The sequence below is a fragment of the Tetrahymena thermophila genome (assembly GCF_000189635.1).
Source record: "Tetrahymena thermophila SB210 genomic scaffold scf_8254551, whole genome shotgun sequence".
Lineage (NCBI taxonomy): Eukaryota > Ciliophora > Oligohymenophorea > Hymenostomatida > Tetrahymenidae > Tetrahymena > Tetrahymena thermophila.
In genome coordinates, this window is record NW_002476322.1 from 1 (window position 1) to 456,840 (window position 456,840).

The 456,840-nt window shown below is 23.1% G+C and overlaps 106 protein-coding genes across 106 annotated transcripts; 45 read left to right on the top strand and 61 right to left on the bottom strand. All coding sequences in view use genetic code 6, as the record gives it.

Annotated features, from left to right (window-relative positions):
- Positions 1 to 580: 580 nt before the first annotated feature.
- TTHERM_00303110 (hypothetical protein) lies at positions 581 to 1,126 on the bottom strand (the record flags this gene model as incomplete). Its single annotated transcript, XM_001020987.1, has 1 exon — positions 581 to 1,126. The coding sequence occupies one exon, from the start codon at positions 1,124 to 1,126 to the stop codon at positions 581 to 583; it is 546 nt and encodes a 181-aa protein (XP_001020987.1).
- A 1,838-nt stretch (positions 1,127 to 2,964) lies between these two features.
- TTHERM_00304120 (ATPase, histidine kinase-, DNA gyrase B) lies at positions 2,965 to 6,546 on the top strand (the record flags this gene model as incomplete). The annotated part of the gene is made up of 1 exon (XM_001020989.2): positions 2,965 to 6,546. Exon 1 carries the CDS (start codon positions 3,100 to 3,102, stop codon positions 6,544 to 6,546), a length of 3,447 nt encoding a protein of 1,148 aa, XP_001020989.2. The 5' UTR covers positions 2,965 to 3,099.
- Positions 6,547 to 7,136: 590 nt separating this feature from the next.
- On the bottom strand, positions 7,137 to 7,674 carry TTHERM_00304130 (hypothetical protein; the record flags this gene model as incomplete). The annotated part of the gene is made up of 2 exons (XM_001020990.3): positions 7,137 to 7,404; positions 7,457 to 7,674. 2 exons carry the CDS (start codon positions 7,672 to 7,674, stop codon positions 7,137 to 7,139), a joined length of 486 nt encoding a protein of 161 aa, XP_001020990.1.
- A 361-nt stretch (positions 7,675 to 8,035) lies between these two features.
- On the bottom strand, positions 8,036 to 8,962 carry TTHERM_000304132 (transmembrane protein, putative; the record flags this gene model as incomplete). The annotated part of the gene is made up of 1 exon (XM_012798846.1): positions 8,036 to 8,962. One exon carries the CDS (start codon positions 8,960 to 8,962, stop codon positions 8,036 to 8,038), a length of 927 nt encoding a protein of 308 aa, XP_012654300.1.
- Positions 8,963 to 10,756: 1,794 nt separating this feature from the next.
- TTHERM_00304140 (hypothetical protein) lies at positions 10,757 to 11,266 on the top strand (the record flags this gene model as incomplete). Its single annotated transcript, XM_001020991.3, has 1 exon — positions 10,757 to 11,266. The coding sequence occupies one exon, from the start codon at positions 10,757 to 10,759 to the stop codon at positions 11,264 to 11,266; it is 510 nt and encodes a 169-aa protein (XP_001020991.1).
- A 1,731-nt stretch (positions 11,267 to 12,997) lies between these two features.
- TTHERM_00304150 (SNF5/SMARCB 1/INI1 family protein) lies at positions 12,998 to 14,053 on the bottom strand (the record flags this gene model as incomplete). Its single annotated transcript, XM_001020992.1, has 1 exon — positions 12,998 to 14,053. One exon carries the CDS (start codon positions 14,051 to 14,053, stop codon positions 12,998 to 13,000), a length of 1,056 nt encoding a protein of 351 aa, XP_001020992.1.
- Positions 14,054 to 15,454: 1,401 nt separating this feature from the next.
- Positions 15,455 to 17,620, bottom strand: TTHERM_00304160 (kinase domain protein; the record flags this gene model as incomplete). Its single annotated transcript, XM_001020993.3, has 13 exons — positions 15,455 to 15,650; positions 15,702 to 15,788; positions 15,844 to 16,023; positions 16,092 to 16,181; positions 16,240 to 16,329; positions 16,376 to 16,465; positions 16,523 to 16,612; positions 16,672 to 16,761; positions 16,823 to 16,909; positions 16,962 to 17,141; positions 17,219 to 17,308; positions 17,373 to 17,462; positions 17,517 to 17,620. The coding sequence occupies 13 exons, from the start codon at positions 17,618 to 17,620 to the stop codon at positions 15,455 to 15,457; spliced, it is 1,464 nt and encodes a 487-aa protein (XP_001020993.3).
- A 710-nt stretch (positions 17,621 to 18,330) lies between these two features.
- On the bottom strand, positions 18,331 to 23,244 carry TTHERM_00304170 (RNB-like protein; the record flags this gene model as incomplete). The annotated part of the gene is made up of 10 exons (XM_001020994.2): positions 18,331 to 18,447; positions 18,506 to 18,631; positions 18,691 to 18,801; positions 18,860 to 19,601; positions 19,657 to 19,874; positions 19,943 to 20,130; positions 20,187 to 20,417; positions 20,525 to 21,095; positions 21,394 to 22,391; positions 22,479 to 23,244. 10 exons carry the CDS (start codon positions 23,242 to 23,244, stop codon positions 18,331 to 18,333), a joined length of 4,068 nt encoding a protein of 1,355 aa, XP_001020994.2.
- Positions 23,245 to 25,036: 1,792 nt separating this feature from the next.
- TTHERM_00304180 (acetyltransferase (GNAT) domain protein) lies at positions 25,037 to 25,964 on the bottom strand (the record flags this gene model as incomplete). The annotated part of the gene is made up of 2 exons (XM_001020995.3): positions 25,037 to 25,381; positions 25,554 to 25,964. The coding sequence occupies 2 exons, from the start codon at positions 25,962 to 25,964 to the stop codon at positions 25,037 to 25,039; spliced, it is 756 nt and encodes a 251-aa protein (XP_001020995.1).
- A 2,863-nt stretch (positions 25,965 to 28,827) lies between these two features.
- TTHERM_00304190 (cyclic nucleotide-binding domain protein) lies at positions 28,828 to 32,489 on the top strand (the record flags this gene model as incomplete). Its single annotated transcript, XM_001020996.2, has 6 exons — positions 28,828 to 29,001; positions 29,052 to 29,253; positions 29,513 to 29,842; positions 29,917 to 30,083; positions 30,434 to 30,550; positions 30,681 to 32,489. Exons 1-6 carry the CDS (start codon positions 28,960 to 28,962, stop codon positions 32,487 to 32,489), a joined length of 2,667 nt encoding a protein of 888 aa, XP_001020996.1. The 5' UTR covers positions 28,828 to 28,959.
- An 865-nt stretch (positions 32,490 to 33,354) lies between these two features.
- TTHERM_00304200 (hypothetical protein) lies at positions 33,355 to 34,128 on the bottom strand (the record flags this gene model as incomplete). The annotated part of the gene is made up of 1 exon (XM_001020997.2): positions 33,355 to 34,128. The coding sequence occupies one exon, from the start codon at positions 34,126 to 34,128 to the stop codon at positions 33,355 to 33,357; it is 774 nt and encodes a 257-aa protein (XP_001020997.2).
- A 1,601-nt stretch (positions 34,129 to 35,729) lies between these two features.
- TTHERM_00304210 (hypothetical protein) lies at positions 35,730 to 40,178 on the bottom strand (the record flags this gene model as incomplete). Its single annotated transcript, XM_001020998.2, has 4 exons — positions 35,730 to 37,010; positions 37,072 to 37,492; positions 37,588 to 38,683; positions 38,798 to 40,178. The coding sequence occupies 4 exons, from the start codon at positions 40,176 to 40,178 to the stop codon at positions 35,730 to 35,732; spliced, it is 4,179 nt and encodes a 1,392-aa protein (XP_001020998.2).
- Positions 40,179 to 41,284: 1,106 nt separating this feature from the next.
- Positions 41,285 to 50,943, bottom strand: TTHERM_00304220 (zinc finger lsd1 subclass family protein; the record flags this gene model as incomplete). Its single annotated transcript, XM_001020999.2, has 31 exons — positions 41,285 to 41,671; positions 41,726 to 41,848; positions 41,921 to 42,027; positions 42,083 to 42,962; positions 43,014 to 43,141; positions 43,195 to 43,346; positions 43,395 to 43,667; positions 43,718 to 44,314; positions 44,373 to 44,619; positions 44,752 to 44,847; positions 44,901 to 45,044; positions 45,099 to 45,370; positions 45,422 to 45,668; positions 45,723 to 45,818; positions 45,890 to 46,033; positions 46,084 to 46,349; positions 46,413 to 46,659; positions 46,711 to 46,974; positions 47,027 to 47,292; positions 47,367 to 47,613; positions 47,662 to 47,757; positions 47,805 to 47,948; positions 48,055 to 48,311; positions 48,365 to 48,602; positions 48,658 to 48,753; positions 48,815 to 48,964; positions 49,024 to 49,192; positions 49,254 to 49,548; positions 49,613 to 49,826; positions 49,875 to 50,178; positions 50,467 to 50,943. The coding sequence occupies 31 exons, from the start codon at positions 50,941 to 50,943 to the stop codon at positions 41,285 to 41,287; spliced, it is 7,623 nt and encodes a 2,540-aa protein (XP_001020999.2).
- A 3,633-nt stretch (positions 50,944 to 54,576) lies between these two features.
- Positions 54,577 to 59,261, bottom strand: TTHERM_00304240 (zinc finger lsd1 subclass family protein; the record flags this gene model as incomplete). Its single annotated transcript, XM_001021000.2, has 13 exons — positions 59,093 to 59,261; positions 58,486 to 59,021; positions 58,081 to 58,399; positions 57,743 to 57,935; positions 57,384 to 57,681; positions 56,967 to 57,327; positions 56,787 to 56,914; positions 56,552 to 56,700; positions 55,621 to 56,490; positions 55,375 to 55,571; positions 55,205 to 55,320; positions 55,022 to 55,144; positions 54,577 to 54,960 (listed from the first exon to the last, which is right to left on the bottom strand). Exons 1-13 carry the CDS (start codon positions 59,169 to 59,171, stop codon positions 54,577 to 54,579), a joined length of 3,753 nt encoding a protein of 1,250 aa, XP_001021000.2. The 5' UTR covers positions 59,172 to 59,261.
- A 1,397-nt stretch (positions 59,262 to 60,658) lies between these two features.
- Positions 60,659 to 61,293, top strand: TTHERM_000304241 (hypothetical protein; the record flags this gene model as incomplete). The annotated part of the gene is made up of 2 exons (XM_012798847.1): positions 60,659 to 60,705; positions 60,780 to 61,293. The coding sequence occupies 2 exons, from the start codon at positions 60,659 to 60,661 to the stop codon at positions 61,291 to 61,293; spliced, it is 561 nt and encodes a 186-aa protein (XP_012654301.1).
- Positions 61,294 to 61,552: 259 nt separating this feature from the next.
- TTHERM_000304243 (transmembrane protein, putative) lies at positions 61,553 to 62,231 on the bottom strand (the record flags this gene model as incomplete). Its single annotated transcript, XM_012798848.1, has 2 exons — positions 61,553 to 61,723; positions 61,944 to 62,231. The coding sequence occupies 2 exons, from the start codon at positions 62,229 to 62,231 to the stop codon at positions 61,553 to 61,555; spliced, it is 459 nt and encodes a 152-aa protein (XP_012654302.1).
- A 4,167-nt stretch (positions 62,232 to 66,398) lies between these two features.
- Positions 66,399 to 68,791, bottom strand: TTHERM_00304260 (hypothetical protein; the record flags this gene model as incomplete). The annotated part of the gene is made up of 10 exons (XM_001021002.4): positions 66,399 to 66,561; positions 66,669 to 66,743; positions 66,821 to 66,892; positions 66,957 to 67,067; positions 67,133 to 67,222; positions 67,346 to 67,432; positions 67,631 to 67,801; positions 67,855 to 67,938; positions 68,276 to 68,319; positions 68,375 to 68,791. The coding sequence occupies 10 exons, from the start codon at positions 68,789 to 68,791 to the stop codon at positions 66,399 to 66,401; spliced, it is 1,314 nt and encodes a 437-aa protein (XP_001021002.4).
- A 1,183-nt stretch (positions 68,792 to 69,974) lies between these two features.
- On the top strand, positions 69,975 to 70,283 carry TTHERM_00304270 (transmembrane protein, putative; the record flags this gene model as incomplete). The annotated part of the gene is made up of 1 exon (XM_001021003.1): positions 69,975 to 70,283. The coding sequence occupies one exon, from the start codon at positions 69,975 to 69,977 to the stop codon at positions 70,281 to 70,283; it is 309 nt and encodes a 102-aa protein (XP_001021003.1).
- Positions 70,284 to 70,964: 681 nt separating this feature from the next.
- TTHERM_000304271 (hypothetical protein) lies at positions 70,965 to 73,918 on the bottom strand (the record flags this gene model as incomplete). The annotated part of the gene is made up of 6 exons (XM_012798849.1): positions 70,965 to 71,004; positions 71,106 to 71,196; positions 71,344 to 72,493; positions 72,545 to 72,660; positions 72,727 to 72,999; positions 73,216 to 73,918. The coding sequence occupies 6 exons, from the start codon at positions 73,916 to 73,918 to the stop codon at positions 70,965 to 70,967; spliced, it is 2,373 nt and encodes a 790-aa protein (XP_012654303.1).
- A 1,001-nt stretch (positions 73,919 to 74,919) lies between these two features.
- On the top strand, positions 74,920 to 75,241 carry TTHERM_000304273 (hypothetical protein; the record flags this gene model as incomplete). Its single annotated transcript, XM_012798850.1, has 2 exons — positions 74,920 to 75,063; positions 75,143 to 75,241. 2 exons carry the CDS (start codon positions 74,920 to 74,922, stop codon positions 75,239 to 75,241), a joined length of 243 nt encoding a protein of 80 aa, XP_012654304.1.
- A 624-nt stretch (positions 75,242 to 75,865) lies between these two features.
- Positions 75,866 to 77,179, bottom strand: TTHERM_000304275 (hypothetical protein; the record flags this gene model as incomplete). Its single annotated transcript, XM_012798851.1, has 4 exons — positions 75,866 to 76,024; positions 76,183 to 76,468; positions 76,635 to 76,920; positions 77,089 to 77,179. The coding sequence occupies 4 exons, from the start codon at positions 77,177 to 77,179 to the stop codon at positions 75,866 to 75,868; spliced, it is 822 nt and encodes a 273-aa protein (XP_012654305.1).
- Positions 77,180 to 79,789: 2,610 nt separating this feature from the next.
- TTHERM_00304310 (hypothetical protein) lies at positions 79,790 to 81,556 on the bottom strand (the record flags this gene model as incomplete). Its single annotated transcript, XM_001021007.1, has 1 exon — positions 79,790 to 81,556. One exon carries the CDS (start codon positions 81,554 to 81,556, stop codon positions 79,790 to 79,792), a length of 1,767 nt encoding a protein of 588 aa, XP_001021007.1.
- Positions 81,557 to 81,850: 294 nt separating this feature from the next.
- TTHERM_000304319 (zinc finger lsd1 subclass family protein) lies at positions 81,851 to 90,281 on the bottom strand (the record flags this gene model as incomplete). Its single annotated transcript, XM_012798852.1, has 24 exons — positions 81,851 to 82,231; positions 82,288 to 82,410; positions 82,469 to 82,593; positions 82,652 to 83,691; positions 83,755 to 83,915; positions 83,966 to 84,196; positions 84,253 to 84,383; positions 84,440 to 84,823; positions 84,904 to 85,474; positions 85,573 to 85,742; positions 85,803 to 85,873; positions 86,104 to 86,903; positions 86,990 to 87,159; positions 87,213 to 87,289; positions 87,344 to 87,622; positions 87,681 to 87,921; positions 87,973 to 88,068; positions 88,127 to 88,270; positions 88,328 to 88,505; positions 88,577 to 88,880; positions 88,940 to 89,129; positions 89,182 to 89,485; positions 89,543 to 90,093; positions 90,143 to 90,281. 24 exons carry the CDS (start codon positions 90,279 to 90,281, stop codon positions 81,851 to 81,853), a joined length of 6,861 nt encoding a protein of 2,286 aa, XP_012654306.1.
- A 954-nt stretch (positions 90,282 to 91,235) lies between these two features.
- TTHERM_00304320 (zinc finger lsd1 subclass family protein) lies at positions 91,236 to 99,820 on the bottom strand (the record flags this gene model as incomplete). The annotated part of the gene is made up of 24 exons (XM_001021008.3): positions 91,236 to 91,616; positions 91,674 to 91,796; positions 91,847 to 91,974; positions 92,029 to 93,074; positions 93,138 to 93,298; positions 93,348 to 93,578; positions 93,648 to 93,778; positions 93,833 to 94,216; positions 94,316 to 94,886; positions 94,983 to 95,152; positions 95,211 to 95,281; positions 95,451 to 96,250; positions 96,337 to 96,506; positions 96,563 to 96,639; positions 96,704 to 96,982; positions 97,040 to 97,280; positions 97,330 to 97,425; positions 97,480 to 97,623; positions 97,682 to 97,859; positions 98,191 to 98,494; positions 98,547 to 98,736; positions 98,796 to 99,099; positions 99,156 to 99,700; positions 99,808 to 99,820. 24 exons carry the CDS (start codon positions 99,818 to 99,820, stop codon positions 91,236 to 91,238), a joined length of 6,738 nt encoding a protein of 2,245 aa, XP_001021008.2.
- A 796-nt stretch (positions 99,821 to 100,616) lies between these two features.
- TTHERM_000304329 (zinc finger lsd1 subclass family protein) lies at positions 100,617 to 108,993 on the bottom strand (the record flags this gene model as incomplete). The annotated part of the gene is made up of 23 exons (XM_012798853.1): positions 100,617 to 101,174; positions 101,229 to 101,356; positions 101,409 to 102,445; positions 102,501 to 102,661; positions 102,712 to 102,942; positions 103,001 to 103,131; positions 103,188 to 103,571; positions 103,671 to 104,241; positions 104,350 to 104,519; positions 104,572 to 104,642; positions 104,886 to 105,682; positions 105,770 to 105,939; positions 106,002 to 106,078; positions 106,140 to 106,427; positions 106,483 to 106,714; positions 106,763 to 106,858; positions 106,909 to 107,052; positions 107,119 to 107,296; positions 107,360 to 107,663; positions 107,721 to 107,910; positions 107,969 to 108,272; positions 108,329 to 108,922; positions 108,988 to 108,993. The coding sequence occupies 23 exons, from the start codon at positions 108,991 to 108,993 to the stop codon at positions 100,617 to 100,619; spliced, it is 6,822 nt and encodes a 2,273-aa protein (XP_012654307.1).
- Positions 108,994 to 110,506: 1,513 nt separating this feature from the next.
- Positions 110,507 to 113,740, bottom strand: TTHERM_00304330 (endonuclease/exonuclease/phosphatase family protein; the record flags this gene model as incomplete). Its single annotated transcript, XM_001021009.3, has 2 exons — positions 110,507 to 111,726; positions 111,799 to 113,740. The coding sequence occupies 2 exons, from the start codon at positions 113,738 to 113,740 to the stop codon at positions 110,507 to 110,509; spliced, it is 3,162 nt and encodes a 1,053-aa protein (XP_001021009.1).
- Positions 113,741 to 114,760: 1,020 nt separating this feature from the next.
- TTHERM_00304340 (tetratricopeptide repeat protein) lies at positions 114,761 to 116,179 on the bottom strand (the record flags this gene model as incomplete). The annotated part of the gene is made up of 1 exon (XM_001021010.4): positions 114,761 to 116,179. The coding sequence occupies one exon, from the start codon at positions 116,177 to 116,179 to the stop codon at positions 114,761 to 114,763; it is 1,419 nt and encodes a 472-aa protein (XP_001021010.4).
- A 1,574-nt stretch (positions 116,180 to 117,753) lies between these two features.
- On the top strand, positions 117,754 to 118,311 carry TTHERM_00304350 (YbaK/prolyl-tRNA synthetase associated domain protein; the record flags this gene model as incomplete). Its single annotated transcript, XM_001021011.1, has 1 exon — positions 117,754 to 118,311. One exon carries the CDS (start codon positions 117,754 to 117,756, stop codon positions 118,309 to 118,311), a length of 558 nt encoding a protein of 185 aa, XP_001021011.1.
- Positions 118,312 to 118,674: 363 nt separating this feature from the next.
- On the bottom strand, positions 118,675 to 119,157 carry TTHERM_00304359 (acyl carrier protein; the record flags this gene model as incomplete). Its single annotated transcript, XM_001470876.1, has 1 exon — positions 118,675 to 119,157. One exon carries the CDS (start codon positions 119,155 to 119,157, stop codon positions 118,675 to 118,677), a length of 483 nt encoding a protein of 160 aa, XP_001470926.1.
- Positions 119,158 to 119,874: 717 nt separating this feature from the next.
- On the bottom strand, positions 119,875 to 121,785 carry TTHERM_000304358 (hypothetical protein; the record flags this gene model as incomplete). Its single annotated transcript, XM_012798854.1, has 1 exon — positions 119,875 to 121,785. One exon carries the CDS (start codon positions 121,783 to 121,785, stop codon positions 119,875 to 119,877), a length of 1,911 nt encoding a protein of 636 aa, XP_012654308.1.
- Positions 121,786 to 124,008: 2,223 nt separating this feature from the next.
- On the bottom strand, positions 124,009 to 126,821 carry TTHERM_000304359 (cyclic nucleotide-binding domain protein; the record flags this gene model as incomplete). Its single annotated transcript, XM_012798855.1, has 4 exons — positions 124,009 to 124,892; positions 125,178 to 125,213; positions 125,276 to 125,465; positions 125,538 to 126,821. 4 exons carry the CDS (start codon positions 126,819 to 126,821, stop codon positions 124,009 to 124,011), a joined length of 2,394 nt encoding a protein of 797 aa, XP_012654309.1.
- Positions 126,822 to 127,619: 798 nt separating this feature from the next.
- TTHERM_00304360 (cyclic nucleotide-binding domain protein) lies at positions 127,620 to 132,433 on the bottom strand (the record flags this gene model as incomplete). The annotated part of the gene is made up of 8 exons (XM_001021012.3): positions 127,620 to 128,576; positions 128,864 to 129,745; positions 129,809 to 130,343; positions 130,405 to 130,563; positions 130,617 to 131,061; positions 131,114 to 131,149; positions 131,330 to 131,519; positions 131,567 to 132,433. The coding sequence occupies 8 exons, from the start codon at positions 132,431 to 132,433 to the stop codon at positions 127,620 to 127,622; spliced, it is 4,071 nt and encodes a 1,356-aa protein (XP_001021012.3).
- A 1,845-nt stretch (positions 132,434 to 134,278) lies between these two features.
- TTHERM_00304370 (MFS transporter) lies at positions 134,279 to 136,779 on the bottom strand (the record flags this gene model as incomplete). Its single annotated transcript, XM_001021013.3, has 4 exons — positions 134,279 to 136,026; positions 136,194 to 136,400; positions 136,451 to 136,585; positions 136,662 to 136,779. 4 exons carry the CDS (start codon positions 136,777 to 136,779, stop codon positions 134,279 to 134,281), a joined length of 2,208 nt encoding a protein of 735 aa, XP_001021013.2.
- Positions 136,780 to 139,809: 3,030 nt separating this feature from the next.
- TTHERM_00305390 (hypothetical protein) lies at positions 139,810 to 145,421 on the bottom strand (the record flags this gene model as incomplete). Its single annotated transcript, XM_001021016.2, has 5 exons — positions 139,810 to 140,524; positions 140,584 to 141,415; positions 141,519 to 142,504; positions 142,557 to 142,838; positions 143,215 to 145,421. The coding sequence occupies 5 exons, from the start codon at positions 145,419 to 145,421 to the stop codon at positions 139,810 to 139,812; spliced, it is 5,022 nt and encodes a 1,673-aa protein (XP_001021016.2).
- Positions 145,422 to 146,006: 585 nt separating this feature from the next.
- TTHERM_00305400 (transmembrane protein, putative) lies at positions 146,007 to 154,312 on the bottom strand (the record flags this gene model as incomplete). The annotated part of the gene is made up of 14 exons (XM_001021017.1): positions 146,007 to 147,128; positions 147,192 to 147,608; positions 147,706 to 148,490; positions 148,546 to 149,143; positions 149,206 to 149,724; positions 149,786 to 150,224; positions 150,276 to 150,426; positions 150,475 to 150,578; positions 150,641 to 151,446; positions 151,500 to 151,808; positions 151,875 to 152,461; positions 152,517 to 152,739; positions 152,851 to 153,734; positions 153,796 to 154,312. 14 exons carry the CDS (start codon positions 154,310 to 154,312, stop codon positions 146,007 to 146,009), a joined length of 7,461 nt encoding a protein of 2,486 aa, XP_001021017.1.
- A 1,032-nt stretch (positions 154,313 to 155,344) lies between these two features.
- On the bottom strand, positions 155,345 to 158,682 carry TTHERM_00305410 (mannosyl-oligosaccharide glucosidase; the record flags this gene model as incomplete). The annotated part of the gene is made up of 4 exons (XM_001021018.2): positions 155,345 to 155,613; positions 155,924 to 156,547; positions 156,710 to 157,009; positions 157,068 to 158,682. The coding sequence occupies 4 exons, from the start codon at positions 158,680 to 158,682 to the stop codon at positions 155,345 to 155,347; spliced, it is 2,808 nt and encodes a 935-aa protein (XP_001021018.2).
- An 867-nt stretch (positions 158,683 to 159,549) lies between these two features.
- TTHERM_00305420 (zinc finger, C3HC4 type (RING finger) protein) lies at positions 159,550 to 161,473 on the top strand (the record flags this gene model as incomplete). The annotated part of the gene is made up of 3 exons (XM_001021019.3): positions 159,550 to 159,994; positions 160,148 to 160,765; positions 160,950 to 161,473. 3 exons carry the CDS (start codon positions 159,550 to 159,552, stop codon positions 161,471 to 161,473), a joined length of 1,587 nt encoding a protein of 528 aa, XP_001021019.1.
- Positions 161,474 to 162,298: 825 nt separating this feature from the next.
- On the bottom strand, positions 162,299 to 166,092 carry TTHERM_00305430 (cyclic nucleotide-binding domain protein; the record flags this gene model as incomplete). Its single annotated transcript, XM_001021020.2, has 4 exons — positions 162,299 to 163,667; positions 163,750 to 163,825; positions 163,965 to 164,272; positions 164,339 to 166,092. 4 exons carry the CDS (start codon positions 166,090 to 166,092, stop codon positions 162,299 to 162,301), a joined length of 3,507 nt encoding a protein of 1,168 aa, XP_001021020.2.
- Positions 166,093 to 167,148: 1,056 nt separating this feature from the next.
- On the bottom strand, positions 167,149 to 169,698 carry TTHERM_00305440 (dual specificity phosphatase domain protein; the record flags this gene model as incomplete). Its single annotated transcript, XM_001021021.2, has 1 exon — positions 167,149 to 169,698. One exon carries the CDS (start codon positions 169,696 to 169,698, stop codon positions 167,149 to 167,151), a length of 2,550 nt encoding a protein of 849 aa, XP_001021021.2.
- A 1,014-nt stretch (positions 169,699 to 170,712) lies between these two features.
- TTHERM_000305449 (tyrosine phosphatase) lies at positions 170,713 to 171,414 on the bottom strand (the record flags this gene model as incomplete). Its single annotated transcript, XM_012798856.1, has 1 exon — positions 170,713 to 171,414. Exon 1 carries the CDS (start codon positions 171,337 to 171,339, stop codon positions 170,713 to 170,715), a length of 627 nt encoding a protein of 208 aa, XP_012654310.1. The 5' UTR covers positions 171,340 to 171,414.
- Positions 171,415 to 172,413: 999 nt separating this feature from the next.
- Positions 172,414 to 174,177, top strand: TTHERM_00305450 (hypothetical protein; the record flags this gene model as incomplete). The annotated part of the gene is made up of 1 exon (XM_001021022.2): positions 172,414 to 174,177. Exon 1 carries the CDS (start codon positions 172,468 to 172,470, stop codon positions 174,175 to 174,177), a length of 1,710 nt encoding a protein of 569 aa, XP_001021022.1. The 5' UTR covers positions 172,414 to 172,467.
- Positions 174,178 to 175,542: 1,365 nt separating this feature from the next.
- On the top strand, positions 175,543 to 177,671 carry TTHERM_00305460 (hypothetical protein; the record flags this gene model as incomplete). The annotated part of the gene is made up of 2 exons (XM_001021023.2): positions 175,543 to 177,175; positions 177,253 to 177,671. The coding sequence occupies exons 1-2, from the start codon at positions 175,702 to 175,704 to the stop codon at positions 177,669 to 177,671; spliced, it is 1,893 nt and encodes a 630-aa protein (XP_001021023.2). The 5' UTR covers positions 175,543 to 175,701.
- Positions 177,672 to 178,471: 800 nt separating this feature from the next.
- On the top strand, positions 178,472 to 180,828 carry TTHERM_00305480 (hypothetical protein; the record flags this gene model as incomplete). Its single annotated transcript, XM_001021025.1, has 3 exons — positions 178,472 to 178,829; positions 178,895 to 179,414; positions 179,466 to 180,828. The coding sequence occupies 3 exons, from the start codon at positions 178,472 to 178,474 to the stop codon at positions 180,826 to 180,828; spliced, it is 2,241 nt and encodes a 746-aa protein (XP_001021025.1).
- Positions 180,829 to 183,075: 2,247 nt separating this feature from the next.
- On the top strand, positions 183,076 to 183,663 carry TTHERM_000305499 (transmembrane protein, putative; the record flags this gene model as incomplete). The annotated part of the gene is made up of 2 exons (XM_012798857.1): positions 183,076 to 183,445; positions 183,500 to 183,663. The coding sequence occupies 2 exons, from the start codon at positions 183,076 to 183,078 to the stop codon at positions 183,661 to 183,663; spliced, it is 534 nt and encodes a 177-aa protein (XP_012654311.1).
- A 767-nt stretch (positions 183,664 to 184,430) lies between these two features.
- TTHERM_00305500 (hypothetical protein) lies at positions 184,431 to 190,619 on the top strand (the record flags this gene model as incomplete). The annotated part of the gene is made up of 1 exon (XM_001021027.2): positions 184,431 to 190,619. One exon carries the CDS (start codon positions 184,431 to 184,433, stop codon positions 190,617 to 190,619), a length of 6,189 nt encoding a protein of 2,062 aa, XP_001021027.2.
- Positions 190,620 to 192,572: 1,953 nt separating this feature from the next.
- On the top strand, positions 192,573 to 194,473 carry TTHERM_00305510 (fop amine-terminal dimerization domain protein; the record flags this gene model as incomplete). The annotated part of the gene is made up of 7 exons (XM_001021028.2): positions 192,573 to 192,674; positions 192,750 to 192,840; positions 192,901 to 193,194; positions 193,251 to 193,835; positions 193,918 to 194,115; positions 194,175 to 194,284; positions 194,345 to 194,473. The coding sequence occupies 7 exons, from the start codon at positions 192,573 to 192,575 to the stop codon at positions 194,471 to 194,473; spliced, it is 1,509 nt and encodes a 502-aa protein (XP_001021028.2).
- Positions 194,474 to 197,602: 3,129 nt separating this feature from the next.
- On the top strand, positions 197,603 to 199,843 carry TTHERM_00305570 (hypothetical protein; the record flags this gene model as incomplete). The annotated part of the gene is made up of 1 exon (XM_001021029.2): positions 197,603 to 199,843. The coding sequence occupies one exon, from the start codon at positions 197,603 to 197,605 to the stop codon at positions 199,841 to 199,843; it is 2,241 nt and encodes a 746-aa protein (XP_001021029.2).
- A 1,544-nt stretch (positions 199,844 to 201,387) lies between these two features.
- TTHERM_00305580 (hypothetical protein) lies at positions 201,388 to 203,669 on the top strand (the record flags this gene model as incomplete). The annotated part of the gene is made up of 6 exons (XM_001021030.2): positions 201,388 to 201,463; positions 201,529 to 201,724; positions 201,864 to 202,001; positions 202,063 to 202,744; positions 203,108 to 203,302; positions 203,358 to 203,669. 6 exons carry the CDS (start codon positions 201,388 to 201,390, stop codon positions 203,667 to 203,669), a joined length of 1,599 nt encoding a protein of 532 aa, XP_001021030.2.
- A 298-nt stretch (positions 203,670 to 203,967) lies between these two features.
- TTHERM_00305590 (methyltransferase) lies at positions 203,968 to 205,263 on the bottom strand (the record flags this gene model as incomplete). Its single annotated transcript, XM_001021031.2, has 4 exons — positions 203,968 to 204,124; positions 204,282 to 204,867; positions 205,050 to 205,122; positions 205,225 to 205,263. The coding sequence occupies 4 exons, from the start codon at positions 205,261 to 205,263 to the stop codon at positions 203,968 to 203,970; spliced, it is 855 nt and encodes a 284-aa protein (XP_001021031.2).
- Positions 205,264 to 205,889: 626 nt separating this feature from the next.
- Positions 205,890 to 212,757, bottom strand: TTHERM_00305600 (hypothetical protein). Its single transcript, XM_001021032.2, has 15 exons — positions 212,510 to 212,757; positions 211,869 to 212,293; positions 209,895 to 211,758; positions 209,684 to 209,791; positions 209,415 to 209,624; positions 209,287 to 209,358; positions 209,005 to 209,229; positions 208,473 to 208,886; positions 208,218 to 208,415; positions 207,542 to 208,162; positions 207,276 to 207,482; positions 206,843 to 207,211; positions 206,693 to 206,782; positions 206,447 to 206,638; positions 205,890 to 206,324 (listed from the first exon to the last, which is right to left on the bottom strand). Exons 1-15 carry the CDS (start codon positions 212,629 to 212,631, stop codon positions 206,069 to 206,071), a joined length of 5,373 nt encoding a protein of 1,790 aa, XP_001021032.2. The 5' UTR covers positions 212,632 to 212,757; the 3' UTR covers positions 205,890 to 206,068.
- Positions 212,758 to 215,674: 2,917 nt separating this feature from the next.
- TTHERM_00305620 (myosin heavy chain, putative) lies at positions 215,675 to 218,014 on the top strand (the record flags this gene model as incomplete). The annotated part of the gene is made up of 1 exon (XM_001021034.1): positions 215,675 to 218,014. One exon carries the CDS (start codon positions 215,675 to 215,677, stop codon positions 218,012 to 218,014), a length of 2,340 nt encoding a protein of 779 aa, XP_001021034.1.
- A 1,085-nt stretch (positions 218,015 to 219,099) lies between these two features.
- TTHERM_00305630 (hypothetical protein) lies at positions 219,100 to 226,004 on the top strand (the record flags this gene model as incomplete). The annotated part of the gene is made up of 11 exons (XM_001021035.2): positions 219,100 to 219,420; positions 219,508 to 219,573; positions 219,688 to 220,431; positions 220,611 to 221,404; positions 221,491 to 222,078; positions 222,136 to 222,321; positions 222,387 to 222,714; positions 222,773 to 223,211; positions 223,268 to 223,327; positions 223,386 to 223,676; positions 223,819 to 226,004. Exons 1-11 carry the CDS (start codon positions 219,322 to 219,324, stop codon positions 226,002 to 226,004), a joined length of 5,781 nt encoding a protein of 1,926 aa, XP_001021035.2. The 5' UTR covers positions 219,100 to 219,321.
- Positions 226,005 to 226,620: 616 nt separating this feature from the next.
- Positions 226,621 to 228,791, bottom strand: TTHERM_00305641 (hypothetical protein; the record flags this gene model as incomplete). The annotated part of the gene is made up of 3 exons (XM_001470877.2): positions 228,458 to 228,791; positions 228,230 to 228,300; positions 226,621 to 227,895 (listed from the first exon to the last, which is right to left on the bottom strand). Exons 1-3 carry the CDS (start codon positions 228,750 to 228,752, stop codon positions 226,621 to 226,623), a joined length of 1,641 nt encoding a protein of 546 aa, XP_001470927.1. The 5' UTR covers positions 228,753 to 228,791.
- An 841-nt stretch (positions 228,792 to 229,632) lies between these two features.
- Positions 229,633 to 234,071, bottom strand: TTHERM_000305651 (hypothetical protein; the record flags this gene model as incomplete). Its single annotated transcript, XM_012798858.1, has 5 exons — positions 229,633 to 232,680; positions 233,033 to 233,230; positions 233,351 to 233,750; positions 233,806 to 233,943; positions 234,019 to 234,071. 5 exons carry the CDS (start codon positions 234,069 to 234,071, stop codon positions 229,633 to 229,635), a joined length of 3,837 nt encoding a protein of 1,278 aa, XP_012654312.1.
- A 1,183-nt stretch (positions 234,072 to 235,254) lies between these two features.
- TTHERM_00307630 (Serine/Threonine kinase domain protein) lies at positions 235,255 to 237,683 on the bottom strand (the record flags this gene model as incomplete). The annotated part of the gene is made up of 2 exons (XM_001021037.2): positions 235,255 to 236,909; positions 237,095 to 237,683. 2 exons carry the CDS (start codon positions 237,681 to 237,683, stop codon positions 235,255 to 235,257), a joined length of 2,244 nt encoding a protein of 747 aa, XP_001021037.2.
- Positions 237,684 to 239,221: 1,538 nt separating this feature from the next.
- On the top strand, positions 239,222 to 245,001 carry TTHERM_00307640 (DENN (AEX-3) domain protein; the record flags this gene model as incomplete). Its single annotated transcript, XM_001021038.2, has 9 exons — positions 239,222 to 239,338; positions 239,509 to 239,782; positions 240,175 to 242,851; positions 242,904 to 243,249; positions 243,313 to 243,412; positions 243,465 to 243,568; positions 243,688 to 244,218; positions 244,280 to 244,801; positions 244,864 to 245,001. The coding sequence occupies 9 exons, from the start codon at positions 239,222 to 239,224 to the stop codon at positions 244,999 to 245,001; spliced, it is 4,809 nt and encodes a 1,602-aa protein (XP_001021038.2).
- Positions 245,002 to 246,241: 1,240 nt separating this feature from the next.
- TTHERM_00307650 (importin beta-binding domain protein) lies at positions 246,242 to 248,416 on the bottom strand (the record flags this gene model as incomplete). The annotated part of the gene is made up of 1 exon (XM_001021039.1): positions 246,242 to 248,416. The coding sequence occupies one exon, from the start codon at positions 248,414 to 248,416 to the stop codon at positions 246,242 to 246,244; it is 2,175 nt and encodes a 724-aa protein (XP_001021039.1).
- Positions 248,417 to 250,298: 1,882 nt separating this feature from the next.
- On the top strand, positions 250,299 to 251,525 carry TTHERM_00307660 (hypothetical protein; the record flags this gene model as incomplete). Its single annotated transcript, XM_001021040.3, has 1 exon — positions 250,299 to 251,525. The coding sequence occupies one exon, from the start codon at positions 250,299 to 250,301 to the stop codon at positions 251,523 to 251,525; it is 1,227 nt and encodes a 408-aa protein (XP_001021040.3).
- A 731-nt stretch (positions 251,526 to 252,256) lies between these two features.
- Positions 252,257 to 252,553, bottom strand: TTHERM_000307678 (hypothetical protein; the record flags this gene model as incomplete). The annotated part of the gene is made up of 1 exon (XM_012798859.1): positions 252,257 to 252,553. The coding sequence occupies one exon, from the start codon at positions 252,551 to 252,553 to the stop codon at positions 252,257 to 252,259; it is 297 nt and encodes a 98-aa protein (XP_012654313.1).
- An 803-nt stretch (positions 252,554 to 253,356) lies between these two features.
- TTHERM_000307679 (transmembrane protein, putative) lies at positions 253,357 to 254,180 on the bottom strand (the record flags this gene model as incomplete). Its single annotated transcript, XM_012798860.1, has 2 exons — positions 253,357 to 253,703; positions 253,775 to 254,180. 2 exons carry the CDS (start codon positions 254,178 to 254,180, stop codon positions 253,357 to 253,359), a joined length of 753 nt encoding a protein of 250 aa, XP_012654314.1.
- Positions 254,181 to 254,736: 556 nt separating this feature from the next.
- On the top strand, positions 254,737 to 256,005 carry TTHERM_00307680 (hypothetical protein; the record flags this gene model as incomplete). The annotated part of the gene is made up of 1 exon (XM_001021042.1): positions 254,737 to 256,005. The coding sequence occupies one exon, from the start codon at positions 254,737 to 254,739 to the stop codon at positions 256,003 to 256,005; it is 1,269 nt and encodes a 422-aa protein (XP_001021042.1).
- An 852-nt stretch (positions 256,006 to 256,857) lies between these two features.
- On the bottom strand, positions 256,858 to 258,488 carry TTHERM_00307690 (type III restriction res subunit family protein, putative; the record flags this gene model as incomplete). The annotated part of the gene is made up of 4 exons (XM_001021043.1): positions 256,858 to 257,216; positions 257,276 to 257,926; positions 257,983 to 258,036; positions 258,113 to 258,488. 4 exons carry the CDS (start codon positions 258,486 to 258,488, stop codon positions 256,858 to 256,860), a joined length of 1,440 nt encoding a protein of 479 aa, XP_001021043.1.
- Positions 258,489 to 259,177: 689 nt separating this feature from the next.
- TTHERM_00307700 (BRCA1 carboxy-terminus (BRCT) domain protein) lies at positions 259,178 to 260,680 on the top strand (the record flags this gene model as incomplete). Its single annotated transcript, XM_001021044.2, has 7 exons — positions 259,178 to 259,269; positions 259,324 to 259,610; positions 259,711 to 259,799; positions 259,859 to 259,918; positions 259,976 to 260,153; positions 260,207 to 260,310; positions 260,366 to 260,680. 7 exons carry the CDS (start codon positions 259,178 to 259,180, stop codon positions 260,678 to 260,680), a joined length of 1,125 nt encoding a protein of 374 aa, XP_001021044.2.
- A 1,135-nt stretch (positions 260,681 to 261,815) lies between these two features.
- On the bottom strand, positions 261,816 to 262,410 carry TTHERM_00307710 (prefoldin subunit; the record flags this gene model as incomplete). Its single annotated transcript, XM_001021045.3, has 4 exons — positions 261,816 to 261,860; positions 261,912 to 262,074; positions 262,134 to 262,235; positions 262,292 to 262,410. 4 exons carry the CDS (start codon positions 262,408 to 262,410, stop codon positions 261,816 to 261,818), a joined length of 429 nt encoding a protein of 142 aa, XP_001021045.2.
- Positions 262,411 to 265,132: 2,722 nt separating this feature from the next.
- On the top strand, positions 265,133 to 265,594 carry TTHERM_000307767 (transmembrane protein, putative; the record flags this gene model as incomplete). The annotated part of the gene is made up of 1 exon (XM_012798861.1): positions 265,133 to 265,594. The coding sequence occupies one exon, from the start codon at positions 265,133 to 265,135 to the stop codon at positions 265,592 to 265,594; it is 462 nt and encodes a 153-aa protein (XP_012654315.1).
- A 3,979-nt stretch (positions 265,595 to 269,573) lies between these two features.
- Positions 269,574 to 269,881, top strand: TTHERM_000307768 (transmembrane protein, putative; the record flags this gene model as incomplete). The annotated part of the gene is made up of 2 exons (XM_012798862.1): positions 269,574 to 269,736; positions 269,826 to 269,881. 2 exons carry the CDS (start codon positions 269,574 to 269,576, stop codon positions 269,879 to 269,881), a joined length of 219 nt encoding a protein of 72 aa, XP_012654316.1.
- Positions 269,882 to 270,326: 445 nt separating this feature from the next.
- Positions 270,327 to 270,998, top strand: TTHERM_000307769 (transmembrane protein, putative; the record flags this gene model as incomplete). The annotated part of the gene is made up of 1 exon (XM_012798863.1): positions 270,327 to 270,998. One exon carries the CDS (start codon positions 270,327 to 270,329, stop codon positions 270,996 to 270,998), a length of 672 nt encoding a protein of 223 aa, XP_012654317.1.
- Positions 270,999 to 272,208: 1,210 nt separating this feature from the next.
- On the bottom strand, positions 272,209 to 273,540 carry TTHERM_00307770 (tetratricopeptide repeat protein; the record flags this gene model as incomplete). Its single annotated transcript, XM_001021051.3, has 1 exon — positions 272,209 to 273,540. One exon carries the CDS (start codon positions 273,538 to 273,540, stop codon positions 272,209 to 272,211), a length of 1,332 nt encoding a protein of 443 aa, XP_001021051.1.
- Positions 273,541 to 274,559: 1,019 nt separating this feature from the next.
- On the bottom strand, positions 274,560 to 280,172 carry TTHERM_00307780 (cyclic nucleotide-binding domain protein; the record flags this gene model as incomplete). The annotated part of the gene is made up of 15 exons (XM_001021052.2): positions 274,560 to 276,085; positions 276,142 to 276,469; positions 276,521 to 276,775; positions 276,839 to 277,182; positions 277,245 to 277,289; positions 277,632 to 277,696; positions 277,750 to 278,018; positions 278,080 to 278,180; positions 278,233 to 278,351; positions 278,411 to 278,464; positions 278,543 to 278,660; positions 278,805 to 278,856; positions 279,138 to 279,437; positions 279,553 to 279,673; positions 279,733 to 280,172. 15 exons carry the CDS (start codon positions 280,170 to 280,172, stop codon positions 274,560 to 274,562), a joined length of 4,137 nt encoding a protein of 1,378 aa, XP_001021052.2.
- A 2,027-nt stretch (positions 280,173 to 282,199) lies between these two features.
- On the bottom strand, positions 282,200 to 287,946 carry TTHERM_00307790 (cyclic nucleotide-binding domain protein; the record flags this gene model as incomplete). The annotated part of the gene is made up of 13 exons (XM_001021053.3): positions 282,200 to 283,698; positions 283,755 to 284,067; positions 284,144 to 284,401; positions 284,462 to 284,805; positions 284,862 to 284,906; positions 284,963 to 285,027; positions 285,080 to 285,342; positions 285,583 to 285,683; positions 285,744 to 285,862; positions 285,927 to 285,980; positions 286,042 to 286,159; positions 286,227 to 286,278; positions 286,897 to 287,946. The coding sequence occupies 13 exons, from the start codon at positions 287,944 to 287,946 to the stop codon at positions 282,200 to 282,202; spliced, it is 4,281 nt and encodes a 1,426-aa protein (XP_001021053.3).
- A 1,908-nt stretch (positions 287,947 to 289,854) lies between these two features.
- On the top strand, positions 289,855 to 293,512 carry TTHERM_00307810 (transmembrane protein, putative; the record flags this gene model as incomplete). Its single annotated transcript, XM_001021055.2, has 6 exons — positions 289,855 to 290,011; positions 290,074 to 290,248; positions 290,318 to 290,464; positions 291,079 to 291,869; positions 292,065 to 292,687; positions 292,751 to 293,512. 6 exons carry the CDS (start codon positions 289,855 to 289,857, stop codon positions 293,510 to 293,512), a joined length of 2,655 nt encoding a protein of 884 aa, XP_001021055.2.
- A 768-nt stretch (positions 293,513 to 294,280) lies between these two features.
- Positions 294,281 to 294,701, bottom strand: TTHERM_000307820 (hypothetical protein; the record flags this gene model as incomplete). The annotated part of the gene is made up of 2 exons (XM_012798864.1): positions 294,281 to 294,379; positions 294,519 to 294,701. 2 exons carry the CDS (start codon positions 294,699 to 294,701, stop codon positions 294,281 to 294,283), a joined length of 282 nt encoding a protein of 93 aa, XP_012654318.1.
- Positions 294,702 to 296,025: 1,324 nt separating this feature from the next.
- TTHERM_000307831 (hypothetical protein) lies at positions 296,026 to 296,412 on the top strand (the record flags this gene model as incomplete). The annotated part of the gene is made up of 1 exon (XM_012798865.1): positions 296,026 to 296,412. One exon carries the CDS (start codon positions 296,026 to 296,028, stop codon positions 296,410 to 296,412), a length of 387 nt encoding a protein of 128 aa, XP_012654319.1.
- Positions 296,413 to 298,204: 1,792 nt separating this feature from the next.
- TTHERM_000307842 (tetratricopeptide repeat protein) lies at positions 298,205 to 302,323 on the bottom strand (the record flags this gene model as incomplete). Its single annotated transcript, XM_012798866.1, has 5 exons — positions 298,205 to 298,247; positions 298,376 to 301,495; positions 301,741 to 301,794; positions 301,853 to 302,224; positions 302,289 to 302,323. 5 exons carry the CDS (start codon positions 302,321 to 302,323, stop codon positions 298,205 to 298,207), a joined length of 3,624 nt encoding a protein of 1,207 aa, XP_012654320.1.
- A 1,620-nt stretch (positions 302,324 to 303,943) lies between these two features.
- On the top strand, positions 303,944 to 304,903 carry TTHERM_00309830 (integral membrane protein DUF6 containing protein; the record flags this gene model as incomplete). The annotated part of the gene is made up of 1 exon (XM_001021059.1): positions 303,944 to 304,903. The coding sequence occupies one exon, from the start codon at positions 303,944 to 303,946 to the stop codon at positions 304,901 to 304,903; it is 960 nt and encodes a 319-aa protein (XP_001021059.1).
- A 1,340-nt stretch (positions 304,904 to 306,243) lies between these two features.
- On the top strand, positions 306,244 to 310,522 carry TTHERM_00309840 (transmembrane protein, putative; the record flags this gene model as incomplete). Its single annotated transcript, XM_001021060.2, has 6 exons — positions 306,244 to 306,433; positions 306,510 to 306,687; positions 306,828 to 306,974; positions 307,565 to 309,389; positions 309,497 to 309,546; positions 309,601 to 310,522. The coding sequence occupies exons 1-6, from the start codon at positions 306,274 to 306,276 to the stop codon at positions 310,520 to 310,522; spliced, it is 3,282 nt and encodes a 1,093-aa protein (XP_001021060.2). The 5' UTR covers positions 306,244 to 306,273.
- Positions 310,523 to 313,178: 2,656 nt separating this feature from the next.
- TTHERM_00309860 (kinase domain protein) lies at positions 313,179 to 314,785 on the top strand (the record flags this gene model as incomplete). The annotated part of the gene is made up of 3 exons (XM_001021062.2): positions 313,179 to 313,503; positions 313,562 to 314,668; positions 314,724 to 314,785. 3 exons carry the CDS (start codon positions 313,179 to 313,181, stop codon positions 314,783 to 314,785), a joined length of 1,494 nt encoding a protein of 497 aa, XP_001021062.2.
- Positions 314,786 to 316,166: 1,381 nt separating this feature from the next.
- On the bottom strand, positions 316,167 to 319,804 carry TTHERM_00309870 (hypothetical protein; the record flags this gene model as incomplete). Its single annotated transcript, XM_001021063.2, has 11 exons — positions 316,167 to 316,738; positions 316,800 to 316,848; positions 316,907 to 317,190; positions 317,249 to 317,290; positions 317,355 to 318,464; positions 318,521 to 318,718; positions 318,766 to 318,858; positions 318,990 to 319,268; positions 319,323 to 319,500; positions 319,552 to 319,639; positions 319,689 to 319,804. The coding sequence occupies 11 exons, from the start codon at positions 319,802 to 319,804 to the stop codon at positions 316,167 to 316,169; spliced, it is 3,009 nt and encodes a 1,002-aa protein (XP_001021063.2).
- Positions 319,805 to 320,427: 623 nt separating this feature from the next.
- Positions 320,428 to 325,350, bottom strand: TTHERM_000309879 (PiggyBac-like protein; the record flags this gene model as incomplete). The annotated part of the gene is made up of 8 exons (XM_012798867.1): positions 320,428 to 320,940; positions 320,993 to 321,209; positions 321,770 to 322,070; positions 322,122 to 322,602; positions 322,658 to 323,350; positions 323,548 to 324,037; positions 324,387 to 324,894; positions 324,954 to 325,350. 8 exons carry the CDS (start codon positions 325,348 to 325,350, stop codon positions 320,428 to 320,430), a joined length of 3,600 nt encoding a protein of 1,199 aa, XP_012654321.1.
- Positions 325,351 to 326,146: 796 nt separating this feature from the next.
- Positions 326,147 to 334,106, bottom strand: TTHERM_00309880 (Ku70/Ku80 beta-barrel domain protein, putative; the record flags this gene model as incomplete). The annotated part of the gene is made up of 5 exons (XM_001021064.3): positions 326,147 to 326,711; positions 327,237 to 327,438; positions 327,492 to 329,661; positions 329,946 to 333,046; positions 333,143 to 334,106. 5 exons carry the CDS (start codon positions 334,104 to 334,106, stop codon positions 326,147 to 326,149), a joined length of 7,002 nt encoding a protein of 2,333 aa, XP_001021064.2.
- A 516-nt stretch (positions 334,107 to 334,622) lies between these two features.
- Positions 334,623 to 337,712, bottom strand: TTHERM_00309890 (chromatin assembly factor 1 subunit A; the record flags this gene model as incomplete). The annotated part of the gene is made up of 1 exon (XM_001021065.2): positions 334,623 to 337,712. One exon carries the CDS (start codon positions 337,710 to 337,712, stop codon positions 334,623 to 334,625), a length of 3,090 nt encoding a protein of 1,029 aa, XP_001021065.2.
- Positions 337,713 to 339,305: 1,593 nt separating this feature from the next.
- TTHERM_00309900 (cyclic nucleotide-binding domain protein) lies at positions 339,306 to 345,792 on the top strand (the record flags this gene model as incomplete). The annotated part of the gene is made up of 4 exons (XM_001021066.2): positions 339,306 to 341,564; positions 341,774 to 341,914; positions 341,998 to 342,222; positions 342,274 to 345,792. The coding sequence occupies 4 exons, from the start codon at positions 339,306 to 339,308 to the stop codon at positions 345,790 to 345,792; spliced, it is 6,144 nt and encodes a 2,047-aa protein (XP_001021066.2).
- Positions 345,793 to 346,323: 531 nt separating this feature from the next.
- TTHERM_000309909 (AdoMet-dependent proline di-methyltransferase) lies at positions 346,324 to 347,157 on the bottom strand (the record flags this gene model as incomplete). The annotated part of the gene is made up of 1 exon (XM_012798868.1): positions 346,324 to 347,157. One exon carries the CDS (start codon positions 347,155 to 347,157, stop codon positions 346,324 to 346,326), a length of 834 nt encoding a protein of 277 aa, XP_012654322.1.
- Positions 347,158 to 347,788: 631 nt separating this feature from the next.
- On the bottom strand, positions 347,789 to 353,885 carry TTHERM_00309910 (hypothetical protein; the record flags this gene model as incomplete). The annotated part of the gene is made up of 12 exons (XM_001021067.3): positions 347,789 to 348,645; positions 348,690 to 350,562; positions 350,685 to 350,962; positions 351,015 to 351,207; positions 351,260 to 351,373; positions 351,476 to 351,637; positions 351,717 to 351,799; positions 351,851 to 351,941; positions 351,996 to 352,553; positions 352,610 to 353,117; positions 353,265 to 353,378; positions 353,554 to 353,885. 12 exons carry the CDS (start codon positions 353,883 to 353,885, stop codon positions 347,789 to 347,791), a joined length of 5,163 nt encoding a protein of 1,720 aa, XP_001021067.2.
- Positions 353,886 to 356,721: 2,836 nt separating this feature from the next.
- On the top strand, positions 356,722 to 360,152 carry TTHERM_00309920 (hypothetical protein; the record flags this gene model as incomplete). The annotated part of the gene is made up of 2 exons (XM_001021068.2): positions 356,722 to 360,068; positions 360,140 to 360,152. 2 exons carry the CDS (start codon positions 356,722 to 356,724, stop codon positions 360,150 to 360,152), a joined length of 3,360 nt encoding a protein of 1,119 aa, XP_001021068.2.
- Positions 360,153 to 363,564: 3,412 nt separating this feature from the next.
- TTHERM_00309930 (zinc finger lsd1 subclass family protein) lies at positions 363,565 to 367,867 on the top strand (the record flags this gene model as incomplete). The annotated part of the gene is made up of 9 exons (XM_001021069.2): positions 363,565 to 364,041; positions 364,551 to 364,854; positions 364,903 to 365,116; positions 365,181 to 365,475; positions 365,538 to 365,706; positions 365,766 to 365,915; positions 365,977 to 366,072; positions 366,193 to 367,710; positions 367,836 to 367,867. The coding sequence occupies 9 exons, from the start codon at positions 363,565 to 363,567 to the stop codon at positions 367,865 to 367,867; spliced, it is 3,255 nt and encodes a 1,084-aa protein (XP_001021069.2).
- Positions 367,868 to 368,807: 940 nt separating this feature from the next.
- TTHERM_00309940 (protein phosphatase 1 regulatory subunit-like protein) lies at positions 368,808 to 370,651 on the bottom strand (the record flags this gene model as incomplete). The annotated part of the gene is made up of 7 exons (XM_001021070.2): positions 368,808 to 369,011; positions 369,063 to 369,723; positions 369,784 to 369,929; positions 369,985 to 370,070; positions 370,140 to 370,254; positions 370,312 to 370,428; positions 370,490 to 370,651. 7 exons carry the CDS (start codon positions 370,649 to 370,651, stop codon positions 368,808 to 368,810), a joined length of 1,491 nt encoding a protein of 496 aa, XP_001021070.2.
- A 2,423-nt stretch (positions 370,652 to 373,074) lies between these two features.
- TTHERM_00309950 (hypothetical protein) lies at positions 373,075 to 374,008 on the bottom strand (the record flags this gene model as incomplete). Its single annotated transcript, XM_001021071.2, has 6 exons — positions 373,075 to 373,181; positions 373,235 to 373,340; positions 373,393 to 373,431; positions 373,480 to 373,630; positions 373,693 to 373,944; positions 373,995 to 374,008. 6 exons carry the CDS (start codon positions 374,006 to 374,008, stop codon positions 373,075 to 373,077), a joined length of 669 nt encoding a protein of 222 aa, XP_001021071.2.
- Positions 374,009 to 374,374: 366 nt separating this feature from the next.
- TTHERM_000309968 (hypothetical protein) lies at positions 374,375 to 374,797 on the bottom strand (the record flags this gene model as incomplete). Its single annotated transcript, XM_012798869.1, has 1 exon — positions 374,375 to 374,797. The coding sequence occupies one exon, from the start codon at positions 374,795 to 374,797 to the stop codon at positions 374,375 to 374,377; it is 423 nt and encodes a 140-aa protein (XP_012654323.1).
- A 2,927-nt stretch (positions 374,798 to 377,724) lies between these two features.
- On the top strand, positions 377,725 to 378,294 carry TTHERM_000309969 (hypothetical protein; the record flags this gene model as incomplete). Its single annotated transcript, XM_012798870.1, has 1 exon — positions 377,725 to 378,294. One exon carries the CDS (start codon positions 377,725 to 377,727, stop codon positions 378,292 to 378,294), a length of 570 nt encoding a protein of 189 aa, XP_012654324.1.
- A 1,607-nt stretch (positions 378,295 to 379,901) lies between these two features.
- On the bottom strand, positions 379,902 to 385,516 carry TTHERM_00309970 (ankyrin domain protein). Its single transcript, XM_001021073.2, has 12 exons — positions 384,493 to 385,516; positions 384,271 to 384,422; positions 383,895 to 384,141; positions 383,301 to 383,824; positions 382,840 to 383,214; positions 382,452 to 382,753; positions 382,243 to 382,397; positions 381,477 to 381,636; positions 380,892 to 381,411; positions 380,571 to 380,821; positions 380,364 to 380,407; positions 379,902 to 380,305 (listed from the first exon to the last, which is right to left on the bottom strand). Exons 1-12 carry the CDS (start codon positions 385,390 to 385,392, stop codon positions 380,009 to 380,011), a joined length of 3,927 nt encoding a protein of 1,308 aa, XP_001021073.2. The 5' UTR covers positions 385,393 to 385,516; the 3' UTR covers positions 379,902 to 380,008.
- Positions 385,517 to 386,511: 995 nt separating this feature from the next.
- On the bottom strand, positions 386,512 to 393,039 carry TTHERM_00309990 (PAS domain S-box protein; the record flags this gene model as incomplete). Its single annotated transcript, XM_001021075.2, has 17 exons — positions 386,512 to 386,619; positions 386,675 to 386,862; positions 386,922 to 387,126; positions 387,184 to 387,339; positions 387,398 to 387,600; positions 387,780 to 388,374; positions 388,433 to 388,614; positions 388,770 to 389,191; positions 389,452 to 390,062; positions 390,121 to 390,188; positions 390,240 to 390,603; positions 390,661 to 391,120; positions 391,182 to 391,621; positions 391,675 to 391,827; positions 391,880 to 392,131; positions 392,205 to 392,666; positions 392,839 to 393,039. 17 exons carry the CDS (start codon positions 393,037 to 393,039, stop codon positions 386,512 to 386,514), a joined length of 5,070 nt encoding a protein of 1,689 aa, XP_001021075.2.
- Positions 393,040 to 393,961: 922 nt separating this feature from the next.
- On the top strand, positions 393,962 to 401,209 carry TTHERM_00310000 (transmembrane protein, putative; the record flags this gene model as incomplete). The annotated part of the gene is made up of 14 exons (XM_001021076.2): positions 393,962 to 393,964; positions 394,108 to 394,165; positions 394,217 to 394,369; positions 394,428 to 394,673; positions 394,752 to 394,880; positions 395,140 to 395,442; positions 395,643 to 395,905; positions 395,963 to 396,257; positions 396,621 to 397,138; positions 397,194 to 397,655; positions 397,705 to 399,107; positions 399,333 to 399,984; positions 400,043 to 400,171; positions 400,241 to 401,209. 14 exons carry the CDS (start codon positions 393,962 to 393,964, stop codon positions 401,207 to 401,209), a joined length of 5,583 nt encoding a protein of 1,860 aa, XP_001021076.2.
- Positions 401,210 to 402,456: 1,247 nt separating this feature from the next.
- TTHERM_000310008 (hypothetical protein) lies at positions 402,457 to 403,044 on the bottom strand (the record flags this gene model as incomplete). The annotated part of the gene is made up of 4 exons (XM_012798871.1): positions 402,457 to 402,519; positions 402,583 to 402,636; positions 402,718 to 402,837; positions 402,913 to 403,044. The coding sequence occupies 4 exons, from the start codon at positions 403,042 to 403,044 to the stop codon at positions 402,457 to 402,459; spliced, it is 369 nt and encodes a 122-aa protein (XP_012654325.1).
- An 85-nt stretch (positions 403,045 to 403,129) lies between these two features.
- TTHERM_000310009 (hypothetical protein) lies at positions 403,130 to 403,646 on the top strand (the record flags this gene model as incomplete). The annotated part of the gene is made up of 3 exons (XM_012798872.1): positions 403,130 to 403,280; positions 403,337 to 403,447; positions 403,504 to 403,646. The coding sequence occupies exons 2-3, from the start codon at positions 403,390 to 403,392 to the stop codon at positions 403,644 to 403,646; spliced, it is 201 nt and encodes a 66-aa protein (XP_012654326.1). The 5' UTR covers positions 403,130 to 403,280; positions 403,337 to 403,389.
- A 327-nt stretch (positions 403,647 to 403,973) lies between these two features.
- On the bottom strand, positions 403,974 to 405,077 carry TTHERM_00310010 (hypothetical protein; the record flags this gene model as incomplete). The annotated part of the gene is made up of 1 exon (XM_001021077.1): positions 403,974 to 405,077. The coding sequence occupies one exon, from the start codon at positions 405,075 to 405,077 to the stop codon at positions 403,974 to 403,976; it is 1,104 nt and encodes a 367-aa protein (XP_001021077.1).
- A 2,441-nt stretch (positions 405,078 to 407,518) lies between these two features.
- On the top strand, positions 407,519 to 407,959 carry TTHERM_000310019 (transmembrane protein, putative; the record flags this gene model as incomplete). Its single annotated transcript, XM_012798873.1, has 1 exon — positions 407,519 to 407,959. One exon carries the CDS (start codon positions 407,519 to 407,521, stop codon positions 407,957 to 407,959), a length of 441 nt encoding a protein of 146 aa, XP_012654327.1.
- Positions 407,960 to 409,953: 1,994 nt separating this feature from the next.
- TTHERM_00310020 (hypothetical protein) lies at positions 409,954 to 412,025 on the top strand (the record flags this gene model as incomplete). Its single annotated transcript, XM_001021078.2, has 5 exons — positions 409,954 to 410,515; positions 410,936 to 411,019; positions 411,229 to 411,280; positions 411,510 to 411,812; positions 411,965 to 412,025. 5 exons carry the CDS (start codon positions 409,954 to 409,956, stop codon positions 412,023 to 412,025), a joined length of 1,062 nt encoding a protein of 353 aa, XP_001021078.2.
- Positions 412,026 to 413,779: 1,754 nt separating this feature from the next.
- Positions 413,780 to 423,100, top strand: TTHERM_000310058 (transmembrane protein, putative; the record flags this gene model as incomplete). The annotated part of the gene is made up of 18 exons (XM_012798874.1): positions 413,780 to 413,930; positions 413,984 to 414,229; positions 414,284 to 414,409; positions 414,461 to 414,598; positions 414,653 to 414,727; positions 414,820 to 414,927; positions 415,134 to 415,414; positions 415,473 to 415,770; positions 416,009 to 416,517; positions 416,569 to 417,030; positions 417,577 to 418,982; positions 419,317 to 419,962; positions 420,023 to 420,151; positions 420,202 to 421,167; positions 421,222 to 421,567; positions 421,633 to 422,709; positions 422,762 to 422,851; positions 422,916 to 423,100. 18 exons carry the CDS (start codon positions 413,780 to 413,782, stop codon positions 423,098 to 423,100), a joined length of 7,239 nt encoding a protein of 2,412 aa, XP_012654328.1.
- Positions 423,101 to 424,185: 1,085 nt separating this feature from the next.
- TTHERM_000310059 (hypothetical protein) lies at positions 424,186 to 424,624 on the top strand (the record flags this gene model as incomplete). The annotated part of the gene is made up of 3 exons (XM_012798875.1): positions 424,186 to 424,327; positions 424,448 to 424,501; positions 424,578 to 424,624. 3 exons carry the CDS (start codon positions 424,186 to 424,188, stop codon positions 424,622 to 424,624), a joined length of 243 nt encoding a protein of 80 aa, XP_012654329.1.
- Positions 424,625 to 427,692: 3,068 nt separating this feature from the next.
- On the top strand, positions 427,693 to 436,778 carry TTHERM_00310060 (transmembrane protein, putative; the record flags this gene model as incomplete). The annotated part of the gene is made up of 18 exons (XM_001021082.3): positions 427,693 to 427,750; positions 427,808 to 427,963; positions 428,018 to 428,263; positions 428,318 to 428,443; positions 428,494 to 428,631; positions 428,684 to 429,007; positions 429,208 to 429,488; positions 429,544 to 429,841; positions 430,061 to 430,569; positions 430,624 to 431,085; positions 431,347 to 432,752; positions 432,997 to 433,642; positions 433,697 to 433,825; positions 433,876 to 434,841; positions 434,896 to 435,241; positions 435,307 to 436,383; positions 436,436 to 436,528; positions 436,594 to 436,778. The coding sequence occupies 18 exons, from the start codon at positions 427,693 to 427,695 to the stop codon at positions 436,776 to 436,778; spliced, it is 7,446 nt and encodes a 2,481-aa protein (XP_001021082.3).
- Positions 436,779 to 438,025: 1,247 nt separating this feature from the next.
- On the top strand, positions 438,026 to 444,906 carry TTHERM_000310106 (transmembrane protein, putative; the record flags this gene model as incomplete). The annotated part of the gene is made up of 15 exons (XM_012798876.1): positions 438,026 to 438,152; positions 438,214 to 438,459; positions 438,517 to 438,642; positions 438,702 to 438,839; positions 438,895 to 439,218; positions 439,327 to 439,580; positions 439,634 to 439,928; positions 439,990 to 440,507; positions 440,563 to 441,021; positions 441,073 to 442,475; positions 442,577 to 443,216; positions 443,271 to 443,399; positions 443,451 to 444,416; positions 444,469 to 444,726; positions 444,856 to 444,906. The coding sequence occupies 15 exons, from the start codon at positions 438,026 to 438,028 to the stop codon at positions 444,904 to 444,906; spliced, it is 5,934 nt and encodes a 1,977-aa protein (XP_012654330.1).
- A 202-nt stretch (positions 444,907 to 445,108) lies between these two features.
- TTHERM_000310107 (hypothetical protein) lies at positions 445,109 to 445,675 on the bottom strand (the record flags this gene model as incomplete). The annotated part of the gene is made up of 3 exons (XM_012798877.1): positions 445,109 to 445,316; positions 445,370 to 445,444; positions 445,497 to 445,675. The coding sequence occupies 3 exons, from the start codon at positions 445,673 to 445,675 to the stop codon at positions 445,109 to 445,111; spliced, it is 462 nt and encodes a 153-aa protein (XP_012654331.1).
- A 220-nt stretch (positions 445,676 to 445,895) lies between these two features.
- Positions 445,896 to 446,348, top strand: TTHERM_000310108 (hypothetical protein; the record flags this gene model as incomplete). The annotated part of the gene is made up of 3 exons (XM_012798878.1): positions 445,896 to 445,932; positions 445,992 to 446,096; positions 446,146 to 446,348. The coding sequence occupies 3 exons, from the start codon at positions 445,896 to 445,898 to the stop codon at positions 446,346 to 446,348; spliced, it is 345 nt and encodes a 114-aa protein (XP_012654332.1).
- A 2,565-nt stretch (positions 446,349 to 448,913) lies between these two features.
- Positions 448,914 to 449,469, top strand: TTHERM_000310109 (hypothetical protein; the record flags this gene model as incomplete). Its single annotated transcript, XM_012798879.1, has 3 exons — positions 448,914 to 449,056; positions 449,173 to 449,233; positions 449,413 to 449,469. The coding sequence occupies 3 exons, from the start codon at positions 448,914 to 448,916 to the stop codon at positions 449,467 to 449,469; spliced, it is 261 nt and encodes an 86-aa protein (XP_012654333.1).
- A 1,213-nt stretch (positions 449,470 to 450,682) lies between these two features.
- TTHERM_00310110 (hypothetical protein) lies at positions 450,683 to 453,854 on the top strand (the record flags this gene model as incomplete). The annotated part of the gene is made up of 2 exons (XM_001021087.1): positions 450,683 to 451,108; positions 451,503 to 453,854. The coding sequence occupies 2 exons, from the start codon at positions 450,683 to 450,685 to the stop codon at positions 453,852 to 453,854; spliced, it is 2,778 nt and encodes a 925-aa protein (XP_001021087.1).
- Between the last annotated feature and the right edge of the window lie 2,986 nt (positions 453,855 to 456,840).

Below are 456,840 nucleotides of genomic sequence, written 5' to 3' on the forward strand. Positions count from 1 at the left end.
ACCCCAACCCCCAACCCCAACCCCAACCCCAACCCCAACCCCAACCCCAACCCCAACCCCAACCCCAACCCCAACCCCAACCCCAACCCCAACCCCAACCCCAACCCCCAACCCCAACCCCAACCCCAACCCCAACCCCAACCCCAACCCCAACCCCAACCCCAACCCCAACCCCAACCCCAACCCCAACCCCAACCCCAACCCCAACCCCAACCCCAACCCCAACCCCAACCCCAACCCCAACCCCAACCCCAACCCCAACCCCAACCCCAACCCCAACCCCAACCCCAACCCCAACCCCAACCCCAACCCCAACCCCAACCCCAACCCCAACCCCAACCCCAACCCCAACCCCAACCCCAATAAATTAATAAGAACCTTTATAAACTTTAAAATTTAGAAGTTTTTATTTCATTGAGTATAAATTATTTATTATTTTATTAAATTTTAATGAAGGAATTTCTGATTATGGTAAAATAAATATTTTTATAAAATATTTAAATTAAAATAAATAGAAATACATTTATATATTTTGAGTATTGTTATATTATAATTACATACATTAAAATTAATTATTTTTTCAGTTTTAAAGTATTTGCTTTTCTAGTCTCAATTTATTAGATTAATCTTTTATTTATTGGAGTAAATCTTAAATAGCTTTGAGAGTATTTTCATCTGATTATATACCTTCATTTAACTCACCAAAGTTTCCCAAAGAATCGCCTTTATATATGTTATACTTATTTTCTCTGTATGAGTTTACAGTTTCTACATCTTCATAATATTCTCTGGATTCAAAATATGTTGATGAATGATGGAAAATACACCACCAGCCTCCATTATTTGTTTAATTATAATTCTTTTTTATCCAATTATAAACCTAGTTAGAGTTTTATATTATATCAATAGGGATATGATTCTTAAATTATCCTGAAGTAAAGTAATAATAGTTTGTATTGCTATAGGTTCCACCATACGAATATAAACCAGAACCTATATCAAGTTCATCTAATGATTTAACTTTATGATTTGTTTTAAATATCTAGTTCAAAGCTGAGCTTATTACTTCTGTTATTTTTTTTTACTTTTCTTGAAATTGTATGAGTTATTCGCTTGAATTTTACATTTTCTTTTAAATTTTTGTTAAAGGTAATTAATGAATGATATATAGTTCTTGCTATTATTAGCTAATAGGTACTTTATTTATCTATAATTATACTTTAATTATTTAATAAAATGAAAAATATTTTGTTAAATTTTGTTTTGTATTAATTAAATTTTTTTTTTTTTGAAAATGAGTTTGAAATACTATTTATATACTTAGATTTCAATATAAACTGTTGGTTTTTGATTTATTAACTTATTTTACTGAGAAATGTCATTTTTAAAAGTCTTTTGTTTTTATTAATTAAAATTTGAGCAAGAATTATCTTAAACAAAATCTGTTTTTTTAGCATAATGCAAAAATAGATAAAATATTTAAACAGATTTTTATTAACTTTTTAGCTACTTTAGAAGTTTAAAATGACAAAAATTGTTAATAAAATTAATGAGAATTGCGATAATATTTTATTAACAATTAACATCTTTATAAGCGGATGCTTCGAGTTACTCATTTATCTAGGAGTTTAAATTGGTTAAAACAATTATTTAGAGATTAGCGATGCATGCATTTTAGAAATATAAAATATCCAAAAAAAACAATAGTAATAATTAATTAGAGTAATTATTATGGCCTGTATTATACTTTTTATGCTTCTTAACTTTGCTAATAAAAAATGTAGAGTAAATAAAAATGCTTAAGGGTTATATTTTTAAATAATAATTATTTTTTTTCTAGTAGAAATTTAATTTTAACAAAACATTATGTATTTACAAATGCTGTGGATGATTTTGTATTTTTTATACTCATAAAAGTTTATTGTTAAGTTTATCAGCAGGAAATTAATTTCCTAAACTTCAATAATTCTCAGCTTATTATACCTGATTCTACGAGGATTTATAGCATATGGCTTTTAAGTGAGTTTGTTGCTATTTAGTCTTGCTATTTTTTTATTTTAAATTTTATCTCTCTTTTTTTGCACAGAAGTAAGTTAGGTTAAGCAATAAATAAAATAACATTAGGACTCTCATACTAACAATTAGAAGAGTTGTCGTAGTATTTCCAAAGGCTTTGTTGGTGTAGAAAGTCTTCAACAAAAGAGTATAAATCTTAAAAATAGTCCTTTTTAGAGCAAAGAAGAAAATTTTATAAACGGAATCAATTTTATTCTCTAAGAAAAGTAGGACTAATTAAACTTAGAAATCAAGTAAAAACTTAGATCTATAGGGATTTAAGAATAAAGAGAGTAATACAACGATGGATAAGAATCAAATGACTTCTTGTATAAACACTAGGAGTTCTTACCTTAAAAAGTAAAAATCAACTTAAATTCTTCAAAAAGTAATTGCAAAGATAAAGATGTAAAAATATCTATTTAAGACGGAAACGATGTTTATAGTTTAAACCCATTCTTTTACATTTCGTTACAAGGGATAGCTATTTTTAATTCTGAGAAATAATTGATCTTCGAAAATTAATAGCTTTAATTCATATTAAATATTTTCGATAAAAAAGTGACTTCTTCTGAAACTATTTTATCTATTAAACTTACAAAAGATTAAGCTACAAATTAAGAAAATTCTTAAAGTAATAATCGAAATGATAATTATGATCAAGATTTGAATGAACCTTAAAAAACTGATTCCAAAGGCTTAATTTAGTTTAATGAATATTCTAGCTAAATACCTAATAGCTTTGCAACTAAATAAACATCCTAACTCTATTTTTAGTAGAACACAGAATAAACTCAATAGTCAAATATCAAATAAGATCAAAAAGAATAGAACATTTAATTAGATATTCAAATTAAAAAAATTGAAAATTCAGATAATAATAAAATTTTAGATGATTAAAATATTACTTCATGCCAAAAAAGTGATAAAACCTTTGACTTTTTTAATTATTCATCTAATTTTCCTGTTGTGGGATAAGGAGGAATAGTTATTGGAAGCACTTGTGATAAAGTCAATGAACTAAATGAATATTAGAATGCCAACATGATTTCACCTTAAGCTAAAGCTGAATAAAGCAATATTATGAGCTAATAGAAATTTATCAAAAATAAATAATTATAATAATCAGAAGTTTAAATCGATTATTCAAATATTATTGAAGAAAGTTAAAACAATTTAAATGCTAGTTACTGTGGAAATAAATTAAATGAAATTAAAAAATCTTAAGGAATAGCCAATTAATAAACTCCAAATTAGTTGCAAGGATAGTTTAGTAATAATTCTCAATAATGGTAACTTAATGCAATTTAAAAGAAAAATTCTTTCCAAGTTTAAGAATGTGAATAAAATATTTCATAAGATTTCTTTTTCAAATAGAGAGGAGATCTAAAGAATAATTAAGAGCTGTTAGATTTAATTAAAAGTAAATCAGATTGCAGTATTAAAGACATATTAAGTATTATACTAGATCCTAAAACTTATCATAATCCAAAGAAATAACATTTAGGTTGTTAAGTTAATAGATTAATTGAATTAAGAAATGATAAGTAAGAGAAAGGAAATTAACATGGATATTCTAACTATGACAGCTACGATTCATACACTCCAATTAATTCTAAACTCCTATAACAACAATCTGTTTAAAAACAGATGCTTTGTTAAAATAATAAATCCTTTTAACATATGTTTGATATCGTTGTTGATGATTGCTCAATATTGATCTAAAAGCTAATACAGCCATCAAATATTATAGTGACTATAAAAATAACAATTCTCTAGCAATAATCGCTTTGCAAAGAAGACAATTTTGAAAATTTATTTGCCTTTTTTGAGTTCACTACATCCAGTTAAAATATGAATCAAAACTGCAAATAAGAGTAAGAAAAAGTGAAAAAGATTGAGCATTTTGCATAATCAATATCTTGGCTAGAAAGAAAACTAACAACAGTACTAGAGCCGTGCATTTAGAGAGCCAATTTGTTTAAATAGTACTGCAAAAGAGGGTTTTAAAATTTTACTGCTGAAGAATAAAAAAGCATATTTATTATACCTTTTTACAATTCATTTTAGTTGATATTTAACATAATATAAAATTCAAGGAATTTTGTTTAAATAAAAGAAGATAAATTTTGCTTGAGCCTTTCATCATTTAATATTTTAAATTTACTTTCAAAATGCCTTGATATTTTTAAGTAACAAGCGAAATACCAAAACATTTACCTTGAACTCAAAGTGTAAAAAAGTGCAAAGCTTTTTTTATGCTCTGATAAACTGAGGCTATAGTAACTGATTGTTAATATGCTAGCTAGCTCCATTAAGCACACTTTAGTGGGAAAAGTATAAATTTAAATTGACTACATTCCTCTTCAATAAATGTATAAAATAAGTATTTAAGATACAGGCATTGGTATTGATTCGCATGCATGCTAGAAAATATCTCAAATAATGAATTTAAATCCTGATGAATTATCTGAATATGAAAATATTTTTTCAAATAATTTTTCTTTCATTAAGGACCATCATAATATAGATGATAAAACGGATTTTTCAAATGCCTTTTCACCTTATACCAAATAATAAAAAACTTCCTCTAAAGAAGAAAGCTCCTTAAAATATATAAAATTTTTGATGCTAAATTTTATTGCTAAGAAGCTTGGGAGTAATAATTCAATCTAATTAAATAGCAAAAAGGGTATTGGTACTTAATTAGTGTTTTATGTTCAAGATTAATCAGAGATTTAATCTTAAATAAACCAAAAAATGCATCATACGAATGAATCTTTAAATACATAATCAGATAATTAAAGCTAACTTTAATGCTCATTTGAATAAGAAATAAATATGAAAAATCAATAAGCGAGGCAATTTAGATATTCAGAAAAAGCTTTTAATCATTTTTAATATTAAAATCCAAATCAATAAAATAAAGAGCCAGTTGAATAAAATCTATAAATTCTTAATGACAAAAGAAATGAAGAACATAAGTCTGATTTTAACTTAAACAGTTAAAATATGCAATCAGATAAAGATAAGCTTTCCTAAAAAGATCAATCTTCTAGTAATAAAAACAGTAGATTTGGAAGAAAAAGTTTATTTAGTGATGCTTAAAATTTGATATATGAAGAATCTTGTAATGTTTAAAGCGAATACAACAGTAGATTATCACAAAATTTCTCTCAAAAAAAAACCCCAAAATGTGAACAATTTGTTGTTACTCACAAAATAGAAAAAAATTATAATTAATAAGATAACTCAGTAGAAACAAGCTTATTTCAAAAAAACAAAATTTAATGCAGTATAAAACTTAGAAAGTGTAAAACACAAGCTGGTTTAGAAAATGTTTCCCAAAGCTAATAAAATTAAGACAATATTGTAGAAGAATATGATGTTTATTAATTTGGTATAGAAAGAAATTAAAGAAATATTAACAAATTAATTGACTCTCAAAGCGAAAATAATTTTGAAGAGAACAACATAAATTAATAATTTACCTCTTTTTAAAACCCCAATTTACATTAAAAATACCCAACTTCCTTTTACAAATGCGAGAATCCTATGCAAGCAACTAATAGTGATTAAAATGGTTCTTTTAGTGATTTTTCTTCGTTACTTTAAAATTATTTTGCTCCAAGTAAATCTTAAAATGCAATATTATTCAACAATTAAGCCCATAAGCAATCCCCTAGATCTAAAAATAACCATGAATATTCTAAAAATTTCGAAGGTTTAATTAAAACTAAATCCCCATTTAAGAAAGCATATTCAATGCGACATGCTAGTTCAGAATTCATTCAATCTGAATACAAGTCACATAATCAAAAAAATACGGAAGCTTAAAACTCATTTGAATAAGAGGACATATAAAAATATTACGTTCAAGATTCACCTCTATTTATTTAAAGTTAAAAAGTAATCAAAGCTCTAAACGAAGATTCACATTCATAAAATGTAATAAAAAAAGTACATACAGAATTTACTTAATGTAACTAGACAATATTTTAAGGATCTCCCAGTTCTTCAGCCAGTATCTAATCAAAAAAAACTGAAAAAAACAGTAAAATTAATTCTAAATTAAAGATGTGCAGTTGTAATTAAATTCTAGTAGTAGAATAAACAGAAAACAGTCTGAAATATATCAAGCAAAGTCTGTTTAATTTAAAATTAGAAGCAGATTGCTCATTAATTGGAAAATAGTTGCTATAAAAAGTTAAGCATAAATTTCAGAATTCAATTTGCTGTCCAAAGTATAAATTGATATTCATAGATAGAGAATTTTCATAATAAAAAGCTAGTAAGGCTGTTTAAAATATAAATAAAATATATTCTTTAATTGATGATCGAATCAAACCAATCTTTTGTTCATGCGAACCAAATAAAAATTAATCTAAATAAAATTTACAAGATTAAGAAGATGAAACTTTTGACTTTTGTTTCTATAAAAAAATTTATTCTGATACATTTAATGATTTAATTAAACTCGCTATTGCCTGAATTATTTCAATAAATAGCCAATTTTATTGTCTTGCAATTACTTTTTAAATCAAAAATGTAAATTTTTTTGATTCTTTTTTTAATTTACGTTAGAACAGATTAAATTATTTTTGTTTTTAAGAAATAAAATCTAAATAATATTTTAAATATTGTAATTAATATAAATATTATTGATATCATGTTTTATATGTGAAAAAAGGTAAGAATTTTAAATATTTGAAATAATTTAGATTTGGGCTTCACTTAACTCTTTTAATTTAAAGGGAGGGATATAGTATTTAAATTAAATTAAAAATAAAATATTAGACTTCTATTTTAATTTTTAGAATTGAGAAATATTTTATTTATTTGATTCAATTTTTGTAAGCGAAAAAGAATCTTTAAAAACAATATTAAAGGCAAAAAGATAATTTTTGACTGAATTGATTTAATCATGATATGGATAAACTATAACATAAGAAAATAATAGACAATAATTTATATTTGTGTTAGGTATTTTTTTATATTTCTTTACTTATATGCTAACTACTCATTTATATATAAACATTTTATTTGAAGGGATTTAATTAATTGTTCATACACTTATTTTTTCACTTGGTATTCTAATTTAAATCTTGAGCAACTTCTAAAACAATATTTTAGAACCTATTTTGTCTGTCGAGATAGTTAGGCAAATTTTTTAACTTATCAAACAGTTCTTCATAGACTGGAACTAGATGCTTTATCGATTGCAATTCAACAATATCTAAGTCCCATATTTTATTTTGAAGATATGTTATTTATTAAGTTAATTTAAAAATCTATTTTGAGCTTTAGTTATCTGATTCAAATAATTCTAGGAGCTATTTTGTCTTTAATCTGTTTATTAAACATATTTAGTAAGTTATCAATTAAAATATATTAATGTTACTTTGATATTTAATCATCTAATTTAAGATTTTTTCTTTTATCCAACACCTTCTCACAATATTGATGAAATTTAGAGTAACTTGCAGCGTTATCTCTTCCTTTTTTTTAACTTGAACGCTCCTTTTCTTTACTTAAGAAATCGTAAACAGAATGGATACTTAAAGATGTGTCTGCTGGCTTTTTCAGATAAATTGAAGATTCATCTATCTCTTATTCCATTTTGCTAGTTTAATAATTTATCTTTTTTAAAAGGCTTGCTGTCTACTAAATAATATTAAATTTTGAAAAGATTTATTTATATTATTTCAATAATTAATTAATTAATCAAATAGTTGACTTTATATCAATACTAATTATTAGTACACTCATATTCAATAATCATATAATACTATTATAGTTTAAGCTAAGTAGCTAAAAAAGAGTATAAAACATACTACTTTTCAGTGAATTATAGCTTGAAATTTATTAAACTAATTTTTTTTTAATTTGTGCTAACATAAAATTAAATTATATTTTTTGAATGAATATAATAAAAAAACGTTTTCTTTAAAATTAAATATTATTTATTGTTAAAATAATATCAAAATATTTTTATAAATTCAACGCTTAAAATTTTTTAAATAAATACAAATGAAAAATAATATTTGATTAAAGCTGATCTAAAAATTAAATTGTTCGATAGATTTCCTATTTCTGCAATTTATTATCTTTTAATTAAAAATCTTTTGTTATTTTTCCTATAATTCTGATGTTGTTTTTTAATTAAATTTTCTTTTTAATTTTTTCGCATTTAACTTGCTTTTAATTAAACTTTCAATGAAATTTTTTATTTAGTTTTGTTTTCATAATTTTTAATAAAGTATTTAGTTTTAACTGCTCTTTTTTTCATATATCTTTGAAATTTGATTTGATTAAATTACTTTACTTTTTCATTTAGATAAGGAATATCTTGTTTTTTTCCATTAAAATGTTATTCAACATAAATTAATTTTTTATGCAATATTTAAAGTAATTATAGGTTTTTTAAGAAACAATCGAAGCCGCACTTTAATATTATATCCTATAAGGAAATAATTCTTTTTTTGAATATTTATTTTAAAAAAAAGAGAGAGAGAGGGAGATTTATTTTTTGATGTATCTGATTTCTAAAATTTCCTGTTTAATAATGCTATGAAGTATAAATTATCGATTATAGGGGAACAAGACATGAAAAATGATAGAATAATCTGACTAGTAATGTTATTGAATCCTTTGAAAAACTTATAATAATAACTATGCGAAGATTCATAAAAACAAAATAGAGCTTTTTGTAAATTTATGAACCCATTAGACACATGATCTGGGATTGATTATGAAATCTAAATGGTGTATCGCATTAATCGGGAAAAGTTATTATGGTGAAAGCTGTCTATGTACTTTTTTATACCTCAAAAATTTGTAGTTGGAGTGAAAAAATTATGTTGTATAAGATAAAAACTTGATAATATTTGAGATTATTCTATTTCATAATTCATTTAGTTAGTTAGCTAATACCTTACTTACTTATTAGCTTCTCTTGTTAATTTTCAATACTTTTTTTAATTATAATTGATAAGACAAAATTTTTTCTTTTAATAAATAGACTAAAAAAATTCATTCAATTAATTTAGAAATACTTAAGAAAAAAATACTTAAAAAATATATTTAAAAAATATTGTAAACAGAAAATAAAGGAAAAAAAGCAGGATTTTGATTTATTATCGTGAAAAAAAGACTAATCAACAAACTATGAAATAATATCCAAAAATTGAAATTAAATGTTATTCTATTAATATCTAAGAGAAGTAAATAATAATAATTAAAATCAAAAAAAACAGGATAGTTTAGAAATTAAAAGATTAATTGTAAATTAAAAAAATCTATGTGCAGTATAATTTACAAAATTATTACTTTTTTTCTATTATTTTATTTAGTAATCCTCTTGAATTTAATTTCTATTATATTTAAGGATTTATTCATTGATTCTACTTTGACTCAACTTTGTAAGCAAATACGTCACAGATTCATTCATTCATTCATACATATATACATATATATACACATATTCTACATTTTCTCTAAGGAATATAAATAGAAGATACTCAATCAGCTTATTTTTATCTGCTTTTATTGACAAGCATTAAATTAAAATAATTTTTGAGACTTGCATAAATTAAAATGAATTTAAAGCTTATATTTATCATATTAAATATAGAATTATTTTTGTGTGTGTTTAATATACAAATGATAATTTTTATTAAGCATAAATGAATCTTTTTTTCAATAATGCTCATTGAGTTTTAGAAACATATGTAAATAAAATCCACTGTTTTACAGACAGTACTAGACTATCAAAATTTATAAACTTTTTTCTTTTTCTCTGATATTGTTGAATTAAAAAAGATTGCGATGTTTTTTTTTTAATTATTGTAAATGATGGAGTGTTAAAAATAATATTTTTTAACTGTGAATTAACTCTTTGGCTGTTTAACTTTTTATTGGTGGAAAAAAAATCCTAGGAGTTAGCGGAAAGAAAATATTTTGTTGTTATTTTAGATATTTTGTTATGAGTGTTCGAGTAAATTACTGTATTTAGACTTCAATCAAAATTTAGTAATCTGGACAAAGAAAATGCTAAAAGAATCGTAAGAATATTCAAAGAATACTTAGAAAATTGATGTTTACTTCAAGGTAATTACATCTCCAAAAGTTAATTATTAATTTTATGTAAAACTCATTTGTTAATTTTATATATATTTAATTTATAGAAGGATTATCAAAATTTAACAAATCAAGACTTTTAAAATCTGGTATTTGGTTAATTTTAGTAATAAAATGAAATCAGAATATAAAGTAATCCGCAATTCATTAATCATGCAATTTTAGTATTGTTTATCTTAAATTACTTCTTCTGCTGTAATTAAAAAACTAATAGATTTTGGAAAAACTAAATATGTTTTCCACAATCTTTCTAAATTTACAAGTATAAAAATCAACAACCATCATAAAAGCTATAAAGTATATGTTTTTTACCATTTATTCAAAAATGTCTATTCTTTCAACAGGCTTTATATAGTTTTAAAAATTGTTCAAATTTCTTTTAATTCAATTTTAAGGCTTAAAAGCAAGAATTTAATTTATTGAAAATCAATTATAGCATAAAAGCTTTCATTGTTAAATTGAAGGATTAATTAGAAAAATTTATTATAATATTTTTATAATTAAAAAAATCAAACAGAATAATTATTAAATAAAAATATAAATAAATAATAATAAAATAAAAATGGAGTACACATTTTAACAATCAAATACTTAATTTGAGTATGAAAAACAAATGAATGAAGAATAAAATATAATTGGTTTTAACAAGTTCGAATTGCTTGACACTGAACATTTGCTTAAGCTATATATGTCTTGCAAGAAATGTAACCAAACAAAATTTATTCTTGACAAATTTTGTAAATTTATCAAACACCATGGAGACTAAGTCGTCATAGAATCTATCTTGAACTTAATAGAAGGTAAATAAAGAAGCCTTTAATAAATCAGAAAAGAATTCTGCTTTTTTACCAAAAAGAAATAACTTAACTAAGGATTGTTGGTCTCCCTATTAAAAAGTAAAAGATTCTCAGTCTATTTATAATACTTTATGGAATACTATGTAGACGAATTTATAGAAAATGGTTCTCTAAAAAATAGTGATTATCACATGATCTGTATTTCGTTTATAAAAAGATGCTTTACTGATAATTCACTGATTGACAAAATAATTAAATATAAGAAGAAAAATTGATCTTACTTATACTATAACATAGTAACAATAAAAATCTATTAAATTATTTAATTACATCTATATTAAAAAATAACTAAAAAATAGATTTCCACTGTTTGGAGCCTATTTATATAATAATATACTTTAAATTATAAAAAGTAATAATTAGTATTTATTTTAATATTATCAGTAGAGTTGAAAAATACAAAATAATTATGGTTTTTGTTAAAAAGGTTTTATTTTATATTAAAATGTCTTAAGATATAATTATTAATATTGAATTTTATATTTATTTAATTATGTTCTCAATAGTACGATTTGTTAATCCATATTTAATATCCTTACTATTTCTACAAATTAATTATTAAAACTTCTTAAAAAAAATTGTTACTTATTTTTCTTAATTTTTTTTAAACTCTTTGTAATTATTTAATTTCTCCCACTTATTTATTGAATTATTTAATTTGACTCACCTTTCTTTATTGGAATATTTAAAATTTCTCATTTTTCTTATGAATAATTAAATTACATAATTCCCTCCCAAAAAGAAAAAAAAGAAAAGGAAAAATTCAAAATTTATATTTGATTTCTTAAAATAAAAAAACAAAAGGAAAAAACAAATTCTTAAAAAAATTATTAAAAAGAAAAAAACAATAAAAGCAAAAATTTATTCAAATAAAAAGCAAAATGGAATATTTTATAAATTTAAATCAGAATGCTAGACAACCTGTCGCCAATGCAAATTACTTATAATTAATGCTAAAATTTTTTAATTCTACTTTAAATCATGCACGTTAAAAACGTTTACCCCTCAAGTTTTTAAATATACCAAAAAAAAAAATAGCATTATAATAATAATAGTTTGAAAAGCGAAATGATTTAAGTTTAAATTATATTCCTCTCTCTCCAAATTTGCCAATCTTATATTAAAATATATAATTAGTATTTTTTTTAGGAGACGATAAGTAGAGATCATTCAACACTCGATTTAAGCACTATTTAAATTAAAACAAATGAATCTGAGCTTGCAAAATACAAAAATCAAATAACATAAAAAAATAAAAATAAACAAATAATAAATAATAAATAATAAATAAAAATTAAATAAATAAATAAATAAATAAAAAATAATAAATAAAATAAATTAAAAAATAAATAAATAAATTGATAAAAAATAAACATAAAAACAAAAAATATAAAATAAAAATTAAAAATAAATAAATAAATATCTAAGCAAATATTTTTATCATAAATAATAATAAGAATAATAATACTAACTATTTTTATGCAGAACCTATCTATCAAAAAAATTTCTATTTTTTTTCTAGATAATTTAATTTTTTTTTAAATTTTAATTTTGATAATTTTATGGAGTTATTCTAAATATGAAAAAAATTATGTGAAAAAGTAAAAATTAGTTTGCTTGCAAAATTAATTTGTTAGATTTGAAAATTATTTTAAGAAAATTAAATTTGACGAAATCTTTTATGACTGACAACATAAAATTTATTTTAAATTCCTCAAATAATTACTAATTCTTATAATATAAATGGAATACAATTTTTTAAGGGTGGTATACATGATATTCACTTTTTTTTATATATGAATAAATAAAACCATGACATACCTACCTACCTACCAATCAATATGTTTAAAATACTTCTTAAATAGAGTTTTGGTGCTAGAAAATTACACTTTAAATTATGATGTAATAAATGATTTATCTTATCTTTAATGATATGCTTCAACATCTCAACGAGTTCTACGCATAAGACGTTGCTTTCTCTATTCTTCTTTCTATACCTTTCTAATATCATCTGGTTATAAGATTGAAATTTTTGGCTCCCATTGAAAACTATCATAATCATTATCTTAAAGTACAGGACGTAAATAATTTTCTTCTGTAATTACTGTATTTCCTTAGATGTGAATTTTGGGGTCAAAGTTTGTGAAATTTTAAGAGGATTCAATTAAAGAACGAGTAGACTTCTTGAAATTAGATGCAGTTTAGTTTATACGTCTTTCCATAATTTATTTTTAGAAGGAGAGAATCTATTCTCTTATTTAATACGCTATTCTCTATGCAAATTCTCCACTAAGACCTAATTCATTGCACATATTAAAAGCAAATTATTCTGGAGAATTTGTGAAATCATTAATATCCCACTCAAATCTATCTTTTAGCTATACATTTTCTATCAATATATTTAATTCAATAGTACGGATGAGCTCTCTTTCCTTAGGATCGTAGAAGCGATAGTTTTAAAGAGCTCTGCGGATTACATTAACTACTTCTTATTCTATATTAGGACTTAATCTGTTTTCTTTTGCTAAGTGATGAGCAAAGTTTTCTGGAGTAAAATATGGTTCATAATAATTCCAAATTATATTTTCTTTAAAAGTCTATCCATCCAATTCAATATCAATGCTTATAGGTATTAGATACTCATTTGGTTGGTCATTTTAAGGAATTTTATCAATATTTGGTGCCTCTAGCCATTAGTTTGCTAGCTATTAATTTATATCTAATCTTTTTAAATATTGAGAACGAATTTAATAATATTATTTTTCATCATTGTTCTATGAACGCTAGTACTTTGAATCTATCCATTTCTCAAGAGAAAGCTCTAATTCGGCATAATCATATTCAGGGTCTTAGTTTACCCACTAAATCAAACTTTCTTCATTTATATTTGCCTCCACACAAATGTCTTGATAAAATAAACCTAAGCGATTAAGTACTTCGTGTACTCTTTAGTATAATGGCTTTTTAACCATTCCACTATTATAAGTTACAGTTAAAGACATTTTATCCTATTGATATTCTAATGATCTACTTTTATTAAAATCTATATTTTATAATATTTTTGATGGTTGCCGCTTATAGAAGAGCTTTTAATTTATTAAATACTTTAATAAATGAGATTGTTAATTTATTTATTTATTAATTAATAGAGTTTCTTAATTAATTCTTAATGCAAAAAAATCTTAGGAATAGTTATTCCTCTATTTAATTGAAACAAACATAGCAATGTCAAAGTATTATTTTAAGCGCTTTTTAAATATTATTTAATTCTTCTTCCTCCCTCTTAAAAAAAAAAAAAATTCACAAAACTTCCTCTCATTCTCGCATTAATCCTTCAATTCCATTTTTTATCATTTAGTTAAAGCTTATTTTTGAGCACTGTACGATTATATATTCCAACACTTTATTTCATTTTAAAAAAAACTTTCCTAATTTACTTAGAATTCAATTAAATAAGCACAATCATTTTTTCAAGATATTGTTTAAATTTTTTTATATTAGAATTGAATTAAGTTTTATAAATTATTTAAAAATACCATTTGGATAAAGCAAATGCTATTAAAATAATAAATTTTAATTAATAAATTTTTAATCAAAATTATATTAAAATAAATTTAAATTTTTTAGTATTAATTTTAATTTGATTAATTATTTATTTATTTAATAATTTGAATATATATTTTAAAATTTTATATTAACTCAAATAAGTAAAAATAAATAAAATATATAAATAAAATTTCTTATGATTTCAATAAATTCTTTATTTATTTTAATATACTTGTTTTAAAATAAGAATTAACATTTTTATTAATATAAAAAGTAAAAATTATAAAAATAGAAATTCAATGGATGGATATAAATTGAGAAAAATAGAAAAAATATTTTACTAAAGTTTGAATAATTAATTTTCACTGTTAAATATCAAAATAATTTACTTGAATACAAATTTTAAAATTAAATATAAAATATAATTTTGAAAAATAAATTATTACATTTTTAATTTTTAAGCTTTATTAAAATATTTAATTAGAATAATTATTAATTTAGATTAATTTATTTTTTTTGATAAAATACAGAGAAATATCATATCCTTGTTATAAGATTAACGAATATTTTTTATTGAATAATATTAATTTTATCAATATTTAAATAATGGCGTTTTAAAAAAGTTGATTTTTTTATTTTTTAATAATTAATTAGTAAAATTTTCTCAATATACAGTTTAGATTTTTAAAATCAAAAATTAAAAATTAAGTAAGCCATTAATAATTTAAACTAAACAAAATAAAAAAAAAACAAACAAAATAACATTTTGAAAACAAGTTGTTTATATTTAATTTAAGAAATTGAAAAGAAAAAAAATAATTTTCAATTTCTTGTTAATTATTTTTAAATAGTTTAACTCATTTTTAAGGTATTCTCAAATCTTCAATAATTAGAGGCAAATTTTGAATAACTTCACCATAAATCTTCTTTGAGGCTAAGAGTTAAATAATTGGTGTATTATACATAACTTTTTATATTTTTACTTTTAATTAGCTATTTTAAATAGCTTTTTAGTATTTTTAAATGAGTTAATCTTTATCTTCCTTATCATATCTAAAGTTATTAGATAAAAATATATTATTATTTAAATAAAATCAATATTACTCAATCTTAAATTAAAGCAGTCTATCAAGTTAGGCAGCAAAGGAATGTAACAAAGCTACTCCTTTTTATGTTACTTCTTCGTTTTGCCTAATGATAATAATATATAATTCAGATAATTAAAATAATTTTTTATTAAAATTACACAAGGTCAATTTCTAAACTACCAAGTTTTTTTATTGTTGCTAAAGATTCGCCTACAGTTCTACAGCAATTATCAGTTAGATTATTTGATGTTAGAATTAAATTTAATGTGTGAAGATTAGGTAAATTTCTCAACTCGTTTGAAAATTTTATAAAACCTTGATCTTTTATTTGGTTATCCCTAAATTAAAAATAAAAGGAATTGAAATTCAGTCAATACATACTTCCTAAAAAATTTAAATAAATTACATTAAAAATAAATCCAAATAACTTATATTCTGATGATCTTTAAACCCTTTTCCTAACTCATATAGTCCTTAACTACCTAGCCTATTATTTCTATATTATAATATAATTAAAATTTAAACCATTTTATTTATTTTATTGAGCTTCATACCTTAGATTTAAAAACACATGAGTTAAGTTAGGTAAAGTCTGTATCATATTAGAAAGAGCAGATGTTCCAACTTCAGTTAAATCATTTTCCCTAATTTAAAATTAGTTAAAACTAACATTAATTATAAATTATTTACCATAGAATCATACTTAATTGGTTTAAGCATTAGATATTAGAAATGCCTTCTGCAATTTCTTCTAATCCTTCATCACCAAATTCATTTTTCCTAAAATTTTTAAGCTGAATGAATATCTTATTTATAATTAATCATCTAAAGTTTTACAATAGGCCAAGTGTGAGGTTTTTTATTAGATTTTGTTTTTTAAAGCACTACCCAAGAAAATATGCACCTTCTACTCCAATCTTATTTACACTATTATATGTATTAATCTATTCTTTATTTACTTGCTTTAATTATTAAATATAAAATACCCTAAAAACATAACTAGTGTTTCAACTTAGGGAGCTTTGTTGAAACCCTCTTGCAAATTGCATATACCATTTGGTCCAATTAAGTTATTCCTTTGATATTATTTTAATTATTTTTAGTTAATACAATATATTGTAGTTGCTATAAAATTACTATAAAAAGATAGAGAGATTAGAAAGCTAGGTATTCGATTCTAAATACTCCACCATTTTGCATCCATCATCACTAATATTGTTATGTCTGCATTTTTTAAATTTTATTAAATCAGTAAAGACCTAAAAACTAAAATTACACCAAATCTAACTCTAAGGTTTTTAGCTTTGATAATTTTCCAATTGATTTACATATGCTCAAAATACCCTCATTTTATACATTATTCCACCAAAGGTTAATTTTTAGTGTTTCAATATTTTTTAAATTAGGGAGATATTCTGCCAAATATTTTGCTCCTTCAGCGTTTAATTCTACTCCACTAAATAATTATTGTAACAATAAACAAATTTGTTAATTCAGAAAACCTTAAACCTAACAATCAAAAAAAATCATTACTAAAGGTTTAATACTAAAAATTTAATAGTGCTCAATTTAGAAATTGCTTCAGCAATTAATTTAACTCCTTCATCTTTCAATATATTTTCTCTAAAATTTCAATAAATAATATTATAAAATCTTTTATATAATTTTGAGCAAAAAAATAAATTACCTTAAGTTTAACTTTAGCTTTTCTGCTTATACAAACCCTTACAAGACTAAACACAGTTGCTCTACTTTTTCTACATTCAACTTTTTACTCCTTAATTCATATAATAGAATGATTAATTATTTCATATTTTGAAATTTGATTTACTTCAAGTTAATTTTCACAGTTTTCTGTGTAAAATATTATTTGTAATCACCAGTAGCTTTTAACAAATTCTTTGCTATTTCAAATCTGATAATATTTTAGTCCATTTTTTAGTTTTCAGTAAGCTTCAAGTAGATATTTGTATTAAAATAATCGAAATTTAATCTCTATCTGTTAGTAAAAATATCTAATTTAAAATAGATCTAATTTTTAATAAATAATATCTAAGATAGCAAACATCAGAAATAAAATATCTATATTTCGCAAAAATTAGTCATAAAATTAAATTAAAAAATCTAATTTATAAATTGATTATCAATTTTAATCACTTTTTTTGTTTATTTTCTTATATTAAATGGCAAATTTCTTTAAAAATTAAATTGTAGCTTAAATGACCTCCTTTGTATATTAAGTATTTCTACTGTAAAGCTTAATAATAAGTACTATTAATTACAAAAAATAGTTTAATAGGGGAGGTGCACTTTGATTATTATACAAAATTAAAATTTATTACGCTAAATCATTTTAGAATTGTTAGAAATTACAATATATATATTAGAAATAAAACAAATATAATTTTATGAAAAATAGTGATAAAAAATAAATAATTTAATTAAGTATTTTATAATTTAATAGTCAATTGTGATTGATTACTGTATAAAAAGTATATAAAAAAGTAATTTATTTACAAAATTATTTAATTGGAAATTATTTGAGTTGAAATAATGAGTTTGTATTAATAAATTATAAATAGATTTAATATTTTTATTTTATTTTTAGTTAGAATTAATTTTTTTTAATCTAAATGTTTGCAAGGTCATTCCAAAACGTGAGTAACTTTTTTATCATCTGGATCTGGAAGAGAAATTTTTACTTTATAATCGATAGGGAAAGTATCTGTGCTTGTGAGACTTACTATAATGGGAGAGAATTCCTATTTAAATTTATTTTTAAACAATTAGCAACACAAATATAAATTTGAAATTATGTACATGGAAGTAAACAGTGTTTTCTCTAGGCATGCTTGCAGTCTTATATGTAATCATTAACTTATTACCATCTTTTTCTTTTTCTACTTTAGCTTTCAAGATATTTTTATAATCTTTGAAGTAAACAGTCTTAATTTATTAAATTAAAAAAAATTATTTTATAAAATTATTAAATAATAATCAATTACTCTTTAGGTTTCATGATCTGGTATGAAAATGGTCATGCTAGTGACACCGAAAGAAATTACCATGCCTTTTGATTAAACAGAGTGGTCTTTCAAGTAGAGACACATGAAGATCTATTATGAGATTAATAAATATCTGTAAATAAATTAATTAAAATTAATTTGTTCTTACTTTTTAACAGTTATCTGAAACTTGTTTGGATTTGGCTTTATTTTCATTGCACACCTCCATTATAGAAAGTAAGGAGGATTTTTCAATATATTTGACTGCATCCTATTTGTATTAAAGGATACTGTACATAACTCTGTGAACTAATAAATCAGGATATCTTCTAATAGGAGATGTAAAGTGAGTGTAAACATCGAAGTTTAATGCAAAGTGTTTCCATTCACTGGGAGGTAATTAGTCTGCAACAAAATAGAGAGCTTGTTCTAAAACCAAAAACATTTATTTTTTTAAAAATAATTTTTTCTCAAAAGAGAGCTTATCATCTTTTTTAATATCTTCAATCGATTAGTTAATAGCCTGTAAGCTGGAGAAATCAATTTAATGTCCGAATTTCTTAGCAATTACATTCAGTTGCTTTTGCTTTATATCTGAAGGATAGCAATGTTAACGAAGGACAGCAAGTGATTTGCATTGTTTTACCATTTCTTTAGCTACAATTTAGTTTGCTAATAACATAAATTCTTCTACAACAAACATAGCATCCTTTCTTTCTTCAAGAGTAAAATCTACAGGCCATAATTTTTCATTGAGTTTAAATCTTTTCTTAACACTTTCAATAGATAAAACACCACCCTTAAATCTGCTTTCTCTTCTATTCATACCTAACTTAGCTAAAAGTAGAATATCATCAAACATTTTTTGTGAGTCCACTCCTTACTAAGGTATATTATGCTCAGGAAGCTCTCTTTTTGTATTAAAAAATAAAATAAATTTTTTTTATAAATTATATTATTTATTACCCTGGTGACTTAATTTTCTTCTCTATCATCATCTAAACAGTATCATAAGAGAACTTATTACAAGATTTAATTACACTCTTTCCTATTCTAATAGGACCATCCCATAACACTTCACCATTTTCTTTCATTTAGAAAAATACTGTGAATGCTAATCTTTCAACATTAGGGTTTAAACTACATAGATTTTCACAAAGTAAACGAGGAAGCATAGGAATAACCTATATTCAATATTAAATAATTTAATTATTAAATGAAAATATAATTATATAAGTAATTAATTAATTACTCTATGGACGAGATAAACAGAAGTAGTTCTTAATCTTGCATCATCATCTAAAGAAGTGTTAGGCTAAACAAAGTGACTAACATCTGCAATATGAACACCTATTTCGTATATATCATCGTGCAAATACTTAATGCTTAGTGCATCATCTAAATCCTTAGCATCGTGAGGATCAATAGTACATATAATTTCTATTAAATTTAAAATATTTTGATTTAAATAATATAATTTTATTTTTTATTTTTACCTTTTGTTAGATCCCATCTAATATTCTTTTCACTTTCAGGAATTACATATTCGCCATTATCATTAAGCTATTCTCTGTATTTATTTAAATATTCTTCAGTTGCTGGAGTGAAATCTTGATTATAAACATTGAACTCCTTAAGAAGTGTATCACATTCTACTTCAATATCACCTCTCTCACCTAGACATTCACTGATTGTTGCTTATGGATAATAGCTTTCCTCGCTCCAATCTTTTAAATAATTTAAAAATTTTTAATTTATTAATATCTAAATTGAAATAATTTTATAAAAATCAAACTTTTTTTTATGAATTATTAACTAAAATTGAATAAATTACCTTTCATTTTACCAACTACATAGGTTTTACTAATATCGATGTCATTTTCTTCAACTTAATGGTAGAACTCATCTGAGAATTCTACAGGTAACATTTTAGGTAATTTGCTGTACTTAGGAATGAACCAATATTTCTTTTTACCATTCTTTTTTTATCTATTATCTTAGACTTCTTCAAGATACCCGACAATATTGTCATTTTAGTATGGATTTTCAAATATGTAGACAATTTTAGCTACTAATTTAGATTGATCTACAGGAGGTAGATTATCTTCAGAATCAGTTTCCCAGTCTTCTTCGTTATCATCGATTTCTTCCTCTAAACTTTTGTCTAGTGATTCTTCGTTTTCATTTAGGTTATCTGCTTAAATCTTTTTCAAGTTTATATCAGAATTACCTTCAATATTTTTCAATCTACTTGAAGGATCGCCTTAAATAATCACAAAACCTACAACACTATTGTGAAGTGCTCTGTTTTAGTATATATAGGAATTTATAAATACTAAACCATCGATTTCATCACATTTTATGCGACCCAGTTATTGGTTCTTCTCATTAGCAGTATAAACACCCTAAATAGAATAAGTATAAAATAATTGTTAAAATTGTTGATATTTCCTTTTTTAATAAAATCAAAAAAATAATATTATTCTAAATAAAACTAACAAATCCATTCATTAAATTTAAATAATATTTTTGTAAAAATTTTATGTGCATTTTTAATGAAAGGAATCTTTTAAAACAATTGTTTTTAAAAAGGTTTATTGAGACAAGAATAATCAAATATTCATTCAATAAATTTCCTTAAATCAATTTTTTTTATCAATAAGAGATTCCAAATTTGTTAAAAATATTTTTTTTATTTATTACCTTGAATGCTTTCTTTTATTTTATAGCATCATTAATTTATTGAGAGGACCAATGTGGCTCAAAAGATTAGAATTATTTATTTTTATTTTTTTTAATTCCATTTTTGTAATTATGGTTTTTTTATTCATCTTTAGATTCTTCATCAAAGTATTCTTGGGCTTGACTTTTTTTACTCTTTGATAACTTCTTTTCTTGCTTTATATTCTTTCTGTAAGGATTAATGAGCTCATTATCAAGGAAATCTGCTAATTTATCAGATACAGAAAGTTAAACTTGATTATTTTAACTATCTGACCCGTTTTTATTTGATTGTTTACTATCCTTTTTCTAAGGATGGCCTTCTATGCACTCATTATTTTCTTCTTACAATAAGTCAGAATTTTCTTTTTTAGCTTTTCGCTTTTCATTATGTCTCTTAACTCCTTTTGATTCATCACCATTTGAAGAACTTGAATTTTGCTTTTTATTTTTTTAAGATTCTTTTTCTGAAATTATTTCGGTGATTAGATCTTCTTTAATTTGCTTTTTTTCTTTTTTTGTCTTGACTTCACCACTTTCTTTTAACATTTGTATCATCTCATCAAAAATATCTGCTTACTCTTTTTCGATCACAGGTAATTTAGCCTTTTTAGATTCCTTTATTTGTTTTTTTATTTGATTTTAGGCGAGTATTTCTTCTACAGCTCTCTTCTTATCCTATTCAGTTGCACTACCTGAATAATGAGCTACCTATTTGTGTGTAAGAGCTTGCTTATCCCAACGCTCATCTCTTTTCTTTTAGCTCAATAAGGCTTTATTTCTCTCATTTTTAGGTAAAAGCATCATTTACTCATGAAGAGCTAATCTCTCCCTCAATTAGTCTGCATTTTCTGGTTGCTTGCTTGTTTTAATTATAACTTCACCATTTTTATCTCTTTTTACTTTCTTTTGCTTCTTTAATTCTGCTTTTTTATCTACTTCTTTCTACTATGTCTATGAATTGCTGTTTGCTTCTTCGACTATGAATTTTAAGAAATTAAATATTTATAAATTTAATGGAAATAATCTTATGAAATTCATAATTAATGTTTTTCTATTATTTTTACTTAAAATCTATTGCTTTTATAGCTCTTAATAGTCTTTCCAAGATTGAGAAGGTATATCCTCTAAATGTGAATCTACTTGAACACACTATTTTCCTCTTTTAAGCAAATTCTACTAATTTGCTTACTCAGTTTGCTTGTTTAAGTCATCAACTTTTTTCATCCACTAGTTTTAAATATGCTCATTGCTGTTTATGTATGAAGATGGCTTCTTATTATTAGAGGAAGAGCTATAAGTAGTTCTATTCTAATTGCTACCAAATAAAGAACAATCTGAGTTTTAACTAGAAAGACTGTTTGTATTGTCAAATCCTGCAGGCTAGCCAGAAATAAAAGAAGAGTTAGGACTCTTAGTAATAAATATCTAAGCGTACTCACTCTTCTATTAATTCTAGAACTGGTTTATAAATTGTAAGAACTAGGGCGTTTTTTGAATAATATTTTTTTAATTCATTTTTTTTAGGATGAATTAGGCTCTTTGTATTTAATTAATCATTTATTAATTAATATAAGAAATCTTCTTTGTTTATTTTGATTTATATGTGTTTTTTTATATGTAGTATAAAGGTTAATTAATGTGAATATATATCAGAAAAATTAACTATCTTTGATAAACTGTTTGTAGGTTTATTTGTTTGTTTGTTTGTTAAATAGTCAGCAATTAAATCTTTGATCTTAAAAGAAAATTTGATTTTTTATAAAATTTCTTATGCTTATAATTTCTTTTCTTGGCTTCTTTTTAATATTATTCTTAGATTGTCAATTACATTATTCTGTAATTTTATGTATCTTTCAATATAACTTTATTTCATCTATCAGTATTTCATTTTTAAAATGCATATCATATTTATAAAATATGTCCTACTTGCTATAGCTAGCTAACAAAAGAAATGGCTTTCAAGTAAACTTAGTGAACTGCTCAATATCTTTTTATGTCTACTTAATAGTTTTTTTCTGCTTGCAATTTATTTCCTTTTCTCCTGAAATTAATTAATTTTCCTTTAAATTCATTTCTTTTAATTTATAATAATATATTCTTCCAATATATTTTTCTTCATCAAAATAAATTTATGTTTTTATTCACTTAGTATAGCAAAAATTTTCAGGCATTAAAATAATTTTGATACCTAATGATTTTCAAAAATAATAAAATATTTATTGAATTATATGTTTTAGTAGATTAAATTTTAAAATTTATGCAAATTATATTTCAAATGATAAAAGAATTTATTATACATAATATAACATAATAAAATTTACTAAAATTTATAATAATTCTTTTTTAGATTATAAGTTTCTATTTTAATATTATGCTATCTCACTAGATAATAATTTTGTATATCAAATTTTTTCTCTATTTTTCAAAAAAGTTTCTTTATTGATTTTTTCAAAGGATAATATAATATAAAATATAATATTTAATTTAATTAATAATTTAATATTCTCTTATTTAAGATTTTATGAATGTTATATAATAAAATCTTTGAAAACACCAGTAGCAAAAAATACAAGAAAGAAATGACACAATATAAATTTTCCTGATGATATTTAAACACTTTATCAGATAATAATATAAAATAATAATTTTTAAATCCACAGTTTTAAAATACATTTAAATAATTAAAAAAAATGTTTATTTTTATTATTAGACATTATAAATTGCTAATTGTAAAAATAAAATCTTCTTTTATGATTTTTAAATTTAAATAATAAATTTAAAATATAAAATTTAATTTTGTTTAGCATAACAGTATATCCAAATATATTAAATAAATATTTTTAAGCTATATTTTTATCAAATTTCATATACCAAACATAATTTTATTTTTGTTTTGTTGTCTTTTTTTGAAGTAGTAATTAACTTAAAGTAGTAAAAAATAAACTTTATCTTATTTAGAAATATTATGTAATTTTTTCTTTTTGAGACAAACTCAGAAAAAATTTTCCTTTCAAACTTGGTTCTTTTTCAAAATTTCAAAGCTAGGTCTAAAAATGTTTTGTCTTTATATATAAAGAATTTACATTATTTTATTAATTAATTTACTCTTCTATAATTTAGCCTGTTTTTGTTAAATTGATTTTATATTTATTTAAATAAATTTAATTAAAAAAATCCATTTAATTATTTGCCTCTTAAATAACCATAAAACAATAAAAAATCATATTATATGTCCATTTCAAAATATTAAATTAATTTCAAGAATTTAAAAAAATATTTACTATTTTTAAAAATAAAGATCACCTATTTACTAACATATTAGGATAAAATAATATCTTTAAAGTTGTAAATAATAAATTTTTGTAATAAAAATATAAAGTTTATTCAAAAATAAACAAAATATTATTAATAAAAAAAACTATTGGTTATCAAATCATACTTAAAAGCATAATTTGATATTTAAAGATTTTTGAATATTAATTCAGTTAGTAAACATTTTTTTACTACAATTTAAGAATACAAAATAAATACTAACAAAAATAATTGAAATTAAATTAAATTTAAAAATAATTTTAATTCAATTTTAGCATTTTTCAATAATAATTGCATGTTTATCAAATTCTCATAAAAGTTTAAGATAAACTTCAACTTAAATACCAAAAATTTTCCATAAAACTTAGAAGAAGAATGAGGATACCTTAAAGAATCCAGCCTTTTTATATAAACCAATTAAGGGTTAATTGAGAGTTACTGTTGTGTTTACAATAGCTCTAAAATTTTTTTATTTTGCAAAATTTACAGCTTCATTACACAACTTACTTCCAATACCTCTTCTTCTATAGTTAGGATTGACAGCCATTCTCTTAATTTCTGCTACCTTAATACCATCGTTTTCTTTGATATATTTTCCTAAATGATACTATGTTTCCATGGGCATTTAATTTGAAAGAGAAACACATCCACAAACCTTTTTTCATAATTAAAAATACTTTTTACATGCTTGTTAAAATTTTAGTCAGTAATAAATAATTGATTTGAAAACACAAATAAAAATAGGATTTCAACCTTTAATGAAAGTAAATAAATATAAAACTCATTTATTTAAATTCTATTAGTAGCATTATTAAACTATAAATTACATTATCATATTCATCGATAGCAACCCAGAAGTTTTTGTCATCTTATGCTAAATAGGTGCCTTTAATATCATCGAGATCATTTTCAGCAATAGATTCTGAGTAATGAACTGCTTGCTTAGCAAGTTTTTTTGATAGCTAAGGTAATATCACAAAGAAGATAAAAGAAGCGAGTATTATAGCTGAGACAAAGATGTTATTTTTGCTGGTGAATAAGCCTAATAAAAAGTTAAAAATATAAACGGTAGTCATCACATAAACGGTACTGACAATAAATCCATTTCTTTTGAAAAAAAGAGTTATCCACTTTAGCCTCTTGACACCTACATTTGCAGCTGTTTCTCTTTTTACTAAGTCAACCACTTAGTCCTTATACTTATCCTAAAATTGAACTATTTTAATTGAATCTGCCATTTTAAGCTTTATTTTTATAGTTAATATGTTGGGTTGGCTATATTATGAACTGATTTATTTGTTTAGTTTTTATTACAATTAATCGAATTTTATAGAAATTATTTGGATAAAATATAATTATTATATTTTTCAACTCAAAAGAGAGAGAGCTGAACTTTATAAGCACCTATACAAAGAATAAGATTTCGTCACATTGATTTATATAATCAATAAATCAACTTATTAATGAATTTTAAGTTGATCTTTGACAATTTATTAATGTAATTTTAACAAATCTATTTATTATGAATAAGGCTATAAATTATTAGGTGTCTATTTTTACTAAAATTCTTATGATGACATATAAATCATTGACTAATAGTTCTATTAATCTATCAATTTGTGTTTATTTCTAATTCACATTATTTGCACAAGCACTGTCATCAAGTTTGCATCACATGCAATATTTAGTTTTCTTTTTTATACATACATTAAATTTATTATCAATGTAATAAACATTTGTATTTTTATACGCAATTTTTTAATAAATTTTGTAAAATATGACTTATTCAAATAATAAATAAACATCTAAAATTACAACAAATTTGCTCAAATTAATCTTAAATTAAATTAAAAATGTCAATTTTTTTATAAATATTTTAAAAATGAATTATTAAAAAAATTATACTTCATTAATAAAGACAAAATTATGTCAAGGTAAAAATCTTTTTTTTCATAAATTAGATTATGAATTAGGAAAATTTTTATAAAATTGATTTTATATGATTTAAAAATCTCAATTAAAGTTTTTTAAATAGCATGCTAATACATTCCCTCAAAATATTATCAAATAATTAATATAAATAGTGAAAATGCTAAAATTACGTTCTATTATAACATCCAAAATCAAAAATTTATCTAGTTGGTTGAAGGGACAAGCAATAACAAATATTATTTATGCCAACTTGCTTGATGTTTATTTTTATCCCATTCTCTTTATATGCTTCATACCCTAGTAAATAAAAAATCTACTAAAATATTCCTCCTTTTTTTTTGATGGTGAGCTTATTCAAATACATAGTTTTGCTTTATATTTTCCCTCTATAGCTTATGATATTTATGTTTTATTAGAGGATATAGAAAAATTGTTTTGAAAATAAAATAAGGTAAAAACTTTTTGCAGAAAAGTTGGTCAGGGAGCTTAGTTACCTAAATTATTAAAGATTAAAAGAATTTTGTTTTAAAATTAAATATTTGTTTAAAATTTTTGAAACTACTTAATTTTAATACAATAATTTTATTTGAATAATAAAATTTAATTAAAATTATATCTTAAATCGATGGAGAAAATTAAACTTATTAAAAATAATTTAAATTTAATGAATTAAAAAAGTTTGAATAAAAATTCAAAATAAAAAATTTTTTTTCTTATTGAATAGTGAGATAAATGTTAGCACTCTATTTTTTATATTTTTTTTTACCTCTCAATTTATCTATGTTAATATATTAGACTATAAAATATACAATCCTTATTATTTACTTCTTTCCAAATAGTTTTTATAATAAAGAGTGATCTCACATGATATATTCTATAATATTCCATTAAAAAATAGAAATAAAAAATGTTCTCGTTTAAATTAGAGATATTTTACAATCTTTAAAGAGTTTCAAAAATGAAATAAAATCATTTAATTTTAAATTTCTTTTTTATATTTAATTTTCTAATTATTTAATAAGAAGATAAATTTACATTTTTACAGATTATTAAAACATAAAAAGGAATTTTCTAATTAAATTACTTAAATATAAAAGATTCTTTTATAATAACAATCTTTATTACTTCATATTTTAAGGAAAAATAAGCAAATAAATTATTATATACCTATATCCTCATTAATTATCACTAAATTCACTCCCGAGCACGAATATAATAGAGATTATTAAAATTAATTTCAAAACATTTTATTAAATCAAATCCTTTAAAACCTAAATATTTTTTTTAAGAAAATCAGTTTCAAAAAAAAAAAATAGTTGCACAATTTTAAATTATTATTTTTGGGGTGATTTCTTGATAAAAGATTAAATAAGTATCTCAGAATTAGAAGTAATTTGTAAACACTTTAAGCCAATCCAAAAAGCTATATGGGTTACAATTTATTATTCATTTAATTAAGAATCTATATGAAAACCTAATTAAATCTAAATTAATTCAACTCGTAAATTGTATTTTTACAAAATTGCAAGGAATTTGAAGTTTTATTTAGAGTAGTAAAAAAATTTAAATAAAAAATAGATAACAATACGAATAAGTAAAAATACTTGATAAATGGATAATTTAAATGAATAAAGCAGATTAATATCACATTATAATAAATTTAAAACTTCAAAAAAAACTTTGCTTTTCTTAATTCATTACTAAAAAAATAATTTGATTATAAACTATCTATGTAAATAAAAAACCAAATGTTAAAGACCCTATTTTTTGTATTTAAATAATTAATATACTTTATAAATTGAGTATGATCAAGAAAAAGCACCTTTGGTTAAGAGTTATATAACACTATTGAAACGAACCAACATCAAAACAAATGAAAAATAAAGTTAAGATAAAAGAGGGCTTTTTAAAATAAAGATTGAAAATATTTTACTTATTTTACAATTCTTACTATAACAAGAATAAAATTTTAACAAAACTTAAAGCCAAAAGTTATAAAATACAATTTGCGAACAATTTATACCACAATTTAAATCGACTAAACTAAAAAAACTTAAGATTATTTTCTCAAAAAATCACTCTTGTATATTGTGTATATCTGTAAGGTGATTTTCAGTAATTTAATTAAGAGGCAATCTAATTTGAAGATTATATAAAAATTTTTGATTAAAAAACTTTTTGTTTAAATTAAAATAACTAAAAGAAATAACTAAGAAAGATTTAGAGTCTTTATATTTATTTATCTATAAAGAAGACATATTATTAATTAGATAAGCAACAAGCCAAAATATATATCGATCAATGAGCTAGCAGCCTAATCCTACTGATAAAAAATAGCTTGATGTAAAAATAGTTTAAATAAATTCAAATTTAGCATAGTTATTAATATTTAGATGAAATAAGTAACAAGAATACTTAAAACACCTAGTGAGTCTAGAACATTAAAATAATGCACTGAACTCTTAGAGATAGTTGGCGATTTACAATTTTTTAAGGAGTATAATTCAAATCCTTCAACAGCAAATGTCCCTAAACTTTGCTGTAAATATATGGAGATTGAAAAATTTAATGAAGCTGATATTGTTTTTGAGTTTGGTAAATAATTTCTATTCTACAAATTCTTATAAAAATTAACTCACTAATTAAGTGATAGTTATTTTATATATGCAATATCTAAATCAAAAAGCAATATATACATATCAATATCTTTAGCATTATTTTCAAGCATATAAAATATAATTTTTTACACTATTCTATTAGATTATTCTCTTTCACTAAAGTGATTTTAATCTCCAAAAAAATATTTACAAATGAAAAGAATATAACTCATATTTAAATTATAAAATTGTTATAGGATCTGTTGGTAATAAGTTTTACATTGTACTCTAAGGATCAGTAGGAGTTTTTGTAAAAAAACCTTAAAGTGTCTTAGATAAGGAAAAGGAAGAAAAGAAAGATGATAAGAAGAAGGAGGCTCAATAAGATGCAGTAGTTGACCCTCTTGCTGATTTTATGTGTGTCAAAGAATTAGGTGATGGTAGTGCTTTTGGTGAATTAGCCTTACTGAATAATAAGCCAAGACTTGCCACTATAAAAACCCTTCGTGAAACTCATGTTGCTACTCTCAGTAAAGAGAATTTTAACAAAATTCTGAAAGAGCATGAAGAACAAAAGATTATGAAAGGTATTTTCAAGCTACTTTAGCTATTAAATTTGATTAAGATAAATTTTTTATAAAATATTTTTTTTAATAATTAGAAATTTAATTTTTTGAGAAGGTTCCTGCTTTCAAAGACTTTAACTAGAAGTAAATCAGATATTTATGTCTAAATAATAAGACACTTGAAACTCAAAAGAATGAAGTTATTTATGATGAAAAAGATCCTTGCGATTGCATATATGTTATTAAAGAAGGGGAATTTGAGGTAAGCATGATTTAAATTGAAATTTATAATTTTGCTTAGGTAATAAGCTTGAATGTATTTATTTCGTTCGCAATTTTATTGTTACTATAGAATTAATTAAAAGATTACAAAATACTATAAAAATATTGGAGACTTAAGCAAAAACTATTACCTTTTTTTTATAGTACTATACCTTATTAATTCAAAATCATATAACGCTATTAAGTTTAAATTGGTTCATCATCAAACATTAAAAGACTAAATTAATTTAAAAAAAGAAAGATATAAAAAAAATCTATGATTGAATTAATGAAAATTTTAGTTTTAAATTTTTTTACATTTGGATTCTAATATATTTTTTAAATTTTTAGGTATACAAATCTGTTGAGAAGCAAGTAGACTAGAAAGAAGAAATTATGAAATAAAGCATTTTAAGCATGTCTGTCTTAAATAAAAATAGTAGCTAAAAAATATCAAAATAAATAAAGGTAATTAATAAATTAATTTGTCAATAATTATTATTAATTTACTAGCTAACATTTGTTTGTTAATTATACGTTAATTTAATTTTTTTATTATTACCAATTTTATACTTACTCTAAATTTAATTAAAAATAGATTAAGGTATTGACAACAGGTGAAATTTGTGGAGAGGAATTTTTTTTAAATAAGAAGCAAAGAGAATTTAAATTAGTTTGCTGTAGCCTTTCAGGAATTATAGTTAAAATTAAAATCAATGATTTTTTGAGAAAATTAAATGAAGATTCTACAATGTAAAAAGCTTTTTATAAAAGATTTTAACATATAAATGAAGAATTTTAAGAAAGAGTATAAAAGAGAATTTAATAGTTTCATGAATATAAAAACTTTCTTATCCAAGACAGTATCCCAACAAAGATTAAAATGTCAATCGAAAAGCTGTATCAAAATAATGGGATGTCTTTGGAACAAAAGTAAACCGAAATTAGTGAATTTCGTCAATAATTAGTAGATATAGAAAACCTTAATAAAAAGAATGAGTATCAACAAGCAATTCTTTCTCAAATTGCAATCAGTAAGCGCTATAATTAAGCTAATAGTTTGATGTTTTAAAATTAAGTGCAATATTTAAAATATAAGCGTTTAAATATTTTATCTGAAAGTATATCTAAAACTCCATCTGCAAGAAACTAAACTCCCCCTGAATTTTAGTAGCAACCATAAAAATATGATGATAGAAGGTCCTCCTTCTCAAGTGCTACAAACTAGCTGATGTATGATAAAAGATTATAAGAAGCATTACAAAATAAGTAGAATTCGACCCCTTAAAGTAGAAATAATATTCCAAATATGCACAAATCAATGGTTGATTTTGAAGATATGATAAAAACACAAACAAAAAATTCGAATATTGATTAGAATAGTTAACTCGAGTCTCTTAAGAGTTAAGTACCTACTATAAGTCCTTAAAGAACAAACAATAAGACTTCTTTAATAAGATAACAAATTTTTAGAAATCAAGCTGGACATCAATCTTTAGATAACTTTCAGGCTCTTAATAAAAGCAATAGCATTTCTTAAAATAACAACAATTTATATTAAATAACACCACTGTCAAAAAATCAATCTATAAATGAAGATAAAAAATTCAATGATCTTTTGTAATCGCCTAAAAAATAATCAAGAGAATTGAAGCGTGTCCAAAGCTCTTAATTTTAAAGCTCAAACACATTCTCTAAAAAACAATCCTACTTAGAATAAATAAACTAAAATGACTAAGAGAATTCTCCTTCTTCTCAAGGAGGTTTAACTAAAAATAAAAGTGCTCTTCTTAATAACTCAAAGAATATGTTAAACCAAATCTCAGAATTTGATTCTTAGAAAGTAGATAACAATCTTTATTAATTTAATGTCCCTAACAAGAGACTTATAAAATATACTAATCCCTCAAAAGATAATTTTATCAGGGATTGGAAAAAAAATAATCAAGTTTTTGAAGATGCATAGTAGTAAAGCTTGATAAGAAAGATTAAAAAAATAACAAATTAAAATGCTAAATTTAGTGATTATTTTAAATCTTAGATTGGAAAAAGCTTAAATGACTCAATTGGTTAGTAGACTTAACAGTTGCAATAAAATCCTCAAACTTAAATGCAAAATTTAAATGCTCCCAAATCAGAAAACACTTCTTCTACTAATACCTCACATTTACCATCTCCATTAATATTGCCAAAAATTTTTGAATAATCACCTGCTGGTACCTAAAATAATATATAAAACTCTCCAAAGACACATTTTAATGCAGGTATTTATTATCAGTCAGAAAACCATGAAAATGCCAAGAAAGTGAATAACTTTTAAATTCAAAAATAGATACAATAAAAATTGTAATATTAAAATAACAAAGATGTCAAAGATAAAAAGAAATCTTTATTGATTGTAAGCTGAACGAACATGCTAAAAGTGAATAATATTTTAATTTATAGACTAAGATTTGGAATAATTAACAACAATTTTAAATAAATAAATACTAAATATACTAATTATTTACTAATATTAAAATTATCTACTAAGAAGTATGAACTGAGCTTAAAATATACTTAATTATAATTTTATAATTCCCATTAAAAATCTTATTTGATTTATATTTACTACATCATATTATCTATAAATTCCTTATTTCTCTATTAATAAAAATATTAGTTTGTGCTTCATAGCTACTCATATAAATATAAACAAATAATTTTGGAAAGTTAATTTATATTTCTTTGAATAAATATTTATGAAGTAACTTAACTTATACTCTCTCTAATAATAGATAATCAACAAAAATATAATTTTCATTTTCGTTTTTTAACTACTTTTTTATAGATTTATGAAAATAAATGCTTCCCCATATTTATTCTTATGAATTAAAATGCTTTTTTTATATTTTTTCATATTTACAAAATTTGAATTTAATTAATAAATAAATAGATGATGTATTATTTAATTAGAATATTTATGAAACAAGGCAAAATAATATATTAATTTTTATTTTAGTTTTATTTTTAAAAAAAACTAATTATTTATTGACATGTATTTTTCAATTATTTATTTAAAATCTTTTGATTATTGTATTACATTTTTTAGTTTTAAAAAAGAAAATAAAAACCTATTGTAATTTTGAAAATATCAAGTATAATATGTATACTTCTTTGAAGAATTACTATACTATTAACAAAAGACATAATTATATTAAGTTGATAATATTTAACTAATTATATTTACAATTTTATGTACAATTAATTATTTAATTTATTTTATTTAAAAATCATTTATCTTGCTAGCTAATTTAATTTTTTGACACTAATATTCCTTTTATATGATTCAATATTTCTGTAAATTCTTTATTTGTAAATTAACATTTATGCATTTTTAAACTTGTATAATCTTGATAGACTTTATATAAATTTACTTTTTGGTCATTTTAAGTGATTTAAATTTAAAAGAGATTTTAACTGTAAACTTTAAATAAAAGACATTTTTGTTTAATTTTAGAAAGGTTTATATCATTTTCAGTAATTTCAGGCTTATCGCGTAGATATAATTCACTATCCATCGAATCTATTTAATATGTAGCAAAAACATTAAAATTATTTGTATTTCCTTGTCTCGAAGTTATAAAAGTAGAAACATTTCTTAAAAGAAGTAAGAGAAATCCTAGCTTCCTATGATCTTAACCCACATAAAGGTTAATATCATCTATAAATACATATTTTGGGCAACTATCAATTAATGGTAAAACTTATAAGAATTTGCATAACTCTGCATAAGTTTCTATATATTTTAATTTTATTGTATTAGTTATCTGTGGCTATATCTATTTTTAATATTATTTTCTTCCGAATATGAGTCTATCTTCTTTATCTAATTTCAATTGACTGCATATTACTATTCCGTATTCAACTTCGTTCTTGCATTCCTTTGATTTTATATAAGCATAATGCAGTAAAAAGGTTGTTTTATACTAAGATGATCCACCTATTAAAATACAAGGTTATCCATAATTGACATTTATTTCTTCAGGATTAAATTATGCATTCATTTATTTTGTTATCTAGCTTTATCTATTGGCTTTTTGCTTTATCAACAGCTACCTTTTATGAGCTAAATATTTTTTTTTCAAAACTTATTATTTAGGAGTTAAAAGACTATTAATTTCTTATAAAATAATAAAAATTACAAGCAAGCTAAAACATCTTATAAATGATAACCTAAATTGCGCGAAAATAATTAATTTTAGAAAAGGAACAATTTTTTCTATTTTACAATTATTTAAGAAAATATTATTGAAAAATATCAAAATATATTCTAACCAAAATGATAAACAAGTATTTATATCTTTATTAATTAAAGAGGCTTGCTATTATCAAATCATATTATTAAAAATAAATCAAGTAATAAAAATATTAAGAAAAAAATTGATGACTAAAAGTAATTAAGAATGAAATTTAAAATTTAAATTTTAATATCAAATATATTTATCTAATTAATTATTAACTGTTATATTAATAATTTAAATTAAATAACTCATATTTGAATTAATTTCTTAAAAGTATTTATTTTTAATTATATTTATCTAAATATTTTTGAATATGAACATATTTTCGTTCATGAAATATTTATTGGTTTCATATTCTTTTATTTCTTTTTTATAAGCAAACTATAAACATAAATAATAAAGAATGAAATTTTAAATTAAATTTTTATATAAAATATATTCATCTAGTTATGTATTAACTATTTGCATATATAATTTAAATTAAATGAATCATATTTTAATAATTTACTTAAATCAATTATTTTTTATTATTTTATCTCAATTCTTTTTATATGTGAAATAAAATTGATGCTAAATATTTATAGATTTGACATTCTTTTATTTCTTTTTTAAAAAAAAAAACTAAGAAATGAGTAATAAATAATCAAATTTAAATTTAAATTAGGATATAAAATATATTTATCAAATTAGATATCAACAGTTTATTTTTAGATTGTTATTTTTATTAATCTATATTCTTTTCGGATATGAAAATATTTTAACATTTTTTTATTTTGTTATTCAAAGGAAATATTTGATTAAAGATCAATAAATAATCAAATTAAAAGTTAAAAATCAAATATATTTATGAAGTTAGGTATCAACTGTTTATATTATTTTTTAAATAATTTCTTAAAAAATAAATATTACTATCCTGTTTATTATATAAAAATGTATTTTTTAATAAATACTTATTTATTTCACATTCTTCTTTTATTTAGTTTTTTTAAAAAAGATTTAATTATTTTTTATGAAAATAGAGTATTTATTATGTTTTAATGTAGATGTGATAGAAATTACAATTGTAAAGATTAATAATGAGCAAATTCATACTTAATTTAGTGAATTTTATTATTTGCATTAATTAATTATTGTTGGATAATAAACGAAAAAATAATTAATAATTAGATTTAAAGACTCATAAATAATTTTGTCTTTTAAAAGGTGATTAATTACGTTGTTTAGTTATTTATTTATTTTATATATTTTATAGGAATCGATTATTTATTTATTTATGCACTTATTTGTTCTAAAATTTTTAGAATTATTGTAAATTAAAATAATATTTAATCTAAAAATTATTCCTTTCCTTATTTAAATAATTATCAGATGTAGTTTTTCTTTAATTAAGAAGAAAATTAAGGAGATTTAATGTTAGAGTTGTTAAAGTTATTTTGTTGCGAGTTTCCAGAAGTCGACATCTTCTTTTTACCAGGAGTAGATTATTTTTTTGCTGTCTGATTATTGTAGTTATTGTTGATATTTGTGGTCTATGCAAGGTTGCTTTGAATTTGGTTACTGGCCAATTAAATTTATTAATTTAGTTAATTACTCTTTTCATTTATTTTTAGAGTTTTATTTTTAATTATTTTTTGCAATACTAATCCAAGGTTTTTGGCTTATTTTACTGAGGCTTGCTATTCTTTTTAGTTGCTGAAACTGTTGGAATTGGTAGAATTAAATACTTTATACATGTCTATTTTTTTAGCTAATTTAGTGTTAGAGTTTTAATTGTGATTAGTTAAATAACTATTTAAATTTAAATTATTAATACTTTGTGATGTTGAGCCATTAGCATTCTAGGATGTATTCCTTGGGATATTTACAGATGAGTTAACTCCATTTTATCCTGAAATAGCTACTATTCCACTGTTTGATAGCATATTATTTGAACTATTGCTATGTATGTTATTGAAAAGATTGCTCATCGTGTTTTCAGTAGGATTTTTAGCTTGTTTGCTTAGAATGTTATTTTATGATTTTTGATATAGAGCAGCAGAATATGTATTTTTGCTCTATGAAGTAGGTAAATAAGATATAATATTTTGAGATGAACTCAATAAATTTTGCTTATTCTGCTAAGTGTTGTTGTTGTTTTGTTAAGAAAAAAGTTGGGATTAAAGTAAGTTGTTTTAAGCAGAGTTTTAATTAATTGTGCTACTATTTATATTACTATTGTTATTATTGTTATTATTATTATTATTATTAAGAGCTGACATATTGTGGTTACCTGTTGTGTGATTCAAATTTTAAGCATATAAATTATGATAGTTATTATTGTTACTTCCATTTACATTAGATAAATTGATTATTATATTATTAGGGTTGTTCTTAGTTGCAGTCTTATTAAATTTATCTCTTATTTCAAAGCTCTTACATGAATTAACTTTGTTTATTTGTTTTCTCTAAGCATTTTTTTAATTAAGAGCTTGATTTTGGTTATTTTCTTCTATGGCTTGGTTTTGTTGGAGTAAAAACTGCTGTTGCTAGTGAAACTATTTGGCATTATTTATAAATTATGTGTGATAGTTTTTATCTATGCTTTAATTTTCAGTTAATCCAAGCTTACCACTTTTTATCTGATAAGCTGCAAGTTCTTAAGAATTCTAATAATTATTAATTGAAAAAAATTTAAATAAATATAATCTTTAATAAGAAAAAATTTACTTGAGTTTATAGATTCTATTGCATATTAAGGTGGGAACTCGCCAAATTGGAATGTTAATTTTAGTGCAAATGAGATGAAGGAACTTTTTATAGGCTAGGTTAACCTATATTAGAATTATTTATTGCTTAATTAAGGAAATGGTTTGACTATGTCATAGAAGAAACCATTCCTTATTTATTTTTTATGGTTGAATTTTATTGTATTGAGGGAGAATTTCCAATATTGTTAATTGCTGATGAAAGAGATAAATAATTATTTATTGTACTCTAACCTTTTTTAGAGTTATTTTAAGTACTTTGATGACCGTTCGGACTTACTGAGCTAAATGTATTTCTGTAATTCGCTGCTGCACTATTATGGTCTTCTAATTAAGTTTAGTTTATAGCACCTCCATTAACTCTCTCAGAGCCTTTATATTATCTTTTTTAAAATTATAAAATTCAATATTTGCTTTCAGAATAAATAATTTAAACTTAAATATCATATAAATTATAAAAGATGAATTAGTATATTACTAATTAATTTTTTTGAAGTCTATCCATTTATTTTTGTACTATGAAGAATGAGTTTGAGAGAATTGCAAGTTTTATTAAGAATTTTAAATAAGATGTTTTTGATCTTAATCATCTTAGATTCCATTTGGCCCACCACTTCTTTTACTTCTAACAGAATTTTTACGCTAGGAATCAATAGCCAAGCTGTTTTCTTCATTGTATTAATTATATGTGTGAATTTATTAATTATCTGTGCCATTCTAAGAACTAACCACATTATCATTTAGATAAGCAACTTGACCATTAGTGTTATACTGAGCTTAGTTGTTTTAATTTTAGCTTAAGTGGATCATATTGGTTCTACCTTGATCTAAATTTGAATTGCTCGATATTTGTTCATTTGATGGCAAGTACTGAATTTGAGAGTTATTTTAGACTACTATATTTTGCTAACTGTAAGAAGTGAATGGAGATTAGTTTTACTAACTAGCATTTTGATTTAAGTGCTATTGTTGCAAAGAAGAAGGTAGATGACCACTGTTCTGATTAACATTCTATTGAATCCCATTTTACTAAACTAATTTCCTCTATTTGTTGTGAATTACATTTTACTAATTCTACAATTACTGTAACTGTTACTGCTGCTACTATTACAATATATTATTACTCGGTACATTTGTATTGAGTTGATATAGCTTTTTTGAGTTATAAATATTATTTTAGTTTAAATTTTGATTGTGGATTTATTTTAAAATTTATTGTTAATCATTATCTCCTTGGATATATTGGTTCTAAGACTTTGCACTTTATTAAGTAAATTAATTTAGTGATAGAGAAGAGTCTTCGTTTCCATTGGCGCTTTCTTATGTATTTAGTATCTGATGATTATTCATTAGGTTATTCACTGCTGAATACTGTTATTACTAGCGATTGAGAATGGAATCTATTAAATTGCTATGCTTATTTAAATCTTTTTAACTAATTTAATTGCTATTTAACTTCTAGTTTTGAGATAGTAGCTCTTTACCATTTCCTATAGAACTTAGATTTTAATTCTTTGAATTATATTGAAAATTATTCTAGCTTTTTACTGAAATCTGTTATGTCGCTGGGTTACCTTTTATTTTATATTTTTTAAAGTAATCATTAAGTTAGAAACACTTCAATTACGGCGTGTTTTATTCAAATTTTCTTCATAAAAATACTTATCTAAAATTAATTTAAAATTTACTTTTTATTTAAAGTCCTTGTGAGTTTTGATTCTGCTATTAATTTTGATTTTGTTGAGCCAGCTGTTGCTACTAAGGAGATAAGTAATAATTTCCATTCAAGCTTTGAACTTGGCCATTAACTTTGCTTATTGGTGAGTTACTTTAACTCTTTACTTGCTTTTAAATCTTGCTTATAATTTCTGGGTCTTTTTCAGTATCATTTGTGCAGGTGTTTAATCTTGTTCCAGCTCCAGATTCTCCTTAATATGATTCTTTATCTCTCTACGCATGCTAGCTATTTCTATCATTTTTTTATTTAATGACAGCCTGATTATCTTCCTAGCTATTTCTTAAAATTGCTTGCTATTGCTACTTGATGATTTAGTTCTATAAGAACGTTTTTTGATATTACTGTTGCTAAACATTATTTGCATTACTTTTATTTCCAGTATTTGTGTTTGATTATAATTAGTTTTACTTGTTAATTATTTATGAAGGAGAAAATGCTTCGTTGATACCTATTTTAGTGGTCTATTTGTTAGGACTAATAATACCTACATTCTTTTACTAAAGCTGGTTGTTATTGTTATTTAAAGGTAGAGAATTCACGCTATTTGCAAGTTAATTTGCATTTTGATTTTAGTTACCATTTTATAAAAATTTCTCTTAACTTTAGTTGAGTGCTATCTTTTAAACCTTGTTAATCTTTTCATCTTAATCTTCTTTTTGGATATTACGTAAAAAGTTTTCGTTATTATTTGCTTGTCCATTTTAAATATTTTATTTCAATCCTTCACCTTTATTTTAATATTAATTAGAATTAGTCAAATTAATGTTCTTGCTTTGAGAAAATGAAGTCTGTGCCTAGTTATTTTACTACTACTACACACGAGAAATCGGAGATAACGAATTGCTCTCATTTGATTGTTGAGAATTATTTACATTTGCTTTTAAACTCTGCATAGACAAAACTGCCCCTTTGCCATTCTATTCTTGGCTTTAAGGTACTTTGATTATTTGTCTCTTTTTCTTTGTATTTTAAGCTTTTAAGTTGTAAAAATCAACATCTAAAGAGTTGTTATATGAATCATCGTTAGGTGTAGCATCTTCTACTGCGATTACAGAAGAGCCATCTCCCGCTTTACCTATATTTTTCTTTCTGGGAAATACATACGTGCTATTTATTACTGACTATTGATATTTCTTTTCAATCTCCAAAACAGTTTTTCGCTTTGAAGCTTCAAGCATTAACTAATCTCTTGGATCATGGTTATGCTCTTAAATCAATTAAGATAGATGTTGCTTCTTTTAAATTTCACGCACAATATGCTCAAAATACTACCTATCCTTCCAATTTCCAGAGTATTCTGCTAATAACTCTAGCATTATATCCTCATCCATTTCTAATTTATGAAAGAAAAATTTATTTAATAATGGCTTTCTTTCTCTCTTTATCGTTTGATAATTAATTTGATTACTTGCCTGATTAATTGTTTGTTTGTATCTGTATCAAACTGTTTTTACTTATTAATAAATTAATTGGTTTTTCTTTTAATTTTTCTAAAAATAAAATTCAATGATCACTTCTATCTAATACATATATTTAACTAAATAATTACATACACACACACATACTGAATTTTTCCCAAATAGTGTTAATTAGTGAGTTAGTGAATTAATTATGTAATTAGCATATTATTTCTCTAAACACCCTTTTATTTTATATATATATTTTTATTTGTCATTAAAGTTGTTTAAATGTACAAGCAAAAAAATAAACAATAAAGCATACATTCTATATATTTTTACTTATTGTCATTCTATTTGAATTTCTATGTAAGTTTTCCTTAGATTTTTCATAAACCAGCTTAATAATTCATTATTATTACTTTTCATATTATAATCTACAATAAAAAGGAGTTTATTAATTTATCACTATAAATTTTGAAATCGATTCAGTCTTCCAACTTAATTTATATCGTAGATTTTTCAGCTTTAAAATCTCCTTATTTTTATTTTAATATGAACTGTTTTTAATTTCTTTATTCAAAAGTTTACAGCAAACATTTTTTTTATCTACAATTCTAATAAGAAAAGTTGAATACTACAAATTTTATCATTTTAGTTAGTTATTTAATTTATTTTTGATACTAATCACCATCCAACCTTTATTAATAAGAACTCTTCAGTTTTCACCATAAAATTAATTATAATTAACTTTAATATATCCCATATTTATTATTAATTTTTACAAATAAAATGCAAAACGAAATCTATGGTAAATAAAATTTAATTAAAAACTTAAAATTGCTTAGCGCTTACTATATATTATTAAAAATTAATTTGAAATTTAATTTGTAACTATTACTATACATTTTAAATACTATAAAACTCACATTACATATTATTTATTTATTTATAAAAATTAATAATGTTTACTGTATTCAAATTTAAGAAATACAGTTTCTATAATCTCTTTTTTTATGAAAAAAATCTTTCAATTCATATCAAGATTCATTTTTAATCTTGTAAATGACTCCTTAATCAACAAGAGTTTTGTCAAGCAAAGCTTGAAATTTATCGTTTCTATTTTCTAAACTTCTAACAGAAGAAAAGTATCTCAAAAGTGCCAATGAAGTTTAGACAAAAATAAAGTCTACTAAAAATATCGATAAATACATCCAAGACCATGTTATGTCTTTGTTAGTAGTAAGTTTTTAAATTTCTGGTCTAAACCAAACAGTACAAACAACAATGACAGAACCTACCAATAAAATTACTGCAATCATTGCACTTTTTCTTAAGCAAATAGCAAATTGAATAAAAAATATAAATACAGCTTCTTTTATTATCATGCCTAAAATTAAAGATAAAACCAGTAGACCTGGACTTTTCTATTTATTAAATTATTAATTAATACTTCAATTTTTTTATATAAGAATATTTACCTTATAAATTATGTTTGTTCCATAAAAGAAGCATAGGAATTTGAAGTAAACTAAAGTTGCCCTTAATATTCTACTTATGTATGGATTGTATAAAGTCCATACTTAAATCAAATCATTTCCGATCTAATTTTTAAATTATTGAATTAATTATTTATTCCTTTATCAAAAAATGTAAATTAAAAATAATTTTTTTACAAGTGAATAATAAAGTTTTTAATTAGTTGGAAGATCGATTGGTTAATTAGTATCATCTATTTTACTGCTTTAGCTTTATGAATCACTGTTTTTTTAGTCTTCTTAATCTATTTATTTAATTTTAATTTTAAATTTAAAGTTATTATTTTTGTTTAAAGTTACCTCTAAATGTTGGACATCCGTCTTCTTGCTTGAAAGAAAAGCGCTTCACGATGATAGGGCGACGAGTGTTTAAATTTTGGTTTGTTTTAACTGGGCTATCATCATTATTTCTGTAGCTCTAATTGTTAATGTTACTTAATTCATTAGGTAGATCTCTCCACGATTGATTTTTAAGGGGGCTCATCTGTGCTTAACTGCTCACTTTTTGAAGATTTAATATCTTTGAATTGTTTAATTGATTATTGTAAGTTGAAGTATTTAAGGACATATTTTAAATAGTTTGATTATTTTAAGAATAAATATTTTTCTGTTCAGTTGCTGATAAATTGTTTTAATCATCAAATCTATTACGGTTTTTTCTTTTAATTACACTTCCTTCTTGTGTTTATTATAAGTTAGATTAATTAAAAGTTCTACTTTATTCTCCTCCTTTCATAAATTGTATTACTTTTCTCTAATGTTCTTTTTCATCAAATTTATCCATAAAGTAACCAGATATAGAATTAAATATCCAATATCCAAGTTTAACCATGAAAATTATAAACAATATGGATTCTTTAGCTTCAATGTAACTAACTATGCAATCATTTTCTCCAGGGCCAAAACAACCAGATTCTTTGCACGAATCATTACAAGCTGTACATTGATTAGTACTACTGTCTACAAAATAATCCTAATTTGGACATTAGTTTAAGCAGTCTCCATTTAGCATAACATAGCCTTTACTGCATGCTTAGCAGTCATTACTATTTGTACATTTACTGCAATAAGGTTTACAGCTATTACATTTTAGTTAATTTGGTATTTAGTAAAAGCCTTAAGGACATTATGTTAAGCATTAAGTATTAAAAGGTATTGAGCTTTAAGGACATGTTGCACACTTTTTTTTTAAAAAAGAATTATTTTTGTAATAAATAAAGTAAATTTTTACTTAATTTTTATCAGATCCTGTACAAGTTAAGCATGAAGAATCACATTTTACACATAAAGATTAACTTTAAATCAAGGCATAATTACTATCACAACTATTAACGCAGTAGTTATCTTATAATAACATTCCTTTATTAAAAAAACATAAAATCTAAATATAATTTTAGTAAGAAATTATTTACCTGACTAACATGATGTACATTAGCTATCTTAAGGACCTATGCAAGTTAAACATTCTATATTACAGTCTTTACATACTTGATTATCAACATAGGTACCCACTGGACAGTTCTTTATGCAAGCGTTGTTGTACAAATTGTATCCTTATCCACATCTTATTTAATTTTTAAGTTATTTAAATAAAATTATTATATAATTTTACTATATGCAAGTAAGTGAACCATAATTAACACATTAAGAGCAATTTTAAGAGCAAGGCTGGCAAGTGTAAGAATATATATCCTCAAAAAAGAATTCAGGACATTTTTTAACGCATTATCCTTAATACAGGTAATAAGTGTTCATACAAACTAAACACTTGTTTACAGATCCATCAGTACAAACTTAACATCCTTATGTGCATTATTAGCATTTATTTTATTAAGCAAAGAAACCATTAGGACAAGATGCCACACATGAGTTTTAATATAAATACCTTTAAATTTATATTAATATTAATTATTTATATTATAAAAATCTATTTACTTTTATCCTGAGCATGATGTGCATTAGTTATTTAGAGATCCGCTGCATGAAGCACAATCTGGATGACATAATTCACAGGAGTTAGTAGAGTAGTTACTATAATAATTTTTATCGCATCTAGTAACGCAAGAATATGTTGATTTTTAGAACAAAAGAGGAACTGAACATGAAATACAACTATTTTAATCTGGACCAAAGCATGTTTTACAATTTCTATTGCAATTCTCACATCTCTATGTTTGCTTATTAGCATAGTACCCATCAGAGCAGCTGTTCACACATTAGGTGTTTTGTAAATATGTACCTGTGCAACTTAAACAATCTGTATTTTTACTTCCTAAGCAAGTTAAGCAAGATGAATCACAGTTAATGCAACTTACTGTTGCATTATCTCTATATTAGTCTGGTTGGCATGTTAATTGGCATGTAGAGTCTCTATATTAGAAATATAATGGTAGAGTGCATGTAAGACAATTATTAGGATTTGCAGGGTTACATGTTTTACAGCTTGAATTACAATTCAAACAAATATTGCTAGTAGGACTTTTGTACTTCCCATCTGAACAATTAGCTACACATTTTTGGTTGTCTAAATACCTATTTTATTTACATCAAAAATTTAATCAATTATTTTTTAACAAAAAATTTCAATTACATCTTTCCAGTGCATGCTGTGCATGAATTTGCCGTTGGACCATTACATTGAAAGCACGATTAATCACATTAGGAACATTAAGCTAACTAATCGTTTTTGTAAAAACTATCAGGACAATTCTAAACACAAGAATTAGTTGATAGCAAAAGATAATTAGGAAGAGCACATTGAGTGCAATTTGTATTTGTTGGTCCATTACAAGCCAAGCATGAGCTATCACAGTCTGTGCAAACTTAAATTCCTTAAACTAAAATTAAAAAAATAAATGAAATTTATTTAAATTAATTTGAATGATAAAATAAATAAATAAATAAATAAATAAAAGTATTTCCATATTTCTAAAAATAATCAATTTAATTGATAAAGAAAATATAAATACTTGTTTATGAAAAAGTCTTATTAGGACAATTTTAATAGCACTAGCCTTTGTATAGGAATTGGTTATTTTTGCAAGTTGTGCAAGAGCTATCATCACCTATTTTATAAAGTTATTTTGAATTATTAAATTCTAAAGAATAATTTTATTACCAGGATAATTACAAGTTTAGCAATTTTTAGAGCAGATTGAGCAAACATTTACATTACTATAATATCCAGCAGGGCAAGTTGCGACACAAGAATTTCCTAAATGCAAAAATTAATTTACATTACAGCTTTGACAATTATTTGGTCCTAATTTATTGATTAAATTACTTAGAATAATTTATTCAATATTAAAAAATTTACCTTAACCACCACATGTCTTACATGATAAATCACAAGCTTTGCAAGATACTGATGCTTAGTCCTAATACTCATTCAATTAACATGTTGGTAAACATGACTGAGAATTAGTTTACATAAAATTAGGGAGACTACATGAAGTACAGTTACTTGATAATGGACCGCTACAAGAGTTGCATGTGGGATGGCAAGCAGAACAAGTATTATTTGTGGTATTTGCATACTATTTTGGAGGACAAGTTCCTACGCATGTAGAAGCATTAGTATCTAAGAAGCTTTACATAAAATTTTAATTAATTTTTTATGATTATAAAATTATTTTATACCTATTTCCTTAACATGCAGTGCATTAATTGCTATTAGGTCCTTTACATTAATAACAACTTTTATCACATGGTTGACATGTAGAATTTTAAGTGTTTGGGTACTACCCTACTATGCATGTTGGTTTGCAGGTATTGTCTGAATTCAAGAATAATGAACCTGCACATGAAAGACAATTATTGGATAAAGATCCACTACAAGATTAACAGCTTTAATCGCAATCTGTACAAATTAACGTTTTGTCTTACACTTATTTTATGAAAATAACATTAGCTCATTTAAATTATTATTAATTATTATTACATGTTGTTGAGAAAGTTTTATTAGGACATTTACTCAAGCATTGATTTTAATAGAAATACTAGCCAGTTTTGCAAGTAACACACTTATTAGAGCTACCTATATTTTTCATTATTTAAAAAATATGATTAATATCAATAAAACGATTTTAACAAAGTTAAAAAGTTTACCAGGAAAAACGCAAGTTTTACAAGAAGAATCACATGCTTTGCAGACAGTTTAATCTTAATATTAACCATCTGGGCAGTTGCTTTAACAAGTATTACCATTAATTAATACATCAGTTCCGTTGCAAGTTAAGCACTAATTTGAATCTATTAAAAAAATTTTTAATAAAATATTTTAAAATCGATCAATATTTTACTGGGACCACTGCATGTAGCACAAGTACTATTACATGCTATACAAGAAATTGTTGCGTTATCTTTATATTAATTAGCATTACATTATTAAACACATTGTTTTGTTGATAATTAATAATAGTTAGGAAGGGCACAAGAAAGGCAATTTGTTGAAGTAGTTCCATCACAAGTCTTACAAGTTGGATCACAAGCCGTGCAAGTATTATTTTGTTGATTTGCAAATTTACCAGGTGAGCAAGTATTAATACAAGAAACACCATCAAGGTACCTAATTTTAAAATAAATATTGTACATTTCAATTTCAAATTTTTTAAATTATTTAATTTATTACAATGAACCTGAGCAAGAAGTGCATTAACTAGCTGATGGCCCACTACAGTTAGCACATGAAGGATCACAGGCAGAACATTAAGCAAGTGGATCATTTTTATAAAATTTAGCAGGACAATTTGGTAGACATTAAGAAGTAGCTGCAACAAAATAATTTGGAAGCTAGCATGTTTTGCAATCAGTGCTCTGAGGTCCAGAGCAAGTCAAGCAATCTTAATAACACTGCTTGCAAATCATAGTCTAAGGATCTATTTAAAAAAAATATTGATAAGTATTAAATAAGAAATATTAATCTATACTTGTGCTTGTAGTAGAGTAGTACTTTTAAGGGCATGAATTAACACACTAGCCATTCAGCAAATATAGAGTAGGAGCACAGGATAAACAACTTTTATTATCACCTGGTGATGCACATGTTAAACAGGATGAATTGCATTAAGCACATACATTATTTTTTGTATCACTATAATACCCATCAGGACAAGAGTTCACACAAGTCTTTTTATTATCAGGTGATGTATATAATATTTATCCTGCTTGGCATGTTAAGCATTAAGTAGATGCTAATTAAATATAAATCAAAATTAAAATTATTTTAAGCTTAAAAAAGTATACCAGGACCACTGCAAGTTGCACATAATACATTACAAGCTACACACTTATTGGAGGAATTATCTTGATATTCGTTACTTTTACATGTGGTCAAACATGAATTTTTGTCAGTTTGAAGATAATTTGGAGGACTGCATGTCAAACAGTCTGTATTTGTTCCTGCAGAACATGTTAAGCATGTCGAATCGCATTACGTACATTTATTTGTAGTTTTATCTGGATAAGTTCCATTCTAACAAGTTGATGAGCATGTGTTATTTTATAAATATCTTTTATAAGAAAATAAAATTGTATATTAAAATTTTCTATAAAAATTAACAAAAAATGAATTATGAATTATTACAAATTTCCTGTACAACTTGTACAATCATTTGCAGTAGATGCTGAGCATTAGTAGCATGTAGCATTACAGGGAGCACAGGTAGCAGTATTTTAGACAGGATAGTAACTAGTCTTGCAAGTAGTTACGCATTAGGTAGTATCTGGTTAAAAATAATTTGGTAGTATGCAAGATAAACATTAATTAGCATTAGGACCTGAGCAAGTTTAGCAGCTGGAATCGCAACTAGAACAAATATTTGTTGCTCCATCTTTAAAAAAAAATAAATAATATAGAACATTAAAGATTAAAAATTTACTATTGGTCTAATAAGTTTTTGCTGGGCAAGTCGCCACGCAGTTTCCATTATATAAAGCTTAACTAGGTGGGCATGTTGTGCAAACAGGAGAAGTACCTTTTTATTATAAAAGTGTTAGACTATTTTTTAAAGATTAGATTTACCTTATATAACACACTTGGCACATTAAGATGGACAAGCTTTGCATACATTTCCATCTGCATATAACCCGTCTGGGCATTTTGAAACACAAGAATGATCAACGTTCAAGAACGTGGATGCAGGACATGATGTACAATTTTTAGGTCCTTATTATTAAAAAAAAATAATTATAGAATATTAAAAATTCTTATCTTTATTATGAATTTATTATTTAAATTGAATTAAAAGCAAATAAAATTATTGTTCTTTTACCAGCTCCTTAACAAGTTAAGCAACTAGAGTCACAGCTAAGGCAGCTAGCTGTAGGATCATCCTTGTATTGATTTGAATTACATGAATTTAGACATTAATTTCCATTCAAATATAAAGGAAGCTAACAGCTTAAGCAATTAGTATTAGCTCCTGCACTACAAGTAGCGCATGTTTAATCACATGCGACACACATATTATTTGCTCCTGCATAAAATCCTGGGTTACATGTAAGCAAGCATTAATTTCCCTAAAGATATCTTTTTTAAAAGTATAGATTTAATTTTATAAAAACAATTTTAATTTATTTTACCTATTTCCTGTACATTAAGTACATTAATTAGGGTTAGGACCTGAGCAATTAAAACAAGTAGAATCACAGCTAGAACATGTATGATTTGTAGTGTTTGGGTATAGTGAATTTCCACAATTTGATACACATGACTTGGAAGTTCCTTAAGTCAATAAATATGTAGTATCACATGATGCACATTATTAATTTGATGCACCAGTACATGTTTTACAACTACCATCGCAGTTAACACATTAGGCTAATAAAATAAAATATTTTTAAGTACAAATTCAATAATAATTTAATCTTTGTACTTCCACTAACAAAAGTATTAGAAGGGCAACTTGCTAAGCACTAATTCTAATACAAAAAAACTCCAGCATTACATGTTTGACAATTATTATTAGCTCCTTTTAATGTTATTTAATAAAAGATATGTTTAATTTTGCAAAATAATTATATTAAATTTACCTCCAGAGCAAGTCAAGCAACTTGAATCACATTTTTAACATTTAGTACCATCACTGTAATAATTTGTAGCAGGACAATTACTTACACAGGTCCAACCACCATTATTATATAGCAATTTTCCAGGTGGGCAAGTAATACAATCAGTATTATCTAATAATTAATTAATTTGTGTATTTATCGATTTCAATATAAAAACTAAATAAATTTACTTGGGCCGCTACAAGTAGCACAAGAAGCATCACAATCGTGACATTCTCTATTTTAATCTATGTATGTAGTTGTTGGACAAGTTACATAACAAGATCCTTTGTATAAATAATGTGTGATATCACATTACAAGCATGTTGTTGGATTACACGATATACACCATTAACTACACTTTAATTTGAAATAAAAATGATTTTTTATTGGAATTTAATAAGAATAATTTTGATTTTACTTGGATTAAAATTACAAATAAATTTCTCAGACCATAAGATTTTTATGATGAATTTAAAGAGAGTGTCGCCTTTATTTCTAAATTAAGAGTAGGACTTGTATGTATTGCAGTTTTGTCTACATTATAAACCAAATCCAAAAAACTTTGTAATCCGCACAATGCATCTACAGTATCGGCTATATTTACCATGAAATTGGAAGCCTATTAACCATCATAATTAATGTAAATGTATTCACTATCCCAATCATCTATAGCTACGAATGTAAAACCAACTCTTATTTAAGAATGAGGAGGTCTAAAAATTTTTAAATTCAATGTTAAAAATATGATTGTTAAAAAAAATAAAATTTGATTTTTACAGTCCAGTAAAAGTTCTTTTAAATGATGCATTACTTGCAGCTAACATATAGCCACCAATATAATAAACTCCATTACAAACAGATGTGTAAGCTCCAGAACTTGTTACTGTACCGAATCCGTTTCCTTCTAAACCAGTAACTGTTAGTCCACCTGCAGCGATTTCACTTTCAGAAACAAAAGTTTAATATAGAGCTTTAAGTAGATACATCCCATCTAAAATAATAATAGTTAATTTTTTGGATTATTTTTTTTAAAAATTACTTGATGGTAGTATATCTTAGCAAGCATTTCCTTATTAATTAGTATAAGTAGGGCAGGAAGCTACGCATTAAGTTTATAGTAGATAAAAACCAGCTTTGCAAGATGTGCATGATTTTGTTGTATTGTCACATGTAGCACAAACAGATGCATCACAATAATCTTAAACACATACTAATAAAGTAGGTTCTCCTCTTAACCCAGCAGGACAGGTAGGGACACAAGATGTTTAGTAAGCAAAACCTGTTGTACATTAGCATTAACCATTATTAGCAACAGCTCCTGTTATACATGTGAGACATTAATTCTGTATAATAAAAATTATTAATTTGAATTTAAGAGTAATTTATTTTATTTATGTTATCAATAAGTTATATATAATATTAGCATGATTTTGCCACAATTCTCAAAGGGTAAAAACTAAAAAGTTAAAGGATAGCAATTAATTTTATTTTTACCCTTAAAATTAAATAAAATAATTTATGGGTTAAAATGTTAATTCAATTATATATAAAATTTTATAATTGCTGCATATTTATTAATATTTAAATGAAATTGGATCAATATTACAATTTAATTTTATATAAAAATGTACATTTGCAGGTCCAGAGCAAGTTTAGCATCCAGGATAGCAAGTATCTATTTCAACATATAGCTCACTTAATGCAAATCCTCCTGTTGATGCAGAAGTAGAAATAGATGATTAAAATGCTAAGACAAATGTATTTGCCGAATGGGTAATATTTTTATAAAATTAATAAAGGTAATCATTTTATGATAGGCAAAGTGATTCTCCAATATTTAAATTGGTTCCTTTTTGATATTAAATCTACTTAGTTCCATCCATATATACTTAGATGTTATCACTAGCTGCAAAATTCCTTAGTGTGTAGATATTTACTCTTACAGACAAACTCCAATGTGGTTAACTAATGGTGTAAGTCTTTTGAATGTTTTAGTTATTCGTTTTATCAATAATACCATACATCAACTAATTTTTTCTGTTAACATAATCTGTTGATGTACATTTAATTGTGAGACTAGGCCATCCTTAGATTTAGGATGCAGTCATTTCTAAGTGAAATTCATCACTTATTAGTAAACCATCTATATAAAGTAAGGAAAAATGCTATTTTTAATATACTTTTTTCTAAATAAATTACCAGAATAAATATCTCGCAGGAAAAAAAAGATGATTAGTAGAATTTAAAGTTGAATTTTCATTTTGTCTAAGTAGTATGTATAACTGATATTGATATTTATATTAGTAAATCTAAAGTAATTTCAGATAATTAAATTAATTATCCTTTTTATTCGAACTTTTGTTCTATTTCTATTATCACAAACGAAATGTAATTATCAATTTGTATTAATAAAAAAAGTATCTTTATAAAAATAGTCAAAATATATATACAAAAACATTAACCACTGAATAATAAAAAAATGTATAAATAAACTTTGATGTATGCAAATTTATTGTAAGCTGATTTCGTATTCTTCGTATTAAATAATTAATTTTTTATGGTTAAAAGTCTATTCCTAATAAATCAATTAAAGCCTATTTAATCTTCACATTGTTTTTAGCAAGCCTCTAAAAAAAGATAAAATTCATATTTCTTTTTAAATAAATTGTAATCTGTCTTTCCTTAGCTGACTTAGTTACTTTTATTAATTATGATTAAAAGAATTACTTAAATTGTGGTATTAAATTATTTTTTTATAAAATTTACCATATTTGAATTCCATATAAAGAAAAAAATATATCAGCAAATTAAGCAAGGAATAGCCATAAAATTGATTAAGCCATATATTGTATGATATTTAGATTACTTTTATTTTTGTAAAACTAATCACAATTCCAAATTCAAATTGCAGCCTAAATGTGGCTTGCGAGTAAAAAGAAAATAATTTTGGAGTTTTTATAAAAAGAATAGCCTAAAAATAAGTAAATAAATAATTTTCTAATAAGAAAAAAATTCTAAGTGTGTATTAATTAATTTGTAAATTGATTTAAATTCCATTCAATATTTGTTAATTTTTTTTCCTTTCAGTGTTATTATAGAACAATATCATTCCAAAACACAGCAATTAAATTTGAAAAGAAATCATAATAAATTAAAAGTTATTTATTATTTATTTCTGAAATAAAGTTTTTCTTTTAAATACTAATTAAATTTATATCTCTGAAAATTAAGCAAAAAAAGATGTAAGGCTAATAACTTTGTTTCTTAATTTTCCTATAAATAAATTTGTTATTAGCAAGAATTATTACATTTTGGATAGGAGAGTTACTGCTATTTAAATTAATAAAAAGAAAATTGATTAAACAATTTTTTCAAAACTTAATTAATAAATTACAAATTATTTAAGTGTATTAATTAATAAAATCTTTTGTTTGAATAATCTAATCTGATCACTAAATTTTATATCATATTTGCTATTCGAATTGGTAAGATAATTAAAAATATTTGAATTGCTTTTATTAAGCATTTTTTATTTGTAGATACTTTATTAAATAAATAAATATAAATAGTTATTCCAAAACTACAAAATAAGGCATATTAAAAATCATTTATTAATGTAAAAAATATAATTTAATTTCATTTTAATAGCTAAACATCTAAAAACAATTTGATTTTTTTGATATAAAAATATTAATAAAATAAGCTAGTTTATATGAATTGAATATTAAATTATTAAAATATGAATTTAAAAAATTTGACACAATAAATTAATATTTAAATAATTATTAAGATTTTTTTAATATTTTAGATGGAATTTTATTTAAATAAATTTATGCAAAATTATTCCCTTAATTATTACATTGGTTATAAGAAACAAATAATTTGTTGCTAAATTAATTTCATTCTATACTATACTTTAGTAAAATTAATTATCATTTAATTGATTCAATTTAATTATATCCACAAATAAATTAAAAATTTCTACTAAATTTACTAATTTAGTTAATACAAAACCTCAATTATTCTGACTATTATTAGTTTAGATTTAAATCAGAGTGGTTAAACTTAAGAACAAAAAAAATTTTTTAGCTTTATTCTTTAGCACCTTAAATAAGAAAACTAATGGTAGGTAATTGTATATGTTTTTTAAATGTTTTAGTAATTATTTTTTTCAATAATTCCAAACACTTTCTAATTCTTTCAGATACTTGTATATTTAGACATGAATTAAATAATTTATTATGGAGATCCTTTAAGAGGAGAGGGATTATGTAACTAAAATTCATTACCGATTAGAAATCCATCTCAAATAATTTAAAAGGATTAAGATAAACAAAAATATGGTAGTAAGTAATATAACTTGCTAAAACATACTTAATGAATATGAGGGTGGCAAATATGATTTTAATCACCATATTCTAATTGTTTTTAAAAAAAGTAGGTTACTAATTACTTTGTTAGTAAATTTATGATTATTTATTTGCCATTTAGTATATAGTGTTAAATATTATGTTTTTCTAATTTTTATTGTTTGCTAATATGTCTTATTTTGTAACTAGATAATTAGAATGAAAATATTTGTTATGTTATTTACAAAAAAAAAAAAAAGTTGTAATGACAATCAACCATCAATTAATTATTAATTGAAATATAAACTTAAATTAAATGTATAATTTAAATAAGGAAATATACTAACATTTGATCACCTTATATTATAAAGTTGTGGTAAAATTTTCATTTTATTAAAGGATATCTTTAGTTTAGAGCATTCCAATTAAATTGTCAAGTAATTTCAAAAAAATAAAAATAAAAAATTTAAACCATCCATTTAATTAAATGTAAATCGTCATCAAGCCTATCTTGTTTTACGTTTTACGGATTACAAATTACCTCAATTTTTTTTAAGTTTGAATTTTTCAACTAGAAGGCAAATCGTGTTTCAAATAAAAAATAACTAATGAATGTTAACATTAATACCATTAACATTTTTCTATTATTTAATTTATTACATATTTTTTCATACCTTCAAAAAATTAAAGTATTAAATAAATTTTAAAACCTTATATAAATATTTATTTATTTAGATAATTCTAGAGATAAATAAATATTTTATTAAAAATTTTTTATATGAAATTAAAAATTCTTCCTTTTAAATGCTTTATGAAAAAAATTTTCATTCAAATAAATAATTTTTTAGTAGAAAAATAAATAACTCTCTCATTTTTTTAGTGTTTTTGTAATTGTATATTTCTGTTTTCTTACATTTATTCTCGCAGTTGTTGTATATGGCTGTTCTTATTCAATACAATTAATTTTCCTTATATTTTTTTTTTTGAGCAAAGTTATTCAAGAAAGAATTTTTAATTGATAATATCATCTAAAAAAGTAAATATGAAATGTTAATATTTTAGTTCAAAAAAATTTCCCCCACCGGGACTTGAACCCGGGTCTGAAGGGTGAAAACCTTCTATCCTAACCTGCTAGACTATAGGGGATTACAGAATATTATATAAAATTTTGTTACTCATTTACTATTTCCAATATAATTAGTATGGCAAATAAAATTTCTTAATTTAAATGAAAAATATCAAATATCATTTACAATAAACATTAAAATTGAAGTAATTAGATTTGATTATAAAAAATAAATAATCAAGAATTATAAAATATATATTTTTTAGTTTAATAATTTTTACAACATAAGTAAAATCATTAATAAATATTTAATTTATTTTTTTATTTCATTCAAATTTTTGTTCATATTATTCTCTCCTAAAAACGAACTTCATTGCTAAGAATAATTTTGTTTGTCTTATCATGATTGTATTTTTTCTGGTTATATAATAGCTCAAGAAGGAAATTATTGATTGAATTATTACTATATCAATTGTTTGTGCAAAAAGATAGTATAATGCCCACTTTCTATCATAGCTGTATTTGATTTCTTTTAATTCAGGATAAACTAATTATGTCATAAGCAAAAAGAATGCAGCAATTGTTATGAGTAAGGATACAGCTATTTTAACTATCTAATATGTTTTTATATAGATAAGAGATTTAGAAATGATTCCCTTCAAGGTTATTCCTAACAATATTGAAATGAATGATAGTTACAATGAATTTTCCTATTAAATTATTAAAAAATATGTTTATTTTTAAGATAAAATTATAAACTTATTTATTTACCATCAATGCAAATATTTGAAAGCTAATTAAAAATATATTTTTTAAGAAGAATAAGCTGCTTTTTGTTATTCTGCTCTATTTGTGATCATAAAATACGAAAAAAGACACTATTTCATTACCAGCCTTTAATTATTTTGATAAAAAATTTTAAGTAAATAAATTTATTTTGAAAATTTTTTTTACCAGAGTGAAGTATAATTTTTAATTAAATTTAGATTATTCATTTAATAATTCAGAGTTATCAGAATCTTGCATTTTTTATAAAGATTTGTTCTCAAATTTGGTTATGCATTCAACATCTTTCATTCATTTAAATATTAATTAATACATTTTTAACATTATAATTTATTTACCTCCTGAAAATGTTGGTAAAATCTCCTGCTTATTATTTTTCTGATTGACTTAATAAATTTGTAGAGCTTAAGAAAGGTCCATTTATATCTAATTATTTTCTTTTTCTTTAAGCTTCGCTGATTTTGGAGAGCCTTCTGGAGTTGAAGCTACCTTTTCCATAAATTAGGTTACTGAACTAAATAAACCTACTATACTTCTTTAAAAAAGTAATTAAAATTTTTAATTATTAGACATTAATTATTTACGAATTTTTGTTAAAGCTTGTCTATGAACCAATTTTAGTAGGAGAGTTACTGTTTACGCTTATATTGTCATTAGTAAAGGATAAGTCCTCTTTACAATCTTTATTTACTTGAGGAAATTCTATTTTTTGAATGTTAATGTTTTAGTCTTGCTACATTATTTAGTAGCTTTTTGGGAGACTTGATGAATTTTTTTTGAAATTTAGCTTAATTTCTTTCATTTAATTCTCTTTCGTAGGAAGTCTCATTTATTTTTTATCCTCTCTCTTGTTTTCTTCTTCATATTCTTATTAATTAATTCTGTTTTTGTTTAAATAGGATTTAGATTAAAATTTATCCAACATATAGCCAACGATACAGCAAACTATCCAAAAAGAAAGTTAGATAAATATTATTTTGGAAACCATTGTATCTTGAATTTGAATTTGTTCGTCTATACAGTCTTCTATAGTTGGACCTTTACAGCCTTATTATGGACATTCTGAGTTGCACTTTATGCACTTTAAATCTATTTCGTCTTGGAAATATTATATTTAAGAAGGACATTCGCTTACACATTTTCCATTCAGCTCAAATAAACCGTAGTTACAGGTTGTGCACTCGTAAAAACTAGTGCAAGTTTTGCAATAGCCAGAGCACATCTAGCATTATTTATTTTAGTTAGGGAAAAATCCCTCAGGACATTTATCAACACAAGTATTATCTTAATATGTGAAATAGTTTTACATACAAGATAAGCAGCTATCTTTACTAGAATTTATGCATTTTGCACACCCTTAAAAACATTCTTTAAATTAATTTCCATCTAAATAGTATCCAGCAGGTGGTTCAGAAAAGCATTAATTTTTAAGCATTAAATAACCGCTTTTACACCTAAAAAATTTAATAAATTTTTAAAAACTTTTAACAAATATTTAAATAAGTAATTTATTACTCTTAGCAATTACTGCTACTTTTATCACACTTACTACATCCTTCATCACATTTTTCACATATGTTTGCAGTAGAGACAAAATAATTTTAAGGACAACTATTTACGCATTATGAATCAAGTATGTATTTTTATTCATGACAACTTTTACACTTTTATTTTTAATTAAATTACTATTAAAATTTTTTCTCTTAAAATAATTTTGGATAATTTAATTTTTGATATATTTTTTAAATACTTGATCAGAATCAGGTCCAAAACATTCTTTGCACTATGAAGAGCACTTATAACATGATCTATTACTCATTTAAAAATAATATCCAGAACTACATTCTTATAGACAATAGCCTTCTTAATAAACTAATTCTTTTTTAAAAAAATTTTTAGTTTTTTAATTAAATCAACTTTAAAAATTTACATAATGGGCATGTTAGGCAGCTATAAACTCTATCATCTGAACATGTCTAACAAGTAGAATTACAATTTTGGCATTCTCTTTATTTATTCAAAAAGCTTCCAGCTGGGCATTGCTCAACGCAATTAGAGTCAGATAAATATTTTCCATTTTAACATGACATGCACTAATTAATTTATGATCCTGAGCAAGTTTTGCATTGTGAATGACACTTCAAACATTTTTTTTATGTAAGGTCACTATAGTGGCCAGGGGAGCATTAGGAATTTTTTCTGCATGTGTTATCACTTTCTTAAAACATAAAATCTTGCTGGCATTATGTGCAAACCCCTTGTTAATTACACTCTTCACAATTGTCATTACACTTTTTAATTTAATGTAGAATTTTATAGATATTTAAATAATTTAAATATTTCTTACATTTTAAGATATCATAAGAATATCTCTGATGCCAAATGATTATGTGGTGAAAGGCTAGGTTAATTGCATATAAATTTCTATTGTTATATTCTATAAACTGTGCTTAAATGTGTAACTAAATGAGTCAATAGTGTCTATCTAGCTTGCTCCACAAATATTTTAATTTTTTGACAAGTTTTCGCTAGATTGATAAATAAATGCTACAATTCTTCCATCAATAAGAATCTTAAATCCTTCATTGATAGCCATATCAATCAAAACATAGTTGAAACTTAAAGTTAGCATGTAATGAGGAGGTCTTAAAAAGAAAAAAAAAAACATGATTACAATCAGATAAGAATTAATTAAAATGCGCTTACATAAACGAAATAGATTTTTTTATAAAGATTTAATTTGTAGAAGGAAGCGGACCACCAACGTAAAATTAATTACCACAATATCTAACTTAGCTTTATTAGGTTGAAGAAAAACCAGAGTATTATAATTAAAGGCTATTAGCTTCATCCTAAGATAAAAACTAATTGTACAGTCCTTGAAGGAGGAAGCTAGAACCTTTATTGCAGGATGAATACAAAAAAATTAATTTAAACTTAAATATATAAGAATTGTAAAGAAATTAAATAAATATACTAATCTTAATATTTTTAGTACTAGTTAAGATCTCAAACATAAATGTTTTTAAATTTAGAAAATTTACTTTTAGATGTTTATATGATTTTGATGATACATTTTTGCCCTTATTAAAATGTCCACAATGGGCATCTCTTAATACATTAACCTTCGTAGTTAAAAAAGTCACTTTAACATAACTCACAGTAATTAAATTTATCAGAGTCACATTAAGAGCATTAGCTGATATTACAATTATTCTAAATGCAGCTCTAGCTTGAATGATCTTATATGTATTTATAACTACATTGATCTACACATTTATAATTCAAGAAGAGCTTTCCGTTTTAGCAAGTACATGTGTTATCAGTCAAACTTGCTCCTTCTGGACAGGCTGTGCATTCATTCTAATAATTGAAATATTTATAAGATTTAGGAGTTATTTTACTTTTAACATTCTTTATTTGTTAGATTATTTTTTTAAAATATTTACATGACTTGGCCCACTGCATTTAGAGCATGATTAGTGGCATTAATGTACTTCAATAAATATATTCTTCAATGCAAAATCATAGGGTGCTATATCATTTGACCCTGGTTGAGCTAATCTTGTTAGATTCAACACCAAATTTTATGTATTATGAATAAATGACATCTAGTAAAACTCAAGAATTTAATTTTAGCCTTTAAAGCAATATGGCCTCGCTTATTCGTGATCAAAAATAATGATCCCTCCCTGCATGCCATCATATTAAATATTTATTGCGTTGTTTTTCTCCATGCTATTTAAAAGCAAAATTTCAAATGATAATGATATTTTATAATGAGGAATTGGTATCTCAAAATCTCTTTTAAGATAAGAATTTTCGTTTTAAGAGGTTGAAGATAAAATATATTTATTATCAAATTCTATAAAATCAGTGTCTTCACATTGTATTATCTTAGAATTCTCCCACAATTATTTTAATGATGGATCTAAGACATCTTAATCAAGCTCCTAAAGTAGGTAACTTTGGCTAGATAACAAATCTATTTAATAATGTAGAAGTAAATCATAAGATAAGAAAAAACTCCATTTGAATTAAAGCAATTAAATATACCTGAAAAAGCTAGATCAATGAAATATGATAAATAAATGAGGTTTAATAAGAAGTATTTTTAATTTGTTTTTAGTTTCATTTTTGTTACAATTTTTAATTTTATAAGTGTCAGCTATATTTGTTTTGCTTTTCGATATAATTATCTTCTTATGGTTAAATTCAATAGACTAATTTGATTTTAATTTAAATAATTTGCAAGGGACATATTCTGAAGTTTATTTGATCAATCAAAGATGTTTGCCAAATTTTTGTTTCAATAATCCGATTAATTAATATTTTGTTTACAATTCATTACTCCTTATTCCCATGTAATGAATTTTACTTGGTCTGCTTTACTTACTTTGTGCACTTAGAATGTGGCTAGAGTGAAATCATTATAAGTGAGTAAGTCCTCAATATCAATTTTTTAGATCGATTTAGGTTTAATATTAACCACTAGAGGATTAACATTTCATGAATAGAGAGACCTTTGCTCCTACAAATTTTATTTTTCTATTTCTTATATTTTATGATCGAAAATATTTGTAATAATTTGAAAATAAATAATCTGGTAATAAACAAATTACACTTCTCTTTTCGGAATTGATTGAATCAAAATAGACCTCAATTGTTAGTTCCTTATACCTCATCTATTTCATTAGACATTTTGATTTCAAAATATCACTGATAAATAAATTTGAATTCTATTAATTTTACTTTTGATAACATCCATATATTTTTGTACTAAATTGTAATTATATTTCAGTAATTTTTATGTTACATTTATGATAATTGATTTATCATAAAATTAAAAAATGTACTAAATAGATAATGTTTAATTATTTTTAGCCATTTTTAAAATTAATTTTATCTAAAAATATTAATTGAAATAATTATCTAAATGATAAATATTTAATTATGAAATTATTGTAATTTTAATTATTTTACAGAAATTCTCTTTCAAATTATTATTTAGTAATATAATGAATTTGAAAATTGAAATTAAATCTAAATTTAAAAAAAATATTAAAATAAAACAACCAGATAATACAGTAATACAACAAAACAAATTAGTATTTAATTTTAATCAAATCCAAATTCCTCTTTTTAGTCAAAATATAAAAACCTATAATCTCTAAACAAAAAATATTTAATTTTAATTTACATCACTCTTTCTAAGTCATGATATTCTGACCATTTCATGATGAATTAGTATTTCATAGTCAGAATTACTTTATATACAATTCAAACTTTAAATTCTTTTTGTTAATTTTATCATTTTTTTTATATTATTGTTTACTCTCAAAGGATATTCATTTAAAAATCTTTGTAAAAACCTAAATTTACAGTATTTTATTAAGAAAACAATTTATTACTCTAAGAATGATACCACTATCAGCCATAGCATATAAATCATAAATAACAAATTAATGATTTGTGTGAAAGTAAACATTACTGTGCTTAGAATTTAAATAGCTTGAGAAGTATCTTTTTCATTGTAATCAGAAAACATTACTGAACATAACAATAATATTTAAGAAATAAATACAGATATTTTTTCAATTCTATTCAAGGATTTTGATATAAATGGGTTGCATGATTAAAGTCCTATAAAATACAGCATCAAAACAATAGTAATCAATATTCCTGCAATTAAAAAATATTACCTAAAAAAAATACTGAATACTACGATTAATATTTTAACTAGCAACCTAACCATCTCCCAATAATAATATTAAGGCCTGTATTCATCATATAAAAATCCATAAGTAAACATAATCTTAACTTTTTTCAACCTGTGTCTTGAATGGATTATCATAGCACAAACAAATAATGGAAAAGAGGTTAAAACTGTGAGCAACATCAAGAGGCTAAGCAACTAAATCTATTCTAACTAAGAAGAATTACCACATTGTAGGCTAAGATCTATCAGTGAATAAGATTTATCTTTCTCTAGCTAGAAACAAGTAAAGCTTGATAGGCATACCTCAAGGAGAATAGAATAAAAAGCTGTTATAAAAATATAAATCAAAGATAGGTATCCCATATATATTGATTATTTAAAAGATATCCTCTTAAAGATAAAGCAAAATGCTAAAATTATTGCAATTAATAAAAATAAAAATATAGGAACCATAAAGAGAAGCAAGAGATACTAATATCCAATAGATGTTGAATAAGATTTATATTCAGATATTAAACAGCTTAAAGAAAAGAACTGAGAGTTTAAAGGACTATAGGCAACTAACTAATAAGCAGAAATTGAAGAGATGATATCAATATTTATGAATTAAATAGATACAGCAAAGATAGAGGCATGAAACATAAATATTTTGATATAAGTTGAAGAAAGATTCTATTTTTATAGAGTCCTACCTATGAAAAAAATACCCATCTTAGCTAAATAAAATGCACATAGTTCATTTCTTAATCTTTTAAAAGTTGAAATAATTATAATAGCTATACTTATAATTAGGAAAATCATGATGAAAACAAATTTAATTAAATTTTATGTTTTTGAGCTGCATTTTGAACACTAAAAATTTCCTTAAACTGAATATTATTCTCCCCAATAAACTCCATCAATATCACAATTTAAGCATTATGCTCCGATATGACCTTCATAACAGAGAGAATTACCAAATCCACTACCTTTGTTTTTATTTAAATTATTTATTCAAAATATATTTTGGAAATATTTATTTAATTAATTAAGAAAAATTTTTTGAATTAAAATTTTGTAAATGAAGAAAATATGTGTGAGAAAATTTATTTTAATTAATTTGAGGAATTTTATTTTCAATAAAAATTTAAAGGAGAAAAAAAGAATATTTAAAAAAATAAAGTATTGATAGATAATTTATTAATTTACCTGAGATACAACTTTTGGGATTTAATGAGCATTTATAAATTTAACTAACTTCAACAGTATAATTTGATCTCCAAAAAGAATCCTATAAAAGAGAATAATTTGCGAAACATTCAGAAAAATACTAAAAAGGGCAGGATTAACATTGTGATTGATCATAATTGACTTTTTATTAATTACAATATCTGCATATAAAAGTGTTATAAACTCCAGATTAAATACTGACTCTCTCCATTCCTGCTGATTCTTTGCAGCCATTATAAATTTTATAATTGCTTGTATTTAAATCATAATATGTATCAAATAATATTTATTTCAAATTTAAGTTTTCTTACTATTTTCCCTTAAAATCTTAGTTTTATATTATCATTAAAAAATATGGGGAAGGAGAATCAAAAATTGTAAGTAATTCAGGAGTATCTTACAAATAATTATCATTTTTATTATTTATGAAATTATTAATATTTCCAAATGAAGATTCTTTGTCAAATTATGTAAATAGTTAATTATTAATTTTAAAAGATAGTAAAAAGGCATAAGTCAAACCTTAATATAAATATTTGTTCGTCTAAATTATTGTGTATGGTTATTACAATTCAAAATTCAATTCTTCTATTTTTTAAATAGCAATTTCTTATATCTCAAAGCTATAATCATTTCCAGTTAAATATGCTACATTACTCTAAAAATTAATTTATTTTAATTCATTTTTATCAGAATTGGATTGCCAAATATAAAGGCCTCCACCAATTTTGCTTCTGCAATTAATTATATTCAAGTTTTATGCTTTAATTAAAGAACCTCCCGAGACTGCACCTCCTAAATACTTACTGACACAAGAATCAAATGTAGTATTTTAAAAATATAATTAAATTTAATGTTATGATGAGTTAAGATAGCCATGTAACTGAAAACATCCCCCAAAATCTAAGGAATGACCATTTTTAAAGTAAGCATTTTCAACATAAAGTTGAGAATAAATTTGAGGGCCAGGAGGATATACATACTCAAGGAATAGAAATGATAAATTTTTTGATTACCCCATATCTGCAAATAAATCATGAAGAATCAAACTGCTTTATATCCTTTTAGCTACTATTATGAACTATTGCTATTCTTAATTTTCCTATTTTTCTTGGTACTGAGAAGATTAATTTATATTTTATATAACAAAATTTTCAATTTTAACAGCATCGCTATCATCAAAAAAAAATAAAGATTATTGCTTAAACGAAATACTATCCAAATATAATCCTTTTATTAAAATATTTCTAGAAAACGGAATATATAAAAGATACTCATCAAAGACTCCTTTCTCTATATGCATATTTTGTATATTAATACTGTATGATTTAATATCTGTAAGAGAAGTATAAAATCTGCATCCAGACTTTGAAATAAACTAATTTATATTTACATTACCTACAGACCCAGTTAACAAACTTTAAGTTAATTGGCTATTTTCTTGAATTAAAATGCTATCTATATTCAAATTATCAACAGATTAAGCAAAAATGAGTTACTATTTTAAATCATTAGGAATGAATTTAGTTTATGCTCGAATAACGATTGAACCAATATTTACTGATGTAAAATCTAATATTTCAATATCAAACTAATTTGAAAAATTAGCGATTTGATAGTCTATCTAGTCTATTTAAATTAAATTAGTTCTTTAATCACGAGATTAATAAAAGGAATATAATAAGAATGATATAGTACTCTTTAAAAATATTTATTCTTAACCTGTAATTAATAAATATTTTATTAGTACTTTTTGATCATATTATTCTTCAAATGGAATATAAAATTAAATAAAACTTGATACTAATTATTCATTAAGATTTCTTTAAGGAATGCTTTTTAGGAGTTATTTTTTTTATATGATAGGGTAAGAGTTGTTTACGATTAACTAGCTAACTTAAATTTCTTTACTTGAAGATAGAATTAAGTTTTTATTAATAATAAATTATGTCATATTAATCTAAATTTTTTCTATAAACAGTAAATCTTAGCTTATGATTTATAATTAAGATTGAGGTTCTACTAACAAGCTATTAATTTTAATAATTTTTGCACTCATTAAAATTAGGTAAGAAAATTTTATACTTATTTTATCAATCTAGATTAAATTAATTTAATTTGTTTTGATTAGCTTAGTACTAAGACCAAAAAATATTATGCTAATTTCTACATTATTTAAATTCAATTCTTGAATATTTTCAATGCTTATAAAATCATTTTACAATTTTCTGAAACAACAGTCAACGATTTAAATTTAATTTAAATTTAACTTGGTAATATCTTTAAATACTATTGTTGTAGTGATTTCTTCAGATAATAAATTTAAATTAAGTGTGATTTCATTTTATTGAATAACCATTATTTATCCATCAACGCACTTAAAATCAATCCCTTAATTTTTGAATTAATCCATTAATATGATTTAACAAGGCTCTTCTTATTTCTCATAATTACTGATTAGATCTATATTGCAAATAGCAATACCAATAAAGGAGTATATCTTTAACAATTTCAAGATATTTATTTACATTTATTTCTCCTCTTTTCTTTATTTTTGTTAATTAAAAAAAAATACTTATGAACCAGATATAAGAATTAATAGAATATGTTTTTAATTTGACTTTGTCTATTTTCAGTGTTTATTTTTTTTTAGTAAATTAGATTGTAAAAATCAAATTTAAATACAATTTTTTGATCATTTTTCTGATAAGTGCTTTTTTATTTCAAAAAATAAAATAATTAATATTTAATTTTCTCATCAAAATTATATTCAATATTCGAAAAAATTTAGAAAATCAATTATTAATCTATTCATAAATTTTAATATGAAAATGAAGAATATTTGAAGAGGGAGACAATTTTTCATAGGATTTTTATAAAATTGAATGGTTTTTTATTTGAAAAATATATTTTATAAGATTAAACAGTATTTAAAAACAAAAAACGAAGCTAATCTCAAGCAATATTGGAATAAAAAATTGTTTAGTTTTTCTAAACTTATAAATTTAATTTTTATTATACTAAAGTAAAGCTGTAAGCTAATTTTTGAAGAATACAATATAAAATACAATTAAAGTATTACTTAAAATTTGAATTAAATATTTTTTGTTTTTAAATTCTAAATTTATATAAATTTACTGCAACATAATTTTTATTATTTAAAAAATAAAATTTTATAATAAATAAACTACAAAAAAAATTTGGTTTTTAAAAATTTGGAATCTAATATATTTGAGTGGAAATAAAACAGAAAGTACAGTATTTCTATTTTATTTATTGATAATTTAATATTCATTAAAAACAGTAAAAAAAAAATTAAATATATTTTTTTAATTGATCCACATTTAATTAGAGTTTTAAATGTAATATAACCTTCAGTAAGAATTTTATATGAGAGATTGGTTTGCCAATCATTCTTAAAACTTATGAAAAAAACAGGATAAGCACAATACTTGATTATAATAAGGCTTTATTTACAAATAATAAATGATTTCAAAAGTATGTCTCAATCTTTTTTAAACTTCAACTTTTTCCGTAATTTAATATTTGCAGACATTAAATATTTAGTAATTGCTCATATTTAGTTTATTGAGAAGTACACTTAAAATATTTAATTGAATTTTTACTTTGTGCATTATTAAAACATAATTTTTTCATAATAATGTGAAAAAAAGGATACTTTTACAAATTCATTAAGATATGAATTTATTTAAATACATGAATGTATTTAAAAAAATAGAGATTATTCCATATCATTTAGAAAGGCATTTATATTTATTTATATACTGATTAAGAATGTATTTAAAATAAAAGAATATAGTAAGTAAGTAAGTAATTGATAGTTATCATATTTTTTAATAAATATAATATGAAAAATAAAAGTATAAATACCAAAGCAAATATAATTCAGAGAATATAAAATTATTATTATTTTTTTAAAGTCATAAAAACCGATAAAATAAATAAATTTAGTTTTTTAAACATTAAATTTGTTTGATAAAAGATATTTAAAAGCATTAAAAGTCCATGTTTTATCAAAAGTTTTAAATCGAAAATTTTCAATATCAATTTTCATTAATATTAAATGCAAATTACACTTTATAATAACATTTTTATAAAATATAATTTTTAAAATTTATATTTTTAAATGGATTATTTGTTACATTGGAGAAGATTATTGAATAAGCTTTTTATTTATTTTATTTTAGTTTTTCTCATATAAAAAGAGTTTATATATGTATGTAATTATTTTTTTTTACTTTTATTTTCTTGGATTAAAAAAAATAAATAAAATTGTCAATTTAATGAAGGTACTCATAAAGAAAATATGATCATCAATTTTAAATAATGTTATAAATTATCTTAAAGTAATACTTTATAAATTCAAAAAACAAATATTTAATAATTTTATTTAATTGTAAATGCAAATTATTTTCAATAAAACCAATCAGGATGTTTAGTTATTAATCTGAAAAGTTGACAATCATTAACCTTATTTTTTGATGTATACTCATCATTAATATAGGAAAAACAAACCAATCTTTTTAATTTAGCAAATTATATGACTAAATAATCACTCATATAATCTCCGTACATCCTTTATTTAATAAAAAATTATCACTTTTATCTAAATATTAAAAATTTTAAAGTCTAAAAAAGTTTTTATTGTTAAAACCTTCAAAACAAAATTTAAATTAAATTTACTTCAATCTGAGAGTTGCTAACTATTCTAATTTTTTTATTCCTTTTACCAACCTCTTAAAACCAAATTATTCTTCCCTAATACAAAAATAATGAAATTATATTTATATTATTAAAAATGGATGTTTAATACTTAAAAAATTTTAATTTTTTACGAAAATTCTAAATCCAAATTTTTAAGATATCTACAATTAGCTAAATTACTCAAGAATTTATCTATTGAAAAGCTTTTGAATAAAAAGTAATTAATTAATAAATATATTAATAGATAAAAAAAATTTATTTATTTACCTATTACAATTCCTATAAAAATCGTAATGACCATGTACAATTTTCAAAGATATAAGTTACTCATAATTTCCTAAAACTTAACCTAAACTCTCTGAATCTAATGTAGTACCTCTATTAAAAATAGTAAAGTTAATTTAATTATTCCATAAATAAGCTATTATTATGAAAATGATTACAGCAAATCAATATATAAATGTTAAAGATTCACACATTTAGTTAATAATTTTCGTAAATATTTTAAATCCTTTTTATCTACATAAGCATCCCTTTTTAATAGTTTATAATTTTAAATAATAAAACTAGTTTTAAAATAATCTAAAATCCAAAATTATTTCAAATTAAAAATTAATTAACTTTATTAATAATTATCATAAAAATTAATTAATTACTGCTTCAGGATAATTAATTTAGATACATTTTGTAAGGTTCTTTATTGCCATATTGATTACTTTTTCAATTATATTTCGCCAGTTATACTAAAATAATAATAATTAAAATTTTCAGTAAAAATTATATTAAATTTTTGTTTTGGACATTTCTTAAGTTAGTATAAAAAAAAATTTATTTATCCAATTTATTAAAAACAAATAAAATGATGTAACAAATAAAATTTAAAATATAAAATATATTTTCTAATTCTTATTGAAATAATAAAACAAAAAATTGTATTATACCTTAAACATAGCCTCAATTTGGTATATTTCTAGCAGAATTTAAAGAATCTTATCATCTATTCGTAAGTTTTATCTTAAATATCTTCTTTTAACTCAAATTTAAGTTCAAATAATTTATTTAGCTTTATTAGTTCTTATCCTAGTTTATATATGTCTCTTTAATCCAAAATACTAAGTATTTTTTAAATTATTTTTTACTAAAATATTTATTTATAAAAATTTACTCTATAGGTAGTTCTAAGGCAAAAAGATTTTTACATTTAGATATCGCTTTACAAACAGTAGATAAAGAATTTAGATGAAAACCCCTATGATTAATTTATTAAAATGAAAAATTTTAAAAAGGTTTAATAATGAATAAAGTTAAGATTCAAAAATTATATATTATTTCTTACTAATTGATCATTTTTAATAAAATATACTCTGAAAATGATAAATAAATAATACACATATTTTTAATTAAAATATAACAAAAAAATCCTTAAAAGCTAAAGAAGTTTAAATTAGAATTAAAATAACAATTAAATCATTTATTTTTAAGAAAAATCTGTTAAATAAACTTCTCAGTGAATTATATATTATATCAGTTTTATATTTAAATATATAAAATAAAATGACAAAAATTAAATTAACAAAAACTTTTACCATAATTCAATGTACCTGCAATACTTATAGTCCTCTTATTGTAACTTTTATATTTTTATTAAAATAATTTGTATAATATTATTAATTAATATAAATTACCTTTTCTAAAGTGATTGAAGTATAATCAAAAAATATTTATAAGACTTCATAATCAGAATCACTACTATAATCACTATTTTAATCTTCTATGTCATCTTCTTCTTCTTCGCTTTTATCATTTTAATTTTCTGATTATCCCACTTACTCCTCAAATTCTAGTTCATCTGAAAAATCATCTTCTTAATTAATAGAGCTATCTTATTCATCACTTTTAAGGTCATTATCACTTAATTCTTCTTCTTCTTCTTTCTCTTCTTCATCAAATTCCTTTTCATCCTCTTCTTTTTACTCTTGACCAACTTCTTCAGATTAAAATACTTTTTAATCGACATGTTCATAGATTCTTTTTAGTTACTATTCTGTTTGTATTTCTAGTAATTAATTAGTTTCGTTATTTTTTAATTCTTATCTTGACATTTCTGGAATTATATTATTGAACCTTTTGATATTTAGTTAACTTTTTACTTATTAAGTTTTTATATAATTAGTTAATTTGAAAAATAAGTTGAAAATTTATCTTTTTAGTTTTTTGATATAATGAATTAATTAATTTATTCATTCTGTCTACTCTAATTTTAAAATAATCAAATTAGCGCTCTATTTTTTAATTACGAATATCTTAATTAAATATACTTTGAATGGAAATAAAAATAACACATTTTAGGTTCCTGCAATAAATTCAAAATAATGAAATTAGAGCTTTGTATAATTAAAATAAGCATTTTAATTCAATACGTACTATTTTTATTGTGATAAAAATATCATAAAATAAATTAAAATTAGATAATTAATTTGAAGAATAAAAGATTATGAGAAACACTTAATTGCTAACTATACTTTAAAATTTTTTAAAATTTATTTCTAATTTTGTCAAATTTAATAACCAATTAACTTTAATTTTTGAGGTAGAAAAAATTAATATGTATTTATTTCATTAAAAATTTATTAAAATTTTAATTTAATTAATCACATTAATTATTTCTTATATTTTTCTATCAAAATATAAATTTTTAGCCCTAGTTTTTAGATAATATTTTAAAAACTATTCGGTAAAGGTAATAAAATTTTATCAAAAAACTTTATAATCAACATCTATTAAATAATAAATAAAACAAAAAGAATATTTTAATGTTTCATATATTTTAATGCTAAATATTTATGTATAAATACAAAAGTTAAAATTCACTTTAAATTAATGATTCATTAACATCTATTTTTTAATATTTTTTTTATTTTCTATAATACAGCAAAAAATACCTATAAATTTCCATGTAGCTTTTGGTATATTATTTTAATAATTTTTAAAACCTGAACAGATAAAGGATTTATTTCATCATTGATTTTTTCCAATCAATAATTTGTAATCATTTCATAATGAATTAGTGTTTCATTTTTTGATATATATTCGAAATTATTCATGCTTTGCATAGTTTTTGTAAGTCTTATTAATTTTTTGATATTTTTGTTTACTCTAAAATTATATAAAGGAACAAATCTTTGTAAACTCTAACATTTAAAGTATTTTACTAAATAAACAATCTTTTATTCTAAGAAAGATGAAACTATCAACCATAAAGTGTATAGCATAAATAAGAAATTAATGATCTAAGCAAAGCAAAAGAATACTATGCTTACTAATTAAATGCCTTTAGTAACTTTATCTTAATCATATTCTTAAAATATTACTGTAGATAATAGCAGTATTTATAAAGAAAATATGGAAACTTTTTCTAGGTTATTCAAGAATTTAGAAATAAAAGGATTGCAAACTTATAATCCTATAAAGTAAAACAGGAGAGTAATTGAAATTAAATTACCTGAAATTAAGAAATACTACTTTAATAAAATGTTCAATACCACAATGATTATTTTAACTATAAGTCTAATTGCCTCCCAATAATAATATTGAGTAATATATTCATTATATAAAAATCCATAAGTAAACATGACCTTAATTTTTCTCAGTTTATGTCTTGAGCGTATAAGCATAGCATAGACAAATAAAGGAAATAAGGTTAAAACAATAAGTAGTATAATGAGACTAAGTATCTAAATTTTTTATAATTAAGAAGAATTACCACATTACAAACTTAAATCTATAAGTGAATAGGATTGATCTTTAATTAAAGTGAAGCAACTAAAGCTTGATAGACATAATTCAAGTAGAGCAGAATAAAAGGAAGTGAGAAAAATGTAAATCAAAGATAGGCATCCAATTTAGAAAGATTATTTGAGAGATACTTTTTTACAGATGATAGCCATAATTAGGTATGCTAAAATAAATAAAAATATAAATATAGGGACTAAAATGAGAAATAGGAGATTCAAATATCCTATAGAAGTCTATTCAGATTTAAATTCAGATAACAAACAACTCAATGAAAAGAATTGAGAGTTTAAAGGGCTGTAGGCTACATACTATGAAGCAGAAATTGAAGAGACGATATCAATATTGATGAGTTAAAGAGAAACAGCGTAAATAGATGCATGAAACATGAATATTTTGATATAGGTTGAAGAGAGATTTTAAGTTCTTAAGGTCTTTCCAATAAAAAAAATACCCATTTTGGATAAATAAAATGCGCATAACTCATTTCTAAGTCTTTTAAAAGTTGACATTATAATAATTACTGAACTAATCATAAGAATAATTATAATTAAAATAAATTTTATTAAATTAGATATTGTTGAGTTGCATTTTGAACATTAAAAGTTTCCTTAAACTGAATACTTTTCACCCCAGTAAACTCCGTCAATATCACAATTTAAGCATTATGCTCCGATGTGACCTTAATAGCATAAAGAATTCCCAACTCCGCTTCCTTTTTTTAGAATTATTAATTTAAAAATTTGGATAAAATAGATTTTGTTTAATTTTAATTTTAATTTTTTTAATTAAATACAAAAAAAAACTTGATATTTTTTGTTAAATTGCTAAAATTTTTAAATTGTAAAAATAATTATTTTACCTGAAACGCAGCTCGAAGGATTAAGTGAGCATTTATATATTTAATCAGAGTCTATAGTATAATTTAATCTCCAATAAGATTCTTACAAAAGAGAATAATTTGCAAAGCATTCTTAAAATTAATTAAATGAGCAAGATTAGCACTGTGCTTGATCATAATTGGCTTTGCTTTATTAGCAATATCTGCATATAAAAGTCTGTTTACCTCCATATTAAACTTTAACTTTTTCCATACCTTATTGTTTACAGCCATTAAATACTTAGTAGTTGCTTGTATTTAAACTATACTGAATATTATTAAATTGTATTTATTTTAAATTTATGTTTGTTAGTTGATTTCCTTAAAAATCTGCATGTTCTAAAACCCATATGAAATAAGGGGAATTATAACTTGAAAGAAGTTGAGGAGAATCTAGCAAGTAGTTATCATTTGTATTAAGTATGAAACTATACATATTTTCAAATGAAGAGTCTTTGTTAAAATCAGAAAAGATTTAATTATTTATTTTAAAAGAAAGAGAGACAACATAAGTCAAACCTTAATATAAAAATTGATCTGTCTTAATTATTGCATAAGGGTTTTTTAAGTCTAAATTTAATTCTTCTATTTTATGGATAAGAATTTCTTCTATCTCAAAGCTATAATCATTTCCAGTTAAATATGCTTTATTATTCTAAAAATTTATCTTCTGCAATTCTGTTTTGTTTGACTCGGATTGATAAATATAAAGGCCTCCACCTATTTTACTTTTACAATTAATTATATTTAAATCATTAGCCTCAGTTAAAAAACCTCCAGAAATAGCGCCTCCTAAATATTTACTCACACAAGAATCAAATGTTGTATTTTTGAAAATTAATTTAATTTATTATATTGAGGATTATTTTAAATTATGCAATTAAAAGCATCCTCCAAAATCTTAAGATTAACCATTTTTAATGTAAGAATTTTATGTCTCTAAGGTATAAAAAGGGTATTATTCAGAAGGCAGTCCCAAATTCAAAAATAAAAGGGATAGATTTTAAGATTACTTAGATTGCTTCATATCAGCAAATAAATCATTAAATTTCAAACTACTCTTTAATTATTAAACTTTTATGATAAATTATTACTGCTATATTTTTTGTTAGTTTAGATCCATATAAGAAGCCTAAAATATATTTTATATGATAACTTTATTAAATTAAGCTTAAATAACTACATCATAATAAAATAAGGATTCTTGCTAAAATTAAATACCATCCAAGGATAATCCCTTTATTGAAACTTAGTTTGATTAAGGAATATATAATAGATATGAATTAAAGACTGATTTCTCTATATTGATATTTTTAATCAATAAATCAGAAACAGTTATGTTTAAAAGAGAGGATTGAAATTTACACCCAGGCTTGATATCAATTTAATCTATTACAGCGAAATCTAACACTGTTCCTTGTATTATACTTTAACTAATAAAGCTATTTTCTTTGATCTGAATGTTGCTTGTAGTAAAATTGCTAACTTTATTAAGCATAATTAAAGATTCATCTTAATACAAAAGAGGTAAAGTAGTATATCCTTTAACCAATATTGATCCTATGTTTACTTATTCGATTTCTGTAATAGAAATCTAAAAGAAAGTTTGTGAATTAAATATTTGATATTCTATCTAGTCTATTTACAGAAAAAAATTTATTTCTGATGATCTTATTAATTCATTATTTGAATAATTATTTTTATAGAATGAAATTTAGTTTTTTAAAAATATTTCACCATAGATTTAAAATTATAAATTTTTTATTAATATTTTTTGTTAAATAAATTTTTAATAGTTAACAGAAATAGAAAGAATTTCCTACCCAATAAAACTACCATTGTTATTGATTATACTATTATTATTTAGATATCTTTAATTTTAATTTGAAGAACTGCTTTAGACTATTAATTATCCAATTTCAATGTTAGTATTTGTTAATAACTTTAAGGTCAATGTATAACTCTGCGTCTATACTTCTCTTATTAAGAAGTAATTTATTTATATTAAGTTATTGCTAGAGAGTTCTAAGTTGTTAATAGATAATGTTTATAGATTATTAATTTTAATACTATTTGCACTTAATTAAATAAGATATTAAGGTGTATGTCCAACATTTATTTAATCTATATTTATTTGTTTAATTTAATATGCTTTGAGTATCCACTCAAGTGATAACCCTTCTTGATTTGCTATATCTATCATAATACTGTTTATGTTGAATTCTTGAACACCTTTCACGCTTATAAAAGATTTTTCTAACTTGAAATTGGTGATTTAAACTTTATTAAAATTCAATTTTGCGATATCTTTAAACATTATTGGTGTAGTAATCTTTTTTCCTACTAAATCTAAATCTAATGTAATTTCATTTTAGTTACTTACCACAATTTATCCACTTGAGCATTTGAAATCTATCCCTTACTAGATGAATTAATCCGTTATTATACTTTAGCATTAACTGGCATTTAATTTTTGGTATTATATTTCATCAACATAACATATAGCAACAGTAATTAAAGAGCATATTTAAAAAAAGCTCAAAATTTTTACTTTCATTTGTTTTTACTTTTAATTTTTATCTTTCCTAATTTTTTGTTTATAGAATTTTTTATTTTGCTTAATCAGAAATTCTTATCTATAAGAAATATTCGTAGTTTATAGATCTAAAGTTAATGTGACAAAGAATTTCTTTTATTTAGATATTAAAAAGATTATTTTTGATTTTGTATTTGTTTTTGTGGCTGTGTATGTATTTTATTTTTTTAATTTATAATTTTATCTTATTTAAATGAAAAAAGTCTAAATTAATAATCTCCATACCCACACTCTTATGAAGAACTGAAATGAATTATAATAGATAGTGAATAAATAATAAATAAAAATACTAGGGTCTTTAAGTCAAGATTTCCTCAAATTTAAGTCAATTTTTTAATTAGAAACTATTTTCTTTTAAAAAAATTAAAATTAAAGATATCCATTTAAAATTAAAAAGTAAACAAATAACATATTAAATAAAATAACATAAAAATAAAAAATTTATTTATTTTTTTTTAATTTTAACTTATTAGGTATAGAAAAATTTAGCAGCAAATATCAATAAAAACAAAAGTTAAAATTCGCCTTAAATTAATGATTCATTAATGTCTAATACCTGAAACAGATACAAGATCCCATCATTGGTTTTTTCTAATCAAGATGTTTGAATCATTTCATAATGAATTAGTGTTTCATTTTTTGATTTATATTCTAAATTATTCATGCTTTGCATAGTCTTTGTTAGTCTTATTAACTTTTTGATATTGTTGTTTACTCTAACATTATATAAAGGAACAAATCTTTGTAAACACCAACATCTAAAGTATTTTATTAAATAAACAATTTTTGACTCTAAGAAGGATTAAACTATCAACCATAAAATGTATAGCATAAATAAAAAATTAATTATCTAAGTAAAGCAAAAGAATACTATGCTTAATAATTGAACATTTTTAGTAGCTTTGTCATAATCATATTCTTAAAATACAACTGTAGATAATAGTAATATTTATAAAGAAAATATGGAAACTTTTTCTAGGTTATTCAAGAATTTAGATATAAAAGGATTGCAAACTTATAATCCTATAAAATATAAAAGGAGAGTAATTGAAATTAAAATACCTGAAATTAAGAAATACTACTTTAATAGAATGTTCAATACCACAGTAACTATTTTAACTATTAGTCTAATTATTTCCCAATAATAATATTGAGTTGTATATTCGTTATATAAAAATCCATAAGTAAACATAACCTTAACTTTTCTCAACCTATGTCTTGAGCGTATAATCATAGCATAGACAAGTAAAGGAAATAAGGTTAAAACAATAAGTAGTATAATGAGACTAAGTATCTAAATTTTTTATAATTAAGAAGAATTACCACATTACAAACTTAAATCTATAAGTGAGTAGGATTGATCTTTTATTAAAGTGAAGCAACTAAAGCTTGATAGACATAATTCAAGTAGAATAGAATAAAAGGCAGTGAGAAAAATGTAAATCAAAGATAGGCATCCAATGTACAAAGATTATTTGAGAGATACTTTTTTACAGATGATAGCCATAATTAGGTAAGTTAAAATAAATAAAAATATAAAAATAGGGACTAAAAAGAGAAATAAGAGATACAAATATCCTATAGAAGTCTATTCAGATTTAAATTCAGATAACAAGCAACTCAATGAAAAGAATTGAGAGTTTAAAGGGTTGTAGGCTACATACTATGAAGCAGAAATTGAAGAGATTATATCGATATTGATGAGTTAAAGAGAAACAGAGTAAATAGATGCATGAAACATGAATATTTTCATGTAGGTTGAGGAGAGATTTTAAGTTAATAGGGTCTTTCCAATAAAAAAAATACCCATTTTGGATAAATAAAATGCGAACAACTCATTTCTAAGTCTTTTAAAAGTTGACATTATAATAACTACTAAACTAACCATAAGTATAATTATAATTATAATCAATTTTATTAAATTAGATTTTGTTGAGTTGCATTTTGAACATTAAAAGTTTCCTTAAACTGAATACTTTTCACCCCAGTAAACTCCATCAATGTCGCAATTTAAGCATTATGCTCCGACGTGACCTTAATAGCATAAAGAATTCCCAACTCCGCTTCCTTTATATTCAATTTATTAATTTAGAAATTAGGACAAAATAGATTTTATTTAATTTTAATTTTATTATTTTTAATTAAATACAGAAAAAAATTTAATTAAATGGATATTTTATTGTTTAAAAGAAAACATTTAAATATTTTAAAAATAATTAATTTACCTGAAACACAGCTCGAAGGATTAAGTGAGCATTTATATATTTAATCAGAGTCTACAGTATAATTTAATCTCCAATAAGAATCTTACAAAAGAGAATAATTTGCAAAGCATTCTTAAAATTGATGAAACGAGCAGGATTAGCACTATGCTTAATCATAATTTGCTTTGCTTTATTAGCAATATCTGCATATAAATGTATGCTTACCTCCTTTTTAAACATCAACTCTTTCCATTCCTTATAGTTTACACCCATTTAATACTTAGTAGTTGCTCGTATTTAAACTAAACTTAATATTATTAAATAGAATTTTTTTAAAATTTATGTTTGCTGGTTGATTTCCTTAAAAACCTGCATCCTCTAAAACCCATATGAAATAAGGAGAATTATAATTTGAAAGAAGTTGAGGAGAATCTTGCAAGTAGTTATCATTTGTATTAAGTATGAAATTATACATATTTTCAAATGAAGAGTCTTGGTTAAAATCAGAAAAGATTTAATTATTTATTTTAAAAGAAAGAGAGACAACATAAGTCAAACCTTAATATAAAAATTGATCTGTCTTAATTATTGCATAAGGGTTTTTTAAGTCTAAATTTAATTCTTCTATTTTATGGATAAGAATTTCTTCTATCTCAAAGCTATAATCATTTCCAGTTAAATATGCTTTATTATTCTAAAAATTTATCTTCTGCAATTCTGTTTTGTTTGACTTGGATTGATAAATATAAAGGCCTCCACCTATTTTACTTTTACAATTAATTATCTTTAAATCATTAGCCTTAGTTAAAAAACCTCCAGAAATAGCGCCTCCTAAATATTTACTCACACAAGAATCAAATGTTGTATTTTTGAAAATTAATTTAATTTATTTTTTTGAGGATTATTTTAAATTATGCAATTAAATACATCCTCCAAAATCTTAAGATTAACCATTTTTAATGTAAGAATTTTATGTCTCTAACTTATAAAAAGGCTATTATTCAGAAGGCTGTCCCATCTTCAAAAATAAAAAGGATAGATTTTAAGATTACTTGGATTACTTCATATCAACAAATAAATCATTAAATTTCAAACTACTCCTTAATTATTAAACTTTTATGATAAATTATTACTGCTATATTTTTTGTTAGTCTAGATCCATATAAGGAGCCTAAAATATATTTTATATGACAACTTTATTAAATTAAGCTTAAATAACTACATCATAATAAAATAAGGATTCTTGCTAAAATTAAATACCATCCAAGGATAATCCCTTTATTGTAGCTTAGTTTGACTCAGGAATATATAATAGATATGAATTAAAGATTGATTTTTATATATTGAAATTTTTAATCAATAAATCAGAAGCAGTTATGTTTAAAAGAGAGGATTGAAATTTACACCCAGGCTTGATGTCTATCTAATTTATTATAGCGAAATCTAATATTGTTCCAATTATTATACTTTAACTAATAAAGCTATTTTCTTTGATTTAAATGTTGCTTATAGTAAAATTGCGAGCTTCTTTAAGCTTAATTAAAGATTCATCTTAATATAAAAGAGGTATAGTAGTATATCCTTTTACCAGCATTGATCCTATGTTTACTTATTCTATGTTTGCTATAGAAATTTAAAAGAAAGTTTATGAATTAAATATTTGATAGTCTATCTCGTCTATTTGCAGAAAAAAATTAATTTCTGAAGATCTTAGCAATTCATTATTTGAATAATTATTTTTATTGAATGAAATTTAATTTTTTAAAAAAATTTCACCATAGATTTAAAATTATAAATATTTTATTAATATTTTTTATTAGATTTATTTTTAATAGTTAACAGAAATAGAAAGAATTTCATATCCAATAAAACTATCATCATCACTAATTTTAATATTACTAGTTAGATATCCTTAAATTTAATTTGAAGAACTACTTTATACTATTAATTATCCAATCTCAATGTTAGTATTTGTTAGAAGCTTTAAGGTCAATGTATAACTCTGTGTTTTTACTTCTTTTATTAAGAAATAATTTATTTATATTAAGTTTTCACTAAAAAGTTCAAAGTAGCTGATAGATAGTGATTACAAGTTATTAATTTTAATATTATCTGCGCTTAATTAAATAAGATATGATGTTTGCTCTAGATTTATTTAATCTATGTATAATTGCTTAATTTCATTTGCTTTAATTAGCCATGCAAACGATAACTATGCTTGATTTGCTATATCTACCATAATACTGTTTATGTTGAATTCTTGAACACCTCTCACACTTATAAAAGATTTTTCTAACTTGCAATCAGTGATTTAAACTTTATTAAAATTCAATTTCGCAATATCTTTAAACATTATTGGTGTAGTAATCTTTTTTCCTACTAAATCTAAATCTAATGTAATTTCATTTTAGTTACTTACAACAATTTATCCGCTTGAGCATTTGAAATCTATCCCTTACTATATGAATTAATCCGTTATTATACTTTAACATTAGCTGGCATTTAATTTTTGGTATTATATTTCATCAACATAACATATAACAAGAGTAATTATAGAGCATAATTGAAAAAAGCTCAAAATATTTACTTTCATTTGTTTTTTTACTTTCAGTTTTTATCTTTCCTAATTTTTTCTAAATAGAATTTTTTATTTTGTTAAATCAGGAATTTTTATCGATAAGAAATGTACCAAATTTATAAATGTTAATGAGATCATATATTTCCTTTACATAGGAATGAAAAAAGATTAATTTTTGATTATGTTTTTGTATTTGTGATTGCCTATCTAATTTCTTTGTTATTTAGTTTTTAAAATAATATTTTTATGTTTATTAATTAAAAGTTAATTGTATTCTCTTTTAAATTATTTTACTCAGCCAATACCGAACAACAGAATTATAATTTACGGAAATAATACATATAGCCAATCAAGATTTTTTTTAATGATAGTCATAATTTAATTTCAATATTTATTATTAATGAGATAATCTACTTTTTTAAAGTGATTTAATAACTTAAAATTTGAATTTTAATATATAATCATATTGAGCTTAAAAAGCTCTCTTACTGATATACATTTCTTTGATTTATCCTCAGTTTAGATATCTTTAATAAAAAATTTAATTTTAGAAAATTTCATGTATAACTGATCAGATAAGTAAATTAACAAATATGACTAAATTAATTTTGAAAAATTTAAAATAATAAGAAATGAATTTTCCTTGAAGGTTCTTCTAATATTTTACTTACTTAACTTAAATTGTAAGTATACTCTATATAAAGTTGACTGGAATGTAAAAAAATTTATTTAAATATTAAGAGTCAACTAACTAACTCCAAAATATTTGAATCGATCAGAACTCTAATCAATATATTACAGGTTCTCATAAATCAAAGCTTTCTCACCTAAATTTATTCCCTTATGTATTTTTATGTTTCTAGTTTTAAAATTTATTCAATAATATAAAATTATTATAAAAGTAGTTCAATACTTACTTATTTATATATATGAAGTTAATTTTTAAAATTAGTGTATATTTATTTATTTTTTACAATTTTATTAAAAACAGAATTCATTTTTTCTTGGTTTGTTTTATTCATAAAAACTTAAATATTTTAAAAATAATTTTCATAGGTATAAATCCCAAAACGATAGCTAAGGATTATAAGATAAAAAAGGTGATATTTAATTATTAAAAGCACATAATTGCATCATAGAACAATATCTTTACTTAGTTTTTTCTTCAAATACAAGAATGTTATCAGGTAATTTTATTTTTTTTGTTGAATAAATTTCAAATTCTGTTAATGTTTCATTTTGGCTTAAATCGACTTTGAGCATTTAATAATTTTACTAAGCGAATACAATGTAGCCAAAAAATTTAATATCAATCACTAACTTTAATAAATTACTATTATAATTTAATGCATCTAATATTGGTTATAGCTTTAAAATTATACTGTATTGAGCATCAAATATTGATATATAAAATGATTCAAGGTATTTTCCAAAAGTAAATTAATCAGGCTACAGAATAAAATTAGCACTTGGAATATTTAAATAGAGGTTTTTTAGGTGAGGGCATTTTATTACAGTTTGAATAAGCTCTGTAAACGATGTATTCTAAATTTCTTAATTGAGTAAATTAGGATTAAATGAAATTAATTTCAAAGTGTGAAGGTTAGTGTTTGCTTACAGGTAGTTTAGCATCCTTTTATTGTTTAAAATATTTTTTATCTATAAAACCTCCAAATTTTGAAAGAATGACTCTATAACAGAAGGGAATTTAGATAGTAGTATTGGTTTAGTTGAATCCATGTAAAAATTTTGTAATTAGTGAACTTTGCCAACAAGGCTTATTTCCAAATCTTAGTAGAAATTTATTGATGGATCACATAAATAGAGAGTCTTTAAGCCTATAGGCAGCTAAGAGAAATCAATGTCACATTTACTAAGCTTTAAAACTTACCAATTTTTATTAAATTTTGTTATCCTAATATTGGTATTAGTTTAGCTATTCCTATAATTAAAACTTGATTATTTTTAATTGAAACTTACAGATAGCTTTCTTAAATTTTAATTATTTAGCCATGCTGATTCTATTTTATTGTATAGAGTCTTGTTTGTGTAAATTTCTTAGTCAAACTATATTGAAAAATCAACCATTTTGCTATTTTAAATAGCTTAGCAAAATTTTAAAAGCTCGTTTTAGTTTTAAATTAGCTAACTCTATTAATTAACTTAAATTTTCATCTTTCTTATACAATCCGTATTTAAAATTTATGATAATCCATTAAGAGTCTGCTCTTTTAAAGATTAGCAATTTGATTATTTTATTAAAAATATATCATAGTTGTAGTTGTCTTTGTAAAAAAAGTATCCAAAAGAAAAACTCTCAATATTATTCCTATTCATAACTCCTCTCAACACCTTAGCTATCCTTGCATCATCTGATATTTCTTACTCTTGAATTTAAAAAATTTTAATTGAAAATTTTTTTGTTTTATTATTGATTTTCTCTATCATTTACTATATCCAAACAGCTATTACATCGATAAAGTTATTTTTAAAGTAAATATTGATTTTTAATTTTTCTAGGCAGCTTAAGCTGCTGACTCCAATTACTATTTGCTCAAAAACAGATTTCTTTAGAGTAACTAAAGGACCCCAAGTTATACTAAGTTTTTTAAGAGCTATATATTTTCTTGTAGAAAAGAATGTGAATAAATTCTACCAACACTATAAACCACAATTGCAAGTTAGCTACTCAATATTTAAAGCAATATTTTGATTTAGCTTATCTTTATAAAACTCCTCAACTGTTTATGGATATTAGCTATATCCTATACAACATTCCTTAACAGGAAATTTCAATTCTTAGTAATTTTATGCCATTTTTATGATTACTTTAAATAAATATTTCTGTTATTACTCTTTTTTAATTATAAGATGTTTTTGCGGCAAAATTTTAATTTTTTTGAATTATAACAAAGTGATTTTAATTTTCTTAGTTTATAATTTATTAAAAATTGGATTTGATATTATTAATATCTTATATAAAACCAAATAGAATATTAAAATTTCTGATGATTTTTAAATATCATCTTAAGTTAAAACATTTTTCTCTCAAATAAAATATGAATATAAAATATTAAATAAATAAGATACTTAAAAATTAAAATTTTAATTTCAACTTGCTTTTTACAATAAAGCAGGCTACTTAAAGAATATATTAAGTAATTTATTTGACAGTTTTGAATTATCTACAAATTTAGATCTAATTGTAACGATATAGCTAGTCAAAGATATCAGTGATTATATTATTAAAAAGTCTGAGGTAAATAAAAGAATGTAAGTAAAAGACCACTTCATATCTAAATTATGACTAAGTGCCTATATTTTTGGTATGAACCAGAAATAAATATCTGATCCTGAAAGTGTTGATACAAAAACTAAAGAAAGAAGCCCTGCTTTTCTAAGGCATAACCCAAATTAAGATAATACTATTTGTAATATGCCTTTACCAGCTATTGCAGCTAATAAACCAAGAGCTGCTACTCCGTAGTTTGTCTAATTATTATAATATTTATAATTTAAAAATAAATTGAGTTTGAGTGTAAACTTACGCTTTATGAAATGTATGTCATAAAGAAAAGAATCAAATATTTTGTAAAAAGCATTGCAGATCTGAATATTCTACTCTTTTTAGGGTCATATAAAGTAATTATAGAAATTATTTCATTGCCAATCTAATTATTTTAATTAATAAATATATTTTCTTATTTTGTTTCAAATTGAATAAAATACTAGAGTGTAATAAAGCTTTTTTGGATAGTTAATTTTATTTGTGTCTTTTTCATATGTTTAAGAGTCAGAATCATTATCTTTTATTGACTGTTACTAACTTTTATCTGAGCTCAATTATTCGTCTACTATTTATTTAATTTTTAAATTAATATTTACACAATAAAATTAAAATTTTTTTTTTACCATTCTGGAAAGTAGGGATATCTTCATTTATTTTTGCTAAAGTAGACTACCTAAGAGGTCTTGCTCTAATTTTGAAATCAGCAAAGTTTATTTTGTTCCCACTTATTTTATAAGGGCTTCTAGATGTTGGGGAAATGTTGACATCGTTTTGTGAATTTTAGAAAGGAAGAATTTAAAGTTAACTCTGTATATTTACATATGACAAGTTTGTTGTACTCTTTTTCGTAGGAGATTCAGCATCTAATATGTCTTTGTATCCACTTTACTTTAAACTCGTTTAATCAAAAGCAGTAGGAAGCATTGAAATCATAGAAGCACGAGTAATAGCAGTTCTTTTTCTTCTATTTGGAGATTGATTTAGATTTAATTAAGTACCTTAGAAATCTAAATCTTTTCTTTCTCTTCTGATTATATCTCGTACTTGCTTATCACTAACATGAATGCTTAGTTACTTTTAACTTGATCTGACTTATCCAAATTTTCCAAAAGATTTTCCATTTTTATAGTCTAAATATGCTCCTGTTATAGAAGAAAATATCCAAAGTCCAGCTTTAAAAATCAGTATTTTGGCAATAAGTGAATCAAATCCACTTGAACCAACATTTATACAATCACCTTATTCAGGTCCTAAGCAGCCATTTTTATTGCAGCTAAAGTGGCATTAAATACATTACTTTAAGTTTTCATCTTAAAATGTAAGAATAGGATCACAACTAACTTAGCAAGTACCTTAATAAGTATACTGATTATCTATGCAGCTTAAACAATAATCTGTAGACTAGCATTCTTTGCATAAACCAGAACATTTAGTGCATTTCATAGAGCTTTCATCATTGAAATATGTTGAAGGACATTATTTGTAGCATTTCTTATCTAAAATGAAGTGGTGCTCTAGGCAAGACAAGCAATCATTAGAGCTAGGCCCATCACAAGTCTTGCAATCTTCATTACATTTTTTGAATTTATCTTTATCTGTATAATACCCATCAGGGGCATCTTTTAAGCATTTACCTTCGAATAATATCAATGGACTATTACAACTAAATATGATAAAATGTTTAAATTTTAATTTAATCAATTAAATATATATATAGATTGATTACCTTAAGCAGTTCGTGTTTCCTGAGCTGCTACATGTCTAGCATAAAGGATGACAAGCCTCACATATCTTCTTCTCCTTATTAGAGAAAAATGATTCAGGGCAGTTCTACGTACATTCGCTTTTTTAAGCATCTAAAAAATAACCATCTGCACATTATTTACACTAATTTTAAAATTTATTTAGCAAATAAAAAATTAAATTTAACATTTTACATCGTTTTTTGTAGGTCCATTGCAAGTTTAGCACTCAACAGCACATGGTTAGCACAATAAATTCTTTTTTTCTAAATATTCATTTTAATCACATTGATCTACACACTTATTATTCTTAATTGACTTCGTACATAGTTAGCACACTCTTTTTTCATCATAAGTGTGAAAAACAGGACAATTTTCAACACATTAATTCTGATACATAAAGTATTATGAATCACATTCTGTGCACTATTAAAATTACATTTAATTTTATGTTATAAAGTATATTTATGTTTTATTTATACGTTGTTTGAATCTGGGCCATTGCATTTAGAACATTAATCGTGACACTTTAAGCATACTTGTTAACCATTTTTAATAGCTGGGTAATAATTTGTTTCACATTATTCAACACAGCTCCCTTCTTAAAGATATCCTAAAATAAAAAATGTATAATTATTAATGATTTATTTAAAAGAATTTTAAACCAACCTGATGAACATGTTAAACATTTGAAAGATGCACTACCAAAGCAGGTAGAACATGATGGATCACAATCTATGCATTTATTTTCAAATTTAAAAGTATTGCTTGGACATTCTTTTAAGCATTCTCCTTTATAAAGTAGTCTATCCTAAATACATTATACACATTAATTTTCTGATTTACCAACACATTCTGCACATGTTGAAAAACAAGGCTCGCATTTTTTTGTATTTGTATCAGGATATCTACCTGATGGACATTCATTTTCATATAAACAGCTATTATTATCTGTATTTTTAAATGTTTCAGGTATGCAAGTATAGCAACCCTATTCTGTGGCATCAAAGCAAGTTAAACATGTATAAGCACATTTAGTGCATTATTAAGAACCTGAATTAATTAAAAATAAATAATTATGCTAAACTTAAAATTATTTTTAATTTTATTTTAATTTAATAAAGTCTATTTACTGATATCGTTAAAAAACTTAGTTGGGCACTAGCTTACACATAAGCCTTTATGAAGGAAATATCCGCCTGAACATTAATTGCATGTTTTATCATCAGAGCATACATCACAATTTTCAATACAATCTTTACAAGTGTTTGAAGTGGAATCTCCGAATTATTTAATTGGACATTTTGAAACACAGTTATTTTTACTCTTATCCAAATATGTACCTTCTTTACAAGAATTACACTCAAAATTAGATGGACCAAAACAAGTTTGGCATTAAATATTGCAATCATCACAAATATTTAATTTTTCATTTTTGAATGTTGAATCTGGGCAGTTTTTTTCGCATTTGCCCTCTGTCAAGAAAGTTCCTGAGTTGCAACTAGTGCATTGATCAGCTTTTTCTGTGCATGTTTTACAATTTTTATCACAAAGTTCGCATTTATTGTTTAATTCATTTCCATACTCATTATCGTTACATTTTGAAGAGCAGGTTTTACCATCTTTTAAAAATAAAGATCCTTCACATTCTGTGCATTTATCCGATCCACTATCTGTACATTCTTTACAAGTGGTATCGCATTTCTATTTTTTTAAAAAATGTTATTTTTATAATTTTTTAAAATATTTTTTTGCAATTTAGTTATTTTTAGTAAAAATAAAAAAATTATTTGAATATTTACAAGGCATTTGTTGTTTAAATTGCTTGGATAATAATTTGTTGGGCATTTTGTGACACAAGTATTTTCAAGTGGATTTAAAAATGTGCCATTTGGACATTCTAAGCAATTGTTTTCATTAGGGCCATTGCATTTTGAACATTAAATATTACACTCGTCGCATGTATTATTTGCTTTTTAAAGGATAAAATTAATAGTATTGAAGATAATTTTATAAAACAATAATAATTTACTAGAATTTTTCCATCCTTGGTTACATTCACTTTTACATTAATTTTCTTCAAAGTATGTACTATCAGGACACCTAATTAATTATTGATAAAAATACATTGAAATTGAAATGAATATCAATTATTTAAATTTATAGAATATTATAGAGATTGATTATTTTAAACAAATAATTTCATCTGTAGAACTATTTTTAATAAACAAATATGCTTTGTAAATTAATTACTTTGCGTACTTTTTATTACTAATATTCTATAGATGATAATTTATTAATAATCTTACACAATATTTTTATTAAAATTTTACTTTAAGCAATTAGTTCTATCTGGTCCTGAACAAGTTAAACAACTTATATCACACTTTTTACAAATATTATTTAAAGTATCCTAATAAGTCCCATCTGGACAATCCTCTAAGCATTAATTTTTTGGTGTCAAATAGAGATTTCCCTTGCATGCAGTACATGAATTAGGACTATTATCTTTACAATTAAAGCAGCTTGAATCGCATTAAATGCAATTGTAAGCATTTGGATCTTAGAAATATTAGTCAGGACAACTAGAAATACATTCGTTTTTAAATAAAATCAATTTATCTGGACATTTTGTACATTAATTGCTTAAAGAACCAGAACATTCTAAGCAAGATGAATCACATTCAACACATTAATTATTATCCTTGTCTTCGTAGTATTTTTGCTAACACTTTTCCACACATTTTTTTGAAACTGGGTCAAAGAGCAATTCTCCCTTACAATTAGTACATTAATCTGGGTTTGGACCAAAACATGTTTCGCAACTAGTATTGCAAGGATCACATTTTCCATTTGATAAATTGGCATAATATCCTTTTGGGCATATTGCTAAGCAAGTATTATGATGAAGATATAAATTTGAATTACACTTAGTGCAATTAGTACTAGAACCATCACATTCTTTGCATTTCATTTTGTCGCATGGATCACAATTATTAGTACTCAAATTAGAAAATTTTCCTGGTGAACAAATTTTTACACATTTATTGTCATCTAAGTAAAGATCATTGCTGCATTTAGTGCACTGGTTACTGTTTGGGCCAGAGCATTCTTAACATGTAATTTCACATTTCTTTTTATTTATTCATTTTAATTTAATTTCAAAGTGATATTAAACTTAGCGAAAAATCTATGATTTAAATTAAAGTTTTTAATTACGTCACAGGTTTAAGTTGACTAATTTCCATAGAATTTTGAAGGACAAGGGCTAACACATTTTTTGCTATTTAAATCAAGAAATAAAGGAGAATTACAAGACTTACAATTACTCTTGCTTACATTGTCACATGTTTTGCAATTAGGGTCACACAATTCACATTATCTAGTCGCTATTTGTCAAAAAAATAAAATAAACAAAAATAATTTGTTTGATAACGATTACAATTATTAGTCCATTTTCCATCAGGGCAGCTATTTTTACAAACTCCGTCAGAATCTAAAAACATCTTAGGATTACATCTAATTTAAAAAAAAAATGTTTTAATTCTTTCCAATAATCATTTATTTTATTACTTTGTGCAATTGTTTTTCGCTTTAATGCAAGCAACACAATTAGAATCACAACTTTCACATGTATTATTTGCTTAATTTTTGAACTAGCCATCTGGACAGGAATCAAGACATTTATTTCCAGGATTTAAATATAAATCTCCGCTGCATTTTGTACACTGATCTGAGTTTGGTCCGCTGCAGTTGAAACAAGTAGAATGGCATTATTTACAAGTTTATGAAGTTTTATCAGGATAATATTAATCTGGGCACTAAGAAAGACATTGTTTTTCATATAAAAATCTAATTTTACCACCAAAAAAAATTTTATTTTATTAAAATTAAAAAAAACTATACATACCTATTACTGGCTTTGCTGCAAGAATTGCAATCTTTTTCAGTTCCTGCACTACAATCGTAGCAAGTTTCGTGACATGGAGTACAATTGTTTCCATTTTTATACTAAGTTATCTTGCATTTATCTCCACAAGTATTATCATCAGGCTAGTAGTACTTATTTGTATTACAAGACAAACAATCTGAATTAGTTTTGCCTTTGCAAGTCAAACAGTTAATATTGCAAGGCTAACACTTATTTCCATCTTTTTTCAATGAAAAATCATTAAATATAATTAATTTATTACTAATTTTACTATATTCTCCATATGTTCCATCTGGACACTATTCTAAGCATTCATTACCACTTAAAAATCTTGAACCTTCACAAGAAGTACATTTTTTATCATCATCTAATATTTAATTTTATTTTAGTCTATTCTCCCTTGTAAAAAATTCAATAAAACTTACTTGGATTTGTACATGTTTTACAGTTTTAATGACACTTATCGCATGTAAGAGTTGTTTCATTGGGAGCATATCCATCAGGACATTTTTCTGAGCAAGATTTTTGATACAAGTAAGAATTTGGTTTGCATTTTAAACATGAAGTTGCTAATTAATAAGAAAAACTTTAAATTAAAAGATATGTATATAATACATTTGAAATACCTGAGCTATCGCATGTTAAACATTTTCCTTCACATTTGTCACAAGTATTCGTTTTACCATTAGCCCAAAATCCTAGATCAGTAGGACAAGAAATTTCACAATTATATTCGTAGAGGTAAGTCCCTTGAGGACATTTGGTACATCCTTTTTCATTACATTCCAAACAATTATCTTAACACTATTTTAAAATAAGAAGAATAATAAATAAATAACCATCAATGACCAATAAAATCTGATAATAATTATTACGTAATTAACTAAAATAAATAGCTCTCTAATTCCAAAAGAAGCTTCAAATGGAGATTTGGAAGAAGCTAAATTGCTTTTTATAGTAATAGTAAGAGAAGAACTAATATGTGTAGTATTATAATCATAGACTCCTTTTGCTTCAGGATTAGTATTACCACAAATATTACCTACTTTTGTGGCTGAGTCTTTTGTAATATTAGAAATAATTTTATTATTGTCTAAAGCAACCTAAAGGAATTCATTTTTATCCCAATTATCTATCATTATGTATTTAAAACCTATTCTAATCGACCAATGAGGTTTGCTTTTATTTGAACATGAAATTAATTCAACTTTATAAATAAATTAATTCATTAAAAATACAATTTGGGTAATTCTCTTCTAATTTCAGAACCTGAGCCTGCAACATTCCATCCCCCAATAAACCTTTCTCCAGAACAACTGCTAAAAGTTGCGCCACCATTTTTAAAATTTAAAAGTCTTAAGCCCTAACCTTAGATTTCACTATCTCCAAAATTAGAAGAATAAAGTCCTTTAAAAACATATCCTCCATCTTTTTAAATAACAATTAATTAAAAAATTAAAATATTTTTTTCAAAAATTACAAGTTAATCCTATAATTTTATCTTCACAATATGTTCCTTTATCTATTGAGAAAGAAGGACATTATGAAAGACACTCACCGCTAATTAATTTATTTGGGTAGTTGCATTTAGTACAAGAAAAATTTTCACAATTTCCGCAATTATTTAAACATTTAGACTCTTCGCATATTCTAGTGATAGGATTTCCTACAAATCCATAGGGGCAATTCTAAATACACTAAAAATTATATGCAAATAGCTAATCAGGGCAAGTACATACTCCATCAACTTCAACTGCTTTAGGTATACAAGCTGTGCATTAATTCTATTTATAAAAATAAAAAATTTTAAGTTTATAGATAATAATTAATCTCATATTTACTGAAGAAGGACCAAAACAACTTTAACAACTACTATAACATGTGTCAACGTAAACAGAAACATGTTTAAAAGCATAACCTTCGTAATCCGTATCTGTATTCGTTCCAGTAAATTTAGAATCAATTTTTATTGTTAGCTCTTTATTATTGTGAGTATAATTCCTTTGATATGGATAAATAGCATCATAAAAAGGTCTACCCCAAAAACCAAAAGCTTTAGAATTAGAACAAATTAAATAGCCATCTTAATCATTTTTTGTATATCTATCCATAGTATTATCGTCTATACTAATTCCAGCATAATCTCCTTCATCAGCATCTACACTTCCATACAGCATCAAATCTAATCTTACTAAAGCGCTCCAATGAGGAGGTAAATCTTTGTAAGTCTTTTTGTTTAGGGTGACATCTTAAGAAAAAACTCCAAAGATCTAGCCAGTATATTCTACTATATTTTTTTGCTCACAAGTTCTAATAATATTTTTAGACCATCCAATCACTTCTTTTGAAGTAATTTAAGGTTTTTAAAATTCTTCTGAAATGAGCAATTCCTCTAAATGTTAAATAAAAAACTAAGACAGAATTTACAAAAAATATTTTACTTGAAAGAATGACTTTAAAAAAATAGACTATCAACAAATAAATACTGTAAAATTATAATTTTGTCATCATTTTATTTAGTTTATTAATTTTTTTTTATTATTATTTATTATACTTTATATGATTATGCTTTTTACACATAATCAATCTTTGATTACCAAAAATAGTTACTAGAACTACCAAGTAACAGTCATATAAATATAATCTATAATAATTAAATTAAAATCACTAATTTTATATAGATAATAAAAAAGTCATCAAACTGGTTAAATCTTAATTAAATTATTTTTTTAGCGGACATTAACTAAACAAATTTATTTTCTTTGCATAAAAAATTTTGTAGTTAAGTTCTAGGAATTTTTAAATTAAATGTTTATGTGTAAATATAATAATTCGTAATAAAACAAACTAATATTTTTAATGAAAGAATATTATCATAAATTTTCTAATTTCTTTAGAAGATTTACTATTTTTCAATTATTCATTTGAATAAAATATTGATAAGGATAAAAAATTTTCTTAATTTAAGTGTAATAAAATTCTTTAGGCATAATTAAAGTCATTATCAATTTATCAAAAATAATTTATTTTAGGATATTGTTTGTTTTTCTAATTGAATTTTATAAAAGAAAGGTTATTTAAAATAAAAAAGCAAATAATAGTAAAAATATTTACTTTATATTGTAATTAAATGATTCAAAATATTATTTAATTTTTTAATTTATAAGAATTTAAAATTTTTTATTGTTTTAAAAAAAAAAAAATCTATTTTCTATAACTTATTTTATTTTTTATTCAAAATTTCTATATTTTTTACTTTAACTTAAAATAAAAACTAGTGCTTATTTTATATATTTATGAATTTATAATTATTTTTTACAAAAATATATATTTTAAATTAAAACAGAAAATAAAGTAAAAAAATAACAAAAAAATTTTTTTTGATGTTATCTTGAAAAACATATTATAATGATTAAAATTTCTTCGATATTTAAATTACTCAGGTTACAATTTTCATTTATCTATTTTTTTATTTCGTTGTATGTAGCTAACAACTCACTCTTCAATTTCTAAATAAAAATATCAATTATATTTTCAATTTTTATTTTACAGCAAAGTAGGCTATTAAAACAAAAAATTTAACAAAACATTTTTAAGCCTGGAGTTATCCACGAAATTAGATCTAACAGTAACAATATAACTGGCAAAAGAAATCAGAGATTATACTATTAGAAAGTCAGAGGTAAATAGAAGAATATAAGTAAAAGACCACTATAAGTCAAAATTTTTGCTCATTTTTTATACTTTAGGTACAAACCAGAAACCAATGTCAGTTCCTGTAATTATCATAACAAAAACTAATGAAAGAAGCCCTGCTTTTCTAAGGCACAATCCAATTTATGATAAAATATGTTAAGTTATTCCTTTAAAAGCAATAGCAGTTAATAATCCAGCAAATGCTACACCATAATTTGTCTATATGTTAATATTTTGATTTTTAAGTTAATTAATATGTAAAATAAATAAGCCTACTTTTGAAGAAACATAAGTCATAAAGAAAAGAACCAAGTATTTCAGATATATCATTGAAGATCTGAATAGTCTACTTCTTTATGGGTCATATAAGGCTATAAGAGAGATGATTTCATTACCAATCTATTTAATAAAATTAATATTATATTTTAGCTTATTTAAAAAAAAATTACTAAAGTGTAATAAAGTTTTCTTGGGTAGCTAAAAATATTTGTATTTTTCTCATTACCCTAAGATACCTAATCAATATCTTTCGATGACTCATTCTCACACTTTTTATCTGAGCTAATTTATTCTTCCACTTTATTAAAGAGTAAATTTAATATATTTTTTTTTCTTTAAATAAATTTATTACTATTTTAGAAAGTAGGAATAGCATCACTAATTTTGGGTAAAGTAGGTTATTTAATGATTGGTCTAGGAGTAATTTTAAAATCTGTAATATTATTTTCATTACTGATACCATTTTTATCTAGTGTTCTACAAGTTGGTGAAATATTTATATCGTTAGATGATTGCTAATAGGGTAGCATTTAGAGTTAACTCTGTATATTTGCAGAAGAGTAGTTTGTGATACTTTTTTTCGAAGGAGATTCAGCTTCTAAATATTCCCCGCAAGCACTCTATTTAATATCTGTTTGTTCAAGCGCGCTAGGAAGCATTGAAATCATAGAAGTACGAACTTTCAAAGTTCTTTTTTTCCTGTTAGAAGATTCATTTACATTCAATTATGTACCTTAAAAATTTATATCTTTTTTCTCTCTTCTAATTATATCCCTTACTTGCTAATCACTAACATGAATACTTAACTATTTTTTGCTTGGTCTAACTTATCCAAATTTACCAATAGATTTTGAATTTTTATAGTCTAAAATTATTCCAACTATCGAGCTAACTATCCAAAGAACTGTTTTAAGTGTTAAAATTTTTACAATCAATAAATCAAATCCACTTTCTCCTACATTAATACAGTCCCCTTATTCAGGTCCTAAACATCCGTTAGTATTGCAGCTTGAATGGCATAAGACACATTATTTTTAATTTTCATCTTGAAATGTGAGTATAGGGTCACAACTAGCTACACAAGTTCCTTGATGAGCATACTAATTACTGTGACAACTTAAGCAATAATCTTAACTTTAGCATTCCTTACACACGCCTCTACATTTTGTACATTGCATTAAGCTCTCATTATTGAAGTATGTTGGAGGACACTGTTTGTAACATTTTTTCTCTAAAATAAAGAAGTGTTCTGGGCATGATAAACAATGACTAGAACTAGGTCCATCACAAGTCTTACAATCTTCTTTGCATTTTTTAAATTCTTCTCTGTCTTTATAATATCCATTAGGAGCATCTTTTAAACATTTTCCTTCAAATAGCACCAAAGGGTTATTGCAGCTATTTCATATTCAAAATATTTATAAAATTAATTTATTTTATTCATATTTATTTATTTATCACCTCAAACAATTTGAATCTCCTTAGTTGCTGCATGTATCACATTTTGAATCACATTTTTCGCATAGATTCTTTTATTTGTTAGGAAAATATTTTTCTGGGCAATTTTATGTGCACTGGTTTTTTTAAACATCTAAAAAGTACCCAGCTGAGCATAATTTACACTTTTATGAAACATGTTTAAATATATTTAGATTAAATGTAACATTTTACTTCGTTTGTAGTAGGGCCATAACACGTTTGACACTCTGTTGCACACGGTTAACATATTAATGTCTTTTTATCTAAATAATCATTTTAACCACACTCATCTACACATTTGTTGTTTTTTATTGATTTTGTACACAATTAACACTCTCTTTTATCATCATAAATGTGAAAAACAGGGCAGTTTTCTACGCATTTATTTTAGTACATGAACAAATTAGAAGAACATTCAGTACACTAATAATTTCATATATTATTTAAATCAAAAACATATAAATAAATGTTAAAAAGTTAAAGATATATCACATTATTTGAATCAGGACCATTACATTTAGAGCATTATTCATTACACATAAGACACATTTGTTGTCCATTTTTAATAGCTGGATAGTAATTTTATAAGCAATGGTCAACACAACTACCTTCTTATAGAAGTCCTATGATTTTGTTAATAGTAAGTTTTATTAATTATCATTTAAAAAAATAAAAACCTGAAGAGCATGTTAAGCATTTTTATTAAGAGCTACCATAGCATGTAGAGCATGATGAATGACAATCAATACACATATCATCAAATTTAAAAGTATTGCTAGGACATTCTTTTAAGCACTCACCTTTATAAAACAATCTATCTTGAATGCATTATCTACATTGATTTTCATCCTTTCCAGTACATTCAGTACATGTTGAGAAACATGATTCACATTTTTGAGTATTTAAATCTGGATATTTACCTGATGGACATTCAGTCTCATATAAGCAGCTATTATTATCAGAGTTTTTAAATGTTCCAGATATACATGTCAAGCATCCATTGATTGTAGAATCAAAACAAGTTTAGCAATTCTAAGAACAAGAAATACATTATTAAGTTTCTATTTTTTAAAATATTTTAGTTAAAAGTTTTTATTTTGTTTAAATATTTAAGAAATTTAATAGAAAATATCAAATATTATTCAAAATAATTAAATTACTTTAATCACTAAAATATTTAGTTGGACATTAGTCTAAGCATTATCCATAAAAAAGGAAGAATCCACTTAAACACTTTGAGCATGTTTTATGATCAGAGCACACATCACAATTTTCAATACATTCTAAACATGTATTTGATGAAGAATCTCCAAAGTATTTACTCGGGCATTAAGAAACGCAAGTATTTTTACTTTTATCTAAATAAGTACCTTCTTTACAAGAATTACAGTCAAAAATAGATGAACCAGAGCAAGTAAGACATAAATTATTGCATTTATCACAAATATTGAGCTTATCGTTTTTAAATGTAGAGTCTGGACAATCTAACTAGCATTTACCATCAATTAAGAAAGTACCAGAATTACATGCAGTGCATTAATCAGCTTTATCTTTGCAAGTTTTGCATTTTTTGTCACAAAGTTCACATTTATTATTTAAAATGTTACCATATTCATTATCATTACAATCAGGTGAGCAATATTTACCATCTTTCAAAAATAGAATATCTTCACATTCTGAGCATTTATCTGATCCATTATCAGTACAGTTTTTACAGGTTTTATCACATTTCTATTATTAAATTAATAATTGTTTTAAAAATAATTTATTTTATTACTTTTTTTATTAATTTTTTTTTTGTGAAAAATATTAAATTTTAATATTTACATCGCATTTATTATTTGAAGTGTTCGCATAATAATTTGAGGGGCATTCTGTTCCACACGTATTATCCAAAGAATTATAAAATGTCCCAGTAGGGCATTCCAAACAATTATTTTGATTAGGGCCATCACATTTCTGGCATTATTTATTGCAAGCGTCGCAAATATTACTACCTATTAATTTTTTAAATGAAATAAATGTTAACTTTTTTATAAAAATAATATAACTCACTTGCATTTTTCCATCCATTCGTGCATTCTTTTTTACATATATTATCTTCTAAGTATGTATCTTTTGGACACCTTTTTTTCAAATAAATTATTAAAATTTTAATTGGGATTTATATTTTATATGGTATATTTATTTTGCTCGTAGCTTTAAAAAATACTGAGTTAATTTATCTTTAAAATTTTTTATAATTAAAAAAGTTTTTAAAATTATTTTAATTTCATAAAATTATTGCGTTTTTACTTTGTACAGTTATTTTTATCAGGTCCAGAACAAGTTAAGCAGCTTGAATCACATTTTTTACAAATATTTTCTTGCTCATCCTTATAAGTTCCATCTGGACAATCTTCTAAGCATTAATTTGAAGGTGTCAAAAATAGATTTCCTTTACAAGCATTACAAGAGTTTGGGCTACTATCACTACAGTTATAGCAGCTTGGATCGCATTTAATGCAATTATAAGCGTTTGGATCTTTAAAATATTAGTCAGGACAATTAGAGATACATTCATTTTTGAATAAAATAAATTTATCTGGACAGCTTGTGCACTAATTCTTTAGTGAACCTGAACATTCTAAGCATGATTTGTGACAATCCATACATTAATTATTGTCTTTGTTTGCATAGTATTTTTATTAGCAAATTCCCACACATTATTATGAAACAGGATCAAAAAATAAATCTCCACTACAATTTGTGCATTAATTATCATTTGGACCAAAGCATGTTTCGCAACTGGTATTACAAGGATCACATTTACCATTTGATGAATTTGCATAATATCCTTTAGGACAAGTGACTAAACAAGTGTTATTACTAAGATATAAGTTAATATCACATTTCGTACAATTCGTACTAGAATCAATACATTCTTTGCACAAAGTTTAATCACACATATCACAATTATTCGTAATTTAATTTGAAAACTTTCCTGGCTAGCAATTAGTAACACATTTATTATTATCTAAGAATAGGTTACCACTACATTTAGTGCATTAATTACTATTTTCTCCAGTACATTCTTAGCAAGTGTTTTCACATTTCTTAATCATAAAAAAAAAATTTTAATAATGAAAGTTCACTTTACTTTTTAAAAATAAAATATTATATTATTCAAGATCAATTTTACATCACATGATAAGCTTGATTTATTTCCAAAATATTTAGAAGGGCAAGGATCAACACATTTTTTGCTATTTTTATCTAGAAACAAAGGAGAACTACAAGATGTACAATTACTCTTACTAGCAGCATCACAAGTTTTACAATTAGGATCACATAATTCACATATTTATTTTGCTTTTTATAAAAAAATATGTATAAAAGTAAGTAAGATTTTTTGTATTTCAAGTTACCTTAATTTGTCCATTTTCCTTCAGGGCAGCTACTTTTACAAATTCCATCTGTGTCTAAAAATTAATTAGTTTTGCATCTAAGATGTATAGATAAAAATATATAATTGATTAAAAAAATATTTTATTTAATTAATTAATTACGAAGTGCAAATATTCTTAGCTGTGCTGCAAGTAACACAATTAGAATCACATGATTCGCATTTATTATTTGTTGAATTTTTGAATTAACCGTTTGGACAACTATTCAGACACTTATTTCCAGCATTTAAGTATAAATCTCCACTGCATTAAGTGCATTGATTTTAGCCTGGGCCAGTGCAGTTGAAGCAAGTAGAATCACATTTTTTGCATTTTTATGAATCTTTATCTGGGTAATATTGATCTGGACATAAAGAAAGGCATTGATTAGCAAAAAAATATCTATTTTTATATCCAAAATTTATTAAAATCTAACAAATATTTATGTAAAATATTCACCTATTACTGACTGAGCTACAATCTTTACAATCATTTGGAGTTCCTCCGCTGCATGTTTTACAAGTTTAATCACACGGAGTGCAATTATTACCATTAATGTATTAATTTGTCTTGCACTTATCTCCACAAGTATTATCATCAGGTTAGTACAATGCATTTTTCTTACAAGACAAACAGTCTGCATTTGTTTTTCCTTTACAAGTTAAGCAGTTAACATTGCAAGGAGCACAATAATTTCCATCTTTTTTAACAATAATTTAAGATTAATATTAATTTCTAATAAATTTTACTATATTCTCCATATAGCCCATCTGGGCATAATTCTAAACATTAAGTGCCACTTAAAAATCTTTAGCCTTAGCATGAATCGCATTATGTATCATCATCTATTTATTATTTTTAAATCTAAATACTATAAATAGACAATTTGATTAATTTACTAGGAGATTTGCAAGTTTTGCAGTTTTAATGGCATTTATCACATGTTAATGTAGCCTAGTTTGGAGCGTATCCATTTGGACATGTTTTTGAGCATGATTTGTTATATAAATAAGTTCCAGGTTTGCATTTTAAGCATAATGTTGCTAAAATAAGGAATTAAAAATCAAAAAAACTTATATACTAAATTAAAGTAAAAAATACCTGATAAATCACATGTTAAACAATTATCTTAGCAAATATCACAAGTATTTGTTTTAAAATTAGCCCAAAATCCAAGATCAGTAGGACAAGAAGTTTAACAATTATATTCGTAGAGATAAGTTCCTTGAGAGCATTTGGTACATCCTTTTTAGTTGCATTCTAGGCAATTATCTGAGCACTTTGATTGAATTAGTTAAATTAATTTTATATACTAAATTTCCTCTAAATTAAAACCGTTAAAACCAAAAAATAAATAATATTAAAATAATTTTTATCTTAAATTTTTTATAGAATTTTCCAAATTTGAATGTAAATATTGCATTAAATATAGTATATATATTTTTTAACTATCTTATTCTAAGATTTTGATTAATTTTTAAAAAGATTTTATCTTATGAAATATAAATCATTCAAAATTATATTCATTCAGATTTTATTATTTAAATTTTAAAGTTTGTTGTTTACAATTTAAAAATAATAAATAAATAAATAAATAAAAAATAATTTACATAATTGACTAAAATAAATAGTTCTCTAATTCCAAAAGATGCTTCGAAAGGAGATTTTTCAGAATTTAAGTTGGTTTTTATTGAAATAATAAGAGAAGAGCTTATATGAGTACTATTATAATCATATACACCTATAGCTTCAGGATAAGTATTACCACAAATATTACCTTATGAGGTAGCTGATTCTTTATTAATATTAGATATAATGTTTTTGTTATCTAAAACAACTTAAAGGTTTTCATTTTTACCCCAATTATCTATCATTATATATTTAAAGCCTATTCTTATTGATGAATGAGGTTTGCTTTTATTAAAATAAAAAATTAACTGGTAAAAAAAAATACATTTTTTATTACAAATTATTTAGCTCTCTTCTAATTTCAGAGCCTGAGCCTGCAATATTCCATCCACCAATATATCTTTCTCCTGAACAGCTACTAAAAGTTGCTCCACCATTTTTAAAATTAAGAAGTTTTAAACCTTAACCTTGTATTTCACTATCACCAAAATTAGATGAGTAAACTCCTTTAAAAACATATCCTCCATCTTTAATTAATCAGTTTTAAATTAAAATAATGAATTAAATTTAAAAAAATAAAACATACAGTTTAACCCTGATAATTTATCTTCGCAGTATGTACCTTTGTCTATAGAGTAAGAAGGGCATTAAGAAACGCATTCTCCATTAATTAATTTATTTGGATAATTGCATTGTATGCATTCTTAATTTACACAATTTCCACAATTTTTTAAGCATTTAGATTATTCGCATATTTTTGTAACAGGATTTCCTGCAAAACCATAAGGACAATCTGAAATACATTCAAATTTGTATGCAAATAATTAACCTGTACAAGTACAAATACCATTTACTTAAACTGCTTTATCTATACAAACTGTGCATTAATTCTATTTTTTATTTTAAAAATTCAACTTTTTTATAGATAGATATGAGTTTTATTTACAGCAGAAGGACCATTACAGCTTTAGCAACTATCATAACAAGTATCAATATAAACAGAAACATGTTTAAAAGCATAACCTTCATAGTCCTTTGGGGAATTATCTCCAGTAAATTTAGATTCTATTTAGATTGTTAATGAGCTATTAGTATGAGTAACATTCTTTTGATATGGGTAGATTGCATCGTTGAAAAGCTAATTAAAAAAACCTCTAGAATCAGAGCAAATTTTATAGCCATCTTTATCATTTTTTGTATAACTATCCTAAGGATATGAGTCAATAATAATTGCAGCATAATCTCCTTCTTTTTGATCTACACTTCCATATAGCATCAAATCTAATCTAACTAATGCGCTCCAGTGAGGTGGTAATTCTTAATAGGTTTTAAAGTTTTTAGTGATATCTTATGAAAAGACACCAAAAACCTATCCAGTGTATTCAACGATATTTTATTGCTCACAAGTTCTAATGATGTTTTTTGACCATCCAACAACATCCGCAGGAATAATTTAAGGTTTTTAAAATTCTTCAGAAATGAGCAACTCTTCTGTTAACAAAATAAAATATTTAGATAAAGTTGATGAGAGCTAATTTTACTTGGGAGTAGAATTTTTAATAAATGAGCTAAGAATAAATACAAAATTTTAAATTGACCCTTTATGATCATTTTATATTTAAAGCTTGTGTTTTTTATTAGTTTTGTTTTTTTTAATTTATTATTATTTGTTTAATGTAATCTTTTTGTCAAAATATTAATAAGGGTGATTAAATAATCACAGTGTAAAGAAATGCAATAAAACACAATTTACAATCTCTAAATATCAATGTAATAAATATAAAAAATAGTACTTATGGTTAAAAATTATATTAAATTGTACTATTTATAAATAACTTTGTTATTTAGGTATAGTATAATAATACTGTAATTGAATAGAGCGAGTAAAAAAATTCTTTTCGATTTCGTATTAATTATCTTTTTAACAATAATTATCTATCAAAGTGGGTAATAGTTGAGTAAATAGCTGTACGATTAATTATATAACATTAATTTCAAATAAAAATAATGTATCAATTAGATTAATTTTTTTATTGAATAGAGAAAAAGATAATAAATTTAAATGTTTTTTATTTTATTAATTTTAAAACAAAATATTAAAAAAGAAAATTATATTTTTTTTATTTAAAAACTTTATGATTGATTACAGATATAATTAAAATATTTTTATTTTATATAAATAGAATAAATTTTTTGACATTAGGTTTTAAAATTCATTCAAGCTAAAGAATATATTTTTGATTATTTAAAAATAATATTTTCTCTTAAGCATTTAATTATTTGAGATAAGTCTATGATATATTTTGAGCTGAATTCCTTTTGAATTTGATTAATTTGATTAAATTTATTTATAATTGTTTCCTAAATGATTACTAGCTAATACTCCAATAACAATTTAGATTTATTTTCAATTTTTATTTTGTAACAAAGCAGGTTGCTAAAAGAAAAAGTTTAGTAAAATGTTTGAAAGCTTTGAGTTATTAACAAAGTTAGATCTAATTGTTACAATATAGCTAATAAAAGAAATGAAAGATTAGATTATTAAAAAGTCTGATGTAAATAGAAGGATGTAAGTGAAAGACCACTTCATATCTAAATTTTGACTCATTTACTGGATTTTGGGCAAGAACCAGAAATATATATCGGATCCTGAAAGAATCATTACAAAAGCTAAAGAAAGTAAACCTGCTTTTCTAAGGCACAACCCAACTTAAGATAATGCATTTTATAAGATTCCTTTACCTGCAATTACAGCTAAAAGTCCAAGAGCTGCTACTCCATAATTTTTCTTTTATTTTAATAATCTCGTCGTTTAAAAAATAATTGAAATTAATAAATTTACATTTTAAGAGATATAGGTCATAAAGAAAAGAGCCAAATACTTTAGATAAAGCATTGCAGACCTAAACAATCTGCTTCTTTTAGGGTCATATATAGTTATTATAGAAAGCATTTCATTGCCAATCTTATAATTTTTATATTAAACTTTAGTAAATATTTTTCTTAAAAATTAGATTACCATTGTGAAATAAAGTTTTCTTGGATAACTAATTGTTTTTATTTCTTGTTGATTTGTTTAAATAATTGAATCAATATCCTTTGCAGATTATTACTAAAAACGATTATCTGAACTCACTTAATCTTCAACTATATTTTTATTTTTAAATTTAATATTTACAAATTATTAATATTAATTTACTGTTTTAGAATGTAGGCAATCCTTGGCTTATTTTGGCTAGAGTTGATTTTTTGACAGGTCTTGCTTTGGCTTTGAAATCATTAAAATTTAATTAGTTTTCAGTGCTACTTATGTGTGGGCTTCTTGAAGTTGGAGAATGATTTATTTCATTCTAATAACTTTAGATAGGTAATATTTTAAGCTAGCTCTATATATTTGCAGAAGAGAAGTTTAAAGAACTTTTTTTTGTAGGAGATTCAGCTTCTTAATAGTCTCCAAATGCAGTTTTATTAGCAGTAGTTTATTCAGATGGTAATATTTAGATCATTGACGCACGGGATAAAATATTTCTTTTTCTCCTATTTGGAGATGTATTAACATTCAATTACGTGCCTTAGAAATCCATATCCTTTCTTTCTCTCTGAATAATTTCTTTTACCTGATTATCACTAACATGAATACTGAGCTATTTATCTCTTGGTCTGACTTATCCAAATTTACCAAAAGATTATGAATTTTTATAGTCTAAAATTACGCCTAAGCCTGAAGAAAATACCCAGAGTCCAGTTTTAAATATCAAAATCTTAACTATAAGTAAATCAAATCCACTTGCTCCAACATTAACACAGTCACCTTTATCAGGTCCTAAGCACCCGTTGGAATTGCAACTAGAATGACACTAGATACATTGCTTTTATTTTTCATCCTAAAATGTAAGAATTGGGTCACAACTAGCTAAGCAACTACCCTTAAAAGCAAATTAATTATTTTGACAACTTAAGCAATAATCTTAACTCTAGCATTCTTTGCATTAACCTGTACATTTAGAACATTCCATTTTGCTTTCATTTTTAAAATAAGTTGAAGGACATTGATTGAAGCATTTTTTATCTAAAATAAAAATATCTTAAGGACAAGATAAACAATCGCTTGAACTAGGTCCATCACAAGTCTTGCAAGATTCATGACATTTTTTAAATTCATCTTTATCTTTATAATACCCTGGAGGAGCATCTTTTAAGCATTTACCTTCCAATAATACCAAAGGACTATTGCAGCTATTAATAATAATATTTAAATAAAGCTTAATTTAATAAAAAAATATATTATTACCTCAAACAGCTTGAATCACCTGAGTTACTGCATGTATTACACTTAGGATCACAGACCTCACAAAGATTTTTTTATTTATTAGGGAAGTACTTATCTGGGCAATTTTATGAACATTTGTTTTTTTAAGCATCTAAAAAGTTTCCATCTGAACATTTTTTACACTTATTGATAAAAAATTTAAATAATTTTTAAATAAAACGCAATATTTTACTTCGTCTGTAGTAGGTCCATAACAAGTTTGGCACTATGCTGCACAAGGTTAGCACAATAAGGTTGCTTAGTCTAAATATTCATTTTAAGCACACTCCTCTACACATTTGTTATTCTTAATTGCCTTTGTGCATTTTTAGCAAACTCTTTAAACATCATAAATGTGTTAAACAGGGCAATTTTCTACACATTAGTTTTAGTTCATGAATGAATTTGATGGACACTCAGTACACTATTCAAGAATAAAAAATTTTTCTTAATCATTATATTTATTTAATAATATTTTATACATTATTTGAATCTGGACCATTACATTTAGAGCACTTTTCATAGCATTATAGACAGACTTACTACCCATTTTTTGTAGCTGGATAATAATTTTAAATGCATTAGTCAACACAACTTCCTTCTTAAAGAAACCCTAGAATAATTATTAATTCAACTGAGTTAAATTTTATTTAAAAAAATAATAATCACCTGTAGGGCATGTTAAACATTAGAATTGCGAGCTACCAGAACATGTAGAGCAAGACTTGTGACAGTCAATACATTAATTATCAAATATATAAGTATTACTTGGACACTATTTCAAACACTCCCCCTTATAAAATAATTTATCTTAAATGCATTTTTTGCATTAATTTTCATCCTTTCCTGTGCATTCAGAACATGTTGAAAAACAAGATTCACATTTCTGAGTATTTAAATCTGGATATTTACCAGATGGACATTCGTTATCATGTAAGCAACTACTATTATCTTAATTTTTAAATGTCCCTGAAACGCATGTTAAACATCCATTACTTGTAGCATCAAAGCAAGTTTAACAATTCTAAGAGCAAGGAGAGCATTATTAATTGTCTATTTTTAAATTATTTATTTTTTTTTAAATTAATTTTTATTTTATTAAAGTTTGTAAAAAAAAATTAATTTGAAAAATTTAGAAATAAATGAAATTACTTAAATCGTTAAAGTATTTAGTTGGGCATTAAGCTACGCATGAACCATTATGCAAGAAGAATCCAATTGAACATTTTTAACATATTTTATCATCAGAGCATAAATCGCAATTTTCAACACAATTCAAACATGTGTTTGTAGCAGAATCTCCAAAATATTTACTTGGACATTAAGGAACACAAGTATTTTTAGTTTTATCCAAAAAAGTATCTACTCCACAAGAGTTACATTCAGAATTAGATGGGCCAGAGCAAGTTTTACATGAATTGTGGCAGCTTTCACAAATATTTGATTTATCATTTTTAAATGTAGAATCAGGGCAATTTGTTTCACATTTATTATCATTTAAATAAGTTCCTGAATTACAGCCAGTACACTGATCAGCAATATCTTTGCATGTTTTGCATTTAGAATCACAAGGCTCACATATATTATTTGCTTAGTTACCATACTCATTATCATTACAATTAGGTGAACAATATTTACCATCTTTTAAAAATAAAGTGCCTTAGCATTCTGTGCATTTATCCGATCCGCTATTGGAGCAATTTTTACAAGAAGAATCGCATTACTATTAATTTATTAAAGTTTAAAATAAAGCCTATTTAATATATGTCTAATGTGATAGTGAATTTATAATAGCTATTAATCATAAAATAAATAATTTAGTAAATTTTACAGTGCATTTGTTGTTAGATGTGTTAGGATAATAATTTTGAGGGCAATTAGTACCACAAGTATTATCTAAAGTATTAAGATATGTTCCGCTAGGACATTCTTTACAATTATTTTCATCAGGACCATTGCATTTAGAGCATTTACTGTTGCATGCATCACAGGTGTTTGTATCTTTTTATTTTTATAATAAATGATATTTTTTTAATAATAATTTTAAATTTACTTGAATTTTTCCATCCATTTTTACAATCTGATTAACATTAATTATCTTCTAAATATGTTAAACCTCCACACCTAAAATAATTTAAATATAATTTTAAATATTAAAAAAGTAAGCTCTCTATTTCAATACTGTAAAATATTAATTATAATCTGTTTGATAACCTTAATCGTTAAAAATTTAAAACAATAATTAATTAAACTTAAAAATTTAAATAAATATAAATTTATTGAAAAAAAATAAAGATTTTACAGTATTTTATTTAAAAAAATTTTCAGAAATATTCTCTATTTCATAATATTGAATAAACTATTTACCTTAAACAGTTAGTTTTTTCTGGTCCAGAGCAAGTTAAGCAACTTGAATCACATTTTTTACAAATATTATTATCCTTATATGTTCCATCTGGACAATCTTATAGACATTGCTTTGAAGGTGTCAAATAAAGATCTCCTTTACAAAGAGTACAAGAATTTGGGGTACTGTCACTACAGTTATAGCAACTTGAATCACATTTGATGCAATTATAAGCATTTGGATCTTTAAAGTAATTGTCAGGGCAATTGGATATACATTGATTATTAAAAAGGATGATTTAATCTGGACATTTTGTGCACTAATTCTTAAGAGAACCTGTACATTCTAGGCATGACTTGTCACATTACATGCATTAATTATTTTCATTGTTAGCATAATATTATTATTAACAATTTTTCACACATTTTTATGAAATTGGATCAAAAAATAAATCTCCTTTGCAATTAGTACATTAATCTGAACCTGGGCCGAAGCAAGTTTCACAACTAGGATTACAAGAATCGCATTTTCCATTTTATAAATTTGCATAATATCCTTTAGGACAAATTGCTTAGCATATGTTATTATTGTTAAGATATAAATTTGTATTACATTTTGTACAGTTTGTACTAGAACCAGTACATTCTTTGCATTGAGTTTAATCACACAGATCACAATTATTTGTTTTTTAATTAGAAAATTTTCCTGGTTAGCAGGTAGCAACACATGTATTAACATCTAAGTATAAAGTGCCACTACATTAAGTGCACTGATTACTATTTTATCCAGTACATTCTTAGCAGGTAGTATCACATTTCTAAATATTTTTAAAGTAGAACAAATTATAAATAAGTTAAAAATTTCTAAATTTGTAAAAAAATAAATATAAAAAATAAACTAATACCTAGCACTGTAAACTTGATTAATTTCCAAAATATTAAGAAGGACAAGAATTAACACATATGTTTTTATCTTTATCTAAAAACAATGGAGAGTTACAAGAAGTGCATTTACTCTTGCTAGCTGCATCACATGCTTTACAATTAGGATCACATAACTCACATTTTTTAGTTGCTTTAGAAAAAATAAATATTTACTAAAAAATATTTGATAAATTTTATTTATTTATTTATTACTATTATTTGTCCACTTTCCTGAAGGACATGCACCTTTACAAACTCCATCTGTATCTAAAAATTGATTTGCATTACATCTAAAAATAAAACAAAAAAAATTTTAAATAGAAAATCTAATTAATTAATTTATTTTAGTACGATAAGCAATTATTTTTCGCTGTGGCACAAGTTTTACAATTAGAATCACAAGTTTCACATTTGTTATTTGTTGAATTTTAGAATTGGCCATCAGGGCAAGTTTTCAGACAAAGGTTACCAGGATTTAAATATAAATCTCCACTGCATTATGTGCATTAATTTTAATTTGGTCCATTACAATTAAAACAAGAAGAATTACATTATTTACAAACCTAGGCTGATTTATCTGATGAGTCTGGGTAATACTGGTCTGGACACTAAGTAAGACATTGATTTGAAAATAAATATCTATTTTACAATAAAATTAAAGTTATTTTAAGAATTTTTTATAAAAAAAACTCACCCATTATTGCAAGATTTACAATCTTTTGCTGTTCCGCTACTGCAAGTAAAGCATGTTTTATCACACGGAGTGCAATTTGTTCCATTAATATATTAATTACTTTTGCAGCTAGTTCCGCAAGTATTATTATCTGGTTAATATAGCTTATTTATGTTACAAGATAAACAATCTGCATTTGTTGGACCCTTACAGGTTAAGCAGTTAGCATTACAAGGTGTACATTTATTTCCATCTTTTAAAATAATATATTAATCAAACAATTAATTGTAAAAAATTTTACTAAATTCTCCATATTATCCATTAGGGCATATTTCTACGCATTAAGATCCACTCAAAAATCTTGAACCTTAGCATTGTGTACATTTGCTATCATCACCTAATAAATTTTATGTCAAATTATTTTTTATCGGGTATCATATAAATTACTTGGATTTGAGCAGGTTTTACAGTTTTAATGACATTTATCGCAAGTTAGTGTAGATTAATTTGGAGCGTATCCATCTGGGCACGTGTTTGAACAGGATTTGTTATACAAGTATGTTCCAGGTTTGCATTTTAAACATGAAGTTGCTGTTGTTTATAAATCAAAGCAACTAATTAATTAATAAATATATTATATATAAATATTTAAATTACCTGCCGTGTCGCATGTTAAGCAATTTCCTTAGCAAGTATCGCAAGTATTTGTCTTATCATTAGGCCAATATCCTAGATCAGTTAGGCAAGAAGTACCACAATTATATTAATAAAGATAAGTTCCTTGAGGACATTTTGTGCAACCATTTTAGTTGCATTCAAGGCAATTATCTTAGCACTGTTAATCAACCATAAATAGTAAAATTAATTTCACATTAAATTAAATAAACTAAAAACTTACATAATTGACTAAAATAAACAACTCTCTAATTCCAAACGAGGCTTCAAAAGGAGATTTTCCAGAATCTAAGTTGGTTTTAATAGAAATGATAAGAGAAGAACTTATATGAGTGCTATTATAGTCATAGACTCCTGTTGCTTCGGTATTTTTATTACCACATATATTACCTACCTAATTAGATTAAGCTTTTGATATGGTAGAAATAACTTTATTATTATCTAAAACCACTTAAATATTTTCACTACTAGCCCAATTATCTATCATTATATATTTAAAACCTATTCTTATTGACCAATGAGGTTTACTAATGTTAATAAAAAAGAAATTTATCAATTAAATTAATTAAATATTTTAAAAATACAAGTTAGCAATCTCTCTTCTAATCTCAGACCCTGAGCCTGCAACATTCCATCCACCTACAAATCTTTCTCCTGAGCAGCTACTAAAAGTTGCACCACCATTTTTAAAATTTACAAGTTTCAAACCTTAACCTTAAATTTCGCTATCTCCAAAGTTAGAAGAATAAAGACCTTTAAAAGCATATCCTCCATCTTTGAAAATAATTAATATAATTAAAGCATTAAAAATATATGAAAAACAATAATTTACAATTTAACCCTGTCATTTTATCTTCACAATAGGTTACTTTATCTGTAGAATAAGAAGGACATGCAGAAACACATTCTCCATTTATTAATTTATAAGGAGAGTTGCATTTGGTACATTACTAATTGACACAATTGCTACAGTTATTTAAGCATTTAGACTATTCACATATTTTGGTTACTACATTTCCTACATAACCAAGAGGGCAAGCAGCAACACATTCAAAATTGTAAGCAAAGAGTTAACCTGGGCAGGTACATACACCATTAACTTAAACTGCTTTATCTATACAAGCAGTACATTAATTCTATTGATAAATAAAAATAATTAATTATTTATTTATGAGAATTGAGTTTTAATTACAGAAGTGGGACCATTACAAGTTTAGCAACTCTCATAACATGTATCAACATAAACTGAAACATGTTTGAATGCATAGCCTTCATAATCACGAGCTGTATTCTTTCCAGTAAATTGAGAATCTATTTTGAGCACTAAAAAACTACTAGCGTGAGTAACATTTTTTTAATATGGATAAATAGCATCATTATATAGTGTACCCCAAAAGTTTGACGAATCTGAACAAATTCTATATCCATCTACATCATTTTTTGTATATCTATCCATAGTATTTGAGTCGATGCTAATTCCAGCAAAATCTCCTTCATCAGCATCTACACTTCCATAAAGCATCAAGTCTAATCTTACTAGCGCACTCCAATGTGGAGGTAATTTAGTGTAGTTTTTAAAGTTTTTAGTAACATCTTAAGAAAAAACCCCAAAGATTTATCCAGTGTACTCAACAATATTTTATTGCTCACAAGTTCTAATAATGTTTTTTGACCATCCAACAACATCCGCAGAAGTAATTTAAGGTTTTTAAAATTCTTCAGAAATGAGTAACTCCTCTATTTATTAAAATAAACGCTAAGGGATAAAAGGTGAAAAGATATTTTACTTGAAAGTAGAATTTTTATTTAATAAATTAGAAATAAAAATAAGATATTCAATTAAAATTTGACAGTCATTTTATTCAATCTTTGTTTTTGTTTGTTTGCTTGTTTATTTAATTAATATTTTTTTACTAGTACTTTTTTTAATACAATCTAATTTCCATAAATATTAAATAGAACTATTCAGTAGTTTTAGTGTAATTGTATAAACTAAAATCCCTATCCATAATCCATTAATATAAATAGAAAGTAAAACTTTCTTATGGATAGAAATGATCATCATTTAATTAAATTTGGATGGTGCTTAAGAGAACTCTTAAAAATTTACATCAAATTTAAAAACAATTGAATATTGAGTAGAAAGATTTAATAAATTTATGGTAAATATTTATTTTTAAAAAATAATAACCTTCCGAACTATACTTTTGATTTACACAATATCAATAAATTTGCATTTTAAAAAATCAGATTAGCACCAATTCCAACTAATTAATTTATTAAGCTTGAATTGTCTTAAAATAAAAAATATAAAATGAACTTTAGATTATCAAATTTATATTTTTTTACAATATCAAAATATTTATAATATCTATAATTTTCTTCAAATCTAATGATTAGGAAAATTTAGTTTATAATAAATAAGAAATAGTATTTAAGATATTGAAGAAAAAAAATAATATTCAAATCGAAAATAGAAAAATCAAATTTATCATATAAATAAAGATGAAATTGAAAATTAAATATTTAAGAAAACATTCTAAATATCTCAAGGATTATTAAATTTCTCTGATATTTAATTTTTTTATTTCTCATATTTTTAAACTACAATTTATTGGATGTATTTACTGTATAAAAATATTTAAGATACAGAAATAGATACAAAAACTAAAATCAAAAAAATATAATTAAATTTTTGAGTTTACCATAAATAAAATAATAAAGTTGTAAACTAAATTTTTGAGAGAGTAAAAGCATTATAAATATCTATGGATAATAAAATATCTATGGTATTAAATAATTTTTACATCTCTATATTTTATATTAATTCATGCTTTAATAGTAATTAAAAACTAAAATACTACTTTATAAAAACATATAAAAAACAGAAATAGTCTAGCATAGAATTAAAATCGTTTCTTTACTCCTTACATCATAACTTGCCTTAAATAAAATTTACTTAATTTATAGAAGGCTTTTATAAATTTTTGATAGAAGTATTAAAATATAATTTTAAACATTAGAGAAAGAATAAAAAACTCCAAGTATTTACTAAAGAAAAAAATTAACTAATTCTTTTTATCATTTCTCGTTTATGTAAATTAAAATAATATTAATTACAATCTTTAACAGCTATTAAAAATTATATTACTAGAATTTTTATCTAAATCTTAGATTAATAAAAATGGTCTAGTTAGAATTTTAATTGGTTTTGTACATTTTGTTTACATATCAATGACTTTTTATCAAATTTAGTTAAGCTTATAAAAGATTTATTTATTTATTAATATATAATATAAATATAATTTTGTTACAAAAGTTTTATCTAAATTTATTATTTATCTTTCTATCTATCTATCTTATCTAGCTCTCATGAAGAAAAAAAATCTTTATCAACAAAACTTTCAAATGCTCCCTTTTACGTAATATTTTCATTCTAATCATAAAAGTCATTATCGTCATTATTTAGATTCATTAAAAAATTTGACTAAGTTTTACCTTACTGCTTCAGAATAATTTCTTCTATAATTTATTCTCTCAATTAATAATCAATTTCCTTTACATCGAAAGTTAAAATTGCAAAAATTGGCTTGTGGTCAGAGTTATCTATGCCATATACACTATCGTATTAGAGATATGATTATTCGATGCCTTAGTTTTACTTTTCAACATCCCAAATAAAGATTCTATCAGAATAAGAAGGCACTCTTGATTTCCAAGAATTATGATAGTTATCAGATCCTACTTCGAATTTGTAAGTTGGAAGAAAGTGTATTTTTTTTTCATAGTAATTTTCGAGGTATAACTTACAGTCGCTTATGTAATTATTAAAGTATTTTTTTGCATCTGAACTTAATGGCTAGAATTCTAAATTTTGATCTACATTTTCTTTTTGTGATGAATTTTAATTCTATGCTAAATAATTTAAACACTTAAGTTGATCATAAGAAATTAATTTTTGTTAAATTTCTTAAGAAGACTTAACAAATTCTCCTCCTTTTTGTAAATTTATAATTTATTAAATTTCATTTTTACAGTCTTTCTCTTTCTTATCTACTCTAAAATTTAAATTTCCCATTAAAATGACTTTATCTGACTTCCAAATAGGGTCTCTCTTATAAATTGCCATACCTTCTTACTAAAATAATTTCTGATGTATGCTATTAAATGAAGATATCTTTTAATCAATATTTGACTGTCCTGCTGGTAAATGACAATTTAATACCGCAATCGAAGTATCATCAACCCAGAATCTAAAACCAACCCCACCTTTGTTAATGAATTTTCCACCTAAATTGGTTGGAACATCATCATATTCTATATCTGAAATCTTCTCTTTCAAGTCGACCCTTGCAAAAATGAAGGTTGTTATTCCAGCCATACTGTGAGAATCAACAAAGAAATATTCTTATTATCCACCTATGTGCTCATGTATTAATTCCTACCATTTTTATTATAAATCTGTGGATTTTGGTTAACTAATCTAAAGGATATTTTTAGCACTCAATTCAACAATTTCTTGAAGACCCACTATAACTATATCGCATTTTTTAGAATTTTTAATTGAGAAAATAGAATCTTTTCCTCCTTCTTTTGATTAAAATTTTAAAAAATTAATTAAAATAAATCAACTTTATTAAAAATATATTCTAACAAATTTACATGAAATCTATCTGCTATCTGTTTCTTTAATTGAGGACTATTGCATGTTTCTAATCTTATAATTGCAGTTAGTATTGTGGAGATTATTTTTAAAAATTGTGTTAAGGTTCGATTTTTTGTCAGGAACATATGAGTTGACGCTCCATGAAGCAACAAAAATAGTTATATTATTATGGCTTATAAATCTACTTTCTGCCTATTTTAATTCTTTATACAAATTTTCCTGATATTCTAAGTTTTGCTAGGTCTCATAGTGTTCTCCAAGAATAACGCTGTAACATTGTTATTTATAAGCGTCAGTGAAAATTCCTTTGAAGAATCTTTATCCTGAAGTCAATTTCCCTTTAATAAAACCCAAAACTCCAGATTTTCCTTTTTTAGCAACCATGGAAGTAGTTGCTTTTGTTCCAGCATAGTGATTACTGATTCTATCACCATTTTTTCCCCAGCTATATTGAAAATCTTTACAAAAATTGTCAAAGTCTGCATTTTTTAACTCAATTCCTAAGTAAGGAAATATTACTTTCTAAACAGCATTAAAAGCAACTCTTAATTAGAAGAAATTAGTCCTATCTAAGCAATCTAAACAATTCGTCCTGACGATTCCTTTTTGTCTCCACTAAACCTCGCCTATCTAGTCATTCAAAGATTTCCCTATCTAATCAAACTCTAATGAGTACTTTTTAACAAAACATCCATAATTTTACAAATCTTAAAGAAAAGTGCTACTAATAAATTTATCAATATTCTCAAATTTATCGCCTTTTACTTCTCTATGGAAATCAAATTCAAAATATTAAATAAAGCCTTAAAAGTCTTTTTTAATTTAGCCAATTGAATTACTTTCAGTAGAAGGATTAAGCAAAAGATTCCTGAATTCTGTCATCAATTTTAATTCATCTTGTTTATTTTCAGTCATAAGATCTACACAAATAACATTATTGTAATTATTCTTAAGATAGTTAAGATGCAATGAACATGCTTGATCAGAAAGCTCCCTTGATGATTCAATTATCAATTTTGCCGAAATACCTCTCTAAGTCCAGTAAGAAGGTACACTTCCTCTAATTTACAGATGTGAGATTATTCTTTTCATAGAATTAAATAGAATAATTTATTCACTTTCTACAAAATTAGCTACATAACCTTCAGAGTCAATTCCTCTATGATTATATCTAGTACCACCTCTCTTGCATTATCTCCTTGAAATGATTGTATAAAAAATTAAATTTTTGGCATCGCTTCCTATTACTACATTATAAACGTGACCTTGGATTAGCTAAGCTTGCCACTCTTTAGAAACCATTTAATCAACCAGAGGTTTAAGAAGGTGGTGATTCCATAAGAAATCATTATCTACTAAGTGAAAGACTGGTTTATTCAAGTTTTATTAAAGTTTTCTTAAATCATTAATTTTTTACTGCGACACAGTTAAAGGATAAGTATACGAGAAGTAATATCCTCCATTTTTGCTGCATAAATACTTTTCAATATAAGATGTAAATTCATGGATATCTTTTGATAACTTATTAGCTGATTAATGAATTTGCACAAAATCCAGCGAAACCATTTCATAAATTTTATCTCTTCCATCAAGAACAGATAGAATGTGGACATCTTTCACAAACATTAAAAAATTAACACCTGCAATATTAATAATACCTAAAAATCCACTATAATCTGTTAAAACTTTGCTGCTTTTAACCTCATCTTGTGGTATTTCTGAAATATTTCCAGTTTTTCTATCGATTTATAAGCAGGTTTGAATATTTGTGATTTATTTGTCAGCCTGCAGATAAAACAAATCCTACTACTCTATCAATTATATAGCTCTTGTATTGTAGGTCTATAAATTAACAGTCTTTTCAGTTTTTTCAAACTTCATACTAATTACTTCATTTTCTTTGGTTTTATTAGAATTGCTTTTGAATAACTTTAACATATCGAACTAATTAATTGTCTATATTTTTAATTTACTTTATAATTGCTAATAAATCTTTATAAAAATAAAAAAACAAATAAATGATAAAAAATAAGCAAAATTATTTCTTCTAATCTAAAATCCTTAACATTTTTGATCGTATCTACCTTACATGAAAAATCTTCTTACCATACAAATAAACAAATATCATTAAACTCATCAGAAATTATAAAAAATTGTATAAGTAAATATAAATTAAGCCATTTAAAATATATATTCTCATTATTTCACTTTTATTTCCTCAAAAAACATATATCCAAACCAAACAATTTTAAAGTTAGTTAAAATAGTTTATATATTTAATATGTAAAAAAAATAATTCTTTTTCTAAATTTCCTCATTTTTATAAGGAGAAATCAATAAATTAAATTCTTAACCAATAAAAATATTGAGACAACATTTTAGCAAACCAACTATTATTTTATCTCCTCAAAACACAAAACAGATGATATAAATTATTTATTTATTTATTATATTTATTTAATGCACGTATAAGATAATAAGATTTTCTTTAAATATAATTTTTTTACAAGAATAATTTCAATCAATATTATTTATTTGTCTATACTTTCCTTTTATAGAAATATGTCATTAAGATTATTGGTAATTAGTTCCACATTTAATTTAAATATTAAAATAATATTCATAAATCATACAAAATTTTCTTTCAACTTAAATAAAAATTTGAAGAACCATTTTTATCTAAAATATGAGTATTGTATTAAAATAAATATTAAAAATAATATTTAAAATTAATAAAAATAAAATTAAAATTATTTTACAATTAAAAATTAAAATTTTTTTATTTTAAAAAACATAAATAAATAGTCAGATGAGATCGATAAATCGATCAATCAATCAATATAAATAACAAAATGCAAAGTTAATATTATTAAAATTTGTTTTTATGCATGAAAAGATAACTTAAATATTTGATATTTAATTTATTTGGTAGTTTATATTAAAGTTATATTGAAATTCTCAATTATTTTAATTAGAGTACTAGTCTGGGGAAATATCATTTCTTGAATGATCAATTCGAGGGTTCAGCATTTCGTTTTAAGGATATTGTTAATTGTTTTATTACATTTAGTAGTTTGATTGCTGCTAATTTTATGGAGTATATTATTATTAATCATATTAATTATTCTAATAATAATTTTAGTTCATTTAACCTTGATTCATATTTTTAGAACTTTGAGATGGATAGTTAGATGTATAAGGCCTTTACTAGGTAGGTGAGCGGACTCCTTAAATCGGAATGTTTCCTCCTGTGCCCTGATTTTGTTAGAATTGCATAGAAGGCAGTTTTGTTTTATATTAAGGGTTATTAGTGGTTTAGGCAGAAGTTATTCTAAAATTACCTCCACCAGGAGCAGATTTAGCAGTTGTAGCACGTTTATATGGCATATCAGATGTATTGTAAACTGTTTAAGCTTGGTTGATACGGATTGAAGGTTTTTTATTTATGTCTTTACCCTCTCTTCTACGAATTTCCTTAGACTTTTATGATTGTATTTAGTTTTCTGCTTAGGCTAGAACACCTTTGAGATTTTCTACTAGACTATGGCTTTCTCCAAGATAAGTTATCGAAAAATTAACAGCTTTCTTATAAGCTTGAATAGCTTCCTCAAAACGACTGAGGAATTCTAATTCAACACCCATATTGTGGTAAGCTATTGCTAAAACTGCAATACGATCATCAAAATTTCTATTTCCACCATCACTGTTTTATTATCCTTTTTATTCATGATTTTGATAATCTCCATCATCATTATCGTTAGGATCCTAATTTTCTGAATTATGCATATTTTGCTACTATCTTTGGCGAGGATGTCCATACTAAAGAACATTCTGCATGTGTTCCTCTTGTAAAAGAACAATACTCATAAGAACGTGCTCAAGAGCCTCTTTGTGGCGCTCTAACTATGAAAGAACTGCACATAAATTAAGGTGGGTATCAGCTAAGCTTTATGGGCGATCTATATGTATCTCTATTTCTAAGGCCTTTTTGAGATAATCAAGAGCTACTCTATTTTTATTTATACGCTTATAGTAGCAAGCCATATTGTTGTAGGTTACTGCTTTGAAGTTGTATGAATTTTCACATAAAACTCTCGCTTTTTTTAAGAATTCAAAACAAGCTTCATTTTTCCCTCTTGTTAGACATAACATAGCAATCAAATTACAAAGCTCACAAAGCTTTTCACTTGTTTTAAGGACTTCTTCGCTTTCTTCACCATAAGCATTGATTTTTAGGTTAAAAGCTTCTTCTAATACATCAAGAGACTCTCCATATTTACCCTATTTTTATAGCTCAACTGATTTTTCTTCTAACTATTTGAGCTTCTCGCGAATAGGATCATTATTTTTACTATCGTATGGATTCATTCTATTCATTAGTTAATTACTTATTTGCTTACTTATTATTGAAAATTTCGATTGAGATCACTTCAACTTATTTATTTATTTCAACTTAATAGTTATTTATTAAATTACTACTTTTAAATCCTAATTCTACACTTCACTATATTTTATGCTTTTAGTAATTGTTGATTTATATTCTCAATACCTTAATAAACTAAATTATAAAGCTTTATTACAAAATAATAATTATTTCTGTTTGAAAAGTTATATAAGAAAGATTTCTTTCAAAAAATTAATTAATGATTTTTAGAGACCATAAAGTGTATTGTATAATAACTTCTGTTTTTTTTTTTTTAAAAAAATAGTTAATTAAAAAAGAAACTAATTTTGGATTATAAAAATGCTTATCAGTCATACATAGATTAGTTCATTATTAAATATTATACATATAAATTCATTCAAAATCAATATAATTTTAAAACCAAAAATTAATAAAATAAAAATAATTTTTTAATAGTATCTTTTAAAAATAAAAAATAATTTATTAATTAAATTCATTTTTTAATATATTTAGATGATAAAAGGGATTATTTAATTTTTAGAATATTGTTAATTGAAAGTTCTAATTGATCAGTCATTATTAAATAAAATTTCATTTTAAATATTATTAATACAAATTATATTAAAAATTATTAAAATTTATCATTAAAAATAAAATAATAAATTAATATAAAGTATATTTTTTATATATTCAATTTATAATAAGACTTTTTTGAATTTTGATGATAAAATAATTATTTAATTTTAGAGTTTAATTAATTAAAAGTGCTAATTTATCAAAGCAAGTATAAATTTATATAATAAATATTATTCAATATAATTTTATTATTAAATTTATAAAAAAAAGTAATTTTATACTGAATTAAGTCTAAATATTAGAAAATTTGTATCTACTTTGTCTGTCTTATTCTCTTTTCCTCCTTCAATTTTTGGGTTATTAAAGTCTAATACTCAACTTATAAAAATATTATTTGAATTTTATCATAAAATTAATTATTTAGTTTTAGCATTTATTTATTAAAAGTATAAATTAATCAAAAATTAGTAAATGCAAGTTCCTCCTTCTTGAAGAAATATTGATATAATTTTATTATTAAAAATAATATAAAAATAAAAATATTCAATGAACAATATTATCTTTTTGAAGTCTGATGATATCATTAATTATTTAATTAATTAAAAGTACTAATTCATCATATTAAATAAGTATAAATTAATATTACTCAAATAATTTCATTTAAAAAAATAGAATACTATTTTCAAAAATAAAAAAATTTAAATTCTAAAAGATAAAAATAAATAAGTTTAATATGAAAATTTTCATTAATTAAAATTATTATAAAATTTTGATGTAAAATTTCTAATTTTATTTTAGAATTAACTAATTCAAGATTTAAAGAGTTTATATATTACAAAATTGATGAAAATTCCAAGATTTTTCATAGTTTTCAGAAAAGTAAGTTTTAAGAACTCAAATTTGTTTAATCTAATTGCAAAAAATCTTATATTTGATATCATTATATTAATAATCAAAAAGATATAGTAAAATGGATTAAAACAATCAAACTAAAGAATAAAGTCAATAAAAAGAAGAAGTTATGACAAATATTGAACAAGGCGACGAAAATATTAAAGAAGACAACTATTCTTGCGATTTAGTTTTTAAGCTTTTAAATGGGATAAAATTTACAACTTTAGATCATAAACCATGCAAAACAAGTGAAGAATCAGCTTAAGTTAGAGGAGTTTCCTTGGATTCTGGGGCAAAAGCAATGTTACTTAAGGATAAATAAAATATTACATTTATATTAGCTGTTATGTCAGCTAGTAAAAAGCTTTCTTGGAAGCTAATTAGAGGTATTGTTGGACATAAAAAGTTAGATTTAGCTAAACCAGAAGAAGTTTATAGCCTCACAAAATGCATCCCAGGTGCAGTACCACCATTTGGATCCATTTGGGGTATAAAAACTCTTACTGATTAAAGCCTGCTAGATTAAGGAGATGTAATAAACTTTAATTGTGGATTAAGGACTAAGTCGATTTCTATGAAAACTGAAGATTATCTAAATGTTGAAAAACCATAAGTGTGCCAATTTACAGAATGAGAGATATGTCTTTTAATATTTTTATGTATTTTTATAAATAGAAATAAAAGTTTGTGCATAAATGTGTATATAAATAAATTTTCTAGAAAAAAAATCAAGCATTTATTTAGATTTCTTTTTTACATTAATAAACAAACAAATTTCAAAGATTAAAATTAAGAAAAGATAAAACCATTTATTTCTTAAAAGATTTTATCTAAAGAACTACAAAGTGGTTAAATGAGGTTATAATTGAATATAAGCCATATAAATACATCTAAAAATACTTATTTATTTTCATACTTGATAATTAATTTAAAAAGAGCATTCATTCATTCACTGATAATGTTAAGTTAAAAATTTATACTAAGGATTTTTTAGCACTCACTTCTTTAAGGGAGTTGTTTCGGATTCTTATAATTCAACAAGCTTATCTCTATTGATTTTTTCTACAAGATTTTTATTGAAAATTGTGATTGCGTCTTGAACTGAAACAATTTTTTCAGCTTCTTCATTAGTAATATCAAAACCAAATAATTCTTCCATGGCAACAACGAGCTCAACTCCATCGAGAGAGTCAAAGCCTAGTTCTTCGAAAGTAGCTGTTCTGCTCAATTTATCAGCTTTACACTTAGCAGCACTTTTTAAAACTTAGAAAACCTTTGCTTCAACTTCATCTAAAATTTGATTAACTTAAGTATCTCCAGAGGAAGTAAAATTATATCTGTTTTGAGAACTTAAAGCGTTGAGGCTTTAAATTTAGTTTTAACTCAACCAAGCGTTAAAGAGCTTAGTATTTTTTTATTAAGCAAAGAGCTGTCTGTTGGCTGCTAACTTAATTGATTTAACTAATAAGTTTCTAAACATTTTATTTATTACTTTTAAAATATAAATTAATTGATCTAATGAAATGTATTTTTTATCAAAAAATAATCCTTAAGATAAATTAAATTTAAGATTAATACTAAAAATAAGCAAGCAATATCCTTTATTTAATTACCAAATACTTTAATTAATAATTTTGATAAATTTACTATAAATTATTTATTTATTTTAAATTTAAATAAATTTAAAAAATTATTTTATTTTTATCATGGATTTATTTTGAGTGTGAATTATGATTGCAAGTCGTTTTTTTAATTTAAAAGTAGATTCTTAAATGTTCATTAAAATAAACATTTAGATTACATTCAAAATGAATGCATTAAAAATAATAATGTGTTTTATTACAATAAAAATATTTCAAATTAATAAAATAGTTTTAAACAAGCCAAGCATCTATCTAAATTTAAAGTCAATAAACAAATATTATAAAATGAAAAATAAATATTATAAATTATTTTAAAATATAATAAAAAATAAATAATTTTCATTAATTTTATTTTAAATTTTCAATAGGGAATTAACAAATTTTCAAAATTTCTACAAATGAAAATATTTTAATCAATCTAAATAAATCTTTTATTTTAAAGTTTACCTAAATTTTAGATGACTTGTAAAAATTTTAAAATAAATTAATGAAAAATATTTAAGCCATTTTTTAAAATATATAAATTTTATATAATGCTAAGACTAGAATTCATCTCAAGAGGGCTTACTATGTTTTTATAGTTATTATATATGTAGATTTTAGAGTAGACTAATATCTTATTTATTTTACTCAGACTATTCTCTCTCTGCTTGTTAACTATCTATTTTTTTTCTTAAATTTTAAACGTTTTCAATGTTATTATTGTTATGATTGTCCCTTAATATTGTGCTCATGTTTATTTTTTTCTTTAGATTGCAAAGGTCGATCAGTCTTTGATTATGTCTATTTCTAACCATTGCAGATTAACTTTAAGTTAAATTATATCTAATAGAATTTGTGTTAATTTAAAAGTTATCTAGCTGTTTTAAATCTTTCACGTTTTACTCAAATTTTTATGCAAGCTTAATAAAATTTTTTTCATGTTCGTTTTGAATGATCTTATCAAGTTTAAAAGTTTTAATAATATTTTTATTTAGACCATTGAAAGTTAAAATACTCTTCTTCTAATCGCTTAGAGTAGTAGGTACACTAGTAAAAATATTTTGTGTGTTAGCTGTCAGCTGCTAATCATTTAAAACCAAAAAACTTTTTTAGCTTGCGTTGATTTAGTATTTTTATTACTATTATTATTGATAATCTGTAATCATATTCATATTCAAGCTATTATTTTTCAAATGCTATGATTTATTTGATATTTTATTGTAGCTTTTAGTTTGCAGCTATTATTCCTTATTTATTATCTTTTTAGAGTTATCTAGGTTCAGTGATTATCTTTTTTCTTTTTATTAGTCTCTATTTTTTGATTCACTATGATTAACAAAAGTTTCAAATGTATAGTTTTAAGCAGAGCTGTGTGGATTAAATTTACTGTACTCTGCACTGCTTTATCTAGAATTCTATTTCTAAATTAAAGAACATTAAAAATTATTAAAGGAAAAATCCTTATTTTAATTTTCTTATTTTTAATTTTGAGGTGATAAAGCTATTCTTTCTTTAACTTTTCTGCTTTTATTAAATTCTTTATTGTACCTAAATCTATTTTATGTTGTAGAATAAAAAGATTCATTTGCTTAAAAATTTTCTTGACAAAGGATGTTATTATTGTCGTTATTTAATTTTTATAATGACTTTTTATTGTCAATTTTATCAGAGTCATGTTAAAAAGAGCACTTATCATCAAATTAATGAGAAAATTCGCTGTACTAATTATTTTGCTACTGCTATTCTTGGTTAGTTGTTTCTTACTAAGTGATTGATGTTTTATCGTTAAGTACATTACTAAAATCTATTTGAGAGATGAATGATTTTATATTTTATTTATTTTTTTATTTTTTCATTAATGCTTTACTGTACAAAGTTGAACTTTGAAGTTTATTCCTTATTTCTTTTGTAAACTCGGTAATGTGCTTTTGACTTATATATTAGGTAGATTAGCACTATTTAATGATATTCATAATAGTTCCTTTTTTTAAATGTTATTGTAAAGAGTGGGGAGATAAAGAGTAAAACTATGGTTTTTGCTAAGCTGAATTGCTTTTAAATACTGTTTCATTTAAGTTTATATTTGTAATTTCTTTTTGATTATCCTTAAGTTTTTCATTCAAAATTTGATTACCCTAAAGTTAACCCTATTCTCTTAATTTAGAATTGAATTATTAATTATTTTAAAATGTGCTGCTCTAATTTCTAGACTGAATATCTCTTAGCTTTGATAAGCTATTATTTCCTTTCAAAAAAGATTTTTATGTTTCTGAAAATCTTTCTTTAGCTAGATTGCTATTTGAATACTGTGATATTTATGATTCATCTCCTTTTTTCATACCATTACCACTGTTAAAATTTGAGTATTTTTTCTTTTTTATATCTCTAAATAAATCAATTTAAATTTTATCTCTATCATTAACATCATTTTTAGATTCTACTATTTAGTTTTTATTTTTAATAAGCAAGTTATAATTATCCATCTTTTATTTTCAAAAAAAATTAATTTAATTATTTTATAAAATTAAAAAAAATTTATTGATTTTAAAGTCAGACTTTGCATAATTTTATATTCTTAAATTCATATTTCAATTTAACTCTTTTAAAATCTCTTTTTTGATAATAATAAATATTTCAGTTGAGTAAATTTTCTAATAAATTTATTTGGTAACTTAAATTGTTAATTTTCGTCTTAAATATATTAAAAAACTTCAAATATTTTTTTAACTAATGATAATAATTTAATAAAAAATTTCAATCAACATTTCTAATTTAAAAATTAATTGCTTGAGTATTTTTTATTATTAAATTAAACATTTTATAAAATTATACAATTTATTATTCTTAATCTCTCTTTCTAATTTAGTTTTAAAATTTCTCTTTTTTGTATAATTAAATATGTCAATCAATTAGTTTTCTAATAAATTTATTTGGTAAATTACATTTTAATTTTTATAATAATAAAAAAATCTAATTTTTTCAATTAAAAAAATTATTTAAAAATATAAATTTTAAGAAAAATTAAATTCTGTCTGTTTTGCTTGAGAATCTTTTATTTAAATAAATTTAGCAAAAAAAAGAAATAAATCAAACAATTTTTTACTTTACTTCGTGATGTCATTTCTTAAATTTCTACAATTTTAGAATTTAAATTAAACTCAAATTCAGCTGATTAATTTTTATAATCAAATAGCGAAATAGTAGGTATTTATGGTGAGTGTTTTTCTAAAATTCTATTTATCTGTGGTGTTCTTTTTATCTGATCTAATTATAAGTTCTTAATTCTCATATTCTTTTCTTCTTTAAATTCTTAATTTTAACTCTAAGAATTTAGTATATTTGAAGTATCTGCTGAGCTTTGGTGCATATATTAAGAAGAAGCTGGAGAATTCAATTGATCACTTATTTGTGAATTTCTATATAAATTATTTATTCGTAAAAAAATTAACATTCTTATTAAAAAATAAATTCAACCTTATTAATATTTTAATTTTTATAATCTTTGATTGAAATTTATATTTTTAATTTAAAATCTTAATATTAATTAAATTTGTTAAAAATTTACTTTAATCTTGGTGAAAAACTTTACTCTGATTTTTCAAAATTCTCGTTTAATTTTAGAGAGTCCATGAGTGGATAATTTTTTTAACTTAACGGGGAAAATTAAGAAGACATAGAAATTTCATTTTGATTTTCAGACTAATTTATTTAAAAATAAAATATATCATGAAGATGTTTTGCTTTTTAATTGCTTTTTTACAGATGATCGTTAAGGACTCTAAAGAGGAGATTTAAAAAATCTGCTTGTTGAAGAATTAGATGTATCTGACAAATTTAGCTTGTTTTGTTATTCACTACTTGAGTTTTCTATAAAGTTTTCTTTTATTTACCTTTACATATCAAAATAATCAATTTTCTTTTTGTTGTTTTTTTCAAAAATGTGCATATCATCTTTTAGTTTTTAAGTTGTTTCTACTTTTTTTGTTGAAATAAAGTTCTCTCTTTGATTTATCCTGAATTATATTTATTTAAAAATACTTAGCTATTTTGATGATTGATAAATTAAATTTTACCAATTTTATTTGATTTATTTTTACTTTTATAGTATTGTCAATCCTTTTTAAGATTTCAGAGAATTCAAAATATGCTGTTTTATAAATAAATAAATAAATAAATTTGTAAAATTTAATTTGATGACACAAAAAGCATAAAAAAATGATAATAAATAATATTTTACTTCTTTTTAAATAGAAAATATTTCAGCTTACTGAGTGACAACCACTTTATATAATCTTTTGCTCTTTTCTTCAATTATTTCTTCTTCTCCAAAACATTGACCTGGACCTAAAAGTTTAATTGATATAGTTTCTGTCCTTTTTTATTTAATTCTATTTTTTAGTGAAATATTCATTTCTAAAAGATTTTTGCTTGATTCTTCTTCTTCATCATTTTTAGCTTGATGGTACTTTTTATCTTATATCATTACTTTTTTAAGTACCTCTACTTCGCCTGATTTAATAAAGTAAATATTATCAGCTTCATCTCCTTCATTATAGACTACTGTTTTTTGAGTGAAATTGTTAATCTTAAAGTAGTGAAGTAAACTCATTAGTTAACTTGTTGGTAATGAGTCTAAAAATTAAAATTTCCTAAGAAATTCTAACTTTTCCCTTAATATTTATTACTAAAAAGAGCCTATAATTTTATCAAATCCTTCTTTGCTCAAAACCATTAAATGAGTCTCTTCTTGACAAACCATTGTAGCTGTTCTATATAAAACAATAATTATATATTTTTTTTTTGAAAGTTAGCAAATACCTTCTTTCCTTTGTCATTAAAGCTATTTCTCCAAATGATTCTCCAGCTATAAAAGTCTTAACTGGAAAGAATTAAGAAAATTCCTTCTAAAGATACTCTTAGAAAGTTTATTTTTAAGATTCTGTTGTCTGATTACTAATTTAATTTTATTTTAATTAAAAATAATTTAAAAATATTTACTTTGATTAATTTTCCTCCTTTTTTTCATCTGCTTGATCTATTTTATTTTATAATTTATCTTTTTCTGTAGGTGATTCATTTTATTACTGAACAGTTAAAAATTGTGAGTTTAGTTATGGTGATTTATGTTTAGTTTTATTTATTTCATCTTCTAGTCTTGATTTTCTTTTGCTAGTATCGATTTCAATTTTAGATTTCCTTCTTAAAAATGAAGACTTTTCAACAACTTCTATTTGTTTATTCATTCCTTTCTTTTAAAGAAACTAGTTGAAAAGCTAATTTTATTTTAAAACTTCTGGTGTTAAGTTTTAATCTTGAGCTTATTATGGTTTAAAATTCCTTCTTTTAGAAAGAGAAATATTAGGTACGGGTTTACCCTAAGACTTTAAGAGAGAAAGATAATCACTTTCCTATTTTTACTTAAATGCTTACATTACAATATCTATAAACTAAGGGGCATTTTCTTCCTTTTCATTTTGAGGCTATTTATTTTTTAATTTCTGAATCCTTTGCTGCATAAATTCAATTTTCTTTTATTTTTAAATAAGTTCATCTTTGTATTAATTTTATGGAATTAAGCATGAAACAGAACCTATTCAAAAAAAAAAAATTTTTTATTATTTAATTCAGATTTAAAATAAATTAATTTTTCACAAAATTAAATTTTACTATTAAAATTAAGAAAAAATGTATTTTTTTAAAAAATTTTTGAGATAAAATAATTTGTTTTTGAAATAATTTTCTCTTAAAAATTAATTCATTATCTTTAAAAATAGATATTAATTGTGATATTTAGTAATTTATTTGTGCTTTAAGCTTTATGTTACTTTTAAGATATAAAATAAGTTGATTAATTAATTGAATATATATTTATTACCTTTAAGGACAATATAGTAATGATACCCGTATTCTCCTGAAATATTTTTAAAAATATAATAAATTAAATTGGCTTATTTTCTTCTCAAGCAAAATTACCAAAGTTAAAAATGACATGATTCTTTGAATATTTGACATGTTTTATTTGGGAGAAGAGATGAAATGAAGTGTTAGCTTTTTCAAAAAGACCTTAGTGCTTTTAGAATAGAGGCATTCCTTCTATGCACTTCTGAAGAAATTTGATTTCGTGAGCGATTTTACCGTTTTTTTGTAAAATCTAAATTGCAATCTATATTTTTTTAGTAGAAAATTTATAAAATTTATTAAAATTGTAAATATTTATTTTTATTAATTTATTTACATCACTGATTTCTGGATCTTTTAAATCTAGCTTTGCTGATTTATTAAAAATTTTTATTTTTTCAATCATTTTTAAAGTCTATTTGTGCAGACTTATTTAGGACTCTGTCTTGAAAACATCACTCCCCTATAAATATGATGAAGAAAGCACTTAGCTTGGAATATCAATAGATTTTTATATTCCTAAGTCAATTGAGAGTTTTGCAAATGATTTTCCAAATTAATTTAAAGAACCTTAATTTTCGTTTGCATTTAATAAATTTGCTTGGTTGAAAGCGTTATTTTTTAGAATTGTCTAAACAATAAGACTTTACCTTCCAGCATTCTTAGTGTTACTTGTATCTTATTGATTAGATTATGATACTTATATGACATATTACTATTCTTATTTGTCTTGAATGGAATTACTTTGTGACTGCTACATTTTATCTTAATTCTCATCAATATTTATATTTGCTGGAACAATATTTATGTTATAAGAAATTTGTAAGCCCTTTTCAGTTGTACTTTAATTCTACTAACCTTCTTTAAAATTATCTTAGCTATTTTTTTATATTTCATGGCATTCTCTTTCCAAATCTATGCTATTTTATTGAATTTATAAACTCAAGTTTTATTTTTCAACATCTTTCATACTTTAATTTTGAGACTTTATTAAAAAATAGTTTATGTTTTCTTCATCGATTAATTGTATTTTTTATTAATTTTATTCTACTTTCTTCACATCCTTTTTTTGTTCATAAATTAAGTACAACTTTTTGAAAGAATCTGAGTATTCATGCTAAAATGGCAGACATTAGGAGTTTGAAAAAGTCTCTTAGTCTTAAATCTAAAACTTTTTCTATTTTTAATTCTGATTAAAGCTTTCCATATTACAGTCAACTGATTATGATTTATACAAATGCTATTTTATTTAAAATTTATCTGCAAAACTATGAGTTAAATGCAAGTTTTGTATTGATCTAAATTGCATTTCTTAATAAAATAAATTTATATCATGATGAGATTAGTTGAAGTACTCATTTTTTTAGATCGTATTGCTGTCTAACATTTATTCTTAAATTAATTATCCAATACTTTCATCTAGATCTTAGTCAAATATATTTTTATTGATTTCTAAAACATTTGTTTTGTCTTAGCTTATTTTTGCAGCTTCTAGCTGGTGAAATTCTTTTAATTACTAATCTTGATTCTCAATATGCTCCCATTCTTAATGGTTGCTTTAATTTTCTATTTCTATATTTTTTTAAGTGCTTATGCTTTATTCTATCTGCAAGTTCTACATAGTACTCTTACAAGCAAAAAAAAAAATATATATAAGATTGGTTATTAATTTAATTTTATCACTTTTTGACCAATAGTTTGATTAATAATCAATTTATTAGAAAAAAACTAACTATTGAAAAAAATATTCTTGTCTTAATTATTTGTGAAGAGTTAATATTTAATTTTATTAAATTAAACAAACCCATTTTGATTTTAATATTTTTTAGTAATCTTTTATCATTTAATAAGCTTTTTAAGCTATACTTACACCATATTATTTTCCATAATTAAAAATTTATTTATGGTATTATTAATTTGAAATAAATCTTTAATAACTAATTTCAAAAATTCTTTCACAATGGTATAATGAAATTAAAGTTTGTAATATACTTAAAAATAAAAATATAAAATAAAATTATGTAATTTCAATAAAAAGAAATAAATATTTTGATAAAAACTTAAATTTATTATGAAATTAGTTAAATAAAAAATATATATATATTTAAGTTTTAATAGATTAATCAAGAAAATTATTTATTTGTTTATTGATTTTTAAGCTATTGTCAAATGTGCTGCTATTGTATTATTATAGCTACTTAAAAATATATTTATTGTATTATTAATTGGAAATAAATCTTTAATAACGAATTTCAAAAATTTTTTTGCAATGGTATTATGAAATTAAAGTTCGTAATATACATTTAAAAATAAAATAAATTATGTAATTTGAAGAGAAAGAAATAAATATTTTGATAAAAACTAAATTTATTATGAAATTAGTTAAAAATATATTTATATTTAAGTTATAATAGATTAATCAAGAAAATTATTTATTTGTTTATTGATCCTATAAGCTGTTGTCAAATGTGCTGCTATTGTATTATTATAGCTACTTAAAAATATACTTGTTTTTTTATTAAAATTTGATAATTTTAAGAATGCTTTTATTTTTTAAAACTTCATTATTTTAAAAAAATTATTAAAATTCATTTTTTTTATTTTTTTAAACAGTTTGTGTTTAATTTGTCACTGGATCTGAGTTTTGCTAGATAAAACTAGTGAAAGATAATTAGACTTCTTTTTCTTTCTAAATTTCATCTTCTTTTATGTCATCTTACTTATCATAATAAATACTCAGCGGAGAACTTTCTGAGCTTTTAATCTTAAGTTCATTTAAACTTTGATTCGCTTACAAATTTTTCGGAACACTTATTTTAAAATCTTAAGATCTGTTTATTGCTTTATGAGTGTTGGTAATTGTATTTTTATTATAGTAATTTGCATATGTAAAATTATTAATTAAACTCAAATCTGATTGATTAACGTGTTTTGTGTATCTATTTTAGAAAGAATCATCATTTTTTTCTTGTAAATCTATACCACTTTTTATAAAAGATTCATTTTAATTTGATTTTTTTTATATGTCCAACTAAGGTTTTGAAAGGAAAGATTTTAAGAGGTAGTTTGGTTTTTTAATACTATTTGAAAAACTGAGAGTTGTCATAGGTGATTCTGATGGCATCTCATTAATTCTACCAAAAGATTTTAAGTTATTGCAACTTTTTTCGCTTCTAGGAGAAATTATATTGTTATTTTATTCAGGAAAAAAGAATTTATTTTTAGAATTTGCATATTTATATTCTTTTTTAGATGACCTTGTTAAGATATCAAAAATATTATCTAAATTATTGCTTTTGTATGGACCATCTGTATGTAATCTTTCTACTGAAACATTTGAGTATTTCTTGCTTTGAATCTCCTTCATAATTACTTACTTTTATTAAAAATATTTAAAATAAAAAAGCCATTAAAATAAGTAAAAATTAACTAATCCTGCTATAATAAATAAATAATTAAAACTAAAATGTATTTTTCAAATTATTTTAATGGCAGAGTATTAGCTTTAATATAATTCAAGTGTAAAGGGGATAAGAAATCGGGGGCAGAAATTACTAAGAAGTTGATATCTACTATCCCAAGTTTTATAACATAAAGAGGAAAGAGGAAAGTAAATATATATTTTAAGCTAAAAAAAAGCAATAAATAAATAAATTTAATTACATTTTATTCATTTATTTTTAAGAGCTTTTATAAGTCTAAGTAATGAGAAGTTGGCTAATCTGGTTTTTTAAGTTCTATGCTTGTTCTGTTAGATATTTTTTCAAGTGTTTTTTTCTTATTTTAGAGGAGATCATTTGAAAATTTTACAACTCTTTATTTAATAGAAGATTTAGATAAGATTTCTTCCTCCTCTTCTTTTTGGGGATTATTGATTTGTTGCAGTTTCTGATTTTGAAAAATATTTTTAATGCTAGAAGCATTATTAATACTTTGGCTTTTCATATTTTTTTTTTTTTTTAAAGATGAAAATATATTTTGATGAGCCAAGTTATTTTAGCTGGATTTACTTTATGGAGACTGAATAGTACTTTCATTTTGAAACTAAATATTTGGTATTTAGCTTTATTCCTAAGGGAAAAAATATTATTATTACCAATTAATCTATTATATTGGTGAATTTTTCTCAAAATTATTCACTGAGGTTTAAAAAAATTAAAAAAATTTTTCTTAGGGTTTTATAGTAGGAGATTAAAAACTGCTATTGGTATTGTTATTATTAGTATAATTGTTGTTATTAAAAGTATTATTATTATTATTATTATTATTATTATTTATGGAGAATGTATTATTTATATAAGTTGAGTTTTATTTACTATCTTTAAGAGACTTTAAATTTTATGAAGTTGTATTAAATTAAAATGTGGGATCTTATGTTTTGGAAGGAGTTATTTCTATTGGAGTATATGTTTTTTGGTTGGATTCTTAGAGAGAAACCACTTATGTAACTTCTTCTTCTCTGTTCTTTAGCCATGTTTTTTTGACTTGACACTAATCTTTAAATATATTCAGTTACTTTTGGTACTTCAGAAAACTAAAAAACTCCTTTTTAAAAATGTTTATTTAAATTTGAATGGTAAAATTTTAAATGTTTATTTATTAACTTACCTTTTTATTAATTATGTAAAGTTAGGTTTGTTACAGGGCTACTGCTCTAAAAAGTCTTTTGGGCTCTTAAGATAGTATTTCATCCTATCCAAAATATTAAACTGGACCTAAACTTTTAATTTAAATTATTCTCTTTTGAGATTACTTTCTATTCTTCTGCAAATGCTTGTTGAATAATATATTTGTTTAATCCATCGATTAGCTATTCGCTTCCCTACTGAGTTGCTGTTGAAGTTTTTATTCAACATAAATTTACTTTTAGATTTGGACTTCTCCTGATTTTATCAAATAAATTTCATTAGCAGGATCATTTTCTAGATAAATTGTCGATTTTGGTGTAAAAGTAAGGATTTTGAAGCAATGCAAAAAGCTCATTAACTAGCTGTTAGCTACTTTTTCAAAAAATGAAAAAGATTTCAAAAAACTCACTTTTTGTTTTACAATACTCTACTAATAACTTCCGAGAATTTTCTCAAAACCTTCTTTGCTTAGCACCATTAAGTGAGAATCTTCTTTGCATACCATACTTGCTGTCCTATTAAGCATTTAGTAGTAAAAAATTACTTTTAAAACTAAATTTATTTATTTCAATTTACCTTCTTTCCTTAGTCATTAATGCAATTTCACCAAACGCTTCACCTGGAGTATATATCTTTACCATATTCATGTCTGGAAAATATGTCTGTTAGTACTGAATATCTTCATTTATATTTGAGTTAGTTTTGTTTTACTTTTTTTTGTTTATTGTAATTTCCCTATTTAATGATATAAAACATCTTAATATTATTATCAAATTTTTTAAAACTACTTTTTGCTTTAATTGAATGCCTGTTTCATAATCATGTTAAAGCAATCTAATTATTCATTATTATCATCTGCTGTTAAGCTTATATTATCTGCTTCAGTAGAGTTATCCTATTAATTCTCATTCATTAAATTATAAAGAAGATTTTGCTGTCTACTCTTATTATTATCTCTTTGTTTATTTGGGGATATTCCTCTTCGTTCATTTTAAAAATTGTGTAAAGCAACCTTATTTGGCTCTATCTATTTTGAGCTCCAAGTAAGATTTGTAGAGTTTAATCTATGTAATGGAGATTTAATATACTCATATGAAACTGGAGAGTTATCTATTTATTGGCCTGAAAGCTGTATGAGTTTCTTAGATTTTATAGCTCTCCTCTCATTTTCCATCTGCTAAAAAATGAGTTAATCCTTCTTCTCCTAATTAGGTATGAAGCAATAAACTTTTCCTAAAATACAAAAAAAATAATCTATGTTCACTAAAAAAAAAAATTAATTTACCTTTCAGAAGAACATAATAATTGTTCCCATATTCACCTTTTAATTTTTAAAAAATTAAGAAAAAATCAATAAAGTAAAGATTTAACTAATTTTAATCTTTATTAAATAAATTTAATTTATATTTATGTATGTATATACCTATCAGAAGGTAGTAGGATATAGAAAAAAATTGTAAATAAAACATGCGTAAATATAAATTAATAGTTAAAATCATACCGAAATTGAAAATGATCGAGTTTTTAGGAAAAAAAACATAATTTATCTCTGAGAAAATTATTTTTAAACTGTCCTAATCTTCTAAAATATTGGAGTTTTGCTTAAATAAATCAAGGTTAATTAGGCATTTAGATAAGTATTGCATTTCTAATTAAGATTTTATTTTCTTTTTCAATAGATTGACTGCTATCTTTAATAAAAATACTTTCATTTTAGATCAATTAAATGAAGAATTACCTCTGCATGAATTTAATTAGATAAGTCTATTTGCAAGTTTAAAAGGGCCTTCAAAAATTCAGTTTAAGAATTGATGTATTCTCGAGAGAATAACCCTTTACCTTAAAGCATGTCATCGAAATACTTTGATTTTTGTAAATCTATTTTAAAGTAAGTGTCCTTGCTAAACAAGAACTCGGTTTTCTTTTGAATATACCTTGCACCTATCACTTATGCAAATATTTTGACTGTTTTATTTAGCAACATTCCCTTTCTGAATATTTTTTTTAATCTCTCTCTGGCTAACTATCTCTATGAATTTATCTAATTCTTATCTAAGTTAATACTTACTCTCTACTGCATATATTATGAGCTTCTTTAATTGAGAGATTTACCACTATTTTGATCTTAACTTATCAATTTTTATGAATTTAAATTCATAGTAAACTACTTTTAAAAAACATATGACTATCTCCTGTTATTTTTTAAAACAGATTCCAAATTTTGTGGATAAATCGATGCTCTTCTTTTATTAAAATCTAATTATTTATTCTAATCATTTGCATTATTTTGTGAATCAGTTTTCTATTTAGGCCTTAAAACATCAATCATATCTTCAGAATCGTCAAGTTATGAGCCCTCTGTCTTTGGACAAAACTATTGGATTACAACTTTATTATGCTAGTTCAGGTTATTTTGAAATCCTATGAATGTTTTGAAGCTACTCTTTCTTCTATTTAAGTTTAAAAGCGATTCTTAATTATTAAATGTACTTTAGTGTCTTTTTTCGAGGTAATTATCTTAAAAAGTCACCATAGATATCTTTTTTACAAGCTAAGGTTCATTATTTTCTGTTGAATGATCATTAATATTTTTAAAATAATCCATTCTATTATTAATTTCTATATTTGTATTATCTTTCTATAAAAAAATAATTTAAACCTTTGGCAATATTTCTACCAATAAAATTTCTACTTTTAATTAATAATCTAAAAAAATCAATCAAAAAAGTAATAATATTTTTTTAGTATTATATTTTTTTTAATCAGTAAAAAAAATACACAAATAAATAGATAAATGTATAATTGATTGATTGTCCCATTAACTTTTGTAATCTCTCTATTAATAAAAAAATATCTAAATTCTTCATGCATTAAAAGCCATTGAAACAATATATTTAATTTTATAGTATTCGTAATCGTACTGAACTATTGATTGCTACATAACTAAATTTATTTATATTTATCAAAATTATAAAATAAATTTGCAAATATTATTCTTTTATAAAATTTCTCTTCATATTTGTTTAAGCTTCATATTAACTATCTAAAAATAAATATATCTCTATTTGGTTTCATCTTATTTTATTTATATTTTTTTATTTTTTTAATATTTAAGAATCAATATTCTTATTGCTAATTTTTATTTATCAAGTTGTAAATAGAGTTAGTAAAAATATGAAAATATAAAAATAAAATTCCTTTAAATATTTTAATTTTATTTTAGGGGAAATAATTTAATTTTGAGAGATCTTTGACATTTTAATCATAAACTTACTCTAGGTATTCTTAAACCTAATAAATTAATCAAATGTTGAGTTATTTAATAAATAATCTCTCTTTTTTAATAACTGTTTATAATTCACTAATTTAGTTTTAACTTTAAATAAAATCTTAACAGATAGATAGATTGTTAAAATGATTATATTGCAAGAAATTATATTTTAAATTTATAAATAATTTGGTATATAAAATTATAAAACTAAAAAATATATTTTTACTTATTATTTAATATTATAAATGAGAGATTATTATATTTTGCTAAATTAAACATAAACCTTATGCCCTCTTGAAAACCAATTCATTTAAAATTTTAAAAAAATAAAATAAATTATTTTCAAATATATGTATGTTAATATGTGGTCCTGCCTTTTTCAGAGCTACATAAAAATAAAATACAATATATATATAGAGTATTTATTTTTTAAATTATTTATATTCTTATAATTTAGCAGTAGTGATTTCTAGAAAAAATTTTTGAAAAAAGTCAATCCTAAAGATTCTTTAATTTCAATTTCATTTAAATATAATTGAATACAAAATAAATAAATATAAGATAATTTAGATAAATGAAATAGGATAAAATTGATTGTAAAGTAGAATGATTATTTAAATAAACATTATTTCAAATAAAGAAGAGGAAATTTACAAAAAAGGTATGAAATTTGAATTTGTTTTAATATTCTATAATCAAACATGTTTATAAAGCATGGCTAAAAATGAATTAATAATGAATAAATATTATTAGAAATTTAAATAAAAATTATAAATTAGTTTGCAATAATTTACTTTCAAGTAATATGTTAAAAATACACAATTAAAAGTCATCAGATAGATGGGTACATAGATAGATAGATAGTTAATTGGCTATTCAGAACTCTATTTAATGATAAATTTTGTAAAAAAATATATATAATTTAATTGAGTATTATGAGATAAATAAATAAATTAAAATGAGAAGAATTAAATTATAAATGGAAATTAAAATACCAAATTATTGAATGGTATGATTGAGAATAAATACATGTTATTCAATAAATAGTGATAAAATGTATAGAGTTTGATAAATTATTATGTTTGTCTTAGAAATTTTAAGTTAGTTAGTTAGTCAGTTAATAATTAAAAACGGTTTGCGATAAATGAAATTTTATAATTTTTATTTGTTTGCTATAAATCAATTAATACTTGAATCTCCATCATCTAAATCCAAAATCTAAACTTCGTTCTGTTTGGGAAGTTGATCATTTTGTTGTTAAAAGAAATCTGCTTTTTAAAACTATTAATCTTGCTAAATCTTTAATGCTATTTAGTTGAGATGCGAAACTTGCTCTTATTAATTAAATAAATCTTTTTCGTTTTCAAAATCTGCATTTTAAATGCTTGATGGAGAAATGAAGGGTTTTCCATTTTATTGAATATTATTTTCAAAATTATGGAAATTATTATTGTTACCTTTCTGAATTTTATCATCATCAAATAAGTTCATTTCTATGTTAAGAGGAGCCTTTTATTAGGCTTTTCCATTTATGACATCATTCACTTAATTATTTTCATATTAATTGTTAAGTAAATTTAACTAGAGAGATGGATTTTTTTGTTCTTCATGTAAATTTATAGATTTAATATCTCCTTTTTAGCTAGCTTTAAATATCTAGCCAGAGTCTTAAGAGTCTTTTAAATCGCTTTATTAACCTTTATTTTCTACATCATTAGCAAAATTTTACTATCCATAAATAAATTCCTTTCCTTATTATTACTCCTTTTATTATTATTCTTACTCTTATTACTATTATTTAAGTTTTTGCTGTTTTCTTTATTCTTTCAAAAAAGCTAAATAGTCATTGAGTGCAACTGGCAGTAAGCTAATTAGGCTTGCAAAAGTTGAAAGCATAAATAATATGAAAATATTTTTTTCACCAATAGAAGGTATAACTAATTGTATGAGTGCAGCACAGAGACTTCCACTTCCTTCAATCAAACCTGCTATAGTACCTACTGCTTGAGCTTTTCCTTTTAATTTTGGATGTTTTCCAAGGTCTATCATTAGAGGTCCTGAAATAATGTTATAAGGAATACCTTGTAGTGCACCCATGAGAAAGCCAAAGATCATAAAGAGAGCTGCGTATGATTCGTTAAGAGGGATCTGACTGAAACAGAACAAAAATAGAAGTAAAAATAATAAAGAAGGTGGCATCAGAAAAGATCTTTTTTAAAGTTTATCTCCCAGAATACCGCCTGTTATACCTCCACAGAATACTCCTATACTCCAAATGACAAATATAGAAGCACTATATTCTTCTAGTCCATTATCTTAAAGGTATTTAGGGAGCCAAAAGATAAGTCCATAATTCAATGATTTCAAACACATAAACCCTAAAATGAAGAAAGGAACTCCAGGAATCATCAAAGCTTGCTTAATTGTGAGTGTTTTTAATTTTTCATCACCTTATTCTTATGGTTGAATATTATCTTATGCATTAGATATCTGCTCATTATTGTTGTCCTCTCCATAAACTGCTTCTAATTGAGCTATTTAATCTTTTTCTTTACTATAATTTTGCTATTCTATCTAAGACTTGTTACTTTATTCAATGTTAATATCTTGGCTTTTTTATTTATTTTATTAAATTTAAATTTCTTATTTCACATTTTCAGCTCTTTAATCAATAATTTCATCTTTGTTTTAGTTAGCATCGACTATCTTTTCCTAGTTTATCCTCTTGTTAATTGAATAACCTTTCACTCCTGGATTGTTTTCAGCTTTAGCATAGATTACCCCCATTGATATTAAACACAATATTGAATATATGATAAGAGCTCCATACCAACTAATACCCATTCTAAACATCAAAATATCTCCTAGAATTGATCCCATGATGTCTCCAAAATTTTTGCCTCCTGTCCACAAACTTACAATCAAACCTATTAAAAATTAATTTTTCTTAACTCCTAAAAATAGATTTTTATAATAAACATATTCAAAAAATAATTATAGTTTTTCATATGCAAATATTAGAAAAAGTTTTTTAAAAACTATTTTTTAGATGTAACAATAATTTTCCAAATCTTGCATGAATGATGAATTTTACCTCTGTTTTTTTAACTAAACCATACACCAAGAAGCCTCAATAAACATGGAAAGCACATAGATTCAAAGAAACCATTCAATGCTTGGAAAAAACTATAAAGTACTACACTACTTGAACCAGCGATCCTTGAAAAGCAAAGCAATAAAATAGCAGAAGCTGATCCTATCATTCCTAGTGTAATAAAATGCTTAGGACTCCTTTTATCACCTTTTATTAATAATTAAAATTACTAAAAGAAAATTAATGGACAACTTTACCTATTTAACCATTTATTTCAAAACCTATTCCTAAGAATAAAAGGAAAATCATATTTATCACACCTACATCTTAATTACTTAATCCAGTATCATCCTACATATTTTTAGAAGCAAAACTCCATCCAGATCTTATCTCTAAATTATAAATTATTATTTTCAATATAGAAATTGATAAATTTATGATCAAACTAAATTAAATTAAATAAATTACAGTGGAGAGTTGCATAAGCAAAAAACATGTTAAAGAAGAGTTTGATTTGCTCTTGAAAAAGCCCTGGTCGCTTAACTTTGCTAAAGAAAACCTTTACTTTTTATTTAAATGATTCCATTTTTTATTTGTAAGTTTGAAATATGACAACAACACTAACTTTTGGAATTAATAATTAATTAAATAATTTTCTGATAAGTTTTGATATTTATTTAAATAATTAATAAATTTTTTAATATCATCAACTTTCAATGCATAAAATTAATGACACCAAATATTATTTCACTATTTTTAATTTTTTTGATTATTTGCCTGCATGTTTGTTTTACTATAATTTTTCAAAATATCTATTTTTAATATTACTTTAAATCTTATTTTTCTTAGCAAATTATTTATGTATAAAATTTATGATTTCAATTGAACTGTTTTTTCATTTTGATTTATTCACATACACATTCAATTTATCTCTCTCTCTCTAAGTTTCTTAATTATAGTTATTCTTACATATCAAAAACAAGAAATTAAATATTTTCTGAAAAATAAATTATTAGGATTTCTTTTTTTGTATCTAGCTTTGTTTGATTGGTGGGGGTGATTACATTTTTAATAAATGTTAAAAATAAAAGATATCAAAAAGAAAAAAACTGAAAAAACTGAAATAAGCTCTAAAAAGACTTTAATATAATTAATTATCTCTTCTTCGAACGAACGAAGACAATTTAATAAACAAAAACTAATTTATTTGACAGTGGAGAAAAAGAATAGAGTAATGAGCAAGAGAAATAGAAATATTTTGATTTATTCAATAAAAATATTTATAAACTTATATAATTTTATTATTTTGTTAAAATTACTTAGTTATATATTTAGATTTATTAAGTTTTATCATTTTTTTAAGGAATTTTCCTAAGTCATATTTATCTTAATTCTCAATTTACTTTTAATTTGTATAAATAAGATAAACACTTTAATTATTTGATTAAGTAAATAACAACTGTAAGTTAATTGAAAATTTTGTAGATTAATGAATTATGCTAACTAATCATTCAAACTAGAGCTAGATACACTAATTAATAAATCACATTAATTATATTATATAAAATATTTATTAATTGTATACAAAATTAAATTTTAATATTATTGATTAAATAACTAAGTTTAGCAGGATAAAAAGTTAAATTAGTTCGAGTATAATCACAATTTTTTAAGATTTGAACAATAAGATTAAATTATAAGCTTTTAAACCTAAAAATGTATTTTAACTAAAATCGAATTTGCATTTTTGAGTTAAAATTTTATTAGTCTTATGGAGGGAGCTTTGACATAATGAAAGTTAATCTAAATGTTTTTAAATTTATAAATAATATATATCTATCTCAAAGGTTTTAAATATTAATTATTTTAGATGAAATCACTTTTAATTATTAAAAATCCAAAGAAAAAGATAATAAATAAATAAAAAATATTTATTTTAAACCTTTAAGTTTTGGATCATAACTTTCGCTATATTGTAGTTTATAAAATTTTAAATCCCATATTTTTATATTTTAAATATTTATTATAGATGCATATTAAATAAATACCGTATTTTCTTGTATAGATTATACTAATTGTATATGAAGAATAAAAATTTTTTTAAAATGCTTAACTGTTCTACAGTTTTTATATTTTACCAAACTATATCAATGATTTTAAAGAATAGTTTAATTAAAAAGTATTCTTCAAATTATATGTTTATTTATTAAATTAAAAAATCAATAAAATATTTTTAATTATATTTGATAAAATTTAAACTATAATTAATTATCAATATCTAAGTTAAAAGATATTACTTACATATAATAAATAATTAAACTAAAAATATTATTGCTATCTTGGATAATAATTATCTAGTAGGAAATAAATATTTAGTAGAATAATATTTAATTAAAGATTTAGTTTTTAATGAAGAAATTAAAATTTTTAATCAAATATTTAATTTTTAAAGTTAAGGTGTTGATTAAATTATTTCAATAGGTGTAAAAAATAAATAAGATTAGGTATCGATTAAATGAGACCCTTTAATCTTTTAAATAAGGGAAGAATGAAAATGTTAAATAACTTAAATTTTTTTAAAGTAATCCTCACATTTTTTATTCCAAATGTAATAATTTTTTCGCTTAGTATAGATAGATAACTTCCCATCTTCCTTGTTAAAGGCGTGTTATTTCACATTTTTCATAAATTAGTTATGTGGGTCCTAATTTTATGATTGTTAAATATTTTTTTTTGGGAATGATTCTTCTCAATTTATTATAGTAGATCAGTTTCAATATTATCTGATATAAGTTGTAGTGAAATAAAGCTTGAAAAATTTATTCTTATAAGTAGATTTCAATTAAGGATTATTTAGTTTTCCTTTATTGAATTGCTTTTTTCTTTCTTTTTTAATAATTAATTAACATTTTTAATTTAATTAAAGATGATGAGCTTTCTTTTTAATCAGCAAATTGTTTCAAATGTTTGATAAACAATTTTTATGAATATCTATTTTAAAAATAAATACATTTTTTTCTGATAGATTTTTGGATTCTATTTGATATGTGATTTACGATATTAATTTTTTTGATTGTTGTTGAAATGTTGCTTATAAGAGTTAATACAATATGGTTTTGCCTGAATGCTTTATTTGTACTTAGCCTTAGCTGCTATTAATAGCTCTATTTTTTATTCTTCTCTTTAGATTTGGGTTGTTAATTAAGTAAGAATCCTCAGTTGTTTACAAGCAGTTTATTTATTCAATATTATTTAATAAATTTTAGTTTTGATTTTCTTCCTTCAATTATTTTATCTGCTCACCCAGTCGGTAATTAAAAGATTTGGAGGTGTAGGTATAGTATAATAGACAGAGGATACCATTACTCCATCACCCCCATTCATATATATATACCCCTATTTTTATTTCTCTAATGCACTTAATTATGTGAATTTTTATTGATGGTAATTTTTAAAAATATTAATTAATAATTATGTTTGAAATTAAAAATTTATTTTATTTATCAAAATTAATTGAATAGATAAATAGATAAATAAATTAATGACTAATAAATAATTGATAAAAATCCAAAACGAAACAAAGGATAATTATAATACATTTTTACATTTTAAAAAATCACATTTCTATATCTTATATATCTTAGATACTCTCTTATTTACCTTAATGAGGTTATATTGAATTTTATTTATTTTCTATAAGCCTTTTTTTTAGTGATTTAGCTAACATAAATCCTTTAAATCCTAGTTTTATTTGAGCGTTATTATTTATTAAAGCACTGTCATCGTCTTTTATTTCTTCTATACTTTTTTGATCCAATACAATTTGTGAGTTTATTTTTGGCATAGAAGTTTAAGGTATATTTAAAATTGATTGTCTTGAAGGTTATTTTTGGGGAATAAGTCCGCCTTTTAGGCCATTAATTTATGCTATAATGCTTTCTATTTTCATATGCAGAGGAAGCTGTATTAATTCTTATTTTGTATAGGCATCTTTATCTTCGCCATAAGGAACTGGAGAAAGTTTATCAGAAATTCTTCCAAAAGCTTCCACAAACTCAATTAATTGCATTTGCATGTGCCTATCTTTATTTAGTTCATCCACCTAAGTCATGATGCTATCGTTAAAAAATTAATTCAATTCTCTTTCGTTAGTCAATTCGCTGAAAATAGGATATGAAAAAATAAAATCTTTAAATTCTTAACAACACATAACTTTCACATTGGTAAATAACCTTTTTTCCTTATTTCTACTTCCAGCAAACTTTTCATAAATCTTCTTGAAAAACTCCATATTGTTTTTAATCAAAGTATCGCATTATGGAGTCCATAATCTTTTAAATTTCAATTTTAAGATTATTTACTTTTTTAAATTTAATAAAAATATATTTACCTATTTTCTCTCCACTTTTAAGGATCATTTGATGCCATTAAAACCTTCAATAAATCTTCTTCGTTTAATATTTGCTTGAATGCTTCTGAAAAACTAGAAAATGTTTTGTTTTTTACATATTTATCAAAGGCCAATCTTACTAAAACTTCCATAAATTAAAACCTTATCAGAGCTTTATCAGGATTTCTTGGATGCTTTTCTTTCTATGCATTAGTGGCTATGAAATTAAATTCAATATCGCTCGATTTTATAATTTTTCCATCACTAATTTTAGTTTATGAAATTAAATCTTAAAATAGCGAACTAGAAACAGCAAATACTTCTCCATACATGTTCTAGCATGCAAGTTATTTGTAAGTATTTTTTAGAAAAGGGTAAATATCATATAAGACCTATTTTAAATCTTCTTTATCATCTTCACTTCTAACCATTTTAGTCAATTTTGATTAACCCCAATCAAATTCGAAGCAATTTTTCAAATGTAAATAATCATCACTTTTATATTCTGCAAATATACTATTTTTAACATCCCAGCCATTTTTTTTCCAACCCTTCGACTATTCAGATTATCCTAAGAATGGCTTTTAAATTTATCTTATTATACTTCTTATAATTGGATCATAGTTCTCATTTAATACGTTACTTAGCTTCTTTTTGTAAATATAAATAATTTATCCCTCAGGATTTTTGTCAAAATCATCTCCATTTATGTGGGTTTTATATTCTTCTTTTTTCATTTCTGCTTGCTAACTTATTTGCTAGATTAATTCTTCAGCAGATTCTATGTAATCGTTCCCATTTTAATCTAGTCTTTTTGTATTATCTATGTTAACTACATATTTAATATTCCAAATTAAAAGTTTATATCATATTATTTGTGAAATTTATTTTTCAAAATGATTATTTATTGAATGATAAAAAAATTATTATTTTACTTAAATTTTTATGGTCTTGATCATTGTTATTTTATTTATAAATATTCATCAAATACGGAAGAGGAATTATGTAATTTTATATGTCAGTATAATTCACAATTAAAACATTTTAATTCTATTTTTAAGATTCAGTTTTAGGATTAAAAATTTGATTTGCTCTCATAGAAGGCCTCTTGTTATTGCTACTGCCTTAATTTTTATTCATTGGATTTGATGAAGATCTAATTTAGTTGTAGGGTAAAATAGAAATTTGATTTATAAAAGGATTTGAGAAGAAATATGTAATTTGCTAATCAGGTGGACACATTCTATAAATAAAAAATTTAGAGCTATCAACAGGATCTTAATCCATTCGAAAAGGTTCGTAATCTTCAAAACTTAGATGAATATAAACAGGTTCTCTGTCAATTTTATAATTTAGCTTAAATGTGAACTTAACTTCTTTGTACCCATCACAAATCCAACATATTTCACCACTTTTTCCATAACCTTCATCATTTTTTTTATTCTGAGTTTTTGCTTTTGTTTAGTGATTTCTTGCTAATTAAGCTTATTTGTTATTTATTGTTTTGTAGTAAAAGTCTTTGTATATTTCTGAGACATTTTAAAATCCATTGATCCTTATATTCCTCTCTAAAAACCCTCTCCCTTAATCATCTAAAGGGATTTTATTTTCAACAAGAAATCCTCTAGCATTTACTATATAATTACAAGGATTCCCTTCAAAATGCATTCCATATAAATAAAAATTATCTTGCAACTCAACAGAAATCTCAACAGCTTCTTGCTTTTAAAATCTGTTAAAAGATAAATCGAGGTGTTTCATGTTAGACTGCTTGTTATTGCAAATTCTTATCAGCCTTTTACCATAAAATTTTGATGGATCTTGACTTCCACCCAAGCTATTATTTTGTAAGTCCAATACCTTTAAGTTGTAGTTGTTAACTAATCCATCACAAATGCTCTTCAGACTTTCATTCATCAAGCTTTTCAGAATTTATTTAATTTTAAAATAAATATAATTTAATATTAATTTACGTGTTATGTCCTAGATAGAGTTCATCTAAATATTAATTATGTTGCAAAAGCTTTTAAATGTTGTTATTGCATAAATTTGTAATTCTATTATGTGAAAGGTCCAGAACTTTTAAAAAGTTATTTGAAACAGCAGCCTCAAAAATTTTAATAGCTCCAATATCCCCTATCATATTTTTAGATACATTCAGATACTCTAAATTATGAAACGCATTATCTTAAATCAGTTCAGTCACGTATTTTGAGCCAATGTGATTTATTTAATTACAGCTAATATCTAATTATCTGTTTTTATGTTTTTTATTTTAAATATTTGATCAAATATTTATTTGTTATAAAAAAAATATTTTTAGAAATGTTATTTGAAATAAATAAATTTATTTAATTAAAATTTAGAAATCTTTTTCTTTAAAATTTAATAAATAATAAATAAGTGATATTAAATAAATGAAAATATCAAGATTAATTATTTTAAAATAAAATTTTAACACTCCAAATAATTTCCTCCTATTAAAGGCAAAATATGATAAAAGTGTTTGGATTTATCTTCTTTTTTAAAAAAATAAACAAAATTTAGTAGAAAGAATTTTGGAGAATTAATAAAAATTTTATTTTAAAAACTCATAAATTTTATTTGAAATTGAATAACTTTAAAAATTACTTTGTAGAAAGAGGAAGATTCTAAACGATTTTAGCTAGTGATTCGTTATTTATTCTATTGTTTTTAATAAAGACTTGTTTCAGAGATCTTCTTGCCTTTTTTTATTAAAGAATAGCACTTATTATATCTATGTAAGACTTACCCATTTTCAGATTATTTGCATAAAAAGTTTCATTATATTTATCACTTTCTAAGAATTCCTCCATTTCTTTAATTTTTTCTTCATCTTGTAGTCCTTGATAATTTACTCCATTAACTCTTTTTTGTCCTAAATCAGTTTCTAAAGCAGTTTTTTCTGCATTTGATTGTGTTTCTTGTTATAATTATATTCCTTAATTTGGTTGTTAATCGTTTTAATCAGTAGGTACCTCATTATGAGTGCTAACTTATGTTTTTAATTTTATATTTTTATTAGGGATTACATTTTCTTTATAGAACTTTCTTAGGTTAATTGGTAAAATAGCATTTTTTAGCTACTTTTAAATCACAGCAGTTTCCAAATCTATGTTCCTTATTTTTACTCTATCAAATTCGTTTTCTTGAGTAATTTTATCTATTCTTTTCAGTTTTTAATAAAATTTCATTGATGGCTTTTCTTTAAGTAGTCTTTCTTGCTGTATTTCACTTTTAGAGCTTAAAGGGCTCATAAGTTACTCATAATATAGTTTATCTTTAGTATTTTAGAGCAACGATTTTTGTTTAAAAGGTAGTGAAATGTCTGACTTATCATCTATATTTTAATCTTTTTATAGGTCTTAGCTCGTTAAATCATCTTATTCTCCATTTTCTGACTAAGTTTGTTAAGATTATTTATCATTTTGACAAAATGATAGCTTATCATCTTAATACTTTTCTTATGATTATTGTATTTAATCTAATTAAAACTGCTACTGAAGACTCAACCTAGCTTTATCTGTAGTTTGACTTAGCAAGACTGGAGAATGAAAGAGCGAACCTCTTGAAAATGACTCAATATTTTTCTTCAAAAAGGGTAGTTTTTCTTTACTTTTTATAGAAGTAGTTTTGTTATTATCTTATTTATTTATGAAAATAGTTGGCTCTTCTTTATCACTATTAACCTAGTCTTGAATTGAATACTACTTCTCCATCATCATATTTAAATTTTCTGAGTGATTTTCAGTAATAAAAAAATTTTGTTTTGGAGAACTAGGAAAAGACATCTTAGTCAAGTAAGTGTTTGCTGTTGTGTTGACAGCACTAGCTTTTGGTGAAAAATAGCTTTAATTTTAGAAGCCTTAAGTCTATTTTACGAATATGTTTAGCTTAGATTATGACATGTTATTTTTACTTGAATTTTGAATCTGTTCTAATGTGCTACTTGCTAAATTAGCTGTACTGATATCTTCTTAATCGTTGAAGCAAAGGTTGTTTTCTTCTTTAGAAGAAATACCAAACAGCTTATTGATGTTTGAGACATTTGAACTCTAGCTAGTAAAATACTTCTACAATAAATTTGAACTTTTCTAGTTAGAAATAAAGTTGTTATTAAAGGGAGAATTAATACATCTTGGAGTGCTCGAATTAACTTAACTAAAATTATGAATCTGTGAAGTATTTTTTGAACTTTGAAAATAAGATTCTTGAAACATTTTATATTATAACGACATAGGTAATTAGTCTTAAGTCTGATTTTTTTCAATATTCTATGATAAAACTAATTGCCTTTTATTATTGTTAAAGCCTATAGGAATTTATTCAGATTATTAAGGAATTTAGGTAATGCTCCCTTTTCTGCTTGTAACACAGTACTTTTAAAATTACCTTTATAAGTTTGGGCTGTTGATAAGCTGATAAGCATTTTTAGAATCTGAGCTTTGAAGCCTTTATTAACTGTCCATTAGCTACTATCTCTTGCTGAATTAAGAGGTTGTCATTCTGATAACTTTGGAACTAACAGATTTTCTAATTTATAGGTTTTGCTTTGATGGCCATTAAATTTCTTTTTGGTCTGCCAAAAGACTTTGCGTTTAAACAAAAAAATTTTTGGCACTATTTCTACTTTAGCTTCTATCATGAAGGTTAAAGCTGCGCTCATTTTCTTGAAAATTAATTTAATTTTTATAATTCTAAAGAGTGCTGTTTGAGGTGAATATTTGAATTTTTTCATTTGCTTCTTAATCATGATCAGCCAGTTCAGACATCTATTTGCTATCTACTTGATAAAGGTTTCTAATTTCTTTATCCATTTTATAAATTTCAAAAGCTTATTAAAATATTAATAAATTATTTACTATATGTTAGCTTCTTCTACTTTATTAAAGATTATTTTTATTTAGTAATAACTTAGTGGTTGACTTATAATCTATCTATTAAATTAAAAAGTGGGTTAACTCTTTTAAATTAATTAAATTAAATTAATAAGAATTATCGGCATATGTAAGGCTTTGTATTTGCAAACTACTAAACTGTTTGTTGCTTATCAAAATTCAAAATAAGCGATTAATTTGATCTAATTTGTTATTTATTGTTGAATTATCATAACAAACTAGCTTGCTTAAAATTTTATTTTAAATACTGAAACCAAAATAAAATGAATTTAATAAAGAATATTTTGAAAATACAGAAAATAAACACACAAATATTCATTTGAGTTTTATATATAAAAAAAATAATTCAATCTGATAACTTATAAACAGTAGTGGAATCATTAAACTCATCACTACTTACTTAGATTTAATAAATTATATGTCAATTAACAATTAACGATCTTAATCAGAAGGATCTATTTATTTATAATATATATTTTTATATATAAAGAAAATAATATAATGTCAGTCTTTGTAAATATCATCTCCAAAATCTGCTATCACCATAGAATTAGGGTCTTCCATTAAGATAGCTGAAGGAGCATGGATATCTGAAGTATCTCTAGCTTATCTGCTATCAGGTTTAAAGAATCCATTCATGTTGTGCATTTGGGAGCTATGAACAGAATTCTGGTCAAAGTCATTGTTGAAATCAGCTACATTTCCTGAGTGCTGTTATTTATTCTTCTTTGGTTTCTTGTTAGAGGATTGGGCATTGTTGTTACCTTGGATTTCAAGTCTTTACAGATATATTTTTTCCAAACTCTTAAGCTTGTTTATATCTGTTTAAGGAACTTTATATGTAATTACTTAGTTGCTGTTAGAAGGAGAGATGTTGCCCATTCTTGAACCGCCTCCGCTAACTTTACTAGCCATTGGGTTTCCAGTTTTAGAATTAGATGTGTGATACATATTTTGAGTATTTGATCTCATAAAGCCATCTGACTAATCTTAAGAGTTAGGACGAATATTTCTGCTATGGCTGCTATGATAGACATCAGCACCTCTTCCAGTTCTATGGCTACCAACAGGTGAGTCTTTTTATGTCATAGGATCAATATCTTACTACATAAAACCTTATCCACTTCTCATGCCTTGTACGCTTCCTGAAGAAGGTGTCATTAAACCTTAGTGAATAACAGCATGATTAAATGGATTATTTTGAGAGCTCAAATTAGGGTGATTTTTAGAGCTACTGCGAGTTTTGCTTTTAGATTTCTTTTTTCCGCCACCAGCTGATTTAGTGGTTTTAGGATTAGCTATAGATATATTTGAATTACTATTAGCAAGAATAAGAGGAGGACGTTGTTACACGCTTCCTCCCATAAGCTAAGCTTATTATGATGAAAGAAGCTAGTTATTAGGACTTTGAATTACGGATCCCATTTGTATGGATTATATGTCTGGATTTATCATCAAATTATTTCCAGATAATTACTACTAACGCTATATTTATTGTTATAGTTATATTGCAAAAAAGTCTTCTTCGTATCTCTGATTTAATACATTAAAATCTGATGGACTAACTTCATTGTAATTCATATCAGCTTCTTCAGCTGTTCTAACACTTTCGCTTGAGTCATAAATCTATAATAATTAAAAAAAGATATTAAAAATAAAAATAAAAATTTAATTAAAAATAAAATTTACATTTCTATCTATGTCTTAGCTTCCTTGATAGTTTAATCCTTTGGATCTGTTTTGTAAATCCTCTGGGTCATCTTCGTTCTCAACTCCCATAAGACCGCCTTTATTAGATTTTATTCTATCATTATTATAGGGTCCTTTCATTTTCATTTGGTTTGCTAAATCGTATTTGGGTTAAACTTGCTTTTATTCTGCTAAAGGCTCATCGAGATTTTCTTCTATTGGCATGATTCTTTCAACTTTGTTATCATCACTTTATTCATTTTAGTTACCTTTACTACCTCCATTATTCTTATTCTAATTATTATTTTCTTTTTTCTTTTAGCTGTTCTTATTAGCCTAGTTAGGAGGTAAAGCTTAATCTCCATCTACTGGATGAGCAAAATAGAAAAGCATGTTATCATCATCATTTCCTTTTCCCTATAAGAAATAAGATTTTAATTTAAATATTTTAAAAAAGAATTAATAAAAAAATAAATAAATAATTTAATAAAAAATAAATAGTTAAATTGATTACTTTCTTTTAACTTTTTTTAGATTTATTGGATTTTGCAGACTTATTTGAAGTTTAGCTATTTCTCATATTATTTTCTTCATCTGAATTTTGAGATTTTTGTTTTTTAGGAGAGGTGGATTTTTTCATCTTTTTATCTTCAATTTTAGCTAAGGAAGGTGAAATACTTCTTGATCTACTTGGAGAAGTTTTCTTTTTCGACTTGCTTGAAGGAGAATTATTTAAAGTAGAGTTATTTTTAATACTTTATCTGTTTCCTTCAGTTTTTGATGTCTTTTAATTTTCATATAAGTTGCTCTATTTAGGCGAATATGATTGTCTCATCATCATAGCTGCAGCGACAGCAGATGGGTTTGATTGATCACCATTCATAATATCGCTAGGTTTTGAGTACAATCTCTATCTTAATTCTCTATTTTCTTCATCTTCTTCTTAGTTCATATTAACACCTATGCTAACTCCTTCCTAGTTTTAAAGTTAAGAATTATTTGCACCTTTTGTTGAAACACTGTTAAGCATTCCCTAAACATTCTCATTGTAGTATACTGTATGACGAGTATTAGGTTTCTGAGGCACAGGTTCTTCCTCATCTTAGTATTGATTGCCATATTATCCACCACCTGGTGAATTTCTCTTTCCTTTTGATGCTCTTTAATTTTCCATGTTTGACTCTTTAACTAATCCTGACTAGTCAAACATCATCTATCCTTGCCTGTTCTTTAGGTCCATACGCTCATCGTCATCATCTAATTCATCTTCATTAGAATGCTCTTAAATTGGGTTGTATTCTAAATTTTTATTTAAAATAATTTTGAAATGTTTATTTTATTTAATATGATTTACTTGAATAGTCGAATTAAGGAGCTATATGTTTCTTTTCAAAGTGTCTTTTTCCACCGTTAGGTCCAGGTTTATAGCTTTCGTACAAATGATCCTAGATCAAATAAAAAGCTCCATTTTCAGAATTTTTCAGAACATTTTTGTCTATACTAGCATTTGCAGACATTTCACTAGGATCTAGTACTTACTGTAATGGTTTTTGAAGACCTTCGTGGACAGTTACTTTCTTATTCTCTTTGAAATCAACCAGACTTGAATTTGATTCTCCACGATTCATTCTAGCACTATTTTCCAATACTTTAGAGTGCAATCTATCCATGTATGATTAGTCGAATGGTAAGAATCTTTAGCTAAATGTTTGGTTTAAATCAACAGGCTCCTCAAAGAAATCCTTTTTCTTTAGAGAATCCCAAATCATAAAAATAATCATCATAATAGTAACTATCAAGCTATCTAATCCAAGGAAAAATCCTTAGGTTTGCTTAGCGTAAGTATATGTAGCAATGGCTGATGAAATAATAATTAAACTACTGTTCATTAAAACGCTGACAATAGCTAACTTATTGAAAGGTGAGAAAAGATCAATGCTATTTAACTTAGCCTTTTTATTTAAAGATATTCATTTTTAAATAATTTATAAATTGATAATAATAAAAATATTACTTTGAAGAAGCCTTAGTTGAAATACTTTGAGAATATTATTCTTGTAGCCTTAAAACTAATTATCAAAGAAGCATATTTAATTATAGTAAAGCAAACCTTATTTTTATGGTTATTTAAGACCCACTCCATAAAAACTGTATCTGTTTCTATGTATTTTTTCATCATGATAAATTGGATAATATTTATAATATATAAGAATAAGAATCCTAAAAGTGCTAAAACAGCAGCAGCGCTTTACATTCCTGAGTAATCAGAAGCAGTTGCAATGAGTGCTATCCAAGAAATCCATTCAAACAAGGAGCAAAATCCAACAACACAACCAGGAACAAATGTTGCATGATACTCATACTTAGAGAAGTATATAGAAATACAAAAAGCTATTGAAGCTAAGAGCATTGGGAAAGGAACTACCTTATTATCATCTTAAATGTTGCTTACTTTTGAAGAAGTATCTTCTTTACATCCTCCTGAGCCATCAGGAACAGGTAGATTATTTGGACATTAAGATAAGCATTATCCCTAAATATAATAGAAAATTATTTTAAAGTAAATTAAAAAATTGTTATTGTGAATTTATTACAGCCACCATAAAGAAATTAGGGATACAACTTGTGCATATCTAAGACGAAACACACTTAGTGCATACTGATGAGCAAGAGTCTGCTGTATGCTGAGCGTCATTAGGATAAAAACCATCTGTAATTTCACTTTTCGTTATACATTTATTTTGTAACAAATAAAGTGGTGAGCTGCAACTTGTACAATAGCTTGATTAATTTTTGCAAGTATTACAAGAATTTGTGCATACTCCACAAACATAAGTGTTTCCTTACTTTAATAGGTTATAGCCATCTCTTTCACAACTTGTTGTGCAAGTGTTAGCTATAGGATTAAAATAAACAGCTTATCCATTTGAAATTTATACACAAGCACTACAATTGTTTGCGTTTCCAGAGCATTAAGTACATAAAGGATTACAAATACCACATGTACCTGAGTTATCTTTTTTATCATAGTAACTATATATATTTCAAATGATTAATTAATTTATAACTTAAATAAATAAATACCCAGGTGTTTAGCTACAATTTACACAAGAGGATTATCCTGACACAGTAATCAAACCAAATCCAGGTTAACAACTTAAGCAATTAGTGCTTGATCCTTAGCAATTAAGACACTTTGTCTAATCACATTTTTGGCACACTCTATTTGAGTCAGCTTTATTTAAATAATGTTAATCTCAAAACTATAAATAAAAAATAATACAATAATAAGTCGGATTGCAGTTTTATTAGCATGTAGTGTCTTATAATTAGTATGGAGAAACACAACTTTAGCAAGTTGTAGCAGAAGTACAAGTTGCACAGTTACTTTTAAGAATAAATTAAAATGGTATTTAAAATTAACTTTGCTATTAAAATATTTAAATTACTTAATGCATTTTACACACTATGAAGCTCCATTATTATAAGAGATAGTAGGGCAAGTAGAAACACATACATTATTTATTGTGTCGAGCAAATTATAAGTTTATCCGTTAAAGATACTACCAGAGTAGCATGAAGTACAATAATTTTAATTAGAGTTTTAACAATCTTTGCAGAAACTTTTATAAGGTTAGGATGTGTAGCATTAATTGAAATAATTAAGAGAATTTAAACTAAATTAAACTGATTAAATTAAGTAATCACTAGCTGCCTAATCATAAGTTGAGATAGAAGTTAGAATAGGAGTATTACCATTTAAAAATGAGGCATAATTAGGATTAGAAATAGGATTAATTATTAATGTAAAGGTAGTACATGATTGTTAAATACAAGTAATTCTTATTTTACTTGAAGGATTAGTTAATGGAGTAAAAGTAAACATAGAAGCTGGATTACTATTTATTTAAACAGTAGTTGGAAAATTTTAAGATCCTACAATATCAAAATAACCATTCTATGGAATAGCAATATCTAATTAGATTTTGAAACTATAGGTGGCTTGTTATTCAAAATATTGCTTATCGATATTAGTTATAGATACAGAATTTTATGAAAGTGGCTTAACTATATTATCATTCCAAGAGTATGTCTAGGTACATCCTAAGCTTTTTGCTGAAATTCCTGAAATAATTTATAATCCAGTAATTGGTTTTGTACTCCTATAGTTTGTAATTGTTTGGATTTTGAATATAAATTATGCGTTATATCCACTTATATATTAAAAGCTATTGCCTTAGCTTGCTGTTATATCCTATTATATATTTTAAAATAATAAATAAAATAGTAATTGTAAAAAATAATTACGATATAATTATTTGCTGCACCATCATTTGTCTAAGTGGAAGTGAGGCCTTTTAAATTTTTTGAAATTTCTTACACATTTAAATTTGTTACAGCTTATGTGGGATCTAATTGAATTCTCATAAAAAAATTTAAACTTGGATCCATGAAATAATTTGTATTAATAGTAAAAGTATAGTCTGTAGAATCACCATTCTATTTAGATGAACGATTATTTAAAATTTAACCACAGGTAGCAGGTGTATATGCTGCAGTGGATAAAGTAATATCAGAACTCAATTAAGGGTTTCCATTGCTATCATACATTGTTGCCTATTTTTATTTATTTATTTTATAAATTAAAAAATATGATATCTAAAAGTTGAAATTATTTTTTACTTTGAAGACATAATTAGTTTATGTTAAAGGAGGATTATAACCTGTAAAAGTGATAGTAATGGCAGTAGTAACATCAGAAGCTAGTTAGCCTTACCAATAAATATTAGGCTGCTAATTAGTTTATTAATTATTGAATGTTACAGAAGAAGAGGAAAAAGTAATGCTATTTGCTAAATAATTTGGGAAAACTATCTTTAAAGTATTTTAAGCTTTTTATTAGACAGGTAAATTTAATGTAAAGGTATATCCATTTGAGGCCATAGTTTACATTATTTTATTGTCTTTAGGAGCTACTGAAGTTCCAGTAGCAAATGGAGCTGGTGAAATTGTGGTTGAGACAGAACCATTTTCTGTTAAAAAATTATTTGATCCATAGTTAGCTGCTACTTAAATATTACCAGAAGAACCTGTCACCATAGGATTTTACACACTGCAAATACTTACTGAGTAACTAGTTATAGTCTAAGGGGTAGGAAAAGCTATTTATAAAATAACAGTTCCTGAGGTAGAGTCTCTCTTTGTTTCTGTAATCTTGCTCTAATCTATTTAAATGCTACCATTTAGAGTTACTGCATAGCAAGGATTTGCTTTATTAATAAAAATATTTTTTTAAAAATTCAACTTCAATTTAAATTTTATTACTCGCTGTTAAAAATTTATAAGTGTTAGAAGGGAATGTTATAGTTATCTGCATTTAGCTTGAAGTAAATGAATTTGAAGGTATAATATTGAAGTTGTAATTAGAAGACTAGCCTATTTAAAATGGAATACTTCCATCAATACTTAAGGTTTTAAAAACGTTATTATTTAAAGATAGACTGCTATAATTCATTTAGTATTATGGTGTAGGTGTTGATGGATTACTCTATTGTTTAATTTTATAAAATTTAATATAAACAAATTTATCAAAACAGTAAATAATATTTCAAAAAAAAAAAAAAAATCATTTTTAAAGAAAAAATATTTTTAAAATTACACTTAAAGATGAACTGCATATTGCATTTAAATAGAAAGCATATGTATTCTTAGTGTCAAATCCCATGAAAGCGTTAGATATTGTAATTGTTATATCATTTGCTGGTATATATGATCTTGCCAATGTAAAACTTGCCAACATTTGATTACTCGCTGGCTAATTTAATGAAAAAGATCCAGTTAAAGATGGACCTGATGATGCAAACGATATTTAAACAGCTCTGTTGTTATCAGAACTTGCAAAAAGTATGAAATCCATGTTAAAAATAAGATCCAGTCTTGTACCAGTAGCTAATAATGTTGGATTTTAAATTGTTATACTAACTGTTTTATAATTTGCAAGCACTTATCCTGTAGCTTAGCAGTTATTAACGTCAATACAGAATTATATGCTCTTCAAAGTTAATAAACCTGTTTAGGGTTTAAAATTTGTAGGCATGAAAGCAGAACTTGCAATAACAGTACCCTATTCGCAGGCATTTTGTGATTGCATAACTTTAAATTATACATCTGCAAATCCTAATGGATGAAAAGGATAGTTTAGATTATAAAAGAGGATAGTATAGGCTTAATTCTATTTGAAAACGAATTATGAATTTAAGTTAAACTAAAGACAATAATATCTATTTTAACTCAATTAATCAAGGATGCAATTTTAAGTGCTCATAACAGTAGGACCTGTAGGATTAAAAACTGCTCTTGTATATGCCCATATCTATTAAGAAGTAAAAGTGCTGGAAAAATCTAAATTAAATTGCTGTTGATTTATCATGATTTGTAATGAATCAGAGCTTGTGTCAAATTAAGGAGTATAACTTATCTAAATAGGAGCAGAGCTTGATACTACTTATTAAGTTGTTGGAGTCTAGAAAGACATTGACAAAGCTATTAAAAATTTTAAACAATTTAATTTAATATAAATTAAAACAAATACTAAAAAAATTACATGCTGGTCTCGAAGGTGATATGATATAGCTGGTGGTGCAAGTATTTTGTGAGGAACTTGTGAAAGAGTAATTATATTATATATCGTATTATTATGGTGGTTTGATTGATAATGAACTTTTAAAATCAACTTGTATATAAAGAGTCATAAAAGTGTATGTTTTTAATGATGAAATTTGCCAAGGTTATAGAGTTATTGTAGAACCTGATATAGAACAAGGAAAAGTATTAAAAATATCATTTGGGCAGCTAGGTTATTCTTAAATACTGCAACCATTTTAAATAACTCTACAATCATTTATTACTAAACCTTAAAAGAGACTGGAAGTGGCTGTTAATTATTAACTATTATCTGACTATGCAACAAGTACATTTAAAAACTAGTTATATTTAAAAACAAGCTAGACGAAGGTATCACTTCTCTACACAAATTATTTATCTTAAGTGCAATAGGAAGTAACTAGTCTTATATATTGAATAGCTAAAATCAATCTGATGATAAACTTTAGAAAAATCATAATTTAATATCTTAAAACCTTTCAAATTCTTAAAATATTTAGAGTAAAATTATTTTTATCACTAAGGTAATACTTATTTAAAACCTAACTAGATATGATTGCGATTGAATATAACCTAATCCTAATTTTCTTCAGCTCAACTAATGCTTCTAACTTAAATTTTTGTCCCTCTTTAAGTATTTGAAATGTAAAAGTAATGCTAATTTGAATAATTGTATTTTTTTTAGAATTAATTAATTAATTGATTGATATGTATATACAACTTAAATATTAGATATTCATTCAAAATTAATTCAAAACCTTGTAAATCAATTATTTATTCAGAAGATATTAAAATATGTTGATAAACAAAAGGAATTTAACTTTTTGGCAATTTAAATTAAATAAAAATCTTAACTTGACCATTCAATTTTTTTCTTCTAATAAGCTTAATTCTTCGTTAGAAATTATTGTTTACTTTTTTCAGCAAGTGAAAAGAATTCTATTAGTTTTTAAGCATAATTTAAATAATCATTCATTTTTTATTTTATTATTTAGAAAAAACTAACTAAAATCATTTATATGATTGCCAATAAGTTTTTTTTAAGCTTTGAATATTTTTGGAGCACTTTTTTTCAGCATTTTTAGTTTAAATTAGAATCTGTTGTGTGTGAATGGCTTTAATCAAAATAAATCCTTGTAAAGATTACCAAACAAATTATATTAAATATTTGTTTATTTTACTTTTAGTTATACTAATCTTGACCACACAAATTAAATTATCAATTTATTATTTGACAGAAATTTTATTGCATTCAAAAGTTAAATTCAAAATTACAAATATAATAATTCAGACTTTTATCAAACAAACAAAGAGTGATTCCTACAAATATAAAAATATTAAGCATTAACCATAAAATAGTCAATTTTCAAATAAACAATCAAAATCTACACAAATTAAAAATTATTAATCACCAACCTTTTATTGTTATTATAACAAACTATCTTGATATTTTCAAAGTAACTAACTAATCTAATTATTTAGAAACCATTTCAATAATTTTCTGCATTAATCAAAGCTACAGTTGCAGTCCATCCTGTGAATGGATATGCATCAGATCCTTATCCGTTATCATATTTATTATAATTTTCATAAAAAAAGCCTGTTTTTTCCCAATTCTGACACACAGTATTTGAGACATTTTTCCTAAGTTTTGAATAAAGATTAGTTGCCTCTTCATTTTCTTAGTAGTACAAATTTAATCCTCTTAAAACTAAATAATTCATTTATATCCATATTGGATTGGTCCAATAGTTATTGCCTTTTTAAAATTTTTAATAATTTTAGAATAAATTTTTAAAATTTCAAAAAAAATCTATATTTACAAAAAATATTTTTTTAATTTTTAATAATTTTAAAATTTATTTTTTGTTTATCTTTTTAATAAAAATATTTTAAAAATTAAAAAAATGATTTGATATCTGAATGCATTTTAATATTATTTTGCTTTATTTTTTTAAGTAATTCTATTAAAAAAAGCAAAGTAATTTTCTAACTTTATATTACGTAAAAAAATATTTTATATTGAATAAAAATCAAAATATATTAAATTATTTATTTATTTATTTTACCTCTTTTAGAGTAACTATCTGATTTAGATAAACTTCTCAACCCATAATCTGTCCAAAGAAAGTTTTAATCTTAAATTCTTTTCAATAACGTTTGAAGTTGATAGCCATCGTCTTTTACTATGCCAAATGCTAATGGCAAAGTGTTTGGATAACCAAAATGAGGTGAGAACTCAACTGATTTGAGACTTCTATTTGAAGATATTATGTCTTTATAAAGGGAATCTCTGTCATCTAAAAAATATTCCTCTGTCCTTTACAAAATTACTTCCTTTATGCTCAGATAATATTCAAATTTTTTCATGTCTTAATTAAAGAGACTGAACTTTTCCATTATTGATGTAAAGTGATACATCCAACTTTGCAAGTCTATGTGTCCTATTGGCTCATTGAAGGGTTTACCGTTATCGTTTCTTGGATAGTCATCTAATCCACTATTCATAGAAGCGACGTTTCCATCTTGATCCCAAAATTTAAAAACAAAGCTATTTTTTTCAAAGTCATTAAAATTATTAGCGTTTCCTGTAAAAAACTCATCTTTGACCATCTAAGTTTTTAGATACCAATGGTACCATTTTTCCAATTTTGAAAAGTACCCTTCTTAGATTAATTCTTTAGCAATATCCACTTTTTAATAATTATTTATCAATATATTTAATAAACAATTTACTTTAAAAATTTTTAGTAGATTAAATTTTTTACTTTTCAAAATTAAATATTATTTTTTTTATTGAAAAAATGAATAAAATCATTTTATAAAATAATTTAAATTTATTCATAATATTTTACTATGGTCTCTCAAAAAATACTCTATGGCTAATATGAGTGTTGGAGGATTACCATCACGGTTATCTTTTTTGATGAATGCTGGGCAACTGCATAAACCAAAGGCTTCTTCTCCTCTTGATTACTCTCTACAAATCCATCCATCTTCATTCATCGTATCTAACCAGCTTTTTATTACAAAAGCAGAAAGCCTAGGTTAAAACTTACTTGCAACAGCATTATGGAATCCATCATCCCATAAAAAAGGCCATCCAAAGCGAGTCCTTGATGGTGTAAAAGAGAAAATAGATTTAGGTTGAGATTCTATTTGTTAAAATAAAAATAGCTTTGAAATGATCATAATTATATTATTAAATCTTACTTCTTTCCTCTTCCTTTTGAGTATATTATAGATTTCCATATTTATATGTCATTCCTCCCAGTAAATTAGATACAGCAAATACAGTGCAATTGTGTTTATCATTCACTCCTTTAGATTCAATTGACTATTAAAATTGTTTTTCATACTATTTAATAAGCTTCTGTAAAGAATCATCAAATGGATATTAAGATGGTAACTTTTATTAGCTAGCTTTCTTAAATGAATCATAAGAAATATGAATTTTATATTCAAATTCTTGCTAGAAATTGAACTAAATTAAGATAAAATTATTGATTTGCTATCCTGATGTTTCATGATTGTTAAGTGTTCTAGTTTAATATTTAATATTTTCGCTGATTGCTTTTGATACATCCCAATTATTTTCTTGCTTTGGCATAAATAATTAGCTATAACTAATTAAATTTTGGAGCTCGCTGCCTTCAATTAACTTGTTATCTTTCTCTACAGTGAAAACAAATGAACCTAAGAAATTGCTTGAGTCTTTATTTTCAGCTAAACTTTTGTTATTTTCTTTTAGTTAAAATGCTTCAACTGTGATAGAATTTTCATTTTTGATAAATTTGAAGTGGAAGTATTAGCCTTCGTTCCATAAATTTTTATCATCATAAACTTCTTGACTAATACTAAATATTAGGCTTTTGTTTTTTCTGCTAGGTGAAAAATTAGTTGATTTAAAGACTGTGTGCTAGTTTACCCATTTTTGTTTATTTTTATTTGCTTTTTCTTTAATAAATATGCTTTATACCTTAAAGTCATATCTTTAGTCATTTATCAAATATTCAGAAAACCTAGTCCCATCGTTGTATTTAAAATCATAAAAAACTTGATTTTCAAATGCCTTTTTATTATACAAAGTATAAACTTAATTAATTTCCATATCTGGAAAGTAGCTCATGCTCATGCTTAAAGGATTTTTCTTTCTTTAAGAGATATTATAGATTAAATGAGACTTATAATGTCCCCATAAAATGGTATCTTCGTTCACTATTTTGGAGCTAATGAATTTTTGATTATCCTTTTCCTTTTATGTGCTTTAACTTCCTCTAATATTGCCTTATTTTACTTGTGCTTCTACATCATAATCATCATCTTATTCTCCTTCTATTTGCAAGTTATTAACTAAATCCTTTTTATTCCCTTGTTTAGTTTCATCTTTGCTTGTATTTTTTTCATTAACATCTAATTACGAAGAAGCTTTATTCTTCTAATTATCTGCATCATTATTATTTTCTAAATTTTAAATATTTTTCTATGAGCTGTTGCTTTCATCACCTGAATTTTTGCTCATTTAATCTTTTGATTGAGTTTAATTTTCATTTTACATTTAGTTATTATTTTGTTGAATGTTTTCTTTCATGAATTTGTATTTATTTTTATGCTCTTTATTTTTTTTGGTACCCTAATATTTTGAACTAAAACCGAAGGTGAAAACAATAGTAATCACGCATAAAATAAATATTATGACAACAATTTTGTTGATAAAAGGGCCATTTTTCTTTTTTTCTTGTTAAGAAATTATAGTTATATTTTCTGGCTCCTGTTTTCTCTGATTCACATCAGTGTCGTCTGTATTTATTGACGAATACTTATTCATACTTTTAAAATTAAATACAATTTAAAATCTATAATTTGATATATTTATAAGGAATCTTAGCAGAAATATCATCAGTTTTTTAAAAAACTTATATTACGTTTAAATAAATAAAATCAAAAAAATTAAGAAATATTTTTTAACTTTAACTTTAACTTTAAATAAATAAAATATTTATAAAGGAAAAAATTTTATCCATTTTATTCTAATATTAAATTATGTTTTCAATTTAAAAATCATAAAAAATTATCATAAAAAACAGTTTAAATATTTATACAGAAAGTTAAACTAACCTCTATAGCTAATTATTTTAAAATAACAAAAACCTTCATTTCAAAGATATATTAAAATACGTAATTAAATCTTGCTTATTAAAATTTTATGAATTAAATCAGCAAAAAAAATAATTATAAAAGATTTTAATCAGTGTTTTAAATTTGATGTCTTGCATGACATTTTAATAAAAATACATTTAAATAAATAAATTAATAGAACTTCAAATGATTTAAATAAAAAGTTTAAACAAATTCTAATTTATTTATTTGTGTAGATTACATCAAAACGTTTGCAGCAACCTGTAAAAAAATCTAAATTTGAGAGTTTTTCATTGATTGGTAAAACATTTATCAAGTACGAATTAAAAAAGAAAAAAAATTAGAGTAGAAAAATGAATTGATATTATTATAGCAAGAATATGTTTGCTTTTATTATACAAATAAATATATACTTTAATAATATATTCAATCAATCAAAAAATAATTAATTACTTTGCATATTTTTTAATTCATTTAAAAGAAAGAAAGAAATAAGAATAAGCCAATTATTTATTAGAAAATTACTTTATTCACAAAGTAGCTAGCTATATAAAAAATGTTTAAGATTTTAGTGGTGGCGTTAGCACTGATAAAATTTATAATAGGATAAGAAGATAATTTTCAGATATCACTCAACAAAAATGTTAGTCAGCAGATAAAGTTTTATACTCAAAATCACACTATTGGATTTCAAGTAGATTGGGGACAAGTAGAATAAACAGTAATAAAAAATACTGTTTATGAATTAGTTATAGATGCAAACGTGACTCATTTTCCCAGCTCTGAATACTAAATTCCATTTTTATGTATTAGTAACAAAACAGCAACAAGTATAGTAAAATAAAAAGATATGATAGCTCCAAAAGTTATAGCAGATTATTGCGATTTTTATAGCTACAGAACAAATTAAGGGTAATATAGAATAATTTTTAACTCCGAATAATGGTTTATTGAAGCGTAATACTATTTATCCTTTTTGAACATCACTTCACTTTAAATTTGTAATTTAAATTATTAAATTCATTTTATAAACTAAAATTTAATATAGAAAATCAAATTACATTCTCGTCTGTCAACCTATTTATTAATAAATGATTAACTCCGCTAGCAACATCTTTTTATAATTAATATTAAAAATTATTTTTTTATATCAGAAACATTAGATGATTTTGATAAGATTCCTGTTGGCAACATTAAGTTGAATAATAATGGAACATTGCTAGATAATAATTACTGGATCATAGATGTTAATATTGGGCTATACTAAGTTCATACAAAGTAATTTGGTTGTAACTCTCAAGGAGAATATAACTTAACTTTACAATAATGTACTTGCAATCCGGGATTTGCAGGAATGTTTTGTGAATTTATTGTTGAAGAATTATCTGGTGATGTAACTCAGAATGCAATAATTTAGCCTTATAAATATTAATCCTACAAGTTCACATATAACAATTATTATAATCTTGTTATTGAGTTAAATAACACCGCAACTTTTAACTACTTCTTTTGTGATTAAACTGATACTGAAGATAAATTACAAAGAATGTTTATATAGACATTCCAGTATAAGAGCTTGAAATTATAATACAAAAGAAAATAGTAAGTGGTACCCTTACCTTATAATGAAACAATCAACTGCATTTATTTTTGGTTTAAAAATGATAATGTTCAGCAATTGGAGCTTGAAATCACAATGAAAGAAGCAAACTAAACATTCTTAGATCAATTTATTTAAATATTAATTAGCTATCTATTCTATACATTAATAGGTAATTTCTTATTCAAATAAAATTCTCCGTTTACTCCAATATGTTTACTAATCTAAATTTCTCCAAATTTTAAAAGAATTTAAAGCAAAATGATTTATTTTTATTTTTGCATCAGTTTATTATTATTCTAAAAATAATTAATGGAAATCTTTCAGTTTATTATAAATAATTTTTATATAAAAAGGAGGAGTCTTTTTCTGCGGATGCTCATTTTGTATTGTATATTTTAGCAGTGAAGTTTATAAGAGATGGACTAAATTTATGAGAAGAAGATAGATGGAAAAACAGCTTCCGTTAATGACATATTCTTAGTTTAAATAGAATTAAAATTTACATAGAAATAATGATTAAAATACTTGTTCAATTTGTTTAGGCGAATATGAAGATAATGATAGAATAAGAGTAACATGTTGTCGTCATGTATTTCATTAAGAATGTATTGAAGAATGGGCCCTGAAAAAGAACTAGTGTCCATTTTGCAGAGAAAAAATATTTATATTTTTATATAATTCTATGTTAGAATTATTAAAAAGAAATACTGATAGAAATAATCAATAAATCAATGGAGCTGAAAATGAATAAAACAATTCAGAAGAATAAAATAATAGTGCAAATGAAATCTAAGTTAATGTTCAGATGGCCACTTTAAATATTTAATAAGATTAACCAAATAGTAATAGATATTAAAATTTAGTTGAAACTAATTGAAAATTTGGTAAAAGCAAATGGTGCTCTCTTTCTATTTTGATAATAATTATTTAAAAATATAAATAAATTTATTAAAATTTACATCAAAAAATAAATAAATAAATATATTTTATCAATGAAAAAACTATCAAAATATTTTCATCGTTTATTAATTAATATTTGTAACTAAATATTTCTTTTTCATTAAAAAATTAATCTATAAATTTAATAAGTTAAAAGATATTTAAAATTAGTTGATTTGAAAACTAGCTAAAAGTGAATGATCTATCTACTCTATTTTGATGATAATTATTTAAAAATATAAATAAAATTTACATCAAACATTAAATTTTGTATTTTAAACCTATGAATAAATTAATGAAATATTTTATTTGTTCATTTATCCACAATCTAGTTATTAATAATTAGACCTAATATGAATTTCTAATTTAGTACAAATTCTGATTTATTTAATCATTTTTCTTATATTAAAATCATGAACAATATTTCAATTTCTTTAGAAAATTAATCTTAAAAACTAAAATAAGCTAAGATGAATCAACTTAAGGATAATTTATTTTGGAAGAAAGCTAAACAATTAAGCAAGTTTATCCATAATTTATATATAAGCTTTGAAGGAAATTTAAAATTACAATTAAGTAAATAAATAACTCATGCTTTTTTATTTATATAAAAGTTATAATTCAAAATTATTTATTTACACGCACATTGCAAGTTTTAATATAATAAAATAGCTGAAAGCTTTTAATCGTAATTTTTAAAAAATAAAATTATCAAATTTAAATTTTGTTAAATTCAGGTTGATAATAAGCTATTTTATTTTCTTCAATATATTCTTTTCATGCTTTTTTTTGCTTTCTTAACTGGTGAAAAGGAATCCTTTCTTGAGGTCAATGGTTGGTTTCTATCTTTAATTTTCTTCTTTTTGTTATTGTACTTTTGAATTTGTAAGAACATATTTCCTTCTGGGAAATAATGTAAAAAATCTTTTTAATGATCAAAGTACCAATAGAAATTTTACTATTTGATTTTTTCCATATTTAAACCATATTATGTATCGGTAATATGATTAACTGCTTGTTGTTATTTTTAAATTTATTTGCTGTTATTTTTAGATTATGATTAAGTACGTATGCTCTCTTCTCGTACATTGAAATAGTTAGGATCCTTCAAAAAATTTTTTATTTATGTGATGATTGTTTGTTCATGCCTTCTTCTTAAAAATATTGGTTAAGTTTAGTTGTTCTCTTTTAGACTTGTGCTTGAAGGTTCTCTATTATAGTTTTCTTCAAATCTTACTTAAATTTATTATCCTTAGCTTAATTATTTTTCTATAGGAGAATGATTTCCATTGAAATTATTCTATTAATCACTGTTTGCTAAGATTTAGTAACTCTCGAACTATTAATATGAGCTAGAAGGATTATGTATTGATAACTAGTTTGTTAAGTAGTTTTTTTCAACAGAAGGTAAAAATGAATGCTCTCTTGATTACCTTCTGCTTCTATGCCCATATAATTATACTGACTGCTAAGGCATTAGAGCTGATTATTCAATAGGAGGAATAACTGATAACTAAGATTGATTATTTTAATTATTATTTGGTAGAGCAACCGAATTGTCTTTTGTCTTAGTAAGTGTTTGAGTTATTTAATCATCCTCTAGATCTTGGTCTTCTTCTTCCTAAATTTCTTCTTCAGTCATATTAGTCAAAGAACTATAAATTTGATCTAACTGAGAGTCTATTTATATTTAATCTAAAATCTTATTCACTGAACTACAAATAATAAACATATCTGTGTAAGCATTAAATTACTGTGGGATTTTTCTTTCATACTCTTTATCTCTTTATTAATCAACACTTTTATTATACTTTGCAAATAAAAATGGATTATCTGACCTGAAATGCGACAATGGGCAATTTTATAGTAGATGTTAGCTGCTTCTACAAATTGAACACTTCAAATTTAGAGATTTAAATTCAGAATAAAGTAGAATTTTATCTTTTATTTCACAAAACTTCTAAAAATCTCTCTGGTTGTTTTTCAAAACGTCAAGAAAAATATCCCTATCAATCTTCAAAATAGTTGTAAAATCCTGAGATCTCATAAAAATATTCATCGACTAACCATTAAAGAAGTTAACTTCTCCTATTATATCGCCTTTTTTATATTCTTTTACAACTGAGATTGAACTTTTTTATTTATAACAAACAAATAGTTAAAATATCAGCCTAGATTTCTTAAATAGTGATTATAAAAAATTATTTTATTTACTTATTTTCTTATGTGCCTGAAATTAATTATGTAGTAGCTGCTTCATTTTAGTTGTTGAGTTTTTCAAATATTTCAACTATTTATTTGTTTTTTTTTTAAAATTAATTTACTATCCTCTATTTGGTATGCATGTATGCAACATACATACATAGATAGATAGATACAAATAAATAATTACAAATGAAAAAATTAAAAATATTTATTTATTAATTTACCACTTCCGTTGACTATGAATATTAAAGAAGGACTTTAATAAAATTGAGAGTCTTATTCTATTATTATCTGATTTGGGGAATAAAATTATTCATCTACTTTAAAGCATATTGAGTCAATAGTGGTTGGACTGAAATTATCTGTTAAAACCTTAATTTTGTTGATAATAACTCGATTATATTCAAGCTACATTTTATTAGTCAATTCTAATGATATCTTAGATAAAACTTGTTTCTCTTCCTCAGATTTCTTTTTATAGCTTGTTTAGTAAAAGAACTCTAGATCTTCGTTTGCCTTATGTTAAACTTCGCTAAATAAATCAAATAATAAGATAATAATTTTAGTATTTTTTAATAATCTAATTTATTTATTTTACCTTGATATTTTCCTCCTTCTCATGTAATTATTGATAAGATTTATGTCTTTCTTTTTCTCTTACTCAACTAGATTCATTTCTTCTATAATGTTTGCTATTGTGTTGAATATGTAAGCAAATATAGCACCAGTGAACATCATAATAAATGTAGTAAAAAACATTTCTAATCCAGTCTCAACTTCATTTGATCCTGTAGTAAGTAGAGTAAAGGCCCAGTAGAGAGATTGAAGATATATCTTATACCAATCTCCTTCAACAGCTATACGAGTATCTAACCAGCTATAAGTCTCATCAAAAAAATCTAACTCTATCCTTGCTGTTAAGTAGTACATTATTCCAATTACATGACCTATAAGAAATATATTAGCAGCTAAATTTATCATTTAAATATAATAATGCCTATTCAATCTCATCAATAACTTCTTTTCAGCATTTTCGATATCTTTTCTCAAGCCTAGATACTTCAAAAATACAAAAAAGAGGGCTTTCTCATTAGTTATAGAAACGAGTAATCCAATCATAGGCATAAAATCAGAAATAAAACCCTCTTTAATATACTTTCTGAATGTCTGCATTCTATTTTGTACATAATTTGTTCTAAATATTTCAGCAGTATTTATCCTTACAAAAAACTCGATGATCCATAAAACCAGCATTAGAATAAAGTAATGATAAGTAATAGATTTAGGAATATCCATTATGTTCTAATAGACTACATAAACAGAAAGAAAATATAGAAAAATGCAATTTAAAACTATGCAAGACAAATTAAAAATTAGTAGAGGTGTGTGGTGAGGCTTAAAAAATTCTACTGAAGATATTTTACCTTAAGAAAATCGGATGAATTTTTTCAACATGTTAAGGAAAAATGAGAGTATTTTACTCAGTATTTTAAATTTTCCTGAGTATTTGAAGATGCATTTCGTAATTTATCTGCTAAGCAGCTCAATTTTTCCAAATATTCCCAATTTTTTCAAGAGTATTTGACCATCACTTTTATCATTTATTGCTTCGCATATTTTTGGGTTTTTTTTAATCTGTCTTACTCTGCCTGAATATGTGTATTTTTCGAAAAATCCTTGCAGCTTAATTTTCAACTTGACAATAACATCTAGTGTTGTTATCTGATTTTTCTATTTTGCATACATCATCAAAAACCTATTCATTAATTCCTTTTAAGCATTACCAGTATTTCCTGCTTAATTTTTTATTACTTATTAGCTATTTATCAATTAAATCGAGTTTTATTAAACTAAACGTGATTATTTAGCCTTCCTACCTTGATATAAATTTTATGACTCAAGCATTTATGTAATATCTCCATCTTCTGGAGTTTTATAATCACCATCTTAATTGATTGAATCTACTTTTTTATAGTCATAGATAAGATTTCTACTTATAAAAGAACTATTATTAAGATTTTTGTTATTCATAATAGAAACTCTAGACATAGTTCGATTATTATCTCTTTCTATGAATGGGCTTAGAACATTATTTTTATATTCATTTTATTCACCTTACAATTCTGTAATATTGGAAGCCATATCTTTATTTGATAACTTGACTTCTTTTTCATCATCTTATTAGTTTTTTACTGTACTAGGTATTTCTAAATCAGTTTCTAACTTACAAGACTCTTCCTATCTCTTGAACATCAAAGAGAGTTAATCTCTTTCTTCCAAAGCCTCCATTGCTTTAAGCTTTGAGAGATAAGGAGACTAATTCTCATAGTTCAAGTCATCAATTTGCTTCATTTTACAATTTTTTTTAACTTTATTATAATTATATTTATGTAGGGCCTTTGAGTAGAAGTATTAATTAATTAATTTACTTAATTATTATTATGGTTTTCATCTAGAACTAAAAACAAATAAATAAATACATAATTTGAGAAAATTAAATAAATAATATTTATCCAATACTTAAAGAATGACTAGTTATTTCACATTCTATTTTTTAGATTTAAGACTAACAAATTTCATAAATTGGAACGCATAATTTTTAAATAATTACAAACTTAAAATTAAACAATATAGTTAACTTTTCATAATTGACCATCATATTACACTTTTTAGTATACAAAATTTACCAAAACATTGATTTCTTTCTATTAACTAATCTTGATCCGCCTTATCAAATATGTTTATTTTTAGATAAAAATCTAATAATTAATAAATATGGCCATGAAATAAAGCTCATTTATTTTATATTAATCCCATTCTAGTTTTTTTTATAGTAGCTTACAATTATATCCAATTTTTTCTAGTATTTTTTGAAAGAATTACTTTTTACTGGAATGATTAAAAAAACAAGATAAATATGAAAAAACCAAATTAATTTAACATAAAAATCATGAAACCCCAAATTAGTTGAATAATTATCTGCGGATCATTATTTAATAACCTTAATAAATTCAATTTATCATTTTAAATACTTTGTGCATACTTTTGTAAAAAGTCAAATTAAAATTATATAAAATAGTAAAACATAAATAATCAATAGATTGATAAATAATTAATCAATAAATTTACAATACAGGTAATTTATTAGCTTCATTATAAATAGATTAAATAAATATTTCAAAGTTACAGTAAATTTTACAAATTCATAATTACTCAAAAAAAACATATTATAAAATACCAATTTAATTTCAATAAAATTAATATTGATAATCATTTTTTTATATTTATACTGTCTCTCTTATAAAAAATAAATATATATTATTTTTATTTCTTTATTGTATGTTCACAAATAAAATTTACTTATTTGAAATTTTTTGACTGTATAATTTTGAAAAGATTAACTTTTCATCACCATATAAAATACGTAAATAAAAATACAAGTAATAAAAATCCTAGGAGTATACCAACTGAAAATATAATTGAGCAAGTATAAGAATGCTATATTAAAGGTTGTTAATTTTAAAGCTAAGATTGGTAATATATGTCACCAAAGTTAGGCAGTATTTCCTTTTATTAATTTTATTGTTTTTTTTGAATATTATTTACATTTGTTGATCTTTTTATTTTTTGGAAAATCCTTCTAAAAGGAATTTTGAGTTATTTTAAATCGTGATTAAACTCTAAGTAGTTTAGCTCATGGATACTATCTAAAAAATGTTTAACATTATTGAAAGTTACTAAATTTTTTAACTAGTCTTAGTCAAGTGATTTTATGTCACAGTTTTAAACTACCAGATTTGTGAGCTTGGATTATAATTCGTGGCAAACTTCAAGGTAAACAATTAAAAAATTACTATAATTTAGAACCTAATTTCTTTTAAATACATTTTCTATAATTTTGAAAAATGGCTTTTTATCATAATCAATCTTTGCTTGCTTTAAGTTATTATAACAGAGTGAATCCAGTAATTTAAATATTTATTCTTCTTTAACTTCAACTTTGAAATCGATATCTTTTTGCAATTTTGTAATTTCTTGCATTAACTTGTTAACTTTGATTTCTTCAAGCTTTTAAGGAGGATTTAGTAGCGGCTGAAAAGGTTAATGTAAAAGCTACATTTTTTCTTTTATATCTCTAATGTTTCCTTATGTTTGCAATTCTTCATCTTTTGTAAAAACTGAGTCTTTACGAAATCGCTCTTTGTATGGACTTTCCATTTCTATAAATTAGTTATTTCGGTCGTTAAATGTAGGACTGGCTAATTTTGAGTTTAAAGAAACATCAAATTAATCTACATAGCCTAAATTTTAGAATTAGTTAATTAAGTCTTTTTCATACTCAAGATATGCCTCCAAAAATATTTAAAGTGTTAGTCGCGGAGATTTATAATTTATTTTTTCCATTATTTCTTAAAAAATTTAATTGTCAAACCTATTTGAAGTTTAAAAGCCTGGTTTTATATTATTGTTATTGCTGCAAAGAGAATCTAGAATAGCTTTTAGATCCTCTAATTTAATTTAATCTTCCAAATCAAAGTCTTCAATATTGTCGCATATAAAATCTTCTAAAATTTAAATATTTTGTAAGTAATTTTACTAAATTTCTTTTTCTATTCTAATTTAAGAGTTGTAGCCACTAGAAATATCATTAATTGCTGCCTTCGATGGAGATGTTTACTCTTTAAATTGAGAAATACTTAACTAAGAATTATTATAATTTTCAGAATTATAAAGCTGTGGGTTTTTTCTTTTTAGTTAGTAAAGTTATTGCTAATACAAAAGAAAATAATGATTGATTAGATCCTCATCCAAAATAGGAACATATTTATTCATAGAAACCTATGCAAAGTCATAATTTATGAAATTTGCAGCCAATGTTTGCTGCTCTATTCCATTTATAGATAAATCTTGTGGTCTTATAAACCACTTAACTCCTCTTTTAAGATGATTAATTGATACATTAAAACTCTGCAGAGGTTATTTAGTCAAATTAGAGTCAAAGTAAGACTCTAAATCTATAATGATATTCAAAATTTATTCCCTATTTTCAAAGTAAACCATTTTTTATAATATCTCTTGTCTATTCTTTGTCACATAGTTTTTTTCAGCTGAATTTTTGATGTTTGGTATTAAAATATTAATTAAAAGCAGAACAAGTATCCCATGATTGGCATATAATTCTACAACACTATTTGGGTTTTACTTTTACATTGAATTAACTTGATAAATTTATTGATTTATACTATATATTAACTCTTAAATTTAATACACTCCTCCTTCTTTCATAATTTCGCAGGCTCCTGCTATTAAAATGGGAACGATTGCTAAATGATTAAAGGAAATCATTAAACTATTCAACTAACAGACCTGACTAGAAATTTAAATTTTATCTACTAAATACTCTAATCCATTTACATATTCTCCCGCATACTTTAAAAAAGTATTCTAATTCATATTATTTTATTGCTAAATAAGTAGATCTTGCATGGATCCAATACATTCCTCCATAAATACAATATAAGAATTTTCTAATCTACTATATTTGATAATCTTTTACACATTTGGATGATCCATCTTTATTAATTTATTTAAAGTAGAATCTAATTTTTAAGTAGTTTATGGGTTATCACTTTTAAGAGCTATGTAAGCTATTTGGTGAATGACTCTCGTCTCTTTTTCTTTTGCTAAAAAGTTTAAGCTGAATGTATTCCTCCCTCTATATTTAACTGTTTCATAGTTATAGTGTTGAAATAGCTATTTTTTTATTATCTCTACAAGATTTATAATTTCATAATTTCCTTCATCAGCATCTTTAAGTGCCTCTATACAAACGTAAGATCTCTTTATCTAAAATATTTATCCATCAGTAAACTAGAATTTAACTATATTGCAATTTAAAATGAACTAATCTTATATTTTGTTAGGATCCTACAGATTATTTAAACCAGTATTGAGCATCTCTCCTTAAAAATTTAAAATATCTTTTTTTGATACTTTTCAATACAAATTTTTTTACAACAATTTTCAATTAATTTATAGATTTTTTGCAAAATTACAAATAAACAAAAAAAATGTAAATTTTTAACTAACTATTTACCAACATTACTGCTAAATATTTTTAGAAGGATTAAAGTTAAAGTTAATTTAACTTATTCTTTTTTGATTTTAAATATTTTTAGTATTTTATTTGAAATTAACCTAAATAATTTTTGAAATCAATTTTATTTAGTGAGTTCTATAAAAATACTACAAAAAATAAACGAAAACAAACAACATAAAGCATTTGATTCAGTAACAGATTTATTTATAAAATTACTAAGAAGAAAACTGAGGTTTATATTATCTGTTTTAACTAATAAAACATTAGTAAGATTTTGAAATAATAGCTTTTACTTAATCTTATGATAAATGAATGAAAATTAAAAAATTCATATTGAATGTTTAACTGTTTAAATTTTAAGTTTGAAATTAACATTTGGAAAATTTCTAAAATATTTGTGAAATTTAAAAGTTTTGTTTGTTTATAATTTCTTACTATGTTGTATATATATAGTTTACTTCTTTCTTAATTTCATAGTCACTAAAAATTAATTTCTCTATTTTTTAAATTATTTACTTTTTTTCCAACATATTTTAAGGTAAATCATACTAAAAATATTTAACTTTTTGTGATTTATTTCTTTATTAATGATAAATATTTTTCTTTTACTCATATGCACAAAATAATTATTGATTACAAAAAATACAAATATTATTAAAATAAATTTTTTTATCATTTTTGAGTACTCTATCCTAGCATAAATAAAAGCAAAATTGAATTAGAAGAAAAAGGAAATTTATATAATAAGATAAACTAAAGTTTTTCTTAACCTTCATCTTGTATAAAATTAATTTTTAAAAAATTCTTTATTTTTTATTTCTAAATTTATTTTTTAAAGCTAGATATTTATTAATAATTAATTATTTGTATATTCATACAATTTATGCGTTTTCTTATTAATTAGATTGTAAAATAATATTTTCATATTCTTTTAGTTAAGATCTAAAGGATGAATTAGGACAAATAACTTGTCTTTTACTTTTTACAAACTCAAAAGCTTAATCAAAAGTCCATTTATTTTTTTACATCAAATATGCAATAACGAGCGTGGCACTTCTAGAAACTCCTGCTGCACAATGGACATATACAACATTACCATTTTCTATAAATTAATTTGAAACTTTAAAAAATTTGGATATATTCTCATTGATACTGTCAGCGAGCTCTAATTAAAGATATGTATAATCTTATTTAAAGTATTAATCAAGTTAGCTACCTGCGACTAAAATATGAGTAATTCCTCTCTCCTATAAATCTTTTTTGCTAGTTGCAGCGTCTTCATTTCCTAAATAAAGCTTATCTTTTATAATTTCACTTATTTCTACATACTTTTTACCCTACATAAATCTGCTTTACTTGAATTCGTTCATCATCTTGCTTGTTACCTAGAAGCATTCTTTACATATTTTTAAATCAGATATTATGCTAGGATCAGCTTCTCTTATAAAACATACTAGACACAAATTTTCATCCTAAGTCTATTATTTATTCTGATCCATTTATTATATTATTTTATTTTTATTGTCACAAATTTTATTTTTTAGTGTTATGTTTAATATCTTTATAAAATTGAATTTAAAACTTAAATCATTTGACTATTTCTGATAACAACAATAGCTACATCTAAAAATAATATAGAAAAGCTAATGAAAATCGTATTTTAATAGGTTGTTTATTTTTATTTTTTTGAATAAAATTTTCTATATTAAAATTATCGCTTAAATATTTCTTTGTATAATGATATAAACTCAACAAAAATAATTAATTTCTTTATTAATATAAATTTCATTGATCATTTCTACTAAATTAGCTATTTATTTTTATATTAAAATAATTATTTTTTTGAAATAAATAAAATATTTTGGTTTCAATATAAAAAGTTTATTGTTAAAAAATTTAAAATTTCTAGAATACAAAATAAAAGAAAATTCTTTGCATTTTTTTATTAATAAAGGCAAAGTTATAATAAGACCATTTTAATATTAGCTTAATTTTTATAATAATTAATTAATATTCAAAGAAATATTAAAGGCGAATAAATAAAAAAAAATTCTTACATTTTATTATTTCTAAGTTAAATTATCTAATCTTAAATACACTTTTATTGCTGTTCTTATTATGTTTTTTTAGAAAAAACACTTTTGACTATTGGATTTACTAATTAGAATTGAATTCACAATATGTTTTCTTTGTTTTTAAAAAATAAAATCTAAGCCTTTGAATATTTAAATAATAATTGACTTTATATAAAGTTTTTTGCTAAGGTTTAATTATTGATAAAAGTAGATTTTATAAAAGAAAAATGATTTGTATTTTTTATTCGATAAATACATTTTTTTAATTTGTTTACAAATAAATGTATATTTTAATGAAGAATAGAATGATTGGTAGCTAATTATTTGTGAAGAAGATATTTAAGGTAATAATAAGTAATCCTATTATTTGAGGACCATCCAGTTTACTAATAAAATCAATGGATTTTAATAAAAGAGAGTATTTCAATTTATCACTGTAGATTTTTTAATTTTTGCAAATGCTTAAATCTATGATTATTAATTTTTGAAGATATAGTTTACAAAATAATACATATAATTAAACACTAAAGATAGATTATTTAAATAATATAAATGAAAAAAGTATTATTTGAAGAAATTAAAAAAAGTTTGACAAATCCTTCACCTTTGAACTAAATGGATACTGTCATACACATTAAAAAGATCAATTAAAAAAAATAAATTGATGCGAAGAGTGTTATAAAGAGTAGTGAACTGGCCTAGGAATTAGTAGAATATTACAAGATGCAACAAAACGATAGAAATGATGATTCGCTGCACTTGAATCAATAATTTTACAACAGTCCAAAAGCGAGATAAAAAACAGAAGAATATTCAATTAGAAGCAAAACTCCATGTTCTATTCCTTCTAATAATGATTCACTTTAAAAAACAGGATATTTATATTAAAAAGAGCTATAAAACAGTTCATTATTAGAATAAAATGGCAAAAATATTAATGCTTTATAAAATTAACATATATTTTTTGATGTTGGAATTAATTATTGCCAAAAAAGGGATTAAGAGGCCTCTTAATAGTAAAGGAAACAGGTTATTATTAGAAAGAAAAATCAAACAAATCATAAAAATTAGATTTTAAATGCTTTAGCTTAAAATAGATTAAATACTTGTCAAAGTAGAGTGCGAGCAGAATCTGTAAACATGATATTTGAAAACAATTTGCTTGGGACGTTTCAAAAAGGTAATTAGCGTTGTTAGACGTCATAGCATGATGAAAGAGCAGGTGAAATAGAATAACTTATCATGCCTAATTTCGAGAATAGTATTTTAGCAAATAATTTTAATAATATGACCTGTAAGACAAGATAGTTATTTGATAAGTATCCATGCAAATAAAATGAGTGGTCTCCTCAAAAGAAGCCATATAATTATTTCATAAAAAATCATTTAAAGAAAGCATAAGCATAAGTTTAAAAATCTTCCTTTATAGACCTATAAGGTATCTAATGTTTGAGTTAGGAATATATCTAAAAAAATGATAGCTAATTGAAATAATCTCAATAACTAAGTGAAGAAAAGTAGCAAAATAAAATGTATTATGATAGGTTTAAAAGGATGTCATAACCAGACATGAGTAAATAAAAAGAGAGCGAAATATTTATAGAAGAGTATTTAAAGACTATTAAAATTTAAAATAGATTTAATCCTTCAAAATAAATCTAATAAGCATCATAGGACATTTAGATTTAAGAAAGCTAAAACAGACCTGTTTCAAGAATTCATACTTCTATTTCACCTGAAAAACAAAGGACCGAATCTCCATTAACAAAAAAAATCACCAACTTAAAAAGAAATAATTAGATAAAACACAGCACAGTGTTATCTTAAAGAAATAGTGTAGCTTTTGAAAATTATAATAGCGCCTTATTTACCAATTCATAAGATTTTGAAACGCATGATTTTGATGATGGCATAATGAATTTAAACTAAAATAAGAAAAGAAAATAATCAGCCAATAAAATTAACAACAACTCATTAAATAATTCATTAATTTTATCTTAATAAACTCATAATTAAAATTAGCAACACTCAAGTTCAATTCAGATAAATTTTCCATAAAAATTATAAAAATATACTTCTTTAGATTAAGGAGAGTAACCCATCAATAGTATATTCTATGGAAGTCAAATGAGATATTAACAAATTAGATATAATTAAAACTCAATTTCAAAAATATAAAACAAACAAAATTTTTTGTAAAATACTAAAAAAAATAACTAAAATTAATTGTAATATGTAACTCCTCATCTTGTGAAATTATGAGTTGATTTTTTTTAATTGTGTATTTCTAAAATTACTTTAAATTTAACATTTCAATTTTTTATTTAAATTAATTTTAAATTTTTTATGAAAATAACAAAAACTACTTTAAAGTTAAAAATTAAGCTTCAACAAAAAAATTAAACATGTATTTTTTTAATTTGTAATTTGGTTTTTTCTTATGTCTTTTGATGCTAATAAAACAAATTTTATAATTGGAAAATAAAAATTTTAATTAACCTTAAAAATAATAAAAATTTATAAAAATAAAAACAATTAATTAACATAATGAATTTATGCATATGAAAATATAAAGGTCTTTAACTCAGTTTCTAATGAATTACATCATTAGAAAATTATTCAATTTATAAATTTTTTATGAATATCTATTTAGAAATGAAAACAAACGCCTTGATGCCTAAAAAAATATTTAGCTTAAAATAAAATATTTTGAAAAATTCAACATTAAATCTTTTTAAAATGTTAAAAAATAAATTTAAAATATTTTATGTGAACAATGCATTGAAATAAATTAAAATAGAGTTCTAATAAGTAAGAATTTCTCTTCTACTGGAATCATGAATCGATTTTGAGTAAAAATAATTTAATAAAAATCAAGACAAAGTAATTAAATAACAAACAATGATTAAATATAATATAAAAGCTATTATTCCAATTTGAATGTACGAAAAAACTTGCTATGAGAATATGTTGCTAATTTATAGCACAAAATAATTTTTTAATACTGAGTTTTCATGTGTTATAAAATATCAACTTATCTATTTTTCTCAAATAAAAACAATAAATGTATAAGAAAAGAAATTATAACTCTGTAATATTAATAAAAATAGTTATATAGATTGATAAGTAGATTATAGGCTTTTTTTAGTTTTTTAATAAATAACTTATAAGTCTATTGGTTTTATGTGATAATAATTAAATATATTAATTAATTTAACCTTCATTTAAATATCACTCTCAAAATTTAAATGCAATCTTAAGTAAAGGAACTATCTAAATTAATTTAAGAACAGAGTTAACCGCTTAAGTATGAGTATAAATATTAACTGAAATAGAATTTTTAATTAGTTGGGACTAAACTTAACTCTAAAATGATTAGGTCAACTCAATAAAGCATCGATTAATGTAAATATTAGTAATCAAGATGATTGTTTAAATATTAATTTTTACTTAAAAGAAATAGATTAATAAGTTAAAAGAACTCAAAGCACTATTTCAGTCTAAGATAATATGATTGCTTAAGATTAAGGTTGGCTTATTTAGCAGGAATTTAATAGAGTGAACAAAGAAAGGCAGAAAAAACTAGAATCTAAAGAAAAGTCTACTTTAAAAGAAGACACATATTAAAGTTTTAGTGCTGATGAGAGCTGCAAACTTTGCCTAGAAAGCTAAAATAGTATAGGATAGAATGCTAATAATAATCCTATTTTAAATAGCAAAAAGGTACTTAATAGAAAGAATGAGTAGATACATGGAAAATTTTATTCTTAAACACCATAAAATAATATGTATGTTAAATAATACTCAAGTAGAATTAACTCATAGAATACATGTCTAAATTAGAAATAATAAATGTAAGACTTTTTTAGATAAAAATAGACCTCTATAAGTACTCGCACACTAATATTAGTATCTGCTCCTAATAATATTGCTTAAAATACTTCAAGGAGCAATACTAAAGAATCAATTAATATGCAACCACTTAATAGCAGAGTTCAAAGTTAACATAATAGCTTATTTAGTGGGTAGGATAATTAAAATTTGAGTCTTCGTAACTAAACTAAATCTCTAATAACTTATCCCAATAGTGGTAATTACTATGAAATGTCAAAGGAAGAAGAAAATGGTATAAGAGTAAATACATAGCCTGATAAGGTATTTGAAAAATCTAAGAAAAGCATGGAATATTATAATTAGTAATTGCCTTCAAATTTGTATCAAAACTTTGAAAATACACCTATTAGTTGCAGCACCAAAGATTGCTAAAATTAGTCTTTAGAAATTGACCAAAATATATTTTAAAAATCTTAAAGAGGAGGTCTACAGAGTTTTGATAATTCTGTATTTATGGAATCTGGTAGAAACAAGCCCAAAGAAATTATAAGCAACCCATTTTCTAATTAATTAATATCAAACACTATCAACATTGCTCAATTAGAAAAATAGAATAGCTAAAATTTAACATAATTAAAGTAAGAATTAAAGCTTAACCAAAATTTAACTCCTCTTAAAAATGAGAATCTTTAAATTAAGTAAGAAGATTTTGATCATCATGAACATATTTAGCATAATGAGAACGATGGGTTTTCAAATCAAATTTAAAGAGGAAACTCAGTTACGATTATTAATAATTATATTGAGAATAGCAAAGGAGATTAATTCAATGCTGATACTTAAACTATTTAAGATTCAGAATTATTTTACAATCAAAACATAAATACAGACGAGATTAGCAGTAGTGTTGATGCTTTTAGCAAGCAAGTAGAATAAAATTGGAGTAACAAAAGAAAATTTAAAATTCCTATTTCACTTATTTAAACGCCTACTCATTAGTTAAATATGAATAAAGATTTTTAGAACATATATTTCAATAAGGCTCAACATACAATTTAATCTACAAGGTGTGGAACACCAATCAAAAAAAGATAAACTTAGCCATCTCAAAACATATATAAATTTTAATATATAAATGAACATGTTTAACGTCCATAAACATCTGTCTCTAGATGTCAAAGTTAAACATGCAGAAATTAGTCTTTTATTTTTTAGGCTTAAAATTCTTATGATTAAAGTGAGTTGAATAGCATTTAGCTCTTGAAACCGAAACAATTCGAGCTTCATACCTCTTCTCACTCAAAATCTAAACCAATATCTTCTGTGTAATAAAAATATAGCTAGGATGCGAAAATCCTGAGTAAGAGCTCAAACTTATTTTAATACATAGACAAAAAATGTAAAGAAACAGAAATCAACTACCTAGGTAACTAACTAACTAACTATTTAACTAATAAATAGTATTTTATATTATTAAATCATAATTTTAATTTTATACAATAGAGGAGAAGGTAAAGCAAGTTTACAGCACAGATGACATGATATACTAGGAATATATGAATTATATCTAAAGAATAAGAAAGGAAGGATAATAATAATCAGATGTAAACTCACTTTATAAATGCAAGAGTTAGGATTTAAAATTTAAAAAATCTCCTAATTAAACAACTAATAAATGTGAAAAATTTTCATAAACTATTGATTAAGAAAGCTTTGTTGCATAAAATAACTAAGTTGATAAGATAAAGCAGCGTCCTCTATCATCTTTTAATAGAATAGGTACTTGTTTTACTCCTCAACAATAAAATTTCAGCAGAAGATAAATAACAAGAAAATTGAAAAAATATGCTTGTAAATTTCAGTCAGTTTCTCAGTAATTCCAAAAGCTATAAGAAAATATTAGCAAAATTCAAAATTAATGAAAAATAGCAAATCATAGTAGACAAAAAAAATAATTTTTAAAAAAGATTGTTATATTCTAAGCTGATTTACTGCTAACGAGCATATTTATTTTTTATAATTTTCTTAATGTTATTGATTGAATACTTGTTCTTTATTCAGAGAGTATTCTATTGTGTTTATGTATACATGGTATTCATATTGTATAATTAGATTTATATATTTATAATTCAATTTTTTATGTCTTTTTGTTCCTTAAATATCTTTGAGATCTCTTTTCCTTTTTAATTTAATAAACATGATTACTTAAGCATATACTTAATTAAAATAATTTATATAAAATTTAAATTTATATTTTTATTATTTCTTATTTTATTTATATTTTAAGTAGTATTTGTATTGTTATATGTTATTATTTCATTTATTTTCTTTATTATAAATTATGAGTAGGTTTTAATATTTATTTATATTTTTTAATAATTTTATTATTATTAATAAAGATACTAATAAATTTTTCACTTAATTTTTCTTAATTTAGACATTGGTTAGTTGCTGAACTGAATTTTAGATTTTGACATTCAATTTTAGATATTAATGAAGCCTTAAAAAAAAAAGATGCCATTGTTTTGGCTGATCATTTTTTTTATGGTGTTTATTTTCTAGAAATATTTGGAAAATAAATAGAAGATTTTAGAGTATTTAATAAAAATTTTGTTATTCATTGAAATATGTAAAGATTTAAATTTGGTTGTTAAATTTATTTAAGAAGATTCTTTAAAAAAATAAAAAAAATAACACTTTTAAGTTTATACCAAATAGATAAATGTTTGCATTAAAAAGTATTGCACAAAAAGGTGCACAATTTTTAAAGATATATGGTAGAAATCAACAAGTTTTTACTAAGCAGAAGCTTTTTTTCTCTTCTAAGAATAAGCTTTATGGGTGCCAAAAAGCTAGAGATAATTATGAAGAGCTAGTTATGACTATGAAAAAAAACATTGATATCATTTAAAAGTCATTTAAAGGAAAAGATTACAATTATTTGCTTAACTCACTAAACAACTTACTAAATATTGGTCTTATGGATCACCCTATCATAGAAGAAGTTGTAAAGGAAATAAAAGATAATAATTTGCATTTATAAATCTAAGAATCAACTTAGATGGAAAAATTCTGTTCAGGTAGAATTATTGCTTATTTGTAGTATTCTTTCTACATTGAAAATTAAAAAAATAAATTTTAATAGATATCATATAATTGATGGAGAATCCAAAGTATAGAAGAATAGGACTTAAGCTTTTAGAAGAGATTAGCGAAAAATTCTTCCTTCTCAAATACAATTAAATTTAGAATATAGAAAAATAAATACTAGGAAGCCAAGACAGTAATATTAAAAGCTTGCTTTAATAATCTCCAAAACTTAAAGGGAATATTTAGAAATATTTGAATATAACCAATGCAGAATTATAGAAAGAAGTATTTGAGAAAATGAACTTGAAGCAGTAATCTAAAAACTATAAGATTATTAAATTTGAGGTAGATAAGAATTAGTTTGTTTTGTTTGATGAAAAAAATAACCAAGAGGTAATTATCTAAGGAGTAGATAACTATCCTTACAATTCGTATGACACATTTAAGCAAATATTCAAAGAAAAGAAAGGATAGATTAATTTGCTGATTACTTAAGACCAACCCATAACCGATTCAGATGCCAAAAATACTTAATAATTAAATGATGAATACTATATTGATGAAATAAATTAAATGTAAAATATTTTTTATTTTCATTAAAATGCTAATTTATTTTAATGTTAAAGGTATAAGACAACAAAAGATGTTTATGAACTTAAAGGATTATAATTAAGATAATTTTTATTAAATTGTTTTTGTGATGAATCTTATGTGTATGATTTTGAATAAAGCTAGTTTAGACATAGAAAAATGAAGATATATGAGCATTTGAATTCTCTATACATTGATTTTATCAAGTAGGCTAATTCTACTAAAGAATTACCTTCTAAAATTGTTCTAGCTGATATGCCAATAAATGAATACATCAACAGCTTAGTTATTTTATAACCCTTAAATCGTTTAAAAGAGACAGTTCGTTTGTGCAATTTTGTTACTTTGATGGAAAAAACTAGTTTTTCACACAACACATTGTTTAAATAAGGATGTCCTACATGCAACAAAGATGTTTATTATTCAGAATAAAATAAAAATATCAAGAAGGTCCCTGATGCCTATCTTGAAATATTAAGTGGAGACCCAAAGTTTCTTCCTTTGAGTCAAAAAGTGAGGTATTTTGGAGATAGAGTATATTAAAGTTTGTTAGAAAACAAGAAATACAATCAGGTTTTAGTGGCATGTGGAAGCTTTTAACTTTATGAAACAGTCAAAATAATAATGGAAAATGATGACTAAAATGCAGATTTTGATGGATATGATTTCTATAAGTATAAGGATGAGTTAAAAAGAGAGTTTGGTAAAAATTAGAGGGAATACTTAGAAAAAATAGCTTTACTTGAAGTACTCCACGAAGTCATTGATAATGGCTGTGTTAGAGAATTAACTATAAAAGGAAAGAATCGTATTAATATAGATTAATATATTTCATATATAGATCAATACACAGATTTGCTTTCATTTGAAAGTATTTCTCCCAACGTTAAGTTTGTGAACAACAGCGAGGTTAAAAAAATCAAAAATTGTATTTCTGATTAATTAATCTTTGGTCTTGGTGAAGACAAAGAATACATTTAACAGTAAACTGAGTCTGATTCATTCTTTAGTTTGTTCTCAAACAAAAATAAATAATAATAAGACAATGATAATTCATAGACAATAATAGAAGACGATTAACCATAAAAATCATAAGAAGAGTTAGAGAAAGAATCCTAATTACTTCAAGAAGAAATAAAGAGACATGAAGAAAAAATAAAACCTGAGCATTATATTGATAAAGTATATGATGATGATTAAAAAGATCTGCTAAAATAAGTAATAGAACTAATCAACAAAAAGACATTATTTATAAATGATTAAGAAGAAACATAAAGGGTTATTACAGATAGAGCTCAAGATTAAGATTAAAACTTAAATAGTCAAGAAAGTGATAAAAAAAATAAAATAAAATTTAAAAAAGTTGTTCCTAGATATAAAAAAAACTAAGACTAATGAAAAATTAATTTAATGTAAAATCAAATTTATTTTATTAAATGTATGTGTATAAAACTAATTAATTTAATTCAACAAAACAAATTAGCATTCCCAAATAATTTATTTTATCTAAACTCAAAATAATCATAAGTAAAACAAAAATAATTTTGATTTAATGTTAAGTTAAACATTTAACAAAAACATAATATAAAAAAGTTCAATTCATAAATTACAAAAAAAAAAGTAGGATAGGATAATAAATTTTGACTCATTGTGAAAATATTTTTATAGCTGAATAAAAAAATAAAAATTTTTTCCTTTAAAAAAAGATATTTTTCTTACCTCATGGCTTAAAATATTTGAATTTAATAATTGTTAATTGAAATTTGAGTAATAATAAATATTAATTTAATACTTATTGAAAAAAATAATGTAAATTTATAATCTAATATAATATAAAATTCTATTTTTAATTGAATATGCTTGTTAAAATTAGGAACTAAATCTTTTTTCTGTTAAAAATTAAAAATTTCTCCTCTTCAGAATTCACAAAAATATAAATTTACAGATCAGAGATATTGATAATGTATGCTATTGTCAAGTAGATTAGAGTTAAATCTTCAAAAATTTTAAACTAAAATTATATCAGTAATTTAAAATTTCAACTTTCCAAAAAAAATTTAATACAACCCTATTTTCTAAACTCAACTCAAATCATACACTCGAGCCAACCCCTAATTTAAAATAATAAATGATTTCCATATATTTAAGATTAAGTTTTTGAGAAATTTCAAATGTAATTAAAATATTTAAAGAATTTTTAATTCTAAACTTATCATCTGTATTATCAAAAGAGAAACAATCATTTATTGATAACTTCTTTTTTTAATGTAAACTCAAAAAGTAATTTTATAAGTGCATATATTTATAAATATTCTATTTAAGAAATATATTTGTTTTAACTAAAAAATTGTTCTTGGTTTTATATAAATTTGATTGAAAATAAAAACATGTATAAACTTATTTTTGCTTCCATTTACTGTGATTATGATAAGTGAGTAGTACTAAATTAGTATATGAAAAAGATGGAGTCACTACAAAAAGATTATTAATAATGAAAAGGATGTTTTAGTATTCTTTATTTTATTAAGATCACAAATTAATTTAGCTTTAAAATAAAAATTTAATTAAATTTGTCAAATAAAGAAAATAGTGATAGATAGATCTGATTTTTGTTGTAAAATTTTCAAATTCTTTTCATGTTAATAAATCTATTGATTAATAATAATTATTGTGTAGTAAAGTTAAAGATTTTACATCAAATAAACCTTTTTTTTTAAAGTTTAAATGAAAATTTCAATTAAAAATGAAACACTTTTTTAAATTTTTCATATTTTCATTCGATATTTGTAAATGTGTAAATGAAGGAAAAAAATTACTAATTTATTTATCTGGTTCTCTAAAAAATACTAAGTAGTATTTATTTATCCCAAAACATTGAGCTAAATTAAGCTTAACCAATTTGCTTAACTTTCATGAAAAATTTGTAATTCTCTAAAGAAATATTCTAAAAGAAAAATATTATGATGAGTTATTGTTTTAAATTATTGTTAGGATAAAAATAGCTAATGTAAGTTGTTGAGCTGCTTAATAATTTCAATCACTTATTTTTTTGATTTGTTTTTTTTTTTTTTTTTAAATAGTCAAAACTAATTAAAGAATCTTATTTAATATCAAAAGCTTTTAAAATAATTATCATTTGAATTGAGATTTTTATAATTGAATTATTATTTATTTTAAAATAGCTTTTTTATTTAATATTAAAATATAAATAATTAATTGAATCCATGTATTTAATTTTATTTTATTTAATTAAATTTCATTAATTTTTTAAAATATTTCAATACTCTAAATTTGGGTTACTTTAAATACATTATTACAGTAAGAATATTTTCTAAAGCGAAAGAATAAATGTATTTATTTTTTATTTATTTATCAATCAAATGTATTTTTAAAAAGTTATTCATAAAAAAAAATTGATTGATTAATTGATAGATAAATCAAGTTGTTTTCAAATAGTGCGACTGCAATGTATTGACTAGAAATTTAACAAATATATAGGAAAAATCATTATATTATAATGAGTGAAATATAGTCATATGTTTGTAGATATTTGACTATTAATTTATTGAAGTTGACTGAAAAAAAGAATGGAAAAATTATAAAAAAACAAGATAATATTAAGGATGGTCTTGAATCAGATTCAATATGGAATATAGAGATAAAGAAGATCAAGGTGAATAAAGAACAGTAAATGAAGACAGTCGAAAACAAAAAAAATTGATTAAAAGAAAAGCACATTTGAGAGTTTGGTTATTGAACAAATAAGATTATTAAAAACAATTAATAGATTATATTCTTATAATTGGTAAAACAGATAGAAAAGCAAGGTAAAAAATCAAAGCAAAACCTTCTTTATTAAAAGTTATCAGCAAAAAAAATATAGTTAAGCTACCAATCAATCAGAGGGAATACTTAGACTTTACTGATAGATAAATCAAATAGCAAGCATATTCGTAGATTAATTTATAGAGCTACTTTAAAAAAACAAATAGACAACACCATAGTTTTAACTTAAGTAAGTTATTGGTAATTAAGGAATAAGATTAATTAATATACATTTTTTTCAAAGATAAAATAGTAGCTAATTTCTCGATCAAGTTCATAAATACCTGCTTTATTTTCAAAGGACAAGCAAATAAAAAACTCATTTTTATATTTTTAATAACATTCTATTAAGTTCAGTAATCGCTCTGGCTCTTAGGGCGACAGAATATTCCTGATTTATAATTTTGAGTTATTTAGTGTAAAAAAAGAATAGCATTAGTGTTTTAAAAATTAACTAGGGAAAGTCTGTCTGTTAATATCAGAATTAGCAATTTTGAAAGAACAAAAATATCATCTTTGAACAAAATAAAAAAGAAAAATAAGCAAGCAGACAAACAAACAAGAGAGAATCTGATTCATCAGCAATTTGAATAGTATTTAAAATGATTAGTAAGCAGGTGGGTCTTTCAAAACTCCTGCAATTCGAGGAGTAGTATAGCGAAGATTAATATCATCTTTAAAAAACATACAAACATTTTAGATCTAACAGCATTATTTATTTAATTATGATAAGCGTGTTGGCTATCTCATATTACTCATTAGATGAAAATTACACTCAAGGAGTGCATGCAGTTTAGTTTGGTCTCATACTATTTTAACTGTTACTGTGCTCGATATTTATTTATTTAACATTTAGAAAGCCAATGCATACAAATAAATTGATCATATTTTTGAGCATAAATCATAGTGTGATTACCTAACTACTGGCAGTAAATCATGTAGTCCGTCCTATTTTCGCTCATGCCTTCGCAATGGGCGAGTTTTTAATATTAATGCTGATATGATGCCTACGTACTTCGAGTTTTTTACTCAACACACTCCTCATAATTTTTAACCGCGCGTTAACATTAATAGTTTTTAATATTTATTATTCTAATGAATACGAGAAGGAAGAGGAAAATTCTTCCTTAGAATAAGATCAGCGCAGCCCTAGAATTCTTCAAATTATCTTTTTTATGTTATCAGGATGTATGATGATTTACTTTGACTATAAAAATGAACGTGTTGACCGCGAAAATTTCATTAAATAAATGGATGATATGGTTTGGAGAAATACTTCAAAGCATATTGTCAACCAGGCATTTATTGTCTCTTAATTGAATAATAATAATCAACTAGCTCTTTTCTCATGCAATAAAACAGCTTAGACACTGTTCAATATAAAACCAAAAAATTTTGGTGAATTTCTCAATAAAGCAAAACTGAACATTGGCAAATGTGTTTTCAACTCGCGTATTTTCGAAAATCTACCTTTCAAGAAAAACTTAAACAATCTAAGAGAGTATTTACTAGCACATCATTCAAAGATGAAATAAGAAAATACCTCATATAATTAATTACGTAGTAGTGGAGTGAAAAAAAGTTAAACACAAATTGAATCTCCGAAAAACGAAGTTATGTAGGCAATGTAAGTTGCAGCAGCATAAGCAGCAAATAAGCGATTAATGTAAAATAATTCAATATACTCAGGTTTTTAATGTAATGCCGATCCAGGAGGCAAGTTTGATGGGAGAATTGGAGGAGGTGGTGGTATAGGTGAATTAAAATTTAGAGGTTAAAGTCTCAGGAGAAATAATTATTATTTGTAAATAATAATTAACATTTGCAAATCTGCTTGGCGAAAAATGAGCTGCTTAAAACCAAAGAGACCAAAAACATATTCTGTAGATGAATTAACTACAAATAAAGGAAACGATGCTGATATGTTTCCTAATAATCATCCATTAAGCATGGAAAATATAGGTAATTACTACAATTTTTTGGATGAGACTCCTTCGAAAAGTATTGACGTCGATTATCTCAATTGCACTATCATCAATAAAGATTTAGAGAGAGAATACAAAGTAAGCGTATTTAAGTACAAGGGTGGTCCTTCTGGAGATAAATCTCCACTTCTCATTCTCTGTATTGAAGAAATAAACAAGAATGACTTTAAAAATTTAAAAGAAATTATTTTAGAAAAAGGACATTTTATAACAAATATTTTAGAATTTTTCTCTGTTCAACTGAAAGACTAAATTAAATTCCTCAATGATCATCTTAAATATAATTATTCTTCTCACTCTTTACAATATGAAAATTAAGAAATTAATAGCTAGGAAAATATAGTTTAAGCTAGTGGTTCTGGAACCTACAATATTGCAGAATCTCAAGATATTACATCGAAATCTTTAGTAGAGATCAATAAGTAGCTTAAATATGGTAAAAAAATGGATAAATCTAACATTTCAGCATAATCAAAAGATTATCACAACATTAATTTAGCTTTACATGAAGATGATAACAATAATTCACCTCCTAACTCATCTTTGTAGTGTAAATAAACAAATAAGCAAAACGAAGAAGGAAATGAGTAAATTTATGCTAATAATACTTTCAGGGCTAAAGAACATGTAAAACAAAACTTTTTAGCACCTCCTCCTGTGTAAATCCATCAAAGATAAATTCTAAGAAGCTACACTCCTGATCCAAGTCCAACTAAAATTTAGAACATAAAAGGACAACATTTGGATGTTTAAGCTAAGAAGAGGAGTACTCTAGATATTACTTCTTAGATTAATAATAATAACTTATCAGCAAATGCTAATATCTAAAAATAATAAAACTAAATTCTTACAGTCAAAAGCAATTAAACATTAAGCCCTTATATCGCATACCATAATTAAAATGCCAACAGTACTTTTTAAAACTCTAAAAATTAAACAACAACTAGCACTAATTAAAATGTGAATTTCAAGCAAGGTGTAGATCATAATATTCCTAACAACACTTAAAATAATAATGTAAAAATTATTAATAACATCACTAATAATATTCAAATTACCAACAATATTTACCATTCTGTTCCAAATAATTAAAATAAAACATATAATCTCAACGTAAAAGCTCATTCAAATACTTTTAGTCACAACAACTAAAGCAATCAAAATATTTCAAGTGTTTAGTAAATATCTAAGCTAGCACCATCAATTAAGGGTCTACCAAGCACTCAAGATGCACTAGCAAATCCTACTGATTATGATATACACAGTAAAATCAACCAAAACAATATAAATGAAAAAGATTTGGCCACTTAACATGAAGATATTAGCTAATTTTAAGACCGTTAGATTGAATCACCTTAAGGCCCTATTATTGAGACTAAAAAAATAGTATCAGAATAAGTGATTCCACTTATTGATGAAGACGAAATAAATAACACTGAAGAAAAAGAAATTTTAAGTCAAGACGAAATTTTAAACGATGACGACAGAAAACGATATGATTAACTGATTAAATACAATAAGAGCTTAGTAGAGATTTGTCATAATGCCAAACTGATTGCTTTAAAATCATTAATTTAGGTTAGCAACTATAGTGACTGCTACCGCCATAAGGAAGCAAGACCTCTTCCATTAAAAATTTCTGAATTCTAAATTAGCGAGCTAATTTTAAATACATTTTACTTTAATAGTAAGCCTATTTTAATTTATAAATCGAAGCATTAAGTTATTAAATCAGACGATAGAAGATTAATTCAAGTTATTTTCAACATTTTGAATTTTTTGAAAAAGACAGATTAAATTAAATTTATTGTCATGGACTAAGAAGAATATGAGATGACCAAAATGAATTAATCTATTTCAAAAGTAGCTTCCCAAAATCCTGATACAGCAAAGTTCATTAATTATATGACTAATTAATCCAAAATGTACGCATCTCAGAGGGGAGTTGAAAATTATACTGAATATAGCCATAAAAGGAAAGAAAATAGTGGTGGAAATATTTAAATCAATAATTAAAACTATAATTACAGTCATGGAAATAATAATAATTATTACAACAACAATAATATCAATAATAATCAGCTGCACGATTTCAATAACTCAGATAGATCATGCAATGTAGAATTAGAGTCAACTCCAAATGCATAACAACCAAATCACCACAGTGGTCGATAGAGTAAAGTAGGATATATGAAGAGATTGTCAGAAAAAAAAGCAGATGATTACAATAATGAACAGAATAATGCTTAAAATGCGAATATTCCTGCTTAGCCTCAATCTAGTAGTAGCAGCAAAATTTCAAATATGAAAGAAGACAACAGCTAACCTCTTTTAATTAGAAGCAGTGCAGGAGGAAATTATACAGTAAATAACATTACAGCAGATGAAAAATAGGATGTTTCTCAAATAGATAAAGATACTTATAATTTAATTACTCTTGGTTAAATACCTAGTAATAACATGAGCTCAATACCAAAAATGCACTTAAATACAAATTTAAACGGAGATGAAGATCTGATTGACATAACACACCACAAAACAAATATAAATGATGTAACCCCAACAAATAACTTGCATCAAAGCAACATGCAAATGATAACTCAAAACAACACTTAAGCAAATTAAGAAAGTATCCCAAATATTTCTTACTCAAATTAATAAAATTATTAACATAGAAGAAAATTCTATGATCCTGCAATACTGGAAGAGGTTGTCCTTGATGGAGAATTAGATGATGAGAATTATAATAACCTCTCACAAAAAATAAACTTAAAAAAAAAGAATTAAAAGTTTAATGTGGTTTAAATACCCTAAAGACCAAGTATAAATGCTCAAAGTAGTTCTCTAGATGATGAAATATTTAGTGAAAACTATTGTGAGTAAAATGTTAACGAAAATGTAGACGATGTTGTTATGAAAAACTTGTAATATCATTAAAATGAAAAAAAGCTTAGAGAAATGAGCGATAAGCGGAGCAACTCCAACACACCACGCCTGGAAGGCAATAATAACTTTTCTAGCTAAGGATAAGTTGTATTTTAAAATTAAAACTCTAAATATTTAAACACAATCAATAATAATAATAACTAAAATTTAAAAATAGAAATCTCAAGCGCTAATTAGAATTACAGATAAAACAATTTTTTTTCAAACAACAAAAATTATAACAATAACCCAAATAATAGCAATTAGTAACAAAATACTAATTTAAGAGCTATTGCAGCCAACACAGCTGCTTAATTCAGCAATGTATCTTAACAGAATGCATAGTAATAACTTCCATATTTAAAGTAAAGATCTTAAAATAACTAGAGCTTAGTCAAGGATATCACATGTTTAGCTAACATGAATCAATAAATTTCCTTGTCTGCAAAATTAGATAGCTAAAATCATAAAGTAAAGGATTCTTAGTCTCTTCCTCCTAATAAGTAAAAGCCTATAACATTCTTTAATGTCAAAAATAACCGCAAAGAAGAAAATATAAATCAAACATAATTTGTTGACCAAGAATAAATTTTTACAAATTTAGTAAGTTAGAAAAATCAAAATCAGAATTATGGTCCGAACGAGTCAGCATACAATTTAAGACGTTAGTCTTAAAGTACAGTTGGAATGGGTAAAGGATTTGAAATACAATCTCCCCCAATTATATTTTCGCCTTCTAACTACAATAATTCGATTAATAATATCTAAAATAAAGTCACTAGTAATTTATGTGAATCACCTACAAATGATTATCACTCCTCCCATGCAAAAATAAATGCAAAAAGTTATTTTAGTAAAAGCTACTAAGCATATCCTACTTCATAGCAGCTTAATCTCCCAAGCAATAAAGCATAAAATATTGGCGGAGGAACTTAATATGAAGATTAGGAATCAGGTGTTATGTATTATTAAAATTAGATGCCATTAGATGAAGAAATGATAAGATCTTAAAACATTTAAAATCATTTATCAAGTAAAAGTGTAAAATTGGTTGAAAATCAATAGTATAAGAAGAAGAGCAGCATTAAAAAGATTGTGAAACCATACAGTAGAGCGAATAGTAACAACAGCAGCATAGTAATGCGAAAGACTTCAAATAAGAGTGGAGATCACAACAACACAAAGATGTATGCTTCTAAAAGAATAAGTACTGCAGGAATTAATTCTAAAGCATAAAATATTAATTAGTTTGTAAATGAAGAAGCCGAAAGCGTTAAATAAAATTTGTAAGAAAAGAATACTTCATCAAGGAAGAATAAAAGAAGTGGAGAGGATGATCGCAGGTCAAGATCAGATGTTATTGCAATAGAAATTTAAATGGAAGGAGATAACATGAAATTCAATCCTTTTAGCAATGAATCGATCCAAATGATAGCAACAAACGAAATAATAAAATTGTTGGGGCCTAATAAAAAGATATAAATTAGCCACAATAAAATATCTTTTTATCTTTATACAAACTTAGAATCACAAGAATTAGAAAGCAATTTTGTCACTAACTGTGAGAAATATGAGGAAATTCTTGATTTAAGAAATTTAATGAATAACAAAGCAGTCAAAACTATAAGAAAAATAGCAAATACAATAGATAATAAAACATGTAAGACAATTTATACTTTGGAGAATAAGCCACACAATTTTGCTCTTGTGGATGAAAAACAACTAGAAAGTCATTAGAAACATATATAGATGTATTAAACTTAGCACATGATGGGAAACATGAATCAAAATTCAACTGATTTCCACTCTCTACATTCACTGACAAAAAATATATTTTAATAAAACAATTAAAATACTGCAGTAGGATCATAGCAGTAACTCTACTAAAAAAACAGATCTCTAAAACAAGAAAGCCCTTTTTCTAACAGTGGAACCACTTTCTAATATAGTAAAACTATGCAACCTCTGTAACTCAATTTGTATAGATTACAATCAGATAACTCAAACACCTATGAAACTCCGACAGTGGGAGCCTATATAGTAAACAATTCAAAACAGCAGGGAGGAAATAGTTCTAACTTTTCATTAGACAATAAATTATAGCAGCATGTGAATAAGCAAGTAAAGGAAATCGAGTTAATGTAATCCTATTCTCAAAGATCTAATCTACCAAATTAATAATTAGTTTAAGAAAAAAATTTTTCTCCATTAAAGTCTGAAAAGTAATAAACAATGAATAAGAGTGCAAACTAAAAACTATAATTATAAAAATTTACTTTAGATAATGAAAACAATTTCACTATCTAGAATCAGAAACCTTTAATAAAATAAACTAACACAATAAGATCTTAAAACTCACTGAGCAACGCTGTTAACAACACCCCTTCTGTATAATAAAATGATCAGAACTAGTAGTAGCAAGGAGGAAAATAACAGTTTGTAAAAAATGAGTGAACTTTAAATTGTTTTTTAATAAGCTTTATATAACAACAAATCAACTTTTCAAAAATTATAAAAATAATAAATAAAATTAGATGAAGATTTAGCTATAGATTTCAAAGTTAGTAAGCAAATAAACAAGTATATTTTAATTTGCTTTAGACTTAAAATTAGAAAATTTATAATGAATAAAAGCTTAAAAATAATTAAATCTTCTCTATTTTATTATTAGAAATGTATTTACTTTATTTAATAATAAAATATATTTATATTAAAATATATACTTACTTAAAACCTAACTATTAATTTCGTTATTATTAAATATATTTTTTAAATGTTTTTCTCATAAACAATCTAACAAATATTAAATTTTTATTTTTTTTTTGCATTAATTAAAAATCATTAAATTTGTTTTTATGTGCTTGCTTAATCTCAAAGTTTATACAATTAAACACTGAAATTTTTATTTAAAATATAAAAAAATCAAATTAGTAATTATTTTTCAGATAAATCAAATGAGGATATAGTAATTATTACATACAAGCATAAAAATTAAAATCAAAAAAATAGTTTTTTCATATTGTTGTTTAATCTCAAAAGTTAATTAGAAGAAATTCTCAATTTTTTATTTAAAATATAAAAATTAATATCTATTTCAGATAAATAAAGATGATAAAATTGATAGTATAAACCTAAATAAATATTTATTTTTCATAAAAATCAAATACTAAAAAATTGAAATAAAAGATTAAATTTTTAAAAACTAATAACTAATTAAAAATTAAAATAGAAGGTTTTTAATATTGACAAGAAAATAAAAGTACAGAGAATTGTAGCTTTCTTTGATATATTGAATTTATAAAAAAAAAATGCTCCGGGAGGGGCTTGAACCCTCGACCTTGGGTTTATTAGACCCACGCTCTAACCAACTGAGCTACCCGAGCTAACTATTATTTTTTGTTTAAATTTATTATTTTTTTTATTTTTTAGTTTTTAAAAATAAAATTAATTTAAAATTATAACTTTTGAATTAAATAAATTAACTATTGAACAATATTTATTTAAATAATCAACTTTCTTTTTTTATAATTGATAAATAAAAGATATTAATTATTAATTTATATTTGATTTCATTTTAATTTTATATTAATAATTTTACTTTTATTAAATTGAATTTTCTAGTTTGATTTAAATAATTTAAAAATGTAAATTGATCTAAAAGTCTTCTATAAGTAAATGAAATTAAAATAATCATATCAAAAATAATGAAAAATTTATTAAAATAGTTTTTTTATTAATTTTAAAACCGAATAACGAGTAAATAAACTATATTTTCAAACAAAATAAATTGAAATTTATAATAAAAGCTTTTAAAATATCAAAAATAAATGAATTAATAAATCTTCAATAATATTTGCTATATTAGTTATTTAAAAATACAATTTTAGTCATATTTTTTATCATTTAAATGATTTATTTATTCATAAAAAATAGGTAAGTAAGTAAACTATCATTTAATATTTGAAATGCTATTTCTGTAAGCTCGGGTAGCTCAGTTGGTTAGAGCGTGGGTCTAATAAACCCAAGGTCGAGGGTTCAAGCCCCTCCCGGAGCATTTTTTAAATTGATTTTTTTTTTGAATTTTAAATTACTGAAAATTAGAATAAAAAATAAAAAAAGTAAAATGATTTGGCTACCAATTGCATGTATTTTAGTTGCTAATTTATATTTTGATTTAATATAGAAATTAACATATTCAAATGAAATTGTGTTATTTATCAGAAAATTTGTAAGAAATTATTTAAATTTATAATCAATGATGAAATAATTGGATTTTTGATTTTTAATTATTATTTATACATTAATAATACCAAGCAAACAATAGTGATTTAACAAGATTTTGAAATTACTTGACAGAAAAATCATAAAGAATTTTAACTACTAACTTACTTATTAATTTTATATCGAATGTTATCATTAGATTAGCTTAAAATTTTAGTTTAGCAAAACATGCAGAAGGATGGCTTTCTAGATAATATGAGAGCCAAACTCAAGCTTTAAACATTCAAAGTGTGAGATTTTAAATTAATTTTATAAACCATTTTATTGAAAGAAATAATTAATCAACAAATTAATTATTATTAGATTATAGATAATTAATCTAAGGGTATAAAAGACAGCGCTGGCTTCTAATGGGAACATCCTCAATTGCAAAATTTAAAAAGCATAGAATATGGTAAATTAAATAATATACAAGTTGAATTCTTTTTCTTAAGGCTTTCATTAAATTTAAAAGGATAAATGTGTTTAGAGTTGATTTATGAATTCTTAGATTTTTTTAGATTAGATTACACACTTGAAGTGTTCAAAAAAGAAGTTGCAATTAACTCAAAGGTTCAAAGAAAGCAATTAGAAAACGATATAAATTTTAGAAAAACTCCAGATTCAAGCAAGCCATTATTTTTAAATATATTTACTGACTATGTGCATATTCTTGAAAATGGATTAGTTGCAATGAATTCGCCTAAAAATGCTTTGGATTATTCAAATGCAAATTTAAATAATTTCTCTGTAAGCTATAATAATGATAGTAAAATTTATTATTTTTAGCAAATCAGCAAGTTTTTAGCAAAATCTTCTTACAAGCATATAACGCAAAAGAAAAGGAGAAGGATAATGTAGAGGAAAGCAGAAACAGCTACGATTAGAGCTATGATAAATATGAAGTAAAGAAAGATAATTGGACTGCTGAAGACAAGGATGATATGCTTGATAGAATTGAAAGAGAAGAGAATGAAAGAAAAGAAAAGGAGGAAAAAGAAAGATAGGAAAAATTGAAAAAAGAATAAGATGAATTAGAGGCTCAAAAGAATAAAAATAAGAAGAAACCTCAACCTGCTCCTGTTGTAGAGGAAAAAAAACCACCACCAACTGCAGTAAATAAAATTAGAGGAGGCAATTCTAAAAATATAAGTGCAGTTTCTAGCATATATAATATTGCAGGATTAGGATCAACTTCATCTTAGTAAAAAGATCCTTTTACATAAACTGGAAAATATGGTTTTGATTTCAATGCAGCTAAAGATCCTTACGAATATGATTTAGATGCACCCTTAAAGCCTGCAAAAGATCCATACGAATATGATTTAGATGCACCCTTGAAGCCTGCAAAAGATCCATATAATTATGATTATGACGATGATGATGATGATGCCAATCACAATAGTAAATGTAAGAAGAGAAATATTTTATCAGTTAATTTCTAAATAATAAAATTCCTCATCAATTTTTAATTTATTAAAAATTATATTAGCTGGTGATCCTTATGCTTATGATTTGTCAGAAGCTGGCTTTGGGGCATATGGTAAAGGCAATAAAACAAATGATCCTAAAAAGAAAAAAGATGATCCTAAAAAAAATAAATTTGCAGGTAGCAGTGGATTAGGTGATCCTTAATCTTATGACTTAGATGATGGCTATGTAGGAGTAAGTTACAAAAATAAAAATTAAAGTAAATTATATTTTTGTTTAAATTTTGGTATTTTGCTAAAATAAAATTAATAATGTAAGAAAATAAATTATAAAACGATGATTCAAACGAATATCTTGATGAAGATATCGATGACTTTTAAGACTCTAACAGAGATCCTTACAGTTATAAGAATAAAAAAGACCATAGAGTAATTGAATTTTGCTTATTTATTTTTCTATTTATTAATATTTATCTTCCGTAAATAAAGAATCCAATGTTTACTTCAAGTGAAGATATTGTTGGTGCATCACAATCCTATGGTTTTGATCAAAGTGTATAATCTGATGTAATGGATGGTTTTGATTATTTCGAACCTATTCAAAAGAAAAAGAGATGAATTAAAAATTAGAAAAATTAATAAGAAAATAAAGAAAATTGTATATATTTTTTCATATTTATTTATCATAAGTTAATTAATTAATTTTAGCTAAATTTATTATGAAAAAAATATTTTTATATTAAATTTGAATTCTGTTTTATATTTAATTTATTGCATTTATTTTTATACGAAAAATATTGATCAAACATTTTTAAATTGTTTAAAAAAAATGCTCCGGGAGGGGCTTGAACCCTCGACCTTGGGTTTATTAGACCCACGCTCTAACCAACTGAGCTACCCGAGCTGAACAAAAGCATTTTAATTTTTTGTAATTTGATGTTAAAAAAATTAAATAACTCAATCAATCGAACTAAGTTAAATATTAATACAATTTTTATCTCTCTTTCATATGATTTAATAAATAGTATTTTTATTGTAGCTATTTTTGAAATAAAAAGAGAATCTAATACTTTTTACAAATTTTTTAGTAATTATTTATATCAATTTTTTTTGGATAAAAAATGCTCCGGGAGGGGCTTGAACCCTCGACCTTGGGTTTATTAGACCCACGCTCTAACCAACTGAGCTACCCGAGCTAGATGATTTATATATATTTTTAACACAGATGTTTTTTTAGAAATTGTTTTCTTTGTAATTACTCAAAAATTCAATTTTTTAATTCTTATCAAACTATTTAATTTCATATTTAAAAAAAATTAGAAGCTAAACAAGTAATATTTAATAAAAAATGCTCCGGGAGGGGCTTGAACCCTCGACCTTGGGTTTATTAGACCCACGCTCTAACCAACTGAGCTACCCGAGCTTACAGTATTAACTTTTATAACCAAATTATAAAATTAAAATATTATAAAATATAGCAAAAATTTAAAGAATATTTTATAGATCAAAATGATAATTAATTTAAATATAAATCGATAAAAAAAAGCTAAAATTACCTTCTAAAAATATTACATAATTACATAGTTAATTTAATAAATTTTTATGTTAAAAATGAATTTTTAGTGTATTGTATCTTTTTTTGTGGTAAAAATTGGTTAGATTAATGTGGTTTAGATTCAAATTCTTTGTAAACTACATAAATAAAATTAATTATTGTTAAGTACTTAACAAGCTTATTAACAAAAAGGCATAGAATCAAAATAACAAAATAATCTTTTACATTCGGAAATAACAATCAATTACTTTTTTTCTGGATAAAAAAATACTTTCTAAAAATAAGCATAGCTAAATAATTTCTATTGGGGAAAATTTAGTAATTTTATGCCATAAATTGTATTTTTTTATAAAAATAGAAAATATTATATAATATTCAGTAAAAATAGTAACTTATCTATAGTTATAATAATAAAAGTAGTTTTATTTTAATTATTTTATTCAATAAAAACATAATTTATTTTCATAATTTAAAATATATTTTATAATTAATATATATTAACATTATGTTTATTATTCTATATGCCTTATTTTTGAGTAACTTAGAAATATAAACTTAAAAAAGTTAATTTGATAATAATTATCATGCTTGCATTAAATTGAAGTAAACAATTTATTTGTATTATTAAGATAAGTTTTTGAACACAAGGTTAGATGTGAAAAATAAATAGAGGTTTTGAAATAGAAATAATTTTTTTTAATATAATTAATTTAACCACAATTTTAAAATAAATAAAATGATTTCTAATTTGATTTTATGTTTAAATAATAATAATTTTAGAGGATGAAATCTAATTAGTTCATAACTATCTTGAAAAAATTAAAGGAAAAAACAATCGAAATATTTAAATTTTAAGGAAAAACATATCTTCGAAGCTAAGCTAAATGTATTAAGAAAGTACAAAAAAATTATAGAGTTAGCAATTTCAATAAACTGATATAATAAATTAAATGTATAAGAATTTAGTAATTACTTTATGATATAATGAAAAGAATTTGTCAAATTTAATGGGGAAAAAGTATTCAGTTATTTTATAATATTGTATACCAAATTAAGGCCAGAAATTTTTAAAAATAAAAGTAGTTATAAAAACATTATTTTGTTTTTTGGGATGTTTATTATCGAATAATCTAACAAATTATATAAGTTCTAAGATTATTTTTTGCATTTTAAGGGAAAGAATTAGCATTCAAGCTTAACAAGAGTTAATTTTACCATTAGAAAATTGAATGCAAAATTAATGAATAATATTTCTGCTATTTTCTATCAAATTTTTTTTTAATTTGTTCGCTTATAGAACGAGTGTCAATAAAATTTCCTATTTTGATTAGCGTTTTGATAAAAATACCCAATCATTATCTTATTAAACATTTTTTCAAAAAGATTTACTGAAGAAAAATTTATTTTACAAAAACAGAATCAAATTAGAGTAAACTTTTTATCATGATTAACTTATAAATAAATAAAAATATATGTTTATAAGCGTTTAGATAACATCAAATAAAGGGCTGATCGCTAATTAAATTTCTCCAAATAGAAATAATAAAAAATTCACTTTCAAAAGAATTAGAAATTTAAACGCATTCTTATTTCCAATTATTTAATTATGTTTATAAAGTCTGCATTAAAAATTTAATTGGTAAAAAATTTATAAGGTGAAGGAAGGGATTCAGAAAATATTAAATTTATATATAAATAAATAAATAAGTAAATCAAATTGTGATTATAAGAATAGAACAAAATCTTATCAAAAGCTCATCGACCCTGTAAAAGTGTAATAAATTAATCAAAAAATAAATATTAATTATACTAACTACAAAAACAAATCTATGAAAGCTATATATTTACCTTTTTATATCTTGAATGATTAGTAAAAGGACAAAGAAAATTTAGATGAAGAACTAAACTCTCAAAGAAACTAGCACAAGCTTGCTCCTAAGAATTGCTATGTTGCTAAATAATTATAAAAAAATAATGATAGACATCCCTTTTACTTTCAGTTATAATATTATAAAAAAATAGAAGGACTAACCTTACCTGAAGAAATATATAATAAACTATACTATATCAAGTATCTTTCTATCTAGGATGGATTCAGCTTCCAAGATTTTTTGAGCATTCTTACCACTTCTAATAATTTTCTCTTCAATAATCTATCTTTGGATGTTCCATCTATTTCATCCGAAAACAGTATGTTGAGCTTATCTAGAGCTTCAAAGATAGGGTAATGCAGTAGCGATTTTTAACCTTAAATTGCTATATCTAATTATGAGTAATAAATTACTAGCTGCAATCTTACTGAGGAGGATATCAGACATAAAATACAAAAATGCATTGAGAAAACATAATAAAACTCTAAAAAATCTTTAAAAATTAGCCCATTTAGCACAAATAATTCTATTAATACAAATCTTCACATCTCACATAATTCTTAGCCTTTAATTAAATAATAGGCTGACTATAAATTACCTTCTTTCAAAAGCAAAGGTTTTCTAGCCTGTCCTAAAGAATTAAGATCTTAAATAATTGAATTTTTAGAAAATAATTAGGATAAACCATATTCAGCAGCAATTTAATCTCTTATGTATTTTTATGGTATTGAGGGTTCCGTTCATTAAAGTAATTAGCTTGGCTAAAAATTTTTAAAGTAATTAGCTACATTCTAATTTTTTGATTTGGGTCAATATATTATTTAAGGTATGGAATATCAGAACTCATTGCTTGCAGATATTATTTATTTTACCCTTAATTGTTCTGAAGGAGAGAATGAAAACTAGCTCCTCAATGATGAATTACCATTTTTCTTTGGGTCTGACTTTGCTTCAACAAAAATAAAAACATTTTTTTGTAAGCTGGACCAATAAAATGAAAACTTTTTATCCATTCATGACGCCTTATCAACGTTTGAAACAACAGACGAAAAAAAAAAATTTGAATAGCTGAAAAGCGGTGTCAGTTAATTTATGAATGTATTTTTAGAAATATTGATTAACAATCAACAAAGGGATTATTCGTTATATCACTCCTTTTAGAATTTAAACTTAGATTTAAATAGAAATGTAGAGCCTTCAAATAATATTTTTATTAAAAAATCTTTGAAAAATGTATCCTAGAAAGAATAAGAATTTCTTCAATCTATCTTAAACCAAAACCAAAACGTTATAGGTTAATTCGCAGTTGAGTTTTTAATAAAATTTGGTTTGTAGTCTAACCATCCCTTTGATTTTAATAATTACATAGATTTACTCTGCTAAGCTGCAGACAATTTACACTTAAAAGCCCATACAAAATTAGCCACAATATTATTCAATTAATATAATCAAATAGATTCTAAAATCAAATAAAAATTAATGTAATATCTCTAGCAAGGCTGTAAATTACTTATACCTTCTTGTATGAAAATATAGATTTAGCTAAAAATAACAGGTGATCATTTCTGTAGAGACTTCTAAGGAGCCTATTAGCTAATGAAAGAGTTATTTTTCTTAGGCAGTGATTGCTTTCGCTATGATATGGTTAGACTTGCTAAGCATTTTAAAGATTTTGCATTCCTCAATTTGTATATTTAATATCTGTCTAACATGGGTGAAAAAAACATTGAAATTCTTAATGGATTGATATTAGAAAAAGGGTATGGTACTTTAAAAAATTTAGATTAAGCAGAAAAAATTTATAAATAATAATTTGATAATTATTCTAAGTTAAATTCTTAAAAATTTGATTTTTCTCTTAACTACAGGATGGGGAAATTACTTTTAGTTTAAGGTAAAACATAAGAATCTTAAATTTACTTTAAAAATATTCTCGATTACACTAAAAGTAATTTCCAAAAACTAGATATAATCAGTTTATATAAAATTGGCAAAATGCATGAGAAAGGTTTAGGAACACCCTAAAATTACAGGAAGGCGGAAGAAGTTTACTCACATATTATTAATTATGATAAAGAAAAGATCTTACAAAATTCGAATTTTAACCCAGTGTCATCTACTATAATAAAGAATAGTTAGCTATAAGATAAATCGAAATTTAGTGTTTTATCAACAAAGTCAGTGTCGCTTGTTTCATCTAATTCTGATAAATTGAGTACATTAGATGAGACTTAAATTTTGAACAACTTAAACAAAGTAAAAATGAGCATGGAGGATAGTAAAAGTTTATTTTTTAATAAGAAATGTGAAACTAAATTTTTGGAAATTACAACTAAATCTAAAGAAAAGTTGTGGGAAGTAATCACAAAAAATCTAACTGTAAAAAGAAGATTAGAAAATATTAAAAAATTGACTTAGGAAAAAATAGAAGAATCTGATTCATTATTTGATCTCGATGAATTCGAAAGTGAAAAAACGGGGTTTGATACGCATTATTTTGCAGAAAGCATTAAAAAACCTTAAATTAAATATCTAAAATAAAAAGAAAATCAATAACACTGATCACTAACTAGTTAACTGATTAATTTATAAAATGAATATATATTCATAAAAATCTATTTATAATAATTAAATAAAATACTCTACTCTACTCTAAAAATTATTAATTACAAAACACAACTAATATTTATTGTAAATTATTTATTCCCTAAAAAGCTTAGATCCAAATTTATATTTATTAATACCATGATTAAAGTAATCTATTCATTATTTTTTAACTAATTTTCTATTATATGGAAAAATTGTATTTAAAAATTTCATTATTTTATTCTTTGAATTAAAAAATTAAAAAATAGATTTTTTAAAGATTATTACAAGAATTTAAAAATAAAAAATATGTTTCATACAAAAGAAAACTAATAACACTAATCACTTAATAACTGTATAATCAATTATTAAGTGATATAAATTATAATCTGTTTATAACAATTAAACTAAATATCTAATTAACTCTACATATTATTTATTATATAAATAAATACTGCAAATTATTTATTTCCTAAAAAATTACAACGAAATTAATTTATATTTATATCATGATTAAAGTATCCTGCTTAATATTTTACAAAGAATCATACTTTGTAAAAAATTATATTTAAGAAATTTATTATTTTACTAAATGTATTTGAAAATTAAAATATGGGTTTGATGCTTATTACTTCACGAAAGCTTTCAAAATTTAACATCTAAAATAAAAAGTAAACAAATAATACGATCAATAATTAACACAATAATAATCTATTTATAATAATTAAACTACTCTACTCAAAAACTGTAAAAATTTTTTTTGCGTATACACAAATATTTACTGATTTTATAAAAAATGATTTGAATACTAACTCATCCTTAGGCGCTAAACGACCTTTTTCTCTATATATAAAGTAAACAGATAAAGTAAAGCACTATTAACTGAATGATTTTTTAAACGTATAAATAATAATCTATTTATGATAATTAAACTATTCTACTCAAAAACTCTACAAATTATAATTTTATACACAAGTGCTTACTGTAAATTATTAATATCCTAAATAAAAAACATTTTAATATCAATGTAAATATATTTATATCATGATTGAAATATAGTATGGTTTATTTAGTTTTTTATGTTACGCTGTTCAAATATCTATTTTATCTGTGTTAAGTAGTATAAAATATTTGTAATTATCACATTTTTATATCAAAATAATATTTGTTCTATTTTGAAATTGTATGGAGATTTTTCATTTAGATTTAAAGAAACCTAAATTAATTATCATGAATTAAATTGATTGATTCTTTAAAAATTAGTTATATATTTATTTATGAATTTCTTTCTTCTTATTTGATCTATACTTTCTTCCATATTTAATAGTTTTGAGAGAACATATCAGCAAATTATTTTATTTTACATTTATATCATTAATAATAATAACATAAATGTTACCTTCATGTTGCATTTAATTACTTGAGTATTTCATAGTAATTATCAGTTTTTTTTATTAAAGTAGAAACAAGACTTTTTATATATATATATATATTGATTGATTGATATTTTTATAAGATTAATGTTTCCTCAAATAAGCAGCAATAAAAAAGCTATTGAGTAAAGTAATAATCAGCAAGGAACTAATTCTTTGAAGAGTATCTACCAATTATTCCATTTTTCTACTTTTACTTTACTAATAGAGTACTTTTTTTAACAAAAGACTCCAAACATAATTTTAAAAGATATGGAGAAAAAACAAAAGATGAACTTTCAGGAGCTATAACTCTAAGATCAATTGATTAGTAATAATAGATTGACTCTCAAGCATTGGAGCTTAAAAACTCTCATTTAGGACACTAATTCAAAATATCGAAAAATAATGATTCCAGAAAATATTCATTAGCTGAGCGTTTTTTGTAAATTTTATTTAAACAATATCACAGCAAAGATTAAAACAGCAAATATAGCTCTTTTCAAACCTATTCTACCAGCAAATATTTAGAATCAACAAAATGCATAGATTTATTTTATTTTTTGTATATTGTTAATAATAAGCAAAAAAAATGAGGATAAATCATTAAAATTAAGCCATTCATCATCAGTAAAAGAAAATCTTCTATCTAAATAATCAATGAGCCCTACAAGTAAACAAATATTCAGTGAGCTAATAAATACATAAAACAAGTATCTAAGGTAAAGCCGCAATTATTGTAAAAGGAATAAAGATAATTTCTATTTTATAAAAAAATTGAAGCATGTCTCCAGATAATCTTTCAGGAAATATATTGATTTTTGTTAAGCCTGAGGGATAAGATAGATTTAAAAAATAAGTCGGATATAGTAAGTAGTTAAAATCATTAGATGTGAAAATCAATAGACTTAAAGATGAATTAGAACAGCTTTACTCATCTAAAAAAAACATTTAATCTTAAAATACGTTCGAAGAATAAAATGATGAAAACTATTAAAAAGAAGAAGATATGCAGCAATCTAAATTTGATTTTATTACTTAACATTAAGATAATAAAGGATCATTAGAAATGTTTGCCCCAAGCTAAATTATTTAGGAAAAGCCTTCTAAAACTTTTAACTCAGAACCTTTATCTGATTTGAGCAACAATGAATAGCCTGTACCTTCTATACAACACATGATTAAGAAAAACATGGAAAAAAGTGAGTAGTAATTCGAAAGCCAAAACTCTCAAATAAGCTTGCTTAACTAGCAAAACAATGAAAGCTCTTCTAAGTAAAATTTATAAAATACTAATCAAGACTAGATGTCTTCACTTTAGGGAGCAAGTAACAGTGTAGATTTATTTAAATAAAAAATAATGAATTCTTCTATGGTAAGTGTAGAACAATAATTTACTCGAATTTATGACTTATATTCGAAATCAATAGCTTCAGCCTTCCATTCTAGAGATTTGGAAAAACCAGTAATTTGAAAATTAATAAAATTACTTTTAATTTATCACATTTTAAAAGCATAACTATAATTTTTAAAGGTTTTTACTTACACTAAAACTATAAAATTGAATAATCATCCAATGATTTGGCATGATTTGATTCAATTTTTTAGTATTTTTGCTTTATTCTTAAATAACTTTAAGAAAGACAATTTTGTTTTATTCAAAATAAAGGTAGGGTTGAAATAAATCAATTTTTTAGGTTTTTTGCTGATAAAACCAAATAATTTATGAAAAAATTATAAATAAATATTTTATAATTTCATAATATCCTCCTTATCTTATTAAACCTTTTTAATATAAAATAATTTAAAATTCAACTTTTTTTTAAAGTAAAAACATAAAAAGAAAAAGAATCCAAAATTTTTGATATGTAATTCGATGCTAAAAAGTGGAGTAGTAAACAGCAAAAGTGAACATTTGATGAGAATTTATAATAGAGAACATAAGCCATCTTAGATAAATATATGCTTACCATCTTTTCCTACTAAAAAGAATCCCTAGGAATACATTTTAGCAACCTATTTTGTATTGATAAATTTATTTTACTTGAATTAGTTATATTTAAAATACATTTGATTAGGATAAGTATAAACCTATTAAAATCTCAAAACAGAATGAAGTTGTTGATTTGATTCCAAAATATTTAAAAGAAGAGATAGAAACTGAATTTAAATAAATTAAAGATTCGACATTTTAGAATATTAGCAATAATTAAAAGCTGCAGAGCTTAAATTAAATAACCTAAAAATCTACTATAGAATCATAGAAGTGGCAAAACACAGGAGTTTTCAGTGATCTAAATAAAGGTTTTGTTGAGAGTAGTCATTAAAATTCATAAGAAAATTTAGAAACTTTCAACAATTTTTTCAGTATTTCAAAACAGAAGATTTGAATCTGAAAAGTAACTTTTATAAAATAAAAATAAAAATCCTCTCTTTTATAAGTTATTTTATTCAATATAATTTATTCTTAATTAAATAAATCAATAAATAACCAATCAATTATCTGAATTACTTTACAAATAGTATATTTAATTATTATTACACTATTATTTTGATTATAATTATCATAATGAAACACATAATTGTATTGTTGTAAAAAAATTTTTATCTCTACTTTTCCAACAAACATAAATAACGTATATTTATTAATCTATATATCTATCTTTTTATCTGGCAATATTAAATGTTTCATTTTAAGTACTTGGAAGGACCTGATCTCTTTCTTCCGGTATATTTACTATCTGGTCTTACTTCTCTTCCTTATGCTCTTTGTCTTTCCTTCTTATTTTAAATCCATTCTTTGCTCTTTATTTTTGGCTTTTTAGCTTTATGAATTTACTTTTACCTAAGAAATTAAATGCAAAAGAAACAAATTTAATTATAATGCAAAAATTATTAGCAGAAGCTGTAGTTTATGCATTAAAGTTTTGAATTAAAAAATATTATAAAATAGCTTTAATATTATGTAAATACAGTCTTCTAATGATTGATAAGAATAATACTTTTGAGCTGCATTGAATTTGGCTTCTTCTTCGTTTTCGTCTTCTAATCCGTTTATCATTACTATATTTTATTCTCTTGTATCACCACCAGCTTAAATGACTAAGTAGAGTTTCTTGGCCTTAGCAGAGTTGGGATAGTCAACGACTACACCACCTCCAAAACCACACTTCATAGCAGCAGTTGTAATCATTTCTAGTTATTAGGCTCCATCAGGATAAAATTATAATACAGCTTTTCCACCTGCACGCAAACTATTATATAAGCTTTAAAAGAATTTTTTAAGACGAGCAACAGGATTGTATGACTTTTTAGATGCTACACATAACCATTATAAAGCAGAAACGGAAATTGCAGAATCAAAAACACCATGACGGAAATTAAATCCTTATCCCATATCTATTTCATAGAGATCTCCTTCGCTCTCTCTTTCTACTGCTACATTTAACATATCTCTTGAAATATCAATACCAACCCAGTGATGATTGTGCTCACTTAACTAAGCTCCAGATAATCCACTTCCACATCCAATATCAAGGATTAATTAATCCTCGCCTTCAGGTATATTTAATAATTCAATGCATCTTTCTTTATTTAATGAAATATTTTTAGCAAAATCTCTAAATTATATTAAATTCGCATCATTCTAATTTAAAACTTCAATCAGCTAAATTCACCTTATAGGCTTTTTAAATGCTTTTAAGTTGAGTATTTAAAGCAAAAATTTCCAAATTATTTGATGCTTATTTAAATTTATAAAACTATTTTACCAGTTAATTATTCTTGAATTTCAATAATTCTTGTAGAATTAGTATACTTAACAGCTTCATCCTGATTATAGTACTTTAATTTTTACAAAAAAATGTATTTATCACATGAAATTATCAGCTATGAGAGTAAAACTCATGATGAAACTTAATTTTAATCTAATTAATAGCTAATTACTATTTCAGGAGGACATATATTTTCAGGTCTTGTTGCCATTTGCTTGCTTGTTTTTATAATCTAAGCTTATTTTAATTTTTTTATACAAAAAGATAAATTAAATTAATTCTTATCCTTAAAACTTTTACAAGCTTTCAGAGCATTATTTTTGATTACTAAACTAAATGAGTTGATTAAATTTGTTTATTAATACTATTAGATATTTCAATTCTTTTAGCCTTTAAAATTATTATTTCAATCAATCATACATACATATTATTCCAAGCTTCAAATAATTCTCAAAATAGCTCTACCAAAAATTCTAAATTCTAAAAAATCATAATCAATCTTCATATTACAAGGATATAGTTATTAAATAATATTCAATTTTAATAAAACATACAATTTTTATTTGATGTTTAATTTTATAATTAATTTTTTGATAATATATATTAATTAATTATATATAATTAGATAACTAAATTTGTAGAACTTTTTTATAAATAAACGTAATACAGTAAAACCTCTAAAAATAAAATGGGAACTCGCATAAATTTAGCAGTTTTTCAAAATGGTCAATTTTTTATCAAAATATTCCATTTTTAATTTAAAATAACTTACTTAAAAGAAGCAAATAAGGTATACTTTTCATGCAAATAAATTTTTTTTTTTTGAAGATAAAAATTATGTAAAATTTTCATTATAAAATTATAATTTTAAATAAATAATATATAAAATGATTCTAAGAGCCACATATTAATTAATATATTAAAACAAAATATTTAGTATTGATAGATGAATAGATAGGTCGATGGTGGATGGAAGAGAATAAGTAAAAAAGAAATAATTTAGTATGTTCTTATTTTCAGTAAAATTCTTATAAGATTTCATGGAAGAGTTCAATACGCTTTAGTTTTCCTAAAACTTGCTTGGCTTGCATCAGTTTAATTATTTGGCATATTCTTCTTTTTTTGTCATAGTGTTTTGATAGTTTATTATTTAGTTCAGCAAATATATGCTGCTTAATAGCATCTTCTAGTTCTATCTTAAAATCTTTTAAAGACTTACAGAAGCCTAAGTTTCTTATGCTTCTGATCATGCTAAAGTTTGAGAATTTTTATCTAAATTATATTAAAATTAATTAATATTTTTGATTGATTGATTGATAGATTTTTATTTAATATTTATTGACTAAATAAAATATTTTTTTTATTTAAACATTCAATATTAAGTATTTATTTACCCTTAAATGTATGGTCTATATGTGAATTTTGTAAGTGTGTTGCTTTGTCTTAGTATTTCACTTAAGTATATTAAGAATCTGTCTTACTAGAGTTTTTGATCTTGTAAAGCTATCTAATGGTCTGAGTCTTCTTCTTCTGAAGAACTGTTTCTCTCAAGGTTTATAACTCCATTAACTTCCTTAAGTCTTTTACTATTTAAATATTATTTAGATTACTTAATATTTATTGAAAGTATATTTAATTACTCGTAATTGCCAATGATTTATAGTTGCTTTAGATTTGCATACTATGAAATAGGTTTAAATATGGGCAAATTCTGTTGGTTTAATCTAAAACTTTAATTTAAATATAAACATATTTATTAGTTTAGCTTTCATTTAAAATTAAAAAAATACTTTTGTAAGATAAGCTTGAAATCAACACATGACTTTATTGATGCTATAATATCTTACACTACATTAATCATAATTAAATCATCCACATACATGTTCTCAAATGCAAAGCTTGCTTTATCCAAATTTTTGAAGTTTGCTAAATACATCATGCAACATTCAAGAATTCCTTATCCGATAGTTATCTTGTCACTATTTATCGTCCTTATAGTAAAATTTTATGGCATGTGTCTTTTTATCACAAAATCTACTGTCTTAGGAGATAGATTTGCTATAAAATCATATTCAATAGATGACAAGTTTAGCTTTCCTTTGTTTTATATTAACTTTTCACAAATTTCTTTAATTGATTGAATCTTAAAAGCATCATCGCTAATTAAATAAAATAAAATAAAATAAGTTTTAATTTTAATTATTTGATTTTTGTTTTATTTACCATAATTTTTCTAAGGATAGTTTTTAGAGCTTAGCAAATTTAGGTTTCTTGATTTAATCTGATAAAAATTCAATAAATTTAGATTAAATTTCTATATTTTGGTTCATTTTAAGGATAATATTGATCTCAGATACTTCTGTTAACTACTCTATGCACTTTTTAATGCTGTCTATTAGGAAAGCATTTTGGTCAGGTGATATTATATTTCTATTCATGTTAATTTTTTATAAATTATGTAAATAAAATAAAAGAAATTTTGTAATTACACATTATGGAAGAGGAATTTATTGACTTTTGTGATCATGAAATTATCTAAAGGTAGAAATATTCCAATTAAATTTTTGCAGATTTCATTTGAGTTACTAAAAAAGTTTTATATATTGAAAGAATTCAACTCAACTCTATAGTGCTTTCCTTAATGGAAGTCAAAAACCATTACTGCACTGTCAAACTGCAAGTGCAGCGACATTGAATTGATACCTTGCTACAGCTTATTAAAGGCCTTAAGTTTTTTGACTTGCTGGCTATTTAGATTAAGGAATATATCAAAGTTTTTGACATTGCTAAGTTTCTGCATGACCATTATGAGTTTTTCAACAGAGAAGTATTTGTAGTGATATTAATGAATCCTACCATTGGTAATATACATAGTATGAGTAGAGGTCTTGTAGCTTACATTTAACGAAACAAGATTCAGTTCTAGAACATTGAGAGACAAATTAGAAATAGGAGTTATAAGCTATTTTAATTGAGTTTAATTTAAAATTGGAAAACTCATATATAATTCAGATATATTTGTGCATTTTTAGAGAAGTAGACTAATTTATTCAATGATTTTATTGCTTATTTTTTGAGATCTACTGTTATATCTATATTAATTTATATAACTGAAAAAATAAATTAATAATTCACCTTTGCAGGTATTTTAAGAAAAAAAAATACTTTATCATTGAAATGTTTAAATATTTGAGACTTTGCATTTCTTGGATTCCTTTAAATACATTACATAAGTTAACTGAATAATTATAGAGACTGATTAACTCTTTTTCTTTATCCACTATTTAAATAGTTAAATGTCTAACTTCTTTCAGCTGAGACAAAATAAATCCAAATCTCTATGATTACTTTTTATCTAAAACCCTTTTTTAAATAAAAATTATTTAAATAATGTACTTAAATTACAAGATGATATTTTACTTTGGAATCTCGAAATGTACTTGATAGAGGTTAGGAAGGCGAGGTATTTTGTTTTAAAAATGCTTAAGGGTGGATGAAATATCTAAAAATGGATTATTTTCTAATCCAAGTAAGCAAAATTTATGCATCCTTTGAAAAATGTTAATTTTCTGTGCAAGCTAAATAAGAAGATCAGATCTTTTAGATTCGAGTATGAGCTAGTACTCAATATATTTAATTGTTATATCTTTGCTAACAATAATATACTTATTTTTAAATGAATTTTCTGTTTTCTAAATAAACTTGAGAAGATATTTAAAAATAGAAGTTGAAATATATTGTATCTTAAAGTTTATTCCATCAAAGATATTTTAGTCCTTCTTTTATCTGATATATTTAGTAAGGTATTTCCATTAGCTATCACTCAGATTTTACCTTTTTATAATTAAAATAATTCTCATCTAATAAATCCATAAATTAAAAAATCCAAATGAGATCCATTTTTTATTTAAATGGATGGAATAAAAAAGTCTGAAATTAGTAGATTGATTACTCTTATGTATTTATCTCAACTGTTTTGTGGAAATATGCATTTCTTTCTACAGCCTCTTTGAATCTGATGAATTAGCTAAGACAACCCATTTCTGATTTATATAGATTAATTGGTATGGATTTGCTGTATTTGATCCTATCATTCAAAAAAGCTACATCCATTTTTTTGATATCTTTAAAGTGAAAGCTGTTCATAAATTCTAGCATTTCCTTGCCTCTGATGTCTCTGTAAAAAAAAAAATAAGTTTAATTTAGATTTTTTTTATTTTCAATGAAATATTACGAGCTTTGGACTTTAATTGAGAACTCTGAGGCTTGTAAGTCTTTCATGACTCTGGGTAAGTGAGATATTTGTCTTTAAAATATTTTATTTATTTATTAATATTATATTGTTTTTTATTAAAAGTTTACGCTAAGTTTACTATTGCCTTTTTGTAGAGACCTTTGAAAGCTCTAATAACTTTAGAAAATGGATTGTATACACAAGTATCAGTAAAATCACAAATTATTTTATTATCCATAATGTATTCCACTTACTCTTCGAATATTTATATTTTGAAAACTTCAAATTCAGAGGGTATAATTTAGAGGTTATCAGTAAAGTTCTAAAGCATGTTATAACTATTGCGATTATATATATATATATTTTAATTAGTATATTGAGAAATCAAATTTTTTACTTTGGAAACTCAAGCTTGAATTGCTTTGTCCTTTGCTTTACTGCAAATTGTATTATAGTTGAAAAGAAGTTGTTGTATAGATACTAATTTGCAAATAACCTGTCATGGCTTTTATATAATAAATAGAGTTAATTTACATCAATAAATAAATTGATTATGTCTTAGGAAAAAAAAAATATTTGATCAAGTATATATTAAAATATTTATTTACTTGTAGCATTTTAGATTTAGCAAATCACACTTTGACTGAAGAATCATCTGTTTGAGATTTTCTAAATGACCGCAAAGGATGTAATCAGACATCTAATTAATTAAATCATTTTCAATGTTAATCTCCAATTTGGGTATTTCTTCACTTTAAAAGGACTCTTACTTTTTTTATTAGTTGTTACAAATTTGGTCTAATTTAATTTCCATCAAGCTATCATCAGAAGAAATATAAATTGTGGGAATTTGCATTTAATTATTAAAATTAATATTCGATGAAAAAAAATTTTAAGATTGTATTTATGGCTGTATATTTTATTCAAACCTAGAAACAGAAGATTCCATTTCTGAAGAACTATCACTTTCACTTCCACTTCCGCTTTAAATATTAAATTCTTCCTCCAAATCATCTTCATTGTAATCATAAAAATCAGTCAATGATTCCTAAAAGTATTTCTCTTAATCAATTTCTTATTCTAATTATTTTATATCATCACTCAAGTAACTGCTTTCATCAAGATCGTCTTATTCCTCCTCATCTTAAATTTCTTGCTCGTGAATACTTTCCACAATAAAGCTCTCGTCTTAGCTTCTGTCACCTTAATCTTAAAAATCGTAATCTGACTCCTCATCCTCTTCCAACTCTAGGTATTGGCTATTCTATTAATGACTTATCTATAAATCATCATCATCATCATCGTTCAAAGGATTCAAATCTTATTAGTCTTCGTCTTCTTATATTTTTGATGCAACTAATTTTTTGTTATTCTCTTTAAGATTTTTCTTTTAAGTTTTAGACTTGCTACCTATATCTTCTACATACTGAGTTTTTTTAATACCCTAAATTTTTTTAGTTACAGTTTTTTTTTCCTTCGTATCGCTCTCGCTACTGTTGCTGTAAACTTCGCTTTTAATTTAGTACTTTTTTTGTTTGGTATCAGACTTTTAATTTAAATTTTGTTAAGCTGAACGATTTCTTGTATTGTTTTACTGTTACTATGTCGAGTTAATTAACTTTTTCTATTTTTGAAGATTTATTGATTTTTTTTTCTTAGAGACTTATTTTTTATCAACCTATTCTACTACACCTACGGCCTTAAATAATTTATTTCTTTATTTTTAATTTTTAGGTGTACTTTATTTTTGAGTATTAGATTATAAATTTGATTATAATTATTGTTCTTTTTGGTCAGCTTAGCTTTTAATAGCTGCAGCAGTGCTCCTAGTTATTCTTCTGTCAGCCTCTTAATTCAAAACTACATTTACTGGCTCCATATTATTTTTTTTTTAATTTTTATTTTTTTGTAACCCATCTGTGAGCTAGTCATTATCTGAAACACAAGAGCTCAGGATTTTAGAATTTTGCGCATGTTATTCCAAAGATTACTTTTATATTGAACGAGATACTTTCTTTTTCTTTTCTATAATTATTTTATTGTTACTTATTGAATTTTTTTTAACTTTCTTGCATAATTTTGGAGATATTGCATCTAAGTCCCCATCATCATCTTTTTAAATAATAGATTATCTTTTCTTAGTATCTTATTTCAAATTTGTATTTTATTACTGAGAACAATTATATTTTTTAGCAGTACAATTTCTTGTATTATAATGACGAACTTTATCATTATCTATATTTTCTTACAAGTCAGAACATTTATTTATTTTTTTATTAGCCGATTCTTGCTGTTAAATAGAATGTTATTCATTTAATTAACTGATCTGCATGAGGTTTAGCAGCTGATTCTTTTACTATTTCTGACTGAGCTTGCATGTTGCTTTGTATTCTTTTATTTTTTACTATACTTTTTCTTTTATAATATTAAGTCTGCTGAGTCTATTATTTCTTTTCTGCTCTATAATGGAATCTATTTGATTTAAATATGAAGTAATTAAATTTAAAAACACAAATTAAGCTAGATACAAGTATTTATTGGTCAAAAAAAAAATATTTTCATTCAAAATATGATTGATTTACCTTTAAATTTGTCAGGAGATTCCATCCTTTAAGGCTAAGAATTTTGTAGAGATTGTTGATTACTTAGGCTGACTTGTTAATTTCCTTTGTTATTCTTCAAACTATTTGATAAGGCATTAAAGTCTTGATTAATTTTGCCATTTTTTTACAAAGTTCTAAAAGAGTTTTAAACCCCTGAATTAATAATATCATTGCTTTTAATTTAATCATCTTTTATCTCTTCTACATCATCCTCTTTATCTTAAATTTAATTAATTTAAGCCTTCTTTTCAAATTAAGCCTGACTATATTGCAATTGATTGCAATTCCTCAAATGGTTAGGATAAAAATCAATATCTTTCTAGCGATTATAGTTTAAATTGCCAATACTTACTGTAAATATTTATATTTTTTCTAGCTCACTCTTATCTATTAAGTTAATCTCCCTATATTATTTTATAATACATGTTAATAAAGTTCATCTTCTTACTCTCTATTAAAGAGACTATCGTTTAGTTATTCAAAACAAAAAAATTTGCAAGACAAAAAAGTTTGCTTTATTAAAAATCACTGCACTAAATTGTAATAAAAGCTTATAAAAATTATCAACAGGGCTATTTAAAACAAAAGGTATCAATGATGCATAAATAAAGATTCTTTACCTCAGCGAACGAGTAAACGATGTTTATGTAGGAAAAATATTATTTTATGGTTAAGCATATATAGGTAAGATGATTTAAAATTACTGCATTTATTGCTATAGAAACTAAGGGTGCTGATGCATAATAATTAATAATGTTAATAATATATTAGTTTTTGATACTGAGTCTTTTATTCTTTTTTGCTTTTGATTATTATTTACAGAAATTAAGTAATATATAATTTCAATTTGTTTTTTTATATTTTTTATAAATAATATTAAAAAATTAATTCCATCAACCATCATAATTATTTAATAGATTTTCTTCAAAACAAAAAAAAATCAATTGAGGAAATCTCATTCATTTTAAAACAAAAAAAATTAAAAAGCTAATCACAAGTAAATAAGTAAGGACCAAACACTTCCTAAAAAATATAAGCATAATATATATGTGATTATTTAACTTATATTTTACCTAAATTATTTATTTGCCTTTTATCTCTCTCTCAAATTTAAGATGATAATTACATTTCTTACTTACTTTTGAAAAACATTTTCAAAATACTATTAATATTTTCTATTCTAAAATTAAGTATTATCTTTTTAAACTTTTTAATGTCACCTGAATTTATCTAAATTATGAATTATTTTCAACTTTTCTAATTTCCAACAATTATTTATCATTCATTCAAATCATATAAAACTCTCATTTTCTTATTTCTTTCTAAAAAATTTTACTTTACCTTCAATTTTTAAATTTCAATTTAGGGAAGAATAATTGATTGATTGATTCTATTCTAAATCAAACCTGAGTGAATAAAAAAAAAAAGGTAATAGTAATAATTTGAAAATTATTAGATTGATATCTATGAATTAAAATTAGGTTAATACCTGTACTTTTCTTTGCTCATTTAATTTGCTTAGAACTTCTTTATTTAAATTTTCTAAAACTTATTTTTAAAAAAAATATTGAAGCAAGTTCTTAGTTTGTTCCAAAAAATGATTATAATAAACATATTATTATTTTAAAACTAATCTGCTCAAGAAGCAGTATATAAATAGTATCATGATTGCGCTTTCATTTACTTAACTAGAAAATAAAAAATAATATGGCTTGAGAAACATCTATACATTTTAATAGTTATTTTATGGAAATATCTACAACCAAAGTTTTAAATTTATAGACAGAATTAAAAATTCAATATTTTTAATCATTTTATTTTATTGGTTATTTCATTTTTATTATTTTATCAATGAATTCATAAAAAAAAACGTTTTACGTAGATAAATTTAAAGCTTATTTTTCATATTTTATGTTTTATTAAAAAAATTAAATATAAATTCACCAACAGCTTATTTTTTTTAAATTTCAATAGTCAAAAGTAATAAGATAAAAAAAATATACTTAATTATGTTATCTAAGAGAATAAATATAAATTACCTTTCAGCCTTTTTTTCACAAATTTATTTTTCTTTCAAAAATTAAATAGTTTTATGAAGTAGAAATATGTTTAAGAAAGAATTATATTATATAAAAGTTTTCAAATCTCCTTAAAACAGTTTTTTAAATTAAAATTTTAAGTAATTTCTTTAAAATTATAAAATTTATCATTATTTTGTTCTTATCTACAAAAATTTTTAAAAAGACTTTAATCAAAATTTTAGGTTAGATTGAGAAGAGTTGAATTTAAAAATTTGCATAGAAAATCAGATATTTATCATAATTTTTAATTTATAAATTTATAGCTTCTTAGTTTATATTAAATGTTTTTAAATATAAATAGCATTTAGTATTTAGTTAACGGCTTTTTTCTTTCTTATTTACTTTTCTATTAGTTAGTTATAAACATTAGCTATAAAAAATAGAAAAATAGGTAGATATCTTTCAAGTAAATTAAAAATTAAATTAATATTTTATTTTTTATAATTAATTGTATTTTTTTTTCTAATACATTAAGCTTATGGTTTAAATTAGTATATTTTTTATTTAAGTAAACAGATTTAATTGCTTTTAAAATTAAATATTTATATATTGACTTAAATTTAATTTTTTTGTTAACCTTGTTTTGGCTATTTACAAACAAGTTACTTTTTATTAATTTTATAAATCCACCAAAATAACTATTTTATTTCATTTTTTTCAGCTTTTGTTGTTAATTAGGTAAAATCTATATTTTTAAAATTGATTTATACTTAATAAATAAATTATTCTCTAATAAAATCTCTGTTTTTTAATATTAATTTTACATACTATAATGACTGACTGTTTTACTTGCAAATTTCTAATTTATTTTAAATTCTATTGATTATAAAAATCTTTAATTTTTATTTTTTCTTGTTATATTCTATTTAAAATATATTAATTACTTTTTTATATTATATATTTTAATATTTTTCTTTTCAAATTTTTATTAATTTATATTAATAAAGTTGATGTTAATCCATTCTAAAGTTAGTAATATTACCTTTTGTGTTTTAAATATTGCTAAGGAGTCATCAATTATGAAACTAAATTTAAAAATTACAAAGATAAAATTTAAAATTTTAATAACTTAAAAAAACTTAATAAAGTAAATCTACTTTAAAATATTAGCTTATTCTAAATAGAAATTTTTATTAAATATTAATTAAAAAATAATTTAATTTTAAAAAAAAATACATTTATCCAAATTACATTACAGATACAAACTTTAATTTTAAACATTAAAATATGATAATTGATTTAATTTTTATTGTGAAATCATTACAACAATTTATATTTACTTAACAAAAAATCTATAAATGATCTTAACTACTCCAATAAAAAGGTTTTAATATAAAATTATAAATTAAATAAGTTTTAAAAAAAAATTAAAGACTATAATATAAATGTTCTCATCTTAATTTAAATAAAATTTTTAATAGATAATATTTTCCTAAAATTCCTAATAGTGACTAAAATATAAAAATTTTAAAATAATTTTTAATAAAGTTTAACGGTGTAAGGTATAAGACTAAAAATTGAATAAGTTCTAATTGTTTTTCTACGAATATAATTTATCACAAATTTCTTAAATTATTATAAGTCAATCATTGGTTTCTAAAATACTAATCAATTGAAATAAATTAATACATTTAACAACAAACAAATAAATATATAATATCTAACAAATTAGATCAATTTCATTTACAATATTAGGTATTAGAAATGAAGAAGTAAGAAAGAAGAAAGAGCGCAGATTCTATACAGAATGCAGAGGGTTCTATATAAAATCTAAATGCTATTAAAGGAGATGTAGTATTTGCTTAAAATATTGCAGAAAAATCTCAGTCAGTACTAAATGATTAAGATAGCCTTCTTAACTAATAAGAAAATCAATTACTTAAGAAAGTAGGCAGTGGATAAAATAGCGGCAGTAGCTAGGCAAATATTTAATAATTTGGTAAATCAAAATCAAGATAGATGATCCATAGTAACAGCAACTTCTAAGCAAACAATTCTAATAGCCACAACCATTTATTTTTAACATCTTAAGGAAATAATAACAACACAAATAGCAGTTCTAATATAAATTTAAATGGTGGATAATATAAACATATTGATTAATTCCCTAAAATTTCAGAAGCTTACAGTTAATTAAATAATATGGTAGAGTTTTTAGAAGAAAAAGTTGATGGAGTTATTGAACGTCATGAAGCTGAATTTTTATTAGCCTATAAAAATCACATGATAAAAATACGCAAGGAATTATAAGAAATGAAAAATCGTATGGATGAGTAAGATAAAAAGTTAAAGGCGGGAGATAAAATGGACTAATTAGAGAAATAACTTTCATGGTTTAGAGAAGAATCTCTCAAATTATATGAAAAACTTGGCTAAAAGGATAAAAGCATTACAGATTATAAGCATACTATTTAAGATCAAAAGAAAAATATTGAGTTTTAGGAGCAGCAAATTGCTAAACTTAATAAAAAAATCAGATTTCTAATGAGAAAAATATCTAGCAACGAAAATGTTAACTTCGATGAAAGGAGTGCTTCAATTTCAGCATAAAATTACTACTCTTCATAAGGAGTAAACAATTAGTAAGATTACTCTATTAACTATATAAGTTAAGCAAACAACAATAATTCGTTAAATGCTTAGCCAAATAATCATTACAACAGAGGAAAAGGTTCTTCTAATTCTATAGGAACAAGCAACAGCAGAAGACCTTAATCCTCTGAATATTCAACAAGCTAGGGTAAATTTTAACAAAATCTTTTCAATTAACTTAATGGTAACAGTAACATTAATAGTTAAAATAATAACATCAACAATATAAACAATCTAAGCAGCAACAACATTTATCTTTCTAGCTTGAATCAAAACACTAGTAATAACTAATATAATTTGTTAGGAGACGTTGTGGAATAAAATGAAACTTAAAACAGTTAGGCTAACAATGATGATTTTGGTCAAAGCAAAACTAACATTATGAGAAATACAAAGGTATAATTCGGGTAATAGGCAAATAAATTTGATGGATGGATACCTTAAAGTGATTTTATTGCTGAGATGGTTATGAAGTATGAGAATGATCAGTTAGCATTAGTTAGGGAGATTACACACATGTTTAAAGTGGAAGATGAAAAAAAATAAAAGCAGATCAAGAAATTGAAAGAAAGATTAGATAAAGTCCTGAAAGAAAAACTTACTCAAAACGTAGTCAGAAGCGACCTTGAGAACTTTTTCTTAGAGTGTATTGAAACAGTAAGAAAGTAAATAATAAAAAGAAAACCACCTCCTAAAACTGCTGAAAACTAGCTTAATTTCTACTTAACCCAAATTAAAGACTATTCAGTTTTTAGAAATGAAGATAAAATTAAAATTTTAGAATTGTTACTCTCTAACGAAAGATTGCTCATGTTTATTTATTAAAAAATTTTCCCCTAAAACTTCAATAAATTTATGAGCCAAGCATTAAACTAGACATTCTAAAACACTAATGAAAAAGACCCAATGAAGGCATTTGAAATACAAAAGCATTAATAAAACTTCAAGCAGAATGGAAAAAATATTGATACTGACTAATTGGTTCAAATGGTTGAAGAGATTTAACAATAAAATAAGGAAAGTGAGGATTAAACCATGACAACTCCTATAAATAAGTTAAGCATTTAGCAGTAAGTGGAAAAGTTCTCTAGACCTTAGACTAGAGATATTGAGTAATATGATGTAGCAAGAGCTATAAGATAGGAGAACAAATTAGCAAACAGATAAAGACCATTTACATAACAAAATCAGCTGAACTCCAATAAGCACAACTAAACATTCGATGAGTATAATGTAAATACGTCATTTTAAAATTAAAATAAAAGATCATCAAATAATAGTTTCTCCTTAGAATAAAATTTAAAAAATAACAATTAGCAGTAGCCTAATAATATTGCCCCTAATTCTGTAAAATTAAAGCTAAATAATCTTATAAATAATGACTTTTCTTCTCTTGGCTAACAAAAAAGAGCCTCCTTCAAAGCTAAAATCAGCTAATATAAAATTTATTGAAAACCAATTTAGCTATAATTAAGTGATTATAAATTGTAAATCATGATTTATTTTATATTATTATAAATTAATTTATATCTATGTAATTAACTTCATTTTAAATTTAATTTTCAATTGAAAGATCTAATTTATTACTATATGAATTCGTATTCCAATATTTATTCATTTCATAAATATTAATTGGAAATTTAACCTGTAAATGTTATACTTTCAATAAATTAATTTAAATTTAATATATTTTTTATTTTAATTAAGTAAGTAAGTATATTTGTCTGTAATAATTTTTATTATTAAATTTATCCAATTAAATATAATAAATTAATTTTCTAATAAATTTTATGAATCAATCAATAATTAAAATATTATTATTTATTGTAATTTTAATTAATAAAAATTGTTTTATAATCAGGGATTATTATTAAATTTTAAAATTGGAGATAGATTCTCTTCAAAAGTGAAAAATTAATAAGAAAATTATTTTTTTATAATTTTCTATAATCAATGTCTTAACATTATTGTCAAAAATTTATAATCAGATGGTTTTGATGACTCTATCAAAAAAACTGTTTGTTATAATTTTTTGTTTTAAAATTATTCAATTTTTATAAATAAAATGATTTAATTTTTGGATAGTTTTTGAATAAATTTAGTTATTTAGATTTATTAGAATTTGAAGTTTGATTGAATATTAAAAAATTATTTTTTTAACTTTAAAAAGGAAAGTTGTTGTAGCATTTATTATTAAAATTTAGCAATATAAAAAACACAAATAATTTTGTTAAAAGAAATTTGAAACTGAATTGATATAGTTTGCTTTAATGTAAGACAAAGAAAGCAAAGCATTTACTTCTATTATTTAAAAATTAAATTTTTTAAAAGGATTTAACAAAATTCAAATTTTCAATTAGGATGAATAGAGGATTGTATATTTTATATAAATAAAATCACAGCTTTTAATGAATGAATGAGTGATTGTGATTACGTTAAAGAAGGCCACTGAACAAAATGATTTATATATAAAAAATAAGACTTTAGATATGAAATATTTAAAGATTATAAAGGATTTATTGAATTAAAAAATATCAGTTCAAACAATAAACAAACAAAACACATAAATAAATTAAAATAAAAAGAAAGAAGCAAAACAAACACAATATATTCAAAGATATATTGATAATATAATTTAAAATAAGCTAAGAAGAATCAAAAATTAAAAACATAAAAGGAAGATAGACCTCTTATAAAATACATATATAATTAAAAAATCATCCTTTATAAGTAATTAGAGTCAAACAAAAGATAACTACATGAGTTTAGAGAATTCTCAGATGCAATAACCAGCTGATCTTGGTTCAGAAGCATCTTTTGGGCAAGAAAATATATCAAGAGATCTTCCTCATGATCCAGTAAATAAATAAATAACTAACAAATTATTTCATTTTGGAAAATAAGTAGCAAGCAATTATTTTAAAGTTTTATTTTATAAATTATAGAATGATATATAAAGCTATCTAAGAAGCCTCAAAGAGAAACATATGGTTTAGATTGAAAGAGTCTTCGTAAGAATTCTATTTTAATTTTATTTAATAAATATTTCATTCATTAGTTATAAGAAATTATGAGATAATTAAGATTTTATTTTAAAGATTTTTTTAATTTTATTTTTAAAAAAGCAAAATCACCATTAGAGACTTGAAGATAGCGAAAGAGAAATAAGCAATTCAATGAGGGAAATATAAATTCAATAGATAAAACGCAAGCAACAATAGGAAGAGTATTTATAGTAAGCAGAAAAGGCACGCTAGGAAGAGGATAATTTAAGAAGAATTCTAAGCATCAAGCCACAAACAGTTGAAGAAATCAAAGAAAAAGTTAAACTTTAAATGCAGCTTTAGCAAAAAGTTTCATCGTAATAAAATATTAGTTTTTCATAGAATTAAATGCACTAACTTTCTCAGTAAGCATCTAAATCTCCTCAATCAAATGTAAATCGCAAAACTCCTATCTCTAATAAATCTGCTGGTGGAGGTAAGAAGAAAGGTACACTTTGGTTTTATGAGAACAGAGAAAAGGCAGAATATGAATACGCCCTAAGGGACTATTTAAGAGAGAAAGAGAAAAAGAAATCAATAACTCCTGCAACTCCAAAAACATTTTAGCCAATTATAATCAGACCTGAAGAAAGAAAGTTATATGATAAGGTGAAAGAAAACGAAGACTATGAAATAATGACTCCTTGTTCAGATGATCTTTCAAATTATGCTTTTGAAACAGGAAATGATATCATGGCTAACTTTTAATCAATATTTGAAAATTCAGATAAATAAAGCAAAAAGCAGAAAAAACGTTACAGAGTCAAAGATTTCAAAGACGATGAACTTTTCTTGATTGCTTATTTCTTTTCCAAGATTCCCTAGGTAATTTAAATTATATTAATGAATGAATTTATTAAATAAAGAATATCAAATTGTTTGTTTATTAAAATATTTTTTTTGAAATGAAAAAGTATTTTATTTGCTTGATATTATTAGATTAAATTTGAAAGCTTTAAAAAAATTTTATTTTTTAAAATTAATCTATTTTCTTTATTTTAAAGCACACTGTTGAAGGAGATGATGAAGAGGGAGATTTTGTTACTAAGGAAGATTTTGAGTAAGCTTTGATGAATAAAAGGGAAATACTTTTACTTTATAATATAAAGCCTGAAGATTTGCATAAGGAATTGCTGAGACTTTCAACTAAAAAGGCAGGATATGTAAGCTTAAAAGAAGCTGGAGAGTTTTTAATGAGAGATAGACAATCTTTAAGCATGGAACATTATGAAAATATTTAAAAACTAAAGCAAGATGAGAGAAAAGAGACTCTTACTGTAGCTTAGTCATTATTAACAGAAGAGCAAGTTAATATTTTGAGAGATATATTCTTAGATATTGATACTTTTGGTGAATGCAAAGTTTCGTTAAAGCAAATGATTTCCAAAGTAAAAACTGATCATAGAACCAGGGATTGGATTGAAAAACCTATTGCATTTATAAAGCAAGTAGACAGAACTATTTTGATGGAAGACCTTTTCAGTGAATTAGAATAATGGATGTCCTTAGGCAAAGAAGCTGAAAGAAGATAAAAAGAATATGTAGACTGGGATACTATTAAAGAGTTATTTGTAAACTATAAAAGAAAAGATATTCCTTCTAGAGATAAAGTATTTGCAGCTCAGAGACTTCTAGGAAGATATGACTTTGGTGATACAATCGAAATTCCTAAGGATTTCTTGCAAGTTATTAAGAGCACTTTTGAGAACCTTCCTAAATATGCCTAATACTATGTTAATACTAATGATTTCATTGAAGAATTAATCAACAACAAACAATATACATTCTTTAAAACAAAGTAAATAAATAAATCCATGATTATTCCCTTTTTTTTTATTTTGTTTAGATGATTTTATATTTAATGAATTAAAAATTTATCTAAAGATTCGTAAGAAGCAAGAAGTATATTGATTTAGAAATTGAAACTGTTGATGATGTACTTAAAAGAATGTCTCAAGAATGCGATATATATCATACTTAAGACGAAATTCTTGACTTCTTTTCTAGAAAAGGACGTCCAAGATATTTGGCTAGAAGAATAAAGCAATAAAAGCACAAAAAAATATTGATGAAAAAGGTAGAGAAGTAGGAAGTATAAGAAAACCAAAAAGAGGAATCGGATGATAGTTTTGAAATCGACAGATCCGAAATCAGGGAAAAAAGAAAGCAGAGAAAGGTTGCTAAGATATTACAAGGAACAGAAGAAGATGTTTAAAAGCAATTAGAAAAGAATTAGTTTATGTAACAAAAGAATTTCGGTGCTTAGTTTAAATCTGAAGATGATGATTTCATAATCACTGTACCATAGCCCTTCAGGTTTGATAGCAGAGATAAGCAAAAATAAAAAAGCATACGTCAAAGAAGACTTGAAGAAATGCTTCAAGAAAAGCAAGATATTGAGGATTATTATGTCTCAACAGCTACTGCATTCAGAGCTAATAAAATTCCAAATCATATTAAAGATAGACATCTGTAAATACATTCCTAAGCTGAATATTTTTTGATTATTATTTATTTTAAATAAAATAGATGGGAAAAAATATAGCAAAAGAATGAATAGAGAAGATAGATTGTCAAGAAAGAATCTAAAGCCATGACTTTGGCTAGAGAGAATCCATTTACTTTCTACTATCGTGATTTGTAAAAAGTAATGGAAAGAAAGAACTTTTAACCTGAATACAAATTCACACACTTCAAAGCTAAGCATGCCCCATGGTATATTATTATATCAGGATTTTAATCATTGTTTGTTGTTAACTTGTAAAAATAATTGTAAATAGGTATTGCAGAGTTAGATTATTTGATAGATTGATGGAAAAGTAAAGGGAAAAAAGCAGATAAAATGTTGAAAAAAGAAAAGCTGAACTTATGAAGGGAAGTAAGTTACCTGAAGGAGTCAAGAGTATGCTCTAAAGATTGAAAGTTAAAGATTAGATCACAGAAGAAAAAAGAAGAAACCGTCTTCTTGAATATTCCTTCTAACCACCCAGAGCTAAAAGTGTTCCTGACTTTGCTACTCTTTAAAAAGATTTTGAAGAAAAGTTGAGCTAGAAGAAAGGGGAATTCCAACCAACTATTCCTGCTCCTTTCAATTTCTAAGAAACAAGAGTATTTTTAAATTTTTTTTGAGAAAAAAACAAATAATTTTGCTTAAAACGAATAATAGAAAGCACCTAAGAGAGATTATTTAGACAAAGAAAACGAATTAGTTAAGAAAACTAAGGAAGCTAGCTAATAAGTTGTTAGAGAAAAGAAACTCAAGAGAATCTTGACCATGAAAGTTAAATATCAGCCACCTTCAACTAAGAAGTTTGAAGCTTTGGTTGCTAAAAAGAGATTTGAATAAGAAGTAAGACAATATTAAAAAGAAGTTACTTAGTCAAGAGAGTAAGATAAAAATGAAAGAAGAAAGAAGTTTGCAGAGTTTGTCAATAGCTGTATTAACAATGTTAATTATTCAGAATATGCAAACTAGCTCAGACAGCAAAAATATCAAGAAAGAGAAAATCGCATGATCGAAAAAATATAATGGGAATAATAATTTGACCAAAAAATGACAGAAATGATGCAAAACGTTATTCGCCGTCCTCTTCTTATCGAATAAGGTAATTAATGTATAATATAATTAGAGGCTTATAATCATATTTTAAAATCAAAATAGTCTCATAAAGTGCATTCACTTCTGGAAGAGCTTAAAGATTGAGATAAATTCTTGGTGAAGGTATTATTTATTAATAAGCAAATACAGAAAAATAAGCTAAAATAATATTTAAAAATAGGTGCTCCCATTTAAGAAGAATCTGAGCATTATGAAGACGAAGACGAATTGATAATTCCAAACTTTGATTAAATGACTTAAGCTTAGCTATACAATTACTTAGATCCTAGCTAAGTTCACCCTTAAACACTAGAAATTAGAAAATAATTATACACTTAGTACATATAAAAGAAACAAATGCCAAATATCAATGAAATGGACGAAGAGGATGAAGATTAGCATACATATCAAAATAACTAAGAAGAATATGAGCACGAAGGAGAAGAAATTAATCCTTAAGGATAACATGAAGGTATTTTAACTTTTTACTAATTCAATTTATTAAGATTTCATTTATTTGGTACAATATCTTCAATAAGATTTATGTTAAATAAATTTTATTGAGCTTAAAAATTATGATAAATATATTTTATGAGTAATATTTTAAATTAAAGATGAAGAAGAAAGAGATAATGAGGCAGTCAACAAAATGAATCAATAATATTAAATACAAGAAGAATATCAATAATATTCTAAAGACGCTTAGCATGAAGCAGGAGAAGATGATGAAGAAGATGATTTCCATAATAATTAAGAACTAATAGAGTAGTAAAAATAAGTTTAGCAAATTTAATAATAATAAATGGATGACGATGAAGATGAGGACTATGAAATCGATGCTGGTGGATAGCCTGGCAGCTCTGATGACTATGAAAAGATATATCCTTAATATTAATAGTAACAAAAATTATAGTAATAATAATAATAATAATAGCAATAAGCTTAAAAGGGAAGCAAGAATGCTTCTGTAGATATTAAGCAGTAACAATAATCAAACTCATTTAACAAGGTTAATTAGTCAAACTCCTCTTCAAAGGCAGCTTCTAATTAAGCTTCAGGTATTCCTTAACAAAATGCTGGATATCCTTAACTTAACAATAAGAATCAAAATGAAGATGAAGATGAAGAAGACTTTGATGAAGATTAAGAATAAATTTATGATGAAAATGGTTAACCTATTCCTCCCGAGCTGTTGAAGGAATACCAAGAACAGATTCGTCGTATGTAAGAACAAGGTGATTATGACGAAGAATATGATGAGGATGACGATGATGATGAATATGATGAGAATGCTTAATATTTTGATGAAAATGGTAAACTAATACCTATAGAACTTGTTAAATAAATTAAAGAAGAACGCAAAGCTTAAAAATAATTATAATAGTAGGCTTATGCAGCTGGATCTGACTAATAAAAAGGTAAAAGCTCTCCTGGAGATACAGATTCTAAGAGAAGCTCTTAATAACCTTCAGTCAGTAAACAATAATAAGCTTAATAGCAGCCTTAATAGGCTAGAGCAGAAGAATAGAGCGCTGGAAAACCAGCTGCTGCTCCTTCACAGCCACCTTAATAATAACAGCAAAATAATTAACCAAGCTAAAAAGATCAAGCTAAAAATTAAAACAATAATCAAATAAAATTAAATGAGCAAGACTATGATGATGACGAATAAATAAATGAAGAAGATCTTCTTGACTAAGATGCTTAATATGTAGATGAAGATGGCAATCCTTTATCAGCAGAGTAAGTAGCATAGTATTTAAAACATCAGAAAATGCAATAAGCAATGGAAGATGATCCTCAAGATGCTGAATATTATGATGAGGATGGTAATCTTTTGACACCTGAAGAAGTTGCTGAATTCATGAGGTAGTAAAAGCTAATGGCTCAATAGGATTAAATGGGAATGCATGATCCTGATGATCCTGAAGAGGCAGAATATATTGATGAGGATGGAAATCCTTTAACTCGTGAAGAAGTAGCAGAAATTTTGAGAGAGTAAAAAATGAGAGGTATGCAACATGCAAACGAAGAAGGAGAGCATGAAGATTTCGATGAAAATCATGGAGATTCTAAAAATGATAAGCAAAGAGAATATGATGATGAAGAATTCGATGAAGATGAAGAGGAATACGTAGACCAACATGGAAATCCAATTGATCCTGAAAAAATTAAATAGCTTAAATAATAAGAAGCTGCTGCTGCTGCCACAGCAAATTTAGTTTAGAAATAGACATAGCCCTAGTCTGAATCTAAAGAAAAACCTTAAGAAAATAAAAGTATTCCTGAAAAAGACTAACAAAAAGGAGCAACTAAATTACAAAATGTAGAAAAAGATGATGAGGAATATGGAGAATATGATGATGAAGATTAATTCGAATAGCAATTCGAATCTGAGGAGGAATATATAAATTACCTTGTATAAACAGAATTAAAAAAATAATTAGCAGCAGGCAAAAAGGTAACAGAGCAAGAAATCAGATAAATGATAGAGGAATAGATTATGATGGAGCAATAAGAACATGATTAGATGGAAGCAATGGATGAAGAGTAAATAGAAGCTATGGATGAGCAATTAGAAGAAATAATAGCTTAAATGTCCCCAGAAGATTTAGCTAACTTTGTGGATGATAATGGATAGACTCTTCCTAAAGATTAAATTAAATATATCTTGATGTAATAACACCTTTAAGGGTATGATGATGAAGACGAAGAAGAAGAATACTAACAACAAATGTAGATGAGAGCAGCCTAGTAAAAAGGAGGCTCTTAAAAAGATGCTCATAATAGCAGCTTCTGATAATATAATTAAAAAAATATAAAAAATATAAAATGTTGAAAAAATATGGCATGTGAAAATTTTGTAAAATAAAGCCAATTTAATTTAATTTTAAAAGAAAACTAATAAGCAGATAAATATGTTGTCTCTAAATGATTAATTAATTAATTTTTAATACTCAATTATTAAAATTCTAATTTTATTTCCTTATTTTTTATATTGTAAATTTTCCTAAAAAATTAAAAAATTAATTAATTTTATTTCTTAAACAACTTATTTAAAGTACCTGTAGATTTGGCTATAAAATTAGTGGTTGATAGTGGTCAATTTAATAGGCTTTACCTTATTTACTATAAACTGAATTATATTTTAAATAAGAAAATTTTGAAATTATTAATTTTTAAATTTTAAATCTTAAATTTCTACTTTATTTTAGCTTATATTTTATTTATTTAAGCATTTTAAGCTATTAATTTTCTAAACAAATACATAAAATGAACTGAGTTAATAATTTAATATGAAACTTTCATTTTAGAAAGGCACGATTTAGTTATAAATAATATATAAGATTTATTAAAGTAAGAGGGTAAAAGAATTAATTACTTTGTTAATAATACAACAAAAATACATATTTAATTCATACCTATAAACACATTATAATAACAATTGCATATAGTATAAATTAGAATTAAATAATTATAGAAGAAATTGTTTGATTTTAAATTATTGCAGCAAAATCGCAAGTGTACTTTTCGTATGACGATGGTGTTGATTGATAACTTTAATTACAAGTAGGTGCTTATTATTTACAAGAACCATATGAGATTAAACATTGTTAAGAATCTGTAGAGAGTAAAAAACCAGTTTAACATTACTAGCAGGTTGTTTAACTACTTTTAACGTAGACGCTACACATAGGAATATTTTAGAAGTTATCATAACATGTTTCACCTTGCTGAGCTATACCATAACCATCAATGCACTGAGTACATACTCCACTACTATCAATAGCTAAGCATTTCTTACCAATAGTATCTTGCTTGCAAGTTCCATCAGGCAACAAAATGTAATCTGCATTGCATAAACTACATTTGTTTTTATCTGGCACTCCATTGATGCAATTAGTAGTAGTCCTTGCTGTGCAAGTACCACTAAATAAATAGTAAGCTTGTTTGCATAAAGTACATGAATCACTATTAGGATCATACTATATACAATTTGCATCACCAATATTTACTCTAGTTTTGCATGTTTTTGTAGAGGAGTCTAAATAGTACAGAGTGTAGTTAGAGCAAGCTATACATTTATCTGCTTAAGGATCAACGATTGAACAATTAGCATTGTTTGCTCTTGATGTGCAAGTAGTAGAAGACTAAAGAAAATGAGAAGAATCACATTAAAGACAAGTATTTTATTTAGGATCATGGTTAGCACATCCTGTTACTTAAACTCTAGAAGTACAAAGGTTTGGACCTGACAATATTAAGCTTTCTGAGTTACAGCGTACACACTAATAAGAAGCAGGATTATCTATTTATGCACAATTTTATATTTGATTGTTGTCAATTGTGCAAACTGTTCCATTATTAGAAGAAATATAACCAACATCACAAGTCCAGCATGATGCCAATCCTCCATTATAAACATAAGTAATGCAATTTGATATTGTCAAATAACATCCATTTTAAGAATTCTACTAAATATTTTAATATCCTCCTAAGCAAGTAAAAACAAGATTATTTGTTGCATCTATCATAAAATTAGCTGCATAAGTATTAGAATAGCTTGCAATAGTAGATAATTCCATACATCTACCATTTTAAAGATAATAACCTTCATGACATTAAGAACAGTCGAATGTATTCCAGATATTACTTTTTACCTTACAGTTGTTATTCATGTTAAAAAACACCTAATAATAATTAATAATAATCAAAATAGAATAACTACTATTTTCAAAATGCTATTTTAAAAGGGAATATTCAATTAAATAAATCTTAAAACTGTTTGTTTATTTATTTATGCTAATTTTAATTAAAAATATTCATTTTTTTTGGTTTTATGGCTAAATGACACAACATCTTCAAATATATTACATAGAAAGTCCTTAAATATTTCGTAATTTCTCATTAAAATAATTTTTTAATGATTGAATTTATAAAATTTGAGGGTAGCTCTATGATATTCTTATTAGTTATTTAATTATTTTTGACAAACTTAATTAAAATATATGTAATTAAAGATACTCCTTAGGGTGTCAGCATATAAAATGGTTTAGCTTCTATGCACTTTCCTGATGTATCTACCTTTCTGCAACCTTAAATATTATAAATAAAATATATAAGATCGCTATGGATTATTAATATTTTTTTTTCAGAATTTTACTGAACAGATATAATAAATAATATGATTGATAATTAGATTTTTTTAAATTCTCATGTAAAATTTTGGATGATAAGTATAAATATATATACCTTCTATGCTTACATTTATACATTATGTTCCTTCAGGATTCACAACCATTCCGCAAGTACATTCTATGCAGTTATTTTGAATATCTAAATAAACACAATTTGATATTGGACTTGTAACACAAGATTATCTATTAGAACTCAATGCAAAACCTTTTAAACAGGAAACACACATTCCATTCTTCATTTATTCGCAATTTTATATGCTACTCTATGCATTTGTGATTGAAAGAAGAGCTGTTAAAATAAGCCCTACAAACAATAGATTTTTATCTTAGCTAAAAATTCTTCTTTCCATTCTTATTTGCTAAATATCTACAAATAATCTTCTCTTAATTTAATTAAATAATTATAAAATATCTATTTACTAAGCCACTAATCAAACCATTAATTAAAATGAAAGGAAATTTAATTATTTAATGTATATAAAAATATACATTCTAGTTATAATAATGAGTAGAAATTAATTAAATTCAATAATTCATTTACTGATTTTTTGATATTTACAATTAATTATACAAGAGATCAATAATTTGATAACTGATTGATAGTTTTATTTAAAAAATAGTGTTCAAAGAAAGCAAATAAAATTGTTTTGAGATTAATAAGGTATTTAATAATTTACCTATTCCTATAATTAATTCAAAGTAAAAGGAAAATAATTTTATAAATAAAATATTAAATTATTTTATGTTACAAATTCAGAAATTAAAAATAATTCAATTTAAAATGAATGTTTTAAGCATAATAATTTTTAATAAAGAGCTTCTTTTAAATTATTTTTTTAATCTATCTTTTATTTTAAATTTTCCTAAATATTTTTAATTTAATAGTGAAATAATTTTAAAAAGATAAATATATTTTAAAATTATTTCAAACTTATTTTAATTATCAAAGAATTTAATTTATAAACTCAAAATTAATAATTTAAATACTTAAAAATAAATGGATTTGATCAAAAAAAATATTTATTAATATGAGAAGGGAAATAATTTTTTTAATGCATATAAAATAAAATACAAAACATATTAATTTAATTACGAAATAAATAATTTTTAATATTAATAATAGCTGTGATTAATTTTTAAAGCTTTTATTTTTTTAATACTTAAAGCTGTCAAAATTTATAATTGGTTGTAAATTCAAATAGGTTTATAAATATAGATAGTTAAATTCCATCAATTTCTAAACCCCTTTTTTTTACTTTTGCAAGATTCATATTTTTTACTTGAGCTTTTGAGAGATTAAGAAGAAGGAGGGCTTTGATTATTATTCATTAGTCTGAGGGATCTTCTTACCCATAGCATGCTACTTTATTATTTATTACAAACGAAATTTTCTTCTTATTGTGGTTTCTTTTATTTTTTGACTGAGTTAGGAGTAATAGTCAACTAAACGAATTCACTTCCAAAGTCTTCACTAACTTGTGTCTTGATTATATCCTAAACATCCAACCCTAATAGAGACTTTTTTTTGGATTAAGATAAATTTTGTATGAAATCTTATGACTATTTTTTTTCTGATTCAATAAAGTTTTAGAAAACTTGGGGAGAGCATATCAAACTTCTTTTCTTGCTGCTAAATATGCTCTATCTTTTTTCTGAAGTTATTTGTTTAAGAATTTAATTATTTTACTTCTAAGGGCTAATTTCATTTAACTTTTTTGAATTATTTATTGGAAATACGTTACCATTGTTGGTATCAATTTTGTTTTCTAAGATTTGTTTACTGTCTATGTTTAAGATAGAAATTTAATTATTTTAAGAGGTATAATTGAAATGATTTTAACTATGAAGTTTATCTAAAGTAGCTTAGTTTGATATTTAATTTTATAGTAATTCTTGGTTTTATGTTAAAAGATTGTTACTAAAGTTTTATAGATTTGTATTTGTAGTAGTAAAACTGCTGTTATTTTATATAAGGTTTTAATTTAATGATTGAAATGTGTTATTTTTTATTAAGTTGCTAGAATTATTAATTATAGATGAGAAACTGCAAGTATTTTGTTATTCGTTCTAATTCTTTGATTCATCTGTTCCCTCCTTGTTTAAACTAAACAAGTTATTTTGTTGGCCTTCATTTGTTTATTAATTAGTTAATTATTTAAAGTTAAAACTAAATTCATCATGGTAAGTAGTTGGCTTATTTACTTATGAATTAAGTAAAATAGAAATTTAAGTGGATTCTCTCAAATCATCATTCTTAGACAAGGTACCTGGCTGTTTATCACATACATCTTAATAAAAGCCTAGCTCATTTTTTATTTTCTTTCTGATTGCCCATTCTGTCTAATTTTCCTCTTCTTCTTCATTTAATTTCTAAACAAATAATTCCTTTTCAGTATTTCTATACTAATTGGCAGCGTTGCAATTATTTAAATTAAAAATTTTATTTTATTTCTATTGAATTCTGCTTTGCGAAGATTCTTAAATATTTGCATAAAATATTCCATGTTAACTTTAATCATGTTGCTGAATGTTTTCTTTTTCATTAATGAGATGCTATGTATTAAATTAGTTGGAGATTTTCTTTTCTAAGTTGTTATTTGCAAAAATATTGTTAATACTGCTTTTAAAGATTACATTTTCTTTTTACAAAGTTTCTTTTTCAGGTTTATTTTAATCTGTCTCTGTAAATATTTTATTAGCATTAAAATTATCAGTGAATTATTACAAAACGATGTTTTTATCAGTTTCTAATGGGTTTTTTATATTTATTTTGTTGTTATCAAAAGACTACGAGGACATGTCATATTTGAATATGTTTTCTCTTGTCTCTCCTTCATTGTTATCATTTACTTTTTCAAATAATTATTTTTAAATTTAATCCTTTTGATTACTATCAGGTACTGATGATATATTATCGGTGATTTCAGATTTATCCTTTTATTAATTATTTTAAGCTTCATCTTATTGTAAAGGTGTGAGTGCATTATTATTGCCAAAACTAAATTTAAACATCCTTTCCCTTTGCTTTTCTAAAAATGCATCTGTTTCTATAGATTTATTTTAGCTATTTTTGAATATAGATTAGGAAGACTTAAAAATAGAATTTGATTGATTGGCTTATTCATTTAATTTTTTCATATCTCTCCAGGGACTTAAATCAAAAAGAGGTAATTGATTATCCAAATTTAACTTATAGTCTAATTTCTTGACTATAGATTTAATATTATTTTCAGAATTTTATTCTGAGTAGCTAGGCGTTTCGATCAATTAAGAGCCATAGCTAAGCTCAATAAGATCTTATTAAGCTTCACTTAACTTTTTATTATTAGATTAATTTTATGCAAGCATTCTTTGGGCCTTAGTATAAGAATGTGCTATCTCAGCTTATAAAAATTCAAACTTTTTAAATATATTTTGTGGTATCATTAAACTTTCATTTTCATGCTCTTCTACTTCCATTTAATTTTTATTTAGGTTTTAACAGCCAATATTATTATTTTTATTTTATAGATCATCTATTTAGTTTGAAGTTTAATTAGGTAGTAGGATAAGAGATTAATTATTTTATTCAATATTTTCATCATTTTAGATTTTTGCTAAATAAACAGGTTACTATGTGTTTGCAAAATTGGTATTTTAATTTGTTTATATTTATCCATCTTAATTTATTTATAATAATGAACTATCTAATTTTGTTTATAATTATTATTCTTCTTCTTCTTTAAGTGATAATTATTCATTTTAATTTCTTTATGTAAATTATTAATCTGATTCTAAACCAGCAAGTAACTCACTTTAATGTGTTTGAACAAATATCTAGGTTTAGTTTTTTTAAGTAAAATATTCATTTTGTTAGAAATTATTATTTTAATTATTTTAAACAATATCTTAGTTATTTATAGGCTAAAGCTGGGAATTTAATTGAGGATCAACTTGAGCACATAATTATGCATTACTTTCAGCTTTAAAATTAGTTTTTGTATATGTAATTAAAGTGTCTTAAGTATTTTCAATGCTTTCTTCTTTTATAGAACCAAGAATAGGGTTTGATTGAAAATTTGATTCTTATTCCATGTTTTCTTATTTAATTGTGTCTTCGAATTTTAAGTTATCCATTTATTCGAACTTGATGAAAATTTTATCCTATAAATTTCTATGTCCCTCAACCAAGCTTTGATCTAAGATTTGTGATTAAGAAATATTGCTTTGGTCTTCAGAGATAATTCTCATATTTTATTCAGCAAGTTCTAAATGATCTTGTTGCATAATATTATTTTCCTTTTTATATTAAATTAAAAATTAAGGATGGCTTAAAATTTTGCAAATAATATACATAAATAATAAAAAATATATCTGTTTAAAGAATCCGTTAAAAATTTTACTTGATTTCAAAATTTTATGTAAAGTGGGAATTTTTGATTAAGAAAAAATAAATGAAAAAATTGAAAGAATTAAAATTGCGGTAGGATTTAATTAAAAAATATATCTATCTAATTAATAAATTATGTATGTATGTATCCTAGATGATGAAGATATTAAAAAACTATCAATAATTGATTTAGAAATAACTTTTATCACTTTAGTGTTAAATATCAAATTATTTAAAATAAACATTAATAATAATTTTTACCTTGATAAATCTAATCGCATTCTCTTTCCATATTGGTTTGAAATCAAAATTCAAAAGGAATATGTACCATAGCTGTTGATTACTTTTTATTTCTTCAATTCCTCCAATCATTTTTCCTTTCACTATTTTGATTTAGCACATGTGCAAGATATCGATAATTTCTTTTCTCATCTGCTATCTATCCATAATATTTCCTTCCTATTTATTTATATTTTATATATTTTTAATTTAAATCCTTAAGCTAAAATAATTTTTATCGTTTTTTTATTCATAGAATAAAGTTTGAAAGAATCTTTTTATATAATCATTATTTTTTACCATGAAATCGTAGTACAAGTCTTCAATCCTATCTTCTATCTGATCTATAAAATCAATATTATTTTTATCTAATGATGGGCAAACACTATTGTTTTCAGAATAGTACCCTTTCTTATGGCTCTGATTAACAATGCTTGAGAAAATAGAAGACCTGTTTAGGCTACCAGTAAAATATTAAGAATTACTCATGCTTTTCGTGTTACGATTATTAACTCTGTCATAGAATTACTATAGAGAACTTTGCAATCTACTTTTTATCTAGCTAGATGAAGTAAGCGATTATTTTTTGTAGCTCCTTAGTGAGCTCTCAAAAGTTTTTTTCTACAAAAGGTTAATGCCATTTGCAGCTTTTAGCTCTTTAACTTAGCTATTGCTAGAGGAATTCTATTATTTAGTTTCCCTATTTAAATAATAAAGAAATAAAAATCTAAAGCTACTTCAATAAAAAAAAATACCTTTCTTTCTTCCATTACTTAAGCTTTTCCACCATAGGATCATATGATGTTGTAGCTTTAGATGTTTCCTTGGGCTTATAACCTCTAAGCTCTTCTTCAAATATCACCTTCTTCTTTTTTGAGCTGCACTAAGATTCCCTATTAATCATAAAAGTTTTTTATGATGACTGAGGCTAAAATAAGAGCAGAAAATAAAAATGAGCAATATTTTACCTGCATTTAGAAGATTCTAAAGTTAAGCTGTTTGAATGACTGATACTTGACATATTGAGAGATATTTTTGAGTCTATTCAACTTGGAATATTTGGCTTAATGTGTGTGAACCTCTACTTATGTTGCTTAAGTGAAATTTTGTTGTGTCTCTTGTTTTTGTTATTATTATTATTCTTTTTGATAAAAAGTGCCTTGATTTTTTCTTTATTATATTTCATTAAATTATTATTAATATTTGATTCATTCAATTTATCATTAAAGATTGACTGATTGAAATTAAATTGCTATTTAATTATGTAATAAATTAATTAAGTTGGCGCTCCTTGAAAATTGCATTATTAATTCCTTTTCAATGTATTATTTAAGTAGACTATACATATTTGTTTTTTTAAATGAAAAAATTAAAATAGTAAAACCAAAAGAAAAATTAAATAAACGAATTTAATTTATAAATAAAGCTATTATAATCATTTGATTTTTAAAATTAATTAATTAATTAGATAGTTTTTTTGGAATTTTAAAATGTTTTTTTTCAAGATTATTTAATTTAGCAAATAAATTTTTTAAAAAATTTTGGCTCAAATACTTTTTGAGACACTCTTTATTATTTTTAAACTTGATTTGTTATTTGTTGCATCACATTTAATTTAGAAAAAATTAATTAAAATCAAGGGATTTTCCCTCCTTTTAAGAAATTTAATTTTACAAATTTAATATGAAAAATTATTTATGAATTAATTGCAAACAAATACTTTAATAAAATTAGTTGTTTTTTAACAGTACTATTTTTGCTTTAAGCAAATTTTTTAATAAATTTAAAGCTAATTTAACTATTTTAAAAATTAAGTAAAAATTATTTTTATCAAATAGGGTTTTGAGTTTGTTTTATTATTTTTTTGAATAAAAAATTTGAAAACAAATATGAATTTTTTTAGTTTTATTTATTATACGAAATGAAATTTTTAATTAACATAAAACAAATAGAATTTATTCATAAAACAAATAAAAAAATTACAAGTCAATTTAGAATGATCAATGAATGTTAGTTAATTTAAGTTTATTTTTCATTTTAAATTTTTAGAAACTTATAAATGACAAAAATGTATTTAATATAAATTTAATTGTAAAAAATATTCTAATTTAGAATAAGATTAAGTATTGTGAAGAGAAATAATTTAGATAGAAGGTACAATAAATAATATTTTAATTTTTTTAAAGGGTTAATTTTGTTTTATTTCATTAAGGAAAGAAAAAGGTTTTGTAAGAAGTAGCGAGTCTTTATATAAGGAAGAGAGGATTGGAGTTTTTTCTTAAGAAATAAAAATGTTAAATATTAATTTTCTCATCTTTTTTTTACATTATTCTATTCCTGAATGTAGATTCGAAGCAGTAGATCATGAAGAGGTCATCGATCAGATATATTAATTTAAGGTCTTCTTCATTCAGTATAGATAGTACGTTTTAGCTATTTTGATGAGCATGGTTCATGACTTTGTTAGATATTCTCTATAAGTCATATAAAAAAATTTGTAATATTTCCCCTATTACAATAGATTCGTAATTTAAATTTAAAACATTATCGTTTGAATTAACAATAATTTGCTTGTCTTCTATGCCAATTTTATCAATTGTGCTTAACAGATTTTCCAGTTTTTATTTATAAATATTAAAGTTTTCTTAAAATATCTTAGATTCCTACCTTAGTTTATCTTCGTAGCTTTATTTCATAATTAAATTTTTTGAAAAATAATTCCAATGATCCCTTGAAATGACAATTACAGAATTTGAAAAGCCTATTTAGCTCATTAAATTATTGTTTTAATTCTTCACTGATTTTCCCAAATTATTGGTCTACTTTTAATTGTTAATATTTGAATTTGTGATATTTAAATTATTTATCATAGTGTATTTCGATTATTGTAGAACTTAATTATTGCTTTGGATTAAACCAAAATTAGAATTAGAACCTGCTCCTCCTTTTAGGAGATGAGCACTTCTTTTTTATTCAATGTCGTTTAGCAATTCTTTTGAAATTATATTTGCTCTTTTGCATAATATATAAAGTACTTTTGCTTCAATCAATTTGGCTTCTTTTTGTGTGCCAAAAAATAGTTGAAGCCTTTCAAATGACTCTTTGAAATTTTTCGCAGTATTGTACACAAAAAAATACAGCTATCTCTCTTAGTCTATATATTCCTTTAAATCTTGCATTAATTTACTATTTTTTTCTCCCTGTTAGATATCATTTATACAATTATTTCCTCTATATATTTACTAATGAACAACATCAATGCTTGTTATCTTTTTACTCTTTCCAAGAGTACTCATTTAATTATCAATTTCATCGCTCTATGCTAAATGAGCATTTCCAGAGCCATTTAAGCTAGTTTGTTTCATATTATTTATAGAGCTAGATAGATTTGTATCTTTTTCATTAGACTTTTGAGAAGTCGCAAGTTAACTCGAATCAATAAAAGAAGCAGTAAATAGCTACTTTGCATAACTTTAGTCTTCAAGCTATTCTTTGAGCTCTTCATGCTCATTATTTTATTCATCATTCTCGCATTCTTCTTAGTATTCATCATAGATAACCTCTTAAGCATAATCAAATGTGAATATAGGACAAGTAAATAATTCATCCCAATCAATTCTCTTCTCTTCTTCCACTTAAAGCATTTTATGTAGAAGCTATTTTATTTATGGACTAAGTTTTTCTTCATTTTCTTAACTGAACTTTAAAACAGGATTTTATTTTATATTTTTAACCAAATGCACATCAGTACCACCCCACCATGGAAAAGATGCTTCTCTTCTCTCTGGATTGTAACAAAGCATAAAATATAAAGTTACTCCTAAACTCCAAATTTCACTCTTTGTTGTGTATGCTTTGCCTTTAATTAAAACATTAAAAATTATCAAAACATTACAAATAAAATATTGTAATTATTTGTTTTCTAAAGAAGTACAGACAGATTTTTTAGTAAATGCTAAATGATATTTTTTCAAAAAATATTAAACAGTTCATTTTTTCATTAATAAATCCTTCCAATATCAACTATTAAAAAAGAATATTTACCTTCTAAAATTTATAAAGCTGTATAAAGAGGAGAACCTGTATAGGAGTAAAACTAATCATTCTCTTCAACAAATTGCTTTGAAAAGCCGAAATCTGCAATTTTTATTAATCCATTATTTAAGAGTATGTTAGCTGGTTTTATATCTCCATGCCTTCTTTTTTTCTCTTTGATTAAATATTTAAAAGCGTTTATGATTTGAGAAAACAAATATAAACATTCTCTTTCTTCTGGCCTATTTTCTTCTATAAATTTTTCTAAGCTTCCTCCAGAACAATACTCCATAATGAGATAAAGATGCTTATCAGTCTTTTTGGCATTTATAAATCTTATTATATTTGGGTGATTTAGCTCCTTCAAGCTATTTATCTCTCGAATTGCAGCTTCTTTTTTTTTCGTAAAAGTGTCTAAATTTACATTTTTTCTTGATAACAATGTTTCTTTGATTGCAAACAATCTACCATAATTATTTATTTCATATCCTTTATAAACATTTCCATATTGTCCACTTCCTAATATGCTGTTTGAGTCTATCAAATAGTTATCTATTATCTTGAACACCTTTTATTTATCTGCCTAATATTCATTCATAGAAAAATTCCTTCCTTCTTAAACTATATCTTTATTTTACTTTGCTATTTTTTCAGCTTTATATCAGCTATTTTTGCTTAAAGTTTTTCAAGAATTACTTATTATTATTTTTAATTGTAAATCCTATAACTAAAAAGCATTCAATTAGCATTTATAAATATTTCTTTTGATTAGCCTTTCATTCAATTTTTTATTTACACTAAATATTTGTTCTATTATTTTATCATAATTTAAATGTAAAATTCTATGAATTCTTTGTTATAAAATTATCTAAAAATTTTAATTTCTGCTTAAAATTATTTCTTTATTGCTTAATAATTCTATAATTGAAAAATTAAATACTATTTTTGATCATTTTTAGTCAATTAGATATTTGTCTATATTAGCTATTTTAAATTAATAAGCTTGCTCAATAAATAATTTAAAAATTATAGAGCACTTAAAGTAGAAAAAAATACATTATTAAAAAAACAATTTAATGAATACAAGTTTTTTATCATCTCAATAATAATATCTATAAAATATCAGGAGATTATAATTCATTAAAATAATCAAATAAATTTTTAAGCATCGGCAGAATAAATTTTTTAAAAGTTTAAAATAATTAATTATATTGTTTTGTTTTTATTTATCCTTAGAGTAAAATCAAATAAATTTACTCAAAAAACTAAGCTAAATTCTTTAATAATTAAAACATAGAAAATAACTTCGATCCAAATGAAAGTTACATACATAAAGTAAATTCAAAGTTAATTGTATTAAAATTATAATTAACTTTAATCATTTCTAAATTTGTGTAATTTAATATAATTTAGATGTATTTATTTTGGCATATTTAGCAAAATTTAAAATTATAAAATTAATTATTAATTAGTTATTATTATAAATTTTATATTTCTTTTTAAAGAAATTGTCTAAAATAATCAATTTATTATTAAAATAAAAAGAATTTTAATAAATAAAAATATTTTTTCAACTTTTTTATAAAATTAAACAATTTTAATAGAAATAAAAATTTATTTTCGAAAATAAAAGCAACAATTAAAAATCCTTTTAATAGAATAATTAAGTAGATTTCAATTTAATGATTCAAATTATTATATAAAAACAATATTAGTAAGATAGATATGATCCGTTGATTTTATTATATTTCTATGTGTTTTTTTGAATTTTTTTCTTTTAATAGTGAAGAAACAAACAAATAGTTAAAAACAGACAGGTATTTATATATTTATTTATTCATTTATTCATTCTTTTAAACTTAATAAAGCGAAAAAATATAAAGAAAGCAAAAAGAAAAAAATTTAACGTAGAAATTTAATAGCACTTTAGTAATTTTTTCAATATAATCTCTTTTTATAATAATTTTGTTTTACTTCAAAAATTAATAAGATAATCGAAAATACTAAATAGATAATTTAATAGCAAATAGTCATTCACTAATTAATAGATTAAACTCACTAAAAAAACAGATACATACAGAGATAAAACAAAACTTGTTCTCTAGTTGCATAAATTATAGAAAAATATCCATCCAAATGAATACAAAAGAGGGATTATCAAAGGATAAAGATTAGCAATTTATAAAGAGTTTATTGGATGCTTCCGAAAAGCACAATAAAAACCTCAGTGAACTCATTGTGATTTTGAAAAAAGTAATAGAATTTAGTTTAGTATCAAAAATATAAATTAAGCAAAGAAATATGAGCAAAAATACATAGCTTTTTTAACTTAAAATGAGCCTGAATTATTAAAAACATAAATTAAACAAATACAACATTTTATTTTTTTAATATTTAAAATTTTGTTTAAAAATTTAACAAAGAATATCGAAGAAGAGAAGTCTAAAGTGTAAAAGCTAACTAAAGAAAATGTAGATTTAAAGAAAGAGTTATAGTAAAAAGGTCTGCACTTAAAAAAAGCAGAAAAAGAAATTATTGCATTTAAGTAAAATGAGTAGAAGTAAAATGGGATAATAAAAGGATTACAGGATAACTTAGAAAAATATAGGTTACAGTTAAATAATTATTTTTTAAAATCAAAAGTAGATGAAAGTTCTTCGACATCTATTAATAGCGCAGTCTCAATTCAAAACACAGGTACATAATAAACTTTACTTTAAATTCTATTAAATATCTAGCTCTTCATTTATTTCAAGTGATAAGAAATCAAAAAGTTAGATAAATCACTCAATAACTATCCTAAAAACAATCTTGCTTAAAATAGATTTTTACTTCAATTAAATAAAACAACAAGGATTATTTAATATATAAAAACTTTCAAAAAGAAACGTTTAACGAATACAATTTATCTTTCTTTCTATCAATCAATCAATTTACTTTAATAAATTTTCTTAACTATTTTCTATATAAATTGCTTAAATACTTTTTCATTTAAAAATTGGAATAAATATAAAATAAAAATTTTTAAGATTAATAAAATAATTAAAAATTATAATATTTTTTTAAATATTTTTAATATTTAAAATTAGATAAATCATCAATAACAGCAACCAACACACAGTTAAAATATAACTATAGTACATTTTTAAATGGCTAAGATGGAAAAGAGAACTCTACTAATTAGTTTACTAAGAAAGGAAATGGAAAAAACAATGATTTTTACAAAGAAGTAACTGACTAAGCTAATCCTTCTTTGACTAACGTACTCAGTGCTACTTCAATTCAGCAGTCTTAATCAAAAGCTTCAAAACATGCAGTGTCTAAAACTCCAAATTAATCTGATAAAGAAAATAGTTCAATGATAACTTACGGCAAGCATTCCTTGGAATCAAATGAATCTAAAAGAAAACCATTTTATTCGATACACTAAAGTTCTTCGAATTCAGTTTATTAAAATGTATTGGCTGGCACTAAAATTAAGTAAAATAGTAGCATGAGCTTCAATCAAGAGGATAGCATTTAGAACAATTTATAATTTTAGAACTAAAAGATAAGTTTAAATATCGAAAAGTGTGATAATAATTTAAAAGACTGCAGCAACTTAGAAATAGAAAAATAGTAAATAAGCAATGATAATAATTCTATTTCTTTATAAAAAAAGAAGAATACTTTTTACAGTTCTAAGAGTGCTGTTTAGTCAAAAACAAATTTGTAGGTAAACCAAAATAGCTCTTAATCAACTGTAATACAGTCATAAATACCTTTAAATTATAATCAACAATAAACACAACATACCAGATAAGCAAGTGATAATATCAACTAGAAAATTTACAATTAATAAATTTATAAAAATCTTTCTCCTAGCCATAGTTAAAACTCTTCTTATTTAAGCAGCAATTTAAACAATCCTTAGAACAACATTTTAATACAAAATGATTAAATAGCTACACTTCAGTACAATTAGATAAAAGAAGATTAATAAGCTCAATAATAAATTATTCAAAAAAACTTAGGAGTCAACTCTGTCATGAATTACTTAAGTAAAGCTGGCCAAAATCCAATATTTAAAGCCAACAGCATTAGAAAGGAAAAGGATTTCGTTAATACTGCTATCGGAAGCAATAACAAAAATGCTAATAATGTGAATAACAACAACGAATAAGTTAATCAAAACTCTAATTCTTCAGAAAATGACATAAAGCTCATTATTGTTAGTAATTAGAGTTAAATATATTCTCCAAACAATAAAAACAAAAGTTAATGTGATGAATAGTTTGAGAATAAGAATAACAAAATCGAGAATGAAAAATTTGAGGTAAAGTAGGGAAATTAAGTTAGTCAGGTTACACAAAACTAATAGAATTCTTTTAGTAATTACTAATCTTCCAAACCAGCTCAGTAATAAAATAATTAGTTTGGAAAGAGTAAGTTCATATTTTAGGACTAAGTTTACTCAACTGCTGCATACAATCCTAATAATTAGAATTAAACTCAGGATTTTAACACTTTCGAATTCAATAATTAAGCAAATGTGCTAAATAAAAAGTTTTCAGATGTAGAAATAAAAAGTGTAGGAATTGACAGACTTTCTAGTTTTAGTAACAAAAAATAAATAGAAGAGCAATTAAAAAGTCCTAAATTTTTGTAAAAAGATACAATCGATCAGTAGTTTTCTAAGGCTAGCTAGCAATATACAAATTAAAAAACAGGAATAAACAGTATGTATTTAAAGAGTAGACATGAAAGTATTGGAAATAGTGAAGGAATTACTTATCAATTGAGTAATTTAAACAATTTAAACAGAAAAAGTAGCAATAATGATTTAGCTTTGTAGTAAATTATGGGTTAGAAAACTCCAACTAATGCTCAGGCTGAAATGCAACAACGATCTCTTTCAAACTAAGGAAAGATCGTTTACTATAATAACTCCAAGCCAAAAAAAGAAGAGGATGTTACAATTACAGTTGAAGATGTTTTGGACACTATAGCAAACGTAGAAGAAGATGCAGATGAAGCGGCTAATTTAGAAAATTTAAGTGGATCTCATTTTAAATTTATGATGAAAACTTCATGCAAAAATATCAGAATTAAAACTGAGCAGTATTTTTCAAAGATAGAAAATCCTAGTCTTTCTACTTTTAATAAAAAGTAAAAGGAGTTTTAGATACAACAATAATAGCAACAAATGGACATGCCTTAATTTGTTTAAAATAATCTTGCTTAAAATATTCAAAACTATACAAGTAATTAGTACGACCCATACAGCAACTATAATTAAATTACAGAATAGCTAATTAATGTAGATGATTTGTCTAATTAGTATAGCTACTTATACACAAACAATCCTTATTGCCATACAATTAACTAGCATACACATGAAACAGCAAGATTAAACACAGAAGAAGTAAGCAAAAGCATTTATGAAAAACATCAATCAGTCGAGACTTATAATTAAATAAACAACAAGATGACTAATTTCAAAAATTAAAGCTAACTCTCTAATTTAAATTGTATTTCGATTTCTCCTAGTAACAATTAAAGTATTTCAGCTATTCAGTAGGTATAGGTAGAGAATGTTTTAGAAAGGAAGATTAAAAATAAATACAGCATTCATGAAAAAAAAGAGCCTGGAAAAATGAAGAAATATTTGGAAGAAAATTAAATGACTGATATTGGAAACAGGATATTTGAAGGATTGATGATTTATGGACCAGATAAACAAGAGATAAATAATTTAAAGCCATCTTAAACAAAAGAAGTATTCAGGTAAAACTTATTTTTTTTAAATTAATGATTTCAATTAATTTTAAATGTAAAGTTTAACTCCTTAGCTATATTTTAAGTACCCCGAAAACTCATAAATAGAGAAGGGGAGAGAAGATGTATTCTAATAATTTGCTTTCCCTTTTGGAGTAGAAACTCAATAAATTCGTCTGACCGATTCTCTTTCATAGTTAAATGAGATTATCTTTTCTAACAACATGGCAGAAGCAAATAATAATTGTTTTGTATTTGCCATAAAATCTGAAGAATCTTACAAATTTTAAAAAAATAAAGAAGGTTCTATTTACAAGCAAAATGAACATCAAGAGCTACTTGATATTTGCAATCCTTCTAATCTTCTATATGGAATTTGTTTCCGAGTAAAAGAGCTTGTTGAAAATGTAAATATTTTAAAACTAAATGATAGTAATTGTATTTATTTATTAACTTATTTATTTTAAAAGGGATAAAATAAAAACTGTTGGAAGACTAACAAATTATTCTGCTTTTTAACTTACTATCCATTTCACAGATTTTTCCTAGATATAATATCATCTATGTTAAGTAATCAAAACAATTTATTTTTACATATTAAAAACAAATAATTATTAAATAGATTAAATGAAGATGAAGAGAATCGAATATTTCTCGAGAATTCAGGAAAATATCAGACATGATCCATCAGCTTTGTCTAAGCTTGAAAATGAGTTCTTCTATAATGTAATTAAATTCTATATAAACAAAATTAAGATAATTTACTTTTAAATTTTTTATTAAAATGTTTGATTTTTACATCTATCTTTTAAAAGAAAATGAAAATAATTTTTTTTAAAATTTAGTTCTTGAACAAAGAATGCAAGGAACTCCTTGAAGAGCTAAAAAAAATAGCACTACCAAGCATATCAAATAGACTTTAATTAAATTTTAATGGGGAATGTTTTTCTTATTAAGTACCAAATAGAGAAGAAGCTAAACATATTGAGGCTGAATGGGGATGCAGTTTAGTCCTTTCAAGTTTTGAGAAAGAATTATTTGTAAATATCTTTCTTTCTTTGCTACTAGAACAAAGCGTAGTTTTTGTGTCTAGTAATTCAGCCCTGCTGTCTTCTACAATGCTACTTTTCCATTCACTTTTAAAACCCTTTAGATGGCATCATCCTCTTATTTTTAATTTACCCAACAACTTCACCCATTTGATGGATATTCCTGTTCCTATTTTAGTAGGACTAAACAAAGACAAAACATATGTTTATCAAAATAATCTTGCCCAAAAGCATGAGAACTGTTTATTTGTCTTGCTTGACGAAAACATAGAATTATTAAACTCAGATCTTGTTTCACATATTTAGGATTCATTATTTTATTAGCATGTAAATTTTTAAAACAAAAAATTGTTTTGTTTATTAAAAAATTAATTATTTTAAATATTAGCTTGTTGAAAAAGTTAGCAACTACTTTGATGATCTCGAAAGAGACAACACAGATGATAGCAATAACATGAATTATTCAAATTAGAATGACTCTAGTAATAATAATATGAGCAATAGCTAAAATAGCAATTACAAAGAGATTTTAAGTCATTCAAACAACAATACTAACAATGCTAATAGTAATAGCTAAATTAACTTTTCAAATAATTTGTTGGGAAGTAATACTAAAAAAGGCAATTCTATATTCTAGCAGTAACACAATAGGTCAAAATCATTTATCATAAACGCAGCAACAGATGCATTTAATACTCTCCTTGGAAGCAAAAATAAAAATAGTAAATCAAATGGACCTCAATCCTAACAATTTATAAATTCAAACTCTACACATAGAAGAAAGAAAACAATTATAACTTACCCTAACCATCAAGAAAAAACAGCTTGCATGAAAATACTGCAAACCTGTTCAGACTTTTTAATCTAAAACATAATTTAGTAGATGCCTGCAAATCCTCCTTATTAATCTGTATAAATTAAAATTAGTTTCTTTCTTTTTTATAATAAATATTTTAATAATTTAAAATATAGAATAATATACTTAATTTCGAAGAAATAGAGAAGCAAATGATTAAAAATTTAGGAAAAAATGATAGCTTTTTACATAATTTGGTTAAAACATAGCTTTTTACTGTATACGCTGAAGAAAAATACGAGTTAAATAATTGAAATTACACACATTGATTTGGTTTAAAATAACCACCAATCAAGTATTTACCTGCAAAAAACAAACAAACAAACAAACTAATAAAAAATAACATAATTAAGAAAACTATCAGACTAATTTTTATATAAAATAAATTAAAAACGTTTTATACTAACTAAATAATAACAAATAACATTAACATATTTATAAAACTATAATATATAAATGTAAATAATTAATTAATTAATTTTCAGCTAATTGTATATAAAATTAATTCAATAAATAACAAATTAATAAATTATTCTTTTATTTTATTTAAAATACATAATAAGCCAATCTAAAAATATTAATAAAGAAATTATTTAATTTCATAATTAAAAGAATTTTATTTAATTATTTATTAAATATAAGAAAAAATTTGAGGAATGAAATTCAACTTTTGCCATCATTTAAAATGTTAAATGATCAAACTATATTTAATGTAACAGAAAATATTGAAAACATATCAAATTTTGATAAATTTTATACAAAATAATGTTAAAAATTGACCTTTAATAATGGTTAGATTTTAAATTACATAAAAAGTATTTAAAAATAGAACATTATAATTTAACACTTTTTTTAGCTATATAAAAATACTTAAATTACAAACTACCTACAATTCCAATATCAAAATTTATCTAGAGGAATTGTTTAAGTAAAACAAGAATAAAATATTATCAAAAACTCAATAAAAATTACAGTTTATAATTTAAAAAATACTTTATAGATAAAATGAATCAATTATTTAAAAGAGGTTGTTTAATTTTAGAATTAAAATAATTTGATTTAATTATTTATCAAAAAAAAACATGTAAATGATTGTAAATAAAATTTAGTCATGGCTTTAAAAATTAAATGATAAAATTGTATTTAATACAACCAAAAATTGCTGATAAAATCTAAAATTTTCATAAATCTTAAACAATTAGTTAATTATTGAACTTATCAATTTTTGGATTTTAATTAATTAAGTATTTAAAAGAGGACCTTTACAATTTTTATAATACAATTTTAGATAAATGAATATTAATTAAATAACAAATTACCTTCAGTTTTAATACAACATAAATAATTTTATATATAAAATACACTAGGGTAATCATAAAAACATTTATTTCTAAATTTAGAAAAGAATGAAATCAAATAATAATATTTTTATACACATAAATTACTTTTAGTAATTTTTTTTATTTTAAAATGTTAATTATAAAATCACTTCAATCAGTCAATGTATTCGTCAAGAATACTACTTAATTGTAAAATTATGTCTGTTGAGTGAAGTGAGTTAATAAGTTTTGTTATAATGTTGTTGCCTGCAGGATTAGATTGGAATTTAAGAGCCCAATAATTATCGCTTGTGTGCTTTAAGGTTTACATTTTGTTTATTTAATTGTGGTTAGCTTCTTCTATATCTTCATGTTCTTCTTCGAATTCTTCGTTGTCATTACATTCTTCTGATTTTAAAAGAGACTCTAATAGGGTAAGAGCAGATTTAATAATTGCAGATTCATTTTCAGGATCCATCTTTTGAATGATAATATTTATTATATTGGTAGGACGAAGTTTGTAGTCAATAATTTATTTTGGTGCTCTGTCAACAAAAGCTGAAAGAGTTTTTAAGGATTCTACTTAAAGTTGTGTGTTATTTGTTTAATGATTAATTAATTACAATAATCTGCATATTATATTCTAATCATTTTCACATATTTAATCAAATTGGCTCTAAGTGGCAGAAATTAAAATATCAAAGAGACAAATAAGTCCTGTTATTACCAAATTGTTATAGTTAGAGTAAATTAAATTTTTTATATAGTCTAAAATTTAGAAAGTGTCGATAACTAATTCTATTTAATCTTCTTCACCCATCAGCAATCCATTCATGAGCTCGCCATATATTTAAATTCTTTGGCTATTTTCTTAGTTTTATTCTTCGACTGGTAGTATTTGAGATTGTGAAAACACTAAAAAGCTTATATTGTTGCTAATATATTCATCTAAATCATCAGCTTCCATCATTTCAATAATATTTAAAAGACAAGCTCCAAGATTTTCTTCAATTTATGCTAATTCTTCGTAGATCTTTTATTCCTCAGGTGGTCTGAATCTTTATTTTTTTTGAAGAGTGTTTATTTCTTCACTTAATTCTTCCTCTTCTTCATCTAAATTACTTTTCATACCTTAATTTTAGTACTCATGAGGGAGAGTTTAATAAAACTTTTAAAGAGCCACTAGTTGTTTTGATTTCTCATTTAAATCTTTACAAATTAGGAATAGAAGTTCTTGGCATATCTAGATGAGCATATCCTTATTAGGTTGGTCAATAAGATCTTTGTTGGATGAAATATTTGATAAAATGCTGCTTAAGTGAACTAACAATTTGCGATAGAAGCTATCAATCTTTAATTCGTTATTTACATTTGCTTCAGTCTACATGTCAAATTACTAAATTTAGTGTAATTATTATTATTATTCTTAAATGCTTTTTTAAATATCTGTCATTAGAGTGAGTATTTATCTAGTTATTTCTTTCTCAGCTAAAATTTTGATGTGCTCGCTATTGTTTCTTGAGGCTATGTGATCAAGCAAATTTACAGAAAATAAGATCATCTTTGACTTTTGCTTGTAGAAATTAGAAGAAATCATAATATTGATAAAGTAATTAATAATTCCTAATGAAAAACAATCGTCTAAAGCCTTTTCAGAGTTTAAGCAAACATTGACTAAGTATTAAAAAACTTTACATAACAGTGCTTCAGCACCTTATAAATCTAAAGACATAGCAAATTGCATTGTGTTAATGATATTTTAAAGATACTCAAACAAGCGGATGTGCACTTAACTTTACTCAAACAAATGACAATTTTTCTCACTTACTTGCTTAAAGAGGTCCTCATACTTCAATAAAGGTTAAAGGACTTCCTTCAGTAAACTCTAAGCAATTAATATATCAGTTTAAACAGCGTTATCTAAATATATTTATTAAGAATTATTCTAAATCAGTTATTGAGTGCTTTTTTAAATATAATCTACAAATTCAACTACAAGTTAATCTATTTCTTATAAGCTATATATAAGGTAAACCTTCAAGCTGTTGCTAGAAGTAAGGTTTGATTAATTAGAATTTAAGTAAGTTTGTTGATTCAATACTTGAGATTCCTTAGTTTAGAATGGGGAAATGCTAAATATATTCTACTAATTATTTCCAGTTGAGCTGTTTAGAGCGTGCTTTTCTTGAGATGAAGTAGAAGAGGAAGAAGTAGTTTCTTCTTCTTCAAATAGCTTTTAGATCAATTTTTTTCTGTTTGCACTAAAAGTCTTAGCCTATTTATTTTTTCTAATTTCAACTCTAAAGTCTTCTTTTCTGCGCTTGAGCTCTTTTTGTTCAAAATCCTCCATTCTTTCTTTATTTGTTTATTTTGCTGATAATTAATTGTATTATTTATTACTTGCTTTTTATTCTTTTTTCTTAATTAAAAGATTAAAATTTTTGCGAATTTATAATTAATATCAGCAATTTTATTAACAAGATATCTCTCTTTCTATTTAAAGTAGCATTTATAGATTAATGTCTCTCTTCTTAGATTTTTAAATACAGTTAATATCTTTTCTCTTATTACAATATTTTTATATTTAAGCCTTATTCTTTTTTTATTATTCCTACCTCCTTTTTTCGCGCTCTACACATAATTTTCATATATTTCATAGAGCATATATGTATGTACATATAGATTATTACTTTAAAAATCAACCAATAAGTAAATAAGTAGAATTAAAATTTAAATATTTTATTATTCTATTAAGTAAATTATTTCAAAAAAAAACAATTAAAAAAATGTAATAAATTCTAAAATATATTAGAATATACAAAAAGTAAATATTTTTTATAGTTAAAAATAATATAAAGCTTATTTTATTTATATAAAAGAGCAAATTAAGATATTCTATTTAAAAAAAGTACTATTTTTTTTTGTAGCTTGAAAAAATGTATTTGTATCTCTGATGCTTGATACATTTTTTAAATAATTTTTTTTTTTAAATTATATAAATTTTATTTTTTAATTAATTACTTTACTTTTAATAATTATTTTTTGTTATTTTGGTTGATAGGAAATTATAAATTTTTAAAGATAAAATGTAAGTAACTTATGTAAATTTACTCTATTTCAATTCTTTTTAAAAATAATTCAATTTCTATTTAAATGTAGTTTATTAGCAAATATAATTAATTATAATAATTTGAAATGCAATTCTTCGAAATACGAAGTAAAATTAATTTTTTGCTTTGATTTTTTTAATAAAAAATACAACTTATTATTAAGAGAAATAGAAAAATATATGAATTATTATTTATTTTACTCTAATTATTATATTTAAATTACGGGAGAGAAAAATATTCTTAATAACTTTCAAATATGTCTCTATTTAGCTAACTCACCAATGATTATCTTCATAATTATTACACTTACAACATTTACAAAAAAATAATAATTAACTAAAATTATTCACTTTATTATCTTTATTTTCATTTTTAAGTAAAGCAAACTAAATACTTCAAATATAAAGAATTTATTGATTTAATTCATTCTTTAGTATTTGGAATTAATTTTATTAAGCAGCATATAAATAACCTGAAATTTGACAAATAAAATCTACCGAACACAATAAGCTTTGAAATAGATGAAAACATTTATTTCAAATTTGGTTCTAATAATAAAAGGATATTAAATTTAAGTTCAAATTGAGGCTCTAAAAATAGATTGATAGGATATTTTTAATTGGAATTTATCAATTTGACATTAGTTATACTAAAATTATGCATCTTTTTTAAAAAATTTGATTTTTTTAAATAAAATATCTTTCTATTTCAAGAAGGATTCGAAATTAATTAAATTTTTAATACTTTTTCAATAATGATGTTTTACTATGTAAATTGAATAATTATTAGCAGCTATTTTATTTAATTGACTTTAATGTAGATAAAATATCATAAATCTAAAGTTATTAATAAATTTACTCAATATTATGATAATTAGATCGGTTTATCTATTTCTTTCTTCAAAATTAAATTAATAGAATTAAAGAGAAAACTATAACTCTTAATATTAACCAGATCTTCACTAATTTTAATAAAGCTGATAGATAAGTGAGGTCATTTCAAGGATGAGTATTTAATAATAAATAAAGAGAAAAATCAATTAAAACTTGTTAAAAACAAAGATAAAATACAAATAAACTATCAAAACATATTTCATACACCAACATTTTCAATTCAATAAACATGGATACTTACTGCGATATTGAAACAAAATTTATTGATACAGAAGAGGACGAGAGCGAATCAACTAAATAAAAAGATACTCAGAGTGTTACAGAGCTGAAACCCTTAGAAAAAACTAAAACAATAGCTAAAAGATAATATAAAAAAAGAAGATTTCCAGAACCACCTAAATATGGAAGCTATATAATTACTCCCATTTATAAAAACTTCTACAGCGAGGCTAGCGAAATATACTATTCAGGAGAAATAGTTGTCGATTTTAGTAAGCTCCAAAAGCAGTACACCGATTTGTATTCTCCTTGGAATTACTTTAAAAATATAAATTGCTCTCTCATCGATACACAAAAAAGACTACTCGTCACTAAATTAGATGATAAAATAGCTCATTAATTTAATTAAGAATATATTATTAAAAAATACTCTTAATACCCCAACAAGGATGTTCAGGAACTTGTGTAAATTGTGTTGAGTCTTTAAGAATTAGTTGAAAAGTACAAAAGAAACTAACAACTTATGCCCTAGACTAATCCACATATTTAATTTAAAATTTATCACCATTTTATGATGCATGATAATTTCTAAAAGAGAATGTTCTACCATTACTAAACCTTAGGATAAAATACCAAATTCTTTGCTAGACATTTTGGTCCTGATCTTAACAAAAATAAAATGTAGTTCTATCAACAAGTTATGAGTGAATCTCTATGCGAGCTCTTAGGTTAAACACTTGAAGAAAACTAATCTCAACAACACAGAGTTGGTCTTTTTGATTTCTTTGATTTCGAAACTATTATGTGCATGCAACGCACCTTTATGAAAAGTATAATTGAAAAATTTGCAGCACAAACAATCATTCCTGAAGAATTTTTTGAGTATTCTTCACCTCAAAACTTAAAATTCTAAACATTTGATGATATCACTTTCTACGCTGATGTCACTGTTTAGACTCTCATCCAAAAATAGAACAACCAAGATCTTGGAATTAAATCTCTCTACTTCTCAATGATCTTTATATTAAATGTATCACCTTCTATGGAAGAATAGATTAAGATACAAAGACAATAACTTAGGGATTTAGGTCTCAGAAATGACAAAGCAGAAGATATCACCTACACAATCTAAGCTGAAATATTTAAAGAAAAATTCTTGTGCAAGTAATCAGAAGTTAATGGCGGTATTTATAACGATTAGAACAAACACAAAATTTGTGGATATAGACCACTTTGATATATCTTAAATAAGAAATTTGACTAAATGGAGAAGCAACCATTATCCCTTTAATTAGTTTAATTAGATTAAATTAACACTTATATATTAAGCAAACAAAAAAACAATAAATTAATTTAAAAATTTTAATTATAATAAATTTCCTTTCCCTTTCCCACAAACAACTACTTATTTCTTCTTATTTGTATTCAATTCCTTTCGTATATATAATATTTATGATTCTTATAATTAATATTCAAAACTTTATTATATTTTAAATGATTAATGAACATCCCTCTCTCATGTAACTTATTCTACTACTTTTAATTAAAAATCTAACTAAATTTAACTTTTTGATTCCAAATCTAAATAAAGTTAATTATTAAATAAATAAATAAATATTTTATATTTCAATAGATTGAAAGTTTTATTCTTTTTACAAACTTTAAAGCAAAACTCATAAATTAATTCTATATATTAATATTTTTTAATTTGATTGTCTTTGGGTAGAAATACTCTAGTTGCCGAAGCCTTTGAGTTTTCTTGTTCAGACCCCAGTGTCAATCACCAAATTATTCTTAATTATAATATTATTTTACAGTAGACATATATATATATAATTAATTTTTTCTAAAATATTTTATTTTTATTTAATATTTTATTAATTTATATATATTTTTTAGTATCACTCACGATAGTATTTAGCATTAGATCGTTGTCATTTGGAGGGCTATTTTTTTTGATAATCTCTCTCAATTGACTTGCTTCTGCTTGACCTAACATCTATTCGGCAACATCATTAAGTGAGTACTTGATATTATCTACTATGAATAGTTTAACTTAAGAATGGCTTTGGTAAATATATTTTATTAAATTGATAGAGTGGTCGAAGTTTAGTTTTTTAGAGATATCTTTAAATGGTTGTAACTTAACTATAATGTTAAGTTTACTGTATATTTATTTTCTGGCTTTATTGTTAGCTTCTTCAATTGTTTTAACAAGAATTGCTTTACAATAGCCCATAAATATTTATATTTCCCATTTGTCATTTATGACGATATTCTCTATATTATCTTCTGCTTTACCACTTTTAGCAATTTATATTTGTATATGCTTTGCATATTTTAGTAGCAAGTAATTTATGTAGATTTTTTCTATGAATTCATTACTTACTTACATAATTAAATAGTTTAAGGGTTTATATGAAGGAAATAATAATTCTTTTTTTAAGGTTTGCTGTTTCATTTTCATTTAAAATGACAGTAAGCGGGGGTGATGGCATGTAAAAATTATGCTTGTAGGAAAGATTTCCATATTTTAACTCATTTACTAAATTTGAAGTATTTAAATAAATTTTCAATATCATACCCACTTTAATAATAAAAACAATTAAATTATTTTACCTTTATTAAAATAAAGAATATTGAAGAAATTATTTGAGATATTTTATTAAAAGTTATAAAACAAACATTTTAGATTAGGTTACTTATATTCTTATTTAATAGTTATTTTAATTAAATTTATTTATTTTAAAAGTCTTGAATAACAAATAAAGTTTAGTTTATAAGATTTAGAATTATTAAAAATGTTGAAGAAACAATTTTGTAATTTTTCACACATCTGAATAAATAATAAATACAATAATTTAAAATGATAATTTTAAAGATAAATAAATAAATTAGATTTGTTAAATTGAATTGTTTTTTATTAACTTATTTTATATAATAATATTAAATTAATTTATTTGGCATAGATATTAATTATCTCATTAGTTTATTACAATGGATATTCTTTTATATTAAAAGTTGTAACAAATTTTGAATATTTGCTTACTTACTTACTTTTTATTGATTCAGTATTCAGATGAGCTGGAATATTTTGAATACACATAATCCTATTATATTTTTTTTATTTCACTGTCTACTTTCTAAATTTTCTTTAATAGTTGGTGCATGAACAGAGCTCCAACCAAAAAAAATATGATGAAATTTATACAGCAGATCCAATATATTAAATTATTTTTAATAGTAACAACTTCCATATCAGTGCAAGAATATGCTTAGCAAACTTACTATATAAATTCCTTACTATTTATTCTTTAAATCAACTCCTAAGTTCCTATTTTTTAGCACACTTGACCGTTTTATAAAATTTAACACATGTCAACCACCTACTGAGAATCTATTTAAAATTAAATTCCTATTATTTTTAAAACAAATAGATTTTTATAGCTCTTTTTCATGCTTTATGTATTTTAGACAATTAATTACCGCAACAATCATCAATTAGTGATATTATAAATACTACAAGAGAGTCTATAATTATAAAAGATCCTCCTAAGTAATTAGCTATACAAGCCATTCTCTGAAGTCTTGTTTTCAAGCTGAAAAATGGTGTTAAAAATGATACGAATGAAGTAAGAAAATAGAAAACTACTCCTGTAAACATAAAAATGCTTTCTACTTTATATTGAGCGAGTTGTTAAATGTAAATTCCTAAATATAATGATACAGAAGCATATAAAAAACTTATAACTAAAAATGATCTATAAATGATGTAGAATCTCCTCAGAAACTATCTAGATACTTTTTCCTATTACTTAATCACTTCATGAGGTAAATTGTTTAGCAAAAGCTCTTTACTCCTACAATATCTTTCGTAATAAGGGTCAATCATTTTTCAGTCAATTCTATTTATCATCAAATATTTTTAATTTAATTTATTTATTAATTTACTAAATATTCACAGTAAATAATCATTTGTTACCACTAAACATACATACTGTAAATATATGATCATTTATTATTAAATGTTGCAAAGTATGCATAGACTTATATAAATTGACTCACTATATGTTTCTAAATCTTGTTTTCAAGCATTTATTAAAAATTTTAGAATTCGCTAAAATAAATAAAATAGTTTGTGACTTAACTATTCAAAAACTAAAAAAATAAGTTGATACTTCCAAAAATAAAAATATGTTGGAAGGATACAAAAAGTTACTTCTACTTTTAATCAACTAAATCTATTAAACAATATATTAAAAATAAATGTTAATTGTAACCAATTTAATCTTATTTCCATTTTTATAATTTGTTATTTTATGATACTATGTGGTGATAAAATTTTTAATAAAAAAAAATAAGTTTAAAGTTAGTTAAGCATGTTTATAATAATTCTTATTTAATTTATATAAAAATAATTAATTTAAGCAATCATAGTTAGTTAAGTAATGATATAATTCTATTAGTATCCTAATAATGCAATTAAAAAATGTTAAGAAGAATCAAATTTAGAGTAAAATAATAAGAATTTACAGTATCCTCTTATGAACGAGACTTCTAGAGGATAAGGCTTGATCATATAAAATGCACATTCTATTCCACATACTATTGGTTAGTTTTAAACAGAAGATGAAGAAGAATTAAAAGATAAAAGTTGTGAGATTTAATTATCTTCTGAAGAGACTCTTAAGAGTGTAGAATATTAAGTGACTAATATTTGTCGATTCAAGGCACAGTGCTTTGAAGCTTTCTATCTTTTAGGGGAAATCTTCGTAGATTTTACCTAAAAAGAGAAGAGCTTAGAAGATAAAACATCATTTTGGAACTAATGCAAATAATGGACACAAGGAGTTATTGACTTTGATAATAGGATATTGACATTTTAACTGGATAGCAAGACATAACCTTTGCAAGATGTTAATAAATACAAAAAAAGATACCTTTCATATCCTGATTAAACAATACATAGCTTATTTCAAATCATTGAGTACTACTTAAGTGTTTAGAATCAAATTTTGCAAATGTAGAAATTATATTGTTAGTAAATAAAATAAAACGAAAATCTGTAAGGCGAGATGTGTATAAGGAAGATCATGTTTGACAATTATGTTAAACAATATTTAACAACATTTTAGAAAGATGAAATGTACATAGGAGCCAATATAGGTCCAAACCTCGAAAAGGAGTGTTTTTTAAGCTATAATACATTTGTTAGTGAAGCATTTTGTATGCTGTTAGGTAGATCTTTAAGTTAAATGAATGAGCTATACTAAAGAAATGGAGGTTATAATTATTTAGACTATGAATCAAACATGGAAATTAACAAAAAAGTAATTAAAAAATTGCTGATTGATGTGTATAAATTGCCAAATCTTCCTGAATTTATTACATTTGAAGATACAAATAAACCCTTTAAATTGAAATTCATAACTTATGACGAAATGACCTTTTATGCAGATGTATAACTTAAAATTCTTTCATTACAAGATATAATTCCTCAGAGCTCGGTTGAATTTGTGTCAGACTTTTCTATGGCTTTATTAAAAATAGATGTCTCAGCCACCACTCTATAGTAAATTATTAGCCTTAGACAAAATAGTATTTAGTATGAAAGTGATATAGAGTCAATTAACTACTTAGAATATACTTTATTATCTGAAATCTTTTAGAAAAAGATGGGAGAACTAAAAATTTAAAAGTATTAAAAAAAATAATGATACATAATAAAAATTAGAAAGAAATAAATATATTTTATTTCAAAGTAATATAAAAAAAATAAATAATACAATCAAAGCTATTAAAACAACAAAATAAATCGATAATTAATAAAAAATATTATTTTAGTAATATAAATAAACACAAATTTTAGATTAAAAAGTTAAATAAATTATTGGAAAAAAATAATAGTTTATGTTGAAAACTACTTGCTTAAATAAGTATTTTTTACCTTTAAAAATATTTTTTTATAAAATAAACATGAAGAAAACATGACATAAAAATTTTTATTTATTTTTTATCTTAAAGTATTTTGTAAAAATAAATTTAGGAATTCATATTCTTCTTACTTTATCCATCAAAACATTTGTTTATTCTTCAAAAAACTTTTAAAAAATAGTGTTAAATAAATTTTTATTAAATGCTTAAATTAATCTGAATTTAAAAGCTACAAAAGAGAAATTATAATTTATTATTAACCTGTTTTAAAATGATTGTTCATTTAAAAAAGTCGGAAAAATAAATGTAATCATTTAAATCTATTTTAAAAATTTAGTTGTTTTTGAATTAATATTAATTTTATAATACAGAAAGTAAATATGATATAAATAAAGGTTTACATTACATTTTTAATTATAGTTAAGATATAAATAAAATTAGAGTTAATTTAATAGAAGCTAACAGTGTGCTTCATTCTATAAATAAGTATTATTATTTGCTTCTTCTTTTGAAAAATTTTATTTTTACTTTATAATATTTTCAGATTTTTGATTACTTTAGAAATTATTTTATTGCTTTTTATGAATTTTAGAAATATGAAGAAGAGGAGAAAAATAGAATCTTTTGTTAAGATTTCAGTTTGGTATACCAGTAAGCCATACGGTAGAGTTAGATAGGTAATGATGGAAATGATCAGAGCTCCAAGTTTTAATATCATAGCTCAAGAAACCACAATCAAGGATAATTCTACCATGCTAATCATTTTCTTCAGAAATTAGCACTATTGGCTGACAGTTTTAAATTACTATGAAATTGGAAAAATCATCATGCTTCTGCTAAACTATTGCTTAGTCGTTGGTCAATTTAAGGGTAGATATACCATGGGCTAAACTAAGAGAGCGATTAAATGAGTAAGGGAGTGTATTTTATGAATTTAAATCTGGGTTAACGATTTTTTGTTTGGGTTTAATTTTGCCTTAGAGAGACATGTTATCTTTATAAGAAAAATATTTTAAGTTAATTTTTAAAATACTTTTAAAAAAATAAAATTACTGAAAAAGTTCTATAAGATAATGTTAGTCCTAGAGTAGCACTAATTAGTTCCAGCATGAATATATAAACTCTTTTTGGATTTAAAGAAAGTACCAATTGATTCTATGTATTGTTGCTCATATTTTTTGTTTAATTCTGAATTATCTACAATCCAAGCTATATCAAAGCTATTAACTTTGCTTATAAATTCTTTATCATCATATACGATTTCTAAATTGAAACCTCTCATTTTTGCTTCTTAGATAAAGGTACTTCCATAAAAAATAGAGTGTTGCTTTTGGAATGATCCAACAATTATACTAAAATCTTTGAATTAATCTTCTTTTCCTAAAAATCCGCTATTAAAAGTTGTCATATTTTAAATATTATTAGTATCATTCCCATTAGAATTGAAGTTATTTGGCAAATTAATGAATTAGCTATAGTCTGATTGCTTTATTCCTTTAGCTATTGGGAGACTTCTTTGTCCATTAGTATTTGATTTAGAGACATCTTTATTGCAATTAAAATTCTATTTATCTTAATCATAAAAAAGAGATGAATCATTTTTGCTATTTCCATTAGAATGTAATCGCTAAACACCAACTACTTCTGGATTCAAGATATTGCTCTAACACTGATTCTGCTAACCGCACTAATCGTGTTAATCTTCTATTTTTAAAAGATAACAAAGAATTAATAAATTTACTAGTCACTTTATTGCATACCATAATTTTAAGTTGCTATCTTTTTGTTATTTCTTTTTGAATTGCCCCTTTTATCTGATGAAAAAATAAATATATTACAAAAATTAGAAGGCAATCAACCAATTTAAAAAGTAAAAGAAAATAATTCTACCTTCAACCTTATTCTTGGATAAAGCTGTATTTCCATTAGTGTGGTTATTAGATACGGTACTGTCACTTTGAAGTACTTCTTCGTCCATCTATATGCCATTTTAGTTTATTTCTGATGAAGATGAGTTAGATCCATTATTATTTAAACATATAGTGTGAACCTCTTTCTTATCTAAAACTAAGCCAGCACGAATCCTCATTTATCTGACCTCCGATTCCTAGCAATTTGCTCCATTTTTATTCTTTTATGATTTGCTTTTATTCTAGTTTGCTTTCTTCTTGTTAATTTTTTACTTAGACTTTGTATGAGATACCTCCTACTTTTCATTTTTGGTATCTTTATTCTTAATACTTGTAGTCCTTGTATCTCTACCCATGTAAAAATCTAAAAAGTTGATTTATTTCCAAATAAATAAAATTATAAGAAATGCTCTAACCCCAATCAATATTAGATCTATACAAAGAGCTTTTTTTAATAATTAAATTATTTAGAGCAATGCATCTCAGCTAAAGCAAAGAATTCATTACAATTAATCATGTATTTCTCAAAAGCTAATTCATTTATTAAATCTTTTCTATTCTTCTCAACATTTTAAATTAATAATTTAATTTTAATTTAAATTAGTGGCATATGAGCAACAAATTAATTAATTTATAAAGTTATATTTTAATTCTTGAATTTTCAAATTTATTGAATTAAACTTTTAATTTTCAAATAATCTTTTTGATCAGAAATAAATTCATAAATTATTTGAATCTTTCTTTAAAATATTTATAAAAATAGAAATTTTACAAACTCTACTTTGCATAAAAATAGAATTGATATAATTTCAGGGAAAAAATATTCCTTTTCTACTATTCGAAATAATGTTTATCAATTGAGGCGGGAGATATCAAACCAAACCATAAATCATCAAATTAACTTTATTTAACAAAAAACAAGACAATATAAAATTGCGCAATTATTATAAAAAATCAAAATTCATATTTCAAAACAAAGAAATAAATTCAATTTGATTTATTATCAAATCTTGAAAAAAATATTTTATTTTCAAATAAAAAATTGATGGAACTATCTTAAAACTATTAGAATTATCATTATATACTAGAGCCTGATGATTTTTTAGCTTTAAAAAACGAAACTAGATGCGCAATATGGTAATGATAGCTTAATTCACTAATAATTCTTAAAATTACATTTTAATACTTAAGTTTAGATATTTTTGAGGATCCTGTAACAACTTTTTGTTAACATACTTATTGTAAAAAATGCTTAGAAAATCATATTAGAAGTAATGGAGCTAAATAAGCATTTTGTCCACTTTGCAAGATGCCCGTTGGTAAGAGAAACTACATTCCTGATAAAAAGGCTCAAGTTTTAGCATCAATAATCTTAAATATAAAGCCGATTAAGAAAATACAAATAACTGAAACACCTAAAAAAGACTTACTTTCAACACGCAAAAGAAAAGCTAGCGAGTTACATCAACCTTTAAAATGTGAACATGTTTGTTTAATTAATTGATTGATATTTATTTGTTTTAGATAAAATGAATTGAGTAAAGTTAAATTCTAAATAATTATATTGAAATAAATTAGCTTATGAAATATAATCCAATTAAATTCAAAGTATATAAAAAAATGAGAATAGTACTATTAGTAGCAGTAATAACAACTCAAAACCAAAAGTAAAATTATTAATCAGTTAAGAAAAATAAATAGATTAATAAATAAATATTCGTATTAGACAAGAAAGAGGAATGATAAAATAAATATTTTAGTTTCAAACATGCCAGAAGAATTTTAAGTAAATTTAAAATATTATTTTTGAGCTTATAGATAAATGTAAATTTTCATGAAAAAGCATGAAGTAGATAAATTTTGCAAGCTATATAAGGCTAAGCAATTCAAAGATTATCATGAATAACTCACTCATTTAGTTGTATTTCCAATAGATTAAAAAGATGATAAAATAATTGCCAAAAGAACTTTAAAATACTTAAGCGCTTTAGTGGAGGGAATATGGATTGTAGGATTTAATTGTAATTTTTAATCTTTCTTATTCTTTTAAATTAAATTCTAAAAAAAAAAATAGGGATAATACACTCTAATGGGTACAACGAATTGAAAGATGAAGAAGAATTTGAAGTTTATGGTGATCCTTATGGGATTAATACTCCTAGAGAATCTCGTCTTAGAGTAAACATAAAAAAACTAATAAATAAGTTTTTTATTTTTGTATAATTATACAAAGAACGGATTGACAGATCTACTTGAAAACTTAAGATTTTATATAAGTGAAAAGCAAACAAAAAAAGATTAATAAATAACTAAGAAAGAAATGGTTTAGCTGATAAAATTAGCAGGAGGAGTCGTAATAGATAATAATAGAGATGAACCAGAAGAATATTTCCATGTAGTAATAACATCAGGAGCGTAAAATATTGATAAAAATAGTTTAAAATCTCTCAAATCATCAAGTAACGATGGCTAAATAATAGTTTCTCATAAATGGCTGTTAGATTCAATTAGCAAAGGCTAGCTTTTGAATTACAAAAATTATACCTGAAGTTTTTTTAAGTAATAACAGAAATTAATAAATCGATACAATATCAATAAAAAGTAAATATTTTGAACTTAAAATCTAAGTTTTTAACTAAGGTAATTCTACATATTTTATTTTAATAGTAAAAAATATTTACATTTATTAAATTATAAGTAAGTAATAAAGCTTTTTAATAATTTAAAGAAAAACAATCTAATATATTCAAGTATTCTATATTTTATATGACAAAAAAAAATTCAGTCAATTCAATTATCTTCCAAGTTTTAAGAGTTATTGTTGAATAATACAAAAATAATTTATTATCAATATAAAATTAGGAATAAATGAAATATTTTATCATATCTCAATAAAAAATACAATTTTTAAATTTATTAAATAGACAAAATGTATTTTATGAACTATTTAATAAATCGTATTCTATATGGAAAGACATCATAATATCAAATTAATTAAATTTATTATTTTTTATCACTATTCTTCAAGATATATTTATTTATGCTTAAATTATTCAATTTTCTATAAATATTTTCTCTAAAATTTATTACATTTTTTCTTAAGCTGTTTAATTTCTAAAATATTTGATTTTAAAAAATAATAAATTTAATTTAATAATACATTTATTTTGGGTGTCTTTTTGGAAATTTAAATAACTTAATTCTCTTTTAATATTTTCTCTAAATTTATTTTTTTTTCTGAAAAATATCTTTTAAAAAAGTTAAAGTGTTATTTATTAAAAGATATCATAATAAATTAATTTATTTTATTATTTATTCTCTATTAACTCAAAATATTGTTGTATAAACTTAAACTAATGAATTTACTATTAATATTTTCTCTAAAATATATTTTATTATTTCCTAATCTGTTTTACTTCTCAAAACTTTATTTAAAATAATTTCTATTTGTGATTTAGATTAATATTAACACTGAATATTTCTTAATAATAAAATAAATTGTTTGATATAAAATGGGCTTGTTTTACTAATTAATTTTAAAAATAACATAAAATGAAATTTGTAAATTTAATAATTAATTACTACTCTTATCTTATTATTGAAAAATATTTTATATAAAATGTGAAATATTTGACAATATATTGAGATATAAATTAATATTAAATTATTTGCAAAATTAGAGCTCATTGCTACACTAAACCTGCTAGCTAATTCAAAGTATTCTCAAACTATTTTTTTAAAATTTATAAATTGAAAAAATTTACAAATTCAAAATTTACTATTTTTATATTGGTCTTAATATCAACAATATCAATATCAGCCTTTCTTATCAATCTTTCAAGCTCAATCTTTTGTTGAAATATAATATCTTTTGCTTCTTTATATGTTAACTCTACAAATACTCCAAGTCCTACATCCAAAACAATCTTATCTTTATTTTCACTAATTTATAAATAATCAAATAATTATTTGTAAAAATATCTATTGTTTTAGTTGATTACATTTCCGCGTTTGCAAAAAATTAATGTCCTAAATCCAGTTTCATTTTAATTGAATCTCCTTAAATGCTTTCTGCCTTTTGTATAAACATTTCTGTCTCGATACTATTATTTGTTAAAAATATCAAATTGAATATATGATATACTATGTTTAAATATACTAATCTCTTAGTCTCATTTAGTATATTTCTTTTCTTCTATAAGCTTTATTCAAATCTATTTTAAGTCTACTATTTAAAAATGACTCATACTTTTGAGCTTCTGATTGATTTTTATTCATTAATTTGTGTTCACTTTATTCAAAAAAATTAGATATGCTTGCTTGCTTTGCAAATTATAATAAAAATCTTTCTAAAATATAATCAAATAATACTTCTATCAGCTAAATAATAGACACATCCAAATCCCAAAAACTTAGTAATAATTATATTTGAGCTAGCTATAAAAGTATTATGATTAAAATAATATTTATTTATTTATTATTCTTTAGTTTATAAACTATATTAATAAAATAAATTTTATATTTCAAATAAAATTATTTTTTTTAGCTAAAACATACATATTAAATTTATTCATAATTTAAAATTAGAAATTAAAAGCTAAGATTTTTTTGTTTGATAAAGAAATCAATTTTTTTGATTATAATAAAATTACTTTTTAAATAATTAATATAAAACTTATTTTATTTAATATCACAATTTTTATTTTCTGAAAAAATAAAATGGTTTGAATTTTGATTTAACATATATCCAAAACATCTAAAATAATTATTGTAAAAGGAAATAATCAAAAATATTGACTAATGTCTTTTATATAATTAAAGTTAATATTTAAAAGTTTTAATTTTTATGAATATTTAGCAATTATTATCTATATAATTAATAAAAGTTGCACAATAAAAAAACGTTTATTTAGAATATAAACATTAATTTTATCGTTAGAATATCATTGCTATTTTAAAAAAATGTTATAAATCTAATAAAAATTAATTTATTATGTTAAAGGCGTTTGTAATATTATTGATTTAAGAAAGTTAATAAAAATCATTATGTTTAAGCTATTTTATGTCATTTGGATTTATAAGTGATAGTTAAAACACGTTTAATATTTAATATAGCTTTCAGTTCAAAGTTGTTAATTTTTTATTTTTAAAATAACCATTTTCAAATTTAAAAATTTAAATAAATAAAAGCACAAGGAATACATTATCAAATGATAAATGCTTTTATAAAAGGGCTTTTTTTAGTAGCATGATAGGAAATAATAGCAGAAATTATTAATTTCGTAATTAATTTACCTGGTTAACTTCAAAAATTAAAAAAATATGAAATAATGAAATAAATTATCAGAATTCTACAAAATAAAATTAATTTATTTTCTCAATTATTTTATTGAATTTATTTCTTTAGAATAATAAAAATTTTATGTTGATCAAATATTTTAAAAACACATAAAAATATCAAAAATATTGATTTTTTGTGGTGATTTTTATTAATATAAATGTTAGCTACAATGAGCTATCTGAATAACTTTTGAAATGAAAAAATATGCAAATTTGAGATCTAATTCTTCACAAATTCAAGACTTATTTTATTTTTTATAAATATGTCACTAAATAATTAAAGCAATTATTTGCAATTATGTGATAAAATGACACTTGAGTTAAGAAATAGTTATGTATATTTTTTAAATTAAATTAATTTATATTGATGCATAGCTGTATTTATTTTAATCATTAATTGGTTTTTCTTTTATTGTGGCTGATAATGATATTTATGCAATTAAATATCAAAAAAAATAAATAACTAACGTTATAGCTGCTTAAAAATCTGTGTAATCAGTGTGTGGTTTTTAAAAAATTATTTATTTTAAACACAACTAGTTTTAATAACTTATAGAAATGAACAATCATTAACCAGCTGTAATTTCAAATGCAGCTTATTAATTCAAGTGCATTTTTTAATTATTTTCTAATATTACTTAAATGGATTTAGTATTTTTTAATTTTATGATAAAATAAATTTAGCAAATATCGATGATATACTTCATATATTGTACATGCTTGAATAAATGAATATAAAAACTGATAGTAAATTTAAGGAAAAAATATTTGTAAAGATGTGTATTATTAAGAATAAAGTACTTACTGGAGCAAAATAAAACATTTGCTAATTTACCTAAGTTATAATTATTAATTTGAAGATTTAGGTGGTAATTAAATAAAAAGAGAGCTGAACCATTTTTAAAACCTCAATAATAATAATAATAATAATTTAACGTTTGCATCATCAAAAAGCTAATAATTTTGTTTATTTATTTATACAAATAAATTGAATGTAAAATTTTAAATAAAAAATATTTTCAAACAATTAAGATTGTTTTTTATTTGTTTTATTTTATTTTATAATCTTCGAATGGTAATTAAAGTTAATACTGTGGATAATATTTGTTATATTTACAAGGACTAATTTATAAATTTTAAGGTAATATATTAATTATATTCTTTAATTGTATTAATGTAAAAAACATCAGTATTCCACCTTAATGTACTTGTATTTTCACAAAACAAATGATTAAGAAATTTAGGCTATAATTTATTGGGAAAATTTATTTATTTGCTTAAGCCTAACCTAAAGTATTTTTGGAATTGATAATTGTATTATTACTAAAGTGAGGTAGAAAGAATGGTTTATAAATGAATAATCAGTGCAAATGATTTAATTATTGAAGAAGAAAAAACAAAACTCTAATTTTGAAGTTATTCGCACACCTAGAACAATAGTAATGCAGCGGTATATAAAAAAAATTATTAAGCAAATTTGATGTATTGAAATTTTTGTTTATTTTGAAAAAGTAATAATTAAAGTTAATAGAGTAAATCGAATAAAACTAAACTAGTATTGCAAGTAAATATACTTTTCTGTTATGTAAATGAGTTAGCTATTTATTTGTTTATTTTTTATTAACTATTCAATTATTTCTTTCATTCATTTTTGTAGGAAATGAACATAAATTCAAGGAAATTTATAATTTTTCTTTCACTTTTCATATCTATAAATTACTTTTTTAATGCATGGAAAATGAATGAGTAGCTAACTTTATGCAAAAAAAAAGAAACAAAATTAAAAGTCAATTTAATTATTCAAAATTTTTTGTATTTGTGTTAGTTTTTTTTTTGTTTACTAGCGATAAATATTTAGGTAGAATAATGCAAAATTTAGATTGCTTTGCTAGTCATAAAGGTTATTTAAATTTTCCCCTTTGTAATGTTGCTTGTTTATTTGCTATTGTATGATTTATTTGTGAGCTGCTTAGTTAATTTTTGTGTTATTTGCAATCAATATATATGTTCATTATTATTAAATTTATTTTGTTTTGCTTTTTTCATTATTAATTATGTAATCTATCATTTTTTTTGCAGATCCAGCCAGATGCTAATTATCTAGAATCATCTTTATGGATGACATTTATCTATATATCTATTTATATTTATCTTACTAAATTTCTAAGCTAAATTTGACCCGCCTGTTCTATTAGCAACGGCTGCTTATTTGATAATTAAATAAACGAAGACCTAGTATTTGATTTAAACAAAAATTAGTGAAAATTTATGTCCATTTTTTGTTTGTTTAATGACTTTAGGATCATAGAATACATTTTTCTAAACAATTTTAGTAAATATCATTCAATCTCAAACTTTTTTGGAATTGATACAAGAAGGCAGTAACTTTATGAAAATAGATTTAAATTGAGCTATTTTTGTAAACTAAGATAAGAACATATTATATAATTTAAGCTATTAAATAAAATCTTATAAAAGAGGAATGTGAATTTGGTTTTTTTTTCATGAATTTTATTTGCTCCTCATAATTTCTGTTCTTCGATTAAAATTTGAAAGATAAAATTAGTTAATCATGCTCGACTTTTGGCGTTCTAGAGAATCAAGTTATTAATTTCTAGTAAAAAATACAAATTTTGGCATAAAAATTTCAGTGTTATTTAACATTATATCTGAATCTATTTGAGTTAAGTTATTTAAAAAATAATAGTTGAAATTCTCTCTCACTCAATAAATCAAGTGCAATAAACAAAATACTATTCATCTTAAGTATAAATCTATTGTTCCATTCAACTTTGCCTCTATTTGAAGAGCATGAAGATAATTTTCAATTTAAAAGTGATAGCAGTTTTAAATATTATTCATTATGTTTGATTGATTGAGTAAATTTATATTGTTTCAAATGAATAAAATAAATTAAAGATTTACAAGGCAAATTGCTTTTTAGTTTTTCTTTTTTATATTCAAATATAATAATAAGCTTAGCTAATTTACTCACTCAATAGCCTAGATAAATGATAATTTGAGTAATTTTTGAAGGAAATGTTAAATTACAAATAATTAATACCATTTATTCTAGTAGTTGATGTGTTTTTAACAGCTTGCACTTAATAAAAAGCTTTTTTTTGATAGTTTTATCTTTGTTCATATTTTGAAAAGCAAAAAAAATATTGGATCACCTCATGTAATTTAAAATTCTGATTTGATTATAAAAAAACAAGAGGCAGAAAATGTTGAAAAGTATCTTACATTCAGATTTGAATGGGTAAAAAAGTATAATAATTACGATACAGTAGTAATAGAAAGTCCCCTATATTTGAGTAATAATATTTTTTTGTTTGTTTGTTTATTTTATAGAGTGGGGAAGAAAGTGAGAAGTAATAAATCTAAATCAAATGAAAGTGATAAAAAGGCATAAATATATATATAAAAATAATAAAGTAATTAACTAAATAATTATTACAATGAGGCAAGTAATAAATTTAAGATATGCCTCCTTCATGAATAATTAATAATCTATATATCTATCTATATTCATTATGTGACCTAGCCCCCACTTTTGCAATTAACTATTTCTAACTCACTCAAACAAATTTTATTTTTAAAACCCAAATATACTTTTATAAGCGTAGAAATCATTACCAAGGATTAAAATTTTGAATGACTGTATGCTTTATATATCTGAAAGGAAAAAGGAGAAAGAGAGAAACAATTCTACTTTGTTCTTTGTTTTTCCTGTTCAGGCGAAAAAATATTTTATAGATGCAGTGGAGTTGATAATTTATAGATATTTTTTGTATTAAATAGACTTTTATCAAATATTTGATTTCCAGTAAATTTCTTAATTGAAATAACGAAAGCAAATAATAATTATAAAAATATTAATACTTATTCATCTTTTATTATTTTTAGTTACTCAGCTCTATTTGATGGCTTTATAATTTATATATTTAAGAGATGAAATTAATCAAAATTTAAAAATAATGCAGATTAATTGATTTCATTTTAAAAGACAGACATTATACTTGATATATACAAAATTTCCTTTCTAACTTCAAATAAACTCTATAAGTCCTTTTGGATACTCTGTAAGTGCTTATAGTTTTTTTTAAAGACAGAAACAATTATAGAATGTACTTTAAAGATACTTAGTACACTAAAATTCAACTATAATGACAAAATAAATACTTCTTTTAGAAATAAATGAGGAGCTTTCTGTTTCAACAGTCTAAGGAAATGGCATTATTTTTTTAATAATTCATCGATATTTGCTTATATCTTACTGAATGTGTTTTTAATTTTTTAATACCAGCTTGATTTATTCAATATAACTCTTTTACGAATTTAAAAAATAATTTAAGAGTTTCTGGCAAATTTAGAAGATTCCAATGTATCAGCATAAATAAATCAAGCATTTATGAAAATCAAAAAAAATGTCAAATAGCAAAACCAAATTCAATATTATCAATCAGTTCCCAAAGTTAGTATTCCAGCAATCAATAGCACAAAATTCCGTAGTAAATTTTCGGAGAATCTGCAAGCAGTAGAAGGTGAAATGCATGCATAAATTTATTTTTTTCCCCCCATAAATAAAAAAATAATAATTATACATATATTATATAATACTCTCTATTACTTTACTTTTTGTTTGTTTGTTAATTTGAAAAAAAGCATTGAAATAGAAGGATTTGCTTTTAATAAAGTAAAAGCTAAACAAACTAAATTTAATACAAGCAAATTATCTTTGTTTGTTTCTTTTTAAAAAGAAATAGAAAGTATTGCAGAATAAAATAAAAAAGTGAAAAAAGTAATGAATTAGATATTGATATTTGCTTTTTTATTTAGTGGGTGATTAGTAAATACCTCAATATCTGAAATAAAAATAAATCAATCATTTAAGCTACCATTAAAGTCTAAATCGAAAATAAAAAATTAAATATTCTTATCCTCTGTTAATCTAAAAGTTTTACTATTATTAAAATTAAAAATAACGGAGTAGATTTGTTGTGAGCTAATCTTAGAAAACTGACTCAAATTAGATTAAATATATTTTCAAACAGAATTAGAATTCCAAAGCACAAAGAGCTTAATAAAGAAAGCTAGTAATTTAATAAGGTCTAGCAATTAAGCAAACAAGAGTTTCGCAATTTTATAATAAAGTAGATATCAAATTGACATATCAACTATTAATTATGCCAAAAAACAAACAAATTTCAAAAAATGAAATAAATTACTCCATTTACTTAAAAATTAATATTGCTACTTATGAATTTTTACAGTATTTTGACTTGTGCTGCAACTCCATAAATGGAGAAATGTTTTAAGTGCTCCTTGATTAAATTAAAAAAAATTCAATTATCTGTGGATCTCTGTGCAATCAAAGTTTAATGATTATATATATATATCTTTCTTTCTATGCAATTGTAATTTTTACTTGATGAAAAATAAGCAAGGTATGTATGCTTTATTTATTATTAGGGTTAATCTAATAGGGTTATCATAAAGTCATCAATTTATTTCCTAGAGGAATAGTTGCGCTCTTTGTTCATTATTGCTGATTAGAATTAATTGTAAAAACTAAAGATTTTATATTAGGAGACCAAAAAATTTGTGGAGAATAATGTGAAATACAGTATTAGAATCAATTTTTATATGTAAATATGCTCTTAAATAATGTTTGGCGAAAAATATTTTTCCATTCATCTTTTTCGCGTGTGCGTGCTATTTGCGCATCCACCGATGCTTGTGTGCCACTAGAAAAATAATAATAGTAGGGAGAAACATAAATGAGAGAGGATGAGCAATGATAGAAGACTTTGAGAGAAGAGTGAAATTGTGATTGCTAAAAAACTATAAATATCATTCTTTAACACTAAAATGGATTGATTAAGTGAATAAATTAGACTTATTCATTTTGATTGGAATCAAACAAAAGCAAGCTGGGGAGAAAGGAAGATGGAAAATAATAATAGCTTGATTTATGGATTTTATATTTTAATTATTGATTTGATAATTTTTTGATTAGATAATACATATTTTATGAACTTGAAAGGAGGGACGAAGGAACGAAACAGGGTGGGGATAGAATCTAAAAGATAGATAGAATGACATAAATAAAAAAAGAGCTGACAAATTAAATTTGCAAGCATTTCACATTCTATTTTTTGTTTGTTTGTTTATTTGTATATATATTTATTTATTTTAGTGAATAACATATATCAATATATAATTTTTAAAAGGTCATTTATTTTGTTAAGCTTTTAGTTAGTAAAATTTCTTCTTACTTTCACCTTGTTTATTAAAAAATGAATCTCTTTCATCTATCTAATCCTTTTATAATTAATTATATTAAAAAGACGATATCATGCATTAAGGCGAAGAGGGAAAAATTAATTAAATAGTAGGTCGATGAGAAAGATAAAAAATTTATTAATCAATTTTTACTTCATAAATTAATTAAAAAAAAAAAATAATAAAATACTTGATTTATTATTCCTCTCATTTTTTAAAAGGGAATTTAATCTAAACAAACAAACAAAGACATAAAAAAAATAAATAATAAATGAACTGCGTAAACTTCTCTTCTTCTTCCTCATCCTCTTCTAAAAAGAGCTTAAACCATAAATTATACTCACCCTAACCTGTCAAGATGAGCTGCAACTCTGATGTTAACTCCAGCTTCGGCAGCTTCTCACCCGCATTGTCAAATAACTCTCAATTGAGCTTTGATAACAACATTAGTATCTTCTCTAACTTTTCAAGTCCTTGCAAGAAACTCTTCAGCTCCCCTGAATCTCAACCTTTCGATATGGAAGAAATCAATCGTCTAAGAGCTGATTCCATGAATCAACTTGAAAATGAAATTAACAGATTCGACGGAAGCAAGGTCGATGAAATGTTTATTGACAATAACCTCTTACTCTAACAACTCGAAGAAGACTTCGCTAACTTCCCTGGAAACTCTTTCTCAAATTGAGAGAGATGATTCTTACTAACTTAATAACATAACCAACCTATCAATCATCAATCAACCAAAACTCTAATACATTATTTAACTAAATGCATTAACAAATTTCTAACTCAATAAAAAAACTATCTCAATCAATAACAATCAATCAACTTCCATTAACTTATACTATATATATAAATTAATCTCTCAATTTCTTAATCATCTTTTCTTAATAAATGTACAAATTAATATACTGCGTATTCTCATTAACTAACTAACTAAGAAACTAATTCAATTAATAAATCAATCAATCAATCAATCAAACAAATAAACTTTCCTGAATTTCATCAAATTTTGGCTGTCTGTCTATTAAACTGCATTAAGACAATAACAAACAAATTATAGTAAAAAAACTTCAAATTTTTATCAATTTATAGTAATTAATCTAGCTTTATTTATTATCACAAAACTAAGAAAATTGCTTGCTTTTACTTTCTAATGCATACGAAATGAGCGGTTTTCATTCTATTTATACTTTTCCTAAAAGTCTTTACTTTTTGGGATCTACAACCTGTAATGATTTCTCACTTCTGATGCTGCTGCTTATAGCCTTAAAAAATCGCTATTCTTTTTATTATGAAGCATTTCTTTTAAGCAATTTATGGCAAGGATTTTTCTTCTAGTTAGCGCTCCATTTAAATTAAAAGCAAGCATAACTTGAAGAAAAATTTCCTTAATAGAAAACAAGAGAATTTTTAAACCTAGAAAGCAGCTCGCGATTGTTTATTAAAGTTACTATCAAATAATCTATTTTATGATAAGTTACTGTCTATTATCATCTTTATCTATCTTAAATAATAATTGATATGTAACTGCTTACTACTTAATATACTAAAAGTTTCTGTCTGTCTGTCTGTCTGCCTGTCTCTTGCTTTGCTTCTAAAAAGAAAAAGGCACTAGATAGAAATTATAGGAAAGTATAGTAGTATTGCCTACTGCTAGCAATTCAAAAATATGAAGTCATTACTCATCAATTCAACTAGTATTTTAATCGAAGTTTATTACCATTCCTGTCTCTCTAAACATGAATGAAATCAGGCTTTAGCTTATTTGGCAAGAGCAACTTGTTTGTGAGTTATATTTGATGAGAATACCTTTTAAACCCAGCCACATCTCATTGCCAATTCAACCACTAAAAAGTTAGTGTTATAACAATAATTTTTATTATTCATCCTTAATTCAAAAGAAGGAAGGATTTATAACAAAACTTAATGAATTTATTCAAACAAAAATTGCACTTTTATAAAAAGAACCTAATTATTTTAAATAAAAAAGATAAGTAAATAAATTTATGTATTATAGCTACTCGTGTTTTAAAAGTCTCTTCCTTTATTTTAAAAGTAGAGATTTACTTAATTTCATACAATTTTATATGTGTAAATATATTATAATAATAGAATTATTGAATCGTAATTCTTAATCAAAAACTCAACTCAATCAATTTTACAAAAACCTTTTATCATTAATTTTTCATTCTTTCATTTACAATAATAAATCATAAGATCTAAAAAATTACATACATTGATTTTATTAATAATGTACTGAAAGAAAAAATTTATTTTGTTTTGTTTATTTTGTGGAAACAAAGTTAAAATAAAAATAAAAAGAATAAAATTCCTTGAAATAATGAATTAATTAATTAATTAATTTGAATTTATAGAAGAGATAAATAAAGCATTTTTACAAATTAGTAATTTCATATTAATTTAATTATTATTTTTTGGATTAACTCAAATTAGTAATTATTCTAACTCTTTTGCAATTATTTCAATATATTCTTCAGTATCTTTATCTTTCAATTCAATGGCTTAGTTTAGAAGTTCTTTAGATTATTCCTTATTATTACTGTCTTATTTTACAACTAAAAGGGCTTTTGTTGCTAATGCTAGTCCATTATTTTTATTCTTTTGTAATACACTTTCTATGAGTTCTCCAGCTTGCTTGAGACTTGCTTCTGTGTTTTGAATAATGTAAATTCTTGCTATTCCAAGCTTTGATTGTGCAGAATCGTTATTAAACTTTAAATCAAAATTATAGTTATCTAAAGCTAAATTCAATTTATTCTATTTTTAGCATATTTGGGCTTTTAAAAAGAAAACATCTGGATAGTTTTTATCCATAAGAATAACTTAGTTAAATATTTTAAGAGCTTCATCATCCTTACCCATTTTAAGATATGTGTATCCTTTGTGGAACAAAGCAGGGACAAATCTGGGTTCAAGTTTACAAGACTATTCAAAATACTACAAAGCTTTTTCATACTCCTTCTATTCTAAATAAACAATACCCAATCCATTTAAGCAAGTGAAATTCTTGGGATTTATTTCAGAAGTCTTCAAGTAGTAATGTATTGATTTTTCATACATCTTTTTATTATAATATGTCATACCCAAAAAGAGACAAGCATTTTGATGTTTAGGATCAAGTTAAACTGCTTTTTCAAAACACTCTACTGCATAGTCAACTTCTTAGATATCTATTGCCTTTTCTCCCAAAAGATATGTCTTTTAAGAGTCTCCACTATTTATTTGGTAATATTATTGCAAATACTTCATGGCTTCTTCTCTTTTATTCAGTGAGACGAAACAGTCTACTAGCTTAAAATATGCTTTTTCATATTTTTAGTTAATTAAATCCATTAAAATTAAAATTGCTTCATCAAACTTCTTATTTTCAATCAATGCTACTGCTTTATTAAAGAATACTTCTAAATTATTTGGATCCTTTTTTACAAGATCCTCAAAAATATTTAAAGCTTTTTAGAGATCTCCACTACTTGCATAAGCTAATCCTAGGTTGTTCTATGCGCCATAATCTAACTTATTTAGCTTTACGGCTTCTTCTAAATGCTATATAGCTTCTTTGTATTGTTTAAGATGTAAGCAGGCGAGCCCTAAATTATTATACACAGCTTAGTATTAAGGTTCATGAAGAATAACTTAATTAAAAATATGGATTGCCTATACTGGTTGACCAGCCTTAAGAAGCTCACATCCAGCTTAAAACATTTTTTAAACTTCCTAATTAATTTGCTTGCTGTTTTTCTTGGATTTGCTACTCATTTTTTTCTTAAATCTAATCTGGAATAATCTAATTAAATATTTTTTTGGATTAAAATTTTAATTACAGTTTAGAATGGATCAGATAAAATATAAGCAAAATTAATTTATTAATTAATTAAATAAATAAATAAATTAACTCACTTTTATCAAAAGATATAAATTTATTTATGAATGCTTGATATCTTTAGTAAGCAAATTTATGTATGAGAATGTATGTGTATTATTTATTGATTTATCAATCAGTAAATTTATTTTTACATTAAGAAATAAAATATTTTCAACATTAAATTTTTTAATTTTAGCTAAAATCTTAAAAAAATTAAAAAATTATTTTCGAATTAATATCTAAATAATTTAACAACAATTAAAAGCGAATTAAATTTGAATTTAATATTATTAGATCAAAAAATAATAAAATAAATCCATAAATAGATATATTTTTTTTACATATGTATGTTTTTGTTATGCATTTGCATATATATTCTTTTATCAATTATTCAAATTTTATCAAATAAAATATTTTCAATCTTTAATATTTGTTATTATAAATAAAAAATGTATTGACAAAAAAATATCTAAATAATTTAACAATAAAATTTAATTTAATATTTTTTTAATTCTAAATATAATAAATAAATTTGTAAACATAAATATAATTTTTTTAATAATTTGCCAATCAGCCAATCAATTTTTTATGAAATAAAATATTTTGAAGTATAAAAATATGTTATTTTAACGAAAATCTTTGATAAAATTAAAAATGCATTTACAGATAAATAACTAAATAATTTAACAATATATATATTAAATGTTATTTGAAATTTAATTTTTAATTCAGAAAATAGTTAAATAAGTAAATAAATATATTCTTTCAATCATCTTTCTATTAAATCTAATTTATATTTTAAATTTATATATAATTCAAGATAAAACTTGGTTAGAATTTTCGATTATTTTTGATAACAAAAAGTTAACATAATCAACTAATTCTTATTTTTATTTTTTTATTTAATTATTCTTCAATCATCTTTTTGACTTTCGAATTTAGAGTTTGATGGGATTATTCTTTTCAAATATTCTGAATTCTAATTTGTGAGATTTAAGTTTTTACTCAAAATACTTTTTCTAGGCGAAAATTCACTGGCATGAAATGACTTCAATAGAATATCGTATTTCTTTAACATAGTCAATTTTTTTCTTTGTTTTTTATTGCTTGGACTTCCTTTTGAATTTTTTCTTTAATTCAAAACTTCCAATATTTTATTAATATTTTAAAGAGGGAAATATTTTTTAAAAATCTTAAAACGGTCAAATCTTTTTAATGTTTCACTTTCCCAATTGTTCAGACCTTTAATTTCTCTTATTGAGTGGATTTCAATAGAATTATCTAATATCATTTAATTTTGAGATTATTGCTGATTCAACATTTTTGTTTCTTACTAAATTAGATTTTAGTTAACACTTGAGACTATTTCTTTTCCATTTATGCTTTAAACTCCCTTTGCATCTGTCCCTAATTTTGTATTAAATGATAGTTAAACAAAGCTTTGGCTTCCCATTTTCATATTTTCAAATGAAGTTAGCTGAGATCCTAAATTTTAAGTAGGTTTTGAATCAAGCTTCCCTCCTAATGTGTTTATATTACTTGTAACTGTGTTTAGCTTCATCAAACTTGCATCTTGAATAATTTATTTTTATTTCTAAATTTCGCTAACGAGTTGAGGAGATAAAGGCTACTATTGTTGATGCATAGATTGGAAACCCAAATTTTGTGAGTTTTAGCTATTAGTGTTAATTATATTTGACTATTAGCTTTACAACTACTGGGTATAATTCTATGCTAATGATGAAGATTTTGAGTTTTTGAAATCAGAGGCGTAGTTAGAGTTTTTAAAGTCTGAATTAAAGTTGTTAGTGCTTTATTTCTAAGGATATAAATTAGATAGCTAATTTTAAATAGTGAAATCAATAGAAGTTTATCTAGTTATTCTAGTCTCCTAAGGTGTATTTGAGAATAATGGAAATAGTTTGATCTCTCCAGGATACATTCTCTAAATAGAGGAGTGTCTCTCCCTTTCAGGGAATTACTAAGGAACTTATAGCTATGGGTTGGTAGAGAGCTAAAAAGTTTGTAACTGTGAACAAGAATTATCTTCCTGATTGACATTTTAATTAAATGTTGGTGAATTGTTTTGAATAAAAGTTAATGAATTTGGTATTTATGAATTGATATTTGGAGAAGATAAAACCTCTTCACTCTGTTTGTTAGTGTTTGATGTTCTAGAATTTCCTTTTTTATTATCTTTTTCATCACCACTGTTATTGTTATTGTTGCTTAAAAACTATTCAGCATAAAGCATACTTACCTATTCTGGTTTTTAATTTAACTTTTAAGCTATATTTGTTTCATTATATTTTTGTTAAGCATCATCATATGATATTTCACTTTCTTCTTCTGTCTTCTAAGTATTTCTCAATTTTTGAGTATATTCAGTGATTATTTAGTTAAGTTCATTATCTTCCACAGCTGCATCATCAAATTACTCTTTTAATGAATATAAAAATATTACTAAATAAAAAAATAAAATTTTAAATAAATACCTGAAGCTCCAGAAATCATTCCATCTTGATTTTCAGTATCTTTAGTTTCATATTTCTTTAAATCTATAAACAATTTAATGCTCTTGACTAAAAAATTTTAGTATAGCAAGCTATTCTTTGATTTTATGTGCTTTCTTGGATAATAGTCACGTTGCTAATCTTAAGAAATATTCAATTTCATAATAATTAAATTTTTTCTTTTAGAATATGTGACATTAGGGCATTCTGAAAAAGAATGAGTGAAATTCTTGCAAAAATGGCACTGTATACCAAGGCCTCTTGTTGTATTGGAGTATTTAACCATGTCACTCAGCATTTTAAAATGTTCCTTTAATAGAAAAACAATTTTTTTATTGTCAATAAATTAAAATATTTATACATAGTCATCTTCGCTTGACTTTAGTACTTACTCAAGCTAATTCCTTTGAATTTATATGATTTAGGAAAGCTCTGTTGCTTTTGCAGCATTTTGCCTTGGCTTTTAATTAAAAAATTCCTCTGCTCCAAAGACACAACCCTTCTCAATATAAGCAATATTAGTTTCATTTTCAACTCCATTAATTTTTTAGCTTTGAATGTAAATTTCGATTCTTCCACTTAAAACAATATATAAGGAATCTGGGCTATCGTTAGGCTAATTTCAAGTTAAAATAAAGAATCTATTGATATTAATTCATCTTTTTTTCGAAATGAATACCTTATAAATAACTTCTCCTGGTCCTGCGCTTATTTCATTAACAGCTAAAGCAAGCTTTTCAATAGTTTCTTGTGAGAAATTCAAATAAAATAATTTCTACTTTTTAATAAGATTCCCATACATGTCTATTTAAACGTCCTGCTTTATCGAAGTTGGGAGAACTTCTAAATCCTTGTAAGCATAATCCATATTTTCACTAGTTTCCTGTAAGTATTCAATATATTTTCTGACTTTCATTTACAAATGATTATCTATTTATCTGTTTTGCATCAATAAGTTAAGACTTCTCATTCTCTCTTTAAAGTTCTTTGACTTTTTCTTTGCATCAGTTATAACCTAACTGACTATAAACAATTAATTAGTTCTCATTAATAATAGATTTTCCTTATTTAAAAAATAGTTTTACTTGTATTTATAGAATAAGCAAATGAGGCACATGATACAACACAAACTAATTTTTATTTTAAAAAGTATTAATTAATTTTTAAAGGACATAATTAACAAAAGAATATATTTATTTATTCATCTCTTGGTTAATATCTTGAAAGCACTCTTTTAAAAATGATGCAAAATTTCATTCAGATGGACATGTTATTTATCTTTAAGATAAATAAATCAAATTGTGAATATAAATTTTATTTATTTAAAAATGTAATTAATTGAGAATATAAATTTTCTTTGTTACAATTTTCATTTTTAAACAAGAAATTTTCTAACTCATTTCTGATATTAATATTTAATATTTTAGAGTGAATTATAATAATTAAATCTGTAATCTGAATTTTTTAATTACAAAAAATTGTATAGATCTTTTCATTGATGGATTTTGGAGTAATATCGCCATAGCCTATCGTCATCCTTTTGCAATTAATAAAATTAAATGATATTTGGGGATTATTAATAAAGTTTACATAGAAATCATAGAAAAGTAAAACCCATTTATGTATATTTTATACCAGTCAGCACCTATTAAATGGTTTGCTGAAAGCCATGTTTCAACATAAGGTAAATCGTCTTATTATTTCCCATCGTATTAAATTGAAGCTACCCAATTAAATATGCAAGAAGCAAAATGAGCTATTATAAAAACTAACTAAAATACATTAAAAACTCTTATCGCCAGCATAAACTTTTCTGTAGGTTAAAACACTTCTTAAAGACTGCTTTATATTTTTATTTCCTAATAAATTATTTACTAGTTAAAGCAATTTTAATATATAAAAAGAATTTTATAAAAATACTTTGATTGTTTTTAACAGTATTGCTAACAATAAATATTTGTCACCAGTAAATACTCCTCTTACGTAGCAAAAAAAAGTAACTATATCAGGGATCATGCTTTCTTTAATTAATAATTGATTAATAACAATGCATGTTTATATTTTCAAAATTACATTTAAAATATTTTGCTATTATTTGTTGTCTACTTGTTTGTATTATGCCTTAATGGAAAAATGCTGTATTTATTTACACAATGATATCAGTTGCAAAAGCGAAGCAAGTAAAAACCATACTATAATTTATATTAAAAATTTTAATAAATATAGTAACTTAAAATCAAAATTTTCTTACAAAAGTAACATTTTATCTTATATTTCGAATTCATCAAAACTAAATATCAGTGGACTTTTTTTAGTAAGTTAAAATTGAAAGCGTGAATATATTTATTTAATTATTTCATAATTTATTAAGTTAAAAAATTACCATATAATAAGATTTATCCAAATAAGAAGCAACATTAGTATATCCCAAAGGACTTTAAAGTTAGAGTCTGGCTTCAAGATAGATAAAGAAAGTTTTTCAAACACTGAAGAAAAAAAATCTATATTTTTGTTTATATTAAATTATTTTCTTTTGGTCAGATGTGGTGTCTGAAAATTAGAGACAAAAAAAGGATAGAAAAAAAATAAAATTTTATTGCAAACAAAAAATTAAGAATTTGAAAGTAAAAAAGAAAAAATTATACTTTTAATAATCTTTGTTGTTTGGTAAACACACTTCTAAATTTTGGTAGGTCTCTATTTAATTTTAGAAAATATTTAAAAATTACGAAGCAAAAAAAAAATGTTAATAAAATAAATTTTATTGAAATAAAGTTTTATTTTGAGTTAAAAGAAAGATTTAATCTTTTTGTTTGTAGAAAAATCAATTATTTTAAATCTGCTAAAATCTTTGATTAGAATCTTTTTTGTGATAAAAATAACTAAATTTCTTTTTCTTCTCAATTAATTTTTTTGTGGAATTAGTTGATTAATTTATTTAACTTAAAAAAATCATAAATTATAAACTAATATCTCACTTATGATTCAAGGAACCCCTTATATACATAGTACTTGAAATCTGAAGCTTTGTCGCCAATAATAGCGAAATCAGTAGCCTTTAATTTTTTAAATTTTTTACTATCGCTTTTAACCAACATAATTTTTCTAAATTAGGCAATCTTCTATAAAATACTAAATGCACCTCTCTTCCAATTATGATTCAAGCTGACTCCCTCTTATTCCTTGCCTTTAGGTGAAATGTTAAGAGCAGCTTAAGAAAAATTAGAACTCTACCATTGCTTAAGATTTACTTAACTTCTCTAAGTGTTCTCTTTATTCTGATTAAAAAAAACAAATAAGAATATTAAAATTATTAATTTGATTATAAAAAGGAAAGATTTTTGTAATTGTGAAAATAATTGCATTTAATACTATAATAAACTATTCTATTACATTGTTAATTTTTAAAAAAATTTGCATATTGTTTGTAGTGTATGAGTCCTCTCTATTCGTTTGATTTACTTCAGTATCATTAAGTTACGATGTTTTTCTATAGGAAGGAAGAAGATTGATGCTTTTGCAATTTTAAAAATAGTATTTAGTCTTCATATATTATGAGATGATTTTACTTACTTATTAATATCTAATCTATCATTATTCATTTAATACGATTAGCTTTCGTCATTTTTACTAGGGTTACTGGTACTTGTTTACCTACTGTTCTTGTGAGGAGGCTTAATATCGAAGCTTAGCTTTGATGCTTTATTTAAAACAACTTTATTTTCTACATATATTGGGCTAAATATTTAATCATCATCTTCATCTCCTCTTAATTATTCAGTAGGTTAATTAATCAAATTATTTTTCTAAAAACTTGCTTATTTAGGAAGCATATCTAAGCTTTTAGATAGCGAGTGATTATCTAATCCAACAATACTATCCTTATTAATAGTAGTAGTATCAAAAATTGCATTTTTTTTAATTTAACTATTATTGCTGTAGTCTAAATTGAACCAAAGTTCTTACAGCTACCTTTCTATGTTATATTCTTAATTTTTTGCTTTTTTACTCATTTGGTATATGAAAATTAATTAATCATGAGATAATTACCAATAAATAGTTTATAAAAAAGAAAAGATTGTTGCGATATTTGATATTATTAGCATTGGTTATATTCCACATAATTTATATGATTTATCAAACTATACTAATTATTCAGCATTTATGATCATTCTTCATTATTATAGAGAAATAGATAAATAGATATATATATTCCAAATATTAAGTCTGTAAATTACTAGAAATACTAAATTATTACAATCAAATGCTAAATCTATAAGAAATTACATTTTATCATTTATGCTATCACAAAGAAAAAAAAGAGTTTAACTAAACTTTTTTAGAATCATTTTCAAAATAAAATAAACTACTTAACTTCTTCACATTTCATTTTTTATTCTAGTAATTTTATGATTCTTTTATGGAACAAAATTAAACAAACAAAAAAAAGTTTTTTAGTTACAGTTAATCTTTTTTATATTTGATAAAAATAAATATAAAAATATTTAATTAAAACTTAATGCTACCAAGGTTTTTGCGATAATATACTTTGAAATATTGTTACTTAGTTTGAATTAAAATATCATATGTAATATTGAAATAAAAAATACTAAAAAATTTAAGCAAACCTACTAGACTCTTAGATTAATAGATATGACAAAAAATAGTAATTTTAATTATTAAAGAAGAACTATTACTAATATCATAAAAAGTTTGATAAGCGTGTTTAATAAGTATAAATTAAAAATAAATATATCTTAATAGCCATTTTTCTAAATAGAAAGAAAACCTAAAATTTTAAGAACATTTTCTTAAATTTATTTTATAAATTAGAAAAATTTGTTTTAATTATTCAACTTACTAATTTATTGAACTACTAAATATAGACTTTTATAAAATAATTTAAAACTAATATATACAAAAATATAAACAATAAATGAGCATTAAAGTACTAATGAGCATTAATTAAAATCATCTTATTAAGGTAAATAATAAACATTTTTATTGATTTTGCAATTTATGGTTGCTTTGAATAATTAAAAATATAAATATAGTCTGTTTTAAGTAAAACTTATTTTATTTTTTCATTTATAAATATTAATTAAAATTGCTTATTATTTATTTATGTATTTAAAATTGAAAGCTATTTATTATTTCTAGCACAAATAAAGATATTAATTATATTTTGAATTTTATAATTTTGAGAGAAAGTTCAAATTTATAATTAATTATTGATTAATTTAAATTTATAAATAAATTTTTGCATAAAAATTAATCATAAATCAAAATTTACCATTTAGCTATATTTAAATGTATTTATTGTTTTTTATTAAGCTAGGAATTTATTTTAGGTTTTATATAAATCTTTATAAATTAACACCTTTCAATTTATCCTAAACATATTAGTGATTTATTTTTTAAAATATTCTAAACTTTAGTTAATTAATCTTGTTGTTAATTCATTGAATTTATTGTATATATTTTTTATGGATTACTTTTAAAACCATTTTATGATTTTGTATTAGTTTGTTTCTAAATTGGTAAAACTGTCTCACTATCTAAAATATTAATTTATTAAACCAAAATTTTATCTTCTTCTAAGAATAGTTTAATATTTAAAATAATTTATATACTTAATAATGATATAAATAAACTATATCAAGGAGTAAATTAAATTTAAATGCAATCTGAATTGATTGATTTAGATAAAACAAAAAATTTTGAAAATAATTAGAGTATTTAGGTTTAAACATAAAATTAATTGAGATATATCTATTAACAAAATTAATACTAAAAACATAGAGTATCTTATCAAAATTTCTATTAAAAGAATCATCTTTCTTTCTTTAAATTTAACTTGTAAGCAAATAAATGTAAATATCTTTTTAATTGATTAATAAATAAACTTTGGGTTATTTAATTGATATTTTATTATCTAAAATCCAAACTTACCAAATCAAATTATACATATTAATAATGTAAGATAAATTTAAGATAACTTATTAAATAAAGCAATATATATTTTTCAATTACAGAAACATCAAATTGGATTATTAATCGTTGTTGAATCCTAATGACTAAATTTATGAGGCCTCATATTTTACCCACCACCTGATAAACTTTTGTCTTTTGTATACAAATATTTTTGACTATCTCTATCTTTTTCTTTAGATTTAGATGGTGTATTTGGCTATTTAATATTAATAGAATTTATATCCATATTGTTTAAACTAAATTTCTTAGATGTATTTTTTTTAGAAGAGTTTAATAATCCTCCATCAATCATAATACTATTTTTCTTCATTAATTTCTTCAATGACATCTTTTTCTTATTTCTTTCTCTCTTTTGTTAAATAAGGAAATAGGCTCCGTTCACTCTGACTAGAACTTTATCTATATTATTGTAGGGGAAGTATTATTTGTAGATTCTAAATTTATCAAATAATTTCATGGATTCTATCTCCCAGTTGCTCGAGGCTTTTATATTTCTAATAGATTAAATTTCAATTTGGAGCTCATTGTTATTTAACTAATTTTTAAAGGCATTAAGCTCGCTGTTAGTTGGTTGATTACTGTTTTAGGTTTGAATAAACTGTTAAGAAAGGCTTTAATTAGGGTTACCATTTTAATCTCTTTATTGTTGATTTCCACCTTGACTCAGATTATTATTCGTATTGCTGTACACATTATTTTTTGGAGTAGCTAAAGAGTTTCTTCTTTCATTTAAAGAAATATAATTCGAAGAAGTCTTACCAGCAACAAGATCGTTCTAAATATTAGTTCCAAATGCACTGTTTACAGTAGGAATATAATTATTGTTCATTGCCGAGTTATTAGTTGTAGTGTTATTATTGTAGTTTACATTAATACTACTTGTAGGATTAGGAATAGAGTTTAGACTATTATTTGATAAAATGTTTTATGGTAAAAGTTGAGGAGATAATTAATAGTGAAGGAGACTTGGGGATTTTTAGTTTTGGTCTTGATTATCATTTGTGCTATCAAATTTTGGATTTGAAAATTAATGCTAGTACAAATTCTATTAAACACCATTCCAAGTTAAATTTCTGATTCCTGTAGAATTTCTAAGCAAAACTTGATTATTGCTACTCATAGCATTTAGATTGGATTAAAATTAAGATGGATTCGAAGTTATATTTGTTTCATTCATGAATGACCTCTCTTCAACAATATTAGTTAGATTTCTCTTTTAGATTCTATTTACACTGTGTTCCCTACTTTTTTATCTTAAATTTTTATAATTTGGTCTAATATTAGAAATGGATGGTCTATCTTCAAGCATGTTTTCTGACTACTAAGACAATTGATATTGTTATTACTGTTAGAGCTAAAATTATTAGTCTAGTGCTTCGACAAGCATCAAAGAAGGTTATGGATTAGGTGCAGCTGCTAATTTTATAGATGTTTAATTATTAGAGTCATTGCCACTTATGTAATTCTTGAATATGTTTCTTTGAGAGTTCATATGGTAGCTAAAGTTAGATATGTTTCTCGGTCTCACATTTTCAACTGTGTCCTCTAATAAAAATAAAATTAATTGAAATTAATTGCATTGATAAAAGATAATTTTTAACCTGTAAATCCATCAGTTTATTTATTATTATCTTAAAACTATCTATAATGGAGATAATAGTCGACGCTGTTTGACAGGAAAGGTTTTAAAGCGACTGAATTAATCTTTTTACCACACCTTCTATATTCATTTCTAACCAAAATATTTTAGCTGTAGTTATATTTTGCTAAACACACAAGCTTATTATTTGATACATTAAAATTTGGACAGTCTTAATAGCTGTGAGTATATCTTAGACAATAGTAACACTAGACTCCTAGTCCTCTTGTCGAATTCGAGAATTTAACTTTGTCCTTCATCATTTGAAATTTTTCCTGTAGAATTTCAAAATAAAATTTATTATTTATTTTCTTCAACAAATAAAAGAAGCAAATGAATGAATAATATTACAATATCATTTTATGATGTCGATGAAAGCGATTAAATAATATTTTTTTAAGAAATTTCTATAACTCTGCTGACATCTACTGCCTTAGCTGTGAAGTTTCTTGTGTGCTCACCAAAAAACTCTTCAACTCCAAATATTTGTCCCTTTTCAAGAACATATATTGTACTTTATAAATCTTCTTTATCTTTACTCTTCATTTCTATTTATAGCTCAACTTTTCCTTACATCAAAATATACATCTTTTCAGACTACTCTCCTTACTGTTTTATTTTAATTTTAATGTCTGTCTAAAAACTTTATTTAAAAAAATTATTGCATACCCTAAACAGGAATTCACCAGCTGTGAAACTGGATTCAGTTACTTTAAGAGCCAAGTTGTTTATGGCCTCCTCAGAAAAGTTAAACTAAAATAGCTGAATTTTTTTCAAAATTTTTCCATAAATATCAATTTAAACTTCTTATTTAATTTGTTTGGGTATAATTTCTAAATCCTTCATAGCTGATCCTTCGAACTCTTCTGAAATATGAATGTGCTCTATAAATTTTCTTACTTTAATTTACAAATGTTTGTCTAAGCCTCTAGTATCTAGGAATTAGTTTAAATTTTTTATTCTTGCTTTTAGCTTCTTCTATTTTTACTTCAAGTCTGAAATAATTTGGCTGACTTTAAAATAAAAATTTAGAATATTTTTTCATATAAATCAATAACTTAAAAATTACTTGTGTTAATGCAATAAGCAAAGACAGCACTTGATATCATGCAAACTAAATAATTTTAATATAAAAAAATTTAAAAAAGGAAACATATTTTATTGTTTTACTTGAAATAGTATAAGCCTTTTCCTCAACTGTCTAAGGAGTAATGTCTCCATACCCAATAGTAATCCTATGTTTTAAAACAAATAAATATAGAATATGTTAAAAGCTTAAGAAATTACATTGATATGATGGCCCAGTAAAGTGCATTCAAATATACTTAACCCCAAGGTTTATAAAGTAGTCCGGCTTTAGAAATCCAAGTAACTACGCTGTCATAGTCATCTTGTGTTTGATATTACTGCATAGCAACCCAAATAAATCCAGTTGCTATCAAGTGAGCAATGAAAAATATAAGTAGAAATACATTTATAATTCTTATAACAATAAGAAATTTTTCGCCTGGCTAAATTGTTTCAACCAGATGTTTTCTAATCTAAGTAAGCTTTATTTTAGTTTACATAAAATCGATTTAATATTTGTAAATTACTACTAAAAATAAAAATTTAATTAGCTTAAAATAGATAATAAAAGGATAGGTAGATTAACCAATTAATAAAAAGCATGAATTTTATTTAAGCTACGAATGAATCTAGCAAATAAATAAAATCAATAGTACTATACAGAATCAAAATTTAATTTATTCTTTTTAATGCCTATTGTAAGATAAAATAAGTAATAATACCTTGTATGCTTTTAATATAATAAGTAGCAAAAGATATTTGCTTAAACCTGCAGCTCCGGAAATATAAGGTAATAGGGTTACAATATCAAGTAAGAGATCTTCTGTTAATAATTAAAATTACAAAATTTAAAATTAATAATAAAATTAAATAATTGAATTACATTTGATATATCTTTTAATTATCTAACCTCTATTTTCTTGTATTACACCAGACTAAAAGAAAGCGGTGTTAAGAGTTATAAAAATATCAGCAATAAATGCTATGCTTGAGAGGTAAATGCTGCATTTTAAGTTAAAATATACAAATAAATATTTTTATTTTTCAATAAACAAATAATTTATACAATTAAATCCACTAGCTGGTATCGTCAATGCTATCAACAAAGCAAATCAAAGGTCTAAATTAATTTTAAATTAGATTCGAAATTTGAAATTAAATAAAAATAAATGGTTAGTTACACTAAAACTATATTTAAAGTAGTAATTCCTACCATCAGAATGTCCCATAACAACTTAATCGTTTAATAAGGCTTAAGCACTTAAAGATTACAGAATTCTCTCATACTTTTAAAATTTTCTGTATATTTTTTAGATAAATAATTACTTAAAACTGATATTAATCATATGTTAATATAAAAATCTACTATTTAATCCTTCAAAAAGCGTGAAAGCAACTTTTTAGTACAGAGATGTTTTCTATTAATATTAAAAATATAATAATTAGATGTTACTTTTAAACTTGTTACTCTTCCTCAACATTTCCAAAAATACAAAAATGCAGTTTATTAAAATTGCACAGCTTACACTTTTTCTTTAATATTTTTCTCAACTTTTTTGAATTGATCTTTATTAATTTGTACAAGAAATAAATAACTTAATTAATTCGCTTATTAGTATGATAATAATTGGTTGACGTACTGTGTACTATCTAGCTATCTAACTAACTAAATAATTTGGTTAATTTGAATTATTTTTGATTAAATTAAGTACTAACTAATCAATAAATCCCATCATCTTAATTTAAAAATTTTTGCAAGTATCCTTCCTTCCTTCCTTACTATTCTAAATTATCATTTACAACTATTTATAAACACTAAAGTATCTTATTTTATCTGGAAGAATTAATGGTTTGCATAAAAAGTTTGGATTACAATTAAAGTTAATGCTTGAATTATTTTCAATGTTTTTTATGATAATTTTTAGCAAAAAGCTGTGTTCTTATAATATTAATTGGAAATTTTTGTATTTAAAAGCTTGAAGAGATTATTACAAATAAAAAAATTATGTATGAATGAATTATAAGAATGTTATTACTTAATTCTCAAACTAGTCCTTGTACAAATAATATTCATAGCTACTCGCATAGTCTCCTATTAATTCGAAATCAGACTTTTTAAGCTATTTAAATCTTTTTTTCATACTAAACAAAAGAATTATGTTTATAAATCGAGCTACTTTTTATATGATAGATAGAGATCTTTTTTTCCAAAGCATATTTAGTCCCAATCGCGGACGATTAAATATAGTTTGTTGTAGCTCAGAGATATCATCTCTGTAGCTTTTTGTACCTTAATTTTAAGATTCTTATTAGTCAGATTTCTCTTTTTAAAAAGAGTTATTTCCTCTTACAGATAAGTATCCGCTTTTTTGGAATTTAGATACGCTCAAGCTATCATTCGCATCATCTGGCTTATAAATTGATGGAGCATGAACAGATAAAAATTTTGAATCTTTTCTATTTTATTTTTCATCATCTTCATGATACGATTAGAAAATATCTCCATTCTTTTTACTTATCTTAGCTAATGCATATTTTGTTTAAGGATTTAAACTATTAGTTCTTACTTCAGATTGACCTTATTAAGAATCCCTGCGAATCCTACTAAATGAATTAGAATGAGATGAAGAACCACAATCTCTCTCCTTAATTGAATCAACTTGTCTAAAATTAGTATGAACAGATTAGCTATCTTCATCGCCCTTAAGCTATATAGCTGGAATCTATTACTTGAAGTGAGAATTTTACCTGTTTGTATGGTTTTTTAACCTTTCAAAACTCATATTTTAGTTCTATTCTTTAAAACTCTAAAGAGAAAGCATTTAAGGAGTTTAGTTGTAAGAAATATTGTTGCTTTCTTATATTTAGTTTATTTCGTTCCTATAATAATGATAAGTATTTGGCGAGGTTGAACTCATGCCTGGTTTGTAATAGTTATGCTAATTTTCAGCAAAATTTTAATTGTCTTCTTAAAAATTTTTTATAGACTTCATCTGCTTTTCATCATTTAAAAGTTAGATGTTTGTACCTAATTATTAATCACTAATTATATGGATTTCTCTATCTATATTGATTTCCCTTTACATATAAAAAATCTTCTTGAAAATAATTAAAAAAAGTAATAATTTAATATAAAGTTGTAAAGTTAATATTAGTAATAATTATAAAATTAAATATACAAAATTTATATTGCTTATTTTCTAAATTTTAATTTCTTTAACAATCTAACTAGCTAGCTTATCCAACTTGTATTTTATTATTATTCCTTATTACACTTCTCAATAATAAATATTCCATTTACACATTTTCCATTGCTGACTTATTTTTACATTTCAGTTATTCTCAGATCTCTATTTATGAAATAACCTTCACTAGTAATTTTTTTCAAAGAATTATTTTTAATATTATTACAATAAGTCGTTTTACAAATTTCTATAATAATTACCATACAGTTTTTATTTAAGATTCATTCTTTAATTAGTTCTCAACCTTTTAATATTTATTTTTCACCTATTTCAATTTTGTTGTTTGTTTGGCTTAATTAATCATGATGATTTTATTTATTTGTGTTTTTAATTAATAATCTAGCATGAATTTTTAAAAAAATGTTTTTTTTGAATTAAATATTATTTTATAAATTATAAAATAGTAATTTAAGCTTCAAATAGCATTTCATATTATAAATTAAATTAATAAAATAATTCTGAGCCATATTTTTATTAAATTATATGAAGAGTATTTGCAAAGATATGTTTATTAAAAACACCAAAAGTAAAATTTTGCTTATTTAATGGCCTAATTATTTTTTATCAATTTTCAACAGTAATTAAATCAAAATCAATAAAAAATATAATCAAGTTAATTAAGCTATTCTTCATTTTATTTAATTTTTCTTTAATTCATTTTAAATTTGGTTACTTATATATCCATTTTTTATTTCAAAATCTATTTAATAAATTCAAAGTTTCTAATTTTATTTAAAATGTAAATTATTACCAATTTTTTTAATAAAATAAAAGTATTTTAGAAAATTTTTGAAAAATTCTTTATATACAAATATAAAATACATTTTAAATTTATAAGGATCTTGCTTTCATTTTTAAAATATGATAAAAAATAAATTAATAAAACTAATAATTTCATTAAAGATCAATTTAATACAAAATTTATTAATTTAATAATTTTACAAGCTTATTGCCAATTACAGATTTTATTTACTTGAATAAACTATGAAGGCTTGATATTAAAAATATTTTACATCTTATTATTTCAAAAAATAGTATTAAAAAATTAATATAGGGTTTATAATTTAAATTTTTGCTATAATAAGTAAATAAATACTTAATTAAAAATTGAATTTTTGAAACATAGTATTGATAGCTCAGATCAAAAATAATTTAGAGTAATTAGAGATTACATGGCATATAAATAAAGATACTGATGTCTACTTTATATTTAATTAGTTATTTTTATTTTATTTTTATCTTTATAATTTAATTTCTTTTCCAATTTTTTAAAATTTAAATATCAAATAAAAGGTTTTTATAATATTATGAATAAAATAAAATAAATAAAAATTGTAATAATTGAAAATAAAAATTAATAATTCTGTTAAATAATTTAATTCATATAGCCATTTTTGATGACGGTTGTAATAATTAATATATCTTCATCAATTAAATAATATGTAAATAAAGTAATTAAATAACCTCAATAAACAATATTTAATCTTACTCTATATACTTTTTTTATATAAGTATACAAAAGTGAAAAATAAATCTTTATTGTTTTTAAATTTGAGATATATTCATGCAGAAGATAAGTAAGGTTACTTAAAAAAGAAAAGCTTAAATCTAACTTTCTTTTTACAATTTAATAAAAGAATCAAAACAGTCAATTAAATAATGAATTTAATTTACAAAAAAACAAAATTTACCTCAAAATATATATTGAAGTAATTGATAGATAAATCAGATAGATTTAAACTAAGAACAATGGTAGTTCAAAAATTATGCAACCTCATCAAAGGTATTGATTTATTTGGTGTGCCTGTTGCTTTAGTGATGAACAAAGAGACTCACTATAAAAGCTTAGCAGGTTCTATTATGAGTATAATCGCAATTATCTTCATCTTCGCATTCTTTTGGCAAAGTGATTAAAATTAATTTTATTCGTTTATTTGAGGATGTTAATGTTAAAAAATAATGAAATAGATTTTTTAAGCTTTGTTAAAAAGGATAGGGCATAATTCACTATAGATAATCAGTACTAATAATCTCCTGACTTAATTTAACTAAATGAAAATAGTTTTATGTTTGCTTTAGGGTTCGAACAACCAAATAATGACTTTACTATATATCCCTTTTTTAATATTACTGTGATTTAAACGTATTTATTGATTAATTAATTTGTTAATAATTATTAAATCAAAGTATTTTCTTGATATATTATTTTTAGCTATTATATTATGGAAGGAGGTACAAAAAAAACTTAAATTATTTACTTAGATATGGAGCCTTGTTCTGAAAAGCACTTTAGTTTAATGGGTCAAGATAAATATAGTAAAATAACTATTTTAAACAGTAGGAATTTTCTTTGTCCTAGGTAAAATAATATAAAGAGATATAACAACTTTTGTTTATTTAAGATTTTTATTTGGATACATTATCTGAAATTTAATCAAACCTACATACACCCATCCCTTCGCACCAATCAAAATCTTTTTTTTGTAAATGTTTGCATTTTATTTTAGTGGTGGGAAGTAAATTTTAATAATAATAAATAATCAATAAGAATTCTGGTCAAATTATTAATTAATAAGAAAAAATTCAATTAATAAAATTAAAAAAAGCTATGCTTTTCAAACTATTTGTTAAAGATATATCAAAAAGTTTGTAAGTATTAAGACCCTTTTTAGTATAGTGGAAAAAAACTTGATAAGAAGTTTTTATAAAAAATTAAGAATTAAAAAAAATAAATAGTCTCTTAATTAGTAGCGAAATGTTATCATTTGAATACTTGAATCGATGCAATGATAACTAAATAAATTTAAAATATCTATCATACATCAATATTTGTGTAATATAAAAATTAAAGACTTTTTATTTTTCAATTAAAGACTTTTTTAATAATCTATAAATTACCCGAAATAAACAATACAACTTACTTCTTCTTTTATTCTTAAATTTATGAGTATTTTAAAAATTTATTTATATTAGTTTAGGCTAAAAAATAGAGGCATAGGGCCTATACACAAATGATTTGTTTTCTTTTATTAAGATAGTGGTTACAAGGTGTGATCCTAATTTCAAGAAATATGATAAACGAACTTGGAATCCACTAGATTGTGGTACTCAGAGCAATTACGACGCATATATAAAATATGTTTAAAGACCAAGATTTATTTTTTATACTACTAATTTTAACATTATTCCTGCAAATACAAACAAATATGCTTAGGGTTATATTTAGGATTAATAAAGTTTTACATTTTCACCTAATTTTATGGTTAAAAGTGCAGATATTTATATCAAAAAAAATATCATTCACACAGATGAAAATGTTATACTCACAAAAAACCCAAGAGAAGAAACCTATCTTACTCTAAATATCGATGAAATAAAAGAAACTTCTGACTATATCACTGGTAGTAGTACTTTTGTAACGCTCTACTTAAGAAGAAGTCCTTATACTATCACTATAAACCGTTCCTTTACTAAAATAGCTGAGCTAATGATCCAAATAGGAGGTTTGATAAAGTGCGTATTTCTTGTGTTAGGATTTTTTTTAGCGAAATACAATAGATTTAATTTTCGATTAGAATTGGCTAATAAATTATACGAATTTAACATCTTAAACTCCCAAAAGAACAAAGGCGAAAAGCAACAAAATAATAAAATAACTATTTCCTCTATAGAGCAAATCATGGAAAATCAACTCCTTTGCAATCCAAGCTAAAAAAATTTAAGTTAAAATAACTATTCACAAAAAGATTTTGATAGATAAAATGGTATTAATTTACATTTATAAATTTTTTACAATTATTTATTTATTTATCGAATGAGAGAGTTTTTATTAATGCAAGAATTACTTAAGTGTTTTTCACTCACTTTTTTTTAAGGTTCTAATAAATTTTAACTTACATTTTATCAAACATATTTAAAATAAATTTAATAATTAATTAATTTTTTAATATTAAATAAAGCAAATAAGTAACCTTAAAGTGGTGAATAAGAATCTAACGTTATCATCTAAGATAAAATCAATTTAAATGAAGACAAGAATACGATAAATTTTAACCAAGTTGAGCCAATATCTGCTGGAGGTCCACAAAAAAGTATAGAAATTCTTCGTTAAGCCTAAAAATAAAATTAGAAATCTATATTATTAGATTATGTTTAGCGAATTGCTGATAAAAGTGTTAAAATAAAAGGGTCTATCAGCTATTTCTTGAATTACTTAACATTTGGGAAATGCCTTAAAACAGAAGAGAATTTATTAATAAAAAAAGCGCAAGAATACTCAAAAATAGATTTAGATATTTATGTAATACTTGATAAACTTTAAGAAATAGAAAAACTAAAAAAGATAATTTTTTCGCCAGAACAAATAACTTTATTTAACTTCATTAAAAAGCCTGTTATAAAAAATGAAAATTAAAGCAGTAAAAACAAAGTATAAATAGAAAATAAAACTTTGCCAGCAAAATCTAAATTTGTGCATTAACTTTATTTAAAACAAGATAAAGATTAATAACAATAAATATTAGCTGATAACAATCACTTTATGAAAGAAAGAGATACTTTTACCACATTTTAAGCTTACAAAGTATTTTATTAATTAAAAAAATATATCAATTTAATAAATTAATTTATTGTTATATTATAAAAGAACCTCTTTGATGCTTATAAGGTAATCAAAAACTCAGATGAGTAGAAAGATGAAATGTAAAATTCACTTTTCTCTTCTGGATTCAATTTTAAAAATATAAAAAATTAAAGATAAAATCAAAAGCTCATCAAAGAGTTAGGAGAAGAAATATAAAATCTATTTGAGCTCTAAAGCGTAATAAGTTAAAAAAATATTGGAAATTCAGAGATATCGCAGACTAATTTAGAAACAAATAATTAATTTTAGATGTTTTTACAGCTCTCACCATTAAATAAAAACCATAGATATAAATGTAACAAAACAAAATAGGATTAAAATAAGATTAGCAAGTATAAACCTGAAAAATAAAATTAGAATGGATAACAAATTTAAAGTAAGTAGTAAATTGATTTAGTACCAGATACAAAAAATAACTCTTTAAATTATGAGAAATAACTTGAAGATTAAGAATAGGGAGGAGGATTAGTAATTTAATAAAAATATTAATAATCATTATTTAGTTAACATAAGTTAGAAAATGCTTTGAGTAGAAATAAAGAAAATTAAAATGAATTAGCATCATCTTAATTTAGTAACAGCTTGACTGTCCCAGAGTATAAAAATAAAAATTTACAAGCCAATTCTCTTAATGATTCAGATATTAATTTCAAAGAAATTTCATTTAATAAAAATCTTGTACTTTAATTAAAGCATAATCCAAATGACCTATAGCATAATTTTTAAATAAAAACTAATAATAATATAGAAGATACAAATAGCTGATCATAAATAAATATAATTTACTGTTCTTATTTGAGAATAATTTAAAGCAATTTTTGATATATAGAAAATTATTTTATAAATTTAAAAATAAAATTCAAAATATTTTTTAATTAATTAATTTTATTTTCACTTTTTGTTAATAAATATAAAATGTAATTTTTATATTTTTTATTGAAAAATATTTTTAAAAAAAATCTATTATAGCACTTTGCAATAAAAAATTCATTATTAATATAAAAATTATTTGAAATATCACAAATCAATATATCATGGTTAGTTATATTTCAAATGCAGGAACAGCTAAATTAACTCACTATAATAATATTTTTAAAATAAATTGTATTTTTAATTTATAACAATATAATATTAAGTTATTGCTTCTTAAGTACTAATATAAAATTGTAAAATCTATCAATATACTTACCTGTTTGGTTTGATAGTTAAAATTTACTAATGCTTTTAAACTAATTTATTATACATAAATATTTATTTATGTAAAATTGTTTTTTGGATATTTCTAATAAAAAGATTTATTTTAATAATATCTCTTTTTGTTACTTACTACACAAATAAATAAAAGAAACTTTACGACCAGTAGAACTATTTAGAAGTTTTTTAATTTTTAATAATGATACAGTTAAATTCGTTAAATAATTTATAAATATGCATTCTAATTTACAAAAGTGGTGTATGTATTTTTTTATAATATTTATTTATTTAATTAATTCATACCATCATTTGCATAATTTATTTTAGTAGTGGGGGTAATCACACGATAAATATAAAAATAGAATAAATAAATGAATTGATTTACTAGAACTTACATACATAATTGCATATGAGGACTTAACTTTGCCTGTCAATCTGCTTATATTTATTAAAATTTAAAAACAAATATAATTAGTAAAATATCAAATATGGATAACTTAGTAAATTTCATTAAGAAAATAGACTTATTTGGAGTTCCTGTAAGTCTTGTTATGAATAAAAAAACTCATTATAATACCTTGGTTGGATCTTTTGCAAGCTTAGTTGGAATCCTGTTTGTTGCCTTATTTTTCAGAGATTGTATTAATTCAAAAAAGCTGAATTAAATATTTGATTTTATTGATTTTTTTAATAATTAAAGGCTTTATGGGATATGTAACAAAGAGTAATGTTCAATTTTAAAAAGAAGAAATATACTCATAAAATCCACAAAGATTACCTCTCTCTAAATAATCATTTATGTTTGCGCTAGGTATTGAATAGCCAAAAAACGATTTTACAACTAATCCATTATTTAACATCACAGTTCTGCAGACGTACTTATCATATTAAATCATGAATTTTAATTATGCTTACGCTTAATATTTATTAGAACATATATAATGACGGGTCAAGTAAGGACCAAAACAGCGACTTAAATCTAAATGGAACCATGCAGTGGAGAACATTTTTAATTATCTGGAGAAGAATAATACTCTAAAATGAATATCCTCTCATCTGGAAAAAATTTTATATGTCCAAAGTAAAAAAATATTTTTTTTATCTTTAGATTATTAATAAATAAATAAATGTTAGCACATATCTTATTAATTCTTTGATAGAACTAATTTTTTTCAAGACTCTTCAGAATTTTTTTCCAAAATTTATTGAAATCAAAAGTAGTGATTATTTAGCATTCAAATTGCAAGCTTAACTTGTTAAATATTGCATAGTATTTTACAAGTTACTATTTAATGGCTAAAAGCAATCACACATTATTTTTTAATTAATCTATTAATAAAAACATAAATGAATCATCTTTAAACATTGAATGAAATATTTTGCATTTAATTATCATATCCAATATAATTTATTGTAAGGCTTGTTTCATTTTTAAAAATAAATAAATAAATAAAAAAGGCTTAACTAGGAGCTTGAAGTCGAAGGAATATATACTAATGACAGATTTTCATTTATAAGAATTTATGTTACAAGATGCAACTAATCAGAGTTACATTTAAGTTAAAATAGCTGGAGACCTTAGAAATGTGGCTCTGACGATTACTTTAGCAGCTTTATTTAATCAGTTAAATACCCTAAGTTACTTATATACACAACTAGTTTTAATATAAATCCTTAAGATACAACGAATTACGCAGAACCTTATATATAAGATTAGTAAACTGTCTAATTCTCTCCTTATAACACTTTCAAGAATGTAGATTTATTCATCAAAGATGTAGAGATAAACACAGACAATGATATATTTTTTTAGACTAGTGGAACTGTCGAAAATTTTATTACTTTTAATCCTACTAATACAATAATTGTTTAAGATAACTACTTTAACAATTCTGATTAACCCTTTCTATAACTGCAACTAAGAAGGAGCTTAGACTCTGTAAAGATATAAAGGTCATTTAAAAAGCTAACAGAGCTGATGTATTAAATTGGAGGCCTTGTTAAATGCGTATTTTTATTACTAGAAGTATTTGTATCTAGATATAACAAATTTTAATTTCGTTTAGAACTCGCTAATAAGCTGTATGATTTTGAGTTAAGCAGCAATAAGAATAAAAAAAATTAAGAAATAGCCAGAACAGAAGAATAAGTATCATAAAAAGATAGTACAAATACACAGAACCAAAGAGAATCAAAAAATTAAAATGCTAATGATGCATTACCTCATGTTATAGATCTTGGAGATTTAAGAAAAGACAGTAAAAAAGGTATCTTATAAATTAAAAGCGCTTCAAATCAATTGGTTTCAACTGCTTCTGGTATCAAAACATATCTAGACAATGAAGAAAGTCCTAAAGTTTAGAAGAAAAAATAAATTTACTAAAATAAGAGATAATTGTCTATTCTTTCAAATGAAGTATAACAAAACTAAGTAAGTCAGCTGTAACTAAATTAAGAATAAATTAAACTGACTGATAAATCAACACTTAAAATAACTGTTTATGCATAACAATAAGTTAACTCCTTCAGAAATCAACTTTCTTAGTATTTTTAATAAATAATTTCTAAATCTAAAAGAATGAAAGCATGCTTTAGTTACTTCTTAAATTACATTTCTTTTAGAAAGTTATTCAATTCTGAGAAAAACTATTTAATAAGAAAAGCTTAGCAGTTCACTAATAGAGATTTAGACATTTATGTTATTCTTGATAAATTACAAGAAATAGAAAAAATAAAAAAAATGATATTAAATTAGGAATAACTAACTCTCTTCAACTTTTTTCCTAAACCAGTAATTAAATAATAGCAAAAATTATACTAAAATAAAAGTTTTAGAGACTTAAACATGTAGAAGAAAGTAGCAAAAGAGTTGAACAAATCAACAAAATTGGGATGTTCTGCTCTGAGCTCCTCTACAAATCTTTCTGGTGACAATTTACTGAAAGAGAGATAAGAATTTACATCTGTAGAAGCCTATCAAGTAATAAAGTTAATTTGATATTTAAGATAAAAAATATTATTTTATTGACAAAATTAGAATTTATTTGATGCCTACTTACTCTTGAAGAAAAACAACGATCCCAACTTAGAAAAGTAATTTTATAAGATTTTAAACTTAAAATTACAAAAATTATTTTAATTAGAATTAATTAAAAATTATTCGAAGAGCTAGGCAGTGAATTATTAGAAATTTTCTCTTAACAAAGTTCTTAAATTTAACAAGTTAACTAATAGTAATCTAATTAACCTTTAAGTTCTGATAAGTCTGATAAATAAGCTAAGAAAAAAATATTTTTTCAAAATGTTTAATAGAGTAATTTAAATGAAATTTCATAAATTTAATAAAGCTGCTTGTTATAAAATGAATCTGTAAATTATAATTAAACTTTAGAAGAAAAGTAGCTGTAAATTAATTATTTAAGTAACTTGATAAAAATTAATGATTATAAGTTGTCATAAATTCATAAATCTAGTTAAAATTTTTAATTATGTTCAGAAAATTGTATTAAAGATGACAGTTTTATGAAAGTACAAGAAGACTTATAAGAAATAGCGTCTGAAAATAACAGAATTAAACCCTGTATTAATAAAAACTTTATAAAAAACTAAAATGCATTAAAAAAGTACCCAATTGATGATAATTAACTAAATTTCAATAACTAATAAACAACTATATAAAATACTTCAGTTTGAGTTATTTTAATTTTACAAAAATATTTATTTTCTAAATTAACTTTATTGTAATTTATCTTCTATATTTTATATTAAATTATATACTGTATTTTAGTCAAACATGTGTTTTTAAAAATACCTATTTATTCAATGAAATTGTAATTTTATTTAATTTTAGTTAAACAAATAAACAAAATATTTACAATAAAATATAAACATAGTAATTGCAATAAACAAAATATTTAAATGAGCATTAAAAACATATATTTGATAGTTGCTGATTGCTTTCGGTTTCATATTCAAAAGTATTCAAATTATTAAAAAAAATTAAACTTTTAAATAATTAATCTTTAGTTAATTAAATAATTAGCAAGATTTTTTTTATTAGTAATGATTTCTTTGATAAAATCCTAATTCAGTCTTTGATACTAATTTATTTTAGGATTCTTTTTATTCTCTATATCTTATTGACTAAAATAATTATCTTAGCTATTTTATGTTAAGTCATACAATATAATATCGATATCTAAATCTTAGGAATACTGTTTTAATTTTTAGTTATCAGTTTGAGAAATATTTGGTATTTTCTGGTCAGTAATTATTACTAATATTCTCTTGATCTGTTTTTTAAAATCTATTTTTTAGTTTTATTTCAACAACTGTTTAACTTTAAACTCATGATATTAATTTTAGAAAAAATTTAAGAGAGCTTTCTACATAAAATATTTAAAATAATTGCCTTATTTTTCTTCAAAACATTACTTACTATCTGGATACAAGCGCTTTTCCTTATCAAAATTGATAATAATATTTTAAAATAAATTTTTTAGCTCTAACATTATTGCATACTTATCTTTGAATGCAGATAAATCTTTAACCAAAGTTGTTTAAAATTTGTTATTTAAATGAATGTTAAATCTGTCATTTGGTTCTTAAAGTATTTTTAATACTGTCGAACTAATTATTTTAGAGGCTTAAAATTAAGACATTTGCTGATTGCAATCAATAAGGAAAGATAAATTCAAACTAAACTAACCATAGCTGCTCTAAATACTATAAATAGGTAGTAGTGAAAGTTTAGAGTTTTTAATAATTTACAAAAGTAGCTTAAGCACTTTACTATTTAGATAAGTCAAGGATGTTTAATTTTATTCAAAGATTTGTGTCAGGAGCTCAGCAGCTTAAGTAAAATTCTTTAAAACAAACATTACATTGGCTTGATAAAAAGTAATCATCGAATTAAATATACATTCAGGTATTTCTTAAATATTCTTTTTGCCAAATATGTTATTATTTTTCGATTTTTAATCAAAAGAATCATACGGATTAATATTTTAAGATTACCAAATTGTATTCCCTTTTAATTCTTAGGTTTCATCAGCTTTTTAACTTTTTATTTTATGTGCTTTTGTGTATTTTGGTTCACTTATTTTTATTGTTTTCTTTTGATTCAAAGTAAGATTTAATTTGGATTCTTTTTCATTTTATTTATATTTTTTGCTCCCTTCTTATTTACTTAACACGATTTAATTGGATGATTTATTACCATTACTGGTTTCACCACTACCTATAATTTTCATAATTTTTCTTTTAAGCAAATTTGATAAGCTTTGCTTTTTCTTTTCTATTTTACTAAAAAAAATATCAGGCGAGTTCAAGGTTTATTCTTTATTAGAAGTCGTACAATTTTAAAATTCAGGACTTTTATTAAAACTTTTAAATTTTTAGCTTAACAATTGACTATTATTTATATCTTAATTCTAATTTAATTCATAGTCGATGTCTTCATTAAGAATTGTGAGAAGAGCCTACCTTTCTTACTTATTCTTATTTTGAAATATATGCTGAATCATTTTATTTCTAAACCAAGTTATGTAAATTTATTTTGAAGCTAAACCATATTCAAAAATTGACTTTACTGGCTATAAAGATTTCTATAAGGGTTTAGTAATTTCAAGGTCAATGTCTTATTTAGATTCATTTCCTATCTGAGATTCTTCAAAATGTTAGTCTCCAACACAGCTTTATGGTTTAAATCTTTTTTAGACTAAAAGTTTTTTTTCATGAAAAGAAATAGACTTGAAATAATTTAATTAAGTAAAACTATCCTCACTTTATATTTTTAAAGAGCTAGTTGAAGATTTACAAAAGGAATTGTAGCTTTGTTCCAAGTTTTCGTTTATCTAGTAAAGTTATTTGTTTTATCCTGAAGAATTTTTGCAAAATTAAAAAGAATTTTTAGAGTTGTCTAAAGAGTCACTTAATTTTTTTTATACTTTAAGCAAACAATTTTTATGATTTTCATTTTAATAGGAAGTATCAAGCATAATTTTTTAGTTACTTATAAACAATGGAGATTATTCAAATAAATTAGTTTAATAACTTGTATTTTAATTTTAAATTCTTTTAGAGCTTGAAATATTTTAATTTAGAATAGAAATGTTCTGATTTGGAAAAAAATGCTTTTAATTAGACAGAAAAGGACTTTGATTTGAAAATAAACTATTTTAATAAGTAATTCGTGAATTTTAGGGTTAAATTCTGCTTTAAATATTGCTGGGAGAATTTTAACTCTAAGCCCTTTTCCTTTGCAGTTAAACAGAGCTTTAGAAACTTTTAGAAAGAGATAGTCTTTTATTTTAATTTAGATTATCAAAATCACTATTCTAGAGTTCTTTTTAGTAATCTTTAAAGGAAATGAATGCAGAGTTGATATATTTTTGAGCTTTAAGAGCTTGTTTTGAGTCAATTAATGAATCTACTAAATTTAGTGCGATAACTAATTTGTTGAGATTCACCTATTAAGGAACATTTTCAGCTAAAATTCCTAGGTTAATCATGATCTATTTATACTCTTTCCATACTGATATATCTTAATTCCTTTTCATCCATTTTTTAATAGAAAGTTAGTATGAGTAAATTCTTTTAAACTTGATTACTAAAATATTTTCATTAATATCAAAATTAAAAGGATAATTCATATCATCATAAAATCCCAATTCATAGTCAGCTTATATGATTGCACTTTAAAATGCCTATGCAGCTTCTATGTATCTTTTTTGTTAGAAATGTATCATACCAATATTATTCCAGCAAATACCTAATGCTCTATGTGAATGATTAGTAGCTTGAAAAAACTTAACAGCCATACTCCATGACAGTAAAGAGTTGTCTTTGTTTCCACTTGTTAATTATAATGATGCATATTTAAGAGTTTAAAGCAATATTTCGAAAGATTCAAACAATTCATAAAACTCTTTTGCGAAAAGAAAAATATTTTTTTAATCAATAATCTAATTTATAATTTCGTCTTCAAATACAAGAAGACATGAGTTCTCTTTAGTTTCGTGCAATGTATTTAAAATTTATATTAAATTATCCAGAGAATTTAAAAATTTATTTGTTATTTAGATGGTAGAAATAATTGTAAAGATAAGAACAATAGAAGAAAGCAATAATCCAATTATAAATGTATTGACATTGTATCTATAAACTGTTTTTTGCATCGTTTCAGATAAGTTTTAAATATTATCGTAATCAATAATAGAAAAATTTACAAAAATATTGTCAGTATATTGCTATCCGTTTTGATAGTATGTGACATTTCCCTAATAAGCATTTATGTATTTTTTAACACCTTAACATTCAACTTATAAACCAAATATTCCTGTTTGAATATCGAGGCCAAAATAGCCTAGATCGTCACCCTGACTATAATTCTAATGTGTTTTAAAATAACTTTAAGGAAATTTAGACATAATATAATCAATAGTTTAATCATCGAATTCATATCTTTTTAGTAATTCTCTTAATGTGTAAGGTGAAGTCTAATAAGTTATATTATTATTTTTGTCATAAACAACTTGTTATGTATCTGGAAATCTGTAATTAATTAATTAATAAAGTTGAATATTTTTATGATAATTAAATAGTTTAATATAAATGAAAGCCTAATGTATTTTTGATTATTAAATATAAAGAATTAAGTCATATCCTTAAATTAATTTTAAAAATGTTATCAATCACAAATAAAAAGGTCATTTTATAATTTTTTTGATAATAAATTTCATTACATTGTAAAAACATATGAGTCTAAATTTTAAAGAGACCTACTCATTAAAATTTACAGTTAATTAAGGTTGTATATTTAGCAAATAACTGAATGCTTGGAGCTACTATCACTATATTATAGATAAAATAAATAAATATATTAATTTTATTAAATTGTTAATTTATTACTTGAGCAAGTTTTAGCACATTCCTACTTTTATTTAACTTCCTAAAAGATAAGGATTTGGGTATTATATAATGTTTTAACTAAATGTATTTTAAAACCAATTACTACATCTCACATCATAATAGAGCTCATTAGAATATTAACAATTTCTTGGATTTTTAATTGAAGCCAAGCTATAATTATATGCTGGAGTGAAATAAAAGATTCCACTATTAACTTTAGCGAGCTAGAAGGAAGTAAATTATGAGGAATTATACTATAAATCTATGCTTTTAATTATAAATTACATAAAAGTACCACCTAAATCATATTATAGGAGGTCTTATTTTTAATCTTCACTTAGACTAATTATGTTTGTGATATTTTTGAAGTACCTATTGTTTCAAAAAAATAAGAATAAATATTTATAGAATGTATTGATTCTAGATAATACTTTACCACTCATTTAAATAATATGTATTCTATGATTTCATATTTTATATACTTATTGATGAGATGTTTAAAGAATAGTCATTTGAATTAATCAAATATCTTGAATATATTGGGTTTATTTTAATCTTTCCTTAAATAATTTTATTTTAAAACTTTCCAACTATTATAAATAACGAAGTCAGTGTTTACATTGTAACACCTATTTATTGGTAGCTGATTAGCATTCTTTAATCATAACTATCTTTTTTCTAAGTTTCCATATACTAAACAACATTTAATGTAGCATTAAGAGAATCTCTATAAGAAATGTAAATAGCTTAAACTAATATTAAAAAAACTAAAACAATAGGAAGCGTATAAATAATAAATATATTAATTTTTAAAGTCATCCTCAGTTAACTATGCTTCTTATTGCAGTATTTTTATATTAAAAAGGAATCTCTTAAATATGTTTTTATTAAATGACAATCAATAATAAATTTCTACCTTAATTTAAGATGATATATTAAAAATAATTAAAGTAGAACTAATAAGAAATAAATAACTACTGTATGAATTATTTAAAAGTAATTATTTTTATTTAAATACACTAAATGATTCGTAATATAGCAAATGAGGCCCTTTTCTCTAAATTCTTATGATAATTTATTGATTATACACTCATAATAGTTTATATTAAAATCTCAATGACCAATTGATATAAATAAGTAAATCTGAATGATAAACAGAGATATTTAAATATTTAAATTAATTTTAAAAATATACAATTTTTTACTGACAAAAATTAATTTAGAATTAATCAAAAATTTAATATTATAATAAATCAATTTTACACTTTTAATTTAGAATTTTTAGAGCTGTTATAGATAACCTAAATCAATTTTAGATAATTAATCATAAATGAGGAAGTAACAAATAAATATATATATATATAAATAGATATAAGCAAACTGATAAATAAAATAATAGAATATTTCATTTCAAAAAACTATATTTTTAATAATTTTTTTTGTAAAATTAATATTTAAAAACTCTGATTACTCTTGATAAACTTCAATTTTCTATAACTAAATAGCAATAATGTTTTTTGACATAGAAAAATAAAATAAACACAACTAAAAACTCATTAAAATAGGTTTTTTTGAGACTATTTAAAATATGAATAGAATTTGAATCATCAATAGATTTACTGTTAAAGCAGGGGAAATGTTAATAATATAAATTAAAAATCATAATCAAATATAAAATTTAAGAATAGAATAACAACTTTATGCCAAATTTATAAGTTAATTTATTTTATTTAATATATTGATAATTATCACTAAAAATCATATAGATTTCTTTATGGAAAGGTAAGCGTTAGAAGCAAACCAAATATTTCTTAGAAAACATAACAAAATATAATACCACAACTTTTTTGTAAATTAAAACATATGCCAACACTTCTTCTAAAAGTTTTTCTCAATCTTTAATTTTTCAATTATTGATGCAAATTTTCGACAAATTTTATGATAAATTAGGCAAATCTAAAAGATTTTGAAAAAATTGTGGACCAACTAACTTTTGATGATATTTTTGTTTTAAAGAAAACAATCAATTTTTAAAATAACTTAATTAGAATTACAATTTTTGTTGTAAAAAAATTTGAAAACAAAACGAAAATGACAAGCATTATCACAGACATATTTCACAAGACTTAGAAAATTGTTAACTATTATGAAGAAGAAAGAAAAACTTATACTGCAATTATGTACATGCTAGTATCAGGAGTGTTTTTTATTCTTAGTGGGACATTTATAAAAAAAGTTACAAATGTTTCAGCAATGGAAATATTTTGTTTAAGGTCAGTATGCTCATTTTTAATTAATTCATCAGTTATTGCCATCAAAGGCGATTAAAATATCTACACTAAGGATAAAGAAGCCTATGGTTTGCTTTTGAAAAGAGTCCTCTTTGGTTTTATAGCAGATTACTTCTTTGTTGCTATGCTAAAGTATCTAACCATGGGAGATTGTACCTCTATTGTAATGACTTATCCTATATTTTCAACAATACTAGCTTCAATTCTACTAAAGGAACATGTTTCTAAATATTTAATTTACAGTATTTTTTTTTGTGTAATCGGAATCATATTTGTCTGTAAGCCTCCTTTCATCTTAAACTACTTCTTTGATTCTTACAGTCAATCCTAAAGCCCAAACATATTCCTTGGTTTTTTGAATGGACTTGGTTTTGTTACTTTTTTAAGTTTTTCTATAGTAACTACAAGAAAATTAGGCGGAAAAGTCACAATCTAAGTTTTGTTGTAATATTTATACTTTTGTACTATCTTTGCCTCAACTATATTTATAATGAGTAGCGGAGATGAAATTAAGAGCTATGTTACTCTTAACAATATATTTATGCTTATAGGAACTGGCTTTAGTTAATATTGTGCTAACATATTCTATAATAAATCATTATTTTTAGAAAAAGCCACAGTTGTAATTCCTCTGTCATATACCTAAGTCATATTTAGCTTCTTGTCTGATGTCTTCATTTTCAAAGTTGCTCCAAATATCTTTAGCATAATAGGATGCCTTTTTATTGTATCAGGAAGTTATTTAACCTTAAAGTAATGAAAATAATAAAAATCTAAAATCTAGTTTCTTTCTTTATTTAAAACACTAAAAAACTGCCCTAGCTCTATATTATTTAGTATTTTTTTAAATTTATTACATATATCGATCGTATCTAAATTAATTTACAAAAATAATCTATTTCTTCAATCTTTTTAATCTTTAAAAAAAACAACTAAATTTAGAAAACTAAAATATTTTGATGATAAAAAGTTAAATTCTATAAAATAATTTATTTTTAAATGCTTTGGATTATTTGCTGAAATAAATATATTGATGGATGAATTAATTTTATAAAATTAGTAATTTATTAAAATATGTATTTTAATTTAATAGAATAAATATTACTTTATTTAAATAGATCATTTGCAATAAAAAAACCAAATTTTAAATTATTAAATAAAATATTTTCATTAAATTAAAAAAGTATTCATCCTTTTTTAATTGGACATTTTATGAAGCAAAATATGGATTAAATTTGAAGTTTTAAAATAATTAATTGGCTTTATAAACTATTATTTCAAAAAGAAATATGAGTTGAATTTATTAAGTAAATACTTTTATTTAATAAAATAGATGATTTAAAGATAATCAATTTAAAAAAATAAATTTTTAATACTAAAATTTAGTAATTCCTTTAAATTAAGGAGAAGCAAATATATAATTAAATACATTTTTCTAGTGTAAGAAAGGGTTGATTGTAATAAGGATAATAAATTTAATGATTCTCACTTAAATAATTAGTCTATCGATTAGCATTATGACTTACCCTAAATCTCAAAAATTTAATATTAAATTTTAAATAATAAATCTTTAAAATAAAAATATTTAAAAAATAAGACTAGAAAAAAGAGTAGTTACTATTGAAAAGGATGTTATCAAATATATATTATTTTTGCTAGTAAGCAGTAATTAGAATTAGATTTAAAAAGAACTTAATTAATTTTATGAGGAAGTGAATTATTATTTAGTTTTTGAAATTATTAATAACTAATTTTCTTTTTATCAATAGTTAAATATTCATTAAGATGCTAAAATATCTTAATTAACAAATTGAAGGATGATTATTTTAATAAATTAATATGAATAAATGAATGTAAATTTGATTTGTTGATCAAAAGCTATTTTTAATTAATTTCTACTTCTTTTTATTTTCAAAAAATCGAATCTATAATTTTACTTACTATCATAAAATAATTGACTTTATGAACGATGTAGAGAGTTAAGTATCTTTTAGTTGAATTCATTGGTTATTTTGAAATAACTAAAGAAAGAACAACTATATTATTTTTAATTATATAGCCAATAATTAAATTTAATAATTTTGTTTATTAGTTTGAGCAAAAAGTAGATAAATTAGCAAGCAAAGCATAATGACTTTCTTCTAAAAATCGGGCAAACTAATTAAATAATTTGATTTATTTGGTACTCCTATAAGTCTGAATTTAGATAAAAAGACTCATTACCAATCTTACCTGGGAGCTATCATAAGTATTTTAAGTTTGCTATTGATTACAACTCTATGTTGGAATAGTAATATTATTATTTTTTATTACAAATTACATTTTAGTAGAAATGTCTATAATTCTTTTATATTATACAATAATAGTCTTTATCGATTATTTGAACCAGGCTAACTTGCTGATTAATACACAAAATGAATATAATCCAAATCCTAGCATGCTAGAGCTCAATTAGGATAACTTTTTTTTTGCTGTTAATATTTAATAGAATGATAATCTTTCATTTGCTAGTGTTCCTTATTTCGCAATCCAAGTTGAATAGGGGTAAATAGTATTTAAAATTAGTAATTATTCATATTCTTCTTTCAAAGTTGCAAAACAAATGAAAAAATGTTGGTATTTAAATAAAAATTAGTTTCGAAATTCTTTACTAAAATTATAAATCTAAATATTTTTTTTATAAGTCATGTATAAAACACAAGTCAAAGTAAGAATTAATAATTTAGCGTTATTACTATGTAGAAATGCTAATAGTAAGATTTAAAAAACTTAGATTAAGATGTTATTAACACAATAAATAGTATTGGTATTCAGAATTTGATATGTCCGAGGTAAATATTTAAACATTTTATTATTTTGATTAGCTGTATTTATTAAGTTACAATAAGGTCTATAAAAAACCTATAAATTCAATCTTCTTAGTTAGTTATTGTCTATTGGTTCTTCCACTATAAATATTAAGTTAAAAATATTTATCTTTTATTTACTTTGATTACTATTACCAAATGTAAATATTCAAAATCAATTATTTTTGTAGAAAAATCTAAAAACAGCATAATTAACAAATTTTTAGTACTTATTCAAAATAGTTTGCGTATTTAAATGATTTAATTTAACTTTTGCATTCTAAATAAAAAATAAATAACCAATTTTTATAATTAAAAAATTTATGGTAAAATAATCTTACTTTATTTTTCATCATGAGCTAACTAAAACGCCATAGATTTATTAATCTGAAAAGAGAGTTTTTGAATTTGGTTTGTCAAAATCTTAAGCATTTTATTTAATCAATTTTAGTGATGACCATGATATAATAATGACAATTATGATTATTGATTGATAGTTTTGATATATTTTAAATAAGATTTTATACTTAACTTTTAAAATGTTTATTTATTAATTTAATTTTTAACTAAAATAGCACTAATTTTAAAATTACATTGTAAGGATAATAGACAAGCCAAATTTTTGAGTTCCTAAAAATTAGCGTAATATAATGCGATGAAAATAATAAAGCTTGGGATTTTGATAGATGCGCAACAAGCGCAGAATTGAGTTAATTTTAAGCTAATAATTAACAATTCAAAGTGACTATTTATCATACTAATTACTCTATTAATTTAAATAAGATGGGAACATTTTATTATAAATACTTGAGTGAAGAACTTTCATTCTCATTTGTTCCATAGAAAGTATTTAAATAAAATGATGTATTTTTTAAACCTGTACATATACAAAGTGATGATAATAGCTTGATAAATTAGTCTTATGATAATATAGATTTGATTATTTAGGATTACTAAGATGTTAAAGAAAACTTTATTTTGGATAGTACAAATAAAGAATATTAAATTTCCTATATTAGGAGGAGTCCCGAAACTATTAGTATGAAGAGATAATATTAAAAATTTTCAAATGTAATGATTTAGTTTGGTGGTCTAATCAAATTTGTTATTACAGTAGCAGGGTTTTTTGTAACTAAATATAATAGTTTTTAATTTACAATAGAAATTGCTAACAAATTATATAATTTTAACTTTAGCAGTAATTTAAAAAATGTGAAATCTTAACAGGAATTAATGGATAATAAGAAGACTTAACAAAGTATTATTTAAAATCCAAAAGAACATTTTAAAATTAAGAAATAATCAATACAGATGGTTGCCTTAAAATAAGATCTAATTTATGAAAAGGAAAGTAAATAAGCATCACAAATCATAGAAAACGAGAGATCAATATTTAAAGCAATATCTCAAAAATAACCAAACTAAAAAAGCGAATCCCCAAAAATCACACCTAGATCTCTCAAAAATATTCAGGATATTGAAGATAATGCACAATAATAAAGTAATGATTAAAAGCAATCCAAATTATAAGTAAATGGGAATGGCGATAAAATAGGAGATGAATAGGTTTAAAAACAGCAAATAAATATTAATTTAAATTTTGAAGCAAAGAGTAAAATAGTTAAAGAAGATCCATTAATTTAACGTATAGCTTAGAAATTTTAACACTAAAGAAAAGATTCAGTGAAATAACTCTAATTATTCTAAGAAAATATACAAAATTAGTACTACACAAATATTAAGAAAAAAAAACAATCTGTTTTTAATAATTGCAATGCTGTAAATAATTAGCAGAATGAATTGTAAGAAATAGGAGAGAGCCCTATTGTGAACAAAAACGGGAATGAAAACATATTCAAGCATTAAGATTCAATAATGAACAAACCCACTTTCATTTAATCATCAAACATCATATAAAATTTAGTTTATTTTAAAGAGATTGGCTTCAAAAATAAAAAGGACTTCTTGGTTGAATAATTCAGAATTATCATAAACAGAAGCAAGAAAATAACTGCTAAAATATGGTATTTTTTGAGGCTCATCACTTGCGGTAAATGCTTCAATACAGAAGAGAATTTTCTGATAGAGAAAGCGAGAGAGTATGCACAAAAAGATTTAGATATTTATATAATACTTGATAAATTATAAGAAATTGAGAAGATAAAGAAAATTTTACTTGATGAAAATCAGCTAATTCTTTTTAATTTTAGCCAGAAGCCTTTAATATAAAAAAATGACGATTTCCTTTAAACCCTAAGTCTACGAAATTTGTAAATTAAGCATCGAAAATCTGAAACACTATCAAATAGAAATAAGATGAATTCAATAAATAATACAGCATCCTAATAAGAGTCTCTCTTTTGTAAAAAACTTTAGTATGACAACATTGAAGCATATGAAGTAATTAATTAATTAATCATTTTTAGATTATTCTGAATTTTTTATTTAATAGAAATCTCTTTAATGCAAAAAATTATAGGCTAATATTTATTTATTATTTAAATTAGAAATTACACAAAGCTTATGAAAATATTAGACCTTACCATTTGCAAGATAAGTAAAATTAATTTAAAAAAACTAAGTTTCTTAAGATTCCATACAATTTAAAAAGAGTTAGTAGGTAATTGGTCAAGGAATTAGGAACTGAACTGAGAGAAATATTTGAACTATCAAAAATTATAGAAGGACAATCAGACAATACACCTAAATCAACTCCAATTAGAAATGCTTCGAAGACATAGTATGAAAATGTTGGATCTAAGCACTTAGAAGATTTAGATTTAAATTAAATTATGAAGCAAAAATAAAACTCTAAAAATAGCTTACATTTATGTGATGGCATTTACAGCAGTGCACCAAAACTACCGTCAAAAAATCAGTTTGTTAACGAGTGCTTATCTCCAGAAGAAAAGCCAATTGATGAAAATATAACATCTCATTAAAAGAATCCTTATATTTTTACAAGTTCATCTACAAATAAACCAGGAAGATTATCTATTTTCAATAATATGAAAGGAGCTTATACACAGGATTCCAATTAGCCAATCGAAGAGAAACAATCATACAGTGATTCTGAAAGTAGCGAAGATAGTGATAGCTCTAAAAGTAAATCAAAATCCTCTGAAGATAAAAGCCATGCATCCAATTAATAAACAAAGTCTTCCTAAAAATAAAAACCTAAAATAGATAACATATAAGAAGAATTCCTTGATTCAAATTTATCTAATTCACAGTACAACAACCAAAAGAAAGATCTTGACCTATAAATATGCATGGAAAAGTAAAGTTCCAGATAAGATAATCAATTAGAATAGCCTAAACTAAAATCTTAAAACTAGTCAGGCTACGACTTGTCAAAAAGTTTTAAAAATAATTTAGCACAAATTTCATTAAATTAATCATTATTTGTCTATGATGTTGATTTAGAAAATCTTAACAATTCCTAATACAAACAAACAACAGAAGCAAATTTAAAAGAATAAGACTCTAACTAAAAAGATTTCTATGCTTTGCCTGATTATCCGAATATTTGAAATTTATTTTTAAAAATTTATAATTCATTTGTATCAATTAACTATTATAATAAAAATTTAATTATTTATTTCAATAAATTAGAAATAGCTTTAATTTAGTTTCAAAAGTAATATTTTATTTAATGTAAATATTTATTTATATTTTATATCTCTAATTTCTTACTTACTTACTTACTTATAATAAAAAAATCAATTAATTAAAATTGTAAAAATAAATATCTTTCAATAATTATACTTTACTATCAATTCATTAAATCAATTCTTAACTTTTTTAGGTTCAAAATTTAAAACTAAGTTCATAATCATTAATAGAGATTATTTGTTATAAAAGATTTAAAATATTGTTTTTTTAAACTTTTTAACAATTTTTTATTGATTTGTTTTAAAAATGATTTAGAAGTAAATTTAAATAAAAATATTTAACAATAAAGATTTTGTTGCTCTACTTCTTTCATGATTATTCTACTTTTTAAAATGTATCTAATTTATTGATAGGAATAATGTATGGATGTAAATATGTTTATATAGCTAATAGCCATTCTAAAATTTAGTGATATTCTATCACTATTTTTGAACAAAATAAAAAATGGCTTAAATGAATAAATCTAATAATTTTTGATTTACTACATTAATCTAGTTTATATCTTATTCATGAATTAAATGATTATTTTTCTAATTTCATTTTTATTTTTTCTTTATTTTTATATAAGCAAATTTTTTTTTTGATGAAGAAGATATTAAATAACAAAGATTTATTGAATCAGTTTATATCTGATAAAAATAACATTTCATAGAAATAGTTAGTTGTGTGATAAATATTAAATTTCTTAGAGCTCAATAACTAGATCAATTAAACTATTAAAATCATGTGATAATAGTCAAATTTCTGAATTATCAAGCTCTCAATAATAGTCAGAATAATCACACAATACATAAAAGAATAAACACAAATTGAAGAATAAAATGAGTAATAATTTATCAAAACTAGTCAAAAGAAGATTTCTAATCCTCAAAAGAAAAATAAAACTGCCCAGATTAGAAATCTATAAAATATATATGGAATATATTAAAATAAAAATTCAAAATAATTTTATTTAAATGAAAATTTTAAACAAATAGCAAAATGCTTATTGACTTTTTGGAAGCAAACTACATAAGTCTAGATAAATTCTTGCTTTAACAAAGTTATTGACAACATGGAAAAGATTTATTATAATATATATTATGAATAAATTGTAAATTTTTAACTTTGTATTTTATGACTTTATATTTCTTTTACTCAGCTTACATTATTCATAAACCTATATTCAAAAGTTTATTTATTATTAAATTTACCTAATCTATTCACTTATAATAACAGAATATTAACAGCCGTGCTGCATCTATGAAAATTAAAGCATTTCTCTAAGTGTAATAGGTCACTTTATTTTATTTTTAGCTGGTTATTATAAATCATTCTATAATTATTTCTAATTTTGAACTATTTAATTAATTATTTTAAAATCTTATTTTTTTTGCTTTTCTCATTATTATTTTCTTTTTAGAAATTGTTTGTGTATGTATTCATTTTCTACAACAGAGATTAGCTTTAATTTTGTTTCTTTTTTATTTTAATAAATTAAAGGATATTTAGGAAGGATTTCATGTATAATTTAAAATAGATACTGTAGTTATGGAAGTTTAAATTTAAATTTGAAAATTACTTTTAATATTTTTTTCCGTTTTAATGGTCTTTCGTATGATCTATCTAAAAAATGTTTAAGTGAGTCGTTGGCCAAGGTTTTACTGTAATTGTAAAAGTATTTTTTCTAAATTTTATCTATTTATTATATTTTAATTCTAATTAATCTTTTTAATTGTCATATTAATATTAAATTAAAAATTTAAGGCTAAGTCCTTTATCTCTAAATACTTTTTTCTATATTGTAATTTATTCTTTAAGATTTATTATTTCTTTTATTTTTATTTTTTAAAGATTTTTTTGTTAAATTTTGCTTTAATAATTGATGGACTTTTTTATAAAAAAATTTAATTGAATTTTATATTAATTAATTAAAATTACTCGTTATAAAATAAAAATTTATTTTATTAAATAAATAGCTTGTTTAATTTATTTTTTCCTAATCATCTATCTAGTTATTGCCTATCTTTTATTTAAAAATTGAAAAAAATACTTCATATTTTAATTATTCTATTTAATTCTTATTAATTTATGATGTTTTTATTTTTTTTCTTTCTTGATCAACAGATCAATTTTTTTTATTTCCAATTAAATAGATTCTTAATTTGAATATAGATTTTATGATTAAATTCATATAAAATAATAAATTTTAATAAAATAAAAAAAGATTTTATTTTTAATTAATTGAATTATTATCTAAATTTTTAAGGACCTTGTGGATTTAGATTTATAAATAAAAATCTAATCTAATTCTTAAAGGTTTAATTATTACTTTGCATTTTTTTATTGCAATAACAATTATACTATGTATGAATTCGCTTTGAATAATTAAAGGTATTTTTTAAACCTATTTATTTTAGGAATTAATATTATTATCTACAATTAATTAAAATATAATTAAAGCAATTTAAAATAGTAAAGCTAAAACGAATTTATAGGATTTTTATCAAGATACTCTTATTTAGAAGAAATAATATGTTGTAATACTAAAATGCATTCTAAAAGCTGTAAGATTTTGTTTAATCTCACATAAATGGTGACACTAATCTTAATCTGTAATTAAGCGGCTTCGACATTTCTGAATAATATATTGATTTAATTAATTTATGCTTAAATTAATTCAAAGATGCTTAGAATATAAGATTATATTTTGATAACATTAAAATGAATGATCACAAGGCCACTTTACTATTCAAGAATTTATAAGAATTTAGGAATATAGAAATTTTAAAACTTAACTTTAGCTAAAATGATATCAAATAAAAAGTCTCAAATATGATATAATCATTTTTATAAAAGTGTTAAAATATTTCAAATTTAACTCTAATATTGGAAAAATGTGATATGGAATTTTAAAGCTTATCAGATAGATATAGCAAAAATTTTTAGAGAGCTTAATAAGATTCAAAAGCTCCATCTTCAAGTTGGCAACAATGATCTGGGAGAGTAAGGGGCAAAGGCTTTAGGCAATACGCTGGGCTAATGTTAAAATATAGTTCACTTAAGTGTTACTTTAGAGGAAAATTAAGTTCAAGACGATGGAGCTTCAGCCTTTTTTGAAGAATTAAGTAATTGCTAAAATCTTACTTTTCTAGAATTAGGGTTATACCACAACTATATTGGGGATGAAGGAGTATTTACTCTAAATAAATTATTAACAAAATGCACTCTTTTAGTAGAGTTAAGACTTATTTTATCTAATAATTTAATTGGTGATTTAGGGGCTTCTGCAATAGGTGAAGGGTTAAAAAGCTGTCAAAACCTAAACATATTGAAATTATATCTTTAATAAAATAAAATCAGTGATGAAGGATCAATCGGTATTGGGAAAGGGTTAGGCAATTTATAAAATCTCACATATCTATTATTGTATTTAAACTAAAATTAAATTGGAGATAAAGGAGCTGTAGCAATAGGTTAAGGTTTAAGTTCCTGCTAAAATATATTAGATTTAGAGCTTGAAATATTATAAAATGTTATAGAAGATGTTGGAGCATCTGGTATCGGAGCAGGTTTGAGTAAATGTTCTAAGTTATAAAATTTGGTTTTACTTCTTAGTGAAAACAGAATTAGCTAATAAGGGGTTGTTGCTATTGGTTAGGGATTAAAATAATGCAAGGATTTAGTAAAGCTTAACTTATTGATGTACTTCCAACAATAGTAAGAAGGTATATCAAATATAGGAACTGGATTTAGTTGTTGTACAAAACTTACAGATTTAAACTTCAATTTTTCAGGAAACAAGTTTAAATAATAAGGATTAGCAGAGATAAATCTATGGTTAGTGAACTGCTAAAATCTTACAAAATTAAATTTTTACTTATACTTAAATAATCTTGCAAACGAAGGAGCAATTTTAATTGCAAATGGGTTGAGCAAATGCCCTTAAATTACAAATTTATGCTTATATTTATGGGGTAACTCTATTGGTGATTCAGGTGCTTAAGCTTTAAGCGATGCAATAGGTAAATGTGTAAATCTCTAAGATTTCAAATTTAATTTCATCTAAAATCATATTAGCGGTGAAGAAAATTTAAGAATGGGAAATACTTTAAGTTAATTACCTAAATTATTAACTTTGAGGTGCATCTTTTATGAAGATGAAAAATATTTGAAATGTAAATAGTTACTCAATTCTTAAAACATTAAAGTGTTAGAGCTAAATATCAGGCTTTGTTTTTCTTACTATAATTAACTATCCCATTATAGACAAGCCTTAAAGATGAGAAGGCTAGTTGTATTAGACACCTTATTTGAGTGACTATTTTGCAATTTGTTAACTTTAGTTTTACTTATAGCTGTTCTTTGATTTGAAATATCACCACCTACCATGATATCATAATTTGTGATATTTCAAGTGATTATTATTTATTGATTATATTCATTTTTAAAGTTTACTAAAATTAATAAAAATACATAAAGCTTTTTTCTAAATTTTAGAGTAAAAAAATTGTTTTTACAGTAAATAAGTTTGATTTGAAATTTTACAAAACAAAAATTCTTAACTAAATAAGAAGGTTTTGCAGTTTGTGTATATTTGAGTGAAATATGAACTTAAACCTTCTTTTTGGTTTGATTTTTATTAATTTCAAAATTTTAATTAAAGTTTGTTTAATTATATTTTATGAATTAATTGTATTAAAAAATTTTATTCATAAAAATTAAAATACTCTGCTTGATTTTAAAGCAAAGGTATTTGTGATAAATTCTGATTTAAAATAGAAAAGAATAACATGTAGAGATTATCAAATAATTATTTTTTAAATAAAAAATTTAGAACTTTGAACAGTTAGTTAAGTATTAATAAGTTGATGAAGTATGAGTTTACTATTCTTTTTGTAAAAACAAATTTATTTTAAAATATTTTATTGACTGACAGTAATGAAAAAGATAAAATAAATAGATCACTTTTACTAAATAGAATAAAATCAGTAACAGTCAGATTTCCTCCATATTTTATTAAAATCTATGTTTAATCTATTATTGTCATTTATTATTAATTAATTATATCTGTAAAATTAAATAGTAAATATTTCATATACTTCAATACAGAAATTATTTTAGAATGTTTTGATTATTTTTCTATTCATTTTTTGATCAAATTTTTTTGGCTTTTAATTAGAAAAAAGAAAATAGTATTACATATGTTAATAGTTTTATGCAAATTACTAAAATGATTAAATGTAAAGTATTTTTTTAGTATTTTGAATAGTAAAATTAAACAAATTAGTTTTTTTAAATTAATATTTTTTTGATAATTTATAATATTTATTTAATTTTTTTAATAAATATTTAATTAATTGATTATTTAACAATTCATTTTGATATATTTTTGATTAAAAATGAAAATCTTACACAAATAAGCAATTTAATAAATTTATCTTTGGGGTACAATAGAATTTATTTATTTATACATATAAAAATGTACATTATATTAATCATTAATTTAAATCTCAAAGAGAATCATTGCTAACCAAAAATGAAAACGAAATGATCTATTAAAGCTTTTGCAGTATTTAAATATCCACTGTAAGGAATAACTTGAATAACGGCAGTAAAATTAGGCCTAACTATAAACTTAACCATGTATTCTATACTTGGTATGTCTAATTCTACTGTACCTCTTAGCTTATAGTTTAACACATTTGTATTACTCTTATTATGATATATAAAATCATCAAGAGACATATTCTCGGAAAATTGAGGGAAGTATCTTTTGAAATAAATAGGAGTTCTGATTACTCTCTTATTGAGAGCAAATTGGTCACTTTTAATGATTTGGTCTCTTTTTTATCTCCATTTTTATCTGAAATATAGCATATTGTTCGAGGGTTCATAAAAATGAACATATCTTGGAAGCAAGTTGGGTACAAATATGGTAAAGTAAAATTCATTTCCATTTATAGTTCCTTGAACATTTGCGTTTATCAAGCTATAAGGAGTCTTTGTGTAACTCAACATCGAGTTTAATTTGTATTACTTCTTAGGTTCAATTATATCTGGAAATTTGTCATTTTTGATGTAGAGATGAGAAGCTATTGTATTATTTATAAAAATAAGAATTTTAATATTATTTTTTAATGTTAAATATTTTACTGTAATCTCCTTCGAATTCTATGTTGAAATTCTCCACATTATAGCTTGTCTAATATCATGAAAAAAATCATATTTAAACATTTAAAAAAAAATAGTAAATAAATTACCTTATTCCCGAAAAATAAGTCACATTTTATTAAATAACGAGAAGAGTTTTAATCAAAAATCCTTTCTGAAATTACACCTACTTAAAAATCTTGAGATTCAATAAGTGGACTCTTCACTTTTAAGTTAGCTATTTTAAATCTTCTAACTATTTACTAAGTAACATTATAATCTTGTAAGACTTAAAATGTCTCTTTATTGAAAGTATGAAGTGTGCCCCTAACTTCTTTTACATTAATTATGGTGTTTCTTAAAGGGAAGTCTCTAGCTGAAATGTCACTTTTGCCTATAATAAAAGTATTTAAATTGTTTAAATGGATTTTAAATGAATAAATTTTTTTTACTTAATTCTGAAAACTCAACAAAACTATCTCTGAAATCACCTCCTAATTTAATTAAATTTATTTATGTTTAAATAAGTATTTTATTAAAAATTAGGCTAAAATTTACTTCTATTATCTTGGTTTTATTGCATGTTGTATGCATAACTATGACTTTTATCACCTGAGCCATCAAAATTATAAAATGTGTTCTGATTCTGATTTTAAGGAGAGGCTCTATTATTTTATTATTACTTTTTCATTGTTTAGTTTTAATTCTAAAACCCTTGCTAGTTTTGGCTTTGTTGAGGGTCTCCGAACCCACCGAATCCAGTGAAATCTTAATTATTTGGTTATGCTGGAGGACGTTCTTTGATTGTATCTTAGTTATCGAAAAATTAATTGTTTGTAAATTGAGGAGATTTATCTTAAGATTGTTTTCTGTTAGGTTCTTATTGCTAATTGTTATCCCAGAATCCTCCAAATCCCTAATCAAAGTTATTTGCATCCTTATTCTAATGCTTTTCTTGGAAAGTACCAAATTCATTACCAAATCCTTAATCATGCTATCCAAACTCATTGCCAAATCCTTAATCATTCTTTCCAAATTCATTACCAAACCCTTAGTTATTTTATTCAAATTCGTTGCCAAATCCTTAATTATTTTAACCAAAATTTCCTCCAAATCCCTAGTCATTATTATTGCCAAAATCACCAAATCCACCATTATCAAAGTTATTTCCAAAACCTTAATCAAATCCTCCTTTATTAAACTATTTGTCCAATTCATGTTGCTCTTAATCAAAGAAATTGTTATTTTTTTAGGATTATTTTTATTGATCTTTTGACTCTTCTTGTTATTTTTAAACTTGAGACTACTATTCTTGCTAAATTTTTTGCAAGCGTGTTTATTCTTCTAATTCTTCTGCCTTTTTCTGCTCCTCAAAATTAAAATTTTAAAACCCACCGTCAAATCCAAATCCTCCAGCTTAATTTTATGCATTAAAGTCAAAGCCTCCTCCTCCTCCTTGATTTTATGCATTAAAATCAAATCCTTAGTTAAAATCTCCTCCCCAATTATCAAATCCTCCACCTCCTCCGGTATTTGTTTCTTGAGGTTATTACTTTTGGCTTTGCTCAACTTACTTCACTTTCTCTGGCTACTTTTGAGATTCAGCTACTGATTAAGCTTAAGCTTAGGCAGAAGAAGGTTACCAAAATTTTTCTAATTTTTATTAAGCTAAAATAAAAAATAAAAATGTGATCTCATCTTAAAAAGTAAAATATCTAGTTTACCTACTTCTAATACTCTTTTTCTGAACGAAATATAAGCTTTTTTAGAATAATTATTTTGCTTTATTTTTTCAATTTCCTGAGTTAATTCATTAAAAAATTCAAGGAAAGCCCAGAGAGTCTCAAAATCTTTAGCATCCTCCATAGATTCTTATAACTTCTAAACATAAGAAACATAAATCACCTAATCGTTCTCAATTTCTATGAAAGTAAAAATAAGTTTCTGTATAATTTTAATGAATATTTACTATCCTAAATTGCTGGAATAATGCTTGCATTTGAGTTAACCATATTGAGAAGAGGTTCAACATGGGATAAACAATCTGCAATTAATTTATCTGCTAATTTAATATTTAAATAATTAATTTTTGATATAAAAATATTTATTATGCGAAACTAAGTTTCATTTTATTTAAAAACTATTAAAAATATTCTCTGTCCTATTATTTTATCAAAAAGTATTTAATTTTACAAGCTGAATCACCAGCAGCCTATTTTTGAACTTTAGAAGAAGGTTATTAAGTTGCAGCTTGAGATTATTAGGTTTTTGATGATTTTTTCTTCTTAATTTCACCAAAATAAGAATTTTTATCTGGGAATTTAACACCACTTTATTACAAGTTCTAATAGATAATACTAAATTGTGTTTGCACTATATCTCCGCTATTTGTTTTAGAATTTTCCCATGTAGTTGCTAAAAATCTTACAAATTCGAGGCAATATTTTAGAAATTCCTTTCCTATTTCCTTTCCTTCATAATTTTTAATAAATGTTCAAAAATGTGTAAAATCAATAAAGTGATTACCTTCAGATTTAAACATACTTTCACCTCTATTATCATCTTATACTTCAGCTTTATACAAACAAATTTCATATAAAACGTTTAAAATATCATTGGATTTAAGCAATCTGGAAACAAAATTAGTATTAGTTTAATACTGTTCAAATTATGCTGACTAAGGATAAACCAATGTACCTAAGAGCTTTTATTTATTTAAAATTATATTTAAATTACTATTTATAAATAATAATACTCTTATTGTTAAAAGTTTAACAACTCCACTTTAACCGTCATCCACTAAGACTTCCTAAACCACTTATAAAATTGGCGCATAAGTTTCTCTATAAATTTTAGATATAAATGAATGGTAGTTTAATAATGAGTTAATACTTTTTTTTATCTCCTAAAACACTTTGGCAAATCACTTCAATATTATTCCAATAATACTGCTCATCTTGAACAGTTTGCCTTATAAAATCTGGATTTATTACACCCTTATCTGACATTTAATTAATAGCTCAATATAAAATAAATACTACTTACTTATCTATTTATTATTTACTTATCAATAATGAATTTATTTTATAAGATTTCTCTACTTAATTAATTTTATTTGTAATTTATTTATTTGATCTAATAATTCAAAAGAAAACAGTAAAAAATTACAAAAAATTAAAAAAATAAATCAATAAATGAATGAATGAATCTTTTTATTTGCATATTTATATATGATATCTACACTCTAAAAACAAGCAAGATTTAATATTTGATACTTCTTTCGTTAGTTAATAGAAATTTAACGAAATAATTTCAAAAATAGATAGATAGTCTTTTATTCTAATTTGTAAAATAAAATACAGTCACATTTATTTATTTATATATTTATTTATATAAATAAATGTGAATGTAATTAAATTATATTAAAATAAATATTTTTTAATAAATAATGAAATTAAAATAAATTTTATTATTAATAAGTTAACAAATTTATTTAGTTGACTTTTAATTCGCTACAAATAAAATACAGTTATTCAAAATTAAATTTTTTTATTTTGGCTTTTTAATTCAGTTTACTATTTTACATAATGATGTTTTACTTTTGCTTAGAATAAAATATTTTCTATTAATATCACTTATCTATAAGATTATAAACTTTTTTCATATGTTCTTTATGACAATTCACAGGGCATAAGGCAATCTTTTTATTACCGTAATTACATGATTCACAGGTAAAAAAAGTAGCTTGTTTGCAAAGTGAGCATAATCCGACTTAGTTTTACCTTTCTAGAAAATGAGCTATAATTTCTTGTTGTACACCTTACTTTCTAACTTTATTTATATCGATTAGAGAGTAGATAATACCTCTATTATGGGATAAAGATTTAGTGAGTTGAGCTGTTGATTCATTTAAACTTTGAATTAACTCTTCTACTATTTTAATTCTAAAGTCTTTATGTGTTAAGAGGCTCTTTTTTCCTTCATTTAATATCTTATAAATTATGTAAGCATTGCAAAGTGTTGTATCTAATAAACGATAAAAAACACATTTCCACCACTTTTAGGATCTTTTGTGTATTCTATAATTTTAGCATATTTAGTTTCTCTTGTCTACCGAGTGGGCATATTTATTGTAAATATCAACCTAATTAATATATTTTAGTATTTAAATGGTAATTTAAAACTTTATTATTTACCATTAAAGGAATAGTCTTAATTTAGCCTGTTTTTTTCATACTTTTCACAATTTTTCTATTATCTAAAAAGTTAGTAATCATTTTAACAAGCTTATCTTTATCTCTCCAAAGGAATATATGAATGTTATCCTTAGTTAAAGATTTTGTCTCTCCTTTGTTAAAATTTTAAATTTTCATCATTTTTTTTTATTCTTCAGTAAAATTCATTCTATCCGGCCTTTTTAAATAAATTATTTTATTTTTAAATTTTAAATTTGTCGTTAAATAAATATAAAATCAAAGTGAATTTATTTTTTTATTTCATTTTAAGTTAAAAATTTTAAGGAATTTTTAGTAATATTTTTAAAGAATAAATTCAATTTAAAAAATAATTAAAATAAATTTTAATTTTTCTTAATTTTTAATCAAAAGTAAATATTTCTCAGTAAAAATTAACTTAGTTAAATTGTAAGTTTTAATCATTAAAATAAAATTAAATGAAATTATCCAGTCTGTATTTTAAATATTTTTCTTTGTTTAAACTTCTTTTTTTCCTAAAAGATACTTTAATTTAATTATTTATTATGAATAAGATAAAAAATCAATTTTTGTTGTAAATAAAAAGTGTTTTTGAAAAAATTTTAGTTTAGTATTTAAAATTCATTTGACCTTTTGTTGTATTTTATTTTTTTTGAAAAAATAGAATTCAAAAAATTATTATATGCTAAAAAAATATTTATTTATTTGTTAATTTTAATTATTGAATTAAATTTATAATATAAAAATTAAATATTTTACCTAACAGTTCCTAGGACTCCGATATTTTGTTAGTTAAGATCATGTATTAAATTTAATGAATTATAATAATTATCCATGATTAAAATACTTCCAGAAAGTGGCTAATAGTCTTTGATCAACTCATTTACAATGTCTTGAGTTTAAAGAGTTTAGGGTTGATAAATGTCTCTGATATTTTATTTTTCATGAGGTGAATGAATTATTAAGTTGAGAGTGTAACCACTGTAATCACAAAATAAATACTCTTTAATTCCAAATTTAACAGGCTTTTAGGGACAATACACTTTAAATTTTGTTTTTCCTTTTTTTATGAAATTGTTTAGACTTTAAAATTTAAGAATATATAAATTACCTTTAAATGGTATAATGCCCTCATCTATTGCAAGATAGTTTGAAGGAACATAAAATTATTAATAGTTTCGATTTAAAATCGATTAAAACTATTTAAATTTTGTATGATCATCTACATGAACCATTCTACTTTAATTATCAGAAATATGCAAATATCTAGTCAGCAGTTAATAATTTTCTCTTCCTAAAATCCTGTTCAAACCTCCAGACAATAATGGGTCTGAACTAAAATAGTCACTAAAGCTGGGAAGTCTTTATATTCCCATTAGAATCTCACAAATTATAAATCTTTTTATTTAGTCTTAACTAAAAAAGCAAATTTTTTATTTTTTTAGACTTTAACTGTCTAAATTGTATTAATTTAAATCAAAGCTTTGTTTAGAATATTTATTTGTCTCATCTGTAATTAATTTCCAAATTTCATCAGACCACAATTTTTGAAAAATTTAAACTGGAGTTGACTCTAAAGGTATATTTTTTACCTATTTTTTAAGATAAAATTATTATTTAAATTTATATAAATCATTTAATGAATACTTAAGGTTTTCTATATGTGAGGTCGATATTTATGAGAGTTTCTTTTAAAAGTTTATTATCTGAGCATAGTTTAAAATTAACATCATTTAAATTAAGCTTTTTGGAAAAATTTCCTTTGTTTCTTTTTAAGTCTTATTTTTATTCTTCTTCTCCTGATTCTTCAATAGAAGAATTTAGATCTTAATTATTTTAAATGATTTAATCTTCATGCTAAGAAGTCTCAGATTCTGAATAAATTGAATTATAGCTGCTTAATTAAGTGAATGAAACTAATTATTTATTTTATTTCTTTTATTATTAAGTATTAAAATTTTATTAATTTTCATGATTATCCTATGGAAGAGAATTATCATTTTCTTTTTGCCTTCTTGCTTGATTTGTTTCTGATTCATCAGAATAATATATCTCTTCATCATTATTTTGATTATTTTTTAAGCTATTCACTAAAATTTTTTTCATCTTAGAAGTTTAATTTTGGCATATATTCTCTTAATTTTTACTTGATACTCTGAGTGATGACATTTCCTTTTATAAGAGATTTTATCTTAAAAATTCCTCTTCGATTTAAGTCAATATGACTGAATTTTAATGGTTTTCTGTTGAAATTAAGTTTATCTCACTACTAACAATCTCTGAAATAAATTAATCATTTTGAAACTTCTCATAAAATTTGAGTAAAAACTAATTAAATGCCTATTTATATGATTAAAATATTATGATTTATTTTAAATAAATTTTGTAATGATTCTATTACTTTATTAAACTAGATTTAAACAAATTAAGAGTAATTTAAAATCAATAAAATTGATTATTTTTAATTTAATTTTAAAATATAATTTATTTTAATTAATTTTTAAAGTAATTTGATCAAATTTAAAATAATAGATTACCTCATATTATTCAAACTAGATAGATTTATTTCTGATTAAAAGAATTAGTTCAATAATAATATTACTAGTATATCCTTTTATAAATGTATCCATAGTTTTGTATATTAAATTTTACACAATTTGAATATATTCTTAAAATTCTCTAATATCAAATAGAGGTTAAGATAGAATTGAAATAATTTTTGACTATGGCATACTAAAATCAATTTATTAATATGCTTTTTTTGTTAAATCTTTATAATTCTATTTTTCGATTGAGCCAAATATATCTTTTAAATCATTAAATAATTTATCATCTTTTTAACTTATTAAATTTTTCCAATAAATCTTTTAGTTAAAACTATCATGATACAATTACTAATTAATGATTTTTAAATTAAATTATTCATTAATATTACTCAGAAGTTTTTAACTAGCTGATTTAAATGTTTGTTAATATTCTTTTGTAAATAACTTTTTATTAATTTCTTCTTCATTCACATTCATTCCTCTTTAATTATAAAAATAAAATAAGTAAATTTTAAATTTATTTAAATTAAACTTAAAATTTTAACATTTAAAAAAGAATATTCATTCAAGTTTTATTTAATTAATTATCACTCATATTTCTTCTTATTTCAAAATTAAGATTTTTATATTTAACTAATTATCAAAGCATAAACTTATTAAACTAAATTTTAGTGTTATTAAAATTGAATAGAAAATTTAATAATAGATTATTTAATATCATATTCATGATTTATTGTTCAAAATTAATTTCAAAATAATAAATTTTGTTAAAGCCAATTTAAATAAAAATTTTTAAATAATTTAAATTAATTAATAATGATAATAATAACCTCATCAATATTAGATCATTAATTTTAGCAATGGTCTCATTTGGTTGTGATCCGATCTTAAATTAATTTTAGTTTTTTTCATCCTAATCTAAATCTAATTCGTCTATCAATTAGCTCATAAGTTTTTATTGTTCTGGAGTAGATCTTATTAGACTGTTAAAGGAATAATCTCTAATAGATTCTACAGTTGGCAATTCTATGATATAAAAATACTCACAGTTTTTTTTAAGATGTGGAATCAAAACTACTAGCTTTGGAATGCTGTTCTACCTTAGAACAAATCTAGCTACAAGATACCTTTATTCTTCAAAGCATGCTTTTATTAAACTTGCAATTATATATCTAGATCGTTTTGAATCTTGCTTAGCAAATAAAATATCACAGCCAGACATAAATGATTATCTTGGTATCGACGACTTTTAAACTGATCCAATTAACTTAATTTCCTTTAGTGTAAAGAGATTTATTTAATTCAAAAATAATTCACTCATTTTAACAAGTTAATTTCCTAAATAATAAAAATTGTTTTAAACTACAATTAATTTACCAACAATATATATAATGTACCATATTTATAGTATTTAGATATGTCCTACACAGGATTTTCAAGTAATATATCATCTACCTAATAATATTATATTTATTATTCAACCATTTATCTTTAAGTACTTGGATTCCATTCTGTTATATTGGAATAGGTCTTCAAATTTAATAAATGCTTTTCCAATGTTTTAGTAAAAACTACTACATCAGCAGTTAATTCATTTCTGATTTAAAATGTGCCATTATATTTAGGTCTCTAGAGAATCTGCTTAGGTTTTATCCTGAGTGATATCTATAAAGCTTCTTCTGATGTTAGAAATTGAATATTTTTTTTCGAAATTTGGTTCTTCAATTTAATAAGAAATTCTATATTTTAATTATCCTTCCAATCTGTTACTGAATCTTCTCTTAAATTTTTCATTATTTCTTCTCCTATAAGAGTTATTTTAATTTAGTCCTATTATTACAAATAAAACTATTAAAATAATTTTCAAATGCAAAAATATTTATTTTCTTACTCTTTTAAGGTGCATAATGAATTCCTAAAGTTAAAACATTTTGCTTTAACCAAAGAAAAAGGATTCAGTTTCTCCCATAAAAAAAAATAATTTTTTATTCAATTGCTTGTATTTTGCAAAGGCAGTTAATTCATTTCTAGAATTATAAAGTACTTCTATAAAACTTATTTTTTCCTAAACATCAACATTTTCAATGAATTCTTTCGCTTTATCCTGAAAATTTCTAATGTCCTTGAATAATACTTAGGTAAAATTTGGTTCACTTGTTTTCTAACTAAAATGTTTTTCATATTAATCAGGAATAAATAAAATTTAATGTACTGATTATTACTAGTTAAACATTAAGTTTTTTAATATTAAACTAACAGACTCTATGAATTAAGCTTTCATTCTTTAAGAAGCTTATTGATTTAACACAATTAAAATACAATCATTTTATATAAACTTCTTTTTCATTCTATTTAATATAAAATTTGTAATCTAAATGAAGAAAAAAATTTAAATATTTTTTTAATATTTATGATGTATTTTTAATACTTCTTTAGCTTGTTTTTAACAAAAATTTAAGTGTATCTTATTGAAATACCTATTAATACTTTTTTTGTTATTTCTTTTGATTTAAAACATAAAAAATTTGACTAAATTAAAAGTAAATCTCTATTATCTAACAAATATAAATAGAATATTTAACATTATTAATCAGCTCCTTAAATTTTATATTAAGAAGTTATGTATATAGGGATTGTTAACTATAGAATAAATGTCTATTACAGATAAAAGCTGTTTGGTTTCATTGAGCTACCTTCCAAGAGAAATATAGAAGAAAATCCAACTTATAATCAAAATTACTCCAACAACCAAAAATTGATAGACCATCAAAATAATAGATATTACTTTTATATAATCAAAATAACTAGTCATTTATTTGTCAATACCATCTGTCATAGCATCTAATGTATCAGCTAATATATTAAACATTTAATTAAAGTCCATAGTTGAAAAAGATTATTCATATTATTAATATGCATTCTAAAAATCTGATATAGATTATATCTAAGCCATTTCATAGTAATCATTTAATATTTAGATAGTTGTTTTTAAAATAAAGAAAGCTCCTTAATTCAAAATTCCATTATGAAGCTAGTCACATATTTATTGATTTAAATCAGTAAGTTATACAACATATGAAGATTAAACATAACTGCCACATAAGCTTTTTTCAAAGTAGCTAGGAATGAAATTATTATAAAAATCTTGCTAAAACCTATTTTTTATTAAAGTTTGTTTTCACTTAATTATTTAAAAATATTTAACTTTAAAATAAAATAATTTTTAAAATAAATTATATTCACAACAAAAACTGCATTTATTAATTAAAATAATTTCATCAAAATTTCAAAATTTTTTAAATGTTTTAAATTATTTTTTGTAAAAGATAATTTGCAGATAACCTAAAATTGTTTAAGGGATTACATTAATTAATTAATTTAATTTTTATTTAAGGGAGATTTTTAAGCATTAAAATTTATAAAAAATGAGAAATTTTTGTTAACACTTTAAAAAAATTATTTTTACTAAAAATTCAATATTTTAATTGAATCTGTATATAAAATATCATAAATTTTATTATGCCTTATTCATGTGACAACAAAATTCATAAATTTGTTTTATCACTTAGGCACTATCTATTGGTTAAGCTTTTAAATGTAGTTAAATTTTATTTTTCAGCATATTGTTGAAAAATAATTAATAGTAAATGAGTAAAATTTATAATAATTAACAAATTTACATGTTTTATAAGGAGATTTAATTAAATAAAGATTAAATTTGTAGCTGCGTTTATCCAATATTTGAGGTTGAGTTTTAAAGTTTTGTCATATAATAGGTTATATTATATTATTTCTATAATTCTGGATGAATCTTTAAATAGAAAGAGTAATAGGCACTGCTTACTGATTCTAGAATATTCATACGAAGCTATGATAATTCGACTTTTTAAAAAAGATATTTTATTATTCAAAAATTGAAAATTAATAAAATATACGCTTAAGCTAAAGTGTTAAACTGTCTTAATCTATAAATCTGAAAGATATTTATTAATTTGCTATAGGATAAGGTAATGTGAAGAGAATTATTACTATACTTAAGAAAACAAGGACTAATGATATTTTTGGTAAGGGAGTTGATGAACTTAGTGTTTATTTTTTTTATGTCTCTTTACTATTTAGCAACTACCTTTAAACATTTTATTTTTAACTTGCGGCCTAATTAGAGCTAATATCAAATAAGTAGAAAGTGGTGAATTTGGTATCTTGCATGCACTAATCTAGACGCTATATACTGAATGTTCCAAACAGCATTAAAATCTCCTGTCTTTTGGTTTATATGTATGCATAAAGAGGTAAGACAATTGATACACATAAAGGACATATAATTAAAATCAAAACCATTAGCTTTGTAACTAAATCACGATTTACAGTTATTGAATCTAGCTGATCCTGTTCTGATTAATTAAATAAATTTAGTAGCTCTACTTACAATCTGTCTTGATTTGATAATGCAATATAAGTAGATCTTGGATTACCTGACCCATAAACAAAGCGAAAAAAGTATTAGAAGGTTAAAATGCAACCATAAAATACATTAGTAGCATAATTATATGTTTTGTAATTATTTAAATCATTGCTGTTAACTCCAACAAGACTGCTATCCGTTCCATAAAGAGAAGATAAATTAGCAATATATTAGCCATCGATCAGATAAAATACTAATTGGTTTGTTGGCTATGGGATACTTAAAGAAATTAGCATAGACAGCTATTAAGTGAATGTGTTATTATACACTTACTTTATATTAGATAATTCTTGTTAAACTTAAATATCAGTTAAGGTGAAGAAATTGTTTTAAAGCAGAAATTGAAAACTCTTTCCATAAACTATATATGCCATATTAGAAACATACCTTGTAGGCACATCAGATATATTACAATCTGATTCAAAGTCTTAAAATGTAGTTATTATTTGATAATACTAAAAGAGTGTAACAAATATAATTACTGATATACTCAGGAAACCAAAAATATTAATGATTTTCATTGCATTTAGATCTTTTGTGCTAAAAATTATGTGATTAACTTGCTTTTTTTAAGAAGATATGTTAGACAATTTTGAGTGAGTAGAAGAAGATTCAACTGCATCTTAGATATTTATGTATTATTTTTTTTTTGTTTTCGTATCTTCAATATCCTTGCTTTATGATTATCCTGAAAATTCTTTAGAAGGGTCATTACTTCCAGGATTTAAGGTAGAAAACTGTTAAATGAAATTAGGCTGTGTATTTGAACTGACTTTACTGCGTAGACTTTTCAACTGTGACATTTAGTTTAATTTAGAACTAAAAAATTTCGAGCTCTTTTAGTTTTAAATTTATTTATTGTCATATATAAAATTATTATTAACATTTGTTATATTTAAGTTGCTTATATTCATTAAGCTACTTTAACTTGGATTTTAAAATATATTTTAATCTAATTAAGGTCCTAATAGCCCATATTGTTATGGAATAATTCCTTAGCTGTTACTAGGAGTTAGTATTTAGCTTTGAGAAAGATAATTATTCAGCTAATTATCTTAATAAAAAGTTGTAGCTACAGCTGCTTGAGGGCTCATTACTTAGGAATCAATATTATTTTATTTACTATTATCACCTGCTAGATACTGCATAGAATTATCATAATTTAATGAATAATATTGATTGTTTTAGTATATGTTATGATTTTGATTTGCAGCCTCACCAAATACAGCATGCTGTACTTTGGAGTTCAAAGGTGTATTTTGAAAATTTATATCATCCATATTAAATTATGGAATAACGTTTTGCTAGCTTGGACTTAGAAGCTCTTATCCTTTTTGGTTACTCGCTTAATGAAAACTTAATGACTGAGAAGGAGAATAAGGAAAATTGATTTAATTTTTCACTGGAGAAATAGTTTCAGTGGCTTCTATCTTTTTCACTTAATTTTCTGACTGTTTTTGTGATGTTTAAGCTTAATCTAAATTTTTTAGTTTAATTTGACCATCTTACTTTTTTCGAGGACTTTCTTACAAATCTATCTAACTACTCACAAAACTCAAATCTTCTGATTACTGCTTCGCTAACTTAACTTGTCTACCTTGAAAAATTGAAATGTGATTTTATTTCTAATCTTCATTAAGCTATTAAGATATTTTTAATAAAAAATAAATATTTTAATTTAATGCAGTGGGTATAAAAAAAATTTTTTTTTTTTAATTGAACAAAATAAATTGCTTTGTATTAGTATATTTTGGTAAATAAAAAATTGAAATTTTTCTTTATACCCTCTTATTTCTTAATATATTTCAAGGTTATTTTAATTATTTTCTTATTATATTATTTAATTTCAAACATAAAGTTTTAGTAACATAAAATTTAAAATCAATAAAATATAGATTGAGGAATTAGAAAAAAAATTGATTACTTCACTTTTATAATTTGGCTTTTTGACATATTCTTAGGTATTGAATTTATACTTAGCTATGTTTGCAAGTTAGCTTAATCTAGGCTACTTTTCTTTTGATTGGCTGTTGACATTTCCTCTATGTGCTTTTTCTGGTTCTCTATTGTTGAAAAATTTATCTAACTATTCATAATTAATATTATCTGGGTTGTCATGCAATTTAGCTTATTCAGCTTTTTACTCTTGCTAATTGGAAAAAGTAAACCTTTTATTGTCTAATGTAGATTCTTCTTTTTCATACTCAAATTCATTAATTACTTCAGGAAGTTGGCTATATCCATAAGATATATAGTATTTATATATTTCATTATTTGAGTATTTGCCTTTTTTTGGACTCATATAACTACTTCTTTATAAATTTTTTAAACTTAATTTATTTTCATTAACTTTTAAGTCCGAAATGTTAATTTCACCATTTTAAATCAGTTATTAGAAAAAGTAAAATTTTTCTAAATGTTAAATAATTTTATTTTAAACTTATTACGTAAAAAATTATTTATTTGTTAGCATATTTATTTAATCATCAAACACATTCAGCAAAAAGCCTGAGTTATTAAAGGCATTTACTTCTTATATTTTAGTTATTTCTAAGTAACGAATAGGCTGATTGTTTTATCCTATCCTGTCTTCACAAATTTGAACATACATAGTAAAGAATTAAAAATTACTTTCAATGTATTAAGGACTGTCATCATCAGAAATAGATTCACCTTTTTGAACAATCATTAAAAAATCCATTTCTTCTACATTTTTAGTTAAAGTTCTTGAGTATAAGCTGCTTAATCTTTCTTTTTCTTTCTAAATTTTTTTTTATTTGTGCTTTTTATCACTGCTTATAGATGCTTAAGATCCATTTACATCTTTTTTTTTTTTATCTAATTCTTTCATCATATTTTATGCTCTTCTTCTTTAACTTGTAATACTGCGGTTAGAGTTTAAGTACCTACTTGATTAAAGCAAGCTATTTGAGGATTTAGCGCTCTTGCTTCTTCCTGTGTTAGATGACCTCATCGAGTGGTTTTAGAAAATTTTTCTGAGAAAGGGGAAAAAGCCTCTTAAGTAAATAGAATGAATACTTTTAAATCTGTAAAAGAGTAGACTATGAAGGGCAAATGTCATGGATATTACTTTTAAATTGCTTTCATCGTATATTAGGTATTCTTTAGATAAATAATTATAATACTATTGTTGATATTCATTGACTAATTAGTTTTTATCTAAAACTTATAGATATGCTGACAGTCCAAAATCACCTTGAAAATTATTTATTCTAATGCTTATCTCTAAAGGTATAATATATCCTTTTTGACTTAAACCAAAAGCAAGAGGGACATTTCCTTTTTCATTTTACATATTATCGCTGAAGAAATCCTTGATCAGTTTAGCATGAGGCTTTTAGTAAGGATAAGGCATTAACTTCTCTATAGAAGCATTTATAATCTCAACAGGTTTGTAATTAAAAATTCTTTCAAAAGTTTATGTAATTTTCTTTATTAAAAATCCTTTATTTGACTTGCCTACACTAGCAAAAACAACACATGAATCACTTTTATCAAGCTTAGCTAAATAGTTTCTTTAGACTGAGTTTATTTATTACTGCTTTTTAAATTTGTTTAGGTTGATGTCTTTATCTGTAAAAGAAAGATTTTCTAAATAACAAATGTAAAGAGAATGAAGTTTGCTATTTTTATCATTTAGTTATACTAAATGGGATATTGTTTTGATAATTTAGCTGCGCCTAAATTGAACATCTTCTAGCATTTTTCTAAGCTCGTCAAGTATAATGTGTCTCTATCGCATAACACTTAGGATAAGAAGTTTCTTTTCTATCGTTTCGTCTATCCAAAACTGCAATAAGTTGATAAGACTGTCATAGCTCAAGGCTTCTTAAAGCTCAGTATGGAATATACTCTCTTTTCCATACTCTTTTATATGCATATTTTTCTTTTCGTATGACTCGGAAAACAAAGATTTGACTATTTGTTAATGCTTGATTGACATTTTTTTCTTATTCTGAAAGAATTTTAATTCAAATAGTTTTTCATTATTTAAAATTTCTAAAATATATACAAGATGTATAACATCAATCTCTGTAAATTCTTGTTTATCTTTAGTATTTTGAATTACTCTATGAAAATACGATTACAGATTCTCCTCCATGACTTTATCATCTCCATACACCTATGCTTTTTCAATATAAATTTTACCATGTATCTATTTTTCATTTAATGCATATTGTTATGCAAGAATTTCTTGCTTTGCTTCATTATAAGCATCCAGCTAGTTTTATGCCATTTCATCTTGATCGTAATTACTTTCATTACCAGATTAATTTTAAGATCTCCCAAGCTTTTTTGTCTTACCTCTCTCACCAATATTTTATCCAGCTTATAGTTTTTTTAACTCATTCAGTTCATAGTCTATTTCTCTAAATAATTTTACTTAAAATGTGCGAAGTAAATTTGCTTTGAAAATATCTCTTTTGATTTATGCATCACTCTTATGAACATGAGGGATAATTAAATTAAATAGGAAATTTTATTGATTACTAAGAAAAACTCTCTCTGGATATATGATCATTCTAATTATTTAATCAATATGTTTACTATTATTATCTTCTTATGATAAAGTAGTACTATTCATTAACCTCTCTAATTCATTTTCTATCATAGTTAACTATTAATTAATTATTATCCTTGTAATTTTAAGTGAAATAGGAACTGATAGAGCTAGTAAAACAAAAAATAAGCTGGGACCTTAGTCAATATTTGATCTTAAGCTGATGCACGAAATATAAAGCATTAAGATAAAAATTTTAATCCACATAATTATTCCTTCCATATGCTTTGAGAAGTATGGTCTTTTATATATTATAAAAGCAAGCTCTAAAAATACATATAGTATTATCATCCATAAACCAAAAATTCCTTTTTCTAAAGCATAAATTGATAACAAGAGACACTATAATAGATATAGTATCTTATCAGACCATATATACCTTTTAGAAAGGAAATCTTTACTTGAAATTAAGTAATTATAATCTGAATCCTTAATTATTAATCCTTTTTATAATTCATATATAATATGTATTTCATAAAATTAAAAACAAATAATTGCAGATGATATAAAAGTATAAAATAATTTTTCTAATAATTTACCATTTAGAATAGCTAATACCAAAGCAGGGATAGATATAGCATTTCTTAGAATGCACGATATATAAATTGCAGGAATAATAATAATATATTCATATGTTTGAAAAATAAAAGAGAAAATAATCTCATGGTAAATATCTTATTTCACCTATATCTCTCCTGTATTTATATTTGCCCCTTCTAGATGACTAAGCTTCATATTATTAATAGAATTTGCTGCAAACTATAAGAATTTAATGAATATATAAATCATCAGAACAGAATTTATACTTAGAACTGTTACTTATAAGTAAATTAAACTGCCTTAAATTCTATCTAAATAAGCTTCTGCATCAAGGAAAGTATAAAATTCGAATCCTGATCCAGAGCTATTAATGTCTTATAGTGAAGAATTATTAAAAAGCATCATTAGTATATAGCATGCTTTTATTAAGTTGAGTAAAATGCAAAGCTTGTAAGATCGCTAGTAGGATGACTAAAGGTCATGTAGCTTTTCAATATAAAAATTATACAATAACCTTAAAAGTCTATTGTCTATTAAGTAGATATTTAATTTTTATAGCTTCTAATTTTGTTTCATTTTTTTGTCTAATGTATTATTGATTCTACCTACGTACCTACCTTTCTAATAAACTATTTAATAATTTCTAAATTAATGCTGTTAATTTTTGTTTTGGAAATTATTTATTTGTTAATTTAATAAATTAAATTTTTCTTTTTCTTCAAATTAATTATAGTATTATTCATTACAATTGAATGAATGAGTAAAAAAAGTTTTCCAATTATTATAAAAAATAAGAATGAATCCATTTAATCCATTTTTTTTATTTTTCTAAATTAATTTGTTGTATGTAAATGTGATATTCAAATATTTATAACAAATTATTTAAAAAACATTTAAATAGTTAATCTAACAAAAAGCTATTTTCTGATTTTTCATTTAATCTTAATTAATAATTTTTATCATGATTTTTAAGTTATCATAGAAAACCTCTAAAATTAGATTAAGATAGATAGATGTTAAAAATTTTATTTTTATTATTTTCTTATAAACAAATTAAGAGTGAAAATAATTATTGAGATCTTAATGAATGAATATAAAATATGAATGCAAATGAATGCATATAAATTTATGATTTAATCTATGAATAAATTGATGTAGGTATGAATAGATGTATAAATACTTATTGAATAAGAAATATTTAAAAAATTGTTTAAAATAAACCTAAATTGCGATAGTAAATGTTAAATAAAATAAATTGAATTAAGTCTGACAATTAAGAAAAGAAACAAATGATTTTAATGAATAATATTTTTGTATGTGTAATGGGCATTATAAAAATATAAATTTAATTTAATTTGTTGATGAATTACATTTTTTCTAAATTTAAATTAGTTGTTGATTAATAAAGGTAGGTCTAGTGTTTTTAAGTTATTTAGTTTGTTTGTTTGGTAGTTAGTTATTTTATTCATGCTATTCAAATCAAGATTTTTTATTAAATTGAAGAGTTAATTAAAGCATTTTTTATTTTTTTTAGCTTGTATTGCTATTCTCATTAATGCTATTTGAATTCTTTCGTGATGGTTATTCATTTTGTTGGCTATTTTAAATTTGATTTTGAGAGTTTTCTTCAGCTGTTATAACACTAGGTGGCTTTAAATCCTCTTTTTTCCTTTAAAGTTAAATAACTTTTTTTTCTACTTTTGATTACTATATTTTTTCTTCTTCTTATTTCTTGCTAGCAGCAGCTGCTGCTTCTTCAATCATTCTTTCCTTTTACTTCTTTTCTGCGATTTCAAGCTCCTATTTTTCTTCTTCATCATCTGATTTTAGTACTGATTTAATAGGAGTAATATTCATATTCTTTTTAAGAGGTGCAGCTGATGAAAAAATATTTAATCCGACTATTGGTTTGATTTATTATTAAACCCCACCGTTTTATTAATTATTATTTAAATTATTCAAATTCAAAGCAGAATTTTATTATTAATTGGTAATTTTCTCATCCTTTTTGCTTTGTCTTGTGCTTTTATATTCCTCCTAACGCTATTTTTTAAGTTCCTCCATCTCATTTTCTTCAAATTCTAGTGACTCTATTATTGCTTAATGGACACACCATCTTTTAATAGCTTCACCGTCTTGCTTATCATCTTTTTAAATTATTTCTTTAAATTTCTTTTCTAAACGATTTTTTGAAACATCTTTCATTATATCGATCTTCGATATTTGTTCAAGGAGTGCCTTCTTAGGTTAGTAAGATCCATGAGCTGCTCTTATAAATTATTTCAATCTTTCATTAGTCCAAACAATGACTGCAGTTGGTTGGGCTTATCCATCTGAGGTATTTGTCTTTTTTTTCAAACAGAGAGGAAAATTTTCTTATTCATCGTATTTTTTTATTTTATAATTTATCAAAAAGTTTTAGACATCACCTGCTTTGTCTTTTTCTTGAAAGATAAATCCCTGCTTATTAGCATTTTCAACGAAGTTATAATTTTAGAAAGTGAGCTTTTTTTAATCAAAGATATCTTCTTTATCACTATCAAATCCTTCATCAGATAAATACCCATCTGGTACAACAAACTATTTGGCAGAATCATCATCATCTTGGTCTTCTTCGTCTATATCATCTTCTTCGTTTTCAATGTTTTCAGCGTTTAATTCTTGCTCTTCATCTTCACTATCCAAATCATACTATATTAAGTCCTCGTCTTTAGACAAGAAATTACGTGGATTAATGATTTTGCTCTATTAATCAAAATACACATTTCTGTATTAGCGCACAAAATCATGGATAAGAACTAAAATCTTTCTCCTACCAAATTTATCTGCTTTATTTAATCCTTTTACCTCTGTTTGACTATTGTTTTAATTTTATTTTTTTTTTTAAATCAAATTCCACTACTTTTTGCATTCTTATTTAATAATTTAGAATACTTCCTAGTTTTTAGTAGTATCCTTAATTAAGTCTGTAGTTTAGAGATGACTTGGACGAGGGTCTGCTCCTCCTATTCTTCGTAATAAACTTTTAACAGGTTTAGCAGGTTATTATTGGTCAGTTTTAATTTCCATTTAATTAATTTCAGTATTTTTTTCTGATAAATCATTGATATTATTTAAATTATCTTTAGTTTAAGTTTATTGTAAAGAATTAAAATTATTTGAATTAATATCATTATTGTTTTGATTAGCCACATTTGCGTTATTATTAATATTCTTTTTAGCAAAGAAGCTGAGTAAATTCTTTTAATTATTATCTTTTTAGGTATTAGATGCTGATTATTACTATTATTGGTTCCCACTTTTTTTAGATTCGTTTTAATTTTTTTTTGAACTAATTTATTTTGATTATTCTTGTGTTATTGAATTATTATTAACAGAGGATTCACAAATACTTTATTTTTGTGTATCTTCGTTTTATTCAATTTGCTAATCACTACCTTCAGCTGCTTTTTTATTAGACTTTTTAGCGGTCTTCTTCTTTGGCTTAGCTTCTTGCTGTATTAATTAACTGTTTTCCTATTAATTAGTTTCGTTTTGCATCTCCCCAACATCAATTGGAGTTACTTTTCCACTATCAATCTTCATTTTTTTCAAATTATCTTCTATACTTTTATCTACTTAATTTTATTTTTATGAATTACTCTTTCCATTAATTTTAGTCTAAACTTTCATTTTAGGAGGATTCATCACTGTCTTTTGATAAGCACTGAACGCCTCATCTTCTCCTTTACCTTTTTCTATAGCTTTGATGAGTTTTTCTAGTCCTCTAAGCAATGCTTGGTGCTAGCGACGCTTTTTTCTAATATAGTCTAACTCTTCAATCTTTGTATTATTAGACAGACACTAAATTTCTTTTACTTCCCAAATTTCATGCAATCCTATTTTTAAAGCACTTACTTGCTAATCGCTTAAATTTCCTTCATTCTATTATTTTAATAGCAGAGTTTATATATCTTTCGTGAGCTTCAATCCATAATTCTTTTTTTCAGCCCATTCGCCAATTATGTCACGATAAAAGTCAAAATCCTTTTGGGATATATCAGAAATTTAAGCCAAGCATTATTTAGTGTATTCTTGTAAAACCGTACAGAGTTTTATTAAATCGAAATCATTGCAATTTTTACCTTCTACAATCCACAGGCAGCTTTCTTTGATAAGTTTCCTTTACAAATCAGCTATTTACTCAGTGCTAGATTGATCGTTGATTGCTGAAAAGTAATCCTATATTTTTTACGATAAAATTTCTTATGGCATAGCAAACATGATTTATTCAGATAAATCAATTCCTTGGATTAACAGTTTATTTAATTCTTAAATAAAACCATTTTTTTTGCTCTGCCAGTATTATTCACTTATGTTAGATTAGCCATTTTATTAGTTATTCAAGACTTTTGCTTGCTCTATATTTTCTTAAACGTTTTGGCTATTTACTTCTACTGCACTTTACTAAACATTATTTTGAGATTAATTTAACGTTTAAGCAGGACTGTCGCCTTAACACTCAATATTCATCTATCTAGAATTGCTAGCACTACTTAAAATCTATTATCTTTCTTCCTCCATAATCATTAAATGTATGTGAATTTAAAGCTTGAGCTGATTAATAAAATTAAATTATTTTTTTTAATATGCTTTAGTACTAAAAATATAATGATTGATTGGCTCTATCTTTTACTTTCGCTAACAAAGAAAGAAAATAACAATTCAAAAAGTTTATTTGCTTTAATTACTAATTAATTTCACAAAAATCCAATTTAATCCTCTTTCGCGCTGATTTTTCTCCGCTAAAGTGTTAAAATTCAATTTTAAAAATTATTTATTATGTCCTTTTATATCATTAAATTTAAATTATAATTATTAAATTTAAATCTTAAATAATAATTGAATTAAATATTTTCATGAAAAAATATTTATTTTTTATTTTTAATAATAAATATTTCTTTAAAAAGATTTTTTAATATATAAACTTAGCTTAAAACTTCGAATTAAAATTATTAAATTCAAAATAATTTAAATTTAATTAAAAACTTAAAAATTCCCCCTTTAATATTTATAATCAATATTACATTTTAAATACTTTAAACTCTCTGTTATTTACATTACATTTAAATAAAAAATATTTAATGCAAAAAATATTGTTTTTGAAATTGTATAATATTTACAGATAAATTTTTAGAGATAAATTTATAACAACTTACATTACATAGACATATTTTTTTAAAGTATAAACTAAAAAAATATAAAAATGATTTAGATCATAATTTATTTAATATAGCAGAGCGATATTAAAATCTAAAATATCTGTTTTAATTAACTTTAAGATTATTAAATAAATTAAAAAAGTAAATTAATAATTTATTTTAAATTCATTTTTATATTCAAAAATATCACAACCTGAAACAAATAACTTTATTGACTAAAAAAAAAATACTTTAATTGTTTTGAATTCTAATAAAAATAAATGAATGAATAAATTAACTTTTTTATATTTTCAGCATACATTAAAAATAAACTAAAATAATCTAAAGAATCATCAAATATATTAATAGTGATATTAGTATGATTAATTAATTTAAAAAATAATCTAATAAATAAAATAGAAAATTTTATCGGTTAATGTATAAATCAAAGTCTTTAAATTAAAAGGTTTCACTTGAAAAATAAAAAATTCAGCGAAATAAAATTTAAAGAAATTTTTAATAAGAAAATACTAATTCAAAAAAATAAAATTAATTATTTGCTAAATACTAGAAGAGACTGATTAAAGAAGAAAAAAAAAATTGTAATTTTTCTAGCTTGTTATATAGTTAATTTATATCAGAGTTAAAAATTGAGTTTTTTAAAGAAGTAAAAAATGTAAGTTGAGATGAATGAATATAAAAATTAATAATCAAATTGCTGAATTTTCATATGGAATTATATCTATCTATCTATTTTTTTATGGTAATATTTTATTATTATTTGTTAATTAAGTTATTAAAACTGAATACTATATTTGATGTTAACTTATTTTGATACTTAGAGTTCTTGCACTTAAGAAAATAATCAATATAATTAAAACTCTTCTTTTATCATTATTATTAAATTGGCTTATTTATTAATTGGAGTTTAGATAAATTTTCATTTACAATTATCAATACTTCTAATTTATACTAAACATATATGAAGGGCATTAAGAAAAATTAAGTGATGCCTAGAGCCCCTAGCTTAAGTAAGCTGAAAAGGTCAAGCGCCACTCATGATTTAGCTCCAGTATCAAGGAATTTAGAAGATGAAGAAATTTCATCAAATGAAGAAGAAGGATTAGTGAGAAATAATAAATCATTAATTAGTTAAAGGGAGGAAAAGCAAAATCAAACATAAAAAAAAGTAGAATTTGAAGAAGATTTAAATAAAATAAATGAGAATTGCAATGAAAGTGAAAAATTAATATTAGGTGAGACCAAGAGTATTGGAGGATCATTGTTGATTTTTGATAAAATAAGTTAAAAAAGTAGAAATATAAAGATTTAAAGGTCTATCAGTAAAATGCATAATAGTCATATCGAAGAAGCCTATTAAGATTCAAGAAGTTTAGATAATCATGCAGCATCTAGCAGCTTTAACATAGAGTAGAAAAAGGCTTTATTGTTATAGCAAAATAGTGCGGCTGTATCTGAAAATCTTTTATCTTCAAAAGACAATGATAATAATAATAACAATAATAATCATGCAGTATCTATGTCACTTTTATCAGCATAGAATTTGAATCCCCTATTATCGCCTGTAGGAATAAAAAGCAGTACAAATGTATTAAATAATAATTAGCAAAAATCACATTTTGCTTCTCTCTTCAATGCACATAAGTCTAATATTAGTAAATCTGGAACTATAATACCTTTTGGAACAAAAGACACTAACAACCTTATTCGGAGTTCAAATACTAAAGATGGTTTAGTAAAGTTTATGAGTACTATGCAATCTTAACCCTCTATTTTGAAGAAGAAAAAAACACTTAGTGAAAAATCACAAGGCGGATGGAATGTATTAGGAAAAGTGTTGATTATTTTACGATTTATGAAATAACTCAAACGATCTTCTATTTACTACAATTTTCATAATCTGAAGTTAATGCATTACTAAATGATAGGTGATAAAGCGAATATCGATAAAGATGAAAAAGATAGACTTAGAAACAATACAATTTTGAATAAATGCTAGAAGTTTATTATACCAGTGATGAAGAAATTTTCTTCAGCAATAAAGGTTTATTAGCCTGATAATATTTGGCTGCTTGTATTTTATGATGTGATTATTTTGGGGTTAACTATTTTAACTGCATTTTTTGAATTGATAATTAGCAGTTTTAATGGCTTTTAAGGGTATGAAATAGTGACGCCTGGCTACTAAATTTTACGCAATGTATGTGGAGCACTTTATTTAATAGAAATTTTGATTCGTATGAATACAGCTATTTATAAAGAAGGAATTATAATATTTAGTAGAGAATCGATATTTAAAAATTATAGCCGAATTTAATATTTTTGGATAGATTTAATTATTTTAATAAGCATTTTAATCATCTTCAACAATTACATACTATCTTTAATATTTTTTGTTTTGAGATGTATTAAGATAAGTCGCTTATCATAGGATTTAAATGATCATTTTAGAATTTGGTATCGTTTTCCCACTGGTTGGACCTTGACAAAGCTATTTTTTATGATTATAGCGTTAGCCCATTTCTGGGGTTGCTAATTTCATTACATTGGTCGTTTGGAATACGAATCTGGAATGAATAGCTGGATGATAAAACAACAATTAATTGATGATTATTGGTGGATTAAATACATAAATTCTTTTTATTTTACAACTATTTCAATTGTTACAATTGGATATGGTGATATAGCGCCAGTAACAACTATTGAGAAACTATACTGTACATCAGTAGCAGTTCTTGGTTCTTGCTTCTTTAGTTATATTGTTAATACAATTGGTTCTATATTCTAAGAAATTTCTAACAAGGAAGCAGCTATAAAGTAGTAAAAGAACAATATCTCAGATTATATGGCTAAAAGAAACATCAACTAAAAGCTGCAACTTAAAGTTATTAAGTATTTAGATTACACTCATTCAAGACAAGCAGATGGACCTCTTAAAGGATAAATGATATTAAATACAATAGCTAAAAATCTTAGAGAAGAAGTTTAACTTGAGTATTTTGGAAATATTTTATAAAACACTCGAATTTTTAAAAACAATTTCTCATAAGATTGTTTAAGAGCATTATCTTTGAAACTCAAAGAAATCATGTATGGTCCAGGAGAAGTTATATTTCACAAAGGAGAGCTTGACTATAAAATATTTTTTATACAAACTGGAGAAGTATCCCTCTTTTTAGAAAAAGATGGTGGTGAAATCTTTGAAATGGCAAAGTTATCAGTAAGTTTGTTTGATATTTCGAAATAAATCTTTCACTTTATTTAAGATTAAAATTTTCAAATCTAATTTATTTTTCAAGTTAAAGCAATTTTTTAATTTTTGAAAAAAAAAACTGTTCATTAGTTAGATATAAATGTTTTAATTTATTTTAATGAAATTAAGATTTTTGATTTTGTTTTAAATAAATTTAAAAATAATTCTTATTAAAGAAAGGATAGTATTTTGGTCAGTTTGGGTTTTTTGGATGCAAACCTAGAGAAATAGCTGTTAAATGTCGTGATATTACGCATTTAGTTTATTTAGAGAATGAGGACTTTATTTCTGTTATAAAAAATTATTAAGAAGATTATGTAAACATAATTTAGCATTATTGAAAATTCTTTTTTTAATTAGTCAAGCAGATCTAATAGGATTTTATTAATTCAAACAAAAGGAAAAATATTATATGATGAAAGATGAGATCAACTTCAAAGACAAAAAGCTAAGTACGAAATGTAGTTCTTGTGGATCTTATGATCATACTATAGTTGATTGCAGTTTGGTCACTCCTCATTTTAATAGATTTAGAATTATGATTAAATATATTTATCCTGTAATTTAGAATAGATAGGCTCTTATTAGAGAAAGAAATAAGTTTAACTCACTTTAAAAAAATTATGTAATTAAATAAATTAGAGTTTTAATTTTATATTAATGATTTAATTTATAGAATGTTAGAGATGATTTAAAGAAAGTGAGGAATAACTTGGCTCTAAAATTTTTATAATCTGAAGAAATAGACGAAGTTAGTGATGAAAATGAGTTCAGTGAAGAATATGATTAAATAAAATAAAATCAGTAAATGGATGATAAAGAGTATTTTTTAAAGTAAAAAATGCAATTTAGGTATGTCGATGGCGAAATAGTCAATTATGAAAGTGAGAATACCCATAATTGCATGACAGATGATAATTAATCTCTCGTTACTGACTAGCAAAACCAGTTTGGTAGCCAACAAACACTATAACTAAGAGAAAGTGGCATTAGCTAAAATGATTCAGTTCCTGAAATAGTTGTTCAAAGAAAAGAATAAAAACAATTAAGTATCATCAAGAATAACTATAATCCATACCTAAGATAGAATAGTGTTGTTTAAAAGCAAAGTCTATTTAGAATGGAATCACTTGCTGCCTTATCTTCTGATATTAATAGAGATGATGCTGCCGATGTACTTTCCAAAGGATAGGGATCTACTTCCCAATTGCCGCATACTATTGCTGGAGGATAATATGGTTAAAATTATAATTAAGATCAACAAAATAATTTTGATACCAATACAGAGAGGTCTTAGAATTTTTATACATAAGGGCCATACGAAAACACAAGTAATGTGAACAGTGTTAATATAAATGCAACTCCTCGATAAGCTGGTGGAAGTAGTGCTATAGGTAGTGGCTATTTGACCTAATAAAATATTGCTGCTGCTACGAACACAGTAGAGAGTACTCCTTAAAAATAATCTTTTGACTAAAGTCTGGATGAAAATAAGAATTAATCAACCGCTGCATAAGCTAATTAGCACTCAAGTGAACAAAAAAAGCTAACACACTAATAGCTTTAACAAGTTAAAGAAAAACTCTAAATGCTTAATGAGAAGTAAAAGAAAAATTAAAAAAAATCAATTCCTAGGACAAGAAAAAAATAGGTCAGCATCTAAATTTAAGGAAAGATTTTAGATAAAGAAAAATCCTCAAGCGAAAGTTATCTTGAAGAAGAAGAAGATGATGATGATGGTGATGTTGAGCAAAATGTAGTAAAGACAAAACCTTTTATACATGAAAATTTTCCAAACAAAGATTTAATTGAAGAAAAGCTAGAAATAAATGAGCAGTCTTCAGAAAATATTCAAGAAATAAAAAATAGTATTTAAAATATTAAAATTAGCTAGTTTTCGAGCAGCCCATAAAATCACAAAGACAGCCATCTTCACCATAAAAATTCTAATTTCAATTAAGATGGTCAACTTAATTAAAACAATATCGAAGACACAATATAACAGTAGCAATCTTAATCATCTATTCAAGAAAAGATAAATAAAAAATTAGTAAGTTATTAATAAGGAGAGAGAATACTTGAGAGAAAAAGTGAATAGAGCATGTATGATGTGGAAGCATCTTCTTTAACCTTAGTTAACCACTAATTTTTGTAAAACCAGAAAAGCAACAACACAGTAAATTAATCTTAAAATCCATAGTCTAACCCCAGCAATACTAATATTTTAGAAGAATAAAAGTAGAGCTTGAAAATAGATATCAATTCTTTACAATAATACGAAAGCAGCTCTTCCCCAAGCTTTTAGCATAAACAATACAGAAATTCTAACTTTTTTGGCTTTAACAAGTAAAATACAGGAAGTGAATAGCACAGCTAGGAATTAGAAGCTGTAAATTACTCTCCTTAACCTAAAATCAGCTTGGATTCACCTTAAAACGTGGAAAATAAAGTTTAAACTCAAGAAGATAATTTTAAACTTAGCAATTCTTATCATACCAATACAGAAAAGTCTGAAATAGATATTAAAAATTCACCTGTTAAAACTCCAACTCATAGAAGGATAACGATTTAAGCAGAAAAGATATTTGGAAACAATATCCCTTTTGATACTCAAGAAAGTAATTAGGATGATTTAGGTACTTGCAGCCAAAACAAAAGAAATACTGATGAAAATGAGAACTAAGATATTTTGTTAGAAAACTATTAATTTGATAAAACAGATAAATTGAAATAGTAGCAGGGAAGTTTTAAAAGTAAAAATAACTTCTTAAATATTGGTTTAGGAGAATTAGCTACTGTTTAAGAAATACTTACAAAAAATTCGCAGGATGATGAAAATACATCACCAGGTTAAAATAATGAAGATATGAGAAGATTTTCTTCAAGAAGTGATTAATTAAAGAATAATTCTCCTTTGCTAATTTAAATGAAAAAATCAATATCTTAAAATCCAGAAAAAGAAGAAATTAAAAATCATTTAAATTAGAAAGACTATTTATTAAATAGAAATAATTTATAATTAATAAATGAGAATAGCATTGAGTAATCTCAGATTACGCCTAAGAAGGCAAATACGGTAATTATCAATAATAACTAAGCCGCTAAAAATGATAATGTTTAAAGTTCTTACTCTTCTCCAATTAATAAAAATAATTAGCAAAACCCATTAATAAGCAACTTTATCTAAAAAGAAGGATAATAAATGAATAAAATTATGAGATAAAACTCTCTTTCTTTCATACCAGGCAATTTTAACACAAACGACATGAGAAAATTAATTGCATATAATAGAGCTAACTCAAAATAGTATTTCTAGATGCAAGATGATTAGGTTTAAGGTGCAGCATTGTATGGAATTAACAATTATGGATAAGCGCCAATGAATCACATAAATAAATAAATTTAACCTCTATAAGCTATCAAGAATAGAAAGATGAGCTCAGTTTAAAGTCAAAATCAGCTAAATAGCCCCTCACATTAGGTTAGTTCAACTAAGAAAAATGCAGCCTACCCTCCTGTTGCTGATAGTTTTTCTTAGTAGGTAATGTATCACTAGAAATATATTTAAAATAAATAACTTCTGAAATCTAGGAATAGCATTTAAGTTAACTAATCGTTTGTCAATAATCAACCCTTATATGATAACAATCCTAACACCACTAACGGTGGCTATAACACACCTAAAAAAAAATAATCAGGAATAGGTACAAGATTTGGAAAGGGATAATAATTTAGTAGTTCTACTTATGGGTAAGTAAATAGTGCAAGTAACTCTAATCATACATCTTTTGCACACAATAGCAATAACTATAATCGTGCTAGAATGACTTCATGGGCAAGCGTTAACAACAACAACTACAATAATAATAATATGAACAATGGCCAACCTAAACCTGACAGCTAGACTAATTTTCCAGAAGATTAATATGATGAAGAGATGGTTGAATATGAAAGTGTTTCAAATGCTGACTTCTTTATTTATGACTTTGATTCTATGAAAGAATACAAAAAGTATTATCCTTAACACAATTATAAAAGAGTTCTCACAGATTGTCTACGCTCAAGAAAGCCATTTATTTCTAATAAATCTATTCATAACAACCCTTTCATCCAAAAATTAATGAGTAAAAAGAAAAAAATTCCCAGACGTTTACCAAGTTTGATGAAGTAATATGATAAAGATTAAAAAGATTGATTGATTATTGATACATTAAAATATTGAAAATTAAAAATCAAAGCAAAAAAACATTAAAATAAATAAATAAAAATATTTATGAAACAAATTTAAATACTAAAAATTAAAATATAATTTAATTTAATTTCCAGTCTTGTATATACAAAAATTATTTCAAACTAATTAATTATTAACTTTAAAAATAATTTAAAATTTTTAAATAGTTTCAATACAAATGTTAGATTAAAATGGGGGTTTAGAAAATTTTATATTACTTTAATTTAGAAAAATGTTTACTCAAAAATAAATAAGAAAACAATCATTAATAAATTTTTATATAAACTCAATTTAAAATAAAATTAAATATTTTAATAATTTGAACATTTTGTTAAAAGTAAGACAAAAGTATAAACAAACTATAAAAACTAATATAAAACTATTTGTTTTTAGTATTTATTTTATATTAAAAATAATATTTAAATTAGAACAATTAATTAGCCATTAGAATTTAAGGTAATATAAATGTAATTATCATAAGGCTACACAATTTTTTCACTATTAGATACTATTTTTATTTTCAGAAATTCTTTTTAATGCATACATTTTAACATCAAATAACTCATCAGGAAATTCAGGTTATTTCTTTTCTAGAATAATATCTAAATTTGCTTTACTGAATAGCTGTTTGTACATAGAATCAGATCTAGTAATAGAATAATCTTAAGAGTCAAGAATAAACCCTTCTTCACTGATATTTTCTTTTACAATAATAAATCCATCTTAGCTTAGTGAGTTTGAGCATTTTTATAAAAATCTGACATAATCATCATCTTTTATTTAATTTGAAACCCATTAAATCCAAATACAATCATACTGCTTTTAAAATTAAAATTCTTATAAACCCATTTAATAAAAATCTTCAACGTTTGGATACTATTTCAGCTAATTCTTAGCTTCAAAAATGTATTTATCACATTATTCTAGCAGATCAACTTTTTAAAATACATTCATAAGTAATTCTTTAGTAACTCTCCCAATTCCAGCTCCACAGTCTAGCGCTCTGTTGAAATTTTAACTCAATTAAGGAAATTTCTCTTAAAGCTATTATAAGAAATATCTACTAAATTTAATATCTAAATCATTCAAATGTCCATAGCCTCCCATCACTCCATCGTAATTACTTTCGCAAGTTTACCAATACTAGTTACCTTTGCTATACCATTCCTTCTAAAATTCATCATCACCATCCCATAAATTCTTTAATTATTCTTCTTAATTCTAATGTTTCTATTAAGTTTTAGCGTAATTACTAAACTAAGGGTAAGAAATTAAAAAAGGTAAGGAGTATAAAATTGGTTTTCTTTTAAATAAATTTTTAAGAATCATAACTAAAAACTAAAAGTGAAATTTTATAAATAATTTAAAAATTATTTGAATGGACAAGATATTTTTTATATTGATATAATAATTTTAATAATTTTATACTTTTTTTGTTAATTTAATTAATTTTCAATGAATTAATTCAATTTCTTAATTTAAATTTAATAAATCACTTTTTTTGAATCTTTGAAATAATATATAATATTTTTTCATTTTAACTTAGTCTTTTACGTAAAAAAACATAATATAAAATTTTTTAATTAGTTTTTAAATTTATAATTTTATACTAGATAGATTAAGCTAAGGTTGATTGATGCAAAATTACAGCAAGTAATATAATTTTAAGAAATTATATTAAGGCATTTAACATATATTTTGGTGGATTTGATGAAATAATTTAATTTTAAATTTAACCTATTATTTATTTGAAAGTAATTAAATTTATTAACAATTTTATTAGTTATTTAGTAGTTATTTATTTATTTTATTATTAATAGTTATTATTTAGTTTTTAAATTAATTTAATTTACATGTTATTGAGTAGCGTTGTTAAAATTATTTATTTATTTATATTGTTTTAGTTAAATTTGTTTGAAATTTAAGTTATTATTTATTTTTTTATTAATAATTCACAGATTCATTAATGAGATTAAGAATTTTTTTATTCTTATTAAGAGATATTATTGTTTATGTTTGATATACTTGATAATTAATCAGAGTTTCGTAATGTTTAAGCAATAGAGAGACTGCTGTTGTGATTATTTTGTTATTTTAATAATATTTTTAAAATTAAGTCTTCTTCATTTGGATCTCCTAAATCCTCTTTTTCATTTGAGTAATTAGCAACTATATTTGTATTTGAGTTAGATCTAGGTATTTTTTCAAAAGCTATTTCAGACTTATTATCTTGTTGTAAATTGCTACAAAAATTAGAGCCTAGTTCGGATTTATTATTTTGTATTGATAGAGATATATATGAGGAAGAAGATGAACTTAGCCTTTGCTAGTTATTTTCGCTATTGAACATAAAATATTATGATTATTCATCACTTTTTTGTATATTTGGACTGTTTAATTGGGAATTTGAATTTTTGCTAAAAAATGACTTTTGCATTCTTTGGCTTTTTTGCATAATCGTGTTTGCAATAGTGATTTACCAATTTCCATTTTTTTAGGCTATTTCTTCATCTCCAGAAATCAAATTTAAAAATATAACATCTTCGTTTGCTTTTAATAGGCTGATTTCTTGATGATCATCTTTATGAATACCTTCCAATCTATCTTAAATTGATGTTTGGGATGATATGTTATTTTATTCATTAACCTATGATTTATGAGATTTATTGCTTTTATTTGATAAAACTTTTTTTTCTGACCCTATATTTAATTTGGTAGTAGTTGATCTTTTTATTAGTGGTGAAGTATCTTCTAAATCCCCATAGGATTCTTTATCTTAGTTTTCTATATTCATGTTATGCACTTTAGTTTTTATTTCTTAAAAAAAATTTTTATAATTGAAAAATAAATCATTTAATTACTTTTATTGAGAATTTTTTCTTCTGAGCTTTACTAGCTGAATATGTTTTTCTTGCTGAACATAGACTTAACGTTATTGTGAGGTTCATCACTCATTAATTGATTGCTACCCAACTATAATTCTTCTTCAATTTTTTGATTTGCTAAATTACTCAAGTCCATGATTTTGATTTCTTTCATCTATTAATAAAATGTACTTTTCTTTTTTACTTACTTACGTCCAAGAAATTATGTCCTTTGTTAAACTTTTTCATCTTCAGAACTGATTTCTGATTGAAAGCATCCTATATTTGCCTTTTCTAAATTTTTTAATGATAACTTCTCATCGCTTAAACACTCTCTGCTCTTTTATAAGCTCTAGCTATCATCGCTATTATCCAAATTATCTCTCACTTGTTTTATTAGTTTTGAGTTTACTTAATTTTTTTTTTAATAACTTAAGCTGTCAACACTTTTTACAAGATCGTTTTTATATATTGAGCTTTTGTTAGATTTTATTTAGCCATTTATTTAAAGAAAATTTAAATCAAAAGAATGTCTTGATTCTCTACTTCTCTATATTTCTTTCATATTAAGGAAAGATATCAAATTACTTTTCTTTTTATTAATTTCATCACTAAATAGGGATAATTTCTAATGGGCTTGACTTTGAGGACAAGATTTTACTTAGCTAGCTGCTTGTGTTTAAACTTACTTAATTTTAGGATCCACTTAAGTGTCATATGAAAATTTCCTAATTTTATCTCTAACCAAGTACCCAAAATATTATTTGTTAACTTCTATGCAGGGAGAATCATTAAAACTCCTTTTGCGAAGATTTGGAGATCGATAAATAGTATTTTCTGCTTTACTTGTCTAATAAGGGCTTTCTTTAAGAACTCTTGGAGATGATATTTCATCAATAGAATTCTTTTTATAATTTTCTTAAATTATTTTAGGAGTTTGATTGCTTTTGTTTGGTGAAGAGCACGCAGAGTTTTTGCTACTTTCAAGGTTTTAATAGGAAAAATTGATCATACTGCTAAAAAATTCTCTTTTCTATTGAATAGCTGCTGCTGCTTCTAAATTAAATAAATTATGAATACTTGGTTACTTTACAGAATCTTAAAGTAATTCTTTAAAACATTCTTCTTATCTCTGCATTTACTTTAGTTCTTCCTCTTCATCTTCTGCTTTTTAATTCCAATCAAAAAGTTTCTTTTCTTTTTTATTTAAAAATGAAAACCCTACTTCATTAATCTTTATCGAGTGTTTTTGAGTAAGAACTTAGCTTTAATCTTCAAAAGTAATTTGATCTAAATCTTTCAACAAATATGTATGAAACTCTTTAGGTTTGAATTTCCATCCATAATTTTTTTCTGAGTTCCCATTTGATGAAGATCTACTCTTTTAGGAATCAGCTGATGAAACACTACTGTTACTGCTATTTAAGCTGTCCAATTCATCCTCATTACTATATTCATCGACATTGGTATTCCAGTTTCTATTTTTTTTCCTTCCTCTTTTTTCATTGTTATTTTAGATATTTTCATCATTACTTAGTTTTATTTAATCTAACATTTCTAAACTCTTTAATTAATTATCTGGTTTTTTCATTGGTGAACTAAGAAATATCTTCTTCATATTTGGTGTTGCAGGAGCATTTTAAATTGCTCTAGTCGGGGTTGATAAAACAGGAGTCTTTGGAGTACGTATTCCTAAAGACTGTGAGCTTAACAAACTGCTACTGCTTCCAAGTTTGGGAGTATGATTTTTACTTTTTAGCATAGGTGAATCAAGTTATAACTTCTAAAGTACTTATTGCTATTGTTCTTTCTTTGATTAAAGAGAACTTACTGATTCTCCTCGTTCTTCCTCATCCACTTAGTTTGGTTTCTTTTAGTTTATTTTAATTAAAAAATAATAAAATCATTATAATCTTAAACAATTAATTGTTTTTGAAAACAATTTTAAATGTTCAAATTAGTATTAAATGATTGAAAAATAATTTAATTTACTTATTTAGGAGTTCCTACTTAAAGCGTTATAGTTTTTTTGATAGGACTATTCAAACGCTAAAAGACATCTTAATTTTTTGAAGAATTACCAGTATTGTTTTATTTTTCTGATTCCTTTTTACCTTCAATAAGCTATTTTCTTCTGTTGAGAAGTGATTATTTAGCATTACAATTCAATTAAAATTTTTATTTGCTAGGTTATTCTTCCTCTCCTAATTTTCCTTTCAATATTTTCTACTGTACTTAGACCATTTTATTTAAGTCTGCCCATTTATTTTCTTAATAAATTTAAATTTAAAATAAATTTTACTCAAAATTTTTAAAAATTACAATCCTCTATCCAACATTCATAGTGACTGTTTTATTCAATACATTTAACAACACTTTCTGCTAGTTTCTTCAAGTGCCCAATATATGATTTTTGTATTACTTTTGTTACATGAGTTACAGGGTTAGTAATTCTCCTAGTAGTGACTTCTGAATTTGAAATAATATAATTCACTAGTTTAACTCTTTTGATAATCTTTTTAATTATAATTGTCACTTTAAATCCAAAAAAAATAAATAATATTTACATAAAATATCCAAGAAGGGTTATCATTTTGTTAAGCAACTTCAATAATAGTTTCAAACAAATGTAAGACATTTAAATGAAGTTGATTGTTCCACTCATACTAAAAAAATAAGACCTTTTTTTAAGAAATAAAATTAAAACAAATTAAGAATAAAAATCCATATAAATAAATAAATAATTTTGTAAATTATTAATTAATCACTCTAAAAATTTTTACAATTATAATTTATAGTATCTCTTAGTCAAATATTTCCTAAACAACTTCCTTTATTTTAAATGAGAAAGCAAGTTCTATTAATTTAATTAGCTTTAGTCTATGAGCTTAAAACATTGCAATTTTTTCACCAAACTGCCCATCAAATGAATCAATTTTTTTTTACTTTTAGAATAATAAAATTGTTTATGTTTCAAATAAAATTATTTTTATTTTAATTATTAATTCGTAATCTTAAGCTTACTTGTGCTAAATTCAATTCTCTTTTTATTGAGATAATGGATTCTTTGAAATACTTCTCCACGATTTTATTTCCTTTAATTGTTTCTAATTTTTGATTAATAATTAGGGCTATTCATAAAAATTGTAATTAAATACCAAATTCTATGCGAAATTAAATGTCCTCATTCTAGAGAAAAGCGAGAAGATGCTAAGCAACATCACTATTGAAGCTAATTTCATCTATATTCTATAAAAATGAATTTTCTTAAAGAAAACATTCAGTTTTTAATCATTTATTTACATTGCTTGAAAGTGACTAAAATACTTTTTATGAATGGTAATTTAATATATAAAAACCTAAATCCTCGCCTCTATTGATATCTTAAAAATGGTCAAGGATTTCACAAATTATCATGCTACTATTTTTCATCTTCCAAAATAAAATATCTTACTCTAAATTCTATTCTTAGCAGATGCTTTCAGATTTCTGCTTCTATTTTTCATCTATATTTTATGACTCAGGCAAAGCAGAAGAAGCATCTGCATTAGTACTAATATTATTGCCAGAATTTTTTATTATTTATTAGTTTTAAAAATTATTTTATAAATTATCAAAAATCCCTTCAATCAATTCGCATTTTTTTTGAAAATGAAATTAAATTCTAATTTCTTCTTCATCTTACTTCTTTTCTTAAAGAAGATCTTTAGGCAGAGCACTTTGACTCGGTGCATCTACCTCAAATAACTATTTAGGTTAATTTATAATAAGTAAAATTAAATCCATTATTGTTTGGTCGTCTACCATACAAACTAGTCGATCACAGAACGAAGGAATTTTCTCAAATATGTAATATTCCATCTATATTTATAAAGAAAAAAATATAACTTTTAGAAATTTAAAACTAAAATGTGTACTTCTTTCATGTTTCTGTTGAAGAAATTAAGGAAGACTTAGTAGAAGTAGGAAATAGAAATAGAGTTTGAAGTTGTTTTAAAATCAAATAACAGACTCAAGAAATACAAAAGGAAATCAACTTAATGTTTTTCTTCATCATCCCCATCACACAATAGTTACAAATTGCTTTGTTGAGATGATGATAAATTTAATGTTTATAAGTATTATTGAGATTTTTAATAATTTCGCTTCTAAATGTTTGGTTCTACTGACACATCTTCTAAAAAGCTTGATTATTTAATATACTTATTTCCTTATTCACTGAAAGAATTTAAAATAGGAGAAGGATAAGAATTGTCACTCTCATTAGCAGATGTTGCATGTACCAGCAGTTAATCTTTATATGAATACAAATTATAAAAGGTTTCTGCCCCTTTATTTTTTGCAACTTTATCTTTTGGTGGGAAAAACATGTAGGAGATTTCCTTTTAATCAGAGCTAATAACATCGGCTGCATGGTGAGACAACCTTTTTTTAAATTAATTTTTTGTTTATTTTGGCACTTTTAACTTTATTGGCTAGATTTTTTTAAATAAGATGTTTATTTTGTAAAATGAAATGAGCTTTTTTAACGATAATTGCTATGCTTGACTTAAATTAGTAATTAATGATTACAAGAAATAGTTAACATATTCTGATTGACAAGTTTTATTAGCTGAATTTCGTTCATCCTTAGACTAATCTTCTACCTTTATAAAGTCTATGATTTCCTTCATATGAGCACATATTCTAATTAAAATAAAATAGAAAAGATAATTAAATAAAATATTTTATCCTATTTAAATTGTTTGTGAATTTGTAATTAGTTAATATATATTCCTCATAATCTTCGGCAAAAGCATTAATGAGTTTAAAACTAAAAACATCAATTCAGAATCACTTAAAATATGAAAAGTTGCTATACTTCTCAATTAGCGAATTGTTAGATTATTCTAATGTTTAAACAAAATCTGCATGTGTGAATATTTCCAATATTGTGACATTTGGCCTTAAAAGCAAACTAAGTAAAGAGTCGTTTGGTAAAATCGAATTAAAAGATATTGTATTTTGAGGAGAAATTTTTATGTTTAAGCTCATAATCTTTTCATCTGATTGCTAGTTAGATACTTAACTATGTAGTAGAGTTTCTACTTAGACTAGGCTTTAATTATATTGGAGCTTTTGTATCACCTTATTTTCTTTTTGCTGAATTTAGTCTTCTAATTTTTCATCTTTAAAATTAGAATTTTGCTGCATGCTATCTAATTATTTACTTAAACCTACCTACCTCTTTATTAAAAAACAATTAAAGGTTATTTAACTTTTTTTAATTATTTTACTATAACAAAACTATTAATGTTAATTTGATTAAATTGATTGATTATTAGTTAATTAATTAATAATTCATTTTTATATATCTTGTTTGCATGATAGTCATATATATTTCTTCTCTTCCTTTAAATATTTTATTTGACTATTATCATTCATTCATCAATTAATTAGCTATCTATTATGATTATGTTGTTGTATATTTATTGCTACTTAAAGAATTATAATGACAATCATCTAATTTAATTTTTAGCAAACTTAAATAAAAATATTATTTATTCCCTTAAAAAACTCTCTTTTCTTATTCTTTACTTTAGATTAAAATTTATTCAATCTACCTACTCAAATCCATTTATTTTTTCTGACAAAATAAAAAGAAGAATGTATTTTTTAAAAATTAGAAATTAGATATTTATTTCTCATCTTAATTGGATTTATTTAGTGATATCTTTCAAAAATAATAAATATTAGCAATTATTTTATTTTCATCAAAATATTTATATTTATTTTTACAATGTTGAGTAATTTATTTTTCTAATTCATTAAATTTTATTGTTTTAATTGTAAAGTTTTTTTTGTTTTAACATTTTAATTTATTAAAAATAAAATAATAAATGCATTATTATTGTAATTTTAAAATAAAATAAACAAATTCATGAATTATATTATTAAATGTATTATTATTGTTAAAAACCTAAGAGTAGTTTATTAAATCTATTTTTTTATCATTTTACATTATAATCAAATCTTTTAAATTTTATCTTTTGAAGTCAAGAATTTTCTAAATTATTAATAATTCTTTTAAAAATGCTATTTATTTCTGATTATGATTATTTACCATAAGTAAAATATTTATTATATGGTTAAGCTTTCCTTTTTTAAATTATATGTTTTGATTGAAAACAAATTTATCATTCATAAATACTAAAACAAGTAAGATATTCTTAATTAATATAATTATTATTTCACAACTTAAGCTAAAATGAGTTTTATAGATAATTATAAAACTAACAAAAGATCAAAAAAAACATTTCAGTTTTTTGGTTATTTGAATTCTTTTTATCTTTTATGGTGGAGGGTTAATTTAAAAAGCTCTACTAATAAAAAATGTTGGTCCTTTAATTTTTTGAAAAAATTAGAATAAAAACTAATTAATTGAAATTTAAATTAAAAACCTACTATTGTGTAAATGAAATTTAACTAATAAAAATTTATTGCATTTTGTTATTCATGGTAATACTATTTGATATAAATTTTTACTCAAATAACAATTAAACAAAAATAAAAGAATTACCTAATTGACATTTATATAATACTTATTTTTATTTAACTTTATAATTTTTAATTTTTCCTAGAAATTAATATTATTTTTATGCCAATTTTTAGCCAATATAAATATTAATTTTATGTAAACAGAGAATACTTACTTTTGAATATTTTTTGTTTGTTTTGTATTTTAATTAGTAATTGAAGTCTTTAATAGGTTGAAATTATTATTGTTAAATGCTAAGAAATCACTATCTATCTTTAGTTCAATTGAATTATCTTTATATCAAATAAAATTAATTAATTACCTCTTTGCTTGAAGACACTATTCACTTACCAAAATATTTGAAAATTTTAAGCATCTATAAATTATATTTAAATGAGAAAATTCTTTTTTATTGAAATATCAAAAATTAATACAAAATGACAATTTTTATTTTTGATTTGAAATAAGAAACAAATTAATAGTAAATTATTATAACTAATAAGTTTTTTTTTTGATATTTCATCTTGGATTTAAATGTTAAATTTCATAATTTCTTTTTTATTAATTAATTTTAAACTCTTATAAGTTTAATGAACCAATAATTAATTGTAATTCTTAAAGATAGACAAATACTAAAGGTTTCTATAATAAAATAAAATTTTATACATATAAATAGTTATTTAAATTTAATTATTGATGTTATTACTTAAAAAATTACTACTTTTCATTCTGATAAATAGTATCTTTTTTATGATGATTAATAAAAAAAAGTAAATATAAATTAGTAAATTTTGTACAAATTGTAAATTTTTTATTAAAATGAGCAAATTTGTGAAATCTATACAATAAATTAAAAATTATCCTTAAGTTCAAGATGAATTCATATAAAATGAGCAAGAATTATAATAGAAGTTTTTTTGGACAAACATAAATTTAAAAGGAAGTTATTTTTTTATTGGTTTTTACTTATTTGTATGTTTACAGCTTTTTATTGAAAAGTTAAAAAATGATTGACGTCAATAAAGATTATATACTGAATTGCTTTTATCAAATAATTTCATTTGTGCTTATTATTTGGTGGGGATTTTAAAAGCAAAAATTGCAATCACAATAAAAATATGAATTGAGTAATTGGTTTCTAAAGTTAATCAAATCTTAATAAAATAAAATTCTACACTCCCTCCATAAATATTTTGTAAAAGAAATTATTAAATCAATAATTATATTTAAATCAAATTATGGATAGTATTGTTTACAACAGTTTACACTTATTACATTTGTTCAAATATATAAATTGAATTTCGTATTTATTCTGAAAAATTTTTAATTATTTTCTATTCATCCATATTCCTCATCTAGTATAATCAAGAGATGAATACAAACAAATATTTATTAATATTTAGCAAAAATAATTTGTATTTCCTTCAGAAATATAAAATTTCTAATTTAATTTGCTATAAAAGAAATTTTTTCAAAAAATAATCTAAAATTGAAGAGAAAAAGAAAATAATAATGACAGAAACTTGTTAATCAGCCAAGTTTTTTTATTTTTTAACAATTCTAAATTTAATTCTTACTGTAACAGCAGATCCAGACATATTACCCATTTAAGTAGATGGGAATGTCTATTAGATTTAAGAATAATCTGCAATAGTTTATAAAAAGCTCCCTGAAGATAAATGGAGATATAGCACTTATGACTTGTCTGGATCTATAACATAAACATATATCTTGAATGGGTTTTAAGATTTAGCTTAGTCTTTGTATTTCATTGAATAAAATAATTTTCTCAACTTCTATACATAAAACAATCTAAATTTCTAAATTATAGATTTAACTAAACTTACTAGCTAGAAACCTGATTATTTATAGATAAATTCTGTTATTTTGAACAGTTAATGCACATAAGTTAATATGATCAGAAAATATGGGTCATACTACTTTTATATTTGTTCAAATCCCAAGATTTTTTTTTACGAATAATCAATAGCTTAATTATAAGCATCAAAAGCAAGTTAATCTTACAGCTAATTAGACATGACCTAAGATTATATTATGCTATATCCTTATGTCCTATGTTACAAAGGAAATATATTTACAAAGTTTGTTTCTTTGCCTTATACAATTTATAAATTGATTGATCTAAATTATGATTTATTTCTTCTTGACTACTCAACATTTTGCATAGCTAATTTAGCAGTTGATACTTAGACATTTTCATGCAAATACAGTTATTTTGTTGGTTCTGATAAAACAAATTTGATATTAACAAAAGTTTTTGAGTCCAACAGAAAATAGCTAATTTTTACTAGGATTCTTGATAAAAAAAGTAGTTTATATATTAAATATGAAGTATTTGATGTTACAAACTTACAAATGATAAATAGGGGTTTTAGTAGTTTTGAAGATAATACAAATTCGTAGACTATAATATAATATTAAAATATAATGTATCCAAGCAAAGGATATGTTTGGAATATAGCTTACGCTCCGTAAACCAATTCAGTAATAGGTTATGAAAAAACCGTCACTTAAAACCATGAATACTTACTAGTTAACGAACCCTTTTACAATTTAAATTTCTAGCAAGGTTATACAATATTTTTGAATAAAGATAAATCAGCAAATTATCTCCTAGATATCCGAGATGCAATGAACTTTAATTGCGTATCAGGTTAACATATTCAATTAGATTTTACATGTAGTAACTCTAATTGCCCTTCCTTTTCATATCTTGATAATTCTAAAAATAAATGCTATTGTGACTCAAATGCTGTTTATTCACCTTAAGCAAACTCTTGTACTTGCTCTTATGGGTTTACTCAATCCGCTGATAGCAAATCATGCATTTGCTAAACTGGCTATTATGTAAGTTAAGGGTAGTGCTTAAAATGCAATGCTGGTTGCTTGACTTGTAACGGTCCTTTATCAACTAATTGTTTAACATGTTAAACTGGTAAATATCTTTTTTAAGATAATTCTTGCTTAACTTGTGATTAATCTGGATAAATTCAATAAGGATCATAATGTATTTGTAAAAGTAACTATTATTAAAATGGTAATTAATGCTCTTAATGCAGTTCTAGCTGCAAAACATGTAATGGTCCTAATTTAAATAATTGTCTAACCTGTATTGATGGATTATATCTGCATCCAGATAATTCATGCTAGTCATGTGATACAAACGGATATTTTATACAAGGTTAAAAATGTGTTCTATGTAGTGCAAATTGTTAAACCTGTGATGGATCTTCATATAATAATTGCTTAACTTGCAAAACAGGTCTTTATTTATTTGAAAATAAATCATGCAATAATTGTGACACTAATAATCGATATTTCATAGACGGTATTAATTGTAAATAGTGTAATTCTCAATGTTAAAGCTGTAAAGGAAATCAACCAACTGATTGCCTTACATGCCCCTCAGGTAAATACATGTTTGCAGATAACTCTTGTAATAAATGTGACACCTTAAATAAGTTCTATATAGATGGGCTTAAGTGCTTGTAATGTAATCCTCAATGCTATAATTGCCAAGGACCTCTACCTACTAATTGCCTTACATGCCCTGCAGGCAAATATTTATTTATTGATAAATCCTGCTCAAATTGTGATACTCTAAATGGATTTTTTATCAAAGATAATTTATGCATAAAATGCCATCCTTAATGTTCAAATTGTTTAGGATCCCTTCATACAAATTGCACATCTTGTCCTAAAGATAAATATTTATTTCCAGATAATTCTTGCTAATTTTGTAATATATTAAATGGATACTTTATAAGTGGTATAAAATGCTTAAAATGTAATGCTTAATGCTCAAATTGCTAAGGACCACTAGAGACTGATTGTCTAACATGCCCGAAAGGTAAATACTTGTTTGCAGATAACTCTTGCTAAAATTGCAATACAAAAAATGGATTCTTTATAAGTGGAATGAAGTGTTTAAAATGTAATGCTCTATGCTAAAGTTGCAAAGGCCCTCTACCTACCGACTGTTTAACTTGTCCTTTAGGGAAATATTTACAATCAGATCGATCTTGCTAAGATTGCGATACCTTTAATGGATACTTTATAGATGGTATGAAGTGCATTAAATGCTTTGGTAAATGCTCAAGTTGTTCAGGACCTCTACCTAATGATTGCCTAACATGCCCAGTTGGGAAATTTTTATTACCAGATTATTCTTGTTAATATTGTAATACTTAAGATGGTTTCTTTATTAGAAATACTAAATGTATTCCTTGCAATCCTGGGTGTAAAACATGCAAAGGCCCTTTGATCACTGACTGCTTAACTTGTCCTGATTAGAAGTATTTATTTACAGATAACACTTGCCGTACTTGCTTAACAAGTAAAGGTTATTTTAAAAAAAATATATAGTGCCTTCCTTGTGATAAAGCTTGCTAAACTTGCTTTGGAGAAAATAAGAATCAATGTTTAAGCTGCAATGAAAACTCTTAACTGTTTTAAAATCTTTGTGAGTAATAATACGATACTTATCATTCAAATTACTTCAATGATTAGAAGATAAAATAGACCTCATAACAATTTCAAACAGGAATATAAGTTTCATTTGCAAGCACTATAATTTCAAGCATACTTTTGACTACGATATCATCATCAAGCTTTAGCTTAGTTGCTAATGGTCTTAATTCTTAAAAAGTTAGTTTTCATATCCTTATCGATACAAAATTACCTGCTTAAATATATAAAGTGCTTATTCAATTTAAATCTTAATTCCCATCAATGCAATATAAATACCTAAATGCTTATGAAAGCATATTGGATCAAAGTGATACTTAATTTTAAGATTCTAGATACAAACTTGTCAACCTTTCATTTAACATTTTATAGTCATGTGGACATACCTTATTCATTTTTGCAATCTGTTTATTTGTCTATATTATATTTTATTTTCTTGTAGAAAAATTAAATGACCAAAATAAAATACAGTAAAATTCAAGGGCTATCTACGAAAGACTAATCAGCAACATTATTATCTAATTCTTTTAACTGGTAATTACTATGTTTGTAGTAGGTATTAATCAATAAATAAAATCTTTTTTTCTAGTAAGTGAGTCTATTGGATTAATATTAACAAAAGTCCTATTGGTAATCCTACTCGCCTCTCTTTCTATATTTTTGTTTTAATAGTAAATTTAGATGTTAAACAAATTTAAGAGGAAAGATTATGATAAACTTAGCTTTGATAAGATAAATAGAGAAAAATTATTAAATGGTGCTATTTTTGATTGTAAGATAAGAAGAAATGTTTATTTTATTTCATTCTTCTTCGAATATATATTATTTCCAACAGTTATTATTTAACTGAGCTCTTAGTGGTTAAGTGCTTGGGTAATATCTATAACAATTACTTCTATAGAATTAATCATATTTATTTATTATAGGCCCTTTATATCAGTGTTAACGAACATATATTCCATATTAAACAGTTTTATATGGTTAGCACTCTACATATAATACTCAATTATAAACTTCTATATCTAAAAGAATGAGTTTAGCAGTAGCTTTATAAATAATTTAGATACAATTTGCTAATCGTTTCTAATCACTTTATTTATAGTTATTGCATTGTAACCTTTATATATATTAATAAACCTGATCCTCGAAATTATAACTATTATTTAATAAATGAGAAAAATGAAATAGGATAAAAATGATATAGATAATTATTACATAAAAGAATCTTCCTAAATAGAATTAACTCAAAAAAACATGATAAGATTTAAATATAAAAAATATAAATATAATTAAAAAAAATAAAGCATGTTATGATTAATTTAAAAAATTTCTTAATTATATTGAAATTTAATTTTCAAAAAAGTAATCTTAATAAAGATTAGTAACAAAAATATAATAAAAATATTTAATTTAGTAATAAAAATAAACTAAAATTAAATAAATTTATATTGTCATCTTAACAAATTCATTAATAAATAGTTTTTAATATTTTCAAAAATTAATTTATATTTTTCTTATGATTATCAAAATATACAACAAATACGAATTTTTTTATTTAAAAAATGAATTTTTGTTGAAAAATATTTTTTTATTAAATTTTCTGATTTTAAGTGAGCCTATCAAAAAAGAAATTTTTTATTTTCAGTTAAAAAAAATTAATTCAAGATTAAATGTTTGATATAAAAATATAGATTTCTTCATTAAAAAGCAAATTAAATCTTAAATTAAACAATTTTTTATTTTTTTTCTTCCATCAGATTCTAAACTGCTTAAAGACATATTTTTTATTTATTTCTTTTAAATTTTCTTTATTTATAAAACAATATTTATTGTTCTACTAATTATATTTTTCTTATCCACAAAATTATTATGCAAGAATAGCTCTAATTATTTTTTGATGAAATTATATTAATTTACAAAAATTCCTCGAATTATAAAAAATTTAAAATGTTTTATTGATATTCATAAAATTATTCACACATGAAATACTAGTAAAATATTTCTTTAGAATATCAGTAGTTAGCATATATTAAAAAGCTTCATATAAACTAAGAAATTAAATAATTTATAAATTAAACTCTTAATGCCAGTCAAACAACCATACTTAGTTAAATTCAAACTTGCTTTAATTTCCTTTTAGACAATATAAAAGTAAGAAGTTTTTAACTGTAAAATATTTTTTAAAACTAAAAAAAATGAATTTTTTATTAAATAAACTACAAATTAAGCAAATTACCTTATATTAATTAGTTTAAAATTTATATTAATATATAATTTACCCTTAAAAATTATTGATTATATAAGATAGCACTTACAAGCAATAATTGTTAAAATTCTTAATATTACTTAAGTACACTTCTATCAATTAATATAAATTATTTTTCTAACATTTTATCAAAATAAAATTACCTATTGGTAAAAGGAGTTGGAAATGATAATTGTTATATCCAAATCTATTTCAATCATAATTTTGACTAAAACACATTTTAAATTTTTTTTTTTTGATAGAAAATAAAAAATAAGAAAAAAATGGTAAATTAAATATATTTCTTTTTTTATAGATAATATAAACTTGAATAGCCTTAGCATTTACTGATTAAATAATAGATTTGGTAATAAATAAATTAAGGTTTGTGGCTGTTGTATTATTTTAAACATTTTTTATAATAATTAATTTTGAAAAAGTGTGTATTAGAAATAATCAAAATTACAGAATATAGATCCTATTATTAATATCTATACATTACAGATCATAATTGTACTTTTCTCATAATCTATTGATAATATTAACTTCTTTGCAATTCATGAAAATTTAAGAAGCAGGTAATTAATCATATAATTGTAAATTAGATAAATATGAAATTAAATTATCAATAGACATTAATTATTAAAAGTAATTAACTATATTCCCTCTTATCTCATAATTTGCAATTCACATAAATTAAAGAGGTTCTGAGGAATTTAATAACTCTGATTTAAATTTAGACTAATAATAGTCAGAATAATTGAGGTTTTCTATTAACTAAATTAGTTTATTTAGTCAAAATTTTAAATTTATTTGTGGATATAATTAAATCGAACCAATTAAAAGATAATTTATTTAATTAAAGTAAAGGGAATATTTTGTATTATTTAAATTTATATTAAATAAGATTCCATCTAAAATAGAAAAATCTTAATAAATATTTCAATATTACTTTATTGTGTCAAATTGTTTAAATTCATATTTTAATAATTTAACATTCAATTCATAAAATTTAGCTTATTTTATTAATATTTTATATTAAATAAATCAAATTGATTTTAGATGTTTAGCTATTAAAATGATATTAAATTATATTTTTTATTTTAATAAATGATTTTTATTTGCTTTACTATGAATTTTATATTTTTTTAGAGGCTTGCTAAAAACAATGTAAAGATTAAATAGGCTTTAATTGATTTATTAGGAATAGACTTTTAACAACAAAAAATTAATTTTTTAATACGAATAATACGAAATCAGCTTAAAACATCAAAGTTTATTTATACATTTTTTTATAATTCAGTGGTTAATATTTTGTGTATATTTATCGACTATTTTTATAAAGATACTTTTTTTATTAATACAAATTGATAATTTACATTTTATTTGTGTTAATAGAAATAGAACAAAAGTTCGAATAAAAAGGATAATTAATTTAATTTTCTGAAATTACTTTAGATTTAAGAATTACTTAGACAAAATGAAAATTCAACTTTAAATTCTACTAATCATCTTTTTTTTCCTGCGGGATATTTATTCTGGTAATTTATTTTGTAAAAATTATACTAAAATTAGCATTTTATATAGATGGTTTATTAATAAGTGATGAATTTCAGTTAGAAATGACTGCATCCTCTATCTAAGGATGGCCTAGTCTCACAATTAAATGTACATCATTAGATTATGTTAACAGAAACAAATAGTTGATGTATGGTATTATTGATAAAATGAATAACTAAAACATTCAAAAGACTTACACCATTACTTAACCACATTCGAGTTTGTCTGTAAGAGTAAATATCTACACAATAAGGAATTTTGCAGCTAGTGATAACATCTAAGTGTTTATGGATGGAACTATGTAGGGTTAATATCAAAAAGCAGCCAATTAAAATCTTGGAAAAATACTTTGCCTAACAAAATATGATTACCTTTATTAATTTTATAAAAATATTACTCATTCAGCAAATACATTTACCTTAGCATTTTAATCATCTATTTCTACTTATGCATCAACAGGAGGATTTGCATTAAGTGAGCTATATATTGAAATAGATACTTGTTATCCTGGATGCTAAACTTGCTCTGGACCTGCAAATGTACATTTTAATATAAAATAATTAAATTCTAATATAGATCTAATTTCATTTAAATATTAATAAACATATGCAGCATTTATAAAATATAAAATATAATTTAATTAAAATTTTAAACCATAAATTATTTTATTTAATTTTAAGGGTTAAATAAAATTAAACAAAATTTTTTTTTTATAAAAAATACCTAAAAAAATCAAATTACAAAAAAAAATTAGGAATATCTTTCATGCTGAATGAGCTTAATATTTCTTTTCTTAAAAATAAAAGCTCAAAAAATATTATTAATTTGAAAATAAAAATTTTTTTAGTATAAGGAATTAACTAATATATTTATTTTCCTAGTAATTGATTGTATTTTATAATATTTCTTTCTAATTGCTATCCTTTAACTTTAAATTTTTACTCTTTGAGAAATGTGGCAAAATCATGCTAAAATTATATATAACTTATTGATAACATAAATAAAATAAATTACTATTAAATTCAACTTTATAATTTTTATAATACAGAATTAATGTCTCACATGTATAACAGGAGCTGTTGCTAATAATGGTTAATGTTAATGTACAACAGGTTTTGCTTACTAAACATCTTGTGTACCTACCTGTCCTTCTGGATCAAGAGGAGAACCTACTTTATTAATATGTGTTTAAGATTATTGTGATGCATCTGTTTGTGCTACGTGTGACAATACAACAAAATCATGCACTTCTTGCAAATCTGGTTTTTATTTACTATATAATTAATGCGTAGCTACCTGCCCTACTTATACTATTAAATAAGGAAATGTTTGCTAAGATATACTGCCATCAAGTAATTTTTAAAAAAAATTATCCAAAAAATTAACTATTCTTATTTTAGATGGGATGTATCTACTTAAAGCTCTATTTTAAACTTTTGTTTCTGAAAGTGAAATCGCTGCTGGTGGACTAACAGTTACTGGTTTAGAAGGAAACGGATACGGTACAGTAACAAGTTCTGGAGCTTATACATCTGTCTGTAATGGAGTTTATTATATTGGTGGCTATATGTTAGCTGCAAGTAATGCATCATTTAAAAGAACTTTTACTTAACTGTAAAAATAAAATTTTATTTATATTAATAATGATATTTTTAATTTTTAATTTAAACATTTTTAGGCCTCCTCATTCTTAAATAAGAGTTGGTTTTACATTCGTAGCTATAGATAATTGGGATAAAGAATACATTTACATTAATTATGATGGTTAATAGGCTTCCAATTTCATGGTAAATGAAGCCATTACTATAGATAAATTGTGCGGATTAGAAAAATTTATGGATTTGGTTTTTTATGTAGACAAAACTGCAATACATACAAGTCCTACTCTTAATTTAGAAATAAAGGCCACACTTTCTTTAAATTCATCATAAAAATCTTATGGTCTGAGAAATTTATTTGTAATTTTAATCCAAGTAAAAATCAAAATTATTATTATTAAATGCCAATAAAAACTCATTTTTATTTCAAACTAAAGTGTAGTTAATGGTGTATATCGTGCAATCCAACAGCATGCTTGTAATGTGATATCACACACTATTTATACAAAGGATCTTGTTATGTAACTTGTCCAACAACTACATACATAGATTAAAATAGAGAATGTCATGATTGTGATGCTTCTTGTGCTACTTGTGGTGGCCCAAGTAAATTTCTTTAGTTTTTATATTGAAATCGATAAATAAACAAATTAATTAATTATTAGATAATACTGATTGTATTACTTGCCCACCTGGAAAATTACTATATAATAATGGTGGTTGGACCTGTGTAAGTAATTGTCCTGCTACAAATTATTACAGTGATGGTACTAAATGTTAAAAATGTGATTCAAGTTGCTTGACTTGTTTTGGAGGTAAATTTGTTTTAATTATTTTGCAAAATTAAACATATTTTTTATTAAATAACATTAAAAGGATCTAATAATAATTGTCAAACATGTAATGCTGGAGTTTTTTTGTATTAGAATTAGTGCTTAGCAAGTTGCCCTTCTAATACTTTTGTTAGTGGAAGTACTAAGATTAAATTATTATTGAATTTGTACATAAAAATATTTTTATTTTATTAGCCCAATGTATTAACTGCCAGATTAATTTTTCTTATTTAATACTAAACAATATTTTTTTTAATAGACCCTTAGACTATGATTTGCAAGCAGTGCTTAAAATGCGATGCTGGTTGCTTGACTTGTAAAGGTCCTTTATCAACTAATTGTTTAGCTTGTTAAACTGGTAAATATCTTTTTTAAGATAATTCTTGTTAGACGTGCAATCCTAAATGTTAAAGTTGTAAAGGAAATCAACCAACTGATTGCCTCACATGCCCCTCAGGTAAATATATGTTCGCAGATAACTCTTGTAATAACTGTGACACCTTAAATAGGTTCTATATAGATGGGCTTAAGTGCTTGTAATGTAATCCTCAATGCTATAATTGCCAAGGACCTCTACCTACTAATTGCCTAACATACCCGAAAGGTGAATACTTGTTTGCAGATAACTCTTGCTAAAATTGCAATACAAAAAATGGATTCTTTATAAGTGGAATGAAATGTTTAAAATGTAATGCTCTATGCTAAAGTTGCAAAGGCCCTCTACCTACCGACTGTTTAACTTGTCCTTTAGGGAAATATTTACAATCAGATCGATCTTGCTAAGATTGCGATACCTTTAATGGATACTTTATAGATGGTATAAAATGCAATAAATGCTTTGGTAAATGCTCAAGTTGTTCAGGACCTCTACCTAATGATTGCCTAACATGCCCAGTTGGGAAATTTTTATTACCAGATTATTCTTGTTAATATTGTAATACTTAAGATGGTTTCTTTATTAGAAATACTAAATGCATTCCTTGCAATCCTGGATGCAAAACATGTAAAGGCTCTTTGATCACTGACTGCTTAACTTGTCCTGATTAGAAATATTTATTTACAGATAACACTTGCCGTACTTGCTTAACAAGTAAAGGTTATTTTAAAAAAAATATATAATGCCTACCTTGTGATCAAACTTGCTAAACATGCTTTGGAGAAAATAAGAATCAATGCTTAAGTTGCACTGAAAACTCTTAACTCTTTTAAAGCTTTTGCGAGTAATAATATGATACTTATCATTCAAATTACTTCAGTAATTAGAAGATTGAATAGACCTAATAATATTTTCAAACAGGAGGTTAAATTTCTTTTGCAAGCTCTATAACTTCAAGCATAATTCTATCTATGATATCATCATCAAGCTTTAGTTTAGTTGCTACCGGCTTAAATTCTTAAAAAGTTAGCTATCATATCCTTATAAATACAAAATTACCTGCTTAAATATCTAAAGTGTTTATTGAATTTAAATCTTCATTTCCATCCATGTAATATAAATACCTAAATGCTTATGAAAGCATATTGGATCAAAGTGACACTTAATTTTAAGATTCTAGATATAAACTTGTCAACCTTTCATTTAACATATTATAATCATGTGGACATACCTTATTCGTTTTTGGAATCTGTTTATTTGTCTTTATTTCATTTTATTTGCTTGTAGAAAAGTTAAATGACCAAAATACAATCCAGTAAAAATCAAAGATCGTCTATCAAAGATTAATCAGCAACATTATTATCTAATTCTGTTAACTGGTAATTACTATGCTTGTAGTAGGTATTAATCAATAAATAAAATCTTTTTTTCTTATTAGTGAGTCTATTGGATTATTATTATAAAAAGTCATTTTGGTAATCTTACTGGCTTATCTCTCTATAATTTTGTTTTCTTAGTAAATTTAGGTGTTAAATAAAATTAAAAAGAAAGATTATGATAATCTTAGTTTTGATGAGATAAATAGAGAAAAATTATTAAATGGTGCTATTTTTGATTGTAAGATAAGAAGAAATGTTTATTATGTTTGTTTCTTCTTGGAAAATATATTATTTCCAACGGTAATTATTTAACTGAGCTCTTTTTGGTTAATTGCTTTGATATTATCTATAACAATTACATCTATAGAATTAATCATTTTCATTTATTATAGGCCCTTTCTATCAATGTTAACTAACCTATATTCTATAATAAATAGTTTTGTTTGGTTAGTATTCTATATATAATATTTAATTATAAACTTTTATATCTAAAAGAATGAATTTAGCAGTAGCTTTGTAGATAATTTAGATACAGTTTGCTAATCATTTCTAATCACTATATTTATAGTTATTGGATTGCAACCTTTATATTTATTAATAGCTCTGATTCAATAAATTATTACAAATATTTAATAAATGAGAAAAGCAAAATAGGATAAATGTGATATAGATAATTATTTCATAAAAAAATCTTCTTAAATAGAATTAACGCATTAAAACATGATAAGATTTAAATATGAAAAGTATAAAAAAAAATAAAGAATGTTTTGATTGATCTATCTAAAAAATTTCTTAATTATATTGAAATTTAATTTTCTAAAAGTTATATTATTAAATATTGGTAATAAAAATATTTAATTTTTAATAAAAACAAACTAAAATTATATAAATTTATATTGTAAACTTAACAAATTAATTAATAAATAGTTTTTAATTTTTCCAAAATTTAATTTAATTAATTAGTAAAAATTAAACTTATTTCTTGTAAATTGAATACCTACTTATAACAATTTTTATTGCATTTATAAATAATGATATACATTTTTTGTACAATAATATTTATAATTTTATTTGTTTATCAAGTGAAACAATTTAATTTTTTGATTTTCAAGATAGAAATCAATCATCCCATGTTGATGCCTTTTTATTACCGTCATCAAATCCTAATGCTTATTTTAACTTTTCTTTCTTCTTTTATTCTTTCTTCTAGACATGAGAATATTACTTGATATGTGATTGCTTTTTAATAGCTGCTGAGTTGAATTCAATTTTTTGAATAGCTGTCTTCTTTTTATGTTATCCTTCTTGACCTTCTTTTTTGTCCTATTTTATATATTTGATTTAAAATATTTTCTATTAAATATATTTTCTTACATTTTTAAAGTTCTTTTTCTCTTGATTTTTTTATGCTTTTTGTATTTATTTTTGGAGATTTTCAAGATCGTCTAGCTCGTTTTCGTCATTTTCTTCATCTTCATTTTTAAATGATTAGTTGCTATTCTTTCTTATTTTTTCTTAGTGCTTTTCTTAGATTTTGGCTTCTTTTTTGCTTAATTGCTCATGTTTAAATAGAGGTTTTTGAGGTTCATCTTCATTATCTTATTTGAAATACTTTTAAGATATTTTTTTGAGTTCTTCTTATTCATCAATTTAAGAATTCTTTTTCATGTATCCTTTAGAGTCATTTGTATTCTTTTTAAAGTCCTTCTTAAAGTCCTTTTTATATTCTTTACCATCATTTCCTTTTTATTTTTTAACAGTTTCATCAGCTCCCTACTTTTATTCAGGTTCTGGAAGCCCAAGTTGCTATCTCTTTTCATGTCTCTTTTCAAATTTCTTTTTAATTTTTTCTTCCTTAGTTAAATGACCTCTTTTTTCTACTTGAGTAACCTTTTCTACCAATTTTTTATTGTTAAATATTTCGAGAGATGGAACTATTTCATGGATTTCTTCAGGAGTAATATTTTCTAAGATAGGATTACTCAATAAACTAAAGTTAGACAAACATTTTAATTATTGCAAACCTTCTAAGTTTCTTTTTAATTCAAAAAATATTATCAATAGTTTAATTTATAATGAATATTTATTTATTTACTCTTATTTCGAAATAAGATTCTTTCCAAGATCAAGAATACGAAGCTTGCTGTTGTTTTAAAACGCATTTTCAGGGATTTCTTTGATTTGATTTTCATTTAATTTAACTTCCTTAAGTTGTTAAAGCTTTTCGAATCCTTCAATTGCCTTTTTATGAAAATGTATGTGAATATTTTAACACTTTTATAAAAAACTAATCTACCTTAATCTAATTATGAGAAAGATTAACTTTTTCTAATTAAGGATGAATAAGATTTTCTATTTTTTTAATCTTGTTATTTGATAGAACTATTTATTAGTTTTAAAAAAATATGTTTTATTTGTGAACTTTCATATAATTTAAAGCAAATAAATTACTTAAAGTATTCAAATTAGCCAATTTAGATATTCCTGTAATAGAAGTAATTTCGTTATTATTTAAAATCAATGCCTTTAAATTTACAAGCTTATCTAATCCTTCGATTTGTTTGATCTTTTATTTACATTTTGATAATAATTTTTTATATTGTGATAAAAATTAAATTTCTACTTAATTGTAACCAAGATTTAAAACGACCAATTATTATACTGAGACAAATTCAGGCATTTTAGTAATTGAGTTCTTGCTAAAATTGACATTTGTCATTTCTTTAAGCTTTGCTAAAGACTTATTTATGTTAAATAATTTTTTAATCATCGCAATTATTAATAAATAAATTTATTTTTACTGAAATGTCATCAATTTAGTTATCACTGCAATCTATTCTTTAAACCTTGCTAAAAGCACTGAAATCAAACATACTTATTTTTTGACCCTTAAAGACTACGTCAGTTATTTGAGCCTTATTAGAAATTTTTGAAGCTTCTTCAATTGTGCTAACTTTTTTCATTTTGAAAACAAATAAATCTAAGTAACAAAGAAAAACAAATAAAATAATAAGATATTTTTGATATTTAATTAAATAAATTATCAAATAAATCGTATTTCTTATTGTTTTTAATCGATAGATCTAATTAGATTTATTTTTAACTCTTTAACAAGTCACAAAGTAAAGTAGATATAGCAAACTTAAATAAGACAATCATAAAAAATATTAAAAAAAAGAATTCATTATAAATTAAAAACTATTCTCACCAACCATTCAAGGGAACTAATAAATTGATTAAATACTGTCTTTTTTAAAGCTAAATGAAAAGCTATTTAAAAAATTCTTAAAAATAAGATAAAATCCATTTCTAATAAAATAAAAAGAAAAAATATTTTATAAAGTGAAACAATTAAATTAAGAATAAAGAAATTATTATAGTAGTTAGATAGTTAGTTACTAAATATATAAATATATAATTTACAATAAATATTATATTAAAATATTTATTAAATTTTTATTTAATTTAATTTATAAACATATAATTTATTAGTTTTAAATAAAATTTTAAATAAATTAAAATAAAAGTTAAAATACAATTACCTACTTCAAAATATTTCTAAAAGTATTAAATTCATTATCTTCATAAATGAGCCATTTTTCTCTTGAATCCTCATTAATCTGTTAATTCAGTCTATTTTATTTAACATATTGTGTAAAATTAAAAAATAAAATTCAATATATTTCCAATTTAAATTTGGACAATCAAACTTAAATTTATTGATTTTTTAAAATAATTTAATATGAATATTTAATTGTCAGAAAATAAAATAAAAAATTTTTTTTATATTCTTTCATTTCTTTCAAAAGACCATTTATTTTTAAATAAATAAATAAATTATTTTAGTTTTAATTAATTTATAATAGCTAAAAAAATATTTTCTGTTATTTAAAAGGTATAATTTTTAATTAATTTAAGGCTAAAAAAGAGTGCCTACCTAACATTATATTTAATTTTGAGGAAGGTTTAAATTTTATAGAAATTCATTTCAAAATTTTAAAGTGAATAGGCTGTAGAATTTAATTTAATAACGATAATAATAAAAATATAAATAAATATTTATATTCATTTTTAATAACTTTATTTATTTATAAAATTTATCTTAATTTAATTTTTAAAAAAATTCTTATCATAAATATCAATTTCATTGTTTTGTAAGATATTGAAGTATTAATAGTTATTATTATATTTTATATTTTCATTTTTTGGCTATTAAATAAAAATATTAACTTATTTATTTTTAACCAAATAGCTTTTTACATAACTGTTAAAAAAAGTATTTTTACTGATTAAAATTGATAAAAAAAGGAATTACATTAATTTATTTATTCTGAGATTGTTCCCTTAATATCTTTCTATATTTGACCATGATTTCATAACAGCTAAAACACTATTTGAAATATTTAAAATTAAACTTTGTCATTAATTAATTTTTTTACATTCTATTTTAAATATCAGATTATCATTGATAAAAATACTTTTACACTTAAATGATTTACTCCTTCCTAATTTTAATTGAAATATTAAATTTAATGCTAAAATAAAATTATTTAAGTACTCCAAACTTTATGTCAAAACGTGATCATAAAAATATAAATAATGAATTCTTCAAAGTAATTTACTGTCTATTTTATTAAAAACCTTAATATAATAATTTTTTAAATGAAAATATTTACCGGATGCTATTCAATTCAAAAAGAAAATATCTTTTAAATTTGTATATTTTTATGAACTAATTTTACAAACTAATTATTATAAAATACATTAGACAATTACTTTTATAACAATTAATTTTACTTTCTATGTGGAATTGTTAATTTTAAAAAAGTTAACAATAAGGTAAATAGCTAGATAGTGAAAACAAAAATACCTTTCCATGCTTATTAAAATAACCAATATTTAATATTTTGTGTAGCTATAATAAAAATGATAATACTTCATCTTCCTAAATAAAAGATTTAAAAAATATGTAAATTATTTAATTAATATTTAAAATAAATTTACATGCTAAAATCAATTGAAAAATTCTTTAAAAACTAATTATTATGAACAAAATTTACTCCCTAAATAATTTAATTAAAAATTTAAAATATTTAATAATATCAAATAACTAACAACTTACTCCCTGTTTTATAATTATTTTATCATTTAGAATCCATATAATTAATATAAGAAATATTACTGCGCACTATTATTTTAATTTTAAAATAGATTAGATATAAATTAAACTCAAATACATGTTTACTTTCTTTTTCCAAATAAGTGATTTAATTTATTGAAATATTAAACAATAATTTACTTCCTACAATTTAAATAAATATTTCAGCATTATTCAAACATTTTTATGATAATAAATTAAAATTTTACTAACTATTTTTTATAAATGTCATCTTAATAGATTAAATTTGTAATTAATTTACATTATCCCACTAATTTTTATAAAATATTTATTTAATCTTAAATTAATTAAATATTTAATTTTACGTTGTTCCACTTTAGATGTAAATAAAAAAAATATTTTTTTGTAAAATTTGTAATTATTTTACTATGCCCTTTTTCTATTTAAATAACAATTTAGGTTGTATTAATTTTATTTATAAAATTTACCAAACATCTTAAATTAGCTTCATCCACAGCATTTTGCTTTATTTTCTATTTAAATTATTTTATTTTTTAATAATAAAGTACTTATTAAATTATCTACTTAAAGCTCTTCAAAAGCCTTGGAGTCCATGCTAATATTCTATAAAAAAAATGAATCTTAAACATTTTAATAATATAAGCAATTTACTGCAAGCTAGGTTTTAGTAAATGATATTTTTCTTTTCAGTTGGGTAGGTGTTTTTTGACTCAAATTTATAGATGGTAAATTTTCATTTTGATCTTGTATTTATATCTTTTTTTCTGGTTTTGTTGGTAGTCTATAACCTTCTTCTTTATTGCTAAGAATTTTCATTTTAAAATAAATTTTTATATAATTTTTTTAATCAATTTATTTAGGTACTTCTATGAAAATCCTCTAAGAGTATTTAATTTCAAATTTTATTCAGGCGAATTTGATAATTGCTCTTAATCATTCTTCTTTTGCGATTGGCTGTATGTTTTACTTCCTCTTCTATTCTAAAGAAGATTTTCCTTATGAGGGTATCTGTGACTTTGTGAGAGTGGATTATCTTGAAATTAAGATTAGTTGTAATTTGTTTAGGAAGGTTGATAGTTTTTTACTACAAAGGGATTTAGGTATGAAGTATGGTATCTAGAAGATTTAGGTGTGTTACCACTTAAATTTTTAGTGGATTGATAAACTGAACCATAGTCATTGTAAAGGAATGTTTAACTGTCATTCAAATTAATTGTAGGCTGCTTTTAAAAACTGGTTTGTTGATGAAAATAATTTTAATTGTGATCTTAATTTATCAAGGTAGACTAATTTGTCTTTGTTTTAGTATTAATTTAGTTGTGAATTTAAGACATTTCGTCTCTTAAGAAATGCATTTCAACTTCAAAATTTTTTCTAAATAATTCCTAATCATTTTATTGTTACTGTTTGATACTATCTATCTGCCTTGAATGAAAAGAATTCATTTTTTTAATTTCAGTTAGCATTTCTTCTCTTAAAGATTGCATTTACATACAAATGGCCTGTTGGCTATGAGAAGTTTTTTCTACTTCATTTAAGATAGACTTCATGTCTTCTTTACTTGTGTCATCTAATTAATTATGACTTGAAGCTTAATCCTAATTTTATTGAGATGCTTGCTACTTAACTTATGGAACTCTTCCGCCTGCTAAATTACTCTTTTGGCTTTGTGAATCTTTATATTATTGCTATTATTTAGAGACTTATTAAAGAATCTCTTATTTAAACAATTAAAAGTTCTTAAGAAGAAAGCAAGTAGAAGGAGTGTGTACTTCTTCATCCTTTTTAGCTATTGGCAGCTAGCACTTCTAGCAAACTGTTGAGATTTCTTCACAATCTTTTTCATGCTTATCAATATCAATTTTAGGAAAACTCTTACGGCAACCTCTGCAAACGACTTAGATTTTGGCAAGGCATTAAGTTTGATGATTTTCAAATTCCTTTCTTAATATCTTTTATTTGCAATCATCACAGTTCACAAGACTTTACTAGCACTCGCTACTCAAGTGCTAAGGCATGAACTTTTTAGGTATTTCCATCCCACAAATTTTGCAAGGACGTAAAATAAAGAGGCATTTTGCAAAGTGAGACTCACAGTTTGCATAACTGAGGCTCTCTACTTCAGTGCATTTATCTTAGCCTTTTAAAGATGTACCAGGGCAAGTAATTTTAATCGTAGAAAGAAGTGAATCAAGCTGAGAATTATTTACTTTTTTGTATTCGTCATTTTGAGAGCAATCATTATCAAAAGGACATTTATTTACTTTTTATATAAGATTCTCATTTAATTTAGATTAAACACAAACAGCGCAGCCGTATGATTTGCATTTTGAACACTCTAATATTTGTTAACGAACTAAAAATTTGCAAATTTTGCACTAAGCTTTTTCCTTTGAAATACTTCCTTAGCTTTTCACATAGGTCATATCAATTTTATGCTAAAGCGTCTGTTTAATTTCCCCTAAATCCTTTTGAATGTTGTTGTTCTATTTTGATTGTTGGTCCATATTGTTTCAATATAAATACAAATAAATGAATATCTTAATTTTGAATAATTTTAATTTTAAGGAATTGGTTATTAATCAAAGTAACTATATACATACATAGATAGATATTCTTCAATATTATTTGTTAGAAAATTTTGAAGTTTATTTTTAAAGTCCTTTTAGATACCACACAAACTCACTTTACAAAATTGTTTTTTGCATAAATTTAGAAAGGATTTAAAAAAATTTTAATTGATATTAACAAATGATTTTTACAGATATTAAGTGAAATAGAATTCTAATTTATTCTTTATTTTAATGATTAAGAAGATTTATATTGAAATATATTTCAAAGTTAAATAAAACTGAGTTAACAAAGTTAAGTAAAACTGAGTTAACAATTTTAAATACAAAATACTAAAAGGCTTTGGGGAGTATTTTTTATTAATTATAAAAAAAGATTTTCTATCCAAAGTTAATAACAAATTTGATTTTTTTATAATAATTAATGTTTGTTTCTTTTTATGATAATTATTTTATAATCAAATCAAATTTTATTTGTTTAAGCGGTTTTTTAAGCTTTTCTAGCTGTATGTAAGGAATATTTTATGGGCTAAAAATATACAATGAGTTTTTTTATACAAAGAAAATTATTTTACAATGAAGACAATTTAGTTTTTTCTGTTTTTTACTTTTTTGAGTTGATTAAAAAATTTATTTTTATATTGATGTAAAGTAGGGGATAAGGTTTTTAAATTTAATATAGAAGAAACGTATTAAGTTGGTTCATAAATTTTAAGAATTTACGTAATATATTTTAAAAATATGTGGGATCATCTCAAAAAGTGAGAAAGATGCAGACGTATTTAAAATTCAGGTGAAGAAAAGATTTTATAGAAAAACAAAAGATAATTATCGAATAAACGATTGAGGAAAGATAAATTTTTCTTTCAAGTAAATATAATTTAATATATAGGATGGATATTAAAGTTAGAATATAATAACTCATCTGTCTGTCTGCTCTGGTGGGAAAAGCTTCTTCTTTTGTTGAATTAATAATGAAAAATATTTTTTGTTCCTTCTAATAATTATCTATTTTATAATAATTATAATAATAATAATAATATTTGCCAAAAATTTTATAGAAATATTGATTGTTTTTAGAATTAATCATAAATAATTTTAATTTGAAAAAAAAATACAGTCTTAATAAATAAATCGTAAAAAAAAAAAACAATGTCAACTTCTCATACAAGCGCAAACTAAAATTATTACTTAGACTCAAACTGCTACAGTCATTTTTAAAATAATCATCTTATGGATAATAGTATATACAGTCCTTTAATAAATCCTTTTGATAGATTTGAGCATCAAGAAATATCTAACTGGAACCTTAATTCTAAATACTCGCAAAGCGACCTAAATTTTGATAAAATAAACACTCTGTTTGATATTGAATTAGAATTACATGATTGTATTCCTTTTAAAGATGGTATGAAATAACAGATTGTTGAAGAGCTTCCTAATGGACAAGAAAAACTAAATCAAGCTAACCAAGAGAATTTAAATGACAAGATCATAAATGAAGATTATCAGAAAGCATTATAATTGAGTGATAAAAATAGAACTATTACCGGATCTTCAACAAATCTCCATAACTTGTAGGATGATTCGTTTCTTGCTTTGTAGAGAGAAGCCAACTAGAAATTAGCTATGGTTAGATAAGAAACAAATTTAATAAATTAAAATAACAATTTTTTCAGCTAAAATGACTAAATCAACTTGAATAATTTAGAGACCTATAACTAAAAATGCTTTAAACACGAAATTCAGAATATGCAAGAAGAAACTTCTAATGAATATCGCTTTGGACTCTTTCCTTAAAATGAATAGAATAATTTTATTAATAGCTAATCAAGAGATTAAAGCTAAAATATCATAAGCGAGTTTAATTTTAATAATGTTTTAAATAATTATGATGACTACAGCAATATGGAAATTTCTTATTACCAGAGCTTTAACTAGAAAAACGCTAATCTAAATGAGATCAATCCAACACATTTTAACTGTTAAGATAATTAAAAAAGCTAAGATATTCATAATTAAATGTTCATTAAATAAGACCAATTATCTAAGGGATTTGAATTTGATTAATAATTCAACAACAATAATAATAAATATCCATATTTAAAATAAGAATACACAGAATAGAGCTAAACTGATGATTAATCAAAATATTACTAAAATTTTTAGGAAAAAAATTTAATTCAGAAAGAAAAATCAATTTAAGTTTAAATAGAAAATTTTGGATAAGACTAATTTATGATAAAAAAAGAACCAACAAATTGTATCATTCAGCATTTATATTCTAATAACAGAATATTTGATAAATATGGAATAGAATAATTGAATGATTTTAATTTTGATCTAGAAAATAGCTACTTCTATTATAATTTCAATAAAGATTTTGATGAAGAATTTCAAGAAAATAAACTAAAATATAAGAATTTACCTGCAAATCAAATCTAAGACTCATATAATTTTGAAGACAATTACTATTTAGGCAATTAGCACAATAATTACAATAATGAAAATGTCTACCAAGATCCTAAATACTTAGCATTTAATTAGTAGGATTAAGTATTAAATAATTTTAAAGAATCTAAAGACTTTATCCCAACTTACTAATAATAAAATCAGAGAAATTAGTTTGCCTCTTTGCAAACTGGAGAACAAATTTTCTATGATTCTAAGCACTCATTAAGAAAAATAAGCTCAAATGAGCAATATTCAACAACAACTAACTACTTAAGCAGCTAAGGTGGATTCAGCAATTAGTATTAACAACAGCTTTAAGCATCTTGCTTTTCGTAATAAGCTTAATACTCAAGTAGTTTTATTAATCTTAACCAAGAAAACCAGTAATTTTAAGACTCACAAAGTTAATCAACATAAAAGAAAATAATTGATGAAATAATGAAGTTGACACCTAAAATAAGTAATTAAGGTGAATCAACTAATTTTATTATGAATAATGATTAACAAAAGAATATCCAAAAAAATTTATTTACTTAGAATAAATCAGTATCTAATAGTCTTATTCCTTAATCATTAAGATCTGATGAAAACCAAGAAAAGAATAAGCAAAATATTGAATTCCCAGTTAGAAAATATCCTATTGCTTTTGAGCTAATTGATGCCCTTTACAATCAGCACCTAAACACAGTTAAAAAATAAGAAAAGCTAAGAAATAGCTTAATGATTTAGAAGCATTTTGGCTTCTACTCTTTATCTTTGCTATACAGTTTTCTAAGCTTTATCGAAAGTATACCTGAGCAAATAGAATAAAGCTTTTTAAACAATAAATAAGAAGATTAAGAAAAAATTAATAAATTGAAGTACCTTTTAGAACAAGAAAATGAGTAGCTTATAGAGCTCATTTTGTAAAAGCAATAAAACTCCAGAAAGATCTTGGCCTTATCAGCCAAAGTTATACCAGTGCTGCTGCAAAAATATTAATAATTTTGCACAAATATTTTATTTTACGCAGCTCTATTAATAGAAATATTCTATAACCAAAGGACTTCTCTCTATGATGGCTGTATAGATTAAACTAATTACTAAATAGTAATTCTAAATCTATACAATTTGCTGGAAAACCAGCCAATCTTTTATCAAGTGCCTCTTAAATCTAAGTGTTTAGAATACCTGATACATAACATAGTAATAATACTAATAGGGTATTTAAACAACTTAGATTAATAATTCATTTCAACCTTAATTATATGAAAATAATTTATAATAATAAAAAAAAAAAAATTAAAAAACAAAGAAAAAACAAAAGAAAAAAAAAGAAAAGAAAAAAAGAAAATTAATTAATTAATTATGTTTAATTTTAAAGTTTTATATAAATATATTTAAAACATATAATATTATTTGTTATTCATTTTGTAAGTTTTATTTACTCTTTATATAAATTTAAAGTTTTTTAATAATTATATTTATAATATATAACATTCATTATATTTATATATAATTAATTAATTTATTTATTTATTTTAAAAATTTCAAATTTATTCTTATTTATATATTACATTTATAATTTTATATTTAAAGTAAATAAAAATATGTTTTTCAATTATTCAATATCAAAAATATATTTTTTTGAGAAAAATAAATAATTATGAAACGAAAAATATATTTATTATTTAATAAAAAAAAGTTTTATTGTTTAAAATTTCATTTTAATTAAAGTATTAATTAATTTTATTTTATTGCTTTTGAGTAAAAATTAATTAACTTAAAACAAAGAAAAAAAAATGTGAATTATTTAATTAAATCTCAAGAATTAATATAATATTTAATTTAACTTAAATAAAAATTTAACTAACTTTCCTAGATTTGTAAATGTCAATTTAAAAATTATTTCAAGTACTAAATGAGAAAATATTTTTTATGTGCAAAATACTTTCTATTTATTTTAGCTTTTAATTTTTAGTAAATTTTAATTTGTAGTATCAAAGAAATAATATTTGATTTAATATTTTATAAAAGTTTCTTTTTTATTTTAGAATTAAAAAATGTTAAAAAAATAAAGTTAATATTTATATTTGAATATATTTATTTTTAAGTTATTAAATTGATGAGAATTTATGTATCAAAAAAGTGTGCAAATATATTTATCATTTATTCATTCATTCACTTTTATTTTCTTTCAATAATATTGTCCTATTTACAGATTAGTCTAAAGGATAAAAATTTTCTAGTTGTAAGCGCTCAATTTAGAACTCTTGTTATTAATTATGGTAAAAATATTATGAATTATCAAAATTAGTGATATTTCTTTCAAATTTTTATTTGGAAGAATAAACAACACATTTAGATAAATCTAATTTATCAATCATGTACTAAGGGCAATTGGCAATTGGAGTAAATCCTTATATGTTCACTTTATTTATGTCCGCTCCATAGTTAAGTAAACTCTGAATTATCTATTTTTAATTTAAGAATAAGATATTGAAAACATTTAAAAAATAAGTATTGTTTAACTTGGAAATTTTTATGGTTAAAAGCTATGTGAACTGGAGTGTTTCCTTTAGTTTTATAAATCAAAATATATTAAATAAATAAATAAATAAATTACATTTAAATTATAAATACCCTCTTTTTTATATAAAATTATATCTTTATTAAATAAAAAATAATTTGTAAAGTGGACGGAGGGAATTATTTTATTTTATTATTTTATAATTATACCTTGAGAGCATATTTAATTAGGAGAAGCACCTTTTTTTAGTAACCAGTTAACAAATTCTTCATTTTGATTTAAAACTGCATAATAAAGTGGACTATTACCTTCTTCATCTTTTATCATAGTATCTGAGGGTGAAAAAATAAAACCACAATTTTTTATTGCTATGAAAAAGTTCGACTTAGCACTTTGTATCAGTTTTTACTACTTTAAAAGAAAGTCTTACTTTACAACTCCCGAGAATGTTTTTATTAATCTATTTATTTATTTGTTTGTTTATTTAGTATTTAATTAATTAATTTAATTAAATTTAATATTTAACTTACCTAGGGGACTATGTATTAGGATTAATTTGAGAAGATTCTTTAGAAAATAAAGTATTTCTTCTTGTTGATACGGTTTCATTTAAACTATCTTCTTTTTTTTTAGATTTTTCATATCTATTTTATTAAAGTTGCAATTTCATTTAAGCTAAATTTGAATGAGGCTTAGGAACAAATAATTTAGGTTTTTTGCTAGTTATTTGTTTAGCTAAATTGCAATTAGAATTATTCTCTTCTATTTAACTATTAGATTGTTTTATGTCATCAGTATCATTAGTATAAATTGTTAAGGCATTTGAAATGCGTTTCAATTATTATTCTTTCTCAATAGTGTTTTGAATGTTAAATCTAGATTTAGGAGAAGTAACTGAGTCACTTTCAGAAATTGATCTGCTCTTTTAAATAGATAAGTTTAAAACAAACTGCTTGTTTAATTTTTCATCTTATTTTTTCTTTTGCTGCTCTTTTATTTTAAGAGAAGTATAAATTATTCTCATGGTCTTTTAGTATGGAGAATATTTTCCTAATTTAATACATATTCATTTTATAAGTTATTGATTGATTAGAATTTGATTTTTTAAGTTTTACCTAAAAATTCATATAGTTTCTACTCATGCTCTTCTACTTTTTTATGAAATTCCTATTCCTTAATATTTTTGATGACATTTAGGATTCTTTTTTTTCTAATTAATTTCTGTATCTTAATTATCTTATCAATATGCTATTAATATAAATTTTCATACTTATCCTAAATTTTTATATTAAAAAAATTTTTTTATCTAATTTATTAAAAACAACAAAAGGTTTTATTATCAAAAATAATAAATTGTAAAAATAAATAAATGAATAAAGCTATAAAATAAAGAAATATTAATAAAATTTAAATTATAACTTTTAATAGATAAATTTATTTGAGATATTCATAGATTTGTAATTCTTAAATTTTAAATAATTATGATTATAAATTTAATATGAAGAAAATATTTTCTATTTTAAAAATATCAATAAATGATTTAAAAACAAAATTACTTGTAATTTGTATAACTAAATTATTTAATTTATAGTTTTTATTTAAAATTTATATAAATTAGAAACAGATATCTCAAGGTAGTTAAAATAAAATTAAAACAATAAAATATCATTTTAATTTTAATAAAATAAATGATTAAATTTTTCAAAATAAATAAATGTTGGATAAGGTTGGAAATTAATAATATATATTAAATGGATAGCTGAATATAATAGTAAATTTTTATTTTCTTATCAAAGTTTACTTTAGCTGATTAAAATTAATTAAGCTTTTAAGGTAGTATTTCTTAAATTTTTTGAATAAACAAATTATAATTTAAATTACTTTAGCATTAAAATTTATATTTTGACTTGGTCCTCCAGAATAAAATTTAAGAAACTTTTCCTAATCTCTTTCATCCTTCATTTTCAATTTGAAGTTATCTATTTAAGGTTTCATGTGCTATAATAGTTTCTCTTGCTGTTAGTATTCTAAGTAATCTATTAATTAATTTAATTTAATAAATTAAATAATTGTTAATTATAAAATGTTACATTAATCTGAGTGTTTGTCAATTGGCTTGAAGTAAGATAATATCGATGGAGGATGTACATTATGCATTTTTGAATTTTGCTGCTTCATTTTTTCTATCACATCTTTTGAAGGAGAAATCTTTTTAATGAATTCTTATTGTTTTTATTTAACAAGCTCTTTTTCCTTTAACTTAGCCATCTACTCAATTGCATCTGGATTAAATCTTGATGCATATACTTTTTTATGAGTTTTGGCATATTGCAATCTTTATTTTAACTTGTGAGCAAACAATATTATAAAAAAATTCTTATAAGATGCTTACCTAAAATAAAAAAATAAATTAAATTTAAATAAAATAAAATCTTGTTTGTGACAATCATTTAAAAATTGAAAAAAATAAATAATTACTTTATGGGATTTTAATCAATTAGCTTAGTCAATCTATTTTTAACTATTCTTAAAAATTTTTTTTATTCTATTTATCTTTTCTAATTCATTTCTTTTTCCATTTATTGTTTTTTTTACTCTTTAAATTTCTTTTGCAATACATTATTTTTAGCTTTAAAATAATCATTTCTAAATCTCTTTAGATTATCTACTATTATTTCGTGCTTCATTATGATATCTTCAGCTAAATCTCTCTCTAAATAATCAACTATATTGCCACTTAATAAATCAACTGCTTTTTGAGTAAATTACTTATCTATACATAAATTTAACAATTTGCTAGTACTTGCAATAAATTCATATTCTTCTTTTTTTAAATTAACACCACTACGGTACCTTATTTTTTCAAAAATTAATTTAATTAATAAAATAAAATGAATAATTAATTAATTTTCTAAATATTAAATTAATTAATTAATTACTATTCAATTAGCTCTTCTCTGTTAAACTATTAAGGTATAGATTTCTAAATTTATTAAACGAATGGTTAAAGCATTAGTTAGTTTACATTACTAATATCAAAACTTGTATTGAGATATTTCTATACAGCTTAAGTCTTGCAAGCTTAGTATAACTTTTCTTTTTCTTCATCCCATCCACCGTTTAGATAATTTTAAAATTAATTTGCATATGATTAAGTTTGAAGGCAAAGCTTTTTGTCTTTCTAAATATCTGCTAGCATTTTGATGTTAGAAAAATATTTTATTTAATGATTTCTGTCTCCATTTTTGTATGAAAAGTCTTGAATAGCATTAAGCTTATGAATGATTGACCTTGCATCTATAATATTTAATTGGTTTAAATTATCAATTTTTTCTCTACCATGAGTTTTTTTGTTTTCTTTTTGAATTGGTTCATTATTAGACTCATTTTAATTTTTCTTCTATTTCTAAGAATTTTACATTTCTTTTTCTATTAACTCAACAATTTAAACTTGATTCTGATACTAAAATAAATAAATAAATTAATTAATAAAATATTATAATAAAATTATTCTTTATATAAAATTAACTTACCAGACTTATTTTCTCGATCATGATTGTCTTTAATTTCTTTTTAAAGGCATCGTATTTAGATTTTAATTTCAACCATTAGAAGTTATCTTAATTTTATCTATTTTTATTTTCATTTTATAGCTCATATTTATAAGTTTATTCATTAAGGATGTTTTGTCTCTCATACGATCTTCTTTCTTGCTGCTCCAGCAATTAATCTATTTTTTCTTCCATTTTTTTTATCAAGTAGTCCTATCTTTCTGAAAAGCTATATTCATTTAAAAATATATTTTTAGAATCAAACAATTTTTGTTTATTTATTTATTTATTTATTTATTTATTTATTTATTTATTTATTTATTTATTAGAATTAAAATTATTTTTAATCTCAGAATACCTTTTGAATGTTTTGAGGGTTTTAATATCTACATCAAATAAATTAATTATTTGCTAACTTATAGAAACTCCAGTTTACACATTATATTAAATTCCAAAAATTTTATTAATTTAATTGATTACAAGAGATTATAATAAAGAGGATATTAGTTGCTATTTATCATTTTAAAAAAATAAGTCATAAAAATAAAAATAATAATTTATTTTTTAAACTTTATTTTACATTCCCAAAGAGCTAGGTCAAAGACTGCTCATTGCAATCTTCATTATTGTCCTGCAAACTAATAGATCTGTTTTTGTTTTAGGGGCTTTGCTAATTACTTGAGTTATCTTTAAAATTAGATGTTTTTTGAATTACTTCGTCCTACTGTTATTTCGTTTTAATTAAGTAATCAGAAAACTTTCGAGTATTTTCTTCTACTTATTACTAATTCTATAAAATATTTGATTATTAAACTTACTGGTATGTTTAATTTAATTTTTATTAGCTTCTATTCATGGAAGTGCTTGGCCTATTTATCTAAACTTTTGAAGTTATTTAAACTTAGGTTTTAGGACTACCAAAAAAAGAATTTTAAATCAAAGTAGAACTTCTGTCATTAACTCTACTTGTGTAAGAGTGGGAATGCATTATATCATTTTTAGGAGATTTTAGGAGAGATCTGCTAGAATAACAATTGTATTCTTTATCTTTTGAATAACTTGTATTCTAAATATTGACTAGTTTCTTTTCTCTGTGTTATTTACTTTAATTTTACTATCTTTCGGAAATTATACTTTGCTGATTATCAAATTGGCTACTCTTTTTATGTGAAGTATTATGATTAAATTATTTTTACGCACATAAAAATGCTTATATTGAAGTAGCTAGCATAGAAGCATCAGTAGATTTTAAATTAACAGCTTGCCTTTTTTTTATAATATGTAGTTTATTAGATTAATTTAGAGATAGTTAATATTCCGTTCTAAATTAATTCATCTTATCATCAATCTATGTTAACGAGCTGTATAAAATTTCATCACTTGGTTTTTTCTTATGCACATTATTTTTAGACTTTTAAATATTCTTATCTATATTATACACTTTTCCGATATAGTTATTAAATTTATTTTATAGCTTCATGTCTTTCTAAAAGGCTTCCTTTTTCTTGCTTATTGGTTTCTACTTAACAAAATTGAATTTCTATTTCTTTATTTAAATTAATAAGATAACTATTTATACAACTAAAACGAATTTATGTATTTAATTTTAATATTATCATTTAGAGTTTTTTCGAGCATCTATCGAAAAATAACTTTAAATTTCCTATTAAACATGCATTTAAGAGATTAATTTTTTAAATGTGCAGCCAAATAGAAATCACTCAATTAAAAATTTATTCTTTTTCAAAATTATTTTTTATCAAATTTATTACAAAATTTTGGATTTATTTTAATAACTGCATTCTTAAATTTAGGTTAAATAGTTTAAACATTTTTCTGATTCTAATGAAAAATCAATTTTATAAATTATCTTTTAATTTAAAATAATATTTTATGCTCATTTTTTTAAATAAATAACTACGTGAAGTCATAAAAATGTAAAAAAATAAATATAAATATTTATTTGTTTATGTTATTGTACAAATCGATAATTACTTTTGAATATTTTTTATAATGAAGTAAATAAAAATGTAATTAATATTTTATGGTAAAATAGAAATCAGTATTAATTTTTTAAATTAAAAAATGAAAATCCAGCCTTTAGTTGGGTGCCTAATGAATGAGAGGCAATTGTGGAATGAGGTAAAATATTACCTAAATGAGCTAAAATTTTTTAGTTTTCATTATTTTTGCCACATTCTTAAAAATATAAAAAAGAGAGAGAAGAGAATTGATCTCGTTAAGGTAAAAAATATTTTAATTTAATTTTTTTTCATTTATTTTAGAATGAGATAAATTAAAATTAATTTAATTAAAAAAATATTATAACTAAAGTTTTTTTCATTAATTTTTGAGAGGGATAAATTTAAATTTAACTGATGAAAAATAAATTTTGAAGGTTTTCTAAAATTTTAAAAAATTGAACCTTAATTAATGAGAACTTATAATATTATAAACTTATTATATTTATGAAAAGAATGCATTACAAATATGTTAATTTTATAAATATATATAGATAGTAAATTGGTTTATATAATTAATGTATTTATTTGTTTATTTGTTTTTTTTGTTCATTTGCATTTAAATTTCATTGGTATAATCAAATTCTTCTTTCAAGAATATAATCCTTAATAAAATTAGAAATGGCTCTAATTTTATTTACTTCATCGACAGGTATGAAAGAAAGTAGGCATTTTGTTGACCATATCTGAAAAATTATTAAAATATTAAATAAAATATTTTATTTTCTAAAATTAATTTACCTCTTTGTTTAAATTTGAAAGGAAAGGAAGCCAGCAAGTAATTGATGCTGTAATAAGCAAAAGTATAAATAGTGCTAAGAATAGTATTCTTTGTACTTTATAATTATCCAAAAGCAAAGAGAATTCATGCAAAAATTGATCTTAGAGATATTTAAAGGCATTTTCTATGTATAAAGTTTATATGAGAGCTATATATAGGTAAAAAAATTATTAATACAACAAGACAAAATCTAAAAAAAGTTATTACTCAATTCATATGTATCTGGGGTTCTAAGTAGATTGTACAAATTATTTAGAGTTACATTTTAAGATATAGATTTAACTACCCAATTAGGATCTGTACTAGTATAATTATAAGGATACGCCTGATTAGGATTAGTAATAATCCATGTATATTTATCATATTAATATCTAAGTAATTAAAAGTATCTGATCACTACTGCAATCATTCCCTTGTTAAAATTAAATTGTAAGAATTAATTTTTTGATGTTTTAGTAAAAAAACTTACCTGCTAAACAATACCATTTGAAAAATTGGTACATACACTTTATGATACAGCTTGCTAAGCCAATAAAACAACACAAGCATCTTAGAACATAACACTTTCAAAAATAGACAAATAACTTCCTTCAACTTAATGATATTCAGTATTTGAAGCATGCTCCTTAATTAAAATAAAGCAAATTTATAGTGTAAACTAAGCAAAAAAAATTATTTGTTACTTCATGTATTAATGAGTCAACTGTATATAAATTGTTGAGCATAGTAGAAACTGTTTGTTATGAATTAGAATTAAGAAGATTCCAGTTACTATTATAAATTAGTTGCTTTTCAGAATTTGAAACCTGAGAATAATACCCTAAAGCAAAACAAGTTGTATTATATTCAAGGAGAAGTCCATTTATTACAACTATTTAATTTCCACCTAATTTTAAATTACAATTTATTTATTCAAAAAATCTATTAATGATAAATAAATATCCTTAATTTCATAATTTCCATTATAAATTGAAAAGTTTAATTTTAAGAAATATCTTTGATATTTAAATTAGCTTTTTCATGATTAATTTTTTTTATTTAAAATAAAGTATTTATAAGTTATACCTAAAATATAGTTAACCACAAAGTAAACTTCTACTATGACTGCTATGATAAGCATTTTAATTAAAAACCCAATACTGCCATTATCAGAATTTTTGAATTTTTTTTTTCTTTTACCAAACAAGGTAGTTTTTCCTTCATCGTTTAGCTCTTTGTCTTCTATAAATAAATCTACTTCCGAATGCACTTCTTCTTCTTCGCCAGATCCAAGCTAAGCAAGGAAGTTTTCACACTTTGAGTATAGATACTTAGCTGTTTTTTCAGGAATTTCAAGAAAAACACTTAGTATAAGTTATTTTGCAAATATAGTTCTTCCTAGGAAAATGGTCAATATAATAGAAAAGACAACCATTGCAGAGATAGATACAATTAAGTATATTAAAGATTTGTTTTAAATATTGCTTATTTCAGATGATTGCTTTTAAGCAATATCATAATAGCTTAAAGTTAGCTGATTAATATAATCATTTAAACCATTAAAAATAACAAAAAATACATCAGATTAAGTTTGTAGAATTTAGCTTATATCTAACTGAACTATGTTATGAGATTTACTAATCATCTACTAAGAAGCTTATGAAACTTAAAATGTTGATGGCTATTAAATTTAAAATTAAATCATAAATAAGTTATAAATTAATTCGATATTATTTTACAACAAAAGATTAATCAAAATATATTTTTGTATTTGACGTGTCTGTATTTCCATTATTCTAAATAGATATCGTTAGATTTTCATACTCTTAAATTGTATTTTAAATGCTATTTTTAAGGAAGTCAGTATCAGATTAAATAGTTGGATTTTATGAAACTGAGTTAAATTGAGGATCTCTTACACCTATATTATTTATTTAACAAACGATGAATTATTATAATAAATATGAAATAATTGGATTTTATTCTTTGTTTCTTTATCAAAAATAAATTTATTTTTGCAATTTTTTTTAATATTTATTTATTTAGTTTGCTTATTGATATAATATTTATTATTACCTGCTTGTAAGTATGTTAATTCTAAAATATCTGATATAATCAAATTTAAGTCGGATATTCTGTTAGCAGTTTACTTAATTAGAGTAAAGTTTGAGCTTTATGAGTTAATTGAAGAGTTCTTAACAACAAAGTCAATTATTGAAATAGCTATCATAGTCAATATGACAAAAACAGAAAAATTCTTTAAAGTGCTAACAACAGTACTTTCACTTTATTTTTATAGCTCTTAATTTAACTCTTTCATTTAGTTTGAACCTCCTTCATATTCATGACCATATTCTTCTACCCTATTTTTATTCATTCTTGCTTACTTTTCATTTTCTTCATTCTCTGATTTGTTTTCCTATTCGCTTTATTCTTCATCAGTCATATCTCTATCAATATCCACTATCACATTTCCTTTTAATCTCATTATCTTAATCCTAAAATTTTTTTTTTTCAAATAATTAAATAAATAATTATGAATTAACCAATCAAAGAATATCCAATATTTTTTAAATAAAAGAATGAGTAAAAAAGATTTTTAAAATTATTTTATTATTTAAAAGAAATAAATTATTTATTTATCTATTTATGAAAAAAGTTGTTCTCTCTATTAAATATTCTCTAAAAAATTTAAAATAAATAATTAGTTGTATTTATTTTTTTTTTTAGATTTTTATATTTTAAAAAAATAGTTTACCCTAATCCGTAGTCTACTTTGTTGGAAATCGCTTCTTAAAGTAAATTGTTAGATTTGTCATAATTATCTTGATCTTATCTACTAAAAATTGCAGATTGCTTATTCATCACTATATGGCTGTTATTTGAATAAGGATTATTTGAATTTAGATTAGACTCTTATTCAGTGTCGTTAAACTGAGCTGTATTATTTAAATTATTAGGATTATCACCTTTTACACCTTCTATATATTCTCCTTCATATTAAATGGAGTAGTCTTCGATGACAAGCTTGAATAAGAAAGATACTTCTTTTTATAAGTTATCTTACTATCTTATTACATTCTAACTTGTATTCAAATTCTTTTACTTAGTCCTATTCATTTTAGATTACTAATTGAGTTATGATTCTTGAGGTTTATTTGCTTTTTTCTAAACAGATTCAACTTTCAGAATGTAACCAGCATTTGACTTTACCTTAAAAGATACCTCTTAGAGCCATACATTCAGCTTTACTGTTAACGACCCTTTATTGAATATGACTTAATCTTCGCTTATTTTTGGAAATGTGTACTCCTTCTGCTTCCCTACTTTTTACATATATTGCTCTTTTTCGCTTAGAATATCTGTGATCTATACAAAATTTATGAATGAATAAGTAAAATATTCCTAATTTAAATAAATTTATTACTATGTTTTAGAGGTTAACAGTTTGCAATGAGATAGTCTTATGATCGATACCAAGTATATTCAGACATGCTTTTATAATTATTTAAATTTACAATCTGTTTAACAAATTATTAATCTTACATGAAGAAATATCTCTTATTTAATTATCGTAAGTTGCTAATGCGTATGCAAAGTTTTTGACATTTTTTTCTTTTCTAAATATACCAAGAAACTCCATGCCATCTTTAAGAGCATGAAAAATAGGCTTGATATGAATTATAACAGGAAAAATGTATCCTGATTTATTCTTCCCATAAACCTACTTGTCTTTATTAATAAATGTGCTTTCGTTAGTTTCAACATATCTTTTTAGAATGTCTTCGTGATGTTTTTAATATATTTAAGGCATCAGTATATTAACATTTTTGTTTAAAAGTTCTGTCTTTGAATACCCAAACATGCTTGAACAAGACAAATTCAATGTTAATATTTAGCCTATTTTATCCTAAATTAATTTAATTGTAAAAATTAGCAACAATTTTGAATGTATTTATTTATTTACTTCTTCCATTGTCATAAAAATCATTCCATCTTCTTATCCATCTATGTTCAAATCTGAGGCATAATTAACTGATAAATCTTTTTTATTGTGGTATGAATTTTCAAGCTTAGCTGCTTTTTCTAGCAATTCCATTCCTTATTTTTTATCATTGAAGATATCTAAAAGATACTTTGAATATATTCTAAGCAATTTTGGAATCTATTCTCCTTTCGTCCTTGATATTTTTTTCCACATCTCATCAACTAGAAGTTTTAGAGGAAACAGCTTTGAGCCAATGTCATAAAGCTTTATAAGATCAGGCTTATCGTCTGAAAATTAGCTCCAAAACTCCATTAAAAGTGTTACTGTCTACTCCATGGCAGCTCTAAAATGCTGAATCTTACCTTCTAAATTTCTCTATTCAGTATATTCTCCATTTGTTTCTTTACTCATTTCATTTATCTCATTTTCTATATTTCTCCTTTTGTATATTAAATTTCATTTGAATATCATCATTAATAAAAGTGAATTTTTAAAAATACTTTATATAATAAAGAGTAAATCTATCGTCTATTGAGCATTTTAGATTTTCTGCTTCAACTACTTCGTTGATAGCATGCTACTTACTTTTCATTACCTTCATTAGGAAAATTGAATATTAAATTCTTAATGACACATCCTAAGGATAAGTGGCTATAGCTGCTTCAAAGAGCTTTGATATCATTTCATAACAAAATAAATATCTCTTGTCTTATTTCTTCTAGTTAAATATGTTATTAGAAGCTTATTATTTATTTTACAGCACTTTTCCTGAATTTTTTTTTTGGCTGTTTTAAGAAAACTTTATTTTCTTAAGAGGACAAGCTGAATTCAAGCATGTCTTGTTATGAAACTCTATATAACCATTAAGCAAGTGTGAAGTAGATGTCTTCTTCATATCATTTCTAATTAACTTCTATACATAATTTGCATGCTCGATAACCTAATTATTTGAGATAAATAAATACCTAATAAAACAAAATACTAATTAATTACTTCTTCAGGAGATGAAAATTTGTTAGTATTAACATTCATTGTGAAGTCTTTGCGATTTTTTTCAAGTGGAATCCAAAACACAGTAAATATTATTAAAGGTAATCCGATTGCCCAGGCATACATTAAGCCTTAAAAAACAGTTTTTTCAGTTAGCTTTTATTAAAAAAGGTTTTTTGAATAATTAAAGCTTTATCTAATTTTTTACTTATGCTAATGCCATCATCATAGCAGTCCATACAAATACAGTACAAAAAAGTGACTAGTAGCGCTAAACTATAGGATGATTGAAAGGTAGTCTGCTATGAATCATATAAAAGACCAGGAGTGCACAAACAAAATATATTGTATTCAAAACACCATTATATTGTTGTGTATTCATAAAATTATATGTTAAAACTAGAATAAATTATACTATGTGAATACAAATAACATGTCTAGAATTTTTAACGCTATTAACCTGTTTTAATTAATTAATTAATTAACTAGTTATTTCTCAATAAATTTAATATAATTTAAGATATTTTAATTACCTTTTGATCGTTTTATATTCCATCGAAATAGAGGATGCTAAAAACATATGAAAATATTTCTAAAATAACTAAAGCTATAATTGATCCAGTTGCATAGAAGATATGCATACCATTCCAACATTATATGCTACTGTAAATGTTTAGAGATAATACACCGTTCACACTTTCACAATTTAGAAAAGAGATAAATATATCCATGAAAGGGACATACAAAATAGTTAAAAAGCAATTTATAATTAGCTATTAAATATTTAGAAGCAGTGTTCCTACTGTCCTTTACCTAGCCAAAGTAATGAATGAGTATAAAAAGATAAAGAAGAATAGAATCACAGTTATCATTGCTATGTAGAAGAAAGCTTAGTAAACCATAACTGAAGTACTTCTATAAATATGAATAATACCAGGAAATCCAAACGCAGATGATATTTTACTTGCATTTGATTAGTTCCATATACTTATGACCTATTTTTTAATTTTAACTTTATTTACTAAAATCCTACTTTGGGTTTATTTGAGCAATATTTCAATTTAATTGGATTACCATAAGTAAAAAATACTCAAAAAGAATTAAATAAGCAGGTAATTATGTATTAAAAATAATGTATGTTAATTGTGTAATTAGTAAAAATATTACAGCAGGATGAAATGCGAAGTAGTATATTTAGAAGTATTGAATTAAGGTTAAACTAAAATTTATTAGTATTGATTGATCATCATTTCTCAATATTGTGTAAAGATATTCATAGAATATTGTCTTCATATTTACTGTAAACTAATTTAAACTAGACATCTACTCTTTTCCTAAAAGGTTGACTGACTCTGCTTAATCTCCCATTCCAAATAACTAAATATATATCCAAAATCCTTATAAATTTTATAGAAAGAATCAAACTTAAATGGAGTAATTAGTTCTCCTCTTTATATTATCTTAAAATATTAACAAATTAAGTAATTAATAATAAGTTGATTTTTTCTACTTAAATTAAATATAGCGATTTATTTATCTTAGTCACTTTATATTTTTGAAAAAAATATATTTCTAACAATATTTAAAAAATAAATATTGTTAATTTGTTTAAATTAATTGAAATGATCAAAAAAAATATAAATCCTAAAGCAAATTAAATTCTGAATTACTTACATGTTTAAAAACCTTTAAATGATTTATATTGTTTTTAAAATATATTAATTAACTATCGTGTATTAAATCATTTCTACATTTCTCCTTAATATTTGAATTAGCAATTTAATTCACTGATCTAATTAATTTATTTTAGTAGTAACCTTATATAAAATAAAATATATTTTATATTAAAATATAAAATATAACATATATCCTACTTTGTTACTTACCTTAGATTTTATTTTATTTTATAATTATGCATACATTCATTTTGAAAAAAATAAGGGTTTTCTAGTTTTCATAAACTTCTTAATTTAAGAAATCTAATTATTTATTATATTACTTCTTTTAATTATTTGCTATTTATTTTAAAATTAGTAAATTAGTAGAATCCGAATTATTTATCAATAAATTATTTGGGTAATTATCTCAATATTTATACTTATTTTTAAAGTAATGGCTAATATTTTGATTTCAAAGTCTCTTTTAATAAGTAATATGAGGTGAAAAATCAAATGTTTACAATTTTAAAAATTATAAATCTAGATTTCTTTATAGTTTTATATATAGAACAAAAACTGATTTTAAATGCTAAATTTACTATGAAAATAATCATCCTACAATACATACATATATGGTAAATGTTTAATTGAAAAAATTAATTAAAAAAGAAAAAAGAAAAAATTTAGTAAAATAAGTTAGTTAATTAAAAAAATTATCAGAATGATTTCAATTGATCTAAAATATCTTAAATTTACATTACTTTTTATTATTCTTTAGATAAATAACATAAAAGTAAATGGCTAAAGCTATTGCCCTGATATATACGAATATCACAGTAATAAAATTGTATTTATGAGTAAATAAGTTATTTTATGTTAAATAAAAGGAATACAAAGCGAAAATAACATGAGTCCATAAAGCATTCTTATGATACCAAATACCAACATTTTAATAATCAAAGTTACTGATTAAACATCTGTGAGAAGTTTATTTTACTATGTTGACAAAGAAACCCAAAAGGTCTTAAATGCTGTAGAGTGTAAAGTTTTACTCTCCTAAAATGATCTTTTTATTTAACAAATATTTTATTTTAAAAGTGAATTTTGCTATTTAGTAGATTATGTATATTCCTAGCATAAATTCTATAGTTGGATTGAATTCTAACTCGTTTTACTTATTAGATATATACTCTTTGAGAGTAAATTAGTAGATTTCTATTGTTTAATAAATATAAATGGGAGATGCCTTTAGTGATAACTCAGTGGTTGTTTTGTATTCTTTGCAAAATGTAATAATCGCATATGATTTACAATTATAAAATGTTACAAAAACATATTAAATAAGTAAGTAATTTGTTATTTTCTAAGCAAAAAAAATTAGTTCATTTCATGTTGAACATATTTAATTTTCTAAAAAAATAGATCAAAGTATATCCTACCTCAAATGCCTAACATTTCCTAATAAGAAACATATAGTTTTAATTAAATACGATTATAGTTGTTAACTATGGGATGCTGATGATGGCTTAATTTATAATGTAGACCTTCCATGTAAATTGAATTTTTGTTTTATCAAAGCATTAATATTTGTTATTTTATTGATTCAGAAATACAGTATTGGCTAAGTAATGTAATAACTCAATATCTAAACTCTTATTATGTGTTTATAAGCTAAAATTTAAATGTAATTTTAATGGACATGACAAATTATTAAGAAAACTAAATTAAGTTTATATACCAACTAAGTAAGATAATTTCAATCCATATTAAATAAACAAAATTAAATATAATTTATTTACTTAATATAAAGCCATTTCTTAAAGCGAATCAAACGTTGGCCAAATTATTACAAACCTGATCATTAGCTAATAGGATAGCTTAATTTATAACTATTTATTAGTTTGCTATACTTCTTTTAACTTAAATCTCTATTAAATACCTAAATCAGTTGATCCTTCAAAGTTTTAATTGGCTTTCATAAAATAATTTTTTTCTCCATACTTGAATACTTTTATGATCAATAACGATTCTAACCTGTACCTCTTAACAAAAGATTATATTTAAATATATAATTTTAAGTAGGAAAATAATCCATAACAAAGCCTTTTACTATGTAAATTTTAATTTTATTATATCAATATACAATTTTTATGCATTATTAACGATAAAAAATCAAAATTAATTGTTAAAGAAATTTTTTTTTATTTTTGACGAACTATAAATTAATGTTAAAATTTTTTAATTTAATTTAATTTAATTAATTTATTTTACTTTTTATTAACTAATAATTAATTTTATATACTTACTTTATAGATTATAGTGTAACATAAAAAATTCCAAGACTATGTCTCTCTTTGAATTAATAGGATATTTATGTTTCTATTTTTTAGTAGACTAATTCTTACTTTCTTGAAACATCAAACTAGTCAGGAGGATATCAGACTTACTATAATTACTAATCTGGGATTTATTAAGATTAAACAAGCACTCAAGTTGTGATAAACTCAAATAATACTTAAGTTGCTTATAAGCTAGAAAATGGGAATATAATGATATTTAGTACAGATACCCTAAAAGTAAATTCTTCTAATATTTTAACTAAATAAATTATTAAATAAATATTTTATTTTAAGTTTTCATATTTTAGTGTATTGGGCAATATGAATTGGTTTGGTTCTTATTCTTATACACTTATACAATATCCTGATCACTATTTATATGTATCTATTAATTCTTATAGCTCACCTACTTCTGTAATAGCAATCAATTTGAACACTTAAACATATCTAAGCTATTTTGCACCAGATGGTTCTGCTTTATAATTTAGTCATATATACGATCTAAATGACCAAAAAGTATATTCTGCATCAGCAATAGGAAAAATGTATGTCTGGGACTTTAACACAACTTTCATATACCAATACTAAAGTAGAATTTATTTATTTAAAATTTCTTAAAATGCTAATTAAATAAAATTCAAAAATAAAACTGATTGAAATTTTAATTTTAACATAAATCTTTTCAACAATAAAACAGAGAAGATACTTTACTAATATTTTCAAGCACTTTAAATTAAAATATAATAGCAATTAAATATTTCAAAATAGATTTTATTTCAATAGCTGATAATAAAAATTAAAAATAAATTTTAAATTAATATTTTTAAAATTAAGCTTAATTTTCAAAAAATTCTTAAAAAAATAAATCTTCACTGCCTTAAAAATCATTTTTTAATTTGCTTTATAAAATATTATCAAATTTTAGTTTTAATTTTTAAAATATTGTTAAAAGTAAGCAAATGCAGCATTCTAAAAATGATCAAAATAAGTATATCTAAAATGATAGTTTTCTAAGATTGTAATAATATCATTAGCCAATTCTCTGAAACAGATTATTCTATAAAATAAATTTTGTAAGTAGTTCCCTTTATAACAGTCCTTAAGTATATTGAGTAAATTAATTTAATTGTTGCTGGAGTTTAGCTATAAGGAAACGTTTACATCTTTAAATTTAATAATTAAACAAAATTCTATGAGTAATTTTTAATGGTTAAGACTCAATATCAATAAACAATCTAAGATATTTCCTTAACTCCTGTTTAGAAATAGCTGTTTATTTATGCTGATTATTCCAATTTATTTTTTGATATTTCTAAATGCCTTTAAAATGTTGAAATGTGCTTATCTTGTTCTTTTGAATTCTATTTTCTAAATAGCTAATCACCATACACATAAAACAACAGTTTTGGTTAAGGTACTAAAGACTACCCTTTTACTTCTTATTAAAGCATTGCATACTCATTTTTGGTGGTAATTTCTTATTTTGAAAATAAAATATAATTCAAATTATTTTTAAAATTATAAGAATCAAAGATACCAAAGATTTATACAGAGTACTAAAAGCATTAAGACTACAATTTATACAAATTACAAATACCCTTTGAATTTGTTTGAATATTTTTTCAATTTGCTCATTTTAGATATCTTGCAAATCTCATTTAATTCTTACTCTACAGATGCAAACTAGTAACCTGCAACAATAATATTATTAGGAGATTTTGTATTCAGCAACTTTTCATTTATTTCGATAGACAATATAATTCTTTAATTTAACACCACTGAAATTCCTAATTGCTCTCTCACATTTAATTCCATTTTAAACCAAGTTCAATTAACAAATATAAAAATGCAGAGTATTAATTAGGAAAAATAAGATTGCAACAGGATTTAGTTAATAAATTCTGACTTAATTATACAAAATACAACTCTTGATACAAACTCTTTTACTAGAAACAAGCATTTTATAACATCAAATGGAGCTAAAAATGTAAAATTTTCCTATTTACAATAATTAATAACTTCTTCTTTGTTAAAAGGTAACGATTTAGAATTTAAATATAACTAATTCAGACATAGGCGATTTAGTTTTATTTACTCAAATTACTCATACTTACTTGTAAATTAATGGATTGAATATTTTAAATAATTATTGCTCGATGAAAAGAATTCTCAAAAAATAATATACAACATCTCTATTTTATGCTGGTGAAATAAATATTACAAACGTAAACATAGCTGGAAATACTTTTTGTAATGCTAATTTGTTTTAAATTGAAGCATAAGAAGAGTACTAAAATTTAAGTTTTTACATGAGCTAAATAGTTTTAGTAAATAACTCCTTTACAACAATATCATAAAATTTATTTTTTTCATCTTTATTTTCAAGTTTGCCTTCACCAGATCATTAAATAATAGCAACAAATTTTACAGTTTAAAATAATAGCATAGCTTAAAGCAATCAATAGTATGAAGATTAATATTTCTTTACAAATCTATTAACAACAAATAATATTTTAAACATTTCTATTTAAAACATATAATTTATTGATAATCACTATTTTTCCTTTATAAATTGTGATTAATCCTATCAATTCTAAGCTTCAGTTTTTAATTGTTCTTATTCAAACAGCTTTGCTAATCAGTATTAAAATAAGCCTTCATCAAGTTGTATTTCTATTTAAGAAACTCAAAACATTACAATATCTAATTTAACAATAAATTAAAAAATTGCTTATGATTCAAATTTGATTGATATTTCAAATTTAAAAACAAACCAAGCTATTATCAATATAACAAATAGCACCTTTTAAAATATTTTGTTAATTCAATCAAAGGAATACAAATAAGCTAATCCTATTTTTATAATTGCTTCATATAAAAACACCTACTTAATTTAAAATTGCTAATTCAAAAATAATAAGTTACTCGGAATCCCTAATTCTATAGTAACCTCAAGCACAGCACTGTAAGTTTCAAATACTGTAGGAGATATTATTATAAATAAAAGTTAATTTACTAGCTTAGTTTCAAACTCAGATTCAAACGCTCTCTATTTGGTAACACAAAACATATAAGTTAATGATTGCATATTTGATACGATGCTTTATTTTTCTTAATAAAATATACTTCCCAATTAAATATTAGATAAAATTAGCCTAAAAGGAGGTTCTATATTTGCAAAATCTAAATAAATATAAATTTTATAATCAACTTTCTTAGTTTCATAATCGCATATAGGAGGTTTTATTTATATTTCTTCATTTGCTGATAATTTAATTGTTAACATAACACAATCAACTTTCAAAGATTCGCTTACAAAATTGAATGGAGGAGCTTTATTTTTTGACTTTTATGGGACTAACTTGCTATTATCTATTCAAGATAGCTCTTTTGAAAATATATATCAATTAAAAACACAATCATCTTTAATCTACATTAAGTAAAGCCAAAAATCTTTAATTTTACACTTTTAAATGACATACTTTATTAATTTTATATGTCTTTTAATTTTAAATTGAATGCTTATTTAGGAAATTTTTTATTTAATTAAAAATTAAATGCTGAAAACAGAATTTTATTTTAATATTTTATTCTTAAATCATAAAATTTTCATTTAATTTTATAAAAAATAATTTTGGATAAATTTTTTTAATTTTAAAAATAGTTAAGACGATATTGGTAAACAAAATATGATAAATACAAATATTTGGTTAATTAATGTTAACTTTACAAACATTTTTGGATAAGATATTAGCTATTTGTTGTCAGTTGGCTTCTCATAATTGGAAGTAAATGGATCTTATTATACAACAAATTCCTCGTCAACCCCAAATTCCTTGTTACTAGCGAATACATTACTTTATTAAACTCCTTCAACATATTTATATGCTTAGTATAGTAAAATAGTTATGGATAGATTAATCATAAAAGATATTATTGATAACCACTCAGAATCAAACGATCATTAAATGCTAATTAAATCTTATTAATCTGATTTTAAAATTCTTAATTGCTAAATCTAGTAATTAAAAATGAATATAGGTGGTGTTGCATATTTCGATTAAAGCTCTGTATTTATCAAAAACCTTTCATCTCATAATATTTAATTTTAAAATTCACCTAAGAGCTTTAGGATGCTGCAATAACATTCTACAATTAATTAGAATATATCGTTTTTTAACTTTGTTGAATCTGTTGTCTAAATAGAATCATCTAATTTTTCTTATATTTAATGTTTACAAAACTGCTATGGTGGGTTTGGACTTTTACAATCTTCTTAACTTACTCTTTTTGAATCTAATTTTACAAATATATAAGTAAAAAACTAAATAAATTTTAACTAAATTTATTTTATTTTTTTTAAATTCTAAAAAGTCAAAAGAAGGAGGAGTTATACAAATGATAAACCCAACTTCTGAAACAAAAGTAAAAGGGTGTATGTTCTTAGACAATATTTCAGGATAAAATGGAGGAGTTTTTTCTATTTAGCAAAATTAAATGGGTGTAAATAAAATTTTTCAGACATTTTCAATTTTAATTACAATTTATTAAACAAAAAAATTATCTAATTAGGTTTATAACTTTTCAATTGTAGAAAATAAGTTTTACAGAAACAAAGCTGATAAGGGAAAAGGTGGAGCTATATATTTTACTAGTTAATAGACAACTTAAAACGATTAACTAATTTTATATAATAACATTATAGTCAACAACACAGCAAAAATAGGTGGTGGTATTAAATATGATGGAATTATACCTATCCTTTTAAATAATTAAATATAAAATAATACAGCTTTTTTATATGGTTAAAATGTTTTTTCTTATCCAACAAAACTTATTTTAGAAGAAATAAGTGATTTAACTAATAATTTATCTAATATTTAAAATTAATCAAATAAAATTATTATCACAAAACACCGAAGTGGAGCTTTATTACCTGATATGACATTTAGTTTAAGAAATGACCAAATGGATTTGATGAAATTTGATAATCCAGATTAAATACAAACCACTTATCTAAAATTACAAGTTGATTTAGAAACATAAAATTTTTCAGAATATTACTTTAAAGGAGAGACTAAAGCTATTTATAATATCGCAAACAGTTTCTTCTCATTTAAAAACATATATTTAATTGGCAAACCGTTAACTAATGTCACATTATTGATTACCAGTGATTAAATAAAGCTTGAATCTATAGATTAAAATAATAATTATTCCTTTCAAGTAGAGGTCTAAATTTAGGATTGTTAAATTGGTGAAATTAAGTAAAAATATAATGGATACGAAGAATGCACTATATGTGATAAAGGTACTTATTCCTTTGATAAAGTGTCATGCCATAAATGTCCTGAAGGAGCAGAATGCTTAGGCGGAAGCTAAATGATATTAGATTAAGGGTTTTGGAGAAAAGAAATCTATGATGATAATATTATTTCCTGTAGTAATTTATTAGCAAATTGCAATGGAGGACCATATGGAGATAAAATTTGTTTTGAAGGACACATTGGACCACTTTGCGAAGAGTGTGATGTAAAATGAAGAAAAAAATAATTAATTTATTTAATTTTAAATAAATATTTTTTTTTATTTGGAAAAATAATTTATTTACAAAAATAAAAGCAAAAATCCTCCACTCATTTTTACAGATAAAAAAAGATAATTTTATGATTAATTTTTAGTAAGAATTGATTTTATTAATATTTTTTAAATATATTGAAAGGAAATTTAATTTTAAAAATTAAATTAAATAAATTCTAAAAATTAAAAATTTTTTAATACTGCAAATTTTCTTATATTCTTATTAACTTAAATATTCACCTATAAACATTTTTTTTAACTTAAACAATTAAAAATTTTTATATTCATACCCAACATTAAGATTGATTAAAAGTAATTTAGAGTATTAATATGAATAAATCTCAACATTTATGATTACTATATATTCACATTTTTTTTTAGTTATTTCATGAAAAAATAATTTAATAAAATAGAAAAAATGTTGTTAATATATTTAAAACATTTATGCATAAATATTTAGAAGTAGAAATTTAAATTTTGTAAAAATAGATAAATGGCAAATTTTGGAAGAGCAGCTATTCAAAAGTAGGAAAGTATTCTTGTGTAAAATGTGATGAGATTTCTTAAAATTATTTAGTTATAGTTTTTATATCAGCATGGACACTTATATCTATGTTTATATCAATCAAATCCAATGATTATTAGATTGCTAAGAAATGTTATTTAAGTTTTTTTTTAAAGCTCAAAAAATAATATGTTGATCTAGCAGTTATGTAACAAAAGGCTTATAAATAAGAAAAGAATCCTGTAAGTGTTTATATTAAAATATTCACAACTTATTTTTAAATTATATCTTGTATCTCAACTTTTAATCTTACTGTTCCTATAGGTAATCAAGCTTCTTATTTTAAAATTAAAACTAGTTTCTTAAATTTATTTTTAAATTTCTTTACATATTAGATTTTATTTCTTAAATTTTTGCAATTCGATAATTTTAATAAATAATAAATAATATAAGGCTTAGTAAATTTTTTTTAGTATTTTGGTGCACCTATTTCTTAAACTACGAATTCGCTAGACTGTGCTATCAAAAAATTTAATAGTCCAGTTCCTATTATGTATTAAAAGCTAATATTTTCATTAGCAATGCCTATAGTATATCTCTTCCTTCTTTTTTTGGGAATTTTAATATATTCAGAGATAATGAAGTTGAAGAAAATACCTTTGAAAATGATGTATACAGCTATGATATTTTAACTGATCTACTCTCAGCCTGATTTGGTTTCATAACTTATTTCTCTTTTATCATGCAGAAAAATAGGAAGTTAAGACTATATACTAAAAAATGTTACATATGAGTGTTACACTGAGAGTTATTATTAATGGGGACTTACTTTGGTTTTACCATTTTTATTTGCTTATGTTCTACTATTCCCTTGTCTTTTATTCTTTTAATTAAAAAAATATTAAAATAAACTCATGTCATTAATTGTGTAGAGAAAGTTTGGATATTTGTATAAAGAATATACTAATAAATGCTTTTATTGGGAATTTGTAAAGATGGCTTAAAAAATATCAATAATCTTATCTTTGAATTTCTACTCTTAGGATATTAAAACTAAAGGAATTATTGTATTTGTTATAATAAGCTTATATTCAATAATGTTAATAATTTATAAGCCATACAAAAGGATTTAGTTAAACAACTTGGATCATATAACTACTTCAGTATGTGCTGTGACTGTATTGATGGGAGTGTTTATATACAGCAATTAGTATAATTATCTTGTTATTATTGCTTATATCGTTATAGTCATAATTAATTCTCTCTATATTATTTTAATGGTGAAGAACATTTCATTTGGTTTTTTTTAAAAATTTAAAAAACCAATTCGAAGAATTCTAGAAAAACTAGGAACTAAAATAAATTTTGTTTCAAAATATAATTAAAAGTAATAAGAAAGACAAACACTTAAATAGCTAAAGAAGCTTTAGTTAAAACAAAAGATATAAAATCTTTTATTAAAGTTTCATTCTTTGTGTTAGCAACAAAAAAAACTAATCTCCTTTTAAACATAATTCAGTGACATTTGTAAAATTTAAAATTAAAGTATAAAATATATTTAATTAATCATTTTATATTTTCAGAATTAAAATATAAAGACTATTCTTAAAAAAATATTACAACTAAATTGGATTTAATGAAAGAAAGATAATCTGAAACAAAAAAAATGCAATCACTTTAAAGTTGTGAATAAAGTAATTAATATATAAATTTAAATTAATTATTACATTAAATTATTTTAATCTTAAAGATTAAGAAAATATATTATTATTTTCATCACCGAATACTGGAAGAGATTCATATATGCTTAAGTAGATATCAACTGATAGAAATCAAAATACAATCGAAGAAAATTACCATAAAGACATGGAGGAAAAATAAGAAAATCTTTGAGGAATTTTAACTAAAGCAACAATAATAATTTTTGTAAAAATGGAAATAACCAAGAAATAATTATTAAAGTTTTACTATTAGAAAAAGTTAAATTATTTTTAAAGCAATCATTTAAAAATTTTAAATTATTTATTTAATTTAATAAATTATTCAATTTATTTATATTGTATATTGTTATTTATTAAAATACCATAAATATGTATTAATTTCTTTTAATAGGAATCAATCTTTAAATTACATGTTAACGATATTATAAAAATCCTGAATGACAACCATAATTAGTTTGAGTTTAATTCTATGAATGTTTATTGCTAACAATTGTTTGATTCAATTTTCTATAACCTCACTAATTTTAACGAAAGTAGTTGGGCGAAAAACATTATGATTTACTTCTTCAATTCCTATCATTCCAGTTGAAAATTTCAGCTTAAAATCTTTATTTTATGTGGTATCTTTAAAAGGAACAAATGTAAATGATAGAAAATTTGGAATCTTTTCTTTTTAAAGTTCACTTCTAAAGAAATATTTTATCCAACCATCAAAAATTTGCTTCTCACTAATTATTTTGCCACAATATTCTTCATCAACACTCTTTTGATTGAATACATTATTCCAAAACTAAATATCTATGTCTTTAGGATGCTTCATTTAATCAATAAACTTATTTACAATTTTGAAGATTGGTTCTAAAAAGAAGCTATTAAAGTACCAATCAGCAAAATTATTTTCTATTAAACACTTAATCTTAAAAGCCAAATGTTCAAAATCTTCAATTCCTCCTATAAAATGAATTTTTTAAATTCCGCATACAGAGCAAGATTAAAAGCGTAAATTGCTTTCCATTTAAGATAATAAAAAGATGTTAGCTGATGTTTGTTCTACCAAATTTGAAGAAAAAAGATCAAAATCATTTTTAATTAGTAATCCTATTTATCCTTGAACACGCCTTTAGAATTAATAATTAAATATATCTAAAATGAGATCCCATCTATTTTCTTTGCATGGGAACACCTTTTAGCCTAAAACAGAAGATTCAATCTAAATAGTAGGCATATTTATCCCTTCAGAGGTATTAAAAAATTTTTCAAATTTTTATTAATCTCTGTTTATGTCTTATCCTAACTTATGACAAATTGAAAGCCATATATCACTTGCAGAAATCATAACTTCTCCATGTAAGCAGTAAGCAGCATAAAAAGCATCAAAAAAACTATTTCCTGTTATTTTAAAAATCTAATTATCCTACTTGACTTAGTTATTTAAAAAGAAGTGTGTTTTTTCTTAGTTAGTAAAGACTTGTCTTAAAAGTAACTTATTTCTTAGTTATTAATCTAACAAAGGAGTTTTTTAGATATCTAAAGAAATTATTTTTGCTAGATTCTAATTTTGAGAGCAATATGTTTTATTTATTATTTATACTATTCTTTTCATTTCTTTAGTTGATAAATTTATAGGATTAATGATCTCTTTGAAGATAAATTATTCAGTAAATATAATAAAATTTTTTTAGTATTTTAAAACATTTTTTAATTTAAAAAATAAAACTAAAAATTTATAAAAATGATAACTATAAAACCTTATTTCCTAATTTAAAATTAATGGCAAGATTTACAATACATCTTTGGTTTTGTGTAAAACTCAAATTATATTTAAAAATATACTATATATCTTTATTTATTTATTTCTTAAAAAAGATATTTTATTTTATTATTTTTATCAATAAACGACGAAATTTTTGAATGGCATCTTGCTATATTTGATATAAAAGAAATGAAAAATTGAGGTATATAAAAAAATTATTAATTAACTTTTAAGATAAAGTTGATTTTTCATTTATATACTCAACCATTTTTTTTTTTGAGACTTTAGATAATCAGAGTAAGAGAGAAAAAAGATATGATTCTTATCTTTTAGGAACAATAATTATTCTTGTATCAGAAACTTAAAGAAAATTATATAAATTCTTTTCAAAATTAAAATAGATTGATTAAAGCATAAAAATAGCAAGAATTAATTGTTAATATTTTAACTTTTTTTCTGATAAAATATTCTTCCCTCAAATAGTATTTAATAATAATACTTATTTTAAAAGAATATAAAAAATAGTTTTTAATTGTTTGCAAATAATTAATATATTAACAACACCTTTGAATTTAAAAATCAATTTTAAATTAATTTATTAAAATTATTTATTATTATTTGTTAATTTACAGCAATAAAAAAGTAAAAATAGAAATATTTTCAAAAAAATTTGAATTTTATATCTTCCAAACTCAATAATATGATGTTATTTATTTTTTTAATTTCAGTTAAAAATTAAATAACTAAAAGTCTGATTTTATGTTTTATATAGCAATAGTTAGTTAAATAATAAGTTGATATTATTTTTTAATGAGATCTTTATTCAAACTTTAATATGATCTCCTTAAACCTATGCTTAAACACTCTATATATATATTTCTTTTAAAAATCTAATATCAATAAAAAATTATTAAAAACACATTAACTATCTATCAATCAAGAAAAAATGAACTCTAATAGCTTAATAGCATAAAGTAAGTATGAAGAATATTTACAATCTGTAGAATTAGAATAAGTAACTAGACCTAATCTCTTTAAACAGCAAGATTATTAACCTGAAACTATTTCTGTAAATAAAATAAAATTATCTAAATAAGATTATTGTAGAGTCTTATTTATACCAACTCATCTCTATTAAAATGACTAATATGAAATAAATTTTCGAGGAGATTAAATTAACTTATTAAATTGTATGTATAAATACGGAATCTAAGGGGAAATATCTTATATTTCTCTTTTAGATATAAGCAAAAAACCAGAGACTTTGATATCCTATGAGTTCAAGATTTAGGAAGATTAATCTAAAATCAATTTTAAAGCTGGAGTTTTAGGAGGTAAATATATTTTATTATCACTATAGTCAGCTACTGAAGTTGAATTACATATTCTTAACCTTGATCTAACATTAATTATGAAACATAATTTCAAAGACTCTTTCTATATAAAAGATTAAGAATATATTTTTGATAATGAAATGCCTGAAGAAGATCTAGGCGAATTTGAAAATAGTATAGATTATTTTTAGGATAAAATAATTTACTATCAATGTCAATAAGTACTTTTTAAAATAGACATCAATCAAAGATTTGTGGAATAGAAAATATTTTAAGGATAATCTTGTTTACTATTGAGACTACTCCCTATTACTTAGAGTGAGTTTAATTACTATTTCAAAAGTAGTGATAAGAACAGCTTATCAGGCTATTCAAAAAATGAATAAAACAAATTAATTTTATTTGTAGTTTTGGAAACAAAAATTTTTTAATTAAACATATTTAATCTAGCAATAATTAGAGAAACAAAAAATCCTTACATAGTTTCATCAAAAAAGTAAAAAAAAATAATACAAGCTTTTGTATTACCTATTTAATTAAAGAGTAGATAGAATAAATTATTTTCTAGTTGGACATTTATAATAAAAGTAAAAGGTAGTAATATGAATTTGTTTGATTGGAGAGAAAAAGATTTATTTAAAAAAAAAAAAAATTCAATTAATGATAATTCAGATAACAGTCGTTTAAAATCTTTTATGAAATTTAGTATTATACATAAAATATTATTTAATAAAAAAGAAATTTTAATTTAATTGAGAGATTCAAATAGATATCATTAAAATACTAGTACTTTTAATTTGGTGATATCAAAGATAAAAGGAAAAAAGAACTATGATTATAGTTTCAACTTTATTTACTAAGATTTTAATTAAATTTCTTAATATTATAAGGTATTGCACTATTATCCTCCTATATTGTTAAAAAACTCAATTGTTTACCCATGTTTGACTATAAAAAATGAATATAGATAAATTATAAGCTACGATTTAAACTTTTTGTGGTTTAATAGATAAGGATCTTACTATTTAGAAAAATTGTAAAATTGTAATGATCAAATATCATATACACCTAATTTAGAATATTCTATAATAAGGAGGACAAATTAATCTATTGTTTTTTAGTTAATAGATTAAAAAATTAAAACAATTATTTATTATGAATATCCTGACACAACTGATAAACATATCTATGAATACCTATATAATGATAATAAATCTGAGATAATTTTTATTGAACATGGTAGAGATTATGAAGGACCTTCATACTATAATTTATGTTCAATTTTACCAAAAGAATAAGATGATGGCTTTTATAATGAAGTTTTAGAGTTAAAAACATATATTATGTCTTACTCAAAATTTTTAAAAGATTCTCATAAAAATTTATACTTACCTATGATTTATAAAGAAGATGAATAATTATACTTTGGAATATATGATGTAAATAGCAAGTAATTTATAAATGAAAAGATCCTAATCCTAAAAGATCAATATTTAAAATTATCTTATTTGAATGAAGAAAAAAAAGAATTTATTTTGCTATTTTCATGTTATAATGAAGATTTAAATGAATGCCTGTATAATTTATACATTCTTTAATTGGATTAAGAAAATCAAAAAGAAAATAAGCTTAAACTAATTAAAGACGACATACTAGAATATTCATAAGTTGAAAAAGATAACCAAAATAATATTTTCCTTCCAATGCTATTTTATGAAGACAAAAAAAAATATTTTGGAATATTTGATTTAAATAAGAAATAAATAATTAAAGAATCAACTCGCTTATCATAATATACGCACACAATACACTCTAATTATTATGAGGATAAAAAAGAATTTATTTTACTATTTGAAATTTTTGGAAAAAATTCTTTTTTAGCTTTTTATTCATTTGATATGATTTAACTTAAATTTAAATTTATAAATATGCATAAAATATAAAACATTTATTTTACATTAAGTACAAATAAAAACAAATTGATACTTAAAAGTAGTGATAAAAATAGGCAGATTATTATTTTTGACAGAAACAAGAGGTTTGAAATTAGAAAAATCTGCTAACCAAAAATATATTTTAAATAGGCTAAATAAGATCTTGGTACTTAGTCAAGATATCATTAAATTATGATTATTCATAATTAAAAATTTAATTATAAATAATTTTTTAATACCAGAAGCTAAGAATTTTATAATTATTATCTTAATGAATTATAGGTTGGTTGGGATTTACATTATTATATAAAAACATAATTAAATGATGGCAAGATTTTAATTTATAAGGATAGATAATTTTATTTACTTAATAAATGTGCTCAAATAAATAAATGAATTAATTAAAGTTTAAAAATCGAATTCTTACTTATTTTTATATTTTATTTTTTGAAGTATTATTTTAAAAAAACATTTTAGCTTTTTAAAATAAAAATATCCTACATGTGAAATATCACCTAATGTGATACTACATTTATCAAGAATTTAAATTTAAAAAATATATATTCTCTCTCATTTATCTTAAATATTCATTTAAAATATCTTAATCTTATAAAATATATAAATTATTACTCATTCTTTATTTCTATTAATACTTTTCTCTCTCATACTTACCTCAATTCTTCATATAAATCGATTCACTCAATTAGATATTTAAACTCAGACAAAAATAAAAAAACTGTTTATTTTAGATAAAAAAACAAAAGAAAAATTGAAGAATATAAAAATTTTATTCACTATATTTTTATATAAAATTTATTATTTTAGTATTTATCACAACCGTATTTTATTTTTTAGACTTTCATAATCAGAGTAAGAGATCAAAAAAAAGATTAGAATTTTATCTTTAGGGGCTATAATTATTCTTATATCAGAAACTTTAAGAAAATTAAATAAATTCTTTTCAAAATTAAAATAGATTGATTTTAAAATAAAAATAACAAGAATTGTTAATACTTTAACTTTTTTTCTGATAAAATATTCTTTTTCTCAAATAGTCTTTAAAAGAAATACTTATTATATCAAGAATATAGTGTCTTTATAAAAAATTTTTTATAATTTTTTGCAAGTAATTAAAAAATTAATAAAATCTTTAAATATAAAAATCTATTTTAAATTACTTTATTTTTTTATTATTATTTATTAATTTGTATCTGATGATAAAAATAAATAGAATAAATTTCAAAAAAAATTAAATATAATATCTTTCAAACTCAATTATATGATTCTATAGTTACTTTTTTAATAATTAGATATTATTATTTAATGAGATCATTATACAAATTTTAATATGATCTCCTTAAATCTATGTTTAATCACTCTATATATATATTCTTTTTATAATTTAATATCAATAATAAATTATTAAAAACACATTAACTATCTATCAGTCAAAAAAAAATGAACTCTAAAAGCTTAATTGAATAAAGTAAGTATGAAGAATATTTACAATCTGTAGAATTAGAATAAGTAACTAGACCTAATCTCTTTAAACACCAAGATTATTAACCTGAAACTATTTCTGTAAATAAAATAAAATTATCTAAATAAGATTATTGTAGAGTCTTATTTATACCAACTCGTCTCTATAAAAATGACTTATATGAAATAAATTTTCGAGGAGATTAAATTAACTTATTAAATTGTATGTATAAATACGGAATCTAAGGGGAAATATCTTATATTTCTCTTTTAGATATAAGCAATAAACCAGAGACTTTGATATCCTATGAGTTCAAGATTTAGGATGCTTAATCTAAAATCAATTTTAAAGCTGGAGTTTTAGGAGGTAAATATATTTTATTATCACTATAGTCAGCTACTGAAGTTGAATTACATATTCTTAACCTTGATCTAACATTAATTATGAAGCATAATTTCAAAGACTCTTTCTATATAAAAGATTAAGAATATATTTTTGATAATCACATGCCTGAAGAAGATCTAGGCGAATTTGAAAATAGTATAGATTATTTTTAGGATAAAATAATTTACTATCAATGTCAATAAGTACTTTTTAAAATAGACATCAATCAAAGATTTGTGGAATAGAAAATATTTTAACAATAATCTTGTTTACTATTGAGACTACTCCCTATTACTTAGAGTGAGTTTAATTACTATTTCAAAAGTAGTGATAAGAACAGCTTATCAGGCTATTCAAAAAATGAATAAAACAAATTAATTTTATTTGTAGTTTTGGAAACAAAAATTTTTTAATTAAACATATTTAATCTAGCAATAATTAGAGAAACAAAAAATCCTTACATAGTTTCATCAAAAAAGTAAAAAAAAATTATACAAGCTTTTGTATTACCTATTTAATTAAAGAGTAGATAGAATAAATTATTTTCTAGTTGGACGTTTATAATAAAAGCAAAAGATAGTAATATGAATTTGGTTGATTGGAGAGAAAAGGATTTATTTTAAAATTAAATGTCAACTGACGATAATTCTGATTAGAGTGGTATAAAATCTTTTATGAAATGTTGTATTATACATAAAATATTAGTTAATAAAAAAGAAATTTTAATTTAATTGAGAGATTCAAATAGATATATATAATACACTAGTACTTTTAATATGGTGATATCAAAGATAAAAGGAAAAAAGAACTATGATTATAGTTTCAACTTTATTTACTAAGATTTTAATTAAATTTCTTAATATTATAAGGTATTGCACTATTATCCTCCAATATTGTTAAAAAACTCAATTGTTTACCCATGTTTGACTATAAAAAATGAATATAGATAAATTATAAGCTACGATTTAAACTTTTTGTGGTTTAATAGATAAGGATCTTACTATTTAGAAAAATTGTAAAATTGTAATGATCAAATATCATAAACACCTAATTTAGAATATTCTATAATAAGGAGGACAAATTAATCTATTGTTTTTTAGTTGATAGATTAAAAAATTAAAAAAACTATTTCTTATTTATATCCTGTTAGATGTAATGGCAAATTAGGAAAATCATTTGATAAACGTATCAAAAATTACCTATATAATGATAATAAATCTGAGATAATTTTTATTGAAGATGATTAAGATTATGGAGGACCTTCATACTATAATTTATGTTCAATTTTACCAAAAGAATAAGATGATGGCTTATATAATAAAGTTTTAGAGTTAAAAACATATATTATGTCATACTCAAAATTTGAAAAAGATTCCTATAATAATTTATACTTACCTATGACTTATAAAGAAGATGAATAATTATATTTTGGAATATATGATGTAAATAGCAAGTAATTTATAAATGAAAAGATCCTAATCTTAAATGATCCAGATTTAAGATTATCTTATTTGAATGAAGAAAAAAAAGAATTTATTTTGCTATTTAAATATTATTATGAAGATTTAGATGAATACCTGTATAATTTATATATTCTTTAATTAGATCAAAAAGAAAATAAGCTTAAACTAATTAAAGACAACATAATAGAATATTCATAAGTTGAAAAAGATAACCAAAATAATATTTTCCTTCCAATGCTATTTTATGAAGACAAAAAAAAATATTTTGGAATATTTGATTTAAATAAGAAATAAATAATTAAAGAATCAACTCGCTTATCATAATATACGCACACAATACACTCTAATTATTATGAGGATAAAAAAGAATTTATTTTACTATTTGAAATTTTTGAAAATAAATCTTTTTTAGCTTTTTATTCATTTGATATGATTTAACTTAAATTTAAATTTATTAATATGCATAAAAAATAATTTCATTTATTTACATTAAGTACAAATAAAAACAAATTGACACTTAACAATATTTATAAAAATGAATAGATTGTTTTTAACAGAAATAAAAGGTTTGAAATAAGAAAAATCTGCTAACCAAAAATATATTTTAAAATGGTTACTGAATATCTTGGTAATTAGTCAAGATATCATTAAATTATGATTATTCATAATTAAAAATTTAATTATAAATAATTTTTTAATACCAGAAGCTAAGAATTTTATAATTATTATCGTAATGAATTATAGGTTGATTGGAATTTATATTATTACATAAAAACATAATTAAATGATGGCAAGATTTTAATTTATAAGGATAGATAATTTTATTTACTTAATAAATGTGCTCAAATAAATGTATGATTTAATTAAAGTTAAAATTAATGATTTTAAAAATCGAATTCTTACTTATTTTTATATTTTATTTTTAGAAGTATTATTTTAAAAAAATGTTTTAACTTTTTAAAATAAATAAAAATATCCTAAGTATGAAATATTATATAATGTGATACTTCATTTATCAAGAATCCAAATTATTTTTATATTAAAAATAATTTAAATTTGAAAAAATTTTTTTTAATAGTTAATGAATTTTCTCAAATTTTGATTATAATAGCATTTTTTAAGGTATATATAGAGGATATTTTATTCATATTTTTTAAAAAGATTTCATAAAAATGTTTGTTTTGCACATTAATTATTTTTATTGAAAAAAAAAATAGTTATTTAGATATTTTAAGAAAAATTGACTAACTAATTATCTATGTGATAGCAAAATATCTGAATAATAAATATAAAAAGATTGTAAAGAAATTATCAAAATATTATTAGAAAAAAGCTTATTTTTTAACTGTATTATACATAAAAAACTATATGTAAATAACATAATAAAATAAAAAACATTTCATTTTCTTACGCAAAAAAAATATCTAAATTATTTATTACAATATAACTAAGTGAAACAAAAATGCTAATACAAATCTGATGAACATGATTTTATTAAATTTCTAAAATTTATGGAATTAATTTGTTTCCTTTGTATTAAATGAATATGTGGATATTAATTAATTCGAACTTAATTAAAGTTGCTTTTTTTTTAAATTAGATTTTAATGATGATATATTTACTTAGATTATGCTTATTAAACAAAAAAGAAATAAAAATCTACTGAATTTACTGAAAAAAGTTGTGCTTAAATTTTGATTAAGATAGATAAATTAAAAATTGTATGAAAAAGATTTAGTAAAATAATAAGAGAAAGCAGAGCAAAGTTTGATAAAAAAAAATTACTTAAATATGAAAGTAAAGTGCTTTTATACCTTGGTATTTTTATAAGTGCTAATAGGATATATTTGTAGCTAAAATACTTGCCCTTAAAGTTATGAATATAACAGTTAATAAATTTTTTTTTTTTAACCTATTAGTAATAATAATTGTTCATTCATTTTTTCATATAGGAATAATGTACGAAAAAGGAATGGCACCACTTTAGCTACTTTTGATCCCATAAACTAATATACTAATCGTATTATCAAATGATTAATATAATTCATGGCCTAGCGTTTATTACGTTGTTGATACAGAGACTAATAAAGTAACAAACGTCGTAGAAAGTAATATTTTATTTTTAAAATACTAAAAAGCTTAAACACTTATTTAAAATAAGTGGTCAACCCCATTTATTATATAAGATACGTTCCAGCAATAAAATCGATAATAGGAATAAACGCTTCGACATTTTATGTATTTGATATATATACAATGTCGATTATCTAATAAGCGAAAGTAGTTGATTAAGGAGCTCAAGCAGATAACTTTATAGATACAGCTATTGCAGTAATTTCTTCGTATAAAAATATAGTTGTTGCATATAATATCCAACAACAAAGAGTTGCTAATACTTACTACTCAAGTAAATATTATTTACAAATTATTATAAGGTGGTTGATTAATATTTTAATATTAGCAAGCCCAGTATTAAGTTTTTCGTGCCTAACCTTTCCAGAAAATGAGCATCTAGTCTTCATGAATGATAACTCTGTTATAGTAATTTGGAATGTAGATACTGGAGTTTACATTAGTGTATAATAAGGTAAATATTTAATTAATTCTAAATAATCTTAAGATATTCTTAACAAAATAGTGTAAACCATGTAAAACAGTTTATTTGCGCATTTATAGAACACCTATTATGTATTTTTTGTTGCAGAGTCTACTTAGTTATAATTAATTGATTACTCTGAATATAAACTAGGAAACGCTAATTCGTTATACACAATAGGTATTTTTTTTACCCTTACTTAACTTCTTCTAACATAAATATTTTATCCTAAAGATACTTAAGATACTCTAAAGCAATATAACATGCCATTCGATCCCAATCAAATAATAGTTAAGTCTTTGGCTATCAGTATGCAAGATTAACTGCAATATAATTATTTAGTGGTAAGTCATTCCACGTAACAAATAATTATCTTTAAAATGCCAAAATAATTTGAATAGAATACTTTTTAACTACAGCCTATCTACGCATAGTAAATTTAATTTTATTCTTGGATAATGCCTCAAAATAGTTTGAGCTTGTACTTATGTCTACAATATATGATTTAGGTAATAAATTTCTATAACGAGATTCAACCTTAGTATTCCTAATTGTTATGTAATTTTCTTATTATTACTTTTCTAGACTTAAAAAGAAGATTGATTTCATGCAAGAAAAATAAGTTTTAAATAAAAATATTTTGTTATTTTTATAAAAATAAGATTTTTATTGTAAAATCATAAATAAAAAAAATAATTTTATTTAAAAATAATAGATTTTCCTTCTGTACAATCAATACCTATGATTCCTATTTTAAATCAAAATAATTAAGAAATTTACATTTCAGTATTTTAAGATAATGTGGGAATGCCAAATTTATATGTTTTCATTTAAGGTTTAGACTAAACTGGGAAATAATTATTATTAACCCCTTACTTCGATGCATTTAGTCCTTTAGCTTATAGTGCCTAAATTGTATTAAATTCTAACTCTGCTGAAGTATCTTATAAGATAATTTCTGGACGAATATTAATCTATGATGTTAACTAATAAAAAGTATTTTTTATTTATTCATTCATTTAAATTTATAATTTTAATCAATTTATAAAATTAGTACATCGATTTCAATATCTTAAATAATTATAGATGGATAGATCAAATTTCAGATTATTTCGTAATTAAAAATACTAATAGCTACACCTTTATTTCAGTTAATCATTTAGATGAAGGTAAATCTATAATGATCTTAGATCTTAATACTTAATAAGCTGCCTACATTTATCCTCCTGATCAAACTATACTAGGACATGCCTTTATTTATAATACTCAAGATTAAAAAATCTATGCATTTAATCAATAAGGCACTCTTCATATTTGGGATTTTGATGGCAATCATTTGTCTCAGCAATAAAGTATATATTTTTTTTATTTTCATTAGAAATATTTCTTTAAAGTAGTTAAGAAAATAAATAAATAAATAATTATTTAACATTAAAAATATTTTATTAAATAAATAAACAATTTTCTTTCTTTCAATTTGATTAATCCCTTTTAAGATTAATAATATATTTTAAAACTATATTTTACTTTCATTTAAAAAAAATCTTATTCTAATAAATCATTCACTCTTTAATTAAAAATTATAAATAGTTTCTAACACTCAAGTCATTTAAATGTTAAAGTTAAAAAATCTTATTGCTTTTGTTGATATAAACTACAACTTGAATTAGATTTTAGATTCAGAAACAACTGCTAAATTTGTTTATTAATTTTCCAATTCTCTCTCTACTTTCAAATATTTAGAATAAATTGATTTAATTTTTGCTGGCGAAACTATTTCAGGAAAAGTTTATGGATTCAAATTAAATAAAAATTCTTACTTAGAATTGTTTATTTAATTTAAAACACTGATAAGCTAGTCAATTTATGGAATATTTTATACTCCTATCTCTAAAATGTTGTATATTTCAGCACAATACTCTAATAGTTTCTTTGATATATCCTAATGCCTCTTGGATGTTTAATAGTGTCTTTCATGCTCTTAAAAGTTTTACATTTCTAACAGCTAATAGTAATATAGGTAAAGTAATAGCTATGGCTAAGGCTTACAAAATTACCCCTACACAACATATTAAAATATGATCTCAGTATTCTTAATAGTAATTTTTTATTTTTTGATAATATTTTATTAATTAATTTTATTTAAAAAGGCATAAAGATATTCCAAAATTATGACAAATATTTAAAATATTTAGACTTAAATATATACTGACAGTTAATATACCTTAAATTTAGAATAATATATTCTATAATTTAATTTTTAAAATGTAATTTAGCTTTCTTTCTAGCCTATTGCTATTGGTAGCAGTTCTTAACTATCTTCTATAAAATTATCTGGAGACTTTTAATTTAATAACTTCTAATCTATTTAAATTTAAAATATTACCATTTTGTTTGATGTAACCTAATATTCTAATTGTTCTTTAGTCTTCAATTCTATAATAAGCTAAGTAGTATTAGATAATATTTAAATGCTAAGCAGTGATAATAACAATTTAGATTACTGTAATAAAATTAATTTAATAAATTCTTAGTTAACTATGTAAAACATATTAATGGATTCTAAAACTTTTAAAAATTAAACTTATGTTACATCAATAGGAACTTAAAAAGTAATTTATTTAGAATATTTATTTATTGTTTTATTCCCTCTTTCCTTCCTTCCTTTTTAGTTAGTTAGTTAGTTACTTACTTACTTACTTACTTACTTACTTACTTACTTACTTACTTACTTACTTACTTACTTACTTACTTACTTACTTACTTACTTACTTACTTACTTACTTACTTACTTACTTACTTACTTACTTACTTACTTACTTACTTACTTACTTACTTACTTACTTACTTACTTACTTACTTACTTACTTACTTACTTACTTACTTACTTACTTACTTTACTTACTTACTTACTTACTTACTTACTTACTTACTTACTTACTTACTTACTTACTTACTTACTTACTTACTTACTTACTTACTTACTTACTTACTTACTTACTTACTTATTTCTTTCTATATTTTGAATCAACATAAAAATTTATTTCTAAAGTAGTTAATAGTATTAATTTTTAGATAATAAAAAAATTAAAATAATTGGAAATCTAAATAAAATTTTACTTGATAAAAAATCAAATTAATTTTTTTTCTATTAAAAGGTGAAATTTAATAATTTTAACTTGACGAATTGTTAAATTGGAATATTTAGTATTTTTAATTAACAATCTCACACAATTCTTGAGATTAAAAATCTAAATATCTTAGGAAATAAGTACTTGCCTCTACAAAATTAAAATTAAAAATAAACTTAATCATTTTTTTCTGCAGGATAAATATCTTTGGATCATGCCTTGATTGATAACAACTATTTTCTAAATACTAATATTATGCAAGTAATAGCTTAAGTTAACTACCCAAATCTTTTGTTCTCTTTAAGCAATATAATTTTGTAGAACAACTAATTTTAAACAGTATCTCAAAGCGTTTTTTTTTCATGCTTGTTTTCACTTTTACCCTAACCAGACCATTAAATTATTGCTTCAAACATATTTGTTTTCAATAATGATATTGTTCAAAATAATAAATTAGAGAATAACTAATATTTTTTTACTAATCTAATTTAATCTAATAACATTAATAACACAAGTTTGTAAAATGTAAACCTTACTAATAATTAATACTTATCCTTCATTTAGAGCTAGGATTTATTTAACTTTTAACTTGATACTTTTGAGTGTTCTTATACAAATGAATATCTGTAAAAATATTTACGAAATCCTTCATCTGGATGTATTAGTTTATAAGAAACAAAGTAAATTTAAATAACAAACCTAAACATATCATAAAAGTTGGCATTTGATTCTAATTTAATTGATATCCTCAATTAAAAGGTAGCTTAAACTTACATCAAATTTTATAATAGCTCATTTAGTAATATATTGTTATTTCAATCATAGCAATATAAGTAAGCTAACCCTTTGATAATAAGGTCATCCTACTAAAACGACATATTAATTTAAAATTGTACCTTTTATAATAACACTTTATTTGGTATACCTAATTCAATAGCAGTATCAAGCTCTGCTATATAAATTATGAATATTGTTGGAACTGCTACTCTAAATTAAACATACTTTAAAAACCTAAGTTCAAATTCTGACATAAATGGTTTTTATGCTTTATCTTAGAATACAGTAATAATAAATTCAATTTTTGATACTACGTTATATTAACAAACAAATCAAATTTAAAGCTCAAATCAGTTGAGTTAATAAATTAATTTGAAAGGAGGGTCAGTAAACATTAAATCCTAATCAGTCCAAATTATTCAATCTGTATTCAAAACTTCAGAATCTCACTCAGGAGGGTTTATTTACATTACTTCTTATTCTTAAACCTTGAATGTAAATATCAGTTAGTCCTAATTTAAAAATGGTTTAACAAAGCTGAATGGAGGTGCAATCTTTTTAGATACTCTTGGATCCACAACACAGCTATTTATATCAGATTCATCATTTGAAAATATCTATCAGCTGAATTTTTAATCCTCTCTGATTTATATAAAGTAATTTTAAATTAAATTTTCTAAAAATTAGAATTAAAACATTACATTTATTTATTAATTATTCTTTTTTGATTTGATAATTAAACTTGATATATTAGTCTACATATTGTTTGATATTGAAAACTATTTTTCTGTGTAATTTTGCAAGTTTTATCTAACTTTTTTTTCTTTTTTGAAAAATAATTTTGATAAGCCAATTTTTCAATATTTTTTATAAAATAAATTTCAAACTTTAAGTAGTAAAATAAATTTAATATATTTTAGAAATCTAAATAAATTGTTTATAATATTTTAACTTCAAAAGCAGAAAAAAATATTTTATTTTAATAAAAAGTGAAGATAATGTAGGTAAAAATGCGAAAGTAAACAGCTTTATTTACTTGAATAATACAAATTTTACAAATATTTTTGGAGAAGACATTACATCAATATTTTCGATAACTCTTTCGTAGCTAAATGTTAATAAGTCTTTTTATTAAGTTAATTTAACTAATTCTCAAAGCTCTATCTTACCATTAGATTCACTTAATTAAATATACCCATCAACTTACATTAGCTCGATTAGAAGTGATGTTTATATGGATAAAGTCACCATTTAGAATATTTAGGATAAATACCAAATATCATAAGATCATTAAATATTTTTTGCTGTTTCAAAGTCAAATTTCAAATTGTATAATTGTGTTATTAAAGATATCTAAATGAACATAGGAGGTTTAGCTTTCTTTGATCAGGGTTCAATTGATATTTAAAATTTACAGATTTCTAATATTAAATATCAAACTAAAAATGAAAGATTATTACAGCCTCTAAATAGTTACTTATATTAAATTACATCCTTACAGTTTTCGAATTCTATTATAACAATGAATTAATCAAATTTATCTAATATTTTTTGCTAGAATGTCTGTATTGGAGGTTTTGCTTTGATAAAATCATCTTAATTGATTATTTCAAATTCAAATTTCACAAACATTCAGGTAAATTTTAAATTTTATATTACAATAAATAAACTGAAATTAAAAATAATTATTTTAAAGTCATATAGCGGAGGAGCAATTACAATATAAAATCCTAAGTTAAATGTTTTAATAAGCAAATGCAATTTTTAAGATAATTTATCTAACTTTGATGGTGGTGCATTACAAATAGCCTCAACTTAAATTATGGTAAAGCTTTTAAAAAAAATTACCAAATAACTCTTATTTTATTTTAAAAGGCCAACAACATTTCTATTAATAAGAACATTTTTCAAAAGAATACAGCTTAATAGGGATAAGGAGGAGCTATCTACTTTTATACTCAAAATTCAACAAGCGATAATTCTTTAACTATATAAGATAATCTAATTAATAATAATGTAGCTTATATCGGAGGTGGTATTAAATATGAAGGAATTGTTCCTGTATTGATTAACAATACCATTTAAGATAATAAAGCTGTTTTATATGGATAAAATACTTTTTCTTATCCTACAAAACTTTAGTTAGAAAATGCTTAAGAAATTATAAATAGTTATAATAATATTGAGGTATATGAAAATAAAATTGTAATAAATCATTAGAGGAGTGGAGAATCTTTACCTAATATGACATTCACTCTTAGGAACGATTATGGTGACATAATGAAATTTGTGGATACTGCAGATTATCAACAACAAAATTACATCTCAATATAAATTGATCCATAAAGTTCTTTTTTCAGTTAATATTACATAAGAGGCGATCCTTAAGCAGGCTATAATTCATAAGAAAACTCTTTTTAATTTAAAAACATAGATTTAATTGGAAAGCCACTTACAAAAGTAAAATTAATGATAAAGAGCAATTTAATAAGAGACTCTAATACTACCTAATTATCTAATAACTATTTCTTTGAAGTAGAAGCTCATATTTAAGATTGCCAAATTGGTTAAATCCCTTATTAGTATAATAACTTTTAAGAATGTACAATATGCGAAAAAGGAACATATTCGTTTGATAAAACTTAGTGTTATAAATGCCCTAACGGAGCAGAATGCTTAGGAGGTAGTCAAATAATTGTAGATAAGGGATATTGGAGAAGTGGTGAGTATGATGAAGACATAATTCTTTGTGAGCATTTGTAAGAAAATTGTGTTGGAGGATCATATGGCAATAATATATGCTACAGAGGGCATATCGGTGGATTGTGTGAAGAGTGTGATGTAAGTATTTGTTTTAAGCTATAAATAATTTTATTTATAATTTTACTTTTAAAGATATATGGTGAAGTTTGGGGAGAAAGCTATGCAAAATCTGGAAAATATCAATGTAGTGAATGTAGCAAGATAGCAAATAATTAGTATATAGTGACTGTTGTTACGCTTTGGACTTTGATCTCAATGGTCATTGCTATAAAAGATAACACAGAAGAATAAGAACAATTACATCAAAAAGAAATTTTTGAAAGAATTAGAAAGAGAAATACAATATCAAAAAGGCCATAAAATAAATAAATAAACTCAACAAATCCATAAGATTAAACAAGTGTTTACATAAAAATTTTTACGAATTATTTTTAAATTATTTCATCGATTGCAACATTTAATTTGTAAGTTCCTTCTGGTAAAATTTTTAAGCAATATCTTTTAGAATTATAATTAATTATTTGAAAAATAAATATATAATAGGTATAATTGAGTTTCCATAATCTGTAGGCCAACCAATACAAAAAACAATTAACTCGCTAGATTGTGCTCTTAAAGAGTTTACTACATCTATGCCCATAATATATCTAAGATTAGTTTTCTCAATAATTATGCCTATAGTATATTTACTTATTTTCATGATTGGTCTACTCATTTACTATAAAGTAATTAATAAGCAAAAAAACTTCCCTTATTATATGATTAATACAGCTTTGATATTTTTATTGATTTATACTTAACCAGATTTAGTAGCTTAAATGATAGCTTTACTTTCGTGCAGATAAATTGGGAATGAAAAATATATTCTTTCTAATGTATCTTTTAAATGTTACACATAGGATTTTTATTAGTGGGGATTAGGCTTTATATTACCTTTACTATTTGCTTTCGTATTTTTATTCCCCTATATCCTACTAAGACAATTAAAAAATTCTAAAAATAACTTATAAGAGCTAAAAGTGAAAAGAAAATACAGTATTTTATATAAAGAATACACTTAAAAGTGCTATTATTGGGAGTTTGTAAAAATGGCATAAAAACTATCAATAATATTATCTCTTAATTTCTATTCTTAAGATATAAAGACTAAAGGAATTTTAGTATTTATTACCATTACATTTTATTCTATCTCCTTAATGGTATTTAATCCTTATAAAAGCCTTTAAATAAATAAACTTGATCATTATTCTACAAATGTTTGTGCTATCTCTGTACTTCTTGGTATTTTCTTGTATAGCAATAGTTATTAATATTTCGTAATAATTTCATTTACAGTAATAATAGTAATCAACGCTTTATTTATTCTACTTATGATAAGGAATATCATTTTAGGCTATACTTAAAAGTTTGAGAAACCACTTTAAGATATACTACATAAGCTTAGTTCTAAAATTAAATTCATTTCAAATTATTTATAAAGAAAGAAAGAAAAAGATGAGTAATAAGCAGCAAAAAGAATATTAATTAAATAAAAAGTGTAAAAAATACTTCTAATCTTCAAATCTATGAATATATAATAAAAAAGATAGTTAGCAATAGATGCTTTCACTCAGATGATAGGTAAATAAAATATATTTCTAATTTTTAAATTAAAGTATTTATGATATAAAAGATAAAAAGCTAACCAAATAAGAACTGCAATAATTGAATCTAAATAATTAAAATAGTGAAAAATAAATTAGCATAATGAATGATGAATAAGGTAATCTGATTTAATTTATTCTAAAAACATTTTTAAAGTTAAACAATTTAATTAAATAAAATAGCTAAAAAGGAATCCATGACAGTATTTTCATCACGAAATATAATAATAAAGTTTTAATAAAGTGAAAAATCTTTGCTCTCTACTTAAAAAGATAAATAAAATGAAGAGGATTATTAACATGATATTGAAGAAAAAACTTTAAAAGATACATAAATTGAATTAGACTTTAAAAAATTTTAAAAGTGATTATTACTATATGCTGCATATTTTTTCTGTAGCTAACAAACTACTTATAAAAAATAATAAATAAATTAATTTATAATTTTAATGTTATTTTATTTTTATATTGCTATTTATTAAGTATAATTTTTGATTACAGCATAATAGTAAAATTGAATTAAATAAAAATAAAAAAACTGAAGGATAAATATAAAATCAAATTGATATGATTCTAAAGATAAAATAAAACAAATTAATAATCACAGAAAAATTAAAAGAAGAAAATGAAAATTTATAATTTAATCATAGAGAGATTATATGTAAATTAAGGATTTAAAATAAAAAGAAATATAAATATTAAATATGGATGTAGAATAAAAAATTGATAATTATGATATTAAAAGTAAATCATTTTATAAAGATTTTTTTGGAAATAATTAATGAATTAAAAATATCTTAGAATTTAAAAATCTATTTGAAATAAATTACATTTTATTTATTTTTTCTTTAAAACTTAAAATGAATTAAATTAAATTATTTTTTTTATTATTATTTGTTAATTTGTATCTGAAGATAAAATAGAATAAATTTCAAAAAAAATTAAATATAATCTAAACTCAATAATATGATGCTATTTTTTTAATATCAGTTAAAATATAAATAAACTAGGAAATCTGATTTTATATTTTATATTGAAATAGTTAGTTATTTAATAATTTTATTTTATTTTTTAATGAGATCATTATTCTAATTTTAATATTATCTCCTTAAATTTATCTTTAAACATTCTATATATATTCTTTTTATAAATCTAATATCAATAAAAAATTATTAAAAACGCATTAATCATCTATCAATCAAAAAAAATGAATTCAAATAGCTTAATGTAATAAAACAAGTATGAAGAATATTTACAATCTATAGAATTAGAATAAGTAAATAGACCTAATCTTTTTAAACAGTAAGATTATTAACCTGAAACTATTTCTGTAAATAAAATAAAATTATCTAAATAAGATTATTGTAGAATCTTATTTATGCCAACTCATTTCTATTAAAATGACTTATATGAAATAAGTATTCGAGGAGATTAAATTAACTTATTAAATTGTATGTATAAATACGGAATCTAAGGGGAAACATCTTATATTTGTCTTTTAGATATAAGCAATGCATCATAGACTTTGATATCCTATGAGTTCAAGATTTTGGATGCTTAATCTAAAATCAATTTTAAAGCTGGAGTTTTAGGGGGTAAATATATTTTATTATCACTACAGTCAGCTAGTGAAGTTGAATTACATGTCCTTAACCTAGATCTAACATTAATTATGAAGCATAATTTCAAAGACTCGTTCTATATTAAAGATTAAGGGTATGATGTTGATAATCACATGCCTGAAGAATATCTAGGCGAATTCGAAAATAGTATAGATTATTTTTAGGATAAAATAATTTACTATCAATGTCAATAAGTACTTTTTAAAATAGACATCAATCAAAGATTTGTGGAATAAAAAATATTTTAATAATAATCTTGTTTACTATTGAGATTACTCTATATTACTTAAAGTGAGTTTAATTACTATTTTAAAAGTAGTGATAAGAACAGCTTATTAGGCTATTCAAAATATGAATAAAACAAATTAATTTTATTTGTTGTTTTAGGAACAAAAATTATTTAACTAAACATATTTAATCTAGCAATTATTAGAGAAACCAAAAATCCTTACATAGATAATTTAAAAAAGTCAACAAATTTTATACAAGCTTTTGTATTACCTATTTAATTAAAGAGTAGATAGAATAAATTATTTTCTTGTTGGACATTTATAATAAAAGCAAAAGATAGTAATATGAATTTGGTTGATTGGAGAGAAAAGGATTTATTTTAAAATTAAATGTCAACTGACGATAATTCTGATTAGAGTGGTATAAAATCTTTTATGAAATGTTGTATTATACATAAAATATTGGTTAATAAAAAAGAAACATTAATTTAATTGAGAAATTCAAATAGATATATATAAAACACTAGTACTTTTAATTTGGTGATATCAAAGATAAAAGGAAAAAAGAACTATAATTATAGTTTCAACTTTATTTACTAAGATTTTAATTAAATTTCTTAACATTATAAGGTTTTGTAATATTATCCTCCAATATTGTTAAAAAAATAAATTGTTTACCCATGCTTGACTATAAAAAATAATTATAAAGAAATTATAAGCTACAATTTAAACTTTTTGTGGTTTAACAGATAAGATTCTTACTATTTAGAAAAATTGTAAAATTTTAATGAATAAGTATCATAAACACCTAATTTAGAATATTCTATAATAAGGAGGACAAATTAATCTATTGTTTTTTAGTTGATAGATTAAAAAATTAAAAAAACTATTTCTTATGAATATTGTGAAAGATAAGATAAACGTATTAATGAATACATATATAATGATTATAAATCTGAGATAATTTTTATTGAAGATGATAAAGATTTTATAGGACCTTCATATTTTAATTTATATTCAATTTTACCTAAAGAAAAACCTGAAGAAGATGATAACAAATTTAATAAAGTTTTAGAGATTAAAAAATATATTATGTCATACTCAAAATTTGAAAAAGATTCCTATAATAATTTATACTTACCTATGACTTATAAAGAAGATGAATAATTATACTTTGGAATATATGATGTAAATATCAAATAATTTATAAATGAAAAGATCTTAATCCTTAAAGATCAATATTTAAGATTATCTTATTTGAATGAAGAAAAAAAAGAATTTATTTTGCTATTTGAATATTATTATGAAGATTTAGATGAATACCTGTATAATTTATATATTCTTTAATTGGACTAAGAAAATAAACTTAAACTAATTAAAGAAGACATACTAGAATATTCATAAGTTGAAAAAGATAACCAAAATAATATTTTCCTTCCAATGCTATTTTATGAAGATAAAAAAAAATATTTTGGAATATATAATTTAAATAATAAATAAATAATAAAAGAATCAACTCGTTTATCATAGTATACTCAGACAATACTATCTAATTATTATGAGGATAAAAAAGAATTTATTTTAATATTTGAAATTTTTGAAAATAATTCTTTTTTAGCTTTTTATTCATTTGATATGATTTAACTTAAATTTAAATTTATTAATATGCATAAATAATAATATTCTTATTTTAAATTAAGTACAAATAAAAACAAATTGATACTTAAAAGTAGTTATAAAAATAAGTAGATTGTTTTTGACAGAAACAAGAGGTTTGAAATTAGAAAAATCTGTTAAACAAAAATATATTTTAAATATGTTATTGAAGATATTGGTAATTAGTCCAGAAATCATTATATAATGATCATTCGTAATAAATAATCTAATTCAAAAGAATTTTTTAATACCAGAAGCTAAGAATTTTGTTATTATTATCCTATTGAATTATAGGTTTGTTGGGATTTACATTATTTTATAAAAAAATAATTAAATGATGGCAAGATTTTAATTTATAAAGGTGGATAATTTTATTTACTTAACAAATGCGCCTGAGTGATTTTATGATTTAATTAAATTTAAAAATTAATGATTTTAAAAATCAAATTCTTACTTCTTTTTATATTTATTTTATATTTTGAAAAAACATTTTAGCTTTTTAAAATAAATATATCCTACATACAGTTGTCAAGAATTTGAATTATTTTTATTTTAAAAAATATTAAAATTTGATATTAATAATTTAAAAAGAAGAAGAAATCTTTTCCTTTAACAAAATTAATTTATAGCAAGATGCCATAAAAAAATTTATTGGCTTGCATGCCACTTTCTATGAAATAGATTTTTAGATATTTATTAAAAAATCTGATTTTTATTTTATTTTTTTTAATAATTTAATTTATTGTTATTTTAAAAATTAATAATTTTTTTACATCAAAATTTTTATATTTAGCTAATTTTTAGAATTCAAAAAAAAAATAAATTATTTAAAAAACTAAATTGAAAATATAATATTTGTAAAAAATATTCATTATTCTACAAAATTAATATTTATTTTTATTTTAAATTTTATTTCTTCATTATAAATTTAAAAAGATTTTGTTAATAATTGCCAAAATATCATAAGAAAAAAGTTGATTTTTTAATTGCATTACATATAGAAAACTGAATGAATATTTAATAGCAATATAAAATACAAATATTTATATTTAATGACGTAAAGGAAATATTTGAAATTACTTACAATTATATAATTATATTAAATGAAGGAAATATTAATAAAATCTAAAGAATATGATTGTATTAATCTCCTAAAATTTAAGGTATCAATTTGTTTACTTAGTATTAAATGAATATGTAGATTTAATGAAGTAGTCTATGATTTTTTCTACAACATAGATTTTATTAATATTGTACTTATTTAGCATAAAGCAAATGTAATTCAACTCATTTTAATGAATAGAATTGTGATTAAATTTTGATTAAGATAAATTAAAAATTTTAATGTTAAGATTTAGCAAAATAGGATAAAGAGAGTAAAGAAAGGTTTTTGTTAAGAATAATTACTTAAATATGAAAGTAAAATGCTTTTATACCTTAGCATTTTTATAAATGCTAATAAGATTTATTTGTAGCTAAAATACTTGCCCTTAAAGTTATGAATATAACAGTAAATAGATCTTTTTTTAGCTTATTTTCGTAATATTATGTTCATTTTTTCATATAGGAATAATGTACGAAAAAGGAATGTTACCATTTTAGCTACTTTTAATTCCATAAACTAATATATTAATCGTATTATCAAATGACAATTATAACTCGTAGCCTAGTGTTTATTATGTTGTTGATACAGAGACTAATAAAGTAACAAATGTTGTAGAAAGTAAATTTATATTTTAAAAAAGCTAAAAGGTTTAAAACATTAATTTAAAATAAGTGGTCAACCCTGTTTATTATATAAGATATGTCCCAGCAATAAAATCGATAATAGGCATAAATGCCTCAACATTTTATGTATTTGATATTTATACAATGTCAATCATCTTATAGGCCAAAGTAATTGATTAAGGTGCTCAAGCAGATAACTTCATTGACACAGCTATTGCAGTAATTTCTTCATATAAAAATATAGTTGTTGCGTATAATATCCAATAACAAAGAGTTGTTAATACATACTACTCAAGTAAATATAATTAATAAATTATTATAGCAATGTTGATGAGTATATTAATATTAGATAGTACAGTAGTAAATTTTTCCTGCATAACCTTCGCAGAAAATGAGCATCTTGTCTTCATGAATGATAACTCTACTATAGTAATTTGGAATGTAGATACTGGAGTTTACTTTAGTTTATAATAAGGTAAATATTTAATTGATTCTAAATAATATTAAAGTATTTAACAAAATTAGTGTAAACGTATTAAAACAGTTTATTTTCGCATTTATAGAACACCTATTATGTCTTTTTTGTTGTAAATTCTACTAAGTTACAATTATTTGATTACTCATAATATAAGCTAGGAAAAGCTAATTTGTTATACACGATAGGTATTTTTTTTTTCTTCTTAACTTCTTCTAAGCTAAATATTTTATCCTAAAGATACTTAAGATACTTTAAAGTAATACAACAAGGTATTTGATCCTAATCAAATAATAATTAGGTATTGCGCTATCAGTATGTAAGATTAACTGCAATACAATTATTTAGTGGTAAGTCATTCCACATAACACATAATTGTTTTTAAAATGCCAAAATAATTTGATTAGAAAACTTTTTAACTACAACCTATCTACACTTAGTATATTTAATTTTAAACTTGGATAATGCCTCAAAATAGTTTGAACTTATACCTAAGTGGACAATATATGATTTACGTATTAAATTTCTTTAATGAGATGCAGCCTTAGTATTCCTAATTGCTTTGTAATTTTCTTATTATTGCTTTCCTTACCTTGCCTTATATAAAAAAAAATTTCACAAAAAATAATTTTTAAATAAAAATATTTTATTATTTATAATAAAAATAAGATTTATATTTAAAAAGTTTTATTTATAAAATCATAAATCAAAATAAATATATAATTTTATTATAAATTTACATAATTTTTTATTAAAAATAACAGATTTTCCTTCTGTACAATAAATTCCTATGTTTCCTCTTTTAAATTATAACAATTAAGAAATTTATATTTCTGTATTTTAAGAAAATGTGGGAATGCCAACTCAAAATATATTCATATAAGGTTTTGATTAAGCAGGGAAATAATTACTCTTTACCCCTTACTCCTATGCTTTTAGTCCTTTAACTTATAGTGCCTAAATTGTATTAAATTCTAATTCTGCTGAAATATCTTATAAGATAATTTTTGGAGGAATATTAATCTATGACGTTAACTACTAATAAGTATTTATTTATTTATTCATTTAAATTTATAATTTTAACAAATATATAAAATTAGTACATCTATTATAGTGTCTTAAATAATTTCACATGGTTTAAGCAGATTTCAAATTATATAATAATAAAAAATGCTAATAGCTACACCTTTATTTAAGTTAATCATTTAGATGAAGGTAAATCTATAATGATCTTAGATCTTGTAACTTAATAAGTTGCCTACATTTATCCTCCTGATCAAACTATACTTGGACCTGCTTTCCTTTATAATATTCAAGAATAGAAAATTTATGCATTTAATAAATAAGGCATGCTTCATATTTGGGATTTTAATGGCAATCACTTGTCACAACTATAAAGTATTAATATTTTTTATTAGAAATTTTTATAGTAAGTTAAAAAAACAATTATTAAGCATTAAAAATATTTTTTTTAATTTACAATTTTCTTTCTATTAATTTTTTAACTTTGAATAAAGCACTTTTAAGATTAAAAATTATTTAAAAAAAAAACTTTAAATTCATCGTTTTTTTATTATATTATTATTAAAAATTCTTAAATTAAAAAATTATAAAAAGTTTCGAACTCCAAAGTCATTTAAATGCTGAAATTGCAAAATCTTATTGCCTTTGTAGATAATAACTAATAGTTAAATTAGATTTTAGATTCAGAAAAAACAGCCAAATTTGTTTATTAATTTTCTAATCCCCTTTCTACTTTTAAATATTTAGAATAAATTGATTTAATTTTTGCTGGCGAAACTATTTCAGGAAAAGTTTATGGATTCAAATTAAATAAAAATTCTTACTTAGAATTGTTTATTTAACTTAAAACACTAATAAGCTAGTCAATTTTAGACGTGTTTTATACTCCTATCTCTAAAATGTTGTATATCTCAGCAGACTACTCTAATAGCTTCTTTGATATATCTTAATGTCTCTAGGATGTTTAATAATGTCTTTCATGTTCTTAAAAGTTTTATATTTCTAATAGCTAATAGTAATATTTGTAAAATAATAGCTATGGCTAAGGCTTACAAAATTACCCCTTCACAACATATTAAAATATGATCTAAATATTCTTAACAGTAATTTTTGTATTTTTTGATAATATTTCATGAATTAATTTTTTATTTAAAAAGGCGTAAAGATATTCCAAAATTATGACTAACATTTAATACATTTAGACCTAAATATTTACTGACAGTTAATATCCTTTAAATTTAGAGTAATATATTCTGTAATTTAATTTTTAAAAAGTTATTTAGCTTTCTTTCTAGCCTATTGCTACTAATAACAATTTTTAACTATCTTATATAAAATTATCTGGAGATTTTTAGTTTAATAACTTTCAATCTATTTAAATTTAAAATATTACCTTTTTGTTTGATGTCACCAAATATTCAAATTGCTCTTTAGTCTTCAATTCGATAGTAAACTAAGTAGTATTAGATAATATTTAAATATTTAGCAGTGACAGTAACAACCTAGATTACTGTAATAAAATTAATTTGATAAATTCTTAGTTAACTTTGTAAAACATATTAATGGATTCTAAAACTTTTAAAAATCAAACTTATATTACATCAATAGGAACTTAAAAAGTAACTTACTTTTTTAGATTATTGACTTATATATTTATTATTTCATTCCCTCCTAACTTACTTACTTTTTCCTTCCATCCATCTATTCTTCCTTCTTTCTTTCTTTCTTTCTTTCTTTATTTTGAATCAACGAAAATATATATTTCTATAATAATTTAATATTTATTTTAAATAAACATAAATTAAAAAAATTAAAATGATTGGAAATTAAAATAAAATTTTACTAATAAAAAATAAATATAATTTTTATTATATTAAAAGGTGAAATTCTATAATTTTAACTTGACGAATTGTTAAATTGGAATATTTAGTATTTTTAACTAATAATCTCACACAATTCTTGAGATTAAAAAATTAAATATCTTAGGAAATAATTACTTGCCTCTACAAAATTAAAATTAAAAATAAACTTAATCATTTTTTTCTGCAGGATAAATATCTTTGGATCAAGCCTTGATTGATAGCAACTATTTTCTAAATACTAACATCATGCAAATAATGGTTTAAGTTAACTACCTAAATCTTTTGTTTTCTTTAAGCAATATAGTTTTCTAGAACAACTAATTTTAAACAGTATCTCAAAGTGTTTTTTTTTCATGCTTGTTTTCACTTTTACCCTAACCAGACCATTAAATTACTGCTTCAAACATATTTATTTTCAATAATAATATCATTCAAAATAATAAATTAGATAATAACTAATATTTTTTTACTAATCTAATTTAATCTAATAATATTAATAACATAATTTTGTAAAATGTAAATCTTACTGATAATTAATACTTATCATTCATTTAGAGTTAGGATTTAGTTAGCTTTTAACTTGATACTTTTGAATGTTCTTATTCAAATGGTTATCTTTAAAAATATTTAGGAAATCCTTCATCTGGATGTTTTAGTTTATAAGAAACAAAATAAATTTAAATAAAAAACCTAAATGTCTCGTAAAAGTTGGCATTTGATTCTAACTTAGTTGATATACTCAATTAAAAGGTAGCTTAAACTTAGATCTAATTTTATAATAGTTCATTTAGTAATGTATTATTGTTTCAATCATAGCAATATAAGTAAGCTAACCCTTTAATAATAAGGTCATCCTACTAAAACGACATATTAATATACAATTGTACCTTTTACAATAACACTTTATTTGGTATACCTAATTCAATAGCAGTATCAAGCTCTGCTATATAAATTATGAATATTGTTGGAACTGCTACTCTAAATTAAACATAATTTAAAAACTTGAGTTCGAATTCTGACATAAATGGTTTTTATGCTTTATCTTAGAATACAGTAATAATAAATTCAACTTTTGATACTACGTTATATTAACAAACAAATCAAATTTAAAGCTCAAATCAGTTGAGTTAATAAATTAATTTGAAAGGAGGGTCAGTAAACATTAAATCCTAATCAGTCCAAATTATTCAATCTGTATTCAAAACTTCAGAATCTCACTCAGGAGGGTTTATTTACATTACTTCTTATTCTTAAACCTTGAATGTAAATATCAGTTAGTCCTAATTTAAAGATTGCTTCACAAAGCTGAATGGAGGTGCAATCTTTTTAGATACTCTTGGATCCACAACATAACTATTTATATCAGATTCATCATTTGAAAATATCTATCAGCTGAATTTTTAGTCCTCTCTGATTTATATAAAGTAAATTTAAATTAAATTTTCTAAAAATAATTCCACATATTGTTTGATTTTGAAATACTATTTTTTTGTGTAATTTTTTAAAGATTGTATTTGTCTTACTTTTTCTTTTTTTTGGAAAGAAAATTTTGATAAGTCAATTTTTCTATATTTTTTTATGCTCTTATTTTCAAACTTTAAGTATTAAAATAAATTTAATATATTTTAGCTTCAAAAGCGAATAAAAATATTTTATTTTAACAAAAAGTGAAGATAATGTTGGTAAAAATGCAAAAGTAAACAGCTTTATTTACTTGAATAATACAAATTTTACAAATATTTTTGGAGAAGACATTACATCAATATTTTCGATAACTCTTTCGTAGCTAAATGTTAATAAGTCTTTTTATTAAGTTAATTTAACTAATTCTCAAAGCTCTATCTTACCATTAGATTCACTTAATTAAATATATCCATCAACTTACATTAGCTCGACTAGAAGTGATGTTTATATGGATAAAGTCACCATTTAGAATATTTAGGATAAATACCAAATATCATAAGATCATTAAATATTTTTTTCTGTTTCAAAGTCAAATTTCAAACTGTATAATTGTGTTATTAAAGATATCTAAATGAACATAGGAGGTTTAGCTTTCTTTGATCAGTGTTCAATTGATATTTATAATTTACAGATTTCTAATATTAAATATCAAACTAAAAATGAAAGATTATTACAGCCTCTAAATAGTTACTTATATTAAATTACATCCTTACAGTTTTCGAATTCTATTATAACAATGAATTAATCAAATTTATCTAATATTTTTTGCTAGAATGTCTGTATTGGAGGTTTTGCCTTGATACAATCATCATAATTGAGTATTTCAAATTCAAATTTCACAAACATTCAGGTAAATTTTGTATTGAAATAAATAAACACAAATTTAAAAAAAAATATTTTAAAGTCATATAGCGGAGGAGCAATCACAATATAAAATCCTAAATTAAATGTTTTAATAAGCAAATGCATTTTTTAAGATAATTTATCTAACTTGGATGGTGGTGCATTACAAATAGCCTCAACTTAAATTATGGTAAAGCTTTTTAAAAAAATTATCAAATAACTCTTATTTTATTTTAAAAGGCCAACAACATTTCTATTAATAAGAACATTTTTCAAAAGAATACAGCTTAATAGGGATAAGGAGGAGCTATCTACTTTTATACTCAAAATTCAACAAGCGATAATTCTTTAACTATATAAGATAATCTAATTAATAATAATGTAGCTTATATCGGAGGTGGTATTAAATATGAAGGAATTGTTCCTGTGTTGATTAACAATACCATATAAGATAATAAAGCTGTTTTATATGGATAAAATACTTTTTCGTATCCTACAAAACTTTAGTTAGAAAATGCTTAAGAAATTATAAATAGTTATAATAATATTGAGGTATATGAAAATAAAATTGTAATAAATCATTAGAGAAGTGGACAATCTTTACCTAATATGACATTCACTCTTAGGAACGATTATGGTGACATAATGAAATTTGTGGATACTGCAGATTATCAACAATAAAATTACATCTCAATATAAATTGATCCATAAAGTTCTTTTTTCAGTTAATATTACCTAAGAGGCGATCCTTAAGCAGGCTATAATTCTTAAGAAAACTCTTTTTAATTTAAAAACGTAGATCTTATTGGAAAGCCACTTAAAAAAGTAAAATTAATGATAAAGAGCAATTTAATAAGAGACTCTAATACTACCTAATTAACTAATAACTATTTCTTTGAAGTAGAAGCTCATATTTAAGATTGCCAAATTGGTTAAATCCCTTATTAGTATAATAACTTTAAAGAATGTACAATATGCGAAAAAGGAACATATTCATTTGACAAAACTTAGTGTTATAAATGCCCTAACGGAGCATAATGCTTAGGAGGTAGTCAAATAATTGTAGATAAGGGCTATTGGAGAAGTGGTGAGTATGATGAAGACATAATTCTTTGTGAGCATTTGTAAGAAAATTGTGTTGGAGGAACATATGGCAATAATATATGCTACAGAGGGCATATCGGTGGATTGTGTGAAGAGTGTGATGTAAATATTTGTTTTAAGCTATAAATAATTTTATTTATAATTTACTTTCTAAAGATATATGGTGAAGTTTGGGGAGAAAGCTATGCAAAATCTGGAAAATATCAATGTAGTGAATGTAGCAAGATAGCAAATAATTAGTATATAGTGACTATTGTTACGCTTTGGACTTTGATCTCAATGGTCATTGCTATAAAAGATAACACAGAAGAATAAGAACAATTACATCAAAAAGAAATTTTTGAAAGAATTAGAAAGAGAAATACAATATCAAAAAGACCATAAAATAAATAAATAAACTCAACAAATCCATAAGATTAAACAAGTGTTTACATAAAAATTTTTACGAATTATTTTTAAATTATTTCATCGATTGCAACATTTAATTTGTAAGTTCCTTCTGGTAAAATTTTTAAACAATATCTTTTAGAATTATAATTAATTATTTGAAAAATAAATATATAATAGGTATAATTGAGTTTCCATAATCTGTAGGCCAGCCAATACAATAAACAATTAACTCGCTAGATTGTGCTCTTAAAGAGTTTACTACATCTATGCCCATAATATATCTAAGATTAGTTTTCTCAATAATTATGCCTATAGTATATTTACTTATTTTCATGATTGGTCTACTCATTTACTATAAAGTAATTAATAAGCAAAAAAACTTCCCTTATTATATGATTAATACAGCTTTGATATTTTTATTGATTTATACTTAACCAGATTTAGTAGCTTAAATGATAGCTTTACTTTCATGCAGATAAATTGGGAATGAAAAATATATTCTTTCTAATGTATCTATGAAATGCTACACATAAGATTTTTATTCGTGGGGATTAGGCTTTATATTACCCTTACTTTTTGCTTTCATATTTTTATTCCCTTACATCCTATTAAGATAATTAAAAAATTCTAAAAATAACTTATAAGAGCTAAAAGTTAAAAGAAAATACAGTATTTTATATAAAGAATACACTTAAAAGTGCTATTATTGGGAGTTTGTAAAAATGGCATAAAAACTATCAATAATATTATCTCTTAATTTCTATTCTTAAGATATAAAGACTAAAGGAATTTTAGTATTTATTACCATTACATTTTATTCTATCTCCTTAATGGTATTTAATCCTTATAAAAGCCTTTAAATCAATAGACTTGACCATTATTCTACAAATGTTTGTGCTATCTCTGTACTGCTTGGTATATTCCTGTATAGCAATAGTTATTACTATTTTGTTGTAATTTCATTTACAGTAATTATAGCAATCAACGCTCTATTTATTCTACTTATGATAAGGAATATCATTTTAGGCTATACTTAAAAGTTTGAGAAACCGCTTTAAGATTTACTACATAAGCTTAGTTCTAAAATTAGATTCATTTCAAATTATTTATAAAAAAAGAAAGAAAAAGATGAGTAAAAATCAGCAAAAAGAATATTAATTAAATAAAAGGTGTAAAAAATACTACTAAACTTGAAGTCTATGAATATACAATAAAAAAGATAGTTAGCAATAGATGCTTACACTCAGATGATAGGTAAATAAAATATATTTCTAATTTTAAAATTAATATATTTATGATATAAAAGATAAAAAACTAACCAAATAAGAACTGCAGTAATTAAACCTAAATAATTAAAATAGTGAAAAAGAAATTAGCTTAAAATTGAATGATGAATAAGGTAATCTAATTTAATTTATTCTAATAAATTTTTTTAAAGTTAAACAATTTAATTAAATAAAATAGCTAAAAAGGAAACTATGGCCCAATTTTCATCGCGAAATATAGTAATAAAATTTTAATAAAGTGAAAAATCTTTGCTCTCTACTTAAAAAGATAAATAAAATGAAGAGGATTATTAATATGATATAGAAGAAAAAACTATTAAAGATACATAAATTGAATTAGACTTTAAAAAATTCTAAAAGTGATTAAAAATAAATATAATTTAACCTTATTTATTATAATTTTATCATTTGTTATTTAAATTTTTTTGATTTGTATTTTAATAAAAATTATAAAATGTGATACATATTTTTTTTTAAATATTTCAAAAAATTTAACAAATTCTTTTATTTAGATTTTTTAATTTAGAATAAATTTAAAATGCAAATTTGCGTAATACAAATACAAACTGTAATTTTCTCACACTCCATTTTATCCGCATATGTGCTGAAATAAATGAATGGAGAAATTTTATTTAATTAAACTTCTAGTCTTAAATCATAATTAATTTTTTTAAATTAATTGAGTCAAAAAACTAATTTTTTTTATGTATAAATCTTTGTTATCTTTTGATAAATTGATAGGAATCATTTCTTCATCTTCTTGAATTTAGTTTTCATAGATTTCACTATAAATATATAGATAAAAGGAATAGAAATTTCAGTCATTCGTAAGACGACCTAGATAATTCTTACTTACAAGACAATATAATCATTTGAAGAAGGAAATTCATAATTCGTATCTAGTCCTTAAAAAGGTATTAAGGTATATAAGTATTTATTAATTATATATATTTAAAATTCTATTAAAATAATCTAAATTTAAAAAATGAATATTTTTTTTTTTGTTAATTTAATTAGACCTTAAAGTATGAGAATATATTGTATTTTAAATTTTATATTATCAATCACAAAGATTTTAAATTATATTTTTGATTGCTCAAAATTTATAGATAAAACATTTAATTATTTAAATTTCATATTAAAGTATCTATAAATTTTAAAAAAATATATTATAAAATTTAATTAATTTAAAATGTTTATTTTGAATGAGTAGATTATATATAAATTGATTTAAATATTAGTCTATGAATCATAATAAAATAATATGTAGGGTATATAATTTTTTTAAAATAATAAATCTTTTTATTAATTGTTTTTCTATAAAAAAATAGTTCATATAATTAACCTTTATCATTTAAGATTGAAAAACTTAATTAATTAACAAAGGAAATTTTAATAAAAAAACAAGCAAAATTAATTTCTACTTGATTAATTTTTAAAAATGAAGATTTTTTTTATTTTATTGTATTATTTTTTCCACACTATTTATGGTTAAGACTCTTGTCCACTCAGCTACGAATACTATCGTATACTAAAATTTAAAGATAAATTTAACTAAATATAATTATACAATATTAAAAGGTTTTTAGTATGAGAAAGGAATACAAGTAATGGATTTAATTACAATTCCATAAACAAATATTTTAATTGCATTGACTAATAATAAGTATTACAGCTAATCTGCTATATTCTATTATATAGATATTGAAACAAATAAGATAATTAATGTGGTTGAATGTAAATTTCAATTTATTTTTAAATATTTATTAACTAACTTATTTAAATAAACATTAAAAAGTAACTACTACTATTTACTTAATCAAGTATGTACCTGTCCTTAATGCTATTATAGGAATAAGCTCTTCTACTTTTTACGTTTTTGATATATACACTATGAATATCTTATAATAAAGTAAAGTGGTGGATTAAATTTATTCTGCTGATAATTTTATTGATAATTCAATAGCAGTAATTGCTTCATAGAAAAATATTGTAGTTTCCTATGATATTAAAGAAAAAAAAATAATAAACACTTATTATTCAAGTAAGTAACTGATTTGTAATTAAAATATTTAAATAATTAATACTTTTCTTAAAATAGATAGTGCTGTTTAGAATTTGAAATGCTTGACCTTGCCAAACGGTGAACATGTAGTAATAATGAATGATGCATCATATATCTTCTTATGGGATGTTGATGATGGAAACTATGATTTTATTTAATAAGGTAGGTATATCATTTAAAATACATTTTAAAATATGTATTAATTTAAATTTTAAATTTAGTTTAAACCATTAATCAAACTTGTTTTGCTTAATACCCTAACAGCTATTACGTATTTGCAAGCTTTAACTCTACATAGCTTAATTTAATTGACTTAAATTAATATAAATCTTCCAATTTTACTACTGTTTACGCATTAGGTAAATATTAATTAAAAGATTATTCATAATATGAAATTCAATGTTTTTTTAATAGAAACATTAGATATTTTAAATAATTAAACTGGATCATAAAACTAAAATTAAACTTAAATAGTTTAAATCATAATTAGTTAACAGAACTAGTTATCGCATGATTATTTAGTTTTAGGCTTTTCAAATGGATTTTAAATAATTTTTTAATTACCTAAAGAGTATGATTAGTAAAACTTCTAATTAAAAATGGTTGAAATATTCAACGTCAAATTTGTAAAAGCTATCATGCCTGATAATAACTTAAACTTATACATTAGTGGAATGTATGCAATTTATGTCGTTAACTATTACGAAGAAAATAATGCTTACAGATACCTTTTATTATGTAATTAATTTACAATTATAAAGTTATTTTAATTTAATTTTATAAACATTATTATTTTACAAAAGTTTGTTTATAATTTCAATATTGAATCATTATAATTAATTATAGTTTTGCCTTAGTATGGTAACACAATAAGATACTGTGTTGCATATTAAAATCAAGAAGCATACATTTCATCAATAGATGGTCATTTAGCAGGAACTAACGATTCAGGAACGAGTTTTTTATTTTATTTACAATAATAGTATCCGATATATCCTAATTATTTTAGTGCATAACTTGTTAGTAATTCATAAGACTAGGAGATATCATATAAGCTTTTGAATGGAGGAATAATGGTATTCGATGTTAACAACTAACAAGTAAAAATAAAATATATGTTTTCTTATTTTAATTTAGATTTTTATAAAAATAGTTTAAATACTATAATGTGCTACAAAATTAAAGTTGGGGATAATATCAACAATACTTGGTAGTAAAAAACACAGATCATTATGCTTTTGTATCAGCTTTCTATTAATAAGGAAACTATTCTATATTGGTTCTAAATTTAAATACATAATAGGCCAAATTTTATTAACCTTCTGATAAAAGTGTACTTAGTTATCCATTTGTTTACAGTGTTAACGAATAACGAATTTATGCGACTAGCTATATAGGTGATCTCTATATATGGGATTTCAATACAACCTAAATATTTAAATAAAAAAGTAATTTATGTTTTTTCTTCTTAATTAAAACTAAACTATCTATTTTTATTACTTAAAATAGTAAGCAATATACCAATAATATAAATTTTGAGAATAGAATCAAGTAAATATATAATAGCTCTTGATTTTGATAAAAACCTAATTCAAATTTCTGAATAAAATTCATCCATTTAAACAATTTACAAATTCAAAACAGCTCTTACCACAATGAAATATATTGATTAGGTTAATTTAGTTTTTGTAGGAGAGTAATTAATTGGTAATGTGTATGGATTTTAATTTGATTAATCAATAAGCTAATATAAGTTGCTCATATAGCTGAAAGCATAGTAAGATTAAACAATCTTAGATATAAGTTTGACTCCAATAACAAACCTACTTTTTATATCTGGTGATAGTGCTAGTATTTTTTTTGATATTTAATAATGCCTAAAGAATATGCAATCTTGTATGAAATGCTCTCTTTCTTTTTATATAGTTAATAATTAAGAATAGTATTTATCCTAAAACAGCTATGGCTAGGGAACAATATCTTATCCTTTCACAACAAACTAAAGTATTTTACTGTCATTTTTAATAGTAATTTATTTTTATTATTATTTAAATTTAGTTTAATACATTAATTAATAATTAGACCTAAAGATACAAGAAAATTTTAGTGAATGTTTAGGAAATAAAAACAGTATTGTATGTTAGCAATAAATACCCTTTAGAACTATAATAATACATTCTTCAATTTAACTTCTAAAATATTTTATAGTTATAAATTTTATCTTATTTTGAAGACAGCTTTGAACCATCTATAGTGTATTTAGAAGGAGATTTTTCTTTTAACAATTTTTAATCTGTTCTTTTAGGAAATATTACTTTGATTTATAATATCACTTAAAATTAAAATTGTTCTTTAAATTTTAATTCAATAATAAATTAAGTAGTATTGGATAATATTTAGATTTAAAATAATGATCTTAAAAATAAAGATTATTGCAATAATATTAAATTAATCAATTCATAGTTTAGTCTATAAAATACTATTCTTGATTCTAAACAATTTGCGAATTTAACTTTTATAACTTCTATAGGATCTTCAAAAGTAATATTTTAGTTTTTTTTCTTAATAAAATTTTACTCTTTTTAATTATAGGTTAGATTGTCAAATTTTAGTTTGGTAAATTCTACTTTAGGTTTATTTAGCATATTTAGTGAGTAATCTCACACTTTATTAGAAGTTGATAATTTAACTATTTATTAAAATTAGTGCTTAAATTAAAGCTTTTAAAATTAAGAGTAAGCAATATCTTTATTTTAAGCTGGAAAAATTTCATTTAGTAAAGTTAATATTTCAAAAAATTACTTTTGTAATATGTAAATAATTTAAACAGTAGCTTAAAACACAATATAAAATCTATTATTTAATCTAAATGAAATTTAAGTCTTCAATAATTCATTTAAAACATTATCTCAAAGTGTGCTTTTTTCTTGTCTTTTTTCGCTTTTACCTTAACCAGACCATCAGATAGCAATAACAAACATATAAATTTATAATAATATAATAATTTAAAATTAAAAAATATAAAATAGTTAGTACTTTTTATCAAACATGGTTTAAACTAGTAATATTTAAAATATTATGCTAAGCAATATTAACATAACTGATAATCATCAAATATAATTCATATTAAGTCAGTCAACAATTAATTTTAACCTTTAAAACTTTAATTGCTCTTATTCTGATACTTACTAAGAGAAGAATAGAAATTATCCATCATCAGGATGTCTTAGTATTTAAGAAGTATTTAATATAAATATTTCAAATTTAAATGTTTTCTAAAAAGTAGCTCATGATTCGAATTTAGTTGACATAACAAATCAAAAAATAGAACAAACATATATTTTGATATAAAATAGTTCCTTTAATAATATAATATTAGTACAATCCCAATAGTATAACCAAGCAAACCCACTAATAATAAAATCTTCTTATCAAAGTAATATTATAATAGAAAACTGCACATTTTCTAATAATATGCTATATGGTATACCTAATTCAATAACTCTTTCTAGCTCTGGATTACAAATCATAAATATTGTAGGAAATTTTGTCATAAATAATTCAAAATTTCTACATTTATCTTCAAATTCAGATATTAATGCTTTGTATGCACTATCTCCAAATATCTAAATAAATCTATCAATCTTTGAAAACACATTATATCAATAGGATTAAGGATAAGCATCTAATAATAGTGAGAACATTATAAGCATAAAAGGAGGATCTATTAATGTCAAAACTTAAAATCTACAAATAAACTAAAGTAATTTTTAAAAATCTTTATCATATACTGGAGGTTTTATTTTTGTTACTTCCTATTCAAAAACTTTGATAATTAGTATATCGGATTGTGAATTTAGTAATTCTTTTACAAAATTAAATGGAGGTGTCTTATTTTTAGATAGTATAGGCTCTTTTGTATAATTAACATTATCAACCTGTTAGTTTAAAAATATCTTTTTGCTTAATTGGTAAGCATCTCTGTTTTACATAAAGTAATTCTTAGCATTAAAAATTTTATTCTAATTTATTTTATTTTTAAACTATCAAATGTAAATAATAAGATATATTCTAATAATTAAAATATAATATAAAGCCAAGATACAATAGGAAAAAATACAGAGAATAAAAGTTTAATTTCGCTAAACAATGTGAATTTTACTGATATTTATGGTAATGATCAATCTTCTATATTTTCTTTAGCTCTTTCATAATTAAATATAACCAAATCACATTATATTAGTAATTAAAATATAACATTTAATGAAATAATACCTCTTAACTAATTCAATAATTTTATACCATCAACATTTATTAGCTCTTTCAAAAGTTTTATTTTTATTAATGATATAACGATATCAAATATATCTGATAATTATTAACTAAGCTCTGATCATCAAATATTTATCAATTCTTAAAATTCTGATATCTCATTAACCAATTGCACCATATCTGATATTAAAATGAATTTAGGAGGTATATCTCAATTCACATCAGATATAGTAAAAATTCAAAATTTTTAGATGCATAATATTATTTTTTAAACTCGTAATATGTTAAAAAGAGTGTTATAATATTAAAAAAATCTATCATGCTTACGTTTTATTAATGTAACCTTAACAATAAATTAAACTAACTCCTGTAATATAAAGTGCTAATATAATTGTTAAGGTGGATTTGCATTTTTAGATTCATCACAGCTAACTCTAATAAATTCAAATTTTTCAGATATATAAGTAAATAATGCTTAAATTATTTTAAATCTTTTAAACTCAAATTTTAATTAATAGTCTGAAAATGGAGGTGTTATATATATTCAAGACCCTAATTTAAATTAAATTATAAGCAACAACACTTTCTAAAATAATACATCGAGTTAAAATGGAGGTGCTATTTTGATATAATCAAATTAAGTTTAAGTAATTATTTTATATTTTTTGTAAAGGTATTTATTTCTTTTTATCTTAAAGGCTCTATTCAATATGTCAATAGTCTAAAATTATTTCCTAAATAACTTAGCTTAGAATGGAAAAGGAGGCTCAATTTATTTTTACTCATAAAATTCAATTTAAAGGGGATATTTAAGTATAGTAAAAAATTAAATATTAAACAACAAAGCATTTATTGGAGGCGGTATAAAATATGAAGGTATTATCCCAACAATGTCAGATAATATAGTTGAAAATAACTCTGCTTTTTTATATGGATAGAATATATTCTCTTACCCAACTAGATTATTTTTAGAAAACAGTTTAGAATTAGAAAAATTGAATAATTAAATCTAAGTTCAAATAGATAAAATAATTATTACTATGTAAAGGAGTGGAGCAAGTTTACCTGTAATGATATTTACATTAAGGAATGAATATGATGACATAATGAAATTTGCCAATACTGAAGACATATAAAGTTCTTATATATTTTTAGAAATTGATCCTTAAACATAATTTTTTCAGCAATTTTATTTAAGAGGTGAAACCAAAGCCTATTACAATTAAGAAACAAATAGTTTTTAATTCAAAAATATAGATTTAATTGGTAAGCCATAATCTAAAACTAAGATAATGGTAAAAAGTAACTTAATCAGAGATATTAATACTATATAACTAACAGATAATTACTATTTTGAAATCTTTGTTGAAATTTTAGGTTGCTAAATGGGATAAATAATTTATAAATACAATGGATTTTAGGAGTGTAAAATATGTGAATAAGGGACATATTCTTTTGATTATAATGAATGTTACAAATGTCCAAACGGAGCTGACTGTTTAGGGGGAAGCAAAATTGTTGTAGAGAAAGGATTTTGGAGAAAAGAAGAAAATGATGATAAAATTTTATCATGTGAAAACTTGAAAGAAAATTGCTAAGGAGGTTCATTTGGAAATTAAATTTGTTATAGAGGACACATAGGAGCACTATGTGAAGAATGTGATGTAAATTTTATGCTTTTTTAAAATGCAACTTTTTAATAAATTGTTATACTAGATTAATGGAGTGTATTGGGGTCAGAGCTATACGAAATCTGGCAAATATACTTGCACGTAATGCAGCGAAATATAATATAACATGTATGTAGTTGTTTTTGTAGCATTTTGGACCATAGTTTCTATGGCAGTTTCAATCAAAAGTGATTCTAAAAAGTAGACTGAGATTTATAGATAAGAGTTATTTTAAAGGATAGCTTAAAAATCAGCTTTGAAAATAAAAAACCAAAATTCTAACAACTGTGATGACTACACTAGTGTTTATATTAAAATATTTACTAATTACTTGTAAATTATTTCTTCTATGGCAAGCTTCAATTTGCAAGTTCCATCAGGTATTTAGAAAGCTACTTTTTTATTTAAAAATTTTTTTTATTATTTGTTAAAGGTGTTATTGAATTTTCCTCTACTGTTGGACAACCATTATAAAAAACGATGAATTCTCTAGATTGCGCATTAAAAGAAATTAAAACATCAATACCAATCATTTATTTGAGACTACTCTTTTCATTAATATTGCCTTTAGTCTATTTAACAATTTTTATTATTGGGATTTTTATTTACTTTAAATTAATTAAGAAATCAAGAAGGTTTCCTTTTTACTTAGTATACACAGCTATAATATTTTTATTTATTTATTCTCAACCTGATTTAGTTTCATAAATGATTGCTCTTATTTCTTGTAGGTAAATAGGAAATTCTATGTATATTCTTTCGAATGTTTCATTTGAATGCTATACTTATGAATTTTATAAGTGGGGCTTAGGACTGATATTACCTTTTTTATTAGTCTTTGTGTTTCTTTTTCCATTTGTACTTTTTTACTTACTAAAAAGGTCTAAAAATAGTCTTTAAATTTTAGAAATTAAAAAGAAATATGGTTTTTTGTATAAAGAATATACTTAGAAATGTTACTATTGGGAGTTTATAAAGATGTCTTAAAAGCTATCAATTATACTTTCTCTTAATTTTTACTCCTAAGATATAAAAACAAAAGGTATACTAGTTTTCATTACAATAACTATTTACTCTATAGCTTTAATCTTAATCAAACCATATAAAAACATTGATATTAATAATCTTGATCGTTATTCTACAAATGTATGCTCAATATCAGTTTTATTAGGAGTCTTCATATACTAAAACGATTTCTATTACTTGGTGATAATTTCTTTTATTGCTATTATTTTTCTAAACGCTCTCTTCATTATAATTATAGTAAAAAATATAATCTTAGGTTATACATAGAAAATAAAAATTGTTTTTCACAAATTATTGGAAAAAATCAGTAGTAAAATAAAATTTTTTTAAAGATACCAGCAAAAAAGAAAAGTAAGTTTCGTAAAGGATTAGACAAAACAGCTACAAACAAAATAAAAAATTTAAAAAATATTACTAAACTTAAAATCTTTAAACCCACAACAAAGAATGAATTTGGCTATTAAAACCTATACTGAATTGATGCGTAATTTATTTCTTCAATTATTATTAAGTTGATGAACTTACATCTATTTATTTTTATAGAAAAGAGATGTAACTACAATAGAGAAAAGTAGCAAGAAGAAAAATCTTAATTAATTTTTAATAATGTAATTCCTAAATATGACATAAATTTTAATCAAAATTAAGGTATTTGTAATTATAAAAAACATTTAATATCTCATTTTATATATAAAAGAAACAAAGAATAATTAGCTGCTTACTATTACTAATCCTATTAGTTCACCAGGATTAGAACTAGGTTCAGAGAAAAACAGTTTACAAAGCGTAAAACGTTTATTAACAGACTAGATATAGAGCTAAAATGAAGAAGACTACAATCATGACATAGAGGAAAAATAAGATTAAGATTAATGTTTTTCATTTAGAAATTATAAATGATAATCAATAATTAACTAGATTAAATAACACAAAAAGGATAATTCAATTTTTGAGTTCATTATTCTTAGCTGCAATTTTATTTTTAATTCTTAAATTATATTCATGTGTTTATAATTTAATCAATTATTTCAATGTCAAGTTTTTTTCAGCTTTAATAAGTTTAATTTTAAAAATATGTTTTATTTTGATTTTTTCTAAGTTAAAATTTATTTAAATAAAAAAGTTGGTTAAAAAAATGGCTCATCTTTTAATTTTTCAGTTTAACTCTTTTGAAATTTATTGTTATTTTTTTAACTTCTTAATTGTAAAAAAAAAATTAATACCAACTTAAAATAGAGGAAAAAAACAATTTATAAAAAGATATTTAATTAAAATTTATTGCTTTTAGGCAATGAGATTGGCCTTTCATACTTAAATGAAAAAATAAATATTAAATAAAAGATTTATATAATACTTATTTTCAAATTGGCTCTACGAAATTTAATGAACTAATTAAAATCTATTAATAGTTAACAGTTAATCCCGTATTCATCTCCTATTTTCTTATTGTAAAGTAAAGACGAACAAATTTTGTTTTCTGATTCTGGTAATTAAAAAAGCTTACATTTATATTAAATTATTTAAAACATTCAAATTTTTGAGTGTTTATTTGCAATAAAATATTTAGATTTTTTAATAATTTAGATTTTAAATCGGTTTCACAGTTAGCATTTTTAATTAACTGCTAAAAGTACTTGAATTAAAAAATTTTTATTGAATTATTCAAAAAATTGTTGAAATTTTTTTCTGTAATAACAATTGAATCTTTTTTTAATTTTCGAGATTGAATCAGTGAAGTAAAATTAGAACCTTTAAATATAAGAAAAAAAATTTGATTACTTATATACCTATACTTACTTTTGTGAATCAATTAGTACATTATTTGCTTGTTTTTTTCATTTAATAAAAACTTCTTATAGTTAAAAATTTACTACTTTTAAAGTCTCTAACTTTTTTAGAGGTTGGAGAAAATGAATAAATAAAAAAGATTAGAAGATTAAAGGAAAATTAATTTCAATGAACATTAAGTATTTTTTTTTAGATAATTAATTTTTTCTTTTTAAATTCTGGATATTTAATTGAAATTAAAAATGTAATTCTACAAGTAAAGAGTTATTTTTTATTTATTCTTTTAATAAATAAAGTTTACATAGATTTTTGATTTAATTTTCAAAATCTTTTTGGTTAGTCTTTTCGTCTTTCTTTTATTTTGGTGTAAATATCATTGGCTTTGATATAATATTAGATATTATGACATCTAGACAAGAAGTACTAAAAAATAAATCCATGTAATATTTAAATTTTACAATCCATACAAAATTTCTAATTGATGTAAAGAGTAAGTTTGAATTCTTTTGGTTTTATATAAATTATTTGAAATTAAATAAATAGAGTTTTTATTACACTTAACTAGATGAATATTGTTCCATTAAAATCTAAAATCATTATTACTAAAATTTGAGTTATTTGAATATATTCTTGTAAATTTTCAAGTGAGAGCAGTTTTAAAAAACGAAAACGCAAATATAAAAAAATCCCAATTAAAGCCTGAAATCATAATTTGAACATAACTCTAAAAATATTACTTTTAAATTGACAAATAGTCAGAAACATTTACTAGAGTTATTATATAAGTCCATTTTTTATCTTTAATTTCTACATATATCATAATTATTATATATTAAGAATGATAAAGTAGATTGATTATTTTATAATAAAAAAGTAAATAAATAAAATTTATTTTTATTGCTGGAATTAATATATGTGGTTCTAAAACTCTAGTGTAAATTTTAGAACTAGAAAAATTTTGTTTGAAAATATTCAGAGTTTTATTAATGTAATTGTGTGCAGATGATTTTGGCTGTTTGTTTATTAATTTAATTAGGTCTGGCACATATTATTATTTTTAAAGAATCTTTAAAAAAATTTTTTTTTTTTGATTATGAGTGAAGTAATAATTGTAAGTTTTCAAATTATTTTAAATCTTAAAAAATTAGTAACGCTAGTCAGATTGCTATTTAAATTAATACCCACTATGATGTTATATTACTTGTTATCCTTCTATTAATTCCTGAATTTGAGTAAATCTGTAAGGTTGTCTTTTTCACATTTAATAGAGAAAATTAACAGAAATTTGAAGAAACTACTTAACTAAATTATACAATTCAAATTAAATTTTTTGGAATCATGTACAGTATAGTAAATTAGTTAAATTAGCAAATTTACACTTTGAACATTACAAAACCTATTACTTAGTTATGTATTACTGTTTTTATATGCTCATGCTTAAGTAAAAATTTTATATGTACTCTAAAGAATATTTGTGTGTATCTTATTTGAATGAAACAAAGATTATATTTGTATATATAACAAATTTCTGATATTTTATGACGAAATGATAATAAACAATAGGGTATAAAATATAATCGAAATTTTAAAGCTTTAATAACTACCAGTAGGTAAATAATGATGAATTAAAGATATTAATGATAGGCTTAACAAAAATGTAGGGGTATATGAGAGTAGATGAAAATATCAGAGTAGACTGAGAGGACTACAATATGGCAGAGATTACGCAATGATTAATTAAAAATAGACTACCTAATCTTCTATGATAATTAAAATAATCGAATTTAGGGACAGTACCTACTTGTAATTCTGAGATTAATGTAAAATCTTTAACAATTTTTTATGGATAAAAATAAAATTTTATAATTTCATTAAATTTGTTTGTCCTTTTTTTTTAATAATCTGGGGATGATATAAATTCATGATTTAATTAAAGAGAATCTGATGCAATTGCAAAGGAACAAATACATTCGAAAAATAGATTAGAATAATTAGAAGTAACTTTGTAAAATGAAATCTAGATATTGTATTTCCTATTTAGGTTAAAAATATTGTTAAAAAAATGATTTTAGTTTGTTGTTGATAAATTTTATATGCCATTAGATGTAATTTATTTTATAAAGAATGTAATTCCATATTATTCTATTACTTAAGAATCTATTTTCTTTCAATATAGGATAAGAGCTAAAAGTTAATAGGTAAAGTATTGACGTTTACCAAACCTTGCACATGAGTTAAAGTTTAATAATATTTGGAAGAGATTGAATATAACTTATAACAATCCATTTTTACTGCATAGTACAAAAGAATTAATTTTTAAAAAGTGTACTTGCAAGCAAAAATTTATGTAACTGAGAAAATAATTAAAGTTGGGATATCTTAACAACATTGAAAAATGTTTAACAATGATAGTAAAGTTGACAAACAGAGAACCGTTGTATTTGAAGTTAAATTTTACATATGTAAGACAACGAAGTCTTTTATTTTAAAACAGAATGTGGAAGGGGGAGGACAATTCTTACTAGCTAATTTCAATAATTAATTTTAGCTAATCAATGAGAGGGGTGGTATGTTAGATGTGTGGCTAATATCATTTTTTAATTTTTGAAAGCGACAATTGACTAATTTAAATTAAGAATAGTAACAAGTTGATTTAAATATTGATCAGCGGATTCAAATGTATAAAAATATTTTTTTGGTAAATTTATAAATAAAATAGATATTTTAAAATAAGATCCTAATTTGGAGTGTTCTTTTAGCATAAATGAGAACTTCATTTTTTTTGCTAAATAGATTCTAAAGAAATTCGTATAGGAAATAAAGTTCCAAATTTAGATTAGGTGAAAAATTTGAATTAAATTATGTTGGAGAGTTTTAATTAGCCTTTCAAACGAAACGATGAGAAAAAGTTGTACTATTGATCAAAGGTGGTAGCCCTTTTTCATTTTATTTTTTTAATTTTACTTTATGAAGATGTTTGAAAAATGTAATGCATTAAAAAAAACATTTGGAATTTAATGTATTGAAGTCATCAGTCAAATTATAAATGTATATTTTTATTAAACATATCAAGTCAGATTTAGATTAATTGGGTAAAAATATTTGATAAAGCGGCTGGGGGGTAGGGATTTTGTGTATAAATTTAATCATCTCAAGAATAGAAAAAATAATCAAAAAAATAAATTATGATCAAATGTCCTATTATTTGTTATTTAATTAAGAAAAGGTATTTGATATTTTAAATGAACTGAGGATGCATTCCTAATCACAAATCAATTTAATTAAAAAAAAATAAATTCTTAAAAATAATTAAACTCAACAGAGAGTAGTCTGGTAGTAGTCGTTAATCTCTACAAATAAACATAATTTTATAACTCCTAACAAAGTGCACTTCAATAAGCCAAGACAGACTTTGATTACCTTTTCTTGACAATATTGCAAAAGACATGAGCGTTATCAACTACTAGTCATTCTAAGATTTGGATTAAATTGATCCTTATTATCTCCTCAACACCAATAATCATTTAAACAGTAATGGCAATTCATCAGCACAAATGTGGTATTAATCTTCTTAAAATTCTCAACCACTTCACACAGTTTCTCAAGCTGGTATTCACGAGCCCTATCACTTACAGCAAGAATAATACGAAAATCATACAAATGCCAATTACCATGACATTTCTTTTTAAAAGCACAGTGAAAACGAATGCACTGATTTGCTATCAAGAGAAGTCCCTTCAATTGCCTTTGAGTAACCTATTGCCACTTCAAATAAAATAAATGCAAAATAATCTTCAATTCAAGAGCTTCTCCCAACAAAGGAAGATTAATTTTTCTATTCAAACTAAGACTCAGGCAATGATATTCAAAATGTAATACATTAATTTTAATTACCTTAAAAATCAAAAAAATGAAAAATCGATGTTTTGAAATATGCTTTAAACTTTCCTCACTCAAATTAAATAAGACTAGATAAAAATCTAGCAAATTATTTACACATAATCAGTATTTATTTTGAAAATCCCAGAATATTTCATTATAATCTTTTTTTTTTTGAAACATCATATTAATCCCCAAAAATTAATAGAAGGGGAAGAATCAAAATTTCCCTTTATATTTTCAGAATGGAGAATCAATGTATAGAAAGATGTTGTTAAATTTGAGACACCACTTTTTCTCTTAAAAATAATACATACTCAAAACATACGAATTATAATAAAACTTAAATAAGATTTATTTATAGTAATATTCTTTCTCTATTAAAAGGCTTAGACTCGCTCAAACAGTTTCCAATCTGAAAATTAAACATGTTCAGCTTCTACTATTAAATTATCAAATAAAATGGGAAATTCTGTCACCTACTCAACAATTTCAGACATGAAGCAAAATTTAGAACAAACTAAAAGTTCTTACACTGATTTATCTCCTCATTTGCCTTTGAGTTAAAATATTTAATATGATCCTTATTAGAATTCATCAACTTCTTCTTGTTCTTCAATTTCTTTGTGCTGTCCTACAGTTTAGCATAACATATAAATGAATGCAGAAAACAGAGGAGAATCAAGAACTGATGACCCTTTCCATCCTCAAGGTTGCTACTATCCCTAAAATCTGAACAATTAAGCTGCCAGTTCCTAAATGCCTTACATAAGTGATGCTGAATATCCTTCCTATGGAGCTGCATATCCTCATTCTTTAGAGGAGTACCATTTTAACCATAAAAAATGTCTTGTTGAAAATAGTTAAAATGCTTTCTAGATGCCTTAAAATGGGGAAAGAGCTGAATCACACGCCATGAAAAATTATTAATAGAATAATGATAAAATATAGATAAGTAATTTTAATAGATACTATGAATAAGACTATCAGAACTAAGATAACTTTAAAAACGTTGAAAATGCACAATAATATTAATATTCTAGTAATCTTAATCAATGCTACTATGAAAGACATGCTTTAGGAAATGTCAGAAGTGCTAACACAGGTGTTTCTCACCCATATTTTTCAGGAAATGCATATTACTATGGAAGTAGCCACTCTTCCTTTTAAAATGCCCTTGGCTAAAACTATTATAATAACTTCCATTTTTCTTAGCCAGCCCATTATGGATATAAACTTAATTAAGAAAAATCAAATGAAGTATAAGGTCATAATACTTAATCAAATTATTCTAGAGCTCAGTACAATAACTAAAATAGCAGCTTTTACAATTAAAATTACTCTCATAAATATTACCAAGGCCATTTTGATCCAGAAACTAATTTCGATCAAGAATAAAATATTGAGTTAGAGGGTAAATGTAATTAGGGGGAAATTCATCATCATTCATATTAGTCTACATTCTAAAATCATTTTAATCCTTCATACGCTGCTTATCCTGCTGGAGGCCATGCAAAATTTATCAGTAATCAAGAATATGAAGGAGCCCCAAAAGACTAGCATAACAATAATGGACTTTTTTACAACGCTCTTAATAATACCACTTTACCTGTCTCTTCTACTGTCCCACAAATCAATAAAAGTGAATAAGATATCATTAATAATTTCTAACCAGAATTTAATAGATTAAAAAGTTAATAAATAAATGGTGTTGACCAAAGACAAATTAAGTTAATTTCATAGCCTTAAAACAACATTTAAAGCCAAAGAAAGTTTTCTAATGAATAGATACCTATTAATTAAATGTAACAAACTGATGACTAGCCTCAATCTGAAATAAGCAGCCGTCATCGTGAAAGTATTGACACTATAGTATCTGGTAATTAAAGTCAAGACACTTTAATGAATAAGGAAATCATTTCTATCAATTTCAAAAACACAAAGTAAGAAATCATCTTTGAAGATTCCTAAGACGAATGCTCTTCTCCTGGATCTGCTAAACACATTACTGTAGAATCAGCAAGAGCCAGAGCTAAAACAATTAACATTATTCGCTCTCCTTTACCTAAAAAGTAAAACTCCTCCATTTCACTGAAATAAACCCCCAAAAACTCTCCCACACCAAAGAAGGCTAAGAAGAGTTTGGATATAACTGTAGGTTTAGAAGAAGATGAGGAGGAAAAAGAGCTAAGATTAAAGTTAGAGTAAGTCAAGATCGAGAAAAAATTGAGTATTGATACTTGCAGCGTAGGTGAGGACGATGAAGAAGATGATGAAGATGGAGATAATTGTGGTGATAATGATAGCTAAGAAAATTACCCAATCTCTAAAGAGCTTTTAATGCTTACTTAAAACAAAAAGAATGTTGTAAAAAATATAATGAGTGCCTTTAAAACATTTGTATTGACATGGGGTGAAAAAAAGGCTATTGAGTAAATTTATAACTCTTCAAACAGCAGCTGCGAAGAAATCGAAGATATCTAACGCAAATTTAAAAGATATATCGGTTCAAAGAGTTTCAACCATTATTCTCTTCGTCTTTTAATTTTACATGTAAACTATGGACCAATATTTAAATTCTTCCTAGAAAAATTCTCCACCGAATGGTTAGAAAATAGTAAAATAAAAGATACTGAATCCCACTAAAAGATGATTCAATTCTTCCTCTCATGCTTCGAAGATATCAAGATAATAGATGCTCTTCGCCGCCACCCTAAGAAAAAATGCAGATTTTCATGAGAGAAATTTGTTACTTAATATTTAAAATTGCCTGACTAGCTCTTCATTTCAAAGTAAATGTAAAAATTAGGCAGGCGGTGCTTTATTTAATCAATAGATAATTAATACTCAACTCATTTAATTAAATAAAACATGATGCTACAACTCACATAAAATAAAGATATTACACCTTATTAATTAATAAATCCATAATAATAATCATACATAATTTATTTAAAATAAACAAAAAAAGCAATTTGAATAGCAAAACAAGTAATAATTTTTAATATTTTGATAAGAGAAAATTATTACTAACACAAAGTCCTTAAATTCGCAAAAGTTAATCCCAAAATTTAAAAATAAAAATTTTTTCTTTTAAAATGCTATCTCACATTAATTAACTCAAAATAACAAATCATATCTATCTATCCATCTTAAAATAATCAAATAATATTTAACTCAATCAACCAAATTTAAAGCATGAAGTGGAATTTATGCTTAAAATTTATTTGAACTACTTATTTAGTTATGAATTTTAGGTTCAAATAAATCATAATTAATTTATGCCCAAGACAAATGGACACTAAGAAGTAATGATCCTATTTATCTATCAATAATTATTTTATTAATACCCACACAATTGTTTGGTAAATTGATAAGTAGGAATTTGGCATATGCATCAGATTAATTAACACATGCTAAAGCCAAAAAAGAGTAATTAACAATAGGCAAATATGCCTATTTTACTTTATTTAAAAATTTATAAACTGATTTTCGGAATCTCAATTAATTACTCTTAATCTATTTGTCTGAAGACCATGAAAAATAATCAAGGATTAAATAAATACAAAATATATTAAAAATAACTTTCATAATAAAAACAACTATAATAAATTTCTAATATAAAATCACACATTCTTATAATATATCTATTACCTAAAATCTACGTATATTTTATATTTGCATCATACTTTAACACTATTTATACTTCCTTTTCTAAAAAAATTTTTTAAGTAAAATATTTATTAAGTTAGCTAATTAGTTAGTTAGTAAGTTATTTAGTTAAAAAGACTATAATACGATTGATAGGTAAGCAGGAGCTAAAATTAAGATGATCGCATAACACATTCTAAGTGCGTAATAAGTGTAAAAAGCTTTAAATATATTTTTATTTACCTCTTCCAAGTGTTTTTATTTTATAAGTAAGTATTTCCTGCTATGCCCAAACCCTATTGTAGCCTTTTAAACTACTCATAAATTAAATACAAATGTAAATTAAAATTAAAACATTCTAATGATCTATAAAACTGTCTTACATTGAATTAAATATTTTTTAAGTCTTAAAACATAATGCTATTGAATTTCACACATAAATTACATACTAAATAAAATGAATACCTTTGTTAAATATTAGTAAATATAGCATTTAAATTCAAATATTATGAAATTTATATTTTATCACCACCTACCTTAACTTTTTATATGAAAGCATCTTTAGAAAGCATTGTAAAACAATTATACCAAATAAATAAATACTTAAAAGAATGAATTCATTCAATATTTTAATCGAAAAGTGATGTCATAATTATTTATTTTTTAATTGGATTTAAAAATGATAGGATATTATTAAAAATTTTTTTCTGTGTTCTAAACGCTCTAAATATTCAGCAGTATTAAGGGAAGAAAATTCCTTGGCAAGTCATTGATAAATATCAAGTACTTTTCAAAAACTAAAAAGCATATCTGATGGATTTTTTAATTAAATTTTTTGGAATGTCAAACGATTACTGTGATAAGTAAGTAAAAATAAAAAAAGCGTCAATCTTTATATATATTCCAATATAATTTCAATAAAAATTTCTTCTATTTCCTTTAATTTAAAAAGATTCATAATTATCAAGGGATAATTTTATTGAAATTTAATGAAAAGATTTCTTATCTTAAAATGTCTTCTTGAAAGATGGTGCAGTATAGAGCTTCGAGATACGTTTTTGAGTGTGATTAGAACAAGATGCCAACCCTTTTAATGCTTTTTCATTATGATAATCAGAAATAAAAAAATTTTTAGTTGGTTTCTCTGCCATTTTTTTTATTAAATTAAAACCAGCTTCTTCTTTTCCCACTTTAATTAAAATACCCTACCCGCTTTATTAGATTATCTATAACCTCTGCACAAATTAAAATCCGATTAATTAGATTATATTTGTAAAGGAATCTAAAAGCCAGCCAGTTTAGATGCTATTTCTAATTAAAGAAAACCCAGCAAAAAGTCTTATTTTCAGCATTTAGCTAGATTTATTTTAAATCGATTACATTTAATTAAAGTAGATAAAATTTTCACTTACTTTTAGTTAAATTTACCTTTATTTATTCAACAAATTTTAAACTAAATCAAATTTAGATTTTAAACTTATTTTAATCTTAAATAATTATTAAAATCAAATAAAAAAAAGTTAGCATCTTAGAGTGAAACAACCAAAATTTTTTATCTTCTTCCATCTTTCTCTAAATTTAAAACTGAAGAATTTTAATGTTGTAAATATATATATATGATAGAGGCAATTAGATAGACAGATGAAATTCCCCCCTCCTTTTAAAATTTATCTATATTTCAGAAGAAAATTTTTTTATTTAATAAAATAGAATGAATGAATGACTTCAAATATATAATTTCTATTTAAAGAAGCAATAAAAAACTAATTTTTTGAATGCATAATTTAAATAAAAATAATTAATTGATTAAATAATTAATTAGTCATATTTACAATACCTTTATTTACTTTCACGTTATGCGCAGCTTCTCTGTTTATTTCTGATGTGTCTTTTCTAAATAAATTATTGTAATAAAAATTTTTTTTTTTAATAACCAAATTGATTTTTATTAGGAATTTCAACCTTATTTTCCTTTTAATATCTATTTATTGTAAATTATACTATTTGAAAAATGAATTAAGTAATCGTTTAGTTTACAAATATATAATTACAATACTAAAAATCATTGCAGCTA